Source organism: Typopeltis vanoorti, chromosome 1 (assembly GCF_054136105.1).
Source record: "Typopeltis vanoorti isolate ZY-2024b chromosome 1, IOZ_Tvanoo_1.0, whole genome shotgun sequence".
In the NCBI taxonomy this organism is placed as follows: domain Eukaryota; kingdom Metazoa; phylum Arthropoda; class Arachnida; order Uropygi; family Thelyphonidae; genus Typopeltis; species Typopeltis vanoorti.
Window position 1 is genome coordinate 108,435,988 of NC_143549.1, and position 421,499 is coordinate 108,857,486.

General features: G+C 36.1%; 1 protein-coding gene and 1 pseudogene across 10 annotated transcripts; one reads left to right on the plus strand and one right to left on the minus strand.

The window, feature by feature from the left end:
* Positions 1-30,795: 30,795 nt before the first annotated feature.
* LOC150110302 (F-box/LRR-repeat protein 20) lies at positions 30,796-356,634 on the minus strand. 10 transcript variants are annotated; one of them, XM_090392667.1, is made up of 20 exons: positions 356,303-356,436; positions 336,674-336,794; positions 269,410-269,475; positions 239,160-239,341; positions 229,172-229,209; positions 225,596-225,625; positions 219,888-219,955; positions 216,134-216,188; positions 208,719-208,793; positions 193,030-193,124; positions 175,405-175,473; positions 144,292-144,387; positions 131,520-131,646; positions 109,933-110,007; positions 98,558-98,688; positions 86,435-86,495; positions 73,657-73,701; positions 55,313-55,369; positions 45,321-45,533; positions 30,796-31,983 (listed from the first exon to the last, which is right to left on the minus strand). In XM_090392667.1, the coding sequence occupies exons 4-20, from the start codon at positions 239,191-239,193 to the stop codon at positions 31,876-31,878; spliced, it is 1,377 nt and encodes a 458-aa protein (XP_090248793.1). In that variant the 5' UTR covers positions 239,194-239,341; positions 269,410-269,475; positions 336,674-336,794; positions 356,303-356,436; the 3' UTR covers positions 30,796-31,875. The 10 variants fall into 10 exon arrangements, with proteins under 10 accessions (XP_090248793.1, XP_090248784.1, XP_090248824.1 ...); XM_090392658.1 differs by lacking the exon at positions 239,160-239,341; XM_090392698.1 differs by lacking the exon at positions 229,172-229,209 and having other exon boundaries at positions 225,596-225,622; positions 356,303-356,435.
* LOC150110303 (U2 spliceosomal RNA) lies at positions 293,957-294,126 on the plus strand (annotated as a pseudogene).
* Positions 356,635-421,499: the final 64,865 nt, after the last annotated feature.

Below are 421,499 nucleotides of genomic sequence, written 5' to 3' on the forward strand. Positions count from 1 at the left end.
TCGTAGCCACCGTCTGCTCTAGATTATTTGTGTACGAATCATCGTCATCATCTTTTGACCAGTAATAAGCCTAGCAACTAATGTTCTTTTGATTGGTCTTCCTGGCAGTCATTCTCTCTTGAGATGTATTGAAGAATTCTATTGAGATATTCTGGTCTTCTCCATTAAGCTTACATGATGTAACCATTTTTTTATCTATTTTACTGGATCGTACTAGATCATAATAAGTGCCTCGTTTAGGTCATGCTTTTTTTTTTTTATCCTGTGAAAGTTCTCATAAATTCCATTTGATAGGATATAAGCCGTTGCTCATCTTTTTCAGATGGTTCAGGCTTAACATCCATTAGTAAGTGTTGCCATCTTGTATGCTTTAATTCTGGCATGTCCCTATAGCTTTGCTGGATCAGAAACTTGATTAATCATTTTAAAGTGATTCTACTGTACTTGTGAATTTCATTATTAATACTATTTTCTTCTTCTTTGGAAGTCGAACTATAGCCAAGATAGCTAAAAGCAGTTTACTTACTAAAGAATTCTATTTCCAATACATATTTTATTTCGAACTGGTTCCTTCTTCGGAAGACCATAAAATTATTTTAATTAATTTATTTCTTCAGGTGATAGTTCCATATTAAAGTTGGAGTTTGGAAATGGAGTTTGCATGGCGTATAGAATATTACAATTCATTTAACAGATTGTTAGGTGACTATCACTTTGTTATATTTCCATGTGTTCAAAATGTCAAAGGATGTTCTGTATCTAAGATGCTACATGTATCGGTCTATTGAATTCTTTGAGATTTTGCTTTTTAATTAATAATTTTAAAGAAAAGGAACCGTTTGTGCAGGATTTTCCCTTGAAGAATCAATTTTGTTCCTTACCTATCTTATCAATATAATGACGATTTTTTATTTCGTTTTTTTTTTTTTTTTGCATATTTTTAAATACTATAAGACTTATTTCTCGATAATTGTTGCAGCTTTTAGAGTTGCCTTTTAATAAAAAGGCAACTCTAAAAGGAATGAGTATGGCTTTCTGCCGAGATTCTGGTAGGTCTTATCATTCTCATATTCTAGTCAGTAAATTGTAAGTCTTCATTCAAGAGTTTCATCAGCATATTTGAACAGATCCATGTTAATACCATGTTGTCCAGGCGATTTATTGCTTTGAAATTTATTTAATACATCGTCCAATTCCTGTACAGAAATGTGCTCTACCGATTATTTTTGAATTGTGATATTTATTTCTAATTCTTTGATAGCATGTGACTATAAATCCTAAAATTCCTGTAGCCATGCGGTTTTATCATTCACGCTGATAGATAAAATGGATGGCTGAGTGGAATGGTTACCATACATCTCTTGAATTTTATGGAGGTCCTTTAAAGACTCCCACAAGTTTTTTATTTTATTTTATTTATTTATTTTTTTACAGAAATGAGAAAAATGATTTAGGACAAAATGCCAGTTTTGCAAATTACATTTCACTTAATTATGGAGAATCCGCGTATAAACATTCAAAAGAAACTCTAAAATTAATCCATACATTATTTGTAATTTAATTTGCTTGTCAGGTGAGGAAAATTTAAATATCTCGGATTACAATACTTCTCGTATCGCAGACATTAAAAGGCCTTTAGAGAGAGAGAGAAAGAGAGAGAGAGAATTCAATTAAAATTTCATTTGGAAATGTCACTTCTCTTCAGCGTAAATTAAATTAATTTTGACAGTTTTGTGCAAGAATATCACTGGATATTCTGCAATTAAGTGTAAGTCTAATTAATTACTGAAAATATGTGCTATGCGTGAAAATTAAAAGCTGCAAATCTTTCGATCTCTTTCAAGTTCATTATTTTACTTTGAGGCAGTTCTCCATATTGTTTATTTTACTCACGTTTGACTCATCTGAGTTACTTAAAAACGAAAACTCTTTTTTTGTTTATTTTCATTTGTAGACAATAACTTTTACCGGACTTTGTAAAAATCACACTTTTATTTATTTTACTATTTCATTTATTTCGTGGAAGACTTGTTTTCCACAAGTCTTCCGCAAAATTCAGGGAGATTTCTTATCAACCTCTTTCGATGGACTAATTTTTATTCATTTTGAGTCTTGAACTTGCTACGTAATCGTAATAGTTAATTAGTTCATAATTAATAATTACACAATTCTAAGGTGTCCTGGTTCACTGAGCGGAAAGCGAATTTCTGCTTTCCAACCAACAAATTGAGGGGTTCAAATTTCACCGCACACAAATATTTGAGTGTCTTTATGTGGGAGATAAATTTCACCGTCTCGTGTTAGACTACTACCTTTCTTATTGGAGGCCTGAAGTGGCTTTGAAAAGTTCCATGTTTGGTCTCTAGTGGTTCTTGATTATATCATCTACAGTTTACCAACCTTTTACCTCAGATGGCATTCATATTTAAAATAATAATAATAATAAACTTTTTGCTCATTTCCAGTAAACGGATTTCTCTGCGAGAACTGGACTTGACTATTAAAGGAATAGAAAAGAAAATCTTATCTGTAATAAACAGAAATTGCGAATAGAGATTGAAACTGCTTTTAATGAGACTCGAATGAGAGAAAGGCTGCAAACTTTGAAAATGAGAGCGCTTAAACAATAATAGTCTGGCTTTGAGTCGCACTTGAAATAATGTTTTATTAATTGAAGAGACGGTAATTAAATACTGGAACGCCACGGTGGTTCAAGTAAGATGATTGATAATAATTTAATCGAAATGATGGGAGAATGCAGTGAAGAATTAAAGTGGATGCCAGAAATAGTTTAGGACCTCAAAATAAATTTCAAAATCTCGACCTATCTATGGACGGAATATAAATTGTATTCATTCCACGACACTTGTGTTTGAGGACAAAAATCGAACAACTTGGAAGTTATATTGATCGTTGTCTACAATTGCGAAGGCCTCTTTCAAATTTTGCGTCTTAATTTAATCATCTGTTGCATTTCCTCTGGTCATGCAGGTTCTTTCGCACAGTCAGCGCCCTCTAGTGTTTGCCGAAGGCACTATTAGTCTAGGATACTCCGTCCATTGTATATTTTGTGTACTGCTGGGATTCACAAAACCATACGACAGAACCTCTCTAGCAATTTCTGAACTCTGAATCGGGAATCATCTGAATATCCATTCCTATTCTCTGTCAATGAATTCGTTATTTAAATAAAACGTTCTTGACAGATGCATTTAAGCACTAAAGAAATGCAATGGAATGTTTACTCACATGATCGGTGATTATATTCGATAACTTAAACTACAAAGTTAAAGAAAAAAAAGGTTGCCACTTCTTTAGGAATCTTCATACGGGTAGAGGATTTTCCACAATTTTGGACATGATGGAACTTGCTTGTATATGATCTGATTATAAGCATGACAGGAAATACGACCAAGTTTTCGGTTTTTCGAACCACACATTTTTAATCAGGCTAATTGCGAATTTATAGTCCATACCAGCACTGCCACATCATAGCACTGGTTACAGCGGGAAAAGGAAAAAAGTTACCATAATAAGTTTTAAAATGATATATTTAAAATACTACAAAATGGAACAAAAGTATTTCGTGTTTTGTTTTTTCTTCGAGATGCTGAATTTATTTCTTATTTTTCTTCTAGAAGTCAATGTGAGAAAGAAAACCTATTATCGATTATGGAAAAGTGACAGTTAATAAGGATAAGTTTCATTACCACTGCCGACACTTATTAATAAGAAAATAATTTATTAATGGTAACCCTAATTAAAAAGAGATCGTTGACCATTGTAACAAGAAGTAATTCCAATTGTTTTTGCATTTTTAGTATTTCATTCTACGGAAGTTCAAAGAAGAACCAGCAGATTGCTTTCTGTTTCTGCATAGATATATTTTCGCCATGATCTGCAAGTTCCTTATGATGCTCGGTAAGTTTTAAGTTTCCTTTTACTGAATATAATATTCTTGGTTCTTTTTTATTTTTCTAATGAAATTGTTTTGTATTTTTAGAAATGCATTATTTCATTAAGTGTGAGCATACTTCAACGCAGCGTTAGGAGATGTATAGATGATATGAATTCACAAGAGCATTTATAGTGACATCTTCATAGCATGTTCCAATCTAATTATTGTTATTATGTAACTAGATATACACTAGTGTCCAAAACCTAAAGACGAACACTATTTTTGAAGAATACAACCGCAAATTCAGACAAATCAGCTTATGGAAATGTGTATAATTAGTACACATTCAAATTTCGGAATCGTGCACAAACGGCTCACGTGGTAGCACTCAATAGGATAAAAAACAAAAGGTTGCAATAAGCGAATTGTGTTTGAAGGAATAAAGTTGCAAACTTGGATGTCTTGCAATGTGTCAAAGACATCATCTAGAATCTAGATGATTTCACGCGATAAAGAATTATTGGAAAGCTTGAAGAAGGCCACAGAACTACTGATATTGCTGGAGAGTTTGGAATCTCACATAGCGTTGTATCCAGTCACTGGGCAGCGTTACAAACCAATGGAATGCGTCCAAACGTTTCCTAAGAGATCTCCCTCGCTCTATCACGGAGCATGAAGACAGATTTTTGGTTATAACAGCAAAACGTAATTGACCCACCACGGCAGGTCATCTTGCAAGTCTGCTCCATTCAAGCACAAGTACACAGACATCGCGACAAACTGTGGCAAGATGTCTGCGACAAGTAGGCTTATACGCCGGAAGGCCTGTAGTCTGCATTCCCTTTATCCACAGCTCATCGTAGAGTTTTCAGTGGTGTAGTATCCATAAAAATTGGAAAATACACCGATGGGCTAATGTACTCTTCACATATGAGAGTCATTTTAGTCTTTCCTCCGATTCTAGACGACACTTAATCTAGTGAGAAAGTGGTACTGCTTACCATTGCGAGAATGTTTTCGAAATGGACTAGATACGGCGGTGTTGGAATTATGGTGTGGGGGAGGCATTATGTTGAATGGACGCACCAAGCTATGGAAAAAGAGACCATGTCTGGTGAACGATATTGCAACGAAGTTCCTTCAACGTCATGTTCGATTGTTCCGTGGTGCTGCAGGCGAAGAATTTATTTTTATAGATGATAATGCCACACCACACCACACCGTACACGAGCAGTGGAGATCCTTCTGGAGAAGAGGATATTAATCGAATCGAGTAGAGCTTCCGTAGCTCGGTCGGTATAGACGGTAAGCCCTTTGTTCGGAAAGACCTGGGTTCGATTCCCGTCCATGACTTGAGTAACCTTTATCTGGTCTCTTTTGACTAAGAGTGAGTTAGCCGGTCTCATACAGTTGTAGAGATTTTTTCACCCAGAAAATAGGGTTTTTCGTCCTTCCGAACAGGCAAACCAGTCCCGTGAACATACACGGACTTACAGTTATAACATACATATACTTAATCCACTTAATTCCTCATTAGAAGGATTCTACTCTCCCCCCCAAAGGGACGGGGGAGAAAGAGAGGGGAAACCCGATGCGAATGAATAAATAAATCGAATCGAGTGCCCCGTACGCTACCCATCTCAACCCCAATAAATACGTTTCGGACTCAATAGGGAGACGCATTGCTGCTCGAAATTCCCCTGCAGAAAACAAAGGGCCTTATACTTACACTGAAAGAGGAGTGGGCCAGTTTATCTGAAGAACGCCTGAATCACTTGGTGCTTAGCATGGTACGACGTTGTGAGAGCAGCATCCCAGTTCGGGGTGGATATATTCTAAACTGAAATGTCTCTCGCATAATTTTCTCTAAGCTCTGTACATTAATTCCTTAACTACGTGCTTAGGAAATTTGTAACTTTTACCAAAAACGTATCACAATTTAATTTGTACGAAATTTGTAACACATTTTTTGTGTAATATAATTTATTAGTATACAGGCAATAAATTTATGTCCACATTTGGTTGTAGTCATGAAAATCTTTTCATATACAGGTAAAAAATTTCAAACTACAGGTAAAAAATGTAGTTCGTCCTTAGCTTTTGAATACTAGCGTATGTAATGCTATCCGGAATGTCGTTATATCTTAAAGTACGAGAGTTATTTCAAAATGTTTTGCCCACTGTACTTCTGTTGTTTGTTAAATCAAATATCATTTAACAAATTATGTTTAGAAGCTTTCAGTCTATTCTGCATTATCATTGCCGTCCAACGTTTGAACAGATCATGTCAGGCAACATTTTTCGTTGATGTGTTTAATAATTCTTGCCATCACTTTAAAAGAAACCTGGTCAATCACAGTGAAATATTTCCCACGGAACAGTTCTTTCAAATCAAGGAGCCAATTGAAATCTGGAGTCAATTGAAGTCTTGTTTCAGCACTGTATGGGCGGCGAGAAAATAATTTATATCTATACTTTTCCATGAGATTAGCGATTTTCGAGCACAAAATGCCATTAGAAAATTTCCTTATTATGCTAACTATCACAGTCGATCCTGTAAGTAAGTACCCTGCTTGTCGCTGTTATCTGTTTATTGCTAAGTTAATGATGATAATGGCTATCGTAAACCATTAAAAAAAAAAAAAAAAAAATTCACATTTGACGTCCGTAGACGCTGTATGGTAAAAATATCGTATGATAGCGATATCGTAAAAAAAAATAAATAAACTGAGAAATGATATCATAAAACATCTTTCATGTAAAAATAGTGAACCAAATAATAAGTGAATGGAAAGTTTATTGAAATTTAGAAGCTACATTGCTAGCATTATTTTTATTACTTTTTTTAAAATGGTTTGTCGTTTCTGTTGCTGTTATAATCTTATAATTTTCATTGAATTTCAGATAGAAATTCATTCTCAACACAAAACATCATAGTAAGCTAAGTGACAGAGCTTCTAAACTGCAATACCGAGTAATACAGCAAACCTCCTGCTTGCGCAGTATTTGGTTTTATTATCTTTATTTATTTATTTATTTTAAAATATGAGTTTTTGTATGATATTTTCTTATAAAGTAGATTATAAAACAGCCGAAATTAACTGATCAACATCAGCTGAATTAAGTAGCCTATAACATCCCCCCGCCCCCTTCTCTCTACATATATCAGGTTTGGTCAGATTGTTGAAGGGTATAGTCATCAGTGGAGACGCTATCAACTGAGTTTCCCTCATTTCGGAATATCATTTTTGTGGAAAGTTGTTTCTTCATGAAGAAGCAACTTCCCACCTACAAAGAATAATTAATTCGGAATTTTCAATTATTGAGAACAAACATGAACTAAAATTCTAGTTATGATTTTTTTTTTAATTATGTGAGTTTTCTTCCATTTTAACTGTGAATGTAAGAAACAACTGCCAGCCCGGTTGGTGAGTTGTTAGCGTACTCCCCACTCTCCAACCACTAGGTCGCGAGTTGAATCCCACCATGGACATAGATGTTTGTGATTGTCTTGAGGTAGAAGATGAATTTCATCACCCGGTGTGAAACAACCGCCTCGCTTATTGGAGGTCTGAAGTGGCTTGAAAGAGTTCCATGTTTGGTCTCTAGAGCAGGGTTAGCGGACTATGTAAAAAAATAAAAAAATTACAAAAAATATATAAAATTGATAAAAATGGACTCATCCATGGTACCAATGTACTATAGGTTTACTAATAACTTTTCGTAGGTGCGTACCTTATTTTAAAAAATAACAACTATATTTCGAATTTGATCGAAATTATTTGAACAACGCTAACCTGTAGAGTTTATACAAAAAAGACATGTCCTATTATTTTTCCGATTACACCGAAATATGCAGGAGAGCATAAACAACGCAAGAAATGTCTCGGATATCGCTTTTACCGTATTCTTTTTGTGAAAGAAAAACGCCTCGTAGGTGTGTCAATTCTCCTAATTTGTTTTACTATGTATGCAGGGAGTTCATCCCGAAGAAGCAAAGACCATTTACAAAGTTAATTAAACCTACGAACGTTATTTAGGTTGTAAGGTAGGTGATTAAGATCAAAGCTGGACTCCGCATGTATGTTATGCAAATTGTGTGGTTAATCTGTGGGCTTGGCTAAAAGAAACAAGATCTGGAATGCAATTTGCTGTTCCAATGATTCCAAACAGAGTAAATATCTGACACAGAACATGATTTCGGAGTCAAAAGCGACAATCCACACTTAATCACCCAAGAGGAATTGAATGATCTTGTAAGAGATTTTATTCTTACAAAGGATCACGCAGAACTGTTAGCGTCACGGCTGCAAGGATGGAATCTTCTAGCTGAAGGAACTAAGGTCACATATTTCAGATACCGCCAAAGTGAGTACATGAGTTATTTTAATGAAAGTGATACCCTGTCCTTTTGTACTCACATAGATGAACTAATGGAGTCTTATGGCATTGAACACACACACACACCATCTGAATGGACACTTTTTAATGATTCATCAGTAGTACAATACATGAATTTAACTGCATAAATTTCTATGGCTAATAGCTTTGTGGACCTTAGTAGAACTATAATGAGGCTTATGAAGCCTCAATGAATGGGAGGATGACAATCATAGTTACCAACTGCCCTTCCCACCAAGATTTCATTTATTCTGTTGCTTCAAATTACTTCGTCATACCGAGAGATCAAGTTTCCGAAATGAATTTTACATTTTTTTACTCTTCTTAGTTTGAAACTCCAGATTATCATAATTAATGGAAAACATGAAGGGAAAAAAATCTTAATAGTGTCATTTTGTTTTTCTTTGGCTCTCGGCAAATAATCGTCATCATCATCATCTTCCTTTTTCCCTTCTTTTACCTTGTGGTGTCGAGGTTTTCTATTCATTTAACTGCAACCGTGCACAAGGATAAGGTGGTAGGCTCTATGCCTCCCGGTGTATCCTATGTCTGTAGAAGCGCTGAGTTCTCAAGCAGAACGAGCTCTAAATGAGTTCTTCGGTGTGTAGAAGCCCAGCAATTGGACATACTTAACTCTGGCCCACTGGATTTCACCATATGGTAGACATACTTGAACTATTGTATGCAGGTCTCCTGTCTCCCGTTGCGATTCTGATATATACTGGAGAGGAAGAGTGTTAAAATGATATCAGGGTTGTGGAATGCTGATTATGAAGACAAATTGAGAATTTGTAGGCGCTGCAGACACTAGCAAACAGGAGAAAAAGGAGTGATATGACTGAAACTTACAAACTCTGAAAGGGTCAAACAGGATTTCCGTACATGAAATTTTTTTTATATATATTATGGAGGGTGGGGAAAAGACAAGAGGGAATCCTTGGAAGCTGAGAATGAATGCCACTAAGAAGGGAGTGAGAGCTACATTTTTCTCTCATCGGGTGGAGCGTGATTGGAATGGATTGCCATTAAATGTTGTGAGTGAAAGCAGTGTGAATGAATTCAAGAATAAGTATGATAGCTGGTGCGTGTAGTATGTGGCTTCCCTCGAAGTCCCCGAATATCTGGGGATCTCTCTTAATAATAATAATAATAATAATAATAATAATACCACTATAGACTCCCACTCAAGAAAAGGAGTCTGGATTTAATAGCGAATGTTTACAGTTTGAAAAGATTTTTTTTTTTTTTAATCTTTTGTATTAATTATTTCGTTATTTTCCACCTCGCAAGTTTTTATACTCCCTTCTCGCTATATAGCGAAAAAAGTAAAAACTAAATTGCAAAATTTGCTGATTGTGAAATTAATATCTAATATGAAAATAATAACAATAATAATAATAATAATAATAATAATAATATATATATATATTTTTTTTTTCGATTGACAGTTTATTTTGATTTACAATTTACATTATCAGTTTCTTTTCTGTTAACATACAATAGGAATACCGAATGCATTCATTTCACATTTTCACAATGCTATTTTTAATTTGTTTGCACTATTTATAATATAATAGCCAATAAATTATATATATTTACAATTTTGCTTTAATGTATTTAAATGTTGTAGTTGTAATAAATAGTTTTTTCTATCTCTTCGTGTTGATCCCAGTTGAGGAGTAATGTATCAGCTTGCATCCTCGAGTCATTTTATTGAACTTATCTGAGGATGACACGGGTTAGTTATTGTTTATTGGTTTGATTGCCGTGTTGGAAGTAGGCTGATGTTTGATAGGTCTGATATTCACCACAGCCGTGGGATGCGAAATTCATTCACACGCACACGATAAATAATAATATGTAAAATGTGCTGATTGTGAAATTAAGATCAATACAAATAGCTAATCATAATAATTTGCATTGATGATACATTTACAGATCTGCAAAGTTTGCAATTTAGTGCAAATACAATCATTCTTATAGTTTTATTATGGACACATATTTTGTAATAATTTTGGTAGTTTTTTAGAAGTTAATTCCGGATATCAAAGAAAACTGATTTTAATAACTTTAACTATTATAGTTCTCACGGTGGTCGCAGAGGAAGCTATGCTTATAAAGAAGGTAAGTCTTGTGATTACATTTATTGCTTATATTAGAAAGGTCAATAATAAGCGCGTGCGAGCACGCACACGCGTGAATTTGCCCTACTTTACTAAATATCGCCATTAATTGCACTTATTGGAACTGCTTTAAGGTATTAACACACACACACACACCGGAAACCCCCAGATTAGATTATTATGACAGTTTCTTGTCTTTGGCATACTTGTACATAGCAGATTATGGAGTTAATTCGGAATTAATTAGGAACAACAAAAGGAAGAATAACAGCATTAAGTTAGAAATAATTATTTGGATTGAGAAGTTTCTTGAGATATGTGAAAAGCAGTTTCACATTATTTGAGACACATTGCCTTGACTGCTGCTTAGCGGCGACTGACAATTGTTTTACATAACAGTGCTCAGATATGAAAAGTATTTTTACTAGTTCTAAAATATCATTTATACATAAAATCTATACCTCTGCATTAACTTATTATAAACTCTTACAGGTAAGACGACAAGCCCATCGTGGATTTTACCTCCCCGCAGGAACTGAGCTGGTTGTTGGAGGTTGGAGTACGACATTTTCATGTCATGGCCGTCAGTATGGCTACTATGCAGATGTGGAAAATGGCTGCCGATTATTTCATATTTGCCTTCCCATAGAGGATTATGACGGCCAAATTGCAGACACACATCATTATACCTTTCTATGTGGAAATCAAACCGTGTTTGATCAGTTGTCACTAACTTGTAATTACGACCACAGTTCTACACCTTGTGAATTAGCTGAAAACTATTTATCCATTAATGACCAGTTTGGAAGGATCCCAGACAGTCGATTCAAAAGAGATGTTTCGTGAGAAATTGAAATATATATATATATATTTCTTTTTTATGTTGAACTGTGCTTAACAAATGACAAAGATTGTAAACCTGTGAATTGCCAATCAGCATTTCGAAGACAGAAATCATTATGTTGCTTTTTGGTAATGTTTACTAAGCTTTAGATACATGTACTATCTCTATAATGTAGTTGATGGCCAGTAAATAAAAAAATAATAAACAAATAAAAACCTGTCTCTACTTGTCCACATTTTAACAATATTTCCGAATCCTTTTATATGTCTACTTTTATTTGTTATCACTTTAGATCTAGAGAAATGAAAGTTTCTAAAATACTACAGAACACATGAGGACTTAAGAAATGGTATCTGAATTGTTATGGTCGACAATTGTACAGTTTGTGGGAAGTTTTTTTTGGTTAAGGGTGAAAATAATACCCGGACAGTCAGTTAATTCAGCTAACTCTGGCTTGTGTGAAAAGGACCTAAGTGGAAATATTTAAACCCAAGGCGTTTCATGTAAATGGCGTATTGCTTTTAAAACAGAAGGGTCTCTTAGTCCATAAAAATTACTAAATTAAATTGCATTTTCACTGTAATCAACAGTAAAAGTATATATTGCTAGCATTGCAGCAGTTCATGGCTATGCTGGAGGTTTTTTAAAATCATCATCCTCCTCTCTTTTCGAAATTTTCAATAACCGTCACGAATATAACCCCTATGCTGGGATGTTGTCTCTCCTGATAAAGAATTTTATTGTCCTATATATTAGTTGTGGTAATATTTCCATAGGCTAGACCTCTAGAAATACCGTTCTGGATTCGCTCCAAGTTGCTGATTAGGGGAACATTTTCTAGGTTTTTTTTTTTTTTTTCCAGCTTGTTTCCAAGTTAGCCCACCTTTATCACAGACAAATAAGGTTTTAATCCCACATCTCAGAAAATTTGGCTGTCGAACTCATACTATTTTGGGCAATAATACCACTTAGGATTCAGGAACAGGAGATGGCAGCACCTGCCTGCTCTACTGTAACCCTCCGAAATCTTGGAAGTCATCTCAACACTCAAGTATGCGCAACGATTAGGGCTGGATGCTTTCAGATCTCCAGGAAAGTTATTTATGGCAAAACAAGTTTTAGCTACTCTCTTTGAAGAATAAACAGGAATAACTAAAAGTACACATCAACATTTTCAGTAGTAATTCAGTGCATGCATTGGAATATAAATTAAATGTATAATTCAAATTTCAAGGCCTGTGGAAATGGCGTTTGAATCCATAGCGCTAGTCACTGACTAGAGTAACTTTTTCTATACCTTTTTCGGACTTTTCCAGAGTTGGGTGATATCGGGCACATGCAAGGAGGTTTTTTCTACCTGAAATTAGGATTTTTCGCCCAATAACTCAAGAAAATCGACAGTAACGCAGTTTCAGACAATAATATATAGTGTATAAAAACGAGATGGTGGTAGCTGTCTACCATACTCACTCCAGGGTACCATTTAGCATCAGTGATAGTCATGGGCCAGTTATTCTGTAATTGACTGAGGGGGCAAGGGCTAGTTACCCACTAGTCTTAGAAAAGTTAGTTCTAAATGGCCTTAAATACTCCCTTTGGGGAACAAAAGGCATTTGAGGAGGTTTTTTATTTATTTTTTAAAGTTATTTTAACAAATTACTCTGGCATCACTAGAGCATACGGTTATAAATTACAGTCAAATATTTAGGAAAAATTATATGCCAGCATCTAAAAATACCCGATAAAGTATGAGGTTCTGTGTTTTAGCAGATTATGTAAAGAGACAGTTGTGTAAGATAAGTGAGAATATTCGAGGAAGCAACCTATCACATGTGTTTATGGATATGCATTGGGGATTGAATACACGAAAAGTGTTTGCACTTTGCATCTCCTGACACAACCATGAACTCTAACCATATGTAGAGGTAGAAGTATATAGAGAAAATAAGAAATAACTGTATTCCACAAAAAATTCTTAGGAAAGTGATCAACAAATAAAATCATGACAAATGTTTTGAAATTATTCTTATTTACTTAATTTGGTGTGATAGTATAAATGCCAAACATTGTAATGTCCTGGATTAGCTGTAATAACTCTCCATTCATCGCAAATTCTCTGGATCACTGAATGGTAGCTCTGTGATGCACACAATAGTTAGGTCACCATCTTTGGAAGATACTTATAATTTTTTTATGTATCCAAAAAAAAAAACCTTCCATCTTTTTAGACATTCAAGATAGTGGCGTAGCTAGAGTTTTTGTTGCCGGGGAGGTTCCTGAGTTTGCTGCCCCCTCTCAATACATGCCAAAAATACTACAAAAAAGTCAAAACGATGTACAGGGAAATAAATTAAAACACTATGTTTATGTTTATTTTTAGTTGTAAGTATAGTTTTTAACAACTATACTTACAACTTGTGTCTCACGTGAAAAGTGCCGCCCTTGGCGGACCCCTCCCCCTTAGTTACGCCATTGATTAAAGAAACATCTGGCTGTAAAGTGATAGTGTGTTGGTATCTCTGCAGAAAAGTCATACATAGCAAATTTGACTTATATGTCATACACTTTTCTTTTTTTAAATGCATAACCCACCCTTGAAAACTTGTACACCTAAACTACATTAATAAGGTGGGTAAGGTTAAAGAGTAGATAATCAAGAAACCTGCTCTGGAGACTAAACATGGAACTTTTTTTCGAATCCCTTCGGGCCTTCAATAAGTAAAATGGTGTATTACACTAAGGAATAGAATTCATTTATTACCTAAAATATTTAATCATGACATACTAGGATTCGAAACAACAGCCATTCGTTGGAAAACAAAGATGCTGTCCACTCGGCCAATTATGCATATAACAATAGCACAATAAAAAGTCCCTACACGTTGAAGTTGTTGGCTGAGCAAATAGAATTCCAACCAATACGTGGTTTACCATCTGATTTTTTTTTTTTTTGACAGATGTTTATAAAAGAATTCAAGTGATAAACGATATTTGTTGTCCACTCCCTGTACTAAATTTACATAGGTTTCTAACTTTGCACGGATGAAATTCGCATAAAAAACAATAGTGCAGGTTAGGTTCTTTTTTTAAAATACATTAACATTCTCTCAAATCGTCAATAATTTGCACATTTGAGATTAGACAAAGTTGATTCCATGAGAAAACAGTTTCTACTATAAGTCGTTTCTTATCATTATTATTCTTACAATAGATAATACGAGGTAAGATATTTATGTAGAGCTCAATTACCCCTAATCGTAATTGGTTGTCCGAAAAAATTATTCGGATACCAGCGTGCTTCACTGTAACAAAATATCACGAGCTATGGTTACTGATATGTCACTTGCTCAAGTATATTTTCCAAGATACTAGTAAACCGAAAGGGGGAGGGAGAGAGAGAGAGATTTTGGTTAAATCCTAAACCAAAATAATAGTCAGATCCTCTTGTGATTGGGCAGTTTGATCTTTTCCTCATCCAATATCTTAACTCTTCCTAAAGAAATATTCTACAGCCGCGTTTCTCAACCTTTCTAAGCCCAAGGATCAGTAAAATGCCTAAAACAATTCTACGGACCACTAAGTTACAGAGGAGTAGCTGGGGGGGGGGGGGGGGGAAGCGATCCGCCACGGGCGACACTTTTTTTTTGGCGTTTAAGAAATCTTGCCATACTGTCTATAAAACAGCAACTGAGTGATGAAATAGACTTCGACAATGTCATCGACGATTTTGCGAACAGAAAAGCAAGAAAAATAACATTTCAGAATGTTGTAATTAAAGTTTGACTTCAAAAATAAATATACTGTTTTTAATTTATTTCCCTATACGTCGTTTTGACTTTTTGTAATTTTTTTTAAAAACCTATGTAGGAATTACCAACATTTCGGAAAAACTGTGCCATTTATAACATAACAAATCTAAAAGCATGTTTTGAATACATATGGAAACATAATTAATTAAATTGGAAGTAAACGATTAAAAGTGTATCATCAATGAACAAAGTTTTAATTTTTATTAAACAAATAAATAATATGATATAATTATGTTACTATTTACTTTTAATGAGATGGTCGAGCTCCTCGGCCCTTGCAGAGTTGCTGGATATCTGGCTCAACTTCAGTCGAAGATCGGCACACACACACACTAAGACGATTTCTGTATTTTGTTTTTATTTGAAGGAGCAATGAAAATTCTTTCTCACAAAGAGAGGTTGTAGAAAACTGCATTACGATTTTCAATACTTCAGATAATTCGGGAAATTCACTTGTCACTGAAGGCGAAATCCAAAATTGAGCCAAACCAAGATCACGAAATTGCGTTTTAAGTCCACTGTCACTTGAAAGTCAATTGTCAATTAACTGTTCTTTTTTCGATAACGAAAGGTCGTTCTCGTGACTGCAAGCCTGAAATGGATCGCTAACCCACAGAAATTTCTTATAAAAGTTATTCGGAAAATATGTTTCAAAATTCTGTTTCAGAGTTTTGAGGTAGTCACAAACTCTTTCCAGAAATTCAAAATCAACAAAAATATCATTTTTCACTAAAAAGGATTCCAATGTTGGAAAAGGTGCAAATTGTCTGTCTTTTACATAATTAATTCATAAAACCATTTTTTTTCTCGAATGCCTTTATTTTGTCGTAGGCATCAAGAACAGTTAAAGAATTTCCCTGAAGGGATTTAGTTAATTTAATTTCGAAAAAAATGTCTGAAAGATAGGACAGTGTTGATAACCATGCTTCGTCAACAAGGAGTGATGCAAAATCAGAATTACGTTCATTTACTAATAATAAAACTTCGTGCCTTAATTGAAATAACCTTGTTAGTACTTTGCCCATGGAAAGCCAGCGAATTTCAGAATGAAGCAAAAGTTGTATATATCCACTGCCCATTTCATCGCAGAGCACTGAAAATAATCTGCGAATTAACGTTCGAGCTTTAATAAAATTAACTAGCTTTACAGCGTTGTATAGCACAGTTTTAAATTCTGGTGGTATTCCTTTGGAGGCTAACGCTTCCCTATGTATGAACTCATAACTCAATTCATATCCGGAGCTACTTCCTTGAGGGCACGAGCTCCATCCAAATAGAAGCCTATACATTTTTCCCACTGGATCCCTTTGTGTATTATGTAATTATTGAGAGTGTGAAATATTTCTTCTCCAGTTGTTCGGGAAGGCAAAGTTCTACAAAACAGAATATCATCATGAATGTTGTTATCATGCGCATATCTTACGTAGCATATTAACTGCGCATCATTTGTAACATCAGTAGTCTTGTCTATTTGTAACGCATAACAAGGGCTCTTCTTAACTCTTTCGATTAACTGAGATTCTACGTCACCTGCCATATCATTAATTCTGCGACCAAAAGTGTCATTTTAAAGAGGAATCAAATCAACATCTTTTAGTAGCTTGTTTCCAAACATTGTTTTTACCACATCTTTTATAGCTGGAAGTAGCAAATTTCCCCGATAGAATGAGGTTTCTCTGTTTTCGCTATGCACAAACTTAAGAGATGGGATGCTTCCAGTGCCTTGCTATTAATGGAACCCGTGGTCGAAACTATATCTTTCCCATGATTTAATATCCCTGAGTGTCGCTGAAAAAAATTCAGTTGGCTTATTTTCACATGACAATGTTTAATTTCTAAAGTCATCGGAGTTTCGCAGGTTTCACGCACTCGTTCGACAACACTTCATAACACAAAACACATTAAGGTTTCTGTTCACTTTCATCTCCACACCAAGTAAACCCGAATTCCAAACATTTCCTACTATATTATTTCTTTGAACTATTTGTTTCTTCTACTTTAATAGAATCAGATTTACTTGCCGTTACAACACGTGTATCACAATTAGGGTTATCATCACCTGTTTCATTTGCTCTTCTTTTCAAAGTTCTAGTTCTAAGCCACTTTTCCATTATTAAAAAATGTTTCCGAAAAATATATAAATACTGGAGTTAACTCATGACAGACTTTGTTCGAGTATCACTTAGCACTCTGAAAGTATTATTATTATTATTATTATTATTATTATTCCTGATACCTCCAAGGAGTCCGAAGACTCATCGCGGGAGGACATCTTCAACTGTCTCTACACCTTACCTCTACTACGAATCAACGCCATCTACCGCCCACCTCCAACACCACCACAACTGGTAATTTTTGTCTGTAAATTGCGTATGTTCTGAAGGGCCGATTTGTATGTATGCGGGATGAAAAACCCGAGTTTCCGGGAGAAAAAACCCTGCTACCTCCGTATGAGATCGGCTAACTCACCATCGATTGAAATCGACCAGATAAAGATTCCTCCCGTCGCGACGAGAATCGAACTTAGGCCTATTCCAATCGAAGGGCGCAATGTACCGTTGTTCTTCCAATTGCGCTACGGAGGCGCTTATACTGAGCCTTGTTTGAAGGAGTGAAACCTTCAATAATAATCAATAAACAACAAGCAATTTGTTGAAATGTGGATAAGACATGTTCACTTCAAATCTGACAAAACAGCAAAGGCGGAAGCAATAAAACCATATTGTTGTTCACTTCACCCCTCTTTTATTATTCGTCATCTGCCGAATAATAAAAGAGGGGTGAAGTGAACAACAATATGGTTTTATTGCTTCCGCCTTTGAACATTCTGACGCTATTTGTTTTTTTTTTTTTAAGCCTTCATTTGATTTCAATAATTTTTACTTACTTATTCAATTTTAATTTGTTTTGTTTGGATAATTAAAAAAAAATATATATATTGAATTAATTTAAGTCTGTCTGCAGACCACCTGTCCCATCGTCGCGGACCACAGGTTGAGAAACACTGTTCTATAGGATTAAAAAAAAAAAAAAACGGGATGGATCATCTAGTGGTCAGTAACTGATAAAGCGTGAGAGAGAGAGAAAATCTTCTAAATGTGTCTTTAACAAGAATAACCAAGTTAATACATGAATTGTCATGATGTTATCTTACAGCAGCTGATTGTGGTTGTTTAAAATTGAGACCAAAACAGCTAAGGCTAAGAATGAATGTACTATGATTGTAAATTACGTCTGTTCCTCTATCACATTTATGTTTTGCAGGATGAAATCTCTTCCACATCCGTATGAGCCAGTTAACCCATCTGCAAATTGATACCTACGAATTTGCCAAGAACGCCAAAAACCTCAAAAGATCTTCACCCAAAACAAGTAAGATATCATTTCACAAATCATAAAAAAAAAGATGTTTCATAATAGCATTCTTACACAGTGATACTATTCATTATCATACAAGTTGAACAATGAGCTGTTTTAGGCATATATACTACAAACAATTTTGTTTTGCCCGATTTATCATTAAAATAAGCCCATTGAAAATCATGACAAATGCTAACAGTGATCATAAATATCAGAGTTCAGTTCCCTCATGGCAGCATTAGCAGGATCTTAATTGTTTACACATGACACAGTGTGAAACTATATAATTGACTATGCAATTACTGCTATTGAAGTATTTTGGTGAGCACTAATAGTGGCACTACGCTTGAAAAGTTCTTGAAAAGCTCAAAAATTTCCTGCCCTAATCAGCAGAGTAGATAGCATCTAGATAGATACCCAAAAAGTGTCTATCTACTCTAGATAGACACCTAATAGGTCAAGGGTTTGAATTTCACTATGGGTATGATTGTTTGTTAATGTTTTTTGGTGAGAGATGAAGTTCACTGCTTAAAGTGATACCACTTATTCGAAGACTGAAGTTACTTGAAAGAGAGCAGTTTCCAGATTATGTAAAAAGTAAATTAAAAACTCTTAGTTCACTCAGAGCGCTAATGAAATTAAGTTTACAACAAAAAAGGTAGTTTTACTTTTGACAAATTTTGATTCTAAATCGGCACAAGAATGCAAAATTATTCATCACACTTGAAATTTTTGCTGAATGTCGAGTGCTTATCCTCAAAACCAAATTTTATAAAATTTCAATAAGCCAAAGTTAAGTTATTTCAATATGCACTATATCAGTAGTTCCCAAATCTTCTTGGTTCATGAAGTTCCTTACTGTATCAGGATTTTTCCATGTGCCCAAAGTCAGAACATAAGCCTACTTAACAGCTGCAGTGCATATTTATTTTGGTTAGGTCAGTGATTTGTAAAGTATCTTTTAGATGTTCTTCCTATCATCGCATCAACACATCTATAGTCCGATATTCTAAAACCACGTGGGCTGTCATTTCAGTGAAAATATTGGAATATTTTGCGACGACCCAGGGTGCCGCGGCGCACAGTTTGGGTACCACTGTTCTATATTGACAAAGGTATTTGGACACCTTACATGCCATGCAAATTTAGGATCCTATCACATGCAATTATTATTAAGATACTTCCAGGGAGTCAGAAAGTCATAAAAGGAGGCCATACTATTCGCCAGCTGTCACCTGATCTTGAATTCATTCATGATACTTGCACACATAATGTTCAATGGCAATCCATTCCAATCACGCAGTACTCTACGAGAGAAAAATCTCGTCCTAACCCTCCCCCTTCCTGACAACATTCATTCTCAACTTCCATGAATGCCTTCACATCCTTTCCCCACCCTCCAAAAAATAAAGAATTCCATCTACTGAATAACCCTTTCAGAAGTCTCAATCATATCACCCCCTCTTTCTACTGTTTACTAGTGTCCGCAGCCTATAAATTCTTAATTTGTCTTCATAATCTGTGTTCAACAATCCTGATGTCATTTTTGACACACTCTCCACTGTATCAGAATCACCACAGAAACCAGAACAGACCTGTGCGCAATAGTCCAAGTGAGGTCTTATCAAGGCCATGTAAAGAATCAAAATGACTTATCTTTTCAGAATTGCCATTATTCTCTGAGTTGTATTTACAATTTTTGGTATATATGACCCTTGAACTTCAACTTCCTGTCTACTAAAACTCCAAGATCCCTAGCCTCATCAGTTTCAAGCATAATCCCATAAATATAATATAATATAACATTGGATATCTAATCACACCACTTGTTTGTTTGTGCAACAGCTCTAGTACTTCAAGGCAGTGTCTGTTTGTCTAACAATAAAAGACAATACATGCTGCATGTTTTGAACTGTACTCAATGTCAAGATGCCACGTTCAGTTGAATTGAGATATTTTGATCTTTGGATGGTAACTGAGTGTCACATCAATGGTCTTTTTTTGTCCGTGACATTGCTATACCGAAATGGTCAATAGATGGATACATCGGTATCCATCTTAGTATACCGAAATGCACCGATGCTTATGTCACTTGTAGATGGAAAGTTGATGGTGCTATCACAGCAGGAAAATGTCCTGGGAGATTCACTGAAACTCAATACCAAGATCGACGAGCTCTGTGTCAGAATGTTTGAGCATCCTACATGTCATCAGTAGATCTTGCAGTCAATTTGAAAAATGCGGTAGGGACATTTCTCAAAATTAGAACTGTCCACAGAGGATTGCATGCTTTAGGTTATCAAAGCAGATCTGCTGTGAACAAGCCTCACATCCTCTTAATGTAAACGACATTCTGACTGGTGTCTAACACCCTTCCTGGACCGTAGATGATTGGGAAAGGGATCTATGGGCAATGAATCATGCTTCCAAATGTTTCACTTTCATGGTCATGTTTCGACCTGGAGGTAACCTAACCTAGGGGATAGTTCGGGAAGGACTGCGTTATTCCAACTGTGAAGTTTGGTGGAGGCTCGGTAATAGTATGGGGATGTTTCAGTTAGGTGAGGCTTGGCCCATTGGTAGATGTGCCCAAAATCATGATGTCTGATGGCTACCTGGACATCTTGAACAACTTTATGCTTCTGATGCTGTGGAAGTACTTCAGCAGTGATCCTTACATGTTTCACCATGACAATCTCAATGCCATACTGCACTGCATGTCAGAAACTGGTTTTCACAAAACAACATTGACGCATTAAACTTGCTAGCTCAGAGTTCAGACCACAGTGGACATAAGTATCAGCAATTGGGGGGGGGGGGGATAGCTTTAAGCACAGAATGGAAGAACATTCCTGTTGTTACATCAGAAATTGATTGAAAGCACTCCTTGAAGGGTAGTTGCTGTCATTCACGCCAAAGGTGGTCATACTCAGTATACTAGAAATGTAATCAAAATACTCTTTTTTTTTTTTTTTTTACCATATGTAGGTGTCTAAATACTTTTGCCAGCATAGGGTATAACTGACATCCATTCTTTTTGTGCTCCTACAAATTTTATGTGCTTGATGCTTTCCATTACACAGTGCAAACCCATTCTGCCTCTTTGAAGAACCTTTTTCATGCCTGAAGTGGTTTGAAAAGTTCATCAGAACTCTAGAGCAGGCTTTACAAATTATACCTATTTCATTTGTGGTACAAAATGCGCATCAGGTTTAAAATTTCTCTTAAGTGGAATTCACATTAAAAAATCAAAAAATACCATGACAAATTGAAATTCAAGAATGCACAAAGATAGATACAATGAATTTAGTAGGCACCTACACATTCTGTAACATGCATGGAATTATACCTAAACAGCCGAAATGTATTTCACTTTTCGATTGTCCCGCCTCTTTTCATGTTTTACCTTATTACTGATTGTCATACTAAACTTGTTACAGAAAGTAGCTATTTAATATCTTGTAGCAAATTGTAGTGGACCTAGTTGGAGTAATTGGCATAATAAATGTTTGTTAAATATGCTAAATAAATGTTTGTTGCCTTGTAAACTCCAGCAGGCTGCGGGTTCAAATACCACATAAGGTTTGTAAAGACTTGCACACAAGCTTTCCAGAGTGTCAAAGCTTCAAGAGTGTGGTGTGTGTCCTTTTAGCGCCTCTATAGTGCAATTGGAAGAACAATGGTACGCTGTGCCCTTCGATTGGGAAAGGGCACAAGTTCGATTCTCGTCGAGATGAGAGGAATGTTTATATGGCGTTTTTCAATTGAAGGTGAGTAGCCGATTCTCATACGGAGATAGCAGTTTTTCCTCCTGCATACAGACTTCAGAGCCTCGAGAACAAACGAAATTTACTGACAAAAATACTAGTGGTGGTGGGCAGCAGACGGCATAGCTGATGATGGTGGTGGTGGTGGTAGTAGTGGCAAGTCGCTGTAGTTGGATTAAGTGATGGAGACGGAGAGTAATTATAGAGTTGGTGCCCTTCCTTGATGAGTCTTCGGACTCCTTGGAGGTGTCATGTAATAATAGTAATTTAGTTAAGCGTAAAACGTTATTGACAAAGTAAAGAAGTGTTTAATATGTCAAATTTTGATAGTCAATTTAATCACTTCCAAGGTCCTTGTTCTTGCAGAAACTTATATGGTCAGAAACGGGAGATCTGCTACCATCTGACACCCATCTATGGTTAGTCTGTCAGGCCTAGTGGACTATGCCTTGGATACCTTGTATAGAATCAGATGGAAGAAGACCACCATGCTTCATTACAGCAAATACAAATTTGAAGACTCTTTTTAGAATCGGTAGCAGACTTTATAGCACGGTTATATTAAATTAAACGTCCCAAAATTTGGGAACCTTTAATTCTTAGGCCTCTTGCACAACATGTAAGTCTTAGCCATCAGCTCCCACAGAGGGTTCCCTCACTGGACTTGAGACTTACTTTATTCTAATCTCATTTCTTCAACTTACTGTTTTATTACAATATGAACGTTGTATTCCTGAAGATGTTTCTGTGATATGACAGATGAGATATTGAAAGATTAAAACCTGTTTAATTTCTCTTTGTGCTGTAATTACTCCATTAAAGTGTAACATGAACCTGAAAGGAGCATGGACGAAATGTTGTTCACAGTTAATGGAAGGCTCCCAATCATTCTTGGAAAGTGCACTGACAATTGTGAAAAGGAATAACAAATCAGGTACAACTAGAAGTCTCTAATGAAGACGTAAATGAATTACTGAAACTGCATGAAAAGGAGCCTACAATTGAGGAACTTGCTATTTCTTTACATTACAAGGACAAGAGGCTTTTTTGAAAAACTGATGCCAGACTAAAAAATCTGGCATCAGGGCCAGGTCTGATGACTGTTTGGGCAAGATCTTAGATATGGTCAGAGATGCCTTGTTATGCTAAAGGAAAATTTATCAAAAAAATATATAAAATAAAAAATATATATCTCAATCTTATTATTATTACTTCCCTCCCCTTTTACCTTGCAGTGTCAAGGATTTTTCTACATTTAACCACTACCATATTGAGGATAAGGTGGTTAAGTTCTATGCCTCCTGGTGTGTCCTATGCCTGTAGAAGCATGTTCATGGACTGGTTTGCCTGTTCTGGGGGAGGAAAAACCCTCCGTAAGAAACTAGCTAACTCACCTTTAGTCGAAAGAGACAAGATAAAGGTTCCTCACTTAAATATACAGGGTGGTTCAAAATTCCACGTACAAACTTTGAGGGGAGGTAGAGAACATCAAAATCAACCATATTCATACAGGAAAACATTACCGGAATTTACCAGAAACGCCACCGGAAGGCACTAACAGGGACACAAAGATACAGAAATAACACACAGCAGTAAGTAGTGTAAAAAAACTTTATTAGGCGTAACTGAATAATCCAATAGTAGTTGGATACATAACATGGTTTCACATCAGGTGCTCAGTTACGACCATTAGCAGTGATGCATGCCTGACATCGACGACACATTGATTGCCGTACATTTTCGAAAATACCTGGAGTTTCCCAGATATTAGCAGCGGTGATGGCGATTCTTGCCACGAGGTCCGTCAGAGGCAACAGGCGTTTCTTACACCATGGCTTCAAAGGTCCCCCACATAAATCAGTGATCGATAAATCAGGTGAGCGTGGGGACCATGCGACGGGTTCACCACGCCCAATTCATCAAGCCCCAAAGGACCTGCCCAAATACTGACGCACAGAAATGCCAAAATGGGCTGGAGCCCCGTCGTGTTGGAACCACATCTGCGAACGTACAGTCATTGGAACATTGTTCAGTAAATCCGCAGAACTTCTTCCAGAAAGGTCCGATACTTCTGGAAGTCCAGTCAGGTGGTAACATGTATGGGCCGACTAAACAGCCAGCGAGGATACCAGCCCATACATTAATGGCGAAGCGTTGTTGTGCAGCATGTGAGTTCTCATGGGCCTACACACGAGCACTGTGATGATTGAAGACCCCTTCGCGGGTAAATGAAGCTTCATCCATGAACAAAACATAAGTTGGAAAATCCAGGTCTATGGCACTTTTCTGTAGAAACCACTGCGTAAATTCCACACGTCGAGGATAATCTTCGGCCATCAGTAACTGGAACAGTTGCAGATGAAATGGCTGTAAGGACTCAGAGTGCAAAACCAGCAATACACTGGATCGAGATACTCCTATAGAAGAGGCAACGGCACGTGTCTCTGGATTATTGTCCATCGCATGCAACACCTCCTCTTCCAAGGCGGGATTTCGGGTCGATCGTGGCCGCCCACTATCATGCCTGCGATCCCTGAATGATCCATAGTTACACAAGTTTTGATGCAAATGCGCAGACATTTGGCGATGCGGTACACGTCTGTTTGGGTTACCTTTCGCAATACAGTTGTACAGCAGCTTGTCCATTACAGTCAGCTAACCCGTCAACGAAGTGCATCTGCCATTTCAGCGTTCGTAAAACGAACGCATGTTCTTCGTACGCCATCGAAAGCATGCATGAGGAAACCCCAATTGCTCACCTGGAGCACTGGCGAACAGCACCACTCATCAGCACTGCCATATTTTATTTTGTGGCCATTTTAGTGTGATATTATACAGTTCAGACTGTATTTCCAAAAACATAACCTCAATAATCCCCCTCAATCCAAGCAAAGCCTATGGGAAATTAAATGAGCCATTGTAAACTGATCCCCAAGGATGGTCTTCCAGAAACCAATCAGGTCATAAAAGAATGGATTTACTCTATGTTTAACTATCTTCACATCGGCATTTAATTTCCTTGCATTATTAACATGCCATTACATATCTTTTCCAGGATGACTGTTGTTTTTACTATTTGTACATGTCATGCAGGTTTTTTTATGTTCAGGAGAAAAATCTTATGAAATCTCAAAAAAAAATTAGCAAAGTGTACAAGAAATGATAAAAGGGCTGCTTGATAACTTAATTCATATTCTTTTGTGCAAACATTTCATTCTCATTGTAGCAAACACTATCAAAACAAATTCACTTACTATAGCAAACTAACTACTGAAAAGGTCCATAAGTATATGAAATATGACCAACTAACCTGATGATATGCAGAACTTGAATGATTTGAATAGAATGGAATTGTGGGCATCATCGGAAAATGGAATGTCAGTAAATGTAAAGTGATGAACTTTGGCATGATTAGATATCCAATGCAGTATTATATTATTTATGTTAGAAGAAACTGATCAGGCTAGGGATCTTGGTGTTAGTAGATAGCAAGTTGAAGTTCAGGGGCCATGTAGCAAACTCAAAAGATAATTGCAATGCTAATTGCAATTATCTTCCACATGTAAAAATAAGGATGTCGTTTTGCTGCTTTACAAGGCCTCGATAAGACTTCATTTGGATTATTGTGCGCAGGTCTGGTCTCCTATTTTCCGTTGTGATTCTGATAACAGTGGAGACAGTGCAAAGGAGAGTCCCCCCCCCCCCCACCCCCCCCCCCCCCCACCCCCCCCCCCCCCCACCCCCCCCCCCCCCCACCCCCCCCCCCCCCCACCCCCCCCCCCCCCCACCCCCCCCCCCCCCCACCCCCCCCCCCCCCCACCCCCCCCCCCCCCCACCCCCCCCCCCCCCCACCCCCCCCCCCCCCCACCCCCCCCCCCCCCCACCCCCCCCCCCCCCCACCCCCCCCCCCCCCCACCCCCCCCCCCCCCCACCCCCCCCCCCCCCCACCCCCCCCCCCCCCCACCCCCCCCCCCCCCCACCCCCCCCCCCCCCCACCCCCCCCCCCCCCCACCCCCCCCCCCCCCCACCCCCCCCCCCCCCCACCCCCCCCCCCCCCCACCCCCCCCCCCCCCCACCCCCCCCCCCCCCCACCCCCCCCCCCCCCCACCCCCCCCCCCCCCCACCCCCCCCCCCCCCCACCCCCCCCCCCCCCCACCCCCCCCCCCCCCCACCCCCCCCCCCCCCCACCCCCATTCGATGAATTGTTGTTCGATGAATTGGCTTCGATGAATTGTCTTTCGGTAAACTGTTTTTCGATGAACTCTCCGGATACCATGACACCCTGGAGATCTCTCTTAAAAATAATGATTTCTGTGGTCCAACAAATCTGTTATAGCAAAAATTAACTATATTATACTGGATGTGAAAAAAAAAATTTATATTTCTGAATAGATTTTAACCATGCTCTTAATTTTCAGAATCTGATCAACATGAATAAATATACATTTGCATATTCATATTTATTATTACCAAACACCTTCAAGTAGTCATTGGAGAAAGCCACATATTACTCACACTAGCTGTTATACCTTTTTTTTTTTTTCATTCATTCACACTACTTGTGTGAATGAATGAAAAAAATCCCCATCTTCAAAGCAACTCATTCCAACAATGCACTGCTCTATGAGAGAAAATTCTAGCTTTTACCTTTCTTGACTACATTTTTAACTCCCATGGATACCATTTTATCCTCTCCACCCACCCTTCATCTACTGGATATCTTATATGACCGTTTCAGAAGTTTGTAAAGTCTCAATCATATCACCTCCTATTTGCTAGTGCCTGCAGTCCACAATTCTCAATCTACATTCCACAATTCCAATATCATTTTTAACATTTTTCATATCTGCATTACCTTGGAAACCAGATGTGTAGGCAATAACAGCCTAAGTGAGGTAATAAAAAAAAAAGCCTTTTAAAGAGGCAAAATACCTTCGATATTGGTTCCAGAAGAGTGGAAAGAGGGCAAGATACTTACATTGTATAAATAAATGTGGCTCTAAGACAAAGGTAGCAAACTACAGACCATTTAATATATCAAGAGTGATTGTTAAAGTACTGGAAAAGTTGCTCAAAGGTAAAATCCAACATTGGGTGGATATGGATGTGATATTCTATAGTGGGCAGCACGGCTTTGTAAAAAATATGTCTTGTCTGGTAATTTATTAACATTTTACAATATAGTGACAGCAGAACTGGATAAAGGAAATGGCTACACCATGATATTGCTTGGACTTTGCAAAGATGCTAGACAGAATACCACATGGAAAAGTATTACAAAAGTTGGAGCAAATGGGAATGGATATGAAGCTAGTAGATGGATTGGAATCTAGGAGAATGAGGGAGACTAGTGTAGTACCTCAGGATTCCATACTAGGGCCACTACCATTTAATTAGTATATCAATGATATAGATAAAGATTGAAGAGGGAGATATTCAGTTGTTTGCCGATGATGCAAAACTAGGGAGAGCAATAGTAGATAAAGGTGGTGTAAATATCTTCAGGATGATTGAAATAAATTGGCATTGTGGGTAAGGATAATGATTGTCGATTTAATGTTGCATAAGGTGTCATAATGATGGTACTAGTTTGCAGGACATTGATGAGGCTAGGGACTTGAAGATAATGGTGGACAGAGAATTGAAGTTTGGATGGTATATTGCAAAAGTTGGTAAAAAGGATTACTTGGATTTTGAAAAACGTACTAACAAATAAAGATAGAAAATTTATTATCCCTCTTTATAATGCTATGATTCAGCTGCATCTTGACCTGGGTTTCTTGGGGCCCAGGAAATGAGTGACCAAGGCTGATGTCATGTCTGTGGAATGCTACCTATGAGGATAGGTTGAAGGTTTGGGGGTTACAAAGTTTAGTTGATAGGTAGAAAAGAAGAAACATGATAGAAATGTTCAAGATATTAAAGGGGATTTATAAAAACAATGCAAAGGAAATTTTTCAGTATATGATAAGTAATCAGAACTAGGAGCCATCCATTGAAGTCGTGTAAGAGTAGGTGTGTAGACCAGATTTTTACATGGAGAGTGGAGAATGAGTGGAGCGAGTTCCCTGACAGAGAATGAGTTTAAGGAGCAGTATGATAGGTTTTGTGTGTATAATAGTTAGTTTGGGTCTTCCACGATAAGTCTCTGGATTCCATGGAGATGCTGTATAAAATGTCAAACATTTGTTTTAGCATTGTAATTATCCCAAGTTGTATTTGCAATCTCTGCTATATGAACTTCATATAGCAGAGCTTCATATCTACTAAGATATGAAGTTCAACTAAAACTAAAATTCCTAGCTTAATCAGCATCTTCTAGCATAATTTCACCAATATAATAGCACCATTGAATATCACACCCAAGTGAATAACTCACTAACACTGAACTGCCAAGTATTATCACATGCCTACAATTCCAACTTATTCAAATCATTCTGCAAATGCTGCATTTCGGTCACATTCTTACTTTTGATTAATCCTACTTTTACATCATTAGCAATGAACTATAAGTTTCCTGTTAAATCCTTCCCAATGTCATTAATTAAACAATTGAATAAAAATGGTCCAAGGACTAATTCCCAAGGTATACCTCTAGTCATCTTAAGTCTTGCTGATTCACATATTCCACACACCACTTTTTTGATATCTGTTGGTTATCTCTCCTTTTTATCCAAGCTAATTATATAATCTAATCCTATATTCACCAACTTATCTAACAAACTTCCTTAGTGTATCATGTCAAAAGCCTCAGCAAAGTCCAAAAGTATCAGTGTATCCATTCCATTTTTTACCTCATACCACAAAATTATCATAAAATGCGAGCAAGGTTATTCAAAACATCATCTTCCCCTTAGTAAGCCCATGCTGTTCGTTGCAAAGGATAGATTCTCTCTTGCCAATTCATTTCTGTATATGATGTTTTATCTACTTTCCATAATCTTTACCACCACTCCAGATATGCTGATAGTCAACAGTTATATACAAGGGAGAATTCTCCATGGTTGCTGAGCAAGCTCATTACCTGAGAAAGAAGTAATATTTATTTGTTAAAAAATGCATGTGTTTATTAGCATTCCATTTAGGCTTTTAATTTTATAGACAAAAGATGCCTTAAGCTTGCACAGCAATAAGAGCTTTGCGTTGTATCGAAGGCCGATGCTTGCTCATCTAGTCAAAGCTACCTTGGCTTGCTCGGTTGTTTGAGCTTCCAGGTCCTCGCTACAACACTGTGATTTCATGCGTGTGCATAGAAATTTCCGCTCCCTTCACGTCGTTTTAAACACAGGCCATATGCAGTGAAAGTATCTCTAGCCAGTGAGCTTCAGCCAGCCTTTACAAGTGTGCGTGTTGCTTGGGAAAATTAAGTTACAACAAACTTCTTATGATGATGTTATTGACCAGTTCATAAAGAAGAACAATAGGGTAGAATTTGTATTCAAGTAGCTAAATTGGTTATCTCTATATATAGAATATCATTTGTAAAATAAATGTATTTGTATAATTAAATGTACATAAATTTCAAAATATATAGTTTTAAATGGTCAGCAATTCATTACTCCGTTAATCAGATTTCAATCACAGCTCTCACTTCCTGAATGATAAGAGCGAGCAGGAGTTTCAAGACCAGGATTCGCCTCTGGTTACATATCAGTCTTATCATATATCCTTTCCACTCATTTGGAATCTTTGTTGTTGTTAGCATATGGGAGTATCCAGGAGGATGTATTGGTTAGAAGTTACTACTTCCTAGCCAAGTGGCCAGTGCAGGCTACCATCATTCAGCTGAACTCTCTTTTAGCATCTGCACTGATATCCCTCAGCGCAGATGAGGGATATCAGCTTGGGTCTAAGCGCCTCTTAGACCCAAGTTTTTTCAATCTAATATAGTACTCAGTTCCATGTTGTATACACACCAGGTTAAAAGATCTTAAGAAAAACTCAATAGCTGAACAATTGCTTCTGCATCTTCCACCCACTTACCATCTGCATTCAGCAGATAGTCTATTACTAACAGGATAACCTCTTTAGCAACACCTGTCCAATAGAAACTGTCAGGTCAAGTGGATCAAATCTATTTTTTCTTTCAGTTTTTTTTTTTTTTCCTTTAGTTCTTCTCCCATCTGATCTCTGCACCTTTTCTGTGGTCCTCTTCCCCTCAAATTTCATTTCATACATTCTTGTTGGTATTCTTTCTAGATTCATTCTTATTAGATGTCCATAAGAGTTCATAAGCATTTCTTCAACACCTTTCAGTCTTAAACTATTCCTAATGTCTACGTTTCTTATTCCATTACTTGCATTCTATTTTATGAAAGGATGACTATGTGCTTATCTGGTTCAGACTTATTGAGCATGTAACAGATGTATGAAATAAAGATCTGCACATTATACATCTGGTTCATACAACTACAGAGGTGAGTATACAAAAAAGCCTGGCAAGCATCTGTACATAAAAGCTCATAACATTCTAGAAGATGCATAGAATATAAATTTATGTATAACAGGAATGATTATTGCCAGTGAAGGCTTGTTTCAAACTATCATTAAATATAATGATTAATTAAAAGCAAGCAGAACAAGAGTGTTTTTAAAAAAAAATGGATAGCAGGATTTATTACCAGCCATCATTGGTCTACAGAGAGAAGAAATAATACAAAAAGCTCAGCAGTTTTCTACATTATTATCTTACATAACAGCACCATTGAAGATTATGACTTCAATTGTTCTCATCACTAGTCCTAATACCAAAAATGCACCTCAAAATGAAACCGGATACCTGTTATTACAACATTAATATTAGCACATTTATTCCTGTGCCAGGACTTGTATATAAACTATCAGCTACTAAATATAAAACCTAACTTACTTTTAGACCAGTGAGGTGTATGGGAAGGCATTAAAGAATATTCTAAACATGACATGAAGATTGGAAAAATAACTTGGCTGATTATAGCCATATGAATAACTTTCTTGATGATATTTTTCTAGTGAACTCACCCGAAAGCATGACTAAACAAGAAAAGATCTTGAAACTTTCCAATTATGATTATACATACTGGGAATATATACATTAAATACCAGGTTATGAAACATGCCAAAATTCTTTGATCATGAAACTCATTACATCATGTCTGTACAAATTATGGGGGGGGGGAGAAACAGCAAGCAACACACACCGGAGGGAGATGAAGAAGGAAACAGTATGTTATGACTATTTTCTTACATAGGATCCTGCCCTATTATACAATGCAGGTAGCTGGTTATTCTAAAACTATCACAGGCTGTAGCAGATCTACCAATTTAAAAACTAACTAATGCTTTTTATAACAATATTCCACATTAAAAGTTACAAATATCTTTGTGCAAAATATGAAAATTTACACAATTATAAAATATTGCAGATATGCCTGACAACAAATATGGTTGATTTCAGGCTTAATTACACATCAGTAATCTCTTATGCTGATTATTTAAGCAACAACAGCAATGTGAAATTGCAAACTGCTGTAGATGGCCAGTTCTGGGATAGTGAAGAATTCCTCCATAGTTTTGTCAGTGGAAGTCAGTGAGCAGAGATAGGGAATGCAGTTCGGGCACTGGCAAACCAACTACTGTTTGCCGGTAAGACAAAATTGTCAATTGTTTTGCTTACTGTTTTAGAATTCCTGTTTCATAAGATAACACAACATCTACAATACCGGGGTCTGCCTCCTCCTGCTGATGGTGGAGGAGTGACAGGAGCAAAGTAAGCATGCACCTTCAAATCAGGCAGATGACTCTGCACAAAAGAAAAAAAAAAGCTATATATAATTATAATAAAATTATACAAAGTTATTTGTAAATCTTACAATAAAGGATGAAAATGATATCTGAAAAGCTCAGCTAAGTAGAATAAATTCAAAGAGTAATGAACTAAAATTTACCATTTATAATACAATATAGTAGTATATCCTGCTATCTATTTATTCAAATTTATGTCAGTGACCATTTTATACTCTATTTTAATTAGCAGTCAATTACCAGTTTTCCATCATTTAAGGTCTCTTTCCCCATCATTTCCATTGGTATACTTCCTCTTTTCCTTAGAGAAACTATTATTGGTCCTTAGCTAACTGTTATTGGTCACAATCATGTAAGCTACATTACTGACTTTTATGCATTGTACCAATGTCAATAACTATGTTCACAATTCAGGAATATCTTGCATGAGGAGATTAAAATATGTGGAAATGCATCAACAGCATTCCCACACAATAATACACATTTTATTCAATTTGTGGATGCTCTTTCCCATAGATTCAGTAAATAAAATAAATAACATTATAAAGTGCTTTTTAAAAACAGTAAGAATGATTTATGTATTTTGGGAAAGCCAATTACTAGTATAAATCATTCATAGTTTATTCTTTTTGAAATTAAATAACTCCATTTGCATGTAGCTTGTAAAACTGACATCTTGTTTTTGTGTACCACACTTCTAGTAATGTCATAATTTGTGAAATGCGACAACATATCTATAGAAATATATCTACTGTGAATTTTGAAAAAAATTATTAGAATATAAATTTTATTATTATTTAGCCTTTTACTAGGAGATCTAAGAGAGATCAGTGGTGGCAACAGCATCAACTCTAATTATCTTAAATGTTCTAGGCTGGATTTATGATTTTGATAATTACACATTTTCATCAAATGTCCTAAAAATTACAGTAACGTCCATATCAACTACATATTATAAAACTACTACCATTCAAACTTATCAGCAATATTATGAGTTAACAATAATGCTCATATCAGTGCATGTAATATAGTCTTAATAAAATGAAAACAACCTTCATTGCATAACTAGTCACTCTATGTCGGCTAATGCATACTTTTTTTTTTCCCCCAAAACAATTTATCTATTTCCATTCTAACTATCTAGAATTATAATCAATCTATCTATAATTTTTTAATTTATCTACATCCATACATTTATTTTATTTTTGAAACTATTTACAATCCTTACTACTAGAACAGTTTAAAAAATGTCCATTCTATAAAGTTTATGCTTTAACTGCCATTAATAGGCAGGCAATGTGAAATATGTTACCATCAACAGCCGAACCCTGTCTTTTCGTGGCCCGTTTCCAATAAATGAGCTGTGATGTACTCAGTGATATCCTCCTAGTTGGAGTTGAAAGGTATAACAAACAATGATAGTGTCAATGTGATTAACAAAACCTCAAAACCCAGTTGAAGAGTAGCTATAGTATTCAACACTAAATATGAGGATAATCTTAAATGGCAGGCAATATCAAGTAGTGATGTGGGCAAATATCAGAATGGGGAACTAGACAATGAGACTTATTTGTGTTTATAGTCCCACAAAAGGTTCTACCAAAGAAGAAATAGAGGAATTTTTTGAAGCATTAGAGCACAATGAAAAAGGAAAAGTTGGTCCTTGTTGGAAACCTATGCAGCAGAGTAGGAAATGATTACCAGACATATAGAAATGTTTTGGGAAAATTTAGAGAAAATTGCAAAGCTAATAATGGTAAATGTCTGCTGTTCAGGACCTGGATTAGTCATTACTAACACCATGTTCCAATATAAAAATTGTGCACATATTCACATGAACAGTAGATGCAATGAATAAGAAATCTCATTGACTATGCTACTGTTGAAAGTGATATTTTCCCACTGGTTCAGGATACAAGAGTATACAGAGATTTGAAAGAGGAAGTGATCACTACTTAGTTTTGACAGGATAAAATTGAATTTTGTACTGAAAAGAACAGTGTGTAAGAAAGTTTTAGAATGAATCAAAGTTGAGCAGCTTTTAGAGGTAAACTGTAGACTCAAATACACAAACATCATTGAAGAAAAAAATTGAGTTTGAAAATTTGGATTGATTCAAGGCCAGAGAGGGGCATGTGGTGAGGTAATCTGTAAGCATAGAAAAACCAGAACTCCATGGTAGAGTCAGGAAGTTAAAGAGGAATCAAGGAAAAGAAGAAAGCTTATAGAAAGTTCCTGGCAAGTAAGTCACCTTATGCTCTTAGGGAATACAGAGAAAAATGTAAGAAGCAAAGCATTGTATAAAATTAGCTAAACAAAAGTCATGGGAAGATTTTGGTAAGAACAAAGAAAATAAGTATCAGGAAGATGGCAAAATATTCTGGAGGCTATTGAAAAAGTTCAGAAACAAAGGAAAGTGTACTGTAAAAGGAATTAGAGATAATAAAGGAGACATTAAAACTGAGAATAAAGATATTCTTGATGTATGGAGTAATTACTTTGAAAGATTGATAAATGAAATGAGCAGTGACAGCATGGTCATAGAAAACACTCAATAGGAATGCTATCTGAAATATATATTTGTACTTGAAGTAGAAAAAGCTAATACAAACCTGAAATCTGACCAGAAATGCTAAAATATGGAAGTTTCACAGTGGCTACACTGCATAATTCAGAGGGTCGAATTCCAGATAAATGGAGTAGAGCGCTCATAGTACCTATCCATAAAAAGGAATAAAACTGAATGCAAGAATTAAAGAGAAATTTCTCTACTGAGCATTCCTGGTAAGATTTATGCAAGTATTCTTGAGAAAGAACTAAGAAAAATTATGAAGGAGAAGCTAGGAGATAACAAGCTGGGTTCAGGCTAAACAGAGATTGTCAGGATCAGATTTTCATTTTTAGAGAAATAGTTGAGAAATCATGGAAATATAACAAGGATCTGTATTTAAGTTTTGTAGATCTGGAAAGGCATATGACAAGGTGCTAAGAGGAAAGCTGTTGAAAATGCTCCAATGATATGGTGTAAATGGGACATTATACAGGGCAATACAGTCTTTATTTAAGTTATAAATTAGCATTTAGAATTGAATGATGTACAGAAAGATGGTTTGATGTTAAGTCAGGTGTGCAACAAGAGTGTAAAATGTAATCCATATTACATTATGTAATATGGATTACCTTATGAAGGAAAGTGGTATTAAACCTGATATGAAGAGTGGAGATGTTGTTCAAGCTCTTTACTTTATGTTGTTAGATGATGTTATACTCCTAAATAAATTCAGGACAGGTCTGCAGGATTCTCTGGCCAAATTGAATAACTGCTGTAATACTTTGGTGTGAAAATCAGCAATAAAAAGACCAGAAACAGTGAAAATATCAACTGAATGGAGAACTTACTGATTCTCCTATAGTAAAATATTTCAGCTATTTAGGCACAATTTTTAATAAAGATGGCAAACTAAATATGAAAACAGACAATGGAATTAGCAAAGCTGGTATGGAAGGAAGTCAACTGAATAAATTTATATGGAATAAGAGAGAAATTATTCAAAATGCAAAATTAGCTATATACATACCAATCTTAACTTATGAAACAGTATAGATCTGAGAGTTGGGTTAAAAACAAAGCAACTGATCAAAGACTAGAGACCACATATATGAGCAACACATATGAGAAACATTAAGAGCATCAACAGATGGATCAATGGCAGAATCATATTAAAAATGCAGATATTAGGAAGGAAATTGATATTGTTAGCATTCAGGAATATGTGAGCAGAGTAAACCCAATGTAGTCACTAAAAAGAATGGGAGAAGAAAAATTAGAAAAAGAGGTATTAGATGCAAAATAGCAGGAAAAAGACCCAGAGGAAGATACCAAGATTTAGGTGGACCGAAGTCACCTAAATCTTGGTATTCAGAAGTGCCCTCAAAGAGAGAAATATACGATATGACAATATTGCAGTGCTGACGAGTGGCAGACTAAATTTGAAGGAAAACTGCTAATAGGAGATAAAATAGCATAATTAAGTTTACATTAGCAATAATGTAAACTTAATCATGGTACTTTCAGAAAAATTATGAAAATATGGGTGAACTGGTTGTGTTCTGAAGAGCTCTGTATTCAAGGTGCTTTCATTTAATTTGTATATCAATGATATAGGAAATGATTTAAGGAAAAGTATCCAGTTATTTGCTAATAATTCAAAGTTTAATAGAGCTAATGATGATAATATAGAAATCCTGCATGATAATGGCTGTTAATAGTGGCAAAGCATAAGGTCATGCATTTTGGAATGAAGAGATCACAAACTATGTATCACATTGATGGCTCTGGACTGCAGGAAAATTTTCAGGCCACAGCTGAGTTGAGTGAGTGTGGAAGATGATGAAGTTTAGAAGACATAGCTCAAAAGATTTGGCTAAAATAACTCATCACATTATCTGGATATTGAAGAACACTGAAAAGCAGGGATAGTGAGGGAATGAAGAAGTGGTGGTGAAGATTCAGAGCCAAGTGAGCAAAAATTGTGACAGGTCTATAGAATGCTGACTATAAGGATAAACTGAAGGTCTGGGATTACAAAGGCTAGTTGATAGACAGAAAAAAAAAGGGTATATGATTGTAACATGTAAGTTATTAAAGGAATTTTCTAGCACTGACACAGAAAGACTTTTTTTTCAATGCATGGCAGGAGGATAGGGAGAAAGGGAGTCACCCCTGGAAATTGTGTATGAGCAGTTAACAAGGGCGATTTTTGCTTCATGACAGTTAATGGGCTGCAGGTACTTGAATGCCTTGTTTCCTAATGAGTTCAAGAAGTACAACTGGTCTTGTGTGAATAGCCTTTCACAATGAGTAATTTCATGAAGATACTCGAGAAAATAATAATGTATTCCAAAAGTATTATTTTATCATTTGAAATGGTAGAATAAAGTAATAGATTTGGGATAATGAAACATGACAAACTCAATGTGAAAAAGTTCAAAACTAGTAAGAAATTAGATATTCATGTAATGAACATAAATTTTGAATCAATCTGTATATGACAAATATATAGATTGACATATACCTTTTGCAACATACATTTTATAGTGGCCAAGTACAAAAATTCTGCATTTTTAACCTAAAGTTGCAATTCTTTTGGAGTATTATATACTTTTATGTTTCCATTTCATACACACAGCACAATGATAAAGGTGAACTATCTGGCATCACTTTCTCCAACTTTTGTATGGGCGACTAAGGAAAATGACCTTACTAGATCATAAAAGTCCACCATATGTCTGCTTTGATCTTTCACCAAAAATAACTCATTAGTCTTGCACACTAGTAGATCTCCTAGTCCAGCTACTCCCCCAACTCCCAAAGTGTGTTTAAAATTTGTACTCTCACATTGACATCTATTTGACTTATTTCAGTATCTATACAAAAACAAAGAAGAAATTATGTATCCTGCTCATCACTGAAAGGGAGATAAGTCAGCTATCAACCTATTGTCCCATTGCACTTGCCTTAATCCCTCTCAAAAATAAAAATTAGTCAGCCAACTTCGCTATCTTGAGGCCCACCAAATTAATTGGAGATCACAAATATGGAGTATAAAATTCTTGTGACACAGATGCTCTCCTTATTTATCTTATTCACCTTTGCAAGCAAGCCATGGAAAAATTTGGAGAAATTCATGTGGTGGTGGCATGACATTTCCAGAGCTCTCCATTAAGTTTAGCATAAAAGCTTCTTCACCAAATTATCACTTCGTGATCCGTCTTAAGTCCTATGCAACTGACTGGGTAACCAGTTTTCTTTCATTGCATGTCATTGTGGATAGTTCCTCCCTGTGGATTTTTCTATCAATGCTGGACTACTCCAAAGTTCTACCATCTTTTGTTTACTCTCCTGCAGAGTGGAGTTTGCTCATGACAGCAAACTCCATTCCTCTTTTTTTGGTTGGCTGAGTGGTTAAGCGCATCCGCTCTCCAGCCAAGAGGCTGCGGGTTCGATTCCCACGTAGGCATGGATGTTTGTGATTGTCTTCCACCTTCATACATTCATTCACCCACGTATAGATACACTCTCCCAATATGGACTGGATCACCATGGGAGTAGTAGACCCAAAACCTCCCTCAATAGGAGAGGCCATCACCCTGCAGTAGGTAGAAAAATAGGCTGTCCATCATCATCATTCATATGATTCAAGATCTTCCATTACCGATCTTAAAACAGTCCCATCTTATTTTTCATAAGAAAAATATCACTTCACTCCCCCTTACTTTGGTTAATACTGAGATCTCCAGTCAGAAAGATTTCTCTTCTTGATCTGAATTATACTTATAGACTTTTTCTGGAGGCAAGAGCCTTAACATTCATAGCTTTCACAGCCTCCAAAACACATTTACATCCTCTTCCATTCAAGACATGATTCACTTGTACAACTTAACACTATACAAATCTGAAAACCTAAACAATCTTAGAATACTATTCTCATATTTCAGGTAGATACTACAAATCTCTTATAGATGATTCTCCTCCCCCCCTTCCCCCTGCCTCAGTTTTGCTCATTCACATTTTCATAGGTGCTTTTGTTTCTGCACTCTGAACTGGAGAGTAATTGCTCACCACCATTTCTCCACTTTCTTTTAAATATGTAAAAACAAGAACACCTGTCAGTCAACAAACATATACAATTTAGTTTTTTCCTTTGGAACAGTCTTCTCATACCATTTACCATAAAAAAAATTATATAACCTACAGAAGAGAGAACAAACTAGATGTGATGGTTTGCTGACTGTGAAAGGTGGAAATGTTAATTATAGCTAAACACAGGATTAGTTGAAACATGGGAAAAACAAAGATGCAGCAAAGAAAGCAAATACATCTTAGATATGCACATATATATATACCACATATTTTTGTACTGCCATGGAGTCTCAAAACATTATGAATGTATCTGAATCATAACATAGAATTGAATAATAAATACTGTTTTAATAATGCAATAAAGTAGAAAGTTTTTTCACTTGGTTAAAAAGTATATTATAATGCCAAGAAATTTTATAGTTTTAATATGGCCAGCCTGGTTGGCCGAGTGGTTAGCGTATCCGCTCTCCAGCCAAAAGGCTGTGGGTTTGAATCCTGCTGTAGGCTGGATGTTTGTGATTGTCTGTGAAAATACTAGTGGTGATGGTGGACAGTAGATGGCATTAGTGTAGATGACGGGTGGATGAGGTTGAGTGGTGGAGGCGGTGCCCTCCTTCAATGAGTTTTTGGACTCCCTGGAGGTGTCAAATAATAATAATAAAAATAATCCTGAGTCCCAAGCATCTCTTCCCATAATGCAAAGCAACTTTATATCTTTCTTACTTAAAGCTTACTTACACATTGATTTTTTTATATCAAGCCACCATAGCTGTATGACCTGCAGCATGACAATGTGGTGGTACTGTGTAAGTTTTAGATTGAGTATTGATGCATGATATTTGTGAATGGAATGAGAGGTATTTGGTTAAATTTTTAGACAGTATTATTTAAAAATTTTTTTTTTCTTTTCTCAGAGGATTGCAAATGATACAGCAGCATCGTAATAAGTATAACACTTTGTGGGAATTACTTAGAATAATGTGTCGGTTACATCAATTTATTCATAATTATCACAACTTTTCAACACACACACACACACACACACACACACACACACACACACACACACACACACACACACACACACACACACACACACTCGTATAAGCAAATTAGCAGAGCAAATACAAAAAAGGTGATCAATAAGAGTGATTTTAATTATGGCAATATAGACTGTGATGATGAGACAGCAACTAGAAGAAAGAAAATGAATTTCAACTTTTTGAGGGAAAACTACTTCAGTATGTAATAACAGACAGCATGTGAGGATTATGGATCTCAGATCTGATCATCTCATCAGGTGATGTCATTATAAATGAGGTGTCAAATCTCCCTCCAGTTGGGAGAGTGATCATGAAGTGATCACTCTCCCAAATGAACTTCTGTGTTGAAAGTTTTTTTTAATTTGTTTATAATTATTATTAAGAGAGACTTCCAGGGAGTCAGGGACTCATCAAGGAAGGCCACATACTACACACATCAGCTAACCTACTTATTCTTGAATTCATTCACACTGCTTGCAGACACAACATCCAATGGCAATCTATTCCAATCATGCATCACCCTATGAAAGAAAAATCTAGCCCTCACCCCTTTCATAGCAGTATTCATTCTCAGCTTCCAAAGATGGCCTCTTGTCCTTTCCCCACCATCCATAAAATGAAAAATTCCATTAACTGAAATCCTGTATGACCCTTTCAGAAGTCTGCAAGTCTCAATCATATCACCCCTCTTTCTCCTGTTTGCTAGTGTCTGTCATCTACAAATTCTCAATCTGTCTTCATAATCAGTATTCTGCAATCCTGATATCATTTTTAATACTCTTTCCACTGAATCTTAATCACAACAGAAACCAGGAGACAGGACCTGTGCACAATAGTCCAAGTGAGATCTTATCAAGGCCTTGTAAAGAGGCAAAACAACATCCTTATCTTTACATGTGAAAGTTTGTTTCAGCATTGCAATTATCTTTTGAGTTGTAGTTGCGATCTTTGCTACATGACCCCTGAACTTAACTTGCTATCTACCAACACTCCAAAATCCTTATCCTGATCAGTTTCTTCTAGCATAATCCTACCAATATAATACGAAATTGGATATCTAATCATGCCAAAGTGCATGACTTTGAATTTACTGACATTGCACTGACATCCATTTTCCTATTCCCATAATTCCAACATATTCAAATCATTCTGCAAGTACATGCACATCAGTAGCAATACTGATTACCCTACTTATCTTTGCATCATAGCAAACAACTGTATGTCGTATGTCAAATCATTCCCAATATCATTAATACAGATTTAATAACAGTGGGCCAAGGACTGATCCTTGTGGTACGCTAGTTACCTTAAATCTTGCAGACTCACATCCCCCATATATCACTTTTTGATACCTGTCAGTCAGCCACCCTCTTATCCACGTTAATATTGTATAATCCAAACCCATCTTCTCCAATTTGGGCAACAGTCTTCCATGCAGTATTTTATCAAAATACTTAGTAAAATCCAAAAATATCATGATATATCCATTCTCTTTGTCTAGTTCAATGGTAACATTATTATAGAATGTGAGCAAGTTGCTAAATTATGATTTTCCTTTAGCAAACCCATGCTGTTCATTGCAAAGTAGAGATTCACTGTCAACGCATTTCTGAATGCAAGCCATAACAAATTTTTCCAAAATCTTCACCACCACTCCTAAAATACTAATTGGTCGATAGTTGGATACATCAGTCTTTGCACCACCCTTGTGCAATGGGAGTACCATACATTCTTTCCATTCCTGCTGAATCTTCCCTGTTCTGGGACTCAAATTATATAGCTTGGTTAAAGAATAGACAGTTCAGCTGAACACTCTTTTAGCACCTGTGCTGATATCCCATCAGTCTCTACTGCTGAATTCTAATTCAGTTGTGCAATAGTTCTAATACCTCCTCTTCATACACCTGAGTTTCTTCATCCAGTGAAGAGGTAGCAGTGAACTCAACATTGCATATATACACCAGGTTGATAGCTTTTAGCAAAATGGGCACTCATTAGTTGAACAACCTCTTCAGCATCTGTCACCTTCACAACATCTGCATTCAGAAGAGTTATTCTTTCATGTTCATTCTTTCTTTTACTTGCAACATATCAACAGAATTCTTGTGGGTTGTCTTTAGCTCGCAGAGCCAGTTTCTTTTCATATTCAGACTTAGCTCCCTGTACAATAGTTGTGACTATTCAAGCCTGCTGCTTATAATTTTCATAATGGACATCATCCTTATGCACACAGTATTCCTTCCACATCATCCATTTCAAATGCATTTCATTGGTTATACTATAAATTAAAGATGCCAAGAAATTATATTCTTGTTTTCATCTTTTATCCAAGTGTAAGTAAATAAAGTTTGCACGTGAAGTAACTTCAAGACTGGGTTACTTGTATATAGAGGCTAATGACTTCACATCAGTTGCCTTAGTATCCTATAATGCAATGCACATATATTATAAATGTTGCAACCAGTCTGGGTAGTGGGCCTTCTCATAATGTACAACATTATGCATGTCTGTAAGGATATGTGTTTTGTATTATGGAATACTAAGGCAATTGATGTGAAGTCATTAGCCTGTATATACAAGTAGACCAGTCCTGAAGTTACTTCATGTGCAAACTTTGTTTTGCTTACACTTGGACAAAGAATGAAACCAAGAACATAATTTCTTGCCATCTTTATTTATAAGACTTCTGTGAAGAAAGGGTGTAAGTTTAAGACTCATATTAAACCTGTTTTTATAACTACAAAACTGATTATGGGAAGCTCAGAAGATAGCTTGTGGATGAAACATGGAATGAGAAGTCAGGTGTAAAGGAGATCAATGCTGCTCAGGTGTTATTCAAGAGCTATCTAGCATAGGCAATGTCTACATGTGCTACAAGGGTCAAAAGGTTAAATAAGGTAGGTGTGAAATGGATGAATGAAGAGATTATGCATGTAATACAGAGAAAGTTGGCATTATGGAGGCAATAAGATGAGTGGAATTATGAATTTCATGAGGGGTACAAAAAACAGGCAAGGAGGATGACTCAGTTGGTAAGGGTAGCAAAAGTGAAGTATAAGCAGAAGTTAGCTAATGAGGCTAAAAAAACCTAGGGAGTTCTTTTGATATGTAGCCAGCAGAAAAAAAATATTGATTATGGAAGGATGATACTGATCGAGTTAAAATAGTAAAAAGGATAACTGCTTTCTTTGGAGGATATAGTGGAAATAATAAATGAGCAGTTCATACACAGATTTCATCACTGTGAATATGCATAGTGAACAAGAGGTATTTTTATAATTGACAAACGATGTTAATAAGGCTGTAGTATATGATAATATATCATCATGTGTTATGGGGGAATATGCCAGGAGGTTGATATCTACTTTGGCATACTTGTTTAATATGAGTCTTATACAGGGTCAAGTTCCAAAGGAATGGAAGGAAAGAAAGATTGTATACCACTTCACAAGAGGTGACAGAACTCAAAGTTCAAATAATAGGCTTATCTGTGTGTCAGGCATTGTGGAGGTGTTAAATTTGAAAGTTTTTCCACTTGGCTGTATTATAAATTAAAGATGCCAAGAAATTATATTCTTGGTTTCATTCTTTGTCCAAGTGTTGGAGAGGTTAGTGAAAACCAGGATCCAGAACATTGGACAAGGGAGATGGATAACACAGTAATATACATAAATTTTACTAAGGCTTTTGATAGATTGTCACATAAGTTGATGGTTAAAATAGAGTTGAAGTTGAATAGTGCATTGGATTGAAGATTGATTGCCTGACAGTTATCAGTACAAGAAAGTCATGTATGGGAGAGCAGTGTCTCAGAAGAGGAATGTTACTAGTGGTATTTTTTGAGGGTCTGTTTTAGGGTCATCGCTGTTTAACCCATAATATGTTAGCAATATTTCAGAAGGTTAGAATGGAGATATTCAGTTGCTTGCAGATGATGCAAAATTGGGAAGAACTAGTAGAGCAGATGTTATTGTCCTATAAGAAGACCTGAACAGCAAACAGGCACAAAAGTGGGATTACCAGTTCAATATTGCGAAGTGTAAGATTTAAAATTCGGAAAACAAAAATGAGATGTAGGGTATATACTTGGTAGAGATATATGGACGAGGTGAAGGATATAAGAAATCTGGGAATGATGGTTAATAGGGATCTCAGATTGTAAAGACAGCATAATGAATTCTGGCCATGATGCAGAAGACACTGAGTTATAGAAATAACTTTTCAAAGAAAAATTGTTCCATTGTATAAGGATGAAGGTCTAATCAAGAACTTTGTATAAGGTCTAATCAAGGCCTTATACAAAGTTTCCATTGTATAAGGCCTTGATTAGACCAAATACAGACTACTGTGCAGAAATCTGTTCACCCAGTTTTCATAAGGATGAAGAGGTATTGGAAAGAATCCAGAAGTGGTTGACTGGAATGTTCAGTATGAAGAAAGGTTAAGACGATGCAATTTGCAGTGCAGAGTCTAGTGGATAGGAGGACTGGTGATATGATAGACAATATAAGTTGGTGAGAAGTTCTTATCAGGTTACATGAATAGGTTTTTCATAGAATGGTGAGAGGTGGGGAGATAACAAGATGTCATCCCTGAAAGCTGTGTAAGGAGGATGTGAGCAAAGGTGAACGAAGCAGGTTTCTTGCATGGAGAGTGGTGAATGATTGCAATGCATTGTTGCCTGAGAGTGTGGTATATGACAGAGGGCCCTCCCATGATGAGTCTGACTTCATAGAGGTCTGAGGATGATGATAAAAATGGCAATATATATGTATGCCCAAAAGGAAGTATGCTTTACATCATGGGATACTGAGACAGTTGATGTCAACAGTCTTTACACACAAACTTTTATGCTTGGGAAGAGATTAAAAAAAAAAAGAGTTTCTTGTAGGAACTGTCTGATCAAGAGCAAAATTATTAGGACTTAGACCATGGGTGTCCAACCTTGTGGCTTGCCTGAGCCACATTGAGTGAAGAGGAATTGTCTTTGGCTACATATAAGACGTATAATATAGTTAATGTATATAAGTAACAAAACTTCCTTTATTTTTTAAAATTTTGTTATTATAACATTAAAAAAAAAAAGGGCAGCATAAACACAAAACTAGTGAGATATTTGGCCTTGTTTAAGTGAATCAGTCTGGTTCAATGGAAATGGTTGCAATTCATAGTGAGCTCGTCAGAAATTTTTGATCTAACTTTACTCTTTGCATGCTTCATTCTTGAAAATAGTTGTTCACAAATGTACATACTCCCAAAAAGCAATGGCATGAATAAAGTGCAATTGTGAAGTGAAGGATATTTTTCACTGGCAAGCTAAAATCTAGCAAAAGAGACGTGATAAAATTTTTCTTTGAGTTGAATATCTGGTTGCAACTCTATACATTCCATTTGAAAATTTGAAGATAATGTATTTATGTTAACTGAAAATGGAGTCGGAAATATACAAAAAAAATTGATAATTTTTTCTGAAATTTGAAACCTATTCTCAAATTCCTGTATCAAAACGGAAAGAAAGAATGAAATTAATATAACATTTGGATACTATTACAATAACATGGATATGAAGCTTATATTTTTTTATATATTTTATCCATGTGGCAATTTGGGTGGTTAATAAGCAAAGGTTTTTGCCAATAAAATCCTTACCCGAAGTCTGCGAATGCCTGATCTTGTGATGAGCTGACAGTCATACAATTCAATGCGTTGTAAGCTGTGACAAGTGATCAAGTGATCTAAGGAAGCATCGGTGATAAGAGGACAGTTATCCAATTCCAGTACACTGAGATGTTCCGAAGAACAGGCACTTGTACCAAGATGACGAATACCTTCATCTGTTATCAGTTCGCAGTGGGACAAGCTCTGAAAATTGAAATGAGGATTATTCAAATAACTTTTCAAAGAAAAATTATGTTTTAAGAGTAAAATAAACACTGACCAGATATTAACCAAAAGTAACTGTTCACTGATATCATATCTGCATACTAATGAAAAAAAGAAGTATCTTTATAGAGTTCTTTACAAGGTATTCAAAATTAGACACGCTTTAGGAGAGATGGTTCCCAAAAACCTAGAGTTTTTATTCAAACAAAGCAAATTAACTGTGCTTTAGAACATGTACAATGTATGGTCACAATATTATTATTTATTATTATTTTGGGCAATTCCAAGGAGTCAACAGACTCATCGAGGGTCTAAATATAAAGTAAACAATAATAGCACTACTTTGCTGAAAGGAATATAAGATTAACTTTATATTATATTCAAACTTCTACATTTTTCTTGTGCTTCAAGCATAACCATTATATCAAATATCCATTATTTGATGTAACAGATTTTATCTTTTAAATGATGTGGAAATTACTTATATTCAACATCTTTTTTTTAAGTCAATTATATGTTTACACAGTGTGCCTGTTAAGTAATGAGATGCTTTTTTATAGGATAGCCCTTTAAATAAAAGTAACAAATGTGTTTATAGTTTTGACCACTAGAGCATGTTGTAATTGGTATTTTTCATAATGTAAAAACACATTTCCTAGGAAATGTATGCTGTTGTTACATTATGGTGGGAGGTCACTACCCAGACTGGTTTCAGCCTTTATTGAGGCTTCATCAGTGAGTAGCTAGACCAAATCAATACCAAAGGGTATAGTGAAAGTAACTTATATACTTTGCTATACGAGTTGTCAAAAAGGTGCAACCATTAAGTTACTTAAATATAAAGAGCCAATAAGCTTCATTTCGGCAATATAAACATTATTTAAATTAATGGGATATTAAATCCCACATTGTTTTAAAACCAAATAAGAAACTCAAAGATTGGAATCAGAGAGTTTCATGCCAAATATAGTAAACTATAAAACTATCAGCAATTACTAGCGTGAGCTAATGCAAGTACTCCTAGTACGCAGTACAATCTCGGGCAAACTCACAGCAAAGGTGGTAAAGTTCTGATCGCTATTCTTGGTATTTTCCATAATGTAAAAACACATTTCCTAGGAAATGTGTTTTTCGCTATACCCTTTGGTATTTATCTGGTCTAGCTACTCACTGATGAAGCCTCAATAAAGGTTGAAACCGGTCTGGGTAGTGACCTACCACCATAATGTAATAACAGCTTACATTTCCTAGGAAATGTGTTTTTACATTATGGAAAATACCAAGAATAGAGATCAGAACTTTACCACCTTTGCTGCGAGTTGCCCGAGATTGTACTATGTACTAGGACTACTTGCATTAGCTCATGCTAGTAATCACCGATACTTTTATAGTTTACTATATTCGGCATGAAACTCTCTGATTCCAATCTTTGAGTTTCTTATTTGGTTTTAAAACAATGTGGGATTTAATATCCCCTTAATTTAAATAACTGATTTTGAACAGCTAAAAGAAGGAAACTTGCATCATGTCCAAATGGTCGCCAACCTGCATATACCTGCCCTACAAACAACAGGCTGCATGTTTGTAACTGTGCATCATGTGCATATTTTTGAATATCATTAAGTGAGAGATGAATTGCATGAAACCACCACTGTGCTTAAAGGAGGGCCTAAAGTGGCTGGAAGAAAGTTCCACGTATGGTCTTTGGAGCAAGGTTTCCAAGATTATGTACAACTAAAAAAAAAATTAACAAATAATTTTTAAAAAAATCTTTCTCCTATTTGTGGTACTAATTGTACTATAATAATGTACCTTTCATGGATGAGGGCAGTCATTTCTTGCTAAAACTATTTCCAATAGTCTATGACTATTATGTTCCTTCTGCATCGAGCTGACACATTTTTGCATTTTAAATATATACAGCATGCTAGTTTAAATGTTCATCATCATCAAATTGCTGACATGTACCCTCAAGGGTTGTATAAGATATGATAGTACTACATGAAAATTTACATCATTACTAACTTCCTATCTACAATTTTCTTCCAAATCAGTCTGTTACTTGTCAAGACTCCAACATTATCAGATCTTATATTTCTATCTTCTAAGGCACTTTTTACTGTATTAATCCACCTATATCTTGGTCTTCCTCTGGGTCTTTTTCCTACCACCCTGGCAGAGAATACTTGTTTTGTTAATCTTTCCTCCTATTCTGTTTAAGTGACCACCTGAGGTAAGCTCTGCTAACACATTCCTGGATGCCGAAAATGTCAAGTTTTTCCCTAATATCCTCATTTTTAATATGATATTGCCATTGATGCCATCTATTCACGCCTCTAATCTTTCTCAGGAGTCTCATATCTGCGGTCTCTAGTCTTTTGTCAAGTGTTTTACTTCTGACCCAGCTCTCAGATCCATAAGTTAAAACTGGTTTGAACACTGTCTTGTATACAGCTAATTTAGTGTTCTGACTAATTTCTCTCTTATTCAATTGACTTCCTACCATACCTACTTTGTTGATTCTGTTGTCTATTTCCACATTTAATTTACCATTTTCAGTAAAAATCGTGCCTAAGTGGCTGAAATGTTTTACTTGTTCCACAGGTTCCCCGTTCACAACACAGTTGACATTTTCAGCAATTCTACCTATTTTCATTGTCTTTGTCTTTTTAATGCTGATCTTCGTACCATATCTATTACAACAGTTATTCAATTTAGTCATGGAATCTTGCAAACTTGTAGTGGATTTATTTAAAAGTATAGCATCTTATTTTATCTTAATTAATTTAACATATTAAATTAATTATGGTATATTAACATTAATTATATAATTAATGTTAATTAATGTACCATAATTTCATCAGCAATTCTAATATCATGTTTAATACCACTTTCCTTCATAATGTGATCCATATAGATAATAAATAACAGAGGGGATAATGTACATCCTTGTCTCACACCTGATTTAACATTAAACCATCTTCCTGTACTTCCTTCAATTCTAACTACCGACTTAAAACTCAAATACAGACTAAGTATTGCTTGATATAATGCCCCATTGACACCATGTAACTGTCACGTATTGAACAGCTTCTCTCTTGGTACCTTGTTGTATGCCTTTTCCAGATCGACAAAACTTAAATACAGATCTTTGTTATATTCCCATGCTTTCTTGACTATTTGTCCTAAAGTGAAGATCTGATTCAGACAGCCTCTATTTGGCCTAAATCCAGCTTGTTCGTCACCAAGCTTTTCTTCCACAATTCTTCTCAACCGTTTCTCAAGTATACTTGCATAGATCTTGCCAGGAACACTCAGCAAGGAAATACCTCTGTAATTCTCACATTCAGCCTTATTTCCCTTTTTATATATGGGCACTATTAGAGCTCTACTCCAATCATCGGGAATTCATCCCTCTGTCCAGGCTTTCTGAACTATGCAGTGCAGCCACTGTAAGACTTTTATACAACCATTCTCCATCATTTCTGGTCGAATATCATCTACTCCTGCTGCCTTTCCTCATTTCAAGCATTTGATGGCTTTTTCTACTTCAAGTATGGATACTGTATGCCTGCTGAGTGTTTTTTTAACACTGTGCTATCACTGTGTCATTTACTTGTTTCATTTAGCAATTTTTCGAAGTAATTACTGCATACTTCAAGGATATCTTTTTCTCCTGTTTTCATGTTATCTTTATCATCTCTAACTCCTTTTACAGCACTCTTTCCTCCATTTCTAAGCTTCTTCGACAACCTCCAGAATATCTTACCATCTTCTTCATATTTATTTTCTATGTTCTTGCCAAAGTCCTTCCATGACTTTTGTTTATCTATTTTTACACAGTGTTTAGCATTCTTACATTTGTCTCTGTATTCTCTAAGAGCACAAGTTGACATTTTTGCCAGGAACTTTTGATATGCTTTCTTCTTTCCCTTCACTGCCTCTTTAACTTCCTGTGTCCACCATGTAGTTTTGATTTTTCTATCCTTACAGACAACCTCACCACATGCCTCTCTGGCTGAATCAATCAGGGTTTTCTTAAAGGTTTGGTTCTTGTTCTCAAACTCATTTTTTTTCCCAATAATCTTTGTGTATTTTAGTCTATAGTTCAGATCTGAGAGTTGCTCAACTTTTCGCTTTAAAACTTTCTTACATGTCATTCTTTTCAATATGAAAGTCAATTTTATCCTGCTCAAGACTAAATAATGATTGCTTCCAATTTCAAATCCTCTGTGCACTCTGGTGTTCTGCACCAGGGAGAAAACATCACTATCAACAATAACATAGTCAATGAGACTTTTCTTATTCCTTGCCTCTTCTCTCCATGTGAATTTGTGCACATTTGTATGTTGGAACATAGTGTTAGTAATAACCAGTGCATGTCTGACAATCACTTCCTACTCTGCTATTTAGATTCCTAACAAGGACCAACTTTTCATTTTTTTTTTTTTTTGTGTCAGTTGCTTTTTCTAAAGCATTAAAAAATACCTCCACTTCTACCTTAGTAGAGCCTTCTGTGGGACCATAGGCACAAATAAGTCTCATTGTCCAGTTCCCCATTCTGATATTTTCCCACATCACGCTACTTGAGACTGCCTGCCATTCAAGAATGATTAGCCTCGTATTTAGTGTTGAATACTATGGCTACCCCTTCTTTTCCTTGATTGTCATTGCTTAAATATAACATTTTGTATTTATCTCAGAAAGATCTGACCAGTTTTTGTCTTTTTTGTTTCAGTCACCCCAATTATGTCGATCTGGTACATATCTAATTCCTCAGCTAGCTCCATTTCTTTGCCATTCAAGCTTCTTATGTTGATAGTACCGATCTTTAACTCTGGTGATGTTGAGTTTGGGTGTTTGTTCCAGTAGCTGACTTTTTGCTGTTTGCCCTGGTTCCCCTGGCAAAAACAATGGGGGCCTTGTTTAACCGGGCGACACCCCAGCTGGCATGAAATTTTGTCATGTTGTACCATCATTTTCTATATTGATTTAAGCCAATAAGAATACATGGTCGGCTAAATCCCAAATTGCCAGCCCATTCTCGTTCGTTCGGTATCCAGGTAGATACCCAACAGGGTGCACCACGAGAAGGTAAAGGATTGGACATTAGGTCAGAAGCCCTGGTTAGTTCTCTGCATTCCTTTAAAGGCTATGTGGAGGTCTCCTCTCAGTTATACAGCTTTGACCCTTAAATGTTGTCAATTAAATTTTAATTGGAAAATTAGTATTGTCTTAATGATAAGGCATATTGTGTCTGTGGAAGGGGAATTATTTGTCATCATGCAGAGTTGGACTGTTTATAATATGAACTGTAACAAACATACAAAACACAAAGTAAAGTAGAACTCAGTAGATTAGCCAAGTAAATTGGAATTTATTAGTCTAGAGTTATAGCTAGGAAGAGCATCTACAGGAGCTTGTAATAATGTTATTATTATTATTATTACCACGGGCTACTCCAGGAGTCCTTAGACTCATCGAGGGAGGCCCTAAACATCATGTTCACACAGCTGTTCAACATTCTCACAGTATCTATCATACCTTGCCTTGAACTCGCTCACTGTCTTAGCACCCACAACAGACTCTGGCAGCTTATTCCACTCATTTACCATTCTAAAAGTAAAGAACCCAGCTGTAACACCCCTGCTAACCACGCTCTTGCCCAGCTTCCATGAGTGTCCCCTAGTTCTCCCACCACCAGTCCCGATCTCAAAAATATCATCTGAATTAATCCTATAGAATCCTTTTAGCAATTTGAATGTCTCAATCATATCTCCCCTTTTCCGCCTATCAACTAGTTTCTGCAACCCACAAATCTTCAACCTGTTCTCATATGGTTCATTCCATAGACCTGCTATCATCTTAGTCACTCGCCTTTGGATCCTCTCAACCTCCTCCCCATCAAGAAGGAACCGAGGTGACCAAATCTGGGCACAGTAGTCGAGATGAGGTCTTATCAGGGCTCGGTACAGAGGTACAATAACTTGTTTTTCTCTGCTCGTCAAGGTATTTTTCAACAACCAAGTGAGTTGATGAGCTGATTTAGCTACTTTCGCAATGTGCCCCCTAAACTTCATCTCCCTATCCACCAACACTCCCAAGTCCCTGGCCTCATCAATCTCTTGGAGTACAGTTCCACCAATGTGGTATACTGCTGCTAATCTTTTCACTCCGAAATGCATAACCTTACATTTTGTCACATTAAATTGACATCCATTCTCCTTAGTCCAGAACTCCAATCTATCTAAGTCATCTTGCAAGACTTTGACATCTTCTGCATTCACTATCGCCATACCCAACTTTGCATCATCAGCGAACAAATGAACTGTCCCACTTAGACCCTTCCCTATATCGTTAATGAACAGATTAAACAGCAGTGGTCCAAGAACAGAACCCTGTGGCACACCACTAGTCACAGGCCGTTTTTTGGACTCTACTCCTGAATAAACTACTCTTTGATATCTCTCCATCAACCACCCAGCTATCTATCTCACCAACCCTATATCCATTCCCATATGTTGTAGTTTACGGATTAGAATTCCATGTGGTATCCTGTCAAACGCCTTTGCCAGGTCCAGTAGTATCACTGTAAACCCATTTCCCTTATCCAGTTCAGCCGTCACCTTGTTATAAAACTTGAGCAAGTTACTGAGGCATGATCTACCCTTCACAAAGCCATGTTGTCCTCTGTACAGTATCTCATTTTCATCAATCCATTCCTGTATTTTTTCCTTGACTACTTTCTCCAAAACTTTGACAACGACTCCTGATATGCTGATCGGTCGGTAATTTGCAACCATAGTCTTGGATCCTCCTTTATGCAGTGAAACTATTTTCCCCTCTTTCCACGCCTTCGGGACTAAGCCAGACCTGAGACTCAGATTAAACAACATGGTCAAAGGCACTGATAATTCATTAGCCGCTTCATGCAAGACCCGTGCCGGTATACCATCCAATCCCACAGATGTATTCACATTAAGGTTCTGTAATAGACTATTCACCTCCACTTCATTCATCACAATTCCCATATAAACTAATGGTTCCTTCATTTTTTCAACGTCACCACCTGGATGATATACTTTTGCAAAGTGCGCGCTCAGTAACTCCACTATATCGACTGGTTCAGTGAACTCTTTACCATCGTCATTCCTTAAAATCATTTTGCCATGTACAGTTTTTTTCTTGCTTGCAGCATATTGAAAGAACTGTTTGGGATTCTCTTTTGCTTGCATAGCTAGTTTCCTTTCATAATCGACTTTTGCTGTTTTTACCACGCTCGTTACCCTTCTGGCCTGTACTTTATACCGTTCGTGTGCCTGCAGGTCACCCCTTTCTTTAAATTCCCTCCATAGTTGTTTCTTTTTTTGCAGCTCAAGCTTAATGGTGTTATTCATCCATTTAACCCCTCCTTGTTTCACTATTCGGACCTTAGGTATACAATCAGCCATAACCTCCTGTAAATGCTCTTTGATCACTTCCCATGCTCTATCGACGTCCAGCCCTTGCAGTTGTACATGCCATGGCACTGATCCAAGCAATCTCCTAAGCTTGTCATACTTGCCAGCACGGTAATTCCACATATACCCTGTCTTAATCACAAATTTCACACCTTTAGCCACCTCCCAGGTCAAGACCTTATGATCACTCTCACCAATAGGTGGCAACATGGTCATATTCATTACAGTCAAATTCTCAGATACTATTACCAGGTCAAGCACTCTCACACCCCTAGTATTTTCAATTACATGTTGTTTCAGATAGTTATCCCTTAATAATTGAATAAAATCCATTTCCTTCCTCACATGTGTCCTCTCCTTCTTCCAATCAATGTTACCATAGTTGAAATCCCCCATAATAATTACCCTCCTTCCACTCATTTCATCAATTTGTTTATGCATACCATCTCCACCATCTATTCCATCACCTGGTCTATAGCAGCACCCAACTGTATATTTTATTCTGCCAGTATCAATCTCACACCAAATAGCCTCAAATGAGCTCCTTTCACTATCCTGCAATACTTCAATTCTCCTTGGCTGCAGTTCATCAGCTATCATCAATAATACCCCTCCCCCAATTTTATTCTCTCTGTCCCTCCTAAACATACTATAACCTACACATTCTATCCCACTAACTATATCATCTTCCGTCAGCCATGTTTCACTAATGCCAATAACCTGTGGCCAGGAAGAGCCAATCAAGGCCAAAAATTCTTCCTTCTTGTTCCTAATACTCCTGGCATTAGTATACATGAATTGCAGTGTTCCCTTTGTCCCACCCCTATCTTGATGCGTTATTCTAAATATCCCATTCCCATTTTTTGTCCTTATTGCTGGCTCAGGTACATTATATACATTTTTACACTCAACTGTCTCACTGATGTCTGGATATCCGCTTCCCCCCCCTCCTTGTTAGTTCTAGTTTCCCTGGTTCTGCACATCCATTTTCACTTCATTCAGCAACACTTTTTCCAGTCTCCGCACACCAAGTCCATTCAAATGCAGGCCATCCATCTTGTATAAGTCCTTTCGCCCATCAAACTCATTCCACACGTCCACAAATTCCACACCACACCGTCCGCATAACCTGCGCATAATATCATTTGCGATTATGGCCCTCCTTCTAAACTCCTCTCTGTCATACCGCGGTAACAGACTCACCATTCTAACTCTGTCACTCTTTTCTTTCGCTACCTTTAACAATACTTTCAAGTCCTCTCTCATAAAAAATTTATCACCTTTCAATTCATTCGTACCAGCCACAATTGTTATTTCTTTCACCTTCTGTTTTTGCACTCTAATGCTCTCACTTACATCCTTAAATTTCGCACCCGGTAAGTACGATTTAGTTACACTCCCATCTATTACTCCTCTTAATAACGAGTCACCATACAACACTCTCTCCTTCATTTCAGAAACTCGCCCACGCTGTTTATTTACGTTAGCCTTTATTTACGTTATGTTCTACTAATGCAGTATAGATTATACAAATGCAACAACCATTCCCTATGTCTAGTATATATGCGAAAAAACAGCCAGAATTTAATAACAAGTCTCAAGCCACACTTGAAATTGGCTGCTCTTTTCTAATCTCCTAAGGGCCAACTCCCTCCTCTCTCATTCCTACAGGGTTTCTTGTTCTAGCAAGTTGGCCTACTACGGGTAGACAAGAAAAATCAGCAAGCACTAGCTTGGAAAAATTTGTATTTCATAAAGGTTTGTGGAATGTAACTCTTATGTAAGTCTGTCTGTATATAAACTGTTATTTTTCCTCCCCCCATAATGTGTTCTGCTCATGCAGTTATTTGAAATAATGAGCATCCTCGAACACATTTAACCTATATCACTATTTCAGTTTTAAAAGAAAAGATTGGAGTACCATGCAGACGAACCATTTGCTATATAAAAAAAGTGAAAATTTATAAAAACTTTCATGCTTTTCTTATAACCCTCCTTCCTTCGGCAAAACATCCTGGTTAGAGATTTATATTTAAACTCTGAATTTTTTAATCCTTCCCATAAAGATTTTAGGAAAATTATCATAGATTTTCCAGCTTAATAGAAATGTTTCATCATTATTCCAACTCCTTACTTCCTCCTAAAAATATCAATTTTTTTTTATTGATATTCTAGTAATTATTCATTATGATCAATTTTATAGTTCCTTTTGATTGCATAACATATTTACAGCATGTATAAATGTTATATTAGAATTTTAAAAAATATTCAAATTCTTATATCATCAATTTCACATACCAGTTTCTCCAAACGTGGACAACCAGCAGCTAGATAGCACAACGTGTTATCTGTAATCTTTAAGAAATAAAAAAAAAATATATTATTCATCATCATTTGCATTATATAATCCATGTATACCTTAAAACTTTATATTGAATCGAATATCATGTTGTAGTTGCAATTTACAGTATATAAACAGCGAAACTCCTTTGGTGTTTGGAAACAAATGCTCATAGGAAATTTTGATAATTTAATGGAAGACAATCAGTTCAATTTCCCAGAAGGTCCTGTAAACTGGAAAAATTCCAATTAAAAAACAAATAGTATCAAATGAACAGTATAATATTTTTAGAAACTAAAACCCACAAACTAGCAGTCAGTATTATAGCAAATGCACACTTTTCATTGTTTAAACATTTTCAAATATTTTTCACAAGAAATGTTTACTGTTATTACTTGCTTTTTAGTTTATTCATGTTATTTCCAGATAGAGCCACATAAAGTATTTCACAAAATTAGTTGAAATAAAAACAGTTTCCATTTGACATCTTTGTTTGTGGTTCTATACCAAAAGAAACAGTCCTAAAAATGTCCTATCTCAGAGAAGTCTACACAACAATAACAGTATAATAGTCTGAATTATGGCTGAAGCAAGAAATATGAGGTAAATATACTAGTCTTAAATGAATACTCAACTCATTTATTATTATTATCTGAGACCTCCAGGGAGTCAAGGACTCATTGAGAGGGGCTGTAAATTACCCAATCCAGCTATCATACCTACCCTTGAATTCATTCACACTAGATGAACTCACTACCTGTAAGGGCAAATTATTCAACTCACTCACTGCTCTCTGGGAGAAAAACCAAGCTCTTACCCCTTTCTTGACTGTAAATTTAACTTCCATGGATGCCCCAGTATTCTCTCCTTCCATATAACGAAAAGTTTCATCAGTTGAAATGCTATAACACCCATTCAAATGTTTATAGACCTCTATCATATCACTCCTCTTTCTCTTGTTAACAAGAGTCTGCAATCCACATGCTCGCAATCTGTCCTCATAATCTAAATCCCATAATCTGGATATAATCTTTGTAAACTCTTCTTTGCACCCTTTCCACAGCTTCTTTATCCCCTTGGAACCTGGGAGACCAAATCTTGCAGAGTAATCCAAGTGTGGTCTTATCAAAGCCTTATAAAGATGCAAAATTACTTCCTTATCCTTACATATCAAGGTTTGCTTCAACTTAGCAATTATCCTCTGAGATATATTGCAACTTTTGCTATGTGATCTTTGAACTTTAAATTCTTATCCACCAATACCCTTGCCTCTTCAGTTTCTTGTAGCATAACCCCGCTAATATAATATGTCGCCGGAACTCTAATCATGCCAAAGTGCATAACTTTACACTTACTAATGTTAATTTTCATTTTCATTTGCCCAGATTTCCAGTCTATTCAAATCATTTTGTAATTGCTGAATATCAGTAGCATCCCTGATTGTCCTGCCTATCTTCGCATCATCAGCAAACAATTGCAAATCTGATGATAGACCCTGCTTGATGACATTAATATACAGATTGAACAATAATGGCCTAAGAACTGAACCCTGAGGTATACCACTGGTTACTTTAAATCTGGCAGATTCACACCCACTGTATACCACTTTTTGATATGTCTGTCAACCATCCCCTGATCCAAGTCAATAGATTATGTTCCAATCCCATATTCTCCAGTTTACACAACAGCCTATTGTGTGGTATCTTATCAAATGCCTTAGAAAAATCCAACATTATCATAGTGTATCCATTCCCTTTATCCAAATCGGCCATAACATTGTTATAAAATATGAGCAAATTGCTAAAACATGATCTTCCTTTAGTAAACTCATGCTGTTTCCTGCAGCGTATAGAATGCTTGTCTACTCATTTCTGTAAACGAGTTCTTACTAACTTCTCTAAAATCTTCACTACCAACACCAGAGATACTAATAGGCCGGTAGTTAGACACATCAATTTTTGCACCACTCTTGTGCAATGGAACTGTCATACATTCCGTCCATTCCTGTGGTATTGTTCCTGAACTGAGACTCAAGTTATACAAATGTGTGAAAGGCCTAGCTAATTCAGCTGAGCATTCCTTTAAAAAACGGGCAGATATTCCATCTGTCCCTATTGACAAATTCTTATCCAGGTTATGCAGGAGCTCTTCAACCTCATTTTCATGAATCTCTAACTCTTCATCCAACATAGCAGTATCACCATGCTACACACACTTGGTTGATATATATTAGCAAAGTGAGCACTCATTAACTGAACAATCTCCTTAGCTTCCGACACTCTTGTACCATCTGCATCCAATAAAATTATTCTTCCACATTCATTGTTTCTTTTGGATTGTCTTTAGCTTGCATGGCCAATTTCTTTTCATACTTCGTTTTAGCTTTTCTCACAATACTCGTTACTTTTCTGGCCTGAGCTTTATATATTTCATAACTCCTCTCACTCTTATTCTCATGATATTCTTTCCGCATCATCTTCTTCTTGTGGATCTCTAGCTTAATAAGGCTGCACATCCATTTCACTCCCAACCTATTTATTCTTAGAACACTAAGGATATATTCAGATACTGCCTCATTCAAGCATTTTTCAAATTTTTCAAAGATTCCATGCATTGCTGACATTTTTTCCATTCAGTAACTGATACCATGGGACCAAAAATAGTATTCTTCTAAGTTGATCATAATCTCCAGCTTTATAATTCAGCATGTAGCCTGATTTAATCAGAGCTTCAATATAAGTAGATACTTCCCAAGAAAGAACAGCATGATTACTGTCACTAATTGGTGGTAAAATAGCCATATACTTGACAGAGATCCCTTATGATGCTATGAGCATTTTACAGAGAAACCTTTTATTCTTGAGAATAAAAGTGGCTGATTACTTTGTTACATGATAAAAGCAATGTTTGCGTATATCTTTTTAATATATGAACATAGTACCTGATATACAATATCATTACATGTCATAACTTTTAACCCATTGCCAAAGGAGAAATGGGTTAAAAGTTATAACATTAAATTGCTATCAGATTAGAATACCAGTTTACATAGTTCAATGTAAATAGCATTAAGCAAAAAAAATTCCAGATTCACTAATATTAAAATTGCTGCTATCAATGATCTGCTATATATGCCACATCTATGGAGACTAAGGACACATTGACGAAAAGCACACCACACAACTCACCATCTACAATACTCAATCTACCATGTACTCTACATAATCCATTATCCATACACTACATCATCTACTTCCCATTAACTGTATTTCTGTCTCTTAAATTGTGTATGTTCTTGCTTTCAGGTCAATTTGCCTGTATGCAAGATGATAATCCAAGTTTCTTGGAGAAAAAAGCCTACTATCTCCGTATGAGATTGGCTAACTCACCTTCACTTGAAGAGTCCATATAAAGATTATGAAGATAATCAAACTCAGGCCTTTTTTCCCAACTGATGGGTGCAGAGTCTGGTGGTTCTTCCAACTGTCCTAATAGAGTACTTACTACCTCCTTACCTTTATTATAGTTTCTACTCAATATTTCACTCAAAATATGAATTTTCCTCTTACCTGATAAAATCCTTTAGTGTATACAGTGAATTATTGAAGAAATTATTTGCACAAGCAGACAATACAGAAATTTCTTCAGTGGAAAATATCCATTCAGAATCATTCTTTTTCTTTTATGGAAGTATGGTATGAAAATAATTCATTCCCTGATCTGATGAACATATATATTGCAACTACCATAGAGGTTAGCTGAACAGTTCATGCTCAAACTGTTTTTCTGGAGCATGTTATTCCAAAAATTGGAACTATATCTCTTTATACAAAATACACCTTCCCCCCCCCCCCTTAACTCTAATTAATTTTATTATTATTATTATTATTATCCGGTATGGTTAGCATATCCACTCTCCAGCCAGAAAGGCTGCGGGTTCGAATCTCAGCATGGGCATGAATGTTTGTGATTGTCTGTGAAAATACTAGTAGTGGTAGTGGGTGGTAGATGGCGTTGGTGTAGTTGTGATTCATTGTAGTTGGTGGACTGAGTGGTGGAGACAGAGAATTATAGAGTAGGTGCATTCCCTTGATAAGGTCTTTGGACTCCCTGGAGGTGTCAGGTAATAATAATAATAATAATAATAATAATAATAATTATTATTACACCCTCCATGGAATCGTAAGACTGATCATGGGAGGTCCATTCAACTGACAACATATTTATCATATATCATATAGAACCTTAAAATCCTTAACACTCCTTTCATTAACAACATATTCTGGTAATGTCATTCCATTCACTGACAATTCTCCATGCAAAAAATCTCCTTCTCACACTCCTCTTCACCACACTTCGACATAACTTCCAGGAATGATCTCTGGTTCTTCCCCTCTCACCTTCTATTTTTATAATCCCCTCTGGATTAATCTGATAAAATCCTCTCACTAACTTAAATGTCTCTATCATATCACCTCTCTTCCTACCTATCCACTAAACTCTGCAACCCACATTTCTTAAACCTCTCTCCACAGCCAGCATTCCAAATTCCTGATATTGTCTTAGTCACTCACCTCTGGTCCCTCCTCTAATGTCTCCAACATCACATTGAAAACCAGGTGACTAGATTTGAACACAATAGTCCAAGTGTGGCCTGACCAGTGCTCAACTCTGGTCAGGCAGCACTATGATGTGCAGCCTTTGCATCGCTAGCAATTATACTCCTCTAAACTTCAGTCTACTGTCAACTATCACTCCCAAATCTCTAATCTCATTCACTTCCTGCAGTATGGTACCATCGATATAGTACACAACCTTATATTTTCTGCACTCCAAAATGCAACACCTTGCACTTATTGATATTAAAACTACAACCCCCACTCTTTTGTCCAAGTAAAAAGTTCATTCAAATCTTCCTGAAGGGAATTAACATCAGCAGTGATACTTACAATTCTTCCCAACTTTGCATCATCAGCAAACAATTGAAGATCCCCAATCAGTCCACATGATATATCGTTTACAAACAAGTTAAACTGAAGGGGACTCAGAACAGACCACTTTACCCTTCTTTTTTTTTTGAGATATTGCTCCATCATACACAAACTGCTGGTATCGTTCAAACAGATAATCTCTGATTCATCTAATCAATATACTATCTATTCCCATCTTCTGCAGCTTATACACCAACTCATCAAGTGTAATCTATCAAATGCCTTTGCAAAGTCTAAGAATATCACTGTATATGATTCTCCCTTATATAACACACTTATCATCTAATCATAAAATGCAAGTAAATTACTAAAACATGCCTACCTTTTACAAATCCATGCTGACCATCATAAAGAATGCTATGTCCATCAACCCAATCCTGTATTCTATTCTTTACCAATCTCTCTAACACCTTGACCACAATTGCAATAATACATACTAACCTATAGTTGGAGATCCTAGAACCATGCTTGTGGAGTGGTACTATTTTTGCATTCTTTCCACTCCTTAGGAACTCTGCCAACTGCAAGACTTTCATTAAATAACCAGGTCAAGGACATAGGTAACTGTTGTGCTAATTCCTCAAGAATAGGTGGTGATCTCATCCATTTCCACAGCCTTATTCACATCTAACCCCACCAACATCTGATACACCTCTGTTTCTTTCACTTCCAACTCTCCTAAATACTTGCCTCTTCTATATATTGCACGGAAGCATTTACACCAGTATGATATACGCTGATAAAGTGCTTGTTCAATAATTCCACTATATCCATTTCAGCTGTTAGTCTGCTGCCATGACTATCCACCATGTTAATCTACCATAATTATTCTTCCTCTTGCTTGCCATGTAGCATAAAAAATTCCCTTGAGTTAACCTTGGCCTGACCAGCCAATCTCCTCTCATACTGCATCTTTTCTTTCTTTACCATGTTCATCATCTTTCTAGTCTGCATTTTATATTCTTCATGGATCCGATCACCACCAACTGTCTTGTACCTCCTCCATAACCTTTTCTTTTCCAGCACAGCTTGCTTGATTTCACTGTTCATCCATTTCAATCCTATTCTATTTAATCACTTAATCCTTGGTATGCAGTCATGCATTGCTTTAGTCAGATACTGCCTTGTGATTTCCATGCATTGTCAACATCTTTTCTGCTCAGCTCATCTACCCAATGTACTGATGCTGACTGACTACAGAGCTTCCTATAATCACCTGCTTTACATTTCCACATGTATCCATTTTTGGTAGTAACTTTTTCTTGTTTCATCACTTTCCCAAACAAGTACCTTATGATTACTCTCACCAACTGGTGGCAGTGTCAACACATCATTAACAACTACATCTTGTTAAGTTATCACCAAATCCAAAACATTAAAGCCTCTAGTTGCTTCAATCACATGCTGCTTAAGATACTTATCTCTCAGAAATTCCAAAAACTCGCTCTCCTTGTTCCCATACACTATTTCCTCCTTCCATTCTATATTCCTGTAATTAAAGTCTCCTACCATGATCACCTTCTTTTTTACATGTCCAACTAATTTGCCTAAACATTTCACAATCAGCAATTCTCTGCATCCCTGGCCTATAACAGTATCCTATCAGATATACTAACCTGTTTATTTCAACTTCACACCGACAGATTCAAAATCTGCTTTATATATAATAATAAACAGGGCACTTTCTTTAAAGTGCCCTGGAAAAAAGTGGCCAAGGAGTTCTCCAAATGAACTATGGAGTAACAGACTACATTAAAATACATCACAAAAGAATCATAAAAAATGTTGGAACAATTGAAAAAAAAATTGTGATGTACACTCAGATCACAGATGATTACGAGCCATTCTTCATATAGTCAAATAGATGGGAAACATAAATACAAGCAATATCAAACCATAAACAACCAAAATGTATTGACAGGGAGCATGGAAGAAGATATAAAGACTTGGCCAAATTCAAATGACAAATAAAGCATTGTAAATCACAGGCAGAATCTGCAAAAAGAAAAGAATCACATGGAGCATCTCAGCCAAAAAAAAAACCGGAACTGCTACTTAAAAGGAGAGTCAAAAGATTCAAGCTACATTCATTTAGAATATATGATTAGCAAGTTACTGAGAATAAAGATATAAGAAGATTATACTAAATTTAGAATAAATAACTACAAGAAACAACAGAAAAACAAAGGGGTCTAAAAAGGTAGAAATGGAATTAAGGATGAAGCAAACAATAACATCAGCTCTTCTAGATGAAGATCTGCAGAGATAAAAGGGTTATCATTCCACTGTATAAGACTCTAATCAGACCACACTTAGACTACTGTTCTCAACCTGGTCCCCAGGATTTGAAGGGGATAAATTAACTGTGCAAAGGGTACAAAGGCGGATAACAAAGATGGTGTCAGGACTGTACAATGTTAGTTATAAGGATCGGCTGAAGGAGTGTGGACTGCAGAGTTTGGTGGATAGAAGAAGGAGAGGTGATATGATTGAGACTTTTAAACTGTTGAGAGGTGGTTACAGGATTACACTGGGGAGTTCTTTCGCTTGGTTGAACAGCAGGAAGGAGTCATGACAAGGGGCCATCTCTGGAAGTTACGAAACTGTGAGAAAGAGGGTAAGGAGTGGTTTCTTTACATGGAGGGTGGTTGAACCATGGAATGCATTGCCTGATAGAGTGGTGAGAGCGAGAACGGTCCATGCATTTAAGGAGTGATATGATAGACTTGTGTTTCTTAGAAAGGACCTCCTACGATGAGTCTTTTGACTCCATGGAGGCCTGAATAATAATAATAATAAACAAAGAAAAGAGAAATGGAAAAAAATCGCCAGAATTACTATAGTAAGTTCTACTCATCCACACATGCAAGTCATTACGCTGAATGTTCAAGTCATTACACTTGGATAAAGGATTACAGAAGAATATCGATTCTTTGCATTTTAAATTTCATTTATAGCCAAGTGAAAAACTTCTTACAACTATGTGTTAGAAGTGATGTGAACACTTAGTTTTTGGGGTATCCTCCAATAAGAAATCACATGGTGTGATATCACCCCTTGATGATATTTGATGATGTGATGATATGATGATATTTGGGTGACCAATCTTCCCAGAGGCAAGTCATGATTTGAAAACAGAATAACCAAACCATGAAAAAAATGCCATGGAAGATTGTTCATTAATGAACCTGTGGACCACAAAATGGAAGTGAGGCAGTTCTCCATCCTGCTGGAAAACGAAGTTGTTGCAGTCTTCCTATAGCTGTGAGAAAAGACAATCCATCAGTATGTCCAGATGTGATTCGTGTCATTGTGTATTCCACAAAAATCATTAATTCTGGGAAAATCCCTTTCATGTTCAATCATGACATAGGCTTTCATTGTCCCATATGCAGAAATTATAATGATGTTTCACTTTTCTCCCTAATTGGAATGTAATCTCATCACTGAATGCACATAGCCATCTTCATTTTTGTCGTGACTCTGAAAACAGCAGCAAAAGTTGTATCATTTAATTTCTTCCTCCATTGGAGTTTGCAGCTGGTTTAAGTAGTAAGGTTTCATTTTCGACTACCTATGGAGAAAATGCCAGACTGTGGACAGAGAGATACCTAGCTCACAGTTAGCCCACCTAGTTGATTTCCTAACTAGGTGGGCTAACTTTGAGTACTGCAAAAAATTTCAGTACTCAAAGCTTCTCTACTTGAAAGATGTACGAGAGTGGCCTGAAAAGTTCTTGGCCTAACAATCAAAAAACAAATTTATAATTTCAAAATTATTTTTATTTTCCACCATAATCTCCCTTAAGACGAATACATTTATTCCAGCAATGCTACAGCACCATTATCCCATCCCTGTAGTGGTTCTCAGTAAGATCTGCAAAACACTGCTGTACAGCTGCAATCATTTCTTGATTCGAAGAAAAATGCTGACAAGCGAGGAAGAGTTTTAAGTTTTGGGAAGAGATAGAAGTCGGAGCCAAATCTGGAGAATAGGGTGGATGTTCCAACAATCCATAGTGCAGATCCCTTAATTTTCCCATTGCCAAAAACACCTTTGTGGGCAGGTGCATTGTCCTGATGAAAGATGATTTTTTTTCTTCTGCAAACTAGGCCTTTTCTCACGAAATTTTTCTTCTAGTCTGGTTAAAAGATCAGAATAATATATCCCAGTTATTGTTTTACCCTTTTCAAATATTATTAATAAATAAAATGCCTTTAGCATCCCTAAACACCGATGCCATCACCTTTTCTGCTGATGGAACTGACTTTGTCTTCTTTCGTGCTGAACAACTGGCTTCTGTGCACTGTTTTGACTGCTGTTTAGATCATGTAAAATGGCTGCTTGGAAAGCTTTTAACCTCATAAAAATACACTACAAAAAAGCAAAAGGGTTGTTAATACGGTTAAAAATAAGTCATGAACATGCAAGTCATTATGCTGAATGTCCAAGTCATTACACTTGGATAAAGGATTACAGAAGAATATTGATTCTTTGCATTTTAAATTTAATTTATAGCCAAGTGAAAAACTATGTGTTAGAAGTGATGTGAACACTTAGTTTTTGGGGTATCCTCCAATAAGAAATCGCATGAATCCAAGTCTCAACCATAGTAATAAATCAATACACAAAATCAGTTTTATTCTTGTTAAAACGCTCCAAGCACTGTTCAGAGATTTTCATGTGAGTGCGTTTTTGATCTGCAGTGAGCAAGTGCGGCACCCATCTTGCGCAAAGCTTTTTCATTTGCAATTCTTCATGCAAAATATATCCTACATGTTCTTTTGAAATGCCTATAGTCTCAGCAATTTCATGCCCTTTGACTCACCATTCATTCAATACCATATCATGCACTTGATCAATGATTTCTGGTGTCATTACACTTTGTGGACACCCTTCACGCGGATCATCTTCAAGGCTGGTATGGCCACATTTAAATTCAGCAGCCCATTTCTTAATTGGCGAAAACGAAGAAGAAGAATGCCCATAAACATTTATGAACTTCGAATGAATTTCTTTTGCCGTTAAACCTTCTTTTACAAAGAATTTTATAATTGTACAATACTCAATTTTATCCATTTCGAGGGATACAGACAACACTTTTGCTTCAGACAGCTGTATAAAACACAATGCTTGATAGAATGACTTGCAATTTCTCATGGATGCTTATAACAGATGTACCAACTCAGAAAAAAAAAATCTTGCCGATAGCGTTGCCATCTATGGTTGAGGCTAAGAACTTTTCAGACCACCCTCGTATGTATTTCCACAACCAGGGGCACTGAAATATGGGAAAAAAAACTGAAAAATGAAAGGGTACCACTTTGGAGAATAATAAATGTTCATATGGAGTAATAAATATTTAAATAAGTTAAACTCTTTTTGAATCGCCCTATGTAATACACATTATATGCAGTAAATATTCACTGGAACTGCATATTCCATTCCACAGAATAGTAGTAAAAATTTCTGTGTACAGAAGGAAGAAAAATAAATGGAATCATGACAGAAGAAAGGACAGTGTATTAGTTCTTAATTGAGTATGTTCTATTATTTCATTTGTAAGAGGAAAACCAAGTTTCTGGGTGGGAAAAAATGTTATCTTACACCAGGCTTTCAAATGAAGGATAAATGTTATGTCAATCTTGTAACTATGCTATAGTGAACCTCAATTTATAAGAATTCGAACAAAAGGTTGCAAATAAATTTAGAAATGGCATGCTGATATTGTGCTTCTACACCTCATATTGATGTTTCATGGCATGAAACATACATCTAAAGCTAATAGTTAACTAAATTTATTTAGCTAATTAAATTACTCAGCCAATATTTTGCCTAGGTCATCAAAGCATTTTCACAGGCACAAAGATATATTGAACACATGTATGCAGGCATACCAGTAGGCAATCAAACACAGATTGACTGTAATGGCAAGTTCCTGAAGTCCTAACTGGGGTCCCCTATATGGATGCAGATCTACAATTGCTGAAGGTCTCAAAATGATGGTCTCCCAGATTTTTGGCAGTGTGATGCAGGCAAATTTATTTAAGTTTAGGGAATGTTATAGTGCTGTGGCAGATTCTCTCTGATTTCAATCTGTTTCTGTATAGGAGGGAAATTTTCATCCATTGGATCCAGTCATCGATATCAATGATACAGTCTGCCACCCCAGAAAGAATGCAGTGTAGATAAAGGACATATTTTCTGTGTCCTTCCAGATGGATGTCGATAGGTCTTCCAATTTGTCGAAAGTATTGAAGCTTAAATATTTTGGAATAAAAGAGATGGGAATCATTTCTTGAATCATCACAGCACTACAACGTTCCCCAAACTTAAACAGATTTGGCTGCATCATACTGCTAAAAGTCTGGGAGACCACCATTTTGACATGGATGAAGTTCAAATCACTGTACCTGTGTGCATGTGTTCAATATATTTTTGTGGCTGTGAAATATTGACAGAGAAATTTAATTAGCTAAATAAATTTAGTTCATTATTAGCTATAGACATCTGTTTTTTTCCATGAAACATGATAAATAACCAACCTCCAGGCATCCATATTAGATTACTTCTCCCCCCCCCATATTAGTGTATTGTAACAAAAAACCAATTTAAAATTTAAAAGCTTCTAATATTGGGAAAGAAATTGAAAATTGCGTTATATGATGAAAACATTTTTTCTATAGTAGCTTGTGTACACATAATTATTAATAATTTCTGCAACAAAATCACAGTACAAAGCAACTAAGGCCAGTAAGACAACATATGCAGTTTGCCATTGCTATAGGCTAGGTAGTTTCATGGATGATCTGGAAGTCATGCATTGCCAAATTAGTAGAATGAGTACAGGTCAAGTGATTATTATGGACGGCTTCAACTATGGAGATATAAATTTGAAGAAAAAAAGATCACATTGCAGAAAAGAAATGGAATTTATAGACCTACTGAGAGTTAATTACTTGAGGAGAATGTAATGGAGGGAACTAGGGATGTGAGAATATTGGACCCTGGTCAGAATTGCTATTGCCTCCAATTGGCAAAAGTAACCATGTGGTCTTGACTTGACTTCATCCATTGGGATATTGTAAAACATAAGGAATATTCTGTGAAGAAGGGGTATATGTGGAACTACAAAGCAGGTGATTATGACAAGCTTAGGAAGAAGCTTAATTTTGTGCCATGGCATAATTCACTACAGGGTAGGGATGTTAGTAGTGCATGGGAGATAGTTAAAGGGGGGGGAGGTCATCTAGAGGAAGCAATATTAATTTGTATACCTAAAGTAAGGAAGGTTAATCAGGTAGGAGTTAGATGGATGAGTAATATCATTACGCACACGCTGCAGAAGAAGGAAATGCTGTGGAGAGAATATAAAGAGAAAGGTGACCAGCAAACTCAGGAACAGTACAAGGCTCAGGCAAGAAAAGTGACCAGCATGGCAAGGAAGGCAAAATTAGATTACGAGAAGAGTCTCACAAAGCAAGCCAAAAGGAATCCCAAAGAATTCTTTCATTATGTGGCAAGTAAGAGGAAAAATGACTATGGAATTATTTATTTAGCATATGGCTCACACATGAAAAGTTACATTACATTAATTCTAATATATATGGACATAGTAATAGACATATGTACAATAATAAGAGACATAATACAGTCATAAAACAGTCATAAAAGTCGTTAAGCACCTCCGTAGCGCAATTGGAAGAACGACGGTACATTGCGCCCTTCGATTGGAATAGGCCTAAGTTCGATTCTCGTCGCGACGGGAGGAATCTTTATCTGGTCGATTTCAATCGATGGTGAGTTAGCCGATCTCATACGGAGGTAGCAGGGTTTTTTCTCCCGGAAACTCGGGTTTTTCATCCCGCATACATACAAATCAGCCCTTCAGAACACACGCAATTTACAGACAAAAATTACTAGTTGTGGTGGTGTTGGAGGTGGGCGGTAGATGGCGTTGATTCGTAGTAGAGGTAAGGTGTAGAGACAGTTGAAGATGTCCTCCCGCGATGAGTCTTCAGACTCCTTGGAGGTATCAGGAATAATAATAATAAAAGAGACACTCAAGAATAGGCTACAACTGCACTTAGTGTAGCATGGATGAAGTCTGACAGGTTTCCATTGTATGCACGTTGAACACATTCTGCTGTAATATGATTAATTGTCTGGTGGGGTGATCCAATCATGCCCTATTTGTAAAAGTGGTCTGCACATCTGCCATAACGACTATGGAAAATTAACCTTAATGAGTGATGATGGTGATGAGGTGACAGCAGATAAAATAGTTGAGTTACTGAGTGACTACTTTGCAAGGGTATATCATCCAAGTGAGGTTACTGCTATAACTAACATATGTGACAGACTGATGTGTGAACAGAGGTGGACAAATTGGAGGTTCTTAGGATATTGCAGAATCTCAATGTAAATACAGCTGTGGGATTAGATGGGATATCAGCTTGAGTTTTGTGAGAATGTACAAGGGAACTGACAATGCCTTTGACTAGGCTCTTTAATTTAAGTCTCAGCTCTGGTAGAGTTCCAAGGGAGTGAAAAGAGGAAAAATATTCCTTTGCATAAGGGAGGTTGCATAAAACTGCAGTAGTAATTTATAGACCAATCCATACTCAAGTGTGGTGGTAAAAGTACTGCAAAAATTGGTCAAAAAGAGAATTCAAGAATAGGTGGATAAAATATGATACTGTATGAGGGGCAACATGGCTTTGTGAAGATCGGTCATACCTTAGTAATTTACTATCTTTTTATAACAGAGATGGATAAAGGAAATGGCTATACAATGCTGGATTTTGCAAAGGCATTTTTGACAGAATACCACATGGAATTCTGTTACACAAATTAGAACAAATGGAGATGGATATGACACTGGTTATATGGATGAGACGGTGGCTGCTGGACAGATATCAAAAAGTGGTATATGCAGGGACCATTGCTGTTTAATTTGTACATAAATGATATAGGAAATAACGTGAAAGGAAATTTTCAGTTGGTTGCTTATGATGAAAAATTAGGTAGAGCAAGGCAATGTGGAGAGCTTGCAAGATGATTTAAATAGGCTGTCAGTATGGGATAAAGATAATGGGTATCAGTTTAATGTGGAGAAATGTAAAGTTTTCCTTTGAAGATAAAGACTAACAGCTATGTATCACATTGATGGCAATGTACTTCAAGAAATATATGAAGCTAGAGATTTAGGGGTGGTGATAGACAGAGAGTTAAAGTTTCGAGGAGATATTGCTAAGGATGCCCATAACATTACTTGGCTATTGAAGAACACATACATGAACAAGTAGAGATAAGGAAGTTACTCCTCTTTATAAGGCCTTGATACATCTATATCTGAATTACTTTGCTCTGGTCTCCTGGGTTTCTTGGGGATGAGGAAGTGGTGGAGAAGATTCAGAGACGAGTGACCAAGATGATGACTGCTCTGTGGAATGTTCCCTATGAAGATAGACTGAGGGTGTGTGGATTGCAGAAGTTGGTTGATGGGGGGGGGGGGGAAGGGAGACGAAACATTTAAGGTTGCTTAAACAGTTTTATAGGACTGATGCAGGGGAAATGTTTCAGCATTTGGCTGGAGGGGCCAGAACGAGGGATCATCCCTAGAAGTTGAATAAAGGTGTGGTAAGTAAGGGTGTCAGAACTAGATTTTTTGCTTGGAGAGTTGTGAATGAGTGGAATAGGTTGCCAGTGTCAGATGTGAATGCTTTGTTCTATTAATATATTGATAGAGAATCTCTACTTGGCAATAAACAGCATGGGTTTATTAAGGGTAGGTCATGTTTTACCAGAATACAGCATGGAATACTATTGCATAAATTGGAAAATATGGGATTGAATTATAAACAATTGGCATGGATAAAGCGGTATACATTGGGGGGGGGGATGCGAGTCTAAGATTTAAGGTAACTAATGGCGTGTCTCGAGCATCGGTCCTTGGTCCACTGTTATTCAATCTGTACATTAATGACATCAGGAAGGATCTGACATGTGGTATACAGCTATTTGCTGATGATGCAAAGATAAGTAGAATTTCAGGAGTGCTGCTGATATGCAGTACTTGCAGTTTGATTTAAACAGGCTGGAATTGTGGGCATGTGAAAATGGCTGTCATTTCAATGTTAATAAATGTAAGTCATGAACTTTGATATGATTAGATATCCAATGTCATATTATATTGGTGGGATTATGCTTGAAGAAAATGATGAGGCTACAGATCTAGTAGACAGGGAGTTGAAGTTCAAGACTCATATAGCAAAAATTGTAAATACAACTCAGAGAATAATGGCGATGTCGAAACAAACCTTGACATGTAAAGATAAGGAAGTAATTTTCCTGGTTTCTGTAGTGATTCTGATACAGTGGAGAGAGAGTGTCAAAAAAATGATATCATGATTGTGGAATACAGATTGAGAATTTGTAGGATGCAGACACTAGCAAACAGGAAAAAGAGGAGTGGTATGAATGAGACTTGCAAACTTCTGAAAGGGTTAAATAGAATTTCAGTACATGGAATTTTTATTTTATGGAGAGTGGGGAAAGGACATGAGGGCATCCATGGAAGTTGAGAATTAATGCTGTCGAGAAAGGGAGGGGGGGTAGGACTAGATTTTTCTCTCATAGAATAGTGCGTGATTGGAATGGATTGACATTGGATGTTGTGTGTGCGCGCACACAAGTAGCGTGAATTAATTCAAGAACAAGTATGACAGCAGGTGCGAATAGTATAGCCTCTCTTGAGATCTCTCATAATTATAATAATAATGGGTTCGAGGAAAGGTTTGATACGTTGTGTTGATAGGTTGGGGTCTCCCATGATGAATCTTTGGACTCCATTGAGGTGTCCTTACCATAATAGTAATAATATTTTTGGAATTGCAGCAAATGATATAAAATCATCATAGATAATGGTATGATAGATAGATCGATATGCTACTGATTGAATAAAACTTCCTTCAATGAGTCTGTTGGCTCCATGGAAGCTTGCTGATAATAATCTTTGAGAGGATATTTGGGGTTTATCAAGTGATACAATGTCCTGTAAATGTTGCAGATATTGAGTTTATATTATACTAATACTACAATGACTGCCTGGTTGAAATCACACCACAATCTCCAATTCCTTTGCAGTTCCTTTACAACTCCAAATACACTATCTACCAATAATTGTCTGGACACCTATTATTTGAAGTTATAGAACATTCCAGGTTTGCTAATAACATAAAAACTGATGTACAGATAGTAAGAAGCATTATTCCATCGTAGCAGTTGAATATAGGTGGTATGGTAACACGACATGAACTCAATCATTTTGAGAGAGGTGTCATCATGGGCTGTCACATTGGTGGCATGTCCATACGTGCCATTGCTGCTCAACTGGAGCATCCAAAATCAATGGTTGGTGATGTGAACAACAAATGGAAACGTTCTAGCATCACTAATGAGGGAAAACACCCAAGGTAGCTGCTGAAAATGACTGACAGGGACAGGAGGGTGTTAAAATGGGTGGCATGCAAAAACTGGCTACAATCAGCACAGACCATCCATAATGAGTTCCAGAGTGCAATTAACACCATGGTGAGCTAACACTGTACAAAAAAAATTCCACTTACTGGGTTTCCATGGAAGAGCAGTGGTACACAAACCAAACATAACATCAAACACAGTGGCTCATTTGGCCTGGTGCAAAGAGCATGTGAACTGGACAATTGACTAGTGGAAAACAGTACTCTGAAGCGATGAATCAAGGTTTACCTGTTTCCAGCCTGATGGCAGCGTGGTGATCACTTGTTACCACAGTGTATTGTACCCACAGTAAAATTTGGTGGTGGATAAGTAATGGTTTGGGGGTGTACTACTAGTTGTTGTCCGTGGTTTAATGAAGGCAGCTCAGTACCTTGATATTCTGGATGATCAGGTCTGCCTACACTGTGGAGATTTTATGGAATGGATCCATGTTACTATCAAGACGACAATGCCCCATGCCACAAAGCTGCAGCTGTTATGGAATGATATGAAGAAATGGGTGTAAATGATTCCCCTGGCCTGTGCAGACTCCTGACCTCAACCCCATCGAACACTTGTAGGACAAACTGGAGCAGCAATTGAGGTCCAGAACAGCAGTACTCCATCTATCGCTGAACTCAGTACTACTTTGATGGAGGAACGGAGACAAATTATACCCGATGTCTGCCGCACATTGGTGGAAAGCCTCCCTCAAAGGATGCAGGAGGTGAACAAAGACAAAGATGAACATTCCTCATATTATGGTTTGCCTGCTGTATCAATTGTAAATTGCTAAAGTGACCAGACAATTATTGGTAGATAGTGTATTTTGTTCGCTATAACATGAGCATCATTCACAAAGAGAGCAAAAGAATCTCTTACAAACCAAATCATTTGCTTTCTATGCTTGAATGATGCTCATATTACAGTGAGTGAAATATATGAGTTGTAAATAAATTCTAATTTCATGTACACATGTTAAACCACTTTTTTTTCCCTTTTTTTTTTAAATATACCATTATTTCAACTGGTGCATTATATTAAGGTGAAATCTTCATTTACTATTATCATAGATTTTGCCTTTATCAGCCATAGCAAGATTATAACAACCAGCTCATACAAACTGTTTACAATCAATGCCAATCCTTTCTTGTTTTGATATCTACAATAGGAAGAATTGCTTCACTGCCATTATAAACCATCACCAACAATAAATAACAGATGCTCAATTTTTATTTAGCATGTAAAAGCATACTAAAAAAGGAAAAAGGTACCAGCCATCAGCAATATTAACCTTGATATTGGCTGGGAAGGTTTCAATAATTCCCAAAAAAAGAGCAAACTCACCTTCATAAGAGCCTTTCATAGTCTGACATCTGAGAATGATAGTGCTCCACAAGGTGACTGATTTACCATTGGTAAACTGCACTTTACAAAATTATATTTACTTTCTTTTTTTTTTCTCTTCTTCCAGGAATGTCATAAAGAAATCTGCATTTTTTTTATTATATAGATTAAAAAAATTAATTTTTTTAATCTATATAATTAAATCTAGTGTGATGCTCTCCTAAAAGTGCTTTTTTTAAAAAAAAAAAACTATCATTATGACTACTAAACCCTTCCCACTCCTACTTTTATTGTACTGAATAAACTGCACACTTGCCAATGACAAATTCTTTTTCCTCTGTTTCTTCTAATGTGTGTAGCTGCTCTTCCTGATATTGAAAAAGAAGTAGCTAAACAATCACCACCTCACTCTGTAAAAGGGAGGAAAATCAAATACTTACCAACACACACTCTTCAAGATCCATTTTTTCGAGCATGTGGCAGTTCTGCAAAGAAAAAGAAATGCAATTTCAATTTATAATTCCAATAATTTGAAGAGAATATACACTATAATTCACAATATAAATCAAATTTTTGGTGATAAGAGGCCATTCAGATAATGGAAGTTTTGAACAATATTATTACTATCCCAAGACCCACCATAGAGTCAAGACTCATCACAGGAGATCCCTTTTGTTGTGCACACAGATCATCATCATACTATGCCTTAATCACATTCAAATTCTCTGCAGACACCACACTCTCAATCAATGCATTCCAATCATTCACAATTCTCCATGCAAAAAGAACTTGCTTCACTCCCTCCCTTATGCCCTCCTTATTCACCTTCCAGAGATGACCTCTTATTCTCCCCCCACATTTCCCACCATTTTATGAAAAACCTCTTCAACATTAATCCTATAACAATCCCTTGCCAACTTGTATGTCTCTACAAGTTGGCGGGTAGACTATAAATTGAATCTTCTCAATCTTCCTTCATACTCAATATTCCTGAGACCAGAAACTACCTTAGTCAATTGCCTCTGGATCCTTTCCAATATTTCTTCATCCATTTGAAAAACTAACCAAATCTATGCACAGTAATCAATGTGAACTAACCAAAGCCTCATACAACGGAACCAGAGTCTCTTTACTTCTACAAAAGAGTGTCCTCCACATCATTGCCAGAATTTATTGTGTTGTCCACACAATTTTGGCAATGTGTCATCTAAATTTTAGATCCTTATCCTCCATCATCCCAAGATTTCTTATTTCCTCTACTTCAAACAACATATTCCAGCCAAGTGTAAACTCTACAACCATTGTTTTCCAAATATTAAAACCTTACAATTTGCAACACTGAACTGGTATCTGCACTCCTGTGCCTATACACTCCGCTTATTCAAGTCTTCTTGTGAGGCCACAAGATCTGCTCTATTCCTCATAGGTCTTCCCAGTTTTGCATCATCTGCAAAAAAATAATATACCCATTCAAATCTAACCAATATCATTAACATATTAAATAAATAGCAATGGTCCTAAAACAGACCCTGAAGCACCTACTAGTGACTTTCCTATTCGGAGATATTACTCCCTATACAGAACTTTGTGATATCTATCAGATAACCAATCCCACTAACTAATCTAATATCCAACCTTATCTGCTCTAGTTTGACTTCGGTTTATCATGTGATAATTTATCAAAAGCATTGGAAAAATCTAAGCACACTACTGTGTATACATCTCCCTCGTCCAATGCAGCTGTCACCTTTTTTTTTTTTTTTTTTTTTTTTTTTGTAATAAGTAGATTACTAAAAGATGACTTCCCTTTAGCATATCCATGCTGTCCATCAAAGATAATACCACTGCTGCCAACCCAATTATGGATCCTGGTTCTCACTAGTCTCTCCACCACTTTAACCACAACACCTGACACACAAATTGGCATATAATTTTATGCCCAAGTTCTGTCACCTCCAATATCAAGTGGCACAATCTTGCCTTTCTTCCACTCCTTTGGAACTTGACCCAGCATAAGACTCATATTAAACAAATATGTCAACTATCTGACACATTCCTTCAAAATAACTGGTCATCAAGTCCCACAGCCTTATCAACATTTAGTTTACTCAATTCACATTATACCTCTTGCTAACTCAGAGTCGGTCTCTCTCTTCCTCATACACTGCTCTCAAAACTCTCCAAGATGTCACATTCATAAAGGTGAGAGACCCTTATGAACTGCTCATTAAATATCTCAACCATTCTTTTCATTCAATGTCATCATATCATAATCATTATTTATTTTATTTTATTTTTTTTGCTTGCTACATATTGGAAATAACACTGTAGGTTTTTTTTTTTTTGGCTTCCTTAGCTAACTTCTGCTCATACTGAAATTTTGCTACCCTTACCAACCTAGTCTAACATAAGCTTAGGTGTTGATGGTTATTCATGATATTTTTAAGGTAATAACTCCAAATGAACTATTTTATAAATAGATGTTTTATTAACTTGCTCATAAAACATCTTTTTTTGTAAAATAGTTCATGTGGTGTTAAAATATCATGCCTTACCAACCTAGTCACCCTCCTCATCTGTTCTTTGTACTCCTCATAGAAATGAGGAGTATACTGATTACTCCACTGTGTACTTGGAAACACTTAGATGTTGCTTCTACTACATGGTTCTTGAATAACATCCAAGCATTTCTGCCCAACTCTTCATTCCAAGCTTCACCTGCAAGCTGTCTACTGAGCTTCTCAATCACCAACCTTGTAGTTCCACATATACCCTTTCTTCACAGCGGTCCTCACATGGCTGGCAACCACTCAGGTAATCACTTCATGACCACTCTTGCCAATGGAGAGAGAGATTTGACACCTCATTTATAATGACATCTTCTGATGAGATGATCAAATCCAAGACCCACAATTTTCATATGCCCTCTGTTACATACTATCTGAGGTAGTTGTCCCTCAAAAAGTGGAGAAATTCATTTTCTTTATTTCTGATTGCTATCTCATCATCCCAACCTATATAGCCATAATTAAAATCATCATCATCATCAAATTCCTGCCAGGTACCCTCAAGGGGTGTACAGGATATGATAGTACTACATGAAAAAAAATTACATCATTACTAACTTCCTATCTACAATTTTCCTCCAAATCAGTCTGTTACTTGTCAAGACTCCAACATTATCAGATCTTATGTTTCTATCGTCTAAGGCACTTTGTACCGTATCAATCCACCTATATCTTGGTCTTCCTCTGGGTCGTTTTGCTGCCAACCTGGCAGAGAACACTTGCTTTGCTAATCTTTCCTCGCCCATTCTGTTTAAGTGACCATACCACCTGAGATTAGCTCTGCTAACGCATTGCTGGATGCTAACAATGTCAAGTTCTTTCCTAATATCCTCGTTTTTAATATGATATTGCCATTGCTGCCATCTGTTCATGCCTCTAATCTTTCTCAGGACTCTCATATCTGCGGTCTCTAGTCTTTTGTCAAGTGTTTTACTTCTGACCCAGCTCTCAGATCCATAAGTTAAAACTGGTTTGAATACTGTCTTCTATACAGCTAATTTAGTGTTCTGACTAATTTCTCTCTTATTCCATATGAATTTATTCAATTGACTTCCCACCTTACCGGCTTTGTTGATTCTGTTGTCTATTTCCACATTTAATTTACCATTTTCAGTAAAAATCGTGCCTAAGTAGCCGAAATGTTTTACTTCTTCCACAGGTTCTCCATTCACAACACAGTTGACATTTTCAATGATTCTGCCTATTTTCATTGTCTTTGTCTTTTTATTGCTGACCTTCATACCATATCTATTACAACAACTATTCAATTTAGTCAGAGAATCTTCCAGACTTGTAGCAGATTTATTTAGAAGTATAACATCATCCGCATAACGCAAAGAGCTGACATTAACATCTCCAATTTTGATATCATGTTTAATACCACTTTCCTTCATAATGTGATAAATATAGATAATGAATAACAGAGGGGATAATGTACATCCTTGTCTCACACCAGATTTAACATTAAACCATCTTCCTGTACTTCCTTCAATTCTAACTGCTGATTTACAACTGAAATAAAGACTAAGTATTGCTTGATACAATGCCCCATTGACACCATATAACTGCAGCGTATTGAATAGCTTCTCTCTCTTGGCACCTTGTCATATGCCTTTTCCAAATCGACAAAACTTAAATACAGATCTTTGTTATGCTCCCATGCTTTTTCGACTATTTGTCATAAAGTGAAGATCTGATCCTGACAACCTTTATTTGGCTTGAATCCAGCTTGTTCTTCACCAAGCTTTTCTTCCACAATTCTTCTCAACTGTTTTTACTTGCATAGATCTTGCCAGGAACACTCAGTAGGGAAATACCTCTGTAATTCTCACATTCAGTTTTATTTCCCTTTTTATATATGGGTACGATGAGAGCTCTACTCCAATCATCGGGAATTCGTCCCTCTGTCCAGGCTTTCTGAACTATGCAGTGCAGCCACTGTAAGACTCTTATACCACCATACTTCAGCATTTCTGGTTGAATATCATCTACTCCTGCTTCCTTTCCACATTTCAAGCCTTTGATGGCTTTTTCTACTTCCAGTATGGATATGTATTCCTGAATGCATGCCTGGACAGTGTTTTTTACCACTGTGCTGTCATCACCGCTTGTTTCATTTAGCAGTTTTTCAAAGTAATTACTCCATACTTCAAGGATATCTTTTTCTCCCGTTTTCATGTCACCTTTATCATCTCTAACTCCTTTTACATCACTCTTTCCTCCATTCCTAAGCTTCTTCAACAACCTCCAGAATATTTTGCCACCTTCTTGATATTTATTTTCTATATTCTTGCCAAAGCCCTCCCATGACTTTGATTTAGCTAGTTTTACACAGTGTTTAGCATTCTTGCATTTGTCTCTATATTCTCTAAGAGCACAAGCTGACTTATTTGACAGGAACTTTTGATATGCTTTCTTCTTTTCCTTCACTGCCTCTTTAACTTCCTGTGTCCACCAGGGAGTTCTGATTTTTTTATCCTTGCAGACAACCTCACCACATGCCTCTCTGGCAGAATCAATCAATGTTTTCTTCAGAGTTTGCCACTGAATCTCCAAGGTTTGATTCCTGTTCTCAAGCTCTTTCATTTTTAGTTCAATAATCTTTGTGTATTTTAGTCTACAGTTCACATCTGAGAGCTGCTTAACTTTTATTCGCTTTAAAACTTTCTTACATGTTATTCTTTTGAATATGAAATTCAATTTTATCCTGCTCAAGACTAAATAGTGATCACTTCCAATTTCAAATCCTCTGTTATTTCAAATCCTAAATAGTGATCACTTCCAATTTCAAATCCTGCACCAGGGGAAAAACATCACTATCAACAATAACATAGTCAATGAGACTTTTCTTATTCCTAGCTTCTTCTCTCCATGTGAATTTGTGCACATTTTTATGTTGGAACATGGTGCTCATGGTGCTAGTAATAACCATTCCATGTCCTGAGCAGAAATCTAACAGATATTTGCCATTATTATTAGCTTTGCTCTTTTCTCCAAATTTTCCAAAAATATTTTTGTATGTCTCACAATCATTTCCTACTCTGCTATTTAGATCCCCAACAAGGACCAACTTTTCCTTTTTCATTGTGTCAGTTACTTTTTCTAGAGCGTCAAAAAATTCCTCCACTTCTACCTTAGTAGAACCTTCTGTGGGACCATAGGCACAAATAAGTCTCATTGTCCAGTTCCCCATTCTCATATTTGCCCACATTACTCTACTTGAGACTGACTGCCATTCAAGAAGATTAGCCTCATATTTTGTGTTGAATACTATGGCTACTCCTACTTTTCCTTGATTGTCATTGCCTGAATATAACATTTTGTATTTATTGTTCAGAAAGATCTCACCAGTTTTGGTCTTTTTTGTTTCAGTCACCCCTATTATGTCGATCTGGTACTTATCTAATTTCTCAGCTAGCTCCATTTCTTTGCCATTCAGGCTTCTTACATCGATAGTACCGATCTTTAACTCTGGTGATGTTGAGTTGGGGTTTGTTTTCAGATTTGTTCCGGTAGCTGACTTTTCGCTGTTCGCCCTGGTTCCCTGGCAAAAACAACGGGGGCCTTGTTTAACCGGGCGCCGCCCCAGCCGGCATGAAATTTTGTCATGTTGTACCATCATTTTTTATTTTGGTTTAACCAATAAGAATACAATTTGGTCGGCTAAATCCCAAATTGCCAGCCCATCCTTGTTCGTTCAGTATCCAAGTAGAAATATGAAAAAGGTGATCATGCTGATCACCTTTTTCATATTTGCTATGCTAATTTGCTTATATATTTCAGAGGCTCATATTGGTGAGTACTGATCTTACTTTCTATAATATACACTTGGTATATAATATCTGCAGACTGGTTTTCTACTCTTCTTTCCTATACTCTCTCTCACTTCTTATTTCCCCCCCCCCCCCACAAAAAAGTGTTATTTGAGCAATTTGAGGGCATGGGGGTGACTCTTTCCTCTTAAACTGCAGTTTTCACTATCTACTAAAAAAAAAGGCAAGCCTTACCCTTAAGGTGGCAGCCACACACCACTAGGATACCTATTGTCATTGGAAACTTGAAAGTAATGTGTGTTTCCCTATGCTAGTAACTTGACATAGGGAAACACATATTACTTTCAAGTTTCCAAAATTTAAACTGGACATAAAATTGGAAAAGTTAAGAAACTTTGAAACAGAAAAATGTGTTGTATGCTACATGAAACATTAGAAGCAAACATTTTAAATGAATAAAATATAGGAATTGCAGTTCTTACAAAAAAAAAAAAAACTTTAAAGGAACACACGAAACAACTAATTATCATATGATACTGAAGTAGACAAACAAATACATGCAAAAGTGGTATAATTTGGATCCATAAATCAATTAAAGCAAAAATAACTCATTATACATACTAGAATGAAAGAATATTAGAATTGTGTTTAAAATGAAATAAAGCAAACTTAACAATTATTGGAGTGTATGCCTCCGAAGAAAGAAAAGAAGAAGAAAATGATGACTTTTACAAACAGTTACAAGGAATATATGAAAAATTAAATAAAACAGACAATTATTCCTATTCTGGCAAAAATCTTAATGCCAGAATAGGAATGAAAAAAAAAAAAAGAATAATATAGGGTGTTTCAAAAAGAATGTCCCGATTTGAAAATGATATGGCAATTTATTAAATATAAAAAATATAAAAAAATTATATAGTAAACATTTTTATATGTTTAATATAAAAATATTATAAAATTATATAAAAAAATGGTAATTTATTTTGTAACTGTACCACATTTTCATTATTAAATATAATTATTTGAAATTGGGTCATTCTTTTTGAAACACCCTGTATAGAAAAATTTGAAGAACAACAGTAAACAAAAATGGAAAGCAACTGATTATATAATATATAATAATTTAAAAATAGTGAATACATTCTACAAATATAAAAATATACATAAATATACATGGTGTGCAAGAAGACAAAAATCAATAATAGACTACTTTATAGCAAATGAAAAAGCAACAAACCTCTTTCTAGATGTTATGCAAATATGCAGTATAGTCATTGTCAAACTTTTACTACCTCCATATTTGAGCATTTCTGGTTGAATATCATCCACATCAGCTGCCATTCCACATTTCAGGTTTTTGATTGCTTTTTCTAGTGATATGTATTAATACATATCAAATATTAACATGTATTCCTAATTGCATTCTTGTTGAGTGTTTACTACTGCAGTGCTGTTACTGCTTGTTTCATTTAGCAATCTGTCAAAGTAATTACTCCAAACATCTAGAATTGTTTGGAGTAATTAGTTTGATCTTCAGTTTTGATGTCACCTTAGTCATCTAGATTTCTTCTACAGTACTCTTTCCTCTGTTTCTGAGCATTTTCAATGGCCTCCAGAATACTTTGCTCTTTCTTGATATTTTCTATATTCTTACCAAACACTTCCCATGACTTGGGTAGTTTTATAAAATGCATCATTTTCTTACATTTTTCTTTGTATTGTGTAAGAGCACAAGCTGACTTACTTTCTTCTTTTCCTTTACTGTTTCTTTGGCTTTCTGAGTCTCATGGAGTTCTGATTTTTCTTGCAGACCTCACCACATACCTCTCTAGCTGAATCAATTCAAGTTTGCAATGAAATCTCCAAAGTTTTGTTTTTGTTTTCAATCTCTCATTTTTTCTTGAATAATGTTTGCATATTTGAGTCTACAGTTCATCTCTGAAAGTTGCTTAACTTTTATTTATTATTATTAAGTGGCACCTCTGGGGAGTCCAAGGATTCATCATGGGAGGGCACTCTACTCTGCCTCACTAAATACATCTCACCCTCTCTGCTACTACTTAATTCTCCTACTACGACACTACTACTATCATCAACACCATCTACTGCCCACCATCAGAGTTATTTTTTGTCTGTAAATTGCATGCGGGATGAAAAACCCTGCTACCTCTGTACGAGATCAGCCAACTCACCTTTGATAGAAAAATCCTATATAAGGATTCCCCTTGTCATAACAAGAATCAATTTGAGTGTATATAAGATCCCAGGGACCTTGTTTATGGCTTAGTATGCATGTTAATAAATTTAACATGCATACAAAAAAAAAAATAAAATAAAATAAAACTGCATCATTAATTGGTGGCTAGAGTTTAACTCTGGAACATTAATTCTGTAATCTTGCTTGAAGAGCATTAGAATCCTGGAGTTTTATTTTATTTTTTTCCATGCATGTTAATTTTTTTTAATGTTCTCTCTCATTAGGTCAAGCTAAGGGTTAGCTGATGCCCAAAGTAGGTAGTCTGTTGCATAGTATAGTGAAGAGCAATGTGGATAGTATCTTTTCATGTATATGTTCCTGATGGTGACTTTAATGAAGTAGAAACATCAAGGAATTATTTAAAAGTTATTACTCCAACATGGTGCTGTCTTCATAATTTCTGTCACAATGAAGCCTGTGATCCATAATTAAATTTTGTATGAACAATAACTCTCTTTCCTTCTTAGACACATTTGTCACATGCCTTCCCTCAGACTGCAAGATATGGAAGAGTATCTTTGGATCCTCTTTCATACTTCGCCCACCCCAGTGTTTACAAAATTCATTGCACCTGCAACCTACCCTACATAGGGGGAAACAGAGTGCACCAATAAGAAAAGGCAAACATAAATGCCACATTAAATTATCATTATTTTGTGTACATTAAATTTTGTGTACAGTACAGACAAAGTAAAGATCACTGATCTGCATCATTTTGTGAAACACAAGATGAAGAATTTCAATGCTCTCTTGGTGAGTGTATGCAAGAAATGTTAAATTTCTTGTCAGAAGAGTCTTTAGTTGAAATTCTGAACCAGTGCAGATTGTGCTTTCATCAAAAGCAGTAAAAATTTTGTTGTTGAAAAGCTCAAGTAAATGCCCACAAAATCGGATGATCAATCACTTGTCATAGTTCACAGTGAAGAATTTATTGTGTTGGTGTAATGACTTTACTTATAATTATGAAAATAACACTCGACATTTTGACCTCTGTATTAAGGTCATCATCATCAGGAAAACATACATATGTACAGGGCACAAGCTATGCGACATTATGCAAAAGTAAAATAAATCTAAATGATTTGTTAATCGTTTACTCTACTCTGGTGAAAAAAATAAAAATAATAATAAATAGAATATATACAAAAATATAAATTAACAAAATAAAATAAATTTTTTATACATATCAGTATAATAATATACACATGATAGAAAAAAAATCTCTAAATAAATAAAAATAAAGTTTTATAGCAGAACTACATTAAACACATCTCTACAGTTATTATATTAAGGTTTTCTTGTGTTGGAGTTCTGCCATATGTTCTGGATGCTATATAGGTTGCAGATGGGTCCTAAAGATATTTGGAATTGCTAATCCATCATCCTTGTTTAGATTCAGATGATGTTTTAGCATCTCACAAGCATCCTTGAACTTTTTCAAACCAGGGTCTGACAGGTTTGTTTTCCATAGTGGAGGAATTCCATGATGAGGCTGTTGACTCCATGGAGATTACCAAATAATGATAATTTAATGTAGCATTTATGTTTGCCTTTTCTTATTGGTGCATCCTGTTTCCCCCTATGTAGGGTAGGTTGCAGGTGCAATGAATTTTGTAAACACTGGGGTGGGCGAAGTATGAAAGAGGATCCAAAGATACTCTTCCGTATCTTGCAGTCTGAGGGAAGGCATGTGACAAATGTGTCTAAGAAGGAAAGAGAGTTATTGTGTTCAGTCTTGATGGTAAATTGGATACATTTGTGTTGTTTGTTCAGGTGGCTTAGGAATGCATTTAATGTGTTGTGGCCATGGGACCAAATGGCAAAAAATATCAACATATTTGAGCCAGACTTTGGGCTTGCTGAATTTACAGCTTGTTGCTTGAAGTCTTCCATTTAAAAGTTAGCTCGGGGGGGGGGGGGGGGATGGCTGTACCTTCTTTTTGCAGGTAGAAATTATTTTACTACATGATCGTTGAGTGTGATGTTTTTAATTTTTTTTGATAAAGTGTTATGTACTTTTTTTTATGTAGGAGGGGGAAAGACCTACCAACATCTTGAGCATAGCTGCTAGTTTCTTGGCTAAGTGATAATTGGGGCTGTCAATGCCTTCAACTATTGGTTGTAGTGGTGTGTTTTGTTTTGTGTATTTTAAGTAGGCCATAAATTTTAGCAGTGCAGGCATAAGGCAGTAGTAGCTTTTTAATTGTTTCCTCTGGCCACACAATCACTGACTTGATTGTGTTGCTTCTTTTTGATGCAGTTTGTAGGATTGCAGTTAACCATTGGTACGTGTTGTGGTTGGATACCAACTGGTTCATTTCCTCAAAGTATGCTGTTCGATCAAGAATGACAGTAGAATTGCCTTTATCTGTCTTGGTAATAATAATGTCTGTTATTTCTTAGAGATTTTAGGATTAATTTTTCAGAGGAATGAGGAGAAGGTTTTCTTTACATGGAGAGTGGTATTACTATTATGGGTTACTCCATGGAGTGCTTAGACTCAATGTCCTAACCATCATGCCAAGCATTATCCGACATTTGCACAGTATCTATCATATTTTGCTTTGAACTTATTCACAGTCACAGCATCCACAACAGATTCTGGCAGCATATTCCACTCTCCAAGCTAAGAATCTAGTTCTAACACCCTCGCTAAATACACTCTTGCTCAGTTTCCAAGGATAACCCCTAGTTCTCTCACTATCAGAACTGTTCTGAAAACTTTCTTCTGTATTAATCTTCTAAAAAACCCTTCAGTAATTTGTATGTCTCAATCATATCACCCCTTTTCTGCCTGTCAACCAATTTCTGTAATCCACAAATCTTCATCCACTTCTCGTAAGGTTCATTCCATAGACCTGCTACCGTCTTGTTCATGCACCTCTGGATCCTTTCCACCTCTTCCTCATTGCCAAGAAATCCTAGTGACCAGATTTGCATGCAATAGTCAAGATGGGTCTTATCAAGTCAATAAATAAGAATAATAACCTGCTTGTCAATGAATTTTCAATAACCAAGTAATCTGATGAGCTGCTTTAGCCACTTTTCTATGTGCTCTCTAAACTTCCACTTGCTATCCACCAACACTCCCAAATCTCTGGCTTCATCAATTTCCTGTAGTAAAGCTCCATCAATGTGGTATACAGCTAATAATCTTTTCATCTCAAAATGTATAACCTTAATATTATGCCATATTAAATTGATATCCATTCTGCTTTGCCCAGACAACGAATCTATCCAAATCATTTTACAAAATTTTAACATCATCTGTATTAGCTATTGCTCTACCAATTTTGCATCATGGGCAAATAACTGAACAATTCATCTCAGATGCCTTCCTATATCGTTAATGCACAATGCATTGCCTGAGTGTGTTGTGAATTTAGACGCAATGAATCAGTGCAAGGCATGGTTGGATGAGCTTTGTGTGTGATAGTGTGCATCTCCCATGATGAGTCTGACTCCATGGAGGTTGGGTATTAATAATAATAATATTTAGATTTCAACCTAATGCATACATTTCTTAAGAAGAAATATTAATCCTTCTTTAAGAATCACTGGTTCTCTTAATATCACGAGAATGGAGTAGCAGCTAATCTAGCCAGTGTGACATGTAATGGCAAAATAAAATTATATGCTTTTCTGATAAGAGGTGAAATTCTACTGTCGGGATATAAAAGTTAACTTTCACATTAAAAAGAAAAATACACAGAAACCCCTCATTTTTGTGACTGACATACTAAAGCGGTATTCTGGTATAAAGCAATACGAAAAGTCATACAAAAAACTGAAATATTTACCTATTTATATGAAATATTTAGTAATTAACAAAAACAATTTTTTCCTTTAATATACATGAATATCAATCTGTAAATTATGACTATTATTATTATATGGATATCTTCATGGAGATGACTCATCATAGTAGACCCACACTAACTTCAATACATACAATACCTATCATACCTCTCCTTAAAACTCATCCACTGTCAAGGGCACTTAAAACTACCTCTGGCAACCCATTCCACATAGTCATCACTCTCTAAGGTAAAAATCGAGTCTGTGCCACCTTATTAACCACACTCTTACAAAACTTCTTGGGAAGGCCCATAGTTCTCTCTCCATTTGTCATATATTGAACAATTTCTTTTATCATGTCCCCTATTTTGCACCTATCAACTAAACTTGCAACCTACAGATTTTTAACCTATCCTTATAGGGAACATTCCACAGACTTTTGAATAGGCATGAATGATTCTGATGTATCACGTTCACAAATATGAACATGACAAATAAAGGGGAGGAGGAAAATTTTAACAACCTTTCTTTCCAATGCAAAAACGGATTGTTTTGATGAACATATCAAATTCATCATTCAAAACCTACAGGTCACAAAAAATTATGATTTTTGTAATTAATATATAATTATTCATATTAGTCAATTTAAAAAAATGTCATCAAAATCTTGATAAATAGCATTAATGAATTTTTTTTTGTTATTAAAATCTCCAGCAATCTAAAAATGCTAGTACTTACTATTAAATTATTGTTTGTTTTTTCTTCTTTTTTCCTTCCCCCATAAAATCTATATCTATTATTTGTTTTTAGCAATACTCACTTTTGCCATAGCTTGGAAGCCACTATCAGTAAATTGTGAGCAGCCTGCAACTTCAAGAGTTCTAAAGAACATATGAAATACAAAAATGTCTACGTTTTTACTACACAGTCTTTATTAAGCATGTATTTAAAAATAGTTTATTTAGATTATAGATAGGATAGTAATAACAGATATGTAAATGTCATTTAAAAAATTTATTATAATTACTAAAGAAAGAGCCGTACAGCTTCATTTTGGCAAAACTTATAATTTTAAGCCAAAAAGGATATAAAATGCTTTTTCATGATATCTTGAATCAATTTTCATGTCCTATATTATTATTATCAGACCTTCATAGTCAAAAATCCATTGTGGGAGATCCTGCTGTCTCTCTCACACACACAGCTCATCGAACTGTGCCTTAAATGCATTAATTTCCTCTGCAGTGCACTCACCACACTCAGAAATACATTCCAATCACCTACTGCTCTCCATGCAAAAATCTTGCTCCTCACCTCATTCATGCAAATTGCATTTTCTCAATCATTCTACATAATCCAGAGACCAGAAAGCATTTCAGTCAATCATCTCTGGACCCCTTTCAATATATCTCTTCATCCTTTTGAAAAAGTTGAGAATGGATCTGTGCACAGGAATCGATGTAGCCTGGAAGAAGGTTATAATTAAATTATAATCTCCTCACTTCTATATATCAGTCTCCTCCAACATCATTGCCATAATCTGTTGTGCTGTCCTTACATTTTTTTTTTTATGTTGGGCCCAAACACAAGCGGTTGGTTGGTCAACCTATAGTATGTTAGTACCATGTGTGAGAAAAGAATTGAGAACGAAGGCTGTTCCAGAGAGCAGCAGCAGGAATGAAACAGAAGGAAAAAGAACTTGTTCTGTGAGTTTGGGGTTGAACTGTGAAAGGGTGTTGGCTAACAGCTGCATATATTTCAATGAATTTGATAGAAAGAGAGAGAAGGGAGGGAGGGAGGATGAAGGCTTACTATGGAAATATTTATAGAAGATGCATGCAGCAGAAACTAAACAGATGTGCAAAAGCAGTTCTTGTGAGATGAGTCATTAATCAGTATGATTGCTCTCTCATCTGCATGGCATCAAGTATTTTTAAGGAGCTCTTGGGAAAACTGTTCCAAATGCATGAACAATATTCAATGGGATGAACTGATTTGTATACAGGGATAAAGTAATTGGGAGTTGTCAAAGGTAAGATTGAAAAATATGGTTCTGTTCTTTTTTTTTTGAGAGAATTAAGACAGAACTACATTTTGTAGGCACTGAAATAGACAAGGTTATTTGAGTCCTATCGAAGAATGGTTTAGAGATCAACATTTAGATTTGCTCAGGTTGTTATGTAAGTTGTGGTGGTGCGAGGTATGTCAAGTCAGAAGGAGGGATGTAGTGTACTGTCATAAGCAAATTGTATAATGGACAAGTGATAAACTGGAACAAACAAATCATTGATATATAAAAGGAAGCGAGTAGGTGAGAGGACCTAACCTTGCAGGACCCTAGCATTAGTTCAGAGTTAGAAGATGGGGGAACCATCTGAAATCTGCAATTAGGTTGCAGTTTTAAACTCTCAATGGCCACCAATTTTCTCTTATTTTCAATGCTTCCATACCATTTCAAGGCATGTGCTTCCATCCTCTCTGTTATAGGCTCCTCTACCTCCATCTTTATTTGTGGATCATCTGAAAAATGTACATGATCCACAGGTGGTTCTAATATTTTGTCTCAAATAAGCCATTTTCACTTCTACCTGTTTCTCTTGGTTATTAGTGAGGGCATTCACATCCATAGATCATTATATTCTCTATAATTGCCCATCTTCTTAGTTATAACTGAGTCCTTATGAATCCATAAAATAACATTCAGTTGTATGAGCTGCACTTATCATGAAACACATGTAGGCATCAACTGATTTTATGGTTCCTACCTCTAACTCTACTGCACTATCACTTCCAACTACTGGGTGTTTGGTTTCTAAAAAAAAAAATTATCTTTAGGCTCCAATATTTATACATATCCATTTCTCATCTGGATTCCACATCCTCCCTGTCCTGTGAAAGAATGAATACAAGTGTCCTTATGCAACTATTTATTTATATAGCGTTTGGCTAAGAAGAATACATGCATATGCCACCACACAAGATGCATAAAATAATACAATAGTGTGAAGTGACACTGTAGTCATACATACATATAAAAATATACAAAAAATTAAAATTGAATGTCTAAGTTTGATAGCCAGTCAACAGCATCTGTAGAAACTGTTATAAAGTCAGGTTCTCCCATGTAGGCTCTGCGAGGACAGTCAAATGTGATATGTTGTATAGTTTGGTTATCCTCACTACAGTCAAAAGATGAGTTTGGTCTTATTCCCCAAGTAAACAAGGAAGCTCTGCACCTACCATGGTAGGTGCAGAGCTTCCTATTTAGGGAGGTCCATATTTTGTGAGGTAGGCTGAACCTTGATAGAGGGCTGTTTGGGTTAAAGACAGTCTGCCAGATTACTGGGGCTTGGGCAGTCCATTACATGTGCCATGCTGTTGCTACATCATAGCCCTCAGTGACAAGTTGTTGTGCCGTTATAAAAGATGGGCGTCATGACTTAAGCCTCTGTGATGTAAAGTTGTCAATGTCAGAGTGTATAGGAAGCAGTGGATTCAGGCAAATTTTGTTATATGTAATAACTCATGTCAGACCTAGATAAATCATTTGATCAACATTATTACTTTGGTGGATATGTCCCTTCCTATAGTCACTTAGCTATCAATATATACAAGCCCTGTTTTTCATGGATTACTTATTTATATTTTGCAAACAAATCTTCCTCTCTCTCTCTCTCTCTCTCTCTCTTTCAAAATTTTTTTTCCCCTTTAATATTATTCCCATCATAACTGCAAATGTGCATGTTTAGAGATTACAGGATAACATGTAATTCGATCTGTCTCACAGCAACTAATTTCTTTCTGCCTGACACAGTACCACAACTGCACATTATTTCCCTCTAATGAAGCATTTTGATTCAAACTTATTTTTTTCCCTCACTCATATTTGCAAATCATTCTTGCATGGCTCATGTGTGATCAATGTTGGTTCACATATTTATTTTATTTTATTTTTTTTATTTTTATGCAACTTTTCTTTGCACTAATTTAAACAAAAAGGGAGTTATTGACTCGCTTCAATTATTGGTTCCTTATATGTTTCCTGAAACAAACACATTCTCTCTCTCTCTCTCTACCCTGCCATGATGTTTTTTGTTAAAATCAAGGAACCTGGCAATTTGTGATGTGCCAATGATACACAAACAGGAAGTATGAGAAAAATTCTCATGTCTCACTGCAAGGTCATGGACAGTCTGAGTTGTTTCATTCCTGCCTAGCGTGAACGTGTTAAATTATTATTACAGGAAAATCTCTCTTAATGCGAATTCGATATGCACGATAACCAGTTAACACGATTGAGTGAAATGATACTATTTCCCGATTTAAGCGAGTGATTAATCAGTTAACACAATTTTTTTATGTTATCAGAAATTTTTCGTCACCAATCTGCAGTGAGCAGCAGCACTTGTCAATGTAGCAGCCAGTGGCTGACAAACGCTTGGCAGTTAACTCAAAGCTATCGTTGCAAGTGCATGTGCACACTCTGTTCTCTTGCTCAGTCACTTTTCCTTCATTTTACTTTTGCAGCGTAGATCGCAGTATATCTGAGAGATACATTCATTACTAGTATGTGCTAAAATGCAAGAAAACATAAAGAAAACACACTGCAAATATAATACATGATAGTACAAATTAAGTGAATATTGAATCCAACATTATTTCATAGCTGAATATAGAAACTACAAGAGTTTCGTGCTGAATATATAGAAATTAAAGTTTTGGCGGATGCAAGCATAAGTAATGCCTTATGGGCAACTCATAGTAAAGGTGGAGCAAGCTCCAGACCTCTTTCTTTAGTATTTGCCATATATGTACCGCACATCTTGAAGAGTTCAGCAACCTTTTTAATATGAACAGCGCAATATAAAATTTGAAAATTATGGAGGGCTCATGACACAGGCATTTTTTCTCTCGTTTCAGGATTAGAAATTCTATGATTAGTTGTTTGTAAGAAAAATGAGATTTCAAATTTTAACATTTTATTTACCTCGCTTTTACAACATATTTTTGTCACATATGAATGAATATAAAATACCATAAAAAATAAAAATAGAAAATGAATACAAAAAGAATATTCATTTTGCAATTAGCAATTATCTGTCAGATCAGATGCAAGCACCTTGCTTTATTAATCATATGGCAAATGTATTTGTTTATTATGAATAATAGTATGGCTATTTCTAAAAAAAGTAATATAGAAAGACATTTCAAAACCATTCATGCCAATTGTAATTTTAAGTTTAATTATTTAAATCAGGAGAAGTCGGCAACACAGTGCCCGTGAGCATCATGGCCCCTGCAGTGTTGCGCCCTTCATATTAAAAAGGTTGCTGACCACTGTGTTAGAGGAAAAGCTGGAAGTCATTAATATACATGAAAGCGGTGCTAGTAATACAATGATTGTGCGAGACCTGGGATGCAACAAATCTACAGTTTGGACTACATTGGTACATTAGTTAACAACAGCTTCAGATAACGACAAGTGACTAAGAAAAAAAATCTCTTGGTTAATGACACAGGCTTTGGTTAAGGACTCGATTATGTGAACCTCTATCAGATCTAAAAAACCAGAATTTTCCAATCACACTCAGCCATGCACGAGAAGATACTGTCGAATAGAGAACAGCCACGCGGCATAGCTGTGAAGCTCAGATATGTTTGACCCATCATAGCCAGCTGTTTATGTTTTCCATTTATTGTTTCTTTTCTTCTGGTGTACTGTGCTTTATTTTAAAATTTGTGGTTATAAATGGATTTTATGATGAAAATGAGTATTTAAGCATTTATTTTTTATGTGTTGGTTCATATAGACAATAAATAGGCGGGTGCATGTCACTGTTCAATCGCCATCAAAAGGCAAAATCAAATCTCACCTGTATAATAATTGTATCTATAAGCTGCTAATAAGTGTATGTTACAGTAAGTGCTGTATTTAATATTGTAACCTTACAAACAAAATGTATTAAGTCAAAAAGTTTTTCAAATAAAAAAGTGTCAACTTTTATTTCAAAAAGTTTTTTTTTTTTTAACTTTTATTTTCAGATGACGATATGTTCTTTGTATCCCTTGTCTTGGTGTTGTACAATTTGTAATAATACCGTATTTTGCGTATCTTTTTTTTTATAGAGTGAAATTTTTTACCGTGTGACAAAATGGGTCCCAAAAAAGAAAGCTAGTGAGGGAAAAAAAAAAACAGAAAAATTTTCTCTATTGAACAGAAGAAAGAAACAATAACAAAACATCATGAAGGTGTGAAAGTTATGCAGCTAGCTCGAATATATGAAACCAGCCATTCTACAATATCAACCATTTTGGCTAAGAAAGAAGAACTTATGGTAGCTAAGGTCGAATGTCAGCAGGCTTCTTTTTGAGCAAATGGAAAATCTATTACTAATTTGGATGAAAGAAGGTGAAATGGTGGTGGATACTACATCTCAAAATGCAATCTGTTCAGAAAGCTAAACAGATTTATCAAGATTTGAAAAAGAAGACTTCGGGACCAAGTTCTGAGGTAAATGATGATTTCAAAAGGTAGCAGAGGTTGGTTTGACAACTTTAAAAAAAAGAACAGGAATTCATAATGTGGTCACACACGGAGAGGCAGCTAGTACTAACAAAGCAGCAGCAGCAGATAAATTTGTGAATAGCTTCACAAGAATTATAGAAGAAGGAGAATACCTACCTCAACAAGTCTTCAATTGTGATGAGACTGGGTTATTTTGGAAGAAAATGCCCAACAGGACATTTATCACAAAAGAAGAAAAAAACACTTCCTGAGCATAAACCAACGAACGGTGGGTTAACATTGCTTTTAGCAGCAAATGCAAGTGGAGACTGCAAAGTAAAACCAACGTTAATCTACCACTCAGAGAATCCCAGAGCATTCAAAAAGTTCAATGTCTCTAAATCCAATCTCGGTGTTTTGTGGAAGTCTAACAGCAAAACCTGGGTCACAAGAATAGAATTTAGAGACTGGATTCACGAAGCATTTGGACCAACTGTCAAAGTCTATCTTGAGCAAAATAATCTGCCTCTAAAAGCCATTTTAACCTTGGATAACGCACCTGACCATCCAACGGGCATACAAGAAGAGCTACCAGAGGAATTAGATTTTATCAAGGTGATTTTTCTTCCTCCCAAGACTACATCTCTGATTCAGGCTATGGATCATCTGATAAATGCAAATTTTAAAAAACTTTACACAAGGGCACTTTTTATCAGGCTTTGCAATGTGTGAGGCTACCAACATAACCCTAAGAAAATTTTGGAAGGAAGAACTCAACATTGTCATAGCAATTAGGCTAATTGTAAAGGCTTGGCAAGAGGTAACAATGAAATGTCTCAAAGCAGCATGGAGAAAACTGTGTCCTTCCTTTGGTAATGAAGAAACTTCAGATGAAGGACACAAATTGGTAAAGGATATTGTGGCAACTGCTCATGATCTTAACTTGGAAGTAGAGGAAGAAGATGTTGAAGAATTATTGGAGATGCATGACCAAGAACTGACTACTGACTAGCTAAAAGAATTTTTCAGCAGCAATGTGAAGAAAAGGAAATGGAAATTTCATCTGAAGATGAAGAGAAAGAACAAATTACGTCTGCTGAAATCAAAAATGTTTTGGCAAAGTGGGAGGAAGTTAAAAATGTTGCTATAAACTGGAATCCAAACAAATCTGAGGTTATCAGAACTGCAGATCTATTTAATGACAAGTCCATGCTGTTTTTCAGAAACATTTAAAAAAAAAAAAAGAAGCAGAAGCTAACAACCCTAGACATGTTTTTTTTTACAGGTCCATTTGTCAAAAAACTCTAAAGTGAGCCCAATTGTCCTTCTGGTGAAGATTGATAATTAAGAACTGTTTTCATGAACAATTCATTTTATTAATGTTAATTTTTTTTTTTTGTAGCAAATACATATACTATATAATATTTACCATATTTTTATGACATTTTAAATGAGTTTTATCTGCATTTTTAATATGTACTATGGTTATGGGGAGGAGCCGGAACAAATTAATCGATTTTCAATTAAATCTTATGGGGAATCGCACCTTGGATAACAACAGTAATCCTGGAACGGATTACTGTCGTTAACCAAGGCACCACTGTACATTAAATAAGAGCAAAGAATACAAAGGAAAAGCATGCAGATCATCCAAAACAGTACTGAGATGGAATGCCTTGTATCACTGAAAGTTTTTTTTTCCCCCACTTGGTTATATTATAAATTAAAGATACCAAAATATTATATACTTGGTTTAATCCTTTATCCAAGTGTAAGCAAACAAAGTTTGCACCTGAAGTATTTTCAGGACTGGGGCAACTCGTATAAGGAAGCTAAGACTTCACATTAATTGCCTTAGTATCGCATAATGCAAAGTACATCTCCTTGCAGACATGTATAATGTATAATGCTATGCATTATGGGAAGGATCACTACCCAGACTTGTTTGGACCTTTAATGAGGTCTCTTCAGTAGGAGCCAGATCCTCTAGGTATGGCTCTCACTGAAGGATTTTTAGGACTGGGGCAACTCGTAACCAAGTGGAAAAACTTCCAACAACTTTCTCTAATCCAGAGTAATTTAATAATAAGTTGTGACACCTTTTGGCAACTCGTATATGAAAATATGACTTCTGCATTACTTCAACCTTAGTATCACCTCTGGATCTGGCTCCCAATGAAGAGACCTCAATAAAGGTCGAAACCAGTCTGGGTTGTGACCCTTCCCATAATGCATAGCATTATACATGTCTGCAAGGAGATGTGCTTTGCATTATGGGATACCAAGCGAAGTGATGTGAAGTCTTAGCTTCCTTATATGAGTTGCCCCAGTCCTGAAATTACTTCAGGTGCAAACTTTGTTTAAACTTGGATAAAGAATTAAAGATTGTAACCAAAAAAGAATACCTCTTAGTACAAGGAATATTCAGGCAAAAGCTCTCAATATTTTTACATCACTGAAAGAGACCAAATTTCAAGAGGAATGCAAAAACTTTACTGGGAGTTTAGGATGGTTTGATCATTTTAAAAATCAAACTGGACTGAAGAAGATGAAAAAGTCGAGCACTATTCAAACATATTTACTTATTTTTTTTTTTTTTTTTTTTTTTTTTTTTTTAAAAAGTAGCTCAATCAAATGTTTAAACATTAAATAGAAATTTAAGCAATTGATTTTTATCAACTTTGATGATTTTATCCTCTAATATAGCTTACAATTTTTTTTTTCAGTTATCTAACTGATGGATGAATTATAATTAATCCTATTGGTTTATTGTAGTCACTTAATGCGATTTTGCTTAGCAGGCATTAATCGATAGATTAATTAATTGCGTTAAGTGAGGTTTTCCTGTATTATTATTAAGAGAGACCTCCAGGGAGTCCAGAACTGGAGAGTCCATACTATTCATTTGATGTTTTGTGTGTGTGCAAGTAGCGTGAATGAATTCACACTACTTGAACACACACACACACACACAACATCCCATAGCAATGCAATCCAATCACACACAACTACTCTATGAGAGAAAAATTTAGCCATAACCCCATTTTTGACAGCAGTCATTCTCAATTTCTACAGATGCCCTCATGTCCTTTCCCCACTCTCCATAAAATGAAAAATTCTATCTATTGAAATTCTGTATGACCCTTTCAGAAGTTTGTAAGTCTCAATCATATCACCCCTCTTTCTCCTGTTTACTAGTATCTGCTGCCTGCCTATAAATTCTTAATTCATCTTCATAATTTGTATTCCACAATCCTGATATTGTTTTTAACACTCTCCTTTGCACTCTCTCCACTGTATCAGAATCAGCATGGAAACCAAAAGACCAGACCTGTGAGCAATGCTTCAAGTGAGGTCTTATCAAGGCCTTATAAAGAGACAAAATGACTTCCTCATCTTTACATGTCAAGGTTCATCTCAGCACTGCCATTATTCTCGGAGTTGTATTTACAACTTTTGCTACATGACTCTTGAACTTTGACTTCCTGTCTACTAAAACTCCAAAATCCCTAGCCTTACATAATCCCACCAATATAATACGAACATTGGATATTAAATCACACCAAAGTGTGACTTTACATTTATTAACATTGAAATGACAGCTCTTTTCTGCCCACAATTCCAGTCTATACTGCAATATCAGTAGCACTTCTGATTACCCTACCTATGTTTGCATCATCAGCAAATAGCTGAATGTCACGTGTCAAATATTTCCCAATTTCATTAATGTATAGATTGAATAACAAGGACTGATTCTTGAGGCACACCCCCTGGTTACCTTGAATCTTGCAGATTCACACCCCTGATATACCACTTTTTGATATGTCAGTCAGCCATCCTCTTATCCATGCCAATAGTTTATAATCCAATTCCATATTCTCTAATTTGTGCAACAGAACCTCATGCTGTATTCTGTCAAAAGCCTTAGCAAAATCCGAAAGTATCGTGGTTATCCATTCCCCTTGTTTAATTCAGTGGTAACATTATTATAGAACGTGAACAAGTTGCTAAAACACCTCTTTTATTAAATCCATGCTGTTCATTGCAAAGTAGAGATTCTCTGTAAATGTATTTCTGAATATGAGCCCTAACCAACCTTTCCTCTTCTCCACCATCCCTGAGATACTGATTGGTTAAAAGCTGAATACATCGGTCTTTGCACTACCCTTGTGCAATGGGATTATCACACATTCTTACCACTCCAGTGGAATCTTTCCTGTTCTGAGACTCAAATTATATAGCCTAGTCAAGGGAATAAAAGCCAGTTCAACTGAACATTCATTTAGCATCTGTGCTGATATCTCATTAGTTCCTATTGCAGAATTCTTATCTACTTTGTGCAACAGCTCTAGTACTTCCTCTTCATCCACATGAGTTTTCTCATACGGTGAAGTGGTAGTGGTGGTTCACTGTTGCTTATACCAGGTTGATAGCTTTTAGCAAAATGGCTGTTCGTTAGATGAACATTCACTTCTGCATCAGTCACCCAAATACCATCTGCATTCATTAGAGTTATTCTTTCTTTCTTTTACTTGCAGCATAACAATAGAATTCTTCTTGGTTGTCTTTAACTTGCAGATCCAGTTTCTTTTATACTCGGACTTAGCTTTCCATATATAACTGACTCTTATGGCCTGCTGCTTATAATTATCATAACTAGTATCATCCTTATGCACATGATATTCCTTCTACATAATCTTTTTCTTACGAATCTCTTGCTTATTAGATTACACATCCATTTCACTGCTACTCTATTTATTCTTCGAACTCTTGGGACACATTCTGATATCATATCATTTAAGTATTTTTTAAACACTTCCCACCCACTTTCGATATCCTCCATGTCCAATAACTGATACCATGGCACAGAACCAACCATATCCCACAGGTGGTCATAATTTCTGTTTTGTAGCTCAGCATGTAACCTTTTCTGAATGAAACATTCATAAACTTAGTCACTTTCCAAGTGAGTAATAATGCATGATCACTGTCACCAACCAGAAGGAGAATAGTTACGTTTTTAACTGAAATTCGCACCCCCCCCCCCCCCGCCTCTGACACTATAATCAGATCTACCACTGTTTGACCTCGAGTTCCATGCTGCTTGTGGAAGTTGTCTTGCAACAGCTCAATAAATTCAATTTCATTCTTCTCATGAGATTTCATAGCTATCCAATCAATGCTCAGATATTTAAAGTGCCCCATTATGACATTAAACATTATGATTACTCTTTTCGCACTCATTATATTTATTTGTTTATGTATTTCTTTTGCTGTTGAATTTCTTTCAACCCGGTCTGTAACAACACCCCACTATGTATTTAATCTTGTTAGACTCTACGTCATGACGGATTGCTTCAGACTTCACACTTGAAAAATTGTTACTAGTACTGCAGTCACAGGTCTCAACTCTAACTGGATTCAAGACATTTTATATCATTAGCAGCACACCTCCTCCTCTTATATCCTGTCTATCCTTCTTAAAAACACTGTACTCTTTACCAAAGATAAAAATTCAGCATATTTAGGCTGTTAGAAGGAATGGATGTGAGTTTTTAGATGTGTGGAGTGAGTTTGAGGGAAGACTGGATTTGTATGAGGGACAGTCTACACTTGAATGTGTTTGGCATCAGCAGTCTTGAAAAATTATTAATTGATATAAGACTTAACATACTGATTCTCACAATTTCTCCCATCAGAATTCAGTTTTCCTGACTCTCTGTGTTAGGTCTTATATCAATAATAATTTTTCAAGACTTCTGATGCCAAACGCATTCAAGTGTAGGCTGTCCCTCTTATACAAATCCAATCTTCCCTCAAACTCACTCCACACATCCAAAAACTTGCATCCATTCCTTCTAACCCTGAATATGCTGAATTTTAATCTTTGGTTTTGGCATACTTGCTGGAGAATGAAGTTTTTGATAGTCATTGGAGGTTTTCAAAAGCATGAGAGATGAAGGCAGCAGAGGAATATTTAAGATAATCATTCAAAGCAGATGTCTGGATCTGGAGGGCGATTACATTCATGTAGTTACTATAGTTACATATATAGCAATATTCATGTCTTAATGAGAACATTACAATTAATTGTATTCCCTAAATTAAAATAATCTCCTCTATTTCAAAAGCAATAATTATATAATAAATTATCCAATCTTACAAATGGATTAAAGCCATTCAGACGATAGTTTTATTCAAACTGGAAACAAATGTCAGAATGAAGATAGATGAAATATTGGAGTCAATTATTTAATTCATCTCTATGTACTGTGTTTATTCACTAATACTGTCAACATGAGCTCTAGCAAGTACTTATGCCTATATACACACTTGGTGATAAAACTTTTTTTTTATCACCAAGTCATGTAAAACTAATGTTTTACAAATAACTTGCAAAACTTTCAGTTATGTTTTTATCCTAAAATTTATACTAACCTTAGGTTATGACATCCTTGCCCAAGGGCAATAAGTGATGCATCTGTGAGATGAGAACAATTGGACACACACAAATAATGAAGTTTGGGACAGTGTTGACTAACATACTGAAGACTTTCGTCTGTTATATTCTGTAAGAATTTTATCACCAAATTTTAGCCCTGTTAATTAAATATCTTTAAAATTTAATTAAAATTAATATGCTATTGAACTCATTTGATTCTGTAATCCTAATGTAAATGAATGAAGAATTTTTTTTTCTTTATCACAGGCATAATTTGAGTATTTCAATTCAGGCATAATGCTATACATTTCAAAACTAAAACAAAACTAACAGATAAATTAAAACTGCTCATGAATAAAATGAACTTCATGATCCAATTTTTAAACAATTTCAACAATTCCTATGATTACCAAAGTTAAAATATGAATTTGAAGAAAGATACTTTGGCAGTAAGTAATGTTGATGTATCTGTACTAAAGTTTGTTGCCAAATGGCAAACAAAAACTATCTCTGATAAATGTTGGAACTGTTTACTTATTTTACATAAAAATGAAATTTTTATTTTATTTATTTTTTTTAAATATCACTCTTATACATGAGAGGCTGCAAATAAATGCCATGTGCAGGCTGGAGTCAAGAACAAAGCAATAAGTTGATATTCTTCTTAAAGAGCTGGAGGCTGAAGTCTTGAGAAAATACTTTGTGGGGAATGGCTGCTCATGCTTAAGAGTCGATGAGAGGGGAGTTGTTAATCAAGAGAACTTTCTTCTGAACAGCATCAAGAACAATTAGAGCTTTTAGGTGTGCAAATGTGAGAGCAATATTCCAGGGTTGGGCAGATTTTGGGATTTGCACAGAGTAAGTAACATCATGAGCAAAAAAAAAAAAAAAAAGTTTTTTTTGGATGCTAAAGTTACTGACCAACCATTACAACTATTGGCTTGACCTCTGATGAAAAAAAAAAAAACCCTTACATCAAAGCTAGAGTCCTATTATTATTATTATCATCTATTAGGTTACAAAATTAAATTGAGCTGGAGAGCAACATGTTTACAAAAAAGGAAAAAAATTAACAATAAAAAAAATAACTTATATACGTATACATATAAATTACAACCAACTGGTATGGATAGTGGCTAATAAAAGCTGAAAAATTGCTTCGAGTCCTAAAGTCTAGCTTAATTTAATTTTGTAATCTAACAGATAATAATAATAATTTATTATTATTATTATTATTACATATGATACATACATTACATGCATTTGATTACATACGATACATACTTGATAACATATTTTTCTTTTAAAAAAATTTGAAAATTTTTTTTTATTATAAAAATTATGATTACATATCGTGATTGCATATTTACAACACATAAGATTACATATTGTGATTGCATATTTACAACAGGTTTAATTCTGTTTTCTTTTTTTTTTTTTTGTAACAATGAAATTTGTACTGATTTTTTTCCTTTCTTTTCTTTTGTTTTTCCCTGTATAATGTATTAATAATAATAATACAGCATTTATTTATTTAACAATGAGTTATATATATATTAACAATTTTGATTTTTAGTATATTTAAGTGCTGTAACTACAGCACTTAAATGTGATATATATGGATTTGGATTTTTTTTTCCCTTTTCAATTGATCTTGGATGAGATGTAATTTCTCAGCTTTCATCCTCGAAGCTTATTTGTTAAGCTTATTTGAGGATGACACCAGTTATTATTTATTGGTTTGTTTGCTGTATTGGGAAGTAGACTGATGTTTAATGGGTTTGATTTCCACTGCAGCTGTTGATTGAGAAATTCACACATACGATAACTTGGAATGTCTTGATGCATCGCTGAACTTCCAGTTCAGCGATGCATCAAAAAATATATCCTGAACGAATATATTGTGTTTCATTAAGTTTCTATGGTATTCAGGGTGCGTGTTTCTTGTTCATAGTATGTCCTTAGAGCTCTTTTCAGACTATTGTAGTTTGTAAGGTTTCTGTATTCGAAAGGTAATTTGTTTATCATGTCTAGGAAGCAGAAGTTTCGTGTGGCCTTTCTATAGTGATTATTGTATTTATGTGTGATATAATTAGTTGTCTGAGGTTCTTGTTATACGGTATGTATTTCTGACTGTCCTGTAGTTGGCATCGAAATAATGTTTTAGCAAAGCTGCATAGTGACATAAGTGTTTCGCTGTCAGTATTTTGTGTTCTGACATTGCAGTGTATATAAAGTCGACATTGTCTCTGTTTCCAAAAGATTAGATTTATCATTTTGTACTGTAACGACATTAATCTATTTAGTTTGTAGGGTAGCGTATCTTAGTATATTTTGCCATAGCTCTTTGTATATTAGCATTTTTAGGCGTGTGGGAACTATGTCTTTAAACCTATAGAGTTTGCCAGTTATTGTTTGGAGTTTGTTGCTATTCCAGTTCATATCTGCATCGAAGTAAATTCCAAGGTATCATATTGTTTCAACCTGAGTGATTGTAGTGGTTTTACTGTTCTATGAGTTTTTTTTTATGTTGGAGAGTGGATGTTGGATGATTATATATTTGTTATCGACTGGCCGAGTCAGTGGATTTCTGAATATCATTAATTTTGTCTTTTCTGAGTTTAGGTGTATGGAGTTTTTGGTGAGCCAGTCTATGAGCAGATTTATGTCATGTTGCATATTTGTTTGGGCTATGCTTGGATGGATATTATAGCTGTATCATCTGTATTGGAAGATCTTACCTTTGAGAGGTAGCTGATTAATATTGTGCGTATAAATGTTGAATAGAGTTGGGGAGAGCACAGCTCCCTGTGGCACTCCACAGGTTACTGGTAGCTCTCTACTTTGGTTTGACCCAATATGTGTGATATGCTTTCTATTTTGAAGTTAGTTTGTAAACCACCTGTGCAGAGGCCCATCTATTCCAACACGCCTCAGCTTTTCTAATAAGGTTTGATGTGCGAGTGTATCAAATGCTTTAGTTAGATCAATAAAGACTACCATGGCAATTTTGTTTTTGTCTAAGGCGGTATTAATTACATCTGTAAAGTCTTCCGAGAGAGAGATGTTGTTCCCTTGTTTTTCTGAAAACCGTATTGTGTTTTGGGGATAATATGAAAGTTCTCTGTATATGCTGTGAGTTTCTTTAGTACGATCTGCTCCATAATTTGATTGATAATTGGTAATGTTGCCATAGGTCTGTAATTGCTGATTAAATTTCTTTTTCCATGTTTGTATATGGGTGTGATTATGGCAGTCTTTAGCATACTTGGTATCTGTCCTGTTTTAAATATTTTATTTAGTAACTTCAGTAGGATAGGGCCTAAGCTAGTTGCATGATATCCTTAGGTCTTATACCATCAATTCCTGGTTTGATTTTGATGTATTACAGAGAGAACTTTTGCTTCTTTTATGGTTGGGAACCATAATGTCTGTTTTGATTGTGGTCCAAGTGGAGGATCACATTTTGTGATTGGGGGAATATTTCTGTGCAGTTCTTGGAAGAAGTCTGCAAAGTATTGGTTAAAATCATTTGCTAGTTGTTGGATAGGTTTTGCATCTTTCATGAAGCTGTATTTTATGGTTTCAGAAGCAGTGGTGTTGGAAGCACAATCATCTAGCATCTCGTTGACAGATGCCAGGTTTGTTTCATGTTGTTTTCTGCAGTGATTAATTTGTCTCAATAGTAATTTCTTTTTGCATTTCTTATTTGTGTTGCAAGGCTTTAAAAACTTATATTCAGTTTTTAAAGCTGCGTTATTTGGATATCGCTTTAATTCTTTCCATAGAGCGTCCTTTCTGTGTATTTCTAGGATTAAGTTTTGTGTTATCCAAGGATTTTGGGTTCTTCTTGAAAAAATTCTGACTTTCTTTGCAGCTTTCTTATATATTTCCTCCAGTGCGAGTTTAATGTTGTTGTATAAGATATCTGCTGAGTCTGATGCCATGTGTTCCCAGTCGGTTTTTCTTATTTCGTGGTTGACTATTTCTTCATCTATTATTATTTTGTGTTTGCTTTTCATATGTGGGGCATTGCATGGATATTGTCTTAATGTGCAAGTTTAGAGCCGTGAAGTAATGATCTGCTACTTTGCACTTTGTAACTGTTTGGCAGTGCTTGGATGTTTATATGATCTAGGCAGGAAGCTGTGATAGTACTTCCGAATATTTCTTCTCTAGTATATGATGTTATTGTTAGTATTAGATTATACATGGATAGTATAGCGTGTCTAGGTATTATAGTGTTGTTCTGTTTTTTGTTTGCAATATTTATGTTTAAGTCACCGATTATCATTAGGTATTCAGTTGAGCATATTTCTTGACGTGAAAGCCAGCATTGAGTTCATGCAAGAATTTTATCATTTTTAAGTTTAGTGGCCTATAAACAGCATTTAGTATTATGGAATGCTGTCTATTGGTGGTATTAGTGATTTTGATGCAAAGGGTTTCAACATGCTCAATCTGATTGCCAAATACTATTGCTCGTCGGGTCAAAAATATGGGAAATAATATTATCCAGCAAGTTGTAGGCAAAGCACAATGTTTTAGTCAGTATTCTCTCACGCTGGATGAATCAACTGATGTTTGTAATACCTTGCAACTCGTAGTATTTTTACGTGCCATTGACTATGAACTTAAATGTTACACAGGCATTAGCGTCACTTTGCAGTGTGCATAGTACTACAACAGGAGAAGATATCTTCAAAGAAATTCAAAAAGCACTAACAGAATATAATTTGGACTGGAATTGTCTGCAGTGCATGACAGTTGATGGAGGAAAAAACATGTCTGGTATAAAAATGGGGTTGGTTGAGCAAATCACAAAAGCTTGTGAGGATGCAAAAATATCAAAACCAATGTTTCTTCACTTTATCCACCAACAATCACTTTGTAGAAAATACGTTGATATGAGCTGTGTCTTGAAACCTGTTATTTCTATGGTAAATTTCATTTGCTCTCATGTACTTAATCATCACAGTTTAGGTCTTTTCTCAGGGAATGTGATTATGTTGACTTGACATATTATACTGCAATTCGCCGGCTTAGCTGTGGAAAGGTTCTTTCACGCTTCTTTCATCTCAGGAATGAAATTGATATATTTCTTACCGAGAAAAACCGTTACGAACCACTTTTATCAGATACCGAGTGGGTTTGGAAATTGGCATTTTTTGCAGATCTGGTGAACCACATGAACAATTTGAATTTAAAGTTGCAGGGTGAAAATAACTTAGTTTGTGATTTATTATCTCATATCAAGGCATTCAGAGCAAAGTTGATACTTCTGGAAGGCCAGGTGATGAACATATTAAAGATAAATACAAGGAAGGAAACTTGATCGATTTTTTATAAATTTTTGAACTCTGAGCAGTTCCCAAATTTGAAGAAATTTGCTTGTAAATTTATATCTATTTTTGGAACAACGTATCTTTGCGAACAAACTTTTTCCTGAATGAAATATATCAAGTCAAAATACAGGGCAAATTTATCTGATGAACATTTGAAATTGCTACTTGTAATTAGCACTTCAAAATTTGAACCTGAGTTTAATAAGATTTTAAAAAAACAAACACAGTTACATCATTCACATTAATGGTTTTATTATAATTTGTGATAAAAATATGAGAATTTGCTGATAGCGCTTGTTGTCATTAATATACGATAATTTAACCTCACATACTCTGTAATCAGTTTTTATCTGCTTTCAATAAAACTCATATCTAGTTCTAGAGTTTTTTATTACTACGGCCCGCTGAACAGTGCTGGAAGTACCCAATGTGGCCCTCACGGTGAAAAGTTTGGAGACCACTGTCTTAGACCATCCTGGCACACTTTTTGAAAAACAAAACCATAGCTTGGATATAGGGTGGGGGGATTTTGAATAGTGGGGAATCAAGGCCTTCATTTCAACATGGATAATTTCTTTAATAAGATCACAATAAATGACTGGAGAACAGAAACATCAGTATGACAAAGGAAAGGAGAAGTAAAGGTCTTAGAGATCTTCCTATTTGGCATTGTTGTGTCAAAGAACACGAGGTTGTGAGTGGCTAAGAGACGGGTATTCCATTAGAGATGAAACTTCGATGAGATTGTGATCTGAGCTACCAAGAGGCATGGTAATTTCAACACTATCTGGAAGGGGAACTGGAGAGGATAGTCAGGAATTCTGGTTGGGAGATGATTTGCTTTAGCATAAATCATTACTTACAGCACTGCTTCTCTTTTATCTTGGTCAGTGGAGTTGGAGAAGCAGTACTGTAAGTAATGACTTATGCTAAAGTCATTACTTACGGTAATGTGGAACATTTTTTTTTGCAAGTTTTTTTGTTTTTTTTAAAATAATTTTATTTTGAAGTTTGTCTTATTTTAACTGCAGTGACTATATTCATTTACTCTCATACATTTCAAAGGTGAGGAATAAAAAGCAGGTGAGCATAGTGTAGATGGAGAAGGCATTACAGAGAAGATCCAGTTTTTTTTAGGGGAGATAGGAGAGCTGGGGATGATGATCGATAGAAAACTGAAATTCAGGGAGCATACTACAAAAGTGATGAAGGTATCCCCAGAGGATTGAGGCAATACTGAGAAGGACACTGACCTGTGAGATAAAAGAGCTATCATTCCGTTGTAATAAGACTCTAGTCAAACCACATTTTGACTATTGTTCTCAAATTTGGTCCCCAGGATTTGAAAGAGATAAATTAACTTTGGAAAGGGACAGAGGCAGATAACAAAGATGGTTTCTGGACTGTACAAAGTTAGTTATGAGGATCGGCTGAAGGAATGTTGGACTGCAGAGTTTGGTGGATAGAAGAAGGAGTGGTGATATGATCGAGACTTTTAAACTGTTGAAAGGCAGTTATAGGTTAACACTGGGGAGTTCTTTCACTTGGTGGAACAGTGGAAAGGAGCAATGACAAGGGGTCATACCTGGAAGTTACGAAAGGTAGCTGCGAGCAAGAGGGTGAGGAGTGATTTCTTTGGATAGAGGGTGGTTGAACCGTGGAATGAATTGCCTGATAGAGTGGTGAGAGCAAGAACAGTCAATGAGTTGAGTGGTATGACTGTCTTTCCTAGGAAGGCCCTCCCATGATGAGTCTCTTGATTCTATGGAGGCCTGAATAATAATAAGAATAATAATAATTATGTGATGTGAATGGTGAGTGCTCCATTCACACTACATAATTGTAGGTGCTTCAAATGTCTTTTTCAGATCTACAATTCAAACAGAGATCCTTGTAATAATTCTTTGATTTCTCAACTTAAAGTAGAAATCTGATCCTGAAAGCCTGAATCCAGCTTGTTATTCTCCAAGTTTTCCCCTGTACAATTTTTCTTAGTTTTTTTTTTTTTCTGAAGTATGCTTGCATAATCTTACTCAAAGGCATTCAACAGGAAAATTCTTCTGTAGCTCTTATATTAGTTTTATTTCTCTTTTTCAAAGATGTGTAGAATGAGAGCTCTACTCCATCTGAAATATGATTATCTGACTAGACTGTCTGAATTATGCATTGTATCCACTATAAAACTTTTATACTTCTATATAATAGCATTTCTGATAGACTGCTAACTACTCCAGCTACCATTTCAAGTTTTGATTGTTTTTTCTACCCAAGTAGATTGGATTTCAGATTGCAATAAAGAAATAATTGATTTCCTGATAGTCTCCAGAACATTCTGTCACCTTCATGATATTTATCTACTATAGTGTAACCAAAGTCTTCCATGCCTTTGGTTTAGCTGCTTTTACACAATGCTTCATTTTCTTACTGGGAATTTTCAATATGTTTCCTTCTTTTCCATGACTGCCTCTGCAACTTTCTGCATTTTCTTAAACATCTGTATGTCTGGTATTTATTTTGCACTCTACTGCTTAGGTCTCCCAAAAAGAATCAATTTTCCCTTTTGATTTTTGTTAGCTGCCATCTCTAATGACTTGAAATATTTTTCCACCTTTTCCACAGTGGAACTTTCCTATAGGACTATAGGCAAAATTAAGTCACAAGAATTTTGATGCTTGTTCATATCACTATCTGATACTGCCTGCTTTTCAAGAAAATTATCCACATATTTAGTGTCGAATGCTATAGCTACTCCTTTCTACTGCTTGTAATTGCCTGAAATTGATATCCTAAATAAAAAATACAATTTAAAATACAAGATGTATTTGTTATTTAGAAGAATTCTATCTGTTTTTGATTTTTTTGTTTTGGTAATACCAATTATATGTCAACATGGTACTTTTCTCCAGTTCTTCTACCAGGTTCACCCCCCCTCCCCATTAATGCCTCTTAATAATATATGTTTGTTTCAGTACCTGACTTTTCATTGTTTGTCCTGGTTTCCTGACAATAACAGCAGGTTTCTTGTTTAACAGAGTGATGCCCAATCCGGCATGAAATTTCATTACTTTACCATCAGTTTGATTTGGTTTAAGCAAATAAGAATAAAATTTGGTTAGCTAAATTCCCAAATGCAGCACATCCTTGTTTGTTCATTATCCAGGAAAATACCTACTAATAGTGTGCACTATGAGAAGGTGAAGATTAGGTCATTAGGTCAGAATGTCTTTGTCAGTTCTCACACAATACCCTAAAATGATGTGCAGAGATCTCCTCCCAATCAAATAGTTTTGTCCCTTAGGCAATCCTTATTAATTAAATTTAGTCTAATAAAATAAATTATTCAGTTTCTTTAATTTTTCTAAATTTTAATTTCTTCTACTTCTTTACATTCTCTTTCCTTAGTAGTTAAACCTTAAGAATTTATAATTTTAAAACTAGAATTTTTTCATTCAAAAATAGTATGCCTTCATAATTCATAGTAATGCAATGGAACACACCTAAATGTATATAACTGATTTTCAAAAACTATCTTCCAGTAAATTTAATTAACCAGAGGATTTAAAAAAAGGAGGCAGCTTCATACCTGATGATTAAAGTACAAAGAGTTAAAAAGTTTTAAAAGATTGAAACAACAGGAATCAAGAAGTTCAGAAAATCTCACTGAAGCTGTTTAAATATCCTCATCTCAAATATCCACAGCTCTTCCATTTTTCTCTAACTGTTCACTACATGTAATGATAGTTTCCACTTCAGATTTCCTCACTATTGCAACAGAACCCTAGAGCTCTGTGCTCTTCCTTTATAAATATATGATCTCATACTACTCTCAAAATTTCATTCATAGTTCAGGTGATAACAGCACACTCCATCCTTTTGTTCATTTAACAAATCTTGGCATTTTCACATAATTCTTCAAGATTTTTCATAGCCAATTCCCTAAACGCTGACCTCTTTACAGCCTTGTGAACTTCTAATATTACCATAACAAAGGCCTGTTCTATATATTTCAATGAAGATCTTATTTTGTTTACTTTTATTTTTGATGATACTCAGATCTTATTAGGTAACATCAGCCTGGGTTGAATTGTTGCTCTAGTCTTTCATTGAAGAAACACATCATATCTGCAGTCTCTTCAGTTTCTAAAAACCTTTTGTCAAAACAGTGCCATACTCCTCCTAAAATTATACAAATCCCAAATGACAAGTCTCAAATACTATTTCTGATGGTGCATCAAAAACCATCCTAAATATGCTTAATGCTATGAGAGAAATCCATTTAATAAATGACTCCCCCACTCTCTCTCACAGATCTGTTCCAATCATTTGCTTATAGATTTTCTGTTTCTGCATTATTCCTTTTTCTACAGGTATTTTCAAGGCCTCTCCTTCATCAAAATGGTGGCCATCATTATTCCTCCACTTTCCTCAAAACATGTCAACAACCATACACAGTTCTGATTCATATTTACTAAACCAATTTCTCATCCTTCTCATTCATTCAGTCTAACCTCTGTTCTTTGAAACAGCTTTTCTCACTTTGTTTTTATCAAGTGACTACAACCAGCAGCTATTAGATCAAATAACATATCAACAGTTTCTTATTTCTTTTTAATCACTAGTATGTGCGCGCACACACACACACACAGACAGAATATACAAACAGCAATGGGTTACCCTCTTTACCCTCCTCATTCCACTACTAGCTTCTATATGTAGCATTTAGAAAAACTAAGCCCTCAACACAGCCATGATTAACTAATAGTATGGCTATGCTATGTTATGATGTGTTTGCTATTTGGGAACATGGCTTAGACACAATATACATTTTTAGTGCAAGTTAATAGTCAACATCCAAAAAAACCATTCCAACATCCTACATTCAGGATAGATCAGAAAAGTTACCTAAAGTTCTCTGAAAATATAATCTCCTTGCTACTTTCAAACCACTATTCAGCTAGAAACTTTCATCCATTCTCATAAAGATCAACATCATCCTCTTGTACATTCTGGAGTGTAGTTACTTATGCATGCAGTTTAGCTTATTTTGGACAGACTGGTAGATCAGTTAGCATTTGCCTTGAAATACACAAAAATTACATCCATTATCATTTGTATAGCAAGTCAGGTTTGGCAGACCATGCTCTGGATACTCCTTCACACAGTACTGAATAGAAGACGACATACCAATGTCTTCTTCCATTCAATACCATGTATGTAATATCATAGAGGCTGCTGTAGGTCTGAGTAACTATTTTTATAAACAGCATCAACTACGAATCACTTCCCCAACCTCCACAAGTATGGCTGCATTAATTGGCCAAAGATTCTGGGAGATGATCATTCTGAAACCAAATAGTCTGACTTCTAAATTTTATCCTAATAAAAAAATTTATATAAGGTAAATCCATTTTATGTTATTTATTAATTATAATGTCTTACATTCCTATACATTACCTAATTTAAGCCTGACTTCTCCAAATTAACTTTATGGTTATATGGCCCACAGAAAGCAATGTGCTAGACTATACATAATACAAGATTCAAGACACCGATCAAGTTATTTATTCTTGAAAAGAATTCAAGGCCAAATGGAATCAATCTGCTGAAATTTAGTTTCTTTCGTATAGCTTCCTATCAAACATGTTCAACATTACTTATTATTAGTATTTATGCCTTGAGAAATTAATTTAATCCATTGTGTTATTATGTATGAATCATGAATTATTATGTAATCTCTGTGTTTACAATATTAAGAATTTGACCCCATCACCAATTTCAAAAATTTCGGGTTTCAGACATCTGCAACTAACTTTTATAAATACTACCTCAATAAAAGCAACAGCATATTCTGTATTCACTAATAAACAACATTACCAGTGAAAGATTAATGGTGAAAATTAGTCTTGTTATTATACTGTCTCATCTTGTTTAGTGATGAGGCATACTGAGCTTAGTCTGTATATTATAAAAGTAAGTATGTATCATTCCTATAACATTATACATTATAACAAATATCTTCAACTTACCAGACAGCCATGTAAGTTTATCACCTGAATTCCACCACAGAATCTTGTTAATTCATATATAGCTTCATCATTTACCTGAAAATTAAAACATCCAGTTGTGATTGTTTTTTTAATATATAATAACAGTTATTTATTTAAATTAAAATAAGCAATTTTCTGATTTCATTAAGAGTTACTGAATGATTTATCAATACAAATAATTTGGGTTAAAAGAGCAATGAATCATCTGACATTTACTACTTGACACAAAGCAAAGCAACTTGACTCACTTGCATCCAACAGACTATTACATGAATATTTCTATATACATTTTCCTATTCACACATAGATAATGAATGAAACTAGGCAATGACACTATGTATTTCACCATGATGGTTACAAATATACCACAGGTTTGATAACCTCTCATGGACAGGATTGCTATAAAAAAAACTCAGTATTATTTAGAATTGATATGTTATAAATCTTTTCATATATCTTTGCAAAATCTGTTATAAGCTTTTAGTGACAAATTCCTTATATTTTTCTTAAGAATCAATTATATAAACTGCTTTATAGTTATTTTTAAACAGCACCATCATTCTAGTGTTTTCTGCATTAATTATAGCTGTAGAAAGTTTCACATTTGTCAATGAGCAAACAGTATGTACTGCAATGTACTTGATTATTATTATTATGGGTATCTCCATGGAGTCAGTAGACTCATCGAGGGAGACCCAAACTGTCAAAATAATATCTATCATATCTCTTCTTGAATTCATTTACAGACTAAGAACTCACAACTGAGTCAGGCAATGCATTCCACTCATTCACTACCCTCCAGGCAAAAAATCTAGTTCTCACACCCTTGTTAACCACACTTTTCCTTAATTTCCAGGGATGGCCTCTTGTTCTTCCATCACTATCACACAGCTGAAATATTTCCCCTGCATCAATCTTATAAGAACCTTTTAGTAATTTAAATGAGATGTGATAACGATACCCATCTTGTGAGTGTGAAAATTCACAACATAACAATAGTCGATGTCTATAAACCTCCTTTAACATCATGGTCTATAGATGTGATACCTACTTATCAACATCCAACAGTATGGATTGGTGATTTTAATAGCCATCATGAAGAATGGAAGTACCGTGATAACAACGACTGTGGGAATATCCTCGTTCAATGGGCAGAAATAAATAATATACACCTTGTATTTGATGCCAAAGATAGCAACACCTTTAGATCATCAGCATGGCAAACAGAGTCTAATCCAGACTTATGTTTTGTTTCAATAAACAGAGAAGGGCAAACATTACCAGCAAAACGATATGTACTTTCTAACTTCCCACACAGTCAACATCGACCGGTGTTACTAGAAATTGGTATGACACTACCTATAGCAAGATCTTTTCCAAGACCGCGTTGGAATTTTAAAAAAGCAAATTGGAGAAATTTTGCGAATGAATTGGATAAATGTGTTCGGTGGATACCTGCTAGAGTTGCAGAGTACAAGAGATTTGTAGGAGCAATCATATCAACTGCGAAAAAATATATCCCTAGAGGTTACAGAAAAGATTATGTCCCCAGATGGAATGAAGAGAGTGAACATCTCTACAGAGAATTCCTGAAAAGTGAAGATCATGAAATAGCAGATGAATTACTACATACATAGCCTGAACTCATCTCGAAAAACAAAATGGACTGATACGGTTGAAAACCTTGACTTCAAACGATCAAGTAGAAAAGCTTGGAATCTTCTCCAACAACTATCCACAACTAATCTACCTAAAAGAAAAAGCACAATCATCTCCCCTGAGAAAATAGCTAATCAAATCGTTAATATATCAAGGGCACCTAGGGACCGTGAACATACCAAGAAAGTTAAGAAAGAACTTAGAGCTTTAAAAATAAATGCCCCTCCTTTCTCACAATATGCCTCAATCTTCACTATAGATGAAGTAAAAGCCGTCATAAAAGATATCAAAGCAGGCAAGGCCCCCAGGCTTCGACGGTGTCCATCCTGAATTTCTGATTAATAGTGGGCCAAATACTATAAAATGGTTCTGTGAATTCTTTTCTGATTATTATTGACTGGCCGACTACCCAGCCAGTTTAAGAAGTCAAAAATAGTTGCTATTATTAAACCTGGAAAACCACCCCAGGAGGCAAAAAGTTAGACCTATTGCTTTATTGAGTTGCACCTATAAAATGTTAGAGCACCTTCTGTACAACAGATTGTCCACACCAATTATGCAGCATGTCCCGATTGAGCAAGCTGGTTTTAGAGAAAAACGTGGTTGCTGAGATCAAGTGCTCACTTTAACATCATACATAGAAGCTGGATTTCAGAAGCAAGAAAAAACATCAGCTGTCTTCTTGGACCTAACAGCAGCCTATGATACAATATGGCATGAAGGTCTTATATACAAATTTCTTAGCATTGTCCCATGTAAATGGACTGCACACTTAATTTCCTCCATGCTCACTGAACGTTTCTTTCAAGTTATATTAGGAAATAAAATGTCCCGACAACGAAAACTTAATAATGGTCTTCCGCAAGGGTCAGTATTGGCACCCTTACTTTATAACCTATATACATATGACTTGCCTGCTACCATCTCACACAAGTTCTGTTATGCTGATGACACTGTAATTGCCATTCGTCACAAAAACATGAGTCAGGCTGAAGACGTACTTACAAAAGATCTGAAAACTATAGGTGAATATTATAAAAAATGGAGGCTCCAGCTCAATCCAGACAAAACAGAAGTATCAAGCTTTCACCTTAATAATCACATGGCAGATGTCACTTTACATATCTTCTTTGAAGGATGTTTACTACGACACAATAAGTTTCTGAAGTACTTGGGCGTTACCCTGGACCGCACCCTCTCTTACAAGCAACACCTAACAAATGTTTCTGCTAAGTTAAGAACCCATAACAACATAATACAAAAACTAATAGGCATGACATGGGGAGCAACAGCCGATAATCTGCAGATTACTGCTCTTGGTCTAGTTTTCTCTGTTGCCGAATATTGCTCACCAGTGTGGCTAAATAGCGCACATGTTAAACTTGTTGACAGCCAACTAAATAATACAATGAGACTGATTTCTGGCACAATTAAATCAACGCCCACACACTGGCTTCCAGCTCTTAGTAACATTGTTCCACCGAATCTGCGCAGGACCAAGGCTCTCTTACAGGAGTATAAGAAAATCTTGGAGAACACAGCCCTACCAATACATTTAGATCTCCCAGACTTAAGTGTATGACAATTGAGATCAAGACATCCACCACTACAATTAGCCCAACTACTACTACATTCTAACTTTGACTTGAAGCAAAAGTGGCAAGAACAGTGGGAGAGCCATACAGATGACATCGCAAAATTTTCTCTCAATGAATTACAAGAAAGTTTTGATGCTTGCTCACACCTCCCACGAAAATCCTGGACTCAGCTTAACAGAATACGAACTGGTTATGGTGTATGTGCAGACATGCTTTTTAAATAGGGTAAACGACCATCTCCACATTGTGATTATGGAACTCAGAGACAAACTGTGAACCATATTGTGACTCAGTGTCATCTCAGAGCATATTCAGGAGACAAATTGGACTTTTTAAGTGCTGCACCCGAAGCCATGAACTATCTGACCAATATGGATGTAACCTTTTAATTTTATTGGTTTTTAAAATGACTCTTGACTTTTAATTTTATATATTATTAAAGTGTATTGTACTGCATATTTTGATATTCATGCCATACGAATAAATAAATAAAATAAAGTAATTTAAATGTTTTTATGATATCCCCTCTTTGCCTATCAACCAACCTCTGCAATCCACAAGCTCTCAATCTATCAATGTAGGGAGCATTTTTTTTATATCACTCTCCTCTGAACCCTCTCCACAACCTCCTCATCTCCAAGGAATCCAAGTGACCAGACTTGAGCACAGTAATCCAAATGTGGAAGTATCAACGCCTTATAAAGGGGAATAATAACCTCTATCTCTGGGTGTGTTCTTCAATAACCAAGTAATCCTATGTACAATCTTGGACACCTTAGCAATGTGTCCTCTGAACTTCATCTCCACATCCACCAACACCCCCAAGTCCCTAGTCTCATCAATCTCTTGGAGTACCAGCCCATCAATGTAGTACACAGCTGGTAATCCTTTAATCCCAAAATGCATAACTTTACACTTTTCCGCATTGAACTGACATCCATTACCTTTTATCCATTTTGCCAGCTTATTTAAATCATCCTGCAAACTCTCAACATCAGCTAGATTTTTTATTGTGCTACCCAACTTTGCATCATCAGCAAACAACTGAATATCTCCCTTTAAGCCATTTCCTATATTATTTATGTACAAATTGAACAATAATGGCCCAAGGACAGAGCCCTGAGGCACACCACTGTCACCTACCTCATCCTGAACTCTGCTCCTCCCTACACCACTTTCTGGCATCTCTCCCTGAGCCATTCTCTTATCCATATCAGCAGTTTAGTATCCATCCCCACTGCTCCAATTTGCACAACCATAGTCCATGGGTTATCCTGTCAAAAGCCTTAGCAAAATCCAAAAGTACAACCGTGTAACCATTTTCTTTGTCCAACTCAGATGTCATTCTATTATAAAAAGTTAATAAATTGCTAAGGCAGAATCGACCTTTAACAAAACCATGTTGGCCCCTATAGAGTATCATATTCTGATCCACCCATTTTTGAATTCTGTCTTTAACCAACTTTTCCAATACTTTTACCACCACTCAAGAGATGGTGATTGGTCTGTAATTAACTAGTACAGTCTTAGAGCCACTTTTATGCAAAGGAACTACTTTGCCTTCCTTCCACTCCCTAGGGACCATACCATAGTTCAAACTTAAGTTAAATAATCGAGTAAGAGTTATTGACAATTCCTTTGCACATTCACGTAACACCCGAGCTGATAATCCATCTAAAGCTACGGCAGTGTTTGCATTTAAATTCTGCAATATACATATACTAAGTACCTCTGATTTATTAACTTGAATTCTCATTAGTTATTGCTACAGGTACAGAGATATCCTCACTTGGGTGATAGACTTCTGAAAAGTGATCACTCAGTAACTCTACTATTACATATGAAGTGGTCACCTCAATACCATCAGCACCCACTAAGGTTATCCTTCCAAAGTCATTCTTCCTTTTACTTGCCACATAGCAGAAGAACTCTTTGGGATTACCCTTGATCTCTTTGGCTAAGGTCTTCTCATAATCTGATTTAGCTTTTCTTACTATGCTGGTAACCTTCCTAGCTTGAGCGTGTACTGATCATCTTTCTCCTTGTAAATTCTCCATAACATTTTCTTTTTTTTTGCAGATCAAGCCTGATACTACTACTCATCTATCTAATGCCTACCTTCTTTGTCTTCCTAACCATGGGAATACATTCTGATATTGCCTTCCTCAGATACCTGCTGATTTTATCCCATGCACTGCTAACATCTTTCCCCTGCAATATGTTTTGCCATGGGATGGCTGTAAGCTCACTCTGAAGCTTATTATAATTACCTAACCTATAGTTCCTTATATACCCCCTTCTTAAGAGAGAAATCTACAAATTTTGTGACCTCTCAAGTCAATGTTTGTGACAGCTAAGTTTCACCACATGATTGATCTCACCAATTGGAAGTAATGAGGACACCTTACTTAAGAATGTCCTCTGAACCAATGACCAGGTCCAACACTGTCACACCACAAGTCCCTTCAGTTATGTGATGTTTCAAGTTATTATCTCTTAGGAGGTGTATGAATTCCATTTCCTCCTCCTAATTGATATCACTATAATTAAAATCCCCCATAATAATCACTAACCCTGCACTTATTGCACTAATTTGCTGATGCATGAATTTAATATCATCCCCATACCCCCGGGCCTATAACAGCAATCAACTGTATATTTGGTTGCATTGATCACCATTTCACATCAGACCACCTCGAATGAACTATCATTCACACGTCTATCCTCTTGATATACTACTTTCTTTGGCTGCAACTCAATTATCACCAACAGTACTCCTCCCCCCATTATATCTTCTTTATCTTCCCTGAAAATACCGTACCCATCACATTCAATTCCAGTAACCACATCTTCTGTTGACAGCCAAGTTTCACTAATGCCTACAACTTTTGGTGAGATTGCATTGACTAATGCCAAAAATTCTTCCCTCTTATTTCGAATGCTTCTTGCATTAGTATACAAAAATTGCAGATTCGCTTTATTTCTTGTACCAGCTTTAGAACTGCTGAAATTACATTCTACTAATTTCAGTAGTTTCATGCTGATTTTTATCCACTCTATTCTTCAAATTATTTTGCAAAAAAGCATCAACAAATATACATTCACTGCCTAAGTTTGTCCCTCTTACACTCAACCTTTTCAATTTTAGTTTCTCTGCACAATTACTTCAACTTGTTCAGAAAACAGTAACTTCTTCAAACACTTATGACCTTCCATGTTCAGATGCAACCCATCTCTTGCATACAGCTGTCTTTTGCCTTCAAACACACTCCAGACATCAACAAATTCCAGACCTCTTTTTTTGCACATTCTTGCAATCATATCATTAGTTATCATCGCTTGTCTACTTAACTCATAATTGTCAAAATGAGGCAGCACACACACACAATCCTCCCTTTGACACTTTTCTTCTTCATGATATCTAACAATATTCTTAAATCTTTTGCTACCCGATTAATACCACTACTCAGGTCATTTGTACCCACCATAACTATCATCTTTTCTGCATCATGCCTTCTCTTTATTGCTAAAGTCACTCTCTTTATTGTTCCACCAGCCAAGCACTCCCAAGTCATACCGCTCTTCATACCCTTAATCATAGAATCACCATATATTGTACCACTCATAATTCATTCAAATCCAAACAAGCATCACTCACAGCCTCATTTTTTTTATGCTATTCAGCAGGACTCTCCCAGTTTCATTACTTTCCCTCAATGCTCTTTTACTTACTCCCTCACTTTCACGACATCTCATTTCTTCTAGACCTCTTGTGCTTTCATTCTGCTGACTCCCAATCACTCCCATATTATTTAATACTTCATCATTCACCAAAGAGAAACTCTCCCTTACTTAATCCTGTTCTAGTTACTTCAGCTAAAGTAATCTCCATAGTCCTAATTTCTCTATTCAACACCTTTAACTCAGTTTTAATTTCCAGATTTAATTTTCAGTTTTAATTCCCAGAACCTCCTTACTGAGCAGTTCCAATTCCTCTTGCAGGAGATGAAGGCCACTTTTCATTTTCACGAACTCCTGCTGTAGCTCTTCCGCTACGGTCCCGATGTCTGCTTCCATTCCTAATTGCTCCAGTCTATCCCGACACTTCTCACATACGTCAACGTTTTCATTCTTCTCATTGAGCCTTCACATTCTTCAGCGCATACATATAGAAGTTTCTGCAATGCATTCACTATGAAAAATCCAAGGCAGAGCTAGACTTTCGTGTAGAAGTCCTCCGAGCCACTGACATACGTCTCTTGATGGCTGCCATCTTTAGATGAAGTAGTGCAATGAACACACAATATATACAACAAAGTTTCAGCAATAACACCACTGAAGGACACTCGTATCCAATCGAAGTACAAGTGCAGCACAATTTGAAACAAAAAGCCCTACTATACTTTAATTTAAAAACACTTTTTCTAGCATAGCTCAAAACGCCCACCACATTGACTTGTGATACTCAAAAAAAGTTCCTCCAGTCGGCGACTAGACTCGAACTCTGTCCATCTTCATGCGGCTTAGTAGGGAGAACAAGCACCACTTCCACTGAGCTACACAGGCCTCTGTTGGAGAAAGAGAATCAACTGGTAAACACACTAAAATCACAATAATGAAGCTGCAATTTAAGCAAATGAATAGGATATGACAAAACAAGGAATAAAATTCTGAGATTATTTTTAATCAACTGTAAGCCTCAAAGCTGGATTAATGAGAGAAGAGCTCCATATAACCAAGGTGAAGAATCAACTAACTCTTCAGTCCAATCCTCATGATCCTGCAACGTACCTCTTGTTCATATAGTCTTCAAAGGAGAAACTCTTTGAAAATACGATAGTGGCATATTTATTTTTTTAATATATTTTATTAGGGCCAACAAAGGGCTTATGTTTCATTTATGTGAATTTCACCTAGAAAAGGATGTAATCCTTTTATTTTATTTAGCAGCAGGGACACACACTCTCTCTGTTATTATTTTTAGAAAAAAACAAAACATTTTCTTGACCTAATGTTCTGATACTGCCCAGTTGCTCCATATGCATTATTACAAAACAGCAGCAATATTTTGTAAATCCTCCTTGCATAATGAGAGAAGAGCTCCATATAACCAAGGTGAAGAATCAACTGACTCTTCAGTCCAATCCACTCTCCTCCCCCCCCCCAAAAAATTAATGCAATTAATTTTGGGAAGAAGGAGGGGGAAAGGGGGTTACAGTCCCATCTAGCTGTTTCTATATATTTTTCTAGGTAAAATAACTAAGCATGAATAGCGAATTGGAATAATTTAAAAATGTCAGGAGGAAAGTAGGACTGAATAAAATTAGGAGTCTCTTTTAGTAGTACATTAGTATCTAATGATGCCTGAATTTTTGAAGATGAGTTTTTTTTTAAAATATTTTTGAAATTCACAATTTTTTTTATTTTATAAAGGAAGGAGAATCATCTGGTTAGGAGGAGAGGAGGGGATTGATTTTGCTGTATATTAGGAAGTTTGTGAAAGTGGAATGCTTACTCTATCAACTACTAAACAAAATGGAGGGGGAAGGGGAAGAGAGAGAGAGGATTGGTTGTTTGGGTTGGATTACATTCGCACAAAAACCACTGACTGCTTATATTGCGCAGTAAAAATATCTGTTATTTAGCAACATCAGATTTATATATATATATATATATATATACCTTCTGTCCAAAAAGAAACTGAACTTTTGATAGAAAATAAAACACAGGCCAATTATAATTTTTTCAAATCATTTATTTCAATCAATATACTCTCCCTCAGCTTCGATAAAGCGTTTGGCACGGTCAATTAATTCTTTAAATGAGGTTTTTTTTATATCAGTTTTTGGGATACTGTTGAGGATCGTGGTTACTGCCACTTAAACGTTTTCAATGGTGTCGTATTGCTTTCCTTTCATTGGCAAATGCAGTTGGGGGAAGAGAAAGAAGTCAAAGGGTACTAAATCAGGTGAATACAGCGAGTTATCCAACATACAAACTCGGTTTTTGCTCAAAAACTCTCTCACAATGTTCAAATGATGAGATGGTGCATTATCATGCAAAAGTGACCAGCTGCTTGCATCATGATATTCATGCCATACACGATGAATTCTCGCTATTAATCGCTTCAAACTTTGAGATAAAACTCACCATTGATCATTTGGCCAGGCGGAATGAATTCTTTGTGGATAATGGCCTTGGAATTGTAGAAACAAATCAGCATTGTCTTTACTTTTGACTTCTCCAAGTGACTTTTTTTTGGATGTCCTTCTTCTGGTGGTCTCCACTCAGCACTGTTTCAGGCTCATACTCAAAACACCATGTTTCGTCACCAGTAACAATCATTTCAAGGAAGTTTGAGTCCTTATGAGCGTTTTAATGAGGTCCTTGCAGTGTTCAATTCGATACATTTTTTGGTCGTTGGTCAACTTGTCAGGAACAAATTGCGAATTCAATTTACGAAGGCCCAAATTCTGGGTCAAAATGTTGTGCACAGTTGAATTTGGAATCCCCAATTCATCTTCAATCAATCTCATGGACGATTTTAGGATTTCTTTAATGAAATCACGCACTTTTTGGATGTTAACTTTGCTCAGTCCAGTTTTTGGATGGCCCGGCTTTTTGTTGTCTGCAAGTGTCTCATGACTACTTTGAAATCACTTAAACCACTGGTAAACTTGAGTATGGGATATGCAATCATCACCGTATGCTTTTTGAAGCATTTGATGCATTTTGGTAAAACTTTTACCAAGTTTAACACAAAAGTCAATTACAACTCTCTGTTTGAAACTCATTTTCCGACCGTTCGTCAAAACACACCATCACTCTTGGCACTATAACTCGGCTTCTGATGAAAGAAATGTCATAAACAGTTGACACAACACTAATGAAGGTTGCTTTGTTTTTTGACAACAAAAAGATACAACAGGCAGCGCCACTAATTTCTTCTATTTTTGAAAAGTTCGGTTTTGGACAGAGGGGTGTGTGCGTGTTTTTCAACATTTTCTAAATTTAGTAATGGCTAATTTCTTTTACAGAGTGAGAGAAAAAGGAAGCAATTTCGGTCTTATTTTATATGTAAAGATTTAATTAAGTGTGTTTATAGAAAAAAGGAATATATAAAGAGATCTTTATGTATTCCTTTTTTTGAAAAGGAATACATAAAGATCTCTTTATGTATTCCTTTTCATTCCGGAACTCATAAACTTGAGTTTTTAAGTACCAAAATTAAAGAGAAATTATACTTTTTAGAATTAAAAGTTTTTAAGTTCATTGCTATGTTGTTTTATGGTGCCAAACAGTACTGTGTTTGTGCCCAGATTACATATTTCAGAATAGGAAGTTAGATGTAATGAAAAGGATAAGGATCTAAAATTTAGGGGTCACATCGCCAAAATTGTGAAGACAACACAAAGACTTCTGGGAATGATGAGGAGGACACTGACGTGTAGAAGTAGGGAGATTCTTGTTCCATTGTATAAGGCTTTGATTAGGCCACACATGGACTATTGTGCCCAGATTTGGTCACCTGGTTTTCAGAAGGATGAAGAGATGTTGGAAAGGGTCCAAAGGCGACTGACTAAGGTAGTTTCTGACCTCTGGAATGTCGAGTATGAGGAAAGATTGAAAAGATGTAATTTGCAGAGACTAGTGGAGAGAAGGAAGAGGGGAGATATGATAGAGACCTACAAGTTGGTAAGGGGTTGCTATAGGATCAATGGTGGAGAAGTTCTACAGCGAATAGTGGGAGATCAGGGGAGAACCAGAGGTCATCCCTGGAAACTGTATAAAGAGGGTGTGAGTAGGGGAGTGAGAGGCAGGTTTTTTTCGTGCAGAGTTGTGATTGGAATGCCTTGCCTGAGAGTGTGGTGTCTGCAAGGAGTTTGAATGTGTTTAAGACCCGGTATGATGAGATGTGTGTGAGATAAAAGGACCTCCTAGATGAGTCTTTGACTCCATGAGGTCTTGTTTAATAATAATAATAATAATAATAATAAAACAGCTGTTGATTAGAGAGAGAGAATATACATTCAGGAAGAGATGAGAGTTTGTGGAGAAATAGTATAACAGAAGGATGTTTTAAATCAGAATATATAATTGAACAGTCCCAACACTTCAACAACTTATGGCTGTATTAATTTATCAAATATTTGGGAGAAAGTAATTTAAAACTAATTACAGGCCACTGAAAACTCACATGCAATCCAGCCATTTATAAGTGTACTATGAGAGGACATTTAGTTCTCTTAGTGAAAGGTCATCAAAAGTTGCTGTTGAAAAGATGTTTATTTTTGTAGTAAAGTAGAGATATGGATTTGCATTTTGGTGTAGTTTCATTTTTCATAGCTTAGCACAACTTAGTGATTGCGGATATTTGTGTTCTTGAAACAGACTTTTTTTTGTAAATGCAATGTACATACATGCAAAATGTGGAGAGTATCTGTGAAGAGACTAAACAGAAGATGAGAAGGGATATGAATATGTTGAAAGTGCAATATTCTGTTGGACTACAAGTTATCGGTAGATGTAAAACTAGCAAATGGAATGAAAGGGTGTTTAATAGGAAGCAAATGACCATCATGAAAAGGAAGTAGTTGCAGGAGCAAATGATTGAAAAATAATGGAATGGATGTGAGTGGGACTACAGAAGTGAACGAAATTATATAAATTAAGTGGATATTAAATCCAACATAATTTCAGAGCCGAATTAAGAAACTATAAAAGTTTCATATTTGAAAGTTGATCAGAGAGCTTACAGGAATACACTCACCACCATACTAGAAGTTGCCCTAGCCAAATCTAATAGCAAGCATGCACACTGAAGCACCCGTATATTCGCCTACTGTTGGTCCATTTTATTAAGGTTTTTTCACTGATCTAACAGTTGTTTCAAACTCATTGGTTTTTGTCAGAGATCAGGCAAAAATCTAAGAGAGTGGCTTTTGTCAGAGATCAGGCAGAAACCTAAGAGAGCAACACTCTCAGTACTAAGGAACTCAAAGCGTTGGAGAGGTGCATTTTCTGCAAGCAAACGATTAAAATGGATGAAGCATAAGAAATTAGGTTCGGCTAGAGCAACTCCTAAAGTATGGCGGCGAGTATATTCCTGCAAGCTCTCTGGTCAACTTTCAAATACGAAACTTTTATAGTTTCATATTTCAGTATTCAGCTCTGAAATTATGTGGGATTTAATATTCACTTAATTTACATATTTTTGCATTGCAGAATTGAAGCATTTTGGCACTTTATTTCAGTAAATACTTTATGCAATGACCGAGAGTTCGCTTACACAAAATACACATCTCCGACACTTCGAGTTCCTTAGTGCTGAGAGATTTTGCTCTCTTAGGTTTTTGCTTGATCTCTGACGAAAACCAATCAGTTTGAAAAACCTCTATCAGATTAGTGAAACCTTATTAAAATGGACCAATAGTAGGCAAATATATGGGCACTTTGGGGTGCGTATGTTCACTTGCTTGCTATTCGATTTGGCTAAGGCAACTCCTAGTATGGCAGTGAGTATATTCCCGCAAACTCTCTGGTCAACTTTCAAATACAAAACTTTTATAGTTTTAATATGTAACCTTTACAGTTTGGGGTGCTTAAGGGTCAAAGCTGTATAACTGAGAGGAGATCTCCACACAGGCCTTTAAAGGAATGCAGAGAACCGACCAGGGCTTCTGATCTAATGTTCAATCTTCACCTTCTCGTGGTGCACCCTGTTGGGTATCTAATTAGATACCGAACAAACGAGGATGGGTTAGAAATTTGGGATTTAGCTGACCAAATTGTATTCTTATTGGCTTAAACCAATATACAAAATGATGGTACAACATGACAAAATTTCATGCCGGCTGGGGCTTCATTGTTAAAAAAGGCCCCCCCATTGTTTTCGCCAGGGAACCAGAGCAAACAGCGAAAAGTCAGCTACTAGATTAACCTGAAAGCACACCTCCCACTCAACATCACCAGAGTTAAAGATCGGTACTATCAACATAAGAAGCCTGAATGACAAAGAAATGGAGCTAGCTGTGGAATTAGATAAGTACTAGATCGACATAATAGGGGTGACTGAAACAAAAAAGACAAAAACTGGTCAGATCTTTCTGAGCAATAAATACAAAATGTTATATTTAAGCAATGACAATCAAGGAAAAGAAGGGGTAGCCAATAGTATTCAACACTAAATACGAGGCTAATCTTCTTGAATGGCAGGCAGTCTCAAGTAGCATGATGTGGGCAAAAATCAGAATGGGGAACTGGACAATGAGACTTATTTGTGCCTATGGTCCCACAGAAGGCTCTACTAAGGTAGAAGTGGAGGAATTTTTTGAGGCTATAGAAAGCTACTGACACAATGAAAAAGGAAAAGTTGGTTCTTGTTGGGAATCTAAATAGCAGAGTAGGAAGTGATTGTCAGACATACAAAATGTTTTGGGAAAATTTGGAGAAAAGAGCAAAGCTAATAATAATGGCTAATACCTGTTGGATTTCTGCTCAGGACATGGACTGGTTATTACTAACACCATGTTCCAACATATAAATGTGCACAAATTCACATGGAGAGAAGAGGTAAGGAATAAGAAAAGTCTCAATGACTATGTTATTGTTGATAGTGATGTTTTCTCCCTGGTGCAGGACACCAGAGTGCACAGAGGATTTGAAATTAGAAGCAATCATTATTTAGTCTTGAGCAGGATAAAATTGACTTTCATATTGAAAAGAATTACATGTAAGAAAGTTTTAAAGCGAAAAGTTGAGCAGCTCTCAGATCTGACCTATAGACTAAAATACACAAAGATTATTGGGGAAAAAAATGAAAGAGTTTGAGAACAAGAACCAAACCTTTAAGAAAACCCTGATTGATTCAGCCAGAGAGGCATGTGGTGAGGTTGTCTCTAAGGATAGAAAAATCAGAACTACATGGTGGACACAGGAAGTTAAAGAGGCAGTGAAGGGAAAGAAGAAAGCATATCAAAAGTTCCTGGCAAATAAGTCAGCTTGTGCTCTTAGAGAATACAGAGACAAATGTAAGAATGCTAAACACTGTGTAAAAATAGATAAACAAAAGTCATGGAAGGACTTTGGCAAGAACATAGAAAATAAATATCAAGAAGATGGTAAGATATTCTGGAGATTGTCGAAGAAGCTTAGAAATGGAGGAAATAGTGCTGTAAAAGGAGTTAGAGATGATAAAGGTGACATGAAAACGGGAGAAAAAGATATCCTTGAAGTATGGAGTAATTACTTTGAAAAATTGCTAAATGAAACAAGCAGTGATAGCACAGTGGTAAAAAAAAAACACTCAACAGGCATACTGTCAGGAATACATATCCATACTTGAAGTAGAAAAATCCACCAAAGGTTTGAAATGCAGAAAGGCAGCAGGAGTAGATGATATTCGACCAGAAATGCTGAAGTATGGTGGTATAAAAGTCTTACAGTGGCTGCACTGCATAGTTCAGAAGGCCTGGACAGAGGGATGAATTCCTGATGATTGGAGTAGAGCTCTAATAGTACCCATATATAAAAAGGGAAATAAAACTGAATGTGAGAGTTACAGAGGTATTTCCCTACTGAGTATTTCTGGCAAGATTTATGCCAGTAAACTTGAGAAATGGTTGAGAAGAATTGTGGAAGAAATGCTTAGTGAAGAACAAGCTAGATTCAGGCCAAATAGAGGTTGTCAGGATCAAATCTCTTTATGACAATTAGTTGAGAAAGCATGGGAATATAACAAAGATCTGTATTTAAGTTTTGTCGATCTGGAAAAGGCATACGACAAGGTGTCAAGAGAGAAGCTATTCAATACGCTACAGTTATATGGTGTCAATGGGGCATTATATCAAGCAATACTTAGTCTGTATTTGAGTTGCAAGTCAGCAATTAGAACTGAAGGAAGTACAGGAAGATGGTTTTAATGTTAAATCTGGTGTGAGACAAGGATGTACATTATCCTCCCTGTTATTCATTATCTATATGGATCACATTTTGAAGAAAAGTGGGATTAAACATATCAGAATTGGAAATGTTAATGTCAGCTCTTTGCTTTATGAGGATGATGTTATACTTCTAAATAAATCTGCTACAAGTTTGCAAGCAAGATTCCCTGACTAAATTGAATAACTGTTGTAATAGATATGGTGTGAAGGTCAGCAATAAAAAGACAAAGACAATGAAAATAGGTAGAATCGTTGAAAATGTCAACTGTGTTTTGAATGGGGAACCTGATGTACATCAACATTTAAAACATTTCAGCTACTTAGGCACGATTTTTAGTAAGATGGTAAATTAAATATGGAAATAGACAACAGAATCAACAAAGTGGTGTGGTAGGAAGTCAATTGAATAAATTCATATGGAATAAAAGAGAAATTAGTCGGAACACTAAATTAGCTGTATACAAGACATTCAAACCAGTTTTAACTTATGGATCTGAGAGCTAGTCAGAAGTAAAATACTTGACTAGAGACTGCAGATATGAGAGTCCTGAGAAAGATTAGGGGAGTGAACAGATGGCATCAATGGCAATATCATATTAAAAACGAGGATATTAGAAAAGAACTTGACATTGTAAGCATCCAGGAATGCGTTAGCAGAGCTAATCTCAGGTGGTATGGTCACTTGAACAGAATGGGAGAGGAAAGATTAGCAAAACAAGTGTTCTCTGCCAGGTTGGCAGGAAAACGACCCAGAGGAAGACCAAGATATAAGTAGATTGATATGGTACAAAGTGCCTTAGACAATAGAAATATAAGTTCTGATAATGTTGGAATATTGACAAGTAACAGATTGATATGGAGGAAAATTGTAGATAGGAAGTTAGTAATGATGTAAATTTTTCATGTAGTACTATCATATCCTGTACATCTCTTGAGGGTACATATCAGTAATTTGATGATGATGACCTTTATAGTTTCTGTATTCAGCTCTGAAATTATGTTGGATTTAATATCCACTTAATTTATATAATTTTGCATCGCCGAATTGAAGCCTTTTGGCTCTTTATTTTAGTGAAAGAAATTATAGCTGAAAAAACAAAAGTGAGTGACACTGGAAGTGAAGGAGAGTCAGAATGAGGAAACTAACGATAACTAATGGCATGTATGCATCCCAGCAGTTGGATATGTGCGGGGATGAGAGAAGGGAAGAATGCGTATATGCGTAAACTGTAGGCAATGGGAGGAATTCAGTAAGTTAGATGTTACGACATCCGACCTCATGGTGTCAAGAGCGATAGAATCTTGAGACAAGTAGTGTGATAGGTAAGAATGATGAGCGAAATATGAATGAAAAAATAAGAGTATGGAGTGCGAAAAACGAATAATTGTGAAGTTTTCAAAGATAGTCTTGAATGAGAGGATGAATGGCGAGTAAGAGTGACTAACTTGTAGAGAGAGATGAGTTGAAAGAGGAGGTGGAATGTCTCGGAAATGAGATGGGAAGTAAGAAAGATGAATGGAAATGAATGCAAGGCGAGTCAGAGGAGGAGTGAGAGAGAATTATGGGAATGATAGAAGAGGAAAGAATAGAAACAGTAGAAGAGAAGGAATGAGAGAAAGGTATGGGAAGGATAGAAGAGGAGAGAATAGAAACAGTCAGAGAAAGAGAGAGAGAGGAAGTGAGAAAAATGCGAAGGAATTCTGGAACCACGGATTGAGTGATGCCATGACAGCAGATAAACAAGGGAAACTGAGAGAAAGGGTTAGAGTACGGAGAGTGAGGGATGCAGGTGAGCAATCAAGGAACAGAGTGGTAAGAGGTGTGATGCATGGAGACTTAATGATCCAAGGTGTGCAAGATAGGATGCCAGAGGAGTGTTTGCCTGGAGGAACGATAGAAAGTGTGGCTATGGCAATTAAGTGTGGTGAAAGGGTAGATAAATGATTGTGATGGTGGGCACGAATGACTTGAGAAGCAGTGTAAATCGAGTGGCGAGAGATCTGAGATTCATGTTTGAGGTTGTACAAAAGAAAATGCAGATTAAAGATAGTGTGTGTGTTACCCAGGTATGATAATGAGGAGCTTAGCAGAAGAGCAATAATAATGAATAGAATAATAGCCAGAATGTGTCAGAAGAGAAGATTGGAATATGTGGATGCTTGGAGGACATTGGAGGAGAGAAAAGAACTTTATGTGAAAGACTACTAGCATTTGAATGAGAAAGGGCATAGACATCTGGAGAGATTGCTGTTTTCTGAATGAGTTGGTGTGTCAATGCAGAGAAACCAGAGTTCCCAGGGTGGCCTCTTGTAGGAATGGGTGCTTGGGGAAAGGGGGATGACATCAAGTAACACTGAGTTCAATGGGGTCTGGAGGAGATAACGATAAGTGTAGAAGCAGTGGCATTTTTATGCTTTATACTAATGCCAGGAGTATCCGGAATAAAAGAGATGAATTGGTGCTGCTGATAGCGTCAGCCTGGCCAAAGATTATTGGGATCACTGAGACGTGGTTGATGGAAGATGATATAATAACAGGAATAGAAGTAGCAGGGTACAGTATTTTTTGTACCCTGACGATGGGAGCCTGCGAAATAAATTTAATGAAATTTATTTCGCAATTTACTAAACTTCTATTGTTGTGTCGATAAAAACAATTGTAAATGGTTGCTAGATATTGCATTAAAATGTACAAGCCTCTTTGGCTCAACATATATTTGTGAACAAACTTTTTTCAGTCATGAATATTAAAAAAATCGAAAAATAGGAACCACTTGACCGATGAAAATTTAGAATAAATTTTGCGGTTGGCTACTATAAAACTGGAATCAAATATCAAATCAATACAATGTCATGCATCAAATTAAATTCACTTACTTTTTATTACCTTTTTTTGTAACAATTATGATAGGTATAAATAAAATAAACAATATATGGTAGATAACTTTCAAGTTTTTTTTGGCAGCCATCCCATAAGTAACAGTGGAACTATGCGACCCTCGGCCTTAACAAGTTTGTGCATCCCTGGTGTAGACACATTGAATCAGTTTGAGGCATGGTTAGATGAGCATTCTGTGCATCTCTCACGATGTGTCTGACTCCATTGAGGTCAAATGTTAATAATAATAACATTAATAATAATAATAAAGAGCATGTAAGAATGGATATCAGGAGATTATTGAGGAGAGTGAAAGATAACAGTGTAGGTGGAAGAGGGATCGATGTGTTTCTTATGTGTGATAACGGTGAGTTGAGACTGACAGCAGGGATCATGAATGATATGTTGACAGAGCTCTGTGTGAGAAGAGAGTGGAGTTTGCGAATGTGTGGAATGCATTTGAGGAAAACATGGAAATGTACAAAAGTGACAGGTTGCATTTGAAAGAATTTGGTGCAAGTCAGAGAGGCTATCATGTGCAATAGTCTCTCTGATGTGAGCAAGAGAGCAGAGGAAGTAAGAGGCATGGTTAGATGAGTTGGTGATGAGAAAGATCAGGAGAGAGAGAGAACTGGTGAAACTGAAGTGATGTAAATGAGAATAGTAATACTGTGAGTGATAATGATAGCACAAGAATGCAAGATGGACAGGGAAATGGAGGAGTTAGGGTGGACAGGGAGACATAGTATAAAGAGAGTGGATGTTGGAATTAGTAGTGAATGTATGTATGTATGAGGATGGTCAACATGGGAATGGAATGTAGTTGTAAGATAGAGTAAGTGGTGATAAAGGCAACTGCGAATAGCTAGGTGTGAGGGGCAATCACAAACAAGTGGCATGGGCAGGACTGGTTATAGACCTAAAAGTGCATTGCTGTATTTATTTACAAATGCTAGGAGCATCAGAAATAAGGAAGATGATATGCTTCGGTGATCGAGTTTATTCGTCCAAAACTTGTTGGAATAAGTGACGGGAATAGAAATGGAAGTGATGATGTTTTCCATGAGAATGGAGTAGATAATAAATTAGGAAAAGTATTATTATTGTTGATAGCGATATCCTCATATCTAATTCAGAATACAATAGTGCAGGAGATTTCAAACAGAAAATGATCATGCTATTTGAGAGGATAAAACTGAGTAACATAGTGAAATGAAAAACATACATGAAGGTCTTAAAAATAATTAAGTCAAACAGCTTTCTACTATCAAATACACAAATATTGCATACTGAGAGAGAGAGAGATTTTGAAAATAGGAAATCACACCTTATGAGGCTCATTAGCAAAATATGTAAAACACTGACTTAGGGAAGCAAATGATCTACAAGGACAGAAAATTAGAACTCTGTAGTAGACTGCTAATCATTTCCTGGTATACCAGCAGAAGTATAAACTAGATATTATAACAAACCAATATAATTCTATATTTCATGGTATTCATTCTATATTTTCAGGACTGGGGCAACTCGTATATAGAAGCTAATGACTTCACATCACTTGCCTTAGTACTGATGAGACCTCAATAAAGGTCGAAAACAGTATGGGTAGTGACCCTTCCCATGATGCATAGCATTATACATGTCTGCAAGGAGATGTGCTTTGCATTATGGGATACTAAGGCAAGTGATGTGAAGTCATTGGCTTCTATATACGAGTTGCCCAAGTCCTGAAAATACTTCAGGTGCAAACTTTGTTTGTTTATACTTCAATAAAGGATTAAACCAAGTATATAATTTCTTGGTATCTTTAATTTATTCCTGTAGTTGCTACAAGTTTACAAATATAGTTGAATCTGAGCTGTATACAAGAATACAGGAATGTGCATATATTTGCTTAAAGTAAACAATAAAATTAAGCAATCGTCAGACTTTAGAAAATTTTAAAAGAAGAAATCATGAGTCTTCAGGGGTTTATTCTAGTGCGTACAGAAATGGCAAATCTGAGGTACCCAATGCTGGACTCAGTCTTGCTTCATTCAGTATATTTCTGATACGAGGGTGGTCTGAAAAGTTCTCGGCCTGGAAGAACTACATTATACTGTTATTTACAGATAATACGGGAAAAAAATACTCAATATCATCCTCCAGTAGTATAAAAAATACAGGGATGTCTGTTTTGACCATATCTGTTTAATCTGTACCTGGAAGAACTACATTATACTGTTATTCAGATAATACAGAAAACGTAAAGTATACACTTCACCTACATAAATACAGTGAAGACTATGCAATGCATGCAAATTTTAGTAAAACTAAATTAATGGCAATAGGCAAAAATGACGAAGAACTTAACTTAGAAGTGGAAGGAAATAAACTGGAACAGGTTAGAAAATTCAATTACTTAGACACGCTGATTACAGGTAGGCTAAATTATGAAGAAACAAATATATGGAAAAATACACATTTCTCCAAATAACTTAAAATCAACGTATATAAAGATACTACTCCCCACAGTTCTTTGGGCTGCAGAGACTTGGTATATCAAACAGAAGAACAAAGGCTGATAGGTTTTAAAAGCAAGTGTCTGAAAAAATAAATAAAACATGTACTGAAATGAAAACCAGTCAGTAGTATATCAGAAAGGAATTATACTAGCATATTTTAATAATAAGCAAGAATCAGAGAAAAACAGTTGCAGTGATATGGATGTGTGTACAGAATGCCTACTAAGAGATTCTCTTAAATTTGCTAAAAGGTAAGAGTAGATGGAACAATACAGCCAAGAAGACCTAGAAGGAAATAGAAAACATCAAGGGTATAAGTGGTCTGAACTCTTACAGAAATTTCCATAAAAATTTGCTGCTGATAGAGTGAACTGGAAAGCTACTGTTCATGGTAGCCTCAACCCGCCTTAGGTGGATTAAGATGATGAGCATGAAATTAATTTAACAAAAGGATGTTGGTATAGATATTATACTGAAAATTAATAAAATTGATGGTATCTAGATAAGCATAATTTAATTTTCATGCCTTATTCAGTACATTTATTGGTATGTATATTTTCCAAGGTTAGTTAATATAAGTGCCAGGTATTTTTGTGTTTATACTAAGTACTAGTATGCCAGATTTATCACACTCCATACTTAGCATGAACTTTTTTTCCTCTCTAAGTTTCTAGTGATATATTAATTCATTTTTTTGGTTAGTGCACATCAGGAATTTCAAAATCATAGGCTCAGATTCTTTCATCTTTATTTGCTAAATGCTAACTTCTTGATAGAACAATTTCTGGTGAAGAAATCTGGATATAGCTTGATGACCATTTCAAGGCAATGAATTCTCTTGATGGTTGATTTCAGTTGGAAATCCTTGGTATACATTTCATACAATGATATGGCATAAGAAAACAGTGAATGTGTTCTAAGGTTTTTCAGCATACTTAGAATGGAGACATGAGTGATCTATATAATTTAGATCAGTGTGACTTACCAATGGACAACCTTTACTGATAAAAGCCTTTAATTTCCTGCATCCTCTGGCTAGGGCTTCAACTCCATACTTAGAAACTTGGTCGCACCATGAAATGTTGATGTGATCTAAATTTGTACATCCCTCACTATGAGAAATCAAAAACAAAATGTACACTCAGTGTATGCGTGTATATAAATATTTTTATTTTATAATCAGTCCTTTGAAAAGACTATTTAGTCTTGCATATGAATTATTATTTATTTATTTTTTTTTTTTTTACAAAAAAACTGTTCATATATAAAACATGCAACTCATAACATACTAGCAGATAATAATTATGTCATGGAAAGACAATCAATATTAGGATTCATGAGTTACATAATTTGGGGACGATTATGTCATGAAGTGAAAAACTGAGTCCGCGCGGTTAGCCTAGTGGCTATGCACTTCGCAACCATATGCCTGGGGAAGGAATGTCTTAGGTTCGATTCCCGTCGGTGACGTGAGGAGCTGAAGGATTTTCCTCAGCCATAGCCAAGTTAGCCAGTCTTGGGCGTGGACAGCAGGGTTTTTTACCCAGTTTATTCTGGGGTTTTTCATCCCGCAAAGCAGGCAAACTGCCCTTGAGAACCCAACACTACAGGCCATAAGGCTGACCACCTTATCCTGTAAACGGAGTGAGGTCCGATGATCAATGGACCCTCGACACCGCAAGGTAAAAGAGGGTATAAGGAAGATGATGATGATGTGAAAAACTGAATGAAAAAATACACCATTCACGTGTGTGTGTGTGTGTTATTAAAATTAAAGAATGACCAAAAAGGTGGAGAGGTGGAGATTGCAAAGGAACAATTTGGCTTCCTGCCTGGTAGATCAACAACAGATGCTATTTTTGGGTTACGACAGATGATGGAAAAGTTTCGAGAGAAACACCGAGAGCTACATCTGGCATTTATTGATCTGGAGAAAGCATACGATAGTGTGCCTAGGCAAGCAGTCTGGAGGTGTCTGAGGGAGAAAAAGGTTCCAGAGAAATATGTCAGGTTGGTGCGGGAGATGTAGAGAAATGTGAAGACAAGTGTTTGAACATGTCTGGGACAGACAGAAAGTTTTCAAGTAACAGTTGGCTTGCATCAAGGGTCAGCATTAAGTCTGTTTCTGTTTAATATTGTGATGAAGGTGGTGACGGAGGAAGTGAGAGAAGATGCGCCTTGGACGATTGTATGCAGATGACATCTTGCTGTGTGCAGATTCAAGAGAAGAAGCAGGAACTAAACTGGAAAGATGGAGAAAAGTACTGGAAGAGAGAGGTATAAGACTGAGCAGAAGTAAGACAGAGTATATGTGTTGCACAGTGGGTGGCGGCCAGGAGACAGATCTGGAGCTGGAAGGAAATGTCATCAGGAAGGTGAGGGACTTTAGATACTTAGGTTCAACAGTGGAAGAAGATGGAGGAGCTGAGAAGGAAGTGGGATGCAGGATACAAGCGGGTTGGAGGAACTTGAGGGAGATGGCTGGAGTGTTATGCGATGAGGGTGCTGATCAATCTGAAAGGCAAAATTTATAGGACAGTAGTGAGGCCAGCTATGACGTATGCTATAGAAACTGTGGCCCTGAGGAAAAATAACATCAGCAGGATGGAAGTAGCAGAGATGAGAATGCTTAGGTGGATGTGCGGTGTGACTAGAAAGAACTGTCTGAGAAATGACTATGTCAGGGGAACAGTGAAAGTTACGAACTTAGGAGCGAAGATACAGGAGGCAAGGTTAAGATGGTTTGGTCATGTGATGAGGAGGGAGGATGAATATGTGGGAAGAAGGATCATGCAGATGGATGTGCAAGGAAATAGAAAGTGTGGGCGGCCAAAGAAGAGATGGAGGGAGCTGGTAGAAGAGGATGAAGAACTTGGATGTGGTGACAGCCCAAGATAGGATGTGGAGGAGACTCATCATCAACAATGGTCCTACTTAAGTGGGAGAAGCTGCAGAAGAAGAAAGAATGACCAAAAAGTGAGAATAGGCTTCTTTAATAATATGGAACATAAAATTTAAAAAATATTTTGTTGAAAATGTGTAAGTTAATTTTGATGTGCTGAATTTGAGTATTCAAAATTCAAATTGAAATCATTTTCAATTGACATACTGTGTTGCACAGTGGAATTCATATGAACTTATATATCATATATGTATGCAAATTTAGTTGTAGCATGAAGTCTCAGAGATGGTATCAGCAGTCTCTCTTCTCTCAGAACCAACAAAAATTAGAAATTATATTGGAGTTCGCGTACTTGAGTAACAATTTTCAATACAAAATGCATTCTGACGAAATGGTTTACAATATTCAACACTGAGAGTACCCGGAGAGAAAGTGGATCCATAATGGCATGTTCCACCTCAGTGATTTAGATGAAAATAAGTTATATTGTTAAGAAGGCCAACATATAGAAAAATGTACTTTATTAGAGACTCCAATATATTTCATTCAATGTGACAGACATCAGAGAGAGAAGATCAGTTTTTATTTTTATGTGGCTCCCACCCATGAAAGGTTTTTATTGTAAAGCTATAGTACATTCGCATAATGGGTGGGCTAAGAAAAACTATTTTAGTTAAATTTATATTTTTTGAGGGATTTTTATTTTATTATTATTATTTTTTTTTTATAAACCCTGATCTAGAGACCAAACACGGAGCTTTTTCAAGCCACTTCAGGCATCCAATTAGTAGGGTGGTGGTTTTTACACACTGGGCAATGAGATCCATCTCCCACCTAAAGACAATCACAAACATCCAAGCCAATAGTAGGATTTGAACCTGCAGTCTGTTGGCTGGAGAGTAAATACACTAACCACTTAGCCAATCAGACATCAGCTATTACATTCAAAACATGAATCATCAGATATGAGTTACATAGCATGTCTTTGCTTGCTAGTTAGTTTCTCAGTTACAGTTGAGTCAACTGGAAAATGCACTATTAGAGTTCCTGCACTCATCTGTGATCAAGATATGAGATACAATTATATATTTGATTTAATCCTTTATCCAAGTATAAGCAAACAAAGTTTGCACCTGAAGGACTGGAGCAACTCGTGGTATAAGTTCTTTAATAATCCTTTAAAAAAACCACCTTTGCCACAGTCCTGAAAATACTTCAGGCACAAACTTTGTTTGCTTACACTTGGATAAAGGATTAAACCAAATATATAATTGGTAGCATAACCAAGTGAAAAAACTTCCATCATCTTATCTCTAATCCAGAGAATTTTAATAATAAGGTGCGACACCTTCTGGCAACTGGCATATGTAAATATGACTTCTCCATTACTTTCACCTTAGTATCACTACCTCTGGGTCTCACTGATGATACCTCAATAAAGATCGAAACTGATCTGGGTAGTGACCCGTCCCTTAATGCATAGCATTATACATGTCCGCAAGGAGATGTGCTTTGCATTATGGGAAACTAAGCCAAGTGAGGAGAACTTATACCACCTTTGCCACGAGTTGCCCCAGTCCTGAAAATACTTCAGGCACAAACTTTGTTTGCTTACACTTGGATAAAGGATTAAATCAAATATATAATTGGTAGCATAGCCAAGTGAAAAAACTACCATCAAGATATGAGATAATTAAGGACATGTTACATGACTCATATCTGATCGTTCATGTTTTGAAGGTAGTTAACTCACCTCTTCCTGATGATGTCCATGTACTACTGGAGTCTTAATTCTATATTTTTTGATACATGTAAACCATTATAAGTCTTTAACAATATGCCTAGTACACATATTCCTTTAAAATGAATTATACATGACAAGAAATCATGTTGTTGTTATAATCTTTTATCCATCATAAATTGTATTTACTTGTGTATATTAATTGCAGCACATCAAATTGCTTCAGTATCTCATAATGCACAACATACTCAGACTGGTAACCCTTACTGAGGTCTCATCAGTGGGAGCTAGATCCACAAAGATAATGAGAGCAAAATCAATACAGAAGTCATTCTTTATAACAAATAGCGAAATGGAAAACACTTACTCCAACTATTACGGATAATGAACAACACCTAACACTTCTGTAAGAATTGCTCCAACTATTTTTTTTTACTTGTACATGGAAATTATGACTTTTGCATTGAATTAGCTGTTAGTGTCTATGGACCTAAATTACACTGATGAGACCATGATAAAGGGTAAAATCAGTATGGACAATAACCCTTCCCTATGATTCATGGCAATACACACACACACACATTCAAAAGGGGATGTGTTGTGCATTACAGGATACTGAGGCAATCTGATGTGAAATCAACAGCTTCATTATAGTAGCCTAGATTGGTGGTCAAAAACTTCTTTGCTCATACTTAGGTAAAGGATTATAACAAGAATATAATTTATTGTCTTTTATAATCTGTTTTGTCACTTTCAGAAGACCATAAAAAATAGACAGTAACAGCTTTGAGAGGTTTTTATGATCTTAATATAATAGATCTTGAAGTCTTTCATGCTACTTTTTCAACAGATGCAATTCATGAAAAGTATGAATATGTGGGTCTTCTTTGATTTTTGCTTCGCTTATTCTTAGGAGCTCACCTTTTAAATACTAGAAATATTATTTAAATATTAGAAACCATCCCCATTCTATAAGACTTTAAGATCACTTTGAGGTGATGACAAGTGTTCTACTGTATTAATCATAGTTAATGTATTTCAGAAGCAAAGCCATATTCTCACAGAATTCCCTTACAAGGATAGCAATATGTCATGAATAAAGATTTATTTCTAGTATGTAAAATAATGACCTTCAAATTAAGTTTTGACACACCTATAAACAATGCCATCATCAGGATCATGTCTTTTCATCAGCAGTTCCCTTAATATTATTGCAAAATGCAAGGTCACTAGTCACAGAAAAAGAATTCCAGATTTAACTGATTCTTTCAAAAAGGAGATGATTACTGTGTTGTCTTTACTAAAGAGGTTTCTAACCTTGCAGTCTAGATTTCAATTTACATTTCAAGATGGATCTTTTAGATCATCCAATTGCACTTGGATTGAGGTGTGTGCATAACTGGATTTGCTTCACAACATGATGCTTTCAGGTCCATCAGTCGAGGATGGTTTGGAAACTGGCAATGTACCTATCAAAAAGTATTCATCTCATGACAACTTTCAGTATTTTATTATCACACTTCAAACTTTGCAGAAAAGCTGGAGATGTCTGTTAAATAGAAGCAGCTGAAAGAACCTGTATGGTACCTAGATTTTCTCCACACCATTAGGGCAGAAAATGGCATTGATTAATTTGGACTCTTTAACCATCCTCTTAAATACTATGAAGATCAACTGCAACACAGTTTGAGGAGACCAGCTCTAATCCTGCAAGGAATGACATGGGTTTACTAAAGAGAATTTATGTTTTAGCGATTTGTTCATATTTTATAATATTATGGCTAAGCTGGATAAAGGGAATAAATACACTAATGATACTGTTGGATTTTGCTAGGGCATTTGATAGGATACCACATGAAAAGCTGTTGCATAAATATGGGTTTGAAATATAAACTCTTGATTTGGATAACAGGAATTTGAAGTTCAAAGGTTACATATCAATAACTTCAAATACAACTCAGAAGTTAACTGTGATGTTGAAACAATCATTAACACGTAAGGATAAGGAAGTCATTTTGCCTCTTTTTATGAGGCCTTGATATGACTGCACCTTAAGACTACTGTGCTCGGATTTGGTCTCATAGATTCAGAGGATAAAGAAGCTGTGGAAGGGCTGCAAAGATGATATCAGGATTATGGTATGTAGATTACGAGGACAGATTGAGCGTATGTGGGTTGCAAACATTGTTAGACAGGAGAAAGAGGAGTGATGTGATAGAAGTCTATAAATTTCTAAAAGTATGTTACAGGACACTGGTTGAAATTTTTCATTATGTGAGAAAGTGGGGAGAGGGCAAGTATTTCACTTATTCAAAAGAATAAGTTGAATAAGTGAAATACTTGTAGAACAGTTTGCCTCTGGAAATGGTGAGTGTATCTAATGTGAATGACTTTAAGAGAAGATATGACAGCTGGTTTGGATGATATACAGCCACCCTCAATGAGTTCTCAATTCCCCAGAGGCCTAAGACAATATTTTCTAATTTGAGTTTAGCAATGTCTACCACATAGGAGCATACATAATTACAAAACAATACTTGGCTACCCCAAGAGAAATTGCCTATCAGCAAGAGAATACAACATGCAAGTATTTCACTTATTCAACTTATTCTTAATTTAACTACTAAACAGAAAAAAATAACATGAAGGATGGGAAGAGGAATACTTCCTTAGAAATAATACTGAAGGGAATGACCCCAACAACTTCTATACTTACTTTTCACAATCTGATTACTAGCTGTTTTCCTATCTAATTCTGAAAGGACCAATGCAGAAAGTTTCAAAGGGTAAGTTGAGCCTTCTGGTCCCACACCACTTTAGCCATTCCATGCTCCTAATTCTCAATCATTCCAATGGTATATTGTAACATCATCCAATGATAAGGCAAACTACCCACACATCATTCCACTCCTCCAACTCCTGCATAGATATTACTGTAAATTACCTCCATTACAAGAGCTTATGTCATATCTTTTCTAGTCTTTCATCAGGAATAAATCAAAAAAATCCTGAAGAGCATACACATTAGCAAACCTAAATGATGCTCCAATTATTCTTAAAACTTCAGAATTAACACCCATTTTATATTGTCCTTTTAATCTTTCCTACTTGTCTGGCTCCTATCTTTGGCATGAAAACATGCCTGTATTCAGCCCATTCCAAACAAATAAGATAAAAATTAGCCATCAGACTATTGTCCAACTGATGTCACTTTGATGCTCTCAAAAATCCTGGAGAAAACCAACAGCTAACTTCATCACCTAGGGGCATCATCATCATCCTTTCAGGGATTTAGACCAAGTGGCCTGTTTTGGTCTCATTTCATCTTTTCTTTGGTCATCCATGGTGTTATCGATGTTAGCAGAGTATCCTTTTAACTGCATATTTTTTCAATATGACTGAGCCATTGCTTTCAGTATTTGTATATTTTGTCCAATACTGAATCTATTCTTAGTTCTTTACATATTTCTGTTTTTGCCCCAGACAATATAGCCTGCTGTTCATTGTGAAAATTTGATCTCTCTGGTTTCTACTCTTTTTTTCTTCTGCAGCTTTTATGGCACATTATTCACTTCCATATAGTAGAGAGGGTCTTGCCAAAACTTTATGAACTCTTATTCTTTTACGCTTTTGAACTTTGTTAGATTTGAAAACACTACTGATCATCCTTGTTATCTTTAGGAAGTTTGAAATTTTGATGTCAATGTCAGCTTCTTTTGTATACGATATATAGTACATCTGAGATATTTAAAGCAGTTAATTTGTTCTAAAACTTCTGACCAGAGATTATCCTTTAAAAAGCCACGAGTTTTTGGTTTTGTCTGCTGATATTTGCATTTCAAATTTTTTTTTAGCAATTAGGTTTAAAGAATATACTGATCTCTGGAGTTCTTCTTCACTTCTTGTTGTGCCCAATGTAGAAATACATTGGGCACAACAACAAGTATCTTTTTTATGCCCAATGTATTTCTACAACCAACAGATAACACTAATAATAGGACTCTAGCATTGATATATAATTTTTTTTTTTTTTTTTCTCCCCGCCAGAAGTCGGGCCAACAATTGTTGTAGCAGTTGGTCAGTGTCTTTAACAAACCAGTTTGATTGTAGTGCAGCTTCTTTTCTGTGTATAGTTGTATGCTCCAGAAGATGACCTTGATATAAAGGTCGAAACGTCGAATGTAGATTTTAGTTATATTAAACTAAAGTTTTTATTCAAACATGGTAGTTGTCTCCATAATTTTCAAAAATGCATTCAGATCACCGTGTAAGCCTAAAAGAAAGGATATCATAGTTGTGTTTATTCTTATTATTTTTTAAGCTTTTGTTAATGCTGTGGCTAATTTTTACCCTGTATAACTGCCAGTGTTGAAGAAAATATGTTAACTACTTATGTAATAATGAGTTTATCAGTCTGTGAAGAAAAAATTCATGCATTTTATAAGTGATACAAGACTATTTATTTTCATTATTATTTATTAATACAATTTTGATTATGTTTTTGCTTCTAACACTTATACGACTTGAATTCCTTTATGGAAAATAAGCAACTTCTCTGCCATTATAAGCAATTGTTGAAAACATTCAATATCATAAAAATTCTCTTCCACTATCTCTAAATGCAACTAGCAGTAGCGCATTTCCAAATTGTGATTAGCTCTGAAACATTGTTGGATGGACAGCGCCAGTGATGTCATATGACATGGCAGAACTCAATTGGAAAAAGTCAAATAGTCAATATAATGAAATATTTTGGCCAAATACCTATTTCTCAACTTTTCTGGTTTTAATAATCCCTATTTAAAATTTAAATTCTGCATATTCCACCATTATGTAAGAAATGAGCTAATTACTATTATCCACTGCATATCTAGTTTAGGTTGCTGTGTTGCAATTAACTGGTTAACTCAGTGCATGATGCCATGGTACATGTAGTGTGCTCTCTAAAGATAAAATGATATGTGTGTGTGTGTGTGTGTGTGTGTGTGTGTGTGTCCTATCCTCTCATTGATCATATTCCATCACGACAAAATAAGTACTGATAATGACCAGCATTCCCCAAAATATGCAATAAGTGAGATAAACATGCAAACAAACTATTTATGACATAAAACATGATCAGCATTATGTAAATAAAAACTGATGCTTAAAACCCAAACTCTTCTGATTTTTTTTTTACTTAATGAAAAATATTTTTCAAGCCTTGTCAATTACCATTACCAGATGGATGAACAGTGAATATCAACACACACACACACAATGAACACAACTCTAACATGTCAAGGAAACACTTCCTACACTAATACCACCACTGGCCTGAAGCTAACACAAAACATGATGAGTCCATTCATGCTACTGTCTAGCATGAATGAATGAACCTGTCATTAGCATGGAGTAGTGCTGACTTTTTTTTTTTTCCTACAGTTCAATTCAGTTTATGTCAATGTGTCCATGAACCTGAAGCTGCTTTCAGATGACAATGATAGTAAATCAGAGAAGCCAGCTACGGATACATTCCAATAAGGCAAAAGCATTGTGCTGTTTTGCTAGAGATGTGGAAGACAGTGGACAAAAAAAGAAAAGATGCAGGCGAATAAATAGAAAGAAATAGAAGGAACTGACTTCAACCTACTACATTATATATATATATATATATATATATATATATATATATTAGATCATTTGGGTATTTTCATTGTTGTTTGTATTGTCTGATATTAAGTCTTGCAATAATTAACCATAAAGTACAATTTAAGACAATGATTAATAATAATTAAGAGCACAATAATTCATTTTTTGAAAGATTACTATATTTTTAAAAATACAAAATTGCAATTTTAATACAAAAAAAACATCAACAGCGTGTACATAAACACAAACACATACCTGTTATACCATTAATAAATGCCTGGAACCATGACAGCCAGCAATAAAACAAAGGAGAAAAAGATTCAAAGTATATCACTCACTTACCAATTTTCTAGTGGCATTGCATAATTCATAAATCTTTATCAGAAAGTGGAATATCTGAGGATTATTGTTATTATGAATGATTTTGTGGAAGATTTAGTCTAACATTGCATATACTGTTTAATCCTTTATCAAAGTGTAAGCAAAAAATGTTTGCACACGAAGTATCTTTATGAGTCTACTTGTACATAGAGGCTGATGACTTCACATCAATTGCCTTTGTGACCCATAATGCAAAGTATGCTTCTTTTTAGAAGCACATGATGCCATGCATGACAAGGATCACTATCCAGATAAAGTGTGACCATTATTGAGGTCTCATAAGTGGGAGCAGATCCAGAAGAGATACAAGGTTGAATTAATGCAGAAGTTATATATATATTTCCCCATATGCAAGCAGTAAAAAGATGCCTCATTCCTTATTAAAATATTTTGGATCAGATAGTTGCAGAAAGTATTTCTGGGTCTGGGTAGTGACCCTTCACTTAATGCATAGTATCATGCACTTCTGAAAGGAAGTGTGCTTTGCATTATGAGATACTAAGGCAATTGATGTGAAGTTATCAGCCACTGTGTACAAGTAGCTGAGTCATGAAGATACTTCATACACAAACTTTGTTTGCTTATACTTGAACAAAGATTTAAACAAGGATATAAGTTACATGCAATTTTAATTTAATTGCATATAACAATCACATTTTCCCTAAAACAAATTTAACTCCTCTTTTCACTACGACAGTGAATTTCACTACTAACTAACAGTTACGATATGAAACAAACATGATATGAGTGATCTAAAGTAGTACTGTCATTTAAACAAAATGCGAGATGAAAATGAACACAGAGAAAATAGCAGAATATAAATGGATTAAAAGCAGCTGAAAGTATCTTAGAAGATAGAAAAAAAAAAGTATGAGCCAATCAAATTAAAAATATAAAATTCTATCATTTCAAATGTATCTCTCTCTCTCTCTCACACACACACACACAGTGGATGACTACATATTAGGTGCACCTGCCTTCATAATCATCTACTCCAGGCTATAAAATCAGACAGATGAATGCAGATACTGAGGAATACAGAGCACACATAGTATGTGAATCAATGCAATAATAGTTTTACATTCTCTGCAACAGAATACACCTAGTGAGAGAAAATTCCATTGAGTTTGACAAATAAAGATTAACATACATAAAGAGTAAAAAAAAGAGTAACATTGATTTAAAATATGCCTTTTTGATTTTCCCCTCCATCCAAATCATTTATTATTACAAAGATACTTTGGTGTTACCTAAAGTGTTTTATCTAATATCCTGAATGGCCAAACATGCAGCATTTTCCAATCTACAAAATGAATCTTGTAAATGTGTTCAGGTGTAAACCTCTAGCTATTTAGTAGAAAGGATGGACTAAGGGTTAGATAATTTTATTTATTATCTAAATATTATTAAACCCTTAGTCCATCATTGTTACTAAAAGGCTAGAGGTTTACATCTGAACACATTCACAAGATTCATTATGTCTTAACTGTTTCATTAATTTAGATGTGGCACAGATAAGTGCCACATATCTAATTTTTTTAAAATATCAGTCCCACATACAAGAGGTTCCAAGACCTATGAGATGACAGTGGTGTATGTAGGCAAGTAGTTAAGAGAAGAAAGGAATTTGTTGATGTGGTTCTTGAAGACTTGAGGTTTGTAATCATTGGGGAAAACAACATGAGAAAGACTGTTCCAAAGAACAGAGGTGGATGGAAAGGAGGAAGAGGATGAAAAATTGGTTTCATGAGCTTAGAGCTGAACTGAATATGGATGTAAACAATCAGCTGCTTATGTGATTAGCAGAAAGTAAATGAATGGTAATGGATAGTTCAGTGGAGCAGTGCCAGTGGAAGTACTTATAGAAAAGTCATAATGTATCAATAAAGCAGGAAAGCAACCAAGTCCTCTCAAGAGGGGGTTTCTAGTGCCCACTTCAAATATGGGAATAATATTCTAAGGTCGGGCAAATTTGAGCTTTAGAAAGTGTCAGGAAATAAGCAGAAGAGAAGTATCATTTAGAACAAAAAAGAATGCTAAGTTTTTTGGAGGAGGCAAAGAGGCTATGGACCTTATGTGCTTGTACCAGGATAGGATAGATGTAAAAGTCAACTCAAGAAGAGAAACTGATCCTGATTGGTGAGCAGAATGTCAAAAGGAAAGTGAAGAATGGGCTTTCTTATGGGAAATGAAACAGGACTGTGTTTTTAGAGGCAATAAAATTCACCAGGATATCCTCATTCCACTTGAGAATGGCAAGGAAATCAGTGTTTAAAGAAGTTGTTGAAATGTGAATTATCCAAGCACTACAAGGCTTTGAAAATCTAAAAGAGAAGTGGAGAGTGCTATCATCAGCAAAGCTGTGAATAGGACTGGATGTCAAAGAGAGGAGATCACTGATGTATAGGAGGAAGAGTGTGGGTGAAAGCATAAAAGCCCCGAGGTACACCATGCTGATTGAAAAATCTGATGAAAGGAAACCATCCAGTGTGTTCTGCAATGAACAATCAGTGAGGAAGCTGGAAATCCATTCACAAAGCAAAGGAGGAATACCATAAGAGCAATCACTTGAGTTCCTCCAAACTTTTCTTTTCCATGGCTTGTGTCCAAAGGTGGCAAGGTAGGCTAGGAGATCTGAGGTGGAATGAGAATGATAGAATCAATGTTGGTGATCACTAAGCAATTGTTGATTCTCCAGGTAGTGAAGCAGTTGGCTGTTTATAACCTTTTACTTTATTTTTAAGAGTTCTGAGAGCAATAGGCTGGTTGACTTATCTCCTTTTTTAAGAAATGGTTGGATAAAAACTTGCTTCCATGTAGTAGGATAGATGCCAGATGAGTATGACAGCTTGAAGAGACAGTACAATATGGGTGTAAGTTCTGGAGCATAAGCTGTTAATACAACTGGAGGATTGCCATCAGGGCCAGGTGACTTATTGGTGTCAAAGCTACTGAGTATTTTTCTGAAGTTCTTCTAGTGAACTTTCAGAGTCTGTGAATAGTTCTGGGGGCATACTGTGAATGTCAAAAGATTTTTAACATAAGCACCAAAAATATGTATTTACATGCAATAATAATAATAACAACAACATGCATCCTTACCCCAGCAGCTTTAATGAGTGATCAGTAATCTGAGCACAGGATCCAAGATCAAGATGAATTAATTTGGAACAGTATTTACTAAGGCTTTGACAAGTGCTAAAATCAAAATCCATAAAAACTTCATATTATGTTTCAGTATTGGCAATTATTTAATTTCATTCATTAATATTTTTATATATTTCATAATGAAACAATAGTGATCTTAGAGTAAGGACCTCAAATGACCTTTCGAAAGTTTTTGTGTGCATAATCATTTCACTTTGATAATGCTATAATTCCTGTAATGTCTTTCTCTCTCTCTCTCACATACACACATAGTATAAAGAAAAAATTTTGATACAAAAATTACAGATAAAGTGTGTAACCAGATTAGTATTTCAGCTCCATCTTAGACAGAAGTCACAAGTTAGAGCTATCAAAGTAATTAATATAAAAACTCAGCAGGGTAGATTTACATACTTAGAACTACTGAGTAACATAAAAAATCATGTTTTATTTATATAAACTTGTACTTTATTCATTATTTAATGGATTTCCCTGTGTGGAAATTTTTGTACACAAACAATCTAGTTGAACATGAAGAAATTCAGAATTTTTGCATGTTCAACTAGATTCTGCAGATTAAATTCCAATATATAATTACTACGTAAGTTTTTATAACAGTTTTAATTCACAACACAAGACAATAAGAAAATTAGTATATTTACTTTTTTTGCTGATACTTCAATAGCTTTACACCCAGCATTTTCAGAGCACAAACAGTTTGCCACAGTATGAAAACAACAACAATTAAGTAACAGTGAGAACAGTTTAAAATTGTAACAGACAGCATAGAGAAATAAAGGTCCTAATTGGTACCATTGATTGCTGGATAAAGTGAAAGGTTAATAAGTATTAATTTTATCTTAAATGACTGTCCCCCAGATTTTTGGTAAATTGATACAGCCATACTAGTTGAAGTTTGGGAAAAGTTCAAAAGCTGCTGCTGATATGAAAAAAGTCTCTCTGAGTTGAAATAACTTCTGTGTAGCACTTTTGTTTCTCCATCTGATCTTGTAAGAAGGGGTTTCCCCAAGACATGGTCCACTAGTCCCAACTTATCATAATAATGGTACTGAATCTATTTCTTATATTCTCTGAGGCAGTTGTCAACAGATCTTCCTGTCTGTCTATCCTAAGACAAGTCACAGGGTGCTTCATATACTGCTCATGTAATAAAGGAATCTATCCTTAGGTGAACAGATGAGTGGTGTCAGTTTGATCATCATCATTATTATTTTCAGACCTATATGGATTCAGACTCGTCATGAAAGGTCCTTCTGCCACACACAGCTCATCATGCCATGCCTTAAATACAGAGCGAATTTTGTAAGTCTATATGCCAAACATAAAACTAGTGACAAATAGGATGTAAAGTATATTTGATTATACTCACAATAAAGTTTATAGATGTTCAATGTGCCCCGCACCACATGGATAACATCAAGACGGTAGCTGAATTCATCCCATACCCAAAGAAGGATGTCTTGCATCACTGAGTTCACTGCAGTTGTGATATGCCTTTTTAGGCCAACCAAAGTTGTTGGTAGAGGTCGTACATAAACTGATTCTTTTACGACTCCCCCCCCCCCACACACACACAAGAAAAAGTCACAGGGTGTGAGATCAGATCTTGGGGGCCAGAAACGAAGTGCCAGGTCTTCATTCCAGATGTGACCAATCCATCGTTGAGGTAGAGATTCATTGAGAAAATCTCGAACACCCTGGTGCCAGCGGGGTGGAGCTCCGTCCTATTAGAAAATGAAGTCTTCTGAATCTTCATTCAATTGAGGAAGAAGCCAGTTTTCAAGCGTGTCCAGATACATTACCCCAGTAACAGTCTCTTCAGCAAAAAAGAAAAGTCTATAAACCTTTGTTCTCAATAAGGCACAAAACACATCAACTTTCAGAGAGTTCCTCTCATGTTGCAATGTTTCAAAGGGATTTTGTAGTCCCCATATGCAAACATTGTGTCAGTTTACTTTCCCTCTTAGGTGGAACATCGCCTCGTCACTGAAAATTAAATGCAGCAGAAAAGTGTCATCTTCCATGTTTTGGAGAATACAATCACAAAATTCGACACGCTTTAGCTTGTCATTTGCGCAAAGAGCATGAACCAGTTGTAGGCAGTATGGTTTGAACAGTAAATGGCTCTTCAACACACGCCAGTTGGTTGCAGTATTGCAAGTTCTCTGCTCGCTCTACGGGTTGACTTGCTTGGGCTATGCTCAAAAGTCTGTTGAATTCATCTCACGTTCTCCTGCAATACATGCGGCTGTTTGAGCTTTTTCCCTTACACAGACAACCTGTTTGCTCAAATTGATAATTCCAACAACAAATGTTCTTCCTTGTTGGAGGTTTAATGTTGAAATGATGACAAAACGCAAAACGTTTCATGAGTTTCACAAAGACAAAAAATTTTGTGCTGCATAGTTGCCATTTTGCTCACAACTGACACTGCTGCATGGCTGTGCACTAGGCAAGCACTCTAGCAGTAGTATTTCAAACTTTAGGACCTCCTCTTTCAAATCTTATGTAGATCATTCACATACGATATATAGTTCAGGAAATATAGCCGTACAAAAATGAGTCCATCTTTTTGAATCACAATGTACATTCACACATTACTTGAAATCATTAACCACTCTCCATGCAAAAAATCTGTTTCTCACTCAATTGCTCACACCCTCCTTATACAGCTTCCAGGGATGACCTCTTCTTCTCCTACCATTCCATAAAAACCTCTTCAATGTTAATCTCATAAAAAAATCCTTACCAACTTACACGTCCACTAGACTTTACAAATTGCATTTTCTCAACCTTTCTTTGTATTCGGTTCAAGAGACCAGAAGTCACCTTAATCAACTGCTCCTGGACCCTTTCTCAACATCTCTTCATCTTGTTGAAAACCAGGTGACTAAATCTGTGCACAGTAATCCATATGCAGCCTAATCAAAGCTTTATATAACAGAATCTCCTTATCTCTACAAGTCAGTGTCCTCTGCATCAATGTCAGAGTTCATTGTGCTATTCTCAATTTTAGGTCCCTATCCACCATCACTACCACGTCTCTTATTTTCTCCATCTCTTCCGATATATTCAACCAACTGTATACTCAACATTCCATCTTTGTTTACTGAATTTCAAAATCTTACACTCTGCAATGTTGAATCAGCAACCCCCATGAGCATGCCAATTCATGCGGTCTATTCAAGTTCTCTTCTATGCTTTGAACATCTGCTCTACTCCTCATAGTACTTCCCAACAATCGAATATCCCCAATGTCATTAACATACTTGTTAAACAGCAATGGCCCTAAAACAGACACTTGAGACACACTACTAGTAACTTTTCCCTTCTAGGATATTGCCTCCTCATAATGCAACTTCTGATACCTATCAGACAGTCATTATCCAATGTGATATGCTAATCCATTATCCAACTCCATCAGTTCCAATTTAACTTACAACTTATATCTATTAAAAGCTTTTGCAAAATCTAAGTACCACTAAGTATGCACCTGTCACCATATTGTAATAATTAAGCAGATTACTAAAACATGATCATTTGGTAGACCCATGCTGTCCATCAAAGAGAATGTCACTATTAAATTAATTATTATTAAACTAACAGTAGTATTCTGTTAGGGTGTATGGAGAGGTAGCACATTAGTATCAATGTCAGTCGCTGATCTCAGGGTCAGGCTGTTGGGCTCTGGTCCTCACACTCAACTCTCACTTATGGCTCCAAGAAGTTGGTAGTGCACCCCAGCGGCCACACCCCAGTAAACCGTCTCGGCTGGCGGACTAAACTAAGTGAGGGTATCAGCAATATAGAATGCTGTAAATAGGGAATGTCACCCCTTATGTGCACGAAGTCTGGAATGGCCAAGATGGCAGAAGAATCAACATTGACCAATGGCATCAAGGACATGACAGCACATCGAGGGCACACTCCTGACATCTAAGGGACTTGCCAGCCGTCGTGGAAGAGATTGGAGTCTCACCATGTATTTATCCATTGTCAACCATGAAACACACCATGTCACAATATGAAGTTAGAGATGTGGTTGAGACCCCTGCAACCATCAGCTCTTATAGCTACAGGGAAGAAGAGCTTGAAACTGGGAATTGTAAGACAAGAACTACTAAGGTAGTGTATGAAAATAATATCCCAAACCCTCCAGGGAGGATATTCTCAGATATCCCTTGTCTGAAAACCAGGAGCAATCTCTTGAAAAAGTAACATGGAACGTCAGAACACTCTACGAGACAGGCAAATTAGATAACCTACTCCAGGAATTTGAAGTGATGAAGGTTGATATTGCAGGTATCATTGAAGTGAGGTGGACTGATACAGGCATAACAAGAAAAAAAAATCACACTATAATCTACTCTGGCAGTGACTTACACCTTAATGGAGTAGCGCTTGTCCTAAGTAATAGAAGTGCAAAATCTCTACAGGGATATTGGCCCATAAATGACAGAATCATAATAGCCAAAATAACTGCACAACCATTCAACCTGTATATTATCCAAGCATATGCACCAACCCAAGATCACCCAGATGAAGAGGTGGAACAATTTTATGAAGACATCCAAACTGCAATCTCCAGTGCTAAGTCAGATGATGTTATCATACTGATGGGTGACCTAAATGCAAAAGTAGGCTCAGAAAAAATCTCATTTTGCATGGGAAACCATGGGTTTGGAATCAGAAATGAAAGAGGTGAAAGATTAATTCAATTCTATGAAACCAATGACCTAATAATTGCCACACACTGTTTAAACATCCTCCCAGAAGACTATATACCTGGACAAGCCCTGGGGACATCTATAGAAACCAAATTGACTATATAATAATAAGCAAAAGATTCTGAAATGCAATAACACAAACAAAAACATATCCTGGAGCAGACATAGGATTGGACCACAACCCAGTGATTGCAAAAATCAAAATAAAACTTAAGATACCAAGCCAACCATTCATAAGAGAAACTTATAATTCAGACTCACTTAACAACCAAGAAGTTAAAGACTGCTTTATAAAAGAATTCACAAAATCCCTTAACAAGTCTGACACCACAACTCGCACGGAAACTAGAACGCCAATTGATGAAATTAACATGAACTGGCAAACATTCAAGAATAGCATCAATGAAGCAGCCAAAAATACACTCCTACAATTAAAAAGGAAAAGGAATAAACCTTGGATGAATGAAAAAATACTGACATTGATAGAACAAAGAAAAAAGTTAAAGAACAAACCTGAATATAAAAGCATGAATAAAGAAATAAAAAAAGAATGCAGGAAAGCCAAAGAGGAATGGATTAAATATAAATGTATAGATATAGAAAATATAGAATTATGAGAATAACATGGAAAGAAAAAAAGACAAATGAAGAGGTACTAGAGATGGCAGGCGTCAACAGGAGCCTGATGAAAGAAATTAAAAAGAGAAAAGTCAGATATTTTGGACATATTCTGAAACATAACTGCCTACAAAGGACACTTCTCGAAAAAACTGTTGAGGGAAAGAGAGGAAGACAAAGACTGGAGTGGATGAAAAACATAGAAGACTGGACCTATCTCTCATATGAGGAATGCAGCAGAGAGGTGAAGAATAGGACATGGTGGAGACACATGGTAGTCCATCTCCTGGAGGGAGAAGACACCTGACAGGACAGTATTCTGTTATTTATTAGGCACACTGATATATTTTCAGATTTGCCCTGAATGTATGGGATAATAATTTTGCTGTGGTCTTGTGCATTAGGGAAGGTTTTTTTTTGGGGGGGGGGGCATTTAGCATTTTTTGGCGATTATAGTCATTGGCTAAAAGAGTGTGGCAAAGGTGGGTGATTTCAGTGATAAGAGCAGTAACATTGAAATATCTCTTGCTCTGTATTAGTGTTTTTAGGATAGTGTGCCAGAGGAGTGATTGCCTAGTGGAACAATAGTGTGTGGCCATGGCAGTAGGATGAAAATGTAGAGAAGAATCGTGTAGAGTGAGATTTGAGGTTGATGTTAGGGATAGTGCAACAGAAATGTGTCCAAAGAAAGATAGTGTGTTCTTGCCCTAGTATAATAATGCAGAATGGATTATTATACTTAGAATGAATGCAGTGATAATGAATGAAATGATAGTAAGAATGTGTATGATGAACGGTTTGGAATATGTAGATGCACAGAGTACATTTGAGGAAAGAAGAAAGCAGTATGCAAGATACAGATTACATTTAAATGCAGAAGGATGCAGGCATTGGGAGAGATTGTTGTTTTCTGGGCAAGTGAGTGTGTGTGTATGTCAGGGCAGAGAAACTAGAATTGCATGGGTGGAAAGTAGCAGGGATGATCTCATATGGGGATAGACTTGAGAAATGAGAGAGGGTATATGCTATACTTCAGAGCCAGGTGAAATATATAACAGTGGCTATAAGAATACTAGCTTTTCTGCATACAAATGTTAGGAGCATTAATAATAAAAGGAATGAGTTTGTGGCATTGATCAACTCAGTCTCTCCAAAGATTATTAGTATAGTTCGCCCACCGTTTGTAGGTCCCTGCTTCGCATCTTTCCAAGAATAGTCGATTCATGCTGAAGGGGAGAAAGAAATGAAGGACGTCCGAATTGGTCGCCAACACGCAAAATCACGTGCTTTATAGGTAAAATTTTCCAACTGTTATACAAGCAACATAGTTAACTACAATAATCATAAAAGAGAAGTTAATTTTCCGACTGGTAATAATAAACAACTCATCCCACAATACGGACTGATTACCCTATTATTGGAATGGATTCTCCTTTTTCTGAGATGCGCAGAAGTGTCAAAGGATCTCTAATCGGTGGGCGAACTATATCAGTGAAATTTGGTTAACTGAAGAGAATGCGAGATAGATGCATATACAACAAGATATTTAGTGCAATGATGCTATAGACCAGGGAATATAGATGGTGATGAGTAGGAAATGTTTAGGCCAATTAGTTTGGAAAAACAAATTATCAACTATAGCAATATAAACTAGACAGAGGAAACAGCATTCACTACTAAGGAAACTGAATTTTTGGACTTCTTGAGGGATAACTATCTTATTAGACAAGCCTGTGTGGAGGAGGCAACATGGGGATCAAGAGTTTTGGATTTGGACATGGCATCAGAGCATCTGATTGTGACTGAGATGTCATTCTCAGGCCAGATGGGAGGGTTGGGAGAGATTTGAATATCTGAACATGTAAAAGATGTCGAAAAAAAGAAGAGAGCACAAATCAGGTTTAGCATTCCACACAACCACTACTTGCTATTAGGTACTCTGGAAACAAACAAAAACAAACAAAAATATCTCCACTCTGGGCCTGGCTCCCACTGACGAGACCTCAATAAAGGTCGAAACCGGTATGGGTAGTGCCCCCCACCCTTACTGCATAGCAGTATACATGTCTGCAATGAGATGTGCTGTGTATTATGGGAGATACTGAGACAAGGAGTTGAGAGCTTGATCTGCCTTTGCTGCAAGTTGCCTGGTGTTGTACTACCTCACCTCCGTCCTGAAGATATTTTCAGGTGCAAACTTTGTTTGCACACACTTGGATAAAGGATTAAACTCTAAATTTATTATAGTCTAACCAAGTGAAAAATAAACTTTCAACATCTTTCTCTAAATCCAGAGTAATTTAATAATAAGGTGGCACACCTTTCGGCAACTCCTATAGGTAAGGATGACCTCTCCTATTGCTTCTGCCTTAGTATCTTCACTCTGGGCCTGGCTCCCACTGACGAGACCTCAATAAAGGTCGAAACTGGTATGGGTAGTGGCCACCCCCCCCCCTTTACTGCATAGCAGTATACATGTCCACAAGGAGATGTGCTGTGCATTATGGAAGATACTGAAACAAGGAGTTGAGAGCTTGATCTGCCTTTGCTGCGAGTTTCCCGGTGTTGTACTACCTCACCTCAGTCCTGAAGATATTTTCAGGCGCAAACTTTGTTTGCTCACACTTGGATAAAGGACTAAACTAAATATATTATAGTCTAACCAAGTGAAAAATAAACTTTCAAAAACAAAAATGCTATATATAACTGTTTCACAACAAAATTTAGAGAAGCTGCACAAATGCTTAGGATTCCTACACAATAAAATAAAATATACAATAAAAATCAAGGCTTAATTTTACATCAAGTGTGGCCTTCTTTCATCAAAAATTTAACTGCCACAGACCTAAGATATAGCATGTATGAACCACAAATGGCAACAACTAGCAATGTTCCAACACACACACAGTAATGAATATATCATTTGTATTCTGGTTTATCAATTTGTTTAACATTTGCGAAGTTATAAAAAACATCTAATACGTGTAATTAATCAATAAGCTTTTATTGTGTAAAACTTATGTACCGTTACGTTGATGATGTAAGTCTTACAACGCACGAAACTTGTAGATTTTTTTAATTGTTTATTTTTAATAAACTCTTTATATTACAATGTGGTCTCGATACCAAAAACTACTACAGAACTGCTTAACCACAGAAACCTACAGCTACATCTGAAAGCTCATGGTGAGTGTCTATGGTCTAGAGTAACACAACTAGAAAAATTGTGCATTAAACATAAGAACTTCATCAACCGATTAACATTTCTGATTCGATGCAGAGACAATGATATTGTACCTAAGTTTGTTAGAATTAAACATCCATTCCATTTAGCTAAAACAAATAGTTAAGTCTTTTTTTTTTTTTTTTTGTAGATTCTATCTTAAGAGAATGGATTGTAGCTATTAGATCAAAGCTTGCAAAGATAGATCAAAATATGTTTACTGTACATAGTGAATTGGCTACATTGCTACTGTCTGACCTATGAGATAACACTGATAGAATTACATCCAACAAAGCTACAGCGATTGTGAATCATAAGAAATATATTTTAATTAAAAAGTTTAACTCGTTTCAATAGGAAAACGAAAAACATCTAGATCAGTCTAAAGTGGTGATCAATCTTTCTTCCAAAGTCCTGTCAAAAACGGAAAAAAATCTCATAATGAAAGGTTTTAATTTTGCCTTATCTCCGCAGAATATTCCAAAAGTAGCCATAGTGCAAATTGAGAAAGGAATCTGCAATCTTCCTAGAGATTCAGCAGATCTCATCCACATACAAACTTCAGCCTTATTATTAAAATGTAAAGTACCACGTAGAAACTTACCTAAGTCGGAATTCACAGCCCTTAAAGAATTAAGACAAGATAGAAACAGTAATAATCAAGGAAGTAGTTATGAATTCAGACGAATACACAAGAAAAATTAACAACCTATTAGAGGAGGATTCCGATACCTATTCACCCTTAGACAGGGATCCCACATGGCATGCACATAATAAAACAAATGAGTTGATCAAAAAGTAACCTAATTGGCCAGAAGAATTAAAAAGATCTTTATCATCAAACATCCATTGGTCCCAAGAATTTATTGAGCACCAAAAATTTACAAAAAAGATATTCCGTTACGGCCAATTGTAGATGGGCAAGACCTCAAACTTAGCGAAATATCTGACAAACATAACATCATACATAGGAAAAACAGAATCATTTGTAAAGAATAATGTGCATTTCATTGAAAAGATAAAAGATATAAATATAGAACCTTTGGATATCTTAGCAAGTTTTGATGTAGTCAGTCAATTTCACCAATGCACCCAGAAATGACACAGTGAATATACTTGGAAACCTTTTCCCACTGAGCACTGTAGGACTATTCAAACACTGCATGGAAAATACCTTTTTCATTTTTCAAGACAAATATTGGGAACAAAGAGGATTTGCCATGAGTTAACCCCTTTCTCCAGCTCTAGCCAACCTGTTCATGGAAAATTTCTAACAAATGCATTAAAAAAAAATCTATCAGGAAAGCCCAAAAGTTTGGCTACATTATGTCAACGATATTTTCGTCATTTGGTTGGGAATGGTAGATGAACTGATTGCTTTCATGGATTACCTAAACAACTTGCATCCCAATATCAAATTGACTATTGAACTAGAACAGCACAAAAAATTAACTTTCCTTGATATCCCTGTCGAAGTAGATTAAGAGGAAAAAAGGCTATCCTTCTCCACATGCAGAAAACCTACTGCAACGAGAAGATTTTTAAATGCTGCTTCACACCACCATCATTGCAAAAAAAAAAAAGGCATAATTGCATAATTAAAACTTTGCGAAACAGGGCATACAATATATCTAGCACACCAATTAAAGAAATGAAGAATTACATTACCTGACATAGAACCTTGCACTTAATGGGTTTGAACCCAAGACAATCAAAAATAATTTCTTAATATAGCTCCTGCAACTCCCTTACTTAAACAAGATTTCAAGAATACAATCATGCAGCCATACATAAAAATGTCACGGACAAAGTGGCTATGTTTTTCACCTTTACAAAAAAATATCAAGATTCATATATCCACCAAAACCACTAACATCACTCCATGAAAAAACCAGACATCTATGAGATTCATTGCTCTTGTGGTATTTGCTATGTAGGCCAGACAGAAAGGTCGGGAGAGATCCACATGTCTGAACATGTAAAAGACGTTGAAAAAAGAAGGGGAGCACAAATCAGGTTTAGCATTCCACACAATCACTACTGGCCATCAAGTACTCTGGCAACAAACAAACATGCTACATATTGATAATAACTGTTTTTCAGAAGAAAATTTAAAGCTGTACAAATGCATCATTACCCTTGATGATGCAAGTCTCATAACGCATGAAATTTGTCAGTTTTTTAAATTGTTGATTTTTAATAAACTCTTTATATTACCATGTTGTCTCAATACCAAAAACTACCTACAGAACTGCTTATCCACAAAAACCTACAACTAGAACAGAAGCTGATAGAGTTAACAATGAAAACATATGAACTGCAAGGACGATGTAGAGCATCACGGCATAAATACAGTAAGGTTCTAGTTAAAAAAAAAAATAATAATTTTGGAACTTGTAAAGAACTATTTCCCATAAAAGGGATAATTATGTCACTATTTAGATTCAGTCAATGTAGCAAGGTTTCACAACATTTCTTGTATAAACATTCTAAGAGCTTATCACTTTTTATGAAGAACCTTAATTTTTTTTTTTCCAAAGAACTCAATGTCTAGAGGTGACAGTGTTCTGCAAGCCCAATTGTTTTGACTCATGGAACTTAAATGTTCATCATAACTCAGGACTGCCAATCTACCTATCCATCTGCTCCATTTTAGTTATCAACATGTGGTGTGGGAATTGATGAAAAGTCCTTGCAAAATCCAAGTATACAATTGTATATGCATCTTCCTTGTTCAATATATTTATTACCTTGTTTTTACATAAGTTGGTAAAACATCACCTCCCTTCAATAAACCCATGCTGACAAGCACATAGAATACAAATTTTATCAACCCAGTTTTGTATCCTATCTAACCAACCTCTCCAATACTTTAACTACAACTCCAAATATACAGATTGGCCTATAATTTGTAGCCTTAGCTTTATCATCACCACCACCACCACCACCACCACCTTAGTGAAACGGAACAATTTTATCATCCTTCCATGACTTTGGACTTGTGCTGTTGTAAGACTTTTGTTAAACAGATAGGGCAAGACTAATAAACTCCTTGGAACATTCCTTTAAGACATGTGGTGGTAAGTCATCAGGTCAAATTGCCTTATTGACATCTAGCTTACTTAACTCCCCATATATCTCTTGCTTGGTCACCATTAAGTCTTCTCTCATTTCATTCTCTACGCTTGAGTTTCTCATGATTTCATCATGATGAGGATGAAACACCATTATAAATTGGTCACTGAATACCTCAATGTCTTCTGCAGTAGTTACCATTCTAACATTTTCATTCATTATTCATCTCACCATAATCACTCTTCCATCTACAATACTTGGCACATATATAAAAAATTCTCTAGGGTTGGCGTGATTTGCCTTCTTCCAGATTTCATGCTTAATCCTCTCATTCATCTATTTTACACCAACTTATTCAGCTTTTTGACCTTCAGAATACATGCATGCATTAATGCTGTTATGTATTTCTTCGTCAGTTCCAAAGCAACATTTTTTTCTTTTCTGCTCAACTCATTCCATGCTATAGCTCCAAACTTTCTCCAAAGCTTTTCACAATCAACCCTCTAATTCCACATATATTCTTTTCTAACAGAAGTCTTCATATGACTAGTCATAACCCAGGTGATCACCTCATGATCACTCTCACCAACTGGAGGGAAGTGCAAAAGCCCACCCACAATCACATCCTCTGATGAAATGATCAGACCTAGAACTCTCAATCCTCACATTCCCAACCTTATATATCCAAGATAGTTGTCTCTCAAAAAATTCCTTTTTGTTATTCTAAAATGCCATCTCTTCATTCCAATCTATACCACCATAATTAAAAATCACCATAACAATCATCCTTCTTTTGTTCACTAAACCAAGTTGCTTATACATTTCTTCATCAACATCCTCCACATTAACTGACCAATAGCAACATCTAACTAAATATCCCTTCCTGTTCAACCTCCATCTCACAACACTGAAGCAGTGTTACTTCAAAACCATTTCCACTATTTTGCTCTTTCATATCTCATCTCACACTACACTGCCTCAAAACCATTACCATTATTTTTCTCTTTCATATCTACCTTATATGGACATAATTCCCCTGCTATCATCAGTAGCACTCCCCAATCCTTTCTTGTCCTTCATTTTCTTGCAAAAAAACACTCTACTCTTCCATTTCTTTCCCATTAGGATATCATCTTCATTCAACCATGTTTCACTTATTCCAACAATGTTTGGGCAAATAAACTCAAATCATGAATTGAAAGCCAAACTGCTATTTTTCTGGCATCCTTAATAATAATTAAGGGGATACAAATCCCTTGTTGTTCAACTGCCAGTAAGCAAAACTCTAAGATCGAGAACTACAAATCTATAAGTTTCATATATACTGAAAAACTATCGGCGAATCCAAGTGTAAATGACCACTTGGTAGTACAACACCAAGGCAACTCAAAGTAAAGGTGGAGCAAGCTCCTTCACTATCCTTGATATTTTCTCATAATGTAAAAACACAGCCACTAGGGGATTTGATGAGACTGATGAGACCTCAAAAAAGGTTGCAACCGGTCTGGGTAGTAACCTCTTCTCATAATGTAATTACAGTATTACATCCCCTAGGGCTGTGTTTTTACATTATGAAAAAATATCAAGGATAGTGAAGGATCTTGCTCCACCTTTGCTTCGAGTTGCCTTGGTGTTGTACTACCAAGTGGTCATTTACACTTGGATTCGCCGATAGTTTTTCGGTATATATATGAAACTCATAGATTTGTAGTTCTCGATCTTAGAGTTTTGCTTACTGGCAGTTGAACAACAAGGGATTTGTATCCCCTTAATTATTAAACTCAAATCAGTGAAACAATTTCATCTTTATTTCTGATACTCCTGGCAATTGTAAATAAACATGACAGTTCACTTTTAGGTCTATAAACAGTCCTACCCAAGCCACTTGTTGGTTGATTTTACTCACTACACCATCTGCCCTTGCCCTATCACCTTCATCATTGCTTATCCCATATATCTGGGATTGGATGGGATATTACTATGAATATTAAGGGAATGTGCAAAAGAGCTGACTGAACATTCATGCTTTTTCACACCATCATAATTGTCAAAAATCTGGTACCATTAAGACTGATACATCAAGCACAAACTCTCTGCTCTATCCACTGAAATGCTGCTCTCTCAAAAAATAAATCACATCAAGTCCTTGCTAATTAATGGGTTTACTGAATCTTATGTCAACACAGGAAGGCTGTCTCAACCCCCCCCCCCCAGAAAAGCTGGTCACTTCTGAGAAAATTAGGTGGGGCAGAACCAACAACACACACACACACACACACACACACACAAAAAAAAACAGAAATAACTCCTGATCAAATGGCTAATCATTTATTGAAAACCTCCAAGACACATCTCTATCAGGAAAATTACTGTGCAATCTTCCATCAGACAAATCCTGAAGACAGACCCCGAGCTTCCTGAACTTGTACACCCAGTATCTTGGGAAGAGGTACAGGTAGCCTTAAAACTCACTACGAATGGCAAGGCTGCAGGAGTGGATGGTATCCTCTCCGAGTTTCTAAAACATCTTGGTCAACAAGGCCAAACATGGCTGGCCACCCTTTTCTCAAAAATTATAATGACTGGAAAACTACCAAATCTGTGGCGGGAAGCCAAAATAATTGCCATGCCCAAACCAGGGAAAAATCCAAATGATGTCAAAAATCTATGACCTATCTCCTTGCTTTGATCCACCCTTTAGACTCTTTGAAAGAATTCTCCATAAAAGAATTTCACCACTCATCAAAAGAGCACTCCCGATTGAACAAGCTGGCTTCAGGCTGGGAAGAAGTTGCTGTGACCAGGTCCTACCCCTGACAACACAGATTGAAGCTGGCTTCCAGAAGAAACTTAAATCCAGAGCCACTTTCATTGACCTAACATCAGCTTATGACACAGTCTGGATCAGGGACCTCCTCCTAAAGCTAGGAAATATTATAAGGTGCAAAAAAACTTTCCAGCTTTTTTGAATCCATTCTCTCCAACAGAAAGATCTGGGTCCATATTGGTGGAAAGTGCAGTTAGTCGTCTAGTGGCTATGCACTTTGCAACCATATGCCTGGGGAAGGAGTGTCCTAGGTTCGATTCCCATCACCAACGTGAGGAGCTTAAGGATTATCCTCAGCCATAGCCAAGTTAGCCAGTCTTTGGCATGGACAGCAAGATTTTTCCCCCCAGTGGGGTTTTTCATCCCACAAGCAGGCAAACTGGCCCCGTGAACACATGGATCTACAGCCATAAATACTTAACCCCCCCCCCAAGAGGGGGCTCAACTCATCCCAATAGGGACGGGGAAGAAAAGGGAGGTAACTCCATATGAATAAATAAATAAAATTGGTGGAAAAAAGAGCAGGCCCAGACTCCTTCACAACAGTCTCCCACAGGGCTCTGTGTTATCCCCTTTACTCTTTAACATCTACGTGTACGACACCACATACCAGCTCAAGCAAGTATATGTATGCTGATGACCTAGTGATCCTGCATCAATCTATCACCTTTGCCAACCTGGAATCAACCTTGAACACAGACCTGAACAACTTGGAAGAGTACTTCAAGCAGTGGTACTTGAAGCCAAATCGAACAAAAACTGTGTCCACAGTATTTCACCTGAACAATGCAGAGGCGAATTGACACCTCAACCTTTCTTTCTGTGGAGAAATGGTAGAATACGAGTCTCACCCGAAATACCTTGGAGCCTGGACAGAAGTCTAACCTATAAAAGGCACATCACCAACCTGTCCAACAAAATTAAAATGAGAAACAATATCATTTCAATAGGCCTTGGTGGAACAACCTGGGGTTGTGGTGCAGAAGTCCTAAGGTTGTCCGCACTAGCCCTCGCATTTTCTGCAGCAGAAAATTGCCCCTGTCTGGAAAAGAAGTGCTCACACACTAACATTATAGACACCCAGCTAAACTCTACCATGCGCAAAATTAGTGAGAAGCACCCCTCTCTCCTGGCTGCCTGTGCTATCTAACATTGCTCCACCAAACATATGGAGAAGACAAGCCTCAATTAAAGAATTTAATAAAGCAACGAGCAACCCACTCCTGCCCCTAAGGTCGTCTGCACTAGCCCTCACATTTTCTGCAGCAGAATATTGCCCCTGTCTGGAAAAGAAGTGCACACACTGACATTATAGACACCCAGCAAAACTCTACCATGTGCAAAATTAGTGAGACAGTGAGAAGCACCCCTCTCTCCTGGCTGCCTGTTCTATCTAACATTGCTCCACCAAACATATGGAGAAGACAAGCCTCGATTAAAGAATTTAATAAAGCAATGAGCAGCCCACTCCTGCCCCTGCACCAGACTCTCATAAATCCATCTAGTTTTTGCCTAAAATCTAAAAAGCCTTTCTGGTCCATGGACGAATTCTCTTCAGCAGCCCTGCCATCAATACCTGACATGTGGAGAGAATACTGGTCCAACAATCTCCAAACAAACGGCTTCCTGGTAGAAGATCCCTGTGCTCTGCAGCCTGGTTTTGCTCTTCCTAGGGAGATTTAGTCATGAATCAACAGGATCAGAACTAACCAGGGCAGATGTGGCTACCTACTACATAAATGGAGGCTGTTAGACTGCCCTTATTGTGATTGTTTTCCCATGGCTCAGACAATTACTCATTTTGTGAACAACTGCCCAAGGTGCCAATTTCACGGTGGTAGCCTACAGGACATCCACAAGGTGACGGATGAGGCCTTGGATTGGCTTTCCAGACTGGACATTGACCTGCAGCTGTACTGTATTCCTTTTGCCATAAGAATAAATAAATAAATAAATCCTTTATCCAAGTGCAAGGAAACAAAGTTTGCACCTGAAGTAATTTCAGGACTGGGACAACTCGTGGCAAGACTTCACATCACTTGCCTTAGTATTCCATAATGCAAAGCACAACTCCTTGTGGACATATATAATGTTATGCATTAAGGGAAGGGCAACTCGTATATGGAAATATGACTTCTGCATTACTTCCACCTTGGTATCACCACCTCTGGGTCTGGCTCCCACTGATGAGACATCAATAAAGGTCGAAACCGGTCTGGGTAGTGACCTTTCCCTTAATGCATAGCATTATACATGTCTGCAAGGAGATGTGCTTTGCATTATGGGATACTAAGGCAAGTGATGTGAAGTCATAATACCTTTGCCACGAGTTGCCCCAGTCTTGAAATTACTTCAGGTGCAAACTTTGTTTGCTTACACTTGGATAAAGGATTAAACCAAATATATAATTCATAGCATAACCGAGTGGAAAACAACATCCATCGAATGGCCTGGAGTTGAATGAATTTGGTATAAGGAGCCTAGAAAAATTATTAATTGGGTTGAGACTTAATGCCCAGAGACAGATAAACTAGTTATTGTGGGAGGAATGGTCAGAATGTGTGTGCGTGCAAGTTTAGCTATGGCATGAGAACATAAGAATCACTGAACATAGTTATGAATCTGTTGAAGGGGTGAAAATTTACTTTAGGTTCAGAGTGTTTAGTGCACCTGGGGATGGAAAAGAGAAATTGCCCAAGAGGAGCAACTTTCTCTTTTCTTTTTCTTCTTTCAAAGTAAACTGTAGATATAAGCATATTGAAAAGCCAGGAAATAACTTATGTCTATACACAAATGTCAAGAGCATTAGAAACAAAGGGGTAGAGTTTATTGCCTTGGTGAATATGTTTTGGTATAAGATTACTTCCATTAGTGAAACCTGACCATCAGAGTCAGATGTAATAACCATAATCTAGTCTAAAGAGTCTAATATTTTTAGGAAGGATACAGGAGATGGATGATGGGCAAGGAGATGCCATTAATATCAGACGACCTAAGTCCAATTAGGCTCGAAACTCATGAAAGCAATAATAGTAATAATATCTAGTGTAACAGTGAGTTTAAGACTATCTGGTACAAAGTCAAGGTGAACAGGACGAAATGCATGGTGGAGTATTGCCACATAGCTGGTGGTTCAGCTATTGGGATGATGAAATACACTGTCAAATTACCCTGGTGCGTACCAAAGCAAATAATCAAATCATTATGGGTGACTTAAATTATCCCAACACTGATTGGGTAGAAGAGAAATCTCACGATAACAATGTAGGATTTGAAAATTGAGATGTAAAGTAGAAGACATTATAATAATAATAAATACATAAATACAGATGCCACTTACATTAATTTATCATTTATTTTCATAGAATATTTTTCATAAGGTAAAAAGAGAAAAAAAAATTAAATTGAAAGCAAAGAATATTGTATGCACTATTGCTGTAGGAGGATAACTTCATTAATAGATTTTATTAGTTAGGTATAAAGAGCTAATAAGCTTCATTTCGGCAATGAAAACATTACTTAAATTAAGGGGATATTAAATCCCACATAGTTTTAAAACCGAATAAGAAACTCAAAGATTGGAATCAGAGAGTTTCTTGCCGAATATAGTAAACTATAAAGTATCGGCGACACTAGCGTTAGCTAATGCAAGTGATCCTAGTACGTAGTACAATACCGGACGACTCGTTGCAAAGGTGGGGGAAGTTCAGATCGCTATTCTTAGGTATTTTCCATAATGTAAAAACACGTTTCCTAAGAAATGTATGCTGTTATTACATTATGGAGGGAGGTCACTACCCAGACCGGTTTCAGCCTTTTTTTGAGGCTTCATCAGTGAGTAGCTAGACCTAATAACAAAGTGTATAGCGAAAAGAACTTATATACTCTGCGAACGAGTTTTCCAAACAGGTGCAACCATTAAGTTACTTAAGTATAAAGAGCTAATAAAACATCTTTGAGTTTCTTATTCAGTTTTAAAACTATGTGGGATTTAATATCCCCTTAATTTAAGTAGATTTTATTAGATTTCATAACTACATTAATAGATTTCAAGGAATGAAATTTTTAAAAAAAAATACAATTTAAAATTAAATTAATTAATCAAAAAATCAAAAAAGAAAAGAAATTAGAGGGAACAAAAGATATAAATGGTTTTACTAGACTACATAGTGGAGTGGACCAACATATCAGAGCTTCTAGTGGTGTGGCCATTTTAATTGATAATAAATGGAAAAATAGAATATGAAAGTACAATTTTGTAAACAATCGAATTATAACAGTTAAATTAAAAACAAATAGAAGCTACTTAAATATCATATATATGCCCCTGAAGAAGGCAGGAAAGATTATTCTGAACAATTTTATGAGGAACTGCAAAAACAGTTAAATAAATGTATATTAATAGCAGGAGATTTTAATGCCAGAGTTAGAAATAATTCAATCCCAAATGTCTTAGAAAATATTGGGAAATTTGCATGAATAACAATGGTCAAGAAAAATTGGCTTCTGTACTTTCAATAATTTTAAAATAACCAATACTTTTTTTTTTCAAAAAAAGAATATAAAAAATATATTTGGAATGGCAGAGAAACAAGATCTACAACTGATAATTTCATTATATTCATTACTAATCAAAAACTAGCTCCATGTGTGAGAGATGTACATGTTTACAGAGGAAGTGAACTTTTTTTAGTCATTATTTAGTAGTCTCTAAAATAGAAATACCAGCAAAATGGAGAAAGGAAGTAAAGTACTGAATAAAAGACTTAGAAATATTGCAAATCTACTCTCAGAAGAACAAAATGGCTTCAGACATGGAAGATAAAATCTCTATAGACAATATTTATGTGCTAAAACAAATTATTGAAAAAAGACAAGAATTTAAATTAGAGACTCATGTTGCCTTTATAGATTACGAGAAAGCTTTTGATAAAAGACAGAGAAAAACTATGGAATATAATGAAAAAACAAGGATATCCATTACATTTGCTACAAGAGATACAATGTTTATATATTGGTACAAGTGATACAATGTTCAGTCTCTTAACAGAAGCGAATGAAATAAATCAGGGCATCAGACAGGGATGTAGCTTATCTCCAACTCTATTCAATACATATATCGATCAGATTATTAAAATACAGAAAACAACAATAAAACAAGGTATCCAAGTTAACCAGAGTGACTGTTATCAATACAATGTTGTATACAGATAATCAGATTATATCACAAGAAAATGAAGATAATTTTCAAAAATCAGTTTATGAATTAAACAAAATAAGCCAACAATACAATTTAAAAATTTCTCAAAAGAAAACAAGTCATGGCATTTAAAGGTCAAGATCACATTAGATCAAAAATAGTTATAGAAAATAAAATAACAAAATAGATGACAGAGTCTGCACGGTTTAACTTATGGATCTGAGAGCTGGGTCAGAAGTAAAATACTTTACCAAAGACTAGAGAACGTAGATATGAGAATCTGAGAAAGATTAGAGGCGTGAACAGATTGCATCAATGGCAATATCATAATAAAAATGAGGATATTAGGAAAGAACTTGACATTGTCAGCATCCAGGAATGTGTTAGCAGAGATAATCTCAGGTGGCATGGTCACTTAAACAGAATGGACGAGGAAAGATTAGCAAAACAAGTGTTCTCTGCCAGGTTGGCAGGAAAACGACCCAGAGGAAGACCAAGATATAAGTAGATTGATATGGTACAAAGTGCCTTAGACAATAGAAATATAAGTTCTGATAATGTTGGAATATTGACAAGTAACAGATTGATATGGAGGAAAATTGTAGATAGGAAGTTAGTAATGATGTAAATTTTTCATGTAGTACTATCATACCCTGTACATCCCTTGAGGGTACATGGCAGGAATTTGATGATGATGTCTGCACGGTTAGCATAATGGCTGTGTGCTTCACAACCATAAGCTTGGGGAAGGAGTGGCCGAGGTTCGATTCCCGTCGGTGACGTGAGGAGATGAAGGATCTTCCTCAGCCATAGCCAAGTTAGCCAGTCTTGGGCATGGACAGTAGAATTTTTCTCCCTAGTTTATCTGGGTTTTTCAAAGTAGGCAAACCGGCCTTGAGAACTCAACACCACTATAGACATAGGATACACCGGCGTATAGGGATGACCACCTTATCCTGTGAACTGTTTAGGTCCAATGATTAATAAACCCTCGACACTGCAAGGTAAAAAAAAGGGGGAAAGGAAGATGAGATGAGAATAGATGACAGTGTTTAATTATTTAGGTTGCATAATAACATATCAAAGAGATAAAAATATAGATGAAAAAATAAAGAAATTTCAGAAAATTTGTGGAACAATTAAAAGTATGCTGAATAAAAAAAAAAAAAGATGAGAAACTCGACTAAAATTTTATGAAGTAATGGCCACACCCACCCTACTATCAGAATTAGATATTTATTGCATAAATGAAAAGATCAAGGGATATAGAGAAATGGAAAGAACATCTATTTAGGATGGAAAGATATAGGCTACCAAAAGAAGTAGATAGATGTAGACCAAAGGGAAGGGAAGAGAGAGAGAGAGAGAAAGAGAGGAAGACCAGCTACACGATGGAAAGACCAGTGAAGTCGGAAAAGGCAAATGCCTAATCTTTGAAGAGATCTTCATCTTCCTTATGCCCTCTTTTACCTTGCGGTGTCGAGGGTCCATTGATTATCGGACATTAACTCCGTTTACAGGATAAGGTGGTCAGCCATATGCCCCGGTGTATCCTATGGCCTGTAATGTTAAGTTCTCAAAATAAAAACCCCAGAATAAACTGGGGAAAAAACCCTGCTGTCCACGCCCAAGACTGGCTTGAGGAAGATCCTTCAGCTCCTCACGTCACCGATGGGAATCGAACCTAGGACACTCCTTCCCCAGGCATATGGTTGCGAAGCGCATGGCCACTAGGCTAACCGCGCGGGCTTTGAAGAGAAGAAGAAGAAATTAATTACACTTTTTAATTTTATGAAATACACGAATAATGAGTATTAGCTAGGATAACTTCCCAAAATTGAGAAAGTTTAATTTTTTTTTTTTTTTTTTCAGGTTAGGATTGCACACCTTTTGGCAACTCCTATAGGTAGAGATGACCTTGCCATTGCTTCTGCCTGGTATCTCCACATCTGGGCCTGGCTTCCACTGAAGAGACCTCAATAAAGGTCGAAACTAGTCTGGGTAGTGGCCCTTCCCTTAATGCATAACATTATACATATCCGCAAGGAGATGTGTTTTGCATTATGGGAGATACTGAGATAGGAGTGATGTCAGCTTGCTTCACCTTTGCAACGAGTTGCCTGGTGTTGTACCACCTTACCCCAGTCCTGAAGATACTTTCAGGCACAAACATTGTTTGCTCACACTTGGATAAAGGATTAAACTAAATTTATTATAGTCTAACCAAGTGAAAAATAAACTTTCAAGATTGTGAATGTGTACTTTGCAGCTTTCTTCATACCATCTTTCCACATGAGAATAATTTTTGTGTACAACTTCAGTATTATTTCACTGAATTCTATTGCTCAATAGCACAATTAGCTAAACCAGATTTAATGGGCTCTTGAAGTAAAATATATTCTTGTTGTTATTATTAAGTGCCTGGGTAGCTGAGTGGATGTGGAGTTTGCACACTACAGTGCTTAATCGCACGAAGGAAGACTTCTCGGTTTCTAATCTAGTCGGCGACTAGAAGAAATTTTTCTAAGCCTTTTTTCGACTGGTTCCCAAGTTAGTTGACCTCTGGCACGGGCAAGCAGGTTTTTTTTCTGGAAACTGGTTTTTCGTACTGTAAACTCAAGAAAATCGATCATAGCACCCATATTATTTCAGACATTAAAATATGAGTGTTGGGACCACGAGTTAGTGGCACTTGTTGAGCTGTCTCTCTTCAATGCGTGCTGCTTAATTAGGGATAGCCTTGGGCCAGCAATCTCAGATTGGGTACCAGTGGAGAATGAACTGCCCACTCAGTCTCCAAAAGTTAGATAGGGCTAAATGGCCTGGCCTACTCCCTATATACGGGAATAAAAAGGTGTCAGCTGATTTTTTTTTTATTATTATTACCCCAAGACCTCATGGAGTCAAAGACTCATTTTGGAGGTCCTTTCATCACACACATAGCTCATCATACCATGTTTTAAACACACTCAAACTCCTTGCAGACACCACACTCTCAGGAAAGGCATTCCAATCATTCACAACTCTGCACGAAAAAAAAAAACCTGCCTCTGACTCCCCAACTCACACCCTCTTTATAGAGTTTCCAGGAATGACCTCTGGTTCTCCCCCTATTTCCCACTATTTTATGTAGAACTTCTCCAGCATTAATCCTATACAACCACTTACCAACTTATAGGTCTCTATCATATCTGCCCTCTTCCTCCTGTCACCAGACTCTGCAAATTATTTCTTTTAAATCTTTCCTCATACTTGACATTCCAGAGATCAGAAACTACCTTAGTTAGTTGCCTTTGGACCCTTTCCAACATCTCTTCATCCTTCTGAAAACCAGGTGACCAAATCTTGGCACAATAGTCCATGTGTGGCCTAATCAAAGCCTCATACAACGGAACAAGAATCTCCCTACTTCTACACGTCAGTGTCCGGCCCATCATTCCCAGAAGCCTTTGTGTTGTCTTCACAATTTTGGCGATGTGTACCCTAAATTTCAGATCCTTATCCACTATCAGCCCTCTCCCACCCCTCTTATTTCCTCCACCTCCAACAATACATCCTCACCAAGCATAAATTCTGCATTCCATCTTTGTTTTCCAAATTTTAAAACCTTACATTTTGTGACATTGAACTCTCATCCCCATTTCCTTGCCCAATCACTCAATTTATTCAAGTCTTCTTGTAAGGCCATAACATCTTCACTACTCTTCATGGTTCGTCCCAACTTTGCATCATCTGCAAACAACTGAATATCTCCATCCAAACCCTCATCAATATCATTAATATACATTAAACAGTAATGGCTCTAAAACAGACCCCTGAGGCACTCCACTAGTGACTTTCCTTTTCCTGGATATCGCTCCCCCACACACAACTTGTTGATACCTATCAGATAGTCAGTCAGTCTCCAATCCGATGCATTAGTCTAATATCCAACCTCATCTGCTCTAGTTTGACTGTCAACTTATCATGAGGTACTCTATCAAAAGCCTTTGTGAAATTCAAGTATATTACTGTGTATCCTTCTCCTCTGTCCAAGGAAACAGTCACTTTATTGCAATAAGTAAGCAGATTAATAAAACATGACCTCCCTTTAGCAAATCAACCCAACTCTGGATCCTAGTTCTCACAAACTTCTCAAACAACTTAACCACAACACCTGACACACAGATAGGCCTATAGTTTGATGCTTGAGTTCAATCACCTCCTTTATGAAGTGGCACAATCTTGCCCTCCTTCCACTTCTTAGGAAGTTGACCGAGTGCAAGACTCGTATTAAAAAAACATGTCAAGGCAGGTGTCAACTCCTGGGCACATACCTTCAGAATATATTAAGTCTCACAGCCTTATTTACATCTAGTTTTCTCAACTCCACATACACCTCTTGCTCACCTACAGTGAGTCTCTCTTCCCCATCATCAACTGTTCTCAATCTCACCATGAAGTCACATTCACAAGATTGAAAGCCCTTTATGACCTGTTCATTAAGTATCTCCACCACACCTTCTGCAACAGCTGTCTTTATACCATTTTCTCCAATCAATGTCATCCTTCCATAATCTGGGAGAGTCATGCTGAATAGCGTAGAGATTGAGTCCATGAGTGTGGACTTGGATGAAGTTAAGGGTGGTAAGATATATGGTGATTCTACGATTAAGGGTATGGAGAGTGGCATGCATGAGGAGTGCTTGGCTGATGGGACAATAGAAAGAGTGGCTTTAGCAATAAAGAGAGGGCATGAAGCAACAAGATGATAGTTATGGTGGGTACGAATGACCTGAGAGGTAGTATAAATCGGGTAGGAAAAGATTTAAGAACATTATTAGATATTGTTAAGAGGAAAAGTGTCAATGGGAGGATAGTGTGTGTGCTGCCTTGTTTTGACAATTACGAGTTAAGTAGACGAGCAATGATAATGAATGATATGATTGCAAGAATGTGCAAAAAAGAGGTCTGGAATTTGTTGATGTTTGGAGTGTGTTTGAAGGAAAAAGGCAGTTGTATGCTAGAGATGGATTGCATCTTAACATGGAAGGACATAAGCGATTGAAGAAGTTATTGTTTTCTGAACAAGTTGAAGTTATTGGGCAGGGAAACTAATATTGAAAAGGTTGAGTGTAAGAGAGAGAAACTTTAGCACTGATTGTATATTTATTGATCCTTATATGCAGAATAAATTGCAGAAGAGAGAGGATAAAAATCAGCATAGGACTACGGAAGTTAGTGACATATATCAGTTCTAAAGCCGGTACAAGATCTAGAGGGAATCTGCAATTTTTGTATACCAATGCTAGAAGCATTCGAAATAAAAGAGAAGGATTTTTGGCATTAGTCAGTGAAATCTCACCAAAAGTTGTAGGCATTAGTGAAATTTGGCTGTCAGCAGAAGATGTGGTCACCGGAATTGAATGTGATGGGTACAGTATTTTCAGGGAGAATAGAGAAGATAGAACAGGAGGAGGAGTACTGTAAATGATAGCTGATGTGTTGCAGCCAAAGAAAGTAGTATATCAAGATGATAGACATGTGAATGAGAGTTCATTTGAGGCGGTCTGGTGCGAAATAGTGACCAATGCAACCAAATATACAGTTGGATGCTGCTATAGGCCAGGGAGTACAGGGGGAGAATTCATGCATCAGCAAATTAGTGCAATGAGTGAAGGTTTAGTGATTATTATGGGGGATTTTAATTATGGTGATATCAATTGGAAGGAGGAAATATCACATAGCAAAAAGGAAATGGAGTTCATACATCTTCTACGAGATAATTACTTGAAACAGTACATAACTGAAGGGACACGTGGTGCGAGCGTGTTGGACTTGGTTATTGGTTCAGAGGTTATATGCCTAAGTAAGGTGTCCTCGTTACCTCCAATTGGTGAAAGCGATCATGTGGTATTCACTTGGGAGGTTGCAAAATCTGTAGATTTTTCTGTTAAGAAGGGGTATATACGGAACTACAGGTTAGGCAACGTGTGTAGAGGCTTAAGTGCTGTGAAGACATCATGTTGGAGGCTTAATGGATTTTTTACAACACTCAAAAAGAATTAAAATAGACTTTAATACGTCCTATATTTCGTCCTAGTCACTAGGACATCTACGGGGATTACAAAAAAATTTTAATGTAACATATGCACAAATAACAAACAATACTAAGCCCAACCATGTGGGTGACACTAAAGTCCTATCTAGGTAGAGCGCCCTCTAAGGGCAGTAGTAGGTGGCCTGGAATGTAAGGTGGGAACTCTGGTGATGAGTGTTTCCCAAATCTTCGGAAGCTTAATGCACCCATATTTATTGAGATTTGGTTGGTTTTTGAGAGCTGCTGCTGCTTCTAAGAAAAGTCTCTCTTTCTTGAATTTGCTGTGGTGGAGCATGGTGGTTTTCTTTCATGATACTCTGTGGGTGGTGTCCAAAACATGGTCAGACAAGCCTGAATGGCCATAGTTGTGTTTGAAGATGTAAGACTTGTGTTCCTCTAGACGGATGGATGCTGATCTGCCTGTCTGTCCAAAGTATGCCAGCTGGACCAGCTGGACAGACAGGCAGATCAGGCCATTCAGGCTTGTCTGACCATGTTTTGGACACCACCCACAGAGTATCATGGAAGAAAACCACCATGCTCCACCACAGCAAATTCAAGAAAGAGAGACTTTTCTTAGAAGCAGCAGCAGCTCTCAAAAACCAACCAAATCTCAATAAATATGGGTGCATTAAGCTTCCGAAGATTTGGGAAACACTCATCACCAGAGTTCCCACCTTACATTCCAGGCCACCTACTACTGCCATTAGAGGGCGCTCTACCTAGATAGGACTTTAGTGTCACCCACATGGTTGGGCTTAGTATTGTTTGTTATTTGTGCATATGTTACATTAAAATTTTTTTTGTAATCCCCGTAGATGTCCTAGTGACTAGGACGAAATATAGGACGTATTAAAGTCTATTTTAATTCTTTTTGAGTGTTGTAAAAAATCCATTAAGCCTCCAACATGATACAGGTTAGGCAATTATAACAAGCTTCGGAGTGAGTTTGCAGCCATCCCATGGCAGAACAGATTGCTAGGGAAAGATGTTAGCAGTGCTTGGGATAAAATCAGCGGATATCTGAGGAAAGCAATATCAGATTGTGTCCCCATGGTCAGGAGGTCAAACAAGGCAGGCATTAGATGGATGAGCAGTAGTATCAAGCTTGATCTGCAAAAAAAGAAAATGTTATGGAGAATTTACAAGGAGAAAGGCGATCAGGTCACCAATGAGCAGTACAAGGCTCAAGCTAGGAAGGTTACCAGCATAGTAAGAAAAGCTAAATCAGATTATGAGAAAACCTTAGCTATGTGGCAAGTAAGAGGAAGAATGACTTCAGAAGGATAACTTTAGTGGGGGCTGATGGTATTGAGGTGACAAAATCAGATGTAATAGTCAAGTTACTGAGTGATCATTTTTCAAAAGTCTATCACCCAAGTGAGGATATCTCTATGCCTGTAGCAATACCTAATGTGAGAATTGAAGCTAAAAAATCAGAGATATTAAATATATTGCAAAACTTAAATGCACACACTGCTGTAGGCTTAGATGGAATATCCGCTCAGGTGTTGCGTGAATGTGCAAATGAATTGTCAATCCCTCTTACTTGGATATTTAATTTAAGTTTGAACTCTGGTATGGTCCCTAGGGAGTGGAAGTTAGGCAAAGTGGTTCCTTTGCATAAGGGTGGCTCTAAAACTGCGGTATTTAATTACAGACCAATCACCATCTCAGGAGTAGTGGTAAAAGTATTGGAAAAGGTGGTTAAAGACAAAATTCAAGAATGGGTAGATCAGGATATAATACTCTATAGAGGCCAACATGGTTTTGTTAAAGGTAGATCCTGCCTTAGCAATCTATTAACTATTCATAATAGAATAACATCTGAGTTGGACAAAGGAACTGGCTACACAGTGGTACTTCTGGATTTTGCTAAGGCTTTTGACAGGATACCCCATAGAACACTGTTACGCAAATTGGAGCAGATGGGAATGGATATTAAATTGGTGATATGGATAAGAGAATGGCTCAGGGAGAGATACATAAGGTGGTGTATGGAGGAGCAGAGTCCAGAATGAGGCAGGTGACCAGTGGTGTGCCTCAGGGCTCTGTGCTTGGGCCAATGTTGTTTAATTTGTATATAAATGATATAGGAAATGGCTTAAAGGGAGATTTCAGTTGTTTGCTGATGATGCAAAGTTGCGTAGTGCAATAAAAAAATCAAGCTGATGTTGAAAGTTTGCAGGAGGATTTAAATAAGCTGGTAAAATGGGCAAAAGATAATGGATGTCAGTTCAATGTGGAAAAGTGTAAAGTCATGCATTTTGGGATTAAAAGATTACCAGCTGTGTACTACATCGATGGAAAGGCACTCCAAAAGATTGATGAGGCTAGGGACTTAGGGGTATTGGTAGATAGGGAGATGAAGTTCTGAGGACACATTGCTAAGGTGTTCAAGATTGCACATAGGATTACTTGGTTGTTGAGGAACACACTGACATCCAGAGATAAAGAGGTTATTATTCCCCTTTATAAAGCATTGATACTTCCACATTTGGATTACTGTGCTCAGGTCTGGTCACCTAGATTCCTTGGAGATGAGGAGGCTGTGGAGAGGGTTCAGAGAAGAGTGACCAAGTTGGTGAGTGATATAAAAAATCCTTCTTACATTGATAGATTGTGGATTGCAGAGATTGGTTGATAGGCGAAGAAGAGGGGATATGATAGAAACATTCAAATTACTGAAAGGTTTTTATAGGATTGATGCAGGGGAAATGTTTCAGCTATGTGATAGTGATGGAAGAACAAGAGGTCATTTCTGGAAATTAAAGAAGTGTGTGGTTAACAAAGGTGTCAGAACAAGGTTTTTTGCCTGGAGGGTGGTGAATGAGTGGAATTCATTGCCTGACTTAGTTGTGAGCTCTTCATCTGTAAATGAATTCAAGAAGAGATATGACAGATATTGTTTTGCTAGTTTGGGTCTCCCACGATGAGTCTACTGACTCCATGGAGATACCCGTAATAATAATCATTCTTTCTTTTGCTGGCTACATATCGAAAGAACTCCTTAGAATTCTTTCTCGCTTCATTAGCTAACTTCTGTTCATACCTCTCTTTAGCTACCCTCACCAACCAAGTCACCTACCTTGCCTGGTGTTTGTAGTCCTCATGGAATTGGTTATTTCCACTTCTCTTATGCTGCCTCCATAATGCCCTTATTTAACCTTCTCACCCTTGATATACATTTAGATATTGCATCTACTAGATAGTTTTTGAAAATCCCCCAAGCTGCATTGATCTCTTTTTCAGCTAACTCCTCATTCCATGCTACACCTGCAAGCTGTCGCCTGAACTCTTCATAATCACCCCCCCCCCCTTGTAGTTCTACATATACCCTTTTCTTACAGAGGTCCTCACACTGCTGGCAACCACCCAGGTAATCATCTCATGGTCACTCTCACTAATTGGTGGGTGATTTGACACTTCATTTATAATTACATCCTCTGATGAGATGACCAAATCCCTCAATCCTCATGTGCCCTCTGTTACATACTATCTGAGGTAGTTATCCCACAAAAACCCAAGAAACTCATTTTCTTTAATTCCAGTTGCTATCTCATCATTCCAGTCTATATTGCCATAATTAAAATCGCCCATTATGATCATCCTTTACTTATTTGCTTGGCTAATTTGATTATACATTTCATTATCACCACCATCCACATTACCTGGTCTATAACATCCAACCAAGTATTTGATGCCATTCACCTCTATCTCACACCATACTGCCTCAAAACCACTGGCACTATTTCCCCTCTCACTTCTCTACTTTGCATGAACATAACTCTTTCTCTATCATCAATAGCACTCCCCCCTCCCTTTTTATCCCTCCTATCCCCCATGAAACACATCTGACCCTTCTGTCTCTATTCCTGTCAGGATTTCGTCCTCTTCCAACCATGTCTCACTTATTCCAACAATCTTTGGGTGAACAGACGTAATTAGTACCACCATTTCATCTGCCTTGTTTCTTATACTTCTAGCATTTGTATACAAACACAACAGCTCATTTCTGGATCTACAGCTAGTTCCACCGATACCACTCACTCGATGTGATCTTTCCATGCTCGACTGGGGTCATTTCCCTTTCTGCTCATTTATTCTAGAACCCTCCCCAATTCCAACTGTTTCCTCTCGATCCCAGGTCATCCCATTCCTTTCCTCTTCAAGATGAATTTGAACAGAATGACCAGTTTGTCTAATAACACAAGTGGCAACAACAAAGGATTCTGTAAACTCAGAAAAAGAGAGAATAGGATATTTGTCTCTTGGAGAAACAAGGAAAGTATGTAGTTTACAAACTGGTTGGAAAGAGACTTGTAGGTCAATCTGGCAAAGAGGTCTTGCCAATTTTTTATAGTCCTTTAAACATCTGGAAGAGAAATTCTAGAAACTTGTCGGCGTTAAGATGAAGGCTATAATTATTTAATCAATTGTTTTTGCAATATAACCATTAGAGATGAATGGTAACTGATAATACAGTTCATTGTTTAAAAGAGAATCAGCTGAACAAATTTTATGAGCTCTGTCAACTAAAGATTTAACTACATGGTATTTCTGACAAGGCTGATGATGTGAAGTAGCATTAATGTATTTGCCAGTATGAGTTTTCTGTATAGAGAGAACTGCAAACTGCCATTAGGTTGATGCAAAATGAGAACATCTAGAAAAGAAAGATAGTTACCTTCTACTTCAATTGTATATTTCATTCTTGGACTTCAAGGAATGTTATGAATAACCTATTCTCAATGTTTTTTCACCTAAGCCAGTTGATAAAGATATGCTGATGTTTTATGTATGGAACTCTTCTTTATCAAATCTCCATGAATTTCTCAAGAAAATTAATTCAGTAAACCTAATAATTGAATTTACACTTACTAAAGCAGGTACTGATATTAAATGACATATGCAAATCTCTTATTAAATTGTTTAACATCAGAGATTTCACCTTCGCCAACAATCACCTACTGTCATTAACTGCAGATAGCTAATGCATGCCAGGCAGTTTTACGTTTACTGGTTTAAAAGAAATTTGTCTTGCAATGTTTTTTTAGTCTTTAGTCAACTTTGGGATTCATGTATTTATATTTTTGATATTTAAGCTCTGATGAAGCCACCATTCTATTTTAGATGGGGAAACTACTAGGTGACTTTACATATCTTAACTAATAACATCACGTTTTTAACTTTATTAGTCATTAAGATATGTAAATCTACCTAGTAGTTTCACCATCTAAAATAGAACTGGTGAATTAGTGCTAACTTTTTCTTTTTCTATTCAGATTTTTTTCTTACCTGTCAGTGAGTTTCTTGCAGCCATTCAGATTTAATTCTTCAATATGATTACAGTTCTGTGCAAAAGTTCTAAAGAATACAATAAAATTCAATATATTTAATTATTACTGTTATCATCAAATTTTATGAAATACAATGATTCCTACAGCTAATCCTATATATAAGACTAAATCAAAGTACCAATCACATACGATAAAGAGCCAAGAGGCTATTTTTCTGGTGGCATAAATTAAGTTAAGGGGATAATAAATCCCTCATTATTTTATTTTAGAGCTGGATACGAAACTCGGAGATCTAAATCTAAGAGTTTCATGCCGAAGACCTATTGGCGAGTCCAAGCATAAGTCATCACTTGGGTGGTACAACATTATGGCAACTAGTGTCAAAGGTGGAGCAAGCTCTGTCACTATCCTTAATATTTTCTCATAATGTAAAACACAGCTCCTAGGAGATGTATTACTGTTTTACATTATGAGGAGAGGTCACTACCTAGACCGGTTTCGACCTTATTGAGGTCTCATCAGTGAGTAGGTACACCTGGAATACCAAGGTTTAAGTGAACCGAACTTACAGTTCGGTTCAAAAAATAGCCTCTTGGCTCTTTATCATAGTAATAATAATATATGGGTACACCGGTCTGGCTGTATTGTTGCTTTGGCAGTAAAGCTGCCAAAGCAACAATACCAAGAGGCAAGTGGGAAAATACCTGGATACCATACTGGAAAGATCACAATATTGATTCAGTGATTACAGAAAGAGACAATATCAATGAACAATTTAGAATTAATAAAACTGATGAATACAGAAAGAAATTAATGGACATAACACACAAAATAGAGCAGGAAATTTGGAAGTGCAAACAAGAGAAATGGGCAGAGCTTTGCAGTAACCTGGATCCAAGAAAAGACAGCCAACACTGGAACATTATTAGAATCCTAGACAACAATATCAAAAAAGAGAACCAACAGAAAACAAACTTCATCATAAATGCTGGGAAACAAGCTATTACAGATCAAGAAATTGCAAACACACTGGCCTATTCAAACAACTCCAAACTTCAGCATAACAGAGAGGACAAGACCCTCAATAAACTCACAAGCAAAATACTAAAACAAGCAAGAACATACCAATATAATGACATCTTCTCCGAAGAATTTACACTAAGTGAACTAAATTCATCAATCGAGAAAACTGCACCTAATAAATTTCCTGGTAATGATCTTATCTTTGGTCATATGGTCAAACACCTTGGCAAAAATGCCAAAGAACAACTTCTGGACATTCTCAATACCTCTTGGCAAACAGGCAAAATTCCAAAAGAATGGAAAAAATCAGTTATTGTACCCATCCTGAAACCTGACAGAAATGCTGCAGAATGTCAAAGTTATAGACCTATCGCATTAACTAGCGTACTTTGAAAAATTACTGAAAGAATCATACACTCTAGGCTTATGCACTGGCTGACAAAAAATAAGAAAATCAACTACTACCAAACTGCCTATAGAACTCGTCATTCGACAACAGATCAATTATTCCACTTCTGCCAAACAATAATAGACTCATTTCAGGAAAAACCAACAAAAAAGACAACTGCCATATTCCTTGATATGACTGCTGCTTTCGATCGTGTTTGGATCAAAAAATTAATACAAACAGTACATGATATTGGAATTAGAGGAAACGCTTTAATCTGGATTGCTGATTTCATTAGAGGAAGAAAGATCAAAGTCAGAATCAATGCAGCAATATCAAAAGAACGAAGAACCTGGGCTGGTGTTCCCCAGGGTTCAGTACTCAGTCCCTTACTATTCCTTCTATATGTCAATAACATTCATCCCTACCTTACAGAAGACACAAAAGTAACTTGCTATGCAGATGATATAGCCATCTGGCACACTAGTGCTAAAATCAAAGTTTAGAATCAGAGGAGATTCTAAACAAATCCATGAGAGGATTAGAAAAATGGTCAGATGAACTTAAACTCAAAATCAACCCCGACAAAACAAAACTAAGCACCTTTAGTACAGACAGGAAAAATAGACATTCCTACAATCCCAAAGTCATGATCAACAACAAGCTAATTGAAAAAGTCACAAATCCAAAATACCTTGGTATTACGCTTGATCAGGAATTACGTTTTGCGCAACACATCTCTAACACCTCCAACAGAGCTCTAAAAAAAATTAAATATACTGAAAAGGCTTTGTGGAACAAATTGGGGAGCAAAGTCAAAAATCCTAAACCTACTTATGCTAATAAGGCCAATAATGAAATATGCAGCACCTATCTGGTCACCTTTGGCCTCATCGGTAAAGAAAAAATTAGACAAAATACAAGCAAAAGCATCTAAGATTATCATTGGTGCAGTCTCATCCACTAACAACATCAGAGCCCAACAGGAATGTGGGCTTGACCTGCTGGAGGACAGACGAAAATTTGCCACCATAAAATTCATAAATAATATCGGAAGCTACCGAAGTGATCATATCTACCTAAAAACTTATGAACATTGGAACCAAAAATGCAGACTTCACAGATCATCAACTTTACAATATGACGACACTATCAGGAAAGAAATAGGTCTTGATCAGCTAAATGCCCACATAAACAAAGAACCTCTATTTTCCAGTCCGTCCATTACCTTCAAATACCTCCATAAATCTAAACCTTAACAAACTCTATACAAAAAAAGAACCAAAAGAAATGCTCAAAGAAAAAGGCCTAAATACTATCAACCTTCTTTCATCCTCCAAACAGGTTATTTGTTATACCGATCGATCGTCAGACACCAATATGATTAATGGAGGTGCTGGTGTTCTCCTTCTCCTCCCGAAAGGTTAAAAACTTTCAATAAAAGTTGGATCTGGGAGAATCGCTTCCAATTTTACCAGAGAACTCTACGCAATAAATAAAGCACTAGAAGCCTACTTAAATCTATCATCATCATCTCAACAATCTGAAGGAATTATAATTTACAGTGACTCAAGATCAGCTATGGAGGCAATCAAAAATGGCAATACCAAGCTCACACAAGACATCCATAAACTCTTAAATCAACTAAAGTGTTTAGGTATAAGTTGCATTTTACAATGGATTCCTGCTCATGTAGGCATTGATTACAATGAAGCAGCTGATAAATTAGCAAAAGAGGCCAGAGAACTCCACCAAGAAACTCATATGATAACTCTTGCTGATGCCAATGCACTAGCAAAAGCTAAACTAATTCCACTGAAATCAGTGATACAACATCAAATTCCCGAAATCAGTGCTGACAGAAGGACCTCCACCACGATAGCAAGACTACGAACAGGACATTATAGAGGAATGAAGATCAATACAGATGATACGAGAACATATAGAAACTGCAACAACTTCCCCAATACTGAACTGACACCCACTCACATCTTTACCTGTCCAGCAATTACAGCAGCATTGCGAGAAATAGATCCTAATCCTGAACAACAGCTTTATACAAACAAAATCATAGACATAGCCAAATACAAGGAGCACACGGAAACATCTAAGACTCTTCAAAGGACAAGACAACAACAACACCAACAACCGGTCTGGCAATTCGTTAGTAGGGGTATATGTAAGTTCGGTTCACTTAACACATTCATTGCCAAGCTGAAAATTGGAATTTCGTGTGGTGGCCAAATTTTTTTTATTTAGTTTTTATTGTGCTCAAAATAAGTTAATATATTATTTATATGCTTTTATTATTATGTACATAGGATTTATGTACTCTAAATATCTATTACGCGATATCGTGTGATATGTAATTCGGTCAAATAAGTTATATATTTTACAAATAAAAAAATTTAAATATAATAATTATAACTTTAATTATCAGTCTTTTATAATCATATAGAATTTTTAAAAATAACGTACAAATAGAAAAAAATAATTATCAAAAATCAACATTTATAGGGAACTTACTAAAAAAAAAAAAAAAACAATACTCAAAATAAATAAAAACCAAACTTCAAGCACGCCAAATCAACGAATAACTAAACAAAATTGTCGCGTCGTCGCCTTGTCCGAACGCCGCCACTGTGTGCACTGGCTAACATAAACAATAGACAATGGCTGGCGGCCATCCTCACTCCACGAAAGTCGATCCCTTCCCTAGTGGCCAATATAAATATTACGTGCCGTTTCGCTGTGGCTGCTATTCCGCTTAGAAACTTGATAGTGACGCCCACGCGATAACGCGTGATCGGCCGACCGGTGCGAGCTCGCATCACGCGATACCGTGTGATTGGCAATGAACGTGCTGAAGACCTTGGTATTCCAGGTCTATCTATTCACTGATGAGACCTCAATAAAGGTCGAAACCAGTCTGGGTAGTGACCTCTCCTCATAATGTAAAACAGTAATACATCTCCTAGGAGCTGCATTTTACATTATGATAAAATATTAAGGATAGTGATGGAGCTTGCTTCACCTTTGACATGAGTTGCCATAATGTTGTACCACCCAAGTGATGACTTATGCTTGGACTCACCGATAGTTCTTCGGCATGAAACTCTTAGATTTAGATCTCCGAGTTTCGTATCCAGCTCTAAAATAAAATAATGAGGGATTTATTATCCCCTTAACTTACTTTACCAATTACATATTTATTAAAATTAGCACTAATGATAACAGAAAATTTAGAGGTGCATAATTTCTCTTAGTTTTGAATACATTCAGTTCCTCATTGTACAAGTTTTTTATGCTTGCAGAGAATAAAAATAATTCAATCCCATAGTAAGTCTTCTTGATCACTGGCACAAATCGATGGAAGGATATTTCATGAATATTTTGATGAAATAACCTTTACTTCATTAAACTATAGTGCTTTTTCAAAGTGCTATAGTTCAATGAAGTAAAAGCTAAACAGAATAGAGGACCTTCCTCAAAACATGTCTGCATTTCCACAGTTGGGCAACACAGACATGGCACTGTCATGCAACAGTATTAGACCTCAATATTACCTGTCCTTGAGATTTATGAATCGAACTGTATATGCCTGGGGCAGCTAATTTTCTTAGGTCCAAGAGCTACATAGAACATTTTTCAAATGGTCATCATGCACAGTGAGATATTTTCTAAAAAAATTCAATTATTAAAAACACAGTTACATATAATTGTTCAAATTTTCTTCATTTTTTATATGTTTGTATTATACAAAAAAATGTATTTTAAAAATGTGATTATATATATATTTATATCTATGAATAATAATATTCATATTACCACCCCAAGACCTCATGAAGTCAAAGACTCATCTGGGAGGTCCTTTTATCACACACACAGCTCATCATACTGTGTTTTAAACACATTCAAACTCTTTGCAGACACCACATTCTCAGGCAAGGCATTCCAATCATTCACAACTCTGCACGAAAAAAACCTGCCTCTCACTCCCCTACACACACCTTCTTTATACAGTTTCCAGGGATGACCTCTGATTCTCCCCTAATCTCCCACTATTCTCTGTAAAACTTCTCCAGAATTGATCCTATAACAACTATAAGTTCAATTACCAACTTGTAGGTCTCTATCATATCTCCCCCCTCTTCCTCCTGTCCACCAGACTCTGCAAATTACATCTTCTCAATCTTTTCTCATACTTGACATTCCAGAAGTCAGAAACTACCTTAGTCAGTCTCCTTTGGACCCTTTCCAACATCTCTTCATCCCTCTGAAAACTCGGTGACCAAATCTGGGCACAATAGTCCATGTGTGGCCTAATCAAAGCCTCATACAACGGAACAAGAATCTTCCTACTTCTACACGTCAGTGTCCTCCACATCATCTCCAGAAGCCTTTGTGTTGTCGTCACAATTTTGGCGATGTGACCACTAAATTTTAGATCCTTATCCACTATCACCCCCAGATCTCTTATTTCCTCTACCTCCAACAATATATTCTCACCAAGCATAAATTCTGCATCCCATCTTTGTTTTCAAAATTTTAAAACCTTACATTTTGCAACAATGAATTCACATCCCCATTTCCGTGCCCAATCACTCAATCTATTCAAGTCTTCTTGTAAGGCCACAACATCATCACTACTCTTCATGGTTCGTCCCAACTTTGCATCATCTGCAAGCAACTGAATATCTCCATCCAAATCTTCACCTATATCATTAATATATAAGTTAAACAGTAATGGACCTAAAACAGACCCATAAGGCACTCCACTAGTGACTTTCCTTTTCCTGGATATCGCTCCCCCCATACACAACTTGTTGATACCTATCAGATAGCCAGTCTCCAATCCAATGCACCAATCTAATATCCAACCCTATCTGCTCTAGTTTGACTGTCAACCTATCATGAGGTACTCTTATCAGAAGCCTTTGCGAAATCCAAGTATATTACTGTGTATCCTTTTCCCCTGTCCAAGGAAGCAGTCACTTTATTGTAATAAGTAGATTACTAAAACATGACCTCCCATTAGCAAATCCATGCTGTCCATCAAAGATAATACCATTGTTATCAACCCAACTCTGGATCCTAGTTCCAACAACTTAACCACAACACCTGACACACAGATAGGTCTATAGTTTGATGCTTGAGTTCGATCACCTCCTTTAAGAAGTGGCACAATCTTGTCCTCCTTAGGAACTTGACCCAGTGCAAGACTCATATTAAAAAAATATGTCAAGGCAGGTGTCAACTCCCAGGCACATTCTTTCAGAATACATGGTGATATATTATCAAGTCCCACAGCCTTATTAACATCTAGTTTACTTAACTCCCCATACACCTCTTGCTCACCTACAGTCAGTCTCTCTTCCCTATCAACAACTGCTCTCAATCCCTCCATGAAGTCACATTCACAAGATTGAAAGATCTTTATGGACTGTTCATTAAGCATCTCCACCACACCTTCTGCAACAGCTGTCTTTATGCCATTTTCCCCAATCAATGTCATCCTTCCATAATCATTCTTTCTTTTGCTGGCTACATATCGAAAGAATTCCTTAGGATTCTTTTTGGCTTCATTAGCCAACTGCTGTACGTACCTCTCTTTAGCTACCCTCACCAACCATGTCACCATCCTTGCTTGGTCTTTGTAGACCTCATGGAATTGGTTAATGCCCTTTTTCTCTGTATTGCATGATTAATCTCTTTAATTCATCCATCTCACACCCATCTTATTTAACCTTCTCACCCTTAGAATACATTTAGACATTGCACATATCACGATTTTTTTTATCTTTTACATACACACAATAAAAACCAAAATTGCTTTGAGAGTCACAGTGAACTGCATGCAATTTGCAAGTCATTTAGGCACCACTGGTATATGTATTATATACCTAAACAGTGCTATACTGTGCTTAAGTCACAAGATTATTTTTTAATCCAATTTAACCATGAATAAATAATATTTAAATAGTTTAATAAGCACTTTTAAGTTGAAGACAAATATAAAGGGTTTAGATGATAAGGAAGATAAATTTCCTAAAGCTAATAGATGCAAAGAAAATTTTTAAATATATGACAAACACAGAACTAGGGGTTATCTGTGGAAGTTGTGTAAGAGTGTGCTTAATAGGGGGTGTGAAAAAATTAGTGCAGACTAATTTCTCAATCTAGATGATTAGTTCTGGTGCATAAAGGTAGCTCACAGGTAGTAAAATGCAGATCAATTAATATATCAGGAGTGGATGTTAACGTATTGCAAAAGTTGGTTAAAGGTAAAATCCAACAGTGGGTGGATAAGGATGATACTCTATAGTGGACAGCACAGCTCTGTAAAGAATAAGTCCTGTCATAGTAATTTATTCACATTTTATAATAAATATGCCAGTGGAACTGAATAAAGAAAATGGCTACATTGAGATACTACTACACTTTGCAGAGGCAAAGTTTAGCAGTATCTACATAGGTTGTTCAATAAGTAACAAGACTATATTTATACAGAAAACAGATTACCTTTAATCGTCATCATTTACATGGTCTTTTTCAAAGTAAGAGTGTGAGATCTGTGAGACGCGATGCATTTGTCCCAACGTTGCGTCCACTTCTTAAACACATGTGAGAGTCCATTTTTGAGAGTTCTTTCAAAATCGCCTCTGCAGCTTTTTACACATGCTTTGTTGCTTTCGAAATGGCGGCCTCTTACTGGTTTCTTGAGCTGAGAAAACAGCCAGAAATCGCACATTGCGGTGCGAGATCAGGACTGTGTGGAGGGTATGGTAGGATATCGGTGTCGTTCTTCTGCAAAACATCCACTACACAACCAGCAATATGTGGCCTTGCATTATCATGGTGCAATAAGAAGCCACTCTTCAGCAATGGACGTTTCCTTTTGACGTGCTTGATGATAATCGCTGCTGCGTTGATCATTGTCTCTGTGATGGACGTTGAAGGTCTTCCCTCACATTCAAGATCTTCCACATTTTGCTTTCCTTCCTGAAAAGTTTTATGCCAGCGAAAAACACTTGCCCTTGACATTGCTTCATCGTGGAAAGCTTTGCGTATCATGTTAAAAGTGTCCGATGCTGATTTTTGCAAACGCACACAAAATTTAATCGCATAATGCTGTTCCAAGGACGCTTCCATTTCGAAGACTGGCCACACCTCATAGGCATGCCGATGAGCACTTGCATTTAGTCTCGTGACACTCTGGCACATCAGCCCGTATACACCATCTATCGACCTCTTTTGTTAATATGTACAGCAACATTTCTTTATTCCACAGAAATTAATATTGTGATGAGTGGTTTCGCCACAGTAAAATTAGTCTTATTACTTATTGAACAGCCCACGTATAATAAATTTAGTTTAATCCTTTATCCAAGTGTGAGCAAACAAAGCTTGCGTCTGAAAGTATCTTCAGGACTGGGGTAAGGTGGTACAACACCGGGAAACTCATTGCAAAGGTGGAGCAAGCTAACATCACTCCTATCTCAGTATCTCCCATAATGCAAAACACATCTCCTTGCAGATATGTATAATGTTATGCATTAAGGGAAGGGCCACTACCCAGACTAGTTTCGACCTTTATTGAGGTCTCTTCAGTGGAAGCCAGGCCCAGATGTGGAGATACCAGGCAGAAGCATTAGCAAGGTCATCTCTACCTATAGGAGTTGCCAAACGGTATGCCACCTTTAGCAGTATCTCAATGACACAATACCACATGGAAAAACCATTGCAGAAGGTGGGAAAATGCGAAGAGATATAAAACTGGTAGCATGGACGGGGGCTGATGGACAGACAGACATCAGAATAGAATATGACTGAGTGGAATCTAGGAGAATGAGGGCAACTAGTGGAGTACCTTAGGGTTCTGTATTAGGGCCTATACTTTAATTTGCATATGACATAGGGAAAGATTTAAGGGGGTGGGGATATTAAGTTGTTTGCTGATGATGCAAAACTGGGGAGAGCAACAGTTGATAAAGGTGATATAGATCTACCATGACTCAAACTCAGATCTCTTAGCTATATCCCAGTGGGGTATGTATGGCGGGGTATTTCAGTTCTGTAAATAGAATTAGCATTCTTTGTTCTAGCTTCACCTTGTGATTATGCTGATGACTGATATGATGATCAGTTTCTGATTAAAATATTTGGAGTAATAAAATTACTATATTTTTGTGAATACATGACCACCAATGAAAGTATCTAGAGAAAAGGTAGAAGGTAGAAACATTTATGGGAAAGCAAATGGAGTGCAATCACTGTCTCGTTATTCTGCCTGGGAGAGGGGAATCAAATTAAGCACATCTTCTTTGGGATACCAAGAAGCAATTTTAGAGAGCTTTTCAAGACTCCAGATGTTAGAACAGTAATCTAAGGTTGGGATTTAAAATATTAGAAATAGTACAGATGAGAAGCAGTGTCTTGAATTGAAGAGGACACCAAGTTTTTAAAGGCTGAAGAGAATAGGAATATTATAAATTTGGACCCAGAAAAAGTTAGAAAGTTAAATCAATCCAAAGAAAGAAAAAAAAAAAGAAGAAATCTCTTTTTGATGAGAACAGAGTATTAAAAAATTTAAGGGATAATAAAATAAGATCTTTATGAGAAATAATGCAATATTGTGTTTGGTACTGCTCATGTTTGTTTAAAACAGGTTATTGATGATCTATATCATTTAAGAACTAAAGGTTTGCCTAGAAGTGGTTGGGAAAATTCAGAGAAAGCAGTAAAGTTAATAATAGTGGTAAGTACCTACAGGATTTCTGTTCAGAACAGACTAATTATTACTAACACTATGTCCAACATAAAGATGTGCACAACTTCACATGGTGAGAAGACAAGAATAAGAAGTTTCACTAGCTATGTTATTGTTGATTCCAATGTCTACACACTGGTTTCAGACAAGAATATACGGATTTAAAATAAAAAAATAAAAAAAAAATTGGTATGAAGGTGTCAGCCATATCAAGACAAAGACAATGAAAATATGCAGAAGAATTGAAAATATCAAACTACATTGTGAATGGAGAACTATAGAACAAGTAAAACACATTTCAGCTACTTGGGCACAACGTTTAGTGAAGATGGTAAATTGAATATGGAAATAGACAACAGAATCAACAAAGCTGGCATGGTTGGAAGTCAACTGAATAAATTTATATGGAATAAGAGAGAAATTAGTTAAAACACTAAATTAGCTGTATACAAGACAGTGTTCAAACCAATTTTAACTTATGGATCTGAGAGCTGGGGTATAAATAAAACACTTGACAAAAGACTAGAGACCACAGATATGAGAGTCCTGAGAAAGATTATGGGCTTGAACAGATGGTATCAATGGCAATATCATATTAAAAATGAGGATATTAGGAAAGAACTTGATATTGTTAGCATCCAGCAATGTGTTAGAAAAGCTAATCTCAAGTGTAAATTAAAGATACCAAGAAATTATATACCAAATTTTTCCATGTATAAGATGATACTTTTTTCTAAAATTTTTAGACCAAAAATTGGGGGTCGTCTTATACATGGGGGATGGGGGGGGAAGTCGGTTGAGAGACCCACGGTTGCCATGGCAAAACTGCCAGTACCTTGTCTCTGCAAACAGGCTTCCGCCAATCACTAGCCTTTGAACTCTGTTGATTGATGTCAATATGATTGAGGGCTGATTCTGAATAAACCAATCAGAACTCCAAAAGCATTCATATGTCTGTAACTCGTTTGCAAGATAAGTTAATGCATTAACAATACTTTGAGCACTAGCCCATAAAAATGTCCAAAAATAAAAAACGATTGTCATATTCTTCAAAATTCAAGTTAAAAGTCATCAATTAAGCAAAAGAACATGGAAATAAAACTTCAGAGAGACAGTTTCGACCTCCTCCCACTGAGTATGTGATTAGACAGTAGAGAAAACTGAAAGAACAACTACTCAAGATGCCAAAAAAAGAAGAGGGCCTTAAGAGGAAAATCAGCAAATTGGCCAAACTTGGAGCAGAGGCTTAAGACTTGGATTATGGAGTATCACCAGAGTGGGATATGTGTGTCAGCCAAGCTTATTCAATATAAGGCAAAAAGGTTTGCAAGAGAAATGAACATTGATTTCACAGGAAAGGCAAAATGGTGCTTCAACTTCATGAGGAGAGAAGGGTTGCCCATGAGAACATGAACCAAGTTAGCCCAGAAAATGCCACCAGCTTATGAGGATAAAATTCAGAAAAAATATGCTTTTTGAACCAAGCCAGATTGCAAACAAACATGGATGAGGTGCCTCTCAATTTTGATGTGCCTTTCAACAAAACTGCTGATATGAAAGGGGGTCAAAACAGTGGCAATTAAAACAAGTGGTCATGAAAAGACACAACTGCTGTCCTTTCATTCTGTGCAGATGGTACAAAACTGCCTCCTATGCTCATTTTTAAGAGGAATATGTATCCCAAAGAGAGCATACCACCTGGCATTCTTGTTCAAGTTCATGAGAACGGCTGGATGAATGAAGAGATCATGGCTATTTGGTTTGCAAAGATTTGATCCAGAAGACCTGGAGGGTTCGAAGATGTTAGCTCTGCTCATGTTTGATCAGTTCTGAGCACATTTAACAGAAAAGACAAAAATGGTTGCAGCAGATTTGTGAACACAGCTAGCAGTTATTCCTGATGGACTTACAGGTCAGCCACAGACACTAGATATTTCTATCAACAAGCCCATCAAAGCTCTGATAAAAGAAGAATGGAATAAATGGATGCAAAAAGCTGGTAATAACTTGACACCAACAGGAAGAGTGAAATAACTAACCATCACTGAGATATGCAAATGGATCCTAAACTCATAGAATGGAGTCAAGCAAGAGGTGGTTGTGAAGTCCTTCAAGAAATGTCGAAACAGCAATGCCATGCCATGGAACCGAGGATGATGTCATATATATAGAGACAGTGATTCAGAAGACAGCAGTGATGTAGTAGAGGTTGAAGAAAGTGATATGGTCTGGAACTATTAGTGATGAAGTAAATGATATGCCCAAAACTGATGCATAATTTCTTAGTATGCATCTTAAAAATATTACCCAATTACTAAATATACTTTGAATATTTAAAAAAAAATATCAAATGTGTTCTGTTTTATGTTTAAAATATTGATTTCATAATTTTGGGTTTGAAAAAGTAGGTGGTGTCTTATACACGTAAAAATACGGTACTTGGTTTAATCCTTTATCCAAGTGTAAGAAAAAGTTTGCACCTGAAGTATTTTCAAGACAGGGGTACCTTGTACATAGAAGCTAATGACTTCACATCGCTTGCCTTAGTATCCCATGATGCAAAGCACATATCCTTGCAGACATGTATAATGCTATGCATTATGGGAAGGATTACTACTATTGGATTCTGAATATATAGAGATTGGAGCAATTATTATTTGCTTCAGAATCCAACATGATCTTCCATCACAAAGGCTAGACTTCTAAATATCATTTAATGTAAACAACTTATTTTACAATTTAATATTCATATAACTACCTTAATTTTGTCTAATATTTAATTATTTATTCAAAGATATATGTATTAATAATGAAAAGACTGTATTAAATATTATTAAGCTATTATTAATAATAATACATAGTATTATTATTAATAATACTATGTATTATTATTAATAATAATACATAGTAATTATTACTATGTTAATATTATAAGAACTTGTATTTGATAATTTAACTGTGCATTAATTGGAATGTTAATATTCTCTATTTATTCCTATTTGTAGAAATTTAACGTTATGTAATAGCTCAATTTTATTATGTTTTGTTGTCATGGAGACGTATGTAAGTAAGCGAGTGCGAGTTGGAACACCACGTGAAGAGAAGGTTTATTGAAAAGAGTTTTAGATCACGAGAACAATTTAGGTGGGAAGAACGGATATATAAGCGATGAACGCTGAAATTATAGATAAATTAAGAGATAGATTAGAGAGAGAGAGAAAGGAGAGGATTGGTATTACGTTGGAATCGGAGCATCGGCATTCGGGAATCACAATGCGATAATAGCGAGTCGGCAAGTCGCTCAAGCAGCTAATAAAGTCTACTAGTCGAGAGGCAGTTAGCTAATAAATTGTAGAATAACAATTATAGCTACGGAAGACAGCTGAGTGACTACTAAATAGACTGGCGATATTTAAGTTGAGATTCAATTTCAGGGACGACCTTTCAAGGACATACAGAACCTTGAAGCAAAGCACAGTTATTAGCGAATAGTAGAGACTGTAAGGTTGAAATTTACCGTTAGCTGTGCTTAGAAATATATTGCCTAAAGAATTAAATGAATGCAGGAAGAATGAACAGCTGTGCATATAAAACCTCAAGTTAAGGAATTATTGTGTATTGCCTTATTTCATGAGTGATCAGTAGTACTTTATGCAACGTTTATTTATGTGTATTGTGACCGATGATTAATTTAGTTATTGCCTAGAAGAATTATTTTAATGAGTGCCATATACTGTTTAAGTGTTTAAAGTTATAAAAAACGTTTGTGTGTAAGTTTATGAAGAAAGAAGAGTATCAGTAAGATTATTCCAACCATTAATATTCCTTTGCAGAGAAGTGCGAGAGTTTCATCCTAGAATATCCTTATATTAACAGTAACTATTGTGAAAATTAACTGAAGTGTAAAATTAAAAGTGTTTGTTTGTGAAGAAGTGTTACTGCAATTTTATTGTATTTGGAACTTAAGGAACTGTGAGAAAACTGTAATAGAGATAGCATAATTACCATTGTATGACTGTATTGTCAGGAAGGCTGAAGTGTTTCTAATAACTTAATTAGTGATTTGGAGTTAAGTGTAAAATTTGTGATTTTTAAAATTAAATGTTTGTTTTTGTTAATCAAAAGTTGTATTTTGCCTGAATCTCTTTTACTGCACCATTCATAAAATATTCAAACCAAAGCGGGAGTGATAAATAAGTTAAATATACTTGGCCAGTGTATATATAATATTAACACCTAAAAGGAGAGATAGTTGTGAGTTGGTTTATCTTCAATTCTTGAACTAATTCAGATATAAAGTGGCGCAGTCTTTAAATATAAATTTTCTTTATATTTGAATTAGAAATCAACCAGAAACCTTCTATTTTGTTTAAGAACATCATAGTAAATAACATGTCGGATCCAACACTACCCCAGACTGGTTTTGACCTTTATTGAGGTCTCATCAGTTGGGAGCCAGACCCAAAGGTGACACTAAGGTTGAAAATGCAGAAGTCATATTTTCATATATGAGTAGCCAAAAGGTGTCACACCTTATTATTAAAATACTTTGGATTAGAGATAGATGTTGGAAGTTTTTCCACTTGGTTACGAATTGCCCCAGTCCTGAAAATACTTCAGGCACAAACTTTGTTTGATTACACTTGGATAAAGGATTAAACCAAGTATAAAATTCTTGGTATCTTTAATTTATAGTATAACCAAGTGGAAAAATTTCCAACAACTATCTCTAATCCAGAGTATTTTAATAAGGTAATAATAATATTTTAATAATAACTTTTGGCTACTCATATATGAAAATATTACTTTAACCTAGGTATCACCTCTAGGTCTAGCTTCCACTGATTAGATCTCAATAAAGGTCGAAACCAGTCTGGATAGTGACTCTTCCCATAATGCATAGCATTATACATGTCTGCAAGGATATGTGCTCTGTATCATGGGATACTTGCCTTAGTATCCCATGATACAGAGCACAGTATGTGAAGTCCTTAGTATGTGAAGTCATTAGCTTCTATATATGAGTTGCTCCAGTACCGAAAATACTTCAGGCACAAACTTTGTTTGCTTACGCTTGGATAAAGGATTAAAACAAGTATATAATTTCTTAGCATCTTTAATTTATAGTATAACCAAGTAGAAAAACTTCCAACAATTATCTATAATCTCAAGTGGTTTGGTTACTTAAATAGAATGGGAGAGGAAAGATTAGCAAAACAAGTGCTTTCTGCCAGGTTGGCAGGAAAAAGACCCAGAGGAAGGCCAAGATATAGGTGGATTGATACACTAAAAAGTGCCTTAGAAGATTGAAATATAAGATCTGATAATGTTTGAGTCTTGACAAGTAACAAATTGATTTGGAAAAAAATTATGGATAGGAAGTTAGTAATGATGTAAGTTTTTCATGTAGTACTATACATATCCTGTACACCCCTTGTGGGTATATCAGGAATTTGATGATGATCATTCTCTTTAATTATTATTTTTTAATATATTCTGAGAAGAATATTCCTTTTTCACCTATCCACCAGCAATGTGGGATTAGTTACAATCGATTAGTTATCATCAACCAGGAATGAAAGTGCCGTTTTTTTCACTTCCTTCGCCAGATGGCTAAGGTTCGTGGTGCATGAGGTACTATCATCCCAACATGAATGTGTTGGGTATACTGCTCAAAACAATTAGATGTAATTTTGGCTTTCTTGGAAAATATAATTATTTCACGTTAAAATGTATAATTTGTTAAATTTGTAATAAATATTGATTATATAAACAATATCTCATCAATTAGATATTGTTTAAACCCTATCCATAAGTATTCATAAATCTTTATACATAAATATTTATTCATGTATAAAGTACCCAATAGTTATAATTATTTGAAGAAATTTATAATTATCTGACAGAAACTAAAATATCCCCTAATCGTTTTCAGCAGTGAAGTAAGGTCACTTAAACAACATAGAAGAGTTGAGATGGCAAGGAAACGACCAGAGGAACACTAAGATATAGGTGGATTGAAGCAATTGATAGTGTCCTATAAGATCAAAATGTATGATGACAGTACTGCAAATTTGACAAATAAATTAACTTGAAAGAAACTGCGAGGCAAGTAACAATGAAAACTTAATAATAGTGCTATCTTAATATCCTGCATACCTCTTGAGGGAGCAAGTCAGAAAATGTTAAGGAGAGTTGTGAATCCACACATTTCAATTCATTTTCATGCCAGAGATAAAAAATTAAAAACAAAAGATTTGAAATGAAATTGTGAAGTTAAATTTTTTAAGAAATTTAATCAGTAAGCATATTAATTTCTTTTAATATTTTAGTTTATATAATAAAACTTAACAATGCAGCTTTATATTGTTACTGAGGTTTATAAAACAAATACTTTTTTGAAGAAAATAAAATTCATACAATTTTTCTTATGCTAAGAAAATTTATGTTGCTAAACTGTTCTATTGAAATAATTGTAAATTGTAAATCAAAACTATTAATCAGCATATGTGCAAGATTTTTGTAATCCTTAATTAATAAAAACAATTAAAATATACTGTAGACAGTTTAGTGCAAAAGCATTATTTCCAGCAAAAGATTGAGAATGGAGACATGATTATTAAACTGCATACGAGGAAAGAAAGAGAACACTTAGTATCAGCGTGAGAGAAAAGGGTGATAGGTATAACATGGCTTAAAGATTCAATTATATGGAGTAGTGCTTGATAAATGAGTGTATGAAGGATATAAAAAGAGCAGATGAAAGAAATGATCTAACTAGATGAGAAATGACTTGAATATGAGCATGATAATTTGAGCTAAAATATAAAAGAATTACTGCAGGAAGTAAAGGATAGAGAAAATTAACAGTGAGTATCGTCATGGTATCAGGGAGATGAGAAGAAAGTATTATAAACATATATCCATATATATATACACACACACACACACACACACACACACACACACACACACACACACACACACACATATAGGGAGAAAAGGTGATTGGCATATGAAGGTATGGTGAGAATGGAAGGGAAGAGGATTCTTCTGCTGCCATTACTTTCAATGACAGTAGAAGAAATTAATCAAATCAGGGTTGCAATTAAGAGTATTGGTATGGGACTAAGAGGCAGTAGATTTGAAGCTACACATTGAGAGGTGAAAACGTCATTATTGATGCTTTCACCTCTCAATGTGTAGATAATTGTCTATAGATAATTTTCTCTCAATGAAAATTATCTATAGACAATTATTTCATTAATTTCACAAAATAATAGTCTACTGGCAATAACTGTCAACAGATGATTATTTCACAAAATTTAAATGCATAAAAGTATCATGTGTCATATCTGGAACTAAAAAAAAAAAAAAAAAAAATATATATATATATATATATATATATATATATATATATATATGTAATAAAAAGTTCTCACTTGAGGGAAGCATCTCCTACGCTTTGACAACCACGAAGACTTAATTTTTTTAGGAATCCTCCACATCGTCGTGAAATGTTTTCCACTACAGGGCCCTATGAAAATGAAAGGCATTCTCAGTGTAACATTTGTTTATACAGCACTTTTTTATTTTTCATACAAATCTCCACATGGTTTCACTTAAGGATCAAAGCTAGATAACTGGGAGGAGATCTCCACATAGCCTTTTGAAAAATGCAGAGAACTAATGTGAACTTTTGACCTAACGTGCAATCACCTTCTCATGATGCATCCCATTAATTGGTATCTTCCTGAATGAATACGTATGGACTGATAATTTGAGATTTAGCTGGGAAAATAGCAGTCTGTATTAGCTTAACCCAAAGAAAATAATCATACAAGATGAAATGTCATGCCAGCTCGGACAATATTGCCTAGTTAAACAAGGCACTTGGCTGTTTTTATCAAGTGATCAGGGCACACAGTGAAATCTCAGCTACTTGAATAAACTCGACATCAGAAGACAAGATAGAGATCATAAGACTCGAGCTGGTATACCATCCAATCCCACAGATGTATTCGCATTAAGGTTCTATAATATATATTCATCTCCATTTCATTCACCTCAATTCTCTTATAAGCCATTGGTTCCCTCATTCCTGCAATATCACCACCTGGATGATATACTCTTGCAAAGTGTTTGCTTAGTAATTCTACTATTTCAGTTACCTCCCTTGAAATCATTCTGCCATACATATTTTTTTCTTTTACTTGCAGCATATCAAAAGTAAAAAATCCGTCGAGTTGGATTTGAACCACAGACCTATGGATATCTGTACTATTACACATGCTCTGACAACTGAGCTACTGACAGTCTTATTTAAAGGGAAAAAAAAGTCCCTGGTGGGAACTGAACCCAGGTCTCCCATGTGACAGGCAGGGATACTAACCACTATACTACTGAGGAACTAAATGCTCAAATATGGAGGTACAAAATTTTTACAATACTTTTGGAAAGGGTTAGGTATCACTGATTATTCATAATATTGCTTCACAGTATAAACACCACCAAGAGAGGAAAAACACATTTATTGAACTTACTAATATTTTACTGGTTTTCGATCCAGCATTTTCAGAGCACAAATTAGCCATTGGCTAAAGAGGTGTTCTGAGGTTGATTTCAAGTGCTGTGTCATTTGAACAAATAGACATAGCTTGGTAAGTCAGTGTTTTGAGGATGCCATATCGTTGGGAAGGGTGGTGGTGGTGGTATGAATGTTTATGCAAATACCTTCCTGTATGGATTGGTTTTCTGAAAATGGAAAAGGATAATGAGCCATTAGAAAGTTATGTATCTAGAGAGGGAAGATAATTGTTATCTTCTTTTTCTATAGTGGTTTATTTTAGGATGTTGGCTATTAAGATGCATCTAGACCATGAGGCCAAATGCAAACTCATCATCAACATACTGCAGCCAAATTACTGGCTTACGTGTAAAGCTATATGTTGAATACTTGGTTTTCAAAATGTTCCATATAGAAATTAGCTAGGGATGGGGTGGGGGAGGTAGGAAGAGAAGAAAGGAACTCATTGCAGTTCCATCCAGCTGGTTGTATATTTTTTTTTTCTTTCCATAAGAAATAACCCGAATACACGGCGAATCTGAATAATTCAATTATGTCAGAGGGGAAATGTGGCTTAATTCATTGAGCCAAAGCTATCTGTTCAAATGATATAGTCCTTGAAACACTTTTATAGCCAACATCTGCAAACCTTATAAAATAGATAAAATATTGCATGTAATTCCCATCCCTCAGGTGGTGCTTCTGTAGGACCAACACACAAGATTATAGTAAAACTATATTCGTTGCATATATTAAAATATGCAAAAGTTCTCTGCAAACATGATTTCCATGCAACTTTCAAACCTCTCATTTAGCTTGCTATTTTAACCCATTCTCCTAAAGATCAGCTTCATCCTCTTGTGCATCCTGGAGTATATCAAGTTCTTTGTGCCTGCAGTTTTTTTAGCCTACTTTGGACAGACCAGTTCATAGATCAGTTAGCATTTGCCTTGAAGAACACAAAAATTACACTCAAAATCATCTGTATGGCAGATTGGTTTTGGTAGACCATGCTCTGGATACTCCTTCACATAGGATTAGATGGAAGAAGATGTGGATATTACATAAGTTGTTATAAGTGTGAGAGATCACTTTTAGAATTAACATCAGCTATAAAGCACTCTCCCAACCTCAACATGTATGGCTGCATTAATTTGACAAAAGACACTATGCAAGGTCATTAGTTCTGTTTCGGTCATAATTTAAATTGTTTTTCCACAATTATTTAGTTCAGTGTGCATGCCTGTAACAGTTAGAATTTCTACTCTGAAGATGTTAAGTAGAAAACCAGTGAAATATGAGTTCGGTAAATGTATTTTTTCCTCTCTTGACATGGTTTATACCGTGAACCACTACTATTGTGAAAGATTCGCAGCGTCTGTTCTGCATAATTCAGAAGGTCTGATTAGAAGAATGAATTCCAGATGATTGGAGTAGAGTTCTCATAGTAATTTCACAATTACTGATGTTCTAGGTAAGACTTATGTATGCATACTTAAGAAAAGTTTAAGAAAATTTGAAGAGAAACTCGGAAAAGAACAAGCTGAATTCAGGCCACACAGATTGCAGGTTTCAAACCTTCACTTTAAGAAAAGAACAGACAATCATGGGAACATAACAACTACAGTAAACCCTTGCTGAATGCAGGGGGGGGGGGTTACGTCAGTAATACATTGTGCGCATAGCAAAATCGCGTTCCGCAAAGTTAACTTTCTATGGAAAAAAATGTCTTGGGCATAGTTCAAATTAAGAAAGTACAGTAGAACTCGGTTATAATGAATTCCACGGGACCGCATATATTTGTTCATAATAACCGTTATTCATTATATCCAAGAAAGTCATAATTTGAGTGAATTAAAAATGTTTTCAGATTTTTCTCAGCATAGGTTATATTGGCTAACATAAATACATATGTGCATACATACATATAAAGAACAAAAATTTATTTTTAAAACTTCACATTTTTACATAAAAAATCATCAAGCATGCTTTGCTTTGCACAAGACATATATTTCATAAGTTTGAAATTGTTCCTCATACCACTAAGATGCTTGAATGTGTCGTCTGAACTTACAGATCGTGATTCCATAAATCATGTTAAAATATGTAAAGCACTTTCTGCTTCACACAGGTAACGATTTTCTCATCATTGCTATTTTCTTCCTCAGAGTCACTACTACTATTATCTTCTTCTGGTGTATGAGAGATTTGTTTTAAGATGTCAGCGTCTGTCGGTATACCCGAAGTTGCGACGCCATTATCAATGTGTATAAAATTATCAATCTCTGCGCACATTTCAAAATTGTCCAAATTTCGTGCTTTTAACCACGCTGATAACGGTAAGTTATCCTCTTCAGATTCACACTCGTATTCTGCAAGACTGGCTTTCTTAAAACAGTTTTGTATCGTAGACGATGACACCAAATTCCAAGCATCATTCATTAAACGTATTGCGTGAAGTACACTGATCTTCAAGCCGTAAGCATAAGCATTTTCTACGGATTTTTCTCTGCGTTCTATCAGTTCCAAAACTAACAGACAACGAAAATGGGATTTAAAACATCTAATTACTCCTTGATTAACCCTCTTCAGATTCACACTTGTATTCCGCAAGACTGGCTTTCTTAAAACAGTTTTGTATCGTAGACGATGACACCAAATTCCAAGCATCACTCATTAAACGTATTGCGTGAAGTACACTGATCTTCAAGCCGTAAGCATAAGCATTTTCCACGGATTTTTCTCTGCGTTCTATCAGTTCCAAGACTAACAGACGACGAAAATGGTATTTAAAACATCTAATTACTCCTTGATTAAGTCGTTGCAAGACAGATGTCACATTCGGTGGCAAACAAAAAACAAGTTTTATGTTTGTTAAATTAGCCACTACAGGATGGGCAGGACAGTTGTCTATCAATAACAAAATTTTCCGGTTTTCACTGCGAAGATTTTTATCCACTTACGAATTTCATTTTCGAAAATTGAAGATGTCATCCAGGTTTTCTTATTCACTGTACAATCAACGGGAAGGTTCTTTATGTTTTTAAAGCATCTAGGCTTTGCCGATTTTCCAATTACAAGAAGCTTTCTTTTATCGCTACCGGTCATGTTCGCACAAACTAAAACTGTGAGTCTATTTTTGATAAGGTTTCCGCCAATGCACATCCTCGGAACTTCTTTCAAAAAAGTTCCGAGGATGGTCACACGACCGAAACGGTTCCACACTCCGTTAACCCTGCCCCAGTTGCCACAATAGTTTTACCCTTCCTCCCCTTCCCCCCCACAAAAATGCATCCTAATTCAAAATAATATATGTATACATTTATATATATATTATTAATATTAATTTGGGTTATCCAAACTTATTTTCCTGTGTCTAAACACCCCCCACGCTCCCTCCCTCTTCTCCCCCCCCCCCCTCCTGCTTGTAAACAACCTTCAGCGAGATCATGGAAGTGGAAGACATCGTAGAATCAAAAAAGGTATGTGCCAAATTTTTCCACCTCTTTTATTCTACCTTAATTGCCTTCTATACTCACCAATAATGCCCTAAATACATACACCTCTCTTGAGTAATAGCCATAATTATATAATAGTGTTTAAGAGGAGTAACATGGGATTTTCCCAGAGACTTAATAACTAAGTTTTTTTTTCTGTCTTTGGTTTTAGCAAATATATCTATAATGCCATCATAATTAATTGACTCCACTGAATCTGATTCAATGCATAATAATGACAGGTCACTTGTTTTATTTTGGTGCAAGTTGCTTCTTAAATAAGTTTTTATTCGTTTCAACACTGAAAATGAGAGTTCAGCTCTTGCATTTAAAATAGGCATCCTCAAAAATGTTTTTAAAATTGTTTCTAGTTCGGAAAAGTAGACCTTAATCCATCATTTATAAATTTGTACATATTTTTAATTGAAGAATTTTCTTCCTTTATCATTATTAAAAATTGCTTCACTTCATTAGTAAGTTTTTCTGGATCAATATCAGTCCCAATAAGTTTGTAAAATTTTATTAATACTAGTCTTGTACTTGTCTTGATCTATATCTTTCTTCAAAAAAATGTCAAACATATCTAATGTGTCAAAATAGCTTTCGTTCTTTCATTAATTTCCAAAATTAGCTTATTGCAAATGACATTAAAAGTTTTCACAACAAAATTTTCTTTCCCATGTAATATAATCTCATTGTTAGATTGTGAAACTTCGTCACTCATTTTTTTTTTCGTTTTTTTAACTCTTTCCTTTTCATCTTTAAATGTTGTCTCATCTGTTAATAAATTCACTTCTTCATTTACAGCAGCAAAACTATTTCTTATATCTAAAATAAAACCAACTAAAGACTGTAACAAATTATTCGCTAAAAACAAATCCACATCAGGATCTTGTGGAGATTTACTAGTAGCATGTATTCGTTGTAAAATTTTGTCCCACACAACTGTTAAAATTGCTGTTTCTGGTTTGTCAAAATGTTCAGCCAATGATGAGCTCGCTAATTTAGAAATAGGTTTTTCATGAGGAGAAATGGATAGTTCAAGTAATGAGCCTTTAATTTGTTTATATCCACGTTTCAAAGCCAATATAGCTTCAGCTCTTGCGGACCACCTCGTTTCATTTAGTCTTTTAAGTGTTCAAGATTTTTTTTTCTAAATGTTTAAGGAGTATACCCCCATCTTCTTGTTGAAGATGAAAAGTAATTATATACATTTTGAATAAAACAAAAATATTGCACTGCTTCAGGACAAGATTCTGCAGCATATTTGCCAATTAAATTTAAGGAATGACTAGAGCACGGTATATAATGTGCAGAGGGCCGATGTCTTTTCGGCCTAGCTTGTAAACCTGTATAGATAACTTTCATATTGGCAACGTTATCATAGCTTTGCCCTTCGCACATTTTTATATCCAAAGATAATTCTTCAAATTTTTTTAACACTACCTCTTCTAAATATAAGGAATTATGTTGTGTGATACTGAAGAACCCGAGAAATGTTTGTCTAATGTCAGAATTTGTGGCAACATACCTAAATATCATAGCTAATTGGTCATTATGAGCAATGTCTGGCGTTGAATCGAGTATTACTGCAAAATAAGCAGCTTCCTTGATTTGAAGTGTGAAGTACAACTTCAGTTCTATGAAATTCTTCATTTTCAGAATGCAAGAAAGACAAAATTGCCCTCTTTTGACTATTTAACTGTTTTTCATTTTCTCTGAGTCATTTTCTTTTACTAGCTCCGGATTCAAATTTTCTTGGCATCAATATGTGTATTAATCCATCAAAAGCAAAATAAATATTTATTAAATCCAAAATAAACATATAAATAAAATAAACAATTATGTTGAAAGCTAAAAAAACACAAAAATAGAAACAGTAGTATCTTGGTTTTGTTAAAATAAATGAGTAACAGTAAAATAACAATAAATTAATTGAAAAATATATTCTTACCGACTGCGACAACTACTTTAACCATATAATTAGGTATACACACACACACACTATATATAAATAACGGTAACTAAACTATCAGTTTAATTACAGTTATTTGGGAATATCCTTTACTGTTCTATGATATTTGACCCTTTTTGGTGCACAATTTATTTATTGTGTCTCTTTCCAAAAATTAAAACAAATTTCACATGCATACAATAAATATTAATATTATAAAAAATCTTGGTAATATTAAACCAGCAACGTTGTAAGTCATTTTATATAAATAAATAATTAACTTATATTGATGGATTTTAAATAATTATGCAACTTCTACGATACTTTATATTTAATATTAAGTTTTCTAAATAATTTAAAATCTTTTAATGTAATTCTAAATATATATATTATTTACACTTTTAAATATTCCATGTAATTGAATGATAATTAATTAAAAAAAAGATGCAATTAAAATCTTTCTGTGAAAGATTTCAATTGCAGCGTTGATTGTTGATTTTGAGAATGTTGATTTTGTTTGGCAAGCTTTCTTGAAAAGCATCATAGTTGCTACAAAAATTCTGAATGCCGAAAAAATATTAAAAGGTATGGTAATAATTTAGTTTAGTGCTAAAAGTTTTTTTTTTTTTTAAATAATTTAAATGCAATCAAATTAAGCTTTACAATCAAGGTAAAAATAGGAACTTCAACTGTAAAGCTCAGATATTCTCACTGAAAATAAAAATTTCGAATTTATGGTAATAAAAATTGTAGCAAAACTAATCATATTTATAGAATTACAACATGGATCTAAATATAAATATAAAATGTTTCAGTTTGCAGTAACATGTATAGTATGCCACCCTGGTTGACAGAATGGTTAACATATCTGCTTTCCAACCACCCAACTTTAGGTGAAAGGTAAATTTTGTCGTCTAGTGCGAGGCCACCTTACTTACTGGTGGCCTGGGATTCATATAAAAAGCATATATATATATATATATATATATAGGATTAATTCAGTTCCAACTTTATCGCACAATTATTAAGATTTATTCAACTCAAGCTTTGATTTTTTTAAGTTGCAGTAATAAGCATAATAAATCCAGCTCTAGTTAAAACGTAGAGGCAATAAATAATAACGATAACTTGCTATGCTCGCTAACATCCACTTTTTTACTCGACATTTTACCTTAAAAGAACTAGTATCTTGATGCACAAAAAAAATGAACTGAAAAATCAATTTAATTTATAAATAATAATAAACTTGAAAACGAAATGTTCTGTTTATGTGATATAGAAAACTGCTCTTACCCAACTAATTAATACAAATAGCAGCAGCAGACAAAAAAAATCTCTGTTGTCTCAGGAACGTGTTTCAAAATGATTGCAAGTTCAATACTCAGTGATCTGTTCTTTCCTAAAAGGATTCTGCGAAATCACAGGGTGAAATATTCTTAAGAACATTATGGATTAAACTGCTAAGTCACTCAGTGGTTGCCAACACAAGTCAAACATTTACTAAGAGAAAATTTTCAGAGAAAGAGATTGGAATTTAGTAATATTGATAAGAACAATAGTCTAAAAGTCCGGGTAGTCCAGAAGCGAAAACCATCTGTGACAAAATGAAACTAGTCTATTTAAGTTAAAACACAAAAATACAACCAATTTATTAAGTATATCTTTATATAGCTCATAATTAAAAGGGCTCTAATAATAATAATAATAACAGATTTCTACAGATGTCTCATCTTGTTTTGGTATTATCAAAATTATCAAGTTATTCTGAAGCATTATGAATTTTGCTATTTTATTATTATGCTGTTAATATTTCTTCAAATGCGGCACTTTTTACAACAAAACTGGCTAAGTTATGTTGAACATATCTGTTTGCAAATATACTCAAAATCCCTTTGACCTAATAAAAAGGTAGAATGCTGATGAAACTTCTTCAGCATTCTATCTGTTAAAATGCAATTACCCCTCCCCCACCGTTAACGGATTATTGTCTTTATGCGCACTGTATTACTTGGAATTTCCTTTACTGTCCTACGATATTTGACCCTTTTTTGCTGCACAATTTATTTATTGTGCCTCTTCCCAAAATAAAAACGAATTTCTCATGTGCGAAAATATATAATCAAAATGTTTGTTCGCATTGGAAATATTATGTCAAATATTTATATTTTTTAAATAACATTTATTGAAAAAACTATGACATTTTGCTTTCTTTCCTTGCAAAATAAGATTATATGGTTCGCACATTTCAATTTTAGGAACGATTTTTTTTTTATGAACAGCAAATGATGTTAAACTGCATTACTCAGGGTTTCCGAATGCGAGTCTTTTTAATATCAAAAAAATTTATATACAATGGTATTTTATCAAACTCTTTGCCTTTGTCTTTAAATACACAAAATCTTGGGGGGTTGAGTGGCATAGGCGCCAGGGGGGTGCCCCCCCTTTCGAGTCATCAGAATTCAAGGAGAATCGGCCTACCAGTCCGGAACTCAAGGGGGGGAGGGGGGGGAGCTTCGATAGCATAACAATATTATGCTGTTGAAGCTTCTAATTCTGTACTATTCTTTGCAATCTGAAATCAGTTGTTCAGCGATCTGCTGAAATTTCAGTAATGTTATTTTTGTTATTTATTTATTTTTTTTTTTTAAATTTAACTATTACTATGTCTTCAAAATACTCCATAAAATCCTCTTAGCTGGAGGAAAAGCTAAACGTAGATTACTCTCACTGCTATACTGACATATCTTTTACAGGCAGACACAACAGTTATACCAAAATGATTTCTTAATTTATAGTGATCAGTTTAATTTTTATTATCAAAAAATTATAAATAATTTGATACAATTATCTTGAAAAAAAAAAAGATTTGGATTATTTAAAAGAAAAGGCACATATATATTACATAATCATTCATGTTTTTTTTTTTTTGAGGGGGGGGGGGGGTTACAGACCTATTCCTTTCTGCTCAAGTAACAGTCCGTAAGCTAACGAAAATTATTGAGAAAGTGAGAAACGAACACGTCCAGTAGACGTAAATAGTACTAAAAAGTCCCTAACAATAGCCAAATACACACAGAAATTTATTTTATTTGATTATTATATTTTTCAACTTTCTGATTGCTTTACAGATGTTCAAAGCATTTTATTCTGATATTGCTTTTGTAGGATGAAACTGTTTTTTAAACATTAATTTCCCCAATATTACATAATTTAATGATTTATACTTATCAAGAAATAATATAAATGAAAAAATATACAAAATTAGCTAATTTATAATAATCGCAATTTAATTTCGGCATCGGAATATTAAAAGTTCTCTGTTACACTTACTTTGGAAAAATAATGAATTCAAACAAAAAGAAAGCACACATATGTTATCAAGCAGTATTTTGTGTGTGCGTGTGGTGATAATTTTGGGAGGGAGAGTTAGCCATTAAAGGCGAATTAATTCTGTTATGAAAATTTTGGAAATAAAATTTCATTTTGACGCATGCACCTACACGTTTCGAATGAAACTGTAGGGAAAATATCGCTACTTCAAAACTGCCGCATAATATTGAAATTAGCCGAAAATATGTACGTAACAGTTGACTTCATAACTGCTGTTTATTTCGATTTGTAGTGAGAAATTAGGGGGAAACCAAGAAAGTTGAAATGCAAAAACCTACAGATTACGTTATAAAAATTATGCATCACATGATATGATTCAAGATTTACGTATGATTCTCTATAAAGCAAAATTTAAAAGTGCGAACCTTCGTGCAATCTGAACTAACCTTCGAACTAAGATTATGAATAAAAAAGAAAACTTAATTTGGAACAATAACAAAAATATTCAGATGGAGGCTGTATTCATTTTTAGATTCGGATTTTCATGAATTTACAAAATAATCGTTTGACAAAAATAATTATCTTAATCAAGTTCTGGGAGAATTTTAAAATGTATTGGCGATTAAAATAATTAGCAAAAAAATTGATAGTGACATTGATCTTCCAAAGTGATACAATATGAAGTGAAGAAAGTATAAAAGGATTTCTTATTTTGTGCTGGCATTAAAAACTATAATTATATGATAAAAATAAGCAGCAAAAATTAAACATAACTTATAGGTATTTAGTGTGATATAACTTAGATTCAGGTTATCGAGCAAACGGCATGCAACTGTGTTTCTAGCTGTATGCAACTGAACATAGCTACTACGTATGCAGGTAATCTAGTTAAGTGTTCTTTTCAGCATGAAGGATTATTGCCCCTTCTAATGGGCATGACGGTCAAACTGCACTTCTCATCCATGTTCTTTCAACAGGTGGACAGAATATTATCCAAGTTTGCTGGACGTGTGTATACGTCCAGCAAAGAAATGGTATGCTTACATACATGAATTTTATGGAATACAGGAGTTCCTATTAGTTTTATATTCTAAGGAAAGAACAATGCATTTCAAATGGAAGCAGGAAGCCTCACAAATTTTTCAGCAACCTCTAGTTTTTATATTATTAATTTAATATTTAAAAATAAGTATTTTATTTTGCAACTATAACTATGCTTTTTTTTTATTGTTCTTTGTGAGGAGTAAGGTTTTAAAATGTGGCCCCCACAGAGAGTGAGGCCCCCAGCTTGCATCTCATGCATCTAATGGTAAATGCGGCCCTGACTCAATCTAAAAATTTACACCATACTGTCACACAATAAATATAAAATTAATGACCGATGTGTTACACTCACCACCTAGTAGCCAAACGTTTGCTGGATTTTCTATTAAGTGGTATACTATGTTATTCTATTTTTTGACATTCCTGTGATAAACAGCTGAAAATTTTCCTAATAAAGATTCAATTTTATTTAAGTCCATCTTATTTTATACATTAAGTGCAGAATTTAGGAATGGGTGGATGGGAATATGATACTTTATTCTTAGAAATTCACTCACCCTCTATAATAAAGTGACAGTTCAGGTGGATAACAGAAATAGCAACACCATGATATTACTAAACTTTGCAAAGGCATTCACAATACACAGAATCTCATAATGTAAGATGGAGAAAATAGGAATGGACATGAAGCTGGTAACATGGATAACAGAGTGGTTGGACAAATATTAAAGGTATATGGGTGCAGATGAATCAAAGAAAAGGCAGATGACGTAGTAGTGTGCTACAGAACCAGTACATGGGCTGCTGCTTTTGATTTGTATAGCAACGACATTTGAATGATTTGTTGAGGGGAAATATCAAGTTGTTTATTATTACATGACACCTCCAGGGAGTTCAAGGACTCATTGAGGGAGGGCACCTATTCTACGATTCTGTGTCTACCACTCAATCCACCAAATGCAACTACACCAACACCATCTATCGTCCACCACCTATGTCAATAATACTATCATGGGAGTACAAGGAAATATTCAGTTGTTTGTAGAATGATATAGCTTGAGAGAGATTAGTAATAGTGTTAATGTTTTGCCTCTTCAAAAGGATTTGAATAAGCTGGAAAAGTGGGCAAGTTTGTTGACGATACCAAACTGGGAAGGACAAACAGCAAAAGATGATGCAGTGATCTTGTAGAATGAATTGAAAAGAACCAACATATGGGCAAAGGATAACTGATATCATATCAGTTTCACATGGCAAAGTATAAGGTAATGCACTTTGGTTCAAGAGATTGAAAGCTGTATACTATACTGGTGGGATTACTGCAGGAAACTGATAAGACTAATAATGTGTTAGTGATAGTGGACAGGGAGTTGAAGCAGAAAGAATATATTGCAAAAAAGGGCTCAATGAATTATCTAAATGCTAAATTGACAAGCAGGGATAAGGATTATTATCCCTCTTTATACGGTTTTGATATGACCACATCTTGCCCACCTGAGTTTTTCAATGATGTGGAATGGGTGGAGATGATTACAATGTAAGTGAACAAAATGGTGACCAGTCTGTGGAGCTATTTCTGAGAATAGATTTAACATTTCTGGATTACAAAGTTCAGCTGACAGGTAGAAAAAAAAAGATATGACAGAAAAAAACATAACCAGTTTCTAAAAGGATTTAACAGAATAGATGCTAAAGAATTTTTTTTTTTCAAACATGACTAGACGAGGAGAATGCAAATGAGATTTTTGTTGCTTGGTGAATGAAGGGAATAGGTTACCAGAGGTAACCCATTCCATTCACTGACACTGCAAGTGCAGTGCCAGTGAATGAGCTTATGTGAAAGGTATAACAGGCATCATGGTGGGGTGGGTTTCTTAAAAGTCTTCAGACTCTATAGACGTGTCCACATAATAAAAACAATCTGAAAATCCTAAGGTTTCATATCACCTCTATGAAATAAGATTCCATTTTATAGTTCTCTTTCCTGCATTTCTAAGATTTCTTATTTCCTCCAAAGATTTTGCCAATTTCATGAGATGTTTTCCTCTATATTATTTCCAAAATCTTCTTGGGACTTTTTCTTATCTACTTTTACACATAATTTAGCTTTTCTATATTCTCTAAGTGTTTATACTGACTTACTAACCAGGAATTTTTCTGGTTGAGTCATCTGATTTTTTGTCAGACTTGACCATAGAATTTACTTACAAACTTCTTACTTTTTTTTCATTCATCAGTGATAGTTACTGGCACTTAGGGTCCATGACCCTGCCAAAGCATCCTTGGCTTCCATTAACCATAATTTTAATAAGATAAAGTGGTTAGTCTCTTATCTTTAAACTTTAGTCTCTTTAAATCCTGCCATCTACATATGAGACTGGCTACCTCACTTTCAGTTGGAAAAACCAGTATAACTGGAGAAATTGATAAGAACTTGTATACAGAAATAGGAAGATGAGGGCAACATTATTTATGCAGTAAGAAGAATGGTGGATGAGGGGTAAGGTATACATTGTCATTTTTTCCAATTTTGTAAAGACATTTGACAGGATGCCACATGGTTGAAACATGAGTTTGGACAGCAGATTAATGAATTCGTAACTTGGCTTTCTGATAAATATCAGAGAGTTATATATGGGGAAATAGTATCAGGGAGTAAAGTTACAAGTGGAGTGCAGGGTTCAATACTGGGACCATTACTATTCAATCTTTATGTCAATAATACTATCATGGGAGTGCAAGGAAATATTCAATTGTTTGCAGAATGATATAGCTTGAGAAAGTTATTAGTAATAGTGTTAATGTTTTGCCTCTTCAAAAGGATTTGAATAAGCTGGAAAAGTGACAAATGAATGGGGATTGGTTTAATGCACTAAATGCAATGTTTTGAAATATGGGATCCACAGATGGGATGCTACATACTCACTTGGTAGAGTTATAGTGAAAGAAGTAGGAAGCAAGGCATCTGGTGTGATTATAGACAGAAATTTAAGGCTCAGAGGTTGTGAAGACACCTCAGAAAATTGTTGCAATATTAAGGATGACACTGACCATGAGAGATAAAAGGGTGATAGTCCTATATAAAGCTTTGATTAGATGACATCTGGATTTCTGTGTTCAGATCTGGTCACTAGGATTGGAAGGGGATGAAGTAACCTTAGAAAGAACAGACAGATAACAAAAATGATATCAGGACAGTACAATATTGGTTATAAGGATAGACTGAGGGCATGCAGTCTACCGTTTGGTGGACAGAAGCAAAAAGTGGGAATATGAATTGGAATGTTTAAGCTGCTAAAAGATTATTATTGGATTAATACTGGAAAGATTTTTCATAATTCAGAAAAAAGGGAAGGAACAGGGTGCCCATCCCTGGAAGAATGGTAGGAGCATGGAATACATTGCCTGAGGAGTGGTGAAAGTGCAAATGGTGGATGAGTTTAAGGAGTTGTACAATAGACTGTGTTCATTAGTGTGAACCTCCTATGATGAGTCTTGTGACTCCATGGAGTCACAAGTAAATATTAATAAGGATTCTTAGATTGTTTGCATCAGGATTGAAATCTTGATTGAATTTGAAGTCTGTTGATACCAAATGTTTTATGGAAGCTCTTTGTATTTTTGGCTGTAATAATATTTGTCTATTTGTGTCTACAGTTCATATCTGAGAGCTATCCAGTTTTGCATTTTTCAAAACTTTAACATAAATTTTTCTTTTAAATCGGATATTCAATTCTGTTTGACAGCAAGTGACAATTATTTCTTATTTCAGATCCCATCTCCTGTTCCCTCTTGTATCTTGAACCAATTTGAAGACGCCATCAACAGCAGCATGATCAATAACTGTGTTTGTGTAAATTTATGCTCATTTTTATGTTTGAATATGGAGCTAATTATGACTTGCTCGCTCAAGTCTTGATCAGAAATCTAGCAAGTATCTACCATTAGCAGCCCTGCTCTTTTCTCCAAATTTTCCCAAGCATTCCTCTATGTTTGGAATTAATTTTATTCTGTTGTTTAGATCATCAATGATTCAAATCCTCTCTAATGACTGAAAAGATTGCTATGTTTCTTCCCTACTACAGCCTCCTATTGGAGGACCACAGGCACAAATAGGTCTCATTGTCTAATTTGAAAATTTGCTCAACCACTCTTGAAATTAACTTCCATTCAAATATTTGCCACAGAGAGCACATATCCTTAGTTGCTTTGGATGTAAACCTAATCAACCATTTCTCCTTTTCCTCATCCTTAGTGCCTTAAAGCAAAACCATCCAATGATAATTATTTAGAAGCACCAATCATATTGACATGGCAATTTAATCATACATTTCATCTTTGGTGCAAGCATATTCTTAAAGAGCATAATCAAGAAAAATAAAGCATTTAAACTTATACATGTTGCATGAGTCTCAGTTGTAGCAATATAAACAGATGAACACAATATCTGAGTGCAGCAGAACCAATAACAGCAACTTCCTAAGAGGTATTAAAAAAAAAATTAACGCAGCCACTTCCCAGATGTTAAGGACTGTCACATGATTACAATAATTAAGATCTGGACTCTGATGAAGCATTTTACAAGTTTCCACAAATACTAATGTAAAGAATTTGTGCAGTATCTTTGGTTCTGGTGATCTCTTGGTATAGTAGAAACAGCAATGAGCCAAGAGGCGCCTGATTTATTCAACCCAAGGAAATTTAATTTTTATTAAACTTTCTTAAATAAACTATTCTTACCTCAATATCAGTTTGAAAGTCAAACAAATCTATTCTCTGCCAGTTGCTTCCATCCAAGGCTAGTACATTCCATGCCTATTGATTAGAAATAATTTAAAATTTATCATTCAACTTACAAGAACTTACATATTTTGCTTGGAAATATCATTAATGTATGCTAGTTTCTAAAATTACGTGAACTATAATTGAAATGTAAATATCCCAAAGATCATAATAGAAACAGCAAAACAAAGTGTGATCACAGAACATTGTCATTAATTTTAAATGCAGCTACAATTAGTTTGTGTATATTTATAGAAGTTTATGCACATATCTGAAATTTCTGGGTTTTAAAAGAACTCATTATCCTCATTCTCATCAGAGTAGAATATGTTTTGAACTAGTAGCCCTGCAAAAGGATTGATCTGTGTTTCAAAGTTTACTTTGGAAGAAAAGGTTGGAAAAGGAAGTGGGGGGGGGGGGGAAGAAGAGAGAGAGAGCACATCACTTTTTGCCAGTGTTGAGTAATACAAAGCATGAGATTCATAAGAGTAAAGGGCTTACTGCATGCAGTTTATAATAATAATAATAATGTTATCATAAAAAAAACAACCTACAAATATTAATAGGTATAGCCTTTTGTAGGTGGGTGTCATATAAAAAATAGTATTGTTGAAAAAGACAAATTTTATTATTCTTGTGCACTAAATTTCCAGTACTAAATTTAATTTATGTATTCTATTTTTATAAAGGCTGACACATTTACAGAAGCCAGAATTTATTAAACTCCAACATACACTGAGTTAACTTTGAAGTAGGAACACCCACCTAATAACATGTTCGTTTACCTCTTTGTGCATTCATGTCTTCAGATGACTAGGAACAGATTCCACAAGGTATTGAGCATCCTCCATACATAATTCGACAAACGTCCACTGCAGCAACTCCGTCAGTTCATGCTTGTTCTGTGGAGGAGGATCAGCAGTTCTCACACCCCATTCTAGCATAATCCCACACATGTTCATTTGGGTCACAGTCAAAGTAATGTGGCAAATTAGTGTGTTCCTCCAACCACTCAGTAATTGTATGAGCCCGATGACAAGTTGTGTTGTCCTGTTGAAAGATGGCAATGTGGTCATGGTAGACCTCTTACAGAATACAGAATGAGACGATTGGCTAACAGGTCCCTGTAGCATTCACCATTCAGTGTTTGTGGGATGATAACCAATGGACCTAAGGCATGCCGGGAAAAAAGCTCCCCAGACCATAACATCCCCTCTGCCAGCCTGTTGAACCCAATTGTTCAACCAGAGGATAGGGCTTCATGCTGTTTACACCAAATGCAAACCCGGCTATCAGCATGGTGCAGCAGGAAATGGAACTCATTACTCCAGATGACGTTCTTTCATCTGTTGAGAGTCAACTGCCGATGTTCCTTGGCCCATGCAAGGTGTTTGCAATGCCTGGCCATCATCATAGGTATCCTTGTTGGTCTCCAGCACTGCAATGCAAGCCGAAGCAAAGTACAGCGCATGGTGCATGGAGAAATGGGTCGAACTGCCCTGCTGTTGTAGTGGTGGGTGAACTGTGTGATTGTCAGTTTAATGCAACCAAACTGGAGGAAGTGAAGGAGACAAGGAATCTAGATGATTGATAGAAACCTAAAATTCAGGGAACATATTGGAAAGGTGGTGAAAGTAACCCAGAAGAGTGCTGCAATACTGAGAAGGACACTGACCTGCAGAGATAAAAGAGTTGTCATTCCATTCTATAAAGCCCTGATCAGACTATAGCTGGACTTCTTCTTCTGCAGCTTTTCCCACTTAAGTAGGGTCGCTGTTTGTGGTGAGTCTTCTCCATAACCTCCTGTCTTGGGCTGTAGCCACATCCAAGTTCTTCATCCTCAAGTCCTCCTCTTCTTTGGCCATCCGTGCTTCTTCCTCCCCTGCACATCCATCTGCATGACTTTTCTTCCCACATACTCTTCATCACATGACCAAACCATCTCAACCGTCCCTCCTGTATCTTTGCTCCTAAGTTCGTAACTTTCACAATTCCCCTTACATGTCATTTCTCAGACGATCCTTTCTGGTCACACTGCACATCCACCTAAGCATTCTCATCTCTGCTACCTCCATCCTGCTGATGTTATTTTTCTTCAGGGACCACAGTTTCCATAGCATTATGTCATAGCTGGTCTCACTACTGTCCTGTAGATTTCTGCCTTTTAGATTGATCGGCACCCTCATATCGCATAGCACTCCAGCCGTCTCTCTCCAGTTCCTCCATCCCACTTCCTTCTCAGCCTCACCATCCGCTTTCATTGTTGTACCTAAGTATCTAAAGTCACTGACCTTCCTGATGACATTTCCTTCCAGCTCCAGATCTGTCTCCTGGCTGCCATCCACTTTGCAACACATATACTCTGTCTTACTTCTGCTCAGTCTCATACCTCTCTCTTCCAGTAATTTCCTCCAACTTTCTAGTTTAGCTGCCACTTCTTCTCTTGATTTTGCACACGCACGATGTCATCTGCATACAGCATAGTCCAAGGCGCATCTTTTCTCATCTCCTCAATCACTACCTCTATCACAATATTAAACAGGAACGGACTTAATGCTGACCCTTGATGCAAGCCAACTGTCACTGGAAAACTTTCTGTCTCTCCCAGGCAGATTCGAACTCTTGTCTTCACATTTCTGTACATCTCCTGCACCAACCAGACATATTTCTCTGTACCTTCTCCCCCAGACACCTCCAGACTTCATGCCTTGGCACTCTATCATACGCTTTCTCCAGATCAATAAATACCAGATATAGCTCCTGTTGATTCTCTCGAAACTTTTCCATCATCTATCGTAACCCAAAGATAGCATCTGTTGTCGATTGACCAGTCATGAAGCCAAATTGCTCCTTTGCAATCTCCACCTCCTTCCTCAGTCTTCCATCAAGAACCCTCTCTAGGATTTTCATTGTTGGGACATCAACTTTATTCCTTTGTAATTCTTACAGTCTTGGGAATCCTCTTTACTCTTGTAGATGGGGGACAAGAGCACTTTCCCTCCATTCCTCAGGTATATTTTCCTGTTGACAAACTTTTATTAACAGGTCCCACAGCAGGTCAATTCCCTCATCCCCCCCCCCAGTGCCTTCCATGCCTCCACTGGGATCCTGTCAGGGCCCACTGATTTTTCCATTCTTCATCCTCTTTATGGCTTCCTTCACTTCCACTCTACTAATATTCTTCACCATCCCCTCACAAGGCTCCCCATCTTCTCTGTGAGTCCTTGCATTTTCTTCATTCAAAAGCCCATCAAAGTATATTCTCCATCTGTTTCTTATATCCATATCCCTCCTTAATACCCTTCCTCCAGAGTCTTTGATCTGCCTCACATGCATGATGTCCTTTGATGCCTTATTTCTACATTTTGCCAATCGATAAATCTTTCTCTGTCCTTCCTTTGTTTCTAATTGATCATAAAGGTCTTGATATGCCATGGCCTTTGCCTGTGCAACAACTCTCTGGCTTCTCACTTTTTCTCTCTGTCCTCTTCCACTCTCGACTCATCCCACTTCTGCTTTGCCTTCCTCTTAGCCGTCACTGCTTCTTGTACATTATTATTCCACCACCAACCATCCTTCTGCTCTCTAATCTTTCCGGATGTTTCACCAAGCACCTCAATTGCACAGCTTAGAATTATGTCTCCACAAGCCTTGTACACTTTCTAGTCAATCCGAAATCCTCTCTAACACCTTCTCCCTAACACAGTTCCTCACACTCTCTTCTTTTAAGCAAAACCACTTAATTTTCTTCCTCCCATGGCTTCCAAAGGTTCTTATCTTCGACTTTATTTTAAAGTCTGCACACAGCAGCCAGTGTTGCTGCACCACTTGACCTGTTGCGATTACCTTACAATTTGTTACTGCCTTAAGACTATAGCTGGACTATTGTGCTAAAATTTGGTCCCCAAGATTTGAAGGGGATAAATGAAATGTGGAAAGAGTGCAGAGATGAATAACAAAGATGTCTGGACTATACAATGTTAGTTATGAGGATAGGCTGAGGGAATGTCGACTGCAGAGTTTGGTAGATAGAAGGAGAGATGATATGATTGAGACTTTTAAATTGGTAAGAGGCAGTTACAGGATTGATGCTGAGGAGTTCATTCCTTTGGTGGAATAGGGAGGAGTGAGGACAAGAGGCAATCCCTGTAAGTTATGAAAGGAAGTTGTGAGCAAGAGGGCAAGGAGTGATTTCTCTGCATGGAGGATGGCTGAACCATGGAATGCATTGCCTGATAGTGTGGTGAGTGCATGAGTGGTCAATGGGTTCAAGGAGTGGTATGAAAGACTATTTTCTGGGGCGAGCCTCCCAAAATGAGTCTTATGACTCCATGGAAGTCTGAATCACAATAATAATTAGAATTATTACCATATAGATCAAGTGGATATTAGATTCGGCATCATTTCAAAGCTGAATGTAGAAACAATGAAAGTTTCATAAGGTAAGTTGTCCAGAGAGTTTATGGGAATACATTGCCGAATTGAAGCCTTTCAGCTCTTTATTTTAATAAATAATAATTATTATTTATCAAAACTACATATTACCAAACAACAGTTCAGGATTTTTTTACTTATGGATAAAGAATGAACTTTCAATGACAAATGATTTATTACCCACATGTCATGAATTTTAATCAAACTTCTAAATAAAAAAATACTGTATTATGGTGTATTTCTTTAATTTACAGTTTTAAGAGAAATGAACTCATGTCAGCTGTCCATCAATCGGTCTTTCTCTTCCCTGTATGATTCGATATACCAACTGGAAGTCTGACTTTGTGCATACCAGTAAATCACTTGTGCCCCCCCCCCCCCCCCATTTGTATGAGTGGAGACGACCAAATATAAAGTTGAGTGACTGCCAATTTCCGATGTTTTCAGACTGTTTTAGATTTTAATGGTACACACCAAACATTTATTTCAGGTAAGCAACAATATGTTTACAATGTTGCGAGTGGATGGGTGTCAAAAAATCTCCCATCCCAAAGGGAAAATGCATAATGTAAAAAATTATAGCTGTCAAAAAAAGTAGTGCATGTTATTATTTATCACGAAACCCCATGTAAACATAAAGCTACTGCGGCATTGTAACGAATGAGGTCTAATGCGTTATTGTAGACAGTAGTACTAACTCTTTATTCTAATTAGCAGTGCGCTTTGCTTTCATAACCTTTCTTACTTATATGTTTACCCACCTTTCGTATTTACTAGTCGTATGCCTATGAAAAATTTATTTGTTAAGACTGCACCACCAGTATTTCTATATCGGCATAAGACTCAGATATACATCTGGTAGATCTCCCTCTCTCTCTCTCTCTCTCTCACTAGCATAAATTCCTTCAACAATGTTTACATAAACAGTCATGAGTTCTCAAGTACTTAAACTATGCTCTTAAAGCCTTAGTTGTTTCCTGCTCACAGATCAGAGTTTATTTAGGAACAGTGCATTGTAAAATAAAAGATCAGACGGCACTTTATTGACATATAATTAAAACATATTTACATTAATATCAAAGTACATTAATTAAACGATAGGGAGGTTACTCTCTCCACCTACTCGTTAGACTTTTAGCATAAAGAAACAAACTTTCCCTTTCAATACTAAATAACTATACAATAAAATTACTCAATTACCTCTCTGCTTATTAAATCAAATTATTGAAACTCTAATTTACTCACAAAGAGGTTAGCTAGCTATGCCAAGTTATCTCACAACTTATATTCCAATTAATAACAAATCAGAGGACTCTCTTATAGACACTTATTACTATTACTTATTAGTCCATCTATAATGCATTTTCTAGATTATGTACAACAAAAGATGAAAAACTTACAGAGGCTCTGTGTCACACACTCATCCAAAAGGTCCTGCATTAAGTCCCTATGCTTTTTCTTTCATATAGGGCCTCAGGCTTCAGTCTGGAGAGTCTGGCTTCAGGGGGCATTTCGTCGGGATATTGGCAGACTTTGGACTGCAATTTTCCGGTACTCAAAAAGCTCAGGCAAGAGGTTTCAGCATACGGGCTTGAAAATCACTCTGCGGCTTTCGGCTTCGGTCGACCTCCCGTGGCAAAAAGACATCCGACCAATACTTGGCTCGGGTATTTACATCTGCTGTTCTCTCGTCATTCCCATTCTTCTCTGGTGTGGGCTCGCCATAACGTCTGGTCCTCTGGATCCTACTCCCGACTTTTCTACCTCTAACTGCCGACTCCGATAACTGCCCACTGCCGATTCTCTGTCGACATGATGTTCGGCTCAGTCCCTTTTTATTTCGCGTTCTTCAAGACCTTGCATGAAGGGTTGTAACCCCCCAAGAATTCGGCACAACTACTTGATCTTCTGTTAAGACCGACACATTCTTTCTTCTCCTCCGTGCACTCCTTTAATCCTATCTTGTCGGGCAGCGGAAACTTGTCTGAACCTTGCCGATTTCTTTGACACTAACTTTCTCATACACTTAAATCGTAAACAACTTTCTTATGCCCTTATGTAGAGCTATTATATAAAGTTACGGTGGAAAAGCATTGCCTTTGTTTTTGACATTCTAGAAATTTTTTTAAAGCAGTGAGTACAGTCAATTTCCATAGGATTATTTACATTAATATTAAGCACAAAATACATAGAGATATACTAGGTTATTTTTGTAACAATCTCATGAGACTTGACCTCTGTAAAAATTGATGTAAAGCGCTTTGTATTTCCAAGCTACATCGAGATTTACACCCATCCCTATTTTTTTTTTGTTTGTTTGTTTGTTTTAAATAAAACCCCTGTTTTGCTTTAGCTAACAAAACTGTTGTTTTCGAAGATCTGTATTTAAAGCATTTTCACCATACAAATTGAAGTTAATTTCTATCAATACAAAAATCAAAAACAAATAAATTTTGAATGTTTTTCATTAAAATAATAAAATACTGAATACAAAATTACTGTATAAAGTGATTAATTTGTCACTTTTTCTTTTATCTTCTAGTTTAAATATAAAACACAACTGTATGAAGTGCTTTCCACAACATTACACTCAACAGCTATATTTTCAGTTGATGGTTTTTAGCAGCCAATAAGTGTTAAGTGTAAACATTAAGAAATTTAACTACCCTCACTTGTAAAGCACAGTAAACTCCTTTCACCTTGTGCTAAGTATATTAAGTTAAAATACATGAATCTGGGTTCAGAAATGAAAATAATGTGGACTGTGATATTGTTTACTAGAAATTCAGTTCGCTATTGTGAACTGGATTTCGCATTAACAGTGTTATTGTGCCATGTGGATTGTGACAAGACAAAGTGATGTGTTTTAAAGAACAGACATAAGACAATGATTCAAAAACAAAAGATTAATAATATTAATATGCTATAGCATTTATTACCTTGGATACCTGTGCACATCGACATAACGAGATCACATCTAGATAAGAAAATATCCTGCATGGATAGATAAATGAAGATGTAAATATTATCAAGTATTGACTGATGTTTCAGTTTTATTTTTAAATTTTTTTTTTAAAAAATTAGAAATTTTTAACATCATACTGACATCTGAAAAGTATGCAATAACACAAACTGCAGGTATTTATAACATGAATGAACAACTAATTTTAAATTACAGTAAATCAAACAATGATTAAGAAAATGCCACAAGTGTATTGTATTCTATCTATGCATCTGGCAGTCTACATTGACTGAAACAATAATAATCTATATTTGTTGCAAGTTTTCCACTTGGTTATACTAAAAATTAAAGATATCAAGAAATTATATACTTGGTTTAATACTTTATCCAAGTGTAACCAAATAAGTTTGTGCCTGAACTATTTTCAGGACTGGGACAACTTGTGGTATGACTTTCACGACATCATACCACAAGTTTCCCCAGTCCTGAAAATAGTTCAGGCGCAAACTTGTTTGCTTACACTTGGATAAAGGATTAAACCAAGTATATAATTTCTTGGTATTTTTAATTTTTAATAACTTATATTATTATAAAGGAAAATATTAATTCACACACACACACATACCCACACATACACAGAGCATCTGTAGCTCAGTCGGTATAGACAAAGCCCTTTGGTCAAAAAGACCTGGATTCTTTCTGATCAACCCCAGGTCTTACTAAAGTGAGTTAGCCAGTCTCATATGGAGGGTCCACCCCCTTTTCAAAACAGACAAACAGGTCCCATAAACACACTCATATCTACAGACATAAATACTTATAGTAGGGAGAGGAAGGCAACAGGAAACCACCTTATACTATAATCAATATATCCTAGTAAAGTAGCATATCCTACCAACCATAAGGCTGAAAGAGAGCACATGCACGTACATCTGTCATTAACACATTGATATCATATTGGAAATTGAAATTTATAAATAAAACTAAAGTACAACAGAAATCACTTCTACATTTCCACTTAGATGAGTGAAAACCAGTATTTTTCTGATCATAATCTCAGGTCTAATATACAAGACCAAAATAAAATAACACTTTCATATATCTTATGACAACAGCTGCTAACAATTATTATTACTGCACATGGACCTTCATGGAGTTCTAAGACTCATCAGGGAAGATTCATACTATCAAGATGATATCTATTGTACCTCTCCTTGAAATCATTAACAGACAACGCACTTACAACTGACTCATGCAACCCATTCCATTCATTCACCACTCTCCAAGTGAACAATCTAGTCTTCATACCATTGTTAACTGCACTCTTACCCAACTTCCAGGAATGACTTCTTGTTCTGCTAACTCTAGCCAAGTGTTGAAACATTTCCCTTGTATCAATCCTATAAAATCCTTTAAGCAACTTAAATGTTTCTACATCACATCCCCTTTTTCATCTATCAAACCAACTTTTGCAATCTACAAACCCTCAATCAAAATACAATCCACATAGGGAGCATTCCACAAACCACAGGATCCTCTCCACCACATCCTCATCTCCAAGAAATCTAGGTGACCAGACCTGACCACAGTAATCCAGATGTGGTCATATCAAGGGTTTATAAAGAAGAATGATAGCTCCATCATCTGTTTGTTAGTGTATTCTTCAACAACCAATGAGGATCCTCTCCACCACATCCTCATCTCCAAGAAATCTAGGTGACCAGACCTGACCACAGTAATCCAGATGTGGTCATATCAAGGGTTTATAAAGAAGAATGATAGCTCCATCATCTGTTTGTTAGTGTATTCTTTAACAACCAACTTCAAATCTTTATCTACTACTACCACCACTACTACTATTACTACCCCCAAATCCCTGGCTTCATCGATTTCCTGGAGTACAGTTCCCTCAATGTAGTACACAGCTTGTAATCTTTGTATCCCATAATGCATAATCTTACACTTTTCTACATTAAATTGACATCCATTATGTTTTGCCCATACTGCCAGCCTATTCAAATCATCTTGCAAATGCTCTACATCACTCACCTTGATTAACTATTACCCTACCAAACAAAACAACTAAACATCACCTTTTGAATTATTTCCTATATCATGTATGTACAAAATAAACAGCAGTGAAGCACAGAGCCCTGTGGCACACCACTAGTCACCTGCCTTCTCCTGGATTCTGCTCGTCCATATACTACTTTTTTGGTATCTGTCCACAAGCCACCCATTTACCCATATCACCAGTTTCATATACAACCAACAGTATCATTGTGTACCCATTCCCTTTATCCAAGTGAGCTTTCACTCTATTATAAAAAGTTAATAGATTACTAAGGCATGACCAACCCTTCACAAAGCCTTGCTGTCCCCTCAGAGTATCATATACTTATCCACTCATTCCTGAATTCTTTTTTTGACCACCTTTTTCCACCTCTTACAACTATATTAATTGGTCTATAATTTGCTACCACAGACTCAGATCCTCCTTTATACAAAGGAATTATTTTGCCCTCCTTCCACTCTCTTGGTACTTGGTCAGAGCTGAGACTTAAAGAAACTAGTCAAAGGCATGGCCAATTTCCCCTGCACATTCTCTTAAAATGCAAGCCAAAATCCCATCTAATTCCACAGCTGTATCTGCATTCAGATTCTGCAATATTTTAAGTACCTTTAATTCATCAACATCTGTTCTCACATCAGTCCCTATCACCTCCACCATAACCATAAGATCTTTACTCAGATGATATACCCTTGCAAAATAGTCACTCAACAATTTCATCTGCCTCTGCCACTTCTCTATCTGCATTCATTAAGGTTATCCTTCCTCCTACTTGCCACAGAATGGAAAAAACTCTGGAATTTTTGTTTGCCACTTCGGCTAATTTCTTCTCATAATCTGATTTTGTCTTCTTATTCTCACGATATTCTTTCCCCACCATCCTCTTCTTGCAAATCTCTTGCTTAATAAGGCTGCACATCCATTTCGCTCCCAACCTATTTATTCTTCAAACACTAGGAATACATTGAGATACCACCTCATTGAAGTACTTTTTCAAAGATTCCCATGCATCGCTGACAATTTTTCCATTCAGTAACTGATACCATGGGACCAAAGATAGTATTCTTTTAAGTTGATCATAACTGCCTGCTTTTTAGTTCAACATGTAACCTGTTTTAATCTGAACTTCAATACAAGTAGAAACTGCCTAAGAAAGAACCGCATTATCACTGTATTATAAACCATGTCACTGTATTATTCACCATGTATTATAAATACATGAAGATTTTTGGAAAATGTTGACATATGGAGACAATTCCCTTGCAACTTGACATAGTAGACTGGTCCAAAAGTAAACCATCACAAGGGGACAATGATCCAAGCTCTTTACCATTTACCACCTGTACTAGAGTTGCTTTTACGAATACCATTGTTCCTAAACATAACTCAATTTACTAACTGCAATGAAAAATGCTTTTGTAACTGAGATGAAATACTGAATCTTTTCTTTACTTACAATGTGTTCATTATTCACATAAACAAAAAAATAGCTGGAAAAAAAAAAAATTGGTAAATGGTCAGACTGAATTTTTATCAGACATTTTCTGAAACTGCTTTAAGAACTTTAAAAGTCAACAGACAGTAAAAAAAAAAAAAACTTGTACAATCCAAATAAACATGAATATCACTTTACTCACATTAAAAAAATTATAACTCTCACCTCAAAAGAAGTTCTTTTGGAAGTTTCTTGTTGATTAGAGCTTCTTCGTCTGATAGTACTTTACAAATCTGAAAAACAGAATTTAATTTTAATGAAGATAAAATAAATTCTTCAGCAAATTATTAATGCTATTATTATCATACTCTTGTGTCTTGAACTAGTGGGAAAACATTTTTTTTTTTTTTTTTTACTAAACTAATTCAGAAGATGAGATATGTTCAATTATGTGATACCTGTGTTTTGGAACTGACTCCACTTTTCCTGCACAATAAAGAGATTTTGAAGGCTATTATTATTTTATAGGACTATACTAAGATTATATGTGCACCTCTGAGTAATTACATCAAAGAAAATGATGGTAAAGTTATATAAATCCTTTCATGATGTAAATCAGCTTAAGACAAAATTTCCATCTGCAACTGCAATACTAGTCTTCACATTATTTTCCAATAGTAGTGTTATATGAAACAAAGAAATTTTAAAATTGATATTTGATAACATTTTCTTCTTGACTGAAAAAAAAAAAAAATAAATAAATAAATAAAAATGTACAGGGGCATGCTGCCAAATTGAAATACATGGTTAATAATTATCTTCTGATAATTAACTATGTGTTTGGAGAATGGTTACATTAACCACTCAGCCAACTATTTAGCCAACAATTCCAATCACAGGTATTTCTGATTACAATTTATGTTTTGAGCTGGTCATAACAGAATTAATTAACTACATTAATAAATTTAGTTTAATCCTTTATCCAAGTGTGAGCAAACAAAGTTTGCACCAGAAAGTATCTTCAGGACTGGGATAAGGTGGTACAACACCGGGAAACTCGTTGCAAAGGTGGAACAAGCTAACATCGCTCCTAGCTCAATATCTCCCATAATGCAAAACACATCTCCTTGCGGATATGTATAATGTTATGCATTAAGGGAAGGGCCACTACCCAGACTAGTTTCGACCTTTATTGAGGTCTCTTCAGTGGGAGCCAGGCCCAGATGTGGAGATACCAGGTAGAAGCATTAGCAAGGTCATCTCTACCTATAGGAGTTCCAAACGATGTGCCAACTTCTTATTAAATTACTCTGGATTTAGAGAAAGATGTTGAAAGTTTATTTTTCACTTGGTTAGACTATAATAAATTTAGTTTAATCCTTTATCCAAGTGTGAGCAAACAAAGTTTGCACCTGAAAGTATCATAAGGACTGGGGTAAGGTGGTACAACACTAGGCAACTCATTGCAAAGGTGGAGTTGCCTAGTGTTGTACCACCTTGTACACATTCAAGCTAACATCTGAAGAGATGTTAGCTCCCACTGAAGAGACCTCAATAAAGGTCGAAACTAATCTGGGTAGTGGCCCTTCCCTTAATGCATAACATTATACATATCAGCAAGGAGATGTGTTTTGCATTATGGGAGATACTGAGCTAGGAGCAATGTTAGCTTGCTCCACCTTTGCAACGAGTTGCACCACCTTACCCCAGTCCTGAAGATACTTTCAGACGCAAGCTTTGTTTGCTCACACTTGGATAAAGGATTAAACTAAATTTATTATAGTCTAACCAAGAGAAAAATAAACTTTTAATTAACTACATATTTCACTTTGGGAGCATGCACATATACTTTTTTTTTTAAAATAATAATACAGAAATCAATAAATACAGAAATATAGAAAGAAACTATATAAAAATATTTATTGTTTTACATTTGTTTTTTTGCATATGTATCATTACAATATTATTTTAATTTTCTCCCAAATAATTTTCCCTGAGATGAATTTTCAGGTGGAAGAATTGTCCATGAAACCAGACAACATAATAAATTTATATTATTAGTTTTCTATGCACAATTTACTTCAAAATTAATCTTATTTGTCAGGTATCCAATATTGCCAAATCTTATATTTCAGTCTTCAAAAGCACTACTGAAAGCATCAATCCACATAGATAATGGTCCTTGTATAACTTTTTTTTTCCCCTATCATGCAGGCTTCAAACATCTGTTTTACTAATCTTACTTCATCCATCCTATAAGTGATAACTACATTAGATTAGCTCTACTCAAACATTCTTGAATGATAATACTGTCAAGATTCTAATATTTGTTTTTAGCATAATTCTGCCACTGATTTTGATGCCATCTGTTCACTTTCCTATTTTTTTTTTTTTTTTTAGAACTCTTTCATTCTCATATCTGTAGTCTCTAATTTTCAGTTAACTGTTCTATTTCAATCTCAAATACATAAATCAGTTTGAATATGTAACTTTTTTTTTTTTTGGCTAATTTCTCTTATTCCATATAAATTAATTCAACTATCCCCCCCCTCCACACCATAACAGCTTAGTTATTCTAGTTATTTATTTCATTATTTAAGATGACCAGGAAGATTACTATCTTCACTAAAAAAAAAAGCATGTCTAAATAGTTGAAATATTTAACTTTTTCTATAGGTTCTGCACTGAGAATGTAGCTTGCCATGTATTTTCAGATTTTTTCTTTTAATTACCAATTCCAAATTGGTTACAACGTTAAAGATACCAATAAATTATATACTTGGTTTTAATCCTCTACCCAAGGAAGCAAAACAATGTTTTGCACATGAAATATATTCACACCTGAGTTATTTGTATATAGAGACTAATGACTTCACATCACTTGCCTTAGTATGCATCCCATAATGCAAAGCAAACATCCTTTCGGACGTGTAAAATGCTATGATGATGGAAAGGGACACTACCCAGACTGGTTTCAACCTTTGAGGTCTCATCAGTGGGAGCCAAACCCAGGACAGATACCAAGGTTGAAGTAATGCAAAAGTCAGATTTCCATATACAATAACAAAAGGTGTCACACCAAGTGAAAAAAACTTCCAAACATCTTTCTCTAATCAAGAGTATTTTTTGACTACTTGTATATGGAAATATGACTTCTGCATTATTACTTCAACCTTAGTATCACTTCTGGGTCTGGCTCCCACTGATGAGACCTCAATAAAGGTCGAAAAAAGTATCTCATGAACATACAATTACATACAATTCAGTGGCCATACATGCACCTTAGTGCCATGGGCACTAAGGTACACATACTGGCCACTGAATTAGAAACAGTTATGCAGATGTACATAAACATCATTTACGCAGCATATATGCAGAATACTTGGTTACGTGCTGCAATATGTGTTGTAGACAACTGTTTAAGAATGCTGCTGATCAGTAATCTTCAGTGTTGATCACAACAGGAAAAACAAAGGATCTTTCAGAATTCGATAAAGAACTTATTGTGGATGCCGATTTGGCTGGACCCACAATTTTGAAAACAGCAGAGTTAATTGATTTCTCAAAAGGTGAGATATCCTGGATGTTTGATCAGTGATAAAATAACCCACAATGCTTTTATAAGAAATGTAACTGTGGTCCCAAAATAATCTCTCAGATATGAGATCGTCTTCATCTGAGAAGACTTATATGGATAAACAGAACTTCCTGTGTAGAGCAATTGACCAAAGCACTTAATGAAATATAAATTAAATAAGCAATCATAAGCATTAAAAATTTGAACACTTTCTCAAAACGTTTAGAATGTATAAATTATCAAAATTCCATTAAGCTAGTATTCCACTGAGAACAGCAGTGGATTGTAGACGTTTAACATATAAGTGGAAAAACAACTGCCATTAGCGAAATACAAATCCTTTGATGTTTATCTGACAGTAAGCGAAACTCTAAGAACTAGGACTAAGATCTATGAGTTTCATACCGAAAAACTATCACCCTCATATTAAAGGTGGAGCAAGCTCCCTGAATGAAAGCCAAAAATAGCCTTTTGGCTTTCATTCAACTGCCATTAGCATTCTCTGGCTTCATAGCCAATTCTTTCATATAAAAAATTCCAAACATTTTGAAGCAAAATAGCTAATCTTCACTATCACATCACATCCTCATTCATATTGTTATGACATAATGATAACAATAATAATATGCAAGTTTTAGTTAAGAAGTCTTTTCATGGAGAGTAGCAGGAGTATGAAATGCATGGCCTGAGAAGGTGGTAAAAGTGCAAATGATGGATGAGTTTAAGAAGTAGTATGATAGACTACATATTGATTAGTGCTGACCTCCTATAACGAGTTTTGTGACTCCATGGAAATCATGAAAATATGATAGATTACATATTGATTAGTGCTGACCTCTTACAACGAGTTTTGTGACTCCATGGAAGTCAAGAAAATAATAATAAATAACGAAATTTCTACTGGACATTTTCAAACTAACTGGATTTGTTATTAATGCAGAATTTTTTAAATGCCCATATAAACTATACAAGCAAGTTGAGGGAAGAGTTATGGACTCAATTATCTCATCAACTATTATATGCAGAATGCAACACATCCTTAATTTCATTACTCATTGGCCTTTATGATGTATTACGATTTTTTTGCCAAATGAACTTCATTTCAATTAGAACTTCAAGCATCTTTATGAGAGTAATTTTTTTAACCAATCACGTGAGCTAGTTTACTTTGAAAATCAAATCCAATAATTATCTTCTTACTAGGCAACCAGACAGTTTTCAGTCTACAGAAAGAAAACCATCCATAAGTCTCATCACATTATCATATATTAAAGTTGCAAATCTTTAATACACTGTGCACACACACCCTTTCTTCCATGTCCACCTTTTATAACAAAAATTAAAGTTCATCAAATCCACATTTTATTCTAATGATTATACATCCATCTTACAGAAACAATGAAAACTTATAATCATTGTTCTCTACTATTGTACTAATCAATGTATTGATTTCTCCTTCAAAAAACATTCCTATTGGGTCTCTATTCCATAGATACTTTTGATAAGTAGTGAGTTGTTTATGTTTTGGCAACAAAAAGTTTTTCCTTCTTCAGACATCTTAAGTTGGTTCCTAATGGAACAAAACTAAAATCCTCGATAAAAGGTAATGCTTAACTGAAATTATTATTATTCAGGCCTCCATGGAGTCAAAAGACTCATCATGGGAGGTACTTTCTAAGAAACACAAGTCTATCAAGACTCATCATGGGAGGTCCCTCCTAGGAAACACAAAGTCTATCATACCACTCCTTAAATGCATTGACCATTCTCGCTCTCACCACTCTATCAGGCAATGCATTCCATGGTTCAACCACCCCTCCATGCAAAGAAACCACTCCTCACCCTCTTTCTCTTTCGTAAGTTCCAAGGATAGCCTCTTGTCATGACTCCTTCCCGCTGTTCAACCAAGTGAAAGAACTCCCCAGTGTCAACCCTGTAACCACCTCTCAACAGTTTAGAAGTCTCAATCATATCACCCCTCCTTCTATCCACCAAACTCTACAAACAAAGAGAGCTATGAAACTCTTCTCCAGAAAACATAGGCTTTTCAACTTTTGGGAAATGATTCTGTTACTATTACACACACACCACACTTTTTGAAGTTGAATATTAGGTATGTCAGATCTTTCTCACCATAATGCCACAAGAATCACATGTTATTTTAATATTATACTTTAATTGAAATATTCTATTCTACTGTTTGTTTTACTTTATCAATGGATTAACATGAGTTCATTTACTGATAGCCTTGACACCAAAGCTAGAAAAATTTGCAAGAAATAGAAAAAAAATCAGTTAGTGATATCTCTGAAATATTTTTATTATATAGCAAGAATAAAACAACTGTTTAACTTACCATCTGCTGCACATAAGCTTCCTTTGTCTTCTTTTTTGAAAGCATTAAGAGAATAAGTATTAATGAGTACATTTAAATCAAATATGTATGAATTAGTTCATTTTCAAAAATATATAATGTAGTACTAAAGCTTAAATGTGTTCTATAAGGCAAGGATTAGCAGGTTTCATGAAAGAAAATAAGTTTAACTAAAATTAATATTTCATTATTGTTTACAGCAGCCTTTCTCAATCTTTTACCCTTGAACAATTTTCAGGTCTCAGTAACCCCCCTGCACACATGATATATTACATATTATTTATATGATTATATTTTTAAATCATATCTCTTAAAACTCCAGTTGAGAAACCTTGGTTTATTACAGTATGTTAGCAATTTTAATTAGCATCATCGAAACAGAATCAACATAGACTGACAGAACCAATAAAAAGCAATGCAAAACTGGTTCAGGCTACTATGATATCCACAGATGGAAATGAGCTATAAATGAAACTAAGAGTACAACAAATACCATGGAAAAATTAAATGAAATTTACATGTTCCTATTATATAATATCCATTTCAAGAAAAGGAAATAATTTTTTGTTTAATTTTGGATGATACAGGAAGGCCGCATAAGATTCTTTAAATAGATTCCGGGATACTGTTCCCCAATACACGACTTGCTGATACCTATCAGATAGCCAGTCTCTGATCCAATGCACTAATATAATATCCAATCCCATCCGCTCTAGTTTCACTATCAACTTATGCAGTAATCTAAAAAAAAGTTTTTTTGCATAAGCCTTTGCAAAATCTAAGTATACTATTGTGTATCCATCTCCTTTGTCCAATGAAGCCATCACCTTATTGTAATAATTAAGTCGATTACTAAAACATGACCTCGCTTTAGCAAATCCATGCTACCCATCAAAGATTACCATTGTTGTCAACTTAATTCTGGATCCTAGTTCTCACCAGCCTCTCTAACACCTTAACCTCCAACAACTGACTCATAGATGGGGCTATAATTTGATACTTGAGTTCTGTCACCTCTCATATGAAGCAGCACAATCTTGCCTTCCTTCCACTCCTTTGGAACTTAACACAGTGCAAGACTTGTATTAAACAAATATGTCAATGCAGATGCCAATTCCTAGGCATGGTGATATATTATCAAGTTCCACAGCATTATTAACATCAAGTTGGCTCAATTCCCCATATACCTCTTGATCAGTCTCTCCTGTCCATCATCAACTGCTCTCAAACGCTCCATGATGTCACATTCACAAGAATGAATGTGACATCTGCTCATTAAATATCTCAACTATAGCAGTTGTTCCTCTATAGCAGTTGTTCTTATATCATTTTCTCCAATCAATGTCATCTTTCTATAATCATTCTTTTTTTTCTTGGTGACTACATATCAAATGAACTCCCTGGGGTTCTTTTTGGCATCATTAACTAATTGCTGTTCACACTCAAATTTTGCTACTCTTGCCAACCAAGTCACCCTCCTTGCCTGTTCTTTGTAATCCTCATGAAATTGATTATTACAATTCCTCTTACGTTGCCTCCATAATGCCTTTTTCCTCTGTACTGCATGCTTAATCTCGTCATTCATCCATTTCACACCTATCTTATTTAACTTTCTGACCCTTGGAATACTAGACAGTTCTTGAATATCACCCAAGCTGCATTAATCGCCTTTCCAGCCAACTTCTCATTCCAAGCTATCCATCAAAGATATCAAGCTGTCTCCTGAGCTTCTCATAATCACCAGCATTGTAGTTCCACATATACCCTTCCCTCAGAGGTCATCACGCTGCTGGCAACCACATAGATAATCACTTCATGGTCACTCTCGCCAGCTTGTGATTTGATACCTCATTTATAATAACATCCTCTGATGAGATGACCAAATCCAAGATACTCAAATCCTTGTGTGCCCTCTGTTACATACTGCCCGAGGACATCTGTGACAAATTCACATTATTCAAAAAGCTAATGGCAAAAAAACTTTTTTTTTGTAAAGTTAAAGATAATTATATTAAGAGGTAATTCTGATAGAATATGGTTTAGCACATTCAAACCAAGGAAGTCTCTCCCTGCTAATCTGACCTTCTGTTGGGGTGAGAGAAAACACTTCAATGAGCCATAATTATGTGTTTGTATCAGCAGATGTACCACATGTCATTCTTTGTAACCAAATCTGCAAGAAGGGGAGGGTGAGAGCAAATGAATTTTAGGATATATTAGAAAACAATAATTAAGGAGAGAATATGCTATTTAGGTGATATATTTAAATTACTAAGAGGTGTAAATATATAAGTCATCATTAGCAACTGTGAGAATGGCCAATATAAGGAATGGAAAGAAAAGATGTGAATAGAAATACACGAACTTTCATTACTGGTAAATTAATTATTAATAACTTACATTTATGATATTATTGTGTATATGTCCGATAAGTTGCTGGGAGGAGCAAATAATGTCATCCTATAAACATGTCCATTTGCAATTAAGATGGGCATAATTAAAAAAAACTTGAGGTTTTGTTTGTGAAATATAAATAACTAAGCAATAATAAACAGCAGCTATATACTTTTGGTAGCTCAGAAATAACTATAGGGAGGAGATAATACAATGAACTAATGATGATCAGGCGATTCATATGGATATAGCAGAAATGCCTGTGGGTTGATGGAGCCAGCAAATCATCTTGTACAATTTGTTGTGCTTCTCATGTGTATTATTTCTGTTTTATTTCTATATCTTTTATTTGCACACACACAAATTTCTGAATATCACTGAAATTACCCACCCGTTCATGAATCCTACACATACCAGCTACTGAATTAGAAATTTTGTAGAAATCAGTGGTTTCCATTTAGGTATACGGTTGCCAATATTAATCCTCATCAATTCCTTGTGCATAATTGCATAATTCAGTGAGATATGGGTCGGGAACAGCCTTCATTAAATGCTCTGGTTTGAACAAGCCTTCTCAGACGATGGTGATCCCAAGCCTGACAGAATGTCTTAAGACTAGTTTCACCTCTAAAACAAGCAATGTGGGTTATTTTTCCACTGAATTTCCACCTAGGATATCTCATCTCTTGAGAAACAAGTCAGCTCTGCTATTTTTAAAATCATGGCTCAACAGATGGGTATATACACACACACACACACACACACACACACACACACACACACACACACACACACACACACACACACACACACACAATAAGCCTTTTGTTGAACTCTGAAAGATCCTTTGTTTTTCCTATTGTGATCAACACTACTGATGACCAGCAGCATTCTTAAATAGTTGCCTAACACATGCAGAGATGCATGTGACCAAGTATTTTGCAAATATGCTGTGTAAGTAACATTTAGGTTCATATGTGCACAAAGGTTTCTAATTCAGTGGACAATATGTGTATATGTTCATTACATTTTGTGTGTGTGTGTCTGTCAGTATCTCCTCTGTCTTATCAATACAACACAGGATTGATTATTTTTATTCATATATTATATTAAAATTCATATATATATATATATATACGATAATATATATCAATTTTTACTCACTACAACTGTTCTTTCCAAAGACTGGAATGAAAATGTTTCTATAGCATGAGGAGAAAAAAAAAACATTCCATTCCAAACAGACACTATACTGCAGAAGCAAAAAAGTTTTACTGTATCACTAAACACAGTACAGAGACCTTTATAGTCTACATATTATTAATATAATAATTGTTACTAATGCAACAATTAATGTAATTAGAGACAACTGGAATGAAACACATATATGAATGTATGTATAAAACTCTAAATGTATGAAACAGTTCGAATTGCATGACATATTTGATATTATTAAGACAGATTACAAATGCTAATTTTACAAAAAATTAAAATTCTACTGAAAAAGTTGTAACTAACATGCAGTATAAACTTGGTGAAAAGGTGTCTGCCTAACACTGAAGTAACATACATATGGTAAAGCAACTGTCCATGAGCAGTGGCCTCGCATGTTAACACTACAAGGCATGAATTTTAAGAAGCTTTAACTCATTAATTATAATTTCCTTCATTTGTTTTAAACATTTTTTTCATTAATTTTACTAATTCTGCCAATACAAATGGTACTGGTAGAATTAGTAAAATTCTGCCAATTCTGGACAAGTTTTAACAGATTCTAAATATAATTTATGCAGCACTGTGGAATTATTACCATCAATTTGAAAAATTTTGATAAAATAATTCAAATATAATGATCCATCATCATCATCGTAACACTAATTACGGGTATAGACCATATTGGTCTGTACCGGTCTCATTATCCATCCAATAACCTTTTTTGAGGTCTACCCTGCTTTCTCTTTCCAATTGGCTTATATTTTAGTATTTTTTTAGGATGTTGGGTGTTGGCCATTCGGTTTACATGTTCAATCTATTTTTTTTTTATAATTTGTTGGACGCATGGACCGAAAGTACAGAAACTCAAAAGGCTGAATGAGAGTGAAAGTGTGAAGCGAGAGTCAAGAGGTCGAAAATTAGAAAGATTGAATGATAGAGAGAATATGACACAAGATTCGAAAGATGAATTGGCTTGGATGAGGTAAGAGATGAAATGGACGAGCGAGGAGTGAAATCAAGAAAAATCGGGGGAAAAACGATTAAAACAAATCAAGTAGGTATGAAAGAGTTAACGAAAGACGAGCGAGTGGCGTTGTATAGCGACTCCATTATTAAAGGTGTGCTGGATGAGAGGATGCACAAGGTATGTTTTCCAGGCGGTAGAATGAGTAGAGTGATTGAGGCATTGGATATGAGGAGTTGATGGTTTTAATAGGTATGGATGACTTGACAGAGGACAAAGAGCACGTCAGAATAGATATCAGGAGGCTGCTTAGATGGATAAAACAGAATAGTGTGAAAGGAAGGATAGTAAGCATGTTGCCTAGGTATGACTGTGGTGAGATGAGGTGGAGAGCAAGGATTATGAATGGTATGTTGGCTGAAATGTGTGAGGAGAGGGAAGTACAATTTGTCAATATGTGTGGAATGAGTTGAAGGAAAAAGTGAACTGTATGGGAGTGATGGACTGCATTTGAATGGTTATGATATGAGTCATTTGGAGAGACTGTTGCTGGAAGGTAGAGAAGTGAGTATAGAGAATGGATCAGATCAAGTGGGAAGTGATGTGGAAGAACAGGAGAGTACAACAGGAGAGATTGAAGAGGTGGTTATGAATGAGGACATAAGTGGCATGAGTGGTATGGAAAATGAGAGAATGGGTGTGCAAGATGAACATGGAAACAGGGAGGCACAGGTACACAGCGTGAGAAAGGCGGATGCTCCAAGAGGATGTGTGAGCATGTGTAAACAGGAAAAGAATGGGATGATCTGGGATCAAGAGGAAACAGCTGAAATTGAAAAGGGTTCTAAAATGAATAAGCAGAAAGGGAAATGGCCCCAGTTGAGCATGGAGAGATCACATTGAATGAGTGTTATCGGTGGAACTAGCTGTACATCCAGGAATAAGCTGTTGTGTTTATATACAAATGCTAGAAGTATAAGAAACAAGGCAGATGAAATAGTTGCACTAATTGAGTCTGTTCACCCAAAAATTGTTGGAATAAGTGCATGGTTAGATGAGGACGACATCCTGACAGAAATAGAGACGGAAGGATATGATGCGTTTCGTGAGGATAGAAGGGGTAAAAAGGGAGGGGGAGTGCTATTGATAATAAAGAAAGAGTTATGTCCATACAAAGTAGAGATGCAAGAGTGAAATAGTGCCAGTGGTTTTGAGGCAGTATGGTGTGAGATAGAGGTGAATGGAATGAAATACTTGGTTGGATGTTGTTACAGACCAGGAAATGCGGATGGTAGTGACTATGAAATGTATAATCAAATTAGCCAAGCAAATAAGAAGAGAGTGATGATTATGAGCGATTTTAATTATGGCAATAAAGACTGGAATAATGAGATAGCAACTGGAAGTAAAGAAAATCAGTTTCTTGAGTTTTTGAGGGATAACTACCTCAGACAGTATGTAACAGAGGGCACATGACGATTGAGGGATTTGGTCATCTCATCAGAGGATGTAATTATAAATGAAATGTCAAGTCACCCTCATGCTCACTCTCACCAATTGGTGAGAGTGAGCATGAGGTGATTACCTGGGTGGTTGCCAGCAGTGTGAGGACCTCTGTAAGAAAAGGGTATATGTGGAACTACAAAGGGGTGATTATGCATGGAATGAGGAGTTAGTTGAAAAAGAGATCAATGCAGCTTGGTGGGAGTTTCAAAAACTCTAGTAGATGCAATATCTACTAAAAAATCTAGTAGATGCAATATCTAAATGTATATCAAGGGGGGGAAGGTTAAATAAGAGCATTATGGAGGCAGCATAAGAGAAATAGAAATAACCAATTCCATGAGGACTACAAAGACCAGGCAAGGTGAGTTACTTGGTTGGTGAGGGTAGCTAAAGAGAGCTATGAACAGCAGTTAGCTAATGAAGCAAGAAAGAATCCTAAGGAGTTCTTTCGATATGTAGCCAGCAAAAGAAAGAATGATTATGGAAGGATGACATTGACTGGAGAAAATGATATAAAGACAGCTGTTGCAGAAGGTGTGGTGGAGATACTTAATGAGCAGGTTATAAAGGTCTTTCAATCTTGTGAATATGACTTCATGGAGAGATTGAGAGCAGTTGATGATGGGGAAAAGAAACTGACTGTAAGTGAGCAAGAGGTGTATGTGGAGTTGAGCAAACTAGATGTAAATAAGGTGGTGGGACTTGATAATATATTGCCACGTATTCTGAAGGAATGGGGCTGTTAGTTCAAAGTTGCAAAATGTAAGGTTTTAAAATTTGGAAAACACAAATGGGATGCAGAATTTATGATTGGTGAGGATATATTGTCGGAGGTGTAGGAAATAAGAGATCTGGGGTGATAGTGGATAAGGATCTGAAATTTAGGGGGCACATAGCCAAAATTGTGAAGCCAACACAAAGGCTTCTGGGAATGATGTAGAGAACACTGACTTGTAGAAGTAGGGAGATTCTTGTTTCATTGTATAAGGCAACAACACATGGACTATTGTGCCCAGATTTGGTCACCTGGTTTTCAGAAGGATGAAGAGATGTTGGAGAGGGTCCAGAGGCAACTGACTAAGGTAGTTTCTGACCTCTGGAATGTCAAGTATGAGGAAAAATTGAGAAGATGCAACTTGTAGAGTCTGGTGGATAGGAGGAGGATTGGAGATATGATAGAGACCCACAAGTTATTAAGAGGGTTGCTATAGGATCAATGCTGGAGAGATTCTACAGAAAATAGTGGGAGATTGGGAGGAGAACCAGAGGTCATCCCTGGAAGCTGTATAAGGAGGATGTGAGTAAGGGAGTGAGAAGCAGGTTTTTTTACTTTCAGAGTTGTAAATGATTGGATTGCTTTGCCTGAGATTGTGGTGTCTGCAGAGAATTTGAGTGTTTAAAGCATGGCATGATGAGCTGTGTGTTTGATAAAAGGGCCTCCTAGATGAGTCTTTTACTCCATGGGGGTCTTGGGTAATAATAATAATAGTTTAGTTTTTCTTCTATCGATTTTGTTTTTAGTTCTTTTGAAATGTCTTCGTTCCTTTTTTGATCTAATGTATTTTGCAGTTCTTCTCATAAATCTCATTTCACTTGTTTTTATTCTTTGTTTATTGCCCAAATTTCACTGCCATATAATAATGTGGGCACTGCTAAAATATTGTATATTTTCAAGCATGTTTCTTTTTTTGTACTATATTTGGGTTGAGTGTTCTATTTATCAGGCCTATAATGTGTAAAAATTTTGAAGTTTTTAATTTTATGTCTTTTTCTCCTTCATATTTCACATCAAAGATAACTGAAAGTATTTATCTGTTCTATTATTTTATTATTAATAACTATTTTGCTTCTAACTGGAGTTTGTCCACAAAATGCAATTGTTTTAGTTTTATCTATGGAAATTTTCATTCCAAACTGTTCTACTATAATGTTTAAATTATATATTGCTCTTTATAAGATGTCTTCCTTATCTGATATTATTACCTGATCACCTGCAAATAATAGCGTATTTATTTTGTTATTCCAGGAAATTTTTATACCTTGATTTGTTAAGGTGTTCTACTGTATTAATATTTCATTAATGTAAATATTAAAAAGTGTTGGAGACAGAGGGCATCCCTGTTTTACTTCTTGGTTGACAGATTGTTTTTCAGACAACTTTTCATTTATTTTTATTTTATTATCTTTATATATTATTATTATTTAGGCTTCCAAGGAGTCAAAAGACTCATTGCGTAAGGTCCATCCTAGGAAACAGGTCTATCAAGACTCATCGTGGGAGGTGCATCATAGGAAACACAGTCTATTATACCACGACTTAAACTCATTAACTGCTCTCACCACTCTATCAGGCAATGCATTCCATGGTTCAACCACCCTCCATGCAAAGAAATCACTCCTTAACCTCTTGCTCACAGTTTCCTTTCGTAACTTCCAGGACCCCTTGTCATGACTCCTTCCCGCTATTCAACCAAGAGAAAGAACTCCCCAGTGTCAATCCTGTAACCACCTCTCAACAGTTTAAAAGTCTCAATCATATCACCTCTTATTCTTCTTATATTCACCAAACTCTGCAGTCCACATTCCCTCAGCCGATGCCGATCTTCATAACTAACATTGTACAGTCCTAAAACTTTGTTATCTGCCTTTGTACCCGTTCCACAATCAATTTATCCCCTTCAAATCCTGGGGACCAAATCTGAGAACAATAGTCTAAGTGTAGTCTGATCAGAGTCTTATACAAAGGAATGATAACTCTTATCTCTGCAGGTCAGCATCCTTCTCATTATTGCAGCAATCCTCTGTGTTACCTTCACCACCTTTGCAATATGTCCCCTGAATTTCAGGTTTCTATCAATCATCAACCCCCCAGATCTCTTGTCTCCCCTACTTCATCCAGAATAGCTCCTCCAATAGAGTATGCAGTGTCCTATTGATGTGTGTCCCAAATCTGAAGACCTTACATTTTGCTGGATTAAACCGACATCCCCATTCATTTGCCCATCTGTCTAGCTTATTCAAATCCTCTTGCAGGACCACCACAACTGCACTATTAGTAATAACCCTTCTCAGCTTCACATCATCTGCAAACAACTGAATATCCCCCTGCAATCTACTGATAATGTCATTGATATAAAGGTTAAACAATATAGGTCCCAGTACTGAGTCCCCTGTGGAACCCCGCTTGTAACCTTGTGCCTCTTTGATTATTGCTCCACCATACACAACTCTCTGATACCTATCGGACAGCCAACCCTGAATCCAGTTGACCAACCTGACATCTAAACCCATGTGCTGCAACTTAAATATCAGCTTATCATGTGGCACCCTGTCAAATGCCTTCTCTAAATACAAGAAAATGGCAGAATATGCCTTTCCCTCATCTACTGCTCTTGGAACTTTATTATAAAAGGCTAGCATATTACTAAAACAAGAGTGCCCCTTCACAAATCCATGTTGATTCTCACAGATAACATTACCCTCATCTGCCCAATGCTGTATATGGTCCCTCACTACTTTCTCCAAGATCTTACTAACTACTGATGACACACAAACTGGACTATAATTAGACACTTCCAGTCTGCTACCATCCTTATGCAATGGCACTATCTTACCTTCCTTCCATTCCATGGGCATCTTTCCCATAGCCAGACTTTCATTGAAAAGCTAGGTCAAAGGAGCTGTCAGTTCTTTAGAACATTCTCTCACAATTCGTTGTGAAATACCATCAAGTCCCACAGCTTTACTGACATCCAGATTACTCAGTATTTGGAACAGGCTCTCCTCCTGCACCTCTAACCTCAAACCTACCCTATCCCTCTAGTATTAAAATTTACTCCTCCAGGATGAAATACAACAATAAAATGTTCATTGAACAATTCCACTATGTCCTCTGCATCAGTCACTCTATTCCCATTTTTATCCCACAATGTCATACTTCCACAATCATTTCTCCTTCTACTGGTCACATAGCTAAAAAATTTCCTAGGATTTTCTTTGGATCTTAGGGCCAATCTCTTCTCATATTCCAGTTTCGTCTTCCTTACCATACTAGTCACTCTCCTGGCCTGTGTCTAATATTCTTCATGCATCTGCTCTTCACCTGTCTCCTTATATCTCTTCCATAGCCTCTTTTTCACATGCAGTTCCTGTTTAATACTGTTTGCCACTTTACACCAAATATATTCAAATATTGCATGTAGTAAAATATTAGGTATAATTATTCTTTGTAATATATCAAACAGTATATATCTTTTTACTTTGTCAAATGCTTTTTCGTAATCTATAAACAAAAGATGAGTTTCCAAATTAAATTCTCTTCTTTTTCTATAACTAGTTTTAAACAGAAAGCTGCATTCATTGTAAGGAGTCCTTTTCTAAATCCATTTTGACATTCTAATAATGTTTTTTCACTGTATTCTGCTATATATTTTGTAGCATGTATTCAATAAACTAATACCTCTGTAGTTAGCAGGTTTTGTTTTATCATCTTTTTTAAATACAGGTATTACTATGCTTGTATTCCATTGGTATTTGTCCATTCATATATATTTTATTTAAAAATTTTAGTAATCTTTGATAAAATTTTTTTCCAGCAAATTTATACAGTTCGGAGTTTATCCCATCTTCTTCTGCTGATTTGCCATTTTTTTTTAATTTTATTTAGGTTGTCCTTTAATTCTTTCATTGTTATATCATTTAAGGTATTTTATAAGTTTCTGGTGTAATTATTTTTGATGGCAGTATTATCCGTCCAAAGATCTGTAAAGTAATCCAAGAATTCTTTTATATGTTGGAAGTTTATTTTGCACTTTGTTAAGCTATAAAAAATTTAGTTTAATCCTTTATCCAAGTATGAGCAAACAAAGTTTGCACCTGAAAATATCTTCAGGACTGAGGCAAGGTGGTGCATTTGTTGGCAACTCGTAGCAAAAGTGGACCAAGCTCTCAATCACTCCTTGTCTCAGTATCTCCCACCATACAAAGCACATCTCCTTGCGGACATGTACAATGCTATGCATTAAGGGAAGGGTCACTACCCAGACCGGTTTCAACCTTTATTGAGGTCTCATCAGTGGGAGGCAGACCTAGATGTGGTGATTCTAAGGCAGAAGCAATGGAAAGGCTGCGTCTACCTCCCACTAATGAGACCTCAATAAAAGTCAAAACCGGTCTGGGTAGTGACCCTTCCTTTAATGCATAGCATTATACATGTCTGCAAGGAGATGTGCTTTGCATGGTGGGAGATACTGAGACAAGGAGTGATGAGATCTTCGTCCACCTTTGCTACGAGTTGCCAACAGATGCACCACCTTGCCTCAGTCCTGAAGATATTTTCAGGTGCAAACTTTGTTTGCTCACACTTGGATAAAGGATTAAACTAAATTTATTACAATTCTTTTACATCTATTTCAAAATTTATATTTGCAGTTTCTTTTATATCTGCATTCATGTGTTTTAGTATTTTGTATGCACTGGGTCTTATTTTGTATACGTCATTTTCTAGATATGATATACATAAAATGATCCAAAGAAAGCAAAACTGAAGAAATGCACATATTCTAGTCTACATCCTAAATACCATATTTTATTAAATTTCATCATGCAAGAATAACATTATGGTTATATAATGATGAGTCTGCCATCTCCATGGAGGGTGCAATAATAATGTTTTATCCCATTTACTGCCACACTCCAAGGGTGTGGCAGTAAATGGGATAAACCAATACTGCCACAATTAAAACAATAATTGAGATAGTGCAACATTTCTTAAGGATTCCAAATTCCAATAAAATCCTGATATAATTTGCATATGAACAGATCGACAAAAAAAAAAAAAAAAAAAAAAATCTATAAAGGTACTAATGTATTTTGAGAAGTGTACCTAATAATGTTCACCTTGAGGATATGTAAAACTGTCATCTGTAATAGGAACATGCAAAAAGATTTTGTTTTCTACTATCTTTATATATATTAATTCTTAAAATATTAATTATACTCTTTCAGGGAAAGTATATACAAAACTTCACTTTTTCAAGTTTCCAGATCACACTGCCATGCTTGAACTAATTCACATTTGTTTTTTTAACAGTGTAAGTTAAATCACTAATGAAATATAAGCAAATAATAAACAAGTTTTTTTTTTTTTTTTTTTTTTTTTTTTTTTTTTATTAACCTCATGCCTCTTTCTATTAAATTAGAAGCCATGAGTTTAAACAAAAAAATATAATAAATTACTGCATAAATAAAATCTGATGAAACTATTTTTACACATTTTTGTATAATCAAGTAATATTTTAATTAGGACTTCCTTCCTCACCAATATTCAAACTAAGCATAAGAAAAATTTCACTGAAGGTTTGATTTTGGTTGGAATTAAAGCACTAAAGTTATGAGACCAATATATCAGAATTGTTATTATTATTAAAGCATTAAATATTAATTAAAGCACTAAAGCTATTCAATTATCAGAATGGCAAGTTCTGATAACTGAAGGGAATATTGTTTTGAAAGTCAGATCAATGGTAGATTACTGTATCACAGCCATTAACTGCATATATTTTCTGGATGGTATGCCTATTTTAGAGATGAAAAAACAATTTCTGAAAGAATAAATCCTGTCATCTCCACATAATACCAGCTAATTCACCTTTAAGCAAATGAATCTGCAGATGAAATTAATAAAAAGAATGCTGACGCATGAAGTGTGGCTAGTTTACTATGAATCTTTCTAGTATCTTCCATATGTTAATGTCTTTTATTGAGAGAACAGACAAAGAAACTATACATGCCCTCAACAGAGAACTTAGCTTTCATGTATAGCAGATAGTTGTCTGTTATAAGTAGCGTGGATGGACACCTGCAATAACAGATGTCCATCCACATCTAAATTAAAATTATTTGAAAGAAAGCCTAAATAATATGACATACTATAAATATTCTTGAAAATAAGGAAAAAAATCAAGTTTTCTTTCTCGTGAACAAAGAAAAGAAATGAACACACAAAGAAATGAATACACTTAAATATACTATTATATAACTATAAATAGTTAAAAAAAATTGGCTCAGATTAAAATATAAAGAACAACACATCACAGTCATTTAAAAGTTACTCACAATACAGATGGGGGGGACAATGAATGAACACTTAGGTTGAACAAATGGTTTGAGTGGATACAAAGTTTGACTCTAATTTTTATTCCAGTAGGATCTGTTATAAAGGTTGCAGTTCTATCACAAAACAGACATTTGGTACATGCCAAGTCAATTTTGCAGACAAACCAGACAACTGTCACTTCATAGAAACCATGCTGCTTTTTTATGTAATATCAAGATGAGCCATTCAGAGTGATATGCATAAAAGAATAGCTGAAGTATAGTAGAACTAAGCAGACCATGCATGTATTTTGGGTACAACAGAAAAAGTCAAAAGAATGATATTTAAAAAAAAAAGGGAAAAAAGCTTACCTTGCTGTTGGTGAGTACAACAATATGAAGCCATGTAGTAGGAGGAGGCATGGGATATGGTTGAGCTAAGACAGCACTGAGAAAAAACGAACAAGACGAAAATGAGCAGAACAAACCATGAAGAGTAATGGCTAAACACTAAAGAATGTTCTCTGATGAGTGGTGGAACCAGAGAGACTGACCTATATAGAGAAGTAATAAATGAAGGCATTTATAAATAAGAGTAAGCAAATAATCAGTTGAATCAATTATGTGTAATATGTTTATTTATCATTCTGTTCTCTCTGAGTAGTTCTTTACTTTCACATTTTTTTCCCTCCTTTAAACAAATTAGGAGAATCCTTTCCTTGAGTATTACACAATGATCAGCATTCATTTCAGACAAATTATTGAGAATACAACCATGTTAGAATTAATTACTTTGATTTCCTGACATTTTGACTGTCATATTAAGGTCATCATCTGGCATATACACATATGCATGCAGAGAGAGAGAGACAAGCTTAATTATATTTCAAACAGTACGCCAAAGAAACAATGATTTGATCAACTGTTATTCTACTGGCATGACCTCTCTCAGAGAAGTAAAAAAAAAAAAAAAAAAAACTACATCAAAGCTATATTCCATTTATTATCATCCCAAAACTTCCCATTGGAGTCAAAGACTCATCTAGGAGGTTCTTTCCTTTTGTCATACACAAATCATACTGTGCCTTAAACATACTCAAATACCACACTCTCAGGTAAGGCATTCCAATCATTCGCAACTCTGCATGCAAAAAAGCTGCTTCTCATTCCCATGCTCACACCTCTCCTTATAGAGCTTCCAGGAATGTCCTCTGGTTCTCCCCTGATCCCCACTGTTTGCTGTAAAATCTCTCCAACAACGATCCTATAACAACTCCCTTACGCACTTGTAGGTCTCAATCACATCACTCCTCTTCCTTCTATCCACTAGACTCTGTAAATTGCATCTTCTCAACCTTTCCTCATATTCAACATTCCAGAGATTAGAAATTACCTTAGTAAGTCATCTCTGGACCCTTTCCAATATCTCTTCATCCTTTTGAAAACTAGGTGACCAAATCTGTGCCCAAAAGTTCATGTGTTGCCTAATCAAAGTCTTATACAATGGAACAAGAATCTCCTTACTTCTACAAGTCAGTGTACTTCACATCATTCCCAGAATTCTTTGTGTTGTCCTCACAATTTTGGCAATGTGTCCCCTAAATTTCAGATCCTTATCCATTATCACCCGAAGATATCTTATTTCCTCCACCTCCAACAATATATCCCCACCAAGCATAAATTCTACATCCCATCTTTGTTCCACAAATTTTAAAACCTTACATCTTGCAATATCGAACTCTCATCCCCATTTCTGTGCCCATTCACTCAATTTATTAGAGTCTTCTTATAAGGCCACAACATCTTCTCTACTCTTTATAGTTCGTCCCAACTTTGCATCATTTGCAAACAACTGAATATCCCCATCCAAATTTTTGCCAATATCATTAATATACAAGTTAAATAACAATGGCGATAAAACAGACCCCTGAGGTACACCACTAGTGACTTTCCTCTTTCTGGATATTGCTCCCCCATACACAACTTGCTGATACCTATCAGATAGCCAGTCTCCGATTCAATGCACTAATCTAATATCCAACCCCATCCGCTCTAGTTTGACAATCAACTTATCATGCGGTAATCAATCAAAAGCCTTTGTGAAATCTAAGTATACTACTGTGTATCTATCTCCTCTGTCGAAGGAAGACATCACCTTATTGTAATAAGTAAGTAGATTACTAAAACATGAACTTCCTTGTCTTATCCACCTAAGTAGCTGGTATGTTAAAGATACCAAGCAATTTTAAACCTGGTTTTACTCCATTTCCCAAGTAAGCAAACAGACTAAAAGTCAAGTTTGTGCCTGCAATTGATGCAAGTCTAACTGATCCCACAGGTAGTGCAGGACCAGGGCAACTCGTGGCAAAGGTGGAACAAGCTCCGATCACTAATCTTAATATTTACCCTTAATGCCAAAACACATCTCCAAGAAGGGGATGTATGATGTTTTGTATTAAAGGCAAGGGGCCACTACAAGGGTAGTGGCCCCTTGCCTTTAATACAAAACATCATACATCCCCTTCTTGGAGATGTGTTTTGGCATTAAGGGTAAATATTAAAGTAGTGGCCCCTTGCCTTTAATACAAAACATCATACATCCCCTTCTTGGAGATGTGTTTTGGCATTAAGGGTAAATATTAAAGTAGTGGCCCCTTGCCTTTAATACAAAACATCATACATCCCCTTCTTGGAGATGTGTTTTGGCATTAAGGGTAAATATTAAGATTAGTGATCGGAGCTTGTTCCACCTTTGCCACCAGTTGCCCTGGTCCTGCACTACCTGTGGGATCAGTTAGACTTGCATCAATTGCAGGCGCAAACTTGACTTTTAGTCTGTTTGCTTACTTGGGAAATGGAGTAAAACCAGGTTTAAAATTGCTTGGTATCTTTAACATATTTATACCCAAGGTAAAAATACTTTCTACTAAGTAGCTGGTGTCAGTTATCTTACACCAGCTACTTAGGTGCCGCTTTTTGGAATTGACAGTTATTGTTTAATTTGAGCTTAAAATGTACTGAAGATGCCTGTGACACACAGGCAAAAATTATACTATTAAATAATCTTTGTATGCGAGTTTTCCATTATTAATTTTGTATCAAGACTCATTAAAAAAATGTGAAGACAGATATCAACTCCTTGGCACATTCCTTCAGAATACGTTGTGATATATTATCAAGTCCCACAGCCTTATTAACATCGTGTTTGCTCAATTCTCCATACACCTCTCTTACAGTCTCTCCTCCCCATCATCAACTGCTCTCAGTCTCACCATGATGTCACATTCACAAGAATGAAAGACCTTTATGAATTGTTCATTAAGTATCTCCACTATCTTCTGCACAGTTGTTCTTGTACCATTTTCATTCTTTTTTGCTTCATTACTAACTGCTGCTCATACTTCACTTTTACTATACTTACCAATCAAGTCACCCTCCTTGCCTGATTTTCGTAATCCTCATGGAATTGATTATTATCACTTCTCTTATGCTGCCTTGATAATGCCTTTTTTTCTCTGTATCACATGCTTAATCTCTTCATTCATCCATTTCACACCTACTATATTTAACCTTCTGACCCTTGGGAATACATTTAGACATTGTTGTTTCTACTAGATCTTCTTCTTCTACGCGTTATTCCCGCTTCCTACGCAGGGTCCGCGTGTTACTTAGATGCGACTTCTTGTTAGTACTACTCCCAACCGACCTGTCGCATGGTCTGCTGCTGGGGGGGAGGATATATTTTTGACTGTAGAGGCGTATGTTCACGAGGCCGGTTTGCCTGTTTGTGGGATGAAAAACACCAGATAAACTGGCAGAAAAAACCCTACTGACCGCGCCCAAGACCGGCTAACTTGGCTATGCCTGAGGAAGATCCTCAAATTCCTCACGTCTACAACGGGAATCGAACCTGGGACACTCCTTCCCCAGGCATATGGTTGCGAAGCACAAAGCCACTAGGCTAACCGCACAGTCGTTGTTTCTACTAGATAGTTCTTGAATATCCCCCAAGCTGCATTGATCTCTTTTCCAGCTAACTCCTCATTCCATGCTACACTTGCAAGTTGTCTCCTGACCTCTTCATAATCACCAGCCTTGTAGTTCCACATATACCCTTTTCTCACAGAGGTCCTCAGACTGCTGGCAACCATCCAGGTAATCACCTCATGGTCACTCTCACCAACTGGTGGATGATTAGACACCCCATTTATAATTACATCCTCTGATGAGATGATGAAATCCAAAACCCTCAATCCTCTTGTGCCCTCTGTTACATACTGTCTGTGGTAGTTGTCCCTCAAAAACTCATTTTCTTTACTTCCATTTGCTATCTCATCATCCCAGTCTATACTACCACAGTTAAAATCACCCATAATAATCAACCTTCTATTTGCTTGGCTAATTTGATTATACATTTCATAATAAATTTAGTTTAATCCTTTATCCAAGTGTAAGCAAACAAAGTTTGCACCTAAAGTATCGTCAGGACTGAGGCAACACATGGAAAAGGTGGACTAAGCTGCCATCACTTGTCTTAGTATCTCCCATAATGCAAAGCACATCTCCTTGCGGAGATGTATAATGCCATGCATTAAGGCAAGGGCCACTATCCAGAGTGGTTTGTTGAGGTCTCGTCAATGATAACCAGACCCAGAAGTGGTGATACTAAGGTGGAAGTAATGGAGAAGTCATATTTACCTATATAAGTTGCCAAAAGGTGTCTCACCTTATTATTAAATTACTCTGGATTTAGAAATAGATGTTGGAAGTTTTTCCCCATTTGGTTAGACTATAATAAATTTAGTTTAATCCTTTATCCAAGTGTAAGCAAACAAAGTTTGCTTCTGAAGTATCTTCAGGACTGAGACAACTCATGATAAAGGTGGAGAGATACTAAGACAAGTGATGGGAGCTTAAACCACCTTTACCACGAGCTGCCTCAGCCTGAAGATACGTAAGGCACAAACTTTGTTTGCTTACACTTGGATAAACGATTAAACTAAATTCATTATAGTCTAACCAAGTGGAAAAAACTTCTAACATCTTTCTCTAAATCCAGAGTAATTTAATAATAAGGTTAGACACCTTTTGGCAATTCATATAGGTAATTATGACTTCGCCATTACTTCTGCCTTAATATCACCACCTCTGGGTCTGGCTCCCACTGATGAGACCTCAATAAATGTGGAAACCGGTCTGGGTAGTGCCCCTTCCCTTTTTGTCTACAGATGCATTCACATCCTCTTGGAGCATCTACCTTTCTCATGCTGTGTTCCTCTGTCCACTCTGACCCTCCCGGTTTCCCTGTCTGTCTTGCACATCTGTTCTCTCATTCTCTATACACATACTACTCAATTCTTCATTCACACCACCTCTTCAATCTCTCTGGTCTTACTCTCCCGTTCTTCCACATCGCTTACCACTTGATGAGATTCATTCTCTGCACTCACTTCTCTACCTTCCAGCAGCAGTCTCTCCAAGCGACTCACACCAAAACCACTCAAATGCAGTCCATTGCTCCTATACAGTTCACTTTGTCCTTCAAACTCTTTCCACACATTAAAAAAAATGCACTCCTTTCTGCTCACACATTTCTGCTAACATATCATTCATAATCCTTGCTCTCTACCTTATCTCACCACTGTCATACTTGGGCAACATGCTTACCTTTCCTATCACATTATTCTCTTTTATCTGTCTCAACAACCACCTGATATCCAATCTGATGGGTGTTAATTGTTTGCAGTCAAGTCATTTGTACCTATTACAACTACCAACTCTTTTGCTCACTTATTTCTCATATCTAATGTCTCAATCACTCTACTCATTCTATCTCCATAAAACCCTAACTCCATTTATAACAACATCAGAGATGAAATTCATATAGTTTTATTATAGCAAAAGTAGTGTCCTAATTTAACATGAGAGTTGTTATAGCAGAGTTAAGGTACCAGATTACTTACAATCCTATTCATAATTAATTCTTTGACAAAAAAAGGTTGGTGGGTAGAATATTTGCCTTTCATATTCTTGGGATTTTTAGACCATCATTATTGTTAAGATTACTGTGGTTGATAAGAATTTCGTAGGCCTCCTTATATTTATGCTAATACCACGTTTAGGTGTGATGTAAACAACTGTAATCTGTCTACATAGGTAAAAAGGATGCGCAATTTCTATCCGAAAAAAGAAACATAAACAGTATATTATTATTATTATTATTATTCCGGGCAACTCCAAGGAGTCCACAGACTCATCGAGGGAGGCCCTAACATCATGTCAAGAACAACTATTCGACATTCACACAGTATCTATCATACCTCGCCTTGAACTCATTCATGGTTGTAGCACCTACAACAGACTCTGGCAGCTTATTCCACTCATTCACCACTCTCCAAGTAAAAAACCTAGCTCTAACACCCCAGCTAACCACATTCTTGCCCAGCTTCCATGTATGGCCCCTAGTCCTCCCACCACCAGTCCTATTCTCAAAAATATCTTTGGGATTAATCTTATAGAAACCCTTCAGTAATTTGAATGTCTCAATCATATCACCCCTTTTCCTCTTATCGACCAATTTTTGCAACCCACAAATCTTCAATCTGTTCTCATAAGGTTCATTCCACAGACTTGCTATCATCTTGGTCACTCGTCTCTGGATCCTCTCCACCTCCTCCCCTTCAAGGAGAAACCCTGGCGCCCATATCTGGGCACAGTAGTCTAGATGGGGTCTTATCAAGACTTGATACAGAGGAACAATAACTTGTTTGTCTCTGCTTGTTCAAGTATTTTTCAGAAGCCAAGTGATTTGATGAGCTGATTTAGCCACTTTTGCAATGTGCCCCCTAAACTTCAATTCCCTATCCACCAACACTCCCAAATCCCTGGCCTCATCAATCTCCTGGAGTACGGTTCCACCAATGTGATATACTGCTGCTATTCTTTTCACCCCAAAATGCATAACCTTACACTTTACCACATTAAATTGACATCCATTTTTCCTAGCCCAATCCTCCATTTGTTTGGAGGACTGGGCTAGGGAAATGAACAAATTGAAATTAAAATAAATGAACAAATTGAAAAGTAGTGGTCCAAGAACAGAGCCCTGCAGCACACCACTAGTCACAAGCCGTCTTTTGGACCCAACTCCTGAATAAACCACTCTCTGGTATCTCTCCATCAACCACCGTCCTATCCATCTCACCAACCCTATATCCATCCCCATCTGCTCCAGTTTACTGATTAGTGGTATCCTGTCAAAAGCCTATGCAAGGTCCAGTAGAATCACTGTAAGGCCATTACCCTTATCCAGTTCAGCTGTCACTGTCTTATAAAATGTGAGCAAGTTACTAAGGCATGATCTACCCTTCACAACACCATGTTGTCCCCCATACAATATCCCATTTTCATCTATCCAATCCTGTATTCTTTTCTTGACTAATTTCTCTAAGACCTTGACAACGATTCCTGATATACTAATCGGTCGGTAATTTACAACAGCAGTCTTGGAACCTCCTTTATGCAGTGGAACTATTTTCCCCTCTTTCCACCCCCCCTCGGGACTAACCCAGACCCGAGACTAAAATTAAACAAAATGGTCAAGGGTACTGACAATTTTTAGCCGCTTCACGTTCGACACGAGCTGGTATACCATCCAATCCCACAGATGTATTGACATTGAGTTTATGCAATAGACTACTCACCTCCACTTCATTCACCACAATTCCCATATAATCTATTGGTTCATTCATTTCTGCAATGTCACCACCTGGATGACATATTCTTGCAAAGTGCTCACTCAGTAACTCAACTATATCAACTGATTCAGTTACCTCCCTACCATCGGCATTCTTTAAAATCATTCTGCCATATACATTTTTTCTTTTACTTGCAACATGTCGAAAAAATTGTTTAGGATTCTCTTTAGCCTGCATGGCCAATGTTCTTTCGTAATCCTTTTTTGCTTTTCTTACCACACTCGTTACCCTTCTGGCCTGTGCTTTATACCGTTCATGTGCCTGCCGGTCACCTTTCTCCTTAAATTCCCCCCATAGTTGCTTCTTTTTTTGCAGCTCAAGCTTAATGGTGTTATTCATCCATTTAACCCCTACTTGATTTATTATTTGGACTCTAGGTATACAATCAGCCATTGCCTCCTTCAAACATTTCTTAACTGCCTCCCATGCACTATCAACTTCTAGCCCTTGCAGTTGTACATGCCATGGCACTGAACTAATGAAACTCCTAAGCTTGTCATACTTACCAGCCCGATAATTCCACATGTACCCTGTCTTAATTGTAAATTCCACATCTTTAGCCACTTCCCAAGTCAAGACCCTATGATCACTCTCACCAATTGGTGGCAATGTGGTCATATTTGTTACAGCCAATTTCTCAGATGCAATTACTAAGTCAAGCACTCTCTGACCCCTAGTATTTTCCATTACATGCTGTTGCAGATAGTTATCCCTTAATAACCACGTAAAATCCAATTCCTTCCCTGTGTGTCCTCTCCTCACTCCAATCAATGCAACCATAGTTGAAATCTCCCATAATAATTACCCTCCTTCCACTCATTTCTTCTATTTGCTTGTGCATACTATCTACACGATCTTTTCCATCACATGGTCTATAGCCAATTGTATATTTTGTTCTGCTAGCCACAATCTCACACCAAATGGCCTCAAATGTGCTCTTCTCTATATCCTGCAATTCAACTTCTATTCTCCTTGGTTGCAGCTCATCAGCTATCATCAACAATACTCCTCCCCCCATTTTATTCTCCCTGTCATTCCTGAACACACTATACCCATCACATTCAATCCTGCTAGCTATATCATCTACAGTCAGCCATGTTTCGGTAATGCCAATAACCTGTGGTCTGGAAGTGCCAATCATGGCCAAAAATTCTTCCTTCTTGTTCCTAATACTCCTAGCATTAGTGTATATGAATTTCAGACCCCCATTAGCTCCATCCCTACCTTGATGCCTTATACTAACTATCCCAATCTGATTTGTTGTCCTTATTCGCTCGGGCATATTATACTCATTCATACACTGAACTGTCTCCCTAAGGTCTGCATATCTACTCCTCCCCCCCCCCTTAATTAATCTAGTTTCCCTGATTCTGCACATCCACTTCCTTCAATAACACTTTTTCAAGTCTCCTTACACCGAATCCATTCAAATGCACGCCACCCATCTTATATAGATCCTTTTGCCCATCGAACTCACTCCACACGTCCACAAATTCCACACCACTCATCATACATAACCCACGCATTAAGTCATTTGCAATTATGGCCCTCCTTTTAAACACTTCATTGTCATACCGCAGCAAAAGACTAATCATCCTGACTCTCTCACTCTTTTCTTTTGCTACCTCAAACAATTCATTCAGGTCCTCTATCATTTCCATTTTATCTCCTTTCAAATCATTCGTACTTGCCACAATAATCATTTCTCTCACCTTTCCTTTTGCTATCTAATAGACTCAGTTACTTAGTTATTATATTAAATATAATAACTATGGTAAATCCAGCCTTTCTGATCATGCCTCGAATACTCTACATTGAATTGACTGGAAAGGCACCTGTTGTTTAAATCACACAAAAATGTAACATGAATGTAAATTTAAGGAGGCCTGTGAAATTCTTATCGACCACCCTAATCTTAACAATAATGATGGTCTAAAAATCCCAAGAATATGGAAGGCACATAATCTACCTGCCTAACCTTTTTGTCTAAGAGTTGATTATAAACAGGACTGTAAGTAATCCAGTATCTTAACTCTAATGTAACAAATTTCATGATAAATTAAAACACCACTTTTGCTGTAATAAAACTATCTATATGAATTTGTTCTGATAATGTTATAAATAGAATATAGCTTTGATGTAGTTTTTTCTTCCTCCAATAGAGGTTAAGCCAGTAGAATAACGGTTGGTCAAATTATTGTCTCTTTGGCATACTGTTTGAAATGTAATATAGCTTGTCTCTCTGAGTGTGCACATTCCAGATGATTACCTTAATATGAAGGTCGAAATGTCGGGAAATTAAAGTAATTAATCCTAACACGGTTGCAGTCTCCATAATTTGTCAGAAATTAGGAGGATATACCTAAGGCTGCTTTCTACAATCACATACTGTGTGTGTGGGTGGGTTTGCATATACATATACACACACACACACACACACACACACACACACACACACACACACACACACACACACACACACACACACACGCGTAAGTTAGCCATTCGTTAACTGCACATTGAATAACATTCTTTAGTGATTAAAGCATTACTCTCTCTTTCTGAACTTTATTCATTTTTAATCATGTGAAAACTTTATTTGTTATGCTAGCAATAGCTTTTCAAACTTTTTTTTAAATTTAAATAATTAGCCACATGACAGTGCCTAAAAAAGATGAAGAGACAGACAAACATATTGATGCTTTTCTTTGACCAGATGGAAGTTGCAGTCACTGAGGAACACTATGCGAGGAAGGGTGTTCAAAAGGATAGAGACAGTTGGAATGAAAGAGGAAATCAAAAAAGCTTGGTAGGTTTGAGGCTTAGCAACTTATACTTGAACAGCTTTAGACAAAAATGCAAGAATAATAAAAATTCTTACAGAAAAAGCATATCCCTGAGAAGGTGGCTGGAGGTGAGCCTGTGTGTGTGTGAGAAAGAGATAGGGAGAGAGAGAGAGAGATGTAGAAAACATGGTAGGGTGAAAGTTCTGCCATACGGACCTGTGGAAATATCAATTGCAAAGTAAATAAGAACTCGCCAAACAGGTGTGAATATCCATCTTAAAGAAACAGAGCAGGAATGGAATTATTAATATAAACTGATATATATATATATATATATATATATATATATCAATTCAAATATCAATGCATTTTAATGGGAATGCAAAATATGAGATATGTCGAACTTACTCTAATTAGATCACAACATTTAAAACTAAGTTCATCCAGTATTAAAACATTAAAACTGATGCTATTGTTTTATCAGTTAGAATATGACAATTCTCAGTCAACTATACTGTGTGTAAGCAGCACTAAGAACTAAGAATAAAGAGGTATGCAAGCACACATCTATTTACTTATATAAAATATTTAAGTTATGAACTTTATATTGCCAGTTTTCATTGTTATCACTTCTACTATATAACGAAAAGTAAATGAGCAAGACAGTTGGTGGTAGTTGAGGAGAATTCGAGTACAGATATCAAGAAGTTATTCAGGAATGTGAAAAATAATATCAAGGTAGGAAAGCTTATCAGTTGTTGCCACTGTGTGACAATGAGTTGAAATGGCAAGCAAGCATCGTGAACGGTATGTTAGTAGATCAACGTGAAAAGAAACAAGTGTAGTTTGTTATGTGTGGGATGCATTCAAGAGAAGGATGGAATTGCACAAAGGTTATGAGCTGCATTTAAATGAATAAGGTGACTTAGCTAGAGAGAGAGAGATTGTTGCTAGAAGAAAGTGTAATGAGTGATGTGAAAAAGAGATCAGAGGTAGTAAGAGACAATGTGAAAGATCAAAAGAGAGAGAGAGAGTGGACCAGGAATTGAAGTGCTTGTGAATGAAGAGTATGAGAGAACAGGAATGCAAAATGTACAGAGAAATGAGGAGTTACAGCAGACAAGGAGACATGGCATAAGCAGAGGGAATGTTGGAACTAACAGTGAATTTGTGTGTATGGGATGGTCAGTACAGAAATGGGATGTCCTAGGATTTAAGTAGAGTAGTTGAGACTGAGGAGATAATATGGGGTAAATAGTGATGAAGTTGATTGGGAATGGAAGGTAAGAAGAAATCACATTTGAGAGGTGGCATGAATAGGACTGGTTTGAGATCTAGAAAAGAAGTGCTGTGTTTGTTTACAACCAGAAGCATCAGAAATAAGGAAAAAAAATTGTTTCACTGGAGTTTATTCAACCAAAAATTGTGGCAATAAGTGAAACATGATAAGATGAGGAAGATATCCTGAGAGGAATAGAAATGGAGAGATGCAATATTTTCCATGGGTCTAGGAAGGACAGTGGGAGAGTGGTAATGCCACTGATGACAGCTGAGGAATTATGTCTGCAAAAAGTGAAGATGCAAGAGGAGGAAATAGTGACAGTGAGTTTTGAAGTAGTATGGTATGATGTGGGGAAAAAAACAAGATGAGAAATTTAGTTGCATGTTGCTAGAGACCAGGAAAGGTAGAGAGCAGTGATGAAGAAATGTATAGGCAAGCTGGATTAGCAAACAAAGGAAGATTACCATTATAGACAATTTTATTTATGCTAACATAGACAGAAATGAAGAGATTGCATCATCTGGGAATAAGTTAAATCAAGCTCTTGAGATAGAACTATCTCTTAGACAGTATGTAATGGAGGATGCATGAGGACTGATAATCACAGATCTGATCATATCAATGGGTGTGATTGTCAGTAGGGATGTTGCATTTCCTTTCGGTTGATGAGCATGATCATGAAGTGAAGTGATCACCTGGGTAGTGGCTAGCCATACAAAGACTTCTGTGAGAAAATGAAGTATCTGGAACTACAAAGTGAGAGATTATGACAAGCTTAGACAACTTGGTGCTAAAGCATAGAATTAAGTGGGAAGGACAAATGCTGCTAAATAAGATATATTGCCGGCCGAGTGATTAGCATATCCTCTCTCCAGCCAAAAGGTTACAGGTTCAAATCCTGCCGTGAGCATGGATGTTTGTGATTGTCTGTGAAAATACTAGTGGTAGTCGACAGTAGATGGCGTTGGTGTAGAAGGTAGTTGCGGTTCGTAGTTGGTGGATTGAGTAGAGACAGTCGTGGAGTAGGTGCCTTCCCTCAAGTCTTTGGACTCCCTGGAGGTGTCATGTAATAATAAATATATTTAACAGCAGCAATGTGTGAATGCATTTAGAAGGTCAAAAGGCTGAATAAGGTAGATTGTCAAATGGATGAATGGAGGGATTAAGTAAGAAATCTGGAAGAAGACACTGTGGAGGCAGCAGATGAATAATGGTAACAGTTAGTTGCATGAAGAGTATAAAGAGCAGGCCAGGTAGGTGACTTGTTTGATAGCCGTCACCCAGGTGAATATATATATATATATATATATATATATATATATATATACTATTCGAAGTGTAATATGAGCAGAAATTAGTAAATCAGGCCAAGAAAAATTCAAGTTCTTTTGATATGTAGCAAGTAGTAGAAAGAATGATTATGGTAAGATGTTAATGGATTGAAATGACAGATTGGTAGAGAACATAGTTGAGGTATTCAGTGAGGAATTCATTAGATATTTCATTCTCATCAGTGTGACATAATGAGAAGCTTAAGTATAGTGCGAATAGGATTGCACATATACACAATATGTCCTTTAAATAATGAGATAACAATTATTATATCAAAACAAAGAACTATATTTATAATTGTTAATTACATAGATTCAAAATAATCACCCTCCATCTGCCACACAACATTTACATTTGTCATACAGGTGTTCAAAGGCACGGTGGAAGTCCTGAACGGAAACCTCCTTCAGCGTCTGGGTCACACTGCATTGGTTGTCCTCAATGTCATTGAAGCACTCCCCCTTTCAAGGCACACTTCATCTTTGGAAAGAGAAAAAAGTCTGTGGGAGCCAAATCCGGCTAATGGGGAGGATGTTTTGATCACATAGATTGACTTCGAAGCCAGAAACTGCTTCAGAGACAGCATACAGGGACTGTTTTGGCGCTACTGTTGTTTAACTTAACTATATTAATATTGGGATAGTTTTAACTGGAGATATGCAGCTTATTATTATTATTAAATGGGCATCTCCATGTAGTCAAAGACTCATTGTAGGAGACCCACACTAACAATTATTCACACAATATCTATTATACCTCTTCCTAAATTTATTCGTCATTGGGTCCTCTCGTGGTCCTCTAAATCCTCTCCACCACTTCATGATCTTCAAGAAACTCAGGTGATCGAATCTATGCAGAGTAGTCAAGATGTGGCCAAATCAGGGATAATAAAGAGGGATAATAACTTCCCTATCTTTACTTGTCAATGTGTTCTTTAACATCCAAGTAATCTTCTGAGCTATTTTACCAATTTTGCCATATGTCCTCTGAACTTCACTTCTCTATCCATAACATCCCTCCCAAGCTCCCTAGCCTCATCAATTTCCTGTAATCTAGTACCATCAATATGATACAAAGTATGTACTCTTTTCATCCTAAGTACATTAGCTTACATTTTGAAACATTAAATTGCACTAATTGTCCTTTGCCCACACTGCAATTTATGTAAATCATCATGCAGGTTATCTACATCACGTTTATCAACTACTGCCCTACCAGTTTTGCAAAGTCAGCAAACAACTGAATATCACCTCTAAAATTTTCTTGCTTTATATCATTAATATACAAATTAAAGAGTAGTGGCCCCGGCACAGAGCTCTGGAGCACTCCACCAGTCACTTTCATTCACTTAATTCCACTCCACCATCACCACCTTTTTATGTCTGTCTGAAAGCTAACCACTATCGATACCAACAGCCTCACATCTATTCCCATTTGCTCCAACTTATGTAATAGTCTTCCCAGTATTCTGTCAAATGATTTTGCAAAGTCCAGCAGTATGGTGGTGTAGTCATTTCCTTTATCCAGTTCTGTTGTCACTTTATTATAAAGTGTGAATAAGTTACTACAGCAGGACCTACCTTTTACAAAGCCAAGCTGCCCCCTTATAGAGTATCATATTCATATCCACCCATTCCTAAATTTTACCTTTAATCAACTTTTCAGGGGTAGATGGATATGAATATGATATCCAGAAATAGTAATTGGTCTGCAAATTGTTATTTCTATCTTGGAGCCACTTTTATGTAAAGTAACTATCTTATACTTATGTCGGAAATTACTGCCCCATTATAAGTCAGCCATTGGTTTCAGACACAACATGAAAGAATAGAATCTTAATGTAAAGACATGCTTGAACTCTCAAGAGTTTACGTAGAGAGGCAACAACTAACTTGTAAATGTAAAGTGTATCAATTTAATTATTAATGTTCTTGTAAAATAATTCAAATATTGTTTTAGAATAATACCCAATACTGGGATAATTCATGTTGGCCAATCAGCAGAAGGCCTGATTATTACGTAATAGTGCATGACACAGCAGAAAATCCGAAATGTCATCCGTAACCCCTGCAGTAACAGTTCCATCGAGAGGGCCGCCAAGTAAAGAACGTGACCTTACCTAACGAATCAAAGACGGCCGAGTGAGTGACGTAGACAGAGAGAGGGGGCATTCGCCACTAAGATATAAGGAGCGGCGCACTCTTCAAATGCTCTCGTTTCCTGCATTTTTCCTGTGTGTCAGTTAGAAGGCCGTGGAGGCTGAGGAAGCTTGTCGCTGATGTCCAGCAACCCTCCACGTTGCAGTGGGTTCCGTTGCGTACAGGTCGTCCATCTGAACAACATGAAACCAGCAGACAGGGCCATTGGTGAGCTACCACCAATGTGACGATTTCGAAGGGCTCAACACTTCGGAAGGAATGAGTGAAGAAAGACAGCGGAACGACAAGGAAATCTTGCCATATCTGAGGAAGGATCAGACATAAAACAAAGGGACCACCATGCTAAGGAGATTAACCGGTAAGGCAAACATTTCTTACCTTATATGCATGAGAAGTGCTGTAGAAACCAGAGTGAACAAAGAAAAAGGGGAAAGCCTTAAGCACAACCCTGTTGACCTGGCTAGAAGATCCGTTTTGGACTGTAAGTCTTGATTGGACCCTCCTGCTGTGACTTGTAAATTTGTGTTTGTGTGAACTTTTAGTGGAACAGTTTTAGAAATGAAGTGCTATATGAACTGCTATAAATGAAGTTTCTGCTCTGTATATTGAGCCTGCGATTTGCATAAGTAAAATAGCAAGGAGTTTACCTCTCATAAGATTAGCAATCTATAGGCTTGAGAGAACGTGTCATGTATAAATTGATTTATTAAGTGTTGTTAAACTTGCTTAAAGACAGGAGTATCAGTTAATCTTAGCACAAACCACACTGATTAATTAATGCTCCTCGATTAGAATTGTATAAGCTTGCACATTAGGAAGTGCGTGAGAAGAATTGATTGAGCCTATTGCTATTGAGTGGGCACTTGTGCAGAACCTACTTCCCTTTTTTTAGTATTATATTTACATGATTTTTCCTGTATATGAATTTAGCTGCATTAAAATGTTTTATCTTAAATCAGAGTTTGTATGCCTCTGTTGTTTGAGACTGACCTACCACTTATAAAAAACAATCTGTGTAAGTGGGGGGGGGGACTTGACATTAAGTTAAGAAGGGAGCTGCGACTGCATACCACGTGTTCCTAATGCTAAGCAATATTGTCGAGATAGTTTGTTAAAATAAGATTAAGTATCAGGAACTAGTCACCGGCTGGCGCAATCGATTTAAGATAAACAAATTTGTCAGAGGCTAATTTCTGGTAAGTGTAAGAAGTAACCTGTAAAGAAAAAGTAAAACTATACCAAGTAAAAGCTAGAGTAAAAAGATGTAAAAATGGCACAAAAGTCGACAGGATATGCTTGAAAAAGAAAAACATAGAGCAAGCAATACAAGCACGATAAGTTGGTTTCAGTCTCACACACAGAACTTAATTAAGATATTGAATAGTCATAGAGAAAAAAAGGGTTCATAACTCATCCCGTAACAGTGTAACTTGAAAAAGTATATCTTTACCAACATCCCCTGAATTAAGTGATTCTGAGTTTCTTAAAAGTATAAATCCATATCAAATTTTCCCTCAATTCTCAGGTGAAGATACTGAAGATGTGAGAGCTTTCTTTGATTATATAGAGGAACTTAGAAAGATAGGGCGATGGAGTGACTTCCAGTAACTCATACTGCTTTGCAGTAAACTGGTTGGAAGAGCAAAGAGCTTTCTCTACTCCTCACCCTTATTGAAGAAAACTTTGGACTACCAGAGGTTTAGACAAATCCTAACCTTCCACTTTTCTAAGACAAAAAATGTATGGAAGCTCCAGAGAATAACCCAGAAGGAAAAGGAAAGTGTCTCTGACTTTCACAATAGGCTGCTCACTTTTGCTAACACATTATGTGTGCCTGATGAGGAAAAACGGCATCTGGAATGGACTATATTCCAGCATTTTAGAGTTGGTTTGAGGCAGGAGCTAAGGGAGACTGCATTTGGGAAGGGAATATCAAATTTAAAGGAATGCTATGATGCTGCGCTTGAGAGAGAACAGCTGTTGGGAGACATTTATCCCAGAACCACTGCCAGTCATATCAATATTATTAAAGAAAACAAGGACACTGACAGGGATTCAAACCCTGTGAAGGAAGGAAGAGAAAACAAGAAGAGACAGCAGAAGGTGCTGAGAAGTTCTGAAAAAAAGAAGTCTGAGTCAGTTCATAGTGTTGCAATAGATGCTTGTGACTTCAATGAATTCCGATCCATAGTCAGGCAAGAAGTGGAGAAACTACAAAAACCACTCATAGAACGACATGATGTCGTGATCAATCAGCTAGCAATTGATCCGTCTAAGAATCAAATGCTCCCCTCTTTGCAATAAGATAGGATAAAGAATATTGTCAACAACGAAGTTGAGAGACTACAGCAACCTATGCTAGAGAGGATGGATCACATGATGAGGACGCTGCAAGAAATGTCTGCAGGTTATAAAATGGAAACCCCTTTATCCTCAGATGGTGAAGGTGGGAAAAGTCACTGCTGAGAAATTCCCAGGTGCTTTAACTGTAGCAAGTTAGGACATATTGCTCGTAACTGTTTTGTAGCACAGAGAGACACTAGAACAAGATATAGACCAGAGACAACATCGCTCACTTGTGCCAGATTACCCAGTAAAAAGGGGGAGGGGGCCAGGGAAATGTAAGTTTCTCCGGAATGGTGGAGAGGAAAGATCTCCAGAAGAAATTTTAAAGCACTCATTGACACTAGTTCCCAAGTCTCTATTATATCTGAGAGACATACCAAGGAACTTGGGTCTTGTGTGAAGAATATAATCGAACATTTGAAGAGATCAATTGGGATCTTAGGGATATCCCCCTTCCCAACCTATGCCACTAAAGTAGTGAGACTGAAGGGGGGACTGCCCGAGTTTGGAGTGTATGCATGGCACAATTTCTTGGTTCTACCCAAGAACTCGCTCTCCCACATAGGGCTAATCTTGGGGGGAGGATTTTCTGAGGAAAAATGGATTCTCGTGCGACTATCCCAAAAGAGAGATCAAGTTCCTTCGAAGAAGGGATTCTAACAATGTTAATCAGAGCACTGAAGGTAGAGATGACCCTTTGCATGACAATCCTCAATGCACAGAAAAACGTGAACTAACAAGAAAAAGGAAAGACATCCCATTGCACAAGGATGGAATACCGAATACAAGAGACATCCTTAGGGTCGGGGAGATACATGACAAGCCTATCACGGGAGAAGAACTGGGCAGTGTCTGTGAAAAAGCAGCATATGATAACCATTAGGCAAGTAGGACAACCCTTCCCCAGAGAAAGGAGAGGATGTTGTCAACAAAAAAATCATTTTTTGAAAAAAAAGGGGGGAGGGATAAAGTATGATCCAAAAAAATTTTCTGCAACTCCATTAAAGAATAATTTTTAACTAAACGGGGCCTTTGTTGTGTCAGAAATCACTGGCCCACTATAAGTCAGCCATTGGTTTCAGACACAACATGAAAGAATAGAATCTTAACGTAAAGACATGCTTGAACTCTCAAGAGTTCCAAAAACCAGAGTTTCTGGAAGGGAAAAAAACTCTGCTACCTCCGTATGAGATCCATATGTGCTTCTATAATCATTCTTTCTCTTACTTACTGAAATGACTTCATTCTGGTCAGCAGCATGCTTGTTCATGAAATCAGTGAAAAGTCTGGTAATAGCAAAAAACTACACAGTATTTGATGCCATGAAGTCTTCCAGTTGCATATAAATGATTATAGGTGGATCTGCTGTAGCAAGTGTAGCTTATTTCACTGGACTTGCTTCTCTAGACTTCTTCAAAGTTTCAATATTTTTTTGCTTCTTCTTAAAAATAACAAATGCAATCAATTCTTAAGATAAAAAGCCAAACGGCTATTTTTTCTGGCGTAAAAATTTTCTGGATAAAAATCCCTTAATATTTTACAGCCAGTATGCGAAACTCTGAGATCGAAAACTACGATCTAAGAGTTTCATGCCGAAGAACTATCGGCGAATCCAAGCATAAGTGAACACCTGGTAGTACAACGCCAAGGCAACTCGAAGCAAAGGTGTAGCAAGCTCCCTCACTATTCTTGATATTTTCTCATAATGTAAAACACGGCACCTAGGAGATGTAATAGTGCCTTACATTATGAGGAGAGGTCACTACCCTTTTCTGAGGTCTCATCAGTGAGTAGGTAGACCTGGAAGATATCAAAGTTTAAGTGAAAAGAACTTACATACCTTCACTATACGAATGCCAGAAAGGTGTGCCCATATATTATCATAACTAAGATAAAAAGCCAAACAACTATTTTTTCTGGCGACGTTAATTGAATTAAATTAATGGGATAAAAATCCATTATTATTTTACAGCCAGTATGCGAAACTCTGAGATCTAAAACTACGATCTAAGAGTTTCATGCCGAAGAACTATTGGCGAATCCAAGTGTAAGTGAACACCTGGTAGTACAACACCAAGGCAACTCAAAGCAAAGGTGTTGTAGTACAACATGTTAGCATAATTACACCTGATTACTGTAATCATGCTAACCATACATTTTGTACTGGATCCTGGGATGTTGATTGTTTAAGTGTGTTGAGAAACTGAGTGTATCCAGGCCATGTGGCCAAATAGCAAACACATCATCTACATAGCATAGCCAAACAGTGGGCTTATGTGGGACAGAGTTTAAGGCTTTTTCTTCAAAGGTCTCCATAAAGAAGTTGACCAGGGATGGACCACCAGGGGATGGACACTTGATCTGGCTAAAAGTGGTATTGCTTACCATCACAAGAATGTTCTTGAAAGGGATAGATATGGAGGTGCTGGGTAATTATACTTAATGGACACACTGAGCTACAAGGGAAAAAGGGACTATAACTAGTGAAAGATATTGCAATGAGGTTCTTCAACATCATGTTTGATTGTTCCGTGGCGCAGTAGGCAAAGCATTTATTTTTATGGATGACAGTGCCACACTACATCACACACAAGCAATGGATATACTTCTGGAGACCAAAGATATTAATTAAATCGAGTGGCTAGCACTCTCCCCAGATCTCAACCATATAGAACACATTTGGGATGCAATAGGGGAGACATTGCTACTCGAAATTTCCCTCCAGAAAATAAACATACTTACATACTTGCTCTGAAGAAGGAGTGGGTGCAGTTTGTCTCAAGAACTCCTGAATCACTTGGTGTAAGCATGGTATGGTGAGAACTGCATTGCAGTTCAGGGTGGACATATTCCATACTGAAACGTCTCTCTGCATAGTTTTCTGTACCTTAGGAAATTTATAACTTTTGCCAAACCATATACAAATTTCATGCAATTTCATACAAATTGCAATTTAATTTGTATGAAATTTTTAGCACATTTTTTGTGTAATATAATTTATTAGTATGTTGGCAATACTAATATGTCCACATTGCTATTCCCTTTGGCAGCAGTCATGAAAATATTTTCATATACAGGTAAAAATATAGTTCGTCCCTAGCTTTTGGACTCCATTGTATTAAGTATACTTAATGTTAATATGGCTGGGGGTACTTTATATTGCCACATGCATATGAGAATGTGCAAAGGGAACTCTTTTTTTCTTTTTTTAATATAAGTTCCATGTAGAAAGGTTGGAAAGAGTAAGTTTAGTACTAATTAACAAGTTTGGAAATTTAAGAATGCAAAGCTGAAATGATGAAAATAGGTATCTCTACAAAGGTCACATGGGTTTGTTCAAGGATGTTTTTTTTTTTTTTTTTTTTTTTTTAAAGTAATCTCATTACATTTCATAATATGGTGAAACTGTACTGGACTGAGGAAGCATTTTTTCTTGATTTTGAAAAGGCATATAAAAGAATATGACATCATATATTTTCCATATATGATAACATGTATCATATGAAAGGCACATGATACATGAAAAAATGAGAGGAATGGGAAATCAATAGCAAACTGATGGCTTGGAAATGGTTATGGCTGACCAATAGACATCCATGAATTGTGTATATATAAGGTAAACATTAGCCCGAAGGAAAGATGGTCTGAGACTAGATTCCGTTCAGGGACCGCTGTTTAATTCATGCTGAAATAGCACAAAGCTGAACAGAGAATATTCAACTATTTGCATATGATGTAAAATCATGGAAGGTAGCAGCTGAGAATTCTGATATGGTAGTCACTTCGGTACAATTGAAATAAGTGGATTCAGTGGAAAAAAAACGAGTAGGGATTAATAATATTGTGAAGTATAAAAGTTTTCATCTACACAGTTAGCCTAGTGGCTATGCACTTTGCAACCACATGCCTGGGGGAAGGAGTGTCCTAAGTTCTATTCCCACCTTCGGCATGAAGAACTTAAGGATCTTCCTCAGCCATAGCCAAGTTAGCCAGTCGGATGGACAGCAGGTTTTTTTCCTCAGTTTATCTAGGGGTTTTTCTCCCGCAAGTAGGTTTCGTGAACACACACGGATTACAGTCATGAATATCGCCCTTAGGGGATGCAGCAGAGGAGGGTGGCGAACCAGCTGCATTAATACGCCAGTAACCCCCTCATTAGGAAGGGACTCAACCCGTCCTAGGACAGACGAGAAGGATAGCATAAAAGTTCTCAGGTTGATCAGAGGGAAATGGAAGGCACTAATGTAGTTTGTGAGTGAAAATGTACTGCAGGAAATGAAAAATCTTGGGAGAAAAGGCTGTATTTGGCAGACACTACAGCAATTGTGAAAGTCACCCAGAGGATCTGCCATATAGAGAACAGTGACAAGTCAGGATAAGAATGTGATTATGCCATTAGGCTGTATGCTTTGACTACTGTGAACAGATCTAGTCTTCAAATTGTAGATAAGAACCAGAGATGATCCAAAAGTGAATAACATATTGTGTCAAGAATTTCACAATTTATTCTTATTCTTGAGCATATAAGTTATTATAAGAGAGATAAAGAGAGTAAAATTATAGAATTACATTCAAAAACACAATTTCTTAATAATCAAAACAAAATAACAAGCTAACAGTTAAAAGATAAGAATGTAATTATAAATCCAGAAGACAAGATACGAAGATGGAAGGAATACCAACTGGATGATATAATGACCATAGACCTGGCAAACCCTGTGAATCAGTGTTAACTCAAATAATACAGGTATTCTTAAAGAAGAACTAGTAAGTGTGCAATAAAAGAACTATCTAATGATAAAATGACAGGATGCGATGGAATATTAACTGAGTTAATAAAAGAGTAGGGGAAAAAATAAACAGTTTTTTTTTTAACAGAAATATGGAATATATGTGATATAGGCATACCTACCGGAAGACATCATAAAATCTATTTGCATTTTGATACCAAGAAAAGATAATGCAGCAAAATGTAAAGATTTTAGAACAATTAGTATCATATCCCATCCCATGCTTCAATAATGGTATTGACAATAGTTTGTCAAATGTTTTCTAGAATTAAATGCCATACAATTGAACAGCACAAAGAATTTGTGTCAAGAAAAAGTGCAATTAATGCAACATATGAATTAAAAACTTATTGAAAAATCAATACAAAAATAACATTGCCAGCCTGGCTGGCAGAGTGGTTAGTTAGCATATCCGCTCTCCAGCCAAAAGGCTGCGGGTTTGAATCCCACCATGGGCATGGATGCTTGTGATTGTCTATGGAAATACTAGTGGTGGTGGTCGGCAGTAGATGGCATTGGTGTGGTCGTGATAAGTTGGAGTATTGAGTGGTAGAGACAGAACTGTAGAGCAGGTGCTTTCCCTCAATGAGTCTTTGGACTCTCTGGAGGTATCAAACAATAATAACATATCTATGCTTTATAGACCTTAAAAAGACTTTTTTTTGTTGACCCCCCCCCACACACGAAAAGTCACAAGACTTATAATATGACAGTGCCATGTGTGGACAAGTGCTAAAACAGAGCACCTATGATAAAGTGACTAAAGGGAATAGTCTGTGAGGAAAGGGTCATCTATTAAGTGGATTGCCCACTTTTGAATATCATCAAGAATTCCTAGGGAAATCCTGGATGCTCCACTCCAAATGTGGGAACAGTACTCCAAAGTGGGTCGGATTGTAACCTTATAAAGTATCATGAGTTGAGAGGAAGAGAAGCAATGTATAAAACAGAAAAGAACACTAAGTCACTTAGAAACTAAATAGACTACATAAGTAATGTGTTTGTGCCAGGAAAAATGGATGTGACAGTCAACCAAAGAAGAGAAAGTTGATCTTGAAAGGAAACTGAAATATTATCAAAAATGAGATGGGATGAGATAGGATTTATCTTGCAGGTTTGAGTTTTTTTGGCATTGAAATTTACAAAGATGTCTTCACCCCCATTTCAAGATGTTGAGGAGATCAGTGTTTACATTGCTGGTTATGGAATTTCTTGAGGCATCTAACATTAGGGTAGTGCAGAATTTATCGAATGAAGAAATGGAATGAGGAGTACTGGCATCAGCGAAGCTGTGAATAGTATTTGAACTCAGAGAAAGGAGATTATCGATGTAAAGGTAGAGGATTGTGGGTGAGAGCACAGAACCCTGAGGCACTCCAGCACTGATGGGGAAATCTGATTAGAGGAAGCCATCCATCATCACACACAATGAACAACCAGTAAGGAAACTGGCAATCCAATCAGAATGTAGAATAGAGGCCATAAGATGGCAGTTTGTTCAGGAGGCCTCGGTGCCAGACACAATCAAATGCCTTAGAAATATTGACATAACATGAGTTTCTCAAAGTTTTTTCATAGCCTGAGTCCAAAGGTAGGTAAGATTAGCCAGCAGGTCGGCTGTAGAACGAGAATGACAGCATTCATATTGGTGATCGCTAATTGTTTCCAGGTAATGAAGAAGCTGGTTGTCAAAGTAAGCCATGAAAAGTTAACAGAAATATTAAAAGCCCTAAGAAATTATACTGGAATCAGAAGACACAAATGATTGTGAAATGATAAAGAATATGAAGATATTGAAATGGGAATAAAATATTTTATTACGGGGAAATAAAATGAACAAATTAGATTTGCTGATGATTTGGTGTTCATAGTGAAATCAAAAACAGAGTTACAAAATATGATTGAAATACTAATCAAAAAGAGTCAGAAGTATGTCTGAGTAATAAATACAGCTAAAACCGAGTATTATGACAATAAGCAAAAAAAAAAAAAAAGAAAGAAAATAAATTTAAGAGTAGGATTCATTCAAAATGTAAAGGCTTATAATTATTTAGTAGTAACATTATTATTATAATTATGGCTATTATAGCCTGTTTTTGTTTAGGAGTGTCCCTTATTTTAAATACATTGGCTATTATTACTCAAAAAAGGGATATATATACTATAGGGCATTATGGGTGAGTATAGAAGGCAATTATAGCAGAATAAAAAGAGGTGGAAAAATTTTGTACATACCTTGTTTGAATACTAGGATGTCTTCCAATTTCATGATCCTGCTGAAGGTTGTTTATAACGACGGGAAGGAGGAAGGGAGCATGGGGGGGGGGGGGTGTTTTGACACGGGAAAAATAAATTTGGAAACCAGGGTTTTGTGTTAATAATATATATATAAATATATACTATTGTGATTAGGGGTGCATATTGTGGAGAGGGGGAGGAGAGAAGGGGAAGGGTTTACTTATGGGGAAACTGGGACAGGGGAGAGCATTAACGGGGTGTGGACCGTTCAGTCGACTGACCATCATCGGAACATTTTCGGAATGAGTGTAGGACTATGTCAAGACTGGAAGTTGAATCTGCCTACTAAGGGCATTTGTTGTCGCTAAAATGGCCGGAGGCGTGGCTTAATTTGTAAGTTCTGGATCGTCCAACATTCGGAAATTAGGTAGGGGCGGTGGACATGGATTGAATTTTCATCGCATTTTATGGCAATAGTTCCGGATATTCTAAGCATTATTTCATTGTTTTGTTTGTCTATGATTATGGCCTTGTCGATTTGGGGGATATGTTTCAGTTCAAGGGCGTGAGCTGCAATTTCTGTCTTCCCTGTACTCTGTGTTTCATTTTTCTTTTTGATGTTGTGATGATTTTTTGTGTTGAGATAATTCGAAATGGGAATATTGCAATCCCTGAAGTGCTCTTGTAGTCTGGTCCATAAAGACCTAATTGTAGAGCCAGTGTAGGTGACGTCACAGTCTTTTTGAGTGTTCAAATATTTCTTTGTGTGCGAGAGATTTAGTGGGTTTTAGGAGAGTTGCTAATTGTTGGTTCATGGTGAATACTAGCTTATAATCCGTGTGTTTGAAAATGTATTTGTAGGCTTTCTATGTGTTTTGGACGTATGGCAATTTGATAACCATACATGTAGGTAAGTCTGTTTTGGTTGTATTATTGTTATGACAGGATTTTGCCGTACTGTTCGCATAACTTATTAGATGTGTGGGATAGTTGCGATTTTTGAAAACCTGTGTTAAATACTTTAATTCCATGTTAAGATAATTACTGTTGGTTGAGAATTTGTAAGCATTGATAAATTGTTTTAAAAGAGGCATATACCGTGAGTAGACATATCGATACAAAATTAATAATGGAAAAAACTCACGTACAAAGATTATTTAATAGTATAATTTTCGCCTGTGTGTCACAGGCATCTTCAGTACATTAAGTTCAAATTAAACAATAACTGGCAATTCCAAAAAGCGCCACCTAAGTAGCTGGTGTAAGATAACTAAAAAAGTCGATAACTTTCCTAAAAAAAAAAAAAAAAAAAAATCAATACAATAAAAAGTTAAGAAAGATTAGCTGATTTGTAAACTACTATCTTCCATAAAGGGGATAGACGTAAGCCGTCGGATCTGTTTAAGTCAGAAGAATGAAGTAGAGTTTCACATGTTTCTTTATAAAGGCGTTCCATGAGAAACTGACTTTTGTGAAGAACTCTTGTCTTTCTCCAATGAACTCTGTGTCTAGTGAAGATGGCATGTTCTGCAAGTCCAGACTTTTCAGGTTTAAAGTATTCAACATAAGATTGGTGTTCTTCTAGCCAAATAGATGCAGATCTTCCCGTTTGTCTGAAATAAGATAATCCACAAGAGCACGGAATCTGGTAGACACCTGGATGATTAAGATGTGGAAGCTTGTCCTTAGAAGTGAAAAAGGTGGAGATTTTTCTAAACAGCCGAAAGGCAACAAAAATATTCAGTGGTTTTAAAACTTTTGCTATATGTTCACTGATGCCTTGTACATAAGGGATAGTAATGTGCATTATTTCTTCTGTGTTTGAAAAGGAAGACATATTAAAACTACTCAAAGTTCTTTTAATGAAGCAATTCTTATAACCATTAGATAGAAAGGAAGAAGTTATATATTGTAGTTCTTTCTGTAAAAGATCATCTGAAGAACAAAAGGAGTGGGCCCGATGAACCAGTATTTTAATAGTTCCTGCCTTTTGACTGGGATGGTGATGAGATTCCGCATGGATATAATGACCTGTATGAGTCTTCTTTCTTTAAATTGAGAAATGTGGTTATCATGATAACCTACATTTCTGATATAATGATCAGTTTACATGTTGTTTCTTTATTTACAAATATGCCTCTTTCGGAAAGTACTGAATTACTACAACAGGAATTTCCTTCAGACATTGTAAACGTATATGATTTTGTAATAAATTGTGGTTATTTTTCCTTTAAAAATAAGTTGTATCAACAAATTGAAGGAACAGCAATGGGTAATCCTCTTTCTCCTGCTATCTCCAATTTCTTTATGGAACATTTTGAACAACGTATCTTTGACAACATTTCTCCCAGACCTACTCATTGGTTCAGATATGTCAATGACATTTTTGCTATGGAATGGCTCTTCTGATGAACTTCAACAATTTCTCACTAAGTTAAACGCATTTCATCCTAGGATCAAGTTTACCCTAATTCTTCTAATTCTTCGCAAACCAGATGGTAACCTACATTTCTCAGTTTATAGAAAGAAGACTCATACAGGCCATTATATCCATGCAGAATCTCATCACCATCCCAGTCAAAAGGCAGGAACTATTAAAACACCGGTTCATCGGGCCACTCCTTTTGTTCTTCAGATGATCTTTTACGGAAAAAACTACAATATATAACTTCTTCCTTTCTATCTAACGGTTATAAGAATTGCTTCATTAAAAGAACTTTGAGTAGTTTTAATATGTCTTCCTCTTCAAACACAGAAGAAATAATGCGTATTACTATCCCTTATGTACAAGGCATCAATGAACATATAGCAAAAAAAGTTTTAAAACCACTGAATATTTTTGTTGCCTTTCGACCGTTTAGAAAAATCTCCACCTTTCTCACTTCTCCTATGGACAAGCTTCCACATCTTAATCATCCAGGTGTCTACCAGATTCCGTGCTCTTGTGGATTATCTTATTTCAGACAAACAGGAAGATCTGCCTCTATTTGGTGAAGAACACCAATCTTATATTGAATACTTTAAACCTGAAAAGTCTGGACTTGCAGAACATGCCATCTTCACTAGACACAGAGTTCATTGGAGAAAGACAAGAGTTCTTCACAAAAGTCAGTTTCTCATGGAACGCCTTTATAAAGAAACATGTGAAACTCTACTTCATTCTTCTAACTTAAACAGATCCGACGGCTTACGTCTATCACCTTTATGGGAAATAGTACTTTACAAATCAGCTAATCTTTCTTAACTTTTTATTGCATTGATTTTTTTTTTTTTTTTAGTAGTTATTGACCTTTTCAGTTATCTCACACCAGCTACTTAGGTGTGGTTTTTGGAATTGTCAGTTATTGTTTAATTTGAGCTTAATGTACTGAAGATGCCTGTGACACACAGGCGAAAATTATACTATTAAATAATCTTTGTACGTGAGTTTTTTCCGTTATTAGTTTTGTATCGATTGATAAATTGTGATAGGATGACTGATTTTTTTAATGGAATATGGGTGGTATGAATTGAAATGGAGGTAGTTTCCGATATGTGTAGGTTTGTGGAATATCTTCGTAGCTATTTTGTTATTGCTTCTGATTAATGTCAGGTTTAAGAAATTGATGGATTTGTTTTGTTCTGTTTCCATGGTGAATTATAGTCTGTTGCTATAATCGTTGAGGGATGTTTGTAAGGCGGAGATGTGCGAGGGTTTACCAATGCATAGAATATCGTCTACGTATCTGCCATAAAAGGGGATGCTGGATGGGTGGGAGAGGGGTGGAGTAGAATCACTTCTACTCCACCATCTGGATTATTCCACCATCAGCAATATTCCCATCCAGATTATCTGAACACAAAAAAACATTGCAACATCAAAAAAGAAAAATAAAACACAGAGTACAGAGAAGACAGAAATTGCAGCTCACGTCCTTGAACTGAAACATATCCCCCAAATCGACAAGGCCATAATCATAGACAAACAAGACAATGCTTAGAATATCCGAAACTATTGCCATAAAATGCAATAAAAATTCAATCAACGTCCACCGCCCCTACCTAATTTCTGAATGTTTGACGATCCAGAACTTACAAATTAAGCCATGCCTCGGTCATTTAGCGACAAAACGCCCTTATTTGGCAGATTCAACTTCCAGTCTTGACATGGCCTTACACTCATTCCGAAAATGTTCCGATGGTCAATCATCCGAAATGGTCCACACCCCGTTAACGCTCTCCCCTGCCCTAGTTTCCCCATAAGTAAACCCTTCCCCTTCTCTCCCCCCCTCCCCAATATGCACCCCTAAACACAATAGTATATACATATATATATTATTAACACAAAACCCGGGTTTCCGAATTTATATTTCCCCGCATCAAAAAAAAAAAAAAAAAAAAAAACACGCTTCCTTCCTCCCCCCCTCGTTATAAACAACCTTCAGCAGGATCATGAAATTGGAAGACATCCTAGTATTCAAACAAGGTATGTACAAAATTTTTCCACCTCTTTTTATTCTGCTATAATTGCCTTCTATACTCACCCATAATGCCCTATAGTATATATATCCCTTTTTTGAGTAATAATAGCCAATGTATTTAAAATAAGGGACACTCCTAAACAAAAACAGGCTATAATAGCCATAATTATAATAATAGTGTTTAAGAAGAAGTAGCATGGGAATTTTCCAGAAACTATACCTTATTTAGTAGTAACAGTTATGAAAATAAATTAAGAATAGTTAAGGCAAAAGAAACATTCTGGAATAATAAATTAACCTCTGGAATAAATAAACTGACTAAAATAAGGATAATAAAATCCTATATATGGTCCACGTTGAATTTTGGATGCGAGATTTGGACATATACAAAATTCATAATCAGGAAATTGTGGGCCTTCGAGATGCAGTGCTATAGGAGAGCAGTGAAGACATGGAAGGAGAAAAAACTAATCAAGAAGTATTGAAGTTAATGGGAACCAAAAGAGCACTCATAAAAGACTTTATAAAGAGAGAGAGAGAGTGTAAGATGGCAGGACACATTAAGAGGATTAGCAGGGAAAACATCTCTGAAATACTGGAGGGGAAATTAGAGGGAAGAAGATCTCTTGGTAGACTACGAACTTCTTGGATTGATGATGAAAAAAAAATGGATGGGGAACAAGAGCTATTTTGAGATCAAAGGGATTGCAGAGGGATAGACTCTGGTGTCCATGAGTGCTAATTGAAGAAGCTACTTAAGATCAAGTCTCCCATAATCTATCATTATTCTTGAGTATAAGGATTAAGAGAGTATGATTTACAGGATATGGTATATCGGAGAAATGGAAAGAAGTTGTTGTGATAGGCAGTAGGTGAGAGGAAAATAACAAATCATCCTAGATTTGTTATTCTCCTGTCACTTACTGCCTATTACAAAGCTTCTTTCCATTTGACTGATACACTTATATCTACCATGGCCTGTAAATCATACTTCCTCAATTTTATATGGTGTGAAAGCAAAGGTATATTCTCTGCAGAGAGGACTTGGTATGCGAAGTGAAATGTGTCCCCAGAGTGGAAAGTGAATACACCGACAATGAAAATTCAAGTTGATGTGCAAGGTTATTACTAGCATGAAAGAACCTCCTTCAATGAGAACAGAGACTATAAAGGCCTCAAAATAATAATATAATAATCAAATACCTATATTTCTCTGTTTTATACATTCAGCATTAGTGCAGTCATCACCTGTTCTGGAATTACATTCCACTCAACTCCAAATTATCCACTGCTCACTCTCAAGGTCCTTCCAAATCCAAGGTAGTAAAGAGTTTGATAATAAGTTTTCTGCTATTGTTAAAAATCAGTATAATTCATATTATGCCAATAAAATAAAATAAATAACTTAGATTAAAGAAATGGAGAGAAGAAAATCTTATATATTACATATGAAATCACAATAGCATAGTTACCAATAATCTGTTTAAAGTCATGGGAGAATGGAACCATACCTGAAGACTAGAGGAAATGCATACTACCTACATTGGAAAAAAGAATATAAATTATGTATATATTAAAATATAAAAAAATTCAGCAATATCAAATGAAAACCATATTAAAAACGTGTGATCAAATCTCTGCGTAAAAATTTCTATTCAATACAAGGAATAAACAAGAGCATAAGGAATTTTACCCAATCACTACTTACATGGAGAAAAATCTAGCCAATGCTTACTAACCACATTTTTATTCATCTTCCAGAGATGATCCATTATTTTCTCACTTCAACAAACACTGGAAGACCGCCAGTTTTGCTCACATGCTCTCACACACACACACACACAGTTATATCAAGGCTTTGCCAAGAGACAATTTCTTTATCATTACTATCAATGTTAAACAATCATATTCTGAGCATTATTATTCTCCTTTATGTTGCTTTTCAAACACTGGTGTAGTCCCCAAACTTTGGTCCTGCCAATATGTCACCTGGAATCTCTCCAACTAAAAATGGATAACTCTGCAATTAGCAAGATTGAGCATTATCATTCTGGCTCAAACCAAGAGTCTGCATAGATAATCTTGTAAAAACGCCATATCAGAATTCTCCATTACCATTCAACCCCAACTTATCAGCAAAATTAGAAATTTCTCTTCAAGCCTTTCCTAATATTGATAATATTAGATAATAACTCAGCCAATAAAAGTTGGGCGATTGGTAGAGCCTCTGCTACTAATGGCTCACAAAACGTTAAGCAAGTTTGAGTGCAATGTTCCACTATTCTTCCAACTGCATTACGGTGGCTACATATGTACAGGTATTTACGTTCATTTCATTGGCATTTCAATGCCACTTCAACATGAGTATTTATTGAAAATATATGTAATTTAAACTGTATAAGAAATGTCCTATTTATCTTATAACTGTAATTTCTGAATTCCAACTGCATTGAGAAATGTTGGAATTAGTTTAACCAAAGGTGCATTTAATTGAATGAACAACTATATATTGTTCCATGAGTCAGATAATATGCTAAAGTTTCTCAAGAACTGGTTAACTAAGAGTTTTGTTGTTTGAAGATTAGGTAATTGAGAGATTACCATATTTATAAAATACGGACTACAGTCATACCTCAGTGAACGTTACCTCTGGTAATGAAACTCAATATAACAAAATCCGCAATTTCAAGCCTCATTTTATGTAAAAATATTAAAATGTTAAGGTCAATGCAAGGCAATCATCCAATTGGCAAACAATGCCAACTCGTCACATACTCCCGAGCTGTGGGTGTGTCTGTTTTGTGCATCATCTGTGTAATGACATGCAAAACTATTAAAAACAGACACACCCACATGCTTAGTCGTTGCTTGCACTTCTTAGGAAGTGTTTCAGTGTGGTGCATTGCAATAAATGACATATGTTCTCTGATAGCATTATTTTACATTTTGTAAATATTAATATTTAGTTAAAATGTCAGAATCAAGGAAAAGAAAGGCAATTTCTTTAGAAACTAAATTAAATATCGTACATGTTGAAAGGGATGAAAGAAAATCCAATGTGGCACATCCTTTAGGATTAGTGCAGTCAATATTAACAACCATACTTAGTCAATCAGCAAAAATAAAGCAGTCTGCTCAGAATTGTAAAGATGTTACAGCAGCAAAATTAACTTGCTTAAGGAGTCCAATTTTAGAAAAAATGGAGAAAATGTTAAGTTTGTGGATAGATGATATGCCACAACATCATATGCCTTTAACTCAAATGGTGATTAAAGAAAAGAGCATTATTTTTGTTTGATCACCTAAAATCTAAACAAACTGAAGAAATTGGGTTGGGAAAATTTTGGGGTTTCTCATGGTTGGTTTGATAAATTTAAAAAATGGGCCAGAATTCATAGTGTAAAATTATCAGGATAAGCTGCAAGTGCAGATGTTGAAGCTGCGAATAAGTTTCCAGAAAAACTAAAGGATATAATTGAACATGAAAATTTTTCACCAAATTTGGTGTTTTTTGATGAAAGCATATTGTTCTGGAAACGGCTACCATCAAAAAGCTTCATTTCTATTGAAGAAAAATCAGCAGCTGGGTTCAAAGCAGCCAAAGGCTGTTTAATGTTACTCTTTGGATCAAATGCTTGGGCCAATGTTGTTTAATTTGTATATAAATGATATAGGAAACGGCTTAAAGGGAGATATTCAGTTGTTTGCTGATGATGCAAAGTTGTGTAGTGCAATAAAAAATCAAGCTGATGTTGAAAGTTTGCAGGAGAATTTAAATAAGCTGGTAAAATGGGCAAAAGAAAATGGATGTCAGTTCAATGTGGAAAAGTGTAAAGTCATGCATTTTGGGATTAAAAGATTACCAGCTGTGTACTACATCGATGGAAAGGTACTCCAAGAGATTGATGAGGCTAGGGACTTAGGGGTATTGGTAGATAGGGAGATGAAGTTCAGAGGACACATTGCTAAGGTGTCCAAGATTGCACCTAGGATTACTTGGTTGTTGAGGAACACACTGACATCCAGAGATAAGGAGGTTATTATTCCCCTTTATAAAGCATTGATACTTCCACATTTGGATTACTGTGCTCAGGTCTGGTCACCTGGATTCCTTGGAGATGAGGAGGCTGTGGAGAGGGTTCAGAGAAGAGTGACCAAGTTGGTGAGTGATATAAAAAATGCTCCCAACATTGATAGATTGAGAGCTTGTGGATTGCAGAGGTTGGTTGATAGGCGAAGAAGAGGGGATATGATAGAAACATTCAAATTACTAAAAGGTTTTTATAGGATTGATGCAGGGGAAATGTTTCAGCTGTGTGATAGTGATGGAAGAACAAGAGGTCATCTCTGGAAATTAAAGAAGAGTGTGGTTAACAAAGGTGTCAGAACAAGGTTTTTTGCCTGGAGGGTGGTGAATGAGTGGAATTCATTGCCTGACTTTGTTGTGAGCTCTTCATCTGTAAATGAATTCAAGAAGAGATATGACAGATATTGTTTTGCTCGTTTGGGTCTCCCGCGATGAGTCTACTGACTCCATGGAGATACCCGTAATAATAATAATAATAAATGCTTCTGGCAATTTTAAATTAAAATTGTCATTAGTTTACCATTTGGAAAATCTGAGGGCGTTAAAAGGTAACATAAAAACGAATTTACCTGTAATATGGAAAGCTAATAGAAACACGTGGATCACCAAGGAGTTATTTACTGATTGATTTGTTAACCAATTTTGGTTAACGAATTGGGTTTGTTAACTAATTTCATTTCATATCCAGAAATGAAAAGGTATTGCCAAAGAAATAATTTTGAAGAAAATACTCTTTTGTTGTTGGACAATGCTCCGGGACATCCTACTGATTTTAACAGTACATTAGACACATGCATTCCTGTCAAAGTTGTCGTTCTTCCAGCAAACACAACTTCCCTGATTCAACCGATGGATCACACAGTAATAGCAACATTTAAGGCTTATTATCTGCATGGTACATTAAGTAATTTAATTGAACTAGAAGATAAGGAGCAAATCAATTAAAATTTTTGGAAAAACTATACCATTAAGACACAATTGAAAACATTAATAGCTCTTGAAAAGAAGTCACTTAGAAATGCTTAAATGGAGTTTGGTGCAAATTATGGCCAGAGATGGTACTAGAAGAAGAAAATGATATTCAAGAGATTAGAAATTAAGTTATCCAGATGGCTCAATTAATAGGTTTCGAAAATGTCAACGAAGAGGATGTAAGAAATTTATTAAATGCAGAAGATGGTTTTTCAGTGGAAGCTTGTTAGCAACAAAGCCAAAGAAAACAATAATGAAATTAAAGAAGTTCCTACCAAAAAAGTGTTAGTAACCAAAGATTTAAAAAGTGCTAGAATGACATTGAAAATTTTTAATTTTTTCATTGAAAATGATCCTGATTTAGGAAGAAGTGTTATTGTTATGCGATCAGTGTTAAATGCAATAAATCTGTATAGGCAATTGTTAAATGAAAGAGAAAAAAAGCATAAACAATCACTTTAGATTCGTATTTTAAAATGTCATGATTTTATCTTTGTTCGGTATGTAATATTGACTTTTTATTTAACAAAGCTTTTCTTTTTTGAAAAAAAAGTCTTTCATTTTCTTTATGTACGAACGTATCCCTATTATGGTCATAGTATTTTTACCTCTAAGAATGAAGTTTCGCTTCAGGTAATTTCGTGGAATGCATCCTCTTCACTAATCGAGGTATGACTGTACATACATATGCATCTTTTCCTATCAAAAATGAAAGGATTATTTCTTATTATAATACTGTATACTGTTTAGCATTAACTGCTGCATGTCCTTTTTTTTTTTTCATGCTTACCCACTATAGTATGCAAGGGGGGGGGGGGGGATACTACCCTGAAGGATGCAATTTTTATCATGAGAGTACATTTTTTCAGGGTGCTAATGTGTTTTTCATGCTGATTTCAAAAATGTTTAATAAATATGTGTCCAGCAAAACTATTCTACAGCTATCAAATTGCGTAAAAATAGATAGTAAACCATATGATGTATTAGTTCCAGACATGTGAAGGCCACGACCTCCAATAACCAAACTTGAAATACGATAATAATTATGACTCAGCACTGCCTGCCTTTAGATCCAGACAAGAGGATCTCTCCCTTGACTCCATATTTCAGAGGACCCTGAATATCACCACCAAAAAAAAAATAATAATAATAATAAATGTATTATATAAGAGATAAAAGATGAAATATTCAGAATCAAATCATAAATAATTGTTAAGAATGACACACAATCAAGCAAACATCATCTTATCTTGTACGGAATATAGGAATGAAATGTAGAAAATGTCTGAATGCACCTAATTTTGCCAACCAAAAACTGCAGCATTCAGTCATTTTACATATTGTTGAACAACTGGAAGAAGAAATCAAGGAAATCAAATTAAAGTAATTCATTGCCTTTACACACATTATAAAACGTACAGGTAGATGAAAAACTGTAAAAACAAATTTCAGTTTAAGGCATTGATTTAAAAGATGAGGGCATGCTTATGATAATGGTGCTAACAAGGCTAGTAAAGAAAGGGTGTATAAGGCAAAATTCTGACCAAAATTTCAGAATTCTGTGTGTCATGTACAGAACAGTTTTTTTTTTTTTTTTTTATTGGGATATTCCTTCAACTGTTCCCTAGTGATGACATGCTATCAGGGTGCCACATGATAAGCTGATATTCAAGTTGCAGCACATGGGTCTGGATGTCAGATTGGTTGTCAACTGGATTCAGGATTGGCTGTCTGATAGGTATCAGAGATTGCTGCAATTGTGTATGGTGGAGCAGTTTCAAGGAGGCAGAGAGTTACAAGTGGGGTCCCACAGGGCTCAGTACTATTACTATTATTACGGGCAACTCCAGGGAGTCATTAGACTCATCGAGGGAGGCCCCAAATCATATTCATCACAACTATCTGACATTCATACAGTATCTATCATACCTCGCCTTAAACTCATTCACTGTCACAGCATCCACTACAGACTCAGGGAGCGCATTCCACTCATTCACTACTCTAAAAGTAAAGAACCCAGCTCTAACACCTTTACTAACCACACTTTTGCCCAGTTTCCATGGATGTCCCCTAGTCCTCCCACAACCAGCCCTGTTCTCAAAAATATCTTCTGAATTAATTTTATAGAAACCCTTCAGTAATTTGAATGTCTCAATCATATCTCCCCTCCTCCGCCTATCAACCAATTTTTGCAACCCACAAATCCTCAACCTGTTCTCATACGGTTCATTCCACAGACCTGCTATCATCTTGGTCACTCGCCTCTGGATCCTCTCCACATCCTCCCCATCAAGAAGAAACCTAGGTGACCAAATCTGAGCACAGTAGTCTAGATGGGGTCTTATCAAGGCTCGATAGAGAGGAACAATAACCTGCTTGTCTCTGCTTGTCAACGTATTCTTCAGCAACCAAGTGATTTGATGAGCTGTTTTGGTCACTTTTGCAATGTGTCCCCTAAATTTCAATTCCTTATCCACCAACACTCCTAAATCTCGTGCCTCATCAATTTCCTGGAGCAGGGTTCCACCAATGCAGTAAACTGCCGCCAATCTTTTCACCCCCAAAATGCATAACCTTACATTTTGCCACATTAAACTGACATCCATTCTCCTTAGCCCAGACCTCCAATATACTAGGACCTATATTGTTTAACCTTTATATCAATGACATTGCCAGTGGATTGCAAGGGGATATTCAGTTGTGTGCGGATGATGCGAAGCTGGGAAGGATTATTAGTAATAGTGCAGATGTGGTAGCCCTGCAAGAGGATTTGAATAAGCTAGATAGATGGGCAAATTAATGGGGGGGTATCAGTTTAATGCAGCAAAATGCAAGAAGGTCTTGAGGTTTGGGACACATCGATTGAACGCTGAATACTCTATGGGAGGAGTTAAACTGGAGGAAGTAGGGGAGACAAGAGATCTGGGTTGATGATTGATAGAAACCTGAAATTTAGGGGAATCCTCTGTGTTAACTTCACTACCATTGCAAAGGTAGTGAAGGTAACACAGAGGATTGCTGCAATAATGAGAAGGACACTGACCTGCAGAGATAAAGGGGTTATCATTCTGTTGTATAAGACTCTGATCAGACCACACTTAGACTATTGTTCTCAGATCTGGTCCCCAGGATTTGAAGGGGATAAATTAACTGTGGAACGGGTACAAAGGTGGATAACAAAGATGGTGTCAGAACTGTACAATGTTAGTTATGAGGATCAACTGAGGGAGTGTGGACTGCAAAGTTTGGTGGATAGAAGGAGGAGGGTGATATGATTGAGACTTCTAAACTGTTGAGAGGTGGTTACAGTGTTGACACTGGGGAGTTCTTTCGCTTGGTTGAACAGCAGGAAGGAGTCATGACAAGGGGCCATCCCTGGAAGTTACGAAAGGAAACTGTGAGAAAGAGGGTGAGGAGTGGTTTCTTTGCATTGAGGGTGGTTGAACCATGGAATGCATTGCCTGATAGAGTGGTGAGAGCAGGAAAAGTCAATGCATTTAAGGAGTGGTATGATAGACTGTGTTTCCTAGGAGGGACTCCCTCGATGAGTCTTGATAGACTTGTGTTTCTTAGAAAGAACCTCTCACTATGAGTCTTTTGACTCCATGGAGGTCTGAATAATAATAATAATAATGCTTTGAAACAATTTTGAGATCATCATCATTAAATTCCTGAAATATATCCTTATGGGGCATACAGGATATTATAATAGTACTACATGAAAATGTATTACATACTTCTGATCAATTAACCCCAATGATCTCATCTGTCAAGGCTCCAAATATCAGATCTTATATTTCTGTCTTCAAAGACACTTTTTCTGTATCAATCCACCTAGATCGATCACAGTCTTCCTCTGGGTCTTTTTTTCTTCCAAAGAACACTTGTTTTGGAATAAGAGAGAAATTAGTCAAAACACCAAACTAGCAGTATACAAGATAGTGTTCAAATCAGTACAACCCATTCTGTTTAAGTGACCATACCACTAGCATTCCTGAATGCTAGCAATGTCAAGTTCTTTCCTAATATCCTCATTTTTAATATGATATAATGCCATTGATGCCATCTGTTACTCTCTTAATCTTTCTCAGAACTCCCATATGTGGAGTCTCCAGTGTTTGATCAAGTTTTATTTCTAACCCAGCTCGCAGATCCATCATCATCATCAATTTCCTAATATGTATCCTCAAGGAGTATTCCTACTATAACAGCACTACACGATTAAGTTTACATTATTATTAATTTTTTATCCACAATTTCCCTCCAAATTAGTTTATTACTTGTCAGCACACCAATATTGTCATATCTAACATTTCATGCTTCTAAGGCAATTCTGACTGAATCAATAGAAATAAACATCTATGATTAATCATGTAAAAATGCAAGCACAGAGATGATTTTGTAAAACTTAAATGAAACTTAAATATCAAACCACTATGCAAGAACAAGCAAGCAGCTGAAATATAAAGTAAATCCACCAAAACAAGAAATGTTATTTGATATTAGCAAATAATATAAAAAAACAGCATGTAGATGACGATCAGTCAAAATCTTTGCATTACATCATGGCCGAAATGATTGCACTGGATAACAGGCCATACTCAATTGTTCAAAACAGTTTCAGGAAATAAGGAAGGTTTGTTATTAGAGGAAATGAATGCAATATTTGTTTTGATCTTTTTTTTTTTTAAATAAATGTTCCCTATAATATTTAGTGGGCATTTTTCAATGGAGAATTGAAATGCTCACTAAATAATGAATGGAGATTTGTCCTAGATGGAGAAAGCTGACTCTAGAGGTAGGATGCAACACGATGGAAACTTGGAGCAAAGGTAGAGAGCTGCATGCACTTTGCCACCTTCCAAAAATCAGTTGATCTTATAACTGGTATCAAATTTTAAAATGATTAGAATGGATGCTATACTTTTCAATTCTTAGCCTTTTAGCTAAGATAAGTGTGTACTATCCATTCTTATCGGCTTAATATTAATGTAGATTGTGCAGCTATGGAAATAGAGAACTAGTGTGCGTAAATGTTATATGTCATAGGACAAAGTGTGAAATTGAAAAATTGCAATAAGGGCAAGAGTTTGAAGTAATTTTAAACATTAATTTTTTTTTAACCTTATTGATTGACATATGGGGGGACAGCTCCCCCTCCCCTTTTTCACTAAGCTTTGTTCTATATTGGTATTAAAAATAGGAGCTACATAAATTTTCAGGCATTCAAATTATTATAATTAACATCTGACCTCCATGGAGTCAGAAAGTCATTGTGGGAGGTACACACTATTGCACACAATGCTCATCCAACCGTGCCTTAAACTGATTCAATGTATGTACATTCACAACACTTAGGCAATGCATTTCACTCACCAATCACTCTCCATGCAAAGAACTCCTCACTCCTCTGCTCACACCCTCCTTATACAGTATCTAGTGATGGCCTCTTGTTCTATCCCCTCCCTCCTCTGCCATTCTATGAAAAATCTCTTCCTTGTCAACCTGATAACAACCCCTGACTAGCTTATATGTCTCAATCATATCTTTCCCCCTTCCTTCTATTCAAAAGGCTTTGCAACTTACATTCTCTCAATCTGTCCTTGTACTCCACATTCCAAAGACCACTGAACACCTTTGTGAATCTTCTCTGCACCCTTTCCAACATATCCTCATCAACCATGAAAACCTGATGACCAAATCTGTGCACAATAATCCATGAGACCTGAGCGAGGCCTTATACAATGGCATCATAACCTCTCTATTTCTGCATGTCAGGGTCCTCTACATCATTTGCCATTATCCTATGTGATGTCTTCACAACTTGTGCAATATGGCCCATGAATTTCACGTCCTTGTCCACCATTACTCCTAGATCTCTCATCTCCTCTACTTCTGTTAAAGTTTCCCCACCAAGTGTATACTTCACATTCCATTGTTGCTTACCAAATTTCAAACCTAACACTTTGCAATGTTGAACTGACAGTTCCACTTACCTACCCATTCATGCAAGTCCTCTTGTAAGACCATAACATCTGCTTGACTCTTCACATTACTCTTCCCAGTTTGCATCATCTGAAAACAGTTGCATACCACTAGTTAAACCCATCCCAATATCAATTATATACAAATTGAAATCCCAATAACAACATATGAATTGAACAACAATGGTCCCAAAAATGACCCCTGCGGCACACCACTAGTGACCCTCCTCTTTCAGGATACTGCACCCCTATATACAACTTTCTGATACCTATCTGACAGCCAGTCACTGATCCAACTCAGAAGTCTGTTATCCAATCCCATTTGTTTCAATTTATTTATCGGCTTGTCATGTGGCAGTCTATCAAAAGCTTTGGCAAAATCTAAGTACACCAAAGTCACCTTGTTATAGTACATATGTTAGTGAAACATGATCTCCCTTTAACAAACCCATGCTGATAACCACACAGAATACTGCTGTTATCAATCCATTTCTGCATCCTGCTTCTCACAAATCTTTCCAGTACCTCCACCACAACTCCAGATATACAGATTGGCCTATAATTTGAAGTTACAGCCTTATCACCACATTTGTGCAGTAAATTTACCTGTAAGTTATTGGAAGACTTTGGAAAGAGCATAAATATTGTGCAGGTAGCAAAATGTTACAGGACAGAAAAATCTTGAAAATGATACAGTTATATACTTTAAATAAGATATTATACAGACAATAAATACCATATACAAATCATCCAGTGTTCCAGTTTTGCTGGAAGCTCACATTTCCTGGAGGATATATCTAGGCCGCAAACTTATCATGGGTCTATTGTTTGCCCAAATGAAATTAACACATAAAAAACGATCCCTTATTCTAAGTTATAACAACAAATCTACATTAACAAAATATCAGAAAAATAAAAACTGACAAACGTTTTCGAAAAGGAGAAACTATATTGTCATATGTGGAAGATCATAGTCATTTTCTGATATACCAGAGATTAGTCCACATTTAGGATTCGATCTGTTTCCAATCAACTACCACTTTCCAAATTGATACACATTGATATCTATTATTTGTCACGTCACTGATTTGATCACATTCTGAATTTTGATCTGGTAAAGCGCTCCTCAAGGGCTCGCTTTAGTGAGTATGGGAGTGGCAGGCCTGAGGTGCCTGATGCTGTACCATGCCTTACTTCACATAATATACATCTATTATATTATCTGCAAACAAGTCCCTACTCTTCTTTCTTTCTTGCCTTATCTCTCCCAATACTATTAGAGTATTCGACGGCTAGAGGTGAATCTTTACTATTTCTTTCGTCTCATGCAGTGGGAGTCTGTCTTCTTCCCTAGATATTTGCCTTACCTAGTATGCTAAAGACAAGAGAGGAGACAGGAGCACCTGTCTATATCTACCCATATCACATTATGGAGAGAGTCATATAGCATTCTATGCCAGCTTGGTTGTTACCTGGAAAAACTACCACCACTGCCAGGGACGATGGTGGAAAGTCTGCTACTGGTAGTATATGGACCAACAAAGAGAACTCTTTTACAGCTCAGAAGTTTTATGGTTGGTACCTGGAATGTCTGAACATTCTTCAAAAGGTAGTCAAACTACTACACAATATGAACATTCATGTTATAATTGGTTGAATTGAAGAGTGTATTGATGACTTCAACAGACAAATAAACTCAGTGATAAAATAAATTCCAAATAAAGACTATCTAATTGTCTAAGGAGACTGGAATGCAAAAATTGGTATAGATACTGGAAGCATCTATACCAATTATACACACAGCTCATCATATCGTGCTTTAGACACACTGAAAGTCTCTGCAGACACTACACTCTCAGGCAAGGCATTCCAATCATTTACAACTCTGCATGAAAAAAACATGCTTCTCACTCCCCTACTCACACCCTCTTTATACAGCTTCCAGGGATGATTTCTGGTTCCCCCCATGATCTCCCACTATTTTCTGTAGAATCTCTCCAGCATTGATCCTATAACAACCCCTTAATAACTTGTAGGTCTCTATCATATCTCACATCTTCTTCCTGTCCACCAGACTCTGCAAGTTGATTCTTCTCAATCTTTTCATACTCGATATTCCAGAGGTTAGAAACTACCTTAGTCAGTCACCTCTGGACCCTTTCCAACATCTCTTCATCCTTCTGAAAACCAGGTGACCAAATCTGGGCACAATGGTCCATGTGTCGTCACTTAATCAAGGCCTTATACAATGGAACAAGAATCTCCCTACTTCTACAAGTCAGTGTCCTCTGCATCATTCCCAGAAGCCTTTGTGTTGGCTTCACAATTTTGGCTATGTGCCCCCTAAATTTCAGATCCTTATCCACTATCACCCCAGATCTCTTATTTCCTACACCACCGACAATATATCCTCACCAATCATAAATTCTGCATCCCATTCGAGTTTTCCAAATTTTAAAACCTTACATTTTGCAACTTTGAACTAACAGCCCCATTCCCGTGCCCAATCACTCAATTTATTCAAGTCTTTTTGTAAGGCAGAACATCTTCTCTACTCTTCATGGTTCGTCCCAACTTTGCATCATTTGCAAACAACTGAATATCTCCACCCAAATCTTCACCAATATCATTAATATACAAGTTAAATAGCAATGGCCCTAAAACAGACCCTGAGGCACACCACTAGTAAGTTTCCTTTTCCTGGATATTGCTACCCCATACACAACTTGTTGATACCTATCAGATAGCCAGTCTCCAATCCAATGCACCAATCTGATATCCAATCCCTATCCACTATAGTTTGACTATCAAATTATCATGGGGTAATCTATCAAAAGCCTTTGCGAAATCTCAGTATATTACTGTGCATCCTTCTCTGCCCATGGAAGTGGTCACCTTATTGTAATAAGGGAGATCATGTTTAAGTAGATTACTTAAACATGACCTCCCTTTAGCAAATCCATGTTGTCCATAAAAGATAATACTATTGTTTTCAACCCAATTCTGAATTCTAGTTCTCACAAGTTTCTCCAACAACTTAAATAGAACACCTGACACACAGATAGGCCTATAGTTTGGTCCTTGAGTTCCATCACCTCCTTTATGAAGTGGCACAATCTTGCCCTCCTTAGGAACTTAACCCAGTGCAAGACTCATATTAAAAAAAATATGTTAAGGCCGTCGTCAACACTCTGGCACATTTCTTCAGAATACTTGGTGATATATTATCAAGTCCCACAGCCTTATTTACATCTAGTTTGCTCAACTCCCCATACACCTCTTGCTCACTAACAGTCAGTCTCTCTTCCCAATCATCAACTGCTCTCAATCTCTCCATGAAGTCACATTCACAACATTGAAAGACCTTTATGAACTGCTCATTAAGTATCTCCACCACACCTTCTGCAACAGCTGTCTTTATACCATTTTCTCCAATCAATGTCATCCTTCCATAGTCATTTTTTCTTTTCCTGGCTACATATCGAAAGAACTCCTTAGAATTCTTTCTTGCTTCATTAGCTAAATGCTGTTCATACCTCTCTTTAGCTACCCTTACCAACCAAGTAACCCACCTTGCCTGGTCTTTGTAGTCCTATTGGAATAGGTTATTTCCACTTCTCTTATGCTGCCTCCATAACGCCCTTCTTTCCTCATGCTCTTATCGCATGCTTAATCTCTTTATTCATCCATTTCACGCCCACCTCATTTAACCTTCTCACCCTTGGAATACATTTAGACAATGGATCTACTAGATAGTTTCTGAAACTCCCCAAGCTACATTGATCTCTTTTCTAGCTAACTCCTCATTCCATGCTACATGGAATGAGGAGTTAGTCTGAGGTAGTTGTCCCTCAAAAACTCAAGAAACTCATTTTCTTTACTTCCATTTGCTATCTCATCATCCCAGTCTATATTGCCACAGTTAAAATCACCCATAATAATTAACCTTTAATTTGCTTGGCTATTTTGATTATACATTTCATAGTCACTACCATCCACCTTTGGTGGTCTATAACAACATCCAACCAAGTATTTCATTCCATTCATCTCTATTTCACACCATACTGCCTCAAAACCACTGGCACTATTACCCTCTTGCATCTCTACTTTGTATGGACATAACTCTTTCTCTATAATCAATAGCACTCCCCCTACCTTTTTACCCCTTCTATCTTCACGAAACACATATTCTTCCATCTCTATTCCTGTCAGGATGTCGTCCTCATCTAACCATGTCTCACTTATTTCAACAATTTTTGGGTGAACAGACTCAATTAGTGCAACCATTTAATCTGCCCTGTTTCTTACACTTCTAGCATTTCAGTGGTTTGACTGGATCTACAGCTAGTTTCACTGATAACACTCATTTGATGTGATCTCTCTATGCTCGACTGGGGCCATTTCCCTTTCTGCTTATTCATTTTAGAATCCTCTTTAATTCCAACTGTTTCCACTTGATCCAAGGTCATCCCATTCGTTTCCTGTCTACACATACTCTCACATCCTCTTGGAGCATCCACCTTTCTCACACTGTGTACCCATCCACCCTGAGCCTTCCTATTTCCCTGTTCATATTGCATACCCATTCTCTCAATTTCTTGCTTATGTCACTTACTTCCTCATTCATAACCATCTCTTCAATCTCTCCTGCTCTTTCACATCACTTCCCACTTGATCTGATTCATTCTCTGTACTCACTTCTCTACCTTCCAGCAAGTCTCTACAAGCAACTCACACCATAACCAATCAAATGCAGTCCATCGCTCCCATACAGTTCACTTCATCCTTCAAACTCATTCCACACATTAACAAATTGTACTCCCCTCTCTTCATACATTTCAGCCAACATATCATTCATAATCTTTGCTCTCCACCTCATCTCGCCACAGTCATAACCAGGCAACATGCTTACTACTCTTCCTGTCACACTATTCCATTGAAGCAGCCTCCCGATATCCATTCTGACGTGCTCTTTGTCTTCTGTCAAGTCAACTCCTTTGCTCGCTCCCTCCTCATATCCAATACCTCAATCACTCTAACTCATTGTACTGCCTGGAAAATATACATACCTTGTGCATCCTCTCATCAAGCACACCTTTAATAATGGAGTCACCATACAACACCACTCGCTCGTCTTTCGCTAACTCTTTCGTACCTACTTGATTTGTTTTAATAGTTTCCACCTGAATTTTCTTAATTTCACTCCACATCCATTTCATCTCTTGCCTCATTCAACCTAATTCAACTTTTGAATCTCGCATCACATTCTCTCTATCATTCAATCTTTCTAATTTTCGAACTCTCTACTCTCGCTTCACACTCTCACTCATCCTTTTGAGTTTCTGTACACTCAGTCCACTGAGTCCAACTTTCACTTTAATTCATTCATTCTTTCCATTTTTCCCACTTTCGAACCATGCGTCACTATTTCCAGATTCATTCATTCATTCTTTCGATTTTTCCAACTTTCGATCCTTTCGTTCTCTCTCATTTCCTTCCACCACATTCGCCTCGCTTTCATTCTTTTTACCATCCATTATGGTTTTCAAATCACTCGTTTTCTTTTTCAATGATTATTTTAACAATTTTTCTCCTTTCTTTCACACCATGCTTCTCTTTCAAACGAGCACTCATTCTTCCCGTGACATTCTCGCTACTAACACTTTATGTCATCATTCATATTAGCACTCATCAAATCCTCGTTTAGCTCACACTTCGCACATATCCTCCTTCCATCATCCTAAATGTCCACAAACTATCTATGTAATCAAAAGAATAGATGTAGCACACCTCGCACTTCACGAAACGACTGAGGTCTAAGTTAAAGTATGGACTGACAAAGCTGCTGCCATCTTTCCTCTGCCGGTTACTACTCTAAGGGACAAAAACAACAAATTTGTAACTAAGTTTAAGCAAAATATCCCACACTCTAATAATACTAGTAGCATACAACTTTTATAGCAGCTCTTACTCAAAAACAATCACTCATATGCAATTAATTATTCCAAGTATAACTTATCTGAATCCGGGGCTCTTCTTACACACCACCGCTCCCGTTGTGGTGCATTTGGTTTCCAATGACAGCTGATGCAAACATTGATTTTGCCATTCAAAAATAATTAACAATTACAAATACTTTATAACCCCATAAACCATCAAAAAAGTGGACAAGACATGAACTTCACCTAATCGAGCTGCCTACAATTTAATTCATTACATACCTATTTAGACAACACACAAAGCATCAATTACCCTTTCTAAGACTAAATTTTTTCCAGGAGCCAATGTGGCAGTGACCACAACATAGTCATTGGGTTATTGATACCTTGAAGATAAAATTAAAACAAATAAAAGGTAACCAAAAACAAATTAAGAAAAAGACAGTGTTGAGAAACTGGAATCAGCTCATATCAGAGAACAATATAAATCCCACATTACTAATTCCTTGAATATCTTCCATGAAGAATTCAAAAGTATCAAAAATGAATACAAACCATTTTTCAAAGCAATTTTAGAAGCAGCTGACATAATAGGAAAACTTTCAGGATAATCAAGCTCTGGATTACAGGAGACATTTTACAACTATGTGATCAAAGGAGAACATTAAAATTCAGTATAAAAAAAGAATAATGATAGCAGAGGAAAATATAAAGAACTAAACAAAATAATAAGAAATAAAATTAAAATAGCTAAAACCAACTGGATTCTGAACGAACATGGAAAGATTGAAAGTAACTACAAAGACACACTCCTAGAAGTGCTTTTCAAATGATAAGTAGATTAACAAAATCCTTCCTAATACTAATGGGTCAGTTCAAGGTAAAAATGGCATTTTTGACTGGAAAGGATGAAAACTTGCAGGATTGGTATGATTACTTAGCTAACCTTTTCTCAGAAGACATCTGCCTTGAAAACATAATACAATTGACACTGGATGAAGGAGACTTCCCTATTTTAAGAGAAATAGAAGCAGCAGCTAATTCTTCAAGAAGGGAAAATCGCCAAGCATAGTTGGAATAACTACCGAAAGCAGAGGTTGGGGGTGGGGGGGGAGAACATATCATTGATGCCTAATTGAAAATTTGTCAAGATGTGTGGAACAATGAATCATGGCCTAAAGATTGGTGCACCTCTGTTCTGATTCCTACTCCTAAAAAAGGAAATAGTAAAGTAGCAATTACAGAGCCATCACTTTAATCAGTCATCAAAACAAAATTTTCCTAAAAATCTTACTCTAGGACTGAGAGGAATATTGAAAGCATACTTTCAGAGAAACAAGCAGGATTCTGTAAAAACAAGAGTACAATAGATCACTTATTCACAATACATCTCACTGGAGAAATTATACTGAATGTAATAAAATACTGTATCACAATTTTATAGATGTACAGAAGGCCTTCGACATTGTGGAGAATACTGAACCAGTATGGAATAGATAATTAAATAGTATCCCTAATTAAAATTCTTTACCATTCCTCAGAAATGTTAACAAAAATCAATGACAACTATAGTAAGCCTTTTAAAATGGAAAGAGGTGTGCATCAAGGCTACATACTTTTGATGCTTTTTAACCTATATTTGGAATATGTAATAAACTTAGTGATTAATCAATGAAAATTAGTGAAAAATCAATCTCGAATTTGTCAAATGACAGTGATCTAATAGCAGAGAATGAACATCAATTACAAGAATTAACAGACAAAGTTTCTAAGATACTAAATGATTATGGATTAAAGATCAGCATTCATAAATCAAAAACGATGCCTTTAGGCAATAAGCCTATGAAAATTTTGGTTAATGATGAAAAACTGGAAGTAGTAGAAAAATTCACCTACTTAGGGAAGCATAAAATACATATGGTTGGTCTAAACATGATATTAAAGCACTCATTGCTAAAGCAACTATTGCCCTTAGAGGTTACAGCCACTTTGGAAGAATTATAAAATATAGCTAGCTACTAGACTATTTCATCAATACTTCTGTTAACTGTGTCTTACATACAGATGTGAGGATTGAAAACACTGCTAAAGGAATACGAGTAAAGACTATTGACCTTTGAGATGAAGTGCTAAAGAAAAATTTTGAAACTATCACTCACTCACTCACTCACACACACACACACACACACACACACACACACACACACACACACACACACACACACACACACACAGCACATATAATAAATGACAAGGTTAGAAAGGAAATCCCTTCATTGTCAGAACACAAGAAAATATCATAAAATATGTCCAAAACAGCTCAAATGGTTAAGCCACGTAGTTAGATTAGACAGTTTACCTAAAATAGCACTAGAGGACTGGCCTCCTGGTAAAAAACACTGGGGAACCTAGAATCACCTGGATAGATAATATTAGAAAACGGACTAATTCTTTGTTCTTCATCTTAAGGAAATCCCAAAACAAATACCTGGAGAGAGAGATCTTGTTAGGAGTGTCACCTTTATAGTGCCCCCAATGGTCTACAGACTATGGGTGAAGAAAAAGAAGAAGAAAGAACTTCTAACTCATCAGCCTGATGGGTTAAGGGAAAAGTACTTCTATTCCTCAAAACAACGAGTTATAGGTTTGAATCCCACTGCAGGCAACGACATCTGGAAATATTTTTAGGTGGGAGATGGATTTCATAACTTGTGGTAACACCATCACTTCCCTTAGAGGGGAAAAGGAGGCTCAAGTAGCTTGAAATGCTTCCATTTTGTCTTTAGAGTAGTGTTTCTGAATAATGTAACCCTCAATCCACCTAGTGTATTAATGTGTGATAGGTTACAACCTTCTTTAAGGAGTAAGATTCACTTTTGCATCAACTCATCTGATGATTTTCCTCTGGGCCCTTTTCTTGCCACTTTGCTTCATTCTTTCTATTCTAATCTTTCGTCTTCCATTCTCTAAGTGATACATCTCTTTTCAGATATTCTTATAATTCTTGAATATTATAATATAGCACCTTCATAGACCAAGAAGCAGGGCTGGCCATCTCGGGGGGGGGGGGCATTGCACCCACCGCACCCCACGATCGAGTGGGCACGGTTGGTACACATTTGCGGAAACATTTTTTTTTCTTCTTCTTCTAATTTTGCTTATAACTAAAGGGATTTCATCGACAGGATTTTAGGGACCCAGGCAATAATATCTCTGTGTTTCTCTATTATATTAGGGTTTTTGCTTAACCCTTTTGATGAGTTTATGCAGTGTATAAAAATTAACAAACATGATTTCGTTTTTACCCTAAAATGCCTGATTCATCATTAGTTTTTTTCAAATCTGTTACACATTTATATCATTTGGCTCGTTATCGAAACCATTGAAAAAATATTTATTATATTCTTTATATATGGTTAGTTTAGAGCAGGGGTGGACAACCCTTAACATGCCTGCCAAAAATGGCATGGCAATGACTTTTTTCCAGCATGCAACCCAGGGCTCATCTTAAAAAATAATTAAATAAAAAATACATTTCAAACATCTTCACTGACACATATTTTAACTTAATATAATACAATTTTATTAAGTACAGCTATACCAAATAAAAATGCAACAATTAATTAAACTCTACCAATGGTTTCATAATAATAAGCAATAAGAAAATTAGAAACAAACATCCTATTTCCAAGCCATCGATATATCTCCGTGATATACTGATGTACAAGTTTTGTCCAGTTCAGTTGTTGCATTATTCGTCAGGCATCCAGACGTGGCATGACTCCTTTACCATCATTTGATATATATTTTCATGTTTCGTAAAGAACGTATCCGTTTTCTAAAGTGTATTTGGATTTGGATTTTATTAAATTGTAAGTCATTAAAATATGGATTGGAAAGTATTTATTGTCAATTAATATGTTTAACTTATTAGATATAAAAGCAAATTTCCTTTACATTGATTTTCAGAAACTAAAGTTTTCAGTTTTTTTGTAAAATCCCATATATATTGCAATTGCTATTTCCTGCCTAGAGAGCAGTTTCCTTGTGTGCATCCTACCCAAATAGCACCATCTGCTTTCCTATTATTTCAAGCAAAAATTAGCAGTAATTTACAAGACTTGAGATACTTGAACAATCCTTCACAAATGACTAATGAACAGACAGCCATGGTACTAGGCCAGTAAAGATATGTGCATATGATTGGTGCGGTATTAACAAAAGATCGCACGAGTCAAAAATAAAAGTCAGCAGACAATTTTTGAATTGAAATGCTAATTCTCTTCAACCAAATTCAAAATTCAATATCTGAAAGTGCTATAACAATATTCACTATATATTTCCTAGTTTTAACACGTTTACAAATTTTAACACTTTGTTGATTTTTATTGTTGCTCTGCATTTGAGCTGGGGGGGGGGGGGAACAAACTCCCACACAACTAGTTTTTAGTGTTTGCCAGTGCAGCATATGGTTTTGCTTGCGGATAAATAGCACGGTTTTTGGGGAAGGGACATGCGATTCATTAGTTAGTGCCAGTTTTATCCCAGCTGTCTCTAATTGCACTATTTGTCGAGAAATATATTACACAGACTGCAAATGTTTGTACCTTATTCAGTGATAGAATAAAACGACCCTGCTTTTCCTTGTATCTGCAGACATATTGGGTAGTATGGAGGGCGCGTAGTTTGCCACGGGAAGCGAGTCACTATTGCCATGAGATGAACGTGATTAAACTTTTTTTTCTGTGCGAGGTTACGTGAAACTTTTCAATTTCTTTTTTTTCACAAAGTAAAATCAGGGGTGCGAGTTATATACGTGAAGACCAGTTATATTCCAGTAAATACAGTAAGTTATTTTTAAAGCTATGTGAAATGTATTATCAATATTCAGGATTATGAAGTGTTGTCTGCATGTGATTAGATCTCAACTACGTTAATTTCAACTCGGTTAATAGTGATAGATAAGGGTGAAACCGATGTAGTGAAGTAAACAAACGAAAAAAATAAACACATTCCTTGAGTGTTTTCTAAAATTTTGTAATATTGTAAAAAGTATGTACATATTTAACTTTTTGTTAATTCATGGGATAAAAATATTTAATATTATTTACTTATTTGACAGGCAAAGCCTAACCCATAATGTCTATGCCAAGAAAGCATCCCTCTGGGTGTCAAAAAAGAAAATCAGCAGAAAAGAAAAAAGAAGAAAAGCAAAATCTCAAAAAGTCACAAGAATATTTGTTTTCATGGGTACAAAATAAATCTGACAACGAAATTGCAATAACTTCAGCAGTTGTGATTCAAACTTCAACTGAAGAAGAAAACTCCAAACAAGCTACACAACTTTTCAACGAAAATGTAGAAACTCTGGGATTCGTCGAAAAAGACATGTCTGATTATACAAATGTTTTGGATACAGTAAATAATGATGAAAACAATAATAACGATGATGATCAAGTGAATACAAATGATCCATGTTTGTGGCCAAATATTATAACTGATAAATTTAGATTATACTGTGTTAAAACTGGACCTAAACAACAACATCAAGACACATTCGTTAAGAATATTGAAGGTAAATCATTTTCTACATCGTACTATTTTTAAAAAATGCCAAATGGTGAAACTCAGCTTCGCAGCTGGTTAGTTTACTCAAAAGCTCAAGACAATATTTTGCTTTTGTTGTGTATTATTTTCCAAAAGAAGAGGAAAATATCAATCACAACACGATTTATAGATGGTTTTAATAAATGAAGAAAACTGTCATCTGTAATTCGAGATCATGAGCTTTCTGTTGGTCACTTTAATTCTTTTATTGCTTGGCAAGAATTATTAAAAAGGCTTAATTCATGTTTGAGTGTTGACAGAACAAATCAAATTAATATAAATAAAGAAACAATGTCTAAAATTACTATTCCAAAGAATTGTAGATGTAATTCTATTTTTAGCAAGTAATAATCTGCCATTTCAAGAATCCCATGAAACGATATGAACGCCGAATAATGGACATTTTTTAAGTTTAATAGAATTATTAAATAAATATGATCCTGTGCTAATGGATCATATAAACATAATTAAAAATATGAAAAAAAAGAATTGTGCATCATTTGTCACATTAGATTTTAAGAGGAAATTATTGCTGCATTAGATAATGAAGTCCTTAATAAAATTAAAGATGATATAAAAGCAGCCATATATTACAGTAGCTAAATAGATTGTACTCCTGATATTTCTCACACTTCAATAATTATTAGATATAAATTTTGTAGAAAAAAAATTAACTATAAATGAGTCATTTATAGGATTATTGAAGTAACTGATGTGACTGGTGAAGGACTAGCAAATTCGCTTTTAAAAAGAATAGGTGAGCTTGATTTAGATATTATGAATTGTAGAGGGCAAGCATACGATAACGGTAGCAATATGAAGGGAACATATAAAGGCGTACAATGTAGAATAATTAGTTTAAACCCTCATGCAATTTATGTACTTTGCTTATGACATTCTTTTAATTTGAGATGTTGCTTCCAGTAGCATATATCGTAAAAATTTTTTTGGAATATTGCAACGTTTATACTGCGTATTTTCTGCATCTACAAAAAGGTGGGAAATTATACAAAAGTATTTAAATATTACGCTTAAACCATTATGTGATACTCGAAAGTAGACGCAGTCAAAGCAGTGTATGCACAGTTTGAACAAATTTATAATGCCTTAGAAGAATTTATTGGTGCAATTAATGATAACACAGCAGTATCCGAAGCTAAAAGTCTACTAGATTCATCACAAGAAATGCCATTTATTTTAAGCTTATCAGTGTGGTTTACAATATTGTCAAAAATTAATGGTATCAACAAACTATTTCAAGCAAAAACAATTGTTCTTGACTCTGCTTTTAATTTAGTGAATAAAATTAAAAATGAAATCCAAAATTTAAGATCAAAATTTAACACATTTTTAGACGACGCAAAAATGATATCACGAAACTTGAATATTTCCGAAGACTTCCCTGAAAAAAGAATTCAAAAAAGAAAATGATTATTTTCCGAACTAGCAGAAGATGAAGTTTTACTAAATCCAGTAAAGGAATTTAGATGTCACTTTTTCAGTGTTGTGATTGATACTGTTATTGTACAAATAGATGAGAGATTTAAAAATATACCCAATGCTATTTCTTATTTTAAATTAATCACTGATATAAAAACATTAGAAAAAAATGAACTAGAAAACCACTCAAGGAAATTTGTAAAATATTATAGTAAAGATGTAAATGAAGACAATCCAGGAAACTGATTTGTTATGAGAATTGATCTTGGACCAAAAAAATGTAAATAACGTGCAAGACATATTGCAATATATATTAAATAATAGTTATAATGAACTATTTTCAAATGTGCTAACTGTATTGAAAATTTTCTTTACGTTACCAGTTACTATAGCAAGTGCAGAGCATTCTTTTAGCAAATTAAAATTGATAAAGAATTATCTTCGGTCAAGTATGTGCGAAGAACGCTTAAATACACTTGCTATATTAAGCATCGAAAAGGAAATTGCCAAAAATTGTAATTTTTCGGAAATGATTAATGACATAGCAAAAAAAATCGCATATTTAAATAAGCATATTAAGCAATATACGTGTTAGTAAAACTAGGCCCATAAATAGTAAACCTATTTATTTTTTTATGTGCTTAAATTAATTTTTTTTCTTACTTTAAACAATAATTAATTGTAATAGTTTTGTGCGCTAGTTGGTGAGCCCGGTTACTTTTGTTTGTGTTAAATATTTATTTATTTTAATTATTTAATACTTTTGTTTTGTGTTCAGTAAACGTTATGTTAACCTGTTATATTGCAAATGTGTTTTTTTTTTGTTTTCCTGTGCCAAAATCATTTGCAGGTAAGAGGTTTTACAATACGTTTATTACATGTTTATATATACATACACAATATAGATGTTTGTTAATGGAAGGTGTTCTCTGACATATCTCTAGCTGATTTTCTCATGTGACGGTTTTATTCCCCTCCCCCAAAATGGCCAAAAATTGCATCATTAATCTGGTGTGATATTGTGAGAATGACTGGTTGCTAGTCATAAGTTGAAGTACCTAGGAGATGGTATGATATATTAGTGAAAGCATGGGGAGATGCAAGGAAGGAAAGAGAGAGAGCAGGAGAGGGAGAAAGCAGAATATAAAAGAGTGAAAGCAGAATATAAAAGAGCGAAAGCAGAATATAAAAGAGCGAAAGCATGACAATAAGGATTTTGTATGGCGATTCATTGATAAGAGGAGTGCTTGAAGAGAGCATGATGAAATCACGTTTTCCTGGTGCCAAGATTAAAGATGTTAGTGATGCCATACGGATGCAAAGACAGACGGTGTAAGATGCTTATTTTGGCTGATAAAAATGATTTATCAGGTGACAAGCATGGTATGTGAGAAGATATGACAAGAGTTGCTAGTATATGTGAAAAAAAAGAGTGAGAAAATAAAAGTTATGAGTCTGTTATCACAGTGCGATAGAGGTGACTGAGATGGAGTGTTATGATTGCAAATGAGACAGTGTGCATGTGGAGATTGTGCAAGAAGAATGGTGGGGGAGATTGTGGATGTGTGTAGTGAATTTGATGGAAAGAAGGAAGAAAAGATTTATATGTTGCTAGTCATAAGATGATGCAGTTTCAGTACTTCAAAAATCAATTTAATTTCTTGTTGTCCATATCAGATTTTAAGCTCATAACAGATACTACACTCTTAGCTTAATCAAAAGGAAAATATTAAACTAATATCTGATATTGGCTTCAAGATATTAAACTGATTTTTGGAAGGCAACAAAGTATGAGTGGCTAGGGTCAGCTGTTTCCATCAGCAAGAAATGAAAAACATAGTCCTTGACTTACATGGATTCATAGATTATGTTTTTCATTTCTTGCTGATGGAAACAGCTGACCCTAGCCACTCACACTTTGTTGCCTTCCAAAAATCAGTTTAATATCTTGAAGCCAATGGGGCCAATATCAGATATTAAACTGAGTTTAATATTTTCCTTTTGATTAAGTTAAGAGTGTAGTATCTGTTCTTATGAGCTTAAAATCTGATATGGGCCACAAGAAATTAAATCGATTTTTGGAGGGCAACAAAGTACTTAAGACCTCCACCTTTGCTATGAGTTGCCTGGTATTGCACAACCTCAGTCCCTTCAGAGTATTGTTTCTTGGTGTTTATATCATGAGTGTGTATGATGGGTCGAGATGCAAGATATATTTTTTTTTATTGTAGGTCACAGTCAGAAAAGTTTTGAGGGGAAAAAAAAAAAACACTAGACAATATAGTCATTTGAACTTGTGCATATGGTGATGAATTTTTATAGCTACGTGGATTTAAGCAAATTAATTTAGTACTCTCAATTTTACTGGTTACAACTAGATGAAAAAGGGTTCACATTAATATGAGAAATATTATATTAGCACACATACTGGGTCTGAGACTGGAAACTTGCACACAAAATGCTTTTCATGAGCAGATGGGCCAGCAAAAGTTAGAGGGAATATTGACAGTAACCACAAAAGTATATCATACTTTGAAAAATTAATTTTATATTACATTAGCATTGATTTTTGTTTTTATAGTATTTGGTGTTTTCATAGCATTTTTTTTTTTTTGAGATACTGCAACATTAAATAATGTGAAATGGCACAGAATCAAGTTATTGGGCTACTAAGCAGTTGTCGATGTGCAATATATAGCTTCTTGCAGTCAAGTCATCCCATCCTTCCAGCGATATAGAATGTTTCCACACATGAGACTCTGGCGAACCTTGCAAGCATTGCCACCACAAAAGTATATCTTCACTGGTTGGAGGAAATGCCAACTCGACCTCTAGGTGGTAGATGTCTCATCATCCAGTAAAATACCACCATCTTGCTTATCTAGAGACCTGAAGTGGCTGCATTCATGTTTGGTCACTAGAGCAAGGGTTCCGGTTCCCCCCCACACATACTCTTCCCACATGTAGTGAGTGATATCCTCAACAACATACCAATCTCACTGTGTGTGGGGGGGAAGATTCCCCCCCCCCACACACACACAGCAAGACATTATTAATTATTATTATTACCCCAAGACCTCATGGAGTCAAAGACTCATCTCGGAGGTCCTTTTATCACACACAGCTCATCATACCGTGTCTTAAACACACTCAAACTCCTTACAGACACCACACTCTCAGGCAAGGCATTCCAATCATTTACAACTCTGCATGAAAAAAACCTGCCTCTCACTCCTCTACTCACTCTTTATACAGTTTTCAGGGATGACCTCTAGTTCTTCCCCGATCTCCCACTATTTTCTGTAGAACTTCTTCAGCATTAATCCTATAACAACCCCTTACCAACTTGTAGGTCTCTATCATATCTCCCCTCTTCCTCCTGTCCACCAGACTCTGCAAATTACATCTTCTCAAGCTTTCCTCATACTTGACATTCCAGAGGTCAAAAACTACCTTAGTCTGTCACCTTTGGACTCTTTCCAACATCTCTTCATCCTTCTGAAAACCAGGTGACCAAATAGGGTGACCTGGGCACAATAGTCCATGTGTGGCCTAATCAAAGCCTTATACACCGGAACAAGAATCTCTCTACTTCTACACATCAGTGTCCTCTGCATCATTCCTAGAAGCCTTTGTGTTGTCTTCACAATTTTGGCTATGTGTTCCCTAAATTTCAGGTCCTTATCCACTATCACCCCCAGATCTTTTATTTCCTCCACCTCCAACAATATATCCTCACCAAGCATAAATTCTGCATCCCATCTTTGTTTTTCAAATTTTAAAATCTTACATTTTGCAACATTGAACTCACATCCCCATTTATGCCCAATCACTCAATTTATTCAAGTCTTCTTTAAGGCCACAACATCTCTACTCTTCATGGTTCGTCCCAACTTTGCATAATCTGCAAACAACTGAATATCTCCATCCAAATCTTCACCAATATCATTAATATACAAGTTAAACAGTAATGGCCAAAAAACTGACCCCTGAGGCACACCACTAGTGACCTTCCTTTTCCTGGATATCGCTCTCCCCCCCCCCCCCCATACACAAACTTGTTGATACCTATCGGATAGCCAGTCTCCAATCCAATATCCAACCCCATCTGCTCTAGTTTGACTGTCAACTTATCATGAAGTACTCTATCAAAAGCCATAAAAAGATAATGTGAAAGGAATATCATGTGCATAAGGATAGTGTCATAATTCACATCCTTATGCACATCCAAAATTATAAGGAACAGGTTACAAGAGTTCCAGTTATTTCACAAAAAAAAAAACACCCAAATATGAAAAGAAACTATGCAAGCTAATCACAACCCAAAATAATTCTTTCATTATGCTGCAAAAATATAAGAAATAATGTGTGTGAAGGAATAACTGTACTGAATGCAGATGTATGCTGTTGACAGATGCAGAAGAGATTATTCAATGAATGAGTGAACATTTTACTAAAATGCACAACCTGATGCACACAACATTCAGTTCATTGTTGCCTCTTATTCGGATGAAGAAACTCAGGTGTATGAGGAGGAGGGTACTAGAACTGTAGCACAGACTGAATAAGAATTCAGCTATAGGGACTGATGGAATATCAGCAAAGATGCTAAAAAAAGTGTTCAGATGAATTGGCTGTTCCTTTGACCATGCTATATGAGTGTCTGAGCAGGGAAGATTCCATTGGAGTGAAAAGAATGCAAGATAATTCCGCATAAGGATGGTGCAAAGGTATTTCTGATTATGTGTATCAACCTATCACTATCTCTGGAGTGGTAATGAAGATTCTGCTGCAAAATGCTGCTTATGATAAGTGATGATTGTCTTCTCTCAGAGTGGAGGCTTTGGAGGCAGTGACACTAATGTTTTTGAAAGCATATATCATGTGAGGTAGAGGTGGGCAAGACAGGATATTTAGTGGGGTGTTGCTACAAGCCAAGGAGCACAGAGAGTGAGGAGCAGGAGATGTTAAGGCAGTTGAGTTTGGAAAGTGCAAGAAGAATGATTGTTATGGGAGATTTTAACTATGGCAATATAAATTTGGAAGATGAAAATGCATGAAGTAACAAGGGAATGGAATTTCTAGAATTCTTGAGAGACAAATGTCTTAGGCAACACGTAACAGAAGAAAAAAGATTCAAGAGTTTTAGATTTGGTCATAGCATCAGAACTAATTATAACTGAGATGGCGTCTCTTCCCCCAGTTGGGGAGAGAGTAAGTTTGTGACCATGTGGTTTTGACTCGGAAGATGAATAGACATGCAGGAGTATCAAAGAGAAGGGAATATATATGGAATTATAATAGTCTTAGATATCAACTTGGGGCAGTTCCATAGAGGTAGGAATTGGAAGGGTGAGATATTATTAGTGCTTGGGAAATTGCGAAGGAATATTTGTTAGCAGCAATAGTAAGCTTATTCCACGAGTGAAGATGCAGACACTATTTGGTGTAAAGTGGATGACAAACAATATCAAACAGGAACTGTTGGTGAAAAAGAGGTTATAGAAGAGATATAAGGGGGGGGGGAAGAGAGCAGGTGCATGAAGAATATGACTCAAGTCAGGAGAATGATTAATATGGTAAGGAAGACAAAACTGATATATGAGAAGAGATTGGCCCTAACATCCAAAGAAAATCCTAGGGAATTTTTTTTAGCTATGTGGCCAGTAGGAAGAGAAATGACTATGGAAGAATGACATTGTGGGATAAAAATGGGAATAGAGTGACTGATGCAGAGGGCAGTGAAGTTGTTCAATGAACACTTTATTAGAGTATTTCATCCTGGAGAAATAGGTTTTAATACCAGAGGGATAGGGCAAGTTCGAAGTTTAGAGGTGCAAGAGGAGAGTATATTTCAAATACTGAGTACTCTGGATGTCAATAAAGCTGAGGGACTGGATGGAATTTCACCCAAGGTTTTGAGAGAATGTACTAAAGAACTGACAGCTCCATTGACCTAGTTTTTCAATGAAAGTCTTGCTACAGAAAAGATATCCAAGGAATGTAAGATAGTGCCATTGCATAAGGGCAGTAGCAGACTATAAGTGCCAAATTATAGACCATATTTCATCAGTAGTTGTTAAGATCTTGGAGAAATTAGCGAGGGACCATATGAGGGTAATGTTATTGTGAGAGTCAACATGGATTTGTCAAGGGACTCTTGCTTTAGTAATATGATTGCCTTTTTATAATAACGTAACAAGAGTGGTTGATGAGGGAAATGCATATACAGCCATTTTTTTTTGGATTTTGAAAAGGAATTTGACAGTGTGCTACATGATAAGCTGATATTTAAGTTGCAGCACATGAGTTTAGATATCAGGTTAGTCAAATGGATTCAGAATTGGGTATCTATCTGATAGGTAACAGAGAGTTGTGTATATTAGGGCAATATCAAGGAGGCAGGTGGTTACAAGTGGGTTCCCACAGGAACCAGTATGTGAACTTGTATTTTTTAACCTTTATATTAATGACATTGTCAGTGGATTGCAAGGGGATATTCAGTTGTTTGCAGATGATGTGAAACTAGGAAGGGTTATTAGCAATAGTGCAGATGTGGTAGCCCTGCAAGAGGATTTGAATAAACTGGACAGATGGGCAAATGAATGGGGGGTGTTTAATGCAGCAAAATGTAAAGGCTTGAAGTTTGGGATACATCGATGGGAGGCAACATACTCTGTTGGAGGAGCTGTACTGGAAGAAGTAGGAGGGTAGGGAGACAAGAGATCTGCGGTGATGATTGTTAGAAACCTGAAATGCAAGGAACTTACTGCAAAGGTGATGAAGGTAACCCAGAGGATTGATGCAATACTGAGAAGGCCACTGACCTGCATATTACTGACCTGCAGAAATAAGAGCTGTCATTCCACTGTATAAAGCCCTGATCAGACCACACTTAGACTATTGTTCTCAGATCTGGTCCCCAGGATTTTAAGGGGATAAATTAATTGTGGAAAGTGTACAAAGGCAGATAACAAAGTTTTAGGACTGTACAATGTTAGTTATGAAGATTGGCTGAGGGAATGTGGACTGCAGAGTTTGGTAGATAGAAGAAAGAGAGTTGATATGATTGAGACTTTTAACCTATTGAGATGTAGTTACAGGATTGACACTGGGAGTTCTTTCGCTTAGTGGAATGAGGAAGAAGCAAGAACAAGGCCATCCCTGGAAGTTACGAAAGGAAGCTGTGAGCAAGAGGGGTGAGGAGTGATTTCTTTGTATGTAGGGTGGATGAATCAAACCATACAATGGACCTGATAGTGTGAGCATGAATGGTCAATGAGTGGTATGATAAACTGTTTTCTAGGAAGGATCTCCCACGATGAGTCTTTTGACTCCATGGAGGCCTAAATCATCATAATAATAATAATGATGGAAGATTGCTTACCTCTGCAAGAGTTAAAATAGAAGAATGATACCAGAGAGGATTAGTTTTATTTGGGTGAATACAATGATTCAATCTGGATATAGCAGGTGGCAAAAGTCTGAATGCACAGAAGTTACCTATATCCAATGGCTTTGACAAGGGACCATTGGTCCTTTCAAAGTTGGATTTGTTGATGGTTTTCTTGTAATTTTTTTAAAATCTATTAACCTGAAAAATTCAATTATTCTACTTTCTTTTCATTCAGAAAGTGGCACGTCTTTTTTGCACCAACAAATAAACTAAGCATATCATTGCTTTCTTCCATTGTAGATAATTTTAATGCCAACAGACATATGGAATGTTAGGATTAAATTACTGTTACTTAAATGCTGACTGCCAGCCTAGTTGATCAAGTGATTAGCATATCTGCTTTCCAAGCAATAAACAGTCGGTTCAAATCCTGCCATGGATGTGGATGTTTGAAAACATTTACGGAGGCCTGAAGTGGCTCGAAAAAGTTCCATATTTGGTCTCTAGAAGAGAGTTTCCAGATTATGAAAAAACTAAAATAAACATACAATATAATTAACATAAATAGAAAAATCCTAACCCATCTATAGTACCGATATGCTATATTTACAAACTTTTGTGGGTGGAAGGCACATTTAAAAAAAAAAAAGACAAATAGCATTTCGTTACAGTGCCTATAAATTTGCAAGATTATTCAAAGAATCTTGTAAATTCTTTATGTATCTGCCAACCTGCTGTGAATGCATGAGCACAAATAACCTTATTTCTAGTCATCTAGTTAGATGCATTTTTATGGAAATTTGGTATTTGGAATCCTTATAAAAAAAAACCTATCTATCTACGGTTGACACTGGGAGCTCTTTCGCTTGGTGAAACAGGAGGAAGGAGCAAGGACAAGGACATCCCTGGAAGTTACCATATGATCCACTTGAAAAATCAGAGATGACTATGGTTTTTCAAGTGGATCATCTGCACAGACAAAACTTGTCAAAATCGCATTGTAATAATTAAACCTCTTGATATTTGAGAATTAGTAGGCATGTATATAGTTCAATTCTGGCTTGCTTCAACTGGAATAATTTTTATTGGCAAATAATTCAAAATTATACTGACATTGCTTGAATGCAATTTAAGCAAAACATGGTAGTTGCAGTCATCATTAATCAAAACAATTCAAACAAATCAAAAGTCATCAAAACAATCATGTAAGTATTTCAACTGGGCCAACTGTGGCAAAACTGGCCAATAAAAATATGTTTAGCATAAGCCAAAAGTAGGTTGATGAATCACAAATTATAACTTCTGAAACAGATTTTTATTTTTTTCCAGAAAACTAGTAATCAAAATAAATAATTAAACAGAAGTTGAATGGTATAAACCTAAAAAAAAAAATGTAAAACTTTAAAACAAAAAAAAAAACCATTATTATTATTACACCCTTCATGGAGTTGACAGGCTCATCGTGGGAGGTTCATTCAACTGACAACATATTTATCATATAGAATCTTAAAATCCTTATCACTCCTTGCATTAACACATTCTGGTAATGTGTTCCATTCTCTGACAATTCTCGGTGTAAAAAATCTACTCCTCACCCTTCTTCACCACACTTTTTACATAACTTCCAGGAATGACCTCACCTTCTACTCTGTTTATAATCCCCTATGGATTAATCTGATAAAATCCTTTCACTAATTTAAATGTCTCTATCATATCACCTCTCTTCCTCCTATCCACCAAACTCTGCAATCAACATTTCTTAAACCTCTCTCCATAGCCAGGATTCCAAATTCCTGATATTGTCTTAGTCACTCGTCTCTGGATCCTCTCCAATGTCTCCACATCACATTGAAGACCAGGTGACCAGATCTGAGCACAATAGTCCAAGTGTGGCCTGTCCATTGCCTTATACAGTGGCACAACCACTTCCTTATCCTTACATGTTAGAGTGATTCTTATCATAGCAGCACTACGATGTGAAACTTTTGCAACGTTAGCAATATGCCCTCTAAACTTCAGTCTACTATCAACCATCACTCCCAAATCTCTAATCTCGTCCATTTCCTGCAGTACAGCACCATCAATATAGTACACAGCCTTATATTTCTGCACTCCAAAATGAAACACACCTTGCACTTATTAATATTAAAACTACAGCCCCACTCTTTTGTTTAAGTAAAAAGTCCATTCAAATCTTCCCAAAGGGAATTAACATCAGCAGTGCTACTTATAATTCTTCCCAAATTTGCATCATCAGCAAATAACTGAAAATCCCCAGTCAGTTCACATGATATATCGTTTACAAACAAGTTAAAAGTTAAACAGCAGGGGACCATGAACAGAACCCTGGGGCATGCCACTGGTTATCCTTTTTTTGAGACATTGCTCCATCATACACAACCTGCTGGTATCGTTCAGAGAGCCAATCTCTGATCCATCTAACCAATATACTATCTATTCCCATTTTCTGTAGCTTGTACACCAACTTATGTGGTAATCTATCAAATGCTTTTGCAAAGTCTAAGAATATCACTGTACATGATTCTCCCTTATCTAACACACTTGTCACCTTATCATAAAATGCAAGTAAATTACTAAAACAGGACCTATCTTTTACAAAATCCATGCTGACCATCATAAAGAATGCTATGTCCATCAACCCAATCCTGTATTCTTTTCGTTATCAATATCTCTCCAACACCTTGACCACAACTGCAGTTATACAAACTGACCTATAGTGGAGACTTCTGTCTTAGAACCATGCTTGTGGAGTGGAACTATTTTGCCTTTTTTTTTCCCTACTCCTTAGGAGCCCTATCCACTGCAAGACTTTCATTAAATAATCAGGTCAAGGGCATAGCTAACTGGTGTACACATTCCTTAAGAATATGTGGTGATATGTCATCTATTCAAACAGCCTTATTCACATCTAACCCAACCAACATCTGATACACCTCTGTTTCTTTGAATTCCAATTCTCCTAATATTGCCCTCTTCTATATATTGCATGAAATCATTTACACCAGTATGATATACGCTGATAAAGTGCTCGTTCAATAATTCCACTAAATCCTTTACAGCCGTTAGTCTGCTGCCACGACTATCCACTATGCTAATCTGCCATAATTATTCCTCCTCTTGCTTGGCATGTAGCAGAAAAATTCCTTTTTACCATGCTCGTCACCTTTCTAGCCTGCACTTTATACTTTTCATGGATCTGATTGCCACCAACTGTCTTGTACCTCCTCCATAACATTTTATTTTCCAGCACAGCTTGCTTGATTTCACTGTTCATCCATTTCACTCCTACTCTATTTACTCACTCCCTTGGTATGCAGTCATACATTGCTTCTGTCGGATACTGCCTTGTGGCTTTCTGAATTGTCAACCTCTTTTCCGCTCAGCTCATCTACCCAATTTACTGATGCTAACCGACTACAGAGCTTCCTATAATCACCTGCTTTATACTTCCACATGTATCCATTTTTGGCAATGACCTTTTCTTGTTTCATCACTTCCCAAACAAGCACCTCATGATCACTCTCACAAACCGGCAGCAGTGTCAACACTATATTATTATTATTCTGATACCTCCAAGGAGTCCGAAGACTCATCGCGGGAGGACACCAACAACTGTCTCTACACCTAACCTCTACTACGAATCATCTCCATCAACGCCATCTACCGCCCATATATTCTATATCTTGTAGAAGTTATCACCGAATCCAAAACATTAAAGCCTCTAGTTGCTTCAATCAAATGCTGCTTAAGATATTTCTCTCTCAAATTCCACAAACTCTCTCCTTGGTCCCATACACTACTCCTCCCTCCAGTCTACATTCTTGTAATTAAAGTCTCCCATCAGGATCACTGTTTAACATGCCCAACTAATTTGCTTAAACATTTCCCCATCAGTATTCTCTGCGTTCCCTGGCCTATAAGCATCCTATTAGATATACTAACCTGTTTATTTCAACTTTTGCACCACACAGATTCAAAATCTGTGCATGCACTATCAACTTCCACACTTTGCAGACACAATTCCTATGCAATCATTAACAGCACTCCCCCTCCTCTTTTCACATCTCTATCCCTCTGGAAAATTATATATCCTAATTCTATTCCTGACATCACATCCTCCTCAGATAACCAAGTTTTCCTTATTCCAATTATTTTTGGGCATACCATCTCAGTCAATGCAACAAGCTCATTCCTCGTTTTGAATACTCCTTACATTTATGTATAAACATAACAATCCCTGCATGTTTGATGCCATTCTACCAGCACCAACATTCTCTATTTTAGCTGATATACTACACCTCTCTCTCTCTTCGATTTGACCACTCCCGTTTCCCTGATCCTGACTGCGATTTCCATTCCTACCTGTCTCATTCTCACCTTTATGCATTCCATCATGTTGTGCTGCTGCAATCATATCTTCAACCTCATATCCATCTTCTTCCTGCCGTACAATCTGTTGATTTGTGCTATCCTATTTTCACAGGTAGACTGATCATCTGTTACCTTAACTTCTTGACTCTATGCCTTCTCGGAAAACAATATCCTTTCTAAATGCTCAACAACAATTCCATTCAAATGTAATCCATCAGTTTTATACCATTCCAACTTCCCTTCAAATTCACTCCACAGATTTACAAATTGAATCCCCTTTGCCTCACACAACTCAGCCATCTTACTATTCATTATCTCAGCTCTCCTTCTCAATTCATTGTTATCACATTTGGGCAACACACCTACAACTTTCCCAACAACACTATTCTTCTTTACCTGCCGTGACAACTTCCTCTTTTAAAGCAACTTTATATATATAAAGTTGCTTTAAAAGAGAACCTTCAAATAATAAAATCAGAGAGCAAAGAAAGAGACCCAAATGAAATTAATAAAAAACCCATGAAATAATTATAATAAACCACTTCTATGAAATAGGCAGAATTAATTATTTGCCATGAAAGAAGTGACAAACTTTAAAAATAAATTTGGAGACGACTTATTAAGAAAACAGAAAAATACAGAGATGATAGAATAATAATAATAATAAATCCATAGAATATTTTGAAATAAGCAAACAATCAGAAAAATCATAACAAATGAAATTTGACCTAAATGCTCTGGAAATGTCAAGAGTGACCATATGAATCTTCTGAAACTTCACTATGGATCACACTCAAAGATGAACCATGTTTGTTTCTTATGAGAAAGAAATATCATGAAGTTCAGTTTCATCCTCTTGCACATGCACATTCTGGAGTGTATAAAGTTCCTTGTGCCTGCAGTTTAGCCTACTTTGGACAGACTTGTTGATCATTCAACATCCAGCTTGAATAAAAGAAAAATTAGATCCCTAGTCATCTGTATGGCAAGTTGTGATTAACAAGCCATATATATGTTCTTTACACCTTCACAAAGGATAAGATAGAGGGAAACATTGATATTATAAGAAGTCTTTATAGGTCTGAGAGAGTCATTTTAGAATTAGCATCAGCTATGAAGCAATCTCCCAACCTCAACAAGCATGATTGCATTTATTTGCCAAAAATCTAGGAGACAGCAATTTTAAGACCTGATAGCCTGACTTCTCCAAATTAAATGTATGGTTATCCAGTCCATAGAATGCATCAATGCAAGGAATTAGTTCTGTTTCAGTTATAATTTCAGTTTTCCACAATTATTTAGTTCAGTGCTGTGTGCTTGTCACAGTTATAATTGTGCTCTGCAGATGCAGTAGAAAACAAATGAAATGTTAGTAAGTTTAATAAATATTTTTTCTTCTCTTGGTGTTGTTTACACCATGAAGTGCTATTATTAATAATCAATGACATCTAAACCTTTCTATATGTATAATAAAGGCAACTAACTTGAAGAGTTGTGAAATAGACATATCAAAAGCTACAATAAGATGATGACGCAGTCTTGAAAACAAAATGGGATACAAGAGGAAGTGTGAAATTTGGAAAGAAAATAGTTGTCTTATTACCAGGTAAAGATCTTCATTTAAAATAGAGAAAAAAAAATATGAAAGCATAGAACAATGCATTCAAGACCACTATTTACAAAAAAGTGAGAAGCCCATTCATGTATTATAGCAGTATACAAAAACATTTACAAAAGTAATAAATAACAGAATAATGCAACACCTCGTATCCATACTCTTAAGTAAACATTATAGAAAAGAGATATTAATATAATAAACTTCTCTGTGAGACATTTGTGCATTTTAAAAGAAGAATCTGACTCCAAAACTTCAGCTCTCCTAGAAGCATGGTTAAAAAGTTTGAAATAGCCATGATATCTGTCATTAAAGCGCATAAGAAAAGTGAGAATTTTCCAATAAAAAAAGAGAATCAAAGATAAAATATCTCCAATACTCTTGACATCTGTCTTAGAGGAAGTTTTTCTTGAATTGAACTGAAAGAATGGAGGAGTTAAAATGAATGGTAAAATATTATTATTATGACACCATTGATATTGAAGATAAATTTAACATAAAAGATTCATATATTTATTCGAGACAAATCATAAAACTCAGATGGACAAAGAGAAGAAATAAATAAAAAGAATGTCACTGAAGATGCTTTAAGAAAAGTTTATACTTTAATGAAAAATAAACATGGATTCAATTAAGTATGGTATAATAAAATAACATAAAATGCAGGTGCTACACTTTTCATTATTTTCAAGTCGATTTTAAGCTTATAATGCTCTTAAAATTTTAAATTTTCTCTTTTGTAATTTTTAGTTCTTCTTTGGTGCATCAATCTGAAAATTGGTAAATATAGCAGCACATCACAACATCCTGTCTTGTGACTTCCTTTTTATCTCTTCATAACTATTATATACAATTTTTAGTTATGGGATGAAATTATCACTTTATTCAGGAATAACTTCATCCAGCTCTCCCTACTCCCAATACTTAAATGTGCATACAAGCTATACAACATACTGGTGAAAATGAATGTGTGTATGAACAGAACCAAGTCAGACCCTGAAACACTTATCTTAGTAGCAATGGAAATATGCCAAATACATAGATAGCACTGTTTAAAGTACTGGCTTGGAGTCAAAATTAAAATAATGACAAGATGTTTTTTATTTTAAGTACTGGTTCAGAGTTGAAATTAAAATTACAAAATAGTTTCTCTATTTAAATTATGTTCACCTGAAAAATCTGATTTCAATTCTGCATTAATTAAAATTACAACCATTCAATATTTATATTTAATATTTTAATTACTATTATTATTAGAATGAGACCTCTATGGTTGCAATATACAAGTTTTTTGTAAATGATAATATGAAGTTTACAATAATTCACTAACACTAAGCAGAAAATGAATTATCCATAACAATCACATTCTTGTTTAAGTGTTAACAAATATATGTTCATATTTAATGCATATAAAATTTTCATTATTAAAACAAGTATTTTGTACTTTAATGTATTCAAATTCTAGAAGGGAACAGATGAAATGGATTTATTAGATATTAAATACAGTACTTTCTTTTGGCCTATTTATACAAATGATGAATTTCATTCATTTGTATTTTTCTTAAAATTACACTAAAGTAAATTTAATTACATTCAATTGACATACAATGTCATAATAAAAGGAACACTATCAATAATTGAAATCCAGTTTGTTACATGAATATATTACTCAGGTAGGGTTTCCACATTTCTTAGCAGAACTCTACATGAGTACATGATTGGAAATCCACAGTGAAAATTTTTTTTTTTTCTTTGAGGAATAAGAAAGCACAGTTTTACCATTCTCTTCTTATATGGGTAACTGTAGTCTAAATGACTACAGTTCTTTACTGCAGTGATTCTGAACTTTTTTTTTCCTCAGCAGCACAATATGTAGTCTGAAAACTTCACACCACACCAAAGAAAAAGTACCTATTAATTTAATGTAATTAATTTAATTACATTGAATTAATTTATTACAAAGTAATTCACATGTAACTGATTAAAACTTACCATATTTAATTTAAAACATCCCATATGTATTCAATAAAAATTTACCTTCAAAGCAAAATCATGTTTTGCTTCATCAGTCATGCTGCCATTTCATTTGAAATTGTACTGTGAAGTGTAAAGGTCAACTGACTAAAGAGAAATACAAGGCATCATCTTTTCACCCATTTTTCTCCCATAATTAAGCCTTCCAATGACTGACATTTCTCCATATCAGTACTATAATAAATTATAATTTGCTTCTTGAAGATGAGATAGTCACTTCATTTTATGAACATATCCTCATACTATTTACTTTGTAAAAGATAATGCATGGACAGGAAACTAGTGATGCTTTGTGTGCAAGATACACGGCCAAAGTCCCTCAACAAAATTATATTCCCCATTCTGTAATTAACCTGCTAATATCACCAACCATGAAATATATCACATATAAATTCAGCAGCATAGCAAATCAGTATAAAAAAAATCTCCAACAAAACAAAACAAAAATACGATTTTTAGACCCATCCAAAAATAAAAAATAAAAATAAATAAATAATAATAAATTAAATGCTTTACACCACACATATTCAGCATTAACTGATCTGCACCACCACTTGCAAGCATCTGAAATGCACCTGTTATTTCTCACAAAACTGAAACTGACAGCCTAATCAACTACTGTCCACCTCAACTATTCAAAACTACATTGCACAATTCCTACCAACACAACAGTATTTGTGCACTTGTCAGATATTGATCCCATGTTGGAAAATGCCAAACCTAGAATTTTGTTTATCATCTTCCTATTTATCTTCTGTTTAAAATGCTAAACCGTTTATCATCTATTGTAAGCAAAATTTCCTTTTCATGCTTTTCACAATGTACCTTTACTGGCTTCCAAACCTGATAATGCCTAACCTGATTATCAATGAAGACTGATTTCTATACTTTAAATACCCAGAGAGGCAATCTTCCTCAAGAATATCAGTTTACAGCTCACTGTTTGAATTCAATGTCTGATGCCAGCTTAATTGGTCAAGTGGAAAGTGTATCTTGCTTCCACCCAATAGGGTTGTAGTTCAAATCCCAATTTGGCCATGGAAGTATGTGAATCACATGGGAGATGAATTTCATTTCTTGGTATGAAATTACTATTTTACTTACTGAAGGTCTAAAGTGGCTTAAAGAGTTTCTTTCCTCTTTAGGGCAACATTTCCAGATTATCTATTTCTTAGCCCACTCACTTACTCATCCCTATGAGGTTTACACCCTTTCATTGTGGGATTCACGTATGTGTAAGCATACGTTTATGCACAAAGTACAGGTGCCCATAATTAAAATTCCCCTATTCAGAGTCTTATGTAGCTTGATCTAACAACCAGAATGTCACCAAATTTGGTAGGGAGACAAATCAAGACATGGGAAGGATTCTGTAAAAAAATTTTAGTTCAAAAGTCACCAATAGGGGAAACATAACACTGTACAATGTAAAAAATAAGCACTGTTATAGCCTAAGGAAGTAGCTCTGGTAAAAGTTACAAATTTTCTAAGGACATAGTTAAGGAATTAATGTACAGCGCTTACAAAAAATTATGAGGAGAGACGTTTCAGTATGGTATATGTCCACCGCAAACTGCGATGCAGCTATCATATAATGTCGTACCATACTTTGCCTCAAGAAATGCTGAATTGCTTGGTGCTAACTGGCCCACTCCTCCTTCAGAGCAAGGATAAGGTGTTTTCTGGAGGAGAATTTTGAGCAGCAATGCATCTCCCTATTCGTCCCAAACATGTTCTATGAAGTTGAGATCTGGGGAGCATGCTAGCCACTCGATTCGATTATTATCCTCAGTCTCCAGAAGTATCTCCACTGCTTGTATACAATGTAGTGCAGCATTCATTCATAAAAATGAATTCTTTGCCTACAGCACCACGGAACAATTGAACATGATGTTGAAGAACGTCATTGCAATATCGTTCACCAGTCATAGTCCCTTTTTCCAGCACTTGTGGCTTGGTGTGGCCATTAAACATAATGCCTTCCCACACCATGTCCCCAGCACCACCATATCTATACCTTTCAAGAACATTCTTGCAATGGTAAGCAGTACCACTTCCATGCTAGATCAAGTGTCATCTAGAATTGGAGAAAAGAATAGTAAAATGACTCACTCATCTGTAAGGAGTATATTAGCCAACTGGTGTCTTGTCCAATTTTTATGGATCCAATACCACTGAAAAATGCTCTACAATGAGCTGTGGATAAAGGAACCAGACTACGGGCCTACATCTTGCCACAGTTTGCAGTTGCAATATTCAGAAATAGTGTTCATCCTTAGGTTTTGGGCACCAGTGTAGTTCCAAAATGACCAATAGGGGAAATATGATACCGTGAGTGGGAGAAAATTACATTAATGTGAACAGGATGGTATATGATTGTGAAATGATTAAGAGTCAATGAGAAACAAAATTATTCAGCATTTATTTTTTAATTTCATTAAAAAATGTGATACAAAAACATATCACATAGAGCTAACATGCAGCAAGGTGCTGTCAAGGAGATCTGGATGACTAATGGAAGTGCCATTCTAAAATCATAATATTTTTTTGCTCAAAGTGATATATTTCTTCCATTGACCATTTTTTTGAACTTTTTTTTTTTATTATCAAAATTTTTTTCCCATGATCAGGTTAGAATATCCCATAAATTTCTCGGAATTTTTTCTACTCATTCTCTCTACAGATTGCTCCGAATATGGATACTTTAATTTGTAACTGTATGCATGACCACGCCAACCAGAAGGTGAAAGGGGTGCACCGCACCTGGGCGGCATTTTATGTAGCTAATATCTCATTTGGATTACACAATGCAGTATTAGGGGCAGCCGATAAAAGTTTGCACCCGGGCAGCAAATACCCTTGGCATGCCCCTGACGCTATGTATACATATAAGAAGCCACCTGTCTTTGATAACTTGCCCCAGGCAAGTTATCAGAAACTATACTCTTTTTCCAGTATCTTGGAAGTAGCACAATAAGCTATATTTCCAGCTTTTCTTACGATTTGTACTATAGGCTTATGCTGCATAAAATGTATATAATTAATAATAAATTTAGTTAAATCCTTTACTCTAACCAAGTGAAAAATAAACTTTCTGTATATAATTATTTTACTACTTCCTTACTTACTGATGCTAGAATTATATGTTTCGTACCATTAAATTGTTACAGGGAACTTATTTATGAAAAATGCAATTATCTATCACGTGGTATTCGACGACTGCCGACTTTACCATAAACATGGCAGAGATGACTGGTCATGTTGGCTCTTGTATTCCCACTTGCGGTAGTCCTAAATTAGTAATGCATCCTAAAGGCAAACCTCTGAGAAGTACTGAAAAGCACATCATACTAAATGTTTATGCTGGTTTACAGACAAGAAATCCTGATGAAACAGTGGGCAATATCGTGAAGCAAACAGTGGAACCGACAGGTGTAAGCAAGACAGTAGTATACCACACGAAGAAGGAACTGACCACAATGGGACAACTGCATACACAGGGGAAGAAGAGGCCTAGCGCCATAGGATTACACACATACCCGCCTAGTGAAATACGACAAGTTTATGCAGTCAGCAATTCATCAGAAAGTCCAAGATTTCTTCTGAAAGAATGAAATTCCTATGATATATATAGTCATGACTGCTGTAACCAATTATAAAGATTTCCCTCACATTTCATTAACAACAACTTGGCATTTGTTAAAGGACCGTGGTTTTGTTTAAAGCAATCAATCATTGGTATTACTTGAAAGGGAAGATATAATTTTATGGCGTTGCCAGTATTTGTGTTATATCAGGAAATATCGTCATGAGGGATGAAAATTTATTATACAGACGAAACCTAGGTGAATGCCGGTCACACTTGCACTAAAGTTCTCCAGGACACAACAGTAATAAGTGCTTGTCAAGCATTTTTGTTGGGCTTAACGACAGTCCTGAAAGCACCATGTGGAAAGGAGTCACATAATCATAACGGATGCTGGCAGCGAAGACAGATTTGTACCGGGGGGGGCTTGAAATTTCACAAGCGCAGAAATCCCAAGGAGATTATCATAAAGAAATGGATGGAAAGTACTATGAACATTGGTTCACAAAGTTTTTTTTGCCAAACATTGAGCCTAACAACATTATTTAATGGACAATGTGCCTTACCATTCTGTCCGACTGGAAAATGTGCCATTTCAGGCTACTCGCAGAAAGGACATTCAGAAGTGGCTGAAGGGAAAAAAAAGGAATCAGTTTTACTTCTGATACAGTGAAAAACAGAACTATTGAACTTGGTGGCAAACGTCAAGAGTCAGTTTCAAAAATATTGCATTGACAGTATTGGAGAACAGAAAGGACAGTTTTTCGTCTTTCACCATACCACTGGGAACTAACCCCACAGAACTCATCTGGACACAAATTAAGGGGCAGGTTGCAGCTAAAAATACAACTTTCAAAATTTCAGATGTTGCAAGACTGGTCATGAAATGATTTCAAAAAATTACTGAGTGCACATGAAAAAAAGTTGCATAACCCATGTTATTGAAAAAGAAAAAAAATTCTGTCCCTTGATGGAATGATACATGAAGTGATAGACATGATGGAATGATAGAATGATAGACATGGTGGAAAACGTATGTTTCATGGTGGATGACAGCTCTGAATCTTTATTTAGTGAAGATGCACAATCTGATGATACTACCCACAGCCTGAGTGATGTTGAGGAGCTCCCTCATTAAATTAATGAAGGGATAAGAGTGTTTATGTATATATTATTGCGATAAAATGTCATGTTTGGAAATGTGCGTTGTGACAAGTAAAGTTCACTTCATAACGTAAACAATCACTGCTTATCTTAAGCCAGTTTATAATAAACTATATGTTACAGCCTATCAGTTAATTCCAGAAAATCCAAAAGGCACATAGTCATATAGAGTCACTTTGGCCATGCAATTTCATATTGGCAATCATAATGTAATGTTATATGTAGAATGGTGTGATTTGGGTAATGACTGCTTTTAGGGGATTTTCTATGCATGTGCTTAGTTACAAATGTGACACGCTTCACTGTTACATAGTAACAGCGAACTAATATCCCACTACCTTCGGAAGCAGTAGGGCCTGTAGTATGTTTCTTTACTTCCAAGATAACCTGAAAAATAGTATAGTTATCAATGTTATAACATAACTGATAACTTTTAAAAGTTTTTCTTTCTATATGAAAGACTATAAATTGAACTTTTCACTCCATGACTAAAACGAAAACCAAAATAGCGGTGCATCACTATTCATCACCTATTCCAATTTTCATTTCAGTCATGAAGCAAGATAAATGAGTCACCACAAGAAGGTAGAGAGACTTGTGTAGCAAAGTAGAGTGGAATGTCTTCCCGTAACGAGTCCTTGGACTCTTTAGATTTGTGCATGTTGCCATATTTAACCAATCAATTGCAATGCTTCTGATTTTGCAGCCTGAGCTGCATGATTATGTTTAGTTACGACTTTCACAACTGGGCCTTCCAAACCCTCTATCCAAACACGCCCTTTGCAGGTGGAACGTTGTTCACAAACCCAGATTCCATGTTGTTCATCTACAGTTCTCTTTGAAAACATGTAAATGTGGTTGTCATCATCTACCAATTTTCTTTTGCCTCTTATTGACGGAACAATTTTTGCCATGGTACACACAGGATTAATCAATCAAGATGCAAAAATAATATGTAAATATTGCACTGCCTGCGATGCCCTGCCGATAATGAGGCAGTGAAAATAGCAAATGTGTGCTGTCCACTGTTCCCTTCCCCCATGTCCGTCATTAACTACGTGACTATCGCCTTCGTGGTAGAGTATATTCTTTCCATTATGAAAGGATTAACAGTTCCAGTTAATACTTTCACAATGGAAAGAGAACCCCGAAGACATGGGGAGAAATTAGTTTAAAAGCTATGTGACAGTTTGTACACTAATATAATTTTGAAAATTTGTTCGGAAAAGTTAGAGTTATCGGAAGTTCACTTCGAGTAATCGACAGAGTTTAACATTGAATCTCCACTAAAGGGGTTACACTTTTGTAACCTACTCATTATCTACAGGGAAGCGAATTATGCCGGGGTCTAAATGTGCTGGGGGCGACTTTTCCGGATCCCGAGGAAAACACCATGCTACCTCCATATGAGATTGGCTAACTCACCTCCAATTGATAAAGCCCATATAAAGATTCTTCTCATCATGACAAGAATCGAACTGATGTCCTTTCCAAATCAAAAAATGCAATGCATTATCACTCTTCCAATTGTGTTATGAAGGTGCTTATAGAAGATAAATATCAGGAAGGTAGCAAAATGCTTTGAAGGCTATAGAAAATGCTTAGAAATGGAAGAAGAGTGAGCAGTAAAAGGAATCAGAGATGGCAAGGTGAAAACAAACTAAAGATATTCTGGATATCCAGAGTAATTATTATGAAAGACTAAAATGAAACAAACAGTGACAGAACAGTGATATTCAAGAGAAATGCAATCAGGAGTATCACCACTTGAGAGGCAGAAAAACAGCTACTAAAAGCCTGAAATGTGGAAAAGGCAGCCCAGAATAGATGATATTCAAAATAAATGCTCAAATATGAAAATAATGAGAAATATGAAAGAAAAAAAAAATAATGTTGTCATTGCAAATTTATTATTTGCAATGACAACGATGCACAATTCAAAGGGTCTAGTGAGAGGGTTTAATTCCAGAGGACTAGAGTAGAGTTCTCACAGTACTCTAATGATGGAGGAATGATGGTTCAAATATTTGAACCATCATTCCTCCACTTTCTGTTGCACCTGTTAATACAAGAGCAGCAGCTGCCCAGCACCCCCTTTATTGTGCAACTGTAAACACACCAAACCTGTTTTTCTTCTTCCATCAACCTCTGTTTTCTCGTAACAGCCTATTGCAAGAAGTATTTCTAAATAGCTACAAGCTGCAACTCTTCAAAAAACAGTCAACAAACTGCTATATAAATAAGTGAAATAAAACTGAATGTTTTATTTCTCTTATTTATGAACAAACATCATCAGTGTTTGTTCTACGCTGATGATGTACGATTACTTTTGGTACGAAATATTTGTACCTTTAATTCATTAAAGTTTATTATTGTTGGTTTTATATGATTTAAGTTATTAATTTAATTATGCCACAGGTACCTCTAAAAATTAGACTTATTATCCTTCACGGGAAAGATTTCACTAAACAAGCAGGAAAGTTAGGAAAATTATCGGTTTTACAAGGTAAACTTCGTGTACGGATTGCCTTTCTCAAAATATGCCATGATATGAAAGTTCGCTAGATTAAGAGAAACAATTCGGTCTCCCTGAGCTTACGCAATTTACATTCGTGCAAGTTTTTCTTTGATACGGAACCAACTTTGGGCATCTAAAAAAGATTTAGCATTAACATTCACTCTATTTTGGATCTTGAAAGAAAAATTTGAGCTGTCCCGGATGATGAATTACTGGATATTGTTCTTCGGGTGTCTAAACAATCTTTAGCCCGTTCCTATGAAAAACATTCCTGCAAACTTATGCAAAAATATGAATCATTATACCATAAGCAAAAGAAAAAACTACCTCTGACAACACTCCTATGAATAAATGTATTGTTAATATTTCTGGATGCCCTTTATCTGACGCTGAAACGAGGCCTTGATTTTGCCGTAGTACCTAAACGCATCCCTTATTTCGATTTTTTGCATAACATCGAACGTAATCTGTTGCGACTTTCTAGCGAAGATGCTAATGAACTATGATTTGAAATTGCTGCCTCACTTTTTAAAAGCAAATTACCGCCATGTAATTTATCAGTGCTGAAATCCATGTGCTAACTTCATTAAGATAAAATAGTGAAATATCTATGTCAAATGCTGATAAAGAAAAAGCTGTAGTGGTCATGGATAAAGCTGACTATGAGGGGAAAAAAACCTACCTTTTACAAGATACCTCCACCTATCAAGAAATCAATCATAATCCTACAAATTCGCAATTTAAACAGTTGAATAAGTTGCTTGATGAAATTATCAGTTGGGATCAAAAACACCGTGGTTAAACTGCGCACTCATTTTGGAAGAGCTCCTCGTTTATATGGCCTCCCAAAAATCCACAAAAAAGGTTATCCAGCAATACCCATCGTGAATTGTATTGACTCTCCCACTTATCAAATTGCTAAATTTTTGTAACGTTCATTAACTGCCCATACTGGATATTCAAGATCATTCATCAAAAATTTGACACAATTTCGTGAAAAAAAATCAAGGATGCTCAAATCAAAGAGTCTGACTTGTTAGTCAGTTTTGATATTGTTTCCCTTTTTTACCAATATTCCATTAGCTGACACTGTCAACTTATTATATGATGATTACCCTCTGGATATTGTAAAGATTTTTGAATTTGTTATACATTCAGGAAAAACAAGCTGGAAAAACAAGATCTACAAACAAATTGAAGGTACTGCCATAGGTAGCCGTCTGTCTCCACCTTTGGGAAACTATTTTTTGAATCATCTGGAAGACTCCTTGTTCTCATCCATTCATCCCCAATCCTCTCTTTGGTTTCATTATGTCGATGATGTCTTTGCTATTTGGCCACATGCTGAAGAGGAACTTACCACATTCCTACAACAGATAAATAGCCTTCACCCATGCATTCAGTTCACAATGGAAAAAAGAACAGGCTGGCAGTTTACCATTCTTGGACATCCTCCTTACACGCACATCTTCTGGTACTTTATCAACAAGTGTCTATCAAAAACCTACCTTTACTGGCAGATACATTCATCAAAAGTCTGCTCATCACACCTCTCAAAAAATTAGTGTTATCAAATCTTTAATTAATGGAGCACATAAAGTGTGCTCCTCCCCCTTAAGCTTACAATAAGAACTTTTCACCATAAAAAAGTTAATAGAATCTAATGGTTACAACCCTACTCAAATCCAGCATAATTGACTCCTATGTTCCAACACCTCGGGATTCTTCAACAGACCGCAGAGTTCGAATCCCTTATATTTCAGGCATCTCAAAACCTATTGGCAGAATTTTGAATAAGTATCATCTTATTCCCACATATTTTCCTATCAACAAAATTTCTCACTCGTTGCCATCTACAAAAGACAAACTGGCACCTCTATCATTAGCTGGTGTTTACCAGATACCATGTGAATGTAATTTAAAATACTTTGGACAAACAGGCCATTCTGTGGAAAAAATAATGAAGAGAAGATCAGTATTATATCAAATACAAGAAACCTTATAAGTCTGGTCTAGCACAACACAGTATTGACACTAAACATAATATCCAGTGGGATAAAGTTTGTCTTCTCCACAGATGCAAGTTTAAATATGAACGCCTTTTCAAAGAAAGTTACGAAGCCCTTTTACATTGGCCGAATTTGAACTGAAATGACTATCTCTCTCTCCCAAAAGTTTGGGAGATTCTTATCTTATGCAACCATCAATGCAATAGTTTTTAAGAATTATTTATAATAATTTATTTAATTTCTGGCATGCAGCAACAATTTTCATTGGTAATCCACCGACTGTTCTGTACTTCGTATTTCATTCCTCTGACTGTTTGTTCTACGCTGATGATGTACTGTTACTTTCAATACGAAATATTTGTACCTTTAATTCATGAATGTTTTATTTCCCTTTTAATCACTACTGGGTGTTCTGATAAGACTGATGTAAGTACACATAAGAGCTAAGAAAAATTGTGAAAGAGAAACATGTGGCCAGAGTAAGGCCAAACAGAGATTATCAAGATCAGATACATAAAAATATATATTAAGAATATATAAAACAGCATTTAGACCAGTTTAAGTTATAAATCTGAGAATTAGTTTATAAATAAAGCAGCTGATCAAAGATTAGAGACCACATATATGAAAGTTATTTGGAAAATTAGGGTGGGTGAATAAATGGCAGTATTATATTAAAAATGAGAATATTAAGGAGGAATGTGACATTGATAGCATTCAGGAATATGGGAGCAGAGCTATTTTAAAGTGGCATTATTACTTAAACAGAAAGAGAGGAAAGGTTAACAAAACAGGAGTTTGATGCCAAAATGGCTGAAAAATCATAGATTGCTAGTCAGAAATGCTCTAGAAGACAGAAATATAAGATAACAATACTGAAGTGCTGTAAGTAATAATGTTTAATAATAATGTGAGTAGTTACTTAAATATAAAGAGCCAATAGGCTTCATTTCGGCGATATAAACATTATTTAAATTAAGGGGATATTAAATCCCACATTGTTTTAAAACCGAATAAGAAACTCAAAGATTGGAATCAGAGAGTTTCATGCCGAACATAGTATAGTAAATTATAAAAGTATTGGCGACTACTAGCATGAGCTAATGCACGTAGTACAAACTCAGGCAACTCATAGCAAAGGTAGAGAAAGTTCTGATCGCTATTCTTAGCATTTTCCATAATGTAAAACCCATCTCCTAGGAGATAGGAGATGCATGATGTTATACATTATGGTGGGAGGTCACTACCCAGACCGGTTTCAGCCTTTACTGAGGCTTCAGAGAGTAGCTAGACCAAATTAATACCAAAGGGTATAGCAAAAAGAACTTATATATACTCTGCTATACGAGTTGTCGAAAAGGTGCACCCTTGGACTACGTGCATTAGCTCACGCTAGTAGTTGCCGATTCTTTTCGAATATAGTAAACTATAAAAGTATCGAAAAGATGTTGTGTACTCTTTTCGGAGAAGCCATTTAGTTTCATATGATGTTGGATAGCCGAAAGTTCGGTAATAAATGAGAAGTTGAACAGTTAGTTTTGGCTCGTTGGAGTAAATATTTTGTGACTCCTGTTTTTGGACAAGGGTGATGAGCAGATTCTTACAAACCAACACAGAACAACCAAGATTCAATACATCTAGTTCCAATTCCTTACATTTCCAGGATTTCAGAACCAATTTCGAGAATTTTAAAGAAATATGATCTAACAGCCACTTATACACCTATTAACAAATTATCTAACCATTTTCCTTCATCTAAAGATAAACGCTCAACCTTGTCTCTACCTGGTGTGTATCAAGTTCCTTGTAATTGTAATCTTTCTTACTTTGGACAAACTGGACGTTCGATAGAAAAAAGAATTCAAGAGCATCAGTCATCAATTCAACACAACAAACCTGAGAAATCTGGATTAGCTCAGCATGGATTAGAAACAAACCACAACATCCTTTGGTCCCAGACTCTCCTCCTATACAGATGTCACTACAAATTTGAACGTTTATTTAAAGAAAGTGTAGAGGCCTTACTTCAACATCCTAACTTGAATCGGGAAAATTTGGGAAAGTTTAATCAGGATAACACTTTTTTTTTTTTTTTTTTTTTTTAATCAGTCTAATGTTATTTAAGATCATTATATGAATTTTTGAATTAATATCTTTAATTATGTTTTAAAAATAAAAATGTTTACTCTTCTAATACTTAGCGATATGACATCATGTGGCTTGTTCTATGTATGAACGATCAATTGTTCGTATTCCACTTTGTTTTTTAAAACCATTCCTATGTAGCCACTGAAGATGGTCTGCAATATTCAGACCGAAATATTTGGCAAATTAAACATTATTCTTGTGCTAACATGTATATATTTCTAATCATTATGTCACAAGTATAGCTAAAAAATCATATGGAGAAAAGCAAAAAACTAGTTTTATTATTATTATTACTACCCCAAAAAAATTGTTTTAAGAAGGATAAAAGTGAATCATCGTTATCAAATTTCCTGATATGTGCCCTCAAGGAGTACGCAGGATATTATGACTATTACATGATTATGTTTATATTATCACTAATCTAATATGAACAATTTTCTTCCAAATTAGTCTATCACTCACTTTGCTGCTTATTTTTCTTTTCTTTTAATTTTCCCACAGCATTTCTCTGTATTTGGTATTCATTTACTGCTCTGTTTAGATCTCTAACAAAAACAAGTTTTTTTGTTGTTGTTGGTTTGCCTCTAATGACTCAGAGGGAAAAAAAAAAAAAAAAAAAATTTCTTTCTTAGTAGAACCTTCTACATGACCATAAGCACAAATCAGTCTCTCTGTCCTATTCTCAACTTCTCAAATTTGTCCACATCACTACCCAAAATTACCTGCTGTTGAGTTAAATAATATACTCTTCTCCCTGATCACTACTGTCCAAATAGAACATCTAATGCTTATGTTCCATTTGGATGGTAGTGATCAGGGAGAAGAGTATATTATTCAATTCAATAATTTAAATTAAATCAATTTAATTTAGATTATCGAGTTGAATTTAAACTAAAATTGTAATGCCAACAAATTGTAGCAAAGATCATAAATACCAAACTGCATTATATTTTCTTTACCCAAATACATTTATAAATTTATTATTTGGAAACTTGCTAATTATGTCCCTAAAACAGTCCAATTAAACAAAAATTATGGTGACTTGCCAAATTTTAGTAAAGATCCTGAATTCTACATTTCATTTTGAGAGGGCTACATGGTGTGTAGTGTTTGTAGAGAGCCCCTGAAAAGATAAGTATTATTTTAAGTAATAATTGGTAAATTTGCTTGAATCTTACGTAGTACTGTCTACTTTTCGTATCTTAGCGTGTCTGTGTCATTTTTGTGTGTTTTCTGAGTTATTTCAATTAGTAATTTGAATACGATTAATAGCGTGCACATGGTGTCGATAAGAAGGAATACAATGGCATCCAGATCACCATCTTTGTTCAAAAATTTTAATATAAAGGATTTTATTCAGTGTACCATTTGTGAGCGTATGCTTTGAGGAGAGTGGTTGGAGTCTGGTTAGACAACGATAGTGGAGTGAATGTGTGCAGAAAGTGTAAGGAATGTGAGGATTTAAAGTGTGTTTCAGGTCGTGAGAGTGATATCGTTGTTGAAAGTCAGAATGTAGAAAATAATGATATGAAAGGTATGAATAGTGATATTTGCGAGGTAGTATCAGATAGCTGTGAGAGCGCCGTTGAAAGTGAGAATAAAGGTAAAAATACAGAACTAATGAATGGATTAACAGATAGTAAATGTGATGAGACATGCAATGAGCGAGATTGCACAGAGCGATACATAGGACAAATAGGCAGCTGGAGCGTTGGCAAAGAATGTTTACTGAGCATACCAACTGATAAATGGCAAAAATATGATAAGAAAAATAAGAGTACGATTGCGAGTGTAAACAAAATCAAAGAGCGAGTGTTGTACAGAGATTCTTTAGTAAGAGATGTGATAGATGGGAGTTTGCCTAATTCGTACCAACCTGGTGCGCACATTAAGGATGTAAGCGAGTCTATTCGAATGCAAAAGCAGAGGGTGAAAGAATTGATAGTAGTAACAGGAACGAATGATTTGAAAGGAGACAAAATGGCTATGAGAGAGGATTTGAATGAATTACTCGAAGTAGCAAAAGAGAAGAGTGAGAAAGTTAGGATGGAGAGTCTGTTGCAGCAGTATGACAGTGAAGAGTATAGAAGGAGGGCCAAAATTGCTAATGCCTTTATGTGTGGATTATGCAAGAGGAGTGGTGTGGAATTTGGGGATGTGTGGAGTGAGTTCGATGGGCGAAAGGATTTAAGATGGATGGTTTGCATTTGAACGGATTTGGTGTATGGAGACTTGAAAAGGTGTTATGGAATGAAGTGGATGTGCAGAATCAGGGACTCTAGAGTTATTAAGGGGGAGGGAGGGAAGTAGATATGTAGCCTTTAAGGAGATAGTTGAGTGTATGAATGTGTGTAATATGCCTGAGCGAGTACGAAGGACAACAAATCCAAATGGGATAGTTAGTATAAGGCATCAAAATAGGGATGGGACAAATGAGCTTCTGCAATTCATGTATACTATGCCAGAAGTATTAAGAACAAGAAGGAAGAATTTTTAGCCTTGGTTGGCACTTCCAGGCCACAGGTTATTGGCATTAGTGAAACATGGCTGACAGAAGATGATATAGTTAGTGGGATTGAATATGAGGGGGTACAGTGTGTTCAGGAGTGACAGGGAGAATAAAATGGGGGGAAGAGTGTTATTGATGATAGCTGATGATCTACAGCCAAGGAGAATAGAAGTTGAACTGCAGACAGAGAAAAGAGCATATTTGAGGCTATTTGGTGTGAGATTGAGGATAGCAGAACAAAATATACAATTGGGTGCTGCTATAGACCAGGTGATGGAATAGATGGTGGAGATAGTATGCATAAGCAAATAGAAGAAATGAGTGGAAGGAGGATAATTATTATGGACACATGGGAGGAAGGAATTGGATTTTATGGGGTTATTAAGAGATAACTATCTGCAAGCATCATATGGAAAGGGGTCAGAGAGTGCTTGACCTAGTAATTGCATCTGAGAATTTGGCTGAAACGAATATGACCATGTTGCCACCAATTGGTGAGAGTGATTATAGGGTCTTGACTTGGGAGGTGGCTAAATGTTTGGAATTTACAATTAAGACAGGGTACATGTGGAATTATCGGGCTGGTAAGTATGACAAGCTTAGGAGTTTGATTAGTTCAGTGCATGGGAGACAGTTAAGAAGTGTTTGAAGGAGGCAATGGCTGACTGTATACCTAGAGCCCGAATAATAAATCAAGTAGGGGTTAAATAAATGAATAACACCATTAAGCTTGAACTGCAAAAAAAGAAACAACTGTGGAGGGAATTTGAGGAAAAAAGTGACCGGCAGGCACATGAATGGTATAAAGCGCAGGCCAGAAGGGTAACGAGTGTGGTAAGAAAAGCAAAAGTGGACTATGAAAGAACATTAGCCATGCAGGCTAAGGAGAATCCAAAACAGTTTTTTCGATATTTTGCAAGTAAAAGAAAAAATGTATACGGCAGAATGATTTTAAAGAATGCTGATGGTAGGGTGGTAACCGAATCAGTTGATATAGTGGAATTAATCAGCGAGCACTTTGCAAGAGTATATCATCCAGGTGGTGACATTGCAGGAATGAAAGAACCAACAGCTTATATGGGAATTGTGGTGAATGAAGTGGAGGTGAATAGTCTATTACAAAACCTCAATGTCGATACATCTGTGGGATTGGATGTATACCAGCTCATGTCGTACATGAAGCGGCAAAAGAATTGTCAGTGCCCTTGACCATTTTGTTTAATTTGAGTCTCGGGTCTGGGTTAGTCCCAAGGGGGTGGAAAGAGGGGAAAATAGTTCCACTGCATAAAGGAGGTTCCAAGACTGCTGTTGTAAATTACCGACCAATCAGCATATCAGGAATTGTTGTCAAGGTCTTGGAGAAAATAGTTAAGAGGAAAATACAGGACTGGATAGATGAAAATGGGATACTGTATGGGGGACAGCATGGTTTTGTGAAGGGTAAATCATGCCTCAGTAACTTGCTCACATTTTATAACAGTGATGGCTGAACTGAATAAGGGTAATGGGTTTGCAGTGATTCCAATGGACCTTGTTAAGGCTTTTGACAGGATACCACATGGAATTCTAATCAGTAACATTCAGCATATGGGGATGGATATAGGGTTGGTGAGATTGATAGGAGGGTGGTTGATGGAGAGATATCAGAGAGTGGTTTATTCAGGAGTAGAGTTCAAAAGATGGCCTGTGACTAGTGGTGTTTGCCGCAGGGTTCTGTTCTTGGACCACTACTGTTCAATTTGATCATTAACAATATAGGAAAGGATCTGGGAGGAACTGTTCATTTGTTTGCTGATGATGCAAAGTTGGGTAGAGCAATAGTGAGTGCACAGGATGTCAAAATTTTGCAGGATGATTTGGATAATTTGGAGGACTGGGCTAAGGAGAATGGATGTCAATTTAATGTGGCAAAATGTAAGGTTATGCATTTTGGGGTGAAAAGATTAGCAGCAGTATATCACATTGGTGGAACTGTACTTCAGGAAATTGACAAGGCCAAGGATTTGGGAGTGTTGGTGGATAGGGAGTTGAAGTTTAGGGTCACATCGCAAAAGTGGCTAAATCAACTCATCAAATCACTTGGCTGCTGAAAAATACTTTAACAAGCAGAGACAAACAGGTTATTGTTTCTCTGTATTGAGCCTTGATAAGATCCCATCTAGCTTACTGTGCCCAGATATGGGAGCCAGGGTTTCTTATGGATGAGGAGGAGGTGGAGAGGATCTAGAGACGAGTGCAAGATGATAGCAGGTCTGTGGAATGAACCTTATGAGAACAGGTTGAAGATTTGTGGGTTGCAGAAATTGGTTGATAGGCAGAAAAGGGGTGATATGATTGAGACATTCAAATTACTGAAGGGTTTCTATAAGATTAATTCAGAAGATATTTTTGAGAATAGGACTGGTGGTGGGAAGACTAAGGGCCATACATGGAAGCTGGGCAAGAATGTGGTTAGCAAGGGTGTCAGAGCTAGGTTTTTTTACTTGGAGAGTGGTGAATGAGTGGAATAAGCTGCCAGAGTCTGTTGTGAGTGCCTTGATTGTAAATGAGTTCAAGGCAAGGTATGATAGATACTGTGTGAATGTCGAATAGTTGTTCTTGACATGATGTTAGGGCCTCCCTCGATGAGTCTATGGACTCCTTGGAGTTGCCCGTAATAATAATATAAAACCATCTATACCATGTAAGATCATAAGTGTGACAGATTCTTGGAATGCACCTATATAAACTATATTTGCTGACCTGTGGACTAGTGGTTACTATCACTTTCAAAGTAACCCCCTTGTGCAGTAATCCACTTAGATCAGGGCTGTCCAACCTTAGTTAATCTGAGGGCCACATTAAAAAAAGATTTATCTGAGGGCTGCATCCATGATAATAAATACAGCACATATATTAAATTACTTGGAGAGTCTGCGCCTAGAGCATGAACATTACTCCTAGATATCTGGAGTAATTACTTTGAAAGATTGTTAATTGAACCAACCAGTGACAGAACCTTACTAAAAAATTTTCAAGAGGAATGCAAAGAAGAGAACATATCAATACTTGAGGTAGAAAATGCTATCAAAAACTTCAAATGTGGAAAATCAGCTAGAGTAGAAAATATTCACCATAAATGCTTAAGTATGGAGGTATAACAGTTTTGCAGTGGTTATACTGCATAATTCAGAAGGCCTGGCCAGAAGGTTGAGTTGCTGATGAGTGGAGTAGAGCTCTCATAGTACCCATTTATAAAAAACTGAATGTGAGAATTACTACTAAGTGTTCCAAGTAAGATTTATGCAAGCATACTTGAAAAGAGGTTGAGAAATATTGTGGAAAAGAAACTTGGAGAAGACCATGCTGGGTTCAAGACAAGTAGAAGTGTCAAGTTCAGATTTTCACTTTAAGACAAATGGTTGAGATATTGTGGGAATACAACAAGGATCTGTACCTAAGTTTTGTAGATTTGGAAAAAGCATACGACAAGGTGCCCAGAGAAAAGATTTCCAAAATACTAAAATTATATGTGATGAATGGAACATTATACAGAGCAATACATAGTCTATATTTAAGTTAAAATTTCAGTCATCAGTTAAAATTGAAGGAAATACAGGAAAATGATTTAATGTAAAATCAGGGATAAGACAAGGATGCACATTATCCGCACTGTTATTCATCAGCTATATAATTCAGATTATGAAAGAAAGTGGCATCAGACCTGATATCAGTATTGGAGATGTCAAACTTAGCTCTTTGCTTTATGCAGATAATGTTGTATTCCTATACATATTTAGTGTAAGTCTCCAGGATTCAATAGCTGTAACAAATTTTGCATGAAAATCTACAATAAAAAGAGACCAAAACTATGAAAGTAAGCAAGAGCATAGAAAACTTCAGCCGCATTCTGAATGGAGATCCTATAGAACAAGTAAATATTTCAGCTATTTAGGCAGTTTTTAATAAAGATGGCAGGTTAAATCTGGAAATAAAAAAAAAGTTGGTATGGTGGGTAGCTGAATAAATTTATATGGAATAAGAGAGAAATTAACCAAAACACCAAACTAGCAGTATACAAAACAGTGTTCAAACCAATTTTAAGTATGGATCTGAGAGTTGGGTTAGAAATAAAGCACTTGATCCAAGACCAGAGACCACAGATGTGAGGATTCTGAGAAAAATGAGGAGAGTGCACCGATGGCATTATTAGAAAGGAACTTGACATTATTAGCATTTCAAGAATGTGTCAGCAGAGCTAATCTAAGATGGTATGGCTACTTAAATAGAATGGGTGAAGAAAGATTAGTAAAACAGGTGTTTGATGTCAAGAAAGAGACCCAGAGGAAGACCAAAGTCTACGTGTATTGATTCAGTCAGAAGTGCCTTTAGAAGCACAGAATGCTAGATATGACAATATTGGAGTGCTCACAAGTAATAGATTAATTTGAAAGGAAATTGTTGATAGGAGATTAATAATAACAAACTTAATCATGTAGTGCTGTCATAGTAACCTGAAGATCCTTGATCATCAATTTCCTGATGTGTACCTTGGGGGTACACATCAGGAAATTGATGATGATGATGGAATTTGAATAATGAAACTCATGTGCCTATGTTCCTACAGAAGGAATTTTTCTAATCATCAGAAAAGATAGCTGGCAAAATAAATGGGAAAGCTGGTCCTTGTTGGGATTCTAAAAAGAATTCATTGACTAAATGAATGTTCACACTGATATCTTAACACTGGTGCAGGATTCCAGACTATACAGGGGATATGAAACATACAGTGAATCATTTAATTTTGATTTTGAGCAGAATAAAACTGAATACCATATTGAAAAGAAAAGTGCATAAGAAAATTTTAAAAAAGGATCAATGTCAAGCAGCTTTCAGATGTGAACCTGTAAAGTCAAATAATATATATTATTCAAGAAAAAATGAGTCTGAAAACAAGAACCAAATTGAGGAGATTCGTTGGCAGATCCTGAAGAAAACATGAATTTTCTATAAGGATAAAAAATTCAGAACTCAATGACAGACTCAAAAAAGTGAGAGGCGGTCCTCGAAATGACATAAGTGAAGCAATGTATTGTATAAAAGCAGCTCAACAAAAGTCATGGGAGGGCTTTCACAAGAAGATAAATATTAGAAAGGCAAAAAAATGTTTTGGAGACTATTGAAAAGTGCAGAAATGGAAGAAATAATAAAAGGAATCAGATGACAATGGTAACATGAAAACAAATTATGTTCTGCATATCTGGAGTGTAAGTAATCTGAAAAATTAAAAATGGAACAAGCAGTGATAAAGCAATGGTAGAAAATATTCTAGAGGAATGCATATTAATACATTATTATTATTACGTGACACCTTCAAGGAGTCCAAAGACTCAAGGAAGGGCACTACTCTACAACTCTTCGTCTCCACCACTCAAATTCACCAACTACAGTGAACCGCATCATCTATACCAACACCATCTACTGTTCACCACTAGTATTTTCACAGACAATCACAAACATCCATACCCACAGCAGGATTCAAACCTGCAGTCTTTTGGCTGGAGAGTAGATATGCTAACCACTCAGCCAACCAGATGACTGGAGCAGAGCTTTCATAGGGCTCAAAGGGAAATAAAATAACCTGCGATTTACAGAAGAATTTCTCTACCAAGTATTCGAGGTAAGACTTATGCAAGCATACATGAGATGAGTAGCAAAAAGATGTTTTGCTACTTGTATATGACTTCCACATTAATTCAACTTTGTTATCTTTACCAGGTGTGGCTCATAACTGATGAGACTTCAATCAAGGTTGAAACAAGTCTGAGTAGTGACCCTCCCTTAATGCATAACATTATGTACTTCTGAAAGGAAACATTTTGCATTATGGGATACTACTGCATCTGATTTGAAGTCATCAGCCTCTATACACAAGCAGCCTAGAAAAAGATACTTCACCTATAAACTTTGTTTGCTTACACTTAGATAAAGGATTAAACAACAATTATAATTTCTTGGCAACTATAATTTATTTTTAACTAAGTGAAAAAACTTTCTACAAGAGTTGAGAAATTGTGGTAATATAATAAGGATCTATATTTTGTAGATAAGTTATGTAGATAAATTTATAGATTTGGAAAAGCATAAACAACACAGAGACAAGAGAAAGCTGTTCAGAACACTACAATGTACATTATGTGAAAAAAAGTGCTAAATCTAGAGTACATGCCATAAGTGGACAAAGGAGGTTCTTTTTTGCATTTTTTTTATTTTATTTTTTTAACTGGTCTGAAAACCCCGTTTTAGTGATGGAACTTTTCAAGCTTCTTCACACCACCAATAAGCAAAGTAGTGGTCTCACACTAAGCAATGAAATTCGACTACTACCTAAAGAAAACTACATGAGTTCATGCATATGGCAGAATTCTAACTAACAGCCTATTGCTTGGTCAAGCCTTATGCGCTCCTTGAGTTCAACTGTCATAAGTTCATAAGACTTGGCTTTTTTTTTTCTTTTTTTTTTTTTAAAACCCAAATTACCAGCTTATTTTCATTTGTTCAAGCAGATGCAGGTATGCACAAGGCAAGGATTGGACATTGTCTGAATCCCCCAGTCGGTTCTCCACATTCTTTAAGTGATGTGGAAGTCTTCTTCCAGTTATCTATTTTTGACCCTTAAGTGACCTCATGAAACATTCTCTCTCAATTTATATGAAAGAATTTTCCAGGACTATTTTAAATTCTAATAAGCAGTCAAGAAATCACAAATATTAAAGATATCTAAGCTTTGTTGATCTTCAAAAAGTATATAAAGGTACCATATAAAAAACTACAAGTATAGATGGAACCTTTATACAAAATGACAGAGCTTATTTAAACCAGTTGATCAAGAAACCAACATACCTGCTCCCCAACCAACAAGCTGAAGGTTCAAATCCTGCTATAGTTATGGAAGTTTATAATTGTCTTTACATAGATAGGAAGGAATGAATTTCATCACCAGGTGTGAGACAATTATCCTACTTATTAGAGGTAGTGGCTTGAAAAAAGTTCCATGTTTGGTCACTAGAGCAGGGTTGCCAGACTATGTAAAAAATAAATAAATTTGCAGCATCTTTAATTAAAATAAATAAAAACAAAAAATGATTTAAAAAATCATTAGCCTACTGATGATACTAATGTATTATACGTTTGCAACTTTTGTGGGTGGGAGGGGGAAAAAAGTGAATAGCAGTTAGAATCAAAGGATATGCAAAGCGGTTAGGTGCAAAATCAGGTGTAAGGCAGGATTGCAGATTATCAATATTGTTATTTATAATCTGCATCTACCACCTTATCAAGGAAAGTAGCAATAAACCTGCTATTCAAGTAAGAGACATCGAGCTTAATTTTTTTTTGTTTGTTTGTTTGTTTTAATTCTATGCAGATGACAATATCCTTAAATTATCTATAAGTCTTCAAAGAATATATCAAAATTAAACAGCTGCTATGACAAATATGGTATAAGCAATGAAAAGATAAAAGTATGAAATTAGATAAGAAAAAAGAAAATCATTAACTGAATTTCCAGTAATGAAGTTAAATTAAATTACTGAGAAGCAGAAAATGACTATGATTTTAGTACAGTTTTTAATGAAGATGACCAACTAAATATGGAAAGAGAAAACAGATTAAGTAGGAATGATATGGTGGAAAGCCAGCTGAATAACTTTATATAGAAAATGAGAGAAATCAACTAAAAGAGACCAGATTAGTGGTCTGAACTGGCTTCAACAATGAATTAAGAAATAAAAGTTTCAAGACCATGGACATGCAAGTTTTGAGGAAAATTAAGAGTGGACAGATTGAACATTAAAAATGGAGATACAGAAAACCTAACATTATCAATAATATTATTATTATTCAGGCCTCCATGGAGTCAAAAGACTTGTTGTGGGAGGTCCTTTGTGAGAAACACGTCTATCAAGACTCATCGAGGGAGGTCCCTCCTAGGAAACACAAAGTCTATCATACCACTCCTTAAATGCATTGACCGTTCTCGGTTTCACCACTCCATCAGGCAATGCATTCCATGGTTCAACGACCTTCCATGCAAAGAAACCACTCCTCACTCTCTTTCTCACAGTTTCCTTTCATAACTTCCAGGGATGGCGCCTTGTCATGACTCCTTCCTACTGTTCAACCAAGCGAAAGAACTCCCCAGTGTCAACCCTGTAACCACCTCTCAACAGTTTAAAAGTCCCAATCATATCACCCTCCTTCTATCCACCAAACTTTGCAGTCCACACTCCCTCAGCCAATCCTCATAACTAACATTGTACAGTTCCGACACCATCTTTGTTATCCACCTTTGTACCCATTCCAGTAAATTTATCCCCTTCAAATCCTGGGGACCAGATCTGAGAACAATAGTCTAAGTGTGGTCTGATCAGAGTCTTATACAACAGAATGATAACCCCTTTATCTCTGCAGGTCAGTGTCCTCATTATTGCAGCAATCCTCTGTGTTACCTTCACTACCTTTGCAATGGTAGTGAAGGTAACACAGAGGATTCCCCTAAATTTCAGGTTTCTATCAATCATCACGCCAGATCTCGTCTCCCCTACTTCCTCCAGTTTAACTCCTCCCATAAAGTATTCAGCGTCCCATCGATGTGTCCCAAACCTCAAGACCTTCTTGCATTTTGCTGCATTAAACTGATACCCCCCCATTAATTTGCCCATCTATCTAGCTTATTCAAATCCTCTTGCAGGGCTACCACATCTGCACTATTACTAATAACCCTTCCCAGATTCGCATCATCTGCAAACAACTGAATATCCCCTTGCAATCCACAGACAATGTCATTGATATAAAGGTTAAACAATATAGGTCACAGTACTGAGCCCTGTGGAACCCCACTTGTAACCTTCTGCCTGTTTGATTATTGCTCCCCCCCATACACAACTCTCTGATATCTATCGGACAGCCAATCCTGAATCCAGTTGACCAATGTGACATCCAGACCCATGTGCTGCAACTTGAATATCAGCTTATCATGTGGCACCCTATCAAATGCCTTTGATAAGTCTAGGAAAATGGCAGTATATGCCTTTCCCTCATCTGATGCTCTTGTAACTTTATCATAAACGGCTAGCATATTGCTAAAAACAAGCGCGCCCCTTCACAAATCCATGTTGACTCTCACTGATAACATTAACCTCATCTGCCTAATGCTGTATATGGTCCCTCACTACTTTCTCCAAGATCTTACTAACTACTGATGACACACAAACTGGACTATAATTAGACACTTCCAGTCTGCTACCGCCCTTATGCAATGGCACTATCTTACCTTCCTTTCATTCCATGGGCACCTTTCCTGCAGCTAGACTTTCATTGAAAAGCCAGGTCAAGGGCACTGTCAGTTCCTCAGCACATTCTCTCAAAACTCATGGTGAAATACCATCCAGTCCCACAGTTTTACTAACATCCAGAGTACTCAGTATGTGGAACAAACTCTCCTCCTGCACCTCTAAACCTCAAACCTGCTCTATCCATCTAGTATTCAAATTGACTCCTCCAGAATGAAATACTCCAATAAAGTGTTCATCGAACAATTCCACTATGTCCTCCCCATCAGCAACTCCATTCCCATTTTTATCCCACAATGTCATTCTTCCACAGTCATTTCTCCTCCTACTGGCCACATAGCTAAAAAATTTCCTAGGATTTTCCTTGGATCTGAGGGCCAATCTTTTCTCATATTTGAGTTTTGCCTTCCTTACCATACTAGTCACTCTTCTGGCCTGTATCTTATATTCTTCTTGCATCTTCTCTTCACCTGTCTTCTTATATCTCTTCCATAGCCTCTTTTTCGCATGTAGCTCCTATTTAATATTGTTTGTCATCCACTTTACTCCAAATTGTGTCCTCTTCTTCACTCGTGGAATACAGCTTACAATTGCTGCTAACAAATATTCCTTCACAATTTCCCAAGCACTAATCCCTGCCTTCCAATTCCTCCCTCCACGAAACTTCCCCAAGTTGACGTCTAAGACTATTATAATCACCTGTGTTATAATTCCGCATACATTCCCGTCTCTTTGATACTCCTGCATGTCTATTCATTTTCCAAGTCAAAACCATATGGTCACTCTCTCCAACTGGAGAGAGTGACCATATGGACTAATGCTATAACCGAATCCAAAACTCTTGAACATCTTGTTCCCTCTGTTACATGTTGCCTAAGACATTTGTCCCTCAAGAATGCTAGAAATTCCATTCCCTTATGCTACATGCATCTTTCTTTCCACAATCTATACTGCTGTAGTTAAAATCTCCCATAACAATCGTTCTTCTTGCACTTGCCATGCTCAACTGTCTCAACATCTCTTGGTCCCCACCCTCTATGCTCCTTGGTCTGTAGCAACACCCCACTAAATATCCTGTCTTGCCCACCTCTACCTCACACCATATGCTTTCAAAATCATTAGTGTCACAGCCTTCCAAAGCCTCCACTCTTAGAAGACATAGGTTATCGCTTATCATAAGCAGTACTCCACCACCACGCTTTCCCTTCCTATCCTGCCGAAAAATGCTGTACCCAGCAACTTCTATTCCTGTTATTATATCCTCTTCTGTCAGCCATGTCTCTGTGATCCCAATAATCTTTGGCCAGGCTGATGCTATCAGTGCCACCAATTCTTCTCCCTTATTCCGAATATTTCTGGGATTGGTATAAAACATAAAAATGCCATTGTTTCTATACCCAGCATTATCCCCTCTAGACTCCACTGGGCTCAGCATTACCAGATGTCGTTTCCCCCCCCCCCCCCCAAGTACCCATTCCCACAAGAGGCCACCCCTGCTACCATCCACACTGGGACACACTGACTCGTTCAGAACAGCAATCTCTCCAGGTGCCTACATTCTTCCTCATTCAAATGCAGGCAGTCTCTCGCATACAATTCCTCTCTGCTCTCAAATGCACTCCAAGCATCCACATAATGCATCAATGTGCAAGCAGAACTAATCCAAAATCGATGGTACATTGCACCCTTCACCTGGCAATGACCAGAGTTCAATTCTTGTCATGATAAGAGGAATCCTTATATGAGTTTTTTTCAACTGAAGGCGAGTCAGCCAATCTCATACAGGGATAGCAGTGTTTCTTCTGCCAGAAACTTTATTCTTTTATCCCACATACAGGCAAGTCAGCCAGGAGGATATATATGCAACTTATAGGCAAAAACACTAATGGTAGTGGTAAGCAGATAGCATTGTGTGTAGATGATAGTGGCCAACATTATGTGCAGCTGGCAGATTAAGTAGTGGAGACAGTGAGCTGTGTGTGTGTTAGAGAAGAATGCCCTGTTGAGTTCTTGGGCTCCTTGGCGATGTCACATAATAGTAAAAGGAGAGTTCATGGAATAAGGAGTCTATAGAAGAGAATAAAATGAAGCTGATCAAATAGACCTGACAAGTAAGACCAATTTGGAAGAAAGCCAACCCAAAACTCGTTGTGAAATCTTAATTGTATAGTATCTGACAAACTGTTTGAGGGGAAGATTCTCTTATGCTAAGTTTGTTTTGGTAATTTGCTAGAAACTTCAAATAGTCATAAACTCTATATAAAGCCAGAAAAAAGCTAAATATTTGTAAGTTAAAATTCTGATTTCCAAGTGAAAGAAAAATTATGTACACTTGCAAATATTAGCTTTTTTGTGAGAGCATATACTCGCACAAAACTCCCAAACAAACTACTGTGGGTTTTATATCTTTTGGTCATTAACTCATTTTGTATAAAGACCTTCCTTTCAAATGTTTTTAATTTTCATCATAGCATTTTTATGTTTTCTTATTAGGAAATTAATGTATTTTGATATTATATATATTGTGCTTATATATTCAACTGGCTTGGCTTCACTGTTGGAAATGATCACATTTGCAATAACAAGATCATACTATTATTAACTGTGATGATATAGCTGTCTGTCAAGAATAAACATTTTAGGATAGTCCTGAATAATGTAAAATGATGACGCTGATGAAGAAAAGCACTGCACCTTATCTACCTCAACAAGAGGGTATATATGAATGTCAAGAGTGAAACACAAATAATTAAATTATCTGTTCATTATGTTTTTTATACATTAAGAATTCATGTGAAAATCACTGCCACAGTCATGTTGCATAAGAGCCTGTGTAGCTCAACAGAAGTGGCATTTGCACCCCATGGTGAGTGGCCACCCAAAGAAACACCTAGGTTCAATTCTAGTCACCAGCTAAAGGAACATTTATGCCTTTCTTAGAGTGGCTTCCAAGTTAGTCGATTTATAGTATGGGTAAGCAGGGTTTTTTTTTTTTTTTTTAAAAACTCAAGAAAATCGACTGTAGAACCCACACTATCTCAGACAAATATATATATGAGGGTGGTCTGAAAAATTTCTCGGCCTAACAATGAAAAAACAAATTTATAATTTCAAAATTATTTTTATTTTTCAACATAATCTCCCTCAAGACTAATACGTTTATTCCAGCGATGCTCCAGCGCCATTATCCTGTCCCTATAGTGGTTCTCAGTAAGATCTGAAAATACCCCTCTACAGGCTGCAATCAGCCTCTTGATTTGAAGAAAAATGCTAACCAGCAAGGAAGAGTTTTAATTTTGGGAAGAGATAGAAGTCAGAGGGAGCCAAATCTGGGGAACAGGATGGATCTTCCAACAATTCATAATGAAAATCCCTTAATTTTCCCATTGCAAAAAAAAAAAAAAAAAAAAAAAAAAAAAAAAATAGGCTGGTGCATTGTCCTGATAAAAGATGATTTTTTTTTCTTCTGCAAATCAGGAAATTTCTCACGAATTTTTTCGTCTAGTCTGGTTAAAAGATTGGAATAATATTCCCCAGTTATTGTTTTATCCTTTTCAAGATAATTAATAAAGAAAATGCCTTTAGCATCCCCAAACACCGATGCCATGACCTTTCCTGCTGATGGAACTGACTGTCCTCTTTGGCATTGAACAACCGGCTTCTGTCAAACTGTTTTGACTGCTGTTTGGATTCTGGTGTGTAACGGTGAATCCAAGTCTCATCCATAGTAATAAATTGACACACAAAATCAGTTTTATTCTTGTTAAAATGCTCCAAGCACTGTTCAGCGATTTTCATGAGAGTGTGTTTTTGATCTGCTGTGAGCAAATGGGGCACCCATCTTGCACAAAACTTTTTCATTTGAATTCTTCATGCAAAATATATCCTACACGTTCTTTTGAAATGCCTATAGTCTCAGCAATTTCACGCACTTTGACTCGCCGGTCATCCAATACCATATCATGCACTTGATCAATGATTTCTGGTGTTATTACACTTTTTGAACGTCCTTCATGTGGATCGTCTTCAAGGGCGGAATGCCCATATTTAAACGTGGCAGTCCATTTCTTAATTGTCGAAAATGAAGAAGAAGAGTGCCCATAAACTTTTATGAACTTAAACCGTCTTTCACAAAGAATTTTATAACTGCACGATACTCAATTTTATCCATTTCAAGGGTTATAGACAACACTTTTGCTTTAGATAGCTGTATAAAACAAACTATTTGATAGAATGACTTGCAATTTCACATGAACGCTTATGACAGATGTACTAACTTAGAAAAAAATCTTACTGATATTGCCATCTATGGTCGAGGCCGAGAACTTTTCAAACCACCCTCATAGTTTTAGAATTATGGACCACAAGATGGTGGCACTTGTCAGCCGTCTCTTCAGTGGAGACCATTTATAATTAGTGATAATCTTGGGAGCTATTTCTGATTGGTTACTGGTGGAGATTATTACTATTATAATACAGTATCTCCATGGAGTTCAGAGACTAATTGTGGGAAAACCAAACTAACTATTATTACACACAAAATCTATCATAACTCTCATTAAACTCATTCCCTGTCAGGGAACTCGCAACTAATTCTGACAATCCATTCCACTCATTCATCACTCTTTGTTCAAAAAATTGTGTCCACACACCTCTAATTAACCACACTCATGCACAAGTTCCACAGATGGCCCCTAGTTCTCTGACTATTTGTCATATATTCGAAAATTTCCTTTGCATCAATTTTATTCTCTCTTCCTCTGCATGTTTATCCCACTTCCAATGCAAGTTCCATGTATTACATTACATACGACTTTGTTAGCACAACCCCCAGCCGGCCTGTGGCAAGCCTGCTGATAAGGGGGGGGATATATTTTTTGACTGTAGCAGCATGTGTTCACGGGGCTGGTTTGTCTGTTCTGAGGGATGAAAAACCAGTGTTTCCAGGAGAAAAAAACCCTCTACTTTCATATAAGGCTGGCTAACTCACCTTTAGTTGAAAGAGACCAGATAAAGGTTCACATCGACAGGAATCGAACACAGGTCTTTCTGATGAAAGGGCTTCGTCTATACCGACCGAGCTACGGAAGCTCTTTGCATCAATTTTATAAATCCCCTTTAATATCTTAAAAGTTTCTATCGAGTCTTCTCTTTTCTGTCTATCAACTAAATTTGTAGAAAGTGGTTTCATTTGTAGTCCACAAATGAAACCACTTTGAAATCGCTTAAACCACTCATGAACTTGAGTACAGGATAAGCATTCATCACCGTATGCTTTATGAAGCATCTGATGCATTTCGCAGCTCTCTGTTTGAAACTCATTTTCCGACCATTCGTCAAAACACACTGTCATTCTTGGCACTATAACTTGGCTTCTAATGAAAGAAATGTCATAAACAGTTGACACAACATTAATGAAGGTTGCGGCTTTCCATAACAAAAAGATACAACAGGTGGTGCCATTAGTTTCTTCTATTTTCGAAAAGTTCGGTTTCTCTTTGGACAGAGGGTGTATCCTCATTCTACAGCATTCCAGACACCTGTCCCCAGCTTGGTCACTCATCTTTGAATCTTCTGCACCACCTGATCCCCAAGAAACCCAGGTGACCAAATCTGCACACAGTAGTCAAAGATGTGTCAGACTGAACTGCTTCCTCAGTCTTCAAAAGTTAGATAGGCTTAAATGGCCCCACCTACTCCCTATAAGGGAAATAAAGCAGTTTTTTTTTAAATATATATATATATATATGGTTGTCACACTCTCCATTAAAATGTCAAAAAATTTTGTAGCAAGTAAGATAAAAGTAGCCTTTGAGATAAAATAAGGATAAAGCATTTTTGAATGTTATATTTTCAATATAGTATTCTTACATAGTGGAAAAAGAAGAGAATATTAAAAAAAAATATAACAGTTACTCTTATAAAGATTTTTTTTCAAAATAAAAAAAAAAAAATATATATATACCCTAAATTTAATTTAGGATAATGGAAATTAACAACATACCTTTGCCATTAGTTTAAGTGCTTAAACAAAATATGTTCAATATCCATATCCATTTTCAGTATAAAAAATAATTCATGTTTAGAATCATCCACAGAGCACTAATTTTTTTTTTTGAGGAATTCTAGAGAAAAATTACACATAAGATACAATTGCACAGCATAGTATAAAACATGTTATTTTATGTTATGTTATTTTTGAAATTATCAGTTCAAGTAGTCTACAATACAGATTTGTTCAACGGATTTGTAAGTAAAGGAAAGGAAGGATAGTGCACAAATGGTAGATACCTGTTAGGTATCTACCAGGATACTGAACAAATGAGGATGGGCTGACAATTTGAGATTTAGCCAACCAAACTGTATTCTTATTGGCTTAAACCACAATGTAAAATGATGGTACAACATGACAGAATTTCATGCCGGCTGGGGCATCACCCAGTTAAACAAGGCTCCTATTGTTTTTGCAGGAAACCAAGGCAAACAGCGAAAAGTCAACTACCGGAACAAATCCTGAAATGCACCCCAACACAACATCAGAGTTCAAAATCACTACTATCAATATAAGAAGCCTCAATGGCAAAGAAATGGATAAGTACCAGATTGACATAATAGGGGTGACTGAAAGAAAGACAAAAATTGGTGAGATCTTTCTAAGCAACAAATACAAAATGTTATATTCTGGCAATAACAATCAGGGAAAAGAAGGCATAGCTATAGTATTTAATACTAAATACAAGAATAATCTTCTTGAATGGCAGCCAATTTCAAGTAGAGTGATGTGGAAAAATATAAGAGTGGGGAACTGGACAATGAAACTTATTTGTACCTATGTTCCCACAGAAGGTTCTACTAAGAAAAAATGTGGATGAAATTTTTGAGGCTTTAGAGAAAGCAACTGACACAATGAAAAACAAAAAGTTGGTCCTTGTTATAGATCTAAATAGCAGAGTAGGGAATGATTACCAGACATACAGAAACATTTTGGAAAAATTTGGAGAAAAGAGCAAAGCTAATAATAATGGCAAGCACCTGTTAGATTTCTGCTCAGGACATGGACTGGTTATTACTAACACAATGTTCCAATATAAAAATGTGCATAAATTCACATCTAGAGAAGAGGCAAGAAAAGTCTCATTGATGGTGATGTTTACTGGTACAGGAGATCAGAGTGTAGAGATGATTTGAAATTGGTAGTAATCACCATTCAGTCTTGAGCAGGATAAAACTGAATTTCATTTTGAAAACAAGAGCATGTAACAAAGTTTTAAAGCGAATAAAGGCTAAGCTCTCAGATGTGAACTGTAGACTAAAACACACAAACATTATTCAAAAAAAGAAATGAAAGACTTTGAGAACAGGAACCAAACCTTGGAGATTCAGTGGCAAGCGCTGAAAAAAAAATTGATTGATTGAGCCAGAGAAGCATGTGGTGAGGTTGTCTGCAAGGATAGAAAAATCAGAACTCCATGGTGGACACAGGAAGTTAAAGAGGCAGTGAATGAATGGAAGAAAGCATATTGAAAGTTCCTGGCAAATAAATCCACTTGTGCTCTTAGAAAATACAGTGACAAATGTAAGAAAGCTAAACAAGTCATGGGAAGAATTTGGTAAGAACATAGAAAATAAATATCAGAAAGGAGGCAAAATATTCCAGAGGTTGTTGAAAAAGCTGAGAAATTGAGGAGCAAGTGCTGTTCAAGGAATTAGAGATGATAAAGGTGACATGAAAACTGGAGATAAAGATATCCTTGATGTATGGGAGTAATTACTTCAAAAAATTGGTAAATGAAACCAGTGACAGCACAGTGGTAAAAAAAAAAAAAATACTCAACAGGCATACAATCGAGAATACACATCCATACTTGAAGTAGAAAAAAGTCTGAATGTGGAAAGGCAGCTGGATAGATGATATTCAAACAGAAATGCTGAAGTATGGAGGTATAAGTCTTACAGTGGCTGCACTGCATAGTTCAGAAGGCCAGAACGAATTCTGGATGATTGGAATAGAGCTCTCGTAGTAACCATATATTAAAAGGGAAATAAAACCAAATTTGAGAATTACAGGGGTATTTTCCTATTGTCCCTGGTAAGATTTATGCAAGTATACTTGAAAAACAGTTGAGAAGGATTGTGGAGGGAAGCTTAGTGAAGAACAAGCTGGATTCAGGCCAAATAGAGGTTGTCAGGTTTTCATTTTACAACAAATAGTTGAGAAATTGTGGGAATATAACAAAGATCTGTATTTATGTTTCATAGATCTGAAAAAGGCATATGACAAGGTGCCAAGAGAAAAGCTGTTTGAAATGCTTTTATGAAATGTCCCATTGGCACCAGTTATATGGTGCCAATGGGACATTATATCAAGCAATACTTAGTCTTTATTTGAGTTGTAAGTCAGCAGTTACTTCAATTGAAGCAAATACAGGAAAATGGTTTGATATTACATCTGGTGTCACACAAGGATGTATATTATCCCCATTGTTATTCATTTTATGAAGGAAAGTGGTATTAAACCTGCCATCAAAATTGGAGATGTTAATCTCAGTTCTTTACTTTATGCAGATGTTATACTTTTAAAGAAATCCAGAGAAAAGGCAGTTTGGTTTTATTTTTGCTGTAAGGAAAATGATAGAAAGAAACTGAGAGATAAGAATATGCCTTTGATTAGATTCAAGTGAAAAAAAAAAGTTTTGAGGAAAGTCTTGCAAAGATAAATACAGGGAAAGCTGAAACAGTTATGATCAAGAACATGCATATTAAATGTGAGGACTAGATCTGATAGTTCTGAGTGAATTACACTTAATGGATGACAACATGAAAGTCTCATCTCTGTCTTTACTCATTACAATAATAAGCTATGTACTGGACTGAAAGGTGATGAAGAAATGTGCAGGAAAAACTATAAATTGAAAAAAAAAGTAATGGCACAATTCAGAACTATTAACAGGGGTTATATGTATATACATGGGTTATATAGGTATTGTAAATAAGAAGAGTAAGTACATATAGAATCTAATGGTGTTAGACTTGGTGGTTAATCCTCCTTGTGATTTGAGAACTGACTTTTTATCCATTCTATCAAATATGATAGACTGGGTAAAAATAAGCAGATATACAGGCAACTGAAAATTTTGAAAACAATGTCAATGTGGGAAAAAGAAGAAACAGAATAAGAAATATGAACAATCAGTGATTATATATTTAAGATTATTGCATGAAGCTAATTTTTGAATGTAATGAAAATAAATTGAAATTAAATAAAATAATATAAATAAAATGAAAAAAAATAAAATGAGAAAAAAAAATGGAAAAAATCACTATTAAGGATGGTTTTCAAGCGGATCTCAGTATAGGATGTGAATGAAGCTGGAGTTTTGTGTCACCATCAGCCATATATGATAAGTTGTTTTCATTTCTTGGACCATATTGTATTCCAAACAATGCAATAAGTGGAAGAGATCATATTGAATGCTCAAAGTCCTGAGAGAGGCTACCCTCTGTGGTCCTTGTCTTCATTGGCCAAAAGTTCTAAGAATTAGTTTCTCATATCTTAAGGAGTTTTATAAAACATTTATTGACACTAGGTCGGTTTTTTTAAGATCAACTACTATTTCAAAAAAAAAAAAAAAATTCATGTCTATACTTAATGCAGTAAATAATAATATTTTCCTATTTGATTCTATGCAGGCTGTTCAAGGAACAGTCTACTAGACATATTGGTCACAAATGTATACAAGGAAAGGAATCTTGTATATACTAGGAAGTGAGAGGAGAGGAAGTTAGTAATTAAGGAAGTAGATAACAGTGGCCAGCTGATAGATTTTACCATTAATGATGGTTTCTCAAGCAGATCTCAGTATAGGATGTGAATAAATGAAGCTGGAATTTTGTCTCACTATCAGCAAACATGGTAAGCTGTTTTCATTTCTTGAACCTCCTCCTGGCACACTTTTGGAAACCCATGGAATGGATATAGAGCAGGAATTTTGAACAGAGTGAGGATTAAAGGCTTTCATTCCAACATGGATAGTTTCTATAACAAGATGACAACAAGCAACTGTATTTGGAGAATGGAAACAGTAGTCTGACCAAAGAGGAAGAGAGGAGAATCTATCCAATCGGTATTGTTGAGCCAAAGTACACGTGGATGTGAGTGGCTGAGCTGAGGAGTGCATTCCACTAGAGATTATGAAACACGGATGAGATTGAGATTTGAATCACCAAGAGAGGACAGTCACCTCAACAGTGTACTTGGAAGAACTAATTAAGAAAACATTCAGTGTTGATTATTGGAGAGGATTATCAGGAGATGAACAATGTTTTAGGCAATTGTTTACAGCATATACCTCTACTTCTTTTTGAGCCCACACCTGTAACTGCTCCCTGGAAAAAAGGGAGCAGTTACAGGTGTGGGCATTAAATATGTGCCAAGGAGGATGACTTCACTTTTAGGGAGTTTGGAATGCAGGAAATCAGGCTTCCAGGATAAGAAGTTGGAATGATTTTCAGAACTGGGGGAAAATGGTAGAGACAGCAGATGAATGATGCATAATTAGGCAAGAAAATCTTAAGCCACAGAAGATATATCTTCTGTGGATATATCTTATAACATCCAAAAAGTGTAACAACACCAAGAAATCATTGATCAAGTGTACGATATGGTAATGGATGACCAGTGAGACAAAGTGCGTGAAATTGCTGAGACTATAGGCATTTTAAAATAACATGTAGGATATATTTTGCATGAAGAATTGCAAATGAAAAAGTGTTGCACGAGATGGATGCAGTGTTTGCTCACAGCAGATCAAAATGCACTCGCATGAAAATCTCTGAACAGTGCTTGGAGCTTTTTAAGAAGAATAAAACCTATTTTGTGTGTCGATTTATCACTATAGATGAGACTTGGATTCGCCATTACACACCAGAATCCAAACAACAGTCAAAACAGTTTGACAGAAGCCGGTTGTTCAGCACCAAAGACGACAGAGTCTGTTCCATCAGCAGGAAAGGTAATGGCATCGGTGTTTTGGAATGCAAAAAGGCATTTTGTTTATTAATTATCTTGAAATGGGTAAAACAATAACCGAGGAATATTATTCCGATATTTTAACCAGACTAGATGAGACGAAAAAATTCGTGAGAAACGACCTGGTTTGCAGAAGAAAAAATCATCTTTCATCAGGACAATGCACCTGCCTACAAAGGTGTTTTGGCAATGAGAAAATTAAGGGATCTTCACTATGAATTGTTGGAACATCCATCCTATTCCCCAGATTTGGCTCCCTCTAACTTCTATCTCTTCCCAAAACTAAAACTCTTCCTCACTGGTTAACGTTTTTCTTCGAATCAAGAGGTGATTGCAGCTGTAGAGAGGTATTTTGCAGATCTTACTGAGAACCTCTACAGGGATGGATAATGGTGCTGGAGCATTGCTGGAATAAATGTATTAGTCTTAAGAAAGATTATGTTGAAAAATAAAAATAATTTTGAAATTATAAATTTGTTTTTTCATTGTTAGGCTGAGAACTTTTCAGACCACCCTCGTATATATAAGAAAAGAAGATTCTCTTCTCCTCAGTCAGAAACTGTTTCCATTCTCCAAAGAAATCTTAAGCCACAGAAGATATATATATATATATCTTCTGTGGCTTAAGATTTCCTTGCCTTATTATGCATCATTCATCTGCTGTTTCTACCATTTTCTCCAGTTCTGAAATCTAACTTTTTATTCTTGAAATCTGATTTCCTGCATCCCATATTCCCTAAAAGTGAAGCCATCCTCCATACGTAAAAGGGATATTCAAGATTAGGCATCCTCAAGTAAAGAATATTGGATTACAGAAAAAGATAAGTATCACTCTTCTGGTTAAAGGAATTATACCAGGTGCAGTTTGGATAGTTAAGATGGGCTGTTGTTGTTATAGCAGATGTGGGGGTTTGGTCAAAAATAGATCAGGTTTGGATATCTCCAGGTGGTGGTGCACATCATCTAGGTTGGTGTTTATGCCTCAAATGTTGGTGAACTGAATGGAAGAAATTTTTGTTTGTAAAATATTGGAAAGATATGTAATGTCAACCTTTTCCTTTGTTTAGAACATTACACATGTTCTCATCACATGAATCAAGAAATTCCAAAACACTATCATAGAGATCATTAAAGTGTCACAGACAGTTTCCATTTGAGAACCATCTGATTTCAGTGTGAAGCAAAAGATGCTCAAATTCTTCTTCATTTGCATTGCAAAGTTTCCAAAAAAATACAGGTATTCAATGACTGGGCTTTTATTTTATTCACTGCTTTAATAACATTATCAAAAGTCTTAAGTAAACTACTGCTAAGATGTTTTGCAGCTAAGTGATGCCTATGAAGAATGCAGTGAATTGTAAAGATAATTGGAACTGCTTCTTTTAAATGTGCTATAAATCCATGGTGATGACCTATCATAGCTGGTACTCCATCAGTTGCACATGCAATAATATTTGTGAGAGGAATGTTTTTAACATTAAAAAAAAAATGTCCTTAAAAACCTTAAAAATTGTAGAACCTTTTGTGTCAATTTTCAGTTGTTCAGCAAATAGAAACTCTTCAATAATTTCTTCATTAGTATTTATATAATGCACGTAGGCCATTAACAAAGCTTCACTGTCACAAAGTAATCACACTGAATTGCAAAGAAAATTCTATGGTTTTTAAATCAACAGAAAGTTTTTTTTTCAATGTCCTTTGCCATTTCGTCAATTCTTGTTGATACTGAACTATGACTGAGAGGAACTGACAACATTATATTACTTTTACCTGGGCCAATCATCATATCTAAAACTTCATTTATAGTCTGTAAGATGAGGGTTTTGCCAATAGTATGTGGCTTTCCACATTTGGCAATTAATTTTGAAAGTTTGTAAAAGACAACAATCCCTTCTCTTGTTGGTTACTTTGTTTTACAACCAACCCTTTAAATCCAGGACGATTTTTAAATTTATTCTTTAATTCATGAAAATACTCCACATCCTTTTTTGCTATCTTTGGATGCTTTGTTCTTAAATGTTCAATCATTCTTGAAGGCTTCATTCCTTCATTTTAGCAAGTTTTTTTCACATATTAAGTATACTGATAATTGCTCATTATTCATAGGTGGAATAACTCCATATTTTAAATATTCACTTGAATACTGATGACACTTTCTTTTTTCAGTCATTTTAATGGGTCCACACAATACCACAGGCTAGATGTACACTGCAAACCAGGGTTGTCAGATAAGCATTAGGAAAAGTAGCAGATAAAGTTTATAAAAGAAGTGGATTGTGCTAAAAATAGCCTAAATTAATTATTTTCAATATAGAAAATTCAGAACAAAAAGTAGCCCAATTACTTAACTGTCGATGTAAAAATTCTAAAAAATAAGTAGCAAATAAATTTGAACAATATTGCCAAATATACAATATTGTAAACAGTGTTGCCAAACATACAATAGGATGCTAGATTAAATATGGAATTTTTGGTTTTTATTATATTAGTAGTATTATAATGCTTACTGCCCCTCTCCTCATCGTTTACACAGCATCCTCCAAGGATGCACTACCATACCCACATCAGATTAAGAACCATTGGTTTAAAGTAGGAATGCACAGACTGTGGCCCTCCGTTGATTTGCTGGTGGCCTGCCTCACCGTGTATTATTTTAACTTTAACAAGTTACACGATAGGTAATTTTTAAAAATGGTACATGCGCAAAGCAAAGTAGCTGTGACTTCACGATTGCCTGTCTACTTACGATAATCGGTTAGTAATAATGTTAACAAATTTTATAATTCATCTATTTGTTATATGAGTATTTTGTTTTTGTAGGTGCAGTTGCTACAATTAATTATCACCCCTAGGAAACGGTAAAAAATAAATTCTACAATGGATAAAGCAGGGCCAAGTAGGAATTGCAAACTACAGGATGAAAAACGGCAGTTTCATGATAGCTGGACCGAAAAATATGGTATTGTGCAGTCGTTTAATAATATCGTGTGCTTGATTTGCAAAAGTGCTGTAGCCATACCAAAAGAATACAATATAAGGAGACACTATGAAAGTCTGCATTCTACATTTTCAAATCTACCCGAAGAACTATGTAAACAAAAGATTTCGTTTTTGAAACGAGAATTGACAGGTCAGCAAGTGCTGTTTACAAAACCTATTCAAGATTCGGAAATCGCAACAGAAATAAATTTTGAAATATCTCGCCTTATAGCAAAAAAGGTGCCGACCATTTACAGACGGAGATTTCATTAAAGATTGCCTTGAGATAGCTGCTAAAAAAATTTGTCCTGAATCAGCCAAAAATTTTGATAAAATTCAGTTAAACAAGATGACTGTGCAAAGAAGACTGTGCAATGTCAGAAAATGTAAAGGATCAATTAACATCTTATTCAAAGAAATTTGCCTATTTTTCATTAGCTATTGATGAATCAACTGACATTACTTCACAGCCAAGTTGTTAATATTTGCATGTGGAATAATGCAATAGTTTGAGGTAAGTGAGGAGCTGATTGGAATGAGTTCATTGTCAGATCAAACGAAAGGTAATGACATGTTCACTGGGCTATGGGAACAGTATTCCAAAATTGATTTAGATCTGACAAAATTATCAAGTATCACAACTGACGGAGCTCTTTCCATGATAGGAGCTAATTCTGGATTGGTAACATTATTGAAACAGCATTTGGGACGACACGACAATGAGTTGATACAATTCCACTGTATAATCCGCCAGGAGAGCTTGTGCCCTAAGAAACTTGGATTTGAACATGTCATGAAAGTTGTGGTTTCAACGATTAATTTTATAAAATCCCGTGGATTAATCACTGACAATTTAAAAAGTTTCTTAAGTGTCTTGGTCTACTGTCAGCAAGGTTATCATAAAGTGGAAACTTGATGGAACCAAATCTCTCCCTCGAATTGGTAGGCCAAAGAAACTAACAAATTGGACCAGCAAATTCTTAAGTGTGCTGTCACAAAATCATCAATCAGCATTAGCAACTATCACAAATGACTTCCACATGAGCTAAGGAATGGATGCTAATGACAGAACTATTTGATGGGAGGTGTTTGCTATTGGGCGTCATGGTCGCTGCGCCTCACAAGCCCTTCATTACATCTGGCAGTGTCCAGTGTTGTCAGGAATGGTGCAAACAACACCATCAATTTGAACATTGACTGTGGATCAATGGAAGAGGGTCCTGGGAAGCGATGAATTGCAGTACACAATATAGCTATCCAATGGTATGTCTGAACCTTACAGATGCTTGGTGAATAATGCTTACAAGAATGTCGCGTATCGATCGTGAAATTTGGAGGTGGTAGCATAATAGCCTGGGTCACTTTTCCTTGGTTGGGACTGGGCTCAACTGGTTCAGTATCTTTATATGCTGATGCCTCACATGACATTTTGGACAATTCCATTCTTCACAGATTGTGGCAACAGTTTGGAATATGGCAACCAAAACTGGAACATCTCTGGCAGCTCTGTGTGTGTGTGTGTGTGTGTGTGTGTATTCATGCCAGCCAGGTTGGCCAAGTGGTTAGTGTATCCGCTCTCCAGCCAATAGGCTGCAGGTTCGAATCCCTCCATGGGCATGGATCTTTGCGATTGTCTGAAAATACTAGTGGTGGTGGAGACAGAGTTGTATAGTAGGTGCTCTCCCTCAATGAGTCTTTGTGCTCTCTGGAGGTGTCGTGTAATAATAACAATATCGATTTGTTTTAGTATTTTGTTGAGTGTACATGCACATATATACACACACACACAAACACACATGCATACATACACACACACACACACACACACATACATACACGCATGCGCACATACACGCGCGCATGCGCACACCCACCCACCCACGCATATACACACCCACCCACACCCATGCATATACACGCGCACACACGCGCACATATATACACACACGCACGCGCATGCACACACACACGCACGCGCACACACGCACGCACGCGCACGCACGCACACGCACGCACACATATATACACACACGCACGCGCACGCACACACACGCGCGCACACATATACACACACGCGCGCGCACGCACACACACACGCGCGCACACATATACACACGCGCACACATATACACACACGCGCACACATATACACACACGCGCACACACGTGCACACACACGCACGCACACACGCGCACACACACGCACACAACCTTGATGGAACCATGTTTCACTCAAGATTTCTCCATGAGTGCAGGTCACAAAGATGCTTCTAATGATCTCTTGATCTTGAGCCACTCTCTTCCATGTTATACCCATAGATTTCACTAGTGGATCTTCCCATCTTGTAGGTGGTCTTCCTGGTTTTCTCTTCATTCTTGGTTGCCAGTTGAGTATTCTATATGTCCATCTGTTGAGTCTGGCTATGTGACCTACCCATCTCATCTTGCTTTCATATACTGCAGTTACCACATCTTTTATGCCTGATCTCTTTCTTAGTTCCGTGTTTCTAACATGTTCCATTCTGCTGATGTTACAAATCCTGTGTTCTATTGAACGCCGAGTTATTCTGAGAGTCTCTTCTTCTTTTCTTGTCGTGTTCCATGTTTCTGATCCATATGTGAGTGATGGTAGAATATCACTATTAAATAGTTTTGCCTTTGGAAAGATGTCAAGATTTGGATCAGTAAGTGTTTCTTTTAGTCTGTTGAATGAGAGCCATGCAGCTTTCTTTCTTTTTACTAGTTCTTCAGATAAATCGTTATTCATTTTTAATGTTTGTCCTAAGTACTTGTATGAGTCAACTTGTTCTATAGGGATGTTATCAATACATAGGTGACTGTCACTCGTGTAGATGTTTTTGATCCATTTTGTTTTTTCTAGATTCATTTCTAAGCCCATGTTACTTCTGTTTGTGTATACTTTTTTATCAATTTCTTCTAGGTTGGGTTGTGGGATATCAGTACTAGATCATCGGCAAACATAAGATATATACACACCCACACATATATATATCCGCACATATATACACACCCACATACACACACTTTAACCTGGCTTTTCAATGAAAGTTTGGCTTCGGCACAGGGAATGGAAGGAAGGTAAGAATATGCCATTGCATAAGGGTGGTAATAGACTGGAAGTGTCTAATTATAGGCCAGTCTGTGTGTCATCAGTAGTTGTTAAGATCTTGGAGAAAGTAGTGAAGGACCGTATACAACATTGGGCAGATGAGGGTAATGTTATCTGTGAGAGTCAACATGGATTTGTGAAAGGACACTCTTGTTTTAGCAATATGCTAGCCTTTTATAATAAAGTTACAAGAACATTACATGAGGGAAAGGCATATACTGCCATTTTCTTAGACTTAGCAAAGGCATTTGACAGGGTGCCACATGATAAGCTGATATTTAAGTTGCAGCACATGGGTCTGGATGTCAGATTGGTCAACTGGATTCAGGATTGGCTGGCTGATAGGTATCAGAGATTGCTGCAATTGTGTATGGTGGAGCAGTTTAAAGGAGGCAGAGGGTTACAAGTGGGGTCCCACAGGGCTCAGTACTAGGACCTATATTGTTTAACCTTTATATCAATGACATTGCCAGTGGATTGCAAGGGGATATTCAGTTGTGTGCGGATGATGCGAAGCTGGGAAGGATTATTAGTAATAGTGCAGATGTGGTAGCCCTGCAAGATTATTTGAATAAGCTAGATATGTGGGCATATGAATGGGGGTGTCAGTTTAATGCAGCAAAATGTAAGGTCTTGAGATTTGGGAAACATCGATGGGATGCAGCATATTCTATGGGAGGAGTTATGCTGAAGGAAGTAGGGGAGACAAGAGATCTGGGTTGATGGTTGATAGAAACCTGAAGTTTAGGGGACATATTGCAAAGGTGGTGAAGGTAACACAGAGAATTGCTGCAATTATGAGAAGGACACTGACCTGCAGAGATAAGAGGGTTATCATTCCGTTCTGATCAGACCACACTTGGACTACTGTTCTCAGATTTGGTCTCCAGGATTTGAAGGGGATAAATTAACTGTGGAAAGGATACAAAGACGGTTTCAGGACTGTACAAGGATAGTTACGAGGATCAGCTGAGGGAATGTGGACTGCAGAGTTTGGTGGATAGAAGAAGGAGAGGTGATATGATTGAGACTTTTAAACTGCTGAGAAGTGGTTACAGGGCTGACACTGGGGAGTTCTTTCGCTTGGTTGAACAGCGGGAAGAGTGATGACAAGAGGCCATCCCTGGAAGTTACGAAAGGAAACTGTGAGCAAGAGGGTGAGGAGTGGTTTCTTTGCGTGGAGGGTGGGTTGAACCGTGGAATGCATTGCTTGATGGAGTGGTGAGAGCGAGAACGGTCAATGAGTTTAAGGAGTGGTATGATAGACTTTGTGTTTCTTGGGGGGGGGACCTTCCCTCGATGAGTCTTGACAGACTTTATGTTCTTAGGAAGGACCTCCCACGATGAGTCTTTTGACTCCATGGAGGCCTGAATAATAATAATAATATACATACACATCACACACACACATATTCAGGTCTCTTTTTATGCAGTAACTGCATATTAAAAATCGCACAAAAAAAGACCTAACTTATGTTGAAAAATTAGGGATACATTCCATAATTTTTTAAAACCGCATAAAACTGAAGCAATGAATTAAAATAAACTTAAAATTGCATAAAAAGTTTATGAAAATTCAAGAAAATAAGAATGCCTAAGTTTGTTTTAAAGCTTTATTCTTTTAATTTTACTGAAAAGTAACACTTCTTTTTTTTTTTTTTACATTTTGTCATCAGAATTATCGTCGCTATTAGACAATATTCGGCAACGTTTGTGAACTTGTGCAAAATCACTTTCATCACCAGAAGAGATAGTCAGCACATTAGATCTGTATGGTAAACGCAATGGTTCTTCACAAACAGAATGAGCTTCACCCTCGTTCTGTGCTGATTTTCCTTCTGACAAAATAATCAGCGATTAAACTTTGCGATGATGATTTCACTAATTTTTTATACAGCTCGCGATATCCAAGCATAGTTCTTCAGCTCATGTTGGAATTTAAATGCCCATTCAGAATTTTTGTCATTAACAAGAAGATGATTTTCCAATTTATTGCAGAGTTCAAGACCTTCTTAAATTATATTTGGAATTATGGGTACAGGTTTTTCTTCCCTTCATTATTGTTTTCTGGATCTTCGACGATATCTAAAATTAACTGATATTCAATAATATCATTGTCACTTAAGACATTATCCACAAACAATTCATCTACATCGTTCTGAACGTATCAAACCCTTCTCCACCAATTTCATGTGCAAAAGTAATGGTTTCAGCTGCTAATGTAGATGTTTGCAACACCTCCAGGCCAACTGCTTTCCAGCAGGCATTTATAGTTTGTGCTCTTATTTCAGCAATAGCAGATGCAACATGATTTAAGCAGTCCAAAATAGAAATTTTTTTCCAAATGTCAGTTACTGTTAATGATTCATTTTCTAGTTTATCCAATATAAATTGAAAAGTGTGCTTAACGTAATATTTTTGAAAAGTAGCAATTATGCCTTGATCTAATGGCAGAATAATGCTTGTATTGGGTGGGAAAAAACACTAACTGCACATTTGGATGTTCTAAATGCGAATGACCTAATGCATTGTCAACAATTAATAAAACTTTAAAATCGAGAGCTTTTTGTTTCATATATGTTTCTACTTCTGGTACAAAGCAATTATTGAACCATTCAGTAAATACAGCAGTTGTTACCCAGGTCTTTGTATTAGTCATCCACTGTACCAGCAGCTGTTTTAGATCTGTGCCTTTTAGACTTAGAGATCGATTTACTAGGAGGGGGGGGGGGGGGTTTCAATATTCAATCTCCTGATGCACTGCTGCAAATTAACAACATTACTCTATCTTTGCTTACTTTAAACCCACTTGCTTTTTTCTCAGACTTTGCGATGTAAGTTCGACTAGGCATTTTCTTCCAAAATGATCCTGATGAAACAGGATTGTTTTGGAAGAAACAGCGTTAAACACTTGATCGAGACAATATCCACCATCTTCAATAATTTTGGCTAACTTCTCTTGAAAATTTTTGGCTACTTCTTCATCTGCTGCTGCAATCTCACCTGTAATCTTCAAGTTATGAAGTTCATTCCTTTTTAAAAGCCTGCTAAGCGAAAATTCTTTATCGGCCTGGGAAGCAGAAGTAGACGGCTCCAATTGCTTCATCTGTTCATAAAACCGAAGAGCTTTTTGCTTAATTAAATAACCACCTATATGAATTCTTCTTTGTGTTAATTCTTCAATCCAAATTACGAGTGCTCATTCCGTTTTTTTCTAATAAAGCATCTTTTGAGTACGATGATAATTTGGCACTTAGTTTTGTGCCAGAAATGACAGATTTTCTTATTGCGACTTCATTTTTTTTTTAATTGCTCTTATAGTAGATTCGCCTAAATTAAAATGTTTACCAATCACGATAGATCCCTCTCCTTTTGCTAAGGGATCTAAAATTGAAATTTTCATTTCCAAAGAAATTGCTTTTCTTTGGTGCTAATTTTCTCCATTGGGCCAAATTAAATCTTTAAAATAACAATTAGCAAAATTTAGGCTTTCAATAATAAAAAGACAAACACTTACTCACTTGCAAAATTAAACTTCATGAACACTCATTGCTTACGCGTTATCATGTTATGCCAGAATGTGCTGCAACACGCTGTTCATTATGTACAGCGGCGATGAACGAATTGGTCAACAACACGCGAAATCACATGCGTTATAGGTAAAATTTTCCAACTGTTATACAAGCAAAATAGTTACTACTTTAAAAACTACAATGATAGTAAAAGAGAAGTTAATTTTCCGCTGTGTAATAATAAACAACTCATCCCACAATACGGATTGATTACCCCAATGTTTCCCAAACTGTGTTCCTGAGGAGAATAATATTTGTAAATGTCGAAAAGCTCAGACCCAGAATGTCTAAATAACATCTCCAAATAGCAAATGTTAGTGACCAAGCCATGTATTTTTAAACGTGGAAGTATTCATGAATTATCGTTAATTTTCACACATTGAAGCTTTTCAAATTCGGGAAAGGGAATACCGCTGTTTATGACCGGCCATAAAAATTGCCTGCAAGCCGATTACAACAATGAGCAGCTTATCCTCTTCACAAAACTGAACAAAATAACAGTGCTGCAAATGTTAGTGATCCAATTAGAAAAGATGTATAAAGAAAATTTTTCCACTGAAATTAAATATCAAGGCAGTCTGTATCCAGTTCTCAAATCTAGTAATACTGAATACTTTCTTCACAAGTTCGTATTGTAGGGTGAAAGTGCTTGTTTCGAAACCATAGTGCCATAATTTTTTAAAAGTAATAGTCCTACAGATTTAAATTTTAATATGAATAAGAGACAAGGGACTTTGTTTAATTTTGGTGTTAAGAAATCTCTTGAAGATGTTTGTGACTCAACAGATAGTGATTCATCCACCTCCAGCCTACAAAGCAATCTCCAGGAGATGTACAAAAAGAGGGGGAAAACTATCAGCACACAGGAAAAAAAGGCTACAGTCACTCGTAAATACTATAATAATATTATAAATTTTGGTGATCAGAATGGGATATGTCAATGAAAAGTAGCACAAATTAATTTAATGATGTTTGTTTAATTGATGCTTAATTATTAATTAATAATCAGCTAAATTAACAATTAATTATTAATTTAATACATTACAAAATAACAAAGGTGTTCCATGAAAATTTCAGGATTTGTGAAGTGTTCCATTGTAGGAAAAGTTTGGGAATGCTGGATTACCCTATTATCGAAATGGATTCCCTTCTGTTGACATGTGCAGAAGTGTCGAAAGGTCTCGTATCTGTGGGCGTACTATACATAAGTTTTGAAGTTATGCACCGCATAACTTCAAATTCGCATAAAAAAGATCTGCATAAAAAGAGACCCGAGTGTACTTGTATCTTTGATTTTCTTTTTTATAACAATACTACACACGAGAGGCCACAAGGCCTATAGCAAATAAATGCCATGCGCGAGCTGAGGTCAAGAGGAAATAATCTGCTGAATTCTTCTTAGAGGAGCTGAATGTTGTAGTCCTGGGGGAACACTTCATGGGGAAGGATGTTCCACAAAACTGAGGTAGTTGGAATAAAAGATGACTGGGAGTAACAGGTTTAGTGATGCAGCTCAACTGTAAAATAATGCTGCTTGTGTTCTGTAGGTTTAGCAGAAATGTCCCCAGAGATATCTGTAGAAGAGACAATGCAGAAAATGACCATTTATGAAACAATGGTTCAAGGAAGTCTAAGAGAGGAATCATCAATCAATGAACACTCTTCTGAACAGCAAGAATTTTTTGAGGGGGGGGGTCTTAGGTGCACCATCCCAAATGTGAGAGTGGTATACCAAGGATGAGCAGATGTTAAATATGTACAGAGTAAGCAATGGACAGAAACGAAGTGGTGTCTTCACTAAAAATGATACCAAGTCCTCTGTAAGCTGAAGAAGTGATATGATTTGCCAGGAAAGCCTAGGAATACAAGTCAGTGTGAGAAGAGAGATCTGGTCAAGCTGAACATCATCAAAAGTGGAAAAGAACTGAAGGTCTTTTTTTTTTTTTTTTTTGCAAGAAAAAAGGCAAAAACTTGTTTTTGGAACTACTGAATGAGATATTACCCTACTGCAACATGGTGTGAAGATCAGTGTTTAGGTATCTATTATATATCAAGAATCTTGAGATGAATGAGCATTATAAGGTTTATCAGGAGTAGGATGAGTGGAGAGTGCTATCATCAGCAAAACTGAATAGGGTACGTCAGTGGGAGCAAGCCATTTATATATAAGAAAGAAGGTGAAATAACAGAGCCCTGAGGAACATCTGCATTAACAGGAAAATCTGAAGAAAACACTCCATTATATGCAGTGAATGATCTTCTTGAGAAAACGTGCAATCCAATTACAAAGAAAGAAGGCAAAAATCATAATATGCCAATTTGCTGAGAAGCCCTTCACTCTATCAAATGCCTTGGAAATGGAAAGTGCAACTGCACACGTCTCTCCATGACATTTCTAGAGGTGGGTGGTGTATGCCAGTGAATATCTGCTGTGGATCTTGCTTAGTAAAATCCATTGGGTGGTCGCTGATTAGTTGAAAGTTCTCCAGAAGTTAAAGAAGTTGGCTGTTGATCTTCTTAATTACACTGGACTCTACTAAGGTATTTTCCAAAGTAATTGAGAAGGTAATACGTTGATAGCTGAATGGTAAACATCATTTTTTTTTTTGAATTGGCTATATATAGGCTTGCTTCCATGCTGTAAGGTGGAATATAAAAACAGGTGTTAGTTCAGGAGCACATCTCTTAAGTACAACTGGTGGGATTTTTTGTCAGAGTTCTAGTCCTATTCTCCTTTCTAAATCTTGAAATGCAATCTGACAGTCTCTTTCAAATAGAACAATGTTGGAATGTTCCTATATTAATTCTCATACATAAATCATACAGATTTCTATGATTTTAGTTCACTGCATCATGATAATCTTCCAAGTTACACCCTAACTAAGCCTGTTGTGATTACCTGTTTTGTAGTGTCACACATTGTTTGCTTATAGAAATTTTTGCATCCCACTAAGGAGAGCAAGATAGTTTCCAAATGGATGCAAAATAAACGTCTCAGTTTATTTTGCATCCAATAATTAACCCTCCTAATCCCCTTGTACTCTAAAGTTGCTGTTATCCCTTAACAATTGTATAAATTCCGTTTGTTTATTGTTATGCATGTCTTCTTACCTCCAACCTACAATGTCTTTATGAACACTTTCTTTTCCATTCAACTAATTTGTTATACATTTCATGCTCACTCTTTCTTTCATATTTGCAGTCATTAAGGATCATATGAAATATATTATTCACTTCTGAGTTGTAACCTTAAACACCTGAAAACATCTTCATCACTGTTTCATCCACAACAGCTGTAATTATAGAGTCTGTACAGCTAATGCAATATTTTGCCTTTTAACTCATCCTTACCATTGTTCATGTATTTCTCTTTTGCTTGTCAGCACGTGTTCATTTCTTTCTTATTCCTCTCTTTTGTTATCATACTAGTTTGAACTACCAATCTCAATCTCTTTCTTCTCTCTCATTTGATTCAATGCTTTCTTCTACAATGGTATGCATTTTATAATCATTTTTAGTATAAGTATTATTTCTGGGTCACTTTTGGAGGTGAAACTAAATAAACTAAACTCACTACAACAGGCCAAATTCTAAGACAACAATTCAACACTGGAGCATCCATTGCCCATTCTGGTAATGCATTCCAGTCATGCACTACTTGCCATGCAGAAAATCTCCTTTTCAATTCTTTACTCGCACAATGCGTACAGTTTCCAGAAACGACTCTTTGTTCTCCCATTTCTCTATTAATTTATGCAACATCCCTCCATACCATATCTATCTTACAGCCTCCTCTCACTAAGTTGTCTCAATCATATCACCTCTTCTCCTGTATGTCAAGCTCTACAAAGCACATTCCCTTAAATTTCTCATGCTCAATATTCCAGTCTTCAGATAGTCTGAGTTCATTGTCTTTACAATGCATACCACAACGGTTCATTTTATGCTCTCTTCCACAACAGTATGCATTTAATAGTGATTTTGGATATACTTGACATTCATAATCATTTAAATTATTATAAAGTACCTAAAAATACATGTTTTATAACATAATCTCAATATTTTAAAAAAAAACATGCTATACATACAGCTGTCAAACAAAATCCCTCTCATGTGACAAACTGTCACTAAGTTGAATGATTAAGAACACAGAGAAAACTTACTCTGCTAACCAATTGGGCATATATCAGTTGTCCATTTCTTAATCATGAGTACACAAATGTGGTAACCAAAACAGAGAATATTTAAACACAAATAAGAATACTTTGCAATCTTTTAGATTAACGTCTGATGAACATACAAAATCAAAAAAATGTTTATGAAATCTAATGACACAAATACTAAATAAACAAAACTTACAATAGATAATAAAATTAATGGAGAAAATAACAAAAAGGTATCTCTTAAAAAAAAAACACTTTTGTTTCTTTCCTTTAAAAAGGGATAACAATATGAAATTGTCAATGTATTTGGAAAATAGCTTTCGGGATTTTTTTTTTTTTTTTAAAAAAGTTCTGGATGTCAGTTGCAACTATATGTTGCCAATTTTTAATACACAGAAATTTTGTTTTAATAAATTACATTTAGTTGCCATGAAGAATATTTGGAAATGACAGTTATATTGTTGGCAGAAAAATGTGCATCGTCTTAAAATATAATTAAAAATGTTTGATATGAAATATTTCACGCACCAGTGTTGTAAGAAGCAGCTCCTCTGTGTTGTATAGCGTTTATCATTAATTTTATTATTTTTGTACATGCCTCCAAATATAAAGTTTACAGGGTTAGTAAAACTTCAAGCTTTGTTTCCATTTGAAAGAACTCACAATTATTGACAAAACATTTTATGTCAGGGCCAAATAATTACATCCACAGAAGTAAAACATTACTGAACAGATTATGTCATATTAAAATACACCCTACCTCTGTACAAATTTTAGCTTAACGAGGACTCATACCCTACATCACTGCATCAGTCAATCATAAACAGCTTTGTCCAGAACAGCTGTCCACCACAACGCATGCCAAATAATGGCAGATCGCAAAATTTCAGCTGTGAACGGATAATTTAACTAATAAACAAAAGTAGTTTAACAATAATTTTAAATGACTACTGACTTACCACATATTAAAAGATTAGATAATCTGATAAAAAATTTTACAACAATATTTTGTTGCCGTCGGAACAGTATTTTAAGATAAATTTCATTAGATGAATCTGCGGTCTTATCATTTTAACTATGTTTAGAGATGCAATGCAGAAACGCTGACTTCTAAATACAACATCGACTTTTTTTGTTTGTTTGGTTTGAAGATGATGAACACAAATAGAAAGTACGCATAATATAAAATGCTTAAGTATATTTTTTTCATAGATTTATATATTATATTATTATATTGCTGTTTGAATCCTTCAATGAGAGATCAAACAGTAAGGTTAATTTATACTTAATTAATAATTAATAATAATAAAATATAATAAATAAAATTTCTGAATACACAGAACAGTGGATAAGCTGCTATTTGAAAAGTAAAATACGGTTATGTTCCATGAGCACTAACACTTGCTAATTGACTTTACAAAAAAAAGCCTTCTCATTTTCAACAGGGAGCTAGCGCACCAGCTCTAGGATATTGAAAATCGGTAGGCTTTGAGGTCCACAACTTTCGCCATCGCAGCAGTCGAGTGAATAATCTGCTCACTTTCACGGGAATACGGCAAACAATTGCAAACATCTCATATCGCATATATATCTAAACCCCATCTAGTATTATATACGAGAAGGGAGGGGGGATGAGAAGCTCTGATAAACACTTAGAACAAAAATGAAATTAAAGCAATTACTAAAATAACGAGCCAAAAGGCTTCAGTTCGAAGACGCAAAATTACATAAACAGTGGATATTAGATACAACGTTATTTCAAACCCGAATGTAGTAATATAAAAGTTTCGTAAGTTGACAAGATACCATGTGGAAATACATCTCGAGTTGCCTTAACGTGGACTACTTAAAAGACATAGGCGCCGCCCAAACGTCTATATATTCGCCTTTTATTAGTCCATTTTGATAAAGTTTCACTGCTGACAGCTGTTTCGAACTGGTTGGTTCTCTTCAGAGACCAGGCACTGTATAGATAAAGGCCTCTAAAAATTAGGCGATTCCCCCCCCCCCCTCCAGACCGCTCTAAACGAGTGACCGAAGGATCGTCCGACTGAGTGGTGGTGGTTCCACTCAGTGACAAACTCACCCTATCAATGCACCCACCGGCACGGCTCTGGTAGAAGCCCTACCAGAAAGCGCCAATCCTAGAAACTCAAATTGCTCTCTCAAGGCAAAACCCTCCACTCACTCCTTCGAAATTTTACCCCCCCCCCTTAACGGGAACCAGACCAGACTCAGTGACAGGCTCACCCTACTACTGAGCAGAGCCTCTCATATTCCAGGGAAAAACATTCACCGACAAGGCCCCACACAGACCACGTTGGAAAACACTAACCCTGGAGACACAAATTGCTCTCAAAACAGACTATATAAGTAAAATCCTTTCTAAAAATTAGGCGATCCCTCTCAAAACGAGTGCCCATCAAACTCAGCATTGGTTCCCCCAGTGATCTGGAATATGAGCAAAACTTCTCATATTCCAGAGAAAAGAATTCACCAGCAAGGCCCTGCTAGAAAACACTTTTTCCTGGAGAATTGCTTCAGGGAAAGTGTTTGCTCTCGAATTGCTCTCTCAAAGCAAAAGCCTTAAGAGAGCAGAAACTCTCGTTTAATACAAAGGTGCAGAACGCAGAAAATTACTGTGTAGGGAAAATTTTATAAGCTACGTGCTCAGCCTAAGTTGGGCAAGTTATAGATCTTGAAAGGGAACTAGGATAGCCTTAGGTCGTCTATATTTGCATACTTCCGAAGCATCATAATTTGCTGCTTGTTGGACTAATTCATTTGGTTGTGAGGACGATTTTGAGAAGTACTTTACTGCGAGAGATTGTAGGAAAGAGTAGATATAAGGGATATTTGTGTCTCGATGAAGTTGAACATTTCTAATGTACCGTGGTCATTTAAGATCATGCGTAAGCATTTGTTTTGCAGTCTTTGCAGCTTATGGATATTTGAGCTTGAAGTGTGGCTCCAGGCGGGGGACGCATAAATGATAATGGGACGAATCATCAACTGGTAGAGGAGCAATTTAATTTTAATATCTAGTTTGCTGTTCCTATTGATAAGAGGATAGAGCTGAGTGATAACTTTTGATGCCTTTGCACATAAGGATTTTGTATGCGGGTCGAGGGTTGGTTTTCTATCTAGCAGTACGCTGAGATTTGGCGTCTGTTTTCCAGAGAATCCTGATGTTAAATAGAAAGATGTCTTCTTTGGGAGATGTTGAATTTTTTGTGAACAGAAGCGCACTGCTTTTTTGAGGGTTTACTTGCAGTCTCCAAATGGAGAACCAGTGTTCCAGTTTCAGCAGGTTATCTTGTAGTTTCTTTGTAACAAGATGCGGTTTAAGAGATCTGGCCAGTATTGCTGTATCGTCGGCATAGAGAGCAATGATAGATGAATCGGGTTATGCGGGATGTCCGCCATGTAAATCGAGAAAAGTATCGGCGCCAGGAGGGATCCTTGAGGCACTCCAGCCAAGATCCCCCGCTGTTTTATTAAGCCTCATTAAGCCTTTTCTTTCCAGAAAGAAAAGGCTTAATGAGGTGGATCAGATCCAATGGAATGCCGGCTAAAATCAGCTTGTATAGGAGTCCAAAGTGCCATAATTTGTCGAAGGCCTTTTCTAAGTCAAGACACACTGCTCCAGTGAATTGATGCCAGTTGAAGCTGGTGGTAATGTATTAATCTAGTCTAAGGATCTGTTGAGTAGTCCTGTGGAGTTTGCGAAAACCAAACTGCTCTATAGGTAGGATATTTAGCTTGTTTACAGAAACTTGAATTTTGGAGAGGATGACTTTTTCAGCGACTTTGTCCATATTGGAAATCAGACTGATGGGGCAATAACTTTGTGGTAGCTGTGGGTCCTTACCAGGCTTATAAATAGGGACCACATCTGCCAACTGCCAAGCATAGGGAAAGTATTTGAATCTAAGCATGGCATTTATTATTGTTGTAAGATGTACGATGACCTTTCGGGGTAGCAGTTTAATAACTTTATTAGGGATGCCGTCAGGTCCAGGAGCTTTTTTATTTTTTAAATTTTGTATGATGTCATATATTTCGGATAGAGAAGTAGGTGTGAGTTGGCTGGTACAAGTGTCACTCTGTTTTAGTACGTATCTGACGTGGCGGTGGATTTTATAAATATGATTGAAGTTTAGGTTATCATATGAAGAGCTGCACTGTTTTTCTAAGTTTTTGACTATAGTTTCGGCTTTTTCAGCATCTGAGTCAACTATGCCTAAATCCGATTTGAGAGGAGGAAGATTTGTATTTTTATTTTTGATATTTCTTAACAGTTTTCAAACGGTTTGATCACCGGGTGAAATGGAAGCTAATTTATCTTCCCGTAGTTTGTTTCTGTGGGCCTTCAGTGCATCTCTCACTGCACTATTCAACCGGTTGAGTAACTTTTTATCCTGGTGAGCCCTGGTATTAAAGTATCTTTTTCCTGCCTTATTTTTTTCCCTGATTAAGTTCATAATATCCTCTGAAAGTCTTTAAGGCTTAGAAATAGGCATATTTGAGGTGATAGATGATAAGGCTGCATTGATTTGTTCAGTAAATTTATTGACTATAGAATCAATTTCTTCTTTAGAGTTAATATGATGAACTGGACCAAAGTAGTTTGGAGCACATTGGATAATTTTTCCCATGGTATGAAGGTGTGAGGCGGGGGTAACAGTCCCTTCTGATTGCCTAATTGCAGCAGAATAGGGTTGTGGTCAGAGGTTAATTCGTCAAGTAAATCCAAGTATACTGCAATTTGATATTTTGGAGGACAACTATATCTAGGACGTCGGAGGAGCCAATTGGACTGAGATGAGTTGGTAATGAAGGACCAGCGATGCAATGGGAACTTGAGTAGTTAAAGAGTATGTGGTCATTTTTATTGGTAGATTTACTGTTCCAGACAGGATGTTTTGCATTGAAGCCTCCAGCGATTATGACCGGTCCTTTTACTCCAAGGATGGCATCCAGATCTGAGGTCAACAATGTTTTTGATGGAGGGGTTGTAAGCAGCAAACATTTTTAGATTTCCAATTGAGTTTGTGAGGACATTAATTCCTATGATTTCGAGGTTGGTGGTTTTAGGGTTGGTTATTGAATGATGGTTTATATAGTTTTTGATAAGCGTGGCTGTACCTCCACTGCTATACCCAAGTCTGTCGTTTCTGTAATTCTAATACCCTCTAATTTTTAGGTTGTCAGCAGGCCTCAGATGAGTTATATTGATTAGAAATATATCTGGGTTATATCTATTATTGAATTCCTGGATTTTCAACACTTTGTTTTTGATGCCGTTGGCGTTCCAAGCGATAATTCTAATCGAATCTGGGGTGATGTTTTCCTATGCATCAAAGAATGCAGATAATATGGATTGGGTTTGCTGTAAAAATCTTTTTGTAACACTTGTGATGGGTTTGAGTTGCTGAAATCCTGCAGCATATTTGCAAGAGAAGAAGTGATAATAGCTGATAAATTTGATGTGGATTAGCCAGGTTCTGGTTTTGTACTATTTTTGTACTTTGGATCGGGCCACATCAGCATATGTTGATGTTGAAGATTCATTTTCTTAAGGGACTCAGTTAAAGGTGGGCGAGCACCTGTTGTCATGTTCTCACTCTTGGAGGACTGAGGAGCTTGAATTTCAGGAACTCTCGCATTAGATGACGAGGTAGGTTGATTATTTGGATTGTTCTATCTGTTTTTGGGGTGATGTATACATCCTCTATAATTAGCGGGATGAGGACCGCCACAATTCGCGCACTCAGCTGGGGTGGATTTTGGCTTGGTGCAAGTGTTTGTGGGGTGATTCTTGCCACATATTAAGCATCTGTACTGGGCTTTGCACAGATTTTGTGCATGGCCAAATTTTTGGCATCTGTGGCACTTCCCAGAAGATGCTCTCTTCCTAAATGATTCTGGGGTGATTCTAAGTCCACAGATTGACTTTAGATTGTATATGTCTTTGTAAATATTATGAATCTCTACTAAAACTAGAAGCACAGGTGTCTTATTTGATCTGAACATTCTACTGACCTTTATGGGAGGTAGATCCTGTAAGTTGAAGTCAGTGACTATTTCATCAGTGTCAATATCCTCGGAGACTCCTCGTAGGACCACTTTCAGATTTTTTTCGGAGGTAAGTGAAAACGTATGGTATTGAATTCCTCTTGTGTCCAGCTCCTATGTAAGATTTCTATAATCAGCCACCATGGCAGGCTGAATTTTTATGCCCTCATCTACATTTTTGGCCAATCTATAATTTATTTGCAGGTTGGTCATGGTGGTGGTTAGGGTTGTCCATCTCTGCTTTTCCCTTAGGATGATCAGTGGAACCTTCTCATTGGGAGAGGCGGAGGAGTGTGAACTGGGAGCGTCTTCGTCCATAACATCATTTGCTGGTTCAGAAGCGAGAGTGTTCGCTTCTTACGGGCGTGAGTTTCTCCTTGATCAGAGGGATTAGATGCAGACACCAGTAGATTGAGTTTTTCCTCCATTTGAGGAGAGTCTTCATTCTCTTCATCATCAACCCCGGGTAAAGAATATGAGTGTAAGTAACCGGGCCATTCTTGTTCAAAGTTTTTAAGAAGCTTTTTAATGAAAGTGAGTACTAGCCCCTTGTCAAGAGAGTCGATGATGATGTCGGGATCAATTATGTTAGTAGGCCATTTCATCTTGAACTTCTTTTGTAGTTTATTAATGAGTATGATAGCCTGCTCTTCATCAAGCAAGTCAGTGACAACGTCTGAGTCAGACACGCTCATATCGATTTAATTGTATATGAGCCAGGGTAGATATCCCAAATAGAAATCATGCAGGTCTAGAGACCTGCCAGCAAAAATTCTGTAGTGATCCCCCAGCCGTAGAGGACTGCCAGCAATGCTGAGTTGACTAACGCAAGAGTCTGCCAGCTAGACAATATGTAAGCTCAAAAATATGAGAAAACGAAGAAAGCTTACCTCTAAAAATCATTCGGAAATCCGAAAAATATATTACATTAATCAAAACGCAACACTAGTCACTTGACTTCTACGTAAATCATGATCCGTAATAATCTTACTTGACTTCGCCATATTAAAATCATTTTTAATAACACAAAGGCACTTGAAATGTCAGAGGAATGTATTTTTCGTAAGCGAACACTCAGTCGGTGCATAAAAGTAGTTATTAAAATAACGAGCCAAAAGTCTTCAGTTCAGTGACGCAAAATGAAATAAGCAAAGTGGATATTAGATCCACTGGATCTAATATCCACTTTGCTTATGATATTAAAACAACTGATAAAATCACAAGAAAGAACATATCTTAAAACCTCTTTAAGCCCAATGTTTCATCAAATTGTAGTAATTTGTTATTTTCTTTCTTGTAGTTATATCAGTTATTATTATTATTATTATTATTATTATTATTATTATTATTATTATTATTATATAACACCTCCAGGGAGTCCAAAGACTCATCGAGGGAGAGTGTGCCAACAGAATCGAACGATTGAACCCCTTCCAACTACTAACTGCGTTGAAACTTGCTTAACTTTTTTGCGTGAGCCATTAGTAGCAGAGGCTCTACCAATCGACCAACCTTTGCTGGCAATTGCTTTAATCGGTTTTGTTCTAAGCGTTTATCAGAACTTTTCGGTATTTGTAAATGTGCATTAAATGAAATTAAGTTATTTAATAATAATAATAATAATAATAATAATAATAATAATAATAATAATAATAATAAAATCAGCTAACGCCTTTTTTTATTCCCGTATACGGGAGTAGGCGAGGCCATTTAGCCCTATCTAACTTTTGGAGACTGAGTGGGCAGTTCAATCTCCACTGGTACCCAATCAGAGACAGATGGCCCAAGGCTATCACTAATTAAGTGGTACGCAGTGAAGAGAGACGGCTCAAATGTGCCGCCATCTCGTGGTCCCTAACCCTAACACAAATATATTTAATGTCTGAAATAATGTGGGTTCTACGGTCGATTTTCTTGAGTTTACAGGACGAAAAACCCGAGTTTCCGGGAGGAAAAACCTGCTTGCCCGTGCCAGAGATCGACTAAACCGGTCGAAAAAAGGCTTAGAAAAATTTCCTCTAGTCGCCGACTAGACTCGAAACCAAGACTTCCTTCGTGCGGCCTAGCGCGGTGGTATGCAAACGCCACATCCACTGAGCTACACAGGCTCTAATAATAATAATAATAATAATAATAATAATAATAATAATAATAATAATAATAATAATAATAATAATAATAATAATAATAATAATAATAATAATAATAATAATAATAATAATAATAACAACAACAACAACAACAACAACAACAACAACAACAACAACAACAACAACAACAACAACAAGAGCAATTGGAAGAACAACGGAACAAAGAAGCATTGCGACCTTCGATTGGAAAAACCTGCGTCCGATTCTCGTAGTGATGAGAGGAATCTTTATGTGAACTTTTTAATTGAAGATGAATTACCCGATGTCATACGGGGGTAGTAGGGTTTTTTCGTCCTGGAAACGTTGCTGTTCATCCTGCTTAGAGGCATATTAGCCATGAGAGCACACGCAATTTACATGCAAAAAATACTGTAGTTAGTGGTGATGGGCGGTAGATGGAGTTGTGACTAGTTTCAGTAGTCAGTGAGCAGAATCGATCCTATAATGGTCTCGTATTATATATTTTTTACTTTTATTCTAAAAAAATCTGCTAACGGCTTTTATTCCCTTGGTAGTGATGGGCGGTAGGTGGCGTTGATGATAGTTGTGTGTAGTCGAAGAATTAAGTAGTGGTGGAGACCGTGAGATGTGTATAGAGCAGTAGAGTGCCCTCCCTCGATGAGTCCTTCTTGAACTGCTTGGTGTCAAGTAATAATAATAAGTTTCTCACATATCCCTCTAGAGACAGATAAATAGAACATTTATACCGAAACTGGGCATGGGAGGGGGGGGGGATCAAATCATCTATAACACAAGTCTCTCTCTCAAATTTCAAAAAAAAAAAAAAAAAGGAATACGTTAAGGCTGTATTTGTTGGCATGCTAAGCTCATGACCTTAATCCTAACTTGTGTTATTGTGGTGAAGAACCATATGTTTCTTCACCACGACAAAGGAATTCATCGAGCACGTAATAGAAAATGTTTTCTATCAAGTTTTGCAAGAAGTCACAGTAAAAGCACTGAAAAACTTGTTTGATATATCTCGAGTCTGATATCTCTCAAACAAGTTATACGGTAGATTTTTCCAAGTGTTTTCTCTACTGGTTTTTAATTCTTCATAGTGAGCAGACACAGTCTCTTTCTCTTTTCATTCTAATTCCTGGAAAGTAATGGCCAGTTTTCATTCCTACTCTCTCTAGCATTCGATTTCAATGATTTGAAGACTTATGTGTGGAGAGAATACTGCGCACAGAATCTGCGGTATTCTGTATTAAGGTCTGAAATTTTTGGCTAAACTATTGTTTTATGGTTCATTCTGACTTATGGGGTTTAAAAACCTGAATTCAGGGAGGAGCCATGCTTTTTGCACTGAAGATCGACTTGCTCAGGAGCAAGATAAAAAAAAAAAAAAAAAAAAAAAAAAAGCACAGCGAAAAGAGTTCCACTAGTCAGTGACTACAATTGGTCATATAATGGCCTTGTCTAATATATTTTTTTTACTTTTATTTATTTATTCTGCTAAAAAATCTAACGGCTTTTATTCCCTTATAGAGAGTAGGTGGGGCCTTTTAACCCTATCTAACTTTTGGAGACTGAGGGTGGAGGTTCAATCTGCACTGGCCGATCAGAGATAGCTGGCCCAAGGCTATCACTATTATGCACAGCATCCGAAAAAGAGAGGCCGCTGAGAAGTGCGCCATCTCGTGGTTCTTATCTCAAGGCATCCTAACACTATATTTTGCTTTGTGAAATAGTGTGGGTTATAGGGTCGATTTTCTTGAGTTTACGTGACGAAAAACCTGAGTTTCGTCCCGTAAACTCAAGAGGGAACTAATTCAGGAACAGATCGAAAAAGGCTTAGGAAACGTCTCTCTAGTCGGCGAGTAGAATTGAGCATAGGTTGCCATTCTTTGAGTGGGTAAGTGTTGTGGGCGCGCACACACTACTTCCACTGAGCTACACAGACACCTATTTATTTGTTTATTTTTCATCATTGAGTTCGTTCTTATCTCAAGGCATGCTAGCATAACTTTCTTCAAAATTAATTTTCTTTTTTTTTTCATATGGTGTAGTTTGAGCAGTGCAATTGCAAATTAGAAAAAGCTAAACAAAATTCACTAACACTCTTGATTTCTCAAAACAGAGTAGATAGGGAAGTTTTGTCCCTAACAACTTTTTCCAAGACTGATGAACATTCAGTGTTCATCCTTAGTTATCATTGAGAGGTGGCATCTATGAATTATCCTAAGGCATCAGGGATGGAAAGAATGACAGATAACTGCTGTAGCCATTCCATGGTCCTTGACCTTAAATTTTTCTTCAGTTATGGAGTTAAAAATCTGACATTACAGGGGAAAAATTCCTTCTTGCAATCGCTAAACTTCAACTAGCTTCACATCTCGAAAAAAAGCACAGAAAAAGTCCTCCATTTGGTGACCAGGATGGCCTTTCTTCCAGTGGCTTGTGCTGTGCAAGCGCACTTGTCACAGGCCTACACAAGCGCCCTGTAGGCTAAATATATATTTTTGGGGTCTACGCGTGACTCAAAATGCAATACTTTAAATAACAGATCACAGGATTCATGCAGCTTAATATAAATCCAAAACAAAAAGAGCCTAGTCTGAACTAGTAGCACAGTTATTAGAGATGGCAACATTTAGTTAGAATGTCCAGGACTTAGTTCAATTCCAGTTGTAAAGATTTCTATCATAATGAGAGAAAGATTTACGATAGCTTTCAAAAAATTCTTGTCAAGAAATTATATTCAAGTTTAACACTGTACCGAAGCGTAGCAAACAAAGTTTGCATGCGAATTTTCTTTACGACTAGGCTATTTGTAAATAGAGACCGTTTTCTTCACATTAATTGCCTTATGTTCAATTTCTGGGTCTGGCTCTGCTGACGAAACATCCATAAAGGTCAAAACTAGTCTGTGTAGGGTAGGGGCTTCTTCCTCTATTTACCAAATTGTATAGACACTTTCTCCGACATGTATATAGCATAGCAATATACGTGTTGGAGAAAAAGTGTCTATGCAATTTGGTAAATGGAGGCACATGTAATGCAGATAGAAATGTCAAAAATTAAGCCTAAGTCTCTTAGTTACTAGTAATAGAATCATTAACCACCTTACCGGCCATTATGGACCAAATACGCATCCTCATGCGCTTCATATCCATCATATATTTCAATGTAATATCAATGGTATTACAATTTTAATATGCACTTCGCATCCATGATAACCTTAACGTCTATAGACGTCTTGGCCGGTAGCGTGGTGAATGAATAAATCTCATAGCATCTGTTCAAAACGACTTCTGTTAACAGTCACCCAGCAGTTGAGACATCTCATCAATGACAGCTTTATGTGTTCTAAAGTTCTTGGTGTATGAAGGCAGTGCATGCATACATGTTGAACACATTTCTACAGTTCATCGACATGTCCCGCTGGCGTAGGCTATACCAATGATTTCAAATGGTCTCACAAATAAAAATCCAAAGTAATCAAGCTATCACGTAACTTGTCTACCTCGACCAAATCATCTTTCAGGAAATTTTGCTCGGGATTGTACTGAATCATCATGGCTGAAATTAGCCTGAACCACATGATTCTTCACCATGCCAAGGGAATTCATTAAGCACGTCACAGAAAATGTTTTCTATCAGGTTTCGCAAGAAGTCACAGTAAAAGTCCTGAAAAGCGTGTTTGGCAAAACATACGTCCCTATTAATGTTTCCAAAGATACTTGCTCATAGGTTCATAGAGAATTGCTGCAGATGTCTTGATTGAGTAATTGCATGTGGAATTTGATTAGCCACAGGTGGTAGCTGTGATAACTTAAAATAACACCACGAGTGAATGTTGTCCCCTCTGTAAAAAACAATTCAGAGAAATCATTAATATCGCGGACACTGTTAACGGTAGAAACCACAGAATTACAACCAACAACAACGAATGTCTGGCAAAAATACTTAAATCCTCTGGAATTGGTGGATAAAAATCAATTTTTTATACATTACCCTCTAAACCTTGGTAGACACTCTTCACCTGCAATCCTCCCTGTTGTCATTTCACTAGATGCAGCAGTTTTTATTACCCTAACCGTCTGCATCCTTCTTCTTCATTTGGTGGTGCAGAAACTGTGCCATGCTTACAAAGGCAGTGATGATGAGCCTTTGAGAGAGAATGGAAATCAGCGGTAAAGCCTCTAAATAAGGCAAGATACTTTGATATACATTACATTGGTATGTCCATATAAAAAGTACACATCACCCAATTCACCGTGGACGTGAATTCACCTTTCCATTGCAAAAGACCAACGTATGACTCAGAAATATTGTAATAAATAGACACTACCACTTTCTCAGGACAAACCTATTAGAGTAAACGCGACTGCGGGCATGTTTTGCATGTGAGTGTGGTTATTTACAATTAAAAGTCACCCACCCATGTCACTTTTCATTGTTCTTTATTATTTGCATGTTCTTCTAACAACATGTTTTAACATAAAGATTTGCACAAGTTCACATGGAGAGAAGACACAAGAAATAAGTAAAGCCTCATTGAAATACAGGGAATTGTATTTTGGAAGTGTGAAATTTCCACCGTTTTAATTGGGCCGTTAGTCGTAGTTTTCATGTGTAAAATGCCCCTTTAATATTTACTAAATAATAAGTATAGGATGATATTTTCAGTCAATTACGATCAAGAAAAGGAAGAAGTAGCGATAGCAATCAGCACCAAGCATGAATATAAGCTTCTTGATTGGAAGGCAGTTTCAAGTAGTTATGTGGACAAACTTCAAAATGGGGACATGAAAAATGAAATGTATTTGTGCCCATGGACCCACAGAAGTTTCTTCTAAGGAAGAAGTGGAGGAATTTTTTGAGTCATTAGAACAGGCAGCAGCTGATTTAAAGAACATGGAAAAACTAGTCCTTGTTGGAGATCGCAACAGCAAAATAGGAAATGAATCTCACCAGGCATATAGGGACATTTTGAGAAAATTTGGAGAAAAGGGTAAAGCTATGATAAGTATTTACGGGACTTCTCCTCAGGACACGATTCCGCATAAATGTGTCCACAAATTCACATGGAGAGAAGTTCACAAGAAATAAGTAAAACTCCATTGACTACATGATTGTTGATAGTGATATCATCATGCTCATTCAGTATACATGATGCACAGAGGATTTGAAATTGGAAGTGACCATTAATTAGTACTAAGGAGGATAAAAATGGATATCACATTGAAAAGAACAATATGTAATTAGTTTCAAAAAGAATTAAAGTTGAGCAACTTTTACAAGTAAATTATAGACTCGACATACTAACATTATTGAAAAAAAATGAAACAAATTGTAAACAAGAACTACACCTTTGTGTCTCAGTGACAAACTCTAAAGAAGACATTGATTCAGCTAGGAAGGTAGGTGGTGAAATTGTCTCCGAGGATAAAAAAAATAAGAACACCATGCTGGATATAGGAGGTTAAAGAAGCGTGGAAAAGAAAAAGCGTACCAAAAGTTCTTAGCAAATAAGTTGGCAGATGCTCTGAAAGAATGCAGAGAAAAATGTAAGAAAGCTGAGCTATGTATAAGGGTAGCTAAACAAAAGTCATGGTAAGACTTTGGTAAGAGTATGGATAATAAATATCAGGATTGTGACAATATGTTCTGGAGGCTAAGAAGCTTTGAAATGAAGGAAAGAGTACTTTAAAAAGAATCAAAGATGATAAAGGTGACAAAAAAGCTGAAGATAAGGAATATCCTTGATGTTCTAGAGTTCTTGAAAGATTGTTCAACGAATCAAACAGTGACAGAAAAATACTAGAAAAATCTCACGAGGAATGCAAGGAGTAGTACATATCAATACGTGAGGTAGAAAATGACGTCAAAAACTTGAATTTTTGAAAGGCAGCTGAAGTAAATGATGTTCAACCAAAAATGCTGAAGTATGGGCTTGGTCAGAAGGTCGGGTTCCCGATGATAGGAGTAGAGCTCTCATAGTGCCCATTTATAAAAAAATGGGATGCAACTGAATATGAAAATTACAGAGGAATTTCTTAGCAGAAAATCATTTAACAATTGGGGGAAGAAAAATGGTAGCGATTCAACGCATCGAATCAAGTGAGCATCATTCTGATGTTTGTAAAGCATTAAAGTTAACCCCCTTCTACAGTTTCAAAAAGCTTAAAAAGAAGAGCCAAGCATTTGGCAACTGACTTTTAAATACTTTTGTAAACTTTCTAGAGAACCGATGTTTCGATAAAAGGTGCGAATTTAAAGGGGAGTGTAGTATGGATATATTTGTACACATAATTATTTCTGTGATGCGTTAAGTGCAAATGTTTGATACGAAAACTGGAAACAATAATCCAAACAAGGAAAGGAAACGCAGAAGGAGTGAAATACTTTGTACTTTCATTCTTATAATGTCAGAGAGGACGAAAAGGAGAGTGGACGTATGCAATTGGTGATCCATAAAGAAATCAACAATAGTTATAATATGATTTCTTAGATTACAAATAACAACTATTGTGTGCAGGGAAGAACTATGAGCGAGAAAGAAAAAGAAATAGAATGTTTAGAGTTAGCGAATATTCTGCTAACTGCGATTGTTTAGAATTGCGGACTGTAGCAATCTTATCTGTTCGGCTTTATGTATCTGAAAATTCCACGTGTTCTTCTGGCTAGTTTGCTTTCTTGAGGGATTAGAAACTAGAATTTTCCGGAGAGAAATCCCTCCATCACCATATGAGACCGGGATAACCCACCTTACATTTAAAAGATCCTCATATGGAAAACAAAATAAATGTCCTTTGTTTCTGCACGAGATTCAGATCCAGGTCTTTTTAACCAAAGGCGTTGGCGATACCGACGGAACTAAAGTGGCTTCATTTTGGTTGGCATGTGAACAGCTTTTATGCTATTATTGGTGATTGAACTTTGTTATCTCTACAGTGCAATGCAGTTAGAAAAGGAAGACTACTTGCAGTTGCAATCATTAAGCTGCCTAATGAAGATAATTTCTCTATTATAAAAGCTGGACTCGAAATCACATTTCAAACAAAGGAAATCAAAGGCTTGGAATGAGTGAACATAAGAAGGATAATAGAAATTTTTTTAAAAAATGGATAGAACCCAAAGATTATTAGAAATATTACATTCCTTTTTGGACACTCTCTGAATGACTGCATATCTGAATGAATATCAGAATGAAATGTACAGTATAGACAACTGTCACTTGAGAGATGAGAAGACTAAAAGATCATGCTCGGTACCTATGTGGCTATGTGGCAACGTTTCTAGTACCACAGACCGTTCTAGGTCTAAAGATCGCTCTAAAGACCATTATTTGGTTAGATCTCTGGCAGAGGCGAGTAGGGTATCTAAGATCTCCAGGGAGTCAAGGCGTACATTACCCACACCACCTTGATACCTTCTCTTAAACTCATTTCACTGTTTGTTTGTTGAAGTAGAGATGGACTCACTACTTCAACAGGAAAACTGTTTCACTCACTCATTCACTTGCTTTTTCCTCTGTATGAGGAAAAAAGTTAGCTCTTAACCCTTTCTTAATGGCGCACAAATTTATTTTCCATGTATGTCCCCATGTTCGCTGCCCACGTTCCATCATAATCTGCATTCCATAATACAGATCATGATCTTTTAACTCTTCTTTGCACCCTTTTGACTGCTTCTTTATCTCCTCCTAGCCCAGGAAACCAAATCTGCGCAGTCCAGGTATGCACGCATCAAAGCCTTGTAAAGAGGCCAATCCTAATCCGGAAATCCCGGAAAAGCTGGTTTTAATCCTATCTGAGAAAAACCGAGATACAACAGCTCTCTACCTTTACTCTTTGCGATGAATGTAAAATAATCATCAGATAGCCACGGGGTGTTGGTTGTACTGATGGTTGTGATGTTGGTGACAGCTAAAGGCAAATACTAGCTGCCAGTTGTGTAAAACATAGGGCTGAAAACATCTCATTGGGGAATTAAAAGGCATTGGATGATTGTTTGGTATTTGCTTCAGTGTCCAAATATGAGTTTTGGACACTTCAAAATTTCACTAAACATGAAGCAGTGAATTAGCTTCCCACTGAAGCATGGCTTTTTCTCTTAGATATCGATGTTACACATTAATAGCTGCACAGATTGGTTTTCTGGTGAGGGTGAGTTGACTCTGATTTCCTGTTATCTTATGGTTTAATAGCTTCAGGTAAGAAATATAACTGGGACTACGAATAGATCCGCCAACATAAAGTATAGGAAGAGAATTTGGTTTCTGCAGACAGAGTGGACTTTACCAAAGTTCATTAAACACCCAGATTTTGAAGCATCAGTTTTAGGAACGTTTTAACTTCCAAACTTTAGCCTACTTAAACACTATAAATCGTGTACATCTTTGTATTGGATAGCTCAAGAAGAATATCCATTACTGTTCGGTCCCCTTTTTATGGCGATTATAAAATTATTATTTGTACCTAACTTGTCTCTTATTCGGATTGAGTTGTCGGAGATGTATTAGTAGAACTGGAACCTATATTTTCAATATGAGGGTGTGTACGACAAGCAATAATAAGTGGACCACAAGGTATGTGCATTTTAATTAAAATAGAGAATCTTGTTCAGTAGATCCTATTCTTATTCTATCATAGCAGAAATATCTTCAATAGAGAGAGATGCCAATAAGTTGAAATAAATACAGCTTAGTATCGAAAAATACCTTCATTCCCTAAATAAGTCTATTTCCACAGTAGTTACTAGACTCAATCAATGTGAAACTACAGTAGTTAACATTAATTTAATTAATTAGTTAAATGAGAAAGAAAAAGAAAAAATTAAAGTTTTGTGATGCTTCTATGATAGTCTGATTTGTCCACGCATCAATTACCATATGTAAACAAAGTTAACCACGTGAATCACATGCTTCACGGATATGATAGGTTCTATTTGCAATCACGATTTTCGCCTGTTTTTTTCTCATCCTCTGTTCAGCTGCATAAACATGCAGCCAAATTCAGCATAAATATTCGCGTGATACTAATTTATGATATCCTTGTCATTTCCACCTTCAGTATTTATATTTGCATTCAAGTATGTAAAATTCCTACTTTTCCATCGTATGTTGATATACTGTAATGCAAAGATTGGCAAAAGCTAATACTACTTTCAGAAGATTAAATAATATATGGAAATCATCCAAGTATCATAGGATGATTAAGGCAGTGTTAAGGCGGTTATATTATATGGATCAGAGAAATGGAAGTTGACCAAAAAACAGGAAGCTAATTTAAAATGTCTGCGTAAAATATTCAAGGTATTACCGATGATATATAAAAAAAAACGCCGATGGATTGGACACATACTAAGAGTGGACTGCAAAGAAATTTCTGTAGTGGCTTTGACATGTATCCCAAAAGAAGAAAAGTAAAAGGGAAAGCCTAAATTAACTTGATAGAGAATGGAAAGAAGAATGTCAGATTAGCAGAGCTGAAAGAAGCTGAAATGGTGGCTCAAGAGACTGAGGTATCTGAAAGAAATGGATATCGGTCTTATATGCCACGAGGCGCGAAGAGATAAGTAAGTAAATTTATAGTTTAAATAAAGTGGGTTGATAGTTTAAGTTTATAGTTTATGATCAGTCAGTACAGAGAACTGTATATAATAAAGGAGATGGAGATTACTGCGAAAATGATAGAGAAAAATAAACTTATTAAATGCAGTGAAGCCTTAAAAGAAATTAAAAATGGAAATTCACCAGGAAATTATAACATTACAACAGAACTTATAAAATATGCAGGAAATAAATTTAACAAAAGATTACTTATATTACTAAACAAAAGATGGTGTACGGTAGTACCACAAAAATACCAAATGACCAGCAGGTTATAAAGCATATGCCAGCATACTGAAGAACAGAATCAACCGTATTCTGAAAATTGAATATTTGTGTGTGTGTGTGTGTGTGTGTGCGTGCGTGCGTGCGTGCGTGTGTGTGTGTGTGTGTGTGTGTGTGTGTGTGTGTGTGTGTGTGTGTGTGTGTGTGTGTGTGTGTGTGTGTGTGTGTGTGTGTGTGTGTGTGTGTGTGTGTGTGTGTGTGTGTTCTTCATTTGAATAAAATGGCTTTAGAAAAGGAAGATTCTGCATAGATCCTATATTGTTCCTCAAAGTATTAATTGAGAAAAGAAGAGAATTCAACTTACAACACATCAATCTTTCATAGAATATGTTATACACAAATTTTGACAGAGACAGATATGAACTCTTTGATTATACTAAAAAAATCCATTTGCCTATAAATTTATTAAAGTAGCTATTCAGCCTACATAAGAAAACAGTAATAAGCATAAAAAGAGAACAGAACCAAAGCATGTGAAATAATAGGAGGACTTAGACAAGGATGTTCCCTGTCTCCAACGTTAATTGGAATATATGAATAAAATCATCAAAAAAAAAAAAAAACAGAAGTTAAGCAACAAAGAAGGAATCTTAATAGAAAATCATTTTAAAATATGCGCAGATAACAAAATATATAGCAAAAAATGTTAAATAAAAGACTTAGAAGTATTGCAAACAATCTATTCCCAGAAGAAAAAATTGTTGGGTACGAAAGATCGTGTATAGATAATATTTATGTCTTAGCACAAGTTATTTTAAAAACTGCGAGAATTTAATGGGGAGACGTTGTAGTGGTAATAGATTACGAGAAAGCTTTTGATAAAATATGTAGATAACAATTATGGAGTATAATGATTTAAAAAAAAAAAGAATATTCATTATATTTATTACAGCCTATACAAAGTTTATATAAAAAATACAAAAATAAAGTTATAATTAAGTAATAAATTAACAGAAGAGATTGAAATTAATCAAGATACAAGACATGATGTAGTCTTATGTTGAGAGTTCGGTATAAGGACCACATAATGAATTCCATCATATAAATATTTTATTATTTCTTAAATTATCTGCTAGTTTCATGTACTGTATTATGTACTTGATCGTTAGATTTATATAAGTCGAATGACAAAAAACCTTCACTGTATCGAATCAACGAAGAATGGTTTAACAATGGGCACGTGATGGTAATGGTATACATGCTTAGCTAGAACAGTCGAGTTTCAAACATATCCAAGATCTATTGCATCATGTTCTTCATATCCAAGATCTATTGCATCATATTCTTGATGAACGATAACCAGATTTGGTGTGAGATGATACATTAATTTCTATTGCACTGAACAGGTAAGGTAGGTGTGCGTAGTATTTCTGAAGCTTCCTTTGAATTTTATGAGAAAGCCATTATGGTCCACGTACAACATTTCCGTTTTCTCACAAAGTGCACGATGACCTTCGTTAATCGTATAATTGCCTTATTTGTGTTTTCTCTTCTTTTCCAAATCTTTAACGTGTTTCGAAAATGTGGATCTTTCCGGATGATCCTGTTTGTCCTATATAGCCACGGTGGCCAAACTGCGGCTCGCGAGCCGCATGTGGCTCTTCTTAAGTTTTATTGCGGCTCAACTAACAAATAAAAAATATTTATAATTTTTCTTAATTTCTATTGTTTTTAATTGAATTTTTCAATTAGCTACATTGCTGTTTGGCAATATAGTTATATTTATATTACCTTGTCAGAAAATTTATAAAGATACATTAAAAGATACAAAAGAATCAACTGACATTACAGCCCAACCACAATTAGCAATTTTTATTCGTTTCGTTCTTGAGGACGGAGTGACGCGAGAAGAATTATTAGATTTAATAGCATTAAAAGATAGTAATCGTGGCGTTGATATTAAGGAAGCTTTTGATGTTGCCCTTAAAAATGTTCCAAAAAGTAAATTTGTGGTTCTTAACAATTAACAAAAAGTAAATTTGTGGCGCTTAACAATTTCTGGTAGGTAACTAGGGCTCTTGTTTCAAAAACTGGCCACCCCTGCTATATAACATATGCCGCGTGAAACAGTGGGTTTTATGATTTTTAAATCCTTTTCAATAACCCCATCCATCCCTTAAGAAATGAGGGATGGATGGGGTTATTGAAAAGGATTTAAAAATCTTTGGATCATATACGGGGGAGGATAAAAGATACTTTAGAGCTTCCGTAGCTCAGTCGGTATAGACGAAACCCTTTGATCGGAAAGACCTGGGCTCGATTTCTGTCCAAGGCATGAAGAACCTTTCAACTAAAGGCGAGTTATCCTGTCTCATGAGAAGGTAAAGGGTTTTTCACCCGGAAACTCGGATTTTTAGTCCCCCAGAACAGGCAAACCGGTCCCGTGAACACACACGAATCTACAGACATAGGACACTCCTGGAATAAGGATTTACCAACCTATTTCGTGGGATTTTCGGTTTCGAATGCCTGCATGGTGAAAGTGTGGGTCTAAACGTGAGCGTAAATCAGGATCAGGAATCGAAGTCTTTTAGAAATTTCATCCGCTAACTGTTGGATATGAAGAAGGGTCACTACATGTTTGTATTCTTTGTTATTTTTCATTGACAAGGTGATTTTGCAAAACCTTGTTGATCGTTCTGTATGTCTAGCTATTTTGAAATAGGATGCGGATGAGGTATTTAAGTTCTTGATTTCTCTTTTTTTTGTGTTGCTAAAGATGTATGCTCTGTCCTTGAGCGTTTTAATCATACCTATGTTTTGTGAGTGACTGTAGTAAAATCTAGAATGGAGAATGCTTTCTTGTACACCGAGCAAATAACGTTTTTCCTCTTTTGAGATCTCTAGGAGTATGCCAAGAAATGATAAAGTCCTGTAAGTTCGGAAGGACATATGATGATGGAAATATCATCCACATAATACAGCCATTTTGGTGCGTTATGTGGATGATATTTTCATTTACATTATATTATGTTTTATCTACATTGCATATGCCTTATTTGACGATATTTTTCTAGGTCCTTTTTTCAAACGATTCCATAAATAAATTGGCAAGAAGCGGAAATACAGGGTGTTCGGGATAAATTTGACAGTTTCGTAAGGAAAAAGAAAATCTTCTTTGTATCTATTAAATTTAATGAATTGACAAAAAAACATTACAGGCAGAGTTAATTACAATACTATCAACAAGATTTACTCAAAATAACCACCATTAGCATCGATCACAGCTTCAATTCTGCTTCGGAACCTCGAACAAGCTGATGCTACAGTCTCCCTGGGAAGGGCCGCAAAAACTGTTTTAATTTTATCCATTAACTGGGCTTTTGTATTACTGGAAGTGCGATTGGTGTCTTTTTCAACTGCGCCCCATACAAAATAATCCATGGGGTTAAGGTCTGGGGAGTTTGGAGGCCAAACATTTGGACTGGTGAAGTCGTAGAAATTTTCAGACAACCATTTTTGACTTTTCCCAGAGGTGTGGCAAGGGGCCGAATCCTGCTGCCATACATACGGCCTACCATTGGCTACCCTTGTTATCCAGGGCTTGACTACAGTTAGCAACTCCACGAACAAAGCCCGAATTCCAATGCCAGGGTTCTTCAACACCTGTTCCTGCAGATTTGCGAGGAATTCTGCTGTACGAACGCAATCAGATCGTCTGCTAGGGATCTTTCTTCTTGCTACATCCTCGTAGTCACCATTGCAAGTCTCTAGTTCATGCCTGATTGTTTTTACTGTATTCAGGGAGCATTGGGCAGCAGTCGTAATATCCTTATTTTGATGGCGGGCACGAATCATCATGATACAAGTTATTCTCTTCCATGATTCAGGTGGGTTCCAGCTATCCATCCTTTCTGACATCTTGTATGTGAATGAAGAAGGGTCCAAACTTTTAAATGAAGAGAAGTGTGTGTTAATACATGTAACTTACGGGAAAATATAATTAATTATAAATATGTCAAATTTATCCCGAACACCCTGTAGATGTGAGCCCATTGGGAAATCTTTTCTTTGTTCAAAGTATTTTTCTTGCTACTGGAAGAAAGTATTTTTTTATGCAATGGTTGAAAAGTCGGATGGTGGCTAATGGAAAAAGATTTTGAAGCATTTATAGTTTATTTTCTGGGAACATTTGTAAACAACTTCGTGACATCTATTCTCTGTCTGTCTCTAGCTCTGGAATTTCCTTTGGTTCTTACACTAATTCTTTCGATTTTTTAAAGGACTGTTTTCATCTTTGCTACTGACTGCTATATATGTTTGAAGAAACTGCAGATAGGCGAATCTTCTGGCGTCTATAATTGGTATCAAAGGTAAATTGGTATCACTTCTGCTTTAAGTATCTTCGAGGCTCCGTAAATTCTCAGAATTAATGGAGGGTGTTTTGAAGTGAGTCGTTATTATTATTATTATTATTATTATTATTATTATTATTATTATTATTATTATTATTATTTCTTCAGTAAAGTGATGAAACTGTGATCAAATTATTGGTCTTGTTGTATATCTGCATGTCTCTAATCTGAGTCAAGTAAGCATTGGATATTATTGGAGTCCAGTAAGCTATTCATTTTAGATATGCATTATTCAGGGATGTAGATTGTGTCTAGCTCTGTTCGATGTATATATTGGTCAAATTATAAAAATATAGAAAACAACAATAGACTGAGGTGTGTAGTTAACGAGAACTGTTGTTAGTACAATGCTCATGTTCAATAATACAACTAAAGATTTCACAAAATAAAATAAAAAAATAAATAAAAACTATGACGTTTAAAGGTACAGGTTATGTTAGATCAAAAATAGTCATACAAAGTGAAATAATAAAACAAATGATACTATTCAATTATTCAGGTTGCATAATAACATATATGAAAGACAAAGATGTAGATGAAAAAATAAGTAAATTTTAGACTATCCGTAGAACAATTAAAAGAACACTAAAAATGGAGAAACCCACCTTAAATTATAACACCATATAATAGAGTGGCCAACGGTTCAGAAATATGGACTTGTTAAAAAAAGAAAGATCAAAGGAGAATACCAGCAGTAGATATGTACTTTTTAAAGAACTATTAAAAGAAGCAAAAAATTAGGATCGCCGTATTAAAAAATTGAAAACATTAGAAGGAATTGAGGTATTTATAATTTAAACGAAAAGATAAAGAAATTCAGAGTGAAATGGAAGCGCATTTATGTAGAATGGAAGCATAACGACTACCAAAAGAAGTGGATAAATATAGGCTGCAGGAAAAAGAAAACCACTTGCAAGATGGAAGAACCAGTGAAGGCAGAAAAGGCAACCTAGTCCTTGACGCCAAGTCCACTCAGAGGAAAAAATAAATAAAAAGTTCAAAAAATGTCGTAATAGCCATAACCAATTGAACATGTAAAAAGATAATTGCCCAGAATTCAGTAAAAGTAATAATTAAGTTTAATTTATACTGCCATTTATACGCTAGAACTTAAATAATCGTATTTTATTTTACTGGCAGATTGCAGTATCAGTTAGTGAATATTATGAATCGTACACAAGCAACAATTCTGCAATTTTTTATTATGCGTGCCAAGTAATAAAAGCTGTTTCACAAAGCATCGCATAATTTCTATTGTTTGTTTAAGAATAGAAAAATCAAGTCATTGTGGAGATGAAGATTGAAAATTAATTTTATAACGCAATATGAAGAGACATAAAGATTAAGATCAAAATAAAAGCGAAAATAAATAATTTAATAAATATGAATGGTGGGATACCATATATTATTTCGTGTTGGCTTCAACTGTCGCTCAACGCTGTTGCAGACGAAAACATTGTGGAAACAAGTGCTAGTGCTTCCATTTATAACCTGTAATTAACATTACTGTATTATGACAGTGTATACAAAACCACTAATGTAAACTGAACACCTCTCTTTACATTGGACTTTAGCGCTGAATCAAAACAAACAATTTAATAATAAACGCCAATCGAAGCACGTAGGATAAGTCACGTTTGCATGGCTGGCTTATAGTTTGTGATTTCTGTTGTTGGTGGTAATGTTTTTACTTCGAAAAAGAAATCAATGTTGCGTTCGATAATCTGTTCATTGTAGTTGCAATGATTCACCGTTCACAGAAGAAATGAAACATTAAAAATTTGTTTCTACAGCACCTGATGTTGCTTTGTCGTACGAAGCTGGTGTTTTTTATTCCACAAAAAAGCACACATTTATATGACTTACTAAGAATTTTTTGGCACCAGCGAAGTGTTTGAGTAAAGCAGATAATCGAATTTTCGTCAAAGTTGCTATGAAACAACTGGACATTCACCCCGAACACAGATTTAAAAGCATGCATTCGTGCAAAACGATCATTAACTGCTCTGCGGTAGGTTACGAACTTGAACGGATATATTGCGTGTGCCGTGTCAACACATGTACCGAACATTGATCGGGCGCTTTGGCGTGCCTTTTTGCGTCGAAGGCATCATTAGTATTCTACGCAGAGAAAGTATTCAAATTTGTAGCGTTAATCCCTCAGCATTACTTAGAAAATATGTAAAAACAATACAGGTGCAATAATACACAAAACAATATAATTTGCTGTCTTTGTAAGCCTTCAAAATTTGTTAAAAATAAAAATAAATAAATGAGTGTAGATATTCGATTTAAAAAGTTATTAAAATCCTGCATTTTTTAAAAGGTAAACTTAAAGAGGAGGGAATGTCTCGACATATATTAATTAATGAACTGATTAATGATACACCTCGATTAATGAACCAATACTCAAGACTTGCTAGAAGTTCCCGACGAGCAAGGGGGGGGGGGTCCGTTTCCCCACAACGAAACAGGATATATTCGAAACCCTTTCCAAAGAATTTGATCTTATATTACGAAGGCGAAATTTGCTTCAATTTGAAGTTTAAAAGGATGGGATAAAAATTATACATAAAATGAAAGAAAATAAAATGAATAAATGAAAGTGTATGTATGAGACATGAATTTCATTCAATTTTCAGCTATCACAATATTTAACTTCCAAGTGTATTGTGGCGCCATCTATTAGCGATAAAATTATTCAAATAAATGTTAACGTAATATAAGTTGAAGGTGAATGTAAAAAATATTTTGACCATATGAAATTGTTAATGCGAACAAACAAAACTCGAAACTACCATATCGTGTACAACTCCTATGAGTTATCCTGAAGTAATTAAAGTGCACATCAACTGAACTGTTATGCTTCTTTCCCTGCATTTCAGGTTTTATAGGACGGTGGTTTTGGCTACATAATCGGAAGAGGCTCCTATTAACAGATGAAGCTTGTGTTACAAGAAAAGCATAGAAAAAAAAAAGTTAAAAATTAACGACGGTTTACAAATTGAAATAAATACAGGTCAGACGTAACAAATGACTAGGCGGAATAGTGGAAAAGTTAAGATCCTCCCCCCTCCACTTATATAGACATGGTTGAGAAGAGATTTTTTTTAATGTTATTAATTACTTCAATAGACAATATTTTTTTATTTATATTCGAAAATTATCAATGAATTAAACACATTTCTACATAGAATAATCGAGTATATAAAATAGTGATTCTTGAATTCTATGTAATGAAAAAAAAAAAAATCTTAAACCAATCATATATCAAAATGGGTTCATAAACCAATTTTCTAAATGTTGAACTCAAGTTGGTTCACCTCCTTAGATTTGTTTATAGAGGTTGGAACTTTTAGAATTCAAGAAATATTTAAATATAAAGAAATACAAGTACAAAGTTGTTTATAGACCTCCTACGCTTCCTTTATTTTTAACCTCGACTTGTTTTTCTTTCGTGGAATGTAAAGAGATGTGAACAGTGGCGGCTCGTGGCTTGAAATCGTGATTGTGTTGCAACTTTCGAAATATACATACACCCTGTAAGTACGGTGTATACGTGTTTGGATAAAACAAAAAAGTAAATCCATTCCTTTAATTGTAATTAAAGGAATGGATTTACAATTTTTGGACATTACAATTAAATCCTTTAATTGTAATGTCCAAATATTTAAAGAGACGGAGTAAACGATTAGCACTACGAACACTCGACTACTGGCGCAAACTGCATATAAACAACAGTGGAACTGCGCGACGAACAGTGCCGCATTAAATTAATAACTCGCATCTCACTATAACGTACAATATACTTGCGCGTGTAGTAAATGACACTGTGCACAGTGCTGCTGGCGTCCTTCGCCCTCTTAAGTGCTACAAGATGGATTTTTATTATTTTTTATACAAAATAAGAGAGTTGTATAGGATTGTTGATGATAAAATTAAATATTACAAGAAAATATAAATAAATTAATAAATACACAGGGTGTCCCAAAATTCACGCAAGATTTAAATTTAGCGCCATTTGTGCGGTAAAGTGTTGCCAACGAGAAAAAAAAGACAGCGTGACAGCTGACAGTTTAGGGTTATTAAAAATGGAGCGCTACACGAAAGAACAACGCATTTTCATTGTTGAGCAATATTTTAAAAATAATGAAGATTTGGCAGCTACAGTTCGCAATTTTCGTGCAAAATATGGTCGGAATAGTGATTTAACTTCATCAACTGTGAAAAGATTAATTAAAAAATTCAAGGAAACTGGATCAATTAGTGATCTTATACACTCTGGCCGTCCTTCAACAAGTCGTTCAACAGAAAACATCGAAGCAGTTCGTGAGAGTGTTGCTGAGAGTCCAGGAACATCAATTCGGCACCGTGGTCTTGAATTGGGCATTTCGAGAAGCTCTCTACAGCGTATTCTCACGAAAGATTTGCATCTTTATGCTTACAAAGTTCAACTGACTCAAGAACTGAAGCCTACTGACCACACACAGCGAAGAGAGTTCGTTGAATGGATTATGGAACAACAACAACAACTGGATGCTTATTTTTCGAACAAAATCATCTTCTGCGATGAGGCTCATTTTCATCTTGATGGCTTCGTTAATCGACAAAATTGTCGCATTTGGGGTTCAGAAAATCCACGAGCGATTGTTGAGAAACAAATTCATCCTCAACATGTCACTGTTTGGTGCGGATTTTGGGCTGGAGGCTTCATCGGTCCATTCTTCTTCGAAAATGCGGCTGGTAAGGCAATAACAGTTAATGGTGCTCGTTATCGCGACATGATAATCCAGTTTTTTGTGCCTAAATTGCAAGATATGGATGTGGACGACATGTGGTTTCAACAAGACGGTGCCACATGCCATACAGCCCGAGAAACAATTCAATTACTGCATGAGTCATTTCCTGGTCGTGTAATTTCCCGTTTTGGTGATCAGAATTGGCCGCCCAGATCATGTGATGACTTAACGCCATTGGACTTTTTTTCTTTGGGGGTTTTGAAGTCTAAGGTTTATGCCAACAAGCGCACGACCACCCACGCCTTGAAGGAGGAAATTGAGCGCTATATCAACGAAATTCAGCCACATTTATGCAAAATGGTCATGGAAAATTTCGACAAAAGAGTGCGTATGTGCCAACAAAGCCGTAGAGGCCATTTACCCGATATGCTATTCCATGCATAACCCTATACTGTATACTTTATGAATCAATAAGAAATTACAATTTTTAATTAAAAACCTGTGTTTTCTATCAAAATTACTTCTTGCGTGAATTTTGGGACACCCTGTATTTATATAGAGAGAAAAATTGGGGGTGCTGCAGTTCCGTAGTGCCTACGCACGAACCGCCCCTGGATATGAAACACACAAATCCACTAATAGGTGCAAAATTATTAAGCAATATTTTTGTCATATACTATCCAAATTTTGGAGCCTCTCTCTCTCTCTCTCTCTAGAGGCCTCCAGCATCCTGTAGATCCTTCCGCTACGCCCGTCTGCGGTAACTTGTACTGTTCACAACAAGACACCCTTAACGCGTGCGTTTTATGCAATGCATAAATAGAAATATTTTCGGCTATAGGGCCATCATCGGTGCATTGATAAGAAGTCAAAATAAACGAAGTGGAACACTCCACTGCAATATCATTTTCCATTCTGTTTATTTCGACTTCTCTAAATATCGAAATATCGGATTCTGATATGACTGAACAATGCAGCAGAAGGGAAGTAAAACCAAATATTTCCACACTTGCAACGGGATCAGCCAGAGGAAGGAAGTTTGTTAACAGAAAAGCACAATAGCAAGGTTCATTTAAACACGTCTGCAATGATAAAACATTCAGAAATAAATAGGGAAACATAACATTTTTTTACTCAATTAAATTGTTTGGCAAAGATTCTTGAAAAGCCCTTGTAAAAGTTGTTCGTCAAACATCAATGAGAAACTGTTGTAAAGGTCGTTCGCATCCTAAAAATTAAATATGAAATGAATGTCCTATAGCTTCTCGTTATTTCCACTTGTAGATAGTCGCATTCGAAAAATGATGTTATGTTCGTTTGTAACTATTCATTCAATGCATTTGTTTATCCAGCATTGTTGAATCAATGTTCGATAGTCGTTTTCCTTGACGGATTCATTTTCCTTTTTTTTTTTTTTTTTTTTGCCCATAATACACGTATTGCCTCTGCATTTCCATTACGTCTAAACAAATATCCATCTTTAGATCGCAGGAAAATAATATCTGTATCTCATGAATATTTCTACGTAACACCATTATTATAGCTTCGAGGAAGAAATCAGAAAAACGTCCCAAAGAAACAATTATTATTATTATTATTATTATTATTATTATTATTATTATTATTATTATTATTATTATTAACGATATTCGTTAAAACTAAAACCTGGACTTGTAAGTTGTAATTTCTTAAAACAGTGACCGTCTTGTAAGTGTCAGATCCAACTGTGCGCGGAAAACCAGATTCAAAAGAGACAACTGCAGTTAAAGATTATGCAATGAAATTGTAGCATTGTTAGGCACAAATAAATAAATATTCAGTGCATTATTCAAAATTAAGTGGATATGGAATACCACATTATTTCTTAGCCGAATAAGAAACTCAAAGATAGGAAATCTAATCTAAGAGTTTCGTGCCGAATATAGAAAACTATAAAGTTCGGCGAGTCCAAGCGTAAGCCAACACCTGGTAGTGCAATGTTAGGGCAACTCGTAGTAAAGGTGGGGTAAGTTCCGATCACTGTTCTTAGTATTTTCGCATAATGTAAAACACAGTGGAACAGTAATTGTATTCAGTGCATGTGTCATCAACATGTTGCTGTCAAAATAAATAAATAAAATAAAACACAACATTTTAGCATACTGGCGAAAAGGGTAGCATATAGTTAATAAACTTTTTTGTGTATTTTGTTTTTCACTTACTTTACTTGCCTGTTTATTCTCACGTAAACTAGGGGAACGTGGGCTAAGAAGTATCTAAAATTTCATTTAACTTTACACTTAGTCAACAGATGGTGCCACATGGTCAGATTGCCTGGTTCGTAACTAGCAATTCACATATCTGCAAAACAGCAAACATGGGATTTCGATATATTTGGCTAATAAACGCGTTAATAATTATTACAACCCATTCCGATATCAGTTTACCCAGTACTGATTATAAATATAGAAAAATTAACATCATTTACTCTTAAGAAACAACCTACAATTAATGGACATTAATATTGGAAATTATTTTAAATATAACAAACACCTCATGGTAACTATCAATGAAATATTCTGAATATTTCATTGGTAGATAATAGAAATTTAGATAATAAAATGACGCACGACACGAACATCTTCAAAGGATAGACCAATTGCTTTTTTGAGAATTTCAGGTATATGAATATCTTTAGTAGCAAAATAACAGACAGCCTACTGACATAAACACACATAGGGTAGCAATGAGATGAACTTAACACGAACGAGTTCAACGAAGGTAAGTGCGTAGTCATCATTTTTAACTGACCAGTCTTCACTATATTTACATTAACTATCACTAAAATAATCAACAATTAACTGTAAGAATAACATTGAAACAAAAGCATGCTCAGTGCAATTAGTTTTTATAACAGTTGTATTTTTATTTATTTTTTTTTTTTTTATAGCTGTCTCGCCTTCTTTCCTTACTCCTTGATTTACGCTTGCACATGGACCCACCTTTGACCGTACAGGCTTTCGAAACCCAATCCGAAGGAATATAGTGGTTAATCCTTATTCCCGTAGTTGTCTGTATATTGTATCTTCTGGTCACTTTACCTGCTTGGAGGAACCAAAAGCCTGAATTTCAGGCTTTTGGTTCCCTCAATCCAGTATGAGACTAGCTAACTTGCCCACAGCTGATAAAGGTTCCTCAGTCATAGGCGGGATTCGAATTCGTATCTTTCCAAATTCGAATTGGAGCCTCTTCGCTTGTCTTAACCCACTGAGCTATGAAGGCTTCACCTATTGTATAATTTTTTTTCCCCCTGAACTCTTTTTGTTTTATTTCTTATTCACAATTCTTCTTGTTTGTAAATGATAATTTATTTATATTTATTTATGCATGTGTTGTAGAAGAAATGTTTCTGGGAAAATATATTATTATTATTATTATTATTATTATTATTATTATTATTATTATTATTATTAGGTGACACTTCCAAGGAGTCCAAGGGCTCATCGTAGGAGGACACTCTACCCTACTCCAAGCATCTCACGTATCACCTACTCAAACCTCGAACTACACACGACGCCGCTACTATTGCTGCCATCAGTACCGTCGACAGGGTGTAGCATAGAGGCAGCCTGCCCCATGGCGCCGCTTAATAATATAATTATTATTATTATTCCTGACACCTCCAAAGAGTCCGAAGACTCATCGCGGGAGAACACCTACAACTGTCTCAACCACTACACCGAACCTGTACTACGAATCATCTCCATCAACGCCATCTACCGCCCACCTTCACCACAACTAGTATGCTATGTCTGTAAATTGCGTGTGTTCTGAAAGGCCGATTTGTCTGTATGCGGGATGAAAAACCCGAGTTACCGGGAGAAAACACCCTGCTACCTCCGTATGAGATCGGCTAACTCACCTTCCACTGAAAATCGTCCAGATTAAGATTCCTCCCGTCGCAACGAGAATCGAACTTAGGCCTATTCCAATCGAAGGAAGCAATATACCGTTGTTCTTCCCATTGCGCTATGGAGGCGCTAAGGGTGCCTGCGGTAGGTGCAGTCGCTACGCTAACAGGAATTGTTGGCGTAGCAAGTGCAGGAAGAAGTTTTTCCAAGCTTAAACTGATTAAAAATTATTTGCGAACAGCAATGACCCAAGAAAGATTGGGTGGTCTAGCAATATATCGATAGAGGCGAACGTAGCTAATAATTTAAATTTAGAAGAGCTTATAAACAGTTTCATTTTCGATATCCCCCATACAGTAAACATTGAATTAATATTATTATGTAATTTTTTTGCATTAATGTTTCTCTTGTAATAAAAAACAAAATAGAAATAGAAATTGGAGATTTTCTTATACACCGAATAGTCTTATAATCCATTAGGACCGATATTTAATTGTTTGCCTCAGGTCACGATCTAATCTGGCGACGGCCCTGGCTGCCATCTCGAACCAACAATAATTTGTATGTGTGTGTGTGTGTGTGTGTGTGTGTGTTTTCTCATGGTTGATTTGCCTGTATGCGGCTAACTCACCTTTAACTGAAAAAAGCTCATATAAAGCTCCACTTGTCACAACAAGAATCAAACTCAGGTCGTTTCCATTTGAAGGGTACAATGACGATTCAGTCTTCCAACTGCGCTACGAAGGAGCTAAATGAATAGATTCATTTGAGAAAATCAAACTACATTGTATTAACACTTGTAGTACTTTAAAACTTTAAATTCATCCTTGTCATCACAGGCAATTAGGGTTGTATCGAAAACTTGGAATTTTAATGTTGCAACCTAAGAAAATAAACCACAGAACTCACACTACGGTCGTACTCTCCTCCCTGAATACGTGTGAAATCATTAATAGTCTTAGATCAACCGTCAGTGATGGCCAACGATTGAGATTAGCCGTCTACACGTCTTCAAAAACTTAGTTAGGGCTATACGGCACTAAGTAAAAAATGCAAATATATAAAAGTTAAATATTTTATATTTGTATGCATAAAAGCTAAATCTAAAGCTGAATATGATTAAGTAAACCCCTCTCTCACACACACACACACACACACACACACACACACACACACACACACACACACACACACACACACACACACACACACACACACACACACACACACACACACACACACACACACAAATTCATATACTAATACCGTATATATGTAAATTATTTGTCAAATTTACTGCGAGTGAGTGCTTTCAGCGGAGAGCGTTTCTCTTATCTATATTTCTCTATTTATAAACGATTTTAAGTAACGTTTTGAAAATATATTTCGTAGTTTATGTTTCTTACACTAGATGGAGATACTGCAACCAAAGTACACCATGCTGTTTTAGTGACAGGAGAGAGTAAGTCAAATATGAAAGAGCAAACTTTTATTTCTTGTTTTCAGTGAATATAAATAAGAAAGATGTTTTAATATTTGTGACAAAATATTTCAAAACAATATATTATAGCACAACAGTAACTTTATTTTAATTAAAAGTCATCATCATCATCATCATCATCAAATTCCTGCCATGTACTCTCAAGGGGTGTAAAGGATATGACAGTACTACATGAAAAAATTACATCATTACTAACTTCCTATCTACAATTTTCCTCCAAGTCAGTCTGTTACTTGTCAAGACTCCAACATTATCAGATCTTATATTTCTATCGTCTAAGGCACTTTGTACCGTATCAATCCACCTATATCTTGGTCTTCATCTGGGTCGTTTTGCTGCCAACCTGGCAGAGAACACTTGTTTTGCTAATCTTTCCTCTCCCATTCTATTTAAGTGACCATACCACCTGAGATTAGCTCTGCTAATGCATTCCTGGATGCTGACAATTTCAAGTTCTTTCCTAATATCCTCATTTTTAATATGATATTGCCATTGATGCCATTTGTTCACGCCTCTAATCTTTCTCAGGATTCTCATATCTGCGGTCTCTAGTCTTTGGTCAAGTGTTTTACTTCTGACCCAGCTCTCAGATCCATAAGTTAAAACTGGTTTGAACACTGTCTTGTATACAGCTAATTTAGTGTTCCGACTAATTTCTCTCTTATTCCATATGAATTTATTCAATTGACTTCCCACCATACCAGCTTTGCTGAATCTGTTGTCTATTTCTATATTTAATTTACCATCTTCAGTAAAAATTGTGCCTAAGTAGCTGAAATGTTTTACTTGTTCCACAGGTTCTCCATTCACAACACAGTTGACATTTTCAATGATTCTGCCTATTTTCATTGTCTTTGTCTTTTTATTGCTGACCTTCATACCATATCTATTACAACAGCTATTCAATTTAGTCAGAGAATCTTGCATACTTGTAGCGGATTTATTTAGAAGTATAACATCATCCGCATAAAGCAAAGAGCTGACATAACATCTCCAATTTTGATATCAGGTGTAATACCACATTCCTTCATAATGTGATCCATATAGATAATGAATAACAGAGGGGATAATGTACATCCTTGTCTCACACCAGATTTAACATTAAACCATCTTCCCGTACTTCCTTCAATTCTAACTGCTGACTTACAACTCAAATAAAGACTAAGTATAGCTTGATATAATGCCGCATTGACACCATATAACTGCAGCGTATTGAATAGCTTCTCTCTTGGCACCTTGTCATATGCCTTTTCCAAATCGACAAAACTTAAATACAGATCTTTGTTATATTCCCATGCTTTCTCGACTATTTGTCGTAAAGTGAAGATCTGATCCTGACAGCCTCTATTTGGCCTGAATCCAGCTTGTTCTTCACCAAGCTTTTCTTCCACAATTCTTCTCAACCGTTTCTCAAGTATACTTGCATAGATCTTGCCAGGAACATACAGTAGGGAAATACCTCTGTAATTCTCACATTCAGTTTTATTTCGCTTTTTATATGTGGGTACCATGAGAGCTCTACTCCAATCATCGGGAATTCGTCCCTCTGTCCAGGCTTTCTGAACTATGCAGTGCAGCCACTGTAAGACTTTTATACCACCATACTTCAGCATTTCTGGTCGAATATCATCTACTCCTGCTGCCTTTCCACACTTCAACCCTTTGATGGCTTTTTCTACTTCAAGTATGGATATGTATCCCTGACTGCATGCCTGGTCAGTGTTTTTTACCATTGTGCTGTCATCACTGCTTGTTTCATTTAACAGTTTTTCAAAGTAATTACTCCATACTTCAAGGATATCTTTTTCTCCTGTTTTCATGTCACCTTTATCATCTCTAACTCCTTTTACAGCACTCTTTCCTCCATTCCTAAGCTTCTTCAACAACCTCCAGAATATTTTGCCACCTTCTTGATATTTATTTTCTATATTCTTGCCAAAGTCACCTTTATCATCTCTAACTCCTTTTACAGCACTCTTTCCTCCATTCCTAAGCTTCTTCAACAACCTCCAGAATATTTTGCCACCTTCTTGATATTTATTTTCTATATTCTTGCCAAAGTCCTCCCATGACTTTTGTTTAGCTAGTTTTACACACTGTTTAGCTTTCTTACATTTGTCTCTGTATTCTGTAAGAGTAAAAGCTGACTTATTTGCCAGGAACTTTTGATATGCTTTCTTCTTTTCCTTCAATGCCTCTTTGACTTCCTGTGTCCACCAGGGAGTTCTGATTTTTTTATCCTTGCACACAACCTCACCACATGCCTGTCTGGCAGAATCAATCAATGTTTTCTTCAGAGTTTGCCACTGAATCTCCAAGGTTTGATTCCTGTTCTCAAACTCTTTCATTTTCTTTTCAATAATCTTTCTGTATTTTAGTCTACAGTTAACATCTGAGAGCTGCTCAACTTTTATTCGCTTTAAAACTTTCTTACATGTTATTCTTTTCAATATGAAATTCAATTTTATCCTGCTCAAGACTAAATAGTGATCACTTCCAATTTCAAATCCTCTGTACACTCTGGTGTCCTGCACCAGGGAGAAAACATCACTATCAACAATAACATAGTCAATGAGACTTTTCTTATTCCTAGCCTCTTCTCTCCATGTGAATTTGTGCACATTTTTATTTTGGAACATGGTGTTAGTAATAACCAGTCCATGTCCTGAGCAGAAATCCAACAGATATTTGTCATTATTATTAGCTTTGCTCTTTTATTCAAATTTTCCCAAAATATTTTTGTATGTCTCACAATCATTTCCTACTCTGCTATTTAGATCCCCAACAAGGACCAACTTTTCTTTTCATTGTGTCAGTTGCTTTTTCTAGAGCGTCAAAAAATTCCTCCACTTCTACCTTAGTAGAACCTTCTGTGGAACCATAGGCACAAATAAGTCTCATTGTCCAGTTCCCCATTCTCATATATGCCCACATTACTCTACTTGAGACTGACTGCCATTCAAGAAGATTAGCCTCGTATTTTGTGTTGAATACTATGGCTATTCCTACTTTTCCTTGATTGTCATTGCCTGAATATAACATTTTGTATTTATTGCTCAGAAAGATCTCACCAGTTTTGGTCTTTTTTGTTTCAGTCACCCCTATTATGTCGATCTGGTACTTATCTAATTCCTCAGCTAGCTCCATTTCTTTGCCATTCAGGGGCTTCTTACGTTGATAGTACCGATCTTTAACTCTGGTGATGTTGAGTTGGGGTTTGTTTTCAGATTTGTTCCAGTAGCTGACTTTTCGCTGTTCGCCCTGGTTCCCTGGCCAAAACAACGGGGGCCTTGTTTAACCGGGCGACGCCCCAGCCGGCATGAAATTTTGTCATGTTGTACCATCATTTTTTTATTTTGGTTTAACCAATAAGAATACAATTTAGTCGGCTAAATCCCAAATTGCCAGCCCATCCTCGTTCGTTCAGTATCCAAGTAGATACCCAACAGGGTGCACCACGAGAAGGTGAGGATTGGACATTAGGTCAGAAGCCCTGGTCGGTTCTCCGCATTCCTTTAAATGCTATGTGGAGGTCTCCTCTCAGTTATACAGCTTTGACCCTTAAGTACCCCTTATTTAAAAGTCTTAGGATTTAAATAATTTTCAAAAGATCTCCCATTCTCTGCACTTCCCCCTCTCTCAAACCATTCGATGAAGTCACCTCTATAAAGAAGAGAAGGAAACTTAATAAGATTTGTGTCCTTGTTGGGATTTCTTCTTTCTGGACCAGAGGTTGTCAGTAAGGTTTATTTCGTAGTACTTGACAGATTTATTGAAAACTTCATCATCATCATGAATGGTTCTAAAAGAGGCCCAAAAGCGCTCACAATCTTCCAAGCATCTTTGGATTTCGTAACCATAATTCGAGAATAAGATGATTACCCTATGGGCATACACTGTATGTAAATTGTGTGCATTCTCCTGGCGATTTGTGATTATGAAAAGAAAATCCCGCGTTTCCGGGAGGAAATCTCTACTGTTGCTGTATGTTCCCGGTTCAACTCTCAATTAAAAAGCCACCAATAAAGGCTCGCGCCTTAAAACTGGATTCGAATCCAGATGTTTTCAATTTAGGACATCGTCCAAACCGATTGAGCTACGGAGGTTTTGTTCAAAACTTAAATAAGTAAAATTTAACAAAATATCAGATCGCTAATATATTTCAAAGTTCGTATTAATTTTCATTTCATTTTATTTATCATTTCTGAGTAATTAACAGAAATAATAATAATTATGTTCAGTTGTAGTCTCCTACTAGAGGATTCATCTCCACCCTAAGGAAATTGGATTTTAAATCTCACAATGGAATCAACTGCATAACGCATACGATATTCGTACACTGATACATGCTGGTATGAACCGACAGCGGCTATCTGCTGTATTATTCTCGTCACTTTCTTCATCTAGCACAGTGGCAGTTCAATGGCATTGTACTGCCTATCAACTTCCAAAAACATCAAGAATTTTTTAAAAAGTCCGTATTTATTATTATTTATTTTTTTATTTTTTTTGAATATTCGAAAATTTATTTATATTATATTAAAGGGGGAAAATGGACTTGTTTTTCTCTAGGAAAACCTTTGCTCCAAATCTGGAATCAAGTTTCTATTTGATGTTTTTGAGTTCGACGATTGACTTTATTTATTTTTTTTTTTGAAAGTTATGAGTCAAAATATGGAATACATAAAAATACAGAACTCAAATAATTACTCGGCAAATAAATTATTGAATTGGGTTCGGATTACGTGCAGTCCTTGAAAAATTCGTTAACAGTCTTGCTGCTTACTGGTCTACATGGCCGGCTGTAATATATCAACAACAACAAAAATACAGTTTCATAATGTATGAATTAGCTGACAATACGATGAGAGAAAAAGAGACCTCTATGACAACTGAAAAATAAAAGATTTTACATGAATCGCATGTTTATGCAATAAACACGATTTTCATACTGAGGAAATATTTTCACAATCATGAAATATTGCTACTTAAAAATTCCCACGACAAGGGGATGATGTTAATAATTTAGGTATATCATATCCACTCTTTTTCCGCTTATCGACCAATTTCTGTAACCAACAAATGTTCAATCTATTCTCATACGGAACAACCTCCATACTTGCCACCATCTTGATCACTTGCTTCTGGATCGTTTCCACCTCTTCCACATCTCCCAGAAATCCAAGTGACCAGATCTATGCATAGTCCAGATGGGGTTTAATCATGGCCTTATAAAGAGGTATAATAACTCCCTTATCTCTACATGTCATGTGTTCTTCAATAACCAGGTAATCCTATGAACTATTACTTCGGTCGATAATTTGCAATTTCTGTCTTGGAGCTTCCTTAGACAACGGATCTATTTTCCTTTCTTTCCACTGTCTTGACCCTCAACCAGAGGTGAGACTCAAATTGAACAATGTGATCAAAGGTGCTACCAATTCTGTACAACATTCTCGTAATACTCGAGTTGATATCCAATCTAATCCCATAGCTTTATTCACGTCCAGGTTCTGTAATATCCTATACCTTAACTTCCTCCACCTCTTTTTCTTTCTTTGTACATGATTCTTGTCGCATCTGTTATTGTAATATCCTCATGAATAAACCCTTGCAAAATTGATCGCTCAGAATTCAACTATTTCATCTGCTTTCCTGTAGTCCTACCATCGACATTCATCAAAATTATTCTACTGTAGTCATCTTTCCTCTTACTTGCCACATACTGAAAGAATTCTTTCGAATTACCTTTAGCTCGCTCAGCTAATTTCCTCTCTCACTCTGATTTTGCCTTCCTTATCAGACTGGTTATCCTTCTGACTTTATGCTGCTCATGAACCTGCTGATCACTTTCCTCTTTAAATTCCCTCCACAGGCTTTTTTTTTTTCTTTTTGCAGCTCCTGCTTAATGATGCTACTCATCCATTTAATTCCTACTTTATTTATTCTCCTGACTCTAGGTATACAGTCCGCTACTCCTTTTAAACACCCCCTCGCCTTGATCATTTCCCATGCACCATTAACATCCTTCCCCTGCAGTTTATCATCCCGTAGCACCTCACCAAGCAGTCTCCTGAGTTTGTTGTAATTACTGGGTCTGTAATTCTGTTTTTTAATATATACGCATATTAAAAAAAACACTTGATTCTCCATGGAATTCAACAAAGGCTAGCAGTATTAACAGAATATCATTAACCTACTGGCTGCGTATTCTTTTTTTGTTTTATTTTATTTTATTTAGATTGTCATTCAACGTCTGCACAATTAAGGAAAAAAAAAAGGAAAAAAATGAGCGATATGTCTTAAACTAAAAAACGTATTAATAAATGAAGTGAAATCGTTCAAAATTTGTATACTCTTTAAAAGAAAATTTACACATTTGGGCACTGTAAGTAGTTATCAATGCAACAAAGCCGAACTCCATAACTCGGGATTCGAGACATTCATTTAAAACTTTTGTACTGGTATGAACTGCGAGCTTCTTTCCGCTTCGTTTCAATCCACTGCTAAGTAAGGACACACACACACACACACACACACACACACACACACACACACACACACACACACACACACACACACACACACACACACACACACACACACACACACACACACACACACACACACACACACACACACACACACACACTCGAGAAATACAAGGAGAAGGCCGAAGAGGAGAATAAGCATCTTCACTAAATATTTTTCTTTGCATTTCTTTATTACTGTCACAAAATTTCTGTAATGAGAAAAAACTACGAGATATCACTTTTAGATGATGAAGTGAGTTAAAATTCAGTGTACATTGTTGCTTTTACAAAGTTTAAGAAACCATCGATGTTTCATAGTTCCAGCGCACAAACCAAACATTAATCATCAAAGCCATTGGCTATCAGCCAAGGCTAAAAAGCTTAGCCAGAAGACCAAGTTGCAGGGCCTGGTCGGTCGAGTAGGTAACACTTCCGTTCTCCCAATGTAACGTTGTAGGTTGGAGTTCCACTTCGGGCACGAATGCCTTTTGGTGATAGATGATTTTCAGCCTCAGGTGTGAAACCAACGCCACCCTCTTTATTAGGGGGCTTGAAGTGTCTCGCAAGATGTTTAATTCTGCACAAGCGACTTTCCTGTTTATCTAACCATTAATGCACCCACGGAAACAACTTTACAACTTGACATCTTTCCAGGAGTGGAATTCAGATTTTAAAAAATGTCCAGACGTTCTGTTGATTCCGTATTGCAACTAGAATAACTGGAAAATGCATTCATGATATTTTTCTCCAAGCCTTTCGTTTTGAAGGATTCCTTAGTTTCATGGCAGCTTTAATAGCTCTAGATACCCAGAATGAAGCCTTTTTGTCCTAGTCACCAAGTACAAGAACTTGTCCAGCCGAGTCCAGAAATAGTCAATCACATAGGGCAAGTAAATATTTATTTTTTTCCAATCTAAAAGAAAGTCGAATTTTTACAGCTGCTACTCAGCAAAATTGCCAACACAAAGACACAAACTCTCTCTCTTTCTCTTTCTCTCTTTCTCTCTCTCTCTCTCTCTCTCTGGAATATACAATTAAATGTGCTAGTGACGGTTATAAGCATCACCTCTTATCTAGCATGCCGCAGGAATGCAGTTAACTTCGGCTATGGTGAGAGATAACTACCGCCTATCTACTGATTTACATAAGACGACACTTAAAACGTATCGTCTACTCCCTTTGGGGAATCAAAAAGATGATAAAATATTCATTTACTATGAGATAACTATAGTAGTATTTACTATGAGATAACCAAAGTTTTTACTACCGGTGACCAATATTTTTAAATCCATTTTATGAGGAATGTTATTTTTCTGATTTCGTTTTTAATTTTTAATAAAGATATTAGAAATATTATTAGAACTTCGCTAAATTTGCTAAAATATGAAGGAAAATTAACATATTAAGAGCTTAGTTAACAATATTAATCTGCAAAATATTTGTTTCAGGGTTAAATGCCGATTTACTACAGTGCAGGGCTTCTCAAATTGCGACAGCCACTTCTAGTCAGTCAAGTTGTTTAAACCGGCCAGCCAGGTAATAGCCGAAGGATATGGAAATTGGGATAAAATTAATACAAGTTTAATATGAATTCGTTTTCTTAGAAATTATTTTGAATTTGCCAGGAAGTTGAGAACAACTAACTTGTAGTCATTACTGATAGAGGGAGCACCTCTCTGTCATGATGAAAATCGCTTCTCTGTACTGATATCTTCATGATTACCAATATAGCCATTTTATAACTCAGGATAAATATATGAAATTGAACTATTTTTCAACGCTACAGAGCAGCTCTTAAAAAATGGAAAATTTGTTCTAAAATTCTTGAGTTTGTATCATTTATATGACAGCTGGTTTTTTTTTTTAATAATTGTTCATCATATGAATGAAACAAAATGAATTATCTTTTTTTTTTTTTGTTTTTTATGTTTGTTGGTGACACCGTGTTGTAGCAGACGGTGATGGAGTTCGCGTGAAATATGCATTATCGTGTTTTTTTTTTATTTATGTTTTTATGCGAAGTGTGCAATTTAATTACGTACCCGTTTTTTTTTTTTTTGTATATTGTATTAATTTTTATCCAAAAGCATCACCTTAATTTAAATTTAATTTAACTTACTTTTTTACTAATTTGTCATTTTTATCCGAAAGTGTCACTTCTGCTAGTGACTGAAGATTGGCCCATCAGAGATACAACAGTCAACGTTAACAGTGCTTTACTTAATTTAATTGATAAACTCTGCTATAGTGAGGCACAAAATGAGTGGAAGGGAAAACTAAAACAGGAAGTGACGTATTACACTAAACAGGCCATCTATGAATGTTTTTAATTGTTGTTTATTAATGAGTTTTGCTATTTCGATTCGCCTTATTTTAATATTTCAAACATGCTGCACTAAACGTAACTAAGTATTATCCATTTAAAATGCTAAATATACAGAACTTCTAGCAATAACTATCATAGGAATTTTATAAAACAGCTGATGAGAATCGTATCAAACAAAAAGAAATACTGTATAGAATAGAATATTTCTTTTTGTGAGCTTGTAAAGAGCGAAATTAAAACAAAAAAAAAGGGGGGGGGGGAAGGGGAAGTCTTCTTCCATATGTGATTTGCGAACGCTAGTAGCAACGATCCAAGAAACAGTTGGTATACAATGTGAACAGAGAGTATTCCTCGATTTTTTTATGTGGTTCCCACCCATGAAAGGTTATTAGTAAACTCCCATTTTTATAAATTTTATACATTTTTGTAATTTTTTGCATATTCCGGAAACCTAGCTCTAAATACGAAACACGCAACTTTTTGAAGCCATTTCAGGCCTCCAGTAAGCGGGACGCGGTGGTCTCACACTGGGCGATGAAATTGATCTCCCATTTAAAGACAATCACAAACATCCATGTCCACAGCCAAATTCGAATACGCGACCTGTTGATACGCTAACCGGTCGGTCAACCAGGCGACGCTAATTTGAAAACTACAGTAAACGAGATGAACATTTTTTTTTTTTTTAATAAATAGCGGTACCTATATGACAGATTATCAAATGGATGGCTCTCAGACCTAAACTGATGGTTGTAAAGCAAGTTGAAAGTGTATGCTCCTATTAGAAATCTTCGAATGTGAATTACAACTAATCATAAGCAGCCTAAACAGGTAATACAGATGTGTATAGGGTATGGCAAAGTAATTGTAAGAATGATTCAAACGTTAATACTAAACACCACCCAAAATTTCTTCTTCTTCATATTATAAACAAACGTTTTTATCACGTGAATTCATAACAGACAATTATATTTAAAAATGGGCAACATCAAACCAATCTCTATTTTACCAGTTCTCTCAAAATTTCTTGAAGTTGAAACTTGAACAATGAAAAAGAGACACTATGCTTCTAAACCGGGGTCAAGGGGAAGTAACTTCTTCCCTCCCTAATCTTTATAAATCTCCTCGAAGCAGGTTTCGATTCAACAATAACGCCATTCAAATAAATAGCAAACAGCAGACAGCTGTTTTACATTAGCAACCTCACCAGAACAATAAAATAACACTTTTGAATTCCGCTTCTTACTTTTTAACCATCAAAATTACAGTTCAAACTTTCCCACGCATTTTTATCTTCCCTGTGGTTCACCTCCTCGTTCTTCGCTATCTGTGAGCGTGGGTCATCACCAGCCACGTGCAATATTATCTCGATATACTCGCAAACGAAAGTCGAAATTAGTGGGAAGGTTCCCCAGTGTGACGAATCCCATTTACTGCATATTAGCAAATGTGACAGATCATTTTACGCCCCACTCCGTTCCCATCTCCATGGCTTTCCATTCAGCACTGGCAAATAGTCTGACAACAGGGTTCTCAGGTAATGACTTCATAATGACGACACGCGACTTTCCCGTATAGCTCTAAAGTACGCAACAGACGGCGATAAACGTCTGGGTTCACGGTTCTTTATTGGAGGTGTAATGCCATTCTCCTGGTAAACAAAAAACTTGTTTGCGCGCGCGCGCGTTTCTGATGGCGTATGTAATAACGACACGCGCGACTGTTTGGCAAGTATACACTTCCCGTCCGGTGAAAGGAAATTAGATTGGGATCGCGAGTAATAAAGCTTATTCTAGTATTTTTAGGGCCGCTCTTTCCTCCGCTTAGGTAACCAGATGGGTCCCCGACACTTGCGCATTTCATCCCTTTCCCCACTCGCTGACGTCAAGGACGGAGGACAACAAATCCACGTGGCTATCCATTAAGCTGCACGTGTGACATGGTAACGATGCAGATAGAATGTGGACTTTCGCATCATCTCCCATGCTTTAGAGGCCACGGGTTTGCTCTTGGATATGATTCCTACCCTGTTTGGGTTTAAGAACATCAGTTCGTCGTGCTAGTTTTCCGTGGGACACCTCACTTCCACCAATTTGGTAAAGAGTTGGTGAATTGTTGAATACTCAATTTAAAAAAAAAAAAAAAAAAAAAACGAAATCTCAACGGATATAATCGAAAAACCATTTTTCTACAGAACAAGTCCCTTGGCATGGAAAGAGTTAAGTGGGACAGCGATAAGTTTACCCTTGAAACTGCACCTTTTTACTTACAAATCATATTTCATTCTTTGTTTATCTTACGATAGTTTCGTATGATAAACTTTTGCTAAGGTTTTCTTACTTATAACCTTTCAATCTCGATCCTTTTTTATTTCCTTGCCAACAGTTGAAGATTTTTTTTTTTAATTTTCTTGCCAACAGAGAAAGTTGAAGATAGCTAAGAAATATCAGCAACGTTAAGATCTATCTCAAAAGCTCATTCATATGGTCCAATTCTTGATAATGGCAAAGTTCGATCAATTTTCATTTAATTTGATTAACCTAATAGCGATAAGGACAGAAACAGGGTAACAGATTTACTGTTATTTACTTTTGAGGTGATGGAAACGCAGCAAAAAGTAGATATCCTTTCCTTAAGAATGAGGTGTGTACGTATGTGTGTGTGTGTGGGTGGGGTGGGTGAACGCATTACTTTTTTTTTTTTTTTCAAGTCAGAACTGAAATTTCGCAGTGTTTCATAACGTATCCCCAATCTAAATCACATCCTTATTAGTGATGGCAAACATACGAACTCATTTTTTATGCAATCTTATAATAGGAACTGTCAGCGCGTTTAGCCTATTGGCTTTGCGCTTTGCAACCATATGCCTGGGGAAGGAGTGCCCTAGGTTCGATTCCCTTCGACGACGTGAGTAGCTTAAGGATCTTTCTCAGCCATAGCCAAGTTAGCCGGTCTTGGGCGTGGATAGCAGGGTTTTTTCCCAGTTTATCTGGGGTTTTTCATCCCGAAAGCAGACAAACCGGCCCCGTGAACACACAGGCTACTGTCATAGGATATAAGTACGTAATCCCTCATTAGGAGGGCTCAAACCAGTCCTAAGGGGGGAAGTCGAGGAACGGGGAAAAACCCACACGAATAAATAGGAACTTTACAATCTTGTACATTATAAACTAATAAACGTGATGCCTTCAGAATAGTTACCTTGGTTGTAGAAAGCAGAGCGGTCACCCATCCATGTTTGAAAACAGTGATGTAACTGTGATTTGGTACAGCTAGCGATTCCTGGTTAATCTGTAATAGTCATTTTTTTAAAATGAACTTGATTTTTATTTTCTGAAAATAACAACAACAATAAAAAGGCCGAAGGTAGTTACACGCATTCTGCTCACATGGGAAGCTGGTCTCTACGTAAGAGAGATGGACATCTATCAGTTAATACCAGAAACGTTTCAATCATTTAACTTTTTTTTTTTTGTTAGTAATGCATATTAGATAAGTATATAACAATAAAAATGAAATAAAGTAAACACATATACCCACTCCATTTGAAAAAGTCTGCGTATGCTTTTAATAATATAATGAGAATATACAACCTTGGAAGTGTTTCGATCAGTTCGTGAGTGAAGAAGTGATTCTATTTTCTGTCTTTATTCGTCTGTATTTTTGAAATTTCTGTATTAGTGAAAATTTAATGGCACATGATTCCTTTCATAGTACGGCTTACGAATTTTTGATTCATTACAACAAATTGTCGAATGAAAGAAAGTAATCATTGAACTTGTAGAAATCAAATAAAATGGCATCTCAATCAACTTGTCAAAAGTTTTGCCACCCGTTATCAGAAAAAAAGCCTGTCGAAGGAAGGAAAATTTTGTTGCTAAATCGAGATTTCCCAATTCTAGTAAAGTGCAGTGCTCTCGTGGTGCAGAATGAGTCCTTTGGCTAAAACGACTTGAGCCCGAATCTCGTCTAGGACGTCAGGAACCTCGTTAAGGACAGACAGACACACATGCACACAGTGCTACTTAACACATTTCTCAACTGAAACCGATCTACAGGTCTCATACAGAATCGACAGAGTTTTTTCCCTTCATACAAATACAAACTCCGGTTTTTATTCAAACAAAAGAAAACAGACAAGTTGGAGAAAACGTGAACCAAAATAAACTAAACAACCAACTAACTGAAGAAAATAAACGATCATAAATCGAAAATATGTGTTTTGAAAGATGTATATCCTCTCTCTCTCTCTCTCTCTTTCTTTCACACACACACACACACACACACACACACACACACACACACACACACACACACACACACACACACACACACACACACACACACACACACACACACACACGGACATGCACTGCGATGACAGCTGCTGTTTGACTTTGTCATCAGTTCTCATAAAGGTCAAAAGACAAGCGAGGCTAGAAACGTGCGCCCGTTTTCGTTAGAAACCAAAGTAGTCCTTCGCATTGGTAAGTACTTAACCTTTGTTTGAGGGTGGAGGGTGACAGGAGGCAGGAAATGAAAGCATGGAGAGACTTTATCAGCTTCATTGCTATGGTAGCAAGGGCATGTGCAGCTGATTGGCATTTAATCTGCTCTTGATGTGTGCTTAGTGAAAGGTGCTAATATAACCTGACTACTGGTCTCCAGTCGATATCTTATCAAACCTGCGCTCAATTTTGTCTACAGTGAAATACGACTTTCCCTTCAACATCGAACACCAACTTAAAGTAGGGTATCATCTTAGCAGAATACAGCAAATGATATTTTTGCTTTGCGTCATATATTGAATCTCTCTCTCTCTCTCTCTCTCTCTCTCTCTCTCTCTCTCTCTCACACACACACACACACACACACACACACACACACACACACACACACACACACACACACACACACACACACACACACACACACACACACACACACACACACACACACACACACACACCTTATGATAATTCTCGTGATAATTTCCATAAAATTCTCATGAGAAGTAATTCGAATTTTCCACAATGTTTTATGCAATTTATGATTTTTTTATAAGACATCGTTATCAGTTTTCTGTCGTTTGACTAACTAAAATATTTTCTGTTAATATTTTTATTGTTCTTGTCTTTAATTTCAAGGAATATTTTGCTAATACTTTGCCGATTTGTTTTTGTTTTTTTCTGTCTGCGCAATTCAATCGACATTTGATATATCCTAATTGGTAATGGAGACAGTTATGATAATATTATTAAGTTAAACAGTGTCATTCACAATACATAATAAACAATATTCAGAGAATATCCAATAACATGCATGTTTTGATGCTGGCTATAGACTTGACTTGAAAGTATCGCTCTATGGAACATAATAATCCCACAGAACCTCCATGTCTCACTAAGTATTGATGATACCTTTTGGTTGGAAAGATCTCAATTCGAATGTTCGCCTAAGATGCGATGGATCTTTATAAGGGCTTTTCAAATGAAGGTGAGTTACCATCTCATATAGCGGTGACAGGTTTCTTCTGGAGCTCGGAATTTTCATCCCGAAACATTAAATCCAGTGGTAGAACACGCACTTAATGTACCTAATATACTGGTCTCATAGTATTAGTTTCTTCAGTAGCAGTAATTCTAAACAACAACAACTCAACGTTACCAGAAGCGTAGCACACAATAGCCAAGCAAGCCAAAGAGAAAAATTCAACTTGTAAAAATCTCTTGCACGCTTGTACCACCCATTTTCCCCTTATAAACAAATTATATATTACTAGATAACGATATTTATATGCACGTTAAATATAATAATATTTGAAGGGTCCAGAACGTTTTTATTTGGTACACTCCTTTCTTTTAGAGACAGATCTTCACAGCTAAACTTAACTTCATAAATAGACACCTCTTATATAAAAATCGTAATGTTAAAATTGTTCACGTCTGTTCATTATTTTTAAAGCAATATTACAATACTAATAATAAATTGTTATTATTATCTTCGAAGCACGTATAAAAATAAAAATAAAAAAGGAAAAAGCAACTTAGAGCCACCACAGTAGACAAATCATCTCTTGAATTACTGCTAATCAAAATTTGCAGAATTTGTATCTTGAATAATTTTTTCGACTAATTCTATATTTCTAACTTATTATTTTCCTTTTGTTCTTGAAGTATTAATCAGGATTTAAGGCATTCTGATGATAACAAGCACTCATTATTTTCAACATTTCAACATGGTCAATATTGCTGCTTTACATGTGCAATATTGACCAATCTGATATTTGTCTGGTAAGGAATCAACAGCCGAGGCATCGTTACCGTCGAGTTGATAGTGCCTATTGTAAATTCGATTAAAAAATCGAGTAAGAAATTAATTGACACTTTATCCTTATTAATGTAACGAGTCTGAACTTAGTGTGTATGTGTGTGTGTGTGTGTGTGTGTGTGTGTGTGTGTGTGTGTGTGTGTGTGTGTGTGTGTGTGTGTGTGTGTGCCAGTGGATGTCAAACAGCCCCTTTTTAACGATTTCAGGTAAATATCAAAACAGGAAATATTAACTCATTAACTCTATGGTAGGTCAATGTTTTTGATGTCTATGATGGGAAGATCTTACGACTATTCCCACGGTCCAATACAAAATATTCAAGTATTTGATTAAATATTCAATGACAGACCCGCTGAACAAATTTAACTAAAATCACTATTTCTTCTTCTTCTTCTGTTTCTTGAAACTGTTCAATCGTTCAATTTTCCAGTAAATTGCAACCAACACCTGTTCAAGAAGTATTAATTCGCTCTCATTACGTCATCTCAACTCGCAAGCTCTAACAGCATAATATGTTGGTAATTCAATTATTTTTGTGGTTTGTTAAATGTTCATTTAACTTTAGGTATGGAGAACATATGTTTATCTATGAGAATTAGATTTTATCAAAGTAACAATAAAATCCGATAAGTTTCGTAAGTGGGCAGACTAACACCATTAGGAATACAAGACTAGAATAATTACACAAAAGATTTCTCCGAACTTCAGTAGTCTATTATACACATAATACAATAAAGTTTAAAAAATATATAAAATAAAATAAAAACATTACATTAAATAGTGAGCAAGCGTTTCAGCAAAGCTAGTTGTTTTATACTGAAATATGACATGATTTTGCTTTGGTGGGATATGAGACATGATTTTTGCCACATTCTGTGGCAAAAATCATGTCATATCCCAGGTCCGGAAATGTTAGATTTGTGATAAATGAAGACCAAACAAGTGTAGGATTAAACCTTGGTTTTTCACACTGTGGGAGGAAGGGGGAGGGTGATATGGAGCAGTTCTAAGGCATGTTTTAAATTTTCTTATTGATATACACCAGTTTTGTTTTCTGCCAAACTACCTGGTGGTTTGTATTTGTTGTATGAAAGACTAATTCCGAACTGTGCTTCTTTTTCTTCTCAACTTCCATTACACGTTCTGGTGTGCAGATCTCTCCGGACTGTCCCGTCAGGTCAACATAGCAAATGCCACAAGAGCAATGAATTTATAAATTACTTGAGTTAAGCCTTTTGGCTTTTCATCTTAGTTATATTATAAATTACTTGTTTCTCTAAAGAAACCAGGAGATTATAAAATTCATTGCACCTAGTTTCGTTCTATAAATTGATTTCCTTTTATTGCCTCCGGTCTCCTATTGTAAAATCCTGGTTTATATCCTTTCATCTTTGCCGAGACTTCCTCTTTCAGCTTCTTGTGTCCACTACCGACTTTTGATTTTTCTATCCTTGCAGACAACCACTTCACATGCTTCTCTTGCTGAAACAATCACTTTCTTCATAATTTGTCACTGAGACTCCAAGAATATTAATTACTAAAGAAAGAATCATACGGTTTCAAGAATGGTTCTTGTTTTCGAACCTGTAGAAGTTGCTTGAGTTTGATTCGTTTGAAATGTTTTGTATATACTCGTATTTTCTTTTCATTATGAAGTTCATTTATATCCTGCACAAAATAAATGGTAATCACTTCCTAATTCAAAATCCCCTGTATACGAGGGTGGTCTGAAAAGTTCTCGCCCTCGACTATAGATGGCAACAGTATTGGCAAGATTTTTTTTACTATGTTGGTACATCTGTCATAAGCATCCAAGTCATTCCATCGAGTAGTTTGTTTTATACAGCTGTCTGAACCCAGTGTTGCCTGTACTCCTTGAAATGGATAAAATTGCGCATCGTGCGGTTATAAAATTCTTTGTAAAAGAAGGTTTAACGCCAAAAGAAATTCATTCAATGTTCATAAAAGTTTATAGGCACTCTTCTCCTTCGTTTTCGACAATTAAGAAACGGGCCGCCGAGTTTAAACGTGGCCGTACCAGCCTTGAAGATGATCCACGTGAAAAACGTCCAAAAAGTGTAACAACACCAGAAATCATTGATCAAGTGCACGATATGGTATTGGATGACCGGCGCGTCAAAGTGCGTGAAATTGTGAGACTATAGACATTTCAAAAGAACGTGTAGGATATATTTTTTGAAGAATTTCAAATGAAAAAGCTTTGCGCAAGATGGGTGCCGCGCTTGCTCACAGCAGATCAAAAACGCACTCGCATGAAAATCTCTGAACTGTGCTTGGAGCGTTTTAACAAGAATAAAACTGATTTTGTGCGTCGATTTATTACTATGGATGAGACTTGGATTCACCATTACACACCAAAATCCAAACAATAGTCAAAACAGTTTGACAGAAGCCGGTTGTTCAGCGCCAAAGAAGACAAAGTCGGTTCCATCAGCATGAAAGGTCATGGCAACGGTGTTTTGGGATGTTAAAGGCATTTTGTTTATTAATTATCTTGAAAAGGGTAAAACAATACAGGGGACTATTATTCCGATGTTTTAACCAGAGTAGACGACAAAATTCGTGAGAAAAGATCCGGTTTGCAGAAGAAAAAAATCATCTTTCATCAGCATAATGCACCTGCCCACAAAGGTGTTTTGGCAATGGGAAAATTAAGGGATCTGCGCTATGAATTGTTGGAACATCCACTCTATTACCCAGATTTGGCTCGCTCCCTCTGACTTCTTTCTCTTCCCAAAACTAAAAATCTTCCTCGCTGGTCAGCGTTTTCTTCGAATCAAGAGGTGATTGCAGGTGATCAAGAGGTGTAGAGGGGCATTTTGCAGATCTTACTGAAAACCCCTACAGGAACGAGATAATGGTGCTGGAGCATCGCTGGAATAAACGTATTAGTCTTAAGGGAGATTATGCTTGCTAAAAAATAAAAATAATTTTGAAATTATAAATTCATTTTTTATTGTTAGGCCGAGAACTTTTCGGAACACCCTCGTACACTCTTGTATCCTGTATCTGTGTGAAGATATTACTATTAACAATAATGTAGTCAACGAGACTTTCTCATTTTTTGTGTCTTCTCTCTCTCTCTCTCTCTCTCCATGTGAATTTGTTTACGTGTTAGTGAAGCATGGTGTTAGTGATGACTAACGTGTCCTGAACAGAAATCTAGCTGACATTTACCATTATTATTTACTTTGTGCTTTCCACGAAAATTTCCTAAAAACCTTTCTTTATACCTCGGATTAATTTCCAGACCTATTCAGATCTCCAACAACAAGTGACTTTTCCATTCCATTTTCTTTCTTGTCAGCTGCCTTCTCTAGTGATTCGACAAACTCCTCCACTTCTTCCTTAGTAGAACTTTCCTTGAGACCATAGGTACAATTAAGTTTCATTGTTCAATTCCCAAACTCAAAATTTGCACACATAATTCTACTTGAATTTCCTGCCGGAAAAGGAAAATTAACAGAAACCAGTTCAGCAAAAAAACATCACATATGAAATACGTATTGGGAAAGCCTTTGGGAAAGTGATTGGAGCGAGCTTGTATGAGGGGATTATCAATTAAACAGATCGTTCTCTTTTTTGATAAGACACATCAAAATAGAAGTTTTTAGTGTATTATTCAGTTGCCTAAAGGAAGGCAGATATGGAATTTGTATAGTGTTAACAGCTACTATACAGGTAATGTCCCTAGCGGAAAAAAGTCAACTGGTAGCCAGGCAGTTGATGAAATTGTTCCAATTTTCAAATGAAGAGCAAGAGAAGAAGGATGAGGAAGAGGAGGAATGCAGTTTGTATGTTGTCATCAGCAAAATTATGTATAAGATTTCAGTATATACTGCACATCTGGATTTTTTTTTATGTGAATCCCACGTGTGAATCATTTATGTGAATAATGCTCGAGCTCATGAACCTATACTGCACACACGCTTCCCTACTTCGAACTCAACTGAACCTTTCATTTTTTTTTTGTTTTTTTTTTGTTTTTTTGTAAGTGACTATATAATAGTGGGAAGTTTCAAAACCATCCTGTTGAAAAACCCTTTCTCTAAGAGAAAATTACTTCGATAACGAACCCACTAAACTTGGAGAGAGAGAGAGAGAGAGAGAGAGAGAGAGAGAGAATGTGTATTAAAATATCATTTATGTTGATAATCCTCGTATATAATAGCCTCTCTGTAGAGATAGACTAAGGATCGATATCTGCTTCAATTAGTAAAATAAATAGTGCAATAACATAATAATTAGATATCCTGCTTTGGCAGGAGTAGCTAATAAAATATATTAAATGCCTAACGAAACAGGATGCCGATACGAACAAGCTATGGATTTCTCCTCCTCCTCCTCCACCCTTTTTTTTTTTTTTAAGGCAAACGAAATGAATCAAAAACACGTTACTTTGGCAAGTAATGATGAAACAAAAAATAGATTCGAAAAAAAAAATGATGGAAATATATAAACAAAGAACTAAATAATGAATTTTCTTTACGTTGAATTAGAGTGTAATTTAATTTGAAAAATGATATATGTTAAAAAATCAATAGCATTTGAAAGAAGGCAATGAAAGAAGCTGAGTAATAGTTGCTTCATAAAACAACCGAAAAAAAAAAAAAAACCCTCCGTGCTGCCAATCTCCCCTTTTCTTGTAAAGCTCACTTGAGGCGTCTGATTTGAAGAGCAGCGACACATTTCAGAGTGCTTACCTCGAAGCATCTTAATCCTAACTCCCGGACGAACTAAGCAGGGAATTACTCAAAACGAAATGTTACAAACGTAAAGCGCTCATACATAAACTAAAGCTCGTTTCGTAATTCTATATATCTTCTCTCGGGTTCAGAGGTCATGACAATGTGATGGGGGATATGTGAAGTGTATCCGCTGCCGTTGTGTTGAAAAAAGCTCGCCAACCTAATAGTACTAAGACGTACTTTCCATGCACAGCGAGGGGCGGTACAAGTATCGATATGTTTGTCCTATCACATAAACTGAGGGCGTGATTCTGTTGAATATTTAAGCCCCGCCCATTTGGACTCCACCCCTTGTTGTACAGTAACAGAGAAGATGCTGAGAGTAATGATGAAGCTCTCTCTTGCTCTCTCTTGTCTACTGCTCCGGTTTAAATCTCGGTAGCATCGTGTTTTACTGGCCCTCTTAAACGAATGTCTGAACTCGAAAAGCATTCCACTCTCTTTTTTCCTTACTATTATACAGCATAAGGGCAGTTACTCCGAACAAGTAAGGTTGATATCAACACACGTGCAAATTTATTAAACGGTTTCAGGCGAACTGCGTTACGTAGTACTTTTTCCATGCACGGTCTCCTTATCTCAAAGATGGAGAGCAACACAGTAAAAGCCATAAGTTGCGCCATCATTATTTAGCAATAATAATTGAGTGACTATAGTCAACCCTGTTTTGTTCTGTGACATAATTTATGTTCTTCTTTTATATTTTTATGCCTACCGAATTAAACTCCACCAATGTTTAAAGAAATTCTTCATTCTAAATTATGTATCTTTACGATACGCAACTATTTTCTATTTTTAAGCAGGGATAAAGCAGATTTTTGGAAAAATTCTGCAGAAATTTATTTTTTCAAAGAAACTTTTTTTTTGTGATCTGACAAGAAATTTATTTGTTAAAAGCATGAAACGCAATAAGTTTTTTTTTTTTTTGTTTGTTTGTTTCCATATCTATAAATCTGAATTTCATTTATTCATCCTTGCTAGTGTTGAAGAATGTGCTTTATTCTCACACCCTTTATAGATCTGTTGCAAAGATTGTACCAAAATATACAGGCTTGTGCATTAAGGTTTGCTTGAGAGTGCCAAAGTGTTTGTAAACAAATCCTTCAAAATTTCAGAATCTTACTTTATAAAAGAAATCTCAAAATTCATGGATTGTAGTAGTTTAAGTATTTTAAAGATTTATTGACGCTTTATTATTAACTCTTCAAAACAGAGTTCAAAATAATAGTAATATTTGGGGTTCCTCTAATTCTCCCCCGTCCCTTTGGGAAGGCAGGTTGAACTCACCTAAAGGGATTAAGTATGGATATTTCTTATAACTGTAGATTCGTGTGTGTGTGCACGGGCCTGTTTGCCTGTTCTGAGAGATGAAAAACCCGAGATTCCAGGTGGAAAAACCATCTACTTCCGTATGAGACCGGTTAACTCACCTTTAGTCGAAAGAGATAAGATAAAGAAAATGGGTTCGAGACGAGAATTGAACCCAGGACTTTCCGACCTGTACAGTAATAGAGAAGATGCTGAGAATAATGATGAAGTCCTGATTGCAGGCTTGGTTGGCTTAGTGGTTGTATATCCATTTACAACCAATTGGCTGCGTTTTCGAATCCCTCTGTGCAAGGATGTTTGTGATTATCTTTGTCTGGGAGACGAATTTCATCGTCCGGTGTGAGATCAGTGCCTCGCATATTGGAGGCCTGAAGTGGCTTGAAAAAGTCCCATATTTCGTCACTCTTTTAGAGAAAGGTTTCCGGACCATGTAAATAAATAAATAATACAAAAAAAAAAAAAAAAGAAAAAAAGAAAGAAAGAAAGAAAGAAATTAATGTAAATAAAAAAGAAATTCTTCTCCCACTCACGGTTACTAATGTACCAAAGGATTATAACCTTTTGTAAGAGTCACATAAAAACAATTAAAATGATGAATATTTGATAGAGATTTCACACGGAAATCACACACACACACACACACACACACACACACAGTGTACCTTAGGTTATCATACTGATGATATTATTATTGCGAAATTCGAAAAAAGAATACGGTTAGAATAGTCTCTCTCTCTCTCTCTTTCTCTCTCTTTTGGAAGCCGAAAATTTTCTCACACACGAAGCTACCTAGCTTGTTTTCTGCTGTGAGATACGCCTTCGGTGGATGAAGTTACTGAAAAAAAAGTTTCATTAAAAAAAAAATCATATTTATAAAGAAATTGAAATTTGTTCCTTTTCTTTTTATGTGAATCCTACTGTGAAAAGTTGAACATCACTTTTCCCTCTATTTTCAGAGAAAACTCACTTTCGTTTTGGGATTAAAATTAATAAACTGCTAACCGTGTATGTACTAATAACTTTTTAAAAAATAAATAAATGCAATCGCGGATTTAAAGTCGAGCTACTCCAACTTCTTGAGGTTCTTAAAATCATGAAAACGTGTCGCCCTCACTACGGAGACTTAGAATACTTTTAGAATTTTACTCATGTCTAATGTTTGGAAAACATTCTTCCTTTATCTTAAGATATCTGTAGAGTAGATGTCATCACAAACTACAAGAAAGCAGGCATTTGTTACCCGTTTCCATAGCAACTCCCCGAGTTTACTGTAACTTGGTCTGAAGAAAGAATGCATTTGTATATATATATATATATATATTGATGGTATCATATACGATGGTATCATTGGTAGTGTTTTGTGATCTCGGCTAGTCCAGGTCTGCTCATGCACGACGACATGGAATGGCCACTTGATGTGGCCAAAAAATTTCTTAACGGTATTCCAATATGAATACGGAAATGGAAATTCGAATCAAATTCAAGAAAAACAATCACGATCTTTTGACATTATGGAACCGGAGCGCAGTCTGTTAATTAAAAGACTTGGTTTAATTTGAAGTAACGTAAAGGAAAGATTTTCAATAAACTCTCTCCCTATCATCCTTTTCTCTTTCCCCTTTATAAACCCTTTTACTAATAATTTAACCATCTGGATCCTTAATTCAAATTGAAGCAAGCTTCGTTCTGCACCCACAGCAAATGAGATCAAAGAGCTCCTTGCATGTATATCAATCCAAATGTGTTTTGGCAGACTACTCCGTAATATAATAGGTTTGTTATCAAATTAATTAATTATTTATTTTAAAGGTCCACGTATCTATAGGTGCTCTAAAGTAACAATAAATTCACAAGATTCCAATTGCACACACACACACACACACACACACACACACACACACACACACACACACACACACACACACACACACACAAAAAAAAACATCAAACGTTTCTTATAAAACGTTAATATATTTCAGAAAGTTTAAAATTTTTAAATGATAATTTTAAAATTTTAGTACATTTAAAAAATAATAACCAGAAATTTGCTTCTCTTAATTTTTCTTTAAAAATATCCGATTTAAACCGAATTAGTAATAACACCGAAAATCGGTGTTCATTTTAACGGTGACATACAAAATTGCTAGCGAACATACGACATTTGACGAAACTAATTACACCCGAAACATGACCGCTACTACTTAGTTGGCTTTGTTTGGAAGTGCGACCGAAACAGCTGAGTAGCATGAAGCCCGTAGATTACGCGTGAAGTGCGTGTGTTCTTCTGGAGGGTTTGCCAGCTTTGTGGTATAAAAACCCAGAGATTTCCGGAGGGGGAAACCCTTCTACCTAAGAGTATGAAACCTGCTAACTCGTCTTCAGATGAAGAGAAACAGATAAATATATATATATATATATATATATATATAGAGAGAGAGAGAGAGAGAGAGTTCCAACCAAAGGGCATCTTCGATAACAAGTAGTCTAACAACTAAGCTACTGAATCTACTTTGATGTTAATTTTAAATAACTAACAACTAAAATCCTACCAAACTTAAAACAAAAATATTATCTACAAAACAAACTGGGAAAAAAAAATCATTTTCCAATTTACTTTCATCAGATGCCTAGCTTTATTGATATAAATGATGAATATAACAATTCAGCATATTTTTTTGTTTATTTGTTTCATAATAAATAAATATTCTAACTGCTTTGTTCACCAAGAAAGTATCTGGGACTCCTTTACCTATAACTTGTGAAAATCTGAGCAGCCAACTAACCACAAGTCATCACTGGCAGTAGTCGAATTTAGGGCTACCTCCGATTTGAAGACTTTGGGGAAGCGAGTACAGCACAGTATCTCGCTATCGTACTTCTAAAATAGTTTTTTTTTTTTTTTTTTCAGGATTTAAGATTCAAAATTTACCCTTTTCTAGGTCGTCGTGTTTAAATTTTACGACATTTTTAGGAGTTTTATTATGGCGGTCAAAACTGTAGTTTTACGGAAGATGTGAAATGCTGTTCGTGCGAATAACAAGTTCAGTTTTAAGGTCTACGTCGTTTAATAATATATTCGTAAATACCTTAAGTTTAGTCATGAGTGAAATATTACTTTTTTTCTTCAGATACGAAGCTGGTAAAGTAATATTGTTGAATGACCTGAGTTCTTTACAAGATGATCTTAAACTATTGAAGTTATGGACAGGGAAGCAGAAGTGTAATGCTTGATGTCAAAAAGTTGTCTTAAGAAAAATTAATGAATACAAGAATTTATTAGTTCAGAGAGGTTTTTAGTTCTTGAACCATACCGATAAGACAACCGGTATGAAATTCAAAGGATTTTAGATTTCATTTAAAAAAAAAAAAGAAAGAAAAAAAAAGGGAGAGAGAGAGAAGCTCAGTTGTATTGGAAATGAAGTTATGATACTGTCATACAACTCTCTGGTCAAGGCAAGTATACGGCTCAGAACATCAAATTACTCTTATCCCGAAAATAAGTTATTCAGAAAAGAGTCACAAAATTCCCGGAGGGATTGTATCATGATAGTTATGAGAATTGATTAGTTTGTTGTTATTATCTGACGAGTTTTCAAAAGAGTCCATATTAAATGATAGTTTTAATAATCGACTAGTTTCACAGAATTTTAGATTTCATTTTCAGGATTAGTTTCCCAACATACGGTTAAAAGATGTTCAATACCGTCACCATTAACTATCACTGGAAAGGTAAAGATCGTGTACAAAGCTGCCTGTATATAAGTAATTATTTACATATTAAATGACAAATGGCAGCGTTGATTCCCATGTATCCTCCATTGCTCAATCAGTATTGAAAATGCTCCTGGTTCGGAAAGAACTGCTTCTAATCCTTTCGAAGATGAGAAAAGACTTTATCAAGCACATAGAGGCTTTTCCTCCTGGTTTTTCGACCCGCAAAACAGTCAAACTTGCAAGAAAACCCACACCATTAACAAATGTAATACACTTGTCTTATAATTATAGTTACTTCGGCGGAGTAAACAATATGTAATTGAATATTAGACGTTGGTTCTTGTTGCACTGACTAGGTAAACGAATACTTTCAATAGCTGTTTGGACTTTGCATTGTAGCTATTATACGAGAAGTAAGCTCTTTTGGTTTTCTGCCAATTACCCCCCCCCTCTCTCACTCTCTATTGTATTCTCTATGAATGTTTTGTACCACAGTATAGCGAAATCACTTTACGAAATCTCAACTACGTAATTGTACATAATTTGCAATAAAACTGTAAGTTCTTCCTTATATAAAATGTTACCAACAGAATATCCCACGTCTTTAAACAACGTCAAAGTTGCCTTCACACCTTTAAAAGAAGCATTTACTAATATTTTGATTCGCGAATACCTCATCTACTGTTTAAAAAAACAACATTTAAGAGACATATTGTTCTTGCGTTATTTGCAAATATAGGCAATATAGGCTAGGCATAGCAAAAGTTGTTCGTGAGAAATCCATACGGATTGAAAATATTCAAAATATTCAAAATTAAGTTTCCTAAGCAAATCCTGTGAAAACGAACCAAAGTCTGCGAAATAATCCGTTAATACATCTATTATTTGATGGGATTACACTGAGTTTAAATGATCCATGGAAAATAATCTCAGAAACTTAAATAAATTATTATTATTATTATTATTATTATTATTATTATTATTATTATTATTATTATTATTATTAACCCTGCAGAGGTCGTGGTCGAAAAAATTGCAGTGTAGGTCGCGTGTATCTGAGAGATACATTCATTATTAGTATGTGCTAAAATGCGATAAAAACTTAAAAAAAAACACTGCAAATATAATACACGATGGTTTATTTATTTTCAGTTACAGTCTAGAAATTATTTGACAAAGAAACAAAGAAAAACAACAACAACAACTAAACCAATACTATACTGACATCGGAGTTCGCGGTATCTCTCAGATACAATTTACTATGAAATATCACACACCTTTACATAACACGTGTTAAACCAAAACTGACCGCATAAAAACAGTGTGGAATATCACTCGTAATATACGCATGCGCAGCTACTCATGACCTCCAAGCTATACACTGGATATGTGTAAGAATATTTATATTAAACAATTCGTTTGTATCTATCAGATCGGCCGCGACCTCCGCAGGGTTAAATAGGCACTATGGAGATCATGAACTCATCGCTGGAGGCCCATTTTTATCAAGCACTAATGATCATCCGAACAGTACCTGGCCTTGAACTCATTCACTGACAAAGAGCTTATAATCTGGCAGATCATTCACCACTCTATAAGAAAAAAAAAAAAATCTAGTTCTCACGTCCTTAATAACCACACACGCACTCAATTTCCAGAGATGATTCTTAGACTTCACACACCAGTTAAATACGGAAAAATGTCTTCCGTATCAATCCTATAAAACCCTTTAAGCGACGTAAATTTCGCTATCATATCCCTTCTTTTTTGGCTATCAATCTACAAATAACCAATCTATTCTCATAAAGAACATTCTATAGACCTGACGCAATCTCGCTCTGAATCCTCTCTACCTCCTCCATACCACCAAGAAATTCGGGTTACCAGATCGGTGCACAATATTCCAGAGAAGGTCGAACCAAATCCTTATAAAGAGGGATTATCATGTCCATGTCTCTGCTTGTAAGCATGTTCTTCAATAAATAAGTAATCCTGTCAGCTATTTTGGCCATCTTTGCAATGTGACCTCTGCACTTCAGTTCACAGTCCACCTATCAGGAGTCAAGGGAGGTACCGATCACTAAAAAGGTGAAGACCCACTGCTTTAAATCAACCTGCAAGATCTCTACATCACCTTTGTTAACCATTGCTCCAACCAGTTTTACATCATTCGGCAAAAACTGAATTGCTCCTTTTCGGCCATTTGCTGTATCATTCACATACAAGTTAAATAGCACCAGCCCAAGTATAGAGCTGTATGGTCACAGGCCGTATCCTTGATCCCCTTTTTTTTCCCCAGAAACTACTTTCTGATGGCTCCCCCCCCTCTTCTCCGAGTCACTAGCTCCATATCTAAAGCTAATTGCTTCAATTCGTGCAAGAGAGAAATCCATGCAGTATCTCTTATCAAACTCCTTTACAAAGTCCAGCAGAATCATCGTGTAGTCGTTCCCTTATCCAACCAGCCGTTTATAAGTTCACTAAAGTTAACTTATGAATTTTATTAAAATTAATAAACGAGCATAAAATCCATATAGCGACCTATTCTGCTTATGAATGTTCTTATTTTCGATTGGGATACTAATTCCACAGTCCGCGCGGTTAACCTAGTGGCTTTGCGCTTCGCAACCCTATGCCTGGGGAAGGAGTGTCCTGGGTTCGATTCCCGTCGCCGACGTGAGGAGCTTAAGGATTTTCCTCAGCCATAGCCAAGTTAGCCGGTCTTGGGCGTGGACAGCAGGGTTTTCCCCGCCAGTTTATCTGGGGTTTTTCATCCCGCAAGCAGGCAAACCGGCCCCGTGAACACACAGGGATACAGCCAGGAATATTTACAGGCATAGGGGGTGACCATCCTATCCTCGTGCTTCGGTTACGAAATCCAAGCATGCTTGGAAGGTTGTGATCCTTAAAGGCCTGTTAAAGCCATGGGGATAGATAGATACTAATTCCATAAAAATTAGTATTTCTTTTGCATCGATTCCATTTGAGCTGCTTTATCAAAATGAATCACTTACAAAGCTCGGAACTCGTATAGAGCTGGTGATATAATTAGACCGCACTTGTCAGCAATTTAGATCACTGAGAATCTCGATTCCTTTAAACTCTTCTATTATAAATGTGAAATATTCAAATTTTAGTCCTACCTCTGCCGGCATCGTGAGGTTTCATTATAATTATATAATTATTAAATGCAATTATGTACATTAAACTGTATATTTCAAAAACGCGATAGTTAAAAAAACACAGAAATAAACAAAACATAAAAATATAATTTACATTATTAAAAAAAAAACTATTCTGTTCATTTCAAAAGCGATTAAGATTACACAACATTGCTTGTTCACGACGATAAAAAACAGTAAATAAATAAAATTCTAACAAGTATAAAAATGAATGTCATTTGTTTTGTAATTTCTAATAAATGGTTAATAGTGAACGATTATTCAACGGAGGATGGCTAGTGATTGATTGCTACTTGAGAATTTTAAGATAAAGAGTTCTTACCTGTCAGAATTATAGATGCGAGCTAAGATCAACACTGTCCGAGGAATTAATTCTTTGCAGGGAAAAAAAAAAAGAAAAAAGAAAAAAGTGCAGGAAAGATGCTGAGCATCTTTTTTCTATTAATTAAGCAATCTGATTGTATAGTAGAGTTCAAAATTTTTTAAGAAGGATTTTGGGAGGATTTGTATTCTGTAGCAGGGAAGCTCTAGGATTTTCAAAGGTGAAGCAGTTATTGAGTTAAGATATAACAACTAGATCCAAAGAGAAATCTTTGCTTTTTGGCAGCTGAGGTAGATCTAGATCGGATGTATTTATTTCAAGAGATGCTCCAGGTTATTGTTATTCCAAGAAGAAAAATCACTCTTCATTGGGATTATGGGAGATAGCAAGTTGCGTTAAGTGGATTTGTTTAATGAGAAATGGAATGGATTGACTTAAAGAAACTGGAGGTCGAAAAAATTATCTTTCTCCAATGGAAAATGGTACTGTGATTGCCATTTAAGGAGTTGTGTGGATATGTGGATAGGACTTGATATGTTTACACGCAATTAAATTAAAATTAAAATTAAACATTTTGATTCTAATAATATATTAGAATAGCATAGAAACAAAGTTCAATTATTAGGCCACTGCTCTCATTGAGATAAAAGCAAGGATGTAATAATTGGATAGTATGTGTGTGTGTGTGTGTGTGTGTGTGTGTGTGTGTGTGTGTGTGTGTGTGTGTGTGTGTGTGTGTGTGTGTGTGTGTGTGTGTGTGTGTGTTAACTATTATCTAATGACTGAACTCCGAGATTATAAGGAAACAAGTAAACTTAATATATCCACACATCTAGTTTCGTCGGGATGCCGACTTCTTCAGGTGTGATAACATAAAAATAAATAAAAGACCGTAAAAACATTGCACTTCTACAATAACAGAGCATAAAAGACTGTAATTATGTTTGAATTGGAGTCCGAGCTACAGTTCTAGTGTTATGCATTCTGTTGTTCGCCAATACTGCATAGCAGAACTATGCGAGTCTGGCAAACTGTAAATGAGATTGCTGTTCATGTGGGAAGAGTCGAGGATTATTTCTATTGATTCAAGGATACGACGTTCTAGTTCATCATAACATTTATGTATGTTGGATGTTAAATTCCAGTCTATTTGATGTTGGCAGCCTTCATTATTGGAGTTAACTGGGAACAAGACGTGGCTGGAGAGGGCGCTGGCTCGGGTTCTGTTATATGAGATGTCTCTCTGGTGTTCTTCGAGACGCAGAAAGATAGACTTTTCAGTTTGGCCGTAATATGGCTTCCCACAATCGCATACAATTCTGTAGACACCTGGAAACTGAAGATGGTGAAGATTTTCTTTAGGGTGGCTTAGGATTGACCGGAGTTTGGGTAAAGTGTAGAAACACGTTTTGATATTGAACCTCTTCAAAATTCTTGCCAGTTTAGGGAGAGGGAACTGATGTAAGGTAAGGAGATGTAGGCTCTGGGGTTACTAGAAACCTCATTAGTATGTTGATGACGGTGGTATAAGAGTTTGTTAATATTTTTCGAAGAGTAACCATTATTTATGAAGGTCCTTTTAAGATGTTTCAGTTCATTTTTGAGCTCTTCTTCTTCGTCTAATAATATGGAACTGGCATGATGAGCGAGAGTGGATATGATGCCTAATTTATGTGGTGGATAGTGGTGAGAGGACGCATGCAGGTATTTATCTACATGTGTATGCTTTCTGAAGATTTAGATTTTAAAGTATCAGACATCCTGGTAAGTTTGGTGTCTAGAAAGGCCAGAGAACCATTTACTTCAAGTTCGGCGTTAAACTTGATTTCGGGATGAAAGTTATTTAAATGAATTAGGAAAACTTGAAGGTTGTCTGTTCCGTGCTCCCATATCAGGAAGACATCGTCTATATACCGGAGCAAAATTTTAGGTTTCAGCGTAGCAGAAGAAATGTCTTTTTCTTCGAAATCTTCGAGAAAAATGTTTGCTAGTACTGGAGACAGTGGACTACCAATGGCTAATTCGTTATTTTGTTTGTAAATCCTGTCCTCAAACCTGAAGTAGCCTGAATTAATACAACGTGAAAGTAAGGCGAACATCTTTTTTGAAATCTTGTTTCTGAGAAGAGTAAGAACATCTTGGGTGGGTACATCAGTAAAGAGAGATACTATCGAAGCTTGTCATGATATATGAATTGTTGAGTTGAATATCTGAATTGTATCCAATTATTACACCATTGCTCTTATCCCAATAAGGATGGATTCAGTGATGTCATTTTTCAAGCGGCAACACAAATACCAGCACAATAAGACAGTATAAAAAGATGTCATGATAACAAAGGAATTACTTCTGGAGCAGACGTTTTTACAATTGGAGTAAGTCCAGAAGGGATTGGTGAAGAAAGATTTCTGGCTAACAAAGGTTAATTGGAGGCATTTAATATTAAGTAATCTGGGATGGCAGCAGGAAGATTTTCTTTGATTATCGAAGATGTTAAGGGGAGGGATTATGTCAGATTAATTTTATCTTCAGGAATTACAGTAAAAATCGGTAGGTATTAAATAGATAAGTGGATGAAATTAAAGTTAAAACTAATGACTTTAGCAAGGAGCCAGAAGCTATGAATACCATTTGGGTATACAAAAAGTTTGTTTGTTTGTTTGTTTGTTTGTTTGTTTGTTTCAGAATATTCCAAATTTATTTAGGTTATCTAGACTGGGTTTGTAGATAGAATAATGAGGGATGAAGGTACTCGAGCGTTCAGAATAAAAGCTAGGCTAGGAAAACTGAAAGCAGTAGTTCATCCACTGAAAGAAAGAATAAAAAGTATTTAGATCATCCCATTTTGGCATTTTGTTGTGGTGTGCCAAATGACTCGTAGTTGAGAAGCCATGAAGGCATTAACATACATCATACACATCTTGCTGTTGCATCATCATACACTAATACGAGTCATACTGGTCATAATCATACACTAATATGATGATCGTAAATAATCATATAAGACCCTGCGTAGCTCAGTCGATATAGACGAACCTATTTGGTCGGAAAGACCTAGGTATGATTCCCGTCATTGACGTGTGAAACCTTTATCTGGTTTCTTTCGACAAAAGGTCAGTTAGCCGGTCTCAGACGGAGATGTTTTTTTTTTTTTTTTACCGAAAACTCGGTTTTTCAACCCCCCGAGAACAGGCAAACTGGCCTGTGAACACAGGCCAGTTTGCCTGTTCCGAATTCAAAGTAACGTTTCTCATACAACTGGCGAGCAAATTTGGCTCGTTGGATAAGTATATTATCATATACTTATGGTAATATGAAATATTATCACATGTATATAACTATGATAATATGAAAAACTCCATCAGTATCAGAGTATAAGTGTGCAGCATTACAAAAGCATTTTGTCATCTCTTCAGGTATACGAGTGTACTGAATCCATCCTATGTGAACATCCATGCTATGTACTCTCTCTCTCTCTCTCTCACTCTCACTAAAGCAGTGGAATATGATCCCCTTTTCTAGATTATTTATGCATAAGAATGTAGATCTATTCGTCTGAACATAGTATTTTTATTTTAAGCATCACATCTCCGTTGACTATTTTCCCCACTGATTTTTATGTGAAATTAGCAATTAGCAGTATTTGAACTAAATAAAGACTGTCAACCTTTACATTTCGTACTAACTCATGTAGGATTCAAGTTGGTAGAAGTTGGTATGGTTTGTTTGTGTTTGGTTTTTTGTTCACCATCACTAAATTGCTGGAGAACAGAATGAATATTAACCCTCGGATTTCTCTTAAAAGATCTGCTACATTTTTCGTATTTGCTTTCTGTCACATTAATTCTTAGTAGCATGATATCCCATCTAAACATTTTTAATGCACTTTCATGATGCTGATCTTTCACAATTCAGTTACAGTCAGAGATAACTGTACAACAAGAATTATGGAAATCCTTAGGCTTTTCTGTGGAAAGAAATGACAAAAAGTGAATGATAGTTGACTTTTGCTGCTGCTGCTGCTGCTGCTGCTGCTACTGCACTGCACTCTCTAGATGTGAAAGAGTTGAACATGTAGTAGACTAGATGGGGGACTGGGTCAGTGGCACAGTGAAAACACTTAGGCTATTCCTGATAGACATATGGTTGTGGAAATTTGTTTCATATTATTAATCAGTTGAATAGATAAGGTTTTTATTTATATTCAAACATATCTGTATACTATACTTGTAAACACATTGCGTATTACGAACGAAAATATTTATTGTAGTCGTGCAGTTAAGTTTTTCTCTCTCTCTCTCTCTCTCTCTCTCTGTTTCTCTAAGAGAGAAAGATCCTAGATAGATATCTTCACGGCTGAGGAACTCGTGACCTTATTAACAAATCTCCTCAATGTCTTTAATCAGAGTCTCAAATGGGAGCACCAGAAACAATTTGATAGGTTGATCTATCCGTCTCGATTAAGGTCTTTCTCTTTCTGTTAGTTCTTCCACATTCATGAAGTTGTTCTTTCCCCCTAGAATAGTTTTCAGATATTGCTATTTCTTTCTTACTTTGTGTCCAAAGTATTTCTGAATTCTTGTTTAACCATGTCATCAAGTCCGAATTTTGTTTTTATCTGATTAATAATACTTTAATTAGTCGCCCCCATAAAAGTCTAAGCATCTTGATCCAATACCAGTTTAAAGATGTTTTAACTATTTCCTGTCTCAATTCTTAAGTTTCTTTTTGTTTGTATGTGGGCCTAGTTAACCGAGTGAATAACATCTCTTATTGTCTAATTAACAGACTTTGGATTAAAATTCCACTGTAGTGAATGTCATTAGGTGGTAGATAAATCTCAACTTTTGGTGTGATGCCACTATCCTGTATATTTGAAGCCTAATGTAAGT

Excerpts from the sequence above, each read along its gene's own strand:
- LOC150110302 (XM_090392650.1), bottom strand. Across the intron at positions 216,189-219,887 it reads CCAAAAGAACTTCTTTTGAG|GATATTTTCTTATCTAGATG; the intron begins GTGAGAGTTATA and ends CTATCCATGCAG. Across the intron at positions 31,984-45,320 it reads CAGGCATTCGCAGACTTCGG|AGTCATCTGCCTGATTTGAA; the intron begins GTAAGGATTTTA and ends TCTTTTGTGCAG.